The sequence below is a fragment of the Syngnathus floridae genome, chromosome 14 (genome assembly GCF_059516105.1).
Source record: "Syngnathus floridae isolate MCC-2025c chromosome 14, RoL_Sflo_1.0, whole genome shotgun sequence".
NCBI lineage: Eukaryota > Metazoa > Chordata > Actinopteri > Syngnathiformes > Syngnathidae > Syngnathus > Syngnathus floridae.
In genome coordinates, this window is record NC_142426.1 from 5485429 (window position 1) to 6033851 (window position 548423).

General features: G+C 43.5%; 40 protein-coding genes and 9 long non-coding RNA genes across 110 annotated transcripts; 28 read left to right on the forward strand and 21 right to left on the reverse strand.

Annotated features, from left to right (window-relative positions):
• Positions 1 to 2017: 2017 nt before the first annotated feature.
• Positions 2018 to 6634, reverse strand: ube2v2 (ubiquitin-conjugating enzyme E2 variant 2). Of its 3 annotated transcripts, none has more exons than XM_088396616.1 (4): positions 6501 to 6634; positions 4314 to 4462; positions 3727 to 3852; positions 2018 to 3656 (listed from the first exon to the last, which is right to left on the reverse strand). In XM_088396616.1, the coding sequence occupies exons 1-4, from the start codon at positions 6514 to 6516 to the stop codon at positions 3510 to 3512; spliced, it is 438 nt and encodes a 145-aa protein (XP_088252742.1). In that variant the 5' UTR covers positions 6517 to 6634; the 3' UTR covers positions 2018 to 3509. The 3 variants fall into 3 exon arrangements, with proteins under 3 accessions (XP_088252742.1, XP_088252743.1, XP_088252741.1); XM_088396617.1 differs by lacking the exon at positions 6501 to 6634 and adding an exon at positions 5966 to 6204; XM_088396615.1 differs by lacking the exon at positions 6501 to 6634 and having other exon boundaries at positions 4314 to 4496.
• A 278-nt stretch (positions 6635 to 6912) lies between these two features.
• Positions 6913 to 12301, reverse strand: mcm4 (minichromosome maintenance complex component 4). The gene is made up of 17 exons (XM_088396613.1): positions 12217 to 12301; positions 11717 to 11791; positions 11482 to 11640; positions 11269 to 11408; positions 11086 to 11187; positions 10776 to 10871; positions 10602 to 10697; positions 10362 to 10500; positions 10034 to 10254; positions 9830 to 9950; positions 9041 to 9300; positions 8579 to 8944; positions 8375 to 8502; positions 7937 to 8144; positions 7634 to 7862; positions 7367 to 7500; positions 6913 to 7281 (listed from the first exon to the last, which is right to left on the reverse strand). Exons 2-17 carry the CDS (start codon positions 11775 to 11777, stop codon positions 7186 to 7188), a joined length of 2556 nt encoding a protein of 851 aa, XP_088252739.1. The 5' UTR covers positions 11778 to 11791; positions 12217 to 12301; the 3' UTR covers positions 6913 to 7185.
• A 1347-nt stretch (positions 12302 to 13648) lies between these two features.
• Positions 13649 to 14986, forward strand: cebpd (CCAAT enhancer binding protein delta). The gene has a single exon (XM_088396092.1). It carries the CDS (start codon positions 13787 to 13789, stop codon positions 14633 to 14635), a length of 849 nt encoding a protein of 282 aa, XP_088252218.1. The 5' UTR covers positions 13649 to 13786; the 3' UTR covers positions 14636 to 14986.
• A 17-nt stretch (positions 14987 to 15003) lies between these two features.
• Positions 15004 to 39079, reverse strand: spidr (scaffold protein involved in DNA repair). 5 transcript variants are annotated; one of them, XM_088396091.1, is made up of 20 exons: positions 38849 to 39078; positions 38544 to 38693; positions 38403 to 38466; positions 38009 to 38167; positions 37779 to 37909; positions 34169 to 34377; positions 33833 to 33936; positions 31801 to 31993; positions 26611 to 27078; positions 22214 to 22369; positions 19992 to 20082; positions 19580 to 19711; positions 19431 to 19490; positions 18502 to 18700; positions 17637 to 17780; positions 16628 to 16724; positions 16450 to 16561; positions 16139 to 16157; positions 15989 to 16048; positions 15004 to 15371 (listed from the first exon to the last, which is right to left on the reverse strand). In XM_088396091.1, the coding sequence occupies exons 1-19, from the start codon at positions 38861 to 38863 to the stop codon at positions 16017 to 16019; spliced, it is 2535 nt and encodes an 844-aa protein (XP_088252217.1). In that variant the 5' UTR covers positions 38864 to 39078; the 3' UTR covers positions 15004 to 15371; positions 15989 to 16016. The 5 variants fall into 5 exon arrangements, with proteins under 5 accessions (XP_088252217.1, XP_088252216.1, XP_088252214.1 ...); XM_088396090.1 differs by lacking the exon at positions 16139 to 16157 and having other exon boundaries at positions 26611 to 26834; positions 26910 to 27078; positions 38430 to 38466; positions 38849 to 39074; XM_088396088.1 differs by having other exon boundaries at positions 15989 to 16157; positions 38849 to 39079.
• LOC148387233 (uncharacterized) lies at positions 34955 to 37504 on the forward strand. The gene is made up of 2 exons (XR_015862541.1): positions 34955 to 35661; positions 37230 to 37504. It is a non-coding gene; the product is annotated as an uncharacterized LOC148387233 (long non-coding RNA).
• A 383-nt stretch (positions 39080 to 39462) lies between the features above and the next one.
• Positions 39463 to 44942, reverse strand: mapre2 (microtubule-associated protein, RP/EB family, member 2). Of its 2 annotated transcripts, none has more exons than XM_088397076.1 (7): positions 44857 to 44942; positions 42526 to 42653; positions 41975 to 42120; positions 41682 to 41898; positions 41408 to 41550; positions 41015 to 41173; positions 39463 to 40680 (listed from the first exon to the last, which is right to left on the reverse strand). In XM_088397076.1, exons 2-7 carry the CDS (start codon positions 42644 to 42646, stop codon positions 40576 to 40578), a joined length of 891 nt encoding a protein of 296 aa, XP_088253202.1. In that variant the 5' UTR covers positions 42647 to 42653; positions 44857 to 44942; the 3' UTR covers positions 39463 to 40575. The 2 variants fall into 2 exon arrangements, with proteins under 2 accessions (XP_088253202.1, XP_088253201.1); XM_088397075.1 differs by lacking the exon at positions 44857 to 44942 and adding an exon at positions 43457 to 43777.
• A 538-nt stretch (positions 44943 to 45480) lies between these two features.
• On the reverse strand, positions 45481 to 60264 carry dtna (dystrobrevin, alpha). Of its 6 annotated transcripts, none has more exons than XM_088396824.1 (22): positions 60048 to 60264; positions 56986 to 57053; positions 56424 to 56504; positions 56142 to 56355; positions 55553 to 55638; positions 54990 to 55144; positions 54813 to 54918; positions 54357 to 54523; positions 54133 to 54257; positions 53162 to 53245; positions 52994 to 53047; positions 50241 to 50336; positions 49383 to 49464; positions 49063 to 49163; positions 48716 to 48829; positions 48431 to 48527; positions 47959 to 47982; positions 47301 to 47460; positions 47140 to 47229; positions 46846 to 47072; positions 46630 to 46668; positions 45481 to 46508 (listed from the first exon to the last, which is right to left on the reverse strand). In XM_088396824.1, the coding sequence occupies exons 2-21, from the start codon at positions 57050 to 57052 to the stop codon at positions 46651 to 46653; spliced, it is 2148 nt and encodes a 715-aa protein (XP_088252950.1). In that variant the 5' UTR covers position 57053; positions 60048 to 60264; the 3' UTR covers positions 45481 to 46508; positions 46630 to 46650. The 6 variants fall into 6 exon arrangements, with proteins under 6 accessions (XP_088252950.1, XP_088252949.1, XP_088252951.1 ...); XM_088396823.1 differs by lacking the exon at positions 60048 to 60264 and adding an exon at positions 58677 to 58866; XM_088396825.1 differs by lacking the exons at positions 47959 to 47982; positions 60048 to 60264 and adding an exon at positions 58677 to 58865.
• A 580-nt stretch (positions 60265 to 60844) lies between these two features.
• klhl14 (kelch-like family member 14) lies at positions 60845 to 88055 on the forward strand. 9 transcript variants are annotated; one of them, XM_088395631.1, is made up of 20 exons: positions 60845 to 62996; positions 63583 to 63745; positions 63851 to 64034; positions 64136 to 64377; positions 64457 to 64535; positions 64612 to 64768; positions 64860 to 64957; positions 68310 to 68450; positions 70112 to 70948; positions 74151 to 74403; positions 76318 to 76438; positions 80253 to 80385; positions 80962 to 81865; positions 83059 to 83180; positions 85978 to 86067; positions 86153 to 86231; positions 86298 to 86488; positions 86585 to 86743; positions 87577 to 87734; positions 87907 to 88055. In XM_088395631.1, exons 13-20 carry the CDS (start codon positions 80985 to 80987, stop codon positions 88045 to 88047), a joined length of 1821 nt encoding a protein of 606 aa, XP_088251757.1. In that variant the 5' UTR covers positions 60845 to 62996; positions 63583 to 63745; positions 63851 to 64034; positions 64136 to 64377; positions 64457 to 64535; positions 64612 to 64768; positions 64860 to 64957; positions 68310 to 68450; positions 70112 to 70948; positions 74151 to 74403; positions 76318 to 76438; positions 80253 to 80385; positions 80962 to 80984; the 3' UTR covers positions 88048 to 88055. The 9 variants fall into 9 exon arrangements, with proteins under 9 accessions (XP_088251757.1, XP_088251756.1, XP_088251759.1 ...); XM_088395630.1 differs by having other exon boundaries at positions 64631 to 64768; positions 74293 to 74403; XM_088395633.1 differs by having other exon boundaries at positions 64631 to 64768; positions 74309 to 74403.
• Positions 88056 to 90265: 2210 nt separating this feature from the next.
• cacna1eb (calcium voltage-gated channel subunit alpha1 Eb) lies at positions 90266 to 117319 on the forward strand. Its single transcript, XM_088395627.1, has 47 exons — positions 90266 to 90412; positions 91596 to 92037; positions 95260 to 95555; positions 97251 to 97357; positions 97642 to 97781; positions 101559 to 101662; positions 101738 to 101896; positions 102613 to 102803; positions 103491 to 103594; positions 103664 to 103779; positions 104377 to 104430; positions 104646 to 104726; positions 104825 to 105034; positions 105101 to 105213; positions 105287 to 105399; positions 105469 to 105600; positions 105797 to 105866; positions 106165 to 106282; positions 106695 to 106762; positions 106891 to 106958; positions 108538 to 109278; positions 109358 to 109572; positions 109644 to 109776; positions 109853 to 109982; positions 110044 to 110103; positions 110167 to 110273; positions 110881 to 110977; positions 111060 to 111220; positions 111334 to 111471; positions 111545 to 111746; positions 111810 to 111974; positions 112489 to 112599; positions 112690 to 112770; positions 112864 to 112983; positions 113079 to 113144; positions 113350 to 113441; positions 113509 to 113683; positions 113749 to 113876; positions 114182 to 114278; positions 114357 to 114462; positions 114557 to 114664; positions 114725 to 114825; positions 114899 to 115005; positions 115080 to 115179; positions 115473 to 115605; positions 115684 to 115823; positions 115935 to 117319. Exons 2-47 carry the CDS (start codon positions 91631 to 91633, stop codon positions 116430 to 116432), a joined length of 6963 nt encoding a protein of 2320 aa, XP_088251753.1. The 5' UTR covers positions 90266 to 90412; positions 91596 to 91630; the 3' UTR covers positions 116433 to 117319.
• Positions 117320 to 117568: 249 nt separating this feature from the next.
• LOC148387238 (RING finger protein 11-like) lies at positions 117569 to 120350 on the forward strand. Of its 2 annotated transcripts, none has more exons than XM_088396991.1 (3): positions 117569 to 118193; positions 118636 to 118802; positions 118912 to 120350. In XM_088396991.1, exons 1-3 carry the CDS (start codon positions 118071 to 118073, stop codon positions 119081 to 119083), a joined length of 462 nt encoding a protein of 153 aa, XP_088253117.1. In that variant the 5' UTR covers positions 117569 to 118070; the 3' UTR covers positions 119084 to 120350. The 2 variants fall into 2 exon arrangements, with proteins under 2 accessions (XP_088253117.1, XP_088253116.1); XM_088396990.1 differs by having other exon boundaries at positions 117574 to 118193; positions 118633 to 118802.
• A 356-nt stretch (positions 120351 to 120706) lies between these two features.
• On the reverse strand, positions 120707 to 124139 carry rpe65a (retinoid isomerohydrolase RPE65 a). Its single transcript, XM_088396989.1, has 13 exons — positions 123996 to 124139; positions 123816 to 123898; positions 123575 to 123725; positions 123252 to 123359; positions 123038 to 123179; positions 122812 to 122959; positions 122408 to 122622; positions 122197 to 122336; positions 121999 to 122128; positions 121795 to 121909; positions 121635 to 121729; positions 121452 to 121563; positions 120707 to 120904 (listed from the first exon to the last, which is right to left on the reverse strand). Exons 1-13 carry the CDS (start codon positions 124004 to 124006, stop codon positions 120759 to 120761), a joined length of 1596 nt encoding a protein of 531 aa, XP_088253115.1. The 5' UTR covers positions 124007 to 124139; the 3' UTR covers positions 120707 to 120758.
• A 1674-nt stretch (positions 124140 to 125813) lies between these two features.
• LOC148387240 (uncharacterized) lies at positions 125814 to 131534 on the forward strand. 2 transcript variants are annotated; one of them, XM_088396025.1, is made up of 12 exons: positions 125814 to 126125; positions 126641 to 126774; positions 129204 to 129319; positions 129384 to 129464; positions 129673 to 129710; positions 129786 to 129919; positions 130003 to 130072; positions 130153 to 130272; positions 130427 to 130519; positions 130602 to 130685; positions 130765 to 130945; positions 131020 to 131534. In XM_088396025.1, the coding sequence occupies exons 1-12, from the start codon at positions 126004 to 126006 to the stop codon at positions 131224 to 131226; spliced, it is 1380 nt and encodes a 459-aa protein (XP_088252151.1). In that variant the 5' UTR covers positions 125814 to 126003; the 3' UTR covers positions 131227 to 131534. The 2 variants fall into 2 exon arrangements, with proteins under 2 accessions (XP_088252151.1, XP_088252152.1); XM_088396026.1 differs by having other exon boundaries at positions 125817 to 126125; positions 130430 to 130519.
• Positions 131535 to 131662: 128 nt separating this feature from the next.
• Positions 131663 to 136729, reverse strand: LOC148387241 (ankyrin repeat domain-containing protein 13C-like). Its single transcript, XM_088396022.1, has 13 exons — positions 136203 to 136729; positions 135280 to 135321; positions 134937 to 135041; positions 134322 to 134407; positions 134209 to 134254; positions 134066 to 134132; positions 133814 to 133958; positions 133610 to 133741; positions 133372 to 133533; positions 133206 to 133285; positions 133038 to 133136; positions 132848 to 132948; positions 131663 to 132769 (listed from the first exon to the last, which is right to left on the reverse strand). Exons 1-13 carry the CDS (start codon positions 136549 to 136551, stop codon positions 132639 to 132641), a joined length of 1545 nt encoding a protein of 514 aa, XP_088252148.1. The 5' UTR covers positions 136552 to 136729; the 3' UTR covers positions 131663 to 132638.
• Positions 132839 to 135105, forward strand: LOC148387242 (uncharacterized). Its single transcript, XR_015862532.1, has 3 exons — positions 132839 to 133300; positions 133456 to 133997; positions 134090 to 135105. It is a non-coding gene; the product is annotated as an uncharacterized LOC148387242 (long non-coding RNA).
• Positions 135403 to 138665, forward strand: znf830 (zinc finger protein 830). Of its 2 annotated transcripts, none has more exons than XM_088396029.1 (2): positions 135403 to 135550; positions 137551 to 138665. In XM_088396029.1, the coding sequence occupies exon 2, from the start codon at positions 137552 to 137554 to the stop codon at positions 138569 to 138571; it is 1020 nt and encodes a 339-aa protein (XP_088252155.1). In that variant the 5' UTR covers positions 135403 to 135550; position 137551; the 3' UTR covers positions 138572 to 138665. The 2 variants fall into 2 exon arrangements, with proteins under 2 accessions (XP_088252155.1, XP_088252156.1); XM_088396030.1 differs by having other exon boundaries at positions 135425 to 135550; positions 137531 to 138665.
• Positions 138666 to 138702: 37 nt separating this feature from the next.
• On the reverse strand, positions 138703 to 142895 carry efcab14 (EF-hand calcium binding domain 14). Of its 2 annotated transcripts, none has more exons than XM_088396028.1 (9): positions 142190 to 142895; positions 141603 to 141751; positions 141357 to 141502; positions 141139 to 141237; positions 140932 to 141042; positions 140591 to 140743; positions 140402 to 140486; positions 140184 to 140312; positions 138703 to 140051 (listed from the first exon to the last, which is right to left on the reverse strand). In XM_088396028.1, the coding sequence occupies exons 1-9, from the start codon at positions 142363 to 142365 to the stop codon at positions 139879 to 139881; spliced, it is 1221 nt and encodes a 406-aa protein (XP_088252154.1). In that variant the 5' UTR covers positions 142366 to 142895; the 3' UTR covers positions 138703 to 139878. The 2 variants fall into 2 exon arrangements, with proteins under 2 accessions (XP_088252154.1, XP_088252153.1); XM_088396027.1 differs by having other exon boundaries at positions 140579 to 140743; positions 142190 to 142894.
• A 30539-nt stretch (positions 142896 to 173434) lies between these two features.
• Positions 173435 to 261662, forward strand: adgrl2b.1 (adhesion G protein-coupled receptor L2b, tandem duplicate 1). Of its 3 annotated transcripts, XM_088395522.1 has the most exons (28): positions 173435 to 173537; positions 173600 to 173884; positions 193432 to 193638; positions 204945 to 205158; positions 208259 to 208368; positions 209685 to 209699; positions 210650 to 211450; positions 218794 to 219096; positions 220031 to 220131; positions 221655 to 221840; positions 223280 to 223318; positions 225211 to 225394; positions 227082 to 227204; positions 227658 to 227863; positions 228255 to 228428; positions 229091 to 229300; positions 229398 to 229618; positions 231018 to 231084; positions 232710 to 232801; positions 233734 to 233902; positions 234374 to 234502; positions 235105 to 235201; positions 236263 to 236388; positions 240535 to 242154; positions 244092 to 244126; positions 245434 to 245458; positions 254743 to 254799; positions 261197 to 261662. In XM_088395522.1, the coding sequence occupies exons 3-24, from the start codon at positions 193563 to 193565 to the stop codon at positions 241353 to 241355; spliced, it is 4464 nt and encodes a 1487-aa protein (XP_088251648.1). In that variant the 5' UTR covers positions 173435 to 173537; positions 173600 to 173884; positions 193432 to 193562; the 3' UTR covers positions 241356 to 242154; positions 244092 to 244126; positions 245434 to 245458; positions 254743 to 254799; positions 261197 to 261662. The 3 variants fall into 3 exon arrangements, with proteins under 3 accessions (XP_088251648.1, XP_088251650.1, XP_088251649.1); XM_088395524.1 differs by lacking the exons at positions 173435 to 173537; positions 173600 to 173884; positions 244092 to 244126; ... (1 more) ...; positions 254743 to 254799; positions 261197 to 261662 and adding exons at positions 174221 to 174816; positions 239690 to 239743 and having other exon boundaries at positions 240535 to 240672; XM_088395523.1 differs by lacking the exons at positions 173435 to 173537; positions 173600 to 173884; positions 244092 to 244126; ... (1 more) ...; positions 254743 to 254799; positions 261197 to 261662 and adding an exon at positions 174221 to 174816 and having other exon boundaries at positions 240540 to 240786.
• Positions 261663 to 262263: 601 nt separating this feature from the next.
• LOC148387246 (cAMP-dependent protein kinase catalytic subunit beta) lies at positions 262264 to 267791 on the forward strand. 2 transcript variants are annotated; one of them, XM_088395526.1, is made up of 11 exons: positions 262265 to 262433; positions 262510 to 262644; positions 264932 to 264993; positions 265072 to 265200; positions 265334 to 265432; positions 265502 to 265584; positions 265676 to 265802; positions 265895 to 265990; positions 266097 to 266219; positions 266300 to 266464; positions 266580 to 267791. In XM_088395526.1, exons 2-11 carry the CDS (start codon positions 262599 to 262601, stop codon positions 266703 to 266705), a joined length of 1056 nt encoding a protein of 351 aa, XP_088251652.1. In that variant the 5' UTR covers positions 262265 to 262433; positions 262510 to 262598; the 3' UTR covers positions 266706 to 267791. The 2 variants fall into 2 exon arrangements, with proteins under 2 accessions (XP_088251651.1, XP_088251652.1); XM_088395525.1 differs by having other exon boundaries at positions 262264 to 262644.
• Positions 267792 to 267904: 113 nt separating this feature from the next.
• Positions 267905 to 269239, forward strand: exosc4 (exosome component 4). Its single transcript, XM_088395527.1, has 3 exons — positions 267905 to 268147; positions 268436 to 268642; positions 268749 to 269239. The coding sequence occupies exons 1-3, from the start codon at positions 267977 to 267979 to the stop codon at positions 269106 to 269108; spliced, it is 738 nt and encodes a 245-aa protein (XP_088251653.1). The 5' UTR covers positions 267905 to 267976; the 3' UTR covers positions 269109 to 269239.
• A 128-nt stretch (positions 269240 to 269367) lies between these two features.
• gpaa1 (glycosylphosphatidylinositol anchor attachment 1) lies at positions 269368 to 273700 on the forward strand. 3 transcript variants are annotated; one of them, XM_088396820.1, is made up of 14 exons: positions 269368 to 269516; positions 269755 to 269846; positions 270365 to 270544; positions 270611 to 270722; positions 270787 to 270934; positions 271012 to 271113; positions 271180 to 271376; positions 271442 to 271638; positions 271803 to 271956; positions 272028 to 272096; positions 272183 to 272376; positions 272440 to 272610; positions 272680 to 272962; positions 273082 to 273700. In XM_088396820.1, the coding sequence occupies exons 2-13, from the start codon at positions 269773 to 269775 to the stop codon at positions 272921 to 272923; spliced, it is 1842 nt and encodes a 613-aa protein (XP_088252946.1). In that variant the 5' UTR covers positions 269368 to 269516; positions 269755 to 269772; the 3' UTR covers positions 272924 to 272962; positions 273082 to 273700. The 3 variants fall into 3 exon arrangements, with proteins under 3 accessions (XP_088252946.1, XP_088252944.1, XP_088252947.1); XM_088396818.1 differs by having other exon boundaries at positions 272680 to 273700; XM_088396821.1 differs by lacking the exons at positions 269368 to 269516; positions 269755 to 269846 and adding an exon at positions 270010 to 270110 and having other exon boundaries at positions 272680 to 273700.
• LOC148387249 (ranBP-type and C3HC4-type zinc finger-containing protein 1-like) lies at positions 273530 to 276649 on the reverse strand. The gene is made up of 8 exons (XM_088396822.1): positions 276161 to 276649; positions 275591 to 275762; positions 275442 to 275522; positions 275229 to 275370; positions 275061 to 275151; positions 274707 to 274992; positions 274405 to 274487; positions 273530 to 274293 (listed from the first exon to the last, which is right to left on the reverse strand). The coding sequence occupies exons 1-8, from the start codon at positions 276428 to 276430 to the stop codon at positions 274147 to 274149; spliced, it is 1272 nt and encodes a 423-aa protein (XP_088252948.1). The 5' UTR covers positions 276431 to 276649; the 3' UTR covers positions 273530 to 274146.
• Positions 276650 to 280276: 3627 nt separating this feature from the next.
• On the forward strand, positions 280277 to 284842 carry LOC148387250 (alanine aminotransferase 1). Of its 3 annotated transcripts, none has more exons than XM_088396058.1 (12): positions 280277 to 280361; positions 282009 to 282148; positions 282219 to 282305; positions 282367 to 282475; positions 282601 to 282731; positions 282816 to 283059; positions 283131 to 283210; positions 283346 to 283482; positions 283552 to 283726; positions 283807 to 283962; positions 284094 to 284206; positions 284479 to 284842. In XM_088396058.1, exons 2-12 carry the CDS (start codon positions 282053 to 282055, stop codon positions 284567 to 284569), a joined length of 1419 nt encoding a protein of 472 aa, XP_088252184.1. In that variant the 5' UTR covers positions 280277 to 280361; positions 282009 to 282052; the 3' UTR covers positions 284570 to 284842. The 3 variants fall into 3 exon arrangements, with proteins under 3 accessions (XP_088252184.1, XP_088252182.1, XP_088252183.1); XM_088396056.1 differs by lacking the exon at positions 280277 to 280361 and adding an exon at positions 280703 to 281028; XM_088396057.1 differs by lacking the exon at positions 280277 to 280361 and adding an exon at positions 280703 to 281016.
• Positions 280953 to 284246, reverse strand: LOC148387251 (uncharacterized). Its single transcript, XR_015862534.1, has 3 exons — positions 283539 to 284246; positions 283352 to 283474; positions 280953 to 283226 (listed from the first exon to the last, which is right to left on the reverse strand). It is a non-coding gene; the product is annotated as an uncharacterized LOC148387251 (long non-coding RNA).
• A 6-nt stretch (positions 284843 to 284848) lies between the features above and the next one.
• On the reverse strand, positions 284849 to 337927 carry dhx30 (DEAH (Asp-Glu-Ala-His) box helicase 30). 3 transcript variants are annotated; one of them, XM_088396053.1, is made up of 24 exons: positions 337667 to 337927; positions 329839 to 329954; positions 328880 to 328981; positions 296113 to 296472; positions 290908 to 291633; positions 289912 to 290177; positions 289632 to 289768; positions 289449 to 289559; positions 289121 to 289369; positions 288905 to 289054; positions 288674 to 288826; positions 288136 to 288588; positions 287656 to 288027; positions 287495 to 287573; positions 287307 to 287411; positions 287063 to 287238; positions 286738 to 286944; positions 286569 to 286650; positions 286284 to 286477; positions 286056 to 286215; positions 285828 to 285985; positions 285640 to 285743; positions 285429 to 285568; positions 284849 to 285333 (listed from the first exon to the last, which is right to left on the reverse strand). In XM_088396053.1, exons 6-24 carry the CDS (start codon positions 290156 to 290158, stop codon positions 285089 to 285091), a joined length of 3522 nt encoding a protein of 1173 aa, XP_088252179.1. In that variant the 5' UTR covers positions 290159 to 290177; positions 290908 to 291633; positions 296113 to 296472; positions 328880 to 328981; positions 329839 to 329954; positions 337667 to 337927; the 3' UTR covers positions 284849 to 285088. The 3 variants fall into 3 exon arrangements, with proteins under 3 accessions (XP_088252179.1, XP_088252181.1, XP_088252180.1); XM_088396055.1 differs by lacking the exon at positions 296113 to 296472; XM_088396054.1 differs by lacking the exons at positions 290908 to 291633; positions 296113 to 296472; positions 328880 to 328981; positions 329839 to 329954; positions 337667 to 337927 and having other exon boundaries at positions 289912 to 290154.
• On the forward strand, positions 296265 to 309821 carry wnt9a (wingless-type MMTV integration site family, member 9A). The gene is made up of 4 exons (XM_088396060.1): positions 296265 to 296416; positions 305100 to 305359; positions 305445 to 305707; positions 306808 to 309821. Exons 1-4 carry the CDS (start codon positions 296325 to 296327, stop codon positions 307303 to 307305), a joined length of 1113 nt encoding a protein of 370 aa, XP_088252186.1. The 5' UTR covers positions 296265 to 296324; the 3' UTR covers positions 307306 to 309821.
• Positions 337928 to 345220: 7293 nt separating the features above from the next.
• On the reverse strand, positions 345221 to 348287 carry snap47 (synaptosome associated protein 47). Its single transcript, XM_088396203.1, has 4 exons — positions 347593 to 348287; positions 347037 to 347515; positions 346287 to 346411; positions 345221 to 346098 (listed from the first exon to the last, which is right to left on the reverse strand). The coding sequence occupies exons 1-4, from the start codon at positions 348096 to 348098 to the stop codon at positions 345952 to 345954; spliced, it is 1257 nt and encodes a 418-aa protein (XP_088252329.1). The 5' UTR covers positions 348099 to 348287; the 3' UTR covers positions 345221 to 345951.
• A 182-nt stretch (positions 348288 to 348469) lies between these two features.
• jmjd4 (jumonji domain containing 4) lies at positions 348470 to 351077 on the forward strand. The gene is made up of 6 exons (XM_088396198.1): positions 348470 to 349048; positions 349113 to 349278; positions 349375 to 349500; positions 349609 to 349876; positions 349980 to 350126; positions 350271 to 351077. Exons 1-6 carry the CDS (start codon positions 348796 to 348798, stop codon positions 350604 to 350606), a joined length of 1296 nt encoding a protein of 431 aa, XP_088252324.1. The 5' UTR covers positions 348470 to 348795; the 3' UTR covers positions 350607 to 351077.
• iba57 (iron-sulfur cluster assembly factor IBA57) lies at positions 351012 to 353063 on the reverse strand. Of its 2 annotated transcripts, XM_088396209.1 has the most exons (4): positions 352788 to 353063; positions 352563 to 352718; positions 351805 to 352142; positions 351012 to 351613 (listed from the first exon to the last, which is right to left on the reverse strand). In XM_088396209.1, exons 1-4 carry the CDS (start codon positions 352901 to 352903, stop codon positions 351207 to 351209), a joined length of 1017 nt encoding a protein of 338 aa, XP_088252335.1. In that variant the 5' UTR covers positions 352904 to 353063; the 3' UTR covers positions 351012 to 351206. The 2 variants fall into 2 exon arrangements, with proteins under 2 accessions (XP_088252335.1, XP_088252334.1); XM_088396208.1 differs by having other exon boundaries at positions 352563 to 353061.
• A 113-nt stretch (positions 353064 to 353176) lies between these two features.
• On the reverse strand, positions 353177 to 361881 carry gjc2 (gap junction protein gamma 2). 3 transcript variants are annotated; one of them, XM_088396206.1, is made up of 2 exons: positions 361697 to 361881; positions 353177 to 355190 (listed from the first exon to the last, which is right to left on the reverse strand). In XM_088396206.1, exon 2 carries the CDS (start codon positions 355159 to 355161, stop codon positions 353920 to 353922), a length of 1242 nt encoding a protein of 413 aa, XP_088252332.1. In that variant the 5' UTR covers positions 355162 to 355190; positions 361697 to 361881; the 3' UTR covers positions 353177 to 353919. The 3 variants fall into 3 exon arrangements, with proteins under 3 accessions (XP_088252332.1, XP_088252333.1, XP_088252331.1); XM_088396207.1 differs by lacking the exon at positions 361697 to 361881 and adding an exon at positions 359574 to 359738; XM_088396205.1 differs by lacking the exon at positions 361697 to 361881 and adding an exon at positions 356658 to 357098.
• Positions 361882 to 363034: 1153 nt separating this feature from the next.
• LOC148387258 (5-beta-cholestane-3-alpha,7-alpha-diol 12-alpha-hydroxylase-like) lies at positions 363035 to 365126 on the reverse strand. Its single transcript, XM_088396197.1, has one exon. It carries the CDS (start codon positions 365018 to 365020, stop codon positions 363488 to 363490), a length of 1533 nt encoding a protein of 510 aa, XP_088252323.1. The 5' UTR covers positions 365021 to 365126; the 3' UTR covers positions 363035 to 363487.
• A 2485-nt stretch (positions 365127 to 367611) lies between these two features.
• Positions 367612 to 369856, reverse strand: LOC148387259 (7-alpha-hydroxycholest-4-en-3-one 12-alpha-hydroxylase-like). The gene has a single exon (XM_088396196.1). It carries the CDS (start codon positions 369759 to 369761, stop codon positions 368229 to 368231), a length of 1533 nt encoding a protein of 510 aa, XP_088252322.1. The 5' UTR covers positions 369762 to 369856; the 3' UTR covers positions 367612 to 368228.
• Positions 369857 to 370582: 726 nt separating this feature from the next.
• higd1a (HIG1 hypoxia inducible domain family, member 1A) lies at positions 370583 to 373154 on the forward strand. Of its 5 annotated transcripts, none has more exons than XM_088396215.1 (4): positions 370583 to 370646; positions 371557 to 371631; positions 372094 to 372228; positions 372343 to 373154. In XM_088396215.1, exons 2-4 carry the CDS (start codon positions 371562 to 371564, stop codon positions 372414 to 372416), a joined length of 279 nt encoding a protein of 92 aa, XP_088252341.1. In that variant the 5' UTR covers positions 370583 to 370646; positions 371557 to 371561; the 3' UTR covers positions 372417 to 373154. The 5 variants fall into 5 exon arrangements, with proteins under 5 accessions (XP_088252341.1, XP_088252342.1, XP_088252340.1 ...); XM_088396216.1 differs by having other exon boundaries at positions 370646 to 370690; XM_088396214.1 differs by lacking the exon at positions 370583 to 370646 and adding an exon at positions 371078 to 371241.
• On the reverse strand, positions 372764 to 376521 carry LOC148387261 (uncharacterized). 5 transcript variants are annotated; one of them, XR_015862579.1, is made up of 5 exons: positions 376353 to 376521; positions 375764 to 375892; positions 375340 to 375451; positions 374349 to 374485; positions 372764 to 373873 (listed from the first exon to the last, which is right to left on the reverse strand). It is a non-coding gene; the product is annotated as an uncharacterized LOC148387261 (long non-coding RNA). The 5 variants fall into 5 exon arrangements; XR_015862578.1 differs by adding an exon at positions 375527 to 375680 and having other exon boundaries at positions 374349 to 375451; XR_015862575.1 differs by having other exon boundaries at positions 374349 to 375451.
• Positions 373302 to 376393, forward strand: LOC148387262 (coiled-coil domain-containing protein 13-like). Its single transcript, XM_088396202.1, has 10 exons — positions 373302 to 373449; positions 373570 to 373726; positions 373795 to 373949; positions 374423 to 374556; positions 374627 to 374704; positions 374895 to 375008; positions 375082 to 375186; positions 375331 to 375480; positions 375546 to 375722; positions 375796 to 376393. Exons 2-10 carry the CDS (start codon positions 373581 to 373583, stop codon positions 376000 to 376002), a joined length of 1266 nt encoding a protein of 421 aa, XP_088252328.1. The 5' UTR covers positions 373302 to 373449; positions 373570 to 373580; the 3' UTR covers positions 376003 to 376393.
• Positions 376522 to 376549: 28 nt separating the features above from the next.
• LOC148387263 (coiled-coil domain-containing protein 13-like) lies at positions 376550 to 380887 on the forward strand. Of its 2 annotated transcripts, none has more exons than XM_088396200.1 (11): positions 376550 to 376671; positions 376999 to 377144; positions 377205 to 377347; positions 377418 to 377492; positions 377767 to 377880; positions 377980 to 378084; positions 378263 to 378412; positions 378510 to 378677; positions 378839 to 379051; positions 379127 to 379206; positions 379285 to 380887. In XM_088396200.1, the coding sequence occupies exons 2-11, from the start codon at positions 377039 to 377041 to the stop codon at positions 379319 to 379321; spliced, it is 1191 nt and encodes a 396-aa protein (XP_088252326.1). In that variant the 5' UTR covers positions 376550 to 376671; positions 376999 to 377038; the 3' UTR covers positions 379322 to 380887. The 2 variants fall into 2 exon arrangements, with proteins under 2 accessions (XP_088252326.1, XP_088252325.1); XM_088396199.1 differs by lacking the exon at positions 376550 to 376671 and adding an exon at positions 376680 to 376868.
• Positions 380888 to 383182: 2295 nt separating this feature from the next.
• On the forward strand, positions 383183 to 388218 carry tmie (transmembrane inner ear). The gene is made up of 4 exons (XM_088396211.1): positions 383183 to 383284; positions 384932 to 385049; positions 386409 to 386558; positions 387847 to 388218. Exons 1-4 carry the CDS (start codon positions 383207 to 383209, stop codon positions 388101 to 388103), a joined length of 603 nt encoding a protein of 200 aa, XP_088252337.1. The 5' UTR covers positions 383183 to 383206; the 3' UTR covers positions 388104 to 388218.
• A 17-nt stretch (positions 388219 to 388235) lies between these two features.
• pth1r (parathyroid hormone 1 receptor) lies at positions 388236 to 414814 on the reverse strand. The gene is made up of 13 exons (XM_088396195.1): positions 413887 to 414814; positions 401913 to 402018; positions 397310 to 397420; positions 396834 to 396958; positions 395457 to 395551; positions 393685 to 393871; positions 392816 to 392969; positions 392536 to 392596; positions 391914 to 391980; positions 391669 to 391763; positions 391325 to 391466; positions 390085 to 390126; positions 388236 to 389998 (listed from the first exon to the last, which is right to left on the reverse strand). The coding sequence occupies exons 1-13, from the start codon at positions 413953 to 413955 to the stop codon at positions 389609 to 389611; spliced, it is 1644 nt and encodes a 547-aa protein (XP_088252321.1). The 5' UTR covers positions 413956 to 414814; the 3' UTR covers positions 388236 to 389608.
• LOC148387266 (uncharacterized) lies at positions 390420 to 412671 on the forward strand. Its single transcript, XR_015862580.1, has 4 exons — positions 390420 to 390631; positions 395403 to 395530; positions 407457 to 407518; positions 411251 to 412671. It is a non-coding gene; the product is annotated as an uncharacterized LOC148387266 (long non-coding RNA).
• A 5715-nt stretch (positions 414815 to 420529) lies between the features above and the next one.
• On the forward strand, positions 420530 to 423285 carry myl13 (myosin, light chain 13). The gene is made up of 5 exons (XM_088396212.1): positions 420530 to 420730; positions 421838 to 421865; positions 422273 to 422422; positions 422502 to 422675; positions 422909 to 423285. Exons 1-5 carry the CDS (start codon positions 420623 to 420625, stop codon positions 423013 to 423015), a joined length of 567 nt encoding a protein of 188 aa, XP_088252338.1. The 5' UTR covers positions 420530 to 420622; the 3' UTR covers positions 423016 to 423285.
• A 1832-nt stretch (positions 423286 to 425117) lies between these two features.
• On the reverse strand, positions 425118 to 442664 carry crhr2 (corticotropin releasing hormone receptor 2). Its single transcript, XM_088396204.1, has 12 exons — positions 442426 to 442664; positions 442206 to 442325; positions 432799 to 432884; positions 431765 to 431871; positions 431089 to 431206; positions 430869 to 431022; positions 430142 to 430202; positions 429923 to 429995; positions 429660 to 429745; positions 428833 to 428968; positions 428322 to 428363; positions 425118 to 427003 (listed from the first exon to the last, which is right to left on the reverse strand). Exons 1-12 carry the CDS (start codon positions 442544 to 442546, stop codon positions 426863 to 426865), a joined length of 1245 nt encoding a protein of 414 aa, XP_088252330.1. The 5' UTR covers positions 442547 to 442664; the 3' UTR covers positions 425118 to 426862.
• A 15963-nt stretch (positions 442665 to 458627) lies between these two features.
• On the reverse strand, positions 458628 to 459761 carry LOC148387269 (uncharacterized). The gene is made up of 3 exons (XR_015862656.1): positions 459676 to 459761; positions 459310 to 459585; positions 458628 to 459072 (listed from the first exon to the last, which is right to left on the reverse strand). It is a non-coding gene; the product is annotated as an uncharacterized LOC148387269 (long non-coding RNA).
• Positions 459762 to 459905: 144 nt separating this feature from the next.
• Positions 459906 to 462939, forward strand: aqp1a.1 (aquaporin 1 (Colton blood group) a, tandem duplicate 1). Its single transcript, XM_088396808.1, has 4 exons — positions 459906 to 460810; positions 461765 to 461926; positions 462006 to 462086; positions 462479 to 462939. Exons 1-4 carry the CDS (start codon positions 460454 to 460456, stop codon positions 462656 to 462658), a joined length of 780 nt encoding a protein of 259 aa, XP_088252934.1. The 5' UTR covers positions 459906 to 460453; the 3' UTR covers positions 462659 to 462939.
• Positions 462940 to 471250: 8311 nt separating this feature from the next.
• On the reverse strand, positions 471251 to 495286 carry cntnap3 (contactin associated protein family member 3). 7 transcript variants are annotated; one of them, XM_088396899.1, is made up of 24 exons: positions 494964 to 495285; positions 488266 to 488376; positions 485717 to 485910; positions 485503 to 485650; positions 484804 to 485019; positions 483673 to 483848; positions 483475 to 483600; positions 482044 to 482317; positions 481827 to 481970; positions 481593 to 481767; positions 480781 to 480887; positions 480188 to 480307; positions 479911 to 480111; positions 479466 to 479628; positions 479033 to 479160; positions 478777 to 478947; positions 477633 to 477851; positions 476301 to 476540; positions 475705 to 475944; positions 474510 to 474643; positions 472885 to 472972; positions 472134 to 472352; positions 471862 to 471924; positions 471251 to 471795 (listed from the first exon to the last, which is right to left on the reverse strand). In XM_088396899.1, the coding sequence occupies exons 1-24, from the start codon at positions 495034 to 495036 to the stop codon at positions 471599 to 471601; spliced, it is 3927 nt and encodes a 1308-aa protein (XP_088253025.1). In that variant the 5' UTR covers positions 495037 to 495285; the 3' UTR covers positions 471251 to 471598. The 7 variants fall into 7 exon arrangements, 6 of the variants coding, with proteins under 6 accessions (XP_088253025.1, XP_088253022.1, XP_088253024.1 ...); XM_088396896.1 differs by having other exon boundaries at positions 479911 to 480114; positions 483475 to 483848; positions 494964 to 495286; XM_088396898.1 differs by lacking the exon at positions 494964 to 495285 and having other exon boundaries at positions 488266 to 488485.
• On the forward strand, positions 481131 to 485665 carry LOC148387272 (uncharacterized). 2 transcript variants are annotated; one of them, XR_015862687.1, is made up of 4 exons: positions 481131 to 481983; positions 482063 to 482150; positions 482215 to 482339; positions 483455 to 485665. It is a non-coding gene; the product is annotated as an uncharacterized LOC148387272 (long non-coding RNA). The 2 variants fall into 2 exon arrangements; XR_015862686.1 differs by lacking the exon at positions 481131 to 481983 and having other exon boundaries at positions 482037 to 482150.
• Positions 486916 to 503991, forward strand: pold3 (polymerase (DNA-directed), delta 3, accessory subunit). Of its 2 annotated transcripts, XM_088396908.1 has the most exons (13): positions 486916 to 487034; positions 497499 to 497649; positions 501685 to 501740; positions 501821 to 501920; positions 501992 to 502031; positions 502119 to 502251; positions 502373 to 502622; positions 502731 to 502803; positions 502916 to 503054; positions 503197 to 503303; positions 503411 to 503490; positions 503564 to 503648; positions 503711 to 503991. In XM_088396908.1, the coding sequence occupies exons 4-13, from the start codon at positions 501822 to 501824 to the stop codon at positions 503893 to 503895; spliced, it is 1191 nt and encodes a 396-aa protein (XP_088253034.1). In that variant the 5' UTR covers positions 486916 to 487034; positions 497499 to 497649; positions 501685 to 501740; position 501821; the 3' UTR covers positions 503896 to 503991. The 2 variants fall into 2 exon arrangements, with proteins under 2 accessions (XP_088253034.1, XP_088253033.1); XM_088396907.1 differs by lacking the exons at positions 486916 to 487034; positions 497499 to 497649 and adding an exon at positions 500983 to 501139.
• A 712-nt stretch (positions 503992 to 504703) lies between these two features.
• LOC148387274 (kinesin-1 heavy chain) lies at positions 504704 to 517672 on the forward strand. 2 transcript variants are annotated; one of them, XM_088396900.1, is made up of 26 exons: positions 504704 to 505107; positions 508013 to 508100; positions 508162 to 508235; positions 508316 to 508420; positions 508494 to 508542; positions 508717 to 508772; positions 508839 to 508926; positions 508998 to 509122; positions 509467 to 509571; positions 510161 to 510306; positions 510395 to 510543; positions 510620 to 510807; positions 511318 to 511386; positions 511508 to 511714; positions 511912 to 512055; positions 512138 to 512329; positions 512404 to 512521; positions 512909 to 512964; positions 513043 to 513152; positions 513232 to 513333; positions 513519 to 513579; positions 513659 to 513730; positions 513851 to 513955; positions 514029 to 514245; positions 514499 to 514640; positions 514726 to 517672. In XM_088396900.1, exons 1-26 carry the CDS (start codon positions 504982 to 504984, stop codon positions 514727 to 514729), a joined length of 2898 nt encoding a protein of 965 aa, XP_088253026.1. In that variant the 5' UTR covers positions 504704 to 504981; the 3' UTR covers positions 514730 to 517672. The 2 variants fall into 2 exon arrangements, with proteins under 2 accessions (XP_088253026.1, XP_088253027.1); XM_088396901.1 differs by having other exon boundaries at positions 512141 to 512329.
• Positions 517673 to 518216: 544 nt separating this feature from the next.
• LOC148387275 (rho GTPase-activating protein 12-like) lies at positions 518217 to 532295 on the forward strand. 5 transcript variants are annotated; one of them, XM_088396903.1, is made up of 18 exons: positions 518219 to 518645; positions 520022 to 520803; positions 526495 to 526737; positions 527419 to 527616; positions 527747 to 527827; positions 527939 to 528067; positions 528458 to 528532; positions 529275 to 529336; positions 529419 to 529500; positions 529573 to 529674; positions 529758 to 529856; positions 530126 to 530219; positions 530395 to 530514; positions 530732 to 530830; positions 530931 to 531008; positions 531079 to 531213; positions 531684 to 531789; positions 531865 to 532295. In XM_088396903.1, exons 2-18 carry the CDS (start codon positions 520084 to 520086, stop codon positions 532037 to 532039), a joined length of 2598 nt encoding a protein of 865 aa, XP_088253029.1. In that variant the 5' UTR covers positions 518219 to 518645; positions 520022 to 520083; the 3' UTR covers positions 532040 to 532295. The 5 variants fall into 5 exon arrangements, with proteins under 5 accessions (XP_088253028.1, XP_088253030.1, XP_088253029.1 ...); XM_088396902.1 differs by having other exon boundaries at positions 518217 to 518645; positions 529419 to 529674; XM_088396905.1 differs by lacking the exon at positions 528458 to 528532 and having other exon boundaries at positions 518220 to 518645.
• Positions 532296 to 535061: 2766 nt separating this feature from the next.
• On the forward strand, positions 535062 to 540526 carry LOC148387276 (uncharacterized). 3 transcript variants are annotated; one of them, XR_015862685.1, is made up of 8 exons: positions 535062 to 535245; positions 535357 to 535414; positions 535495 to 535965; positions 536258 to 536369; positions 536470 to 537592; positions 537658 to 539000; positions 539829 to 539898; positions 540151 to 540526. It is a non-coding gene; the product is annotated as an uncharacterized LOC148387276 (long non-coding RNA). The 3 variants fall into 3 exon arrangements; XR_015862684.1 differs by having other exon boundaries at positions 537658 to 538836; positions 538911 to 539898; XR_015862683.1 differs by having other exon boundaries at positions 537658 to 539898.
• Positions 540527 to 542166: 1640 nt separating this feature from the next.
• On the forward strand, positions 542167 to 548216 carry LOC148387277 (uncharacterized). 2 transcript variants are annotated; one of them, XR_015862854.1, is made up of 4 exons: positions 542167 to 542505; positions 542585 to 542639; positions 546147 to 546270; positions 547832 to 548216. It is a non-coding gene; the product is annotated as an uncharacterized LOC148387277 (long non-coding RNA). The 2 variants fall into 2 exon arrangements; XR_015862853.1 differs by lacking the exon at positions 546147 to 546270 and having other exon boundaries at positions 542171 to 542505.
• The last annotated feature ends 207 nt before the right edge of the window (positions 548217 to 548423 follow it).

Genomic DNA, 548423 nt, shown 5'->3' on the forward strand with positions numbered 1-548423 from the left:
AGCTAGCTAGCAGACAGCGTGAGAAACTAAAGTAGCAGTCGACATTGATGCAAATGGTTTTAAATGCACCTGCTGCACAAGTTCCAAATGAAAGACCTCCATTTACAAAATGTGGATTAATAGCTAGTGAGCTAATTTAGCACAAGGCAACCGCGTCATTCACACACCGCTATTCCATTTGTGATTTTGTATATCAAAAATAGTATGGAGCGAATATCCTTATGAAAATCTTATATGTCAAAGGCATTTTTGTTCACGTTGCCTGGTAACTGATGTTGCTTCTTAAATGTATTTTTCCCCCCCTTGTCCTTGAGATCTGTGGAAAGAATCAGTGCTAGTGCACAATAACTAATACAAAGAAATAAAGCTGCAAGCTGCGATAAATGGGAGCTAATATGTCACAGTGTCTGGAACTCGAGAATAAGGCACATTCTCTAGTGTGTTAGCAGAAAGCTTTTTTACAGTATTAACACAAACAAGAGGTGGACCTTTTGGCCCTACAGGGTGAAAGGTTAGCGGTCTGGCAGCAGAGGCCTGCCTCCGACAGTCTGCCGGCTGCAGACGAGATCTATGTCCCGCTCAACTACTTCTGGCATTCCTTCCCATCTTAGAGCCCTAAACTGTTCCCGTGGCTCCGATCTGTTCTGGCCTACAGACACTATTTTTGTATCGTAAAAGAAGACAAAATAGCTTATTTACTTAACTGCAGAGGGTAGCGGGCATCTGTTAGCTGTATATTAAAAGGAGAGGCTTCCAGTAATGAGTGATCAGGGACGTTTATTTCCTCAAGGACAAATCAGGGGATGCCTTTTTGGGATATTAAACACGGCTAGTAGAAGAGAAAAAAAATAATGTCTCTTCAAGCCGAGGCCACTATTTGTGGGAATGTAAGCGCTAATCACTTTTGTGCAGGTGTCGAATTTGAAGCGAATACGAACGTGACCGAACTTGAGGTCAGAGTCGCTGCTTCCGTTGAATAAAAAAAAAAAAACAGCTGCTAGGAAATAAGACAGCTTGTGCAAGCGTGCTGAATAAAAGTGACAAATATTCACTGCCCCAGGAGGCTCTCTCTCTTTTTTTTTTTAGGGGGGGTAACTATGCTGAGTGAACAGACAACTTGAGATTTTATATTCATGACTTTCTTGAAGTGTGGAGGAAGAGGAGGCATAAACAAATCAAGTGAAAAAGGATGAAGAGCAGCCTATCGGCACCTCACAGTCAAAATCTTTCCTTGGCCTCCCCCACGAGGGGAGGGGGGGCGAGGAAGGTCATCTTCAGTGGCAAAACACTGACTCACTTCACACCCACATACACACATTGCTAGCGCTACACACGCCTGCGACGTCGCGACCTCCTGCAGCCTAAGTGCTAAACATGTCGCTTTACTTAAGCGTGACGGTGTGCATTCAAGCAGCCTGTGAGGGTCACACACAAGACCCGAGACTCAAGGCCTGGGTGGGGGCAGAGCGCCCTCTAGGGTAATCCAATCGGGATGATGGGTGGGGGGGGGTCAAAAGAAAAAAAATCAGTCCATCCAAGCCTGAAGACTCATGATGGGTTGGTCTTATCCGCTCTTGTAACCGAGCTTGTGACTCATCATGATTACATCAAACAACCGACTGCCTGCCCACATCGTTCATATAACGCACACGCCTTGTGATCAAATAAATTTTGTGAGGGGTTTAAAAATCATCATCACATGCCTCAATCCAGACATCTATGTCCACATATGCCAGTGATGTAACGTCCCTTTGTATGCAAATCAGAACAAACTCAAAGCGATGAATATCTAATAGTGGGAAAAAGATTCTAAGTCATAAATATTAGATAATCAGAATGGCAGTTAAGAAACATCAAAAATGCTAACCTGATGCGTACACCCCAGAAATCTTTTTCTATTTGCACATACTACTAGAATCAATCCGTCTCTCAGTCAAGACACACTAAAATACTCCCTTGACATTTCTATTGCGTTAGCAGCATCTTGTGATGGCAAGGTCAAAAAAGGAGAAAGGCAGAAGTTGCCATTTATTTATTCATTTCAGAAAGCATGGATTTTTTTTTTCTGTGAGTTTTTCCCGCAAACAGCTGAGACACGTTGGGCACAAAAACACACAAAAGTGGCTGAATTCATAAACAACAAACCACAAATATGTGAGAGATTACTAACGGAGCTAGACTGAATATTGACAAGTAGAATGAGAATTAATGCACAGATTAAGCAAGGCTTGGGTGCACAATCAATCATGACGAGCGAGGCTAATTTACTCTTCCAGTAAAAAAAAAAAGAAAAGAAAGAAAAGCTTAACAGTGAGGTTCGCAAGGAATAGATGTCTGGTTAGATTATTTCAATGATAAAAAAAAAGGCCTGAAAGAAAAAACGGTGCTTTTTACTCCAAAGTGCTTTTTAACATGACTCAGCAGCCAGACACTGCCATCTTGTGGCACAAACCTGAATCATCATCTGTTTTCTACAGCGTTTCGACTCATAGGGGCGCATAGAATATTACCGCAATTAACTTTTTTTCCCCCTCACTTCCCCTTTATTTATTTTTTTAAATCGGGGAACATTTATTTACTCTAAATGTTGGTTATTGGCCTCCTTGATTATTATTATTAAAGTGTTTTGGCCCTGAAAACAAAACAAAAAAAAACATACTGGTATAACATATCAGTCTTTCTCCACTTAAAATTCATGTTCTTGTGGAAGGAAGAGGTAGAAACCCCACACAAAGACGGATGGGGGAGAACAGGTAAACGCCTCAGACCCTCCGGAGCTGAGGTTTGAACCCAGAACCTCTTGGCTGTGAGACGCGCTAACCGCGACATCCCGCGTACAACAGAACAGAACAAGTTAAAAAGCAATACGAACTTTGTTGTCTTTTCGCAGTGAGTTTTAATTTTAGGAAAATCACAAGTTCATACACCTGCCATTTTCACTAGAAGTTAAAAGCAAGGTTTTTCTTTTTTTTTTCTTTTTCGGAATAGAACAGGCTTCAACGTCTGTTACATGTCAGAGAGAAATACCTCGAGAAGAGAAACATTGGTATCGTGTCAAATACATAATATATATTTATATATTCATTAAAAAAAAAAATCTCTCACCTCGCGACACTACTTGGAGACTACAGTCACAGTTCGGTATGGAGCCATCTGCATGTTGAATGTGGAAAAACCAACAGAAAAAAAAAAAAGGGTCTCGTCATTGGGCCCTGTGGTACACACAACTTCAGTCATCACCGAAAAGCAGAAAGCTGTTACGGCTTGTACATAATTGTCATTTCATTGACTGCTCTTCTTGGCTTCTTTTATGCTGAACGGAAGGGACTTTTTTTTTTTGAACGAGCCAGGCCATAATATGAGAGTCCAATCCTGCTCTTGCATGGGGAATACTGTAGATGAGCAATGCTTCTTTCTTTTGTTTTCTTGTCGTTTCTTTTTTTTTTGTTGTTGAAATGATATTTCTACGTAGGCTTTTTAAGACAGAGGGTCAGAACAATCCATGGTGATTAAGTGCTGTAGTTTTGTCCTTCTGGTGGCTGCGGAAGCTTCATATTTTCTTTGGACATCATTAGACGCCTTAATTCTTGAAGGACAATTTTAATGTTATAAGAATTCTGCCATTTGGCTAATACTGGTATGCTACGTGAGTCCACCTGTGGGATAGACACAAACAGTTTGACGGCGGTCCACAAACATTGGAAATGTGAGAGGAGCGCCACTTACCGTCCCGTTGGAATTATTTATCCCGTTCATGGAGATTTTTGTAACAAATCTAACAGTTGGGGCCGTTTCTGGGTACCTGGGTCCGCATTCCACTTTCAGGCTGTATATCCTGTTCTCGTAATTGGTCTGAAAAAACAAGAGTACAAGTGGATTCGCGCTGCGCCGTTTTATCGCGAGGGGGGGGGGCTTACGTTTCAGATCCGAAGGTGAAATTGTGCCATACAAAGACCACGTGTTCTATTTCTTTCATTTCCCACATATACCTAAAAGACCTTAAAGACATCACACTAAAATAAAAGTCAGCATAAAATGTATGGAAAACATATTTAAGTGCGACTCGAGGTTAATAATGTTTGTTCAGATTTTTTTTTTATTCTAACTTTTGTTTTTCAAGGTCAGTTTTCAGAGCTAGCTTGGTAGCTTTTGTATTTGTTTTTTAATATGCTTTGTTTTAGATGTTATGTTTTATTAGTTTTATTTTTTTGAAATACACAATATATTTAAATGTAAGATTGAAAAATGTCACAGTCAGTATTACATAAGACCTGACAGTAAGCATTGTGAAAAAAAAAAAAGTGATTTCTTACTCTGGCCGGCCCGATGATCATGGCGGTCCACTGCGTGAGGGTCATGTCATCATCGTTCTCCAAGCCCCAGCTCACCGTGCCGTCGCCTTCCCCTTTCTGGCCCTCTTCCAACTCCTCCAACAAGCGAAAATTGCGTGGCACCTTAACTCCTGCAAGCACCGACGACATATTTGATTCGATATCAACACAGAGTTTCAATTGGAAAATAATTCTCAATAGATTTTGTGTCAAGAAATAATGATCCAAGTCCCTACAATCGATGAATTGATTGGTGTGCACATCTCTGGTTTTGGTACACTCTTGGCATGTTAATAGATATTGACAAAGAACTTGGACAAGCTCATGAATCAACCATTTGCAAAGCGTTCCACCGCAGGGAACACACAAGGAGACTTGACTGCTGATTTTCTTTGAACAACTGATTGAGGGTAATGGCCGCAGTTTTTCTGGCCGATGTGGTAAGAGCAGCCTGGTTAATAACAGGGCTGCAAAAGCAGTCAATCAAAGGAGGAGTGTTCGACGCATGGAATTTTTTTTTTGAGGAACTTTAGCACTGAACACAGCAGTGTGACAGTCGCATGCTGTGTTGTAAATGATGATGTGGAAAGTGGCCAACACTTAAAGACAATCTACCAATTCTCACATGAGCCATCTGTGCCATCATTTTAACAAAAAGAGGAAATTTTAATCACCCTTTCCTTTTTTTTTTAACCCCTTCCGCTCTTAATGTCACAAACTGCTTCATTTTTAATCAATAAGGGATGGACTTGAGGCAAAAATGGAAAGCGGGATGCTTTATTTTTAGTTCCCACATGACAACCAGCTAATGAATTCCATACCTTAGGCATTACTGCCATCTAGGGGTATTCACGGCACATAGCACTTCATACACTACTGTATTTTCTACACATTTTATGCTTGGTAACATTGTTGCATTTAAAAAGTTTTTTTAACAGTTTTAAATGTGCTTTTAATACACATGGATGGGGTAAAACTATCTGACAGCTGACAATGAATGCCAAAAAAGGGCAGCAAAGGACTACTTTTGGCTAAAGGGAGCGCTTCAATTCACTTCAATTGGTTTAATCACCACCAGGGGGCGCTAAAGCATTACTGCTATCATTTTGGCCTGACCACCAAAACAGCAAATGGGTGAGTTTACCAGTAAATAATGGAGGATAGTTAACACCCAAACATTCAGTAACGTTTTGGCATGGATGTCATTAAAACATCTCGTGGTTATGTACCACGGGTTTTACATTTAAATGTTTTCATTTGACACGGAGGTTTTCTTGCCTTCAGTCCTGCGTTTGCATAGATTAGTGATAGACCACAGCAATTCCGAGCTCTGGTATATTTTGGGCGTACCCCAATGCTATTTTCACCCCATGTCATTTACACATGAGAAACATAACACCTGGCTATGCTAAACATGAAGCTGTGGCACGAATACGTTTTCGATACAAGCGTTCGTAACAAAGCGGCAATTTTTATCGAGAGTTGTTTTAAAATGGTTACAAAGCAACGTTAGACGGAAACAATGATGATCGACACTACAACGAATGTGTCGTTTGTGTGGAATATAAAAAGATACCACCGTAAATGTCGATAGAAATGTAGCACTTCTATTACGTAGACGCTGTTAGCATCACCTGACATGGATGAAATGTAGCGCAGATAGGGGTGTACGCTAGCGGGCTAGCCACAAGAGTTCATTGCGAACACAGTCAACACATTAGCGCAGCTAACCAAGAGCCACACGCTCGTTTTATTATTGCGGTTAGCCTCGTCCCACAACACTGAGACGAGTCAATGGACGGACACCGATCGGTCACAATGCTCTCGTCGCCCCGGTTAATCTTAGCAGCCAGGCATCCATTATGTCGTTTGACTAGAAAGTAAATGACTTCAAAATACGTCACAGCGTTCGTAGTCGTTGGTCCGTTATCTAAGCGAGACGCATTCGTGAGTTATTGCGTCTCGTCACAACGCCTCGGCTACTAGTTAGCAACACAGGCTACACGCATTACACGGCGCTTTCCCCCATTGAGTCTGTCCGAGAAACAATTCTCTCGTGAGCGTCGGAGCGGAACCGAAGCGTGGCGAGAGGCTGGCCGCGAGCTCGGCTTCGGTCCCAATATTTATATTTGCGAGCTGGTTAAATGCTAGTTTGTTTGGCACACAGACCTGAGGAGGCCGCCATCTTCTTCAGCAGAGTCCAGAAGCGCAGAGAAGTGTGACGTCAGGCGGCGCGGCGGGGAAATGAGTTGCACGGGCGCGACACGCCCTCTTCCTCCGCCGCCTTGGCGGAGGTTTTTTTTTTTTTTAATTATTCAAAAAACAGGACCTTTTCATAAACAGTTAAAAATATTGAACTAATTACCTGTTCAACATAAGCCTTACTGTGCACAAGAACATTTATAAACCAACTAATTGAATAAATAAAAAAGATCTAGGTAAATTTAAAAAAGGTCTAATCAGAAAATGAAATCTTGATATGTAATAGCAAGAATCGCTAAAGAAGTACACAGTATTAAGCAAAATAGTTATGAAATTGTCAACGGTAGCTAATTCAGCTTCCCATAAAAAAACAGGTGAGAAGCTTTTAATTGCTTTTACTTTAATACAAACAAGGGCATGAAGAAATTGGTGGTACATTAAACAAATACAAATCCCAAACATTAGCTCTAATAATTGCCTTTTTTTGGTACTAAACCAAAGTGTCATTTTTGTGAACTTCCACATAATTCTTAACACCCAGAAAGGATGTGTTGCAATCATACAAGCATTATTACCAGGTTTTTTTTTATCTTCTTTACAGGACATAGAGAACATATTTGAAATCAAACTGTACATAAAGTCAGGTGGCACCTCAGGCTAGGAGGCGCACAGTCTTTCCAGTGACCGTTAGGTAATCTTCATCAGCGAGGGCTCGCAGTGCCTCGTCGAATAACTCCTTAGTCACGGCCTAGGAGGAAGTCAAACAAGATAGGTAATTTCCCAGAGATTAAGAAAAGGAAACGACAGAAAAAAAAAAAAAAAAATCTACTTACAGTTTCCGACTGCCCTCGAAGGTCATCGAGCAGCTGCTGGTACTTGATGGCGTGCATCTTGCCCTTGGCCTGGATCACCTTCTTGAGGGCCTGGGCCACCTCCTCCTTACGTTTACGAGCTGTGGCGCTCATACCTTACAACAGAAAATCACCTTAGTGCCATCTACATTCCCTTGATACTAAAAAAAATAATTGACCAGCGTATTCTTATTTGGATCACTGAACGATTGACTTCCACGACGGTTCAAATGTGATGTCGTCACTTACCAGTGGTGAGGATGGAGATGTCCACAAATCCCGTCCTGGGGTCAGTGGCCGATTGCTTGAGGGCCTCCCTGTGCAGCCTCTTGGCCTCCTCCACGTCGATGGTCTCCACCTTCTCAGAGAAGCGCACCTTGGCGTGGGCTTCGGCCAAGCGGATCAGGGACTCCAGTTGTCGGGGGTAAGCCGAAACCATTCCCCTGCCGCTGCCAATCTTCCTCATGTCCACGTAGGCCTGCGGAAGACCAGCACGGCGGTCTTGAACACTCCAGTGAAGGCGAGCAAGACAAAATGGCGGATGTCATGTACCTCAATAAGCGCCTGGCCGGCTTCCTCGTTGAGTCGCGGTATGACATAGGTGCGCGCATACGCGATGTAGTCCTTCAGCATGGCCATGTCCAGGAACTCCTCCTCCATCTGCTCCTCGCTCTGGTAGTAGAGCGACACCAAGTGGTGGGCCAGCCGACGATCGTACGCCTCATCCTGAGGGTCCAGCATCAGGAAAATCAAGTCGAATCTGGAAAGACATCAGCAGTTTGGGCTTTGGAAATGATATTTTTCTGTCGCTAGGAATTTATAGAATTGACTAGTTTTAATGCTGTTATTGATTTTATTCAGCTGCTATTGACCAATGATATCCTCTTAATGATTAGGAGAATCAGCCACGGTATTGACTACAATGATTTGGCTCCGTTTGTGCTGCTTTTACAACATTGGTGAAGGACTGCAGTTTAGAGTGGTAGAAACCTGGAGAGCAGCGTGTGAGGCAGTTGAATGTTCTCAATGGTGGTCTTCTTGGGGTTCCACTGCGACTCGACTGGATTGGCAGCAGCCAACACAGCAGTGCGGGCGTTCAGCTGGCAAATGATTCCCGCCTGTGCTCCAAAGAGGGGAAAGGTGTGAGCAGGTTTCCACCCCCGCGTGACTCATGCGGCGTCGAGGTTGGCGTACCTTGGCGATGGAAAGCGTCTGCTGCTCCATGACCTCGTGAAGCACGGAGCGCGTGCTGTCGCTCATCTTGTCAAACTCATCGATGCAGCAGATGCCGTTGTCGCTCAGCACCAAGGCGCCGGTCTGCAGCACCAGCTGCTTCGTCTCCGGGTCCTTCATCACGTAAGCGGTGAGGCCCACGGCGCTGGAGCCCTTCCCGGACGTGTACTGGCCACGAGGCACCAGGTTGTACACGTACTGGAGAAGCTGAGATTTGCTGGTACCAGGGTCCCCGCACAGGAGGATGTTGACCTCAGCACGAAAGTTGCCGCGGCCCGTCTGGCTGAAGTCCTTGCGAGTTCCGCCGAAGAGCTGCAGAAGGATGCCCTGAAATGAGGAATTAAAAAGTGGACAACATTACAACTCGCAAGATATTTAACAATACAGTTATACTCTGTCGGGTTGATGACACTTACTACTCACCTTTTTAATGTCCTCATGCTCGTAAATGCTGGGCGCCAGGGCGGAGGCGAGGCGCTCGTAGACGTCGGGCTTGGCCGCCAGCTCCTTGAGGGCCCGCACGCGGTCCTCGGTGAAGAGCTTCTGCTCGTTTTCGTCATCCAGGCCGTACAGGCGCTTTTCGTCCGTTTTGCGGAAGTGGATGGCGTCAATGTGGGTCTTGTACACCGACTTGACGTTGCTCTGCAGCGGGTTGACACGCATGGGCACCGCTCGGTAGATCCCTGCGACCACACGGCGGCATTAGCGGATGCTCCCGGCTGCAGTCGATAATTATTTTGCTAATTTCATAAATATATATAATTAAATAATATATAAATAAATATTTTTACAATCAATTCATCAAATAATTTGATTTATTGATGAGCGTATTTCTTCCCCAGATTAGTGTATTAACCAATTATTTTTGTTTATTTTGTATTCTTTAGTGATTACAAAACAAAAATTAAGAAAGATCACATGAGAAAAATTGATGTTTTTCCAAAGTAGAAGCAGATAATGGCAAATGTCTTATTTTGTTTTGTTTAAACAAGCAATAAATCAGTCGTGAAGGGCGAGAGAAGTGAGAGAATTCTTATTTTAAGGGCCTGAAATTAGAAGATTTGGTTATTCTTGAGTTCAAAAATGTCTTATAGTCACTCGATAAGTAAAATACAAGAAAATTAAATTGATAGCCGCTTTGATTTTGATACATTTTTTTTTTTTTGGGACAAGCCATTTTTTTTAACTGAGATGTGTGGAGTGCCGTCTCACCGGTGATGTTGACTCTGTCTCCGGGCTGCACTTTGTCCACCAGGTCATTGTGTGCAAACACACCGGTGGTGTGCGGCGTCTGGCCCGCCGGCATGTCTTCAGGCGACTCCTGAATTTTAATCTGTTTTCGAGAGAAAGTGACAGATGCCGTGACCGCGCCCACACGTGGCGTAAACAAATCCGTCCGGGCGCTCGGCAACCCACCATCTGCTTGTCGGAGAAGACCGAGCGGTTGTGAATGAGCGCCAGGCTGTGGGTGGTGTTGCAGTGGCGGCACACGGCCGGCTCGGCGATGCGCCCGCGGTCCACCTCCACGCGCGTGCTGAAGGCGCACACCTGGCACTGGAAGAAGCCCTCCTGCATCTCGGGGATGAGCTGCGAGGTGCGGATCACCATTCCGCTGATGGTGATCAGCTGGTCGATGTCTGCGCCGCCGTGACAGAAGGCGTCATTAACGGCGACGATCCCGCTCCAAACATGTGGCGTGTTACATATGATGTCACGGGGGAGGCATCCTCCAGGTCCCACTCACCTTCTGGGTTCAGGCCCCTCATGTTGCGGGTCTTCACCGCACTGTAGGGGCGCACCTGGATCTGGTATTCTAGGCTGGAGTCTGGGAAACGTTCAAAGAAGAGCTCGTTGACCGCCATGTCGAAGGTGGGGATGACTTCCTGGGAAAGAAGACAAAGAATGAATATTTTGTCTCCACATAAATGAAAATTTAATTTGCTTCCATTAAATTGGGGGAATATTTCTTCATTTTGGACCAAACCTGCGGGTAACTGATGAGCTGCCTGTAGAGTTCTGCGTCAAAAGCTCGCACATGGCCACAGTTGACGTTGAGAACAGGGTCGCCGACGACACTGATCTGAGGACGGGCCAGACCAAAATATTTAGATGTGGCATATTCTCTTTTTATCATAAAAAAAAAAGTAGTAGTCATTACCTCCTCCAGTTTCTGCATGTAGATAGGCTCATTGAGGTCCAGCCCAGCGTTCTCGTCCTCTGTGCTGTTGGGGTCGACGAACCTCTGCAGGAATCTCTGCGGGCAAAACAGATGAGGACACTTAGTAAAATTTATACCGCAGTTTCGAAAACCCCGTTTTCATTGCAAGCCTTTATCGGCCACATTACAGGCTTTCGCTGGCGAAGCCCATTCATTTAAATTAATGTGCCACCTGAGGGTAGTGGTGGAGGAGGGGATAAAAAAAAAAATTCAAGGTAAAACAGCTCATCTCTGTTTTGTCACCACATACCTGAAACTTTTCTTTACAGGTCGCCACATTGACGTCAGTCCCCCAGATGACCAACCTCTGACCCGCGTTTGGCTCGCTGGCAAGTGCGCCCTCGGTGCTTGGCTGGGAACAAAAAAATAAAAATAAAAATTGGAAAAAGTCGTACGAGTACAGTTTTTGGGCGGTCAGTTAGGTTGCACGTACCGGCTCAGACTGAAAATCAACTTGAGGGGCTTTTCTTACAGAGCCCAGATCGGGACGTTGGCGGGATGGGGTACCCCGGATGCTACTCCGGGGCGTCCCATACACAAGAGGGGAGCTCATGTCCATGTCATTGGGGAGAACTGGTGATATTATAACAATGCATTCAGGAACTTCAATCATAGCGACACCGCAAGGAGTTGCTAAATAAGTCACCTGAGGCTCGAGGGCTGGAGAAGAGAGAAACGTCCTGCGGCGCCGGCGGGCTGAGCACGTCGATGGCGGGCGAGGTGGGCATGGGCATCAGGTCCCCCGTGGAGGAGTCATGGGCTCTGTGCCGCTGAGACGCCGGCGAAGCCAGGCCATCACTGCTGGCTGCAGGTTCCAACACAAGACAATGATGCCAACAAACATCACGTGTATACATTTACGGATTATAAATATAACATACGTGTGGACGGGTTGGTGCTCCTCCCTCTTTTGCGGCCAGGAGTTGATAATGGAGAAGACATTGTGGAGAGTGGATCTAGATGTGCATTAAAAACGGATAATGGTTAAAATTAAGCCAAATCAAGTAGACAGTATATTAACCTTGATTGCCTTGAAAGGCGCCTTATAAATAAAATGTATTATTATTATTATGATAAGATCTGGAGACAAATTCTAACCTATTAATTTTTTTAAATTTACGTCCTTTGCGTTAAAATTACTCTTTAGCTTTGTTTAAACGACTTCGATAGATGATGTGCTTCGACAGAAGCTTTCAGGAACATTTCCACCATTACACATGGCAGCACAGCAAACAATAATCGAATCGAGATTTCAGTGTTACAACAAATGAGTGAACGAACAATGGCAAGTGAAGGGTGTGTTTAAGGAGTCGGACGCTTATAAAAGTGTTATTAACGGAGAATGTAATTCTAAAATTCAAACAAAAGTGCTGCTTTTTACCTTATTTTCCCCTGCTGCGCTTCTGTCGGATTGCTGCAGTGGCGCGAAACTGTGACTGACGTAGGTTTCGCGGGGAACTTTGGACCAATGGTGAGCCAGGATCCATTTCTCACTTCCGGTTGGATCTTCCACTGTTAAGGGTGGCATTTGATTGTGGGTGTTTTCCATAATAGGTATTACCCATCCCGGTTATACGTTAAGAACAGTTTATGTGTACAAATCAGCTCTTATTTGATTGCATTCAAATAAACTTTGCTTATATTATGTTACTTGAAGGTTATGGTAATAAGTGCGTACTTCAGTGTCATTTGGTTTCGTCCACTTGTTTTTCAGTCGAAAGGCGTTAAAAATGTGTATTAAATTAAGGGGGGGCAGTTATTGTTTCCTTATAATTTTTGCAAAATTGATTATATAAAAACAGGGCTACAAAAAAAGAAAAGAAAACGGGGCTCAACAGCCAATGTTTGGACGCTTGAATAGATTTTTTTACTGGTAATTTGTGTTATCATTCACTTTGCAAGAGTGCACATTGACCACTGAGTGGCGCAATTTCCATTTTAAAATTGCATAAACACAAAAGTGATGCATGGGTCATGATTATTACACATCAGCCTTGAAACTTGTGTTTACTTGACACGACTTCCCAACACACGACACTTTGCACTTCATGCAGCACAAAGATTCGTTTGTCTTAATTAATGAATTGATTCTTTTATTCTTCTACTGTTTTTTTTTTCTTACACAAATGTTCACCATTATCCGTAGCAGCGGTTACTACTAATAGACCCCAAGTCATACAATCGTGCGTGATTTGGTAACAGTTTGAATGCAAAAGCTTTCAAATTTTCTTATGAATTGAACAACTTGGAGGTGTAAATTCCTATAAAAACACTCCGACAAATCACTGTTTTAAACAAATCAACAAAGATTATTCGCATTATGATCAGAACAAGCACCAATTCTCCCATCGTCATGTGAGGAGTCACTAATATTTTACCAAGTTCAAATAGAGGTCGCCGATGGTGATGTATAATAAATCAATAATAATTATGGTTATTTTCAACTATGAATGCATGTCTGTTGAGGGGGTCCAGTGGGGGTCTCGTGAGGGGGTTGTTTTTGGGACCACCAGTGGGAGCAGCCCCCCTCATCACATCCCCCGCCACCCCCGCGCAGTTAGATGGATAGCAACTGTCCTAGAGCCAGAATTCATTTGGATCCGAAACTTTGCAGCAGTATGTAAACAACTCAGCCAGCCATTCATGTAGCCATAGTAAAAAAAAAAAAAAAAAAAAAAAAAATGCAGGCACGCCCCCTGTTCCCTTCGAATGGGAAGTTACCGGAGATCATGTGACCACGCTCCTAACTTGACTGGCCCGTCGGAGGGAGGGTGTGCGTGACGTCACCGCGAAACGATACAAAACAGTGCGCCAAAGTTAGCGACGAGTCAGAAGCGTCAACTTGACAAGGCGTCAAAAGAGCGTCCTGACAGTCAGCGATCAAAGATCAGGAAGTGAAGCCCGAGCAGCAGCACACTCAATTGACCCGCGTGGACAAGCCAGCAGAGTTCATGTGTGACATATACAGCCTTGACCCACACGGCGTGTCTCCACCATGCAACATGAGTTGGGCGATGGAGCCCGCGAACTTCTACGAGAACGCCAAGCTGGGGGGTATGCAGCCGGGCCCGTGCAAGCCGGCCGTACGGGGGGACGAAGGGGCCACCATGGCGGAGCTCACGGCACCGGCCATGTATGACGACGAGAGCGCCATTGACTTCAGTCAGTACATCGAGTCCATGACGTCCGTGCCCAACTTGGAGCTGTGCAACGACGAGCTCTTCCTCGACCTCTTCAACACGGTCAAGCAGGAGAAGGCGGAGCTGTACGCCGCGCAGGGCGCAATGCTACCCGGCTGCGCTGTCCCATACGCAGCGGAGCGGAGATCGGACTCGGTGATGCTGAACAAGCGTCCCTTCGGGATCCCCATCAAACAGGAGTCCGATTGGAGCGATAGCGACATGTCTTCATCGCTGCCGTGCCAGATCGAAACCTGCGCCCAGACCTCGGTCAGCCTCCATACGGGGCAGCCGACGCCGCCCACCACGCCGGAGCCCGTCTCGGCGAAGGGCTCACCGCGCAAGTCCGGCCGGGAGAAGACGAAGAAGGCGGTGGACAGGTTCAGCATGGAGTACCGACAGCGGCGAGAGAGGAATAACATCGCCGTGCGAAAAAGTAGAGACAAGGCCAAGATGCGCAACATGGAGATGCAGCAGAAGCTGATCGAACTGAGCTCCGAGAACGACAGACTGCACAAAACCATCGAGCAGCTCACCCGGGAGCTCGGCGGACTCCGAGAGTTCTTCAAGCAGATGCCAGGCACCTCCTTTGCGGGGAGCATCAGCGCAGAGGGTCGGTGACCAAGTGACGCCTCCATGCGTCTGCCCCCAGTCCTCCGTTTTTCGAACGAACTGATTTTTTGAAGACATACCTCAGAGACAATTTGTTGTTTACCATCTGTACCAGATGTATTTTAAGCTTACCATAATGGCACTGGAAACTATATGACGTTGCTGCCATAATTTTTGTGGGATTTATTTTTCTCTCTTTATATTCTTAAATTATTTTACCACTGCATTTACATACATACCTGCCATGGTACATGTTTTATAATTCCAAATTTTGTATAAGAGCCAGAGCATGATCTTTTTTCTATAGTTTGTATGAACCGTTTTGTCTGGATGCTATAATAAAAAACAGTTGTAAAGATACACACTAGTCTGTGGAGTCATCAGTAAGAGAACTTTATTTTTCTTCATTTAAACAAACGCGGGACAAGTGAAATGGCTTGCTGCAGCACGTGGGCGGCTTTGACAGGAGGCATGCCATTGGTCCATGCTGGGTCTGTCAACTGCCACTCCACACCACCACCACAACGTCTTCCTGCTGCAGAGTGCTCGCCTCGTGCAGTCACCAAGAGGCCGTCAAAAAGGGGGGGGGGGGAGTATACACACACGCGCACAACAAAAAAGGACCTCAAAGACAGATTTCTTCCAGGCTGATCCATAGTGAAGGTCTCCTGGAGACCAAGCAGACGTAAAGAGTGAGGGGCCCCACTTCTTTCCCCAGCACACTGGACACCTCAAACTCTGGAAACTGTAAGCACAAGCGCACAGGGAAAATGTTGAGAATGACATTGTGATTATTTCACTGCGTCGATAGTGTCCATCTAACAAACTTGCCTTGCCCTAATGAGTCACAAATGGCTCTCATTTCTCATCAGAAAAAAAAAAGGTCAAAGTGGATGATTGTACACAAATAAAGTCTCAGGCGGTTGGTCATCATCAAGATGACTTTTGCGCTTTGCCGTGCATTGTGCATCTGCACAGCTACACTAATTCGTCATCGTCATAAATTTATACGTGTGCGTACAAGTACTGTACATTGTGTACTATCATCATCAAAACTGACACGTGCATCTGCGTGTTTACGCTACTGTATATTTAAGGGTACAGTGATACTTAAAGATGGTTCTTAGATTAATAATAATAAAAATACTCATTGTGTCACACTACATGACAATGCAGCCAAAAGATATTCTATCAATTGCATCGCTACCGCAAAGTTCTATATCTACCACCAATAGACAATAACAACTCAGGGATTGGGCCAATTTTATCACCAGACGTGACAAAAGATCAATGTGGTGCAATCAGAGCGCCCGCCTCTTATGTAATGAAGTGTGCATACTGTTGAAAAAAAAAAAAAACTACCGCCATTGTATGATCCAGCCCGGCCGTGTCAAGAAGGGACATGATCGTATTTTCCTGCAGCTGTGTGGTGGTGAGGGGAAGAAAAAAAAGTGATGACATTAATACTGCTAATAATCCTCTTAAGACTGTAAATTAAAACTAATGACTTACCACTAATGCACACCAGATGCTGAGTGAGACATTGACCCCACATTGAACAACATATAGTGCGTATCAGCAGAGGGAAAGCTGATGCTTTTATCGTTTTTACAAGACTGATTACAAAGTTACACAACAACAAGATATAGGAATGCTTCAAACAGGTTTGCATTGTTTTCGACGCAATCCAAATATTGCATCAAGTGAGAGTAAAATTAGCTATGACCACTAAATGGCAAAAAAAAAAAAAAGGTGGTTTTGGCACAATTTATATATATCTCAATTTGTGCCATTTGCAGAAATACCAAATCAAGCACACTCACTTTAACTTTTATGATGCAATTTTGTAGAGAAGCGGATCTTAGGAAGACTGACATTTGCACTTTGGTAATTGGCTCGACCATCGTTGACTTGCATGAGACGCAGTGGACGCTCCTGTGACGAAAACACGGGAGTCAACGACAACGGGCGCGGGGTCGCTCTCTCGTCTTACAAATTTACCTTGGCGGAGGTATTGTCAGTTCTAAGTCGTGGCTTCCGCAGAGGTTGCACACGGGCCAGGAGTAAGACGTGTTTTCATCCACAGCGACAATCACACCTGGCAAGATAAAATGCAAATGTTGCTTCGACTTGAAATTCTCATTTTTCAGAGAAACCAATCATCTTTTTTTAGGGTTTTAGCATGGAAGGGGGAAAAAAAAACTTTTGCAAGAAATGGTGGTTCAAATCTACCCTTTCAAACCCTTTGGGATTTGCCCAAATAAGCCACAAATGGAACCCTCGATAAATTGGTGACACTAATTTTGATATCAACAGCTTTCTAATGTGGTATCAGACTTTTCCGATCGTTCAGAGGATTTAAAAAAAAAAAAAAAAAATGGAGCTGGCAATGAGACAAAGCAGAACCACATCTGACTCCAAACACCAAAAAAAAAAAAAAACACAAGTATGCTGCCTTAAATAAAAAATTGATAACAAGTTCTAGCACATTCTGGGCCCGGGCTCTTACTCCACTCATCATTTCCACCAGATACGATTCACACTTGAGCGCAAAAGATAATGTTGTATTTATTTTCTCGGCCACCTGAGCAAACATGTGCGGACGGCTGAATCGAGAGGGGTCGCGGGTGTGCACTTTGCCCCTCCACTGTGACACGCACAAGTCGACAGATGCAGATTATTATCTGATTTAAGATGTTGCTTTTTTTTCTTTTCTTTTATAAGCCACATTTGCACAGTTGGAAGGAATCAAAGAAAGCAAACACTTCTTCACTGACGGCTTGGCCGTCACGCCGCCGGGGCAAATTAAACGTGTTAGTTTCTAGCAAACATTTAATAGTTGTTGAAAAGCGCAAGCAACTCAAAGTGTGAGTTGGCCTTCAAGAGCACTGAAAAATGAACATTTGAAACCTTTTGACGGACTCAAACTCAAAGACCTTGACTGACCGGAATTTTTTTTTTTTTTGCCCCGAGAGGAGTGTGTTGAAGGCGCAGGGTGGGTGTGACTGACCTGAGAGAGTACACAGCGAGTTGGGCGTGACCCCCTCATCGAGCGGATCCAGTCTCGCAGGTTGGGCCTGGGGCTCCCGCATCAAGCCAGAGGCGACCGAGTCCGTGACTTCGATGATGGAATGTTTCACGCACAACAGGACACCTGGATGCACCAAATAATAATAAAACACGTTATATTAAGGATCTCAGTTGAGTGATTTTCCAATTGAAAACCACATATCCCATTTGAACTCTGTCGCTAACCAAAACAGCAGCACATACCGAAGCAGATAAACAAATGTTGTCTAATTTAAGATAAAGTCAGCACAAGTTGTAACCGAGACAAGCTTAGGTTATGTTTTCAGAAGCAACAATGTTTTTTTCTGTCATATCTCCTTAAATGCCAGTTTCACTTGACATACTGTTTTTTATTTGAATGAGGGATCATTCGGGGAAAAACAGCACAGATAGAACCTCCGCAGATTTTATATGAGGAAAACCCAATAATGAACTAGGGGTCACATTGTTGTGATGAAACGCTAAATAAATTAATAAATGACTACCAACCCTATATGAAGGTTGATCCAGTGTAGCCAATGATGGTCAGTGGAATCTCGCACTCAAAATATCTTTGCATATTTCACAGACACACGGTTTAATATTTAGCATATGTAAGTTTCCCTTCTACCAACTTGTAGTCAACGTGTAACATGTCAATGAAAAATCTGTTACTTGAAATGCACAGAGGTAAAAAAAAAAAATTAAAAGAACACATCAGGTGTTAAAGTGGACTGTCATTATTTGGTTCAAAATTCTTATGACAACAACCAAATAATCAGACGACTAATATTTCACAGTAAAAACGGAGGTAGGTAAAACGCTACCATGTTCCTTGATGGCGTCTGTGAAGGACAAGCGACACCCGGCTGGGTCGCTCAGTGCTTTTAGGACACAGGAAGTGAGTGCACAGGAAGTATTCACATGCAGTGCCACTGTTCGCCTGCAGGGTCTGTCGGGCGAGCTGTCCTGCAAGCTCTTGTCTGTCAGCACCAGCCAAACCTCACCTTGACCTACATCGCGAGTCTAAGGGCAGAAGGAGACGCAAATTATCACGGCTCGTCTCAGCTCTTCCGTTTGGGATGATTCACTCACCCCGTTAAGACACAGAGCGGCACTTTTACAGACGCGGGCTCGTTCACACATCTAATCGGCGCGTCAAAGTCCACCTGGAGCTTGCTATCTCATCGTGGTCAAAGTTTAAAGGTTTGGCCAATCAATAGCAAAGAACGGCCCAGCCTCGCGCGCATTATCACGCGCGGCGATACGAGCGCTCTTCTCGACGTCAGAGGCCGATCTTATCAGTTTGGAGGTCAAAGAAGCTCAAAAAAGGTGGTTTGAGCCGCTTTGAGCAAACTTTTGGTTTGATATTGCCAAGTGCGAACTGAGCAGAAATAAAGGGAAGCCTCAAAATGAGATGAGATGCAAAAAAAGATTCGTGATTAAAGAGGAAATCACATCAAACATTGTCAATACAATAATAATATGTGGCCCCAATAGTTCAATTACGGTATTTTGATTCATACTCTGTTTAGAGAATATGAATTAAGCAGAAAAATCTAGCTGTTTTTATTCACCCGAAGGGGCGGCCATATTGTTTCGTACTGCCATTTTTAGTCGACACCAAGGGGCAAAATGGCCGCCCCCTGAAATGGGGGCAAAAATGGTGAGTTTTCAGGATTGTTGAAAAAGACAATTGGTGATTAAGAACAATAATAATATTCCAAGTGAAAAATAGATTTAAAAAAAAAAATACCTGTATTCTCTTGTAAATTACAGTGGCAATAAAAGTGCAGCAATATGTTTTGTGGTCATCCTGCAAGAGAGAAAAAGAAGAAGTTTGAGGTTTGGGGCAATTGCGCAACTTCATTTAACACCTTACTGCCTGCATGATAAGCGCCTCACTTGCAGTATATCTCGCAGGGTTTGCCTTGCGGGCGGAAGGTGAAGCGGGGCCATGCCGCCAGGACCTTCTTCCGTGGCTTCTATGGAGCTCTCTTGACCTGACAGGATGTAGCAGAAGCTGGGAGGACGGCTCTAGAAGGAAAATGCGACAATTATGACGAGCTTGAACGTTTTTGTGAAGTCTCTGCTGGTTGCCAGGCAACCAAACAGCAATCCAATCAACAACAATATTTTTTTAGCAATATTTGTTAATGCACCACAGTCATTTTCATAATGTTGTCAAAATATCCCAAGATTTTTTTTGGGCCTCGCTGAAATTAGCCTGTTTTGAGAGGGCAGTTTGGTCTTTGCACACTTGCACTGATTTGTGTAAGTGTACCTACTAATGTGTCCAGCCAAAGTTGGAACTTACACTGGGCATGCTTGGCACGTTCCCATGGCACTCGAAGGGGAGTTTCGGTGGGGGCCACAGACTGTCGATCAGGCTGAAAAGACTGGAGTCCCTGAGAGTGAGACAGGATGTAGAGTAAGGAGTGAGAGGAGGGTGGGGCAGGTGGTGGGGTGGATTTGTTGCTGAATAAAGGACTTTAGTGGAACTTTGGCAAGCAGTTTCACTTCCACTGCAGCAAAAAGGGAGGCTGAGCATTCTCAACTGCTCATCAATGCTTTCTGCTGACTATTCTCGATGCAGGTCACATTCACGTACAAAAACATGGTATGCCATACCTGCACACAGTCGCCACAAACGACCAATCGCAATTTTTTTTTTTAAGGGTCAAAGGCTAAATTGAATTGCATTGTAATGAGTTTAATATTATAGAAATTTGACCTTAATTACAGCGGTGCGCAAAAAAAAAAGAGTTGTGGGCCCCCCAAAAACAATTTAGAAAATGACATATGATGTATTTGTACTGCTTGATTAGTTTTAATCTCCCCCATTGACAGACGACACGCTCGGACATGCTGTCAAAACGAAACTAGGAGTGGAAAGGGAAAAAAAAAAGTGTCATCATGAGTTGACGGTACTCTGTCAATGCTGCTCATTCATGTACGTGCTGTGCCGTCTTATCAGTGACTTAGTCAGCCTTGTAATCACAAGTGTCCTTTGTATGGAACCGGTTCTGCAGCCCATTCGAGTCCAGTGAGACTGCTTGAGGATGAGTAACAACGTACGCAGCCATACTTGTCAGCTTCAGGTAATTTTGAGATTTGCATTTTAAGAAGCATCTTCGCTACATTGACTTTTATCATGCTGCAAAGGCAGCTTGCTGTGAAAAGGAGAGACCTTCATTTATTATTTCTTTTAAATGTTTTTTTTGATTTACGTGACATGTCAAACAGCTCTTGACTGATGTTTGTAGTGGAAAAAATGTAGCTCCCCCGTGATGGCAACATGAGTAAGTCGCATTGCTAGCGGCGGTGCCAAGGAAGCCTCGTGCCTGACATTTACGAGCTTGACATTTGAACAAAATAGGTGGCTTCAATTTTGTTTTGGTTGTTTTTTTTATTTATTTTTATTTACCAGGAGATTGATGTGAAAGACTGAGCGTTATTAAACAATATAATTTTCTGAAGACCAATTTGTGACTAATTTTTTACCTTTTTTAAAAACAAATCAAACTTCCTGAATGGTTAATTGTGAGTTTGAATAAACAGCTTTTTTTTTTCCTACAAATTATTTACAGACACAATTTTTTGTATTTGCATTACTCGCACTTTTTTTCCTCCATCCCTCAAAGCGCTACTATTTTAGTCAGTCTACATGTTAATAGTTAAACAAACACGCCGTTTATTTTGGCCTTTGGAAAATTGCCGATTCTATAGGTACAAGGATTCCATCAGAGTCTTCAAAGTAGGCGTGCTTTAGGAATGTGGGCGGATGCCAGACTGAGTAAAGCATGTGAAGAACATGCAAATTTCACACAGGAGGATCGGAAGTGAATTCCAAACCACGAGGCAGACATGTTAACCACTAGTTCACCCTGCTGGGTGACTTTGGAGCAGATGAATGGTTTTCAATTCCAAATCACATTGGACCTTGGAAGTTTCACTTTATTTTTCTGTACATTCAAGTAGCAAGCATGTTATTTATTTAAGATATTTAAAGAACTGAATCAAAAAAGTCCTTCAAAGAAAATCGAAAGCCACATTTAGTGTCGGCCACCGCCACTTTTTTTTTTTTTGGCCCACGCACTCATCTATCACTGACCACCTCGAGGAACATTATCATATATCTCCCCGCCCCGCCATGAAATGCTCTCGTGGCAGTTCTCCTAACTGAAGCTAATCTGGGATTCTGAGCGTGGTGGCTCACGAGGGACTGGCGAGGAACAGCCTCGGTATCATCTTCCGTGTCAACACAGGAGCACCACTGGCGGGGCAACGAGTTTCATGAGAGCTGCGGGACTGACAGTGAATGGGATGTTCAGCATCTCACATAGTTTGGTGAAGTCGTGCGCGTGATAAATTGGGCGCATCTCCTGGCCGCTTTACGAGCCTCGCCTATCCGAGTCATTTCATCTTCTCCCGGAGAGATACCCGACTGAGATAAGACGTCAAATAGCTCCATTAAAACCCCAATGAGGCGGCTGTTAAGTTGATTCTCATCTATCATTCACGAAGCAGGGTCCTCACCTGTCTCGGGTGACGCACTGCACGACCTTGATGCCTCGGAGGGCGCAGGTCCGACCACGCCACGCCCGGCAGTATCGGTGCAGGTCATCCAGGGCCACTAGGTGCAATTGCACCACGCTGAATATTCCAAAACTGTCCTGGACCAGCACACAAAGCCTGCGAAGCACAAGCATCTCAAATGTCACGCTGTGACTTTAATATCATAAAAAGATACTAATTATTCCCGTCAAATGACAACTTTTTCATTTAATGTAGGCGTTGGTGTCAGAAAAATGCAGTTTTTCTGCCTTCGAGGCCTTTTATCAACATTCCACTGTGAGGTTCTTCCTTTTCAATGTTGTCAACTTAAAGTTTGAGCATGTGGAGCACTTGTATGACATAGCGCACAGGTGTCAAACTCAAGGCCCGGGGGCCAGATACGGCCCGCCACATCATTTTATGTGGCCCGCGAAGACAAATTGTGCATCAAATTCGTGTGTCATTACTAGAATTGCAAATTGTCTTCACCTTTAATAATATCTTTGTTTTTTTTTAAATATTTGACCAGTTTTTACTCGTCTGATTTGAAAAGGAGTTATTTGTCAGTTTGTTTTATAGCTTTTACTGTATATACTATGAGGTGCTCATACATTTATTTGGCTTGACAGTCATAATGGCCCTCCGAAAGAAGCTATGACTACAATGCGGCCCGCAAAAAAATTTTTGGACACCCCTGATATAGCCAGTCTTCACACGGAGCTAAATCAGATTGCATTCCTAGAATCGCACATCACCAAAAAAAAAAAAAAAAAAATGAAGTTAGCAGTAATATTATTGCAATGCAAGAGGCATCTCGAGTGTTTGTGCTGCTGGTGGCTGGTTTGACAGGCTGCTGCTGCTGACAGAAGAACATTTGGCCTAAAAACACACAAGGCTAAGTGCTGCGTATTCACAGGCTGGCATGGCGACAGGCTCTCGGTTTCTATCTGGGGCAGTCAAGTCCAGACACGGGGCCTGCCGCACCAGCTCGCAGGAGTAAACAGTGGAGGTTAAATCCCCCGCTGAGACAAGCGAGGGAAACAGGAGTGGGCGGGGGAAGAACTCTGGGGAAAAACGAAGGGGAGGGAGGCAGGGGGGAACCGACCGTCAGAGCGCCCGTCATGTATGTGCATGCTTGCGGAAAAATTCCAAGCACTGGGAAAGTTTGGAGATGGTTTTCAACCACCTGATTGGGACTATAAACGTGCGCATTGGTAAATATGAGGTGGGGCCCAGTGTTTGTTGATCTAGAAAAAGATGTCCAAACAAAATTCTTCGCATGACTTTTTAGACTTCTAACCAAGGTTATTCCCAATTGTTTGCATTCATGCAACACCTAAATTCATCTTTGAGAAAACAACATATGGATAAGACTTGAGGCTCAGCACATGGTTGAACAGACCCCACCCAGTCTGGGACTCATTTTCAAAAATGTGTCACCAACAAAACACGGTTCACACCACAAGAGTCAAGCGCCGAGATCATTTCTGGTCATTGCGATACATAAAACGACTCATCATACGCTGATAAATGTTTAAAGTAGTGTTGAGGGAATGTTTGTTGTGGTCAGAGACGCAGAACACTTTGTTCCTCATAAAAGAATTTATGTTTCAAAGGGACATATTCCGGAAAATTGATTTGAAGTGCTTGGATACAAATAGTTGATACTCGAGACTGGGAGTCAATCTAGCGTTATCTTCCTTTTTTGTTTTCAATAGTGGGGTTAATTAAAACTAGGGTTGGCCTGTCTTGGCTTTATTCAAAGGTATCGGGTACTGATGAAGGATGCCGACAAGAGGCGCCGAAATTTAAGGCCTCGAAAAAAAAAAAATCTCATAGCGTTTAAGTCCTCCTTGGCAGTAGATGGCGCTCTACCGCAATAGCGCCATCAGCCATTGGCCCAACACTAATTGTACAATTTCAATAGCATACAAATGAATACAATTCAAGTGAACATCAAACATTGTCATTGTTAATCCTATTTTGGTAACAGGTTGAAAAGACATGTTTTTTTTTTTTTTTTATAAATAATCCTCAACTGAAATGTTTCCAAAATTGAGAGCCAAATGCGGTCCAAACAAATATTCTATTTCGTTCTTGCTGCAGCTTGTCTCAACTTGAGCCTACGAAAAGGAAAAGTGAAATATCTGATCTAAGACTTGACAGATAACAAATAGGCCGGTTGTACCAGCTCGACATACACACACACGAGAAGCCTCAGCCCCAAACTTCCTTCTGGTGAGACCCTTCACCCCTTTCCCTCAGAGGCTGTTTTGAGGAATTTGTTATTGTGAGCAAGCGCAGAATTCTTAGCAGCGCAACGTTTCTTCCAGGAACTAAGATCCACTTACTCGGGGTGCGCGCTCTAGTACAGAGTCACAGCAAGCACAAGCACATTACTTGGCAACGCGCTAAGTAAGTGACCCATGCATTGAGAATACAGCGGAGAGGCCTCATTGGAGCTTGTGTGTGTGTGGGGGGGGGGGCAGGCGGGATTCCTTTCTAAGTGTTGTCCACCAATGGGTGCAAGGAGGCTGATAAACATGGCTGAAACAGGATCCTCGCAGCACATTGTGTTCCTTTGCGGCCGCAGAAAATAAAGACTCTTCTCACTTCCTGCAAACAGTTAATCTTCTTGTTTATTCGACTCCAAAATTTACAGGAACTTGACATCTTCTCCAGGCGTAAATATCGCCCTCATCTTCCTTCTCCTGGGTGTGTTCGACACATAAAGTATCAAAAACACCGTGAGCGCAGAAAGGAGTGAGTCATTGAGGCTGGGGACCTGACAAGAGAGGCACAAAGTGTCCTCGTGGTCACCCAGAGCAGGACCACCAGGATGCTAGTTAGAGCAACCTTTTTTTTCTTTTCTCTCTCTTCACTGACATCCTGGAAAAGTACTAGGAGGAACACAATGAGCCACGAGATTTTATTGATACACGTCGAAATTTGGTGACATGCCCAATATATGCCCCCCCCCGTCTATTCTTGCTGATGTTCACATTCATTTTATGTACGTATTCTGGCGGCCATGTGGAGATATTTTGGGATTTTTGGCTCGTTAATATTCCTTTGACACTGATTGGCTGAATAGGATGGGCAGATAGTTCACATTTTATTCAAATATGGTGATCGGCTGTTGTGTCATAAAACATTTCAACGAGGGAAGAAATGTGGGTCAAAATGGTCATTTGCAACAATAAGCAGGCTGAGAAATATCCTGAAGTAATTATTACTATTATCAGTGTGCCCCGCCTCCATCCCGTAACTACTAACTCAACCTGTTGACTCTGGTTAACAAGAGGCATGATGAAAAAAAAAAGGGAGGGAGTGTTTCCGGCCAAGTTGTGGGGGTGCAAAGTTTTGTTTACCAGCCACAGAGGAAGCATGGCAGGCGCGAGTGTCGTATTACAACTGGCTGGATGCGTGTCAGCTGACCTGCCGTCATTGCACGGCAGCGCTCCCGCAACCAGTACCCGATCTGTTCGGACCAAACCCAATGCCTTGACTTTATTACTCAGCACAAGACAAAAACAACCCGCCAAGGGAGGGCCAGGCAACTAAAGGTCACAGTGGATTGCTTGACTTTAAAAAAAAGAAAAAGCTCATTCACTAATTCATTAACTACAACAAAGCTGTGGTGTGGCATTTCAAAGTCGCAGGAGGATTTCAACGGTCTCCAATGCAGGACTTTAGCCAAGTTCGACTTCCTGTTTCAACGATGAAATTTAACAGACTGCACAGTTTTGTATTGAACCACAAACAACATAGTGTGACTGTCAAAAGAAGAAGCGGATTGACCCACGGAATTTGTTGATATGTTTGTTTTACTCTGTATTCTATTTGATAAAGTATTGTTATCTTTATTGTACGGCGTGTCTAGTTTTTCTACTGTCCATTGTAAAACGGATGTTCCGAGGGGCGACCAAAGCCGCCATTACCTTTCTCGCACCGGCACGTATTTGTTTTTTGAAGAAAATTAAATTAACGGTTATAAACCTGTTCCAGCTAGCAAGTGGGCAACGGTTCAACTCTGGCGTGCTGGTGCTTGAGATTCCAAAAGATCACACAGGCTTTATTTTCTCTTTTTTTTTTTTTTTTTGGTTGAGAATTTGGCGCGCCTCACTGGCAGTGCGGCTGGATTCAATAAGACGTGTTTGTGTCCTTTTGTCAAGCAACGGCATATGGCGACAGCGTGCGTGCTTTGTTCGGCCTTCTGGGATGCGAACAATAGCCTGACCACTGAGACACATTGTGCCACCAAGGAGTCCTTCCACATTGTGGTCCCGAAAGCATCCAAAAACCCATAAAATGTTTAATCGCTTCCAGATTTTGCAGGCCCAAAAAAACCAAAGGCCTGGATTGGAGGGGGGTAGTACCTGCGTTTGCCTTGCTCTGGAGGAGGAGCGAAGGAGTGGTGTCTGATCCTAGCGATGGACACAGCAGGAGCAGGGATGGAGTAGACCCTCTGGACCAGCACCACCACATCCTGGCTCAAAGAACCAGCCTGGTCCAGGGCTTCAACAGCTTCCAGGAGAGACGGGCACCGCCTTGCCGGGACAGCCGAGCTCCTCCTGCTGGAACCGTCAGAGGCGGTGGCTGCCTGAGAAGAATTAAGATATAGAAATTTAGATTGCAATGTTGGACGCACAATTTCAGAATGAATGTCCTCCACGACCTTGGACAGCGTAGCAAACATTTGACACAGAGGGTACGGTGCGAGCCGTTTGGCCGCAAACAAGCCTGTCGGCGGCGCTCGGGCGGCGTTGGAAGCAGGGTGGACTTTCTGGCTGAAGCACACCTTGAGAATAACGTCACAGCCTAAGCGTTCTACAAAGTGACTTTCCCTGCAAAGAGACCAAAGCGGTGCATCAGTTGCTGTACACCTGCGTCGAGATGCGAAACAAGCAACAGGTTTAAAAAAATAAAATAAAAAAATAAAAAAAAAAGGGTTATAGGAGGGAGTTTTTATGTCAAACTGATATATGAGATCTACAAGGAAAGTTACAATGCGGAACAGATGCGTGCTTCTCGCCAAAACGTTTTACACCGTTGCAAGGCCTGTTTATTTTCTTTTGAAACGATGCTCCAATTGCGAGGAACGCTGAAAAATCCATGAAAAATCTTTCACTGCTGCTATTGATTCGTTTGGCGGTTTCGCTGAATTAGATGAGTGACGTCAATAAGAAGGAAGAAAAGTTTTGTAGTGACAATTTAGCAATTGATTCTTTTAAGGATGTGACATCATCGGAGGAACAGGCTAATTGCTGGCCGATGACAATGAAAAAAAGGACGCGCCATGCTATTCTTTTGCTTTTAGTGGCTTGAATTTCACTCGGGTGTACGTTCCAAAATGGACATTCTTAAATGATTTTGAAAAGAAAGCCAAGCAAAACTTTTCTGTTTTGGACCTCTGCTTGTGTACCTGAGAGAGCGATTGAGCGGCACCTCTCGCGGGTATTATAGGAACTTGAAAAACAGCCCTTATAATTACACAGCACATTGTTTATAGTAGTACTGATTTACGACTAAGTCTTTCCACATGTGACATGAAGAACAGAATGGTGGATTATTGCTGAGTCAGCGCCAAGTGCACTCTGTGACTGGATCTGGCATGCGAGTTGCAGCATGTTTCTGACGTGGGTGCAAATGAAGCGGCAAGACGACGCGCACGTACGTCAAGGAGGGAGGGATTTGTTTGGATGTGCGCGACTTTGGAAAAATATTCTCCAATCGTTGTGATTTGTGGTTTTGTTTTTTTTATTCAAAGTGAATCTTCAACACAATGCTATTGTTCTCGATTGAGTCCAAATTCAAGAAAGAAATGCCAGTCAGTGCTTCGGGCATGTACAGTATGTGCTCTCCATCTATTATCTGAGTCATTTAACATTTATTACGTGCACAGCGTACTGTATCGTTCACCTTCTTTACACTTGGATGTAGGCCAGACTCCGAGGAGGTTACAATTAAATGAGTGCAAGACAGATTTTGGATGGCCACCAACCAACATGATTTGACTCAATCACTGACAAATGACTTTGCATATTGGCCCTAGCAGGAACTTTAAAAGTCAGATGGCAGTTGATTTTTGTCCAAACAATTAAGCAATTAAGTCTTCTGGGAAAAAGATGTGGGTGGGGGAAAAATGCACATGCAGTGTGAAAATTGTAGAATTTTGGTTTTTGTATTTAGCACTCCAGAGGCTTTTTTTTTTTTTGACAAGCAAGATTAATTCCTGCTGAGAAAAAGACAATTGGTTTGTATATGATGAGTAAGTAGCCTGGTGGAAAGCAATCAGGGGAGTCAATCCCGCAAACCATTTCCAAGTGATTTAGGTTGTTTTGTTGATTTACGTTTTAAACTCATGACCGGGAAGTATGCGCATCTAATCTGCAAACATTTTTTCCTTCCCTCACCTGTCTAACTACATGTGGAAAAGAGTGTGGGAGAGCTGAAGGGGATGCGCCATTTCGCAACAGATACGGACCGGCCGAGCCGTTTGACGGCTCGTCGTGTTAAATTGATGAACATTTCCAACGCTCGCTTATTAAAGATTGTGTTTATGTAGGTATTTTGACAAACGGGAGTTTTTTTTTCCTTCCAAGACAAATCTCTTATTTTCTTATTCCTCCAAAGGCCAAATTGTCTATCTCTTCTCGGAACGAAGCATCATGTTTTGACTCATAACTACACGTTAATGACTTTGCATTGTTGTTGAGATGTCAAATTCATCCCAAAAGCGGTTTAGTTTGGGGCGAACAATTAACCCCTTTCGGGGAATGAAGAAATCCATCTTTTATTTATTTTTATTTTTTTCAGTATTTTTTTATTTTATTTTACTAGCTATACAATACTTGTATATCATTCGTAAAAGATGTATAGGTATTTTTTTTTCTAGTAATTTTTTCTTAAAGGCCACTTCAACCTAATTTCATTAAATATGAGCATTAAGCTTTTTTTTTATTCATTTCAACTTTTCTGTTTAGCCTCCCCACATATGGTACCTTATCTGGGTATTAAAATAATTTAGGCCTTAATTGCTCATATTGACTCAATATAATGCCAAACAACTGACGGGCAAACCTTTGTTCAAATTATTTTTGTATTTTTAACAATCCCACATTGACCAAACATGGACTTCCGTTACCTTTTCTAAGTGGCCGCAATCATTGAGCATTTATCATACCGAGTGTTTGGCCAAAGATTAATCATTGGCGTACACACAGACACACACACACGCGGTCGTGCATGACTGGAGCAGAATGTACAGTACTGTCGACCGGAAGAGGAAGTCACTTCTTCTTCGGGAACAGGTGAGTGGGCAGCTGACAGGTAAGGAGTGGCTGGCTACTGGCGTCACAGTGCGTCGGTGAATCAGCCTCGCAGGTATTTCCGTTCTAACCGCAGCCCACTCAGGGGCAAGGAGCGGGTATGCATGGGCGGAGCCATCCTACGCACGGCGGGATTAATGGCGCTGATAAAGCCCTCAGGTGTCAAGCTTGAAAAGAGGAATTTTACTGGACATACCGATGCCTTCATTTTAGTTTTTTTTTTTTCTCCATTGACAGTTCTGCTGTAAGATGCATTATTCTACACATAAATTCTGCTTTAGAGAATTTATGTGAGAAAAAAAAAAATCAAAAAAAGCCCTTCTAGCATTTGATTTACAAAAGCGAAAGGTGCTGAAGCCACCATGTGTTTCCAATCGCCTTCTTTTGGCTCCCTCTCACACTCCACTCTCCCTAAACGCTCCAAAAAATAATCGAGTGCTCCCCCCACCCCCTCGGCTTGCTGGAAATGACCTAACGACTGCCAGGAAGAGGAATGTGAAGCATTCCCTGGAGCTGTCCGTGACGTCAGCGCGTTGAGGAGGCCCCAGCGCTTCCGCCAGTTTGGATATTCCAGAGTGCGCTCACAACTTCCAACAGCTGGAGTCCACCACCACTGCCTCGCTCCCACTCCGAAGCGAGGCCCGAGCATAAACGGCCCCCGCCTATCCGAGGCACATCTGGGCCTTTGGTGCTGATACAGGGACAAACAGGGCGAAAAAAAAAAAGAGAGAGAGCGAGACTGAGGAGACACAGCTGTTGTATCAAAGACTGGATTTGCACAGCAGGTCCGAGTATCCGATTTTATGCCCATTCTATTTCCAGGGACATTTCAAGTAACGCATACAACCCACATGGATGTGTATACAATTACGGAATGCATGTGCTGATGCAGGAATTCCACAAAAAAAAAAAAAAACGTGTCAGAATCATGTCACTTGAAATGTGCAGTGAAAATGATAATGTTCTAATTACAGCAATTGGAAAACTATGCATTGCTCCATGCAATTTAATATTTGAAGTTTACTTCAAGTAGATTCCAACACCCTGTGGTCAAGCAACCGTCCCCGTGCAACGCTTCCTCTTCCTCTTTTGTCCAGCATGTTGTTGGGAGTCAACTCTTATGTTGTGCAATTGCCTCTCAGGATCTTTTTTTCTTTTTTTTTTTTTTGAACGGCTGCCCAGAAATGAATTTGTCCCACACAGAAAAATATCGAAAAGGCGGAAACGCAGGAAAGTGGTTTTACTGAGCAAGCACTTTTGCATCAAGTTCTTCCTCTTATTTTAGAACACAGGGTGTTACTTTCTTCAACGGACACCGATATGTCGTCAATTTCACACATAACGCGTGTGCGCAGACGTCAAATGTGTACTAAGCGAAAGGTCATGCCACCGCTAATGCAATGATAAAAATTTCACAACAAAATAGGGAAAACGAGGTTTAAGGAAGCTAAGTTTAGGACTTTTTAAGACTTTGTTTAGGATCCCAAAGGGCTATATATCATATTACACCTTTCGGTAGCGGTTTCTTCAAGGGGAAATTGTGTCCCTGAAAAGGACAAGAGTGCGCTTAAAATAATGGTTTGATGTTTTTTTTTTTGTTTTTTTTTTTAAATCAGAAACTTTGAGATCGTCAACGTTTTGGCTCAAGTGTTTATTGCTTCGCATGTTACAGCCCATTAGAGTCTTTTATGAGGCTTTTATTTTATTGAGTCTTTATTTTTCTGCTGGCGTAAGTACATGATTTGGATTTATTTTGTAGGAATTTGGTATAAAGCAGAGAACTGCATTATCTGTAAAGAAAAAAAAAAAGGGGCAATTTAATAAATGATTTACTTAAACTGGATTGAGAGGTTCAAGTGACAAATTGGATTTTGTGGCTCCATTGGGATATGTATCATGAGTGAGGGGGGTGAGGACATTTTCAGATCACAATTAGGCCTCTTTCAAATTTGGATACAAATCTGCAAGGTCTTGGTTGCGTGTTAATGGTTCACCAAAATCCAGCCCTCTGTGTTTTCTGAATGGGGCCTTGATTTGTTTTTCTATTTATATGCCAGCACAAATGAACTGTACTTTGTGTGACCTTTCTGCACTTGAACAACAGCAACAGGCAGCCCTACCTTTATTACCTAATTGGAATGCAACGCTATTTATTCATGGCTAATTTAATGCTGTGAATAGACAATTCATAAAGGTGGTGGCCTTTGGCATTTAATTTAAATGAATACATGCTCTCACCATGGTGGGTATATGTGGATGATGTCCGCCGGCGCCGGGTTGAGCTGGGCCGCCCTCTCCCTGCAGAGCAACACCAGCACGTGGGGGTCGGTTGGGGGGAGCGGCGGCGGGTGGTGCTGGCAGCGCACCAGTTGCGCGCTGCACTCCTCCTGAACCTCCAGCACCTCCAGCACCAGCACGCCGGGCCTGTCCGCTGGAGCAGCAACAACAACAACACAGATGTTGAGCGTGTGCGTGCCTTTGCGCGCTCGCCGTCAACTCTCTCAAGGACTCATTAGTTGTGCACTTTGAGATTCTATCATTCACTACCGATAACAGAGAGGCTGTCATTGTGACCTGCTGATTGCAAACAGTGCTTTACTGTGAGTGTTTTTTGCTAGTTGACTGAGATAATAGAGAAGAGCCAATCAAAAAAAAAAAAAAGAAAAGCCTCTGAGCGGCCAAATCAAAAAGAAAACGACTTGGCTCAGCGTGCGCGCTTTGGGGTGTAAAGTTGATTGCGCTGGATTGTGAAATGGCAGTCTGTCAACTTGAGCACAATACGGCTTTGTGAGTGTTACCGATTCCCTGAGCACGGCCGGAGGGGGTATTTTAGTGTTCAACAATATCAAAGCGTTTACAAGAAAGCTATGATTATTTTTACATTTCTCAACATGCATTTTGTCAAAACGTGGGCAGCGTTTCTGCTCCGTGCATCTAATCCCACATGGCAAACACATCGGAATAATCTAACCGCCACGCCGCAGAGGTGAAACTAAATAATTAGGTCAGGAGGAAACAAAAGCTGCAGAGAATTTAAGCCAAGGCACTTCCTTTTTTAAAAAAAAAAGTGAGGATTATATAACCTGATAACAACAATAAACTTGATTGACAGTCAGTGACATTAATTGAATGTGGTTGTGGTTTTAGTTTGCAGCCGTGTCACATTTAAAAGTGCTCCTTCAACATTAGATGCAAATTAAGCAACCAAAATACTAGAAACAGCTTTGAGTTCGGTGCAAGGTCAATGGGCAACAATGCTAAATCTCATTATATAACATCTATGCATCCGCTGGGTTACACTAACCAAATGACCCAATTTTTTTTTTTTTCCACAATCAACTGTCAACTATGAGCTGCTCTTTGGAGACAACGAGAAGTAATTTAGTAGACCGCGGAAAGGAAAACAAGAAGTAGGCAGACTGTTTCCTGCAAGTAACCTATAGCGAGGTCAGAGTTCAAAGCGTACTTCCTCAATGCGGTCTCTCGAAACGCTCACCTATCATTGAAAAGAGTTTACAATGCTGCATAAAGGTTAAAAATTATGACAGCTTGGGTCCATTATTTTAAAGTAGTCAACCAAGGGCTGAAGATTTGATTGGTCGTTTTGAACCTTCCTGCAAACAAATGGGGGGAAAAGTAGAAATAAAAGATTATTGTCCATTTTACATAGAGCTGCTGCAAATCTGCAGGATCAGAGCTGTGACAGGAGATCTAACATTTCATCTGCCTTTTACGCAGAAACCAGCCGAGGTGTGAAACTTTGATCGATGTAGAACGGTGGATTAAATTCAAGTTGAACTATCAAGCAGCAAAATGGAGGAAGGAAGGCGTCTGTGTGAAAGGGCCTTTTGAAAATCTGGGACGAGGGTGTCAACTCTAACACCAGACACTTACTTCTGCCACACTTGAGTTGAAAGCAAATGTTGATGTCAAACTATTTTTGCTTATTAAAGTAGCTCATGTTCCATGCCACTGTTCTGTGTGAAAGGTACTGGCGAGAAACAGGAGGGAGGGTTGTTACTTAATTTTCCTGAATTTTGGAGGAAGTATCAGAAGCTAAAACGAAGGCGGTGTGTCACTGTGTGAAATTGCAGACAGCTGCTGCGGTCAAATTATTAGTGGATTCTGTGTAAAAGCAAAAGGTGGCTTACTGTAACTCAACACAGCTGGATAATGGTGCTACGTTTCCGCAGTTTCATTTGTGCTCAAATTCTGAATAAAAAAAAAAACAAACAAAAAGACTCTCAAGTGTGAATGGAGCTATCAGCACCTTGGGTTTCTGTCAAGTTGTCCGAGGTGGAGCGGTTCCTCCAGAAGTTCACAGCTGTCTTCTGCCTGCAGTTGAGTCGATTCAGCCTCTCCGCAAAACCGCCGCTGTTGGACGTGCACGCAAACACACGCAGATGGTGAGGTGTGATAGGACACGCCGCATTTTGCAGTTCCAAGAAAATTCTCAGTAAGCCGGCAAACCACAGATGAAGATGACCTTTAAGAAGTTGTCATTTTCAGTAAAACATCACCTTCATGTCGGCCTGGTGTCTTTCAGTAACGCACCGTTTTGAATGCACATTGATTGTTTGGTACCTTATGAAAGCTTCCTGCTCACCTTTGGAATGTTTTCTTTCGGGCCAAACATTTGGGGGCTATGCACTGCCTCTTAAATGGCCTCTTAGGCGTCTGTAGCATGGCGTGAGGAAATTGAACCCAGTCACTGGCAGACCTTCGGCCGTCTCGAAGACTCTCGGCATCATGTCCGCCGTCGGGCAGCGGGTCGTCGTCAGTTTCTCCATCGGACGCAAAGCCCGAGATCTCCAACTGCGTTATGCATGGGGGGGGAGAGTAAGATTTACTCATTTGTTGTGGAAATGAGCTGTTGTAAGACGGGAAAAACAGAGTAAAGGTTTTCTAAGTTCTACTAGAATGCTTGAACAAGACTCAATTTGATATTTAATAATGAGAAAACACACAAACATTCAAGATTAAATGCCAAAATGGGGCTACAGAAAGAAGGGAAACTAAGCAAAACAAACATTCAAGCGCAAAAAAAAAAAGGTTAACGAGCATTAATTTTTCCACTTCTCACTGACAAACTTTTTATGCCCGCACCTAGTTACATACAAAAGTGAAAAGTCATTCTATTTTTAAATAAATCAATTTTGAAAAGGTGAAATATGCACCTAAGGGGTTATTGGCATGCTGCATAATTTCCAAGGCATTTTTTTTTTTTGCTTCGTCACGACTCATTGCAACTGATACAATCAAATCTCATGGAAAAATCCACATGAAACCTGAGTTCCTGTCATGTGTAGACAAGACCAGCATACCAAGCTTTCCCATTCGAATCAACTTGACCCTGCTGGGCCGGGCGCCAGGCGACGTCACGCCGTAGCTAGCCAGAGCGAGCGGGGGAGAGAAAGAAAGCGAGAGAGAGCAAGAGAGAGAGAGAGAGAGAGCGGAACACTGTGTTCCTGGCCTCGATTCAAAAATGCCTTTAAACCCGACGCTGAAAGCATTCCGAGTACACCGCGTGAGCATCCGCGAGCAACTTCTCCTGAACAAACAGTAGTAAAAAAAAAAGAAAAAAAAAGAAAGATGTTTACAGTTTTGCTCTGACGGCGTGGCCCTAGTCCAGCCGGGTGGGGCGGAGGTTAGTGAACCTTAAGAGAGTGGCCAGCTTCAGGGGGTTTGGAGCGAGCGAGCGAGTCTCATCTGGGAAGCAGTCCTTGAAACAAAACACCGCCCTCGCAGCTCCTCCTGTGTACTTCCAGCGCAAGTACAACAACACAAACCTGGCAGGTTTTGCAGCAGTGAGTCAGCCGCGCATTTATCTGGAGTCATAAACTTTTGGGACCTGGACCTGTCACTTTGGATCCCGTTAGATCCCGATTGATTTAGGGTTGGCCGCGTCCGTACGAGCTTTCCAGTAAGGACTGGAGCTATATGAGAGACAAACAGCTGCATTGTGCTTTCTTCTTGGAATCCACAAAGAAAGACAATGAAAACCAAACGTGTGTGTGTGTGGGGGGGGTTCAAAGCATTGTCGTGACATCATCCGCTCTTGTGAGAGTTCAAATCCGTGAGCATCCAAAAGGTGAAAAGGTGATTTGTCGATGGCAAAAGAAATGGATTGTTGTCAGAAGGGAACTAGATGAAAAGTATTCAGACCCGACTCGTTAGCTGCTTACATGGGCTGCTTTGATAACAGAAGCAGATAATAAAAATGAAATCAATAATTAACAAAATTGGGAACTATAATCATGGAAAGAACGTAAGCATCACACACCACTAGTTAGATAAAAAATATGAGCCGTAATTGGAAGGGAAAGAGAAAGTCTTCATACCTAACTAGTCACCAGAAAAAAATGAAAATATCGTGGCTTACCAGTCAAATATGAGCAATACATGCTGATTAAATCTAGCAATACATAAAACACACCACTAGGTGACAGCTCTGCAACTCTTCAAAAAGTGAGTAATTCGGCTTTATTTTCGTTTTAATTTAGAGTTTCCCAATGCGTAAGCCTGCGATAGTTTTGAGCATGGAACAAATTATTTTCTCAGGGAAAATTTCTTAGGAAAAAATTGTTTGACTTTGCAGGTCCCAATGTTAACACAATCTAAATGTTTTCACCACTTGAGTGGTAGACTTTGCGATTCTGTTTGTTTTGAACTTTGTATATACATATGGAGACATTTTTTACTGCAATTCCTTTGCTCAAGAAATAGTGCCCTGAGAGGGGCCTGCAAAAATATATATACATATACTATGGAGGGGTAGATTCGAGAAATATATTTCTTCTTTTTTAAGGTCTGTGACCCCACACAGGTCCAGATACATAATCTTTAATTTTACTTGACCACAGAAAGCTTATCACAGCAAAAATAAAGTGTGACAAGAGGAAGTAGCCAGCTCTGTGGTAGGGGATGCTAATCTGTCGATGCGTTTCCTTTCAAAAAACTTGAGAACTTCCTCACAAGACTCTACTTTGGTCTTGAAAAGTCTGCAATGCGCCAGGATACTTACTATGGACCTAACAAGAAAGGTGGAAGCAACGCCACTGAAGCAGAGTTGACGGCAAGGAGACTTTGCAGTTAAAATCCAAACAACAACCACAGATTATTGCTAATTTGTCCCGATCTGGCATGCTAATTACCCGAAACAAGGGAAAAACAACGTGTGCGGCTGTGAGCTGGTGCACGCCACTCCTCGCATTCCCTCCATGCCGGCCCAACCTTGCACAAACAGTGCACCTGAGATGACAGAGGCTTGACACTGCAAACGTATAGCGGAGCATATAGATACTAAACACAGTTCAAATGCCAACACTTGATGATGATGATGATGATGAAGAGGCGATGACAAATTGAATGCCATTTGTAACAAGTGCAAAAATGGACAGATTTGCGTTTGCTTCCTAAACGAGCTGCGGCAATTTGAGAACCGGTCTAATCATTCAGACCAAACTACGTCTCTGGAATAAAAGGCACATTCGGAGCCAACGAGTAAACTGTTAAGATGGGAAAGCAGATGGTGAATGATTAGTTTAGTTGGTGAAATGGGTTGATTCCAGAAGAGAATCCAAAAAGCTGGTGTTTCATTTTCTATCTGCATTGTTCATGTACAATCACTGAATCGCTAAATTTTGCTTTCAATATGTCATTAACAGCACAGCTGGATTCCATCAGCTCCCCCCCAAAAAATCTTCACCCTACAAACATTCACTACGCAGGATAAATAGCTGCAGTGGATAAGCGCCGGCCGGAGTTTTATTGCAACTTCAGCTTGTGAACTTTGACAGTCTGGACCATGGCCAGAAGGTTCTAGAAAAGTGCACGGCAGGCTGGCGTGTTTCAACCTAATCTAGGCATGTATGCAATACGCCATCCAGTGGGAAAATGCTTCATGCATATCCAAGTATTTCTATCAACAAAAATATCTGTTTTTTTAAAAAGAATAAATTAGCTTACCTTATGATACATAAACACTGTACAGAACATAATAGTGCATATATTGTCAGGAAGACTTGCAAGCTTAGGAAGGCGTACAGCGCCATCTACTGTTCATACATAGCAATAACTTAAAGACTTGTTGCTGCCAGCATTTAGGTCCTACTAGTTGTCTGCAAAAATGGGATACTCTAAGTAATAATACAGCCCATTACACTAGAAATGGTACAAGATAATTCAAAATATAAGAAAGCAAATGTTTCACTCACATCAGTAGTCTCAGCTGGGAGGTCTTCGGGAACGTCACCACGGGATGGCGACTCGCAGTCAGAGATTTGATGGCCGCTGTCTTTTTCCACATCTTGCTCTGACTCGTCTGTTTCTATGATGGCCGGGTCAACTACGGTGCAGACAGATGCAAGGAAGATTTTTGTGATTTAAAATAAAAAGTAATTTAATCTCTTTTTAACTGGTGTTGAGAAACTTATTTCCACTGTACCATCATCAGTGCTAAGAGTGTGAAGTGCTTTGGGGCGAGAGTGAGAGCTTGTGACCCGAGGCCGGGGATGTCGTCGCTGTTGGGTTTCATCGTTGTCTGACGGTCCGCTGTCGCTGGAGGAGCTCCACGCAATGTCCACCGGATCCTCATTGTGATGGTCTGTGGTGGGTTAAGAAGTATAGTTGTCACGTTTTGGAACAATAGAACAGGTTTATGTTCTTCCATTGCTTGTGTGGCTTTTCAGTGGGTGGACAGGCTTATTCTTTATTCTTAGTGTTGGACATGTAGTTTTTTTTTTATACAAACATGAAAAAAATGCAGTTCATTAGGTATAAAAATGCCATTGCTTTATGTGCAACTTAAATATAAGAAAAAAAAAATCATAACAATGTACCTGAAACAGGTAAATGCGCCAACTTACTAAATAAAGACAGTGGTCTTCCTGAAGTCTTCACATCCTGCAACGAAGCACGAAAGGTCATTGTAAGGTTAATATTAGATTGACCCCCCCCAAAAAAATAAAAATGTTATCCACCTTCACGACCGAAGAGTGCAAAAAACTGTCTCTGCATTGCTCCCAGCTCCGGGCTGAGGAAGATGACGAAATTGCGGATGGTTTTCTCGCACCGCATTCAATATTATCCGGGAAGACAACGTACTTTAAATCCTTGGACCACCTTTTACGCTGCACAAACACAGACACAAAATGGCAAACAAAAAGCACCTGAATTCTGAGTCTTTAAAATGTTCGCTGTGAAAAGTAGAGAAGCTAACTGTCGCTGCTAAGTGAAAGTTGCTTAGAACTAGCTCATTAGCAACTGCAGCGAGCTCGTTTCTTACCTTTCTTGAAGACATACTTTGTGAATTAAGTTTTGTCAGTGCAGGAGGCTACTTTGTACGAATTTTAAAGTCGTATAATGTAAACAGAGGATGTGAAATGAATATTCTGTCCCGCATTGTTTAGGAGTCAGTTAAAGGATAGTTATAGCTGCGACGCGTTTGATTTAATCACCAGCGTGCCCCGATCTAATGGAAAGAACTAACATGACACCTTGTATTGGTTGTGACTTAAAGCCACCCCATTGCACAGAATACAGCTGTGATACGTTTGATTTGTTCGCCAGCGTACCCCGATTGGAACTTTCAATGTAATGCACCAGCGGTTCCTAATATTTTTGGATATTTTGGGTACATTAATGCGAGGGGCTTCTACTTCTCTGATATTCTTTTGCTCAAATTAACTTTTAAATGAGTTACTAATAATTTAATGTTCATTAATGCAAAGACAATTCTTTCTGTTGCTCATAGTTTATGCAAAAATAAATACATGGGTTGAAGTTTTTGCAGCAAAAAAAAATCAGCTTACCAGTTTGTTTACCTGACGTGCCACATAAGACCTATTAAGATATTTCTTCCTACTTGATTATTTGTTAAGTTTGTACAGCATGACAATGTGGACTCCAACATTTTATTACAGCAAACTCATCCCAATCTCAACAACTTTCAAATAACAGGTTAAACATACAAAAGAAGCTCACTTAACATACTTGCTTTTCTTATTAAATATGTAAAAAGGTCAAGATATTCACAAATAAAATGCAAACATGCAAAAAAAAAGTTTTTCTTCTCCTGGGAATGTATCATGTGTTGGAACATGGAAGAAAAAAAAAACATTTACCATTCATTAATTATCGACAGCAAACATGTTTTACATTCCTTTTTCATTTACACAATAATATGACCAAAGTATTATGGTGCACTGCTTAACTGTCTATTAGTAATAATGCAATATTAATAAAGGGTATACGATGTACTTACTGGAATATATAGCGTGACAAAACACTCCGTGAACTGACCGTTAACACCAGAAACTAACCGCTAAGAATCATCACAAGCTGAGGTTTGACAACTTAACACGTTGCATTGTAAAAGCTATGCTTATAAAATAAAAAAAAAAGAATGTTTTTTCCTTTCTGCATATTATCAATAAAACCGTTGCGGCGTTGCGTGAAGTTGCTTCAAACACATACGAGTTTTGTCATACAATGGTATTGTATTCACAATTCACGATGTCTAGTGTCCATTTTCACATGGAGCCAGAATGTAGAAATCTACGTTTAAAATTCGAGAATGAAAATAAATACAATGAGGGTCTCTGGGCAGATTGTCCAATACACTCAAAACGTCAGTGCAGGAAGGGAACGCAAGAGCTACTATGAGCCCTTTTCCGGGCTTTTTGCTTATTGCAATCTTGTAGTTTATATTGTGGACATCCAAGTGACACAAGAAAATTGGAACGCGAACATTAACAACTTCAGCATTTGTTCGAGTGAAACATTTGACAGTCCTTGTGATGGTCGGAGCTCCACTTTGTGGCCACAGCAAAAAGTCACAAAGACACTGAACAGAGCGGAGGGATATATATATGTATAAAATAAAATTAAATTAAAAAAAAGGTGATGGTGCTTCTACGCGGGAGGTGGCTTCAATTTGCTCAGTCTTTGAGAGAACAAAAAAAAAGGAGGACGAGTTCTCACATATTAAATAGAAGAAAAAGTGTGTTTCAGTCAGTATTCATCCTGTTCCTCCTCCTGCTGATCATCAGGCGCCTCCTCGTGACCTTCGGGGTCCACGTCGGGCCCGTCTCCTTCAGCCAGGTCGTCGGCTCGCTCCTAAGAAAGAGCTGAGAGTTAAGAAGGCCTAGCACAGTGTTAATTCAACTATTTTTTTACCTATCCTGTGACAGACTGAAAAACTCCTATTCACAATATTTAACTTTTTCTAAAATGACGTTCATGCCACAAGATGGCGCCAGGACATGTTAAATTGAAAAGCGGGGACTATTTTTTTTTTATGATTTTCACAATTTGACTGTCACGGGATGATGTGTCTCACTATAAAATTTTATCTGAAATTGCAATATCTTCCATTTTTTTAAGACTTTTGGAGAGGACTGCGTCCATCGCTGCAATTCTCTCTCGTCTATGCGGCATTTGTGATAGTAACCTGATCGTCCATAGCGTAGAGGACTTCCATTAGCCGCTCGACGAAAGGAGCGTTGTTTTCGCCCTGCTCTTGACACAGGAGCTCCACCTCTCGCAGTTTGCTGAAGTAGTAGTCCCGCTCCTTCTCCACGCCTTCCAGTGCCACCTTTAATGTGTTGACCTAACCCCCCCGGAAAAAAAAAAAAAATCACAAGGACTGGTTTTAGGGAAATAACAGTATAGACCAGCAAGACGGGATGGATTTGATGGATCCTGTCATGCAACAGCTTCTTGTGTATTTTCATAATAGTACAGCGCAAGCGCAAAACCGAATTATGGGATTCAACTGAAAACGATGAAGTGGCACAAAACTTCTGGGGTGTCACACAAAGGATATAAACAAGAGATTATTTACCTGGTCAGTAAGTTGTGTGACCTGCACCTCCAATTCCTTCTCTCCTTTGGCGGGAGTTGATGCTGTGGGGATTCTTTTGGCCGAGGAGGGTCTGGATGTTGGTGTCGCTGACTTTGGGGTTGTGGAGCTTGACCTTGAGGCTCCTGTAAGCAGGAAAAAAATAAATCATTCATATTTTCTAGTGCTACTGCCCATAATTTTAAACCCCAAAATTACAATGTATGTTTATTTTATGTTTTGCATTTTTTGATAAAATATCTGGAGTGATGTTTACCTGCGGTTGGGGAGCTGGCGGCGTGGTGGGACTTTTTCGGCAGGTTGAAGATCTGCTCGCCGGGGTCTGGCGGAGGGATGGCGTCCTGACCCTGTCTGGCATCCAGCGGGTCGTACTCTTTGCCGTCGTAGTTGGCGTCAAAGAACTTCTTGAACCACTGGATGAAGTCGAGATTGTCCTGAAATCTGCCTTTGACCAGTTTCTCCACTGGGATAATCTAAATCGAGAGCGGCGAGGGCAGGGTTATAAAACGGGTCGCAACGTGTTGACTGCGTGACGCATTCAAAACTCACCTTGTCCACTTTCATTCTTTTGAAAGACGCTTGTAACAGCTTGAAGTTGTGAATATACTCGTGTTCCAGTTTGGCTTGAAACTTGACCTTCTTAAGACTGATGCAGCCCGGAAAGAGAAGATCCATGAACTGGCAGTAGGCTGCACCTGAGCACACCAGAGAACGATTTTTAAAAAGAAGAGAACATTTTAATCACAAAATCTGAACTCGCCAGAAAATGAGCTCCGATTCTTGTTTCCTTCCAAATTTACAGCAGCAAGTTACCATAAAAGAGCACCTCGCCATGACTCGGAACAAACAAATCTCCCAAACAAGCAACTGGTAGCGAGCACACACAAAGTCATCGAGATGAAGGAATTAGCTGACATCTTAATGCGTGCTGGCAGAGTGGCTGGGAATTGGATTACGACTAAGTCACAGCGGGGGTACGACCGCCCGCCACCTGTTTTTATTTACTCATTAAAATCCTTAAGGGGCAATTTAACTCCCATCCAGAGTGAAGGTCCATTTGAAAAGTATCTGGCGAGAGGTGCTTTTTGCATGATTCTCACCTGAGGAGAGCTGCTCCACTTTGGTGTAATTCAGGCAAAGGATGTCGTTAACCCAGGCCGTTATGTCATGCCTGCTCATAGTCTCCTGGGTTATTGAGGTAGAATACACGTTGACCGCCATCCCCCAGCTGTAAAGCACAAAACAATAACACATGAAAAAGTGTGAGGGGGGGGAACACAGTTCTGAGGTTCAAAGATGAATCCTGTGGGGGGAGTTTGCATGTTCTCCCCATGGCTTTCTTCATCCCACATTTCCAAAATTGCTCGTCAACTTTATTGAAGAATTTCATTGTGCATATATGTGAATGTACATGTGAATGGATGAATGTCTAATCCAACAAGGCAAGGGAAAATGAATGCTTAAGAAGTCCACATGCAAAATCTAGAATGATGCTGTTTCGTCTGCCTGCAGCTCATCACAATCGGAGTCAGTTTGACGGGAGATGTAAAATGGCTTGTATTACACAAGGTTTGTTTGTTTGTTTGTTTGCACCCACTTCACTAATAAATCCCACGATGAGTTCGTGGACGCACAGGTCGAGCCTGTCAACAAAGCGGACTGAAGCCAGCGGGGTTAGCATGATTTTGTTAGCCGGTTTGAGCGCATCGCGCGGCCCGGTCTAACGTCTGCTCGGTGGAGGCACGAGGAAAGAGGGGGGGCTCAAACGTGCAAACGAGAAAACAAACAGTATACATATTTTTACATATGCAAATGTGTGCTTATGAATCCAAACGTCACCCACGACGACGGTGAGACGAAACGGCAGTTTTACACGGATTACGGAAACAGGATAATCGCCGTTGCTATAACCAACAGGGCCAAAATGACAGCCGTAGACAAGGAGAAGGATCGACTAGCTAGGCCACAACAGCCCGGGTTTCCCCTATAAAACAACACCATTTAAAAAAATCACAACGAATTGGATTGTACCTGTACGCGCGTTCCCCTCGCACTGTATTCTTCCTGTACGGAATAATGTTGGAGCCGTCCGGGCCGATGTCATTGTTATTCTCTCCATTCGGGGAAAGGGCTTGGGTGGGACCGGGCATTTGCGTCTCGTAAGCGTTGAACAGACGCCCTGTTCGCACACTCTCGGCCGGGGGAAAAAATGACACGCGAACACCGGGGGTGGGCCGACAAGAAGAAGACGCGGAGAGCGGCAGCCGGAGATGAGATTCTTCTCTTTTTTTTTTCCCCCTTCGCTCTGCTTATTCTTTTGCCAAGATGACGTAGCTGGCACGTTTGGTCATGTGACGACTACGCCGCGTAGTAGGCAACATGCGACGTCACTCCCAACCCAAAAGCATTGATCTGCTGAGTGCATCAAAAGCATTAATTTGCAATCGCGTTTGACAGCAATAATGGCCAATCGTTCAGTGACGAATCAACAGAAACTAAAATTGCAACGCCCCCCCAAAAGAATGATGATTAAGTTAGAGAACAATAGATGAAAATGATAGTTGTACCCCACTCAGTCATTCTGTGCTTGAGTGGAAGAACTGAGGTTCAATCAGGAACAATCTGACAGTTCATATTAGATAAAAACTCGGCATTGTGAATGGAAATGTGTTCTAAATTGCCTTACCTGAAGAAGTACAGTTAATACTAAAAAAAATAAAAATTATCAATTAACCTATCCATCGGAGTGTAAACTAAACAGTAAATTGAATTTTGAATAGCATGTTTGAGGCGCTAGAAATCTGTGCTGTAGTGGAAAACTTAACCAAGTGACAGTTCAGGTGTAACCAAATTAAGATCTAGTATAGGGGGATATTACCTATTGTAATTTGGGCTAGTTGATCTCTTAATAATAATTCTACCATTCAGTGGACTGGGGTAACGTTTAACTTGGATAACCGTTCAACTCGCATCCCAAAATAGGACCGGATATTTGGCAAGCATAAATTGACACCCGTCTTATCAGTCACCAGCACCCCCTCCGCTGCTCACAAATAGACTGGCCCGTTTCCCACAGGAGGGAAATGCGATAGTGGAGTTCCTGTAGTTTTTAAAACAGATATAGCCGTCGCGGGTACGCTAGCTAACTTTATATCAAATTTAAGCAGCTACTACCAAGAGCAAAGCGATAAATCCCGATTCTCCGAGCCACACACCATGCACAACGCTACATATTAATCAGCTAACAAGCAGCTAGGTTAATGCTAATGATATGTTCTTGTTTCGATTCTTGTAACACTTTTGACAGACTGTGACAGCCCACATATGTCGAGCGACACTGCCGCTACCAGGCAGAAAACGCTCCGATATCTGCCTTTCTCATGTTGCACGGATTCCAAGCTTAACGAAGTAAAAGCACAGATTGGACTCACCCGTTACGAGTCGTAGGTTTACGAGGTGTAAGGAAAAAAAGGTCTTTCAAGCTGAGTCACCACACCCCTTGTGACGCCCATTTGCTGCCGCCGCTGAATGGAGTAACGGCGCCTGATTGGATAGTCTCTCACCAAAATCGCTCCTGATTGGTCGGTTGTAAAACATCTGTCACCAGACCGACCAATCGTGTACGGGTGCGTTGATGCTTTGTAACAACGGACTGCTTTATTCTTCACGCTTCAGGCTCCAAAACGATAAATATTCAATTAATCGATATTTCTGTCATATTTGAAAATCATTGTTTCTCTTTTTTTCCCCTTTTTTTTAAAACATAGACCAATTTTATTAATTTGTGTTAAATTTTTATATGCAATGAAATAAGGAGTGACATTTTGAATATATGCTAGTTAAAATATTGGTAGTAAAATCATTTATATGATTTTAAATACTGAAGTAAATTTGAAAACATGGACAGAAAACTGACCTTGAACACTAGAGAGCAGTAGTGTGTCTTGTAAAGCTTGCAGTGCGTTTACGACAGCTAATAAAGGTGCACTGCTGAAGCAGAGCAGCTCAAGTGTGTCGTGCTTGAAATGAAATAGGAAGGAGTTCCCGGGAAAGAGTTATGGTATGGTGTCAACACTTTATTATGCACCACCACTATGCAAAAGAAAAAAAGGAAATAAAGGGGAAAATGGCAAGAACTTTGTGTCCAAACTATAGACATAGTAGTGGTTTTTGCATTTTTTATTTTTTTTTTTATGTCAAGTGGGGGGTGGCTGGTGGGTTCAATTCTCAAGCCACTAGAAACAGAAATTATACAGTAATGACATTGTTTGATTACATCTTAAATTTGACAGTGTTTATATTCCAGTGCAAAATACTCACATTGCTTTTGAATGCTGTATACATGCTCCAATGACAGCGTGACTGAACTCCACTGAAATGTCTTTCCAAGAAGCTAAGGCAGTGTGCATTATCATTGTCACCAATGCATCAAATGAAGGTTCAAAAAACAACACGCGATAATAAGAATAAAATGCAAATACCTCAGGGAAACCTCAGTTTTTGTATGTTTTTGGTACGTGAGTCTTTGATAGAGGTAAAAGTGATTTCATTAGCAATTTATATGTACTTCACATTGCTTTCTGTGTATATACAGTATGTATAATTTTGGGGTGGCGAGAACATTAATTTCCTATGGGAAGCATTGCTTGCGTTTTCCTATGATTAGTTTTTAGGCAGACTATTCGAAAGGGATTAATCACGGAAGCTAAAGTTCCACTAGAGTGGTAAAACCTGACCAGGTTGGCATTGTGTATTTTAAAAATACAACTCAAATGTAATTATCAAAAATTATATGAGACACAGACACAAAACAGTACATTTTTACATTGGCTTAACAAATACAAAGCAAAACAACAACAAAAGAATCACGTGGTTGATATGGCACCTGTGGTATAATAATATTAGAGCGCTCGGTGATTATTAATCTCATGATTTATTCATCGGCTCACAGTTTCACCTTAAATATGAGGTTGGCTAAAAATATATAGATTCTTTACACAAATGTATATTCTAAGCTATAGGATCCTGGCCAGAGTCGTTGCGTCCAGTGTTGTCACTCGTTGTTGCTTTTAATATTGCTTGCCTGCCAACAAGAGCACAAGGATGAAATGATATTCAACATTTTCATGTCAAGCATGCAGTATTATTTCATTCATTCATTCATTCACTTGTATCCATTTATAAATAATGAGGGGCATATTTACCAGTGCCCTGGATTTGCTCTGTCACTGTTGCAGCGTCATCTGCAGCACAGAGTCAACATTAACATCACACACAGCAGATTTATTTTTTTGAATGCACTTGACTAAATGTAATAAAAAAATCCAGAGTAAACATCTGATTTGCTCTACAGTTGAGTGAATGAACAGTTCTAGACAGAAAATGAAGCCATTCTTTTCTTGCCACAAAAGAGACCTCACCATGCAGGCTTTGTCCGGCTCCTGACTGTGCTTCATAAGCTCCTCGAACTTGAGCTCGTCCTCCAGCTGCCGCTCCAGGTCGTTCTCGTAACGTTCGTCCTCATGCTCCGCCGCGCTGATCCTGGGCTTAAAATTGAGGAAGGGATCTGAGGTTGTTGTTGTTGCTGCAAATGTGTCGCCGCGGCTGAGATCGGAATCCACAGTGCTCTCAGTCTCGCTGCCACCCTCTGAGAAAATTAAATCAAATACAATTAAATATGATTTTCTTTTTTTGTCGGCCATTTTAGTTTTTACCTGAATTCAACTCTTTAACCAGCGATGACATTGTGTTGGTGATGGAGTCAGCAGCGATGAGAAGGTCGTTTCTCAAATTTCTCCTAGGACCTTGGACGGAGAAGAAAAAAACAATATTGACATCACTGCAGACTTTTTTGAATGGAATCTTGCTGCGTTACCCTGAGCAAAGGCCTCCTGAACGTCGCCTCCCACACTCATGAGGGAGTCCTGAGGTGCGTGAGTCGGGGTGGTGCCGGCTGAGTCCGAGTGGATGGGCGTGGGAATGGGCCTGCTGACGCTGTGACTGGGGGACGAGCGCGGAGAGCCGGGACCCTGAGTCTGCAACACATAACCTAAGTGAGTGTTGGGGGACATGATTATTTGATCCCTTGCTGAATTTCTAAGTTTGCATACAAATGAATAATCTCGCATTTGTACATGGCTGTTTGAAAATAAAAAACTTAGAAATTCAGAGGGGATAAAACTGATTTAGTATGTGTTAAAGTCAGACGACAAGCTTTAAAAAAAAAACATTGTCTAGATGTGTTGTTACCATATCATCTAAGAGTTTAGTTGTCTTTGATGAACGCCTTGTATCTTGGAAATGTCATAATAGACACTAAGCACTTCAACAAAATAGCTGCTGCATCCAAATGTTTTTGTAAATTTCTAAAAATTTGTAATGGCCAACAAGATTTCAGCGTCAGCCTGTTTTTTTTTTGATGAATTGATCTTTTTTTTTTGGGATACAAGATGCTCACCTGGCAGCAATGAACATGTTTTATTTCAAAACATGTGCTACATCGTTTTCAACTCCCTCACACTTTTCACACTTACAGCTTGTTTCTGTTCCTCAGCTTGCTGTGAAAAAAACAATAACCACATTATGTTAAGGTCCATTTGGATCGACCCTAGGATATCATTACCATGTGCATGATTGAATAGCGTCTTCTTAGACTAAGTAGGAATACATGGAATTGTCGACACTTATTGTCACTTGATTGATGGACATTGATTCCAGCAAATTGATAACCTCCAAATTATTGAGAATTCTGCCTTCCAAAACTAGCTGGGATAGGCACGTCCATTTTTATAACGATGCATTTGATTCTGGAGCGGATTTTTAAGAAACATGGCCCGAGAAATTCATTACAAGACACTACTTGACAATATAACACAAAATAGCCCAATTTGAATGTTATTTCACGCGTATCCTCTCAACATGGAACAAACGTTCCCCTTGACTTCCCAAAAACGGCGGTGACTGGATGAAGCCGTGAAAAAGATGGAGGGCTCTTGTCTGCGCTACCTTGAGAAGCATCATTAGCTGCTCCAGCTGCACCATGAGCTCCCTGCGACTCTCCTGCAGACTCGACATTCTCTGCTCAAGCTCATCTTTCCGTTGCCTGACAAGAAAAAAAAAAAAAAAAAAGGTACAGATTGATGACACCATTATGTCACATCCATACACACTTAAGGCAAGCAGTTACAATCTGCACTTTCTGAACCTTAAAGGAGACACAGTGTGAATTTTAAAATGTGTGTAGATGTGTGCGTAAGAGACGGATATCGCCAAATAGAAATTCCCGCTTACCTGAGAAGTCGTAACTCAGCAAGCAGAGTGGGGTTCTGCTGACCCCTGTCAGGCGGCGGCTGCGAGGCCTCCTCATGTTGCAAGCGCAGTCGTTGAATTTCCTGCAAGATTTCTCTGTGTGACACCCACAAATGCAGTTTTAGAAAAAAGGAAAAGTATGAAATTTACATTTCAGCACCCTTTGGAGTCCCTAATAAAGTGTTGTAGGTGGCAGAATAAACCATAATTGCACATCCATGACAGTAGGTGGCAGTAGCGCTCTCATTTCATTAAAAAATGATTATCCAAGCCTCAACTTTGTTCAGGCGCTGTGAAGCTCAAGAAAAACAAGGTGGCTAGTCCCTCACCTGTTTTTACTTTCCAGCTCGGCGATGAGCTGCCTCTGCTGTTTGTTGGCATCCAGAGAACCCGGCAAATCCGCGGTAACTCTGTGCTGCTGCTGCTGAGCCTGAAGCAGAGAAAATGTTTCAACATTTTATTCACACCACCATTGAAATCCAAAAGAATTGGAAATAATTATTTGATCCACAAATGCTCATATTCAGGTTATTATTAAATCAAAGCACTACCCTAAAATCGGACGCTGTTTACCTCTTGGTAGGAAAGCAAAGATTTGTCAGGAGATGAAATAATGATTTTCCCCCGAGTGCATGTTCATGTGTCTCACCGCAGCATCTGCAGCCAGGCGAGCAGCGTAGCGGGCGATGAGGCTGTGCTCCTCGTCTTGGTGGTTGCTGCTCTCCAGCAAGCTGATGGACAAGAAAATCGAGATCGTATTATGACACCTTGACTAGCACATAGCTATATATATATATATATATATATATATATAAAAACATCGAAGAGCTGAATAAGACAGAACAACCCACTCATAATCACCGTAAACACAAAGGCACTCCAGAGTTACTAATTTAATATGACTGCAGATATAATATTGTAGACAACTTCCATTAAGATGCAGGCAGACATTTTAGTGCACACGCAGGCATCTCTATTTTTATGTTGTTGTCGAGTATGGAAATAAACAGAGAGAGAGCGAGAGAGAGAGAGAGTAATTACATAACCGCTTCAAGAAAAAACATTTTAGTCAGTGCAAAATGCAGCAAAATACTTTTGAATAGTACTTCAAACGGAGACAAACCCACTAGAAATGTGAGCGCTAATCAGCTCGTTACAAAAAATAATCTGTCACAACTCTTTATGTTTATGCAATTGTACAACATTGGCCAAAAATGCAATTTCCTTAAATTTTAAACCAATTTGATCTAATTCCCCACCCAGTGGAGGAGTCCATTTTATTGTGGATCAACTCTATAACGCTCACAAAAACAATTTGAGAATAAAGTTTAAATATATTAAATAATAGCTATTGATAAAAATACAGTGAATGTAAATCAGTGAGTGCAAATCAGTATAAATGTTTTGGTGATTGTAAGAAATAAAAATAATTTCTGTCGTATGCATGCAGGGTTTTCACATGCTGAGGTTATTCAGAGAAGGGCACCCCCGTAGCACACCCACTAACCATGTTTTGGGGTGGTTTTGAAGCACTTTCACATAGAGGCCAATGAGAATGTGCTCATCGGCGAGTCTGTCAACTGCATCCAGGTTGCAATGTAACCTGGACGCGTGCAGGAATTCACAAACAAAAACAAAAAAAATGACATGACAGGTGATAAAAGGTCGGCACATGAGTAGAGGGAAAGGAAAAACAACAAGAGGTTTGAGATGCCTGAAAAGCAGCCATTCATGGGTGACTGAAGAAGAACAAGGCCACATTATGTGGACTGGTGAAGGCCAGCAGCAATATGCCCCGCAGACACACAACACATTACACTTTTTACACACTCCATGTAAAAACACTCCATCCAGAACTAGCTAATCCTATTTTATGAAACTCCAACAGCCATTGAAAAGGTTGACAAGACCAATAAAAGACAAAAACAATCAAAAGAGTCTCGGTGTTCATTATCCAAGTTGAGTTAGCGAACTACGCTAAACAAGCAAGTGGTTTCATTTGATACGGCAAGCATTCAGCGACCAAACAATGGGCTCGCTCTTGTTAAACGTCACGCAAATTTGAGGCCAAGGTAAAGAAAGCACAGGTGGTGCACATAATGAAGTGAACATTGGCTGGAGTCCATAGCCACGTCAGTTTCAGGTTCGTGCTAGCAAGCACGCAAGCTAGCAACGCCTGTTGTAACCTGCTGTTAAACTTCCGAATTAATTTTCTCTACTTTTGAGAGATTGATTGAGTCACAATGTGAATTAAAATATGCACACACACAAAAAAAAATCTTTGGTATAAGACAGGGGTCACCAACACGGTGCCCGCGGGCACCAGGTCGCCCGTGAGGACCGCATGAGTCGCCCGCAGAACTGTTCTAAAATTAGCTCAAAATAGCGGCACTTGTCAGTGAGCTGCATCTATTTATTTTACAGTCAAACCTCGGCTTTCGAACGTCCCGGTTCTCGAAATAATTGGAATTCGAACCAAAAAAATTCGAGATATTTTTGCTTCGGTTGTCAAACAAAATTCGGAGGTCGAACCTCGCGAGATGAGCCGGGAAGACCCGAGAAAACCCGACCGCGCGGCCTGGATGCCGACTGAGTCCGTTGTTATTGTATTTTCGTTACTTTGAGGATTGTATTAACCCCTAATCATGCCTCCAAAGAAAGCAAGTGGAAGCAGTAAAGCCATCCTAAAACAAAAAGACGCTCTTAAAGCAATGCTACAGTGGGCGCCCGGCGTGCGGCGGTTGCGCGATCGGACCAAATTAAGAGCCCTGCGCAATGAGTTCCACTTAAATTTTGGAAAGTACATCAGGACTTTAAAAATATCTAGTAAATTTTAGCGACGGCTCTGTCACAATAATGCGACCAACGCGGTGCAGTTGCGCGGTCGGCGACGCGCTACGGTTGCGCGTTCGGCGGTGCGCTGCGGTTGCGCGATCGGACCAAATTAAGCTCCCTGCGCCCTGAGGTCCACTTAAAAGTTTTAAAGTACATCAGGACTTTAGAAATATTTTCTAAATTATAGCGACCTCTCTGTGACAATAATGAGAGCAGGGCGGGGCAGTTGCGCGGTCGGCGACGCGCTACTGTTGCGCTTCGGCGGTGCGCTGCAGTTGCGCGATTGGACAAAATTAAGCTCCCTGCACACTTAGGTCCACTTAAATTTGGGGAAGTACATTAGGACTTTAAAAATATTTTCTAAATTTCAGCGACGGCTCTGTCACAATAATGCGACCTGCGCGGTGGGCGACGCGCGACGGTTGCGCTTTCGGCGGTGCGCTGCAGTTTCGCGATCCGACAAATATGCGCAAATGAAAAATTGCTTAAAAAAGGCGGGGGTTTTTTTTGTCTTGAAACGGATTTAAAAAAAAACAAACATTATTTGTAATGGGAAAACCAGATTCGGAATTCGACCAATTCGCTTCTCGAACCGCCTTCTGGAACGGATTGTGGTCAAAAACCAAGGTTTGACTGTATTTTTGCTATTCTTGTTAAAATCACACTTACATGTGAACTGGAAATGACAATAATAACACATAGTAAAAGCCAAATTAAGCAAATTGGCTATTTCAGAATTGTGTGTCAAACTGGTAGCCCTTTGCCTTAATCAGTACCCAGGAAGTAGCTCTCGGATTAAGAAAGGTTGGTGACCCATGGTATAAGATAATGTTTAGCTTGTGTTTATGGAAATATTTAGTAAGCTATGATCCAGTTCATTAGCTATGCTGCTTTAGCTTGGAATTCCAATCTCAAATTTGGGACTAGAAACTGGAACTGTCAGTCTTGGCTGTGTAAAATTTGACATTGTAAATAAAATGTATTATTATTATTATTATATTATGAATTGCTTGACAGCCTGTATGAACACGAGTGTCCAGATGCTTTGACATGCTCAACAACGTATAGAATACCACTCACTCGTCACATCATCGTTTTTTTTTTCCGATCGTGAAAGGGAGAAGTGTTCCCTGGGGGGAACACTTATATTGAATGCAGGTGTGACTTAACTCAAACAATCGCTTGCTGTATGGGTACTCCCCTTTCAAAAAAGAAACAATAAAAGTAAGCCGATACTATATTTCTACCTGTACACTGAACCCAGCTGATGTAAGACAAATCAGATATTTTTTAGGTCGGTTAATATAAAAAGTCTACACACCCCTGTGTGACACACAATTATGTGTAAAAGGGTGAGTGAATATTTTAATCTTTTTTTTGCACTGCATACATGCATGGAGGCACTCTCACACCTGTCTCACTTACCCTCTGCCTTTCAACAGATGTTGAGCAATATCATGACTCCCGCTGGAAGGCAAACTAGGTGCATTCAGCAAGAGGAGGGCGACATACGGACACAGAAAATTGTTTGGTGTCCGCTGGGAACGGAAAAGATCTCATGGGAAAATCCAGGACATCCATTGTTGTACTCACTTTTTGGTGGAGTACGGGTTCCCTGATGTTGGCATTGAGTGGGAAAACGAGTATTCACTGGAGATGTTCATTGGTCTTGGCGGCCTAGGAAGACAATAAGCGGTGGTTTCAATCTCAAAAGTGACTAACGTTGTATTTTAGACATTTAGTTTGACTACAATGTGAAATATTACAGTTAAGGGAGCACATAAATACAACAGAAAAGTGAAGAGAAAAGCAAAAAAAAAAAAAAAGTTAGCGGCTGCTAAAGAGTGGGATGAGAACAAAACACGCAGCTTGATTCAAAAGGACACATTTTGGGAGGTGTTAAAAAATCAAAGAACACTCACCACGTGTCTCTAGAGAGAACAAAGTGAAGGAAAAAGAGAAAAGTCACAAAGGAGTACAGAGAGAACTTTTAGCATCCAGTTATTGTTTTTCTAGATAAAAGAAAACAAAAGTAAAGGCCGGCTAATTATTATAAAACATGGAGTGGTGGCGGCCATGTTGAGCAATGACTCATTAACTGAATCTAAGTGAATTTGCTGATATGGGACCTAAATTTGCTAAAATTCCGTCCGATTCAAATCTCCACTGAATTATTAATGCTTCTCACGACAAAGCCAAATTCTAGGGCTGTACCTGCAAAAAAAAAACAAAGTGTTTAATTATCCAAAGCTTCACTTTTCACTGGATTTCCGAATTAATTCTCACGGGAGCACTTTGCTTTCCTGAGACTCTTTATGTCGGGGCGGCTATCCGATTTAACCGGCGAGACTCTCACACAAAGACACAAAAGCTCAAAGGAAAGCAACAGTAGCGACATTGTTGTAGATTGCAATCACTCCCCGGACTGTAATTAAGCTTCATTGATTAGCTGAGCCATGAGGATTGACTGGAATCGTTCAGGACTTAGACGAGGCACTGACCGGATCCTATTCAGTGGGGTAAGTATGGCAAGTAACTCAGAAGCAAGATGAGGAAGAACGTACACAATATGGGCGAGGTTGAGAGGTTTCTCCGGCAAGTCGGGAAACATGGGATGGGGAGGCTCTCTGCTGGATGCGCAGCTCAGAGACTTGCTGAGGGCATGAGATAGCTTCTTGGCCGGGGATTTCTGAGAACAGATGATCGGGTCGACCCTTACGTCATGGCGCAAGAACAGCCGCATCGACCGGTCCGGCTGCAGACACACCTCCCTCTCCCCGCTTCTTACCCATGATGTGTACTCCTTCATTTGATGCTGGTTGCTATGGGAACCGCTGGCATGCCCCCTCCAGAAGCAGTCCTGACAGAGCTGGTAATTATGACATTGCTGGCAGCGGTAGCGGAAGCCCATCATACTCTCAGTGTGGCAGTAGGAGCACTCGACCGGGTGAAAAACTGCAGGGGGGGGGGCAAGTATAAATAGATGCAGTAGTAAACACAGATATTCTTGAATAGTCATTTGGGAAAACGCCATCAAAGTACGAGCACAAACTTCAAAACCAATATATTTTTTCGTGGGTCCTGCTGTGCATTTTTAGTCATGCTGAAACTCCACAAATGGCAATTTATTCGTAATAGCGGTGATCCCAAAAAGGATGACAAAAAACCTCATATTATAAAATCCTCCCAAAAAAAAAACTCACTCCCAAATGCTCATAATATCGATTAATAAACAGTCGCCTACCGTTCTCCACATTGGCGAGCCGGTGCATGAGCGGCAACCACACCAGACACTGAGGAGGCGGGTCCGACATAAGGGTGTCCAGGAAAATATTGAGGGAGACCTTTTTCTGCTCACAATGGAAAGCGGGGGAAATGTCAAAATACATTGGTGACGAGGTTTCATTCATGAGCCGCTCACCTGCTGCATGAAGCAGCTCTTGGCCGCTTGCTCCGTGTAGCCAAACGACGGCCCCTCAAAGACCGCCATGGGCAGCTTGAGAACCTCCTTCAGGAACTGGTCAAACTGCGCGTGCGACATGATTCCCGCCGGATCGGATATTAGTGAAAAAATATCTGTGGGGCGACATTGTGCAAACAAATCAAAATAATCGTCGGCTTCCGACGCGGGCGGGCTAATTACACGCACAATGCAATTAGCCCACTTATCGAGGGAAAGGAATTAAAGACAAGCAGCTGTTCAAACTGTTTTGTTTAAAAAACACAAACAGCAAGGAAGATGTTGTCATCGCCTTCATTCCAGGAATGCATGATTGAAGGTATCATGCGGGAGTCGTTTCATGCATTTCAAAATAAAAGTGAATGAAAGCAACCTAACCACACCTACATAATGGTGCAGTGTATATTATTATATATTTTATATAATATCAGACAAATTACTCACACCAAGTATGTGATCTTAAATCCATATGGATCATCTTTGACAATTACAAGTAAAAAATAAATAAAAATAATGCTGCTTACATCTTAATTTATCCAGAATTTTCCCTCCACAGAAGGTTGCTAGGGCCATCTTTACAACAAAGACTGTAATCTTGCCACGGCCATCTCTAGAAATAAACACAAAATATTACATTGAGGTCATTTCGACAGAAAAAACAAACAAAAAGAAAGGCTTTAAAAAAAGAAAATTAATGAAAAATGAATCATTACACATTGAAGTCATTGGCATAGACAAACAAAACAAAAAAAAGGATAAAAAAAAGAAAATGAATGAAAAACTTCTTATTATACACTGAGGTCATTGGCACATAAAAACAAAACAGATAAAAAATAAATAAATAAATAAAAATAATTAAAAAAGATTAAAAAATGAATGAAAAAGGAATTATTATTATTATTATTATTCAAAACATATAAACTGATAATTAGAAGTGTTTTTTTAGCTTCAGTGCTGATTGTTTTTCAATTTGAACAATTTTTATTATATTCACAGGGTCCAATGTGTTTTGTGTGAGGCCTGCACAAAAATCACACCCACTCGTCACACCGTTGCCATCAATAGTCAGCATTTTTCCCACCTCGGGCGACAAAAGAACGAGGCGTGACTCACGGGTCGTAGGCCGCTAGCAGGAAGCTGAGCAGCGAGCTAATGGAGTGCTCAACGTTGATCTGGTGCGTGGTGGGCATGCGCTTGTTCAGCTGGTACACGATGGTGGACAGCACCACTTCCAGCCGGCCCGCGGGGATCTCGTTGCTCAGCTCCTCGGCGTTGAGGCCGTTTTCTCGAAAGGCCTCGATGACGTTCCAGATGTCGATCAGATGAACTGGGAAGCGAGAGTGGACGCTAGAAGGCGACGCGTAGCGAGAGCAGAAGAGCACGCGTCGCACTTACGGTTGCATTTCTTCTGAACAAATCTCAGTTTGCAGGCTGTTCTGTAAGTTGACAATCGAATGGAGTCCAGATCCTTAGCCCCTAAAGAAGAGTTGAATTAGCTCAGAATTTTAACACTTTCAAAACGCTTTGTACAGAGCCTCTCGAGAAGCTTGGGCACCATCCAAAGCGCCGCCTCTCAGTCTAGTGTGAAGTTACTTTTTAATGGGCCGACGACCAGAGCCGCAGCAATTAACTGAAATTCACTCGAGCTTTTCAACCCTTATTGTGAAAGGTCTTAAAAACGCATCGGATGAGTTTGCATATTCAATATATTTTCCCCTGCATTTTTCAAATTGGGTTGTATGGATGGCGATCATCATTTCCAATAATTGGGTTACCTTTTTTTGAGCGGCCAGAGAGGCGGAGATGATGATGTCATCCTCTTTCAGTTTATCATTGATTTGGATATGACCATTTCATCTCCATCAAATTTGTCAAACCCAAGAGACATTTTAATGGCCGGCGAATGAAGGGAGGTCGGCATAGATCAGGACACGGGCGTGTGCGTCTTTGTACTTACTCATCTCGACAAGCAGTTGCCTTCTGTCTGCCATGTTGTCGCCGCTCCACCCGCAGTCTTCAATCATTCTGATCAAGAGAGAGAAAAGCGAGAGAGTAAAAGTCAATCTACGCGCTCCTGATTTTTAGCGGTGTCCTCGTAAAAATCACGACTTGATGAGTGAACGCCAAATGTTTTGGACTTAATTCCCTGAAGCGTCAACTGATAAAACCATTGCGCGTGCGAGACTCGAGCCGCTTCATTAATACGAGCGGACGTAATGAGACAACAGCTACTCGGCGTGACCATGACTCAAATTGCTCGATTTTCATATTTTGTTTTTCGACATATCTACATACAAATGCTCTCAACACGTCATTAGGTACACAATCTAATGAGTTGGATATTGTTCTTTTTTTGCTTTCACTTTTGTTTTGCTATATTTCCAAATTGAGTGTACATAACACACACAGATAAAATTCGAGTGGAGGTGAGCAAACATGAGTAAGACAAGGACAAGACTTTCAAGGAAGCGGGACAGAGGGAGCAGCCGAGAGACGACTCACACCACGCCTCGCCGCACACTGTCCGAGGCAATCTAATACACCTAGTCATGTGCACTGTTGCCATGGCAGCAAGCCTTCATACACACACCCACACCGCAGACGGGCAAAGTTTACAAAGTTTTTTTTTCCCTATTCCTAAATATTGTTTAGAAGTAGCTCAGTGGGGACGCTCGTCTTCTCTGGATGAAAAGCTTGAGATAATCATTCATGCATGACTTTATTAATTAGCCGTATTTTGGAGACACAATTGAAATAATATAATGACAATTTTAAATCAGTAGGTTTCTTTTTCCGATTCCAACAGTCACTTGTGGTACTTTGAACCAAACGTGCCAGCCTTTTATTATAACAGTGCTGAATGACAACGTTTTTCTTGCTAGCTAAATGCCACAACGCGAAACGGCAACAAACGTCTTTAATGTCTACATCTGATCTCAACAGCCATAACTCAAGCGCATCATATAAATTCAAGTGCTCACTTTCATCTACCGACCATTACAGAACAGCGGATGACACATTCTCAAGATTATTCATTAACTCGTGGCGAATGCTGCCATGCTAGGTGCCAACCTGCTCAGCTGGGGCCTTCACGGCGGGGGGGCTGATTAAGGTGTTAAGAATCGTGTTCAAGGTCATTAAAACATCTTATGTGCTAGTTTCTTATTTCATATATTATTCTTCATTCATGCCTGCGTGAATGTGGGAGAACATGAGCTGAGATTTGAACCCAGAACGTCGTCCAGACGATGAGGCTAACCAACCACTAGCAGCCGTGAGTGTTAGTACAAAAGAAAATCTCTTTTGATTATCAGGAGCATCATTTCAGGACAAGACACGGCCGTGAAGTTGCGCTTGATTCATTGTGAGGCCACTGTGAACGTGCTTTGAGATGTGTAGACAACATCAGGCCAGCGCCGGCGGCCACGAGTGTAGTGTCACACTCCAAGCTCGCCCCATTCATCATTTTCCCCTCTGTGAGTGAATCTAAACGCAGAAATATGCACTTTTCAAAGATTTACACCGATAGCAGCGCTCGAAGGCCGGACCACGTGACCTTCAATAGACCGTTATCATTCTGGGAAATAACAAAGATTGATACAATCTAGCGCATGAGTAGATATTAAAGCAGCCAAAAACAAATCATACCTCTCATAAAACACCATACTGAGACTCCTTCCGCTCGCCTTGTCTTGACTTATTACAAAGTCCTGACGGAAAGAAGGCCAAATCTTCTATGTGTCTGAAATTAGAACGTGTCTCGGTCGCGGCGGCCTGTGCTGCCTCTATCTTTAACTATCAAATGAGAAGGCTCCACATTCTTGTGCAGCTTTGCGCTCCAGTTGCAAGACCCTAAACCTTGTTTCTGGCATGTGCCCAACACGCATTGCTCTCTCCCACCCCGCCAACCCCGACCCACCACCCCTCTCTCTCTCACTCTCGCTCTCTTTCTCTGTGCTTCTGTCACACTGGCAGCATTTGAAAATAAATGCCCTTAAAAGAGAAAACCGTGGCATACATACCAATAACCGCCAATAGCCTCGGGGGCTAAATCCTGCCAAAAGATGTGGCAAGGAATGTAGAGTCCGATTTTTTTTCAAACTTGGGCAAATATGCAACAACCGTTCTAAGTTTGAGTTGGGTTATTACCGAATTGGCCAACTGTTTTAAAACAGAATGCAGAAATGTGCATCTGTTATGTAAAACTGTCTTGAGACAAACATTTCATAATAGCTAAAGGGATCATTCAAAAGTTTTTATTTTGGTACGATTTTGTTGATATTACCGCGCAGGCTTTGCCCGATCAAAACGATAACCGATGAACGATCATGGTACTTGTCAGTAATCTTCAACTGGCAATAAACAGCTCACAGCATCCATTTTGTTCCCAACTGTTCACTTTCTGCCAAATTGAATCTGTAAAAGCAAGTTGAGTTCACCATACAATGCTTGAATCTCATATTTCTAAGTCAAAAAAAGTATAAAACTAAAAATACAACTATTTAGAAAAAGAAATTGCTAACCCCATACACAAAGTCCTGAGCTGGGATTCAAACCTCGACCCTCAGAACTGCTGGGCAGAAGTAATAACCACTATCATCCCATGCTATTAGTCAAATTTCTAATTTAAGACTAAAAGTTTGGGAAAGCCTGTTTCTAAGGTCATTTCAGTCAAGACAATGATTGGCAAACACAAAACCCAACCCACTGGAGATTTTAAAATATGAGCACCAACCAACCACTCGCTGGTCTGCGCACTGGGAGAAACGCGTGTAAAAAAAAAAAAAGATCCACAGCAGCCATTGTGGTCAAAAGGTAAGAGGGCAGTGAAGGCAACAGGCGCCTACTCGTATGCTCAGCATGCATCCTGCAGGAGACACCTGTGTGTAACAATAAACGCACCATTCCAATGTTTACAACGATGCAAAAAGTGTCATTTAACACTGCATCGTGTCAAATTACACACGATACCGTCCCGGGTTAAGGTCGCGATTTGACTGCAGCTGCACGGCCACTTACCACAATATATTCCCAGGCATGTCACGCCACATAGTCCCTCCAGGAATCCCGCCACCAACACAGCCGACCGTGTCCTGCAGCCCCGCTATCAGGCTTCTTTGGTGGCCGGGCGACGCATCACTACAAGCGGCCGTCCCCTCTTGTCGTAGTCGCTAGTGTTGTCGGCAATGTTCGTGCTTTGCAAAGCGCGCACACGCACACGGGTGGCCTTTGCTAGATGACGTAATGCGGAATCTCGTCACTAGCGCCAGTGTGCGTTTTTTTTTTTTTTTTTTTTTTTTTGCTGAAGGATGAGTCAAGTTTGGAATAAAAATTGAGAACATACAAAGCTATATTGCTGGAGTTTTTTTTTCCTTTTTCTTTTTTCTTTACTAATTTATTTACTACGCAAAGTTTTCACCCCCCCCCCCTCTTATTATTGGACAATGACGTAATGTACATTACCGCACCAAACCTGAAAGAGTTTTTGCAGTGGCTGAGGTTTTTTTTTAGGTAAAAGCACTGAAACTGTAAATGATTTAAAGTACACTAAAAATATGAGACATCGAGTAACTTGTTTTGATACATGTATTTAAAATACGCAATGTTGCTTAGCAATTTCAGAATCATACATAATAATTCATGTTTACAGGAAATACTAAATGTCGAACAATAAAGAAAGCGAAATGTATTAGTTAAACAAATTGTTCAATTTGTTAGTTGGGTGTTTCCGACTGTCTGCGACGTTCTTGAACGCCTCAGGACCCTGGCGCTCGGCTCCTTGTTGCCTAGCAACCACCGCAGAAAGATTGACAGCGCTTTGGTTGATTCAAGTGAAACTTTGGAAAAAAGACAACTTGGCCAACCCGGCGTGGTGCCAAATCCGTATCGCGAACTCGTATCGGGGCCTAGCGTAGGTCAACGATTCACTTAAAAGTAAGTCGATATTCACTTTCACTTTCCGCCATGACAACGACCCCCGCGGAGCTCATTAATTTGTTATTAGCTCAGTTAATTAAGCGTTGAGCGAGATCGGTAAGTCACTTGGCAATATCCGGAGACAGGTGAAGGTATCAATTTATGCTAGCGTTAGCTCCGGCGGGTTTTTGTTTTTGTGGGCGTTCAGTTAACATATTTGTGTTCTTTTTTCTCTTTCTAAACTTATTTTGTGTTGTACCTACAAAATACTGTCTTCACGAGTGGTGACTTTTAGCGAGGCTATAGGTGCCCGTGACGTTATAGAGGCCCCCCACGTTCCCTCCAAGAAGAGAAGGACCGAATTATGCTTTTAGACAACAGGGTAAGATTTAACTGCACCAGCCATTTTGTAATCATACTGCGCAAAATATAAACCCGTTATGTGATTACATGTGTTTTGTATACAGTGACCCCTCGCTACTTCGCGTTTCGTTTATCGCGGCTTCACTACATCGCGGATTCCCCCCCCCCCCCCCCCCCCAAAATGAATAAAACATTTAAAATTCGAAATGAAACTTCTAAATTAAGGAAACCTGTGTCTAACCCTTAGGACGATGTAGTATTGCCCCAAATCTTCGTTTACATTCCATTAGAAGTTCGTTTTCGCGTGTTAGCACGATGGTGAATTAGCATCTTTCTGCTAACTCATTAGCCTGCCCAGTACTTCTTGTTGGTGACTGTACTTCATGGAAAACCACAACTACGATGTGGCCCAATACGCGTGCAAGTTTGCCACCCTTGTTTTACATCTTGACACGATTTTGTAGTTCCTACATTATCAACAAGTATGTGGAACTTTGTGCGAGTGTTTGCCTTTATTAACATTAACACCACAGCATGACACAGCCAAGGGAAGCAGCATCACACTGAGAAGTGTTTCTAATATTTTGACCCTCTCTTGTGACTAATTGGTAGTGCTCTAACTAACGAAACACTTATATCAATTTATCTATTTTTAAATTTGTTACATTTTTTAATAATTTAACACTATTATCATTATGCAGCTGATAGAGTACATAAATATATTATTTCGGTATGAATGGTTAATATTGCGTAGTGTACAATTATATGAAATTTAATTTATCAATTGTTGGCAGTTAATGACTAAATAATCAATCTCAAACATATATTTTTGGTATTGATTTTGCTTCGTGACTAGAGCTGATGATATTCAAACATGATTTTGTTACAATTTGCTCACTTTTTTGTATTGTTTGCCTCCAGATGGCGCCCTTTCCCCACCTCGGCTCGGTCTTTAGTTTTCTGCTCTCTCCCTGACACTTTCAAAAACAAAACATGTCAGTCTATACGACCACACTTCCCAAGTGAGAGTACGGAGTCACGCAAGACGTTTCACAGCCAAATAATTTTTTGTAATTACTTTGCAGAGTCAAATTAATCAAATAGAGCAAGTGTTTGTTCCAACTGCATCTGCTGCTTCCTGATGTTCATGCCGTGATGGTTCTACCTCCTCGTATATTTCAAGGGGCTTTGTTTCATTAAATAGTGACAAGTGTTTGTTTGTGATACACAAACGTTCTGGTTCGAAGTCTGATTCCCAGAGTTCAATGTTCTCATGAAGCAGGCCTCTCGACCGTCTCCTCCGGACGACGTTGCTCTTGTGCACTGCTCAACAGTCCCTGCCCAAGTGTCAGCAAAACTGTTCACCCCATCCAGGAGCTCCGCAGGATGGTGGACAACTTTCACTAAGATTCAAACCGTTGCTTTTTCAGCTCAATATTGTAAGATGGTTATATCCTGCAAACAAACAATAGAGCGTGAGTGTTTGTCATTCTCGCAGAAAGCTGCCCATTATCACCGCTGATGAAGAAAATAAACGACGTCCTTGGACAGGCCACATACTACATTATCGAGCGTCTGGAGGCCGATCGTCAACCGAGGCCCAAAGAGAAAAGAAGAACAAGACGCCTCGATAAGTTGAAAATGTTTCTCAGTGGGGGAAAACGGAGCGCTGTTACGTTTTTCATCAAGGTAAATTTATGAGAATAGAGTGGAACAATTACAGTCCAACACCTCCAAAGTAAAACAAACAAACAATAAAAAAGGTCAGCTCAAATTTGAATAATTATAGCACACTTTACGCCCTTAATTTTTTTGTCTTGGTGAAATTTTCTGTTCTATATTAGCGCCATTACTGATGACAGATTTTAGTATCACACATCCCAGCTATTCACAATTACACATTTACAGACCATCACTGGCTAATTGTAAAATCAGAAGTTAGCAAAATTCAAAACAATTCACACGTCACCTGCATGTTTTCAAAAATAGAAAGATAACAAAAGATTTATAGTAGTTGGTTGTTTAATTTCACACTTGATGGGTGGCCAGTCATTTTGGAGACCTAACTATTTGTATACAACCAATTACAAACTCAGTTTTCCATATCATCCCCCCCCCTTAAGGAAATTAAAACAACTCAAAGTAAAAAAAAAAGAAAAAGTTGCTTTGTTGTGATTGCTTGTTGTTTTTCATATGCAGTACTACTTTGGCTTTCACATCCTCCTCTCGACCGTGTTTTTAATTCACTTACCTTCAAAACAATTTGTCACCTCAGAGAAGAGTTAAACCACTTGGAAACGCTTGAGAAAAGCCTCTGCACGGAAATCGTGGATGCCGAGAAGGCGGCCGCACCAGCGGAGGAAACTTCTGCCACCCTCACCCAGCATTTGCCTCAAATGTAAAAGCTGTAAAGACTTGAACATTCAAATATCAAAAAGGTACGTCATCACACACAAAAATTTAGCCTTTGATAATACTCCACTGAATTTGGAGGTTAGATAGACCCTCAATTAACATTTTGGGGGGGTTCGCCATGCATCTAGCAAGACGGCGGTGAGGCAAATGTGCGAGGAAAAGAAGCAGATGCTCCAGAAGGTTGCCGCCATTGACGAGCAACGGGAAATAGCTCGCCAGCAAGTGACCCGAATTGCGGCCCAGCACCGTGTCGCTCGGGCAGAGCTGAAGCGGCGGCGGCAGCTCACCTTCACGGAAGAACAGCGGGTCAGGGTCAGTGGAAGCGTTGCCCCGTAACCTGTCGTACATTTCGTGCGGGAGTGTCGAGGGAAATTCGACACTCTCTTGTGGATTCTTTTCTTTCTTCCTTGCAGGGAGGGATGGAAACGGTGTAAAATAAGCTGACGGGTCAGGTGTTGGAAGGACTTATGGTGGTGGCAGAGAGAAATTTGTCCTTCATTTAAATGCTCATATTTATTCCATCAGTTTCAGTGTGTTAATATCAACGAGAAGTTGCAACAATATCAAACAAGCTCAAATCTCATCGACCATAAAACTTCAGGCTGAATTTGAGGAGGCGTCCACGGCAACAAAAGCTCCGGAAGAGCAAGTTGAGGTGCTGCATCAAATACATCAACCACAAACTGTCATTGGAATTAATTATTCACTGACCCACACTATTCTTGTGATTATAGAATGTCAAGAAGTTGACGCAAGAAGCAGAACAGATCCAGAGAGAAGGAACTGAAACGTGGCCAACTGACAGCTGGCGAGGTAAAGAAAGATCCATCTCACAATTGCTGGAATGGGCTAATTTTGTAGCATTTGTTGACGCTAATGTGAGTGACAGCTATTCTTCTCGTGCACAGGAGCTCCAGTCTCTGACAATATGACAACATAATTGGCAGGATCGGTGAGTTTACAAAGAAGTGGGAACAATTGAAAGATGCTTCGGATACAATGGAAGACAACGTCGGACGGATATCTGAAGCCGTGGCAACACTTCAGTAAGAAACTATGTAATGACAACTCTGTCGATTGTATAGTTTTCATTCAGGAGCTCACTTAACATTTCATGTTATATTTTTCCTCATCCAGGGCTTCTTTCTACATGGATGAATTCAAAAGGGACTCAGCCGCTGTCATCGTGGGCAGCGATTCACACAGAGGCAGCGAGAAGAAAGCAAAAGAACAAGGTGACGCCATATCAGGCCGACAATTGAGCATATGACGTACGGGGTCAAAACAAGAAAAAATCCACAAAAACAGCATCCAAAAAAAAAATAAAAACACAGTTTGTTTGTGGATTAGCACATTGCTCGTTACAATGTTTCCCCCTCAGGATGCAGACAAAAGAGCTGCGGGCAATTAAAGCTACAAGCCATGGTCAATCTTGTTTAAGTGCTTTTCCCACAAATGACAACTCACAGTTGTTATAGTCTTTTGTCTGGATGTATTTGATGATGCGTGTCGCAAGGAGATGCCTCGAGCCTCGCGCCGCTTGTTACCTGCGGGCCGACACTGCTTCGGGATAAACATATAATTTGGATTTGGGATTTAAAAGACGCCGGCAATTGCGAGAGGGAGCCCTGTTCATTGTACGGTTTTCATCTGCAGGATTATCAAGCCCCATCCAGAGCCCTTCTTTGCTGATGGGGGTTTCACATGGCTTATCTAATGTGAAATCGCCATGTGGTATATAGTTTCATTAAACGGTGATCAAGAATGCATTAGTTCAAAACAAGAAAAGGCAATGGAGCTTAAGCCGGCACGCATCCAAGTGCCGCAACTTTAAGGAAGTTGTTGGGGTGAGACAATTTAAGAATTACAAGTCGCACAGACACAACTCCCATTAGCCAGATAAGAGTTAGCCGAGCAAAGAAAAGGCTTTCGTCTTCGCACTTGACAAAATTTGATGCCACAACAATAGTCCCCGGCAAATACAAAGATGAGAGTCGCCCCGCTCGCAGTAAATTGCTTACTTTAATCACAAAGGGTAAAATAAAGCACGTGTGATAGCTACATTAGCATTTTAGCCTCGAGTCACATGGAAATAACCAGCCTTTCCATTTTAAGTTGAGTGATTTTCTTCACCATACAGTACACATTGTACATAAAAACACAATCCAAAAAGTTGAACAATTTTACATTCAACTCAAATTTTCTGGAAAACTTATCCGTACAATCACTTCAAAACTACAGCTGAAATTAGCTTAGTAGCTAATGAAGAGCACAATGTCTGAGTGCTGTTAAGTTTAGTTGTACAGTATTTAGTTTAATTACACAGTCTTTAACTTCTACTTTATGCTTGCGTGACAGTTAAGAATATGGAAACGTTACTAAAAACATCGCCTGTAGTGCTAGTAAAGTTTTTACGATGCCCCCCTGCCACCTTCTTAATAAGTTAACATGATTTCTTACGGGAAAGCTTTTTATTGTAACAAGCGCAATCTGCGTCACGATCGTGTTCCACTTTGAAGGTTCCATTTTTTTGCTCACTCCTTAATGCGCATATTTCGGTATTAGCAAAAGTAAACAATGCAAAGTGCAGACGCTATCAGTTTCGTATGCGCAACCAAGTGTAATTTGTTCCCTTTTACTTTTCAACAACAGCGTCAGATGGGCTTTGTCAGAGCTGCACGGAGTAATTAAAGCCAAAATCAATGGCAGGCATTTGTCATGTTTACAGGCCCCCTTTCTGCTGGGTTCAACTCATCACTGTTGAGCTGCTTGCTTTTTACTATAGGAGGACACACTCCATTATGTCTTCAGGTAGATTTTAAATATTTAGCAGCAACATGAAACGGGGAGACATGTAGACAGACGCCACACTTGAGAGCTTTCCCGCATTGCTGTTTCTTTTTTCTTTAATTAGAAGTACAGTATTACTGTAATGTCAACAAAGCCGGTATGGCAAAAATCTCACGATGTATTTGTATGGTCTACTTGTCTAATGTGCATCACTTATTTGCACACATTTGCATCAGTGCTGCACATTGTGCTGCCTCAGCAATTATTCAACTCGCATCAAGTGAACTCAGCCAGTGTATTTCTTATTAAAAAAAAAACAAAAAAAAACCAGTTAGTCTTTTTTTTTTTCCTGGTGTGCTGCTATTTTCACTTTGGTTTGACGTAATTTCTTTACCCCATCGGAAATACCGTATTTGCCGGTGTACAGGTCGACTCGGTGTATAAGTCGACCCCCTAAAATTCGACGGAAATTTACGATTTTATGATATATCCTTTGTATAAGTCGAGCTCAATTGTTGCATTATATTAAACTTCAAAATTCAATATGCGAAATTTATTGACGAAATGTGTTCAAATTCCGGGAGGCCGTGCGCATACGGCTGTTTATAAGCACCGCGGAGGAGATCGCGGCCGGCGAGCTCGCGCACGCCGCCTGGCACCAACGGGAGGCCGGAAATAGCTCCAAGCCGAGCGGATCGGCACTTTATAAGCACCGCGGAGGAGATCGCGGCGCCTCATTGGACTTCCAGCGGCCGGCGAGCTCGCGCACCCGCCCGGCACATCCGGGAGGCCGTGCGCACGAGCCAAGTGGCCGAAAATAGCCCCCGCCGAGCGGATCGGCTGTTTATAAGCACCGCGGAGGTGGTCGCGGCGGCTCATTCGACTTCCAGCGGCCGGCGAGCTCGCGCACCCGCCCGGCACATCCGGGAGGCCGTGCGCACGAGCCAAGTGGCCGAAAATAGCCCCCGCCGAGCGGATCGGCTGTTTATAAGCACCGCGGAGGTGCTCGCGGCGCCTCATTCGACTTCCAGCGGCCGGCGAGCTCGCGCACCCGCCCGGCACATCCGGGAGGCCGTGCGCACGAGCCAAGTGGCCGAAAATAGCCCCCGCCGAGCGGATCGGCTGTTTATAAGCACCGCGGAGGTGCTCGCGGCGTCTCATTCGACTTCCAGCGGCCGGCGAGCTCGCGCACCCGCCCGGCACATCCGGGAGGCCGTGCGCACGAGCCAAGTGGCCGAAAATAGCCCCCGCCGAGCGGATCGGCTGTTTATAAGCACCGCGGAGGTGCTCGCGGCGTCTCATTCGACTTCCAGCGGCCGGCGAGCTCGCGCACCCGTCCGGCACATCCGGGAGGCCGTGCGCATGAGCCAAGTGGCCGAAAATAGCCCCCGAAAATATAAGCACCGCGGAGGTGCTCGCGGCGCCTCATTCGACTTCCAGCGGGCCGCGCACTCGCGCACGCCGCCCGGTTCAAATTTTCTAAGTGCAACGCACAATGAGATGCATGAGAAACGGCCTTGGTTACCATCACATTTGAAGCGATGAATACGAAGTTAAATTTTATGACTCGGTGTATAAGTCGAGGTCGATTTTTTTCGGTCGATTTTGGATCGAAAAAGGTCGACCAATACACCGGCAAATACGGTAATTGAAATTTGAGTGTGATAATATTTAAACTTCTTGCCTTTTATTTAAATCCATCATTATTCTCACTTTGGTTTGACATCATTTCTTTTCCCCATCAGAAATAAGTGTGATAAGACTTAAACTTCTTGCCTTTAATTTGAATTCATCCAGGATGCTCTTCAAGTTGCGCTGAGGGAAAACGAACGGCTGGCCAGCAAGTTCGAAGGCCTCCAGAAGCTCCTCATGGAAGCCAAGCAAGATGTGTTGAGTGACAAAAACCACATGCGGAAATCCTTCTGCTTTTACGCACGGGTATGTTTTCTTTGTTTCGGGGACACATCACATTAGTAGGTGGCGTGTTGAATCTTGATAGTTTGTGACACAATTGAACCCAAATGGAAATGCACTTGACAGCTTGAATGTCAGGAAGAGGATGTGCTCTCTCCTTTGCAATGAGCAAATGCATATTATTGGTTCCAAAAAACTGACTAATACCTTTACTTGAGCAATTCCTCATCTAACTGCATGAATGTTATCAAGTGCAAAATGCATGCAAAAATGAAATCCTGTGGACAGGATTTTCCACGCTCATGATCAAAGCCTGATTTCCTTTTACTCCGGCTTCAGCCCTTCGCCGTTTTTTGTTTGTCTCTACGTGACACTCTTACAACACAAGCCTCTTTGCTGTATTCCTAAATTTAGTTTTTATTTATAACCAGCTTATGTCAACATAAAGATTCAGACCCATCCTGTTGAAACGAATATACTTGCATACTGTTTCCTCCTATCTTATTAACATTATAAGAACAGACTGCAGTTTGCGGTCACTTTTAATTGATTTGTTCTTGACTTGAGGCACTTTGTTGTCTAACAGCCTTTGCCCGTCATTGGGATCAGAAAATCGGCGCCACATTAATCTGTTTGCTATTCAGCAGAAGGATGCAGTGAAAATAAAACAGCATCCCAACAACACTGAGCGCCGTCAAGGTGAACCGCTGTAAATGAAGCATCACGCTGTCACAATACAACAAATTAACATCGGACCAACACCGACAAGTAACCAAGAAGGCTCGACAAGATGATGTGCACATCCAAATAGAAAGATGTTATTTGTGTTTCGCGGGGGCTGGAAAAAGAAACCTTCTGTAAACAGTGAAAAGTCAATCAGTAATTGACGCCCACCCAGAAGGGTTTGTAATGGCTTATTGTCACCACAGGATAGCAGCAAATCTTTTTCTTTTTTTTTTTTTTAAATCAGACAAGAATTTGGCATCACAGTCAAGAGGTCACTCACGTCCAACTCTATGGCGAAAAAAAGTTAAATGAGAATTTCAGAAGCTTACTCCCATTTCACCAACTTTAATATTGAATCCAAAAGTGAATTTTCACTATATTGTCGTTCTTCAACGAGGCCCGGCAGTTATAAGCTTTGTCGAAAGAGTAAAGGTGGCGAGGTTGCCATGTCATCAATCACAATGGAAAAAACTCTTTTTGCGTGAAAACTGCGTTCGAATAATAAAGCCAGAAGCGTGCCTTTCCGAGAGGCTAGAAATAATTTCTGCCTTCGCCGGGAGGTGGGTGTGTGTGTAGGGGGGGGGGGGGGGTTCATGGCGCCGCATGTACATGTAAAATATGTCTTGAGGGGATTGGTATAAAGTTAAACTGGGTGAAGTAGAAATATTTTACTCATCAGCTTTGCAGTCACAGAGTTTGCCTCAGCTAGAACAAAACTGCTGAAGCATTTAGAGAAAATTAACCCCCCATCCTGGCAGCCAGATGTGACTGGATTCTGATGAGTGCACACGAGTGGGCAGAGAAACCAAGAGACTGTGAAATTCCTGTCAGGCCCGTGTACTGCAGAATGGGCTATTGACTGCTTTCTCTATTCCCCTCCATCATTCTTCTTGAACACTGCCATTAATTTCCTCTCCCTGCCTTACCAATTCCTTTTCTCTGCCTTCTCTCCCCCCTAGCTCTCTTTGTTGCAGAAGAGGATGCACAAAGCTTTGGTGAAATACTTCAGACAACGCAGCCTCGGCGGCGAGGCTCAACTGGACCGCTGCCAGGCTCTTTGTCGGGAAGCCGACCAGAAAATAAAAACAGCCCAGGTATGCTATTTGCGTGGATAATGTATGCAAGTAAAGTGCAGAAGTGGCACCATCTACTCAACTTTGAGCCCAGACAAGGTTTTTCCACTGGATCATATCCTCCAGAACCGTTCAGTACATAGTAGCTTTGTTAAATTTCACTGACTGCTGCTTCCTGAATACAAAAAAATTCTTCACCACGTAACCTGAAGATGAAACTTTTTTTCATCAGAGAAATGATATGCAAATGGCGCGTAAACGACTAAATGTATTATTCATCAAATTTTTCTGTTTAGTTCAGTGGGGGCTGATAAGAGCATATTTATTATTATTATTATTTTTTCCTGGATCTGTGCTGCTATATTCAAGATCCAAATTCTTCACATTTGTCAGAACGCTTGCCTTGCGTCATTGCACTCTGTCCATTCGATTCTCAGACTAGCGCCCGATAGGATAGACGATGCATCGGCAAGAGTGCCTATGCTAGTGACCTCGTGTGTCGGACATTAGCTGACAAAATGGGATTTTTTTTATTTTGGGGGTGCCATTGAACAACTCTTTGTCTCTCATGCGGACCAGCGGCCACAGATTCCGCAAGGTTGAGACGTAAGGATCCTCAATTAGGAGTAATCAGCGTCTCATCTGCGCCGTGATGTGAGCTGAGGTCACAGCGGACGGAGGGACAGTGATGAATCATTTTGTCCGGCGTTACAGCAGAGCCAGGTAGAGCTAAAAAAAAAAAAAAAAAACGCTTTTACCTGAACCTGATTTAATTGCTACGCTGTCCTTGGTATTCATCAAACATAAGCTGATGCGTCAGATATTTGCTGACACAATAATTTGATTAGCGCTTTTTTCCAAGGGACTACCTAGTGAAAATACTATCAAGTGGTTTCCCACACACACACACACACACACACACTCCTCAGACTGCTGACATGCTTTTTGATGGGTCCAGCTCGGACATTACAGAGGGTAGCCATGTCTCATTGGCCGAGCCTCTCAATGCAAACACACACACACAAGTGCACACACACACTCCCCACCCCCGGCACATCACGCAGCTCGAGGCGGGGTGGGGAGGAGCTATCAGCGGGCTGCAGAGTGTGAAGGACAAAAGAGCCGGTGTATTCAAGCGCACCGCACCGTCACCCGTCACAGCTCAGCGCAGGGCCCATCAGAGCAGGCAGCACTCACTTTAGCTCCTTGTGTGAAGTGGCCAAGCCTTCCCCCCCAAAAAAAAAAGGAGGCAAAAATTGAAAGACTGTCAGAATATTAAGAATTAGACAGAGATGCTAATAGCTTTTAATTGAGCGCGACATGAATGAGTCATTTGCCAGTTTGTAAGTTAACAAATCGATAGAGGTAATCGCTGTTAGAGCCAGACCCAATCCTCTTACGGATTCATCATGTCCACTTGACCCCGTCGGAAGGTCAGGCTACGGCGAGCGCCGTTGCGGTTTTTGCTGGAAAGCGCCTCGGAGGGAAGGATGCCGGCAAACCTCAGGGACTGGGGATGTGCTGCCGGTGGTTGTGAGGAGTGAAGTGGGAGGGGGGCGGGGTTGGAGCGGGCTGTCAGCCTGCTACATTGCAGCCGGAACTGGCAGTTCAGCTTTGTGTTGCTTGGGCTTTACACCAGGGATGGCGTAATTGACAATGGCTAAGAGTGGAGAGCAGCGCGCTGCCTCGTTGAATGGCCGGTAATGATTGGAGCAGACGCCCACCGGCCCGGTCCCTGGGGACAGTAATCCAAGATCCTGTTTCTGATATAATTGTTAGTCAGAGAATTTCTGCATGGCTGCGCCGGCTCACATTCCCAAGCCGGTTGACAGTGCCAGGCAGTTTAATAGAAAAACTGCATGCTGAGAACAGAAGAGCTGAGCACTGAACCCGCACTTGGTTGACCAAGAGTCTCTTGTTTAAGAAAGAAGTGAGCTGTGACTTTCTTCCAAAATGGACTCTCGTTCATTTTCATGATTGCTTTTGTGTATTTGTGTATATCGTGTGCGCTGTCACAGGAAATTGAACTCTGCCGTTCCAAGCGTCCATCTCCACTAGCGACTTGACCAAACAATTCCAAGCTGGACAAGTAGATGTCTTCAGCTTGGGACATCCACCTGGACCAGACAACTTACTCACACGCTTCACTATCCCCCCCCCCTCCCTCGCCCCCTCCCCTTTCGCTCGCTGCAGATCCATAACAATGAAACAGGTGACTTTCATGCTGCTGTCAGGACTGATCTAATTTTAGCTGGGTGAATGATTGCAATTGGCTTTGCCTCATCAGATAATTAATCTATGTCACCATTAATTGGAAAAGAGAATAATTACAGGCCGTGTTGACAGAAATTCTACGCTTCTCCAGATTCCGAGATCTAATTACAACTAGTGATAGCCGATGACCTTAACTAGCACTTAGCGCACCTTGACCACCACGTGAGGATGCGCGCATGTGCGATCCACAAATTGCGTTCGGGCTCTCCGTCACTAGGAGAGCTGTCTCCCTCAATCACTTTTCAATATTCAATCTTAATTTTGTGGAAGTTTAGCATTTTCAATGAGCTGGAGATGAATGATTAATGAATAAATTTGAATGCTTCATTTTGTCCACGGATCATTAGTTAAGTCCTTTGTGGGAAGGACCTGAGAAAGGAGTGAAAATTATGGAGACACTCGCCCCGAGCAATTCAGGGGTAAATAGTGTGCGCAAAAAAGATGTTGCTTCCTTCCGCACTATGGGAAGAAAATATAAAAGCCCGGGGAAACATTTCAAATTTAAATATTAACTGATTGCTTTCAAGAATCAATATTTTTTTTTTTGTCAACGGCATCATGCAGACGGTGTATGCTCCATTTTAAAAGTTCCTGAATAAATAACACGTACCAAAACGCAATCCGACCCATTAAATATTTACATCCATCAAAATAGGAATGATAAATAATGAAAATGATTCATGAATACAAATTCTTTGTGGTATTTGTTGAAAATGTGCCGCCAATGCACGTGGCTCCCATTGTGTCTGTCTGCGGCAGCCTAATAGAGATACCGTTGTTGATTTTGTGCTGCGGATGTGGTCGTGCACGCACAACCGCTCTACTCGTGGCAACAGAAGAGGGCAGTGTGGACACAACAACCTCACGCCCATCCACAGAGCTGTCCTAGAGCTTAAAACATTTCAATATCAAAAAAAATGAAATTGTCACACCAAAATCTACGCTAACGTGTCCAGCATAGAATCCCTAACAGTGACCTCCAAAACTCAAAATATCAGCTATCACTGAGCAAAAACGGATTTTTACCACAATTCCTTAAATAGTGAGTCATTATTTTACTCGATATCCTATCGAAATGCCATTCTAAATTTACACATCTCATCCCATCTGGCAAAAAAGCATCGCTAGATTGCTCACATGTAGACAATTCCCTTGATAAGCCCATCGGAACTTTATTGCTAACCAAAACCGCAGCACCTACCGATAAACTGAGACATGGCCCGCCACTCACTAAGCGACACTTTGCGGATGAGAAATGAAGGACAGTGTCGATATTTGACACTGTTGTCACTGACTGACTGCACTTTATTTTGGCGACAAAGACTCCCCACGCTTTGCTTTTAGCCACACGTACTTAGATATGAAATTGTAACTAGAGTATTATTCAAACACACAAGTGTTAATGGTTCTTGGCCTCAACATGTGTTTCCAGTCTTTGTACCTCTCCTGAATGATTTGAAGTTAAAACTGTCCGTCACACACACCAAAACACCGCAAAAACACCGTTTTGGACACTCGGGTGATGTCAGACTGTATTTGCGCTTTGTTGTGACAAGGATGGCGAAGTCTCACCATGTATTCTGTGATATATCAAAGTATTTCTTTTTCTGGGTTTCTATAGTGGCATCCCTTCTGCAAATCTGATTTACAGGCAGCATTTCAGCGTGGCGCCACCATGCAGACGACGGGCCCGTCTCGCGCCGATCCACCCCAGCGATCGCTTTTAGTCATCAGCGACGAGCCATGTGAATCGGAGCGTGGCTCTCCGGCTAACGAAAACTCTCTGCTTTGAGGTCTTTTTGAAAACAGGGAAATGGAGGTGTCCTCTCTGACCAGGCCGCCTTTTGTTCCTGAGCTAGAGAGCACAGTTGAGCCACCGAGGCGACGGAGACCTGGGAAAGAATGTGAGTGGAGAAGAGATGTGCCACTGTGTCTGAAATATCAATGAGGGAGAAGTTTTGGAGGCACACATTTGATCTTGTGCGGCAGACTTTGTTGAGTTTAGTAGGATATGTACAAAAACATTTTTTTTTTTATGCCACTGAAGAAAGTTTGCAAAATTTGAATTTGCAGATTAGCCCAAAAATGTCACACTATCCATTATAATCATCGCATAAACAAAACTAATCTCGATAATATAGCCATTGTGTTTCCGTAAAGTTTAGCCAAGTAAAAAAAATCTGTCAATGCTTTAAAGTTACGGATTCTCTCAAGCGATTCTTTAAACGTGCAGAAAACATGCCAAACTAATTCTTGGCGATAACAATACGTGTTCCTTCTGCTTTCACACTCGTCTGATTTTCCCAGATATTTCTCTTAGCGGCATAATAATTTGTGAAAGTCTCTGACATTTGTGGCTAGCTAGCATGATAATAAATCCGTGGCTCGGAACATTTCTTAGTTAATTAGAGTCAATCAATCCAAACTTTGCTCACTTACCGGTGTGAAACCGGAGCATAATGAGCAGAAATCAGCATGGTGATTGGAAAACACAAATTACAGCTGTTAAAGAGAAACTCATCCACTTTTCTTGCCATCGACGCCAGTGCCTGCTGTGAGGTTTTAAAATTAGCATGGCATTCCTTTAATGGATGCTGGGGGAATGTGCTCCCCTATAATTAAAAAACCTGTAATACACTCGTCGGCCGAAATAGGAGTGGCGGCAAGGGACGTCTTGGTCCCTTTGCGCATGACAACAACAAAAATAGTTGACTATAAATACCATACCATATTTTGAATCCCTTATGAGATGCTCAAAATATTACAAGCCGCTCTCTCCGTGATGCAACGTAATAATAAACACATAGTTAAAAGAATACCTCCCTGACAGCCCTTGTATTCGATTCTGTGAGTATCTAATGAAGTGTCCAGCCAGTGTGTATTTGCACTTAACTACATATATTAGACGTAATGTTGATGTGCTCCACATAATAATAGCGTGAGGGGGTCCGCTCTTGTGCTTATGGCGAGCTGATGTCACGTGACCTTCCGTGACTCCAATTCAAGGCTTAATTTGTACGTCAGGAAGAAAAAAGTGGAAAACGTATGTGGTGCCCAGAAACAGAAAACTTGTGTTAATTATTGTCAGCGAATCCAAGGAGTGAAGATAATGCAGGATGCACTGGGTTGGTTCCCATTTGTTTCACTTGTCAGTGGACTGAATAATTGCGAAAGCTGACCATGTTAGACGCCGACTTTTCCAAAAGATAGGACTCTAAAAGTTGCCGCACAAATGTATGAAATGAAAAGCTTTGGAATAATTTGCTGGTTTCAACCTTGCCAAAGGAATCTACTGAAGTGAACATTGTGTTTATCACCGAATATTATTGCAAATAATCTTTATGTGTTTTGCTTAAATCCATCCATTTCTTTTGTTCAAACATGGAGTTACTATGCCCTGTTGCTAACCAAAACAGCAACACTGTTACTCTTTTAACCATCTCAAGTGTGGAGCTTTACCATGTCCCCTTAGTAATATTAAAAGATGATTTTGAGTCATAGCACCAGTCCACCAAAAGACTCCCTAAGAATCAAACGTTCAATTGTGATGTGATCGCCGATGGTGATTGGTTCCGTTGGCTGTCTAACTTGTAAATGGATTAACGGACTGTCTTAATTGTGGGCCAGTCTTTCAGGTTAAAATGTAGGAAAATAAAAATGAAATAGCACTGCATTGAAATTCAGAAGGCCAGTTCAGCCCGTGATATAAACTCATTTCTTTAGTTCCATGAAAGGGACCAATTATTAGAAACGTCTGTGAGTATGATGCTTGAGAACTTTCAATGAGAAGGACTAATACAATGGTGCTCATCTTGCAGTCCTCCCAAGGAAGAACTATCAGTCCTGCTACAACAGCTCCAGCGTCCCCAGGTGACCGCGCCACTGAGCCCGTGTGCTCGCTCCGTCGCACCCCACTCCACGCCTGCTGCCACCCTGAAGGTAGATGCATCACGCTGGGGGACTGTACAGCACAAGCAGCACCCCCTCCTCCTATATTTCCACCTTAAAGCCCCCCCCCAACCCACATCCTCATATTGTCCGGACTCTTCAGTTGAACCACACAAACTAGTTTTGTTTTTTTCCCATTTAAGAACCAAACATACATGTGGGGTGGGGGGTGGGGGGCACACCGCCTGTTTCTCCCGGCTGCCTGCTGACTCCCTGAGGCGTGTCTGCGGCGGCTCCGCCATGTGTGGGGGTTAGAGAACAGCAGGGCTCCCCGAATGGCACATATATGCAAACGTTGCTAGTCCTGTCTGGTTTATCTTACTGGCCCCTCTAGGACGGTTTAGGTTGAGACATCCCTAACCGGAAAAAAATAACTCAAGCACGCACTTAATTGTTGCTGCAATAAATACACATATAAGTTTGTTAATCAGCTCTCTTCCCTGGCCCAAATTGAACACAAGAACTTATAACCTCCGACTCCTTCACTTTCTCCTCGTTTGTCCAATTCATGGAGAAGTCCGAAGAGTTTTGGTGAAGCAGCTGCTGCCCATTCAAAAACTCCTGATCCTCTAAAATACTCTGACCTCGACTTTTCGATCGAATTTTCGATCAGATAGTGTGACAAATGAACAAAAGTGCTGACCTCTCATTTAAATGCAAAAGCCAAAATATCAAGCTAGGTTTTACTTGTGATTTCTTTAAATTGTGACTTTGCTTATACTTAAAAAAAAAAAAATTTTGGTTAGAAATCTGCCATTCAAATGTCTTTAAAGTGCCACACTGTTATTCAATTGATTTGAACCGGCTAATAAATAATATTAATCGTATTTCATTTTAATTAAGTTAGATTGAGGTCATTTGCATGAATATATTCGTAAATGTTTTGCTTGCTTTCTTCATATATTGTGATTACATTATCTAAGTGACAGCTTTTATTTCTTTTTTAATTTTGAGTATCATTTCCACTACCTTGGCTATAAGCAAAATATTACAATCTTGTTAAATGAAAACCTCTAGCAGAACTCTTGCCACAGTTTTTGTTTTGGATCACGTGGAATTGTGCTAGCGTACTTCACAATGTAATTGACTCACGTTACGCATATGAATTCATAGACTGCAATCCCATACCACAGATAGTTAACAAAAAAAATATATATATATATATATTTTTTTTTTTTTACAAACAAGATGATATCGCCCTCTCCATGATATTAATATGATATGTTCTGTGATCTGTAAACAGCTGGTTATCTTGCTTTTCCACGATAAGAGAAAGTGCTGAGGATTTACGCCGGCTGAGCACATTTGGGCTGAATCTTTCACACGTCACAAATTGCAGATGGGAAGCGGTGATCTTGAACAGCCGATCACATTTGCGTGACCATCTGACACCTTCCATTTAGGAAAATAATACTTTCTGTCTTAGCATAACCCACCCCCCCCGCATTTTCGTTCTGCGGAAGCTAGCAAACGGAATTATGGATGAAAGACTTTCCTAGTCACAACTTTGGAATTTGCCTTTTTTTTTGTTTCAGCGCATTGACGGGAGTAAACGTTCACCTTTTATGTTGATGGAACAAAACAGAGTAGAAATCGCCTCTTCATATCCAATGCACTTGTTTATTGTAGCTATTAAAAACTAAAATGTCTATCTGTGACATTTCTACTGGGTTTCTCGAATAGGCATCATGGAGGTGGACCTGATCTGATCTGTGTAATATGACACCTAAATATGAGTCGGGTTAACTGGCACAGAGAGTTGTAAATCACTGTAGTGTGATTCTTTGTCTCAACGGGTTTAATTAGTCTTGAAATTCTTCTCTTATCTGATGACCCCCCCCTTTTTCCTCCCTCCTATTCCCTCCTCCTCCCCCCTTTACCAGCATCACCACCACCACCACCTCCTCCTCTTCCTGCTTGCACATTGCAACCATAAACGCCCAGCAATCTGAAGACCAGCGGCCTCGGGAGACCGAGCCGCTACAAAGAGCTGAAAGAGTTTGGAAATGGTCATTTTATTGTGTTGGAATGGCTCGCTGGAGACTCGGGTAATTTAGTGCTAACTGAGCGCTTGTAAAGATAACAGTATGTGACTCCCAAGTGCAACACGGCCAACTACTGTAGCGCTACCACGCGTCCTCGCAACTACGTCTTAAACTGTAGTAAACACCAACTAGGCATGTTTAAAATGACATTTTCAATCTGTAGTTTTTTTTTTAATGTCACTCAAACGTCGGTTGAAAAACATGCTAGTTAGCGCGTATCCATAGCACAATGTTCTGTTTCATCGTACGTGAACATTCATCCTGATCTGTCATTCCATATAACTTTTGAGGGATCTGTCACCGCCGCTCCCATGGGAGTCCCACATGGAAGTTTTTTGGGCTCTAATTGAGCTCTTTATTTAATTGACAGTTCATTATGTCCTAATAAGTCATTCTCAACCATTTTTTTTTTAATAGCGTCATTAACCATCCGTTGCCGTAACGTCGACAAACTTCAAGTCAGTCACAGTTTTGAGGGGATAATTCCAATGAGTTCTGGAATCATAACTAACCTACCCAGGCTCTTATGTGAATATTGTTTTTTTTGTTGTTATATCGGAGCCTGGTTTTGGTGTTGCTTGAGGTTTTTCCAACCAATTCCATTTTGATATGAATCAGGGTTGCTAGTACTCAGAGGTTGAAAAGTGAGATGATATACCCAATGGACCAGGTGACCACTGTGAGACGGACCCCAAGACATGCATGGTGGAGGCACCAGGAATGGACTCAGGTTCGAATCCACTTTGTTGGTATTACTTCGAAGACTTTAGTGAACATTGGCTGTGTATCGATTCAGAGTCCAGATTTGATTCGATTGACGAGGGCCCAATTCGATCCGATTGGATTTACAATTCAATCACAGATTAATTTTTCGATCCACTTGATGATTATATGCAGTATCCATCTCTGATCGTGTATCCAAGTCTGTATTTAAAAGTGAATGAAAGTACAGTAGGACCTACATCTGTTGTCGCTTTTACGATCCTGCCCTTGCGTGCATAAAAACAGAGGGGCATTATGAACATAGAGTGGACATGGAATTTATGATGCGTATGCACAAGTTGTCTGGAGCACCTTGCTTTTTGAAGGACTAGCTGCAAGGGGGGGGGGGGGGGGGATGAGGGGTTATTTTGCCGATGGAGATTAAGGCAGGGGCTTTTTGTCATTTGTGCGAGACAAGCCATTCATCCATCCAGTTCACAGCCAAAAAAAGGCTGGTCCCAGAAATTAGCAGTTTCAGCTCAGCAGCAAAGTCGCCGGGCTGTGAAGGCAGAGAGAAATTGACTAATTAGCAATGCGCACTAAAACTTGACGGTTTCTCTCCATAACAGCGAGGGGTGGAAAAAAAAAACGAGACTCGCCTTTTTCTCCCCCCTTTTCCCCTCTTTTCTTTCTTCCATAGATGTTTGAAATCGCAGTCATTTACGCTCGACAGTTTTTACAATAGCCTTGAGCCATAATTTTGCGAGTCTCTCCAGCATCCATACCCCTGCATGGTCTCTCTCCACCGGCCATGCACGACCGTTTCTCTCCCCAACCGTGGATTTCCTATTACTCTCGTTACGACTCACTGAGCCCCAGGCCCAAGGATAATGATGTGTTGTTTCTTGGTAGCATAATTTGTCACACGTATATTTCTTCTTCTTCTTCTTCTTCTCCTCTAGCAGAAAGCACGGCTCCCTTCTCACACACTCGCACACTTCTGGTTAATTCCGAGGAAACAAATGATCAACAAATAACGCCATATTGGGACTTTTCAGGGCTTGGACTCGCTTTTCTTTCTGAAAAGAAGAACAAAAGAAGAGACTTTTGAGTGAGCTTTCGGAGGACCCCCCGCCGAAGATTACTTTCTTTTTTTTTTTCCGGAGTGTGTGCGTGGTGAGTGTGTGTCAGGTAAGTTGTGGCTGCTCTCATCATTTAGTTGTCACAGGCGCGCGTAAGTTTACGCACGCAGAAATGGCGTTTTGTTACGGCGCGGACGCAAACAAAAGACGCGCACATCGCGATGGAACTTTTAGACGTTTTTTTGTTCTGGTGGACGAAAAGATGGAGTGTTTTGGGGGTTAGAAATGCGCGCGTCGTGCGGCGTCTTGGTTGCGGGGGAGCACGGCTGTAGCAGGGCAGGACGAGAGGACGGACATCCATGCTGCGTAGGATCTCGCCGCTGCGTATCCGCCGTACGGAGCCTCGTCGCGGGATAAAGCTCCGCAGCATCTCGGTCGTTCTTTTGGGTCTCCCGTGCGGTTGCGCCTCCAGTCTGCGTAGTGTTCTTGTTGCACGATGGGAAGTCAACATTTTTTTGTTTTTTTGCTGCGTGAACAAGAAGTTGAAGACTTATCCACGTGGGATGTAAATTTTCCGACGTCCTGGATCAGTAACTTATGTTTTTCCCTCTCTTTGCTAGACTGAGCCTAACATGCGTTGTGCTGCTTTGAGGTAAATGGCTTGCATGGTTTATGTGTTGCCCAGGTGGCGTCCACAATCAGGAAGCCATGTCCAGATCGGGTGACAGAACGTCCACCTTTGACCCGGCGCACAGTGACACGCTGCTGCACGGGCTCAACCTGCTGTGGAGGAAGCAGCTCTTCTGTGATGTGACTCTCACCGCCCAAGGGCAGCACTTCCACTGCCACAAAGCGGTGCTGGCGTCCTGCTCCCAGTATTTCAGGTCGCTCTTCTCCTCCCACAATGCCATCAGCAACAACGAGGGCGGCAAGGGGGACCAGGGCAGCAGCGGCACCCCGTCGTCCTCGCCCGACGACAAGCTGGTGACCCCCGGTGCCCGGCCCATCAATAACCTGGTCCTGCAGGGTTGCTCCTCTGTTGGACTGAGACTCGTGCTGGAGTACCTGTACACAGCCAACGTCACTCTTTCCCTGGACACGGTGGAAGAGGTGCTGTCGGTCAGCAAGATACTCAACATCCCCCAGATCACCAAGCTCAGCGTGCAGTTTCTCAACGACCAGATCTCGGTGCAGAACTACAAGCAGATCTGCAAGATAGCCGCCCTCCACGGACTGGATGAGACCAAGAAGCTGGCCAACAAGTACCTGGTGGAGGACGTGCTGCTGCTTAACTTCGAGGAGATGTGCGCCATGCTGGACGCTCTGCCGCCGCCGGTGGAGTCGGAGCTGGCGCTCTTCCAGATGTCGGTGCTGTGGCTGGAGCACGACCGAGAGACCCGCATGCACTACGCGCCGGACCTCATGAAGAGGCTGCGCTTCGCTCTCATCCCGGCCCCGGAGCTGGTGGAGAGGGTGCAGTCGGTGGACTTCATGAGGAATGACCCCGTGTGCCAGAAGCTGCTGCTGGACGCCATGAACTACCACCTGATGCCCTTTCGGCAGCACTGCAAGCAGACCACAGCCAGCAGGTAAGATGACCACTTTTGTCATCTAAATATCAACCAAGTTGTGGTCAGACCGGCTGTCGTCACAAGCGTGCGTGAAATCTCGGTTGACTATTTACCATGTTAGCTTATGTTATGGCATCAAGGGCCAATTCAGTTTTTATAGTCCTCCAAAGGACATACTTGAAATATTTGATATATTCTGAGCATGTCGTGCAATAAACGGTTGTTTTTAAAGACGCGTGGCGGACCGGAATGTATCCACTAAGGGTCACATATGGGCCACGAGCCACATGTTACCCACCACTGTGTTGTAGTGAAGCTTACCTGATTTTTTTCAATCAGGGATCAGATAGGATGCTGCACACCCAAAAGAGGGTATATATTTCATTTATTGCCAAAAAAGACATTTCACTGAGAATATATGTCATTATTTTTTCTTCAAACATTGATTGTTACAATCTTTTGAGGAGCTGGAAATCTATTCACTGGCAGTGATGTTCTAATCATCAGCATAAGCATTCTACTCTTTTACGTGTTTTGGGAGCAGAAATCTGCATAACATATCTATTTCCACACATGGACCTAAATGACCACGGAATCGGAAATTGTCATAATTAGTTTCACGTGCCACTGTGTCTCTCCTCTCAATTAATCACCATTATCTATGTCCAGGGGCTCATTTGCATACGAATAACCCCTAAAACCCATTCCAAGTGGGCCAGTAGCACAGACCGAGCACGAGAGATGCTAGTGATGTAGCCATGCATAAAAATAAGGACAATATGAAAAAAGGAAATAAGGTGTGTGTGTGTAATATAAATGACTGCAGATTGTGACTAATTGCTAGATTTGCGTTGGAGCCCATTAGGAGCCAGACAATTCTCTTAAATGTAAAGTGTCGCGCCGCCGGGTTATACATCACACGCAAACTCTCGCAAAACGGCCGCTCCACGTCACATGAATCATGATGGCCAATGAGATGGAGACATTGTATAGGCAAGTGGTTCAATTGCCTTTTCGCCTCCGGCGCGGCACCCTGCAGGACCATCCTCACTTCACAGCTAATTAGAAGGATACATTTTCAGAGTGTAATAACCATTCATTCCATAACACGGCCCTTTTTGGTTAATTGTAATAAATGTTTTCTATGGTAACAATGCCTTTTTTGAAAAAAAAAATATATTTACTCCACGTGCTTGCTGTTGTCATTACAGAATCCGTTCCAATAAGAGAATGCTGTTACTGGTGGGTGGTTTGCCCCCTGGACCCGATCGCCTCCCCAGCAATTTGGTCCAGTACTATGACGATGAAAAAAAAACATGGAAGATCCTCACAAGTGAGTTTAAAGCAAAAGATTTTATTTGAGGTTTTTTTTTCTACAGCTTTCTCCTGTTGGGGGATTTTTACGGTCGTTCCTTTGGATGACTTTAACGCGGGTTAATTTGAGTGAAGGAGTTCCCTAAATCCTTCAGGTAATAATATATCACTATCACTTTTTAATATAAGTTTCTAATCAGAGCGTGACTTCACGCCACTGCGGAGCGTCACGCCTGGTTCGCCTTGTTTTTGCTGAAATATGCTGCCGAGATGCATGATGAGATTCTCTTGAATCTAATGATCTGCAGTGGCAGAGATTGAACGCGGGCTTTGAGTGATATCTTTGCCGAATGGCTTTCAAATTCATCCTGATTACTCGCTAGCGCTGATCAATAGTGGCTGAATTGCTCTAATTATTTACCCAAACACAGTTTAAAGAGTAGTCTATGGCCTTCGTTTTCTAAGTAGAAAAAAAAAAGAATGCTTAGAGTGCAGGTCTCTAACCGTTTTTTTTTTTTTTAAAATACAATCTGTAAAACGGTAAAACTATTTTGAAATAAAGTATGTTTTTATAGCAACTTCTTTAGCCTAGACTTGAAATAGTCAAAATGGATTTCTGTCGATCGTGCGGTACTGTTCATGTCTCGAAGTAAACGAGTTGAAGACGAGCGCCTTATTTTCTGCAACCAGCAGAGGCGCTGTTGATCTTGTTTGCTGTCCAATGAAGTCGATTTACATTGCAACTCCTCCAAGTCGTATTATTCTGTTCAATCAGAGGCTGAACAATATTTTTTTTAATTTACAGAACTTGTTTGTATTTCCAGCATTAATGACGTTGCAAGAGCTTGTATTTCATGAGTCGAAATCAAGCCTCCCTCTCCACCATCCTCGACCTTTTCCAGACTCACCCCTCCATTTGCTCTCATAATGCAAAGGTCAAACTTCAGATAATAGGAATATTTTTCGATTTGCTCCTATTGAGCTTTTATTTGTTATTGCTCATTTCTCTGTCTTAGTATTTTTTATGGGCCCTATTGGAAGATTTACACCACTTTTTTTTTTTATTTCATGGTTATCACATTACTGTTTTTTTTTTTTCCTTTGGGTCACATTTGTCCATATTCATCAGTATGCACTCAACATGCACAACTCAGTCTACACTGTCCTTTGCTCATTACCCTCAACCCTCATGGGTCCAAGCGGCAACTAGCAAAAAGGTCAGTGGGGATTTCCATCAGTCACAACTAAAAAAAGTTAACACTCAAATGGTCCGTGGCCTCGCGGAAGGACAAAACTGCACAATCATCCCCTGAACACATCAGCGAGCCTCTGATGTGGCCCACGCACACAATGGATGTGAAAGCCAGGGAGATTATTAACATTCAATCATAACTTTCCAATGAGGCGAAACCTGAGAGGGACAGCCTTTGATTAAGACATTCATCAAGATAATTTGGGAAGATTCTTGATTCTCTTGTTGTGTGTCACTCGCCGTTGATCCCAGTGTGAAGCTTGCCATCTAGCGTACCGACGGGAGCGTGAACAAAGGGCCGTAATCACATACTTTGCATCATTAAAGATAAAAGGCACTCCACCCTAGTGCGGGAATGATGGTGTTTGGGGGGGAGAGAAGAAAAAAAAAAAAAGACACAAAAGAGACAGAGCTGGTGCATTAGCTGTGGAGTCAATCAAGTGTGGCCTGCCTTCATGCAGAGGTTTCTGACTCCCTCTAGTGAGCCCCTGAGCTCAGTGTAGACGGCAGCCACGCACGGAGCGGACCCTGCAGGAGGATCTCAAAGCGAGAAGCTAGATTAACTTCATCCACTTTCATTTTACAATAAGGTCCAACACGAGGGAGAGCTAAAAGCCAACGGCATGTTTTATGCTTTCCACCATCTCAGGTATGACGCCTCGCCTGCCACTTATCACGCCGGCCCGCTTGCGTCCGAGGCACCTGTAGAGGGAGGGCAAATGTCCCGTTTCCTCTCACTGTACTCCCTGCAGAGCTTCTTGCCCCGCCCCCTTTCCACGGGTACAAGATGATTCCAAGTCACTAGACGTCAAATAAAAAGCCGCCCATGCGTGGCCTACATTCTGCTGACTGAACGATAATGTAAATAGCATGTAAGGGAGTTTGGCAGTCATATGGCACTTGTCTTTGAGCTGCACCCGAGGCAGGCAACCTAATCCCCTCCTTTTGAGATAAAGCCGTGTTTAGCGTACACGCCGCTTTCTCCCGCCTCGTCGGCGCACGTCAGGCAGGGCCGAGCGAGTGAGATTGTAGCAAGAGGGCCAATTGGAAAGAAATGAGATTCAAGGCTGTCTAATTCTGCGGCAACTGTGATCCATCAGGCGCCGGGAAGGCGGCGGTGAAAATGACTGATGGAGACAGACAGGTGGGCCTTAACATTCCACTGATTTGTGCTCTGCCGGAGCCCCCCTCGCCCCACCCGGCCGCCACCTCGCCCGAGATTTATTGAGTGAACACGATCATGTTCATTACGACTGTCACCCAAGACCATTTCTCCACATCTCAATGGGGGTCACTGCAACAAAAGAAGATGGAGGACAGGGGAGGGGAGCTCAAAAGCAGGTGAACCCCATCAGAAGTGATTTTTTTTTTTTTTTTTTTAAACGAGGATAGTCAGCAAGTCCTCTTGCTACTTTGTCTGGAAAGATATTGGAGTACGAGATCAGGGAAGAAAACATTTGAGCGCCACTGCCACCTACTGTGATGGATGTGCAATTACACTCCATTAAAAAAAGGCTTTAATGTGGGGTCACCCGTAACCTTGATTCTCTTGTGTGTCGCACAGTCATGCCTTACAACAGTGCCCATCACTGCGTTGTGGAGGTGGAGAACTTCTTGCTGCTGCTCGGCGGAGAGGACCAGTGGAACCCCAACGGTAACGACAAAACCACATTCGCGTTCGTGAATCGAGAGCATCCTGTCAAGAAGACTGATTGTGAACAATTTCTCCATTTCTGTAGGAAAACACAGCACCAATTTCGTAAGTCGCTATGATCCCAGATTCAACAGTTGGATCCAACTTCCTCCAATGCAAGAGAGGTGAGGACACTTTAAGGGACTACGAATCAACTAAAAACTATCTCACGGGCGCCGCTTCCTCCACAGGAGAGCCAGCTTCTTCGCCTGCCGCCTGGACAAGCACCTGTACGTGATCGGCGGCCGCAACGAGACGGGCTACCTCTCCAGCGTGGAGTCGTACAACCTGGACACCAACGAGTGGAATTACGTGTCGTCTCTGCCGCAGCCTCTGGCCGCCCACGCCGGCGCCGTGCACAACGGCAAGATCTACATATCAGGTCGGGAGGATGTGAAATGAAATGTATCCCGTCAAAGTATTTGTCGCCCTGCTCTTTTGTAATCCCGGTCTTTTTTTTTTTTTTTTTTGTTTCCAGGCGGGGTCCACAACGGCGAGTACGTGTCGTGGCTGTACTGCTACGACCCGCTCATAGACGTGTGGGCTCGCAAACAGGACATGAACACCAAGCGCGCCATTCACACGCTGGCCGGAATGAACGATCGCCTCTACGCCATCGGCGGGAACCACTTGAAAGGTAAGCGCCAGGCCGTGTCGGCAAACAATCAAGCGATTGATTGTTTTCTGTTTCCTTTCTTTCTCTTTTCTTTAGCAATGTTGTTGTTTTGCATGGTGTGAAAACATTGTGAGTCACTTCTTTGTTTCGCCTCAATCTGTTTGCCTTTCATTTTCTCGTCCTTTCTGTAGCAGCTTCTTTACAGCGTTGTTTTTCTTCAGCCATTATTTCTCGACATGTTGGGATAAGAACGCTGAGTTTAAAGGGAGCAGCTTCAACTGGTGGTGAATCAAATTGGCTCTGTTCACTCCCACAACAGCGCAGATGAACTTTTTTGTAACACTCCCCTCATATGTCAAAAGTCTTATTCAATCCAACTGAGACTCAAAGCAAGATCCATAACTGACACCAGAATGTGAACCAGGTCAGATCTTCACCCACTTTCATTTTTTTTTTCTTTTTTTCTTATCTCCACGTCAAAGCAAGAACATTATTGATTTTGTAGGCTATCCAACACCAGATATGTGAAGCGGGTCAGATCAGTGCCCAGGACCCTTTTTGCAATACTCTGCCAGGTGCCGTTTTCCACACACATACACACACACACACACCTGCCAGGGATTATTTTTCCTCCATCAAAACAAGATTTTGAAGTGATCAAAACATTTCCCAGTAAAGCGAGACCCTTATTAATTTGGAACCAACTCGAGAAATGTGAGGGGAAAATGCCAAGTGTAATTTTCCACTCGCCCGTTTCAATTCGGACTGCATCTTACCGATTTTATTGTCTTTTGTCATTAGATTCACTCTAAGCTATCTTTATAATTTAGTTATTTCTCTGTCCCCACTCACAGGTTTCTCTCATTTAGACGTCATGTTAGTGGAGTGCTACGACCCCAAAGCCGACCAGTGGAATATTCTGCAGACGCCCATCCTGGAGGGACGCAGTGGGCCGGGCTGCACTGTCCTGGATGATAGCATCTTCCTCGTGGGTGGCTACAGCTGGAGCATGGTACGCTAAACATCACATATTATAATTGTTCTTTAGGAGTAATTATCTCATTTTTTTGGGAGCAGGTTCCTAGTTTTGAGAGTCTAAATCTCAACATGGGTCAAAGATTCCACTTGAAATTGTCTTTATTAAGATTAAGACTCTGACTCCTTTTCTCCTCTCTTGCCTCTAGGGGGCGTATAAGTCTTCAACCATCTGCTACAGCCCAGAGAAGGCCACATGGACAGAGTTGGAAGGCGAGGTGGCCGAACCTTTAGCGGGCCCGGCCTGTTCCACCGTCATCCTGCCCGCGTGCCTCCCCTTCAATAAATGACAACTAATCCAGCCGAGGGACGGCGGCAACCGGAGTGATGACTGGTGGGAGGATCGCCCGTAAGCAGGCAGCCGTTTTAACACCGACTTCTCCCTCCTGCTCAGTCACGTGGGGGTGTATAAATTATTTTTTTACAAGTTTGCCCGGAGCACTTTGGTTAGTCCCCCTTTGAAGGTGTAAACAGAGGGAAGGAAAGTCATGTATTTAAACCGCTCACGTTCATACAGTATGAGCTTTGATTTATTGACACCGTCACTGGCTGTTTTCTTCTATTCTATAGCACGCATTAGCTCAATGCTAGCCAATGCTAGCTTCAGTTCCGTCGTATATCTTGTACACGTCGATCTGAACAGAAGCAAAGAGCGTGTAGGTCCTTCACGCTGGATGTTGGAGCTCAACCAGGACTGGGTGAGTTACATTTTCATGTATAAATAGTGGCTCACTTTGTTGACACTTGGTCACTGCTACTTTTTTTTTTCCCCTCACGTCTACATCTAAAGTGGGATCCTTTTACTTTTCAAATTGCACTGTAAAAAACATGATGACTTTTTAAATGCGCAGCCCAAGTTGACTGAATTCCAAAACGGTTTGGAAGATTTTCTTACCTAATGGTTGATCTCAATTGTGACGCACTAATTAGTGATCAGAACGACGTATTGATGGTACAATCAAATTGTAATTGCTCGCCAATGTATTGCAAGCATGTTTGGGTCAATAGAGTGGCGACTAAAAATGAACATGCCACCAACTGGAGTTTTCTGGCATACTACAATCTTCCATGTGTGATTGTGAAGAAGTATTTGGGCCACACTGAAAAGAAAAAAAAAAATCCACTGGCCCTAATACGCCTTCATATATGAGCATTGGGCAGCCTTCGATGCACTAATAGTGAGCCCTTGAGTTCACTGTAATGTATGTAAATGATTTATTGTGTTGTGTTCAACTAAGGAAAAAAAACAAAAAAACACTTTCAGTACAAATGAGTCCAGTCTTGTCTATGTTGCTGAGTTAAAACAAAAAAAGAAAGAAAAGTCAACTCTCAATGTTGAATCCTGTAAAGGTTTATTGACTTCCTTCTTGTACATAATCGCTTGCCGCAGTGAAACATTTTTGGATTTATTCTCAAATCCTGTTTATGTCCTTTGCATTTTAGACTATGGAAATAAACTGACTCTTGATGACTAAATTCTCCATCTATCGCTTTTCTATGGTGCTGCTCGTCATTAAGGGGTGCGGGTGGACCGTAGACTATCCCAGCTGACTTTGGGTGAGAAGCCGGACTGGTCGCCAGCCAATCACAGGCCACATCTTGATAATATCCTGCCATATTCTAATTTATTGACACGTACCTTGTGTTGTGGGCGGAGCTAAGATACCCCTCTGTGTGCTGATTGGTTGATGTGTGCGCACCTCCGTTGGCGTCATTATGTCAGGAATTGTTTTAATCAGTGTGTGTCAAGGTAGAAGGCCTCGGTCCCAATGCTCAACGCCTCTTCATCTGCTCGGGGAATTGATGCGGTGAACACAGGTGAGCTTTTAATTAACACTGTGGTCATTTATAGCACTTTTTTTTTTTTTCTTAGTCACAGGATGTGAGCTTCTCGGTCCCCTTGTGGTCAAGATGTGACAATAACTAAATGCGCTTTTTGGACTCGTACATTCATTGTGTTTAGTCATAGATAGAATTAAAAGACAAAAATGAAATCTAATGTAAAAAAATGTGAGCATTAATGGATCTGTTTGAGGTGCGGTGTTTATTTGTTCAAGTGTACAACATGCTGAGATTTTTTTTTACAGAGGTGGACGTGTCAATTGAAGTAAGGCGTTTATTTTTGCGAGTGCAATTAAACAGTTTGAAAAGTTGCTAAGGCTTCACTCCACCATCTAGTGGTGAGTTTATGCATTGGAACGAACCTGTTGCCATCATCTTTTGACTGGTCACTATGCAATAAAAAACAATTATTGACATTGTTTCTAGTTTGCAGAAGAAAAGACGCACGCCAAGTGAGTCATAGCGCGGCAGCCGGTCGGTTGGGGTGGAGTGCGGCGGGGAGAGGAGGGGGCGGTTGGCTCGCCGGGGCTGGTGGGCTCGCTTTATCTCCACGCTTCACTTGTGTTTACGCTCCTGCGTGTAGAGAAGGAAGGAACGCAGCTCCCTGGCTGCCAGCCACTCCACGGGTATTTATAGCCCCCCCCTCCTCATCGATGGGAAGTGTCACTCAAGGAATCCACGCAAAAGCATCATCCTCTTCATCATCACCATCCTCCTCCTTGTTTCCAACTTGTGCCGAGCGAGCAGGGAGGGTCTGTCTGGAGGATGCACCCTGAGTCAGACGCCGGGAAGAATTAAGAGCGTCTTATGGAGGTAAAAGTGCTTCTTTGTTTGGATGTGTTTGGTTTCATATTTGTCTGCTATCGTCATTGTTGTTAAGGAATGTTCACTTGCTCCATAATTGGCTGGTGGATGAATTGTAACACTTGACGTGCATGAAGTGCACTAAATATGTGTGTGTGTGTGTGTGCGATTGTGTGTGTGTGTGTGTGTGTGTGTGTGTCTGTGCACACGCATTGTGAGCCATGGGGAGGGCTATTTAAAGCAAAAATAGATCACAGCCAGCGACTCCAATCTTCACATTTATCATTTCAGCCAATTGTCATTTTTCAGCAGTCATTGTTTGAGAATGGAGAAATGAGAAATCAATTCCACAATTTTGCAAACATGTATTTTCTTTTATTATCACGCCATTTGGAATGCAGCTTGTGTAAGAATGCGGACATTTCACTTTATTTCGTTTTATTTTATTATGATCTAACATGGCATGCTTATGCAAATGTTTAATTTGAATAATTCCAGTTATTGGATAATGGATTTTTTTTACTCAATGTTAAAATTATATAATTCATCATCAATTCAGGTGTAAAATTGTACTTACTATATTTTATTGGTAACCCAGGTGACAAATATTTGTTACATTATTTTATTCATTCGACTTTTTTTCAGTAGATATTCAAGCGTTGAATTTAATTTCGACGTCAACCTAAGTCCCTGATTTTATCTTATTTATGTTGTAATCTATTCTATTGTCAGCCCAAGCGACTCATTGTGTATTTTAGGCCATTCTGAAGCAATTTATTCAATTTTATTAAATGTTCAGACATTGCCTTGTGCACAATCAAGGCAGAGGCTGGCTACTCCCTGGATTGGTCGCCAGACAGTCAAACAAGCACTGTGACCGATGGGAAGGCAGGGGGATGGGATTCAAACCAAGAACCTGAGAACTGTGAGACAGATGTGTAAAACACCGCTCATTTCATTGTTTCAATCATTTTTGGCATGTGACCTGCAGTCGTGCGCTTTCGGCGCCCTGCTCGAAACTGTTGATGTTTGATGAGTGACTCACTGCTTTGGCTTGGCCTCATCTTCAACCTCCTCATTCTCTTTCAATCACTGCATTTGCTCCATCTTTTGTGACTTTTTGGGACTTCCGCTTTTGATTTGATGAATAGCTAACAACAGTTTTTTTTCCTGCCACCTTGTCTCTGCCCAGGTATCTTTACATGTTGGATTGTTGCCGGCGTAGAGATGTTCACTAGTTCCAATCAGTCCCTGTCCGTCTCCCTCACGCCCACCCTCCGTTCGCCGTCCACATGCGGTCCAGGCGGACAGCAGCGTGTGCACTCCTCCCTGTCCCTTCCGGAACCCGAGCCCTGGCGGAAGCACCTCCCAGCCGGCCGGCCCGGCCTGGCGCAGGGCGTCCGTTCCTGCTCCTTGCAGGTGCCGCACAGCGAGTTCCCGGAGCTCCCCGCCCGGGCGGCCAGCTTCGACCTGCCTCGCGACGGAGCGGATGATTCCGATCGGGGTTCGGGCTCCCCGAGCCCGCACGGCGTTCTTCGGCGCCGCGGTGGCCTCGTGGAGCAGAGGGACATCATCATGGCTCACCAGGCTCACAAGATACAGAGCACACCGCAAGCTCGCAGAAAGGAGTGGGAGTAAGTTGTTCTGAACTCCTGTTTCTTACGAGTATCGTAGTTGAAGACATGGCGGGGTTGGATTTGCAGACTCCATTTGCAGTCAGCCCCCAAAGGTGAGCTTATATGTTCATCGCTTTAAATAGACTGCACCTGCTTCTGTGTGCTTTACTTCCAGGGACCATCATTTCCAGCATACTATTAAATCCCTTAAAATAATATTAATAAGAGTTTACTGGAACCTCCCGATGCAAAAAAATATAATAATATTAAGAATAATAGTGATTTTTTTTTTTGTAATTTACTGAAAGTACACAAAATTAAGCACTGATAATTTTTAAAAATCAATACACAGTAAAAGCAATAAAATGTTGCTTTACATACAACTCATAATATTTAATAGTGGTAGTAATAATAAATAAAAATATTTATATGGTATGATGTGATATTTTAATAATTATAAAAAGTGAAAAGAAAAATGATAAAAATATTGAGACAGCCACACAGGAAGTGTGAGTGAGTCACCTTGACAAGAAGTTTGCATACAGAACGAATTATGTTCTTGTGCTGCTTATTTTTTTATTCGTTAAAGGTTCTGCAGGGAAGCAATGAATCATGCAATCATTTCCTACCGATTCATGACGTCATACTATTTGTGTGTGTGTGTGTGTGTGTGTTGAGCATTGCGGTGACTGCAGGAGCAATTAATGGCCGTGATGAGTCGCTTGCCAACACTTGAGTATGGAGTAGCTCTCCATCAAGCCTAACCCCAGATCCCTCCACACTCACTTCCTCCCCCTTCTTCTTCTAACACCCACTCCATCCATCCATCCCTCCATTTCAACAGTTAGCAGCCCCTTGTTTATTTGCAAGCCTCACTTTTTATTATAGCACATAACACGTTGGGAATGTGAAAGGATACGCCAAGCTGTGCTATTTTTTTTATTTATTTTTTGGGTGCTGATTGTATTTCATTTTTTTGTCCATTAGGGGATGCTAGGGAATCAAAGTAGGAGAGCAGCAGGGTGGCTGGCATCTTTGGATGTGTTTGGGATTGACAACTTCATTGCAAATTTCAAAGGGAGGAAAATTGCAGAAAGAAAATCCCAAAAAAGATTGCAACATATAATAATTTATAGCTAGAGGCGTATATGTACTGTATCTGCTAATGTTATTTTTAAAAATTTGTATTATGCTCTTATTTTATCATACAGTACTATTTTATTTGATCTTAATTGGAAAAAATAAGTTTCAGAAGTTTAATGATAAACTAACATTATTATAATTATTACATCATTATAGTTGTGTGTTGTACGTATCCTATTTTTTATTTTTGTAGTTATTTTACATATAAATCTCTTAGAAGCATTCCATAATTTGTAATTATTTATTCAAAAAACATTTAAAAATGACTAGATCTGTTTTTATAAAACAATACTAAAACAGCATTTCTCAAAATGTTTATTTTATTATTAATTTATGACTCATTATTTATGAATCAAATTTTTCATGACTTTTAATTGTGTTTAATCCTTTTCCAACATGTGCTGTTTTTCCAACCCAAGTCAAACTTACCTTTGATTTCGACTCCCCCCTCCATTAATGAACATTTTGCTTTCATTCCACAGCATACTTAGTCATCCATTTGAGTGTCACTCATTGGTCCAAACAGCACGGATAGCCGTTGCTAGGGAACACCTAAGAGGAAAGAATATTTTAAACATAATAATACTCAAGCCACTTGAGTCAATGTTGCCTGAAAGCCTACGTGCAATTATATAAATGCACAAGTGTGTAAGTAAAGCCGCTTTATTGCTCAGCTTTGTGCACATGTTCTTGGAAGTTGACAAAACAGTTGAACAAAGGTGTTAATAATGTCTCAAATTGATTTGAATTGAAATGAAACTTTATGTAGATGACCAGCATACGAGGCATCTAAAAATTTAACATAGATTATAGTGAAAACTCTGGGTGGGATGGATCCCTAATTGATTTTCTGACTCAATTCATCCTGATGAAGGTCATGGGGGGCGTACTGGAGCCAATCCCAATCTTTAATTAGAGCCATGGCTGACAACAAGGTACCTCACTGGGCACCTTTGAGATTCTTCACATTCCTTTTTTTTGTCCATATGGTGTTGGGAGCACAAAACACAAACTACAGTAGAGTTGCTGCACTTGTCCGCGCGTGTGACAAAAAGCAGATTTCTGTAGGAAGAGCCATTGTGAAAGATGTCTTTTGTTGGCACAAATAAAAAGAACCGGAGCAGGAATTGAAGCCAGCCCGGTCGCTATGGAAACAGTCGACAGTTGGAGACGATGCAGATCGGCAGAGAGAGAAAGCAGGAAGAGAGAGAGATGCTGTTTGCGAGGATGGACGGACAAACATTTCGCTAGATGATGATGTGGCTTATGTAAGAGTGCAAATGAATGGATTGATTTGCCAATGCATTGAGACGTGCATGATAGCCGATCTTTTCCAGGGTCATGTTACACATCTTTTTCAAGACAAAATTCTCACAAACTTGATTTATTTTTGAATTGGTTAAAAAAAAAGTAAGTAAGGAAGTAATGAGGTCTCACTTATTGCACCTGAGAAAACACTTTTTTTTTCTTCTTTGCTCCCAATAAAAGGAGCAGATCTATTTCATGATCTATTTTTACACTTGACTTTCCCTCCAATATTAGCACCATGGCCTACTTTTGAAATGTTGCTATAGTGCAAGCAATTACCTCTACTACTACTATTATTGATAGCAAAAAAAAAAAAAAAAAAATTGAAGTATTGAAAGTATGAAAAGCAACACACAAAGAAAATGTGGATAGATTTTCCTCATTGGCTTTTATGGTTGTTTAATGTGTATAACGCAGCAGTGTGATTGTAATTGCCATGGTAACAATGTGGACGTCCCAGGCGAGTCCATGTGGTGGGAGGGTTGTTGTGCTGCGCTTCCTGACCACTTGTGCAGCTCACCAGTGCAGCAGGTGATCTTCACCATCCTCTTCCTCCTCATCATCATCCTGCAGTTAGATGTGTGCGTGCGATGGCGCCACTCGGGCGTCAAACCAGCCTGGCAGAGTAGACTCACTTTCGGCTGTGATGCGTAAAGTTCTCCCCAGGACTTGCCGCGGATTTTTACGCGCATATCTTGATGCCAAAAAGTTGTTTTGAGCGCACCTCACAAACGGGACGTAATATGGAGTAACCCACAGCCATTGTGCTTTTTTCAACTCTTTCGCTAGAATGGCTCGCTTCGGTGACGAGTCCGCCCCGAGCACTGTGGACTCCGGGGATGGCGACGCGGAGCGCGGCGGGGACGCGCTGGAGCCCGGGGCTGCGGCGGCCGGAGGAGGAAGTGCCGACGCATCGGCTGCGATGACGGCGTCCATGAAGCAAGCCAAGGCGCAGCGGGCCCGGACCATGGCTCTATACAACCCGGTACCGCACCGGCAGAACTGCCTGACTGTCAACAGGTCTCTGTTCATCTTCGCAGAGGACAACATTATCAGGAAGTACGCGCGGCGAATCATCGAGTGGCCATATCCTTTACTGATCGAGGTGTGCGTAACGTGTCGGTTCAGAACCACGGACAGCACCGCAAACTTTTGTTCGTAACCAGTTGCTTTTAGCTGACATGTTTTATACGTCATTCAACTTAAAGTATTTATGTTTTCAAAAATAACATATGGACAAAAATATTCAGACACACCTTTATTAGTAATTAGTTTTGATGTAATTTTTTAAAGTGGTTAAAACTACAATTAAAACGTATTTTATTTGTGTCTTAATGCAGCGCTATGAAAAATAGTTTCCCCACTTTAATGTCTACAATATCAAATTATAATTTTCCTTAAAGAGGAAAACTTTTGAAAGATTTGTATTGAAAAGAATATAATTTGCCAGCACGTTCAAGCCTTTACACTGGGCTTTTTTTTTTCTTTTTTCCCCAATTAAGTTTCATCCATTAGCGAATTTATTGTAATGTCCCCAAAGAAGCCTGGTGTGGTATTGTGGTAATTTACGATTACAAATATGACCTAAACTAATTTTATGACAATTATATGCTTTTAAACAGAACATGGTCCATAAAAACATCCCATCAAACTACTTGAATGAGCAATCAGACCCATGGAGGTAGGAGTTGATGGTTGCAAAAATTCTTTTCCTGTCGTGGCTGTCCCAATACTTTTGTCCGTAGAGCCCCCGCGTTGAACTCAATTGCCATGGCGTGCACAGGACACAAAGTTAGTGTGTGTGTTTGTGTACGCGGTGATCATTAGACCTAGCAGCAGCAGCAGCCTGTGGGGGAGGCTTGCACAGTGTGGGCACATGGAAGCACAGCTCTGGATGCCTTATAGTGCTCTGAGTGGGTGTCGGTTCAAATCCAGCTCAGCTGTTTTGTGCACAGGATGTGTGTGTGTGTGTGGGGGGGGGGGGGCGTGTGTATGTGTGTGTTTCTCTCCATTGAATCTGATGGAGTTCGGAGCCATGTTCTCTGCCCAAACGCATTCGGCCGTGGATCACTCCAAACCAACACCCCCAGTTGTCTTCTGGTTACCTAACCAGTGTGGGAGTGGGGGGGGGCTAGTGGTCAAAACTCGCTCTGGGGCCTTGGAACCGGCAGAGAGGTGTGTGGGAGGGCTTTGGCAAAATGTCGGCGTGTTCAGACCCACGTCTTTCCCCTTCCGTTCGTTCCGAGTGCAAAACATTCAGATGAATTCAATGTGATTCGGGCTGCCATGCTTCGTCACTCCGTACTTTCCGTGCAAGTTGGATATCAAGGATGTCGAGTAGATACTGGAGCAGATGTGAACTAGTTCAGACTTTTTTTTCCCCCTCCTCACTAGTAACGTCCTGTTATTTTGAGTCGCTATCAATAAGAGGCTCTGTCAATGTGAGCGTGATGTCCTCCGTGATGCGCTGACCTCCTTTTATTGGAGGAGGAGGAAACATTGACAACAAGGACTTTTGTCCTCTCAGTCAGGCCAAGGTGACTTAGCGGCACTGTGGTTCTGCTCTCACCTGCTCTCCATGTCTCACCATGAAGAGCACTTTAAAAGACTTGACGGTTGCCATAGCGACAGCAGCCTCTCGTATCACAAAACATGAACTATGCCTTAATTCAACTGTTATATAAACATCAGCCATCGGGTTCTTTTTTTCACCATGATGCAATTGAGTTCTTTTAAATTTTGTGGCACAAATGAGTTTTTCTTAACTCTTATGGCTCTTACGCCGTTCGAGTACATGATCCTGGCTACCATAACCGCCAACTGTGTGGTGCTGGCTCTGGAGCAGCACCTGCCCGGAGAGGACAAGACCCCCATGGCAAAGAGACTGGTGAGTTCAAAATGTGTGTAAAAATAACTTGAGAATGAATGCTTAGCTAGCATATTGGAAATGAGCATTCAGTGATTATGTCATTGAATGGTCACGTGGGAAGAAAGTAGTTGTTGACATTTTGTAAACAACAATGAGGCTGTGTGTTATTGTGTTCTCCACTACACACACGCTTGTAATTGCAGGTTGGTTTGTTGTATTGACACACGTCGCAAACAATGTTTTGACTGTGTTTAGGCTCGGAAAGATTCGTACCATACGCTGACCCGTCTTTATGTGTGCAGGAGAAAACCGAGCCGTACTTCATTGGGATCTTCTGCTTCGAGGCGGGCATCAAGCTGGTAGCGCTGGGCTTTGTTTTCCACAAAGGTTCTTACCTGAGGAATGGTTGGAATGTTATGGACTTCATCGTGGTGCTCAGTGGGTGAGTGGCGAGGCTGCATCTCCACGGCAACCGGAATGTTTGTTTTCAACAGATTGTTTTGGGATTGGCTCACGCAGAGCAAGTAATTGCGGTCGTCTTCTGCTGCTGCTCAGAAATCAATGTCTTTTGTTTTATTCCATACATTATATTACAAACTGACAACATGATTGGCTACCGGAACCCCCCAAAAAACAAACTTTTCAAAATTCAATTAAAATTGCGACCAAATTCATTCTGCTTTTACTGATCTGCACTCGCTGGAGCGAAAAATTAATTTCCGACACACTTTGTGGTCTTGTGCGCGTGCATTCAAGCGTTCCACTAGCGCCAGGCTCTGTAAACGCTGGAGTTCATGGTAGCGTGAAGCTTGACCCAGGAGATGAGTTTTGGCTTTTGTTAAGGAGATGTCGTCAATTCAGAGCAAGCGATACAAATGTAGATTTCCTACAGGTTTCCATGGAGCAGCAGGCAGGCTTTGCCTTCCATGATAGGTGGGTGGATAAGTGGATTGGCGCTTGTGTCTAGAACCTGCTTGCCGTCGCCCCCAGCGCCTCGCTCTATTCATTGAGAAGGTGGGAGGGGGGGAGTGGGCTAACAAACACCCCCCCTCCAAAAAAAAAAAAAAAAAATCACACACAATGAGAGTTTTAATTTGAGCGCTGGGTTTGGTGAATTAATTGCATAGGAGTGAAATGGTTGTGTAACAAAAAGCAAGTCTAACCAATCAGGAAGCAAAATTTGTCATCATATTTCATTAATATAAATGACCTCAGCACGCAAAGTACATTTGGAATCATTTTACAAATCAATTCAACGAGTGCATTATTTTTACTTTCCATTGGCTGGGAAACAAATCAACGGTGTTCGCTCCCACAACGGCGCAAACGCCTGTTTCTAACAGCTGCAAAAATAGCCGAAGAAAGAAAACTTTTTTGGACGGGGGGGGGGGGGGGGGGGTATAATTGACATTGTGGATATTTTTGTAAAAGCGTGAATGGAATTCATGTAACCTTTGCATATTTAGCGCAACCCGGACATCATGTTGCCTAATTTAAACCACATTTGGTGACGGACGGCCTGGTTTCCCGCCTGCCTTCTGACATATTTCTCTCTCGGCACATCTGCTTCGCTGTCTATCTGTCACATACGCACACATACACACACACAAGTAAGTCAGACTTAAAAGAAAGCGTGCACATGTGTCATGGAGGCCTTGTGGGAATCCAATCGAGGCTACTGGGCCAGCGCTGGCGGCGTCCATTTCCATTTGGTATTAATGAATCGCTACGAGCCAATCTGTTGGGACATGCAGCTCAATTAAAAAAAAGTCTCAAACGATGATGAGCACATGGTAGTGAAGAAAGAACCTGTCGGCTAAGTGAAATGAAATGTTCTTGATCATGCATTAAAGTCACAAATGTGCTCAAATGGTAACTGCTGTGCTGTGGCTGCTGTTGGCGGCGTCGGGCTTGTAGGTGGAGGTGTGTGGGAGAGGCTGCATGTAATTAATTCAGTCTTTCCGCAGCCAGTTTGCAAACGTCCTTCATGTACACAATGAAGACAAGCAGGAAGACGTCAGCCTTTCGCTTAACTCACTCACGGGCGGAATAGAAGAAATGATAAGTGTGTGTGTCGGCGGTGGGGGTTGAGGACTATGTAGAGCAGGGGTGTCAAACTCGTTTTTTTCGCGGGCCGCATTGTAGTCATAGCTTCTTTCGGAGGGTCATTAATAATCCAAATAAATCTATGAGCACCTCATATTATATACAGTAAAAGCTACAAAACAAACTGACAAATAACTCCTTTTCAAATCAGACGAGTAAAAACTGGTCAAATGTTAAAAAAAAAAGTGAAGACAATTTGCAATTCTAGTAATAACGCACGAATTTGATGCACAATTTGTCTTCGCGGGCCCCATAAAATGATGTGGTGGGCCGTATCTGGCCCCTGGGCCTTGAGTTTGACACCGTGATGTCGAGCATAGAGAGAAAAAAGTATTCAATTGTGTTGACATGTCATGAAATGGGACTTAGAATTGAACCCTGTGGAACTCCATGTTGTATATACTGCACATCTAAATTTCCAGTATAAAGTCAAAGTCAAAGTCAAAGTCAAAGTCAGCTTTATTGTCAATTTCTCCACATGCCAAAGACACACAAAGAAACCGAAATTTCGTTCCCCCCTATCCCACGGTGACAAGACATGGCTCACAACAGACAAACAGTAAACAAGTATAACAAAAGCGTGCTGAATAAATAATGAATAAATAACACAACAATAAATAAATAAATAATTAATTAAGAGGAGCGTAAAAACGCGTACAGCAGACATTCCCGAAAATAGCGCAACAGTGCCGCACGCTACGCAGAAGGGGGTAGCGAGTTCAGGGCCCTAACAGCCTGGAGAAAGAAGCTGTTGGCGAGTCTGGTGGTGCGGGAGCGCAGGCTCCTGTACCTCTTCCCAGAGGGCAGAAGGTCAAACAAGGAGTGAGCCGGGTGACTCACATCTCTGGCAATCGAGGTTGCCTTGCGGGCGAGATGGGAGGTGTAAATGTCCTTCAGGGAGGGAAGCGAAGCACCAATAATCTTACCAGCCGTATTCACTATGCGCTGCAGGGCCTTCAAGTTCTGTTCAGTGCAGTTACCACCCCAGACAGCGATGCAACTGGTGAGGACGCTCTCAATGGTGCCACGGTAGAATGTAGACAGGACTGCCTGAGGAGCACATGCACGCCTGAGCTTCCGCAGGAAATACAGGCGGCGCTGAGCTTTCTTTGCCAGTGACGAGGTGTTCGCGGACCAGGAGAGGTCCTCACTGATGTGCACCCCCAGGAACTTGGTGCAGCTCACCCTCTCCACCACAGCACCGTCGATGATCAGCGGCAGGTGTGTTGTGTGACCCTTCCGGAAGTTCACAATGATTTCCTTGGTCTTACTGACGTTCAGCAGGAGGTTGTTGTCCCTGCACCACGTGGTCAGAAGGTCAACTTCCGACCTGTACCGAGTCTCGTCGCCCTTCGTGATGAGAATAGCCAGTTATTGTATTATTTAGTGGCGTACAAATACACTGCATCACCTTGTGTTCTGTTTTTAATACTGTTCCCCTGCTGTTTTGTAACATAAGGTTACCAAAGTGTAATAAACAACTCAGGGTGGCCTTGAAGCAGCAACCCATCTTTTGTGGCCACTGTGTTTGGACTGAAGGCTGTTTCCACAGAATACCACCCCACTGCTCCTTCTGAATGTCTCTCGCCCAGTGCCTCACAAACTCAAGCACACACACACTCACGCTCTCCTCGCTCCCACAGCTTACAGGAGAGCTTTTGCGTGGGTCTGCGTTTGAGTCTCTGCCATGTGACATTTTCTATCCTCAAACACACACAGGCATATATACACACACTTGGTCTCATAGGCTTGACATGTCATGGTAACATGGCAAAGTTTAATTGATGAAGATTTTGCACGTTGTGTACAAATCATTATTTATTTAAACAATGCCTGCCAGGTGCATTTTATACAAACTACATATGCTGCACGCAGAGTATTTAGAAAAATGCAAATTGTGCCGCAGCACCATTCATCCACTCCACACATATGAAAAATGCATACAAGCTTTTCCCGCAAGAGGAAGCCTTACTCATTCCACTCAGGACTTCCACCTCTTTGTTTAGGCTATTTTTGTCTTTCAAGTGTCTCACGCGCCATGAACAAAATGTTGCATATGATATTCCTATCATGAGCCAAATGAGTAACAATGTGTGTCTGGTCCGTCCATTAGGATCTTGGCAACGGCGGGAGCGCACATGAACATCCCCGTGGACCTTCGCACTCTGAGGGCCGTGCGAGTCTTGAGACCCCTCAAGCTCGTCTCCGGCATCCCCAGTGAGTCATTCGCTAGTTGAATCCTGCTTCATGACAATAATGACCTGACTGAGACACATTTGCGTTTCCCTTCAGGTCTGCAGATTGTGCTCAAGTCCATCATGAAGGCCATGATCCCTCTACTGCAAATCGGCCTGCTCCTCTTCTTCGCCATCCTCATGTTTGCCATCATCGGCCTGGAGTTCTACAGCGGGAAGCTTCACCACACCTGCCTGCCAACTATCGACATTCTCGGTACGCTCTGACGTTAAATTGTCCAGGTGTGCCTAATCTTGTGGCCAGTAGCTTACATGTTATGAAAATGAAACACCGGAGAACATTTTGGTACGCTGGTGGGCGTGCACATGTTGTTTGGACAGTAGCACGTGTCCACACGTTTACCAAAAGTGTTTGGATCACATGTCTCTACATCCCACGGTCCATTTTGCAGCTTCCATTAATTAACTGCTGGACCATTGTAGAGCCGCACTTGAGTTTGAAAACAGAACATTTATGTGCTACTTGAACATTTCAGCTATTAGATTAAACCATCTATCCATTTTCTATCGCGTTTGTCCCCATTTGGTTTGTTAGTGAGCTGAAGCCACACATTTTGAGTGCATATTTTATTCTGCCTTCAAGGCAATTTCTGCAACTAATCAAGGCGATTAGAAAAATCTTTTAAAGACAGAATGACATCACTCACGATATTTCTACTGTAAGTGACATTCACAACAGCGGCGGGTCGCTTGCAGCTTTCCCAAGTGTCCAACGGTGGAGTGGATGCTTTGTGACACTTGACAGATGGCGGAACATGAGTGGCGTGCGAGGCGTCAAAGAATACCGCATGCAACACGGCAGCTGGTGTCCTGCTCATGTTTGTCCCTCTGTGTATACTAAGCAAAGCCAGTGAGGTCAAAATCGAGCTTCGCAACTTGTAGTAACACTTAGGTGCTCTTTTTTTTTTTAAGACAACGAAACAGTGGACTCATCCGAATTGGCTTTTGCTTGCGGCGTGAGGAAGTGCCCGGAGAGATACGATTGTAACGACACGTGGATCGGCCCTAATGACGGCATCACGCAGTTTGACAACATCCTGTTTGCCGTCCTCACCGTCTTCCAGTGCATCACCATGGAGGGATGGACGGCTGTTCTCTATAATGTACGTGTGGAAAGTGAACTGGTCTTTCTTTATTTGACGGCTATATTTTTTTTTAGGCATGACACAAATAATGGTGCTCCACGAAGTCTGCCTAGCAACAAGAATTTTTTTTTTTATTTTGCACTAATGCAGGGGTGTGAAACTCTTTTTTTTCGCAGGCCGCATTGTAGTCATAGCTTCTTTCGGAGGGCCATTATGACTGTCAAGCCAAATAAATGTATGAGCACCTCATTATATACACTAAAAGCTACAAAACAAATTGACAAATAACTCCTTTTCAAATCAGGTGAGTAAAAATTGGTCAAATATAAAAAAAAAATATATTAAAAGTGAAGACAATTTGCAATTCTCGTAATGACACACGAATTTGATGCACAATTTGTCTTCGCGGGCCACATGAAATGATATGGCGGGCTGGATCTGGCCCCCGGGTCTTGAGTTTGACACCTGTGCACTAATGTAAAAAAAAAAATCTGTTTCAAATATCTATATATAAATTACATATGTAATATTTTAACATGGACACCCGTAAAATCTACCTAGCAACAAAGGGTATCCAAATAGACATTATAATGTCTGAAGGGTTGAGGTTAGGTTTGAGATGGAGAAATGCTTTTAAATTACATTTAAAAAAATAATATAAAAAAAAGAGTCATTCTTTATGTTGAATGCTAAATATCATTTCAGACGAATGATGCCTTGGGCACAACATGGAACTGGATGTACTTCATCCCACTCATCATCATTGGCTCCTTCTTTGTGCTCAACCTCGTGCTGGGAGTCCTTTCCGGGTGAGTGTCACCACATCATATATCCATATTGTCTTTTCTTTTTTATAATACACATCTTTCCCGCCGTAGAGAGTTTGCCAAGGAGAGGGAGCGGGTGGAGAACAGGCGGGCTTTCATGAAGCTTCGGAGGCAGCAGCAGGTGGAACGTGAACTCAACGGCTACCGCGCCTGGATAGACAGGGCAGGTACTGCAACACCATTTTCATCTTAAACTAAACTCAGGCGTCTGTGCTATAGGGCTGCACACACAAGCGCTATAACGGCGTCTGCACTGGCCATCTCCCACGCAAGTAGAGAGTGAGAAAAGGTGATACTGACTCACTGGCTTACTGTAAATGTGTGCGCACGTATGCATGTGTGTGTGCTTGTTGGTGTGGGTGAGTGTGGGAAGCGCGAGTGAGAAATATTGCAAGCATCGAGGAGGGAATAAGAGCTCCTTCTCTCAAGGAGGTCACACGGGCCTCTGAGCGTTTACAGCAGCGCCAACCTCGCTCGGAAAAAAATCGGAACTGGCCACTCCATTTGTACCGTATTTCCTCAAATAGACTAATAGGCACTTGCCCCAATTAGTCACCGGGTGCAGCATTCACAAATTAATGGGAGGGGGAAAAAAAAACGGGAAAGTGATTAGCACAAGGGTGGGGCTGATAGGAGGGGGAATTTGGATGAGACATGTTTTTCATCAGCCTCAAAATATTTTTCATTTTAAATTCCTGCAAGACGCCTTCTCACCATCTGCAGTTGAGTGAATAAATGGTTTAAAACGCTTTCTTTCTTTGCAGAGGAGGTCATGCTGGCAGAGGAGAACAAAAATTCGGGGAGGTCGGCATTAGATGGTAAGGAAATTGTCTCGCTTGATGACTTCAAAATGTGTCCAAAATTTTAAGACATATGATGGTTGATATTTTTGTACAAAACAAAAACATTTTTTTTAAATGCTGTATAAAATTTGATTTAAAAAAAAAAACAAAAAACGTTTTTGCTCAAACTGAAGAAGCTACGCTAACTGTTAGCTACTTTGTACATTAAGCTTGAGTTTTCATATCAAAAGTGCTGAAGAGGGCAAGTAAGAAGACGGGCGCACGTCGAGGAGCCCCAGGCGATGACAAGTACACGGACATGTCCACTGCCAGTGAGCTTTTTAATTGCTCTTCTCATTTTCCTTTAATTCCAAGTTTATTGCTCATAATAATAATTTTTATGAATTTATCCCCCATCTCTGTCTGACAGGCATGTCTCGCTCCAGGATGAACTTCCGCAGCGGTCGGCGCGGTCCGGCCGCTTACCTGCGTCGCAAAGAACGCATGTTGCGCATCTCCATCCGCCGCATGGTGAAGACGGACACGTTCTACCTGATGGTGCTTAGCCTGGTGGCTCTCAACACCATCTGCGTGGCCATCGTGCACCACAACCAACCCGACTGGCTCACCATCTTCCTCTGTGGGTCGCCACTTTGTCAATGACATCTATTCTGATCTCACCGATTGTTTATTTTCTTCTCCCCAGACTATGCAGAGTTTGTGTTCCTTGGGCTGTTCCTTGCTGAGATGTTCTTGAAGATGTACGGTTTGGGTTTCCGTCTTTACTTCCATTCGTCTTTCAACTGCTTCGACTGTGGCGTGAGTCCCTCGTCATTGTCAAAATACGCCAAGAATCAAGAATTCTAGAAGAATTCTTTTTTTTTTTTTTCAGGTAATTGTCGGTAGCATATTCGAGGTCGTTTACGGCTTCTTCCGGCCCGGTATGTCGTTTGGCATCAGCGTGCTGAGAGCGCTGAGACTTCTGAGGATTTTCAAGATTACCAAGTACGCAGGACACCAATACTCAAACTGCGAGTACTTTTATTGCTAGCGTTTTTATCTTCTCTTTGCCAGATACTGGGCCTCTCTCAGGAACCTGGTTGTGTCGCTCATGAGCTCCATGAAGTCCATCATCAGTCTGCTTTTCCTGCTCTTCCTCTTTGTTGTGGTGTTTGCCCTGCTGGGGATGCAACTTTTTGGAGGACGGTAGGCCGTAGCGGTCTTTGCTTGTCGCTAACAAATCAAGTGATTATGAAGTGACTCAGTAATAATGAAGGGGCTCCGCGGCAGCCATGTTGGTCCAAAGTGGTACACTGAGATGCTATTATTGTCGTTCCTTATGACACAGTGTGCGATGAAGAAAACAAAAATAGTTCCTCATATCTTTGATTCTGCCTTCTAGGTTCATCTTTGAAGATTACACTCCCACCAACTTTGACACGTTTCCAGCTGCGATCATGACAGTGTTTCAGGTTTGGTTCCCCCCCCCCTCCTCTTTTCTTCCATTCTGCCTCCATGACACATTGCACCCGATGAGATTTCTCACCCCGGGCACAGATTAAACAACTCGGCTCGCTCGCCGTCCCCGCCCCGCCTCCGCTGCCCGCCCACGCATCCTCGCACACATATGCGCACATCACAAACATGAAGCAAATCCACGTCAGAGCTGACACAAACACAACTGCGGCTTCAACGAAGCAACCTGTTATGTTTACTTGTTGCTATTTTTTTTTTTTTCCAAGAGACATATTCTGCTTCATCCACTTGCAGATATTGACGGGCGAAGACTGGAATGAAGTGATGTATAACGGGATTCGCTCGCAAGGAGGCGTGCAGTACGGCATGTGGTCGTCCATCTATTTTATAGTGCTCACCCTTTTCGGAAACTGTATCCTTGGTAACACTGAGAATAACTCAATGAGCTCTGATCAAATGTGTCAAGAATATCTCAGGGAGTAAAAAAAATATAATGCGTATGTGTGTGGGGGGGGTCCAAGCATATTTCAGAGGAGCCACATGCCCCTTGGCCCCCTGTCTAGCGCCGCCCATGTTGATGCTATGATCTTACAGCAATGCTTTGGTCGTATATTTTCTGCATGGTTGAATGATTTCACTTTTGGCTTTGTGGCAAAGTCCAATTTTCCTTAAGGGATTGTTTGCATTGAGATAAGCAATAACACGCTTTGGAATTGCGGGGCTGAGCAAATAAACTAGAAAACAGAGATAGAACCCAATACATTGGTAAACACAATATAATACAAATACGGTGTTTTGTTTGTTCTTAACTGCCTCTCTGTCAGACACACTCCTCAATGTCTTTTTGGCCATCGCTGTGGATAATCTGGCCAATGCACAGGAACTGACAAAGGTTTGATCTTGAACTTGGCATCTGCACATTTGACTGTTGCTTTAATTTCCCCCGTGAACAACGTTTCCTCCGAAAATTCAATTGAGTGTGTCACCTAAATCAAACAGCGTGCCTATTAACTTTGCCAGGATGAAGAGGAGGAGGAAGAGTTCTTCAACCAACGGTATGCCAGAGGCAGGGATGGCTTAATATCGGAGTAAGTTAAGGGTTAACATAAACATATGACCATGCCGGGATGAGAAAAAAAATGGACTTGTATGTCCCTCTGCTTCATTTAAATGGATTCTGAATACCATTATGTAGCAATAGTGAGTTTTTGGCAATCGCACGGTATGATTTAGGCATACACTGTGTGTTCTGACCTCTGACCTCTTTTGCTCTTGAAATTGGTCATGAAAAAAAATAAAAAATGAAAGAATGTCTCATCCGAGCATGGACATAGCTTGCTCGAGGGCTGCACGCGTTAGTTTTGCATGCTTTTATTGGAGTGACTCACAAATCACTGCCAAATATTTCGACGTAATTATCTGAAAGAAAATAGCATTTTAAGTCTCTGCATGTTGATTTTTGCTCAGTATGCAAAAATATACACTTATAAATGTAATCAAACAAAAATACTCAAACACTGACCACATTGCTTTCACCCCTAAAATTGCATTATATGAATCCACATTTGGGTGATTTCTATGCAGCATTTTTAAGAGTGTGCTAAAAAGACTCCCTCACTGTGTCATATGTTTGTTGGATGTAGCGTATGGATAATTTTGCAGCGTTTTAATGTCTTTTGCTATTCCATCATGTTGTCTCGTTTTATGCCTGTTGTAAAGTGGCACTGGCCAAAATGACATTTGGTCACCATGAGAGATCATTTTAGTTTCGATACTACGATTATTTCAAATGCATTGCTGTGGTAATTTTAAGCATATCATTTAAACTTGCATGAACTTGCACATGATGTTAATTGGAAGTCACATTTTGGACTGTGTCACCACTGTTTTGTGTGTGTTGTAAAACTAATGTCTTGTTTTCAAGTCATCACTCATTTATTACATGGACAACAACAGAATCAGAATAACAGTAAGTAAAACTGTATGCATCTGTCTTCTTCTCTAGAAATGTTTCCCTGAAACACTTGTTGAGATTCTGTTCTTTAGATTTGACACAAGGCTTTTGTGTTAATCCTGCACTTTTCCTTTTGTGGTCTTGTGGGTTTTTTCACTTATTATCTCCCAGGTAACTTCATGTTTTCTTCTTTTTTGGATGCCTTTATTTCTGTAGCTTGGACTATTTTACATATTTTTCCCCATTACACTTTTAGAGTCATGGAAAGGCCTAGTCTTTTCTGGCAAGTTTCAGTTGAGTTTTTTTTTTTTTCCTTGCATATCTGGTATGCTATATGAATATTATCCTGAATGTTGTTTCCCACTAGTTTGACCTTTTGGAAAATGTGCTTTTATTTAGTAAATAGTGATGAACTTGAACTCTGTTAGTTTTGCACGGGGGAAACAACTAGCGGGACTTCACTCAATCAGTCAAAAAATGCTCAGCAATGAAAGAAGTCAAATTTTATTAGCTAGCACCTAACATTACCTTCTGCGGCAGAAGCTAGCTAGCTGTTTCCCCTCTACAAATGTATATGCTACGCTTGGCTAAGCTACATTAAGTTTGTAATTTCAGTAGATATTTGATAAGTATCCAAAATGTCAAACTAGTTTAAAATGGAGCTGATTGCCGGTGCCGCCAAGCATTGACAAAATGTGTATTGTGCTCTTTAGTGGAAGAAGAAGACCCTACCTCTACAGGAAACGCGCCATCCACCGAGGTCGACCTACCTTCCCCGATGATCCAGACGGCTCGATGGGAGCCGCGGATGAGCCGCCCCGGAACAGCTCCAACGCCTTCGCCAACCGCCGCGAGAGGAGGAGAAAAGTCAACATGTCCGTCTGGGAGCAGAGGGCCAATCAGTTGCGCAAGCGCCGCCAACTAGCTAGCAAGGAGGAGCTCTTCAGCAGCCCTGCCGAAGACACGGTCGAAACCCCCTCGACCCATCATGTACCCGCGTTGTCCGCAGAAGCCAGCCCGGCACACCTACCTGAGTCCCCCGTGTCCGTGGGGATGCCTTTACCCGAACCGCCCATGTCCATAACCATCCCCATACCCGAACCCCCTGCAGCCGAGCCTTTGGTCAACCTCTCCGAGGAGAAAACAGGCGGCGCTAACCACCGAACGACAGGCGGGGGTCGGCACAGGATGGCTCGCAAGTTCAGACCGGGGCCGGAGGAAGGGGCCAGACACCGACGCCACCGTCACCGAGAGGCTCGCACCGAGGCCAAGAGCTTGGACTGCACGCAAACGCCACACGATGCGCTGCTGCTCAAGCGCTCACTCAGTCAAGAGAGGAGGATCCTGGATGAGCGGGAGGAGAATGAAGAGAAAGCTAAGGCAGAAGGCCAGGCCCAGGAAGACTCTGGAACGTGTATCGTCAACCCGTATGCAGATGTTGGAGAAGATGGAAGGTAAGGTTACCTTGAACTAGTTTATTAGGAAGACATCTGTCTTTGATCATCTCTTTGTATCATTTGTCTTCTGCCTCAGGATGTCTGACATCCCCGAACCTCCTCAGTGCAAGCGGCTTGTGGATTGTCCAACCATCCCGGTGGAGATGGCTCTGGAGGCCACGGAGTACTCGCCGTGTACCCTTGAAAGCGAGAAACGCGCAGGCTCCATCCACCGCGACAAATCCAATCCAGAAGGATCCGTGGCCATTGAAATGTCCGCGCAACCGCTGCTGGAGTTGACTCCCATGACAGGTAGTCTTGAACGTTCTCAGGCGGACACAATGATCCTTGTTGCACCAGATTAAAACTTTTTTTTCTTGTAGTGAACAGTAAAGAGCTGGAAGCCTACCATTCTGAACAGACAGACAGAGATGAAGAAACCGAGGATGAGGAACCTCCTATTACTCCCAAAGCTGTTGCTCCCGGCAGCATGTTCCTCTTCAAGGCTTCAAACCCGTAAGATGTTGAATAAATCATCCGATCTCTTTCAAGAAGTGATTCACAACTTTTGTATTCTACCTTTGGTCCATAGGATCAGAAGGATCTGCCATTACATTGTTAATATACGCTACTTTGAGATGAGCATCCTTCTGGTGATTGTGGCCAGCAGCATCGCACTGGCCGCCGAGGATCCCGTCTGCGCCAGTTCGGAAAGGAACAAGGTACAAAAATTGACAAATTGGTAAAAATGATTGAGAATGATCATCTGCTTTTTTGAATCAGGTGCTACGATATTTTGATTATGTCTTCACCGGGGTGTTCACCTTTGAAATGGTCATCAAGGTAGGCCCTCATTGTCAAAACATGACTCATTTTTTAAGATGACTCAAATCGTATCTATCGCAGATGATCAACCAGGGCCTCATCCTGCACGACGGCTCCTATTTCCGAGACATGTGGAACATCCTGGATTTCATCGTGGTGGTGGGAGCGCTCATTGCCTTCGCTCTGACGTGAGTCGCTGCAGATAAACACCTGTCTGCCAGTGCCGAACACGTTGACTCATCATCAACGGCCGTGCATTTTGATTTTCGCTGCATTCTGCCTCAATAACAAAGGAAACGTTTCTCTTTAATTGTATTGTCAGGATTTTACAGGGATTATTTCTGTCGTCTCTGGATGTAACAAATAAGCTTTTTTTGAACGGTTTGTTAATTTCTCTGTTGTGACTTTATAGCTGTGACTCTTCCAGCTTCACAAGTGTCTCTCTCCTTATGCCTCTGCCGTCTTGTTCTCTGTTGTTCCTGTGGATTTTTTCTCTGTGGGGGCACCCAGGAATGTGATGGGGTAAACATTTAATTATGTCACACTAAAACTTCACTGTCATCTTCCTTTATTTATTTTTTTTAGATAAAATCAGTGCACTTTGGTGTTTTTATGTTTTATTTATTGTCTACCAAAATATCATATCCAACACTCAAAACAGTCACTCAGAAAAAAAGAGAACTTCCATTGTCTTTTAAATATTTTCTGGATTTTTGTTGTTGTTGTGTTGTTGAGGTGTTGGTTCAAAACTTCCCAAGCTCGACCCTAAAAATCTTATTTGAATGTTTTCAATAGAAACAACAAAGGTCGAGACATCAAGACCATCAAGTCCCTCCGCGTTCTGAGAGTCCTGCGGCCACTCAAGACCATCAAGAGGCTTCCTAAACTCAAAGTCCGTGCACGTTCTGTGTTTGAAATCACAAATTTGATCTGGATTAAACTTTTTGGGGTTTCCTTCCTTTTCTTTTCCGTAGGCCGTGTTTGACTGCGTGGTGACATCCCTGAAAAATGTCTTCAATATCCTCATTGTCTACCAGCTCTTTATGTTCATCTTTGCCGTCATCGCCGTGCAGCTTTTCAAGGGCAAGTTCTTCTACTGCACAGACAGCTCCATGAACACGGAAAAAGAGTGCCAGTAAGTGAGCCGTGACTTTTTTTTTTTTTTTATTAAATGACAAATCCAGACGGGAGCATCATTATATTTTTCATGGGCATTATTTAAGAAGGTAATATGTGTTTGCTTCACAGAGGCTATTACATCGACTACACCAGGGACAAGAAGGAGGTGAAGAGGAGAGAGTGGAAGAGACACGAGTTCCATTACGACAACGTCTGCTGGGCCCTCCTCACTCTCTTCACCGTCTCCACCGGCGAAGGATGGCCTCAGTCGGTGTCTTTATTACTACACGCGCTCGTTAAAACGAAGCGGGAAAAAAAATTGAATTTGTCGTTCGGACAGGGTGCTGCAGCACTCCACAGACGTGACAGAGGAGAGCATGGGGCCGAGTCGAGGGAACCGAATGGAGATGTCCGTTTTCTACGTGGTGTACTTTGTGGTTTTTCCCTTCTTCTTCGTCAATATCTTCGTGGCTTTGATCATCATCACTTTCCAAGAGCAGGGCGACAAGATGATTCAGGAGTGTAGCCTGGAGAAGAATGAGGTGCGGCTCCCGTTGTAGCACCGCATGCACGTGCAATGACGCTTTTTTTTTTGTGTCTTTCAGAGGGCGTGTATTGATTTTGCCATCAGTGCCAAGCCCATGACACGCTACATGCCCCAGAATAGGCAAACCTTCCAGTACAAGTTGTGGCACTTTGTGGCATCGCCTTCTTTCGAGTACACCGTGCTGGTGATGATCGCCCTCAACACGGTAGTCCTCATGATGAAGGTAACAGCCTCAAATTGGAGCTAAGGATGTACAATTGCTCAATTGCAGAGTACCAGCAGATTTTTTTTTTTTTTTTAGCACAATGCACTGTACATTTTGATAGTAATATTGTACTGGATTATTAAATAGAAAATGTCATTTTAGAAAAACATCTAGACTTCATTAGAACGATTCTAGATTATTAAGTGACATGACAATTTAATTAAATTTTTATTTTATTTTTTATTTTTTCAATTGCAGAGTACCAGCAGAAATGTTTTTTTTTTTTTTTTTTAGTACAATGCACTGTACATTTTGGTAGTAATATTGTACTAGTATATTTTGATAAAATGTCATTTTAAAAAAACATCAAGCGTTCATTAGAACGATTCTAGATTATTAAGTGACAGGACAATTTAATTAACAAAATGTTTTAATTTTTTGGAATTTAATTTACGGTATTTTAATTTAATTTAATTTTAAAAAAATATATTTTTTTTAATTTTATTTTTTTATTGTTGGTCTGTTTCTTCAGTATCACTCAGCCCCCACGGCATATGACACAGTTCTGAAGCACTTCAACACAGCGTTCACTGTCCTCTTCTCCCTGGAATGCATCCTCAAGATCATGGCGTTTGGTTTTGTGGTGAGGAAACACAAAAACCACCAAGGTTTCTCACTCAACTCATAGGAAATGCAAAATATTTCTGCCATCATTATTTTTTTCCTCCTGCAGAATTATTTCCGAGATACCTGGAATATTTTTGACTTTATCACAGTGCTCGGCAGCATCACTGAGATCGTTGTGGATCTACAGGTGAAAGCAAAACACTCCAGCTGTAACGTATTGTAGTCAAGGCAGACTTTATAATAACGGCGACTATGTGCTTTTTTTTTTTCATCGGTCCAGTCCATGAACAGCATCAACATGAGCTTCCTGAAGCTCTTCCGAACAGCCCGCTTGATCAAATTGCTGAGGCAGGGTTACACCATTCGTATTCTGCTCTGGACCTTTGTCCAGTCTTTTAAGGTCATTATTTACTGTCATCCCGTGTGCATGTTTAGCACAAGACATACAATTGTAAAATTCCCAATCTGACCAGTTGTGACGTTTTTCTGCAACAGGCACTTCCTTACGTGTGCTTGCTCATCGCCATGCTTTTTTTCATATACGCCATCATTGGAATGCAGGTAAGCAGTAGAACTGTTAATTGTAAACATAAAAAAAAATGAATAAATTAATTGTGGGGTTTTTTATACGTTAAATTATTTTAAATGATTTCCTGTGGGATTTTTTTTTAATTAGAGAAACTTGGAAGTCAACAAGCATTACGCAGCAGATGACATATTTTACCCTTTTGGAAGCTCAGTTGTAATTATTCTTGTTTTTCTGCAGGTTTTTGGAAATATCAAGTTGAATGATGAGAGCCACATCAATCAGCACAACAACTTTAAAACTTTTTTCGGCGCTCTCATGCTGCTTTTCAGGTGGGCCTCGTGCAATGTTAGTTGATATTCACCTGAGTGGTTTCATGTCACGTTTTCAAAACATCAGGAGTGCAACGGGGGAGTCTTGGCAGGAGATCATGCTTTCGTGTCTGTCGGGCCAAGAGTGCGAGCCCGACCCCTCCATCGCCCCCTTCACCTTGTCGCCGGACCACGAAGGAGGCTGCGGCACAGACTTTGCTTACTGTTACTTTGTCTCCTTCATCTTCTTCAGCTCCTTTCTGGTCAGAAGTCAAACGATACAAAGATGTTTGTCGTCAGTTTTGATGAGCCTTGTCTCTACTTGCAGATGTTAAATCTCTTTGTGGCTGTCATTATGGATAACTTTGAGTACTTGACGCGAGACTCCTCCATCCTCGGACCGCATCACCTGGACGAGTTTGTCCGAATCTGGGGAGAATACGATCGTCTGGCATGGTAAAGACCCTTTTATTGTATCCAATGTAATGGGAATTAATTACGACACACAGTCAAATTATTTTAACTTTTTATTCATTATTTTTCAATTATTTTTCTAAAATATTTTTTAGATATATACAATCAATTTAATTGAATTGAATTTGACAGCACGCTCCTTAGTTGTTTTATCTCTCTCCAACAGAGGGCAGCAGATTCCGATTTGTGTTGAGTAAAGTCCAAATCAAAGAAATGATCCAAAGTCATTGAAACTAAACTTTTATTTGTTTTTTCCTTTTCTTCTTTCTGCTTTTTGTACTATGAAGTGGACGCATTCACTACACAGCCATGTATGAGATGTTAACACACATGTCTCCTCCACTGGGCCTAGGCAAAAAATGTCCTGCCAAGATTGCCTATAAGGTAACAAGAGCAAGCAAGCAAGTTTTGAAGGAAAAAAAAAAAGTTTGCAAACCAGCTTTTGCTTTTATTGTCACGCAGAGGCTGGTGCTGATGAACATGCCGGTGGACGAGGACATGTCGGTGCACTTCACCTCAACGCTCATGTCTCTCATCCGCACGGCGCTGGACATCAAAATAGCTCGAGGTGATGCAAACTTTAGTGCCACATTTTTAAAATACACAGATGGGCGAGGTCATTCATCTGCTGAGGTCAAATCTTCTGAGCGCATGTGTCACAGGTGGTGAGGACCGCATTGCTTTGGATGCTGAACTTCAAAAAGAGATCAGCATCATCTGGCCTTACCTGCCGCAGAAGACCCTGGACCTCCTGGTGCCCATCAACAAAGGTGGGCTCAAGCAGCCGTGTTTACCTTGGCCGTAGCGTTGATGCGAGTCCACGTTTGCAGATACGGACATGACGGTGGGGAAGATTTACGCCTCCATGATGATCATGGACTACTTCAAACAGAACAAGGCCAAGAAGCTGCGGCAACAGCTTGAAGCTCAGGTCAGACCGACAACTTCTCAGCTTTGACGATTCAACATCATAATCAAAATGAACTTGCTGTGTTTGTAATCAGAAGAGCAACCTGATCTTCAAGCGTCTGGACGCGTCCACCCTTCCTGAGGACATTCTTTCCAACACGCAACCTCTGCCCATGATGGCACACAGTGCTGGCTCCGCCTTGTCGGTTTATTTCCACTTTGCCTGCATGCATCATTTTATGTGCGTTCATTTTTTTTTTTTTTTTGCTCACATAGGACACGTGGGGGATTTGTGGCTTTGAGTCCTATTTCGCCACAGGAGCTATTTTTGCAGTCCATGAACTCAGACACTGATGCTGGCCAGCAACAGAACCCAGTAAGCAAAAAAAAAACCCAACTTTTAGTAATGAGGGGAAAATTATTTTCTTGTATTATCTGCTGACTAGTGATTAGTTTCGCCCGTTATAATTAACTTTCAAATAATCACTTGTAGTATGACGTGTTTGAGTAAATATGTTCTTTACCACTGCCAGAGGGTTCTGTAAAGTCATCATTTGAAAAGGTACATGAAGCCAAAGGCTCGGCTTTTCTCACTGAAGCATGTAGATGAAAGTGTCTAACTTTAATGATCTGAATGTAATATCCTTTTTTTTTGTTTTGTTTTTACAGACCGAGGCTGCCGGCGGATCATTGAAGCGTTCGGCCTCCACCGTGTCGGATCAACAAGTCAACGGTCTTTGGCAGGAAGAAAAAAGTCCCGAGCGCTTTTATCGACCTCGTCACAAGAGCTACAAGGCTGCAGGTCTGCATTTGTGGAAACGTGACGTGAAGCACATCGTAGTTCAATCAATGTTGCATCATCATCTATGTGTCTGACCAGTGTCTCGGTCCGAGCGGGGTCGATCCAAGGAGCGTTGCCATCTTCTTTCTCCTAACGCGTCTCGCTGCAACTCTGAGGAACGCAGCCTGCAGCCGTCACGCTCTTCTAGCGTGGAGAGGACACGCCCCCGGGACAAACAAGTACAAACTTCATCATTGGATGATATTTTTGAGAACATGACCAAAAAGGGAGTGTGGCAAAAGTATTGGGACGAGATGTTGTCTTGAGTGATTGTCATTGGTTGTGTTTAGGGTAACAGCTCGGACAGTCCCGTGCCGTCCACATCAGAGTCCAGCACCCCCAGTGTCCGACGACCTTCATCACAGACCCCAACGCGCTCTCGTCCTCACATCACCTACTCGCCGCTCGTGTGTCGCGCCGACCCCTCCGTCGGCGAGCACGACGGGACGGAGGCGACCCGGCGGGAGCAGGAGACAGTCGGCGGCGAGCGAGAAGGGGACGAGGCGGGTCGTCACCCGTCACCGCTGCGCCGCTACCCCTCCGAGCCCTTCCTGGCTTCCCAGGAGGAGGACCACAGCCCCGATCCCACCGGGCCCATGGAGACGTTGACCTTCGAGGCAGCTGTGGCCTGCAGTCTGGGACGCTCAAACACCGTCAGCTCGGCCCGCCCGCGCTTGCGGACCGGCTGGCAGATCCCCAACGGACACTTTCGCAAACGTCTTGCGCAGACGGCCTCAGTGGCGGGCTGCGATACGCTTAGCGACACGGAGGAGGACGACCGTTGCTAGGGACAAAGACGCGGCGACTCTTTGCTGCATTCTACGCCGTCATAGTTGTAAAAGTCAAGCTGACAGCAGCACAGAACACTTCCTGAAACTTTGCTTGCCAATTTACACCCAATACTTACTATTCAAATGAAAAACAAAGGTCTACTTCCTGCCTTTTACTTGATGATAGAAGAACCGTACTTCATTGGAACCTTATGGCAACCTAAGACTTTTGCACAGTACTATTCAAGGAATGAATCATATGATGCCATTAGATGATTAAGTGTTGCTCTTTGCAGTATTTAGGGTTAGTGTGAATATGTAACTACATTTTCCTATCAATGATTTTTCTCTATAAATACAATGATTTGTGACATCACAGCATCCATGCAGGAGAGCTGACACCACTTTTCCACATAATGACCAACATTTTTTTTACAATATGAACGGACCCGCATGAGAGGGGTGGTTTTTTTCTTTTCCCTTTAATTTGCGAGATAAGAATGCACTTGTAGAATACTAGTAGAAAAATGTTTGTTATTTCAACCAGCTAAACGAACCTTTAAAATATTTTTGTCTGTCGTTCCTTTTTTGTCCTTTTGCAAACGGAGCCATGTAAATGTATCGGGAACAGCATCGACACGCCATATTTAAATCCCATCTTTAACCTACTCTACTACTTACCAATAATGTACAGACTATTCGTCACTTTTTAGAGTTTTAATGGTCCCTAAAGATTTGTATTCGTTTTAATTGCCCAACAAAGCCAAAAATCGGTGACAATCACGACCCCCCCGAAAATTTTGATTTATTTCACGAGTTAATGCAAAGAAAAGAAGAAGCAAATAATTGTTGTTTTTTTACGTGTATGATAACTGTATATACGAATAAATGTGTTCTGAAGTTCAGAGTGTTGTCGAGTGCATTTATTTTGCCCTGTGCATAATACTAAACTAGGCGATCAGCAATAAATTGATAAAATATTACTTATTCGTATGCACATGCCATGTGCATTTTTGGGACCGGTGACGTGTGTACATATTTAGTAGTTGATTTTTTTTTTCCAAAAGTTGAAATACATGTATTGTTATTGTTTGTCAATGACGTATGCATAAAGGGATTTTCTCATTGTTTTGGATCTGGCGAAACTAGCCAATGAGCGTAGAGAATTGTGTACTGACGTCATATCCAAACGACACTTAGCATGTCACTGTCGGGCGAGTCAGGATAGCTTGAAAACTATTTTAATGTTACTCGTGGAGGATAAAACACGAGCATGTCGCCGTTGTAGGTGCTCGAGAGGGTTTAGTTGAACCATCGGCTCCGTCGTGGTTATTCGTTGTGTACAACATTCCGTAGGAGCGAGAAAATGAGCGGCGCTGATCGAGGAAGTCGCCCAGCTGGTGGACAAAGCTAGCTAGCTAACCGCTAGCAGGAGTTCTTTGTTTTTGGCTTCAACGCGGAGTTTTGGCGTTGAAAGAAAATGAGCTAAAACTGAGAAGGCTTTGCTAAAAAGTGACAGGGAACATGCCGTCTTTACAGTGAATCCTTGTTTCATGTGTGTGTGTAACCTAACCTAAAGATAAGATCACCGTGGGCGTCGGTTGTATCATTTATTTAATTTGACATCTCCGACACAAAGACAAAAAGGCGTACAAAATGGGCAACTGCTTGAAGTCACCCACGTCGGACGACATCTCACTGCTTCATGAGACGCAGTCAGACAGGGCGAGCTTCGGGGACGGGACGGATCCAGACCTGGAGCCGCCACCGCCCTACCAGGTGAGCGACGTAACTAAACTCGGACTTGAATCATTTAAGAGCAGCAAGACAAAGGTTGCTCAAAATAACTAGTCGTGTAATTCAGACGTATGGTCATTGTTATCCAAAACTGCATATTTAGTTAATTGAAGACTCAAACTTGTCTTGTTAACGCGAGTGTAAATGCTTGGTTGCCCCTCACCCAAAAACCAGATAGGTTCGACTACCCGCAACCCTTTTGCGGATCAGTGCTATCGAACATGGATGACTGGAAAACATTGTCATAACATTGCCTCCATTATTGTGTCGTCAACATGCAATTGTTTTGCAGTCACTTTCACCACGTGACTGACTTTTCAAGAATGTCAACACGTATGTGCGTCACCAAAACTTGGCTCTCACTGAGGCAAAAGTGAAAACCTGCTCTGGAAAATATTTGAGTGTGTGTGTGCTCCATCAGGAGCAGGCGCATATGCCCATGTACCACCCCACGCCCAGCCAGGCCCGTCTGGCAACGCAGCTGACAGAGGACGAGCAGATTCGCATCGCTCAGCGCATCGGACTGATCCAGCACTTGCCCAAGGGTGTGTACGACGGCGGAAAGGATGGCTCAGAGAAAAAGATCCGAGAGTAAGTATGACTTCATGCTGATGCTAGTTCAATAACGTTAGTGTCCACACAGGAGAGAACACTCGCAGGCAAGAGACGGTTGACTTTTTTTGGGGGGGGGTCTGTACAGGTGCGTGATCTGCATGCTGGATTTTGTGTATGGCGACCCGGTGCGGTTCCTGCCGTGCATGCACATCTACCACATGGACTGCATAGACGACTGGCTCATGAGGTCCTTCACCTGCCCGTCCTGCATGGAACCCGTCGACGCCGCCCTGCTCTCCACCTACGAGACTAACTGACGCCCACCTCCTCCCTCAGCTCGCCTCATGTGCGACAACAGTGAGTGGAGCTTAAAAACGACAACAAGAAAGGTTGGCTGTCGTCTTGCACTATGAGAAAGATGATTTTCAAATAAGCCCCCACCAAACACACACACACATACGTCGCTAGGAACGACAAAACTGTAGCACAGATGTGTGTTTGTGTGACCACTTGAGCCGGCCTCATTGGTCACCTGACTATTAAATTATTCACCCAAAATCTTCAAATATGTTACTAGATCTCTACCCCTTAGCAGCAATTGCCTAATGTCTTAGCGCAGTCACGCTTTACTTTATATATTTATGCATTCTGATTGGCTCATGTGTGTGCGTGCGGTGTTTATGTATGGAATTGAAATAAACACATTATGTAAAGCAGTGATATTTCATCAAATAGTGCCCCCCAATAAGATGCCCCTCTTAAAAAAAAAAAAAAAAAACATTCACGCACACACAGACATTAAAGAGTCCACTGTGCATTTGGATTCTGTTGCTAACCAAAAGAGCAGTACCTACCAAGGTACTTAGTGTCCTTCAGATGCATTTGGCAATTTTGAGTCAAAGATAATTTTCGTGTGATGTAAACACAGCAACTTCAGCAATATGGGCTGCAATATTGTTGGAATGTTACCCCCCCCCCCTCCCAAAAAAACAACATATGCCATCATGAGGTCAGCCAATGTAAAGGGCTCAGGTGGATTGCAATATGCTTGCACATGTTTCATCCAATCCACTGATTTGCACTTTAGAACAATATGTAAAATAATAATAATAATATATTAATATATGTAGACCTTATTATAACCTTGCACTATCAACACTTACTTTTTTCACCCTCATTAGTGTACGGACAGAAGTTTGCTTTCGTCCACTTAATCAGCTGTTACAAGATTGAATATCATGAGATCATTTTTTGTTTTGGTTGCAGCAGGTTACCGTGGTGGTAGCATGATGACATTTTCTTGTTCTTAATGATTTTTTTTTTTTGTTGGATTCAGTATATAATGGAGACAGAGGGACGTTTCACTGCACAAACCTCTGTGCAAACCCAAATTCTGTGAGTTACAAGAATAGAGCTTGCATCACATCCCCCCCCCTCCCCCTTACGGTGTTTTTAAAACTAGCGTGAGCATTGTTTCCTGTAACCTTGTTTTTATTTCTAATGTTTGTGTTGGTTTGTTGGAACAAGGGCAAACCAGCCCTCGTGTGTAATGGAAAAAAATACAATAAATATGCAAAGACCTTCTTTGGTACGATTTCTTAACAATCCAAATGAGCACATCAATTTGTGTAATTTTACTCCCTTGTTGCATTCAAGGACCTCCCGTCTGTCTCAATTGCTACCCCCCCCCCCCCCTCCGGATTAGAAATTGACGCATTTAATCAGATTTTCTCTACCGTAACACGGAGGCACTCTGACTCTTGAGATCCGAGTTGCATAATAAATCCGTCTTTAGTACACTACAAATAATTCCCATTTTCTATGGTGACGAATATAATCTCCACAAGTATCTCGACAATGTCGGCTTATGGACTCCTGACTCGACGGGAAGAATATCCTACTGGCACAATGTTCTCCTCAAATAATAAAAAAAAAAACACTTGTGTATCCAGCGAGCACTTTTATTTTGCGTGAGCCCCAAAATGTGGACCTTCAAGGCTTGTACATGCCGTGGAAGGTGACAGGGATGGTGCACTCCACCTCGGCCCGGGCGATCTCCGACAGGTCCTTGGCGTTGAGGATGAGGAGGTACCCTGGTCTCTGCGAGCCGGGGGCCACCACGATGGTCAGCAGCACGCCTGGACACAACGCCGGGTTGGCTTTGTATTTGGTTTTTTAAAAGTTCAACTCGCATGTAAAGTAGCTGACTTTTATTTCATATCTAAATATCTTTTTCTGCCTGTATGACGAGAGGTTCTTATGTGAAGAGACGCTCGGTCACCACCCCTTTCTCCATCGCCTCGTTCAGGTGAGTAAAGCTCCTTTTTATACTTACAAGTTAAAACCGTGAAGGATATTGATTATATAAAAAGTGTTGCGACAGTATGACAGATTGGTTCTGATTATGAGGCTTTAGAAATCAGAAAAAAACAAATAACCATCATACCAAAGTGGATCACTAGATTTTCTTCCATCTGTCCTTGTCCCAATTCAGGTAATGAGGAGAGTTGGGCAATTATGGAAAAAAAACAATCCTGACTATTGAAATCAGGATGACTAAACTCGATTATTCTTTGATTAATTTGGGTGCGCTGGAGTCTATCCCAGCTGATTTACACACTCGCATTCATAACTGGAAATTTTAGAGTCGTACATGAACCTAACGTTCAAGCTGAGCATCCGTACCATCATCTTCGTCCACACCGTCAGGGGTCTGCACAAAGAGGGGCTCGGAGGGATACGAGTCCGGTTCCTGCCAAGTCCAGGTCTCCTTGGTCTTCACGTTCAACTTGCAGATCTAAGAGATGAAATCCAAAATGAAGCCAGCGTGTGCGAGCACGTCGTTTTGTCAGCAAGCCAAAGTCGCACCCTGTCTGGTATGAAGTGGTTGAGACCCAGGCCGTAGGCGTACGTGTAGTTCTTCCCCGCGTACTTTTCGTAGTTGATTTGTGGGAACTCCAACGCTGCAAGCAAAATGAATTGTTTGGATTGCGGTATTCGTCACAAGTGGGGAAATACGCTCTTTTACCCTGACGAGGTCCGGCGAAGAGCACCTCGGGCTCCAGCCAGATGGTCCCATCAGCGTGCATGACAGCCGTGGCTGTGGTGTAAGGCAAGCTCACCAAGTTCTTCCCTTGCTCCTCCTGTATCGAGTCAGTTCACACACCATGTGACGCTGCTCAGGAACAGTTTCTTGTATTTCAGGGCGAGAGAAGGCCTCGGCGTTATTGACCTTGTGGACGTCCAAGGGAATGACGTATCTGCGGACTTCTGGTTGGGGTGCGATCATGGCTGCCTTCTTCACCTCTTCCCAGTTGGCTCTCAGGTTGGCCAGCCACAGGTAGTTGTAGACAAACTCGAAGCTGGCGCGCGCGGTAAACGGCGAGCGTGACGACGGTTTCAAAGTGAAGTCGACGTTTGTGCGACTCACCCCTTCCACGCGCACAGGTCGAACACGACGAAGCCGTCGTCCTCGTAGGTGTTGATGTGGTGGAACATGCCGATGGCCGCCCCTTTGAACTTGTGGTCGATGTACTCCCCCGGATTCTTCCTGGCGATGTGGAACAACGTCTACAACGCAAATTGCCATTATTTTTAGTCTCGAGAATTCCAAATTGTACCACTTGTATGTTTGAACGTACCCCTTGGCTCTCGTTGGACTCGAAGCAGTCCATGTAGTTGGAGCCTCGGATGCTCCAGGCGCTCAAGAACTTGAGCAGGTTGATCTTGACCGGCGTCTCCACAAATACAAAGTAGTTTTCCGACATGCCGAAGCTGTGCACGTAGGCCGGCTTGAACCTCTCGGCGCTGGGGAACTGCACCACCACCCTGGATTTCTCGATGGGGTCCGACTTGTCTGCGATTTGGACAAAAGTATTGCAAAAAAATAAAAAGCTTAAAATTAAACATTTTAATTAAACGCAATTAGCAGTTTGGATGGATAGAAAATATAGAACTTTGTGTATTTGGGCAGCGATTCCTTCGTGTGCCACTAGAGGGGGCCAGAGCACCATACTTCGTCCATGAAACTTTTATGAACGCAAACCTTTTTGCGTGGGTGGAATCCTGACAATATTGTAGGCCAACGTGGCTCCTTTGCCCATGCAGTTGCCGATGTTGTAGACGGTGCCGTCCCTCTCGATGTGGGGGTGCGCCGTCACGCCGTTGATGTTGATGTAGTTGCACATGTCCACCTGTGGGACGACAGTCGAGCGGTTTGATTTCAACAAAAGGTTCTGCTGTATTTGTTTCCTCAGCGCCACACTGCACACCTTCTTCAGTGTGTCCAGAGTGTCAGGGTCCACTTTGGTGATGTAGTTGGTTTCGGTGACGGCGTAAAAGTCTTCGCCCACCGGGTAGACGTTGACCAGGCAGTTGTCGGTCACCTCCACGCCCTTGAAGTAAGAGAAAAACCTACGCCACAGGTTTTACACACATTCAGCATGCAACGTTGAGGGAGAAACCACAAAAGTGTGGCCTCCATACCTGGAGAAGATGTTTTTGCAGGGATCGGGATAAGCGAACGTGCCAAATTCGGTGATCACCACACGCTTCTCCGTGATGGCCCGCACATAGGCGTCGGTTTTGACGAATCTGCAAACATGTAGTCATGTCAATTCAATTAATCTGTCAAACTACAACTTTTGTATAATTTATTTAAGTGGATGTGACTATGTTAAAAATATGAGACGTGTCAATCTCCTCTTATCAATCTTTTCTAGATTTGTGATAATAACCATAGAAGAAATAGTTTTGACAGTGAAACTGAGTTTTAATCCAATAAATGATCATCTTTCCAGGCATCGTACTTGCGAAAGTAGGTAACTTGTCCGTTCTTGAAGTCGAACTTGTGCATGAGCGCCTGTCCATCAAAGAGGTGATAGAAAGGCTCATCTCCTACCTCGAAAAGACCCGGACCCAAACGCAGAAGACTCCCCCTCAAAAAGGAAGGAATCCTTCCTGGTGAAAGAAAGAAAGAAAACACACAAAATAGGCGCCCAAGTGCTCTGTCATAGTAATCAATGAAAAAAAAAAAGTGCTAAAAGAAACCTATGACTGTTGCTGGAAGAGGCTCGGCAAGCTCCTCGCATGTCTCGAAGATCTTCTTGTAGCCGCCGGCCGGATGTTCAAATCTGGTTGGTTTAAGTTAAATTGATTCAACATCATTTCAATTATTTGCAGGAAACAACAACAACAACAAAAAAAGAATCTACTCCAATTTGAACTGACCTGCTGACCATGACTCGACTCTGTGCTGGTGAAACAAATCAAAGCAAATTGTTGAAGTATAACTTTGCGCTCCCTGGCCTGACTGGAGCTATTTATCCATCAAGTGCCCCCTCGTAAGCTGTGTTTTCAATCGTTTTTTTTCCACTCCTACCCTGCTTTGCTTGTGGCCAATCATGTTAAAGCGTGAACAAGAATCCTATTGTGTCGTGAAATATCCCGTGCTAGATGTCTCAATTGCAGGCTCCGCGTGAAGCCGGATTTGTGACCAAAAAACATTCATAATTAGGAATATTTCGCAATGGAGGCTTTTTTTTTTCTTGCCCAAAGGTTGACCTTTACATTAATGTCTGCTCAGTCATGCAAAGTATGCTATACTCCCCCTTGCCACAATCAAGGCAAGCTACCATATTAGGTACACTTTTTTTTCTTGAATATATCTTTTCTCAAATGTATTGGACTTCCAAGGTTTCCATAATTTTTGCATACAATTACAACATTAATGTAGTGTAATATTTGTTTTTCCACTCTCAAGTTCCACAGGAACCCCTGGAGCTCAAGCCTAAAAGTAAAATTTTCAACTGGGCCAGATGTTCTTAGATGTAAAATGTTTTACTGTATTCTTCCTCTGTGCAGTTCTAATCCAGGTGTAGGGGGGATTACGTTAGACAAACACTCCATTGTTTATACCGATGGGGGGGGGGGGGGGGGGGGGGTCATGAGTGACGAGGCATTGAGCTACACTACAAATTAAAATATTCATTCCAGACTCTTGAAATTTAAGCAGAAGGTTACAATTTAAGAATACAATAATATGACTGAAAGGGGTGCATTTATTTGAATGATGCACTTCATTTCAATTGAAAACAATGAGAAACTTTTCCTCCATGTCCCCTTAAGGGCACCATAGATTACAATATGTATGATTGAGGGGGATCGTTTTTACATTGATTTATTTGTTAATGGTTGATGCACTGAGTACATGGGCATGGACAAAGCCAATGTGACGCGCAAGCAGTACTGGCGACCTCTGCTGGAACTTATTTGTAGGTGACGTTCACGGAACATTAACATTCGTGTCGAGAATTGCATTATTTATTTAAGCCTTTGATGAAAACTGGTTTAGATCACGTAACAATTATGAATCAACTTTCAATTCCTTTGTATGTTTGGTTTTATGTGCAGGTTTTGATGCTTCAAAGGCGTCGTAAATCGATTTTGCCTGACGTAAAACCCGTGTGTTGCTGCAACATTTCAAATAAGTGATTGACCTTTTTTTTTTTCTTTTTAGATTTTGCCCGTGTATTACACGATGAGCTGTCAAAGATAATAAAAACAGAGTTGGTACTGAAACGAGATGTATCGAATTATAACGACTTTCCATCGAAGAAAGTACGACGTGCGTTTCCATGTGAAAATCGTCCTCCATTTTCGAGTTGAACACACGCGTATTGGTGGCGCATTCAGGAACCCCGAAATTCAAGGAAATTGTCACGTCCCATCATAGTTGTTGAAAAATACTGGTATTTTATAAAGTGGGGTTTTTTTTCGATTACAGTATTTTGAAACAGTAAGGTCGTGAAATTTGTATATGAAATACACACACATGGAAGCTTTTTCGTAACAACGCGGACAGTAAAGACGTCGTGGTTATCTAATCGGGCACATATAAATACGCAACCTGACGTTAGTCACTTATATATGAACGTTCTCGGTTTCAGAGTCCTTTGTGAAAAAAACCTTCCACCACAGTCGAACACAGCAGTCCAGTAGGGGGTGTTCCAAACTGTGTTTCCTTTTGGCAATTTCTTATTTCCGATTTCCCACCCGAACTGGAACGCATCATATAATCCCCCAACATGGCCGCGAAATGGTGGTAGTCTGTTGTTTTACCAGTTAGCACCCAACCGGCGAAAATCTATTTAGATCGCTATTTGAGTCAACTTACGGTCACTTTAAGAGTGACTAAATCCAAATATTTGACGGTAGTGTTACTTATTAAGTGGTAAAGATGAGTTACACTACCAAAGTAGTCCAGGTGACGAACGTGTCGCCGAGCACAACGTCGGAGCAGATGAGAACTCTTTTTGGCTTCTTGGGAACCATCGAAGAGCTCAAGTTATTTCCACCAGAGTGAGTGAAAAAAACGACGGATTGATTGCTTAATTTTACTGGGGATTTCCTTTTGTAGTTATTTGCTTATTTTACTGTGATGGCTATATCGAATCGCGGCACAAAGGCCTAGCCCGCTAACACGATATGTGAAGCCTGGCTAGCTAACGCCGCCAAATGTTGCGTTGAAAACCCATTGTTTTTATCGTTTTGGGCCATTTGAATTCCAGAGATTACTGTGTGGTAGTTATCAGAATATTTTGGCTTTAATCTTTGTCTGTGAAACTAACCTGCAAACAAATTTGTGTGTATAAAGTGCACCTCAAGGTCGGAGTGAAGCATACATGCATTGTGTGAATTAAACTTTCGGTTTTTTTAACCTCATGTCCAAAAAGTGAGCGCACGTCAAGTGCTTTTTAGCGATTCCGTCGGAAACAAGTCAAACTCAACAATGAAGTCTTTGATTTCAAAGCGCTGCAGACACAATGGCAAAACTCCCATTTGCTTGAATTGACTCTTTTCCCTCTCTTCAACAGTGATTCCCCTATGCCAGTGACGTCACGTGTGTGTTTTGTGAAGTTCCAGGAGCCCGAGTCTGTTGGCGTGTCCCAACATCTAACCAACACTGTTTTTGTCGACCGAGCACTGATCGTGGTCCCGTTTGCCGAAGGTTTGTGTCCTGGCGAAAACCCGTGAAATAATCAAAAATCTACTCATTTGGTAATCACGAGTGTGTTCATGTAATGGAGATTTTGGTGTACTGTACCAATGTAGTTCTCTATAGCAGTATACCAAAATTTGAATGGGAACTGGGCTGACTAATTTCAAACTGTGGGTTTTTGAATTCAATCATATGCATTTAAGTTCTCCCCTCATACCGGACTATCCTCTGTTAAACTTCTCTCTGTCATTTGTGTGTGCCTGTGTGTGTGTGCGAGTGTGTGTGTGGATTTGTAGTGAAGAAGTCAAAAGCAGCCCCCTGGTTGATGGCTGAAAGTGGTCCTCTGCCCGCCAACAGGGGACTGTAAACATTTGCAAAAGGCCAGGATGCATTCAAGCCCCACCCCTCTTATTTTGTCCTCTGTTGTCTCTCCTTCTCTTTCTCCACTTTCTCTTCTTAAATTAACCCCCATCTCTCCTAGGTGCTTTAGAGTGAAGCACCAATTAATATACAAGGTTACCGAATTGCTTCATTTGTACTCGTTTTCTCAAAATGTACAGCTTAATTCTAGTTTAACTTTTTTTTTCACAAGACTTTTTTTTTTTCTTATGATGGCCTGAAGATGACCGTAACGTAAGACAAAAAGTCCTCCCGTGGCGTATCATAGATGTATTGGATGCTTCCAAAATAATTATGAATGTGTGAGTGCCAAAAAAAAACACCCTCCATAATTAGTTTTAAATATAGATGCTTCCGCTGTACACTTGCTATGCAGAACAGGTTTAATGTGAGCATCCGTAGTTGTTGCGTAAGAGTCTGCATCGGAGGCGGCCGTCGACATGACTCACTGGATGTTGCTACACTGTGTGACATTTAACAGTGGTCTTCTTTTTGTTGTTGTGTTTTACAGTTGTTTTTCCCTGGCTCAGCCAGTCCCGCAGGCTGAAACGCTCCTGCAGAAAATACCACCCGACTTAATTTGTCTCCTGCGGCCATTTTCTCTCCCCCCCTCTTTCTCTCGCTCTCTCTCTCTCTCTCCCTCTCTCCAGTATGCTCGTTTTGTTTACATGTTGTCGTGTGTGTGTCCACAAGATCTGTTAAGGGTTTTAGAGCAATAAGGTGGTGGTGGTGGGGGGGGGATCGTGCATTTCAAGTCAAAAGTAAGAGTTGCAGGACAGAGAATCATGGCCGAAGCCTTAGTTGTAAAGATGGCCTCGCGATGTGCCACGTTTGTCGTGCTTTTTCGAAGACCAGCATGCAGATTTTTAGATGACGTAACATTTCAGGGTTATGGACAGAGGGGCCTTGGGATTCAACCGAGACCTAACTTACAAGTTTCCTCCAATACAATTGGTTGGTTCTTTTTCTGTGTTTTGTGGTGGCGGGGAACTCGACGCACTTCACAACAAGCATCGATTTGGCGGCAAGTGGATTTACTGTCAAGCTAAATATACAACACGTGTATTACTTTAAAGCCTTTGCTGTAAATCAAAACGCTTAATGCTAAGTAAACCATGCAAAACGGGAAAGGCGAACCAATTGGTGTTTCAGTGTTGCATAACATTTAAGCAACACGAGTAGATTGGTGGCACTCACAGGCCTATATTCTTTATCTTCTGTGAAGACCGCACTGAGAACCTGTGACTGTCTCCAAACTTGCGTAACACTCAGAACAATCTAAATTTTTAACTTAGTGGCACACTGAGACCCCCTTGTGTTAGCTTTCGGGAGTACACTGGTTCCTGTTCATTTTACATAATTTGTTTTATTGTTTTATTTTGAAATGGTGTAGGTTCCTCATCTCACGGGTGTGTGTGTGTGTGTTTGTTCAATTGTTGTGCTGGTTAATGCAAGACCATCAAAAAAAAGAAGTTTAAAAAATGACTATTTTTCCCTTGAGTAGTTGATTGTAAAAAAAAAAAAAAAAATGCAAAGACAGGTAAGCAAACCAGAATGTTACAGCAGGTTGAAGCTGTCATGTGATATTTCACTGTGATTTTTTTTTCTTTTCATTTATTTATTTATGGAGACATTGTGTCAAGACTTCTTGCCAACCGCCCTAAAATTCTCTCTGTTGTTTGTATCTCCGATTTTTTTCTCTGTGTGTGCTTTTTAGTAGCGAAGGCGCCGTGAGTGAGTCGCTTGTTTGAGTAAACCGTCTAAATGAAAACTCACTGCCCATTGGAGAAGAGCTGGGCTTGCTCACGTTTGGTTCATGACTTAGCAAACACGTTCAGGTGATACATTCTTGGCAGTGTTCATTGGACTTAGTGTGATTGTATTGCCAGCATTAGTTTGTGTCACTGCAATCATTGTATTCAAGTCTGCACAGCCTTGGAAGGTAAAAACCTCTCAGTGTGAAGCCACTTTTCTTGGACATGCTTGAGGCGCGCGTAGACGCCGCTTCCCGTCCTGACGCCGCCCTGTGTTCTCTTCAGGATCCATCCCGGACGAGGCCAAAGCGTTGTCGCTGCTGGCGCCGGCCAATGCCGTGGCGGGGATCCTGCCCGGAGGAGGACTTCTCCCCACGCCCAACCCCATGCCCAACCCTGCTGTAAGATGCCAAATCGTCTCTTTTGCCGCAACCCGTTGCACTCAATGTTGTCTTCTCTGCTCAGATGGGCGCAAACCCGTTTGCCGGTCTAAACATGGATGCCATGGCTGCGTTCGGATTTCCGGGACCCAACATGAATCCTCAGGTGGGTGCATGGTTCAACATCCATTTTTGCCTTAGTAGCTTCATGATATGACAGAATTCTTTATCATTTTAAATTCTGAGTCTTTTCTTCAAGCAAATGAAAGACGATGTTGTGGCATTACTGGAAGATCAGGCTCGCGCTTACTGCTTACTACTGTGGTTTGCGTGCACTCAATCCTAATCTTTCGCTTAACGTCATTTATTGGCAGACTGCTGACCAGCTGCTGAAGCTCATGGCGGATCCTCAGTAAGTGCACAGAAAAGTATCAAGAGTGTGATGTCTCGTGTTTTCCCGCCCGAACTAACGCGCGTTGTGGCGTAGACTCAACCCACTGGCTGCTGGCTTCAACCTGAGCGCCGGCCTCAAAGCAGATGCCGCCAACAAGGAAATGGAGGAAGCCATGAAGAGGGTGCGAGAGGCGCAGTCGCTCATTTCTGCCGCCATAGAACCCGGAAGTGAGTCGACCATTGTTCTTCCGTCTTCACTGAGTTATATCGCTGGGCATTTTCTCACATTGATCTGGTGTCGCCTCCACAAGACGAGAGCCGGAAGAAGCGTTCTCGGTCCAGGTCCAGGAGAAGGCGCTCCCGATCCAGGTCCAGGCGCAGGTGCGTAGTGTGAAATAAAATAAATCGAAGGCATTTTTTTTATTTTGATGTTGATCAGATTATTAATGCTGCAAATGTAGGCGAAGCGGCAGCAGATCTAGACGGCGCTCAGTCTCTAGAAGCAGGCGACGCTCCAAAAGCCCTCGCAGGAGGCGAAGCCGCTCCAGAGAAAGAGGCAGGCGCTCCAGGACACGATCCAGGTAGAAGAATTCAAGTTTTGTCTCATCAGACCATAGAATTTTCCTGAAGTTGATTGAAGTTAAAGTCGATTTGCATTTGAGCAGACTGTGTCACCGTCGCTCCACGTTGTTGTACGTTTACGCCTGTAAGTGCGCTAACACATCACGTTCCCAGCAGAGATCGTAAGAAGGAAGAAGCGGCAAGGAGAAGGTCCAAGACGCCGCCCAAGAGTTACAGCACCACTCGGAGGTCACGCAGCGTGAGCCGGTGAGTGGCGGGACATTCGCTAACCCTTTGAATGGAAGAGCCATGCTTACAACTGTTTGTCTTTGCTCTTCTCCCGGCGAAGGAGACGCAGACGCAGTCGCAGCGCCAGTCGCTCCCCTAAAAAGTCGCCCAAGAGGAGGAGCTCCAGATCCCCGTCTCCTCGCAGGTTAGCACAAGGGGGCGGGATAAACATCCGCACTTTGGTTTGAAGGATGGAAAACGAGTGACCTTTTTGTGTACCGCAGACACAAGAAGGAAAAGAAGCGTGACAAGGAGCGAGAGCGCCGCAGCGAAAAAGACCGAGGACGAGAAGAGAGGGAAAGATCCACCAGCAAGAAGAAGAAGAGCAGGGACAAGGACAAGGACAGAGAGAAGGATAGGGACAGGGAAAGGAAGTCTGACGTAGGAGAAAAGGGAGACACCAAGGTAAAAGCAAACAAAGAACAGCATAAAAAAAAATATAGCCCTAAAACACGACTCAATCTGATGTGTGATTTCAGATCACGAGGGATTACGACGAAGAGGAGCAAGGCTACGACAGCGAGAAGGAGCGTCAGGAGAGGAAGGCGTCCGACTACTCAGACTCAGACTACCAGCCTCAGTTCGCCGACGGCAATGGCGACTCGAGACAAGCCAACGGTGACGACGACGATGACGATAACGACAATGCCGAGGCTCACGAGGATGACATGGACGTGAGTGACTAAGTGTGCTGTCTCCTGCTCCGTCCCACTCGGTCCATCCGAATGTGAATTGTGATTCAAAGAAGTAGAAAAGATTTTCCCCGTCGTTATTTGCTTCCCATTCCACCCGTCACACTAGCGCATCGATGCTTGTCACATTTAAACTGGAAGTCCAAGTTGGAAGTGGTTGCTTTTCTTCTCACGTAACGCTACAGTTAACGCATTCATTTTGGTAGGCTCTCCCTTGTCCATGTTAGCGTCTCGTTATTTGGAAATGTTTCTTTTATTAAGGATTTCTTTTATATAAATAAAAAAACCGTTTGGTAAATGGTGCTGTGTAGTATGTTTTCTTTGAAATGGCGCCCTCTGTTGGCGTATGACCTCATGTACAATAAGACCCACAGCTTGTGACCATGGATAACATCAATAATGTGCAAGTCTAATGAATGAAGCAGTCAGATATGTGCATATTTTCATATTTAATAGAACATCTTAAACAGGCTTTCATAGGTGACGTTTATGACAAGTGAAATGTGACGCTGGTGCTTTGCGAAGCAAATATGAGTGCCAGTAACTTCACAGCTTAGTTGATACAAAAGAGTAAGAACAAAAAAGCTCCCGTCAGCACTGAAAGGAGTTTGAAGGGGTGACAGACTTAACTGTACCATCAACAGTGGAGCTCGACGCCAACGACAATAAACCTGAAAAGTCCCGCACGTGCTACAATCTTTTGAGACAACAATGGAAAAGACGGCCGGGCAAGGAGTAGGAGGTAAACGTGAGCTAACCTGAATGTGGAAAATGAACACCTTTTGGAGGTCATTTTTTAAAACATTCTTGCGTATCGTCAATGTATTGCTACACACTTGAATTCCATGAGTCGAGAGACATATACGTACAGTACATATATGCACAAATGCATAATTAAGCTTAAAGATATAATATAACCGATAACGTATTTTGTTTGCCGAGGAGACAAAACTATTTACAAGACAGTGTCAGGACTTAGGACACTTAAAATAAATGAGAATATCAATATAGTGAGTCCTTTAAGAATAGCAGCATGAACGCATTGCTTTGGATCCAGCAACAAAATGCCTGCCCATTAACTGGCTCCACTTCGTAACATACAAAGCAGATTTCCTCAAGTCTGCCTGTTCACTTAACACCTCACTTTTTCTCTATCAGGAAAAAAAACTGGTGTCGTAAGTAATTGTGTTCATTAAAGAATAAACCTATGTGAACATTTTTGCTGACCAAAACAGCAGCACATAAACCAACTCTGAGCTGAATTTTTTTCATTCACTTTAAGCTCCCTCGACATAATGTTGAGTATTATCCTCCCTCTATAAAGATCTGTCCCTCTGCTGCCATTTTGAGAAATACAGTATGCTTGTCTGTATGTATTTGAAATAAAGTGTTGCGTTTGCAGGCGGTCAAAGGTCCGGAAAGCGGCTGGGGTCTTCTTTAAAGTCGGAGGGGATAACAAAGAATGAGCCCTCAAAATGGTCGTGGTGGAACTCCTGGAAGGTGACGGTGGCCGTGATGGTCGGGAACACGGGGATATCTGCGGAAAACCCGAGGGGGGGGGGGGGGGGCTGTTAGTGAGGGGGGGGGGGGTTGCTGGAAGAACAAGGTGACGCACCGAGTTTGACGGGAAAGCCGGGCGGCAGTTTCAACTGGACGAATTCCCGTAGTTTGTTGAAGTGCTTGAAGGGAGCAACCACCTCCAGCACGTTCAGTAGACTGAAACGACAGAATCACACTTTTTTGTTTCATTCGTACTTACCAACGTTTTTTTTCTTTGTTTACAACCTCACGCTACGTGTACTTACGATTCGATGCCCAGAGGGAAGTCCTGGCTCATGGCTACGGTGGCTTTGAAATGCTTCTTGTTCTCCTTGCACACCAGCTCTCTGCCCACATGAGGAGGCCTGCGCCGACGAGGAGGAGACCATCACAACATTGGCTCACTCGTACAAAAAAAAAAGTCCAATACTTACATTCCGTGTTCTGCCGTGATGTATTCTTCCCAGGAAATGGTGTTGGGGGCCGGCGCTGAGAGGGACTGCCTCCTCACAGACTGTGGAAAAAAAAAGTTGGTCTTTTCATTTCCAAGTAACCCCCCCCCCCCCTTTTTAATTTTTTTATTTAATGAACATCATTCACCTCAAAGTTATGCTCGCTGATGCTGCCGCCTTTGCTGAGACTCTCCATGATGGCTTTGTTCCTGAGGATGTCCTCTTCACTCAGGTGCTCGCGCCTCTTCCTGGACTCCAGCACCAGACCGTTGACTGCGTAGAAGTCCGCCAGGAAGTTGCCAACCCGCTCCTGCGTCAAAGCGCTACATTATTCACAATGGCACAAAAAAAAAAAATCCTCCCAACATGCCAAAATTTTTTCTTACAGTTTTGTCCTCCCTGAAGAGCCAGCCACTCTGCGTGCGCGAGAAGGTGATGGACTTAGTGGACAAGGTGGCCGAGTAGACGTCGCTGCTCATCAAGATGTCCACCTCCTCCTCTGTCTCCATCTCAGACTCCTTTAAAGTGCAGGCACAACTGAGAGCATCAAATGCTGCTTCTGCTGCTTCTGCAGGTGAAGAGCGTCTGACCTCGTGGTGTATTCTTTGGTACACTCTGGCTTCGTTGTCCAACACCACAAAGGACTGCGAGGGCGGCGCCGCGCCGTTGAAGATGAAACTGAGGTCTCCTCGCTGACACTTCATGTCGATGAAGTCGATGAGGGTGGTGTCCAGCCTGCCGAGGGAGAGCGCATGCTTGTTTGACAACTTTGAGGTATGAATTAAATACATTTAAATTGTGATTGAAGGTATTTACATTTATGACCCCAACGTATGCAATACCTGATATTGATGCCCTGCTTGTAGATTTTACAAGTATCAGAGGGGAGCATCCGAGACAACAGAGGCACTGCGGTGGAGAAATGATCCCGATAAGTCTTAACGGTATTCAAATCACTTTCCCAACACTGAAACAAAAAACTCACCCCAGCTTTGAAAATCCCAATGCAGCTCCAGATAAAAGTCACCCAGCTGCAAGATTCCAGATTTGTGGATTAGGGGTGTAGAAAAAAATTCAAATGATATTTGACATGCTCACCTCCCGAAGGGCTTTGAGTAATTTCGGCCTTTTGTCCTCCACGCTCTCCCTGGATTGCTGCTTTAATTTGCGCAGTATTGCCGTGACTGCGGAACAGAAAGCCAGAATGAATTAAGATGGTGAGACGTGCAGGGGGACTTTTGGATGGTGAAGAGAAGAGAGAGCTCATTCGAAATTCGAGTGTGTTCAGCTTTACAGATGCAGCGGACGACGGTAACATGCCGACAAGGCACTTTGCAGCGGCTACACGTCATGATGGAGGATAAATCCGCTGTTTGTTTCGAATCACGCACCCTTCGATTGACTTTTTCGGCTTCAGTGGTATGCGAGTAATAACGAAGGCGGGGTCAGGCCCATGCGAAGCGCCCCCGTGCAGGCTACTTTTCAATTATTCACGCTGGACTTTTCTATCTTTAATGGCTTGCACAAGATTCACAGAATGAACAGAGAGTTCCAAATGGCGTTCATACGGAAAGCTTGTCGACACTAAGCCGTCATTCAGGCCACCCTCCAAAACAGGATCATAAATGCTCAGATCAAATCCACCAACTAACACGCACGGAAAAGCAACCGACAACGCTCTTCCGTTATAAAATAGAGAGGCCACATACTTACTCATTTGTCTATCACCGTAGCTGATGGCTTCTGCCAGAGGGCTCCAACCTTGTGCATTCTTCATCTTTACCGGTGCATTGTGGGCCAGAAGAAGAAGGGCACATTCTAAAAAAATAATAAACAGGATCAATATTGACCTATATGTCTGTACCAACAGAACATTAAAGCGAATTTTTTTTATTTGACAATTGCTCATAATGTTATAATGTGGCCTTAAAAAGTGCTTGTACATTTGGAAAAACATTTTAAAATAGTTTGCCCCTAAAACAGACTGTGTTTATTTGCATTCCTTTTTTGTGTTCAAGTTACTTTATTCTTGATCAACAGATTGTAATCATCCTACCTTTGTGGCCGAGCATAACAGCAAGATGGAGAGGTGTATTACCTAAAAAAAAAGATAATACTGATAAAATAAACTGATAAGTGCAGTGGAAAAAAACTACAAAAAAGGACTACAAAAATGGCCGAAGATCTGCGAGACCAGAAGAACACAGGTGGATGCAATTAAAATCAAGGTGGTGACCGCGGCAGGGAAAATGGCCGCGCACCCTCCGCGTGTAAACTCCAACGCACACGCAAAATAACCTTGTCTACAAACACCAAAGAGGCAGGCGGTAAGATGCTAATCAGAAATTCTTGAAGCTCAAATCAATTGTTTGTGTGAGCGATACTTGGGGCGCGCGTGGGCTAACTTGCAAAATTTAAACGTAGCATGGTATTAACTTAAAATGATTGTTTCACTGTTTTGAATGCTAGGCGAATTGTAATTTGGGTAAATGTCACGAACACAATTCAACCAATGTTATAAATGTATTCATTTTAAATAGTTAAGATTAATTTCAGTATTATAAAAAGATAACTTGACAAACATGCTCCAATCGCCATTTTGGTTTCCTGATTTTACAATTTAAAATTGAATGAAGATGGATTAGGCTTCACATGATGCATTTATTTAGGCTGTGGTCTTGTGTACGTATTTACAGTCATTTAAAATGTTAGCAAATTGTCTCCCTGCGGGATATCCTGAATAGCCTTTTCAAGTTGGGAATGTTCATTGAGAAATATTTTTGTCGGGAACAGAATTGTGGCGGAAGTAGGGATTTGGGGATGTGGGAAATCGTTCCCATTATTTTTTTAATGGGTTGGAGAAATGTGGAAAGAGTAGAATGATGTCATTTGACGGAATTTTTTATTACTCTTCTGCATCATGCATTAATTTGTCATGCGGAGAGGATGAAAACAATGGCCGAATACCATTGTTCTTACCGTGCACGTCTTTCTGAGAAATGCTATGGGTCCTGATGAGGGAGGAGAGCCGTCTCACGTCCCCTTTGAACACGCACTCGTGCACAGGGAAATCATCGTTGGTGATGATGATCGGATTTTTATTATCGTCGTTGACGATAGACGCGTTGCTGTTCAGGTTGTTTGCATTCAGATGCTGCTGCTGGTGCTGGTGCAGTGACGACGGTTTGGCCGATTTCAGGAAAGCCTTGTTGGATTTAAAATGGTGACCGGTCCCGTTGGAAGTCTCATCGAACGAGTCGACGGCTTGTGCATTTTTGTTGCCTTTGTAATGCTCCTTGCGGGCGGCGCGTATCGTTTCACCTGTCATAGTGGCAAAAGACCTCAACTCACCTAGATACTAGCTAACGACACTCATTGGCATTACTAATAAACGGAAACTAGTCGAAATATGACTAAGAAAACAAAAACAATTAAGGAATTTTCCCACTGCGGTCAAGGCAGCTTCCACTCGAACGGACCAAGACAAGCCAGCCGCCCCTAATTTTCCTCACACTAGGCATTACGGTAATAAACCGCTGACAAGAGGCGAAAGGCACTTTCTAAATAAAAGTCCCCTGAAAAAGGCAGCGTTAGACTGTCATCGCAGCTGATTAAAAACAACAAAATATATATATATTGAGGGAGTGACCTGAAGCCGGTCTAGTGTCAGGCAGGTCTGGGGGAAAAAAAATTAATAAGTGGTAATAACGGGCCTTTTTTCAGTGGCTTAAATAATGAATAAAGAACACAACAAATAAATAAGAGGAGCAAAACAATGGGACTTGTGGTGATTTTGTGTCCTTCTGAAATGATCTAGTATTGTGATGGCTAAAAGTTTTTTTTTTTTTAAATCAGGTGCGACAATATACCTTTTTCAGCGGACTTTTATTTAGAAGTGGTTTTTGCCATTTGTCGCCGGCTTATTACCGTAATGCCTAGTATGAAATAAATTAAAGGCGCCTGGGTTGACTTCGTCTTTTTGAGTGGAGGGTGGCTTGACCGCAGTTCTAAATGTCGTACGGTGGGCGCGGCGATAAAATCTCACAAGTATTTAATATTCAACGGCACACCCAGGAAAACCAAATTTAGCTAAGACTCATCCATAATTAGTATCTTCCATTCATTTTGCGGAAGCATATTATTTATCAAACCGGTTGAGATTCAACGCGTTTTGCAGCAAAAATAAAACAGACGCGAGAATTCAATAAGCTTTAGCTACTATCGCGAGATCCACAGAGAACGCGAGTCTTCATGACGTCATCTTTACGCGCCGTGATCGTTTCCGCTCATCGAGGTAACTCGAGCAGCTTTGTTGTGTTTTCGCCAGAATGGCCGCTGCAAAGAAAGATAAAGGGAAGAAAGTTGTTCATCAAGAGGAACTCCGGCGATTGATGAGGGAGAAGCAAAGGCAAAGTTCCGATAAGAAGCGTGTTGAGTCTCCCTTTGCCAAGTACAACAGCTTGGGTCACTTGAGCTGCGTTGTGTGCAACACGCAAGTGAAGTCTGAGCTTCTGTGGCCCGCTCATGTTCTTGGGAAACAGCACAAGGAAAAGGTGAGCGAGCTCAAAGAGGGAAAACAAACTACGCAAAGTCAACCGGTGAAGAGAAAAGTGACGGATGAAGACAAGGAAATCAACGGGAAAAAGGCCAAACAAGCGCCGGGTGTGGGTCAGTCCGCCGTTGCAGTACCTACAGATTTCTGTGAGGAACCAGGTTCTGTCAAGAAGCCTGCAGATGTTAGTCTGCTAGCTGGAGTCTACGATGATGACGATGAAAAGGAAACTGAGGTGGCTGAGGAAGCAGGGATGACCACCTCCAGCCCTCAGCCCCCAGTACACGACGGATTACCAGCAGACTTCTTCGACAGCGCCATCCCGTCCGCTCCTACAGTCTCCCACTCTGGCTCCATCGTCAAGCCCCAAGCGCCGGAGAAAAGCACTGAGAAGAAGGACAACTCAGGCGAGGTGCTGCCCGAGGGCTTCTTCGATGACCCGGTGCGTGATGCTAAGGTCCGCAACGTGGACGCGCCCAAGGACCACATGGACAAAGAGTGGGAAGAGTTCCAGAAGGAAATACGGCAGGTGAACACCAAGTCTGAAGCAATCGTGGCAGAGGACGACGAGGAGGGCCGCCTCGAGCGACAGATTGATGAGATTGACGAGCAGATCGAGTGTTACAAGAGGGTGGAAATGCTGAGGGACAAGAGGGACGTGTTGAAGAGGTCTCGGCCCAGGAAGGAGGAACCCATGGAGACGGAAGCCAGCATGGAGGATGAGGAGGAAGAGAATGAAGAAGAACTGCTTGGACTTTTGTCCCAGGACTGGAGGGCCAAAGGGGCACTGGCATGATTCATGTACACATTTTTGCAACTGGCTGAAGTTATTGTACTTGTATAGAATGTTGATATTAAAGAATGTTGATATTAAAGATAACAAAATGGGAGCTAATGGTCTTTGAACTCAAATACCACAATCATAAAATCATTTAACCATTTATTGATGCTCACACGCAAAAACATTGATCAAAACTCCTAATAGCAGCTTTTAAATCAGGGATGGGGAACCAGTCCTCTCCATAAATAAAATATACAATCAAACAAATGTTAATTACATTGTGAGCATTTATGGGTTTACATGTGTTTTTGGCTAACTGTTCCCCACCCCTGATGGGCACCAAAACTTTTGATAGTGGCCCAGCATTCCCAGCAAATTGTCTGAAACAACCTCAGTGTCGGAGACAATTCTAACTTTGTCATAAATAAATGTGCACGTTACATTATAAGCAACTTGGAAAGCACAACTTAAAATACACAAGTATTAAGATCAGAATTGTAAAATAAGTCATCCAATACCCTGAATAAAATGAAGTTTTTTTTTTAAACAGAATGGCCATTTTAGGAACAATTCCATAAATACATTAGACTGCCCCTAAAATGATTTTTTTTTTCAGTGCTTGTACTACCTGTTACACATGGTGCATCTAAATAAGGGGTGGGACACCTTTCTCCTATTTAATCAAGTCATCTGTGGGCCATCCTTAATAAATTCCGATACAATGATGAAAGAATTGTTTCTTCTGAGCATTCCTGGCTAATCTGTTGTTGGCCCACGTGCTGCAGGTTGCCCACCCCTGCTCGACTGCATGCTATGCCTCATATTATTGCTACATCAATTTTTAGTGTATCCAGGTGAACATAGCCCTTCAAATCTTGAGTTAAAATAAAGATGGAAAAAAAAACTATGCTGAAGTGATTTGAATACATTAACTATACTAACTGACCGGGATTAGGATCAGGTCAATTAAATGGCTAATAACGGGGACCGGTTGGAAGGATTGTCTACTAGTAGTCAAGTTTGTAAACAGTCATTAAAAAGTTTATAAATACATTTCACGCTTGTTTGTACGGGTTGGAAGCGTGAAGGGAGAGGTGTGGGACATTTATGCAGCAAAAACTTCCATGTGGTGTTGTCAGTGAAGACTTGAGTGAACATTCTGCAGATGAGCGCAAGTTTTGGGTCAGGAGCCGAAGTCGTAAATGGAAGGTGACAATCGGTTTGCACGCAAAAAAAAAAAGTGCAGCAATTCCATCGAGCGTCCACCAGAACCCTGCCGGGCTTCCTTCCATAGTGTCGGCCGCCGTGCGTGGCTCACTCGCTCACAGCCCAAAAGCGGCTCGCAGCTCCGTCGGGGAGTACCTCTGGTCACCGTTGCTGTCGAAGCACCGGAGCGCGCGAGCCTTGGGAGTCGACGGCCCCAGTTTGCTCCACAGCTCTTCGTACGTCAGGCCCGACGCATTGCCGCTGGCATCTGCTAACATTTCAGTCAGGCCTTGCGCAGGAAAACAAGTACAGTAAAAAAGAAAAAAGTCAGTTTTGATGGGTTTTTTGGCGTTATCGTAACAAGATGGCTTAATCTTGGCAATGCTTGTTTTGACAGAAGTACCGTGGTTGATTTACATACTTTTCAAGGTGACTCCAGGGAGCAAGCGCCTCTTTTGGCATTTGACGTCGCTATTTCTCTTGGAGCGATTCGGGGAGAGGAAGCGTGGCTGTCTGCTTGCCTGTGCGTCAGGACTTAGCGTGGAGTCGTCTACCAAAATGAACAAAAAAAAAAAATAGATCTTCGTAACAAAAGTAGAAAGCAGTGAGTAGGTTTATCCCGCAGTCACAATGCGGCACCTGGTAACGACGTTTGGGTCTCGGGCGTCTTCTCAGTCGTTTGAGGCCTGCTGCTGTTAGAGAGCTGAAAGTTGCCGTCTTTCAACTGCAGACAAAAAGAACATTACGTTTTGTTGTTGTGAACAAATTACCCCCCCACTCCAAAAAATAATTTCAAAAAAGAATCTGAGCTAACACCTCAAAGCTCGCGTTTTGTTTGGGGCCGCTCTCCAACGCTGACACTCTACGCCGGAGCTCATCTACGGTGGACAGGAGCACGTGGATCTGCTCGTCGCTCCATGTGTGGTGTTTGGCCTCCGTCTGGTTGGCCTCGCTCACCAGTTTCTTCAGTTCACTTATGTCCTGTTACCACAAAGACGCAGATATTCTTACTATACCTCCATTTTCGTACAGCGTGCCAGGTTCGGAAAATGTCACCAGAAGCAGAATCACTCGAAGGAACATCGGTCCTAATTTGGGTCTTAAGATCTAGATCTAAGCTTGAGCAACGTTTATAGCATTTTAGACCAAGCTCGAGCGAACAAATTTACCATTGTCGCTTTCATCCCATCGGCTGAATTCTTCCGAGTTTCGAGCGCGGACTGCATCGTTGTCACGTCGTGTTGAACGCTTGTTAGCGTGCTGCCGATTGTGGCCACGCTCTGGAATACAACAGAAAAACTTCAGTGAAAAAAGAATGAGGAAATAAAAAAAATATATATATATAGTTTTTTTTTTTTAAACTCCACATTTTTTACCTTTTGAAGTTCTTCCACTGTCGTGGGCAGGCTGATTAAATCAGAGGCCGATTTTAAATTGGCCTTTAAGTGGTTTACAGCAGAGTCCAGCGAGGTGATCTGCACGAGGGAGGGCATAGACATTTTTTTAAAGGATGAATTCATTTTCTATTGCGAAAAAAATGTGCGTGTCCAACCGTCTTTACATCTAGTTGGACAACGTAAAGATGGCAACTAACCTTTCTATTGATGTCTGTAAGGTTGAACCATAGTTTGCTCAACCCTTTGTCGCCATTCTCAATGTCATCAAGCTTTCTTTCCTTGTTTTTTAGTTCCTCACTTAATTTTGCTATTTCACTTGAAGATGCCTTTTGGGTGGATTCCACTAAAAGAACAAAAAAAATCAATCACAGCAATGTCAAAAGGGTTCAAAGTTCTTCACGGCTAGCACATGACAAAAACAGCTGCGTGGCAGTGGAGCTTACTGTTGTGCAGTTTTTCTTTCATTAAGTCCAGATCTTCCTTCAAAGCAATCTGCATCCATATGAGTCCAGCGCAGGCCATGACGCAAGCGGCCAGAATGATGAAGAGAAACAAAGGGTAGCACACAGAGCAGCATTGACTGTAACTTCGCCTGTGAGCAGACAAAAGCGGCAATGTTAGACACAAAAAAATATTTTCAGACATTCTAATTTCACAGTTGCATAACTTACAAAGTACGAGCACCCCATTGGAGTGAACGATGAATAGAAACCACAATTATGTAGTGTACACAAAGGAATTTTCCAAAAACTTGACGTCATTCTCAAAACAATAGGGGATGCATGTTGAAGTACGGAAGCCACAAAAAATCATTCTCAAAGGGGCATTTTTTTTCCATCTTAGTTGATTTACTCTTATTTTATTCAGAATTAAGTTTTGGAAAATATTTTCAGTAAAAATAGCACTTTATTAGGCAAATTGCTGTCAAGTGCTAATTTGCTGGTGATTTAGGAGGATTGTTTACACAAAGTTCTACAGCGGTGTTTGTGTAGTCCAGATTTTTTTGGGGGGCCACAACGTGAGCACTCACTTGCTGAAGCTCGCTCCGCTGCTCATTCCATTGAACTCGTCGTCCCCCGAACTAAAATCAGACTCCGAATCCGGAGGCTCGGTTCGAAGGAGCCGGTGACCTGAGCCCTTCTTCGTCTTCTTTCTCTTACTGTCCCCGAGTCCGATGAGGGCGTTAAGCTCCTTCCTCTTCTTCATTTTCTTCTGAGGGGTCAGCGAGCCCGCCGAGCTCGACTTAAAGCCGACTAAATCCAACGTTTTGTCCAGTTTGCTGACTGACCGACGGTTGAAGCTAAGCTAACGCCAGAGTTTTAATTAGGGCAAGAAGCCGAGAGAAATAAAAACACCGGGCGACACCGGTTACTGTATGTCAGACAACTACCACGTTATTATAATTAATTGAGTAACATAACCATAATCTTAGTAAACCCCCCCAAACACAAAAACGAAATTGAAATGCGAGCGCTCGTATTAAATCCAACGGATGGCTAACGCGTCTGCATTTGACACCTTGCTAATGCTACAAGTGGCTAACGTCGCGATTCAAAGTGACTCGCGCCCGTGACGAGTATTTTTTTCCAGAGCTAACGATGAAGGACGTGTGATAATAAAAACGCCATACTAAACGTAACACGCCTGAAATTGACACTTATTTTCGAGGCGTCGGTGGGCCTTGCTGCATTGTACAGTACATTATTATTTAGTTTTGACGTCCCAGTTAGATCACATCTGATTGGTGGAGTGACAGACTCCAACTTCCTGTTTATCGCTGGAGCCCCGCCCACCTCTATGCAGCATTTCACAAATACACGCACACTAAATATATATTTTTAATTTAATATTACGCCAGAACCGTTGTGGTTATTCATCAAAGGGCGACTTAAATGTAAATCTGTGGCTTAATAACAACCCCGCCCCAATTTGTGAAAAAGGGTGACCATGCAGGCCTAATGGAACATACTGTAAAAAAATCTTTTTCTTAATATTTACTGACTTTTTGCTGCCATGTGGCTGCAGCAGGTTGTTAGAATGGCCCAGCAAGATTCTTGGACGGAGTGAAGGCGAGCGTCCATGTGGCCTTTAGCTGTTTTTCATGAGAATTGCACACCCACTGACCTGCTTTCTCCCTGGGAAAAATATATTCCTTTATAACCCCCAGTGTCTCCCCCCCCCCTTTTGCAAAACTACTGCAGTGAATTACTAATAATAGTCGCCTGGTATGAAATTCAACACACAAAAGCCACTGAATGCTCCTTAGAGTCTCAGTTTGAGACATGGCCCTACCGCTGATGCTTTATTACAAACAGAAAAAAATTCCTCAGAGTAATAATAATAACATGGTTCCCACTGCCCACGCAGAGCTAATATTATCATAGTTGAGCAGGACTAATGTGTCCGTTCTGCTCCACCAAATTAGGCGTGAGGTTGGGGGGGGTGGATACTGTTTTGAAGATTATAGTGAAACAAAATTCAATCAGCGTCGGAACGCCTGGCGAGTGGGACAAGCATCCTGCTGTGGTCTGTATACATCCAAGCCAGCGTGAGGCCTGCGAATCAAACCGCTGGTGTTTCATCTCATCATTTTTTTTTTTTTTTCAAACTCGGGGTCATAGATCTTTGTTACATCGTTGAATGTGATAACAAAAACAACACGTGCTGTGATTCACTAACGCCATGCTTTGAATTGGAATGGGATTGTCTGCTAATGAATGCTTTGTTCTGACACAAAGGATTTTGTGAATACAGATTATCATCAATTGGAAGCAGAGGCTGTGGTCGGAATGCAGATTTTTTTTTTCTTCTGCTCATTCTCCACGTCTAGATGTATTTTGTTGCGTGAGGGGAGAACATGCATGTTTGTCACACTTGAGAAAAATTGGAAAAAAATGTAGTGAATGTCGACAAGCTATTAAAAACTTCCATCCAAAGGAATTTTGTACACTTTATTAAGCTAAATCAATCAGATTTGAGCTTGCCTACTTCAATTTAGCTGCAAATGTGAGGCTCCAGAGCAAAATGTTCTACTTTGGGAAATTTCAAGTCTATCAGATTTGTATTGTAAAAGATCTAACTGGTTTAACTGATACTGAGATATATTCTTTTTACTGAAATGTGTTTTTCTACATCTACACCCATCCGCCGTAGAGAACACAGTGAATTCATCAGCAGTTTGTGCAGATTTTTGGGGGGGGGTTCTGTAAATTAAAAAAAAAAAAAAAAGTTTTGCAGACGACCGAAGATATCCTCACCCACCCCACTTTGCGTCATGCTGCTTTGTGTTATAGCACCAGCAGGGGGCAATGTTAGCTCACTCGAAGGCTTCCCTGGAGTCAAGGACAAATGGACTCACAAATCACAGACATCCACTAGAGGCTGTGCAAACTAGATCACTGTCTCCATTAGGATCACTTCTCCGGGGCTTGTACTAGTAAAGAATATTTCCGTTGCGCAATAGCGGCCCTATGCGTGCATCTTGCAAGATGTAGCCATCAGAATTAAAAAGGTTGACGTCATTGTGGCGGAATATGGTGCCAGTGGGTTAATTTGGAAGGAGTGACATTAAAAGCCTACCGTGACCAATTCAAGAAGCGAGAGTGCTTCTTTTCTTCTTTTTTTTTTTTTGTTTTGTTTTTTGAGTGGGCTTAACATTCAATCACCAATCAGCCAGTGACTGCGTAGGTTGGCTTTCAAGCACATACAACAGCTTCGTGCATTAGAATAATGAAAGGAGGCAGGGGGGAGAAAACTACGTCAGTGCTCTGATTGCATCTCAAACCTTCTTTGGTGCTCTTTAATGTTTTAATCAACAGCGGAAGTGCTAAGTGTAACAGCTAAAATGTCAAAAAGGGACATGAACAACCATTCTCCAGCTCTTTTCCTCATTAGGGTCAAAGGTTAAGCTTATGGTCGCTGACTTGAGGTGAGGGGTCGGGTACACCCGGGGATGAGAGTTGGCACAACAGGGCGGGCAAGCCCACCTCAGGCGATTGGTCAAGGGAGACGTCTGGCAGACGTTGACCCGTATCAATAATGACAAAGCATGGCTTTGAGCAGCGGGCTTGTTTCTGCTCGGCGGAAGGAGAAAGCTTCCCCGCCCCGGTTTGAATCGATACCCTGGTGCAGAAGCACTAATTCATATCACATGATTGCATCTTTGATTTGAAGCGAGCTAATCCGTCGTCGGTGCGGTTGAAAGAGGATGAAGAGAAGAAGCAGCACTGGAAGGAGAACAGAGGCAGGGCTGATATACGATGCTCATTTAGCACAAAGAAAATTGGGGCAACGGGGGGTGTACGGTATTTGAAGTTTGGCAGATGAAATTAAAAACAGTTCACGCAAGCTGCTCACAGCTCAACAACAAAGGAGGAGGAAGTGGATGATGAAGAAGATGATGCGGTTCATCCGGAGGAAGAGTAGAGAAACAATTCTTTTCATCAAGAGCTTGTGGGTGCGCTTGTTTTCCTGGTGGCCGAGGCTGGACTCGCCATTTAAGCAAAAATCGGCAATTGCAAATTCCTAATTTTCCAATTTTTCAAGGAGGGTCGATTGCGCAATGAAGGCTATCCATTGTATTGGCAAGCTTGTCAAAGTTTTCATATTTCCACTTTCCTGTTGTTCTTCTGTGAATGGTTGAGTGTCGTGAATTCCAGCGTTGAAATTTCACGTTGCCCACGTGGCCTTTGAACGCATGGCCAACATCTGCTCAGTGTTAGGCTTGCAATATATATAATGACACCGCACATACATACGTTATGTGCTGTCATTTTTAGTACGCAAATACATGCAGCCTTTGATATATTTATGAAAAAATGTCATATAACACATGTATATTTGAAGCACGAGATACATTTCTGTATCTATATTTTCAATGCAATTGCGTTATTTTGGGCATACTAAAAGGGTTTCAATGCGGGATGAAATTATCAGTTGTATAAAACTGTACACCTGTGATTACTCTTATTTTGATGCCAATTTGCTAAAGTAATGTAGAATTTTGCGACTTTTTGAAATGACTTTTATTGTAATTTTAAATGAATTTTTTTGCACAATTGTTAGAAAATAATTAGCAAAATACATATTAATGTCAAAATGATTATAATCATTACATTACATCTTTTGGTTTCTTTTTTAGTAATCCATTCTTTAAATAATATTGTGAAGAACCAAAACTATTTTAAAAGGTTTTTTTCCTCTTTCAATTCATAATTATGCAAATATTGATAAAAAAAATGGTAAAGAAATAACCTAAACATTTTTCAAGAGGGTAGTTGAAAATGGTTGCTCATAAATAGGACAAATTAAAATACTTCAAAATGTTTTAATTTTATTTAGATTAAGGGGGAAATTGAGTAATTACTAACTGATAAGAAAAAAATCCAGCATTTTTAGCTGCTGCCTGCATTACAAATGACGAATAGGATTTTGCAGACAAAAACGCTATTACATGCAATCAGTCTCATTTTTGTTCCTTATATATAGTAAATAATAATTTCCAATGATGTTAGAAATTTGTAATTGTTTCGAATAATACAAAATTCTGACAAATTTTGGGAATTTTGCTCGAAAAAGTTTTCTTCAGTAACAAATGTTACTGAAATCAATTTATTAATTCAAAACTCTTAATAATTCACTTTCAGTAAATCATGAAATACTTCAACTGGACAAATGTATGCAATATACATGAATAGTATTGCATTGGTTCGAAATATCTGAATAGACGTTATTAGTTTTTCAATGCTTATCGAGAAATTCTTTGGTCAAACTTGACTGGACCGGATCACGTCGACTTAGACATCGAGTTGAGGCTAATAAACCCGAACGTATTGTATATTTTGCAACTGACTTGCTCCTCTCTGTATGAAATCTAAAAGACAGAGTACAGAAAGAAAGAACACACTGCCATCTGGTGCTCCTCTGGCATTTTTTGGCTTTCATGTGTTTGTTCGGAGCCCATCGGGAGAATAAAAGACGGACCGGGCTCATATTTGGGTTGGGCTAAACCCCTTCAAAGCCTGTCTGCGATCCTTTTGCGTACAGCACATGGAAAAGAAGCTCCTCGCCACTCCGTACACATTGGTACCTTATTTGTGCTGCTCTGGACCTCAAAGTGAGCTTGGGGAAAAAAAAAAAAAATCTAACAGTAGCTCCCCTGGTGAAAAGAGCCGTTTCTTTTAAAAGCGTGTAAGCGGATTAAAGGGCCGCTAATATATGCGTAACCTTCGATGAATACCTGGACGTACTTTTAGAATTTCAACATAGGCGGGACGGCGCCTTTAATTGTAAAGCTCTCTTAATGAAATACTCGAAGGTTGTTTCTTTGCGTAATGGACGAGGCGCAGATTCTCTGTGTCAATCAAAGAAAAAGGAATTGAATGAATAAAAGTGAATCGAAAAAGCCTTTTGTGGATCACCCGCGTTATTCGGCTCGTATCGAGGATTTACTTGTAGGCCGCTGGTCCTTTTCTCGCCCTTTCTTTCTTGTGTTCACGTGTCAGCAATGACTGGATTAGAGAAACCGGCGCAGTTGTGATAAAACGCGGGTCGCTCGACGAGTGATTATTGAAATCAGGCAGATTTTGCTTGCTAGGCGTGTCTGGAATGTGGCAAAAAGGCGTCTTGCACTAGCTAGCTTTTTATAACGTCCTTGAGTCATATGACGTTTGCGTCCTCTTAGCTCTCTCGCCTGTTTAGAAATAAATGACATTTTGTTGACCTCTTAAAATAAAACAACTATTTTTTGTAAGAGGCATCCTCTTCTCATAAATTAATGTAATTTCAGACCGAAACAAAGGAATTGAATGACGTAAATATCTTTGAAAATGGCTTTGTTCAATTTTCCCTCCCATAAATCATTACCTAGTTTAGAAATAGGGAGTCACATAAAACTACAAAAATTGACTATTTCTTTTATCCCCAAAAGTATATTGTATCTCCCAAACTGTTTTGAAAAATATACCTGCCTCTTATAAATCAGACCCGAAGTAAAAAGTCAAGTAAAACAAAATTAACTGCAGTAAAAAAAATAATGGTAATGTGCAATATGATTCAATATGGAAGAAAATGACCCCGCCCCCCCCCCAAAAATAAAATTCCTTAAATCATACTATTGTTAATAAATATGGATTAGAATACAATCAAATCAAGACAATTTAGTGGCAGTATAATTTCATACGAATATATTGTTGGTTAGCTAGTTAGGTCATTAGTAGAAAACAAACCTACTGTAAGTTACTTGGGCTAATTTATTTTTCAATTAATGAATTTGTAAATCAGACCACAACTAATCCGCCAACTGTTAATGTAAATTACTGTAGTTCTAATAATTTTGTAAGATTTCACACAAATTCCACCATTTACATGTACGGAGTTATTCTTAATGTCCCTTATTAGAATTTTTACCTTCATTTATGAATTAAGATTTATGAATTCAACTTTTGTACTACTAAATTCTCCTGAGCTCTATTACCAGGTCACTTAATACATATTTTGTCAATTGTCTCACACGCTTACATATCCTTATGCTTCTGTCGTTATAATGAAAAGGAATCCAAGCGAAGATAATAATCGCTCTCATTGAGACTGCATAGAGGAGACACAGTCAATTAGAAATATAATTAAGTCTCGGCGTGATCAGAAATATGCAATTACGATAATTGGAGCCGGCATCGCTTGAGTCTTTTTGATTCATTGGAGACATTGTGGAAGTGTTTACGGTCAGGGGTCAGGATTGCGTTACAGCGCAAATGGCAACATGTGAACACGGCGACTTTTGATGTGTCAGCGAGAGGATTTGGGACTCGCTCTTCCCCGTCTCGCGGGGTTACCAGTGATCTGCTGTTCCAGTTTGGCTCATAGACGCGCTTAATGCAAACTGACAAGGAAGTTGAAAGAATGTTTTTATCCCTCTGCTGGATTTTTAAAACTCTTTCCTTCCCTGCCATGAAATCAAAGGTCTACAGACAAGCCATCACTTCACATGTGTGTGTGTGTGTTACTTCGTAACTAAAGTAAAATAACAAACTAAAACATACTGACAACAAAGCACAAGTAGCAAAATATTACTTTAATACTGAAGTTAAATCAAACATAATTCTTTGCCGCAAGCTATTGCAAACAAAATAAAAAGGAAGTTTCGAAACATATTTGAAGAAATTATTAGAAGAGTCGGAATCCTTTGACTTCAGCCTCCCGGACAAGAATATTTTCTGATTTCCCTTCATCAAAGCGAACAATTTGTGCTTACGTAAAATAAGACATTACTGGACAACCTGAACATTAAAATGTTCTGACATTCTTCTGACATGTTTTGAATCAAACACATTTTGAAAATGCCCTTAAGCTCACCAACGCCTCAATACAAGCTTAAAATCTACATAACTTGAATAAGTGTAAGTCGACACAAAAATGCAAATGAATAAATAGTTTCAAATTCATCCATTCAGAACAAATGTTTTTGCAATCCCACGCTCAAAGTCACATTTTTACAACTTTTCTACAACGGACTCGTCTTGCGTCCTTGAAATCGTTTGAGTTAAAAAGCTTTCTGTGTACACTGAAAATGACCTTTCCTTTCCCGTTAGACAGCTCAAGCATCACAGAAGGGACTAAAGTATCTTTCACTGTGTTAGACAAATATTAAAAGTCATTATATCGCAAATGAATAGAGATGGAATTTAATGTAGCAGGCACATGCTTTGATTTTATATACTCAAGGTGATACAACATGCAGGTTGAGATTCAAAGAAGTACATGGATAAAATGTCTCTACCACCATATCTGTCTAATGCTAGCTAGCTAACTATCTAGCTAGCTGTCACTACCTCTCTTTCTCGAGCTCTATCTATTGCCATATCAGATCCACATTATTTTTGATATGTTTTAAGTTGTGCAGCAAGATGTTTGTCACTTTTCACCAAACGCAAACACAGTAATTGTGACTCAAATACATGTTGGCACCTAGACGCGTTGTTGCTGTATAAATCCCCGCGCAGCAGTTACTTGTCATGCTGGCAGTGTGACACAAGCTATTTGTCAGTGCCTCGCATTTTTCATGCACACCTAATAGAAAAACAAAACTCTTAAACATACGACTGCCAGCATGTCAACGTGTGGCGCTTGGCTCACGTACGACAAGTCCGCTTAGCAATTGACTACCATTAGCGTGTTCAACGGTTGCATGTTGTCACGGCATGTTTTTGTCACACTACTATAATTCCTCTAACAGCTCTCTAGCTCACTTTCCGTGGATGTAAATACTGCCAAGTTTTAGTGACATGAAAACATCACGGAGTGCACACCGTCTGATAGCTCCGTTGCTGTGGCAGTCAGCATACACGTTCCACCATTTACGTATAGGCCAGGGTTGTTTTTTCGCGGGCCGCATTGTAGTCATAGCTTCTTTCGGAGGGCCATTATGACTGTCAACCCAAATAAGTATTATTTACAGTAAAAGCTACAAAACAAACTGACAAATATCTCGTTTTCAAATCAGACGAGTAAAAACTGGTCAAATATTTAAAAACAAGATATTATTAAAAGTGAAGACAATTTGCAATTCTAGTAATGACACACAAATTTGATGCACAATTTGTCACATAAAAAGATGTGGCTGGCCGTATCTGGCCCCCGGGCCTTGAGTTTGACACCCATGGAGTAGACTTTCCAGCACAAGCCTGATGTTTTTGTGTTAACACTTCCTGCATCCATTTTGAGGATGTGCAGACTTTGCCAACCGTATTATCTCGCTTGTTAATTAGCCTTCAAATATCTTATGCCCCAATTTTGTTTACTCATGTCAGATTTTGTACCAAATCCTCCTAAATTATTGCAACAGCAGACTCATTTCACTCTTTTAGCCCAGTTGTTTATGAATGTTTAATCAGTTTGGGGTGCTGATGCATGCCTGTGGTTATGCGCGTGCGTGTGTTGAAGCTTCCTGCTTTGGCATTAACCCCCCGAAATAATCCAGCACTGATTAAAGCGTTTGATAGTTCCGTTGTTTTGTAGTGTCCTGGAGTCCAAAAGCTCCCCGTGAGTACCACACACTTGTGGTCTTTACAAACCGCGGCAATGTTGGGCAAATTAGATTAGCCTCCAGTGACATTATGAGAAAACATTTATCTCTAATAAAACACATCTGTAAAAGGAGCAGGCATTTTGTTTTCATTGCGTTTGTCAATGAAGACAAACGACTACATGAGATAAAGATGATATAATAAGGCAAGCACCGTGTTTTCTCTTTATTAAACTGTCCTTTATATTTCATACACGATGCGGTAATGGAATTTGATTGTGTTGTGTTAAATCGTAACTACTACGCTCAGTCAAGTAGTCCTGCATGTTGGTAACTCTAATCAGACTGAATCATACTGAAAGCTGCTTCCAATATTTTGGTTGTTAACTCAACTGTGAACATCCATCAGTGAGAATATGAATTAAATCAACACAAAAAAAATAACACGCTTCTACTGTATTTGTTGGCCAGAATTTTCCATCCATTATGCAGGTGTACCTAATAAAGTGCTGTCGAGTGTCTCAGTCATGAATTAATGGGAAGATGGACGGGGAATATAAAAAAGTGTGGCAACCATCGAAGAGTTGCACCTCTGCCCACAGCCCCGAGCTTCATCGTGGGGAGAGATTAACCCCGTCCACTGCCGTTTGATGTGCTCGGCTGATGTAAACCCTCCCACACCAGCCTCATACTAATGCTATTTTATGTGTGATGTATACCACACACACACACACACACAACCTGTAACAGCCTCCAGGCAGGAACGATGTCACTTCTCACCAGGCAAAGAGACTAATCAACCCCACTCGCATGCCTGAAGGCCCCCCTTTCCTCCGAGGAGTTATCACTCTTTGATAGTTGTCTCGGTTGCAGCTTATTCAATATGTAAGACCCCACGCGAGCCAATAACAAACACACCGGATCACTTCTGACGTTACAAGCTTTGCTCGTTATGAGCGTGCACATGCATTAATACACAGGTGTCAAACTCAAGGCCCGGGGGCCAGATACGGCCCGCCACATTATTTTATGTGGCCCGCAAAGACAAATTGTGTATCAAATTTGTGTCATAACTAGAATTGCAAATTTTCTTCACTTTTAATATCTTTTTTTTTTTTAATATTTGACCAGTTTTTACTCGTCTGATTTGAAAAGGAGTTATTTGTCAGTTTGTAGCTTTACTGTATATAATATGAGGTGCTCATACATTTATTTGGATTATTAATGGCCCTCCGAGAGAAGCTATGACGACAATGCGGCCCGCGAAAAAAAATGTTTCACACCCCTGCATTAATAGAAAATGTGCTGGGGAAATGTATCAACGCTCAAAGGCCACAATATTAGGGACACTAAATTGAGCCAATGCAAAATATTCTGGATTTACAAAATGATGTTCACTTTTGAATGAGTCTGAATCGTATCACGCACGCACGCAAATCTCAGTGTGCCACTTCCTCCTCTCCTGCTGCTCTGTCCTTAAACCTCTTCACCCTCCACGCAGGGTGCAAAAAAAAAAAAAAAAAAAATGCGCTCCATCCTCTTTGTCATGCTAATAATGCTAAGCCTAGCTGTCCCCCCCATTTTGCCTGTCAACTTGCATTTATTTTGGGGTCTCTTTGCTTTCCTTTCTCCGACATCGGGTTCACCGACGACATGGACCTCTCATTGCCTGCACGGGAAAGAACAGAAAATATTAATTCTTGCATTTTGTCCTTTCAGCTTTCCAACACGATCCCAAAAACAGGACATGTTGCCTTAGCTTTTGCCACATCGTCTCTAAACTTCACTATTCTAATTAGTACGTAATTAGCCATTCAAATAATGACGCATTTGCATGTTTTTGGTGTAATTATTGACTATTAATACAAGACAATAGTAAATGAGCGCGAGTCTGCCAATTAGTTTTCATTGCACGCGCGCGCACGCACGAACGCCACCGTGATTAACTGACTTGATTGAAAACAACACTTCACGAGCGCGTTCCATTTAAACGCTACTAATGCGCCGCTAGAGAATAAAAGATGCGCCTCTTTGCAGTTTGAAACTATACGCTTATTCATGATCCTCCTGCTCCACCTGCAGTAGTGCGTGCATTTCTCTGTGGTGGCACTTCTCCCCGAGGGAGCGCACAGCCTCTTATGAATCCTTTTGACTCGACTCAAAGGTGACAACTCCTATGTGTGTGCGTGTTCGTGTGTCTACACTAAAAGTTTGGGGTTACCCAGATAATCTAGTGTTTCCCATGAAAACTAACATAATTGCACAAGGGTTTTCAAGGATTTTCTAATCACCAATTAGCCCTTTAACACAATTACCAAAGACAATGGACCATTAGAACACTGCAGGGATAGTTGCTGGAAATGCGCCTTGATGTAGATGTTGGATTAAAACCAGACGTTTGCAGCTACAATAGTCATTTACCACATTAACAATGTATCGAGCGTATTGCTGATTCATTTAATTGAGAACATTGAGAAAATAGCGATTTGATTTTAAAAATAAGACCCCAAAGTTTTGAACAGCAGTGTTTGTATATCCTATCTATCTATCTATCTATCTATCTATCTATCTATCTATCTATCTATCTATCTATCTATCTATCTATCTATCTATCTATCTATCTATCTATCTATCTATCTATCTATCTATCTATCTATCTATCTATCTATCTATCTATCTATCTATCTATCTATCTATCTATCTATCTATCTATCTATCTATCTATCTATCTATCTATCTATCTATCTATCTATCTATCTATCTATCTATCTATCTATCTATCTATCTATCTATCTATCTATCTATCTATCTATCTATCTATCTATCTATCTATCTATCTATCTATCTATCTATCTATCTATCTATCTATCTATCTATCCATCCTCATACACACACACACACATACATACATATATATATATATATATATGTATATATATATATATATATATATATATATATATATATGTATATATATATATATACTATATAGTATATATGTGTACAAATGTGTATATATATGTATATTATATAAACATTTATATGTTTGTTTATGTTCTTCTGTGTGGTTTTTAGCTTGTATTTTTTAACTTTCTATTCTATTTATTGTGTTTTATTTTTTATCTTTGCACTGATCAGTTGGCACTTTTTAAATTTTGTCATACATGTGTGACGATGATAATAAAGATCTATTCTATTCTATATACATACACATACACACGTACATACATACACATATATACTCATATACACACACACACATATATATATATATATATATATATATATATATATATAATATATATACACATACACAGCTACAATAGTCATTTACCACATTAACAATGTATCGAGCGTATTGCTGATTCATTTATTTGAGAACATTGAGAAAATAGCGATTTGATTTTAAAAATAAGACCCCAAAGTTTTGAACAGCAGTGTTTGTATATCCTATCTATCTATCTATCTATCTATCTATCTATCTATCTATCTATCTATCTATCTATCTATCTATCTATCTATCTATCTATCTATCTATCTATCTATCTATCTATCTATCTATCTATCTATCTATCTATCTATCTATCTATCTATCTATCTATCTATCTATCTATCTATCTATCTATCTATCTATCTATCTATCTATCTATCTATCTATCTATCTATCTATCTATCTATCTATCTATCTATCTATCCATCCTCATACACACACACACACATACATACATATATATATATATATATATGTATATATATATATATATATATATATATGTATATATATATATACTATATAGTATATATGTGTACAAATGTGTATATATATGTATATTATATAAACATTTATATGTTTGTTTATGTTCTTCTGTGTGGTTTTTAGCTTGTATTTTTTAACTTTCTATTCTATTTATTGTGTTTTATTTTTTATCTTTGCACTGATCAGTTGGCACTTTTTAAATTTTGTCATACATGTGTGACGATGATAATAAAGATCTATTCTATTCTATATACATACACATACACACGTACATACATACACATATATACTCATATACACACACACACACATATATATATATATATATATATATATATATATATATATAATATATATACACATACACACACATGTATATACATATACACACTCACATACACGCGTTGCCGTCTGTCACAGTGGTGTTGGTATAACGGTAATTATGGTGTGATGTAGCGCTCGCACAGATCAAGCAGTCGTGACAGCACGGGGCTAAACGCACTCCATGGTGGGACTCTGAAAATCCAAAATACACACAGACAAACGCGCACCCGTGCGTATATTCACTCGGGGTGCATATTCAGCTTCTCACTGCTGGGGTCACTCACAGTGCAGCTTCCCAAATTGCCGGTCCTGCAGTGTGGAGCTAATGAGAGAGCAGCTACAGAGACAGTCTTATTTATATTCCGTCTAAAGATTTCGCCTGACTCATCACGTCGCCACCGCCGCAGGAGGAATTAACAGTTCTGTTCCATTTCACCCCCAGCAATATTTATATTTTTATGAAGAAGCAAAAAAAAAAAAACCTGAACAAAGAGAAAATCATTAATTCGCATTTGAAGAGCAAGAGCCCTTGTTTCTGCATAATGACTTCACAAGTTGATGGTTTTAAAGAAAAGAAACGATTGTTATAAATGCACGGACTTCCCGTGCAAAAGTGCCAATCAAATGTTGGCAAGGCCTTATTGACGTGATGCCTGGATGAGACAATGACTGTTTGAGTCACAACGTTCGCAGCTGCCTCGATAATATCAAGCGACGATTTTTGGGAACGTGAAACCGCTGCTCGTAAACTATTATGACAAAGAATTTTTTTAAAAGAAAAAGGAATGACAGCCATAGTTAGACTGCCGTTTCTGTCAGTAATCTTTATCATTGCTGCGTTTCCCCCGACCGACTCTACCAGAGCCATCGCATCTTAAAAGGAAGGACGCGGTAAAACATATTTCTCAGGATTCCTCAAGGACTTTGGACTTTAGAGCAAGCTCTCTGCTGACATGAAAAATTTAATAAAGGAATGAAAAGACGACACGGCGCATTCTGGTCTCCAGCCTGGGATGCTAAATCATGACGTCAAAACTTGCAGCCAATCAGGCGAGCGGGAGCAGATGTGAGCTGTTTGAGGTGGGACTCTTCCTCTAGGTGGCGTCAGCACCTCTGGACGGCAGTCCATGATCTGGCTGGAGGAGGTCAGAGGGGATTTAGGCCGGGGCTCGCCGTCTCCGCCAGTCAGACCCATTTTGCTTAAGGCAACGATTATGGTCGTATAGCAGCGGCTACTGTTACAAAATACCTCTGCGGCTCGCCGAGCTGGCCAGATCCTGATTGGCATGTCGGGAGACGCCTTCCCTCGCGTTTCCTTTTAACCACTTCATTGATAGAGAAAATACACACTGACATCAGGGAATTTAAGTCGCCGCTTAAAGGCCTTCCAAGGCAAACAGCTCGACTGGAAGCCACGTAGAAACGTTTAGTTGGGAACGGATCGCTTGAACTTCACCTTCGCTGCTTGACTCGTTTGCCGAATCGACTCGTGTGAGTAGCGCACATCAGGTCATCCTTTTCAAGAGCAAATAATAGGTTAATTATTTTACAATGGATTCCAACTCATTTCAGAACGTTGAGCTACCGTTTGGCTGAAAGCAGACAGAAGTCTTGGGAGTTTTCTGCCTCGAGATCATCACATTGGACTTTCCAGAAACCAATCAGACGACCCATATGTCAGACTGAGTCTTTATTAACCAGCGACCAGCGCAACACACTCTGTTGTTAATCTTATGTCTCCATGGCACGCAAGGGCTTCATTATTTCTGAAATCCGGTTAAAGGAAAAAATGTGCAACTCATTTGGGAATGTATGCTATTATCGTTCTCAATCCAAACAGTCAATATTTCAGAAATATTGCGATAAGATCAAAAAGCAAACGGTTAACGATGCCAATAATGTGTTCCATCCAACCGGTATGCTAATCATCCATTTCTGCCATTTCTAAGAGCGAGTCTTACAGTCATCCATCTGGTTTTTTTTTTGCCGATGCACTTTTCAAAGGCGCATTTAATAATCTTGCTTACATCTGTTTCAATTAAACAGTGGCATCATTAGCGCAACAAGGGCACAAAGCTTGATTAGCATTAATGACTTGGCACAAAATGAACAACGGCAAGAGAAAGCGGAAGTTTTCCCAGCATGCTGTGGAAAAAACAACGCAACAAGCCAAAGAAGCTGATGAAGAAATTGAAATACTATGCGCGTATGTCTTTTCCAGCCAAATGAGCTGCGCAGCATGTGAAAACAAGACCTGCTGTTACACACTTATACAAACATGGCTGTCGTGCTGCGCCCACAAAATCCTATATTTGGTCATGAAAATGTCCTATTTTGCTATCATTTAAAAACAGTTGGGGGGGAATCTGCCAAATCTAGTTTCATCAAATCTACCATAGTAACCAGACAGCCAGTTTGCTGTGATTTATATTTGAGTTTTTGCTATAATATCAAATGTAAATAGGAAACCTATCAAGTTAAACAAATCTACTCAAGTAGACATATTATCAAGAAATAAGAAATGCCTTCTTTATTCCATCAAGAACTCTGAGCCCATTTGAAGACTGTTGCTAATCAAAACAGCAGCACAGAAGAATTTAAATGGTTTTAAATCATTAATATGTGAAGACTTTCCTTATAGTGCAAATGAGTTCCGTGTGGGAATATTGTGAGAAATCATTAACATAATCATGTTCTTCATTTAAATTAATATAATTAATTGTTAATAATGACTACATATAAAGGCAATGTCAGCATATGTGTAATTTCAGAACTGTATCAAACTGGAAGCCCTTGACAAAAAGTCGCTCTCATTTGCAAAGAGGTTGTTGAGACCTTTGCTACACTAAATTGAGTGTAATTAGTTAGCGTGGCGATGAAGTGCTGCATTCATGAGTGAAAATACAGTCCATGCTTTTAATTTCTATTTGGGGGTTGCGTCGCAAGCCACACGTATTTAGATTTAGCGCTCCACGAATATTGCCGGTGCCCCTTCAAAATGGGCTAATTTCAGCGAGGCTCAAAGCAAAGGGGGAAAGTGTGCTATAATATGTGATCTCCGAGGCATTTTGACAGAACAATGTTGAACAGATTAAGACACTGGGAACTGTTTGCAGTACCATCAACTGAAAGTTTCTGCTCTATCAACACAATATTTTATCATTGGTATTTGTGCAGAGGCCAGAGGAAGACTTGGCTCAAAGTCTCAGTTTTGTGGTAAGGTTTTTTTTTCTTTTTTTTTTGGTTTTAGTTGGGTTGAGTTTGCGTCGGCGTCATCCAGCAGTGGCCTCAGTCTGGCGTTTTCCCGGCAGTGCATCCTGTGGGAGCGAAAGCTTTGGAGTCGAGCAGCATGGCCACATCAAACAATGGCTTTTTGTTGTAAACAAAGCCAGGGCAGCCTGCCTTGGAGGGAAGGGGGAGCTCTGTCACTCGACCCCCCCACCCCATTCCCTCCAACTCCACTTTCTCTCCTCCGGATGCTGTCTGCCTCCTACAATTTTGGACTGTCAGATAAATGTGTGCCAACGCATCTCAAGTCTCCTCATATTTGCACTCAAACATGAATCTGGCCGTCCAAACGTGTTTGAAGAGCCCTGGCGCGAAACACGACGATATCCTGCTGTTTAACTGCCGCCGAATACGACACACACATATGCATGTAGGCAACACGTGTACATACATGAGCTTCAAATGTTGCTCGAGGTTGATTATTTTGCGTAATAGCGACGAGGAGACGGCACGCTCTCATCGCAGACTGGCGACGCAAATAGCCAGAGTCTATAAATAAAATGCAGCAGCAGACGCTAGCTGCATTTCAAAGTTTGCCAAAGCTATAGGGGAAAAGATCTCTGCAACGCATGGCTTATGACTTCAAAATATTAGTCTGTGCTGAGTCGAACGCTCAACTTTATTTCATTTCTTGTTAGCCTGCGATTTATGGGCATCTGGACTTGGACATATTGTAATATTCATGTTATCGTGAGATAAAAGGGAGCTTGGAATATGTCAGCTGATGAAGTGATGAGATCTTGTAGCGTAGAAATTGAGCTTCAGGTTTGATAAGCCAAATGGAGGTGACCTTAAACAGCATGTTACTTTTTTTTTCTACTAATGGCCGGCAGCAGGAAATTGTTAGCGTTCAAAAAAAAAGGGATGGCTTCTCAGATAAGCACACTGGATGGTTCAAGCGACATGATTGTGATTTTCTGCTCCCAAACGGAGGAAGGGAGAAAATGAAACCGGTGCAAATTGGTACTAATCTGGATTAACGTGCACATATTGGAACATGGGTCTATTAAAATGGTAAGGTATTGTTTTTTTTTTACTCCATTCTCATCAAGGATTGAAGACTTGTGTTTTGCATCACCATAATACATTTGATTTCAATTTGAAATGTTTACTTCAAGCAGTAAAGTTACAAGAAAAAGCTGGGAAGTCGATTATAAATTACATGCTTTTCTAAAAACCCCCAGACTGCGACCGTTCAACAACTCCCAGGTCAGTGGAATGTTTGTAGGGATGTTTTATGGGCTTGTAAATGTTACAAAGACATCTCACTAGTGGCATGTTTATAAGAAAAAAAGAATAGTGGCGATCCAAGCACTAAGGTGTACCGCATACCAGGAAAAGTACACAACTGTGTTTTTAGGATGCCCGTTTTTCTTCTAGCAACGTTATGAATCACGTAGACAACAAGAATCCCTTTTGACCCGTTAGAAGTTACAAACATGAAAAGCACAGCACCGTAACGGTGATTGGGCACATGCTTTCTAATTTTATTCCGCCCTATAAATACAATTGAGTCGAGCCTGTTAGCCGGTTAGCCGTTAGCTATATTGAAGGACATTTGTCCCCCGCCACTGGGTCACAAATCAGCCTGTTTGTCAAAATGTAAAGCAACCCATGTGACTACTGCCGAAGGTCCCCCAATGGCAGCATTGCGACAATGTCAACTCATTCACTGCCAATAACGACCATAGCCGTCAATTTGTAACTGGGCTGGCAGTGAATAAATTAAACAGCACAAATACAAAAAATTATTTTTTTCAAACATTTTACCATGGAAGGGAATGCATTTTATTTCCAATTTTTTTAAGCCCCCCTGAAAATGTTGTTGACCAAGATGGCACCGTTTTTTTCTGTTTTCAATCAGGATGTATATAAAAAAGCAATTAATTTAACTGTCTATCGAGAGAAATTGATTGTCGATTATTCACGTCTCCAAGCAATTAAGCCAAATTGGAGCACTCTAATTGGCTGTAACCAGCACCGGCGCTGTTGATCCGCTTTCGATTCCTGAGAGAGAAATCGAGTCTTGAAGACTGTCTTCCGATTAGCATGCTGGCAGTTAGCATATTGTATCTTAGCTTTGCTTAATCCTATTATAACCTTAACATAATTCCACTTGCTAACAAGTCGTTCTCTTGATACTCTTGTTCGAATGTACTCGCAAATACGTTTGAACGTACTTGTGGCTAAATGCTACAAACGTAGCATTATAATACTTTTGCACGCATAAGTAAAAAAGCTTTTTAATTATTTGGCCTTCATTGTAGTTGCGAGTACATTTCAAACGTACTTGCCAATCCAAAATGTTCAACTTAGCAACTCCAGGTTCTTGTACAGAAGAGAGTGACCTCACATGTTTGTTGTTATTGTTTTTGTCTCACACTTAATAAGTTCAGACATTGTTTACCATCACCCACTGAAGGCTGTAAATGTGAAACTGTTCTTGAGCTTAATTGAAATGCTGCTGCAAGCTGCAGCTGCGATTAACACTCGGCTATTAACACCAAGAATAGTTTGAATTGAAAGGGAAGTGAAGGGTGGAGGGGGGGGGGGGTGACGTGACCCCCCAGAGACTGGAGCCATGTGTCTCATGTATGTATATTTTCCCCATGCGAATCTTCAAGCAACAAGGCCGAATTTGAATAGCTGCTTATTTATGAGTCTTGCAAACAATTGTTTCATTAATTCCATCTGGTTGCCATTGTAGCCGGCCAGGCAGATGGGCCCGCCGAGCCCTCTCCGCTAGGATGGCAGACGGTTTTTAAACAAGCGGATATGGAACAACCTGCTTCACTGCCCCAAATGATCCCTCGGGTTTTTAGAGCGCTTTTCCCCTTTTTTTTTTTTTTTGTTCCCTGACTCCTCTCATACCAAGCGAGTCAAGGGCACTCTTCTGTTTCCTGGCTTCTGGAAACTTGCAGAGGTCAATCACTCTCAAAGCCGGTGGAAATGCGCAGCAGGGGAGCAGATTTATGTACTCCCCTCGTATTTGATGAAACCCTCACCACATTCGTTTTCAATAAGAAGTGTGACGTCGTCCTGCGAAAAACTCTCCTTCGAAGAAAAAAAAAAAACTTCTGTTTGCTTTGTGACAGAAAAAAGGGGGATTATCATCTTGTTAACATTATTTTTAGTGGCTCTGTTTCAGATGGAGTGGAAATTATAATGGAACCAATTCAAGTATGCGCCTGCTAATCACACACCGGTTTCCCATTTAAGCTCCACATGTCCGCTGAAAGGAACGAAAGGGGGTGCTCGGATCAATTGGTGAGCACATGCTCCAACGCCCAAGTGCGGCGATGGGAAGTACGCACGTATGAACCAGGCCAGAGGACTGGTGGCTTTAATTAGGCTCGCTTCGGCACATCTGCACGAGGCTGACTTCAAGCCTCGGCCGCGTGGCCCCAACAGTCACGGACGGACGCGAGCCTTTAAACTCACTCCCGCAAAATGGAGTCTGTAAAACGTCATGTGCCACTGGAGCGGGAGGCTTATCTGCTGGCCATCAAGCGCAAGAATGCAACCACATGCGCCGATCTTACAGATAAAATCTATTCTTGCTTTTTTTTTTTTCCATTTCAGAGAATTGACTCAGCATGTAAATCCTTTTGGGTGTCTTTTGAAGAGGAACAAAACAGGATGGAGCTTTTCTATTCATGTGCAGTTGCAGGAAATATTTTTTGAAAACAAGAAATGGTGACTTTTGGTGTGATTTTTTATTGGGGGAGGGGGAATTCTGCGTGGGCAGACATCCTCAATAGTCTACCTGTAATTTATTTTTATTTTTATGGTAGTCCTATAGGAAGGAAGCAGTTCAGCGTTTCTGGCCAATAAATTACAATTGCACAGCACAATTAGTTATAACTCCTCCCACATGACACGATTTAGCCAATCAAACAAGTTTATTCACACCAGCTTTGTGAGTGCAACAATTGGGTGTCAAAGAAATGTAAAGAAAAAAAATGAAAGGTGAAAAATTTAATAGATTATAATGTCTTACATGTTTTCTTTTTAAGAGGGTAAAATATTTGTCCTTTTAAGAAATAGACATTTGGAATGACATGCTAAAAACAGCAATGAAATTTGTCATAGCTTTGGCATCATATGAAGAGCATGTTTCGATGCCTCCGGGAGACGCTATTTATTTTTATTCCTCCTAATACTGTAGTCACGTTGTCGTGATGCCAGTTCAAATGCATTAACCGCTTTGACGTAGCGCCAAAAATCGTATCATCAGCGAGCCAGAGGCTGAGCTGCGCTGTTTTTGGTTACGTGTGGCTCGAGCCAGCTCCGACATCAAAAGGAAAGTTGTCTCCGTGAGACAAACAATGCACAAAGTTGAAATATGAAAGAATTGTATTTTGACATTGGATTGCTGGAGACAATATTTGGGAACGCCAGCTATATATTTTCCATATACTTCAGACCACAGCTTGAAAACATTTGCTTGAAGTGGATCTCTTTAACATTTAATTAAAGTCTTTTCCTTGAGCTGTTTTGATGTGTAAGAAGGCCAAGTATTTTTTTCTTTTTGAAGAAAAAAAAACCCTTGTCATTTATTATTTAAATGAAATGAGGTCCAGCAGATGGATGTGGGAAAAGAGATTGTGGTCTTTTTGCAATGCTGCTGCTCTCGCTCTCTTCAGTTTCCACCTCTTCGATTCCTCTCAAGCCGTGACTAAATAAAAGTTCAAAGAGAATCAGTGACAGCATCTCATTTGCATATTTCCAATGAGCAACAGTAGAAGCCGCAATCTGGGGAGGGTGGTGGTGCTTGTTGGGCTACTGATGTGGCTTGGGATGGATGGCGTGGGTCGTCAAGGAGGTTTGTTGTCTCCCGTGCACACGGGAGATAATCAGTGCATGCTGTGTACACACAATGCTACTTATAAGGAACAACAACAAGCCACCATTTGGAAGTCAGTCTTGCGTGAAGCACCGTTTACACAAGGCTGCTTTTAACTGGGGGGGGGGGGGTCGGCTGTTTGTTTATCTGACTAAGTCTTGCAATGCTAATATATCAACTTTTTTTTTATGATAGCATTAAGGTTTTTGGAAGCTAAAACTTGCTGAAATATCCCTTTATGTCTCTAAATTAATTAAATAAGACACAAAGGATCCAAAAGCAACTACAGCTCACAACAAAGTCCGACTTAATTTTATTATATTTTACGATAGAGTGCAAATACTGTGTCGTTTAAAATGCAAATGAGTTTTGGGGGAGGGGGAAAAAAAGTTTAACTTTAAAAACTAAGGTGCTGTAATTAATAGAAACAGAACCTGATTTAATTTTTGGGTTACGTAAAAAAAAAAAAAAAAAAACTCCCTTTAGAGATTATTAAAGAATGTAATTTGAATAAATTTGAAAATAATATGCCCTAGCTGCTTTGAAATTACGGGGAAAATATACCGTGTTTATCGGAGGAACGCGTTTCAGGATAAGACTCTTTATGCAGGATTGACCTTTTTTGTGTTGAGGCTTTTACTGATTGTTGGAAAACAAAACAACACAGTGCTCTTTTTCTTCAGTTCACACTTCCAATAACATTGTCTAAACTTTTTATCGTATTTTTTTAAAAATATTTAATACAGTCAGCTGACGTGACAGCCAGTGTGTGAACAGAGGCTTCGCGACTGCATGGCCACTTTAGAGCGCCTCGTTGTGCCGGCATGGGAAAGCCCCGCGACTACCCCGTGGGAGAGATTTCAGCCACTAAGAGCTTTAAATGGATATGTTTGTGGCGCAAACATGGAGTCATGTATAGTCACCCAAAAAAAAAATGGTGGAATTTGCAGTGCTGGAATTCAATTTAAACAAATGGCATCCAAAAACATGAAGTTTACCTTTTTGCATCACCCTCAAATGTTTGGGCTTAATTCAATCGGCTTGTTTCTTTGACCGACATCCACGACACAATTGTGCACATTTCCCAAAATGTCCTTGTAGCGTGTTATTATGCAGTACAGTGGTGTCATGCCATTTGCCAGCGCGAGTAAGCGAGGCTTGCAAAACGCTGCCATGTGTGTGGTGAACAATCCCAGGCTGAGCTTGTTTAAACAAAAAATGGAAAAGAACCAGAAAAATCTCAAACTGGCCTTCGCCTCAGCACCTGTCAGTGGGGTCACCGAAGTGTCATTTTGTGCCCCTCCCCCCCACCAGCACCCCAATCCCTATCCAATCAAACACGAAGCTGCAAAATAATGGCACTCCCTCTGCTTTTTATGTTTGAACTAGCGAAAATTTGAGAGTCTTTTTTGTGAAGTTCCCTGTGGTGCTGTTGTGTTGTACCGCAACAGGCCACAAATCTGGCAGCAGACTCTCCATCTCAGAAAAAAAAAAATTGTACAGAGTGAAACACCACCCAGTAAAAAGCAAGCCGAGGAATTTGGTCAAAGGCGGAATGCGGTGAAACGAATAAGTGGGCCCGCTTTGACTTCACGCGAAGCATCCTGGAATGTCGCACGATCTGACGAGGGGCTCGTAGGAACAAATGGATCCCCCCCCCTCCATCTTTCATGTACTCGGCGGTCACATCCCGCCACAGAGTTTTGGTTATCGCATAACATCGGAATGCGCTGTGAAGTGGAAAAACAATCTGTAGCCCATTAAATGATGAACTCCGTGGCGACACGTACGGCATTATGAGCCTGTTTCTTCCCAAACGTACTCTGGAGTACACGACATAGCAAGCACCTGGTTGGAGTGAGGGAGCCTCGCTCCGAGAAGCACTTTGCTGCCTTGTAAATTCCTCGCTCGCGCTTTAAAAGGGGCTTTAGTGCTTTGAAGAGGAAGGAAGAGACCACCATGTGTTTAGAGCATACCTTCACTCACAACAGGTTGCTCTTGTACTTTTTTTTTTTTTTTTTTCTGCTGACCAGAATAGAAGCAGTACGCTGGCCTTTTGCTGCTCCTGCTGCTGCTAGCTTGAAGGTGGCCCACCCCAGGATGGTGAGGGACCACCCCAGCAGGCGACTAAAACGAAAAAGTCAGGGGTGCCTACGGCGGTTTACGACCATCACACAAGACTGTTTGGGGGGGGGGGGGGTCATTGTTGACACTTGAAGTCAAGTCTCGTGCAGGACCTGTTCCTCTCCTCCTCCATTTCTAAACCTCTCTCACTGCCTTTTAGCCGTAGCGCTGTTCTGTTTAGCAGAGACCCCATAAAATTGCATCATCAGAGAAATCACAAGATGTTTTTCCCATCACTGCATTTTTTTTAATTTTTTTTTTTACAAAGAACCAAGTCAAGTGGAATATAATGAGGAGATGTGAAAGAATGAGCTGATATCACCGCCAGCCTCAGATAGGACGTGAAACTGTGTCAAATGCATATCAAAGATAAAGAAATGTTTTTTTTGACAAAAATCCTGACGTTAAGCTTTCATTGATACTGTCAGCCATGTATTCATTCAACGACGTTGTATTGAAAGCGGTTCGGTACTGTAGATCCCATTTGACTTGATTTCAATATATTACCAGGTCAGTTTTTATTTTAGGCTACTTTAAATATAGAGCGAGTCTAGACTATGCTCTTTCTACCGTTGACGATAATAACAGTTAATTGTTATTATCAGTGTGAGCGGAAGATGAAAATGCTACGACAAGCAAAGATAGGGGAGGCCTCCCCCCTTTCCTCTTCAAATGGTGGCATGCTGAGCTTTGCAGGAGAAAAAAGGGGGCGGCAGCCGAGGGGCACCGGGGAGTATTTGAGCCCCCCCCTTGTCTGTTTTCAACGCGTCTTTCCAGCAGCGCGTGCACGCAAGGCAAGCCAAAATAGATAATGAAGAATGTCAAGCTAGAAAAGAGAAAATCACCTCTACCGAGACCAAGCTGTTCCAGAGGACCGGCTTACATTCCGCCGCAACTCGGACTGATTTATTGCAACCCCCCCCCCCTTGCCTGCCCCACTCACTCGAGGAAGAATGAGTCTGTGGAAAAGCTCCACAGCTGGTTCATGCCAACCGCTTGCGACTTGCGATGACGAATGCCGTCCCTTTCTTGAATCGGCTGTTTTGTTCCGCTCCGTCGAAAAGACGGATGCTTCTTTTAAATCCGCTCCACACATGTGCGGATTCCATCATTCTGTATTGAAGCGGACTCTATAAGAGGCAATCGTGTTCTTGCCTTATCACGTTTCCTGCCCGTGTGGTCCCGAGCCGCCGCCGATGTCCGCGTTGGGCCTCGGCCGCGTTCATCAACGCTAGATCCGGGGGTCCATGCAAACCCAATTAAGAATCAATTTGAGCCCGTGTCAGACAGCCTGGCGCCCGGAGAGGGATAAATGCTTTTAATATGAGCCCGCTATCATGGTCTCAGCGTCTTCCGTCGTCTCTCATGTGCGCTCATGGCGTGCACGTGTGCAAGACGCTAGTCGCTCTCCTCTCAAGTGAAACAATCCCGCCACCGGGGCATAAATCATAAAATATCCCGGGACAAAGAGATTTTTTTCCCCCCCTTCTGCCCACTGTACTCATCTCATGAAATAGGCTTTTGAGTGGAGTCGCACGTTTGACAGGGATTGATGTGGCCACCATGGAGATTTTGAGGGGAAAAAAAAATGGCCACCTTTGCTAGTCTGTCTTGCAAAAAGGTTTAAATCATTCTCAGTTCTTTTCACATCTGCCACAGCTTGCGCGCAGAAGAAAGGCTCACATTGTAGTCGAATTCACAATGGCATCTATTACGAGCTAGGCCCGCAAACCGTACCACTAAAGAGCCGCCATTAGCGCCATCGTTTGAAGAGATTCGACCCAGTGTTCGGGATAATCCCTCAGACAGGTACAAGTCAGCGTTGGCATTATTGATTTCAAAATTGGCAGCGCTCAATTGGAAGGGAATGGATAAGGTATTGCGTCGGCCATTTCGGCTATCAGCGTCGAAGGGCTACGGTGATATTTTGTAGGAGAACGCCGGCGTGGGTAATGGCTTTGATTACCGGCTGCTGACAGCACACGCTCGAAAAACCAGCTCGCAGCGCAACTCGCACTCGGTTGGACTTCTTTTATCTCTCTCTCCGGGAAAATATACACTTCAGTCTCGGGCTACTTCTGAAAGGCACTCACATCTATTTCAGCTTGCTTTTTTTTTTTTTTTTTCCCTCTTCATTTCTTATTTTAACAGTTTTTCTCATGAGCTGCTTCAAAAAAACATCTTCAAACCAAGCAACCTTGAGAGAGGATAATATCATCCTCTTTGCTAGATTTATTATTTATCGCCTCTGTGTTTGGTGTTAGGTTAGGTTTGTGCTCCGGGGTGCTAAAAATAGTGGCGGTCCCAGGCCGTTTGCATGAATGACAGCTTTCCTTTCACGGGCATGCAGAGGACCCTGTTTTTGTTTTTCCTTAAAGTTAAACCGGAAAAAAAAATACATTTTATATACATATATATATATATTATACACACACACGTAATATAATTTAAAAGAAACGTCTTGAGTTCCAAATAAATTCAAAAAAATTGGTATAATAGCTACAATTTTTTTGTTGTTGTCTTTTGTACTTCCTGTAACGTGCCTACTTCCTTTCAACAAAAGAACAATGAGCATTTGTTTCCATTTGTGGAATAGAGTCGACTTGTTGCGTCGGAAGCACTGACACAACATTTGGATAAAGATAAACATGCACCACTGGGGTACTGAATTAAAACAAAGTGCTTTAGTAAGCGTTTTAAAATGCTCCAGACTGAATCGCAATCCGTCCTCGCTCTGGATATGTTTATTTCAGGGTTGTTATTCTTCTAACAAAAGCGACAGTGATCCTGTGTCCTGTTTTCCCCAAATTTAAGCAAAAGGGGGGGGGGCTTCATAGCGTTGCTATATGAGCCAAAAAAAGACCTACCAAGTCTGGATCCTTGTTTCATGTCAGACTTGATGTGCTGTAGTGAGCTGAATTCACCCTCTATATTCTGGATCTAACTTCTAGCTGTCAACTCAAGTCTCATGGGGAAGGGGCTTAGAAGGAAGCAAAAAGAAAAAAAAATTGAGTCTTATATAAAGTCCCGCTCCGGAAGCGAGAACATACTAAGGCTGAACCCTCAAACCTCCTCCAAACAACCTCCAAAAAAACTTTAGAAATACACATTTGTACTGTAGGTGACTTCAAATCGTGCAAGCTAGCCGTTTGTGTTTCTCAACCATTTTTATTCTTAATTTTAATTTAAAATGACATTTAATCTTTTCGTGCCAAAGTCTCACGTGTGGCTTTTTGTGTGAGACATATTTCCCCCCCAAAAAACTTTTGATTGGCTTCCAAATGTGAATGTTGAGGTTCCACTCTACATTTAACACAAAGTTCCGAATGTTTCCCAACTAAATTCCACTCAGTACGTGTTGACCTCAAAGCAAAGAAGAGCATGCTGCAAAAGGCAGATTATAAACATCCTTCAGCTACCGCATGGTGGCTTGGATGGAGGGCAATTGGATTTGATGGGTACCAGGAGATCTTTAATCTGTCATCTGCGGGGCAATTGAGGGCAGTACAGCGTCCACTTTCCACCAGAATCTTCCCAAACAAGCTATGTTTGCTCCTCTGGGCACACTTGTTGTTTCAGCAACCGTGGACGAAACAAGTTGGTAAACAAGCGGCCTGACACACATTTCCGATATTGCAGTTAATGTTTTGTGCTATCGTCGGCCAGCAGGATTTTGTTGGCCGGTAATGTGCCTGAAGTGTCGGTCAATTTGGTCCGGTTTAGCGATTAGCATGCTACCACGCGATTTGGTGATGATTTTGCGTGAAGAGTGCATACCCATTATCTAGACATTTTAATTATATACTATGTCCTGAAGAGATTATCTTTGATTTTTCACCGGTGTGGGCTGTGTTAAGCGTGATTCTTTTTTTTTTTTAACCTTCCTCATAAAATATTTTATACCAATCGCAGATGTTATCTGTTCGGGCGGGCAATGGACTGTCAAAAACAATTACGGCCATTTTGGGCAAAAATAGAGGAGCAACAATTTGTGTTGAGTGCTTTTACAACACATCATTCAGTTCATTCATTACAATGAAAATGAGACGATGAGTTTATACCTGCCAGACAAGCTAACAGTTAAGCTAGCCTCTCGTGTTTTTTTTCTTCCACTATTCCTCATGCAGTTTTTTTAAATTTTCCACCAAGCTTGAACTTGTGTACATGCCGATGCGCTCTTCTTGTTTGGAAGTTCATGAAAACAAATGACCTCCCTTACACTCTCAATAACAGCTGAGAAGCAAAACACCAAGATAAAAAAGCTAGAGGAAAATGAATTATATACAAGGGCAGAGATGCATAAACAAAAAACAGGCAAGGGCTATGATTTCAACTAAATCCTCTGAACTGTTGATGCAACATTGATTCGGATGAAAATAATCTTATCATAAAATATGTCTTTTCCATTCCGCCATGGATTTCAAGATCGTGATCAGGTTGACCCTTTTCATCCGCCTCATTGCTGCGGCGAGCTACTCTAAACAAAAAGCCAAGCTACGCATGGAGAATTCCTCTGCAGAGAAGTCTGCATGGAACAAGAGCGTTTATCGAATCATCCTTTGATTCCCTCCCCCCCCCCTCCTTCTCTCCTCAATAAACGACTCCTCTCTTATAGGATGAGATGGCCTTTGAGTTTCAAGCGTTTGATCATAATGAGCAAAACCTCTTAGTAATGACTCGGGATGTATTCGCCGCAGCATTCCCAGCTCTACGCTCTCTTCTTCTTCTTCACCACACCCCGCGTTTATTCCGCAGCCCTTGTCCACACAAGACGACAACAGCTTTAAAGGCGTCACGAGTGACTTGAGTCCTCCAACTCCCCGCGGGCCTCAAACCCAAAAGATCACAAAGGAGCCCAAAAGATGTACTTATGTAATGACGTTCACGTTGTACTTACACGCGAGCTGCTCTTTTGTTCTGCTGATGATTTTCCGGCATGTTACTAAGCTTTATTAGGCTTTTTAAATAAATTAACAAACCAGTGTAAAAGGATCCATATGCTCAAGTCACATGTGACCGTTAAACACATTCCGAGTGCAGCGCAGCGACAAAGTGTGATCTTTATTTTTACCTGCTTTTAATTATTGCACAGAAACGTAATAACTTTGCGATAATGAGCCGTCATAGGTAATCTTATGTGGATGTTCCCCTGGTATTTACTCCCCTCTACTCTACCTCCCCCCCGCCCCTTGCCAGCTATAGTAATTAAAGTATATTGGGTGAGCAAAACCAGGAATGTGGAAGCTACAGATGTTGGAAAGATGAAATGAAAATATCAAAAAGCAAGCTTACCTTACGTATTACTTGACTGCAGGCATCAGATCCGCTGCTGATTCACTCTCGACCATTTTGAGGTCTAATGTACGATATCAGCTGTAGGAAGTGCTTTAGATAAGCTTCAAGAGGACCTCCGCTACCACACTGGAATGGTGTTCAGAGAATTCAGACAGCACTTCTCCTTTCCCATGTCATAGTATTTAAAAAGTATATTTATTTCTACACTTTTTATACAGTATGTGTAGCAATCAAGCAACTAATTCACTCTGATTTCCCCCCAACCTCAATCAAGGAAATTTCACAACACTATCAACTGCCATCAACACCAGACGTGTTTCAAATGAGATATTCAAATGAGATGTATTGTGCATTTTTTTTTTCATAATTCTGAATATTTCACGGGTGTTCTCATAACAGGCATGTGGTATATTTTTTGTCGAAATGACCCAAGGATCAGGAATTATATTGCCAAGTTCTCAGACAGAAAATATTAGACGAGGTACAGGGAGTGCATTTATTTTGACATTTCATTTTCCTGTCTACACAATAAATGAGCGGTTTTGCATTTTGCTATTTGTTCCTAAACGTGACCTTAAAAAGTCTCTACTAATTTGATTGGTTTGATGTTTTTCCGCTTTGCCATTCACAACCGCTAGGGGCGGTATTGGTACATTTTGTTTTTGGACACACCATAAAGTGTTCCTCACATTTCTTTCTTTCGCATTTAAATCAGCAGCAGCCTCTCCCAACATTTGCATAGACTTTCCAAGGAAACTCCAATTTGGTGTTGTAATGATGAGATCCTTTAAAGCTTGTTATTAACTTGATGGGGCTCCGTTCCTGCGATGACAAGTCTTTCCAACCCACAAATGAGTCGGCAGGAAAAACTCCTTAAATTCCGAGCTGTTATTTTTAGGGGGTTTTCAACACAGGCGAGAATGACATGGTGCCTTGAAACAGCCAAGCCAAGCATTTTAGAAAAAAAAAAAAAAAATCTCATTTTTCTCTGTGCGTGTATTTACATCTACAGTGTAGTGACCACAATGAATAAGACAGCCAGCCATCCAGGGAGAGTTCACACTTTTGTTTTCAGGCCATACATAAACATGATTTCTCTCGGTATGATGATGTGAGCTTGTAAATTTAGTCTGCCTCACTCATCTTTTCACTTTCCACCTGGTGAGCATGACCCAAATCTCATGTGTGTGGCTCGACGTCTGTTTTGATACCAAAGCCACGGGTAACAGAGACCACTCACCCCGGCTATGTATTTTGGCTCATGAGAGGGAGCCAAGTGACATTTCAGACGTTAATAGATTCTCATTTTGCGGTTGAGTATTTGTACTTGGACTGACTCCACTTAAGCAAATACATCCTGAATTAAATGTCTGATTTCGCACCAGAGAGGGAGCTCTCATTGTCAATGCCGAGGAGCTAAAAATAGCGGAGAAGCCGTTCGTGAGATTTCATATAAGGAAGCGATGTTACAAACCTGAGGAGAGCGTCGCCACAAAAAGGGCCTTCCGTTTCCCTTTGTGCCGTCTGACTGCTAAGACAACTTTGCATGGTGTTTGGAGGCCTAATGACAAGGCGTAGACATCTCATAGAGAACTTGCATGTTGCCGTGACGATAGGGATGCACGGCATTTGTGTGGTGACCCAATAAAATATTTCTCATCCCCATTTTCATATTATTTTGCATCTAGCATCTGGCGTATTCATAGCTTTGGTTGTTTTATAGGCAAACATTTTGTTGTCTGGTTAGCCATTAAGATTAGATCATATTTGCCCGCAAATGGAATTTTAATGCTCATGTGTTACAGCTTACAGTAATGCGCTCTCAACTTTGGAGTGGTAATTCCAGCAACAGAGCATAATCACGGTCCCAACAGTCAGTTGGGGTTTCAGTTGTAAATCTCATCAGGGACATAAAACAAAGTTAAAAATAAAAACAATCAGCATATCTTTTTTGAAACCACCAGAGGATGCGTGGTGTGGTTAGTAAACAATACATATCAGGGGTATTAATAGAATACATTCATTTAATATTGCTATCCGATGGAAACTCAAAACCAAAAATTCCCCCAATGTCATGAACGACTATCAAGCTAACCAAATAATGAAGAAACGGATATAATTATAGCTTGAAAACCCTCTGATTACCCTTATATAACGCTTTTACAGCCGTGGCTGTAACAAAGCACTTTACAGAACATATAAAATAATACAACAAGAACACATCAGAAGCATTTTTATTGACAATGTCTCCATTTTTAGTGCTTGAAATTTGCAAATAAAATAATTTCCTATCTAGCTTGATAACAACTTCCTGTTTGTCATGCTATCAACTCATCTCGCAAGTTAACAATCAAATTTAGCAAATGAGCTAATAATTATAGTCCAGAGCTGTTAAATCCATGCGCTTAAGGAGAAAAAAAAATCTGTCAGTCTGTCTGGATGGACGGATGGATGGATGGATATCACGTGACATGTCCCCCCCCCCAGTCGAACACGTAAAGCTAGCAAAAATGAGTAAGAATTTATTTTGAAAAATAGTAAAATTCTGCGATTCTCTCCTAATCACATCCGTCGGTGCATCTATGTCTCTTGACGCTCGTTCAAGTCTAGTGACGTCACCCCAGTCGTGCCCGCGAAACTAGCAAAAATGAGCAAGAAACAGAGATGTTTGGAAAGCATCTTCAGAAAAGGAAAAAAGAAGAGGCTACGACTTCCAAGTCAAGGTAAGCTGCGTTTAAAAGAAAATTTCTGGAGTCCTACTTAAAATATGAATTTATCGATACAGGTGACTGACACCCTCAGCCCACTCGGCATATGTGGCGGCGACAGGCTAGCTAACGAAGCAATAAAGCCTTCAAAACTGTTTCGGAACATGGAGACCAAGCATCCTGTATTAAAAGACAGACCTTTGGAATTTTTTGAAAGAAAAAAACGAAGAATGACAGAACCACAACCACATCAACAAATGTGACCATCGTTCTTAGTGGCTAACCGTATTGCTAAGGCGAAGAAACCTTTTACCATTGGTGAAGATTTGTGAGAAACAAGCTTCCACTAATTCAACGTAAAGGTGAGTTTTATTTTTTTATATTTGTTATAAAGGCCGGTTTCTGACACGTAACCGGTCCATGGCGCAAAAAAGGTTGGGGACCACTGAGTTAAAGCACCTGTGGCTAAAACTAAACTGTGGAAGTGTTTGCTTTCTGCACTTGGAATTGAATAACCTGAATTTACCTGAATCCATTCCGTTTCTGACAACACTCCACTCCATGTTAGTGCTGTCAATTTACACAACCTAACGAACTACTTTTAGATAACTAGTTCCTGTTTTGCCAACGAATCATCTCGCTAGAGAATTAATTACCTATGTAGGCTACCACAAGGGTTAATGACAGTTTGAATCCATTCCGAATTCAAAATGGATCTGAGTGAATTCCACTCCGGGATTTCCTCGCGTCTGTGTCCAGCCAGCTGCTGCAAAGCGTCGGTCCAATGCTCCTTGCTCGTCTGCTCGCTGCTCAGTTGTCGTCCTGACAGCGTTCGAGTTGTGTGGATGCGACATGCGCGTGGTGGCGTGCAACTAAATCCCGGAGCTCAGCGAGGATCTCATCTCAACAAGACCCGGCTTGAGTGTGCCGCCGTCGGGCTTTAAATACTCTCCAGACCCACTTTGTCACGATCTGCACGGGACTTTTTTTTCTTTCAATTCACCTCCCCACTCCAACCGTTCTCTTTTTAAACGGTGCTCGCGGGCTTTACTTTTGAAACCCCCCCGATCCTCTCCTTGCATATGGAGCTATTCGCCCCGACTTGGATGTATCGACTACCCGCCACCGCCGCCTGTCCGCTGTGAGGCCACCCGAACATGCAGCCGAGCTGAGTCCGTTTTTGTGTGACCCGAAGCTCAGTTTGTGGGGGCCTCCTCCTTTGAACCAGGCCAGCCGAGTTGAAAGGGAGCAGGGTGTCGATCTGAAATTTCCACTCCTTCATCCTTCTGCCACAGTAAGTAGCATCTCCTCAATAGACCCAGAACGTTTAATCTCAATGCAGGAGAAGTGGCTGACTTTAGAACATGTTCTATAATCTCAAGAAATTAGCAATGTAGAGTTTATCGTGTTTGTTTTGAGATTTAGAAGAACTGAATACACGCGTTTGTCTCTGGCCAAGTGCAATATCGTATTTTGGTAACATCTTTGAAGAGCATCTTTAGTAGCTGGATGTCACTTGCTGTCTCCATTTACCTCCATTTGCAGCTATAAAATAAGATCATTGCTCAGAGCATGTATAATTCACGGAGCTCCATGCCAGTCATGCGAGATGATGGCACGCACGCAGACGCACTACACAGACAGACGCACGCTTGCGCACGCAGACAGATGCAGAGTTTTTACAGGCTAGGGAGCAATAACTGCCAGCCCCCCTCTTGCATTTTTGGAGGCAGACTCCTGAGAGCAAGGCACCGCTGACACATCAAGGTTAAAACACAATTCTGATGAACGGTGTTCAATTTTGAGCTCGCATTGCGGCGTTATATAAGGCAACCCTCGTCAAGTAATTGGACATTAATTTAGAAGAACGTGTTCCGAGAAGATGTTGGAGTGAGCGTTTTTATACAGACCTATGAGGTCAGTAGTCAAAGTCTTACAAGGTGATATCCTTGGTGGTCTTCCACGGCAAACTCATCCAATCATGCCTTTATTTGCTGTGGGGCTCCAAAGGGAAGCATGCGATTGTCCAAAATGTCTCGGTGGTGGACCATTAATAAGACGAATGTGCTCATAGTTAGTAATTGATGGAGCCCTGACTGCCTAGTTGTTTTTGGAGCCAGAATTGGTATCTTGGACTTCATAAGTCCTACTAGAACAGGAAAAATAGAACCAGTAAATAAATGTAATAATGAAAAAAAAAAAAGCAATCTAAGTAAAGCTGGGAAAATATAACAAATAAAAAAAAAACTGGCATAAAACGTCATGCCATTTTCTACAAAAAATTATTTTCACTGCAACTAATGTGCACATAGTTCATATTAATGCCTATAATAATTGCATTGTTGATTTTGTTTGCTACCTTGAGTGGAAATGGACACCATGTGCCTGATTAGAAATGCAATAATAATAATGAAAATAATATAATGTTCATGATTATTCATGAAGAAATGTATTTATTTGATCTAAGTAGCGTCATATGTGCAGGCGTGAAGTCAGTTTCTTTGAAACTGTTGCTGTTTTTTTTTTTTTTTTTTTTTTTTACTATATATGTGTTTATACAGTCACTGCGTCATGATGTATCGTCCTTGGCGCAATTATTAATGCATTGTTTCATATGTGTAGATTTCAGTTTTGTTCAAGTCGTCTGAGTGCAAATTTGGGAAGAAATGTGAATGTAAGGTGAAATGCAAAATGGTGGAACAATTATTGGTTCTTCTCTTTAAAGAGGATTTGTGGTTTTTTTTATGTTAGTCCCTCTGAGGTTTTGTTTGTTAGAATTCCATGGTTAGCTGTTTTAAATGCGCCAGTGGACCATTAACGGCCCAAGGTTCCCTCACCAACCCGGTGGTTCAATGTTATCGATCTACTCATTTTAAGTAATCGATTTAAGATTTGGGAGGACTAAATGGTGTCGTATATACGAGGCCGCCATGGATCAATCCATTGATTAAGAGGTGTGTCCCAATACTTTCCATGCGTGAAATGTATCCAGCAGCTGTCAGGGTATGTAAAAGAGGAGCGCTTGTACTTTTCTGGCCGATGCCAAGCCTGCTCATGCTTTTGTGTGATGTCATCTGCATGTCGAGAGATGACAAATTCGGGTTTATTTTTGAACTTTGACGTTTTGGTGTGAACCTAAAATCCTCTTGGCCTGGTGGAAGGAAGGGAGGGAGGAGGCAGGTCCTCCGTTCTTTGACGATTGTATGAAAAAAATCCTGCTTTTCAGCTTGCACTGTAGGCATTGAAAGAGAGCGAGCGGGAGGAGGACAAATGTTCTGCTCCCCCCCCACGCGCATACACTCTCTACCTCCACTCCATCTCTCACCCGAGCCATGCATGCTGCTCGTGTCCATTTGTCGGCTTCATCCCGGGAAGGAAGTGCCATCTCATGTCGCCTGGCTGGCGCAAATGGTTCCAATGCGGACGAGTGTGAATTCTAACGGCTTTTTCTAACTTTCCATTTCCATATCAAAGTGCTTGCATTTCAATAGGGAGAACATGAGCCAGCAGCACCGCCCGCTCTCCTCATTCCTTTCTCCCTCCTCTTCCTCTTAAGCAGCCTCATCCTGCTGCTGGTTGACGATACAGCCGGCGTTTTTTTTGAACATTTTGTTTGTGATTATGATTCAGCGAGAGAATTTGCCGGCCGTAATCTAAATCATCAAACGCCTTTTATAGTCTTTTAGTGGGAACATTGGCCACCTTGGATCACTTTCTCCACTCCCACCCCATCCCCTCATGCCCTGTAGCACACATTGACAAAGATCTGATCTTAAAGGGACAGAATAAAGCATCCAGTGTGTGCGTACGAACTGTAAGCTGATGGAAATGTGTTTACTCACTTTGGCTGCTCGTTTGGCCACAGACATCTAAAATAGCTGGAGGGAATTTTCTCCTCACGCTGTAAAGCTTTGGAACTGGATGTGACACTGAGCAAGCGATTGTGTGCAGCAGAAATAATATTGCTTACACTTTGCGTGCAGCTATTGTGAAGAAAAAGACTCTGACAAGACTGTTTTTGTTTTCCCATGCTCATCATTCTTTTTTTTTCTCTTAGTTGGCTGAAGAGGAAAGTGATAACTCTTATTAGTTTCACAATGGGAATTTTTTTTTGCACGAGGCTCACAATGGAGGACTTGGAATTGGTTTTGCTCTTTTTTATGGGGGTAATGACACCGCAGAAGTAAACCACTGATTTTTGTCATACAACCAAAAAGTGACACTTAAGTCTCGACCAACTTGAAAGTTAACCCATAATGCAGAACACGCATTTTAGTTTGTGTCTTTGGACTCCAGATGTGCAACTCTGCAGATTACCCGAGGGCCAAAAATTTCTTAACATCAAACGGCGACTTAAAGAACTAGAACATGTCCTTAGGTTTAATGCGGCTAAGCGTGTGTTGCTGTAGTCGCAAGAGCTCAGGCCTGCAGTCTTTTTGTTCGAAGCAGTTTGAGAAGTAGCGAGGGGAGGGTAGGGGAGAGGGGGAAGTGACAGATGCTCACCTGCCATCTTCACTCACCGGGCGTGGGCTTTGACAGCTGTCTTGTCTCATTCCCTTTGATGCTCTCGCACTGAAACGTCGGACAACAAATGGAGAAGGCGGCAAAGAGAAGGATGGCCCGCCATGAATCATCGCTGCCGGTCAAGACGGGACGCTTCCGTTCCGATCACAGGATGAGCAGTCACCCACAGAGCCATCCCCGGTTGTATTTATGTGTTAAAATGTTTTCCCTACTAGTTGTTGTGAATTGAATGGAGCTTTTTCACCTTCAAAGTGGCACTGTTGTAAAACGGTTTCCCCTCTTCTCATCTCTGGTATTGCAAAAAAAAAGCCAAAGGTTAAAAACAGTTTGTGGTTGAGATACTACTGAAGCTGAAGTCTCAAAAACTGATTTGAGTTGCATCTGAGCTGCGAAATGTCCAGCATGGTAGGACTTTAAAGTTTGTTCTTGAGGTTACACTCACGATTTATTCACCCCGCTCGTCCGCCATAAGCGAACCCTGAGTGCGCAATTATCTACGACGACTTTTGACTTAACTCGCGTAGGCTAGCGTTCTGTCTCGTTTGTGTGGGAAGGTTGCAGTGCTAACAGTGCAGAAAAGCATGGTCAGGTCATCGCAACTTGATTGTTTTCTTTTTTAAAAGGTTGCTGCTGAGCTACCGCTACGCTTCACGCCTTTTGCTAGCCCCACGCGGCGTCGTGAACCGGCGAGACGAAAACAACCTAGCAACATTTGTCACTTCCAAAATCAATGACAGCAGTGTTGGCAGAAGGTATTGTGGCCCAGGATTAAATTGTAAGTCCCGTAAACTATTTAGATCCCACTTAAGCACAGTAAATGTTACCTGGTGACATTTTGCAAAGATATACGTATATCTCAGGAGGCGTGATTGGCAGCTAGCTTGATGGGAAGACAGATGTAAACACGCGCACCTTGGCGGAGGCCATTTTGTTTATTCACCAAAGTGCTGCCGGGCGAGCTTTCCATCGAACTGTGAATCCCCAGCACGGCTGTTATGTGACTCCCGTAGCCAAATACAAGGAGACAAATGAGCGGAGTGATTACGTGTGTGTGTGTGTGTGGGTAGTTAACTTGATGGATGTGCGCGTGGTGGCGAGGACATCGACGGCGGCAGGGGGAGGAAATCCTCTCCTGTACTACCTACCACCTTCCGTGTTCCAAACGACGGTTAACTTTCCCCCACTGCTTTTAAAATGGATATTTAATGATCAACATAGCCTTAAAGGTCTTAAATCGGATCGCCCCCGTGTATTCCCCCCACTACCCCCCTCGGTGTTGTCAAAGAGGGCGATACGCTTTAAAAAAAAAAAGAAAAAGGAGCTTGTTGCCTTGAGTGATGGATGATCAGAGGTCCGTTTGGGCTGCGCTTTAACCCTTTGCTGTTTGCAAATCTCTCCCAGTTGGGGAGCCGTCGGCGGTGCGTGATGGATGTGTCCCGGGTCTTTAGGCTCCATCTATCACAAGATTAGCACTGACCTGTGAGTTGTCCGGGCCGCCCTCGCTTCTCCGTTTGTCCAACTCTCTCCCTCCTGCCATTAGCACATGTTGCTTTTGTCCCAAGGCGGGAGTTGCCAACGTGGGTCACATGAAGCGTGCGCGCATTTAAAAAAAAAGGGCGCACCGACGCACCATCCATCTTCCTGTGCTTTGTCTCGTCCCCCAAATTCCTAAATAATTTCTTGTAATTACCCAAGAAATTGACATTTCAGTTCATGCTCCACTGCAGAGGAATGTTTCCCGATGAGCTCCCTCCCTCCACCTAGCCCACCCGACCCCGCACCCTTCCCGCGGCATTCTCCATATCATATAAAAATGTAAATCACTCGGCTGATGTAGTGTGACGGTATTATTTCTCATTTGGCGCAGAAAAGTGGGAAAAAATGGAAGCTGGTACAGTGTCTTTCATTTCCCACATGTGCAGTCCACAGCTCGCTTCGACTTTGATTGACAGCCGGTATTCTTTTCTCGGAGCCTTTCGTGCGCAAAAGTTACTCAGTCGAATTAATAGCAAAAAATAATTCGACTGGAATCGCTCCTTGGCTTCCATATTTAGCGCACCGGTGCTGCCGTGCTTGAATGTCACCTCCCACGATATGTCATTGCTGACATTTTTAAATACTTTTGCAAATATAGAACGAATACTCGCATTGTTTTTATGCTGGTGCAAGAGAAGTCTTTTCGTGGTAATCCTCATACAAGATACAGATGAGAATTTAGGTTTCAGTTCCTTGACATGAAGTGCTTTTTTTTTTCTACTAAAGTGCAGCATGGAATGGAGTGGAATGCCGAGGCTTCCAGCTAATCCTTTTCACATTCAAACCCGAAGGCCATTTGGAACAAACCAAAGTACTTCCATCTTCATCTTCTGAAGCTAGTCAACATGTGAATGTAGTCCATGAGCTAAAAAAAAAAAAAGTTGCTAACTTTACTTTCTGTTTTAATTTCTTCAGCAGCCTGTTTAGGCTAGCTAATTCCAGTTTGAATAATAGCGCCCTCTGTTGGTAGCTGCAAAATAACTGTACGGCGAGCAATCAGTGAAATTTCACATGATCCTCCAAATTTTTTAACCATAAAATGAAGTCACAGGCCAGTTTATCACACCACATTTGACCTTCAATGTTATGTCAGATTTAAAGGTGCATGTTTTGTATGACATTCGAGTTACGCGTCTTATCTTGGCTTGGTGCTAGCAGGTTTTTCAAGGTGAGGGGTTATCTCCCAATCCCTTGACAGTTCTCGGGGGGGGCGTGATTGTCAGGTGTTGTCACGTAGGATGGGAAACTACGGCCCGGAATGGCACGGCTTGCTTTCACAACGCGTCAGCTCACTCAGCCGTCTTGCTAGCGCGACGTGTCGACGCAGTCGTCCATCCTCTGCGCCACAGGGGAGCAGCTTTCAAGGGTAATTTTGGCGGCTGCTGTAAGGCAACTTTTAAATCTAGGTTTCAACCGATGAAGCATTAAGGCGACAACCCCCTCGAAAATAAACCAATGATTATGTGGAATCGGAATTTGGCTGCGCTAGCTGGGCTAATTTGTGATAACTTTGTAGCGGCTAAGGGGCACCGATGATCGGTATCTTGAGTTCTGATGAAGTTCTGTCTGCTAATTAGTTCATGGCGGAGTTTTAATTAGGCAACATAATCATCCTGTCATTCAGTAGCTGTCATAAAAGATGTTTTGAAAAGTATGTATTCTTGTTATCAGGGCTGAACACAAGCTTTTCATTTAAATTAGCTTGTTTTGCGGAATAGCCGAGGAGAGATTTCAGTGAATAAAAAAAAAAGTGTGAAATTGGGGGCGGTTTCCCTGCTATTGATGTCTTTTCTGGACTTTTCTAAGCCAGTATACTGCATGGAGACAGTTCCAGTGATGGGAGCCTTGCTTGTTTTCAATGGGAAGGTGCTTCCAAGACCTTTGTTAGAGCGTTTTAATTACAGCAGCGCTGGCTGTAATTGATCCGGGCTTAGAGGGATTTAACTGTCAATGAGAGCGAGCCCGGGCGTTAATACAGCCCAGCCAACGCTTCCACCTTTGTGTGCTCTTTTTTTTTTTTTTTTTTTTTTTCTCCTTCACGTCGTTGACTCGCATCTGTCGGCCTAGCGGTTAAACGGGCCTCACCGGAGCGCCGTCGCCTGTTTCCACTCTAACATGTCTGTTGCCGGGGGTCGCCGCCGCCCTGCTTGGTCTTCTGGCAGAGCGTTCACGGCTCCTTATGTTGTCACCCAGAAGCTTTAAACTTTCATAAGGCTGTTAGATAATGCTTCCCGATGAAGGTGAATTATTGATGGCCTTGTATGAGTGGGACTGGGCAGGCAAGCTTTTAAGTCTCCAAAGCTGCTGCTGCTGCTGCTGCTGTTGGCTCGCTTATCCGGTAACTAAGGGACACAGCACAAACACTCAAGGAATGATGTAGTGGGGAAGAGTGAGGCGAGAATAAAGCAAAGCAGGCAAAGAGGCTGAAAATAAAGGGGGGGGGGGTTTGCATTCCTTACATTGACTGTTTGGTTGCGCCTCAGCTTGGCAACACTGAAAAGCTTTACATCAACGCAACTAGCCTGGGCCATTTTTCTAAAGAACAGAGAAGCAGTATGGTCGCCACCTTCCGCTTCTATTTGTTGATTTCACAGTCGTCTCTGGAACGACAAATGTTTCCAGTCGGGCACCTGAATTAAAACAAGAAGTGTGAGTTATGTCACTTGTTGGTGCTAGAATGGGCATTTGTCAAAGAGGCCTTGTAAATGTTTGTACGTTCGGCCGCTTTAGGTTTGAAACGACTATTTAATCAAGTCCCTTAAGCACGGTGCATACATTCTGACAATCAAATGTGAACATTTGTCTTGCCTTGAAATCAAAGTCAGCAAGTTCTACATGTCTTGGAAAAACTGTCCCGTGGTGTGGGTCCATTATACGTTGGATTCGATGCGCATTGTTCAGCGGTTGTGGCGGCGCATGTTCGCTCTCAGGTCGCCCGATTTGATGCTTTACAAGATTCGATAGTGCTGACGCTAGAATCCAAAGTTATTTTCACGTCTTTCAACGACGCATTAGTTCCGAGTTTTCCTTTGTTGTTCGGTGTAATGCAGGTAGCCTTGGTGCCCTCCTAATGGGGAAAAATGGAGAAATCTTTTTTTTCTCTTCAATGTAATGGTGTGAGTCATTTGCTTTTGGATGAAGGTGCCATTCTGTGTTCCTTTAGTGTCATAATCTGATTTTAAAAAGATTGTTGTTACAGTTCCAAAACAGCAGCACCCACATGGTAACATATTTCTAAATTAAAAGAGTACACTGTTCCATGTAATACTTAGTACCTCTTTGTTTCTCCAAAAGATTTCCATTCATTTTGGTTTTATACTTCAGGTTCACTTGATGAAAATTGTAACACACCAGGAACATTGTTTCCTATTGTTCCAAACAATTATAATAATTAAAAAACCTCCCCCGTGTCGAATAAATAAATGCCCCCAGCCACCATTTATGGAGATGTCATGATTATTGTGATGAAGCTTCACATGTATTTGTCTAAAGTCATGGTACTTTATTAGCCGCTCGCTAGCTGATCCTAATAAGCTCGTAGTTAGCGTTATCTCTCGATGCTATTTCAACAAGTGACAGATTGTGTGATTAGTCAACGCACCGGGGTCGTAATTAACACCGAGTACAACTCCCGAGATGCCGAGCGACGTCGTCAAAACGCGCTCACGATTTGGCTGAAAGCTTCCAGCCGAGCAAACAAAGTCAGGAATTGTGTTTTCAGCTGTTTCTCCTTTGCACGAACCAGTTAAATTGGCATGGAGTCAGAGACACGGTAGATAAATCTGCTCAGGGTCACCTTTGAAGAAGAAAATAAAGCAGTTTTAGACGACAGCTAGGGAACAAGGTGGTAATTTTGGTGCATTGAAAGGCAAAACAAAAAAAATGAGTCAGACTTGTTCAATTTCCCTGTGCTAATGCACCAGATTGATTGTCTGTGTCTGGTTTCCAAAGAAACGGTAAACGTTTTCCAAATTAATAGCCCATCAATGTCCAGACTAGCGGCATGTGTTTGGCTGCATATATTAAGTCTGTGCATCATTTCCGGAATACAAGCAAACTGTAGAGGCGGGCAATATGGCCAAAACAGTAATAGCTGCTTCTTGTGATTAAACACTAATGCATCTTTAAAAAGACCAGAGTAGTAATTCAGAATAATCACACAAATTAAATGCTATTAAATTGTAACACGCGGGTATAAATTTTGCCAAATATAATTACAAGGTACGTTTGGATGATGGGTTAATTTATCATAATTTAATATAAGCAAAAATGATGAACTGAGCCCATTTATGCCGTCATGGTTTGTTTTTTGGGGGTGGTATTCTAATTATATTTCATGTGCAATTTAAAATTTTAAAAATTACTGAATTATAGTGGAATCATTTTATCGCGGATGATTTTAAAGAAAAATAAGCATGAACCAGTAATTCTATTTGGAAAAGTCATTCAAGTGTAGTACCGTAATTGCCGGACTATAAACCGCTCCGGATTATAAACCGCACCAGCTAAAATTCAGGGATATTTCAGTTTTTTTTCTTACATAAACCGCATCGGACTATAAGCCGCACGTGCACACGAGTTTTTTACAAAGAAAGACAGTACATAGAAAGCCTTTTTAATGTTTTAATAACATACTTGAACGTGTCTTTCTAAACATTGCCTGTGACGCAGTAGTATCCATAAGTACGCCGCGCCGCCGTTTAAGGTTCAAAGTAACCTTCTGAATAAAATGCATTAAAAGTTGACATTCATTACAACTTGTTTTTGGTGAGCAAAATGTCAGAAGAATTGAATTTAAATGCTGATTGATTGGGTTTTAATACAATGCAGATGGTCCAAACAGCGCCACTACTTTGTGTAATCTCTGAGTGACATGGCAGAGTAAGAGAAAGGGTTTGGAGCTCAGGTGTCAAACTCAGGGCCCGGGGGCCAGATACGGCCCGCCACATCATTCTATGTGGCCCGCGAAGACAAATTGTGCATCAAATTCGTGTGTCATTACTAGAATTGCAAATAGTCTTCACTTTTAATATCTTTTTTTAAAAATATTTGACCAGTTTGTACTCGTCTGATTTGAAAACGAGTTATTTGTCAGTTTGTTTTGTAGTTTTTACTGTATATAATAGTGTTAAGAGTAAAAGTGATCAAGTCATCACAAAAATCACGAAAAAAATCTTATATAAGCCGCACCTGACTAGAAGACGCAGGGTCCAAAATTTTGGAAAAAAGTCACGGCTTGTAGTCTGGAAATTACGGTATTTATTTTACATATGCAATGCCAAAATCATTTTTAAATGTATTTAGATTAAATTTATACTAAGCCTTTTTAAACGAGGATTATTATTTTATGCATCGTTAATTTCCTTAAGAAAACTTTTTGTTTCACGTCTAAATCTTTGAATCAATTGTACGATTGAATTATTCCATTGATTACTCAAAATATTACCTTTGATTGAAGTTCAATCCAACCAAACGATATACGTAGGTATATATTAGTGTTGAACTTCGACCTGTAGTAATTTAATCGACATCTTTTCTCACAGTGTTCAAACACTAGAAGACTGTCAAGTGTTAAAAAGCTCCATAATAGTTTTGGCAGCTGTCCCACGGGACTCACTGGGCCCGACGATTACTCCACACGGCCTTGTGATATGAGGCAATTTTTACATAACGACACCTCAACGCCTTGGTCCTGTGAATTAAATCCAATTCCGAGTGTGGTTTTCTGTTGTTAAATATCACGGGGAATCCTGTCAAGACTCACGAAGCGAGCGCTCCAATAATTTTCTCATGGGAAAAACCACACGCCTCAGGTCTTGTAGTTGTTCTACAGATATCGCTGTTTTTATTAGCAGGTGTTTTATGTGTTCGCTACCCATTGCTTTTGTGCGCGATACCCGCTGGAAACAAAACGATAATACGACTAAATTAACCCATTAATTATAGCTTATTTCTATCAGTTTTTAGCCAACGCCGTTTTCGTAATTGAGTCGACATCACAGCCATTTCGGAGACGCTGGTTTTAACTGCTGATTAAATTGCGAGCGGACTGTCTCAAAAGACCCCAGCCCCCACCTTTGCAAAAAGTGCAATGGTGATTTGTACTGCGGCACTGCCGTGTTTAGACCTCAAATGTAATTGCGTGTTGATTTTCCAGGAACGCAGCGGCGTTACTAATTAGCTCGAGAGAGCCGAAATAAGGTGTGCGAAAGCACTGAAGACGCTTAATGAGCAGAGACCACACGTAGCCGCTCAATAAACTCCGTGAAGCTGATTGGCTCGAGCAGTAGGGGAAAAAAAACATGGTACCCTCGGGTGAAACTGAACTTTGAATGTCGAACGAAGGCGCTGTCCGTCGAGGTGATGAAACTGGGCTGTAACTGAGATTGAGCGGCACAGTCGTCGTTAAATCATAACAAATTGCGCAAGAGGACATTTTGCAGAAACCTGATGAAATAGGAAAGGATAATCCAAACTCGCTAGCTGCTAGCTAGCCCATGTGGTCTGACCTTTCGCTTACTACTTTCCTCTACGGGCGTTCATACTCATTTTTTGCTTGTCTGCTGCAGAGGCGGAAAAATGTTATCGGGTCTGTCATGTCGGCGTGTGCTCTCGATTCTTGCTGGCTTGGATTCAAATTTCTGTTTGTTAGTGTTTTTTAACCTTTGCAAGTCAAGACTTTGTAAGTAAATCGGTGTGAGCGTGATCTGTTCGCTGATGGAGTTGAGGAGTTTCTTCATGTTGTTATTTTAGGCGAGGGAGGGAGGGAGGGGCGAGGGGCGGTCACATATTCCTTTTAATAATGCAATTTAACATCAGAGCGAAATGGAGGTGAGCCATTTGTATGCCCGAGAGGGAAGACCTTGATGTGGTGGAGAGGCAGATTGCTTCATGATGATTTGAGGTCGATTTTTGGTAAAAAAAAAAAAAAAAAAAATTCAATGAATTTTAAGACATCCAGCAGATAGATTTGTCCCCATTTTCGGCATAGAGTGAGCTGCTTGTGGAGGCGAGGCGCTTTTGGATGCATGTGGCTGATGAGCACAGCAAAGCTTTTTAAGAAAGAAGTGTGGAGGAGGTGACAAATGTTTTTTTTTTCTTCCATAAATATTCAATTAAAAAACAGTCTCCACTTTGTTATCCCCACGATGGCGAGGAGCAGCTCGACGCTCGTCTGCGGTGACCCTGCGGCGCTTCCAAGGTCAGCGCATTCACGTCGAGCGCGGCTACGGAGATCAGCGTGACTGACCTGCGAATGTTTGTCAACCAACCTGACATTGGCTTTTATGAAAGGACTTGTTCAACTGCGGGCTTTCAAAAGTCTCTTCTGTCCGCATCACTTTACAACGTCAAAATGGTTCCTAATTTTTCAATAAAGTGGTAAGACTTTTCAAATAGTTTTGCTGGCTAATTAGAAGAAACCTTCTGCCTCTTTTTTTGAACGGTTCGTCCTTGTTTGCGTGACTTTTTTTTGGTCACCCTTACTGTGTTTCTCATTGTCCATCTGGCCCGGCAGCTCTCACTTTGTCTTATCTCGGCCTCCATCATTTGGCTCAAAGCCTCAAAGGCACCAACTGTTGTGTGTGCTTTCAATAAACCAACGCGACTCCGCAGGCTTCAGGGGCTCAGCATTCTGGCCTTCGTCGAGCCACATTGGAGAACATTTGACCGCCATCTCCCTTTCTTTGTCTGGGGGGGGAAAAAAAAGAAAAGCACAATAGCTGCGAGTGTTTTTGATTTGCGGTGGAATAATGTCGGAACAATGTTGTGAATAATCAGCTTTTTCCTGGAACATCCTAAAAACACCTGTTGGAATGTAATTTACTGCGTTTTTGAGTGATCCATCAAAAGATCGCTTCAGATAGATTAGGTTCAAAGTGACATTCACTTTGAATTCATATTTTGATGAATGTGCCGTGGCGTTTGTTTACTCAACTGAAGATTGGTGGAGTAAGTTTTTGATTACTTTTTGGATCCCGATTTAAGTGGCTTTTTTTTTTTTTTTTTTGCAGCAATTTTTGCTCACATTTTATTTTTAATATTTTGTGGGTCCCAATTTTAGTGGCTTTTTTTTTTTGCAACAATTTTTGCTCACATTTTATTTTTAATATTTTGTGGGAACATTTTTCAGATTTTTTTAATCACAATTGTGGTAAACATTTTTGTCTACCTAATAAACAATATTACATGGTAACTTGTATATTTTTCAACCCTTGAATAACAAGGCGAATTTATGTTTTGCAAAACTAGCCGGCCAGAACTTGCAGCGGAGTAGGCGGAACTAATAAAATGCATAGCTCCCCATAACATAAACATTGTGGACCTATCAGTTGTGACAGATGCCGTCTCCACAAAATGTAAAAATATCTTTAATACTGCGAGGGGAACACTTTCACGACATTAGCACCGCAATCCATATGAGGGATGATTACATTTAGATAGGTGCTGCTGTTTTGGTTCGCAAAAGAGTTCAGTTAGGTTCAGCAGTTTGCAAGACCCTCGGGGGTCTTTTTGTATCCAACCAAAAATCCAAAAGGCATTTGTCACTTTTAAAGTCAGCTGTGTTCAGTTTTGGGTTTTTTATTATTGTTTTATTATTCCAATGTGAGCAACGCTACATCGCCATCTACAATATTCGCTTTTGTTACGACTCCTCCCTTACATAGACAGTATATCTTAGCAGCTGCCATGAGGAAATGCAAACTGACTTAGGTTTCTGGAAAAGTTGCTTTTGCTGGTGGAGACGAGAACATGATGCATCAGATGGCGTCGTTACATTCGTGACGTCATACGAGGAAAACTATAAAATCTAAAAAATCTAAGAGCTGTTTTTACTTTTTTTTTTTCCCAGTTTTAATATTTGGAGAAAATTTTCGGTAAATTTTTTTAGACCTTTTTGGTGTCATTTAGTAATTTTTTATAATTTATGGTTTTGTGAATTTCTGTGCCCTAATTTTGTTTACCATTTAGATTAGGTTTTTTTTTGTTTTGTTACTTTTGGGTACCACTTATTTGTTGTCAATTTAGGGAAAGATATTTTGGTTGAATTTTTCTTCACAAAGATGAAACATTTTTGCATTTTGGGCAAACATGTTCTTGATTTCTTGTTCACAATTTTCTCAGGTTTGTTTGAAAAGTTTTGTTCCCAATTCTTTCAGCAACACTCTTCTTTTTAAGAATATCACTTTTTTAAACCTTTTTTTCAAGGATATAAATGAAGAGTCTTGAAAGACCGAACATCTGCCCATAAGCGCCAGCTGCATTCAGTTTACGTTTTGTTTTACTGTTGCGACGCTAGCAACCCTACACCGCCATTTACAACTGCGGCTCCTCCTCTGTAACATATATCTTATCAACCGCGATGAGGAAATGGAAACTGACGCCTGATGTTTCTGGCAAGTTCTCGGGTGGAGACGAGGAAATGACACCGCATCCCCCGTGGGGCTTGGAAGCTGCGGTCCTGACAGTCGTAACATGACAAAGGACTGTCACGGGAGCGTCGGGAAAAGAATCCAGGGGGTGTTCGTCAACCGTTTTCTGATGTTCTAGCTCACATGTGTTACATGTAGGGCAGTGGGGGAAGGGTAGAATGTTATTCAAAGAGTGGAAGTTGAATCCGTCTGGTTTGCCTATTTCAACTGGTGTGAGAGCTGCACTTGGACTTGCACATTAGTTTTGGGCCTGGTCCCACTTGATTATGTATGTATGTGCTTTTTATCTGCCCCCCCCTCCCTTCTTGGTGCTGACAATTGAAAATAAATTAACATTCCCCAGGCTTTATTTTGGTCTCCTCTAAGCCTTTGGAGAAAAACTCTGAGGCGAAGCCAGGGGGGTCAGGCCGTACTCACAGGCTGTCAATCCTCCTCTGCGACCCTTCCGCCCCTTTTCTTTTCGCACCCTCCCGCCTCCGTTTTTCGGCATTCCCTCTCCCACCGCTAAGCCTCCTTCCCTCCTTTCACCGGACGCCTCTCCAGCTCAAGTGAGGCCAGGCTTTGTCTCTCACGTTAAGACATGCGGGGCCGTCTCCCCCGTCCAGGCAGTTGTTTTAATTATCGTTTCAAGCGCCCACCATTCCTCTTTTTTAAACGTTGATCTTATTATTCCTATCAGGTGGACGTGAAAAATTCACCACACGCTGCGACGTTTACCATTTATCTCAAGCGATGATAGATCCCCCTGCTCGGATTACAACTGGAGACGAAAGGAAAACAGATGTCGGGAATGTTTGCGTATCATTACTCATTTTGTTGGTGTTTTTTTTCTTCTTCTTTTTTGTGGTGTCATTTTTAGACAAATATGCTGTTAATTGAAATCTCAAGGGGCTTAATACAGTACAGTATGTACTTTATTGAGGGAACATAAAAAATGGAATTACTTTTTATTTCATTGGTCATGTTATTGAATTTATTATAGTGAGGCAGAAGGCAGTGATAGTAACTCATAAATCTTCGTTAGCTTCAGCTGTCCGGATAGCGATTAGCAACAATATGAAACGTTGGAGTCATATTGATGAGCTGCTCGTTTGTAATAAGTAGATTAGCATTTTCTATTAATCATGGTCTTGGCAACTCTAAAATACTACTTTAGAGATTTATAGCACAAGTGGACAGACAGGAAATTGTTCATTTTACGACAACTAGCTATGTTGATTGCCTGGAATTGATTGACGGATTTATCACATCTAGAAATAGTCAAACAAAATGAAGTGCACTACTTCTTTCGGTCCCTTTTTGGTGTAAAATTTTACCAAATTTTGGAGGGTTGCTAATATTACGATTACGAACGAAAAACTCTTCCTCTGTGTTAGCATTTAGCATGTACACTCATTAGCTTAATATCCATTATGTCTTACCTATAACAGACTAGAAATGTTAGTATTTATTATCTTAGCTTTATTAGCTTTTTCTATTTCCTCTTTAATGGCGGATAAATTTTGTTGCCAACATTACAAGTTTTCAGTGCAAATTTCCAAAATTTAAGATAAAACACTGACTAGTTCTATTAGCATTAACTTGTTCATTCATAAGCCTGGTATGTTTAGCTCAATTCCATTTCCTTTGAAGTGAGCAAGACATTAGCTTTTCAACACGCTTTGCTGATTCACATTTCAGGCACAAATTAAAAAATCTTTTGCGGCAGGGTGAACATGGCAGCCACCGGCTCAATTACCTCTCGGTTTGCTTTGAATAACTCCAATCTGGAATGAACCTCAGGTATGATGCTCACTCCTCATCCCCCTTTTTGATGTGAAGTGATGTCACTCAGTGCTTTATGAATAGCATCACGATGTTAATCATCTAATCCCATTTCCTCGAGTCCTGCTGAAACCCCAGCAAACAAACAGTATTTTTAAAAAAATGCACTCCGGCCGGCTTAAAAGGGAGAAAGCAGACATGTTACGCAGCAGGGTGATGTTGCATGCGCCGGATAATCGGGAGGAAAAGGACCCCGGGGTGGCGAGAGCAAGCCTGCATTGGCTGGCTCTCACCCCCTGGTGTCTGGAGGGGCTCCTGGGCTCAGCAGGCCGGAAGGAATGGGGGACGGCCCCTCGACAACTTCCCCTCTCCTCCTGTCAGCTACCATTAAAGTAAGCACGTGGCTCCCAGCGGGGGGGCCTCATACTTGGAGATAAATGGGCATGTGCATATGTAGGAGGGAGAATTGGTGCCCTGCCCGCCGCTGAACTGTTGGTTTACCGCTACGATTTGACAGTTGAGCAGCCAACGCGGATGGCAAATGAAACCATAACCACCCGAGTTGAAGAGGTGCCTTGGCTGGAAGTGTGCTGCCTTGCTACCGGGGCATGATCAAAACCAAATAGCAATAAATGAGCCCTCTGTGTCATGCTAGTATGGCGATCCAGCTGGCAGTTGGACCTTGATCACTTATAGGATGACTTCAGTGGTGACCTAAAATGTGCTAATTTGAGGTTTTAGTGGGCTTTATTTTGAGGTGCCAAAAATATTTGGCATTAAGGCGTAGAGAGTCTTGATGGAAATATGTAGAAGGTTGGAGTTGACTGTAGTGTATACCACCCAAGATTTCTCATGCATCCCTTTGGAAAATCTGATGAAAGCCCTGCCTTGGTACGATATTTTGTTGAAGTTGTTCCTGGGTGTGTGTAGCGTCTTTCCAACACTTTTGTTACCAACTGTTGCCTCCAACATCAAGGCGTCATCCATGAAATTATGTTCAATCGGTAATTGAAGATGCTACAAAACCTTCAATTAATTACGTAGACATCGTACAATACGGCGCCTGTTACCAGTGTTAGCGGCTAACTGCTAGCAAGATCTGTCAGACTATTTTTTTTTTTGGTCCCAAGATTATTTTTCAAACTCTGTTGAATTGACTCAGTAAATTTAAATGCTGACGGCCAGTTCCTACTGATCAATTTTTAACAAACGTGCCTTCAAAATCGCTATCATGGTCCCAGATTTACCAGGCAAACATTTTTTTATTTGATATGAATACTCATTTTGGGGGAAATCAAATTCTGCTTAAACACCAATAAAATCTTATGCTGACACCGTTTACAAATACACAAAATGCGTCCCATTGTGATTCAAGTTGCACAAATTCTCTCAGATGAGTAATTTGACATCCAAAGGCGACACTCGGGTGGGTAAGAATTAATCACGAAGGTCGATGGGGCTTTGACAACTACCATGTAGCCTGTTGTGTCGGATGGCAACCACACGGGAATAAACAATACACAAAATGTAAATGCATTTATGTATCCCTGCAACGGGATGCGTCTGTGTGTGGCATTTGACTGCTTCTTGCTGTTTGACTCCAGTAAGCAGCTTATCGGTTTGTTGTGTTAGCTTGTCACAAGCTGCAACCTTTTGCTGCTTCTGTAGACAAAGGCCTGGTTTTTTTTTGGTACCCCCTCGCACTACCCTCGATAAGGAAGAAGACAAAAAAAATAAGCTCACAAAGCAGTCGTGTCTGCGTTGCCGGAGCGACAGCCATGGTTTTTTTGTTTTTTTTCCCCGCCATCTTCGTCAGGAAAACGAAGGGGAACGGAGAATGAAGCATTCATTGGTGACGCGTTGGCGTGTCTCATAAAGGTGCCAAGAACACCATTTACTTTGTGTTGGCGCTGGCTGATTTTCAAGTGTGAAATGCAAAAGTTTTCAACTTCATTCCTCAGTCTTTTTTATTCAGCCGAGCAGCAGGTGAGGGGAAGGTGTTGCTAGGATGAAGCGCAGTTAGAACGCTGAGAGCCCAATAGCACAATTAATGAGTCGTACAAATTGAAGCTCTTTATTTGAACCCTCCTGTCAGTTCGGTTCTTCTTCATCGAAAGAACCTGACATTTTCTTTTTGGCCTTTCCTAGGAGCGCTTCAAAAACTAAATTTACTGGATTGCTACCAAATTTTAAATCTGAACAATCAATCGGACGGTCGAATTTCAGTCTAGCAGCGATGACACAAACATGAAATTATTAAGGCGATATGGTTGGTTAATTTGTAAAATGTAGTTGAGCTTATTATCTAGGCATTCAATAGCAAGAAAGATAATCTTCCTAAAATGAGCCTACATACCTAAAAGCAGATCAATCCAGACTTTGGAGATGTTTGGAAGCACCGCCGCCGAGTGTGCCGCCGACAGCTGACAGCCGAGCGGACGTAACACCATTAAGCGGCGTCAAGTGTGCAAATGTTAAATCCTGATTAGTGTTCTGCGATTAATGCGGACAAGGCATCCGCGTTCAAGTAAAGCCCGATGAAACATGGCACCGCACACGGCATCGTAAATCCGCGGCTGGGATTTTAATTATGACATCACTGCCCATTTTGCTCCATTTTAGCACTGACTTTTCTTTTTTTGGTATTCCTGCAGATGCGAAGATGACCGGTGATGCTTTGCAGAGCACCACCACCCGTCGTTGACTTTGCTCCAGCTTCCTGATCCGGCCTCGGAAAACGCAAATTTTATTGGACGGCTTGTCCAACGAGGTGGGGGGGGACACAATGGCCTCTTCGCCGTGGAAGCGTCCGGCCTTTTCATGCCTTCTGCTTCTTCTCTACTGCTGTCACTGTTCACAAGGTGAGTTACCATGGTTTACGGTGTAATAACAATTCAGCTAACCTTTCCAGAAGTGTTTTTATATATTTATTTATTTATTATTTTTTATTAGAAATGCGTTGAATTTGTAAAGGCTCCACACAAATAAGGGACTGAAGAGCTGTTCAGCAGCAAGGTTGCGTTTGAGCTCTACTTGAAATGCTTTCATCCTTGAAGATGAAAAGGTGTTTCAAACGTGTTGCGATGAACTCATTAAAAAAGACCTATGCAAGATTTACAGCATAATGTGTTTGAAAATTTATTTTATATTGCCACTGAATTACTGGGCCAGTTTTGCCCGGGTGTTTTTGTCTCATGAAATTAGCCCAACCCTCCAAATTGGGGGGTGGGGCTTGTGTTGCCATGACTACCAAAGATAAAGTTAGCAGTATGTAACCAGGCAAGTTAAGCCCCTTTGTATTTTAACGGACGTCGTTAGCTAACGCTAACCTAGCACCCCCCCTACCCTTCCCCACTCCAGCCATTTTGAGAAGCCAACCCCCCCTGAGGAAATATTTCTTTGACTGCCGCCCCAATCAAATTCCTCGCCGGACGTATACCTGTCACCATCAAAAGCGAGACCCTTGATTTGGTGCCAGAGCCATGAAAAGGAACGCCTCTGTGTTTTTTAATTGTCCTCGGCGACATCCAAAGCCTTCGTTTCTGCCTCCTTGCTTCACTTTTTTGATGGCAACGTTTGGCTGTAATTACAAGGATTGTCACAAAACACTCCCGTCTGCTACATGGCCATCAAAACCACCGATGCCGCCGCTCGGGCCGCTTGATGACGATCATTACACCTCCCCCACCCCTTTTTGTTCCCATTGTACCGGCAACAAAGTCAGCCAAAATCACACGCTTGCGCGCCGAGCATTGATTGCGGGTTATATCGTGCCTTCTCTTTGAGGCAGCTTCCTTTTCGATTTGAATTCAGTCATTGTCTTTTTTTTTTTTTCTTCTTTTGATGGATTTATCGCTGGATGCGATGATAAACCAGCCGCCAGAGCGGTCTTTCATTGATTTGTGGATTTATTGACGGCAATACGTCTTACACACAAATACCGTGGCGGCTCTCGAAGAAAAGACGTCAGCGTTTGGCTTCAAGGTTGAGTCGAGTCGACCTGGAGAAACGTTTAAAAAGACAGAAAAGCGCTTGGGTATGCAAAAGGACGGGGTTTTGGATTACGTACGTCCGACGGCCCCTCGGTGCGAAGAACGCACATTAACCGTTGGTCGATAGGGAAGGAAAACAATATCGGAATCTATCTGCTTTGTGTTCACCTCCAGCTGGTTGTAGCCTAAAGATTCCCATGCTGAGCTGAGAGCCCCTTCAGTGTTTGCTAATGACCTCCTGCCCCTTGAAAGCAAAGACGATAATCAGCTTCTCACCCAAAACTAAGCTCACACATATCACTTGTATTACTCTCTCTTTGACTAGCCAGAAAATGGAGGCTAGCTTGAACTCACTGTTGCACACACACTCGAGCTTGCCGATTACAACAATTGAAGAAAAAAAAATACTATATATATATATATATATATATCCTGGGTTTATTAAAGTCAGCTCAAGATCATCTTTTGGAAACAAGCAATAATTAATTCATTGCCGACTTTGATCCAAAGACGCTCAATACTTGGTTCTTGTTAACGTGCGTCCAGGTTCTGACACTAACCTAAGTGGAAAATTGCTAGGTGCCGCCTCCCCCCTTCCACACACATTCCACGTCAGTCCATTTCTATAGAACCTGAAAAAAGCTGCCAAAGTGGTGTCTTTTTATTGGAGCCACTTTTCATGCTCGTGCTAGTACAGTGTCTAAACAAACATTTGCCCTTTCCTCCACCGTTATGGCACAACAATCAAACCGTTTGTTATTTAAACACCGGAGCCGAGCAAGAATGTGAACAAAGCCCGCAGGAAGTAATCCCCCCTAAATCTGCCCTTTCTTTACTCGCAAGACTCCGATTTCAACATTCATTGGCTCACAATGGCTGCGTGCTGGTGCACTTGTGGCCGCCGCCGCCGCCGCCCTGCCGTCTTTCATCTGCGGACCCAAACAGACCTGGTACCAAAGTTGGCGTTCGCTATATAACAAACGGCACAAGAATGCGGCTGAGTATAAATAACGAGCGTACTCGAAAGGAATTTAAACAGACGTCTCCATAAAGTCACGGTTCTCCAAAGTCGTAAGCGCAAAAGTACCTGTACTTAACATTTAATAGACTCTCGTGGCTGTAATAAATGTGATGGGGCAAAGATGACGTCCATATATTTCGTATGAGAGCAGGCCGCCGTTTGGTTTCTGGGTCTGACCCCGAGCGAGTCCGCTTTCAAAGAAAGTACTGTATCCAAAATCCAAAAGTATTTCTTTGAAACTTCTGCATATGTATTCAGCTTGCTTTTTTTGTGGCCGTATTAAATATACATGAAAGCTAAATCCAGCTGCTTTTTGCTGTCCTTTTCTTCCGCCCCATTGTTTGTCAGCGCTTAAAAGCAAACTACAATTACAGGAAAGAAAATGTCATGTGGCGGTTGAACCTGATATTATGTTTTTATTTTATTATTTCGGATTTATTTCCTCCGGATGTAGTTTGCGAGACAGGATGAATTTTGCTGGAACCAGGGGTGTGAAATTTAAGTACCGCTATATCTTTTTTATTTATATTTTTTTATTTTTTTTTAATTAACAGGAAGCAGAAGTTTGTCAGCCTTTTTTCCCACTTCCTTTGTACGTCCCACGTTTATATCTTGCTGGCTTGTCACAAGCTCGCAGGCATTTCACCCCCCAAAAAGGTGGTAAAGGTTAACAAGACTTTTTTTGTCTCAAGCGGTGCCACGCATTGTGCCCATTGAAGAGCCTCCCTTGTGCCACGCTGGTATTTCCAGTCCCGGGCCTCCTCTCGATGGGTGGTGGGGGACTATTGTGCGCTAAGTCCGCTCTGGCTCGAGGCCATACGCAGCCAGTCTGTCGTCCATTGATATGCTTGGCTTGCCATTTTCTAATACATATTGAACGTCGTCGGCGCCGCTCCGTGGCAGGGCGATCATGAATTATCGGCAGAACCATGGGAGAGTCACAGATGAGCGGTCAATCTGTGCGCCGTGATACATCATGCAACTGGCCGCTTTTCAAGACAGGAGGCGGAGCTTCATCGTGCAGATTTAGTACCATGTTGAGACGTTTAATGATTGTATTTTTACCCTTCTTTTATTTACTCGTAGGATTTTGTGAGACCGCCAGCCAACAGGCAGCAATAACAAGTAGCCGTTTTAATAATAGCCGAGCCAGACGGGAAAGTTTTGAATCAAAACAACAAGGCCGATTGAAATGAGGCGGAGAAGAATCTCCGGGAGGAGGCTTTCGCTCCGACTCGGAAGGAAATGAAGTACACCATCCACGATGGGGTCGCCCGACGTTTACGACAGCAATTTGTTTGCGTTTAAGCAGGCGCAAGCAGCAATCATATTTCAATCCGGAATGTAAAATCGAGGCTCTTTGCCCCAGACCTCTGCTTTTATTATGTTTACACCATTTCTTGTTGCGGGGCCTTCGTCTATCAGGGTCGAAATTACATTCTGTGACAGTTTGATTCCCTCTTAATATCACACGATCCGTCTCGTAACAAGTTGCGCAAACACCCGAGCGGATGCCTGCTTCAATCTGTTTGGTCTCCTAAAAGCTACCCGGTGCTTGTTTTTCTCCCCAGGCAGCCTAATTCAAAGAATAGATGAGTCCGGCTTACAAGTCCAAAAGTAGTTTACTTGGGAATTTTTGTATTTGTGAGTCGCTGCAGGGTTCAGCTGTCATAACACGGCCACGCATTCAACCAAGAAGGAAGAAGAGATTCAAATATCTTTTTTTTTTTGTTTGCGGCGCAGGCAAACCTTTTGCTGCTGGATTTCGGTTTTTACATGTATATTTAACAGAGGCAGAGTTAAAGTAAATAAAGATTAACATTGCAGTACTCATTACCTGCTGTGTGAAGAAATAATGCCCCGCGAAATCCGCCTAGTAACAAGCGGCCGCGCAAACACCTGGCTACAGAATCGCAACGGTTCTCTTTTTCAGCTCGCTAGCTGAATCGCTTCTCAAGCACTAATGCAGAGTCGCGTTCTTATTCTGTAGCCTCCCACCTTATTTTCCAACGTACGTAAAAATGTCACCTGCGGAGGAGGAGGAAATGCCGTAAATAGAAGATCAAGATGACTTTTATGCATCTACATCTGCTTTCCTTTCTCTCCATTCTTGTAATTGCTGTGTGCCGCGACGCGTACGTCTTAGATATGAATCTAAAAAATGCGAGTCGGTTTCTTTCTCCGTCTCCAGCAGCTCGTTGCGTTGCCCTGCCAGCAATGAATGCAGCACTGTTGCATTCACTGTATTAGTAATCTCCTCAGGCCGGGAGAAGCCTGTGCCTTGGAGCATGGCTGGACTTTTTTTCTTTTTTGCCCAGGAATTAAATGTCACCTCAGGGGTGGGTCACCTACAAACAAAGGCCACCAGCCGATTTGCAGGTCTAAACAGTCTTAGATAAGGAAGCCCCCTCCTGCCGTGGAGGAAATTGAATAAGTATGCCTGCTGCATGGAAGAAAAAGTGCAGCACAAAGAGCAGTTTTGTTTGCCCGACGCTATCGCTGTTGACCCTCTCATGTAGCGTCTAGCCCCATTGAGGCACAATGGCCTCATCCAGGTTGAGGGGCAGGAAACTAGCCGTCATCAATACAAGATCCTCCCTCAAATGTGAATCTCCTTATCAACGCTTCCGTATCTGGACCGGAATGCCGGCGGAAGGGAAGCGGGGCAAGGTCATTGCGCTCATGTCAGTCAAAGTGGGCAGCAGCTCACAGATAGTGGGAGGGGGGAGGAATGTGTCCCCCCCCTCTCTCCACCTGGCGAAGACTGAGTGGAGTAAAACATAATTTGTGTTAGGAAATTTTTATGCACTATGCAGTCTTAAGTACTGTATTTTCCGCACTATAAGGCGCACCTTCAATGAATGGCCCATTTGAAAACTTTGTCCATATATAAGGCGCACCGGATTATAAGGCGCACCTTCAATGAATGGCCCATTTTAAAACTTTGTCCATATATAAGATATATACATTTGGCCCGCGGGCCGGACTTTGGACACGCCTGCTGTAGTGGCTCAATATTGGTCCATATATAAGGCGCACCTGATTATAAGGCGCACTGTAGGCTTTTGAGAAAATTGGAGGTATTTAGGTGCGCCTTATAATGCGGAAAATACGCTATTATGAGTTTTGGCCCCAAGCGTTTTCTATGCAGATCGCTAAGGGACATCCGTACATGTGTCCGCCCATAAACCAAAGTGTAGAGTAGGTCCGAGAGGCAAATGAACACAGGCAAGGATGGATAGACACTTAACAGGTTAGTGACATTTACTTGAGTCCAGATGCACCCCCAAAGTGGGCCGAGCTGTGAAAAATGGCAGCACGCATTTCAATTGTGACTCATGAAGTGACGACGGAAAAGCCGCCGGCCCAATGTGTACTACATGTGTTGTTGCTTTGCCCTTTTGCGCTCTCGATCTGCGTTCAATTTGTGACGTGTGCCGACACCCCGGCGAGGAGGAGGAGGAGGAGCCCGGCTGAAGCGTGGAGACTGCGCCATGAAGTCAAACTCAATCACCCCGCCTTCCCCATTCCTACATCTTCCCGCTCCATCCTCCGCCCTCCGGGAAGGTACCTTGAGCGGAAAATCCAGCTGGGTTTTAAGTGGCGGGGCAAAAAAACACAAGCTTGAAAGGGAGTGGAGGCCCCGATCAAGCCTGTAAGAGTATATCCACGCCATACTCGGGGGAGTTTGCATGAACTCACCTCTTTCGGTGCGTTTCATCAACTCCCCGCACAAAAAAAAAAAATAACGGCACGGATGTCGAGCGAGCAATGAACTAATTCTGTCAGGATGGCATTCGCCTCAGAGCATGTGAGCTTTTCATCTACTGAGCTTTGTTTCCCTTTCAGCTGCTTAGCCTCTGTGACAGTTATTTGTCTCTGTGAAAAGGTTTGTTTTTTTCCGCAGACAGTAACACGCCGTTGAATTACCGTCGACTTTTTCCTCCGCTCGACTGACGTGTCAACGGACAGCGCGGCGAGAAAAAACGAATCGTATCCGGGTTGACTCCCGTACAGAAAAATTATTGCGTTAAATTAGGTTTTCGGGGACCAAGTTTTTAAAAAATATATATTTTTTTCATTTATTTATCTTTTTTAGGATTTTGACTTAATTTTGGTAGAATATTATCACTCATTTTTTTTATTAATGATTTTGACTCTTAATTTAGGTAGAATTTTATCACTCATTATTTTACTTTACAATTACATTGACCAAAATGATCATCTTTATTGTACATACAGTAGACAAATAGTATTAAATTATATTTTGATCAGCCGTTCCTGTTAATGTTCAATCCCCGCCATATATGTATGTACAGTATCAGAGCAAAACAAACACAAAATGATATTGTGGAAAAAGTGCAGTGTCTCCTTGCGTCATTTTGGAAGTGACTGGAAAAATAGCATCACTCCTAAATAATCATAAAATTCTTACTTCACCAGGCGTGTTTTCCCTAACTCTGAATCAAATGTTTTATGATCATGATCCATGGTGTCATTGCTTGGCCTGGCTTCCTGCTCCAAAACCATAAAATTGGTGTCATTGTAGAGCTGTGCTGTAATATCCCATCATGTGGTATTAAAAACACATTTTCTTTTTTTTTGCCTGAGTCATTGTCAAACTTTGACTTTGAATGTCTCACTGGTAATAGGAGCAACGAGGCTCGACTCGTGCAGCTGCTTGGACCGCTTTAACGCTTATTTTCTGCCTCAACAACCGCAAGTGCCCCCAAACACAAAACGCCCGCCCGTCCGCTCGCCCCCTCCCTCCCTGAAACTCTCTTACAGCTCAGCGTCTTGGTTCTCTTCACCAGCATTCCCCAACAGCATTTGAATTAGGAAACGTCACGATGTAAAACATCACAGAAGGCAGCGTTGCACGGAAGCCCAAATGGACAGGATGGATTTGCAAATAGCAGGTTTCTATTTTGGAATCCTCCTATCGCAATCTAGAGTGCCTGATAGTGGCCGTCTGGGAAAGGGCGGGTGCGGCTGCGGCTATTGCGGTCTTGTCTGACACCGTCTTTAGAAACAATTCCCAACAAGACGAGCCCGGAGCAGATGGATTGAAGTGGCACTGCAAACGCGAGCAAAATGTCTGCCACTTGAAATATTGTGTTGTCGGTATTTGAAAAGCAGGTGTTGTTTTTGCCCCAAATCTCCTGGCTCATCTCACACCTTGCCACTGGGCGTCATTCACAACATGGCTATGTCTGGAAATACAAAACCTGAATTGAAATATGTACCAAATCATGTTTAATCCCCCACCGCTAATTGATGTTAGCTTATCCTGTTAACCATCGGTAGCCATATTGCCTGCCACTTGTAAACAAAAGATCTTTTCCACATTTTACATTCCATTAGTGCTTCTCTCATTATCTTGGTTTGAGAGTAGAATTTTCTTTTCGGATAGTGTTTTCACTTTGATATACCGCCACACATTTGAGTTGCCGTTACTTTGTGCCCCTATTAGCAAGAATTCAATCATGTTTGTGCTACTTTTCAAATTCCCGTTGGAAATCTCCATTCCAAAAGAAAAAAAAAAGTTACTCCCTGACCACTTCGGATATAGGATTATGGAGGCATTGCCGGGCCGTTGGAGGCCAAGCTTGACTCTCAGATCTCCTCTTGGGCTGCCAGAATTATTGTGAAGCAAACAACATAAAAAGACAAACAATCTTCAAGTGCCCCCGCTGTGGCCACGGCGGGGGCGCTCTTATTTGACTAAAGGCTACACCCTCCTTTATGGGCGCACAAGAGAGTGTCTCCGTCAAAGGAACAATGGGGGCCAGACGCAGGGGGAAATGGGGGACATTTGCATGCAGCTGTTTGCCGTTTCCAAGACCACAAAGGCCAATCAAAGGAAGCTTAATGGGGGATGACAAGCGTCAAGCCATGCTTCTGCACTCCGTCTGCGTTAGTCCTCGCCACTCTGTCTAACTTCCAAAAACTGTCCCCTTTTTTTTTTTTTTCTAAAACAAAAAAAAACTTTCCACTCGTTCTTACATATCCGTTAGGCTCAAAAGGTCGGCCATGACTCCACCCAAGATGAACTTCCCCAGATAGTTGCGCGTCACGGTCCGGCGGCCTCGCTAGCCAAATGGCAACATTTCGACATTCATTATCATTTCATTTCACCTTCGGGGCTTTTAAAAGCACCACGGTGCATGCGGGATGTTTCCGATGCGCTCATCTGAGCTGCCGAGCCGCTTCCAATTTCAAGGGTGTTGATAGAAAACAAAATATGAAATAGGAGGGGGGATTTTTTTTCGGCAGTGAATTATAGTCTGTCAACTGAAGAAGTAAGGGGGGGTGGAAAGAAATCCCTGAATGCAACATATTGAGGAGCGTTCCCGGGCCTGGCTTGGCTGTCTGTTGAGCTCAATAGAAGGCTTAGCAGGCAGGTCAGAGGGGGGAATCTGAAAAGCTACTTTGCTCAAGTCACTCACTGACCAGAATGCATGATAAGGCTTCATGTCAACAAGGCCACCAATCGGGATCACAGCCAATTATAGCCAGGGCAAAATTGTTACCATGGAGATTTGACAAAAGCCAGAATTCAATTCCCTCGCTGATTGTGTAAATTTGTGTTAATATATTACAATACAACTTTATTTATGTGGCGCATTTCACAATAGCTGCATGCTCTGGATGGTTTCCCTTTGTGACCTTCTGTCACCTGCCATCATCCAACGTCTCCAAAATTGAGTCGTTAAACAAAACGCCAGACAAAAAGATGTTCATACGTCAGTGGGATGCCGGAATTTTGCGTGCATCACCCTGCTCGCCTTTTTTAAAGTCTCGGTGAACTGGAACGCAAACAACAGGGAACCTGCCAGGACTCGAGGTAACTATTGGTTCCACAACTGGAAAGACTGCTAAGCTGCAAAATCTTTTTCCAAGTCACCTTGGAAGCTGTTCATTATCTTGACACATTTTTACTCAAGATTTGCACCAAAACAAAAGATTCATTAAATACCATTGTGGTTTGATTTGCTGTAATCTTGACACCCAACCAACCAATCAAATGAGGTGAAAATGACACCCACTGTTTTAGTGCTGCTGTTTTGGGTAGTAACAGTTAACTCCTGCATGTCCACGGGTGAACAATAGCGTTTATAAAATGTGACAGTTACAGTTAGGAAATGGAGCGCGTCCATTTATCCACATGAACGCACCCAGTCGACTAATTAGGGACAGTATTGTCCAACATTCTACTGAGACATATTATGCACCGTATGTTGTTAAGCCAAATCTGTCCCTACTTGGTCAAGTACAGGTCAACAAGAAAGTCGTTCATGAAACAGAGATGAGGGAGAATCAATTTGTCCTTTGGATGGCGGGTAACCTCCCCCTAATTGATGCGGCCTTAGCCTCTGTCCAGTATGATTCACGTGGGTAAGGAGGGAAGAGGGCAGCCAGGCGAGGCGAGGCACTGAACTAATCAATAGCCGGGCCTACGTTGACGACGGCGTTGCCATCCGAGCTCTGATATAGATGTGTCGAATCGTCAGCGTAGAGCCCCGAGAAAAGAGGTCACAAAGGCAGGTGACGTAGGTTCCCTCGTGCCGCGGATCCCCTTTCGAATTTTAATACCCTGTGAAATGCATTCCTTCCTCGGCTACTGTGATAAAGCCGTCAGTCCCTCCGTGAGGAATGGCAGACGTGGTGATCATTAGTCTGGCCGCTTAAGCCGCTGACTCCACTCTGTGTTTTATCAGCCGCCATCCCGCTCGGGTTCTGCGGACGCTGCGGGTAATTGTGGTTGTTATTTGGATGGATGGACTGACCCCGCAGCTCCCCACGCACTGTTCGGCTCAACCGATGTCTGCTAATGAGGTGATAAACAGCGGAGCTAAGCACAATCCACTTGCACCCGACGCACATGGTGTTATTTTTAAAGAAGGAACCATTGGCTGAATGCTCGGCGGGATCGACGGCTTTGGTTAGGTTAGGACTTTGCTGCAAAACGCAAGGTCTGTTTAGGGAGAAATGCAGCCGAAGCGTAAATAGAACTTGTTGACAACGTTTTGACGGCCATTTTGAATGAGATTCCTAATCCCTATATAATATACCTCCATAGGTGCTGCTGTTTTGGTTAGCAAGCAAGTCAGCAAATGGACTCAGCTGTTAACTCACATTCCCTCAAATAGAATCCACTCGCCTTAATGTTAGTTTCAAGAAATGTTGGCCGCCTTCCGCCCAGTTCCCTCCGTCGTCTCTCCGGCTTTTTTGACAATTTGTTTTCCATCGTCTACGTTTTGCAGACATACGTTTTTGTCACGGCGACAGACGAAATAACGCCTGGGCTTTTTGAGAGGAATTTCAAGTAGGAGTCACTCGGAAACTTTGAGCGTTTCAAGCGACGCTAATTGCGTCGGTCGGGCTGCCGCTGTCAAAAGCGTGAGGGTAATTAGAGTGAGGGGGCAAAATGAACCCGAGGTGGTAAGTGTTGCTGCGTGACAAAGCCGGGGTTAGCCAATGGGGCTGCGCCAGAGGTAGCAGACTGAAGGAAGGGCTAATTAGGAGCGAGAGAAAATACCGACGCCGGCTGCCCCCTCGGGGGCCCACCATTCTCCCAAACAGCGGCGATTATTGACACTCCACGCAGCTCTCTGCTTGCATTCCGTAAGTGGAACACATTTACATGTTCTACTTACGTAGACTCTACCTAATTGTTTTTTTTTTTTCTTCCCTTCAAGTCTTCTCAGAGTTGCTGCATTTTTTAAAAACTTCAAATCATTTCAACCCCTGATAATAGATTCCCTTTTTTTCCCCTCTTTTCTTTCTCTGTCTCGCTTCCTCCCTCCATAGCCCAGTCGGTCTTTGTGAAATGGCATTTTATTATTCAGACAAGAGAATACTCCATAATAGCCTATTTCACTCTAATGTCCTGGAAGGAGGGTCATTTTTGCAATGAAAAAGCTCATTTTCTCCCCCGCTTGGTGCACTTATTTGGCCATACTCACATCCTGGCTTTTTCCCTCGTATAGATTATCCGTCACGTGGACTCCACTTTTATCTGACAAAGCTGTTTGGATGTTTTTTTTACAGTTTGTTCTGCTCTTTTCTCTTCATCCAAAAATAACAAAGCCCTCCCTCTTGATGTGAAATGTTAGTCATCGATGTTTTTTTGCGTCGTGTCTCCTCTCAGGATTCAGCCGCGCCGCCCTGCCCTTCGGCCTGGTCCGGCGGGAGCTATCATGCGAGGGCTACGCCATCGACCTGCGCTGCCCCGGCAGCGACGTCATCATGATCGAGACGGCCAACTACGGGCGGACAGACGACAAGATCTGCGACGCAGACCCGTTCCAGATGGAGAACGTCAACTGCTACCTCCCCGACGCCTACAAGATTATATCACAAAGGTTTGTGAGAGGAGACGAGTGGAGTTTGTTTGACATGAAATGCATGAAACGTTTTTTCCACCCCCCCCTCTCGGTGTAGCGGATGTTTTAACACGAGACTTTTTTCCATCAACGAGTTGGATCTCAACAGGATACATGAAGTTGCCTCTCTTGTCCTGTCTTTTGTTTTCATTGACATTGAAACTCTTTTACACAGAGATCCTGCAAAAAAGAATTAAGCGATGCTTTGTTGTTAACACAGAACCCAACAAAGTTCTTTCATGGACCTGCATGTAATTCCAGCCTTCCATATCCAGTGGTAAACATTGCAGTCATTCATTTGTGGTTGCATTGAAATTCTTTCCTCCACCAAAACTGATGGGATTAATTCTCGACAGGCAGGAATATATGTGAGTTATTAAAATTAGTGCAACTCCCACAGACTGTGAGTCACCCCAAAGCCTCCTAATTCCCCATCTGGGGCGGCGAGTTTGCTTTGTTCAAACACTTGTACGCCATTGAAGTGGCTGTGCCTCAGGTAGCAGGCAACGCTCATCACGGCGCCTTTCATCCCGTTTAGCCTCTCACAGGATGTTGCCTTGCTGTCAAGCAGCGGCGGCAACACTTCACTGCCCCCCCCCCTCCCCCTCTCTGTGTATTTTTAAAGGCCAACGAATGAAGTATTCATAAATAGTAACCAGCAAAGTTCAGCTTGCACGCACCGAGCTCTGTCCTCTTTAGCCGTCTTCTCGCTATTTCTCCGCCTTTATACGTGACGCCGCATGGGAATAGAACCGAGCCCCGCCGTCTCAACCCTGTCCTTCAGAATGGACACCTCCAGTCCCCGTTTTCTTACGGCATCTGCGCCTTGGTACACACCTCATCTGTCGACGAGTTACACTCTCGACCGCGCTTCAAAAACAATATCCCTGACAAAGTCTCGGGCGAGAAGCAACCGTTCGGATTCACCCCGACGATCAGATTATCGAGATCAAAGGGTGTGACCGTCATCACGATGGTAACAGCCCAAAAAGCTTGGCTCCATTTTACTCTGTCTTCCTCTGAGCTTTGCAGAAACTAAAAACATGCTGTGGCCCGGCACTAAAATGATCAAGTACTCCAAATAGTGTGTGTGCGCGTTTTGTAATGCCGTCTGGTATTTGCTACCTCTTCGCTGACCCGCTCATAAAGCAGCTGAATGAATCCTTTCCCTGCCTGGTCAGAGGTGCAAAAGGACAACTGAGATTGAAAAGGTATTTTTTTTCCTCCTCTCTCTCTCTCTCTCTCCACCACGAGAATGAGCTCAGTGCAATTTAGCCGCAATCACATGCAATAGTAGCCAAGTAGGAAGAGCTGAGTTTGATAATGCGTGAAGATTTTTTTCCCACCTTAAAAAGAACATTTAATATTCTTTAAGTAAGCCATCGAGCCGTGTAACACTGGCGCGGGTATTACAAGCAACGTGCCTAACGTATAGGAAGTCTCGGCACGTAGTCAAGCGGCTCCATAGTGCCGCCATGTTTCTATTTGCAACAGACAAGATCTCGAAAGAAAGTGGCCACTGGACCTAAGTTTCATCAGCAGATTGCAAGCGAGAGACTAGATGAATCACAGAAAGGCGTAGAAGTAGAAAATGATGATGAAAAGTTATGTTTTGACTTTCACATGCATCCTGGCCCTGTTGTCCCAAACAATCCCATTTGTTAGGCCTCCTGAATGACTAATGGCTCTTTTAAACATTCCCTCCAATGTTTAAATGTACATGCGTGACAGCTGCTGACCTTGTGAAATATTCATGTCGGCCTCCTATTTTTTTTTCCCCCCCTTGTGTGTGCGCCTCGGTTATACTTGCCCGCATTATCCCCCAATGCCATCCCTCTGCCTCAAATGAACTCGTTTGAAGTGCAAACGTCGCCCCCATCCTCACTTTCCCTCCCTCTCTAACTCCCTTTTCCTCTTAACTTGAACTTTACTTGCACCTAAAAACATTTGCAAAAAAAAAGGCAAACTTTTACAATTGGCACAGCGCGCCGTTGCCGATCTTTTCTCCCATTGATGTGTTTTCTGCACGCGAGCATGGGGGAGCGTCTCTTGTCTGTTACATGTCACAGCCACCTGCCGTGTGATCCTTTAACCAATCTCTTCCCTCTCCATAGACGCAGAGGAAATGCCACCGCTAATACTCGACATGCCTTGAGCTGCTGTTTTTCACGAGCTGCTATCTATATCGTGTGCACTTATGCACACGACAGCCCTTCTGCTGTGCTGCCTCCAAGTTTCCCCATCAGCCATAACACATTTACAACTGATTAAATACCATTATGTTTAATTACTATATGTGCAAGAACACACAAGGCAAGGCCAGATTCTTGGAACACACAAATTAGAAAACATATACAACTGGCTAGCTAGCTACTAGCTAAAACAGGATGCTAATAGTTCTTATTAATCAACACCAAACAGATGAATTCAAATGCATAAATGCTGTTGCATAAAATCTGAATCAAAGTCTCTTGTTCTTACCAAAAGTTGCTTGATTCAAGAGAACAAACTTTTAGATTAAAGGCTAGCTAGCAAGCAGCGATTACTTGACTTAGCATCTACACTCCTTGATTATCGTCAACAAACAGACTCACTCAAATGTAGGACAGCAGTCGGAATATCTAATCAGTCTTTTATTAATGCAAAACTGCTGGGTGCCAAGGAACAAAACTTTCAGGAAAAAAAAGTTTAGCTAGCGAGTGGGTATAAGAAAAGATAATGTAGCAACCTTCACTCAGTGTTCAACAAACTGACTCATGTATGACAACCACTCACAGAATATGCACTCACAGAATCTTTTATTTACGCTACATTCCTCAGCACCAGGAAAGCATTCGTGAAAAAAAAAACATTTTGCAGAAAGCTACCGAGCTAATGCGAGAGCACTCAAACTAACAACTCAAATCCTTTGTTTACAAAAAGCGACTTGCTACCTGTCTTCGCAGTCAATTCTTAGGGTGCCGATCTTGAAGGTCTAGCACCCCACATCATCGTAACGCCGCTCACGACCGCCATTTGTGCCTACTGATCTCTCTGCGGGTGATGACATCTGTGGTCAATCTTGTCTTATTCCCTCTAGGTGCAACAACCGTACGCAGTGTGTGGTTGTCACTGGCTCCGATGTCTTTCCCGATCCATGCCCCGGCACCTACAAGTACTTAGAGGTCCAGTATGAGTGTGTTCCCTATAGTAAGTATCACCTCCACGATGAATGCCGAATGATGTTACTGATGATGTTGTTGCTACTTTGTATTAGACGCTTGTCGGAGAGCGCGCCGAGTCAATTTGTGTTTGCGTGCCAACGTGTCAAGCTGCACTGCGCTGATGTAATTTTAAGGCAGTTATTGGCAATGGCTCACCAAGGACGACGCTGGTAAAATATAATGACGAGGGAGTGGAGGGGAAAAATAATCCACTTGGGTCTGTATCTGAAATTATAGGTGTATTAATAGCAGAAAAAAAGATAGTTTTAAAAGTATTTTTTCACTTTTCATTGATGATCTTTCAATCTGGGACAATTCTGATTATCTGTGAATCAAATCAGCCGATGCCAATTACTATTACATGGCTTAGTTAGCATTTTTCAATTTTAAAGCTGGTCACTAACAATTCTTTTAATAATTGGTAAATCTGTTTAAGTTCTTTTTCCCACTTAATTTAGGAATCAGATAAAAGAAACAGGACATTATTTCCAGTTGATGGTGCAGAAAATGCATGTTGCCATTAATTTCAGCCTAGAACGCTACCGTGCAAACATCTACTCTGTCGTTTAAGGATCGAAATAAGCAATAATTCCTTACCTTGCTAAATAAAATGACACGCTATATTCATAGTGTCACTTGTATTTTGCCAAATTTCCATTTCAAACATCCCCATTGAATTGATTTTAGTAGACCTTCGAGTTGCAAACGGCATCTGCGTTTATGACGAGAGTAAATCCCGCTTGAAAGCTTGTCTGAGACGAGTTTATTAGAGCATAGCCGAGGTTCATGCGCGTCCCTGTGAAAGTGCTTAGCGTTGATGAATTGTAAACACTTGTACGAAATATCCATTTTTTTTCCTGTGTGCGTGTGTGTGTCCCCTTCTTTCAAACAGACCTCCCTTTCACCTCCTGCCGCTAACCTCCTCTGCTGTCTAACCTGTAATTTTTCACGCAGCCTTTCCTTCTGTCCAGCAGTTCTGCCTTGCCGTTATTATAACATTGTGCGCCGTGGCCCCATTTTTTTTTTTTCAAAGTTTGAATCATTAGTTTTTTTAGAAGCGTGAATGTCGAAACGCTTTCGCCAGTTTAAGACATAAGGGAATATGTGCATGACTGTTCATTAACTAACATCTTGCGTTTTTTTTCCCCCCCCACACCCTTAGCTCCTCGTTCCCCAGTTCATGTCACGGTCGCATCCACTTGCAGCTAATTCTCTCCTTGTACCTGCCAGATGACTCATGATAACGTTTCTCTCCCTATTTTACTCTTTTTTTTTTCTCTCCTTTTCACCACCCAAAAATAGAAGTGGAGCAAAAAGGTAACTAAGTGGCTCAGTCCACCGCTACTAACTTCCTTCCCTCTGTCTTCTTGTTCTGTGGTGTTGAGTACAAGCACCCCCCCCCCAGCTCACCCACACACTGACAAATCCTAAACCCATGGGAGGATTGTTTGCACATATGGACTCCCAAATTTTTCACTGATGAATCAATGGAGCTTTTTCTAGTGACTTGAAAGACGCTCAGAAAAACAGATGGTTGGGTGCTGATTTTTCCAGGGTCTCTGACTTTTGTACCCTTGAAAAATGCATTTGCCACTATTTACAGGGTTCACATGGTGTTTGGAATGCGGACAAATGTCTAATGAATATTCAAGTCGCGATAAACGAACCCAGGTTTCTTTGGAATAAATCCCAGATCATAAAAGGTTTTGTGATTTAGATTCGGATTGACTTTGTCAAAGTACAGCATCGGCTGACTTCCTTCCTATCATGAGAAATTTTGATGTCGGAGGACCCGCTTTATTTGCTATGAAGGCATTCAAAGTTGATTTTGAAAAGAGTGTGAACCCTTTATTTAGTGTGCTTGGCACCGTGATGTGAATAAGCACATGGTGCTAATCCTGTGCCGCTCTTTTATGCCCTCTGCCTCCATTTTCATCTGCTTTGCTGCCATTGACGGAATATTGTTTGTTCTTTTTTTCCTCACCAAAAGAACGTAACGGCTTTTTATTTTTGCATGTGTCGACGTACGCCAAATGAACTCTTGATTTGACGTCAGACACCTCAGCCACTTTCACACAGCACATTCCATGGCCGGTTTGAAAGGGGCTGATATGAGAGATGGAATGTCAATATCCATTTGTGCTGTCCTTCATTTACAGGATTCTTAACTTTTTCCACGTTATTTTGTCCCCCCCCTCCTCCCTCCACCCAAATTCTCCCGACTGATTCCTGACTTGCGCCTCTTTCCTCTTCTCTCTTTTGCTCAGTCTTCATTTGTCCCGGGATGCTGAAAGGCATCGGCGACGCCACCTTCTTGTACGAGGCGGAGCAGCAAGCGGGCTCGTGGTGCAAAGACCCGCTGCAAGCCGGCGACAAGGTCTTCTTCATGCCCTGGACGCCGTATCGCACGGACACTCTCATCGAGTACGCCTCCCTGGAGGACTTCCAAAACAACCGGCAGACCACCACGTATAAATTGCCCCACCGGGTGGACGGCACGGGTTTCGTGGCCTACGACGGCGCCATCTTCTTCAACAAAGAGCGCACCCGAAATATCGTCAAGTTCGACCTGCGCACGCGGATCAAAAGCGGCGAGGCCATCGTCAACAACGCTAACTATCACGACACGTCGCCGTACCGCTGGGGCGGCAAGACAGATATCGACCTGGCGGTGGACGAGCGGGGCCTGTGGGTCATCTACGCCACGGAGCAGAACAACGGGCGCATTGTAGTGAGCCAGCTCAACCCGTACACGCTTCGCTTCGAGGCCACGTGGGACACGGCCTACGACAAGCGCTCGGCCTCCAACGCCTTCATGGCGTGCGGCGTGCTCCACGTGGTGCGCTCCACCTACGAGGAAGGCGAAAACGACGGCGCAGCAAGCCAGATTGACTACATCTACAACACCAAGCTGAGCCAAGGCGAGTACACGGACATCGGTTTCCCCAACCAGTACCAGTACATCACGGCCGTGGATTACAACCCCAGGGACAACCAGCTCTACGTGTGGAATAACTTTTACATCCTCCGCTACGATCTCGACTTCACACCGCCGGATCCCGTTGAAGGTGAGATTTCCTACAACATTTTACCCACCAATCGGGGATGAGTAAATAATCGTTAGCTTCCTTCCCCTGAAAGCAGTTTGTGTCGGTCAACAAGAAGCTTCAGGCGGCGTCTGACTCGGCTGTCATTTCGTTTCATGTCACAATCACGGGAACCTGCGTCTCGACTCATTTGAGTGCTGACCACGCGCGTACGAGGATGTGTGATTGTAAATATTGAGCCGTATCGGAAATCCAATCAGAAATGACAGATTCACCTTGCAATAAGAGCGGTACTTCTCCCAGGGCGATTGCATGGCCACCAAAAAGCCTCTTCTTGATTACCATGGGGGACGCCGAGGCACTCATCCCAGCTGGGGCTCGGCCGGTCCCTATCGCATTCCATAATCCCCAAAACTATTACTGTCACTGGCCTCTCCAACCTTGCCTGGCGTGCGGGTAATATATCTGAGAGGTATTGGCAAACAGCGTGACACGGGTTGTTTGCGCCTCCTTCTACCTCAAATTTGGTTGCCATGCCAGCGTCAGTGGCACCACAGGAACCTTTTTGTGTATTTCTGCGCCAGGCTTTGATTTCAGATTCGCTCAGTGATGAATTTTGTCTGATCAAATGTTGGATTTGTTGTTTTTTTTTGAACATGACATTTGCCATCTCAGGAGAAATTACGTGCGAGTATTGAAAAGCTGATTGGGGACAAAATATGGATTGAATGATATCAAATCATGTGGAATGGGAACAAATGAGGCATTTTTGGTGGGATGTGGAAATTGTTACCAAGGTGAATTTGTTGAATTTCCAATGAGAACAATGACGTGAATCTGTTGTGATTAGTAATGACTAGGGACATTTGAACATTTTGGGTTAACTTTTGTCAACTTGAACATTTTTCCCAAGGTGAATCGAATGAGCGTAATGTTTTGAATTGCAAATGGAAATGATGTGAATGTGATAGAGTCCATTTTTGAAGCGCTGAGAGGTGACATAAGTGACTTGCCATCAAACCGCTAATGTCCGCAATTATCTGTCCTCACTAAGCCTGCTTGGCGGAGAAACATCTTGACCCAACTTGACTTCATCGCAGCACAGACTCAGGGATTTTTAAATCGGACATTTTTTGGGGCATTTTAGGCTAATTTACCGAACCGAGAACGAACTTTACACCTGCTCGATTACGGCCACAGTTATCTGTACTCGTTGAACTGGGCGAAGTCTGCTTGGTGGGGGGGGGGGGGACCTCTTGACCCAACTTGACGTCATGCCGGCGTATCAGGTTGCGCTTCCACATGACCAAGCGGCACCTCTGGATGCCAGCTGGAAATGCGATTGCCGACGCGGCCTTGTCGAAGGGACTTGTCGTCGACGACGCCTCAATGGGGGATGTGTACTCCTGAACTCTGGCCTCTTGTCAACACGTCTGTTTGTTTTCCCGCTGGAGCCTGGAATCTGTCCAGCACCATAACTCCACACTCCAAGGGAGGGAGGGGGAGGCAGGGAGGTCCACCCCCCCACCACTCACAAGTATGGATCTGCTTTTGTTGAAGCTTCCATTATGAGTTTGATAAGGTGCATATTGTGAAGAACACTTTTAATGAGGTCTTGTACCTCCTCCACTGTTAACGTATATGAATGTAATTAACAACTGAGTGATCATAATTGCCCTCTTTGTCTCGAAAGAGGCTGCGAGAAGGAAGAAACTGGCCATGGCGGAGCTTTTCCAATGCCTTTATGTGCTCTCTCAGCTACTGTTATGCTTCGCTAAACATAAATACCACATTACCTCGAAGCAGCAAAATCGGCTGCATTCCGACCGAGAAGCCGACCGAACACGCTTCATTATTTTATTCTTCGGTTCAAGTCGTAGCGCCACGTTTTATCGTGACTCTTTGCTTTTCATTCTTGAAATGTCGTGAGGGAAAATCTTGGCCTGGTTGGACCGCTGCTTGGAAATAATTGGCCCGTCACGTTTACACCTTCGTTTAGATTTATGGCAGCTGACAGCGTTCCCTTTACATGGGACGACCTATCCTGCACGACCATCTAATGGCTGTGAAATAATGTCAGTGCGTGGAACCGGGGGGCCAGTCCAGATGTAAAGGAAATTAATTGCAGTCGTTGAGATTCACCGACCAATGAATCTCCGAAGTGTATTTCTCGTTTTTATTTCCATAGGACAAGCGTGTCATTTTACGACACAAAATACAAAAGAAGATTCAAGGCAACCAGTTTGTGTCTGCTTTTTCAAATCGGGGTACTATTTCAAGTTTTTGGTCAACTGGAGTTCCAAGTAAGAGCGCAGACCTTCACCAAGGCCAAACATGGATAATTTCAATGACCACCTTCAACGATATTAGTATTTTGTGAAGGAAAGGGAAAAAAACCTTTGGATTCTCAACCAATTTGAATTCATGGCCATTACTTTCTTGTTCATTCTCCGCCTTTAACAAAATTAAATAGCTTTCGCCTAATCTGTTCGGTCGTGACAGAAAGGCCTCCTTGGCTAAGTTAATCATTGTTCACCTTGTTGTTATTGCTTTGTTTGCTCTTGTGTTCGTCTTTCTAATTCCGCACTTGATTGATGTGATTAGCAAACATCCCTGTCGTTATTGATCATTCCGCTGATTGTTTCGGGCCACTTCACACGTCATTAGAAGAAAATGTCTGTAAATGAATTGCAAACAGAGCATTGTTGAGCCATCGATTGAGCTTCTTCAAAAGCAGGCCGATAAACACCAAAGGCAGACGGCACCTGCGAGGCCACCTCACTGCTTTCTTTAATAAAGAAGGAATAATTCAGGAGAGCCAATAATTGCCAGGATCGCTTCGAACTAACAAGGAGCGAAAGGGGAGAATGACTTTGTCTTCCTGGTAACATTTGATCCGGATCTTCAAAACAAGCAGTTTTAAGCCGCCGCCGTGTCGTAAGCATGAAATGGGTGTCCACTGTGAATTGAAATGTCAAACTAAGCCCGACTGTCCTTGCGTGCTTCTCCCAGCTGATTTTTGTGCGTGCGTGCCACTTCACCGCGTTCTCATTTACTTGCGCATCCCTGAATGATAGTAAGCCTTCAAGTTGCCTGAATGCATTCAACTTTGAGACAATCGTACACGTACTATTTGACAGCAGCGGCATATAGAGTACAGAATACGCCGTGTCCCAATTAGTCAGCCAATTAGAATGGATGTCATGTCAAAAGATTTCTTTGCAGTAATATGTTCTATGCTAGCCCACTAGACTAAACATGACATTCTGATATGTGTTGTGTTTGTGAAATATGAATTAAGCAGAAAAAAAATCCACCCATTTTAATCCATCTCAGAGGGCGGCCATTTTGCCACGACATCATAGTTGCTCAGGGTTCACAAAATGACCGAACATGGCTCAGCAAACTCCGAAAACAGGTGAGCCATGTGTGACGTAACTGTGATGTCATCTTCAGTTGACTTCGAATGGCAAAATGGCCGCCCTCTGAGGTAGCTAAAAAACTATGACTTATTTTGCTGCTTAATTCATACTCTAATTAATCAGATACTCGTAGAGCAGCATAGAACAAATTCACTCCACCCTTCTGCAGTTGAATAAATACTCAGCCACTATTTGTAGACATGTACTTTTGCCCCTTTGTATGCATTTTTGTTGTGGCCGGTTAGCCTTTTTTCCTTGAATGTGCTATGTCTGCATCGCCACCAAATTCACTTCCAGGCCTCATAAATTACATGCGCGAGACACAAGCTTTTTCTGTCTGCTGCTCTTTAAAGAAGTGTCATGACCGTTGGACAGGCTGCTTTTTCATCTCCAGAAATAATATTCCGAAGTTAGCAACGGCACATGAATCGTCGCGTTTCTTTCTGCCTTCCACGCCGCAAAACCTCGACTGAAAAGCGGAACGGCGTTAAAGAAAGAGAAAGGCCTGATGTAAAATTCATGTCTTGTGGGATTTGTTTCACTGTCATTAATTACCAGCTCTTGCTTGAGGTGAAAAAGGCAAAAGGAGCAACTGTACTTACTGTTTTTATCCGCGAATGAAGGCTAACCAACAAACCGTCTTTACTACCTTCTGTGGTTTCAAACAGAGCCACTTATCTCTCATTTTGGATGGAAAGTCAAGTTATAAGGACAAATTACATTCTATTGTAGATTTACACTCTACTACTTTAGGTCTAATGTATATAAATCCAAAGCAAGCAGACTGTCAGCTTGGCTTCAATGTCGGTGGCTTTAGCGTCAAGCTAGCATTAGCTAGGAAAGAAAAAAAGTCTCCGAAATTGACTGAACTCTTGTGAAGTTCTGACACTAGTTTTCATGTGTCCGACCTACTTATTTTGCTGCCATTTCATTTTTGTATTGTCAAAGCAAAGAAGAAAGGAAGCGTATGCAGGAATGTGTGCCTTTAATTTGCATTTACACCAAGAGGATTATTCTTGTCAGGCCTTTTTTTCCAAAATATAAAACAATTAGAGGGAATTGTTGGGCTTAAAGTTGTCATTTGCTGACACTAAATAACTGGTATTAGGCGGCTTACGAGTCTTTTAGTTTTCTGGTGAAAGCGGTTGCCAATGTTGACAGCGTTCGCATTTAGGGAAAATTAATATGTATATATTTTAGCACATCCACCGCACAAAAACTGAAACGTGGAACATGATGACTAAAATATTTTGTCATCGTAAATGACTCTGGGGAGCTCTGGGTGATTTCTGATTTGTATTTCCCAAGATTGTCCAGGAGTTTTTTTTTTTTTTTATTATTATTATTTTTTACAGGCAGTTTACAATTATACCTGGCTCTTCTACAGGCCTACTTTCAGGAAATCATTTACGCTATTAAAAGAGAGTACAGGAAGAAGTCTTTCATAAAACTCTGCAGTATAAAACTAAAGAGCATTTTGGAGGACTAATCGATCTGTGCCATAAATAGCTTTGGGCAACTGTTGGGCTCGTGCGGGATACGCACGCGAGGCAGCCTGCCGCTTACGTCTGCCGTGGCGGTAAAAGAAAGCCAAGTATTGACTTCTTGAGGAGCGGCGGGCGGGTGGGCGTCACGTTCACTCATCTCAATCATTACCTCGCTCATCAAGAGGATGCGCACGCATTTCTGCTTGGCTTGCACAAATGGAAAACTGACTCAACAGACAGGAACACGAAATAGAATAAGAAGTGCAAATGAAGGCTTGATGCTTCATTTGCACACCAACCTAGCAATGTTGGAAGGCTTTTTCACATAACGTGGGCAACTATTCAGAGAGTCGTGCAAGATGAACTGAAAATGCTGTATTGAGCACACCGAGTGGAAGAGCTGGCAATCATTTTGGAGCAAAAGACAAAATTGAAGTTGTTGTCATGGAAACCAATACAAGACCATTTTGAACCTTTTTCAGTCTTTTATATAGATTGACGTACGTAGAAATGGCATGCTTTCAATTTATTACCTCACACCAGTAGCATTATGATTTTTAAGCTTTTGCTCAATTCGAATTGATGTGGTATTAACCTTCCCTGTCGACCATCCGCAGCCGACATTGGTGACAACCTAATTAATCAATCAACGAATCAGCTTTAAGTCAGCCCTTCCGACTTGCACGAGTGCGGCTGACACGCTGGAGCGTCGGGTAATTAGCCACAGCTCGCGCCAAACAGAAAGGTCGCTGTGGGGAAATGTGACAATTGCTCCTCTCTGTGGAATGGTCCGGGCCTTACCGTATTTTCCGCACTATAAGGCGCACCTAAATACCTCCAATTTTCTCTGAAGCCGACAGTGCGCCTTATAATCAGGTGCGCCTTATATATGGACCATTATTGAGCCACTACAGCAGGCGTGTCCAAAGTCCGGCCCGCGGGCCAAATGTATATATCTTATATATGGACAACGTTTTAAAATGGCCCATTCATTGAAGGTGCGCCTTATAATCCGGTGCGCCTTATAGTGCGGAAAATACGGTATATTTTTATTTTCCTCACAGCAAACCCACAGCTGTAGTGACCGCTACCGCCGCCGTGCAATCGGCTTTGTGTAATAAACTCATATATTCCACTTTGAAGGAAAAAGCAAATATTCCCCCGCCTGGCTGATTAGTGTGAATGCGACAGCGGGCCTCGTCCCCCAGGAAATGGAGATATGTGTGTGATAATGGAGTGTCAGATAGCATGAGATTGCATTTTCACACAATCGCCCTGGGAACCCAAAGACGGCACCGTCGCCAGACCTCATTGTCGAAAGCTGCTTTTATCTACCAATACAATCGGCTTGTTGTGGGTAGAAAAAAGACAAGTGACCATCCACACGCCTCTTCTCTTCATATTGGCCAATCCAAACGCTTTCCAGCCTTTTCCCGCCTGATTTCTGCTCTCATTTCCTGTTTATCTCGAGGCGCTCAGCGGGAGATAACATCTCATCTTGAATCACCTGCGTCGTGCCACAAACAGCGAGCGCCTTCGCAAGCGTGATGTGCATTAGTAAAGCACGGGTTGACTTTGCAGACTCAATACTGGGTAATCATGTTGTTGCTGATGGTTGAGAATTTTTTTTTCCCCAGAAATTATGTTCGCCTACCAAGCAGCAAAAACGCAAAAGTAAGCACGCTTTGTCTTCACTGCTGACATTTAATCAATCAGAGGTAGCAAATTTTGTTGGGAATTTTTTTTTAATTTATGGATTTAAGGAGGGGTCAAATGATGGATAGAAGGTATTTATTTACCTTCCGTCAAATAAAAGCCTGTTTGAAATCTTTTGCATTCAAAACTACAGCACCGACGAGGCATGGAAATGCGCCCTTAAATTGTTGTAATGTCAGAGATTCTAAAATTATGAAAAAAAAAAAGTAAAATAGACCAATATTCAGCTGTGGTTCATTACAACATAACTCAACATAAGCCAATTGGTCTGGTTTGCTAAAAACACCCGGTTTATTAAAACAAATATAATAAGTGTTTGTCCTGGTTTATTTAAAATCTCACCAATTGGCCGTGGTTTATTTTAAAAAGTAATCAAGAGTTGGTCATGGTTTATTAAAACACAGTTTCAACAATAGACCTCTGTTGGTTTATTACAACAATCTGCCCAGGTTTATTAAAACAAAGCATCCGGAGCCCGCTCTGTTTTTATTGGAAGCGAGTTAGACCAATTGGCCTTAATTTTTTACAGCACAAGAATAGCAATAACAATCGCCTGCTTTGTTTGATCACAAAGCAACAACAATTGGCCCTGGTTTAGGCCACAAAGTGACAACAATAGTTTCCTTCGTTTATTAAACAAAAACTCCAGATATGTAAACAACCCCCACCCTATTTGTAGGTGAGTAAAAACAAAAAAAATCTGCTATTTATTTTCACTAACATGTTTCACTTATTTCAGTGGCACCAGTTGGCGAACTTCCCGTCTCTTTGCCGCCACCAAGAACAACCACCGTCATGGCAGCCACAGCGGCGCCCACCGCAAAAAAACAAGGTGACCCCTCAGCGGGCGGAGGAGCCGACCCGAGGGACGGCAGGGATCCGTTCGAGGACACCCGAGGGTCGTCGACGGCAGAGCCCATCTTGCCGGAGCTGCCGCCCACGCCCAGACGCTTCTGCGAGGCCGTCCAGCAGCGGGCCATCGACTGGCCCCAGACCCACACGGGATCCACCGTGGAGAGGCCCTGCCCTAAAGGCACCAGAGGTGAGACTTTTCAATGTTAGTGCCTTTTCCTGTTCATAGTGTATTTTGTGTTTTGACCACCAAAACATTGTCACCGATACAACAAAAAACTTTTTGATTTTGTGCCATCTTTGTCCAACATGTATTCCGAAAGAGCTAGCTTAAAAAAACAGTGGTTATTTCAACACTATGCTAACACAAAAAATAAATCCCTGAACGGTTAAAAAAAGATTTTCTGTCGGCGACAGTTTTACCGCATTCGTTTTTCCAGTGGGGCAAAATGTAAATCTGAAAAAAGCAGCAGCGCGTGGACAGTCAAGCAACCGTCTTGCGATAAGCACCATTAATTCTACTATCTCGGAGTCATAATTGCGGGAGTGTATCCGCACGGTCATATTAGATAAGAATTAGTTCCAGTTGCTAAAAGTGTTCGACATCAAAGCCGGCTGGCAGCGTCGGCGCGCTGATGGCCATTATGCAGCAGGGCTGACAATTGTTAGCCGCGCATAGCGTCACCTTAGCACTCTCGTCTCATACGCGCGCACACCGACAGCACTGTCAAATTAAAAAGCGTCGGATCAAAGCCCGATTCAGACTTGTTTTGACTGAGGAGGGTTAAAAAGGGAAAAAGGACTACACGTGTTGTCATTGTTGTCAGAAAATAGGCATTCATTAGCCATAATCTGCTGTTTTTATTCCGGCCTTGAAGTGTTTCAAACGTGCCTTGTCGGGGTTTTCTCTCCCCTTGAAGCTAACTGTGTTAAAAAAAAAAAAAAAAATCCCCCTCTATGATTAGTTTCCCTTATACCTTACAAAGCTACCTTGGCTTAAGCAATGTTTGGAAATGAACGCTTAGTTTCCTGCAGCGAAGTGTGTGAGTGAAATCTAAGCGAGAATATCCGAGCGCCGCTATTTTGGCCTCCTTCCAACGTGTGTTTGCTCGCTGCTACCGCAGGCGTCGCCTCCTTCCTGTGCACAGTGGCAGGGAGCTGGTGCTCCAAGGGCCCGGATCTCAGCAACTGCACTTCCCACTGGGTGACTCAAGTAGCACAAAAGGTAAGGAAAAAAAAAAGACGTCGGTTGCGAAACTAAATGAAATGACATGAAAATTGTATCGTGGAAATAGAATTCAAACTTGATTCTAGAATACAACCGGGTCGGATTGAAGCGAATGCTTAACCAAATTATTTTTGTCCCATTAAGTCACAGGTGTTAAACTTAAGGCCCGGAGGTCAGATAAGGCCCGCCACATCATTTTATGTGACCCGCGAAGACAAATTGAGCATCAAATTCGTGTGTCATTGCTAGAATTGCAAATTATTTTTAAAATATTTGACCAGTTTTTACTCGTCTGATTTGAAAACGAGTTATTTGTCAGTTTGTTTTGTAATTTTACTGTATATAATATGAGGTGCTCATACATTTATTTGGCTTGACAGTCATAATGGCCCTCCGAAAGAAGCTATGACTACAATGCGACCCACGAAAGAAATGAGTTTGACACCTGCATTAAGTCTACTGGTACTTGTTTGTGCTTAGCTAAAGATGCTAAATTAGCATAAAAATGCTAATAGGATTTTTCCATTGAGACTCTGTCCCAACCTGTCTCATTGCATCTATTGGTGTTTAAGTTTAAATGAGACTTAATACTTTAAAGGCACTTTGATATCTAGGGTGCTAACATCAAAAACATTATTTCTGACCCGTTAAGGCCACCATACTTGAAAACATCTGAGAACAATAAATTCATGAGCTCGCCACTTACGAGTGTGGTTGTCTCGAGTTAAGGCGACAGTCGTTTGGCGGCGACAATCAAAGGCCGACAGCTTATTTCTTCAGTGATTTGTCCACTTTGATTTTCGACAAAACAATGCGCCACGTATCTGACGCAAGCCACGATGGGGAAAAACACATCCCAGACGTAGCGAGTTCAGACAGAGTTCCTGGGTGCTGTCAGGAAACATTTTGGCAAATACATCAAATGGGAACCGAGCTCCTGTCCCAAACTACGTGTCAGATTTAAGGACCAAAAAAAAAAAAAAAGAGAGCGAGTCATAAAAATTTGTATCTTAAAAACATTTCTGACTCCAACTTCTTTTCATGCTGCGAGTTTAGCAGCTGCAAAATAAATCGTGAACGCTGATGACAGCTTCAAAGCTGACTTGGAGCAACAACAAACACTTTTAATTGCCTGAGAAATGTTGTTTTTATTCCATAGTGAGGACATATTTGCATGTGAAAAGCATCCTTGTAGTTTTTGTTTTGGGTCTGATCGTTGTTACATTTTGTAATAGACCAGGATTAATCTGTGTTTTGCCGTTTAATTGATATTTTTTTGAATTGCAATATAGCCCAGTTTATTCAAGAATTGATGGGGGCGGGCAAAAATATGGCAATAATTGATAGCTGTAATAATTTTATTGGATAAAAAAATTGTTTTTTCTGTCATGATAAATTGACCAAGTGTATGAAAGCTTTATTTGTGATGCAGTACAACTCATGCGAGCACCCCCACCACTAACAGCATTAAACTCTGCCCCCTCTCTACTCCCACCCAACCCCCCCGCCGGCACGTCCAGATCCGAAGCGGCGAGAACGCAGCCAACCTAGCCAATGAGCTGGCATTCAACACACGTGGCCCCGTCTTCGCTGGTGATGTCAGTTCCTCTGTGCGCCTCATGGAGCAGCTTGTGGACATCCTGGACGCTCAACTGCAGGAGCTCAGGCCCAGCGAGAAGGACTCGGCAGGACGCAGCTTCAACAAGGTACTGTGACGCGTGATCCTTTTTAGGGCCCATTGTGATCATCTCGTCTTACCCCAGCGGGGTTAAACGGCAGGACGCCGGCTGGGCGAGGCGGCGCGTGCCCTTGTTTTACATACAAGCAAGAATCACAGCGACCCCTTTTTGTTTGCTTGAAATTGACCCAAAATGGGAACGCTGTGAGAATTCAACACGGCTCTATTTTAAGGCGAACGATACAGAGCGGCAGACGAACGAGGAGATGCGCTCCGCATCAAACGTTGAGCAAACGCCCGTGATGTTCCAACACCGCTGCTGCATGGCTAGGTGATTGACGGTTGTGAAGCCGCGCATTGTTATTCAGACGGCGCCTAATCTGTAAACAAAATGTTTTGCACCCAAAGACGCCCGTTTGTTCGCAGGATCGCAGCTAGTGGGCGTCTTCTAATTTTATCCCTTGAGTAGGCAGGATGTGCTTTTTAATGCATGGAACAAGTCGTTTGGTTATTATTAGGGATGGACGAGTATCGGTATCTGTGCCAATACTTGCCTTAATTTCTAGTAGAAATTAAAGGGATAGGAAATTGGTATGAATTTTGCTGTATTGGGATATATAGGTCTTTAAAAGTATCTGTCATTCTCTTGGAAGGGAATCTTATGTATCAAACGTATTATAGTATCGTTTCATGGTATCGGTATGGTGAGAAAAGTGGTATCGAACATTTACAACAGTTATTATTATTAAATGCTAAATAAATGTGATTATTATACTGTGTTGCAAATTATTATGCAAATGGATTTTTTTCTAATTGTAGACTATCCAAATAAAACTCACTCAGCATCATTTTTAAGTCATTAATTGTTAGAGAGTAACTTAAGGAACACATAGGGAGTCTCAAAAAATGTAAAAAAAAAATGGCTGCCTCCATAAGATATCGTTTTATTCCTCTTTGGTCCATTCTTTGCATTCTGCTCTGATTATATTACCCACGTTTTACCAAGCATGCTGATAAAGCAGAATTAATAACTTTTAGACATCAACCTCGAAAAGAACATTTTTATCTCCTTGTTGGGAGAGTGCCGTTGTTTGTGATTGGACTCAGTTGGGTGAAAGCTGGGGGAGTCATTCAAGAGCCACAAAAGGAGTTTGTCGTTTATTATTCCCTCCTTGGCAGAAAGGTACAAATAATCTCATGGTACATTGCTTATCATCCTCTGGCTTGCGATGCCAAAGGGAGAATCCCCACATCCAAACGACAGCTTTTTTTTCCCCTCCCTCGTTTCTCACATCTCGGTGTGAAGAGGTGTCGCATCGGTTTGAGACGATCCCTCTAAAGAGTTTCTCTTTCCGCCCTTCTTCTTCACATTAGCACTTGTAATTTATGGTAAGTGGCCTGACTTGGCACTTCCTGTTTCTCACTACTGTCTTTCTTTATTTTGCGTGTGCGTGTTTGTGTGCAAAGCTTCAAAAGCGGGAGAAGACATGCAGGGCGTACATGAAGGTACAATCAGAGAGCCTTTAACATGACGTTCTTGTTCCAAGTCTTGGAAGCATGCAACTTTTTTTTTCTTCAGCATCTCTGCGTAATGTCCTTGATTGTTTTCCACTCTGTGTGCTTGGCTGCCTCCCCATGAAACCCGTTCCATCTGCGAGTGTCAATAGCGTTCCATCTTTGTGCTATCGCTCCATCTTCTTTTCATTTCTGTCCACACTCCCGCTCACACCCTAATACGTCCTTTCTCGCTGCGTCTTCTTCTGGACTCGCTATACGTCGTGTGAATAATTGCCTTCCCACGGCGGTAATTGCACCTCCCTGTCAGCCAGAAGTGTGATCAAAGTGGCATTATGCGTCACTTTTCACATTATACAATTCATTTCATCTCCTGTGCCGTCTTCTCTATAGCATCAAATCAAATGAAAAACTGTCCCCCTGTTGCGATGGCGTTTTATCTCTGGAATTAATTTCGGACTGTCATTAGCATTTTTCTGCTAACAAAAAAAAAAAGATTTAAATTCAAATCAAATTCAAATCCAGCCATCAGTCAGGTGTTTCTTCTTCAAAATAAAGCGCGCTAGCCAGGATATAATGATCTCTTCCATAGACAAACAAAGCTGCTCAGCCTCTGGCTATCAATACACTTTTACACAACGTCAAACTTGTTGAGTGGTTTGAAACAGCGTCACATGAATGTAAATATTAGTGCAGCATGGGGGGAAAAACAACTTGTGATAACACAACTTCCAACTGCTTTCAAGCAGCCTCTCACGGGCTCTTCAAATGGAGGCAAGGCTGTACAAAATTCCGTTTATAGTCTTTTTTTTTTAAATAATATAATAGTTCAGTACTTGTTATATTTGCAGTTTTCAGCGTGAGTTAGCGCCCTAAAAATCCTAATATGCAAGCTAATTTTTTAGGTCTTCATTACTTGAAATGTCACTTCTAAAGAAAAGAGCTACTCTTTGTTTTTTTTTTGGTTTTTTTTACAAATTTGTTTTGTTTCTGTTCCCATTCTGGTTCTCAATGTGAACCAATTATTAACCTTAAAAACAAACCCAATTGTGATTTTGGACTCACTATTAAAAAGCATCAAGCCATGATATAATATAGCGACTGAAAAATTATTCTCAGCCAAACATGGCAATTTTTGGCACGGGTTTTTTTTTTTTTTTTTTTATTCAAATGCTCTGTTCTCTATCATTACCTTCAGTTTTACTTTCGATGAAATATTCCACAGCAGCCTCGGTCACATGAACAATAATAATACACAAAATCCCAAAAAGTAAACATAATATATGTCATATAAACGATGTTATTCATGGTTAACCACCATCTTGCGCAATAGAAATAAACAATACGACGGAGTCCTGAACTAGCGCTGGCAAGGTCGGCGTTGTTTTACCAACATACGATACTCGCGTGGAATGTTTAGCTTACTTGCAACTTATCATAAAGCAGGAAATGAAAGGATTGACATTGAAAACAAGGCAATTTCTTTCCACCATTTTGCTTCAGACTGCCACTTTGGACACGGATTTGATGATAATGCCCCGTCTTCCTTGGGGGGGGTGAATTCAAGGTCACGACAGGCTCAAGAATATTCTTTGCTGGATTTTTTTTTACAGGGGGGCTTGCTCTCTCCCTGTGGCCTTTTGTCATTCTTGTTCTTCAATAAAGTAGATGAGCGAAGGTGGAAAAAGATGCTTCCTTTTTGTTTTCCTTTAAGTTCTCCTTGCTCCTGAGCTGACTTGGGTCATAATTTTGTCGATATATCAGTTGTTGTCACTGTCGGCCATGCATGCCCTTTTTATCGTTCACCCCCGCTCGCTCCCTCCCCCCCGTTTTGTTATTAAAACCCCAAATGTGCGTGGCTGACATTTGACGTGTGGTTACAGGCCATCGTGGACACGGTGAACAATCTCCTGAAGCCCGAGGCTCTGAAGTCGTGGCGCGACATGAACTCCACAGAGCAAACACACGTCGCCACCATGATGCTGGACACCCTGGAGGAAGGAGCCTTCGTCTTTGCCGAGAACCTCATTGAGCCGTCCATCGTCAAAGTGCCCGCCGAGAACATCGGTAAGTGGCCCGTCACTCACAATGCTCGCCCTATTACTCGTCTCGCCGGCTGGCCCGCCGCCATCTTAAAGTAAAGGAAATGTCTACGCCACTCCAAGACGAGCGTAATCCTCTACGGGCGCTTTTCTTTCTTTGCTTTTTTTTTTTTTTTCATTTTCTTCAAGGTGGTATCAGTCAGGTTAGCTTTCTACCTCATTGATTTTCCATCAGGCAAGTCACCTCATCGAGCGGCGGAGGAACTAGGAACACACTCCTGGAGCTCGAAACAAAGACGCCATGTGAAGGACATTGTTCCACTGGCGTGGCCCTGGCTTCCCTAACTGCCATTTACACGAGCTGATCGCCAACTTTGTTCCCCGTCCTCGCGAGTGCTGATTAATACTTTTTTTTAATGAGCTGTGGGCAGTTCTTAGGTTTCTCTGAAGTAATGAGGGACCTCGGTAGACAAAAGCAGAATTTCAGAGTCAAAGGACCATTTCTCTCACGCTTTAAAGGGGGGGACGATTATTCAAAACGTGCTTTTTAATTGCCTAATTGTTGGGTCCCTTGAGTGCCTCCCCGAATTTGTATTCAAGTCAGAAGTAGTAGTCTGCCAATTTGCAATACCTTGGAGATGTAAAATAAATACATAAATAAATACAATCGCTGTAATAAACGAATAAATAAATAAATAAACTAAATTGCTGAAATAAACAAATAAATTTAAAAAAAAACTGAATTGCTGAAATAATAAATGAATAAATAAAATCGCTGAAATCAACAGGTTATACTGCAATCATAATGCAACCCAATCTGTGGCTTTATCACTTCAATTTTTAATGTTACACAAAACAACTTGTGCTGTCGTCGGCAGAATTGTTATAAGATATTTACTTGAATAGATGACGCGAGGCTCTCGAGTCACTTCATCACTCCCAGGTGTCACTCGGTGAGCTGAAGTGAAAGTATCATATCCGACCTCCGTTCACGAGGTGAGAAGAAGCCAGTGCTGCCGTTCGGATCCAATTAGCAGGTGACCCAAACAACACCTCCGGCTGAGCGTTAGCAACACTGGAGCCCGGTTGCAAACGCAGCGCTTGAAGTAACAAAAAAAAAATAATCAAGACAGACAGCCAAGGCCGGCGGAGGGCAATCCCTCATCTTTGTCTGTCAGGAACCATCTATCTACGGAAAGCCAGGCCATTTTCTGGTGCGAGCCAGCGAGCGGCGGCGTCCTCCTGACCCCGTCGGTAATTTCGTACATCAAAGGCAGCGCCACCCGGCAGCTGGCGCGGCGGCGGAGAGGAGGGGCTGTGGGAATTTGGAGGATTTTCACAGAGATTTGCTCATGGAGCCCAGAGTCATCTAAAGCCACAGGGGGTGGGGGGGGGTTGAGGACGTCAAAGTAAAAGCTCGATGATATTTTTGATCCTCTGAATATTTGACATTCATGCGGCAGGAAGGCTGCACGCTCATCCTTTTGCAAGCACAATGCCTTGTTGTTATTTATTTCTTTTCTATCCAGCAGCCTCCAAACGTATTTGGCGGTAAGTAAATGGCACTGCATGGGGTCTTGTTTTCTCACCGCTACAATGAACCTCAACAAGCACCTGACGGTTGCTTTTCTTTTGGGTTTTTTTTGCTCTATTAACCATTCTTGTCTTGTTTTTTTTTCTCCCTCCCGTAACTGATGCATCGCCCCTCTCAGTGATGGATGTGTACGTGGTAAGCACAGACGGCCAGGTGCAGGACTTCAGGTTCCCACAGACCAGCAGGGGCGGATCCACTCTCCAGCTCTCCTCCAACACGGTCAAAGTCAACAGTAAAAATGGTGAGAGCACACAATAGTACCAAAAAAAAAGTCAATTGCAAGTCAGCCTTTCTAGGTGAACCTCTCCTCATTTTTTGTAGGACATCAAGTTTTAATAATATTAATAATACCATAACAAATATGCTATGACAATGATCGATGTAATCAGTTCACGAAATTAAAACAAATTTAAATTAAAAAAAATATATATTGAAAAAATATTCTCATTATTTTTATTAATTAATTAAAAACAAATTTAAATTAAAAAAATAATCTTAAAAAAATATCCTCTACATTAAATTATGGCAAATAAAAAAAGTATCAAACCCTATGTAAACCGTGACCTCACCCACTCCCACAAAAAGAAATAACGCAAATCCCTCAAGTGTCATTTTTCTTCTGCTCCGAGGTTGATTTCATGCCTGCGTGTGTGTTCTCCTCCCCCGCCACTCTCATGAGCGTGATGTGTTGCAGGTGTGGCCAAGCTGGTCTTTGTGCTGTACAAACACCTGGGTCAGTTCCTCAGCACGGAGAACGCCACGCTGCGGGGCCTCGGGGACGGCGGCGCGCATAACCTCTCGCTCACGGTCAACTCCCACATCCTCTCCGCCTCCATCACCAAGGAGTCCAGCCGCGTGTTTGTGGCCGACCCCGTGATCTTCACGCTGGAGCACCTGGATGTAAGACCGCAGCTGCGCAAATCCGCCGACGCCCGACGCAAGCCATTAGAGGGAAAACGTCAATGTTGCACTTTTTGTCACACATAGCAATTAGCCCAGAACACAGCGGAGAATCACAAAAGTCGAATTCCATCCGCGCGTCGCTATAGTAACCCTCGTTGCATCTCGTCTTTCTTTTATTCCCTAATTTGGATCTCTTTCATGCACTTCCTTCCCACCTTGGCGCGCACTCAAAGAATATAAATTGACATTTATTTGTACAACACGCGCTCCCCTCCTCGCCGGCGGAGTCAGAGGCCTGAAAATGTACAAGGTGCGGCCATGCATATTGCAGCATTCCCGCCGCTCATGTATGATTCATTTTTTTTTTTTCCCCTCCTCTTCCGTGCAGAAGGAGAACTACTACAATCCCAACTGTTCCTTCTGGAATTATTCCGAGCGGAGCATGATGGGATACTGGTCCACTCAGGGCTGCAAGTTGCTGGACACTAATAAGAGTCACACCACGTGCTCCTGCAATCACCTCACCAACTTTGCCATCCTCATGGCCCACCGGGGGAACGTGGTAAGTGGGGGGGGGGAGGAGCTTATTCTATTTCACTGTGGTCACCATCTAATATTTCACACATCGCTGAAAACAGGACGGCGGCAGCTTCGACTTCCTTCCTGCGTTTTGCTCACCAAATGCAATTTAATGACACGACGAATTGTAAACGTAGCGAGGACGGGGTGCCGTCGTAAATGCGGGGGGGATGGCTTTGCGGCTGATTGAATAATGCGTCCCCCGCTCGTGAACCCGTCCCCCCCCCGTCATCTGTCTTAACCTCAACCTTAACCGCAGCTTGAAAGCGGAGCCCCCCGAGGAAGGGCTTAGCCTCTCGCCAATTGCCTTCGCAGCACCTCCGCCGCAGCCCTCGCCTTCAATAAAAGTGCAAATATCATAGGAGGATTTGCCCGACTTGCAGGAGTGATATTTTGCGAGCGGCACTCTGCTATTTTCACTTTTGTGTGAAACGGGCTTACTTTTTAGATCTTTGACCTCAGAAAGATGAAAGCGCCACAAGTAGCTCCGCATTACAGCTCTCTCCAAATGGCACTCGGTGGGCCGCAGATCTCCGGCAAGGCCAAACAAGCATAAACAGATTGCACAACCTTTGATAGAAACCTCCACGTCTGAATTTTTTTTTTCCCCATTCCTGTTGCGATCTTTTATGTCTCTACCCACAGAGCAAAGGGAGCGTCCACGAACTCCTCCTCACCGTCATCACTCGGATGGGCATCGCCGTGTCGCTGGTGTGCCTGGCCATCAGCCTGTACACCTTCTGCTTCTTCAAGGGCCTGCAGAGCGACCACAACACCATCCACAAGAACCTCTGTCTCAACCTCTTTGTCGGCGAGCTCATCTTCCTGGTGGGCATCAACATGACCGAACCCAAGGTAACCAAGGTTTTTTTTTTTTCCTCCTCGTCTTCAACTCCCCATTTAATGTCTGACGGAAATTCCACCTCAATTCAACTTCTCTTTCTCCCGTCAGCTGGTGTGCTCCATCATCGCCGGCGTCCTGCACTTTTGTTTCCTGGCGGCCTTCGCCTGGATGTGTTTGGAGGGCGTGGAGCTGCACCTAATGCTGGTGGAGGTGTTTGAGAGCGAGTTCTCACGCCGCAAGTACTACTACCTGGCCGGCTACCTTTTCCCGGCGGCCGTGGTGGGCTTCTCGGCGGCCGTCGACTACCGCAGATACGGCACGCCGCGAGCGTAAGTTCGCCAATCCTACTCCGTGACTTCGGTAATGATGGCGATGACCTCTCTCTGGCCCGCTGGAAAATTTACACCCTGGCTAAGTGTAAAGCCGCAACACTAATGAATGCACCGTCTAGCTTCTCTGACCTACAGAGTTTTTTTTTTTTTTTTTTAATATTCTTTGCACGCTGGTAATTGCCGACCTTGTCATTTAAAAGGTTGCTGTGCTTCTCTTCTGCTAGCTAGCAAAAATAATTATTTATTTTCATTTTGCATCTTCATTCCTATGGCACAATTGTAGCCAAAGTGCGCTGAGCTGTTGATGCTTGTCACCAAAAGTATTGGAACGGTGAGGGCGAATCTATTTCGGCTTGACAACTCAAGATGAATCTGTGACAAATATCGGCATCTGATTTGAAATCCAAAACATTGATCTCAATGCGGAGGAACAGCAACTCGACTCTGAGCCTTTCCCCGCCGAGCGAGTTTCTCATCCTCAGATGTGTCCTGTTCCATTAATTATTCAAACAAGAAATGCCGCCCCACTTTCGGATTTGGTTTTCATCTTTGAAGACGAGTTGCCTTCTGTGGATGAAAAGCTGAATTGGGATCCTCCCAAATCCAAAAGTGACTCAGTTCCAGAGCATCTGATCCAAATTAGTGGAGTCAACCTGCTGTACGTTCACCTTGAGCTCAGCGTAGGCATGACCACAACAACAGCAAAAAATCAATGGATCCCCAATATCTCAATTCACCATGGCAACAGCAAGAAAAATATCAAGTTACATACTTCCTACTCCCTCGGTAGTGAAGATGCTACTGTGAGTGTTTGGTATCTATGGAAATATATCCCAAAAACAAAACTGCTGCGCCCGAGAAACCGCGTGAAAGCAAAGTGATGGCGAAGATGCATAACGTTGCGTAACGTTTCACCGCACTTTAAAATCATAGCATATAAGCGAAAAGGCATTTTATTGAATAACATCTGAGTTTCATCAAGCAGCAACTGAGATGCGTACTTGGAAGCAGATTAAAATGGAATAGTGGATCAAAACATCATTCAGGAAGCCATGATTGGACTTCAATTTGATTTTATTCATACGGTACTAATTGATCGTTGATTAAGTAAGCATTCATTTAATATTTGACACATCTCCATTTGTGGCAATTTTATTCACATATTTGTGCTATTGATTTGTGACCGTTTATATAAATTAATTGTAAAAAAAAAAAGGATTACCGTTTCAGTTCCGTTCAGCCAAAAGAGGGACACTTTTGGAGTATGTCTCCCATCCATATTGTTCACAAGCTAAAATTATATCTGCTGTAATTAGACAGCATTTGTAAATGTTAAATTATTAAAACCTCTTGAATCTTATTTAGGCTTTTTAATGACCTTTTTTGTCCTCTTCAGGTGCTGGCTGCGGGTGGACAACCATTTCCTCTCGAGCTTCGTCGGCCCAGTTACGTTCTTAATCGTGGTAAGTCGAAAAAACTATGAACTCAGGTTATGGATTTTTTTTTTTTGTGGTAATGCAAACCGCCTCCGGATCAATTTGCATGAAAGCCAAGTGGTACCATTAGCGCCGCTGACACGAGGACATCTGCGGCATCCACTCGGCCATGAAAAATCCTTTGGAATCTGAAACAACTTAAAGGCTTGCTCCGAGGAGGAGGAGGAGGATGATGGTGGTCTCATCTAGAGTTGTCACGGGCATGAAGGTCATTTGCTCAGTAGGAAAACAAGATGGAAGAAACGAGTGGGTGGGCAATATGACCTTTGGCGGAGGATCGTGTCTTGTCTCCCTGCCGGATACACAATTTAAAAGACGTTTTGTTTGAACCCAATCATTTGAGCAAAAGTATTGGAACAAGATGTGTAAAAATGACACCAGCTTGACATATACCTTCCAGGAAGGAGCCATGATGTTAGACATGAGATACATTTGACTGCAAATTATGCCTTGCACCATTGAGAGACTTTTAAATGAACAAGTATCGGTTCTTGGTATCGGCGACGACTCAATTGTATGTGATTCTACTTGAAATTGCAATAACCTCAGTTCACTAAAATACCATTTCCTCTAATAGTGGCCCCAAAATTAATCCTCAGCATGTATCGATAAGTGCCTTCTCCAAAATGAACAAGCAGATGTCCCTTTTGACGACCCTGTCCACAAAACCGCCTTGCCCGTAGCTTGTAAAATCAAGCTCGGAATTGGCTGAGAGTTCCTTTTTTTTAGATGAATTTGGCAGACAAGAAAGACCTTCAGAGCCTCCAAAGGCTTTCTCCTCCTGTAAATTTGATCGGCTGTTGTCGTTACTGCCTTAAATGCATCATGCAGACAGAAGTCAAGTGCAGCAGACCGGCACAAAGCATCCGGAAGATGGTGGCCTCACCTTCTGATCGTTAACGTTCCCCGCAAGCTCTCCTTTTGTTTCGTCAGGAAATAACCTTTTGAGATTTCAGGAGCTCTGGACATATTTTGGAAATTAGGTCATTGGGCGTTGTTAAAGCATTTCAACCAAGCATATATTTTTAAAAGTTCAATAAAGGCCTCCACCCTAATCGAGTCATCCCCAAATTGGAGGCCTCCCCCTTTCTCTGCTTGAAGATACAGAATACAGTTGTTGGAGTATATTCCTGTCACGCCAGGCACTTCATCACATTTTGAATCGTTTCTTTTAGTCGATACTGCACGCTGGAATTCATTTCAAAGGTGTTATGCGAAATTGAACCCCGTCTCTTTCCTTTTCCGCACGCTGGCTCTGAGCCCTCCGGTGCTTCCCGGGACACCAGGAATGTTGGAAAACATGACGGGATGAATGGCTCGAAAAAATATGGCACCTCACCTTCATTCTTTTCCCCTCAAGTGCTTGTCTGGAGCCTTTCTGATCATTTTCGCTGCCTCCATATGAAGCATGTTGCCGCCTGAGGTCGAGCGCTGGCGTTAACCTCTTATTAACCCTCCCCCCCTCTCTTTCTCTCGAGAAAATCTGCTGAAGTATTTAATTTTTCGCTCGGTAACCTTCCGCCACCGTGCTCGAAAGTCAGTCTGAATCTAAGTTCACCGCGTTGCAGCGTGACACGTGTTTGTTTTGACAGGTCAACGTCCTCTTCCTGGTGGTGACCATGTACAAGATGGTGAAGAAATCCACCTCCATTCCACCCGATTCCTCCAGGCTGGGGGGGATCAGGTGAGAGTCATCCCTCGGGGACGATCAGGTGTTGCTCAGTCTAAAAACAGACAGTACCGCACTGCTACTGAAAGATGCATTTAAAATATGGACCGTGAAGGCATCGCGGCCATTTCATGTCGAGGTCGTGCTGAGTTGATGTATGAAACGTAGCCCGGCAGATCTCTCTGACTGCCGTGGCAGCTCCTGTCAAACTGCGACCACAAAGTACAAAATATCAGATTGGACTTCAAAATTGTTCGAATAGACGCATAATGTTAATTGAGACTTGCATGAAAGCTTCGAGTCGACTCGCATTGAATATTTTTAATTCCAAGGTCAGTGCGGTAGTGCATAAAAGCCAAAATCAGGAGAAAAAAAAACTGTCTCCAGGTCGTATATTTTATTTTTGCTCATGACAGCATCACGAGATTTGCTTTCTTTCTGTCGGAGTTGTTAGAAAACGGGTTGAACCGCACACGTCGAGGAAGCAAAAGCGATCATCACAACAAGCCGACGTGATTAATGACCCAATTTCTCTCATTTTGCACATTTTCCTTTTTATAGGTTTCCTAATCAAAGCTTGTTTGGCTCACATTTGACTTTTCATCCCCAGCTGTCACATCTCATTAAGCGCCTCTAATTCGGGCGCTAACTCAAATCAGTGGCGCGTGTACAAAAGTTAAACGGAAGGTTACATCCTGTGTGATTATGAGCTCAAATGCGGTCGCGAGCACGCAATCGGCCGTCTTTCTCCATTCCGCCTCTCGTTTTTCCTACTAAGATTTCCCGGAGTCGCGCGCTCTCTCCGGGGGCGTCTCACTTGTCGACAGTCGTCATCCAAACTGACTCGCGAGCGATCACGTTTCCTCCGGGCTTTTCCTGGAAGCAGCACAAGCAAAACCTTTATCGTGTCTCATTATTTATTTTTTTCATCTACTCCTGTGGGACAGGTCCTGGGTGTTGGGAACGTTTGTCCTGCTTTGTCTTTTGGGCCTGACGTGGTCCTTTGGCCTGTTTTTCCTCAACGAGTCCTCAGTGGTGATGGCGTACCTCTTCACCATCTTCAACACCCTTCAAGGAATGTTCATCTTCATCTTCCACTGCCTCCTGCAGAAGAAGGTAACGCTTGTGTCAATGACACCCAATGTCGACGTTCTATCTTTAATTTGAGGGGAAGAAAAATACTTTTGGCACTCGGAGTTGTACCGCCAATTACCCCAGTTAATTTCACATTTAAAGTCTGACACGTTTGGCAAATGGAATTCACATCTCACGACAGGTCAATGAGGCGGAAATCGGGCCACCTTCAAACTTCATTGAATCTTGAAATTTCCAAGTTACGCTCGGTGGTTGTGTCACAAGCTGAGAAAGGAGAATATTTTTGTTTAATAAAACGCTGGTTAAAGCTTTGGCATTGAATCAACACTTGGTTGAAATTTTTTATTTTTTTTTTAAACAACCCATAATCATCGTCTGGGTAAATGTATGTTTTAACTATTGCCTCATTTTACACTACAAGGTGGCATTTAAGGAACTATGGGTGACATTTGATAAAAGCTTCTGAAGGCTCTCAACCTTTTTCCTGCGCAGGTCCGCAAAGAGTACAGCAAATGTTTCCGTCAATCTCGATGCTGCGGCGCCCTGCCGCCCAAGGGCCCCCACAGCTCGGTAAAGACGGCCACGTCTCGGACCACGGCGCGCTACTCTTCCGCTACCCAGGTCAGTCGTGGCAAAAAAAAGTGCCCACTTAAGTGCGTAGCCATGCAGAAAGAATTTATATCATTTAACACCTAGCGCCCCTGTGTGGTGCAGCCAAGACCAAGAAAAAAAATTCTCAAGACTAGAGCATTCATCTCATGGACTAAATTACTCCGAGTTTCTCCAACTTTATTGAGCCAAGGCACCATTTTTTATCAAGTGTCACAAAAGGTTTATATAATGAAGTAATGATGGTTTAGTTTCAATTTACTCGCTCTGTGTGAAACCAAAAAGCTTCTTCTGTCCCGTGAATGGTAACAAGTGGGAATCCGCCATCGAGCGGAAGAGCACTTCATTGTCACTAATACATGACTTGTCGTTTATGAATAATCCTTTTTAAACCAATTAAGTACAATTCCATAATTCCCTTCTGCATGTTTGAGCTTACAAAACATTGATTTAACTCCATTTGAAGATATCCTATGGGAATCGCTGCGGAATATAAAGACAATCTTTCAGTTATCCATTTTTAGACGAGACGCAAAGTTGGAGACGCTAAAGCACTTAAACGCTGACGGCGACACACTGTTGATCGGCGTCTCCCTTTCTCGTTGTGCACGCAGAGCCGCATCAGGCGCATGTGGAACGACACGGTGAGGAAGCAGTCGGAGTCCTCCTTTATCTCGGGAGACATAAACAGCACTTCCACGCTCAACCAGGGTAAGCAAGCCGCTAGGTGTTATTCTCTTTGAGATCCCGTTTGTCGCTTTAATGGCGGCGAGAAGGATGCAGACTTTAAAAGCTCTTTTTTCCCCGCCTCTTTCGCTTAAGCGTTCAAAAATAGCACACAATAGCATATCACAAAGTCTGGAGCTGTCTGCTGTTCTCTCCTGCTGCTTTTTGGATCATCTTTTAAGAAAAAAAAAAGTAGTGATATTTCAGGCCTGATGGGTTGAAATGGCGGCACTGGTGACAGGAGAGGCCTCTCACTCATTTGGAGCCTACAGAGCTTGTCAGGAGGAAGGGGAGGGATGAGATGAGTGAGTCAGGCGGAGGTCAGAGCGTGTTTGGGGATGAATGCCGACACTGCCAAAGCTCCCCGCTGCGCCGCTGCTGATTTTGGAGCGTAATTAGAAATTTCAAGCTTTTTTTTTTCTTCTTTCTAAAAAAGCACGCCAGCGCAGTGAAAGCAAGCTCACCGACCTAAATCTAAATGAGCGAGATGATTCGTTATATTCTTTACACAGACGGCATGCGGCGGGTGATAAGAATGCAGTGTTTTTTGTCTTGCGTCTCGGCTGGATGATTTTTGTATGGAGGAATTTGTTACACATAAACGCTGCGGATGATCGCGTTGTCAACACGTGTCGCGCTAATATTGTTTGACTGCTTGTTAGGGGGATGTCTCGCAAAGGGCGACGTCTTTATGCTTCCTGAGTGTGGGCTCCTTTTTTGGAAGCGTATGTGTTGATTTCAAAGTTTTAGAAAGTTTTTTTTTTTTTTTTTTTAGATTTAACATATAGCAGGTTGAAGCTGTTTTTTGTGGGTTGCCTGATTTTACGCTTTGAGATATTGTGAGAGAAATGAACATCGATGTATGCTAAGTGGACTTCATTTTGAATTTGGATGTTTTGCCAGGGGTGAGGCCTGAAAAAGTTTTCGAAAGTCTCTTCTAAAATATCAATGTGGCTGCATGCTAAATGGGATTTGCTTGCTAGCAGTGCACTAACTTGATTTGGTGTGTTGAAGTGGGTGAAATTGCTCTTGTTTTTTGATTTCAGGCATGACAGGCAACTACCTCCTCACTAACCCCCTCCTCCGTACCCACGACATTAACCCTTATAACAACCTGCTGGCAGAGACGGTGGTGTGCAACACTCCTTCTCCACCGACCTTTCACTCTCCAGGTGTGCATCTCCTGCTTTCACTGCCTGCCTGCGCTTTTCATTTGCTTGCAAGCTAACGTGTTGAAGACAAAAAGACCCACTTATTATACACTCGTCAACAGCTATTTTTAATCAGGGATGGTCTTATGTGTCCCTAAAAGTATTTTTAATATATAATTTCAAAAATATTTTTTAATTTTTTATAATAATATAAGGAGCACAATCCATTTAAAACACTTAAATCATATATGTTAAATTTATTATTAAAAAAATGTATTTTAGAAAATATAAGACGGGATAACGTGTAAGAATTGCATTTTATTTTACTTGTAAGAATTGAGTCTATAATGTTACAAGAATATCGGATTTTTTTTTTTCTTAAAAAGTCTTTGAATAGCATTTTCTTTTATTTTGCTTCTCCATCGACTCGTCATACACTTTTGATTTATCCTGTGGCACCGAACAAAAGCTGTTTACATCTTTCTTCCATGTAGTATCGAGAGTCAGAGAAACAAGTAATGATGGATGTGTGCGAGATCAAAGCAAAGTCCAGTCTTGGTGATGGACTAAAACTTTTTTTTTTTCCCTCCCATCTCAAGCAAAGCATTACCTGCAGGAATAAGGCACTAAGACCTATCCTGTTGCTCGTTAGTGGAGCAAAAGAACAGCACACAATGCTGTGAAATCTCATTTTCTACTTTTGGGATTTAAAATATATTATTATTTAAACCTACCGAGTAAAAAAAAAATCTGAAAACTCAGAATTGACGCAAAAAATTATCTAGAAAATGTTGTCGTAAATATTTTTTGAACAATGTGATTGAAAACAGAAAAAGTGTGATCGTTAACGCATCTGGGGTCATCATTTGCGCCACTGATCATTAGTGGGCGGCGAGAAACACTATGTAAAAGTTATCTTTTATTTAGTCGATGTTGACTTGTATACACGCTGACCTATTTGCACGTTGCCGCAGTTGAGGGGAAGGGGGGGGGCAGTCAGAGGGAAGAAAAGACATGCACGATGCAGCGCCGGCGCACGGTCGTAGCCCTCAGATATTCTCCCCATTTGATGTTAAAAGAGAATAGAGAAAAGCAACAGCAGCATGATGAAAGTCCAACAGTGGAACAAATGCCTTCAACTCAGCACAACCTTTGTTTTGGTCTGCTGTTCGGTCATTTGCTTGCTACGGAGCAAAGTCAGAAAGCTACAAAAGCAGCATCGGAAATTTAATGCGTTGCTTATAACCATAATGTCCAAAATTTGTTCTGTCAGAAAATCTTTTTTGGAACAAAATGTCTTCCATAGCATTCAAGTGAGGTATATATATTTTTAATGTATTTTTTTTAGTAAATCAATTGACTACTAATATTGCTCCAAAACATTTGCGTGTGCGTAGATAGTTAATCATTAAAGTTAACTAATCATTTTTACGTTGTTAAAGTTAGCTAATAATTATTAGATTATTTCAAAAATATTTTTAGTTCTTCTTTTTAGGATTTTTTTGTCTTTTTAAGTTCTAGCCTGAGTCAGCCAACCAATTATTACATCCTGCATTATCGTAACATAACACGCTACCGCTGTAGTAAAGTCATATATACGTACATGTCGTCTTTTGCTGCGGCTCTCGTAAATTGAAAACCCGATGTATTTCATTTAATTACCTACATTTAAATAGCAACGGTTGATTTAGATCCAACATTTCCACGTTAGCTGTGGCTCAGTCCTGCCTCTAGAGGAACGTTAGCCACATTTACAATCCTATTTATGAGTCGATCAAGAAGCAGTCTAACATATGGACCGGTGTTTTTCTGGAAACCCAATGACGGATTCCCAAGCAGGAAAGGTCGCAGCGGGAGAAGCGAGCTTCTTTTCACATTTGGCCTGCTATAATCGTTACATTTAGCGCTTTGGGGAGAGAGAAAAAAAAAGTCAGATCGTCATGTCTTATGAGTGTATTAATACTAAGTAATGCTCGGCAGATGTTCCTCCTCGCGCCCTACAAGTATCGCAAACATCTTGGATGAATTTTCCTCTGGATGGCTTCCCAGAGTGCAGCTGTCCACACTGATTCAGTTCCCCATCTTTCCCAAGCACTCTCCCAACTGTAAAGCTCCCAGCAGACAATACCTGTCCGTGCATGAACACATGCAAATTTCGATTCGTCCAATAATCACCCGATTTCTTTCCACCTCTGTGCTCCTTTTTTCATCCCTTAGCCGTCCTTCGAAGAAATCCCTTTAATGTTTGCTTGCTGTCATCTTTTCAGATTTTTCTTTGATTTTCTTTGATTTTTTTTTTTTCCGCCGGGCTAGCCGCCACTAAAATGTCAGCTCCTCGCAAAAAAAAAAGGCCGCGTCGCGGCCTTATAAAATCCTCTCGTGAAATCAAAGTACATCAAACTAAAGCGAACGTATGAAGGTTAGCTCAAGTGCTCGGGAAAACAACAGCAGCAACAAACAAAACAATCAAGCTGCTTTCTCAAGGTCGGATTTTTTTTATATTTAAATGAATAGTCAACTCGCATATGTCAAATTAAACCTCCACTTGGTTTGTCGCTTTGATTGTACTTCGTTAATCATTGCAATTGTATATTTTTAGTATTTTTTTTTTGTGCTATAGATAAAAACTTACAAGAACATTTTTGGGTAGAAAAAAAAATCATTTGTGTTAACACATTTTTCTTCAATTAGAGCTAGCATCCTTTTAATGTAAGCAAAGTTTTAAAAAGTCATATTTTATATAAAAAATATTTATATATTTATACATTTTTATATAAAAGAACAGTGAGTTGCCATGTTATATAGCTGAAGTTGCCGTTTCCTGCCAAAATGACTGCTGCAGTGTTGTATGTTCTATAAATATAAAGCTCTCAAACCGGCTCTAGAAGGTGCTTGAATTTGACATTGGAAAAGGCGAATGAACTCCGTCTGTGCGTGCGTGTGTGTGTGCACATGTGTGTCTTTTATAAAGCAAGGCAAAAGTCATGTGTCAATCAAAAGTAAGAGTTTGGAGCTTGGAATAATTGACGCTAGCAGACGTGTGCTTGCCGCTGAGCTTTTTCCTTCACCTGCTGAGTCTAGGATTCAGTCGTCCTTGCTTTTGTCCTCCTCTAAAAGTGTCCATCACACACACACGCAGAAAAATCCGAACAAAGCCTTTTATTATCTTTTATTCAAAGGACACAAGCCGACTGAATTGGACTTTTCTTGCTTTTTGGTGTCTGATTTGAGTAATTTTGTTGTTTCTGCTGCAATTTTAAAAAACGGCGTCTTTTTGTTTTCACCACTTTCTTTTTTTTTTGTTTTTTTTGTTGCACATCAGCTGTGCTTAGGCCCGATAGCCTGAGCAGACACACTTGATGTGAGTGGTGGCGAAGTGAGTCATTGCACCGTGCCTGCGTGTGTGTCGTAACGTGTGTGTGTGTGTGTGTGTTTATTGTGGAGGGGTGCACAGAGGTGGCGGGCCATCTGTGTTCCACACCGCTCATTTTTTTTTTTTTTTTGTCTTGGAAGAGGTGGAATGTTTTATTCATTGTTAATGTTCTACTCAGTTGTGCTCTTTCTCTTTCTTTGTTCAGCGTGCCTGTGGCTGCTTTGTGTGCTGCTGTGTTGTTCTCGTAGCGCTGCTTTTTGTTTCTTCTCGTCATGCCAGCTCTCGTCATGACACAGATATTGTTCGGGATCAACTTTTAGCTCATGTCCACAAATACATGGGTATTTTTTTTCCCCTCCTGATATATTTTATGATTCTGTTTTTGTATGCTTATGTTCATATGATAAGAATACAAAATGATGACTAAATTTATTAGAAGCCAAAGAACACATCTCAAAGATCTTAATTATGCACATCAATATCCGTACATGTCAAATTAAATATTATTATATGATCAATTAGTTTCATTTTTTATCAGGTGTTATTAAATTTAATTTATGTATTTTTCTAATGTGCTGTGCTTTTTAAAAATACCCTTGATTTTGTGGATGTGGCAATAGACTGGCTCTCGCCCTAGTGGAAACCTGTTTTGGAGCGAATCGGGTCGTCATGAAAATAAGCAAGCAAGTGTCCTGAGCAGTATCAAGTCCATGCCGATGGTCTATTTATAAACTGTCGTTAGTTAGAAGGCAGAAAATGTCATCTTGCGTGTTCCCTCCTGTCATTTGTTGCAGGACAGCAGTCTCTGAGCAACAGCAGGGACATCAGCGCCATGGACACCCTCCCCCTCAACGGCAACTTCAACAACAGCTACTCCCTACGAGAGGACGACTATGAAACCGTTGGCGTGCGTGCCCCCCCGCCCGACATGAGGGGGCTCAACCTGGACGACGTCGCCTTTGAGAAGATGATCATATCCGAGATCGTGCACAACAACCTGCGGCCTCGTGTTGTCCCGAGAGGCCGTGGCGACGTCCAGCGGAACACGACCCCGCCGCTGGCCCCGCAGACCAGGGCGGCCGTGGACCGAGGCGGAAGCGGCAGCGAGGACGACGCCATCGAGGTGGATCACGTCGAGGCGTCGTCCCCGCAGAGAGGAATCGGGCGGGAAGGCCACGCACCCTTGGAGGTTCTCCTGCACCACCACCACAAGGAGGCCCTCGAGGCCCCGCTCTTGCCCCAGAGGACTCACTCCCTGCTCTACAATGCCCAGAAGGCTCCCCGGCAGCTGGAGGACCAGGTGGAGACCTCCGCGCCAGGTGAGGACGCGAGCAATAACAACAGAGACTCGCTCTACACCAGCATGCCCAACCTGAGGGACTCGCCCTCCGCTTCACCGTACCCGCCCGAGGAGGAGGAAGAGGACGAGCTCTCCCCCTCCACCCGGAGCGACGGCGAGGACGCGTACCATAAAAGCATGCCCGAGCTTGCCGACGCGCCCCCGCTGTCCTACTACCACATAAACCGAGTGCCCAGTGACGGCTTCGTCCCCCCGCCGCCTGCCGCCCAAGAGGGGGACGGCGACGGACAGATGCAGATCATCACCAGCCTCTGAGGTCAAACCCTGAGTGGGCAGGTCTTATCAGTTGATGTCAGGTGAGCGGCAGAGCCCGGCTCCGCACTCCACAAGCGCCCCGGGAAGCTGAGACGTTGTCGGGGTGGGTAAAGGAATGAGTCGCTGACCTTTTTCTTGTTTGCACATGGAACTCGTTGACACTCGAGAAGTTCTTCCGAGGCCTAAACGTGAACTGTGAACACCTCGCTGACAGACTATGGAGATGCACAGACACCGATTTGGCAGATCTTGCAAGATTGTTTTTTCAGTTACAAACCACACACATAAAAAAAAAAATTGTTTGCTCTTACTGTGTGCGGTGTGTGCCGATAATCACGACACAGGACACCACGCACATCATGCTTCTGCTCCACCACGCGATCTACAACCTGGTCCTCCAAGACAGAAACGTTGCAAGATCCATCGTGATGGGGGGATGTTCATGTTCTCAAGAAAGACCTGCGCTGGAAACTACGTCTGGCGAACCTGTTTTATACAAAATGTGACATCTGGTTTGTTTTTATTTGTGGATGCTTCCTTGTTCCTCAGTCAGGGTATTTCTTGGTTGGCTACATTCCATTTCATGTCACAGTTCAAGGAGTCATGACTCAGGAGTAGTTGGCTTTCATAAACCAGGCTCTTTCTAGACCAGTGGTTCTTAACCTGGGTTCGATCGAACCCTAGTCGGTCTCAGGGGTTCGGCAGAGCCTCCACTGCGGGGGTCCGAACACACATTTATTGTGTAAAATCGTGATAATGCATATCTGAACTGGTCTCGCAAAGGCACACTGATTTGCAGGTATGTCATTTGTTGAGTTCATGCATTGTGTTGGTTTTATTCTTTGAACAAGGTGATGATCATGCAAGGCTCATTTTGTGCACCAGTAAAAAACATCTATGTCTTGAATATATATTTTTTTTTCCGCTAAAGAGGGGTTCTGCGAATGCGCAGGTTCGGTACCTCCAACAAGGTTAAGAACCACTGTTCTAGACAAAGTCCACAGTTGCGATTGTAAAGTAATGAACCCACTAATTCAGACTCAGGCCTTACTATATTTTCTCTATTGCACAATTAACTTGTCAAAGTAACAGCTAAAGAATTTATATTTTGCTGTACCACTCGTGTAAAAGATAGGAACATGTTTTAAAAAGTAGTTTAAAAAAAAAAGGCAACCATTCATAAGTTAACCCCTCTTTCATGTTAATAGATGTCTTCATGTAGGGTTAATAAAAACAGAGAAAATGTGCTTTTATTGCCTTTCACACTTGACCTGTTGTATGATCAAATATGTTTTAAAAGAAGAAAAAAAAACAGTATTTGGGGAGAGATTTGAATCCATACGCTCACGTCTCTGCTTGTGAAGTGCTTTTGCTTTCATGGACAACTCTGAAGGAAATGTGTCACCCAGACTTTTTGTTTGTGGACACTTATCTTTCTTTAACGCTTGTTAATTTATTAATGGAACTATTTGTTTGAAAAAAAAAAAATTCAAAGTTTGTTGCGGCACTGATTAGGTTCATGTTATTTCTTTTGTAAGAGCCCTTTGTCAGCTGATATTTAATTCAACTCCTGTTTGATATCAATCAATTAAATGTGAATTTTTTTTCTTGTTCACAAATGTCCCAATGCTTATTTTGACAATCATTTCTGTCTTTGTGTGTCGTAACCAGCCTCCGTAAGATCCTACAGAGGTTATTTTGCTGTTTGTGGCGTAGTAGAAAAACATTCCTCAGAAAATTCTCAGGAATGTTCCCTTGGTATTAGGTCATACGTTTGGGCCTCCGCCACATATCAGTCTGGTGACCTCTGGGGAGGATCCCCATGCATTTAGATGCATGATTGATGCAATAAAGCGCATCCTGACCAAAATTTGTATCATCTTATCTTTAGTGGCCAGATGTGTACAAGCAGAGGCAATTTGCGAATCCCCTCCAAAGGCGTCTTGTAACAGGGTTTGATTCATGAACCATCCAGCAGACACGGCGCTGCATTCCAGAATCATTTGTTTGTTTCTGTACAACACAAATCCTACAATCATTTGTTTTACTCATCAAACCCCGGAGGGAAATAAGTGTCTCTTTATGCGCTAAGTGCTCAGCTGTGTTCATTGGCATTCGCTAACTAGGTCTCTTTATGCAGCTAGTTAGGCGGACGATTGTTTGCAATTTTTTATATTCCTGGGAAAAGATAAGCGAGCCGCCAAGAATGGTCCGAAATAGTAATGATACTGTGGGAGCCCTAAACAATGAACTGAAACTTGGAAGTAATTTCCCACAGGATGAACTGGGAAAAATGTAACAGACGTCTGATTAGCAGCCAAGAAAATTGCTTTAGTGCTGGCAAAAACGACCCGAATGCATCATGGACTAGGTGACCGTAGGTGTCTTTGAAAATCAATTATTATACCATTTTCTATAATATTCAGTCACATAACAGGGATGGATTAAATAACGTATATGGTATCTACAGGTATACCAAACAAGCAGTAAAGATAAGTGAAGATGAATAACGGCTTGCGAGCTAGCGTTTAGATAAGTCACTCTTTACATTATAGCTTGTTAGCTAGTGTTAATTATTTATGGTAATTGTAGAATGTTTTATTTTATAGTCTATTTATATATTTTAAAGAGTTTTCCACCAGAGCTAATATATGTTAGAATACAGCTGTCTAGCTTAGTAGCAGGATAGCTCATAGCTAAATTGCTGTAATTTTTTCCCTCTTGTTTTTTTTACAGGGATTAAAGAGTCTTGCAAGCTAACAATAGTGGTGGTAAGTGTTTTTTTGTTTGATTGATTGTTTTGGGGCACAGAGTCTAATATTTCAAGTTATATCTTACGGATTTGTCTTGAAAAAAATATTTTATGACGCATATTCCGTTGATAGCTTTCAAAATTTAGGAAGAGAGCTGTTTTAGAAAGGTTCCTATGTTGATGTTGAAAATCAATATATATTTTTGGGTTGAATGTTGGGTTGGAAAGTTACGTCACCATCCCTTAAGTCTCGCGTGAGTTATATCAGCTTATCGCGATTGTTGCAGTCGGCGCGCAGTGGTAAATGACAGACGGCGGGAGTTTAAGTGGCTAGTATCGTGTGCGTATTTGCCAAAAAGTGAGTATATAGTACGTTTAAATGTTTCTCTTGTTTACTGTTGTGCTGTTTGTCTTTTCGCAGATTGTTTCGTGTGTGCGCCATTTGGTTGGTAGTTTCGGCGCGCTCCTTTAAGTTTTCCTCGCATCATACGAGTAGCTTTTACGTAGCTCCACGGCGGCTAACGGTCGCCAGCAAATGTTTTTTCTTGGTGTGTTGTCTAGAATACTTCATTTATGTTTATTTAGTATGCCGAAACCGTTACGCTTAGTTAGTTATGCGATGTGTGCCGTCTATTAGTGTTGTGTGACGTCAGAAGTTGAGCATTAACTTGTTGTATTTCTGTCTGTTGCAGAACCACATACTCTCACACACACGTACACACACCTTTCACAAGAAATACACACAACACATAAACATACACAATCACATTCACACACCCAGACACTCACCCATGTACATTACACACACCTGTTCTCACATCCTTACGACCAACGTGTACCTATACCTTTCGCCCGTAAGTCAGTAAAGCAACCAAAACTGGACCACGAGCCAACCCCTTATACACATAGGTGTCAAACTCAAGGCCCGGGGGCCAGATGTGGCCCGCCATTAATTTTATGTGGCCTGCAAAGACAGATTTTGCATCAACTTTGTGTCATTACTGAAACTATAAATTGTCTTCACATTTAAAAAAAAGAGACATTATTTGCAATTCGTCTTTTTAAAATATTTGAACAGTTTTTACTAGTCTCTGATTTCAAAATTAGTTCATCACTTTGTTTTGTAGCCTATATAGAAGACGTTGACAATCATAATGGCCCTCCAAGGGAAACTATGACTATGATGCGGCCCTTAGTTTGACACCCCTGCCCTATACAGTCCTCAGGCTCCGCAACAAGCTGAGTTATTTAGTTTGCCAGCTAAATAACCCACAGATTTATTAAACGATGTCACGCGTAATTGTGTATTTTTTTCTCCTCTTGCAGGGACCGAAGAATCGAGCCAGATGTGGTAAGTGTATTTCATTTTGTTTTATTTGTACCGCACCTAATACTGTATCTGGCTAACTAGCTAGCTTGCTTATAAAGTTACTGTAGTTCTAAGTAGTTTTCACTGCCTTTCAAACACATTACCAGCCAATAAAACCTTTTTAATCAGTCAGGCGGTAAGCGGTGAGCGAATGGCCTATAGCTAGCACATAGCATATCTTTTGGCTGCTGCGGCTCCCAATGACCACACACGAGCTCAGCGGGAGCTCTTGCTATGTGCACATGTTGCGGCTGGCGTATTTTATGAGTTTTGAAGTTAAGAGACCAGCGCAGAGGCCAAAGATGCAGACGTGCGAGTCGTCAGTGGCTCTCTGCCTCCCTGCGAAAGCTTTTTATTCGCTTATAAATCACATTAAAAGCACAAAGACAGACGCCTTGTTCTAAAACATAGTGACCTCGCACAAAAAGGCTTTGTATTATGTGATGTCGTTTTCATCAAGTGTTTGCATGATGCATATATAGTGGTTCATTATCACTCAGTCACCTGTGCTCCGTTTTATCTCCTCAAGCACACTGAATTGTCTAACGGAAGAATATAATATACATAGGCAAGTGCTTTCCTCAATGTGATAAAAAGCTGGTTGTCTTTAAAGTTGCCCTAATTTCAAGTGTATAGGAAAAAATATTTGCTGCAAAAAAATGTCAATTAATTTTTTTTTTTTTTCAGTATTGTCATCTTGAAGTGGTTAACTTATTTTTGCATTGTATGACAGTAAAGAATGTTCAAGATTTTCTTTTGCCATTAATTCCTCTGGGAAAAAATGGAGGGGTATCTTCCACAGAAAGAATGATATTCGACTTGGAGATTCCATAGTATCCCAAACTCTTTTTTTGTTTACTTTTTGACCTCCTTCACCAAGGTCTTGCTGGGAAAAATAATAGTAACATTATTATTAAAGTAAAAACGAGGCGTTCTTGGAGACATTATATTGCCGGATAGGAATCTTTCCTTTCGCCTCAGCAGGACCTTCGCATAATTACATTAGGACAAGCACAATGCAGAAAGGCTATTCTATTTCCTCGGGGCCTGTGTAGATGTACAGCTTACATTCCTCTACATTTCCCTCTGCACAAACAAGATAAAGAGTCTCCAACGCTCGCTCGCCGCCGCCGTCCCACGGTGCAACACTGCACTGAAGTCGGCGGCCCACTTGGCTGCTCTGGTTCGAATTTGCAGCTCAGGCAAAGAGTCAAAACAGCCCTGCAAGCACTATAATCTTTCATACCTGGGGCGTATCCCTCTGCATTGGGCTTAAGGAGTGGATGTACAGTCAATATATATATTTGCAAGTTGGGTGAAAATCGGAATTAGATAACAGTCCTGAGTTTTGCTGTACATTAAAATCACAAAACAAAGTACTACATGCTAAGTTCTGTTAGCATGTAGCACTGTTAGCATTTTCTAGCTTATCATATTTTCAATTTTTGATAAAGCATGCATGTCTTGTTTTATTGATTCATGCCACAAGTATTTTAAGAGAGGCCATTGAGCAAATAGCTTCTTTTTTTTTCTCTCTCTCCGCTCTCCGCTTTGAGCCTGATTATACCAGTAGGCTGCCAAACAGAGGTAAAGCTGTCTCCGCCATTATACAGTAAACACATACTGAGGCTGGATGTGTTTTTGTTGGGTTGTCTACATTGAAATAATAGCAACACATTCTCCTCCTTCCCCCCTGTGACACAACATATGACTGCCATTAGCCCAAAAGCTCCAGGGGGGAGAAATTTTCCGATATTTAAGCAATTGTTCCCACAGTCTGTGGCCGTTTGGAAGCAGATGTAATGATTGTAATTTTTTTAACACGCAGCAGAGGGATTGAAAAAAGAAAAAAAAAACTGCAATATCTGACTACACCACACGACTCCCTGTCAAGTATAAACAGCACTTCCAACTCGTGAAATTAAATATGAGCATTGTATTTTCTTGCTCTTGTCACTTCAAAGTGCCGTTTGATATGTCAATTTGCACGGAAAGTTAATGTCAAAAAACATTCATTACAGAACTGTGTTTGATAGCATTGAATAATACATGACATCATTTTCAAGTGTATTTGTTTACTTTGTTGTATGCATGGCACAAGCATTTGGACAAAACAAGAAAAAGAAGGAACGATAACACTAAACACCACAAAAAATTGGCACAGGATCATTTTTTCGAGACATCGGTTAATCATACCTTTTGCTGATTTCAACGTAAAGGAAGGGCAGACGCAACAATGTAATCAGCGTGCCGAGTCCCCAGCGTTAGCATTACACAGTTGGGTTCTGATCGATGCTGTATTTAAAAGTTTAATTCACAGCTAATGTACTTACACTATATTAGCAGCGAGCACACCCCAGTGGCGCCGGGCCGGTCTCATTTTTGCACCGAGAAGTGTAGCATGTGGAGATAATTAGGAGGAGAATCAATGTCACGCTCGCACACAAAGCAAATGTTTTCCCGCGCCGCCGCTTTGAAAATAAAAGTCACATATGATGCTTTTAGGACAGACTGCATCAACAAGGGCTCCGATTTCACCCAAATATTTGGCATCAAAAAATGAAACTCAAAACTAGAAAATAAATGTTTCATTGTGGCCTTTGTTTTGGATACTGCTGTAAACTTCCTGGGGAAATAAATACTGTAAGACTTCTTATTTTGACTTTGACTGACAAGAACTTCCTCATTGAAAGGAAAAACTTCTTATTGTTTGTTCACTTTTATTAGACATGGGAATTTGATAGAAAGAGCTGTCATTCCAACTTTTCCTACATGAAATGAGGAATAGACGTAACTGCAGGAGGCCCAAGAAAACTGTGATCAATTTATGGAAGGATTTTTCTTTAAGTTCTTCTGTAGGCGATCAGCCTTAAATAAAAATTACGATTTCAGGAACGCAAGTTGAGCTGCGTTTAGTCCCATTGCGACCACTTTGCTTTTGCTTTCATTGCGACTTACTGCGAGAGTGCATTTGAAATGATATGCTGCTCCTCAGAAAGTCACATTCATTAATAAAAAAAAAATTCAGTATTCAAATTGGGTTTTGAGTTGCACGGACTAAAATCTTGAGTGAAGATTGTGCTGAATACGGGTATTCCCTATCGTACAGATTTGAGACGCGAGTGCCAAGCCTGATGGTAGCAGTAGTGACACACAGGTAGAAGGAGTTGAAGCAAGAGTTAAATCTCAAGGGGGCCAATTTCGTGTCCAGTTACAAGTCTAGCGCAAAGTGCAGTCTGACTGCGCGTGAGTGGAGTTTTTCTTTTGACACGTAGGCGCAATTAGAAATGGGCGTTTGCGCCATTGTGGGGATGAACAGCCCAAAATAAGGACCCAGCTATGTTAATTGTTTTCACAAATAGAACAGAGACTATTTGTACTGTTTCTGTTGAAATACGTTTTTAAGATGGTTTGAAATTTCTGCTATGAGGAGCAGCAGCATTTTTTGTTAACGTGTCGATGGTGCCTTTCATTTTGTTAGCCTCAAGCTGTCAAGCTTATGTTTAGCTAATATGTGGTTTGGTTAGACTCTTTGGTGCTATAACATCTGATGTTTTAATCCGCCTTTGTTTTGTCTTTATGTCACATCTTGGCGAGACAAAAGAGCTTGAAGCAAGAAGACTTTACCTCTAATTTGTTTGCTTTGTGAGGTTTCTGCCTGACAAAACGGGTGCCTGTTCAAAAAGGGCAGAATAGCTAACAAGACTTTTTTTGGCAAAATAGACTCAATTTGTTTAAAAATCCTTGAAGATATTCGTGAGAATAGACTGCTGAGACTCCCATTTCGAATTGACAAGAAATATTTCATTCTCATATGTACATTATGACCTAGCGGAATCCAAAGGCTCAAGCGGACTGTTTACGTTGACGATGGCTTCCATGCCGTGATTTGTCATCCCTACGGGAAATGCGCACTATACTATGTGAGACGAATCCCTCTTCACCCCCTGCGGAAATGAGCAAACGCAGAAAAGCTTAGTCCGTGCTGATTTTCGATGGCCGCCCTGAAGGTCTCACCGCCGTATCTTAGGCGAGCCGCTTTCAAATTTGAATTATGCTGATTAGAACAGCTGTGGTCAGAAGATTGCTCACTACAAATCAATGCCTGATGAACTTGGCCTTTAAAACAAATTCAATTAAAATTGCAGACTGGCACACGGGTTTTGGTAATGGCGGGTCGAGTGTCTGTTTCCTTGTGTGCGTGAGCTGGTCAGCTCTGGATTTGGGCTTTGTGAGCTTGTTAAAAACGACTCCTGTTCACTTTTCCAGCTGGAGCCTTTTTCAACAGCGCATTAAACCAACGATACCCTTGAAAAGACACGTCGGGGGAATCAAGACGTTCTGCTGATTTTTTTTCTTTTTTTTATATCCTGCGGTGACATTTGGATGTGTACAGAGATAGTAAAAAAGATAAAAGCAGTTTATGAAGTCGTCATGGGCCTTTCTTTTCGTTTTAACAAAACATCTTTGACACTATTAAGATGGATATATACTTGCATCTTTTTAAAATGTAATTTTCCCCACACCAACAACAGTATCAAAATTTAACTGTATAGCTAACACTATTTTATTTCTATTATATTATTTCGATTTTCAGTGTTCATCATTCTACAGAAACAAAAAGTTAACTTTCCAAATTCCAATCCAGCACGAAAATGGCCCTGCTGTGTGTTGTCCATCACTTGCTCACATTTTCGTTGTCAGTCTGTCTGGAAAAGGACAAACGCTGAACAAATGAGAAAAAGGTTTCGAATTTCAACATCTCCTTTTCTATTCGAGACCCACAATATGAAGAGAGCTCAACTCGAATGCCTCGCAAGCGCCACATCCATCTTCTCTGACGTTGTCCAGGCAAGACAGGAGAGGAACTTTGGCCATCAGCTTTCCTCTCTGGACTTGTCCATCACTGTCAGTGTGGATCAGCCACGCAGAACCCATCTTTCCACTCAGACTGGCCGAGCTCAGTTTCATGACAGACAAATGTTGCATCTGATCCGAGCAATGTGGGCCATGGTAGTGGGTGGCCACGGAAAAGGAGCAATGATGATTGCGTGAAGAAAAAAAAAATGGTGCTCGGGACAGATTTGGACAAGTCCCTCAAGTCAGGTGGGACCCCCCTCGCCCTCCTCCTCACACCAGTTGGGTGTCACTTCAGTGCATGTTCAGGCCCACACACTCTCGCTCGTGCCGTCTGCGCCACATGTGCGAATTCTATCATGACGAGCGGGACTCTTTCAAATAAAAACCACAACAGGCGGCAAAGCCCAGCTTCGCAAGCTCCCACAGAGACACGGCGGAGGGGGGGCAGTCTGTGGAGAAGTGAGAGGCGGGGGATTGGAATTTAATTAAAGCCTTAAAGCCCTCCCCGAGTCAAATATGAGACAAAGGGATGAGGCGCAAATGGAAAAAGGGTGCCTTTGTTTGTCCGGTGGCTACCACGAGAAAATCATTGGCGGCGACGTCTGTGGAAGAGTCGGGTTCAAAGTTTTTGATGGATGAACAAGTGACTGAGGCATTGGCTCTTTCATCCCAGCTTCTTTTAATTATGTATGGAAAGCTCGGCCTTCAATAACAGACTGCAAGCGACACTGACAAATATAGATGCGATGACACGTCCCGGGCGCCTGTCCAATCGATACACGGGCGGCTGACAAATTAAAAGAAAAGACAAAACAACAGCCTTTAATCTGACAAGGAGAATCACTTGATCACTTGAGAGAAGTGTATGATCTCGCTCTACCAACCAATCAGTGAGAAAAGAAAGCACATGTAAAGAAATGACTGTTTGGATTTCTTACCCAACTGACTTGGGCCTGAAAAAAGAAGCACAGCAAAGCGTCACATTAGCATTAGCTTGCTAACTAGCAAATAGAGGTTCATATGAAACAGTGTCACTCTCCTGTTTGAACTATTTCATATTTTTTTGCACAATTTGCATATTCCTTGCGTCGTATTAATGAAACATACTGATATTTTTTGGTAACTTCAACTCGGCAGTATTGACCAGCATTGACTTGATTTGGGTTAGTACTTTTAAATCAATGTGATTTTGCGATCTAAAATATGTCCCCCCCCCCCTCCATCACCTCCATTTTTTTCTTTTGCAATGTGAGTGGGTCATTAAAGTCACTTCCCAAAAATCCATCTGTGTGTTTTCACATTGCCGACCATAAACGCAATTGTGCAATTCCCCCATTACAAAGTATATGGCCTTGTGATGGCATTCAAAGCTGCTTTTGCTAGTCAAACATCAAGGGAATTTTGGGGGGGGGAATCTGCAGAGTGAGTTAAGAGTTCTAGGCCTGCTCCCCATCCATTGTATTCCAGTCAAGGTGGGGCACCCGGGATGGAAACCAGATCCAACGCTCCGCTTACTTTTCCACCTACAGCAAGGACACGTCAATGCCCTCAGGAAAGGTTTTGCTGCTCATTTGTAAAAACGAAACGACTTTAAGCGGAGTAGCAGGAAGTTTTTCGGATGACACCCGGACTTTGTATCCACGGTACCCTGGGAAACATATTGGCTTGTGGCTTCACAAGAGACTTGTGGGGGGGGGGGGCACCTTCAAGTGCAGAAATCCAGATGTGGGTCAATGCCAAAAAAATTCCACAATCTCGACTCGCCGAGCCGGGAGGGAGGCAGCGAAACCATGGTCGTGTAAATAACGTCAGCGAATCAAACCCCCACCCGTTGCAATCCTTTTCCATGAAGAAATTGGAGACATTTCAGGCCAGGAGTACAAACCGCATGTCAAGAAAATAATTTGACAGCAACAAGAACGAGGGGAGGGGGGTGGCATTGGCCGCGTCAGCCATGATTGTTTTGGGCGTCCGCGTGATGCTAATAAAGCGTTTCCAAATTGGTTCGGAGCTCTGCAAATTGTTCCATAATGACGCAGTCAAAAAGTCAAGATGTCTTGAATGGGCCCTCTTTTTAAGCTGTAACTGACACGGAGTCCGGGTAAACACAAAGGTCTCAATCTTCTCTACGGCGTGGGAAAATGAAAAATCCGTTCATCACGCCTCCGATTGTCCTCCCCAAAAATGTGTTCGAGAAAACACCCCGCCTATGTAAAATAACTTTGTCAGTCCCTCTCGCAACAAACGTGATGACCTTACTCCCGACGGAGAGCGGCGAGGTGTTACGCCGGCCAGATGTTTCATACTTCCACGATCATCTAATAAGAGATGATGCATCACTCAAAGGGGAGAGCAGATTTGAGCACAAACTGCGGCCGGGTGGTGGTGGGAAATGTGAGCCACATAAATGTTAATGTCGCACTGTGGACTTCATATCTGGCCGCCACCCTGAAGCTTGGCGTTTTCGCTTCGTAAAATAGCGGGAGGGCGACATCTGGGCTCTTTGTAGAAGCATCATGAAATTGGTCGACCAAAGACCCAATAATAAGTAATAATTACAGTTAGGTCTGGAAAATGTGTCTTGAAAGTTGCACAAAATGTGGTGGTTGATTGTCGTCAGTTGGGCAAGAAATAGAACAAGCTAGGCTGTTAGCTTATCTGTTATGACGCCATTTGCATACTTTGCTCATATCACACATTGGCACTCAGGTCTGGAAAATGTGTCTTGAAAGTTGCACAAAATGTGGTAGAAGGCAAGAAAGAAGAAATAGAACAAGCTAAGCTAGCTGTTAGCTTATGTGCTAAGACATGTCGTTTGAATACTTTGCTCATTAACCGATTGAGCTCTGTCTTATTCTCAATATTCTGCTTATCTTGTACTGGAGATGAATTTTGTGAATTTTGGTAGTATAGTATGTATTTGCTAGCCATAGTGCGTTTTTGTCTCACATGCAAAAACACTGCATTTTCTAAAACTTTTAGACAAGATTTTATTGAAAAGGGGCCCCTTGTAAAATGTCTTATGTGTCCCCATCAGTGTCAAGCTATGAAGTGATGGACCCTCAAAATGAATGAATTCACTTTACATTATTTCCTATGGGACAAATTGTTTTGAATTCTTGAGTAATTAGGGGTCCACCAGTCCCAACATGGGATTATGGTTTCACTCGGCCGCTTTCGTTTCCCTTATCAGTTTTCTCATTAAATGTGTTATTTGACATCCTCTACATCCAATTAATATGTTGTTTTTCACGCTTGAGAGAATTATATGTTGACGTTGGAAAGTAGTCACTCTAAAACTATGCAATATTTCACTTTGTTAAGCCCCAAAATGACGAAACATACTTTTCTTGTTACTTCTTCACATTTTATGGAGCCAAACAGTCCCAGAGAGCAGTTCGCAGATGCTGAACCGTTCCGACTCAAATCTGAGCCAAGAGATTCGTTATTATTTTGTATATTTTTTACATAAATGTTTTTCTTGTTAAGTCAGCACAAGTGGATCCCCACACCAGTAAAAATGTGGAAAGCCAGAACCAGGCATGACTGCCGATTGTTAATAAAAGTGAGCTACAAGTATTTGGCCAGCAATTGATCTGTTGTTTTAGCAATGGTCATATAGAAATATGATCATACTCATGAATATATAATATATATAAAACTATAAAGTATTCAATTTCAACTGAAAAACATATTGCATAACAGCATGATTTTTTTATTGAATACAGGATCATGGATCATGGTGGATTCAAAAAATATAAAACACGTACTTTCATTGAGTTTTTATCTGCTTTGCTGTTACCTAAACTCAAAAATATGACACTAACCAAAAATTTAATTACCTTTTTACCTTATTTTGCCTCTCTAATTCAAAAATCCACTTTTGTGGTACCACCTAACAAGAAAGTATTTATTTAAATAAGTTTCTAAAAAGTCAAGGTCATTGTACAAAACAAGTACAGCAAATTAAAAGTTGCAAAGAACCCAAGGACTAATAAAATTACAAATAAAATGAAATTAACTGCAAATAAAACTGGTAGTAAAATCACAAAGCAATCAGGAAACTTCCTCTCGAGACGCTAATGGAATGGATCCTTAATGTTACTGTTAGAGTGTTCGCTTAACATCATAAACACACTGACACACAAAGTGTATTTCATGCACACGCCACACAGAAACCCAGGTTTCGAACCCGGAACCTGAGACCCCCGAAGCACATGTGCTGTAACGACTTCACCGTACATCAACGTCATTTTTATCAAGCGCTTGAGAGTTAATTACAGAGTGCCTCTTGGACGCAAATAGCTGCCAAATTGAGGCCTAAACAAAGCCTGGCAGGCCAGGCAACACATGTGACATGTATGAAGTGTCAACATGACTGCTTGTATTCATCCCTCCCACCGCAGGTTGAGGAACTTCCCTGGAAAGTGTCGCGGCCCCTGCCAAGTTTATGTCACCTTCAGGTACGTCTCCGTTGAACGTCCGGTGGGCTTAAGTGAACTTGGCTGGCTCGTGCCGCCTTCACATACGTGTGGAATTGAAATGACAGGAGAAGGAATGCAGTCAATGCGAAGCAGGCGACTAAAAATGCCAGCCTGGGCCCCTGCGCCGTTTTTTGCATTAGCCATGTAATTGCATGTTACTTGTGTTACCGCTGCCTATTCAAATATTTATAACTTTAAACCATAAACACGGGGAATTGTAATGACTCGATTGTATGCACGAGCGCTAAGCGGTATGTTTACATGGTGGCTGCACTGACTTTTTCAAAAGCAAGCACAACAGGAGTCTCAAAGCAGTTCAAAAGAGGCCATCATCCCTTCTGAGCTCCTATTTAAAAGTTTGCAAGTTGAAAGGAAATGTCAATATTCGTTTGATTAATAACGTCCCTTCCCGTAGGGTGTCAAAGATCAAACACCAGCGATTGAAATCTCGTCGGCGTCTTGCCCTATTTGATTTGCAGATCAGTACAATCAAATACTGCATGACTCATGGATCGCTCTTAAGTCTTGAGCTCATGTTGTTGTTGACACTTGGTTATTGCAGCGCAGCAATCAAAAGATATAGTTGGGGGTGCTTGGCTCATGTGCAAGTCCGCTCCATTGCTACTCCAGAGCCTTTGCGCCCACACGAATAGCATTCAACCATAAAAAGGCTCATGTTTTGCAAAGTACACTGTAATTCCTCCAAATGGCGCCAACATCCATAAACAACCAGTCGGAATACAATCCAAAAAGAAGGAAAACATTTCTTTTGTGTTTTTCTGTGGAATGATTTATTATGTGTTACACATGTGAGTATGCAAGAAGGTTTGTCAGGGGGGCCCATTGAAATTGTGGAGCTTGGTTACTTCTAGACAATTCCCCTTTTTTTTTTTTTTTGTTTAATAAAACATTAAGTGCTCGCGGAGGCGTTAGTTACTCCAACCGCAGAGTCATAAATAATATTTTACTGAGCGTATCTGATATCACTAGCCTTTTAATTCTCCCAGCAAAATCCCATATCTGCATGATCCGCAGACGTAAGCCAAGTGGGGAGAATACAGATGAGATGAATCGCGACTCCTCCGACAACATGGAAACGCACAGTGACCTTGGCTGATTAAACATTCGGAGAGAACGTACACAAAGGTGCTACGCTATATTGTTTTTGGTTTATTAAATGAAATATTCCATTGTTGTTTTGGTTTATTAAATTAAATATTCTTTGTAGAGTGATATGTATGCATACGAAGCGTAGGATTTATAGATCAATGCCGTTTCATTGCATGTCGCCCGTGGGATTTAATGTCATCATTCATTTTAATGAGTGGGGGAGGGGGGGGGGCAAAGATCACGAGTGGAGTGCAAAGACTACCACCACATGGCTTGCTCGGGGACAGCAAGCATAAACTTGGAGCTTGTTGACAAAAGGTATCGCCAGAGGCTGTTTCTTGTTTTGCGCTTCCCGAACGTCACTCTTGACATCACCTTTTGGGACTGTCAAAATGCAAAAGTTGGATGATGTGAAACAAAACTGCAAGCTAGTGTGAAATCCTTTCACTTGCTGCATGGTCAGGAAATGATGTGAGAGAAGATTTTTTTTGGGGTAGAGAGGGGAGGAGACTGCGCTGGGAGTGAGATGAAAGTGGTGTTTACTTGGAATGATTGGAAATTTAATAAGATCAGAATCAGATGATGGAACAGCAGCAATATAAGTAGGAATTAAGTTTAAAAGTTTTTTTTAAGTAAAACCGGTAGGCCCTAGGTTCTGGGGCTACATTGGGTCTTGTTCAGGCTCAAGTGAAATCTGAAGTTACTTTTTTCACTTTCAAATAGTTCTTTGTAGATCATTTGTAAGGACTTGGAGGGCTTTGTACGCTATTTAAAAGAAAAATCATTGCAAATTATTGCTTTGAAGCCTTTGCTTACCACATGGTGTCGGTGGGAAAAGGCTCCGTTAATACCTGAAATATCTTCCCGTTGTGGCTCCTGCAGCCCATCAACGAGATTGGCCAGGAACAAAGAACGAAGTGTGTAAGCGAACCGGTGCCTGGCATACGTCTTCTGTATTCAGCGGGGCTTTATGAGCCTTTCATCTGACTCCGCTCTGATCCTTCTTGGCCTTAATTGCGATGGCGGGGCGACACAGGAAGCTCAGCTATAGGGAGAATAAAAATAAATGGCACTCGTCTTTTGGAGATTTTGTCCAAAGTTAAGGATGGATGCGGAGCGGCAAGCCCCCCACGCTAACTGGTAATCTCCCACGTCGTCAAAGTGTAATAACGGCAATTCGGTTGCAATCGCATCACGTTAAAAGGCACCCAAGCGTCTGCGCTGGATAAATATTTGGAGCAGAGGCGTTTTCATTCGCTTGGTTGACCTCAGGCTGTCTTGTGGATGCTTTGTCATGCACTCAGACAAATGAGGGGGCAAGGCACAAAGAAATGTCTGAAAATCTTACTCAAAACTCACAATGGAGATTAAAAAAGTCGTCTGACAGGATGTAACCTTCACAAAATAAACTTATTTTATGATATGAGTGACTTGATTGGATCAGACGTTGCCCCCCTTGTGATAACGCTCTGCTTTTTTGGCAGTTGTTTTTAAAGAAAAATTAAAAGCACATCCAAAGTTCTAATAACCCACATAATGAGACCTTAAAAACTGAAAAATAAATAAGTCGACATTGGATCCAGATTAGTCAGAATAGGGATGACATGAAAGAATTTGATGTTGCACTATTAGCTGCTGCATATACTGTTGAAGTAGAAAAACTATTTATTGGTTATTCAGAATTCAACTTGAATAAATTTGGTCTTTTAAACATGCAAAGATTTTGTCTGACTTCCTTTGTAGACACCAGGGTAACAATGTTTTTACATTAATTTGTCCTTTTTGTGGTAAAGACAATTCAGGCTTCTGATTGGCTATAATAATCTTTCAGTGAGGGGTTTTGGCGCAACCTGCTGCTTTGGCATGCACTACACATCCTGTGTGGACACCGGACAGAGGAAATAAATACTTGATTTCAAAAATCTTTTATTAATGTGTACTCTGTGGCGGCACTGTGACTCGCTGCCATGTTTTATCACCTTTGGCTAGACGCGTTCAAGGACACGACGCAAATCTTTCCTTAAAAAACGGAAATTTTTCGCAAGCGGCGTGGAAATGAGAATTTCCATCGACATAACTCGCGCGTATTATCGAGACACCAGAGGAAGTCGGCATATTTGATCTGAGGCTTGGTGATTCTGTTGCTGATGATTGATGGCGCCGGCGGGTCCATGTGATGCAATTCTGTCTGAAGTTAGGTTATCCCAGGGAGAGGTCTGTCTACCTGTGGCCTCCATCCCCAAGGCAAAAGCAAAACACCTCGGGCGGGAGGTTGTTTTCCTGCTTCCGACCCCCACTGCCAACTTGCAGGGAATAAAACTTTTGTTGTTTGAAATGATCCATTTCTGATTTACGGCGTGGTAATTATGCCCAATGTGTTTTCTGGTTGGCTCAGATCTAAATATGGAGGGGAAAAAAGGTATTTCCGGTGTTAACCTTGAAGGAACTCTTGGTACTTGAACAAGATTCTCTCTCCTTAATGAGTTGGGTTTGTTTTGATCTGCTTCGTCTATTGTTGGCTTTTAATAAGGCGCAGGTACAGAAAGTCTGAAATGAAAAAGGTCAAAAGATGAACAATCCTAATTTTTGCACATTGCGCTCTTTGATGCTGGAAGGTTTTTGGAGTTTTGAATGATTTTGGCACCACAATAGATTTGCAATAAGACAAGATAGGTTTGGAAATATAAAACGAAGGAATGAAGCCATTTGAATGGAAACTACTTTCCATGTGCTCAAAAGTGTTTGGACAAAGTGAGCACTTTGGACAAAGTGAGCACATTTTGATGACTGCATCAAGTTTGACATCATTGAAAATCCATCGAAAGACAAAATCAAAGACTTGTGCATTACTCCAAGTGGCAGCGAGAGAAAAAGTGATGAATGAGCTGTCTCGTGTCCATTTCCATATTTGTGTGACGCGAGTGCAGCAGTTGTCCACAAGGATGAAAAAATACATTCATCAAGTCGCAAACACACGAGTTCAAAGTTCACCAAGTCACAATGCATTGCTGACTGCTATTTTTTTTTTTTTTTTTTTTAAGGAACCAGACCTCGTTTGGAAGTCTCAGACCGTGCCAGGCTTTTCGTTGTCACAACAGTGTTGTTGATCTCAACGTGGCTTTCTAAACTATTGTGACCAGTGTCGCATCTTATCAGCCTTGGCCTTGCATGGAGACACACACACACACACAACAGACATGGTGCAGGTTTTAATATTCTCATGGGTCACCGGCGGGGCTGTTTGCATTCACTTTGAAGGATTTATGTCAGTTCGCTGACTGTCCTAGACTCCAGAGGAAGGCCGGCGGATAGATGGAAAAGAGCAGAGGCGAACCCGAGCGCCCCCGAGCTCAAGGCGGCCGTTTAAAAGAGCTTACTGCTGTAGCTTTCGCTCTGGCTTTGATTGTCTCGGCTTTGATCTGGCTTGGGCGGCCATGTTGCGCGGCGGCGTCATCCTCATATAATCTCTGTCATCTTTTTCCGAAAAGAAGTGAGAAATGATACCAGGCCAGGCCGTCTGGGTCGCTTGGCCGGATAGTTTCATCGCTGAAATGTGAATCACCTTATCTGCGGATAAAGCACGCATCACTAAAAAACATTGGAGAATAATGACATCCTTGGAATATACTGCTCCCGGACGACTTCTTCGCTATAATTTGCTTGACTTGGAGTTTCTCATGCGTGCATGACTCGACCGAGGCGGTCAAACAATGAAGCAGTGTAGATGGGGAAGGGGGGGGGGTCTTGTTATGTGCTGAAGATGTTGTTTGCTAACTTCAAAGGGTATATTGTGCAGCTAGCCTACATTAGCCGCTTGCACATCCTCATGAATACATTACAGAGCGCTCGGCAAATCGGAGGGCGATGTACTTGTTAGCGTGCAAACAAAGCATACTCACGGATATGATGTGGTACCACTTAAGACACTTAAATTGGCCCAGACAAAAGGAACGAGCTGGTAACTGGGACTTGTTATGGAAATTGTATTTTTTTAATGGCTTGGCTCTCTGAACTGCCTGCCCACTCAACAAGCGTGAAATGATGCAAGAGAGTGTTAGAAGTACATTTGTCCAAAAATCTTGTCCAAAGTTACACAGTAGTATTGAAACTCTTCTTTATTTGCATCTAAATGATTGTAGTATACTGCCCCCTGGTGTGACAATGACTTATTGCTTTAATTCTTTATTCTGTATTGCTTTTAGAAACGATAGCGACAAATGAGCAATAAGACAGCGTTCTCATTTACACTCACACATCATCTGTCTGCTTGTCTCCTGACATCAGTCAACAGCTACTATTAGGATGTTGCATGCGGTTTCAGGACATTACCCATTTCCTTCTCTGTATATCAAAGCCCACTCCTTCCCACCTTCCCTCGCCGCTAATTCACTCCAGATGAGCACAATGGGACGTTTGATTCATGGCGAACAGAGACACATGTATACAGCTGTGTCAGACAGGCCTCAAAACAGCTGGCTTTAGTGCCCCGTGCAACATTTTTAATCACGCATTTGTTTGCGTAATTGAAAGGTTTGGAAGCGCCAGTTGGCCTTGCAGCAAAAAAGTGCTCATTGTTTAATCCTGTCATGTACATGATATAAATCATGTGTAAACACAGCAGTCATCCAAGTGAGTGTCGGAATGTATTTGTGGATTTATTGTCGTGGAAGGAAAATTCTGCTCCTCCTGCGATAGAGTTTTACGTTATGACCGGCTGGAAAGACCTTTACACTGGTTTTGTTGCAGCCATATCCTGATTGAATTTCGCATATAGAGATTTTTGTCATATGTGAAGTGTATCGAGTGTCATTGTAAAAAGGGTAGTCGTGACGTTTGAGGGTGGCAAACTCATTATCATCAATGACGCTGCTCAAAGCAATGTGTCAATTCAGGAAATAATGGGCAGAGAACGTGACAGTATGCCAAGATGGCTCCTCGCTCATTCATTCATTCATCTGAAGGAAAGTAAATCATTCTCTTTGAAGCACAACCCGGCGAGGAAGATAGAAAAGGGGGGGGGAAAAGAAGCAAAAATGGAGAGCAGCTGGTCAGCTGGGATGAAAATGACATGTTTGCCGGCAAAGTAAATAGGAAGGGACCTGAAACTGGGAGATAAAAGAGTGAAAACAAATTCTTTTCTTGTAAGTCTATCAGAAAAGTTCCATGAGTGGTGTAACGAAAAATATATTTCAAATTCAAACTACAAAGTAAAAGTTCTTCCCCTGGAGTATAACGCACTTCTCAGCCATGCTTTCACTCACACCAGGAAAGAGTCTTCCGGGATCCGCTGTAGTTCCGTCGCCCACGACTTCACAACCGGTCGCCTAGATGACCCCCTTGAGGATGTGGAAGACGGAAAAATCAGACGGAGCAGGGTTGAGGGAGAAGTTGCTCCGGTATGGTGATGCTCATGTCGGCCAGGAACTGCCAGATGCTCAGGGCATTGTGAGCAGCCATGAGTTGTTTTGCAACAAGTATCAAATCTTCTCGCACACCGAACAAAGCAAACGCCTCAGCATCTTTTTGTAGACGTGCTAAAAAATTGATCACCTGGCCCATGGAGGGGCATACGCATGTAGTTTGGGTTTTAAATATATCTTTTGTGACACTAGTCCAGGAACATCTCTGACATTGACTTTGTGTAATGTATTCCAATCCACTGTCTAGCATACATATTTCATGGACATGACAAGACATGCTGACGGTGAATAAAAATAACTACACATTACTAGTTTATAAGCAAGATGAAAGTAGAACCTGTGCATGCAACTTTGAAAATTTATAGGACACAACAAATAAGCTTACACTTGTTAAAGTATAAAAATAAGAGAAGCACGTCACATTTATTGAACCGCAGCTAATGACAGCCAGTGACAATGTCAGGGTGGTAAACAGAAAAAGAACTTTGCAGCACAAATTTTACGACGGAGATCTGCCGCCCTCTGGTGGAAAAGTGTAGAATTGCTACTCATAGTCCTTGCTCAAATTTGAGCAAAAGCGCACCGTGGGAACCTCCAGTCCTACCAGCCATCCAAAAATATTAGTGATGGTAAAGAAAAGTGTTGATAACCAGTGAGTAGGGCTTAAAATTTCAGGTGTCATTTGCATAGACACAATTATTTTATTAGGCGGATGCTCACATCAATACTCAAATTAATGCAATATGGAGGGCATTTTTAAAGCTGCACGGACATTCTGCTTGTGTCAAACGTCGTTAAAAAGTTAGTCTCTTTTTTAAAAAAACGTGTTTATGAAGTAAATTATCAGGAAGCCAGTTTACAGAATCTTGAGGGAGGGGGTGAGCGGGTGAGTGCCGGGCTCGGTGAGTGGCGGGCGGGCGGTGAGCACCAGGAGTGACCGTGAGCTTCATGTCAGCCACACATTAGCCAACGAGCCGCAGCGGGAACCTTCCACGGGGGTTGGGGGGGAAGAAGGACGCCGGGGCGACGGATGAAGAGTGACGGGCGCTGCTGCTCGGGGACTCTTTTCATTTTCCGCCCGAAGTAGGAGCAAATTCAATGCACATGAAATCTGTTTTTTTCCAAACCTATTTTTAAACGCAATTAGCGACTGCTGCAGGGAAGCTAGCTAGCCAGCTAGCTAGCTAACTGACCCGCCGCCATCTCCCCCTCTTTCCGTCGGGAGTGACCGGCTGTGTGTCTTCCGCCATGGGTAACGCTGCCACCGCCAAGAAGGGCAACGAGCTAGAGAGCGGTGAGTCTGCCGTGTGTCCGCCTTCGGGTGTCGTTCGTGCATTGTTTCGTCTTTTAAATCACGAAGCTAAAATGTCGAATCTAGCCTAGCCTGCTAGCGCCGCTTTAACTGCCCTGTTATGGGCAAGAAAGGGAAGTCCATATGTCACCCGTCACTTTTGATTAAAAGATATTTTCGGTCGCGTGTTTTTAAAGCCTTTGTTTCTATGTGTGTGCTTATTTTGATTTTGTTGCGCGAACCTAGCAAGTCGCAAGATAACAACCAAGTGAACAACAACGGCTTCATTAATAGCTCCCAGGGAAGCAAGCGAAGAAAAAAAATGAAACAAGAATTAATGACAAAAACAATGACGCCAGATGTCAATGCATTATTTGTACTTGACATTTTGCGTTGGATGAAACCCGGCCCCTGTCATTTCAACGCTCCTTGATGGCGTGAGCAATTCAGGGCCTGTCTTTTTCAGTATGTGTGTGTTGTCACGTCCTATTGGCATTTCACACATGCGTCACTCCATCGTCTCTGTGTTGTATATAGATTGGAACAGCAGAAGAAATCGGGAAACCCCCAGCTCACAATCGCTCACAAATGCCGCCAAATAGCTATATACTTGAAGGCCGGGGTTTGGTGGCTCTGCCCCTGGAGGCTCCACTACCACATTTTTATTCCGGGCTACATAAACAAAGCTCCCAGCACAGTACAATGACCAAATATGGCCAAGAAATAACAAATGTGTCCTCTCTTTGCATACATAAAAGTAGTGCTGCAGAAAGTGTGTCACCGCCTTTCGAGCATCAACATGTGGCTGGCACTGAAGTGGTCGTTGACCGGGGAGCAAGCTCGTCATCAGACCTTCGTCAGAGGATAAGGAGCATTACCAGCTTTGAAAGCTTTGACGTAACTCGGCCTAGGTGGTCGCTGCGAACGTGCTTGTACTCACGTGATCTACATTAACGCACTTCATCAGCATCTAATCCCAATGTGTAAATTAAATGCTATTGTGTTGGAGCTGAGAGGAATCTTCCGAGCATCTTGATAGCTATTGTAGTAGTTCACGTTCCCAGTATGGAAGCTAGTTCCTGCTCGGCGGTTTAAAGCCTTTATAAGCTGAAACGATTGGCGGCGCGATGAGATCAACCCTGTTACCTACATTGCTGAATACACACAAGATTACCTTGTGTTTATAGTCTGCCTACGTAGCTTGAACACATGACACACTCACGGCAGATTACAACCTTGACATCATTCGTCATCCAGTTACCGGCTGAAGACGGGTTCTCTACAACTTGATCGGATCATGAGTTCACATATTATGCTTTGAAGAACTGGTCGTCTTCTCATATTGAAGGCGGAGATCGATTTAAAAGTGTCTTTTGCAACTCGAGTTTAATTGATAATTAAGGACGGACCAAAAAAAAAAAAGAGAGCAGTCACATTGTTACAAATTACTCTGATTTGTCTAAAGTCTCACAAATAATTCCAGAGAAAAAAATGGTGTTCTCTTGAGCGCAGTACAAAATGTCATTTTAATATTTTGAAGTTTTGAGGTTTTTTTTTTTTTCCCCTTGTCTTTTCCTTTCAGTCTTTAATGTCTCCTGCATTGTGTCAACTTTTATTTCCATTGTTGCTGTCACCGCACAGTGTATGTTTCCTGTCTACATAAACTCTTGTCTTCTCTCTCTCTCTCTGTCTCTTCTGTATCATTCCATCCATGTGGTGGTGGGTGATTGTTCCTGTGGGGTGGAAAAAAAAAAACCACCTTTGGTGATCAATAGACACGTTTGGTATGCACGAAAAAAAAAGATAAGCCTGCAAATTTTTGCCACGGGCTTCATTGTGCAAAACTTGCTCGACGTGCTTGCTGTTATTGTGTGCTTTGATAATCAGTGTGTGATTTTTTTTTTTTTGTGGTTGTCGCTCACATTCTCTCCATCTGGATATCGACTGTGTTTGCCATACTTGGGTTTGTCTTTGCTTACAATTCTGTCTTTACTGGCCTTCCCCTTAAAAAAAAGAAAAAAAAGACTGTGGCTCTTCTCCTTTGAATGTTATTCTTCCCTTGATTTGAGGCTACTAAATAACAGAAAATGGCCTTTTTTGTCCAGCATGCATCACCTGTCTGTTTTTGAACCTCCTTGTGTTTGCGTCAAGTCATTCATATCCAGATGAGAGTTGCCCTTGCAACTTGAATTTGCTGTGCCCCTCCGATGCCTCTCCTTTACATATTTCGGTTTTTACGCCTGCAATTGCAGATGAAAAGTTCTAATTGTGTTTTTCCCCCCCTCTATAGTTAAAGAGTTCCTAGCCAAAGCCAAAGAAGATTTCTTGCGGAAATGGGAATGCCCACCACAGGTCCGGAAGCCATTTAGAGCAAAAAAAATCAATCAATGGGTTCCATCAACATGCTAACACGCTGTCCACTTCCTGCAGAGCACGACGTGCCTAGATGACTTTGAGAGATTAAAGACTCTGGGGACCGGCTCGTTCGGGAGGGTCATGCTGGTGAAGCACAAAGGAACGGAGCAGTACTTTGCCATGAAAATACTGGACAAGCAGAAGGTCGGTTCAGAACCATCGAAACGCAACTTTTTGCTCTTATCTGTGTTCTCCTCAATGTGCTGCTTTGCCTAATATTTTGGCTGGAGTGCATTGTATGACTTTTTTTTTTTTTTTTTTTTTTTTTTTGCATCAGGTGGTGAAACTTAAACAAATAGAACACACGTTAAACGAGAAGAGGATATTACAAGCCGTTAGCTTTCCCTTTCTGGTCAGACTCGAGTACGCCTTTAAGGTAAGACGAAGGCGTGGGTTTCACTCGTTTCGCTTTTAGTATGTGAGATGCCAAAGTGATGTTTTCTAGGACAACTCCAATTTGTACATGGTGATGGAGTATGTTCCTGGAGGCGAGATGTTCTCACACTTGCGACGGATTGGGAGGTTCAGGTGAGGGCCCTCGGGAGTGTACACAAGTCAAGTTTGTTTTGTTTTTGACCGGTGGTTGAGCAGGCATTGAACCCACCTCCTTCCTCTCTAGTGAGCCGCACGCACGCTTCTATGCCGCCCAGATCGTGCTGACCTTTGAGTACCTCCATTCGCTAGATCTCATCTACAGAGATCTGAAACCTGAGAACCTTCTCATCGACCACCATGGCTACATTCAGGTGAGCCGCGTGTCCGCCAATGTCAACTGTGGCTGCCTTGTCCTCAAGTGCCTGCTGCGTTCACTTTTTTTTTTTCTCTCTCTTTCCCTAAGGTGACGGACTTTGGCTTTGCCAAGCGAGTTAAAGGCAGAACTTGGACGTTGTGCGGAACACCTGAGTACCTGGCCCCAGAAATCATTCTTAGCAAAGTATGCCACTTGAGCAAATTCATTGAAATCTCGGGTCTTCGTTTTCACTCTTTTGATCAACTTTGAGTCATTTTTTTACTTTTATCGCTTGCTCTGCTTCTTCTAGGGCTACAACAAAGCTGTGGACTGGTGGGCCCTCGGAGTCCTCATCTATGAAATGGCGGCCGGCTACCCGCCCTTCTTTGCCGACCAACCCATTCAGATCTACGAGAAGATCGTCTCCGGAAAAGTAGGAGCACGCCTCGCCAGAAGGTGTCTCAGCACGTGTGTGGTTTTGACAAGCGTAAAAACTCTGTCCCATCTTCTCAGGTGCGCTTCCCCTCCCACTTCAGCTCGGACTTGAAAGATCTGCTTCGAAACCTGCTGCAAGTGGACCTGACCAAGCGCTTCGGCAACCTGAAAAACGGCGTCAACGACATCAAGGGACACAAGTGGTTCGCTACCACGGACTGGATCGCCATCTACGAGAGGAAGGCGAGACCATTTTCTGACATTATGGCAGATTCTATTGGAATGTATTTCAGCCACCACTTAGTTCAGGGTGGAATGAAAGAATGTTGTCAACAATGTTGTCGGTTTGTTGTGTCAGGTGGAGGCCCCGTTCATCCCAAAGTGCAGAGGCCCCGGGGACACCAGCAACTTCGACGACTACGACGAGGAGGAGATCCGCGTTTCCGTCACGGAAAAATGCGTGAAGGAGTTTGCCGATTTTTAGGGACGGGACGGATCGGGAACGTGCGACAACGGAATACGTCAGGGAGATAAAGGGATCTTTGCACTCTTCCGAGGACTTGGAATTGAATCAGAGACCACGTTTCCTCGCCCCGTCCTATTCTTCCCACTTGTACGACACACAGCTCGATGAGGTCGCCATGATCTTTTGGTGCCGATAACCTCTCACTGTCACCTACACCCTGCGTATTAAAGCAGACACGCCACCTTTTCATTCTTTCTTTTTTCTTTTTTAAATACACTTTTTGTTTTGTACTTTGGAAAGGAGGTAGTTGTCTTCACTCCCTTTTTAAATGGACAGAAAATAAGATGACACAAGGGATTGACTCGTGTTGTGTTCATGGCCCGGCATGGAGAAGGTAGCATTTGTCATTTGTCCTGTTTTGTGAGAAGCAATGTTTTTAAGCGGGCGAAGGAACAGAATTTCTTCTCCTTTGCTTTTTGCCTTGAAAAAGTGAGGGGAAAAAGCATCATCCGACCCCCAGCGCTGAGAATAAGAAACCTTGTTACATTACTACACGTGTTATTTGTTACTCTGGTTTGTCTACGATTTTAGTCATGTTTTTATTTTTGATTCCCTCCATAGATTTAAGGTCTGCTTACAAAAGACCCGTTGTTACAATACATGACAGATCTATACATTGAAAGAGTGAAAAAGAAATCCTCTTGGGATTTTTCAAACATTTTGTTTAAAAGTTGAGGTCAATATCAATAGTATTGAAGCGTTGCGCCTCATTTTGGTGAAAGAAGTACAGACTATCAATTGATTTTGACTGAACAGAACATGAAAATGCAGCTGTATTTGTTACCACACGTGAAAGATTGTTTGAGTTTTATTTTTGTTCAAGAATGTGGATTGCAAACTTAGGTGGTGGGCATATTTGAATGCTTGGATTTAAAGGTACTGTTTTCCTCACCCAATACACTGGCTTAATGAAGAACTGCTCCTTTGTATCATCACATGTAACCCTGTTCTCGTTCAGCTCATTACATCATACGTATATGCATTGATTCATATATTTTTATTTATACACATTAGAGATGCTATTAAATTTTATTTTTAAAAGTGTTAATGTGCGAAAGTACTCTTACTTCGACTATTAACAGCATAATCAAATTATGGTTTAATATTAATAGTACAATGAAACTGTCTACTCTGACTCTCCGTAGCGGTTTCCGCGAAAGGCATTGTGGGTAACGTAGTACTTCAGCAGGCACATGTCTTCTCCGCTCGTTATCTGATCCAGTGGCATCATGGCGGGTTTGGAGCTTCTGTCCGACCAAGGCTATCGTCTGGATGGACGCAAAGCCACCGAGCTTCGCAAGGTTCAAGCCCGCATGGGAGTGTTCGCTCAGGCTGACGGCTCAGCGTATTTGGAGCAGGGAAACACCAAAGCCTTAGCGGTTGTGTACGGTCCACACGAAGTAAGTAGCATTGCAAGTTAGCCCAATGCTATGAAAATAACTTAAGTTTGCTATGCATTTGTTTCTTGAGAAATGTCAAATCTATTCAAAAATAAAACTCATGCAATTAACCACTTGATCATTTGCCGTGAAAATCTGAATCGTATTACTATGTGTACGTTTATATAACATTATTTGGATTGTGATATGCTTTACTAAATAATGATTGGAAAAATGCCTGAGCAAAAAAAAAAAGCAATTTTTATTTTGGAAGTATATGAAATATACTGCATCTTTCTCACCTGTCAGATGCGAGGCTCCCGTAGTCGAACCCTTCACGACCGGGCTGTCATCAACTGCCAGTACAGCATGGCCACTTTCAGCATGTCAGAGAGGAAGAGGAGGCCACACGGCGACCGCAAGTCCACCGAGATGAGCCTCCACCTCAAGCAGACCTTTGAGGCCGCAGTGATGACGCAACTCTATCCGCGTTCTCAGATTGACATTTACGTGAAGGTAAATATCCTCCTGTGGGATGTTCTGTATTTAAAAGGAGATGTACACTATTTTTCCGTGTTCTATTACCATGCATGCTCATATAGACCTTGTTGTTTTTCAACAGATCCTCCAATCAGATGGAAGCAACTACAGCGTGTGCGTAAACGCTGCCACCCTAGCCGTGATCGATGCCGGCATACCCATGTTGGACTATGTGTGCGCCTCCACTGTGGGCTTCGTGGACGAAACGCCACTGGCCGACCTATGCTACGCTGAAGAGAGTGGCGGCTTGAGCTCCTTGGCACTAGCGCTGCTGCCTCGCAGCGGACAGATCGCGCTTCTGCAAATGGACGCCAGGCTACACCAGGACCACCTGGAGCCCATGATGGATGCCGCCATGACGGCCTGCAAAGGTGTGAGTAAGGTGCTGGACCAGGTGGTGCGTCAACACCTTCAAGAGGGCTCGCTGGCCACTGGAGACTGATTAGTTATTTTATTTTCATTTCCTGGACTCAAACAAGTCAAGAATCATTTTCACATTTTTGTTTTCCACCAAATATCATTGTACGTTATTTTGTATATGTAAGAAACAATAAATATGTGTTCTTTCTGTAATGTGTCATAAGTTTTATTTATCTATCTGTATGTGAAGCACTTCATTACAGCTCCAGTTGTTGTCAAATTAGCTTTATAAAATTGTAAGAAGAAGCGGCCGACAATAGATAGATGGATGGATGAAGGAACCTTTCATTCGTTTTGGTGGACCTCTATTACCGGAAGTACGTCCTCTATTTCGCTCTTCCGGGTAGAAACAACACAAATTCCAAACGGCAGTAGAAGCAAACTCTTCCCTCCTTCGGCTCTTCTTGCCGGCTTTCCCATTTGGAGAAGGGTAATTATTTTACACTTCATAAAACACGATAATATACAATAATCAATTTATGATAGTTTTGTGTTAGTGCTTAAAAAACTATATCGTCGCTGTGTTAGCTAGTTAGCCAGGTGCATGAAAATTGCCAGTGCGAGCAGGTGTCGCGAGCACGAAAACCGTACCAAATACAGTGTGTATTTAACATTTATTTATCTGTCTATGTATTTGAATACGCCAGTAATTTATATGTTTGCTGTAGGAATCATTCCAGAGCACCATGGGTCTTCTGTCTGATCCCACCAGAAGAAAGGCAATGGTCAGAGTACTGACTCGCCTCAATGCTCCAATCTGGTGTGTTCATTTTGCGCTCACATTCATGTTCATAACATTTTTTAAAGAAGCTTTATTTGCAATATTTCCAATATCCTTAACAGCAAAGGCAATACACAACGGGAGTGGTTATATAACATAAAAGCATGTTGCATTTCAAAGCACTACTTCAATGCTCACAGAGAGCTTTGAACAGAGAGGAACTAGTTCACATAACCAGGGACAGTAGGTCTTAATGTCAAGAACCAAAAGTATGACCCCGAAATCTTGGCGAGGAGCATTTTGGTAAGACCAGTCTCAGAGATCATCCTTCTTATTGGCCATTTGTAAGAGGAATGGCTGTGTTCTTTTGAATGTCTCCAGCGAAAGTTCATCACAGTTATATCACATTTGATAGCACAAAATGCATTTTGAGATATATCACAAGATACCAGACAAGATGTTAGAACGAGCAAGAATGTAAATTGAGAAACTAGTTTAATTGGCGGAAGATATCATGATCCTGTCTTGAACCTCTCATTCCTCTTCCGCCCCTCCAGTCTTCTGTGCTACATGGTAGGCATGGCCTGCTTCATGGGTTTGGCCTTCGAGCCGTTCAACCTGCGCACGTACATGTCGGAGAACGCCATGGGTTCCACCATGGTGGAAGAGCGCTTCCAAGCCGGAGAGAGGGCCATTGTAACGGCCACGGAGTTTGGGGTGCAGAAAAATGAAGTCGGGTAAGACTGACAACGTTCGGATGGATGGCAAACGGTTCTGTTGGAAGAAAATGATTTTGCATGCAGAGGGATGCCGGTGAACTGGCTGGTGAAAGCCATGCGAGATCGAGGCCTGGAGGTGTACACACAGACCTTCTCCCACACACTGCCCTTCCCGGATGAAAACAAAGAGAGATTTGTAAGTCGACTCTTGTCACACATTTTCAGACTCAAACATAATTTCTCCCTTGTTTTCCGTCAAGATGGTGAAAGGTACAAACGTGTACGGCATCCTCCGCGCCCCTCGAGCTCCAAGGACCGAAGCTCTGATTCTGACCGCTCAGTGCGGTCTAGAAGATGACAACAACCAAGCTGTGGGGCTGCTGCTGGTTTTGGCGCAGTACTTCAGAAGTAAGTTTGACATAAGAGTGGACGTGATGCAACAGTAGAAAGTGAAAATACATTTCATCTTGTTTTCCCGTTCATAGGTCAGGTGTACTGGGCCAAGGACATCATCTTCCTCGTCAATGAACACGATCTGATCGGCATCCAGGCCTGGCTGGAGGGATACCACCATACCAACATCTCAGGTGACCCGCCCCTCCTCGTGTACGTGCTGTGACAATCAGGCGTCATTGACATCTTCCTCTGCGTAGGAATGAACTGGTCGCCTATCCAAGGCCGCGCTGGTTCCATCCAGGCGGCGCTGTCCTTGGAACTCAGTAGCAACGTGGTGACCAGCCTGGACATCGTGCTGGAAGGGCTCAACGGGCAGCTGCCCAACCTGGACCTCATGAACCTCTTCTATGCTTTCTGTCATAAGTTTGATGTCCTGTGCACAATCCAGGGCAAGGTAGGAAACAGGCAAAACCAAAACCCTGTTTTAATGTGCGTTCATCCTAAAATGTTGCACCACAGCTGCAGCGGAATGACTGGGAAAGCCTGTCCGGCTACACCCATGCCGTGCAGACCATGATGCTGATGATGGTCAAGCAGGCCAGTGGGCATCCTTGGGGCGACCACGGGCTCTTCCTGCGCTACAACGTGGAGGCGGCCACCATCAAAGGCATCAACAGCTACCGCCAGTACAAGACTTCTGTCAACTCCGTCGGCAGGTTGGTGTTAGCATTCCATCTTAACTCTTTGTCGAGCGGCATCGACTAGAGTCCTAACGAGGAGCGCCGGCGACGTCAATTGCCGCCCCCGAAATTTTTAAAAACTGTAAATACAGAAACGTGAATGTTTTGATTCCTTTGTATGTGTGTGTGTGTACTTTTAGGCTCCTGGAGGCAATGTATCGCAAGCTGAACAACCTCCTGGAGCGCCTGCACCAGGCCTATTTCTTCTACCTTTTGCCCTCTCTGTCCCACTTTGTTCCCATCAGTTACTACATGACGGCTTTCGGCCTTGTCGCCATCACCCTGCCGCTGCGCGTATCCTTACTTTCAGCCCGGTAAAAACAAAAGAAGCAGAATGTTCAATATTATCCTCAACCAAAACGCAGGCTTTGGACCTGTCGGTTGCACTCTCAGTGTCTCCAGCAACAGAAGACGGCGTCGCCAATGTGGAGGAGGTTGCTATCGCTTTGCGCAAGACGACAGTTGCCACTCTACGTACGTCTGTGCTAATCCACGCCCCGCCCCTACTCTCTCAAAACAGTCCAGTCCTCTCGTGCTCTCTGTGCTGACCCCTCTGGTGATCAGCCACTTGACCGGCGTGGCCCTCTACACGCTGCCCGTCCGCTTCCAGGAAATGGCGGTGGAGCACTTCCCGGTGTCCGAGACGGAGGCCGTGGTGCTGACGGTCATCGCGGTGTACACGGCCGGCATGGCTCTGCCTCACAACACGCACAGGTAACATGTGATTTGTGAGTCTTAAAAATGAAATAGAAAGTTCAACAATATCGCACGTGACAGATTTGTGTCTGGCGAGGGGACGGAGCAGGGCTGGAAGGTTCTAAAGCTAGTGACCATGTTGTACTTGGCCGTGCTGCTGGGCTGCACCGCCCTGCTCAACTTCTCACTGGGCTTCATCCTCGCCCTCACGCTGGTGCCCGTGGCCGCCAGCGTCACACCACACATGCCCAAGTATGAAGAGCACACATCAAGCCTCGACCTTCTCCTTCAGACTGACTGACCGCTTGTCGCTTCCGTCAGGTTCCCGACGGCCTTGGTCATGGTGATCCTCAGCCCAGCCGGCACGCTGCTTTTCTCCGTCTTTGCCTTCTATGAGCTACAGGAGATGCCGATGGGCTTCCAGGACTGCTGGCTGCAGTTCCTTTCTGTTATCTCGCAGGGCATCCTGGACCACACGCTGTACGGCTCGATGGTCTTCCCGCTACTGACGCTGATGGTATATCCCTGCTGGCTGGTTTTCTGGAATATCCTTTTCTGGAAGTAGACCACCTGTAAGCCTTCGACTCAACAAAAGTGATCTCAGGTACTTTGTCCACCAAGAATTGGCAGGTATTCCATGAGAAGAATGACTGTACATTTGTTTGACATGACTTATATTAGGAAAGGGCATCAATTGAGAGAGGTTTTTTTTTTGTCTTGAAGAAATAGAGGCAAAATTGAGTGCACTACTTGGCTGCAACCAGATTCAGTCCCAACAACTAGGTTTGCCGTTTGAAGAACTCTTTTTAAGGGGAAGCTATCCAAGTGGAAATAACTGATTGCCAGTTTATTTTCCCATTGTCAATTAAGGCAATGTATTTAAATGCTCACCCCTAATTTGTATTGTCGTTTCCACGTTAATGAAGTAATGCTCAACACTATTTATGAAAAGAAAACATTTGAATATTACGTATGTTGTTTTATTAGCATTTGAGAAAGGACAAAAGTACATTGTGGAGCTGTGAGCTTGTTTTTATACTTGTTTTAAAACGTTGTGCGTCTTGCTTTTGAAATGAAACTGCTGGTGCCCTGTTGTTTTCAAGGTTCTAAAACAAAGTGATGTTGACCTAATGATTGATTTCGCTCAATTTTCTCAATAAGACAACCACGGTGATATGGTAATTGTTTATTGATCTGTCATTTGCGTTTTCTTTTTTTAAACCCAGTCATATGTACTGATAATATCATTCCGTTGCTGTTACACCTTGAGGAGGGAATCTAATGTGAAGTCAAATCAAAGCTCCTAAAATGTACACCGATTAAAAATAGTTGAAAAGAAAAACATGTCCATCAAAGTCGATTTGTAAAGAGTAAAAGCACTTGTAACCACCCTGTAAACAAACTGTCATCTCCAACGCCAACTTCACAGTTTTAGCCTAACAGAGACCCCGACGTTCTCCTGCACCTGCCGGCACCACCTCCCCTTCAATAAATATAAGGGCACCATTTTTTTCTTAAAACTTTAAAAAAAAAAAAAAGAGGTGCGGCTAAACTCGAAGCGTTTTGTCCGTGAACAATGGCCAAACTCTCCTTTCCGGCGTCATGCTACAGTGCTTCAAACGTCTCCAGCAGCCAATCGGCTGCCAGGAGTTTCAGTGCACTTGACAATCATTGCGGTGTATGTAGACAAAATGTATAGCAACACTGGCATAGCATTGTGTTTGTGTGTGTGTGTGTGTGTGTGTACGCGTGCATGTGTGTGAAAGAGGAGATGGCGGCAAAGGGTGGTCAGCTGCTGCTCGAGGCCAGCTCGCCGCGCGCTGCCTGCTGGAGGACGTTGGTGGCGTGTGCGTCAGGTTTGGCTGTAGCGCAGATCTCGCAGCCCGGACGAGAAGGCTTGTTGATGAAAGTGCATGAGGGACACGCCCACTCAGTCTACAGGAAGCAGGAGATATTGGCCAAACTTTTACAATATTGCTCCCTTTAAAGTATTTGTGGCAAAATAGTTTAGGTTGTAAATTGACCCTGTTTAAAATGTTGAGTTACCTGTGGTCTAGTAGGTTTGTTGCTCAAATGCAGATTCTCCATGTCAAGGACAACCTGTAGGTCCGCTGGTTTATCGCCACCACCTGTGATTTAACAAAATACTATCAAAGCAATCATATTTGGTAACTTTTCCTTCTAATGTACAAGCAACAACATAGCTGCAATGAAGTGCTAATCAAAGCTCACCAAAATAACTGGCTGCTCTGAATTTTACATTTTGAAATGCCAGAAAGTTCTTGAACGCCTTTGAAAGGTTGTATTGAGAATCGTCCTACAAGTGGAGGAACTGTGTATAGACGTACCCTGGCCGGTGTGGGGTAACCGCGGTGGCAATGTGCTGTAGCCTCGGCGGTCTTGTGACGCGGGGCCGTTGCCGGGCAGAAGGGCCGGGGCGGACAGGGCGCCCTCCAGATCCTGCTGGAACAGCTGTCGCGTGATGCGAGCCTGGCGCGCTGAGATCAAGTAGAGATACGCCGTGTCGCCGTCGCGCTGCACGCCGTAGGACGCCAGCGAGCGGGGGTCTGTGCATAGACACTGACCCATCACCCAGCGCTGCACGCGTGGGTGGAAGCCGTACTCGGCGAACACCTGAGGGAGGTAACGGATGTTACTCGGTGATGCTAATGGAGGTGTTTTGTTCCAAGTTGAGTTGTGACCTGTTGTTTGAGTGCAGCCACCGTCATGTAGGGGAAGACTTTGACTGTGAAGCAACAGGAAGACGAAACGTCCTCCACCACCACGGACAAGCTGTCATGAATTAGAAAGACAAGGAACTTTCACATAATCAGGTACAAGCACATGACTGAAACTTGCCGTTCTAGTACCTGATCTCCCCACTAGCGTAGTTCTTCTCCGCCGGCTGGATGCTCAGAGCCGCTTTGTGCCGGGCCAGCGCGGACGCGTGGTGGGCAGCAGCCTGTGCGTCGCCGGCCTCCACCGCCTTGACAAGCTCCAAGCAAAGCTCCTCTGAAGCAAATTATAAGAAGTGAGTATATGCATCAAGGAGTTCAAGTTAGCGGATAAGCCGTGACACCCACCGACAAGCGGAAGCGACGGTTCCGCAGCGGCGACGGCCTCTATTTGCTTGCCGCTTGTTTCGTAGGTGGCCATGTTTGCAACTGCGGACAAAAGAAGTCACAAGTGCACGTCGATGTACATGAACATCACAGAGAAAGAGAAAACGGACCCCGTTGGGCCTCTCGCAGCGACGACATGACCACGGTGGCCCACTCCTCTGCCTCGCGATCACAGCGGAAGGAAAAGCGGATAAAGTCGTGAGGCGGCGCCGTCAGACGCATCTCATGGCAGCGCGCCGATTTCACCTCGTAGTGCACCGAGCGCAGGTCGAACTCTACCAACTGGACGGGAAGAAAAAGTGTGTTAGTGTGACCTCCTGACCTCTACAGGTGAGTAAGTACACCCAGTCATAACTGTAGGGGAAGTACTCTGTATACTAGCTGTAAACAGCTCTTATATGACGTTCATTAAATGTTAATAGTTAGCCACAGTTGACAGTCACATTACGCGAGAATAATAATAAGTGTGGTTATTTTGGACCGTCACCAAAACGGCGCAGCGCAATTATCACCCTTAGTTGTAGCCTGTTTTCAAAATTGGCTAGTTTACGAATTGGTATTATTAATAAATGTTACGCTAATGTTCATATTAATTTAATAGGTTTTCTTGAAAACGTAATCAAAATATAGATCAAAAGTTACGTTCGGCAGGCTGCTAGTGTTTAATGATGAAGTCTCACCACGTTGCGGTTCCCGCTGGTGTCCCGTAGGGCCAATCGAAACTCTCCGGCCCGGCTCGGATCCATGCTGAGCTGGAGTCGCAGAGCCTCGCTGTCAGCTCCGGGCAGGCACAAGGGACGAATACCGGAGTGGGACACCGACACGCGGACCGACATTATGACTGTGCTACAGCAAGCCGAAGAAGGAGCGAGGCCGACGTCGAAGGCTCCGGACTGGGAAGAACCGAGCAGCGAGACCTGCGGAGCCCAGCCGCCCGAGCTGAGCGCCATGTCGCCCCGCGGACGTGTGGGGCTTCGGAAGCCCCACCGAATGAGCGTCAGCAACGACTGTACGGCTTAGAAGGTCCACGGATGGGTGGTAAAATCGCGTGTGCTTGCGGGCCGGTCGAATTTGTCCGCCTGCCAGGCTAAGTGTTCCATTTTGACCCAAAGCAAGCCAGCCACCAGATACGGGAAGAAGAGACGAAATAGTGTTGGCTCGTGAGTGACCGATACGTTCAAAAGAACGACTCTTTTCAGTGAACGGGAGTGAACGAATCACTAAAGTGATTCGTTCTTTTTCAGGTCATATGACTTCAACCAGTAGGTGTCGGTATTGCGCATGGAAGCTAATGCCACCTCGCTGTAAAACAAAACGAAGAAGAAAATGACGTAACTTCCCGTTCAAAAATGAGTCGTGATTTCCATCCAGTTCATCGCGAGAACGGATCAGTGAGGGAACGGTTCAGTCAGGGAGCGTGTTGCGTCTCCCTCCTGGCGTGAACTATAAGCCAGAATGCCGATTTATGATTTGCCAAGGAAAGAAACACCACTTCTTTTATGCACGTTTTCTCCAACCTAACGGCTAACTTTATTGCATGAAGGGATGCGCCGTAATGCAACAACGGGGAGATTATGCTTCTCTTTGGGTAATCTTTATTATTTTGGTGGTTTTTAAATAACGTGTGTACATATATATGCCTAAATATTGTTATCCAATATACTTACTGCAATTTCACATTAGATTGCTGTATGAAATGTTATTTTAATAAACATTAAAACCTGTTAAAACTTGTCTGGTGTTTTATTGTTTTTTTGGGGGGCATGAAAACAAATCAGACATTTGGTTAACTGCTTTATATGACAATATGTATATGTGTTTTACATTGTGTAATATGTGTTGGTGTCCCCCAAAATAAAGAGCAAGTAGTCAAATACACATTCTTGACACGTACAAAAAATGCATAAAGTTATTAGGTACACCTAAAAATGGCGGTGTACCTAATGGAGTGTCCGAGTGATGTCACAGATCAACCAGCCAGTTGGGGTGAGGGCGGGTGTGGCACTTTTCACTTAAACCAGGAGTGGCGACCTCCAGTCTTCGAGGGGCCGCGTTCCAATATGTTTTCAAAGTAACCCTCGTTAAGTGCAGGTGCGTAAAAAGTTTTAGCTCCTTTTGAACGTGAAAGTGGCTAAAACTTTTCACGCAGGTGCGCTTAACGAGGGAATCCTGGTAAACATGTTGGAATGCGGCCCCAAGGACTAGAGCTTGACACCTGTGACCTTTGACCATGATATTTCCCTAATAAAGCGACCTGTTATTAGGTACACTTGAAAATGGCGGTGTACCTAATGGAGTGTCCGTGTGATTCCCTCGTTAAGTGCAGGTGCGTGAAAAGTTTTAGCTCCTTTTGAACGTGAAAGTGGCTAAAACTTTTCACGCACCTGCACTTAACGAGGGTCACTTGGAAAACATGTTGGAACGCGGCCCCGAGGACTAGAGCTTGACACCTGTGACCTTTGACCATGATATTTCCCTAATAAAGTGGCCTGTTATTAGGTACACTTGAAAGTGGCGGTGTACCTAATGGAGTGTCCGTGTCATTCCCTCGTTAAGTGCAGGTGCGTGAAAAGTTTTAGCTGCTTTTGAACGTGAAAGTGGCTAAAACTTTTCACGCACCTGCACTTAACGAGGGTCACTTGGAAAACATGTTGGAACGCGGCCCCGAGGGCTAGAGCTTGACACCTGTGACCTTTGACCATGATATTTCCCTAATAAAGTGGCCTGTTATTAGGTACACTTGAAAGTGGCGGTGTACCTAATGGAGTGTCCATGTCATTCCCTCGTTAAGTGCAGGTGCGTGAAAAGTTTTAGCTCCTTTTGAACGTGAAAGTGGCTAAAACTTTTCACGCACCTGCACTTAACGAGGGTCACTTGGAAAACATGTTGGAACGCGGCCCCGAGGACTAGAGCTTGACACCTGTGACCTTTGACCATGATATTTCCCTAATAAAGTGGCCTGTTATTAGGTACACTTGAAAGTGGCGGTGTACCTAATGGAGTGTCCGTGTCATTCCCTCGTTAAGTGCACCTGCGTGAAAAGTTTTAGCTCCTTTTGAACGTGAAAGTGGCTAAAACTTTTCACGCACCTGCACTTAACGAGGGTCACTTGGAAAACATGTTGGAACGCGGCCCCGAGGACTAGAGCTTGACACCTGTGACCTTTGACCGTGATATTTCCCTAATAAAGTGGCCTGTTATTAGGTACACTTGAAAATGGCAGTGTACCTAAAGGAGTGTCCAAAAGATGTCACAGATCAAACAGCCAATCAGAAAGTGGGGGTGAGGGCGGGTGTGGCACTTTTCATTTTCATTTAAGCTTTGACCATTTTTCCCTATTGAATTGGCTTGTGATTAGGTACACCAGAAAATGACGGTGTACCTAATGGAGTGTCTGAATGACGTCACAGATCTAACAGCCAATCAGAAAGTGGGGGTGAGGGTGGGTGTGGCACTTTTCACTTTCCGTGAAGCTTTGACCATGATTTTTGATTATTTGATTTATTAAAAATAATTTTAAAAAAAGGATCAGTGTGTGTGTGTGTAACGAATCTTTTGAGTAAACTAATTCTAAAGATTCAGTTCACTTAAAAGAACTGGAATGCACATCACAAAGACGAAACAAAACAGGAAAGAGACGGGCAATACGTCATATGTTCATCAAACATTATGGTCCGTCAGGAAACAACGCGAGATTCTTAAAAATTGGTTTTGCGTAGTTTTTCGTGTGTGAGATTCAAGATTCAAGAGTGTTTATTCACCATGTATGAGCGTGCAAAACAAGGAATTTGACTTTGGTAAATCACAGCCTCACTTCAACATTTAGGTGACTAACAACACTCAGGACATGTGAAAAATGGCAAATATTCTCAAACATCCCCTGATCTTAAACTCCCAAGAGGGCAAGGAAAAACTCAAAACTCCAGCTAGGGGAAATGAGAAACCTTGAGAAGAGACCACAGATGGGAGGGTCCCTCTTCCAGGATGACCAGGCTGCAATGGATGCAGAGAGGACACATAGTACAAACAGTGCAGACAATTCAAAAAAGGTGTGGAGAGCAGGATGTTATTGCACAGTAATGACTCTGAGACTCTAAGAGTGGTGTGAGTTCATCAGAGCAACTGCCTGGGGGAAGAAGCTGCCTCTGTGTCTGCTGGTTTTGGCGTACAGAGCTCTATAACGCCATCTGGAGGGGAGTAGTTCAAACAGACTGCAACCTGGGTGAGAAGGGTCTGTAGAGATGTTACTTGCACGTTTCCTGGTCCTGGACAGGTACAAGTCTTGGATAGATGGGAGGTTGATTCTAATTATCTTTTCTGCAGTCCTGATTGTCCGTTGCAGTCTGTGCTTGTACAAGACAAGGAGGCCGATCCAGTGATGGAGGTGCAGAGGACAGAGTGGACGATGGCAGTGTCGAAGGTCTTCAGCAGCTCCTGCAGCAGGTTGAACTTCTTGAGCTGTCTCAGGAAGTACAGCCTCTGCTGGGCCTTCTTCCGGACAGAGTCTATGTGGCCGGTCCATTTCAGGTCCCGAGAGATTGTGGTTCCCAGGAACTTGAAGGTGTCTGTGGAGAGAATAGTATTACTGTGGATAGTGAGGGGTGAAAGTGGTGAAGGGTCTCACCTGAAGTCCATGGTCACCTCCACGGTCTTGAGCGGGTTCAGCTCCAGGTGATTTTGGCTGCACCAGTGGACCAGCCGCTCCACCTCTTGTCTGTACGCAGTCTCATCACCGTCCTGGATCAGTCCGACGAGAGTGGTGTCGTCTGCATACTTCATGAGCTTCACAGGAGAGTCACCTGAGGAGAAATCGTTGGTGTAGAGAGAGAAGAGCAGTGGGGAGAGGACGCACCCCTGAGGGGCGCCAGTATTGGTGGTCCGGTGAGAAGTTGTTTAGCACTGATTCCACTTGTTGGATGTCATGACCTGAACAAAAGACATTGGTGTTATTTGTAAAATTGACGAGTTTTAGTTCTCTAGGTTACATGCATAATACTGAAAAGAACATGATTAGTCATCAGATTTTTCCACACAAACAAGTGATTAAGTAAAAGTGAAAAGGGGAGCGTGATGACACGTTTTCTTCCTCAAATAACATATTTACAACACTTTTTTTTTTTATGAATGCACACAAAACATTAGCTCCACAAACGAGAGCGTTCATTTTTTCAAGTGTGGGCTTTAGTGCCCGTTGCACCACACAAGGGACACACGTAGCAACGGAGGATAGGGCACAAAACGTCACCGTTGAGGTCTTTAAGCCAGTGAGACTTGTAGATAAGTGCACTTTCACCATTGCGTCTACAAAAGCTGCACCTCATGGTTGGAACACGCCGAGATGGAACCTGGGGTCGCTGCTGACGCGGGATGTTTCTCCGCAGCAGCAGTACTTTTGTCGTTGGTCCCCAAAGAGCGCGAGCAAGCCGTTGAGTAGATTCAACGTGCAGGGACCACATGATGTCCGGTGGCTGTCCCATGTTCACACATCCAACATGATCAGCTGGAACAATGGTCTCGCCGTCGCTTGTATCTGCGGGTGGGTATGCAGGTGGGTTAGCCGGTGGGTTAGCAGGAAGAGATAAAAAGCTCCCGCCATTGCCATATTACGAGTGTGGCGCAGCGGCCTCAGCGCGAGATCCAAAGCTCCCGCCATCACCATATTGCGAGTGTGGTGTAGCGGCCTCAGAGCGAGATTGCATGGAGGTTCTCGAAGCGACGATATCTCGGACGACATCTGACAGACTCATGTAGTCTTTACAAATTTCAAAAATTTTGAAGTCATCATCCGTGGAGGAATTCTACCGTGCCGTGGTGTTCGTTGAGGCGTTTTCAACACGACGACGACTCTTGAGTTTAGAAAGGTTGACCACGCGCCCTTAATTGCCCGGATGTACTGTTGGCGGTAATTGTCGTAAAGAGAGCAGGTGAAGGGGCTTGACGACTGTACGGAAGAGGGTTAGGGACATTGAAGAAAAAAAAACGAGGGGTAACAGGATTCTGACTTTTTTTCCTCAGAATTCTGACTTAAAAAAATAAAATAAAAAAAAACGAGGGGTGACAGGATTCTGACTTTTTTTTTATCAGAATTTTTACTTTAAAGTTAGAATTCATTCTACTTTCAACAAAACAAAATGGCATTATATGTACTCCCCCCCCCCCTAAAAAAAAGTTGTTTCTTTAATTTATTTGCATTTTATTAAACCTACAAATGTGTCAGATCATTTTCCCGGAACCTGTATAACAACAATTCGTGGTACGAGGAGTTATCAAACGGACGAGAAGGACATATTAAAACGGTCTGAATTCACCCTTAGACTCAACGCAGACGTCACCTGAGAAGTTTAGAAAGGTTCAAATGAATACAAGCATCAAAACCTTATAATGTCTAACAACTTGCTCCAATGTTGACTTATTAACTGCCTTTACTTGTGCATCAGCCAATCATCTTGCGGCCTTCAATACAAACCAAAAGGCATGCCTGTTAATGAAGTACTCATTCCTTTTTCACCCATGTTTTTCTTCAACCAGGAATAATTTCGCTGACTGTTAGACAGCAGAAAGGAGTTGCTGACATGCAGGAGATGAGCTCCCGCCTGATGACCGTGAGGCCGGACAAGATAGCGGCCCTGGTGGAACGAGCGGCTCGTATCAAGGAGACGCTGGAGCAGGTAAACACGGTGATTGAAATCAACAAAATGTGTGTTTCTTTGTACTTTTCCAACCAAATGCGGCATCCAGGGAACGAAGCCCTACAGGGATGTGATCGATGTCTCCTGGGGTGACCCTCACAAGGCCGGCATGAAACCTCTTACCTTTGTCAGACAGGTAACAAAGATGGATCGTGATAAAAAAAATTCAGTCGATTAATTTGAATGTGCTGGGGCAGGTAATCGCTGCTTGTCTTTACCCACAACTCCTGGATGGCGACAACCTGCCGGTGGACGTCAAACAGCGGACGGAGAAGATCCTCCGCTACTGTGATGGCGGCAGTGTCGGTAATTAGGGAGGGAGGAACTAATCTATCGAGCCTTTATCGAGTTCTTCAATCTGTATGAATCAATTTGGGTTGCCTGATAGTTTTTAAAATTTGACTGGAAAGGAGATCTTTCTTTGTTTTCAGGCTCGTACACACTCACAGCGGGTATCCCCGAAATAGTAGAGAGCGTCGCTCAGTTCATCAGCCAACGCGACGGCGTTCCAGCAGATCCCGAAAACATTTGGATCCATCCCGGCTCCCAGACATCGCTCAAGGTATTCACTCGTTTTGTTTTGATTAGACCACGCTTGCTTCAGTGTAGAACTCAACATCTTGCATGATGTTGCCCAAACGAGCAGAGCATTCTGGCGCTGATGCTGAGCAGCGAGGTGTCCACCAAGAGGGCCGTGCTCGTGCCGGTGCCGGGCCACAACACCACCCCCTTGTCCGTGATAGCCTTAGGGGGCGTGGCTGTCCCCTACTTTCTGGATGAGGAGCGTGGCTGGGAGCTGCGGGTGGACGAGCTGCAGCGAGCCTTGGTGTCCGCCCGGGGAACGTGCCGGCCTATCGCTTTGTACGTCATCAACCCGGGAAACCCCACAGGTGCGTGCGTCCGAAGCTCAACAGGCATTTGCGTCCTTAACGTTTACTTTGTCACTGCTGGTGCTCCTCAGGGCACATCCAAAGCAGGAAGTCCATGGAGGAGGTCATCAGGTTTGCGGCAGAGAACAAACTCTTCCTTCTTGCTGATGAGGTGAGGAGTTTTAAATCTGTGAAAATAATAATAATCAACACAATATTTGAATCTTCATGTATTTCTTATACGACACAACACAACTTGATTCATATTGGTGATATGCAAATGAGCTGAGTGATGTCATCCCCACAGGTATACCAGGGCAGCGTTTACGACACCAACAGTGAGTTTGTGTCGTACAAGAAGCTCCTGCATGAGCTGGGGCCTCCTCTGTCCCACACGCTGGAGCTGGCCTCCTTCCACTCGGTATCCAAAGGCTTCCTGGGAGAGTAAGCCGTGAATCACATGGCATGAGCAAAGGCTCCCGATTGGCCCGTGTAGTCACCTTTTGCTCCCAGGTGCGGTCTTCGAGGAGGATACGTGGAGCTGCTCAATTTGGATCCCGCCGTCATGCCGTACGTCCAGCAGGTGTTCCAATTGCTCACCACTCCGCCTGTTATCGGGCAAATTGCTTTGGAGCTGATGGCCAAGCCCCCTCAGCCGGGAGATCCCTCACACCCGCTTTTCAAGCGTGTGAGTCCAAAATTTCACACAAAATCATCTCGATATTCAGTCAATCGCCGGAGTATGGTGGATCGATCCCATTTCCGTAGGAGACGGACCTCATGAGGAGCACGCTGGCTGACAACGTGAAGAGAGCGCAGCAGGTTCTCCAACAGCTGCCTGCAGTCAGCTGCCAGCCGATACAGGGAGGAGGTTTTGCATTCCCCAGACTGCACCTGACGCCAAAAGCCATCCGAAAAGCCAAGGTCACGCGCAGCTCATTTGTGCTTGACTTGGCTTGACTCACTGGCAGTTTTTAAGCAAATAATATTGACTTGTTCTAAACACAGCAGCACTGGCATATTTGAATGGCCATTTCAACAATGTCATGTTTCAGGAAGCCGACATGGAACCTGACATGTTCTACTGCACCAGACTGCTGGAGGACACCGGTGTGCTTCTTAGTCCGGGCTGCGTGTATGGACAAAAGGAAGGCACCTACCATATCAGGTGAGCATTTTTGCCCAGGCCATGTATAGTACGTTTTTTTTCTTATCTAAAAAGACAAAAAAAATATTTTTTTAATTTCAAAACAAAATTACCAAGGGTTTTTTTTTTAAGCAAAAAAAAAAAATCACCTGAAAAGAAATGACCTTGATGTTGACCTTTGACCCCATGACCCCTAAAAATGACTACGTATAACACCTAATGACCTAAGAAACTTAATGCTGACACTGTTCTGTTAACATTGTGATCAATGTCACTTTCATTTTCTTGTACAGATTTTCCATTTTGACTGCTGCAGACGTCATGGAGGAACTTCTGAGACGCCTCAGTGCCTTTCACTTACAGTTCATGAAGGACTTTTCATAAATATTTCTTACATTTAGTAATCCGACGACGTCTGACAAAAGTGTAGATGTCCTATTTCTATGGTCAAATAAAGTAAAAACACTTACCTGGATGATTGATAGATTAACCAATTAATAAAACAAAAACATTGTCAGGGGATTTGATTTAGTAAAATGTGAACGTTTAAACAAGTCATAGTAAGATTAAAACAAATCAAATGTGTACACTCACCACACTGACTATCTGCAGTGTCTGCAATAAAGCTGAAGAAAAAGCAAAATCTCAATTTCCATCCATCCATCGATTTGATTCCTTTTTTTTGTTTGTTTTATTATTTTGGCTGAGCTTTACATCGTATAACTTTTAGGACACGACTATATAATTTCATTTATATGAACAAAAACAAACATTTTCATAAGTCTTAGCATGAGTCTGCACAATCCAAATGAATGGATTTCTTCAATAATTATATTAGGTACTTAAACAAAAAAAAGCTAATAAATACCTGCAGTTCAGTTAATCTGTGATGTATATTCATGATCAATCCACCTCGCTATCATTTGGAGTCCACGCTTTGCCATCTGAGCTATTCAGCAGGTCCACCAGCAAAGAGATGAGCTCACCGTCCTGGCTTGAGTACGCGGCAGCGGGTTGTCTGAGGTTGCGACGCAGCATGGCCTGGATGGACGTCCGCAATTCCCACAGCAGTTCCCATGTGTTGGTCGACAACCGGCAGCGTGCTAGCGGGCAGCCCGAGAGCGCCACCTCCACGTCATCTCCGCTCACTGAACACATGTACAGGAGGAGATTTTTCCGAAAGGGGTGGGAGATTCTCGTTAACTAAAGCGAACAAAAAAAAGAAAATGGCATTGAGGCTCACCGGTTTCCGTGACGTCGCAGTCTGTGAGCAAAAGCAGGGCGAGGGGATGGACGGCTGAAGAGTCGCGGATGAAAACGGAGCCATTGGACTTGACGGCGCCGAAGAAGGTGAGCCATCGACAAGTAAGTTCATCATTTTTTCTGCAAATCAGCAAAAAAAAAAAAAGGACGTCAGGAAATGTGCTACACGTCTTCTAAAAAGCGCATCGCACCTGTTGACAGTGGAGCGATGGAGGAGGACGCCGCCACCCAGCGTGCGGAATGACAGGTTGTTCGGACGAAAGCGCCCACCTTTGGTCACGATGCCTCTCTTCACCTAAAATTTTTGAGTTGGAGGGAAAAAAAAAAAGTTTTTCAGTTGCGGTATTTCTGTTGTGAAGCCCTTCCAATTCACTCGTACCTGGATGAGGTTGGGATAGAGTCCGGCCAGCAGCACGGCTTTGAGCAATTGCTCTTGCTCGCTGTGCTGATTGACTAGCGACGAGTGACGTTGGCACTCAATGGCACGGGACACCAGTTGAGCCTCACACAGATTCTCGCTGAACTGAGAGATGAGACCTGCAGCAAAATAAAGCAAGAGATGGTCTTTAATAAGCTATAAAATCAAACGACTATGATGAGAGCGTACCATTAATGAAGCGCAGGCTGGCCTTGGACAAGCAGAATTCCTCCAAGTAGCTGTCTCGCTCCAAGCGGTCTCCTTCCTTCTGAAGTTTCCTCCAGCCCAGCACAGCGCGGCTGAACGCCAGGTAGTCGCTGCTGCTGGAGCCGCTCAGCTCGGCTTTAGCCTGCCGATGACAGCGGCGACGAATCAGCGCGGGCGGTCCAGCGCGACACCAACCGCGGCCAATCTCACCTTGGCCACCGGTGCTCGGTTCTGTAGGCTGTTGTGGAATGGGTCTCGCGTGAGGCAGGCGGCGATGGACAACATGGGCAAGGCGCAGCGGAACATAGCGCCCAGCACCAGAACTTTGCCCAGACGTGGGTCACATGACATTGAAGCCACGCGGACTCCCAAAGGCGTCAGCGATTCCTGCCGGTCCAGGACGCCTGCATGCAGGAAATAATGAGAAACACTTTAAGGAGAATTCTTTTTTTATTCAATTATGGGATGAAGTTGTAAAAAAAAAAAAAGACTCACCAATGTCTTGCAGATTTCGTACGGCATCCGACACGGCTTCCTGTTCAGGGCTGTCCAACACTTGGGATAAAAAGTCAACAGCCTGTATCGGAAAAACAGAGCGCATGACTCAACATGCTGGAGGCGTGACGGATGAAGGCATTCAAATGACACGGCATCGAGGAAGAACCTTTAATTTGGGACTGTGGATCTTGGCCTGGACCACTAAGCTCTCCAGGGGGGTGCGAAGGATCTCCGGGATGGGGAAAGGCGTCATGGCGTCCAGTTGTTTGCGAGGGAACAGATGGTACGACTGACCCGGCTGACAGCGCCCCGCTCGGCCTTTTCTCTGAGTCACGTTGGATCGCGATATCCACACCGTGTCCAAACACGACACCTGACATCAGCACAAATGACCTTAGGACTGTCCTTGCGCTGCTATAAAATATTTGTTTTGAATTTATATGTCAAAATATAAACGTATTTTTTCTTCTAAACATACAAGGGAGTCTTACTTTAGTGCGCGGGTCATAACTATGCTCCTTGTGTGTTCCGGCATCCACCACGTGAACAACGTCGTCGATAGTGATTGAGGTCTCCGCTATGTTGGTGGCGAGGACAATTTTCCTACAGCCCTCTGGGGGGCGCTGGAACACTGCCTGCTGGTCTGCCACTGCCAAACTTGAGTGCACTGAATACAAGAAAGGGAGACGTTATTATTCTTTTTTTATTTTTTTAAAGGTAGATATTTACACTTACATGGCAGGATCTTGTGCAAGCGAGACGAAAAGTGTGGCTTCATCTGGAGCGTCTCTTGAACCGTCTTGATGTCTTGCCATCCGGGCAGGAAACACAATAAGGCACCTGTGGGAGGAAGGACATTTGAAATGTGAAGTCAATGAATAGCTGGAAAGGACAGAAGAGAGGGTGGGGGATTGGGTTGCTACCTGGTTCGCCACGTTTGTCGATGTGCTCGATGACGTCGGCAACAAGATCCAGATCTGGACCGACCTCATCGCTTTGTCTCTATTCTCACAATAATGACAAGTTTGTAGAAATAACAACTTGATTCCTCTCATTATAAAAAGTATAAAGCATCCAGTCTCACCTTTCTGTTGTGTTCCATCGGCAGGGGCCGCCCCAATTCCCTCAGCACGTCCTCCAGGTAGCTGTCCTGCACGGGGTGCATGAATCCCGGCACCTTGACGACGGGACATCCTCCGAAGTAGCGTGCCAGTCGTTGGTTGTCCCCGGTGGCGCTCATTAGCACCACCCGCAGGTCGGGGTTCTTGCTCATGCAAGAGCGCAGCAGCGCTAGCAGGAGGTCCGTGTTGACGTCGCGCTCGTGAACCTCGTCCACCACTACGTGGCTGATGCCCCTCAGGCTGGGATTGGACTGCAGCTTCCTCAGCAGGACACCCACCGTCAAGAAGAGCAAGGCGCCGCCGCTTTGCTCTGGTGGTCTGCTCTCCAGTCTCACCTGTACAGAGGGAGTCGGTTATCGTTGACTTGATTCTTTTCAATAAAATATTTAGAAATAAAAATCATGAACATTTCTTGATTGAATTGAGTTTCAAACATCATCTACCTGATAGCCGACCGAGCGTTTGAGAGCAGGGCCCATCTCCTGGGCCACGCGTTGGGCCACCGACACTGCGCTTATCCGGCGAGGTTGCGTCACCAGGACGTTGCACTCGGCGCCGTGTCCCGCCGACACACAATCCTCCAGCAGGAAGCGAGGGATGCGAGTTGTTTTGCCGCAGCCAGTCTCGCCGGCGATCACGACCGCTCGGGAAGCTCGCACAGCCGAGACCACGCGCTGCCGGTGGGCGTCGACCGGCAACACCACGCTGGGGCCCGGCCCGACGCTTTCCCACTCTTCCTGAAGAAACTCGTTGAGACGCTGTGTTTCCTGAGGCGACCGCTCCCTGTACACTTTGCCCGTGATAGCGTCCAGCGTCAAGTCCTCCTCTACACTGTCCTGCTTGACGTCGTCATCCTCTTCTTCGTAGAACTTCTGCACTTCAGCTTCCACTGGATACTGTCATCGATGCAAAAATCACACCAATGTGCAGTTTGAGTTAACTTCTTAATTCCCTTGGACACACAACTTTGACAGGACTGACCCGTGTGAGATGTTCCCTCATACGCTCTTCCAGGTACGTGGGAACTTCCACCCGGAGAGGCCGCCGCTCACGTTCTCCGGCCTCCCTCACCTTGTCCCCGTGGTACTTGGCGTGACTCAGTGGGTTGTTGTTCTTATCCAGCAAATTTAGTTCCTGCGTTGGGCCACACGTGGGCAGTGTCAGTGCGCTTGTGACAAAAATGAGACAATGGAACACGACTGCCGTGCTCACCTTAAATTTCAAACAGGCGAGAGCCGCCGCTCGCTTCTCTGCAGTGAGTTTTTTGCCTGCCGTCGCGATGAAAGTCATTTCCTGCGGCCAGCGCAGGGTCAACTCGCAGGTCTTGAGCTTGCCACCTCTCGTTGCGAACCGTATCAGTTCCTAATACGATGATCCAGGTTAGTATGACGTGTTATTAGAAGTAAACGATGAGAAAGAAACACTTACTTTGGAACTTTCAGATGAGGTGGCCACCTGGACCACCTTAGTCAAGAGCGCTTTGGGATAGGGGAAGAGGGAAAGTGCTTCGGAAATGTCAGATGAGTTTTCAGGTGCAAGCGGCGATTTAATCAGGGCACCGCTGACCCTGTCAGTCCGGGAGTCTTCGTCATCGTAAAGAGCAGAACGCACGTCTCCTCTCCCCCTGCTGGATCTCCTCCTGGGAAGCTGGTTGTCCGGGCCGATCACACCCATCTCCTGCCAGACAAGCAGGTGTAAATTATGCAATGTACTTTGCTTTAAAAGAGTTGCTAGTAAAACATGGCGTCAAACATACTTTGAGCTTGTGACAAGCGGCTGCTGCAGCGCATCTCTCTGCGTCAACTTTTTTGGAGGCGTAGCCGTCCTCCTCGATTTTGCAGGGCCATAGCACAGTGACAGTGGCTTTCTACACAATCAGGAAAATTATTCAAGACAATGACTTACGGTCTAGAATGTAGAAGATTGACGTCGCCCTAACCTTGATGCCAGCCTCATCCTCGCACGTGTACTGGATGAGCTCAGAGAGGTCGTTGACTCCCAGTGAGCGAGCGATGGTGTTATTCAAGAGACATTTTGGGTCTGGGAATTCCTCCAACAAGTTGGAACTAATGTTTCCTAAGCAGTAAATGTACAAAGCATGATTATCCACAATGGTGCTTTACGTTAAGTAAAATGAGGACGACTGAATGATGTTTCCACGGACGATCGTGCCCTTGACGATTGCAAGGGTTTTAAGCTCGCTCGCCGGTGTCACTCACCTCGTTTAGCTAGGAACCGCGACGTGCTGTACGGTCGAAAGCTGACTACTTTGGTTCCACACCAGCGCATTTCTCCGCTCCAGTGCGACGCTGTCGGGACTCCCATTCGTAGATACTTGCCGAGGCGGCATAGCGCTCTTAGACGCACGAGTGAAACACCGGGTAGCGCCATCTTTTCACAATTTCTTCGTTGGTGGTAGTTTGGGCAAGGTTTGAAACAGCGCCCCTTCTGGCGGAAACTATACATTATAATTCATCACCGCCTCCTGCTAGAAAAAAACACTGGGGTAGGTTCCAACACACCCGCGACTTTTGTGATCATAAAGCGAAGCAAATTCATATACAAGGTGATAATAATTCAATTTTGAAACACATTCAAATTTAGTGATTACAATGACACAATCATTCAGCATGAGTGAGTCAAGACTTATGGCTTTTATGCAAGATAATGAATAAAACTACCGATCTGTTGGTAACAGAATGGCCAGAAAGGAATATATCTATATATATTTATTATTAACTATTATTATTTTATTTGTTATATATTTTGTGTGCAAATATAACAGCACCACAAGATGTCGCCATTGCAGTGAAGGCTCGTGATACTTTACTACACTTGTTGAACGCTGATTAACAAGTAAAGCTCTGTTTGTTTTGGTATTACATTATTAACAACTATTAGATTATTCTTTTTTGCTTCAAACATCATTGAAAGTGAGGACGCCGTATACATTCAAAGTTATGTTACTGATAGTTTAAATATAACAAAATACAATTAAATCATTCAGTCAACATTTAAATAAAAGTTTGCGTTAGTTGAATATTCAATACCAATTGTGTGCTTTAGATGAATATGGATGATTTGTTTTAATGGTGACTGACTAAACTCCAACATTAGATGCAAAAAAAAAAAAAAAAAAAGGTATGCACATATTTTCACCCCTATTGGCATTATACGCTCTATTTCCTGGGAAAATAAGGGAAGGGAGCACACACCTGGAAACATCTCATCACTTTTCCTCCTGCGTCTCCACGCACATGAGAACCAGAGGGTCCGCCTCAGTTTTGCCGTTATCTGCAGGATGGGCACGACCGCAGGCGTTGACACCGTATCTCTTGGCGATGCAGGGTGTAAAAAGGATTGTGATAAGACGCATAGTGGAGGAACCAGGTGCAATCTCTATGTCAACTCTGTGGAGGACAGCTAAACAATTAAAATACGAAGGTCTACGCTTCAATTTTTTTTAGCATATGTACTTTTTTTTAAATTCAAACAGTTCATTTACAAGGTGTGGCACAAACCCAACATCTTGTCATGCAAATCCTTTCCTAATATCATAACACACACGTCCCTGCAGATGAGAGTGAACTGACCATACCTGGCATGCACTATGAAGGCACGTCATGTTTCTCGTACCAAGTAGCCCGATGAGTCTACTTGAATGAGCAGACAAGCCGCTGCACGCTCACATGCAATATGTCTCGCACGTGTCATAACACTTCACTAGAAAATGTGCTTAGAGCTTTAGGTTAAATGGCTTCAATGAAGCCGGATTGAGTTGCACTTAAATGTCGCCAATGTCCTTTAAAATCTCTCCTCGACAGGAATTTGTGTACATTTGTAAGCTTGTTGAGTCATTTTCTTCATTTTGTTGATTGGTAGTTGCTGATTTACTTGGCAGCATGGGCACTTTGCTCTCAAACAGCGCCCTCTTGAGGTCCCTGCAAAAAAAAAAAAAAAGAAGTGGGACTTTTCCGAGTGCACGCGGCGCGGCCGACGCCTGAAACAGCAGAAGCGGCGCAGACGCAGCGTCAGCCTCCAAAAAAACCTAAGCCGCAAATTATGTCTGGAACATGGAAAAGATCATGTGGCCCCCGCAGCCGGGCTGAGCAGGGGCGGCGAGAGGGAGCCGCTTTAGCGGTAACGGGGTTGGGATTGGACGGATACGATTTACATTCCTTCTCCAAGGATGTGATATCGAGACAAGGTCAGCGCGAGGCTAATGTACGAGACGTTTGAGCAGAGGGAAGAACGGTAGGCCTGGTGGCGCTAAACTCAAATGGATGAGATGCCTTCTATTTAGACTCATCCCTCATTTTACATACCAGTCCAAAATATGCATTCGAGATGCAGGTATTACTTCTGTCCACTTGGGGTCGCCATATTCACATTATACATTGTAGTATCCATGACTCTGAATGTGTGTGGCTTTAAAAGGCACAGCCTGGCCTGTTGAGTGACATCAGGTGTGGAGCACCGTTATAAAAGTTAACGAAAAACTAAAATTGAAAAAATTTAATTTCGTTAATATTACGACTTATTCTAGTAATTCTCTGCATTTCTATTGAGCAAAGAGGCTGTGATCATGAATAATTAATTCAGTGAAACTAAAAGATAATGATGCTTACTTATGCACATTGCATCAATTATCATTCCACCTATGCACTCATTTTAGTCGATCTCTCCATTGTCCATGGTGGCGGTTGTCAAGAATAACTGCGGAGAGGAGCCGTCACATCAATCATATGGCCTTCCTCTTATGTATCTTGTTCTTTTTGTTTTGAATATGATCATGTCTATTATTATGGATACAGCTATTGTTAGGCGTACTGTTGTCGTATCGGAATCCGTGAACGGTGTTACTAACTTGCTAATCTTTGTCTGTCTCCTGCTCCCAGCTTCTGGAAGTGCATCGGTTCAACATTTATCTGCTTCCTATTGGCGGCGGTTAGACCGAGTATGGTGGTGTTGGGAGTGGACCGGTATTGTCATCATGGGAGCATTTCTGTTGTCGTGCCCATTGTTCTCTTCTTCCTCTGCCAGCCAGCCAGCCAACCCGTGTCTCTATCTCGCTTCTGTCCAACTGCTGAGCTCATCGACTATTTTTTGACGCTGTGAACTATTTCTAGTCATTTGGCTTATTTGCATGACAAAGGTGCTGTTTGACATGAATGACTCGCAAGAGGAGCCATCTCATTCATCGTTTGGCATATTCTCTTAACTAATCTGCAGTCTGTTTTAGAATAAGAACCCAACGTGAGACTCAAGATAGCTGAGCTTGCTGCTCTCCAAACTTTTCGAGCGGATATAGCAAAAGCCCGGATAGCAAGTCATATCCAATCTGAGTGATGATTGAGCTCAATGAGGTCGACGGTCAAATGAGTTTGTGTTCCAAGCTTTCTGCCATCGCAATTTGCGGAGTAACGGCTTGTTTGCCGAACGCCAACAATTACACCAGAGCTACAATCATGCATCACTTTTCATTTCTACACGGAGCAAAAGTTGAAACATTAATGGGGGTGTTATTTTTGGGATAGTAGGCCCTCTCGAGGAAATACCTCAAAATCCACCAACATCCGACAAGCTGCGCATTCCATCTCAAAACCTCAAAGCCCGGAGGTGCCTTATTGTAATTGCACAGGAATAAAATCCAAACTGCTGAAAGAGACTGGACTTTTCGGCACCTTTTGCTTCTGCTGAAAGGGAAATCCAATATGGCGGTTCTTGGACGGCTCTCTGATACTGGCGTCGGAAAATCACTTTGTGATCACCAGGGGACTAACCGGAGACAAATTAAAGTACGGTTATGGAATGATTTGAAATACAGAAAACACCTTCAGATTCATTTAGATGATGCAGTGACTCGTAATGCAGAAAAATGGATCTCCATTGTTGTACGAGTGTTGCTTATATCAATGGTGGTTGTGTTAGCGTCAATGCTAACAATACTGCGAGGGTTCGCTTTTTTCCCGTAGCACAAACATTGTTTCAAGAATGAAATTGTTCTTTTAGAATTTAACACTCACTGGCTTGTATAGCTTTAATTTGTGTTTAAGTTAGCTAATAGCTCAAATGTAGCTAGTGCTAATGTTTATTGCTGATTTAAAGCAGTGACTTAAATGTTACTGGTCATTGTCTAGTGTGCCTTTTGTTATGTTTGTGGATGACCAAGCAAAAAGAAGACAACATTTTAGAAGAGTAGCTTTTTGTGAATAAATGATTTAAATACATGTGGCTGGTTGAGTCCATCTGCTGCCTGCTGCTATGTTAGCTTGCTGGTTGGTTAGCTGCCACTTGTGATCAAAAAGTACAACGTCACACACGCGTGTTTTATTTTTATTTCAATCTTCCGAAAGGAAGCAGAGAAAAATCGAAGAGCAACATAAGATATTTGACAATTTGTCAGGAAGGAGCACTGAGCGAAGATGCAAACTGACAGTGCTTAGCTACAATATGTCACTTGTGATCAAAAAGTTGAATGTGTACATTTTAAACAGAATTTCACTTCCAATTTGTCACCTCCGAGTGTGTAAAAGAAGGAGGTTGAAGATTATAATGTGTCATTACCCTGACACACTGGAGAGATTAGCGTCCATTACCGAAGCCGTAGCCGCTAGCACCTACAACAGTTATGACAGCTCTCAATTCAAAACACAGGAGCCCGTTTGGACCACACGCTTTTAAGCCGCATTGGCTGTGGGGAGCGGGATAGGGGTTGACTTTAAAATGGGTGTGGGAATCAATTATCCCACTCCAGAGACACGCAGGGCCGGTGGGTATTGCAATGGGATTAGTGTCCATTCTTGTCACGTACTGAAATACCCTCCCGCTGATCTCCTTGGAAGAAGCAAGCATTATTAGGCAGCCTCCTCACTGGGGGCCTTGAATCCCTAATATGGGAGTGAGTGACAAGCTAATAATGTTGGAGGGGAAAAGGGGGTGGAAATGCATTCCTTTGTGTTCAAGTGCTCACCTGTGTGAAATATCCAATAAGCGAAATCATGCAAATAGAAAAGAAAGCCCAAACTTGACCGTATGTCATTTTTTGTTTGGCGCAAAATAGTGTCGGAGAAAAAGTATACAGTGATCAAAATGTGCTTGATCCTAAAAGCGAGCAGGTTGAGCACAGCCCAGGTGTTGAGCGCTCCCAAGTCGGTATACGACCCGCCCCGTGTTTACGTGCCACCTCTCAAGGTGTGTGGGTAGCTGAGCCGCTGAAAACTGTTTACACAGATCGTGAGGGAGGCTTGTCGCCTTGCATAAAGCTGGCAAACTGACACGTTATCTATGAATCAGCGCCCGTGGCAAAAACAAATTGCGCAATTAGACATTCTTGAATTGCTGCTACCTCGGCTGACCATGTCAATGTGACGACAGCTGAAAGCCGCATCGTATTCACGATAACTCATCCAGCTTTCATAGTAAAAAAAAATTGCAAACACACTTGAGTTCCTTCAGGGTCTTGTGTTAAAGAAAGCCAAAACGTCACCACAGAAAATAAAAAGAATACAATTAAATACAAACTCAACTAAATAATTTATAAAGTACAAATTAATGTTAAAATAAAATAATTTTAAAAATTCATGAATTATAATACACATGAATAAATACAAATAAATAAACATTTATAACTGGTGCAAGTTGCACAATTCCCGCCTCGGCGGTTTGACACGTCATTCCGCTAATCCTCAAATTGAAAGCAGTACCGAGAAGACTAAATAGTTTTCATGAGCGGGCCTGCCAGAGTGTTCAGGTTACTTGGCGGGGATGATTGATAGCTCGCCCGTGGATCTCAATGGCTGTCAATGTGACATGTGATTACCGGCTTTCGTTTGGTAGCGCTTGTGAAATGGCCCGCGGTCGCGGAGTTGCCGACAAATTTGTGAACTGCGCGTGAACCCGCCTGGCTCGCACGTGTGCGGGCTTCTAAGCGAAAGATGCGGTCTCGTTGAGGCAAGACCGGACTGATATTTAACCTGGCTGCCAATCTTTAACCCAAATCCGACTACACGGAGCCCTGTCTGTCTTTTTCATTCGTGACATCGACTTGGCCATGTTCGACTAATTTGACTTGGCGCAAGAAAAAATCAAAGGGAACCTCAAATACCAGATGCGCAAGCTCCTTTGTACGTCACTAATTTACATAATAATAAAAATAATTTCTTCACCCTTGGCACGGCTGGGTGAAGATCCAGAGCCACTTTCAAGTGACTACACTGGCTGCCACCCAAGCACACATCCCCACATCCCCACAGTTGTCATGCTCCTGGCATCATGCCAAAACGTTAAGGTAAGCAGAGCTGCAACGAACTAACTTCTGCTACGGTAGCCTTCAAGGGCCAAAAATAAAATAAATAAATGTTTTTTTAATTTGAATTAGACAACAATATTAAACATTTTTATATTCGCTTAACACGTACCTGCCCCTTCTCTCGTGCTGCTGCCGGCTTTCTTCTGTTCCTCTGCCCCCCCATCTCTCTCTCTCTTGCTCTCTCTCCCTCTCTCTGCCGTGCAGGCTGGATGGGAGGAGCACCTCATGTGCTCTTCGTATAAGAAGTGTGGTGCATCCAGCTGAGGGCTTCACACAGCTACTCAGGAGAAACGAAATGATCTGCCCTGGAGCCGCAGCAAAATGCTGGATGGACACCTACTCCTGGGATGGTTATCGTTCACACTGGTAGTCCTTGTCTTCTACTTGCCACCGCCCAGCGCAGCCTATTTCGGGTGAGTGAAGCTGTCGTCACCTTGATTGTTGATTGGAGTGGCATCAGGCAAGATTTCTTCAAAATAAAATATTATATTTGACTGAATTACTAAATTGTAAAGAATGTTAGTTTTACCAAAACTAATAAACAATTTACTGATAGAATTTTAACAAGACAAAAAAAGTTAGATAATGTTGTATTTTTAATTTAAAAAACGCCTCAATATTTTTCCATCTTGGTATAGCCAGTCTAGCCTTCGATTAATTAAAAACTAAATGACTAATATTTATTTACCAGGTGTTACATACTTAACATGTATGGACACTGAGTGACATTACAACCAATCAGCGGCGTCGCTGTCATGAACGATTTCAGCCCAGTGATGGAATACGTAGCCAGCGATAGACTTAAATGGAAACTTAAGTGACAGTGAGAGAAGTCGAATATGCTGACATGAGTGAATTGGTTAATTTGACAAAAAGTCAACAGAAAAGACAGCGTCTGGTTATTGCACGGTTAAAATGCATTAACCGAGAACAGAATATATTTCATATAAAAATGTTGTAACAAAGACATAAAATATTGCTTTAAAGCATTAGTTATTGCGATTGTGTTACTTTTAAAACACGGCTGTTGTGAGTGCATGCGACAACATGGTAGCATTCACTGGATGGATTTAGTGAAAAGTTATCTAAGTATGTTTGAGTGGCGGGAGGGATTATTTTTGCTTGTAAAAAACAAACGTATCCTCAGACGAGTGCAAAAAGGTGAGTGTACATACATGCCCGCCCTAAAAGCAACAGCTGGTAACAATAAAGCCATCTGACTGACTGCACTGGACTGGTGGCCCAACGTCTGCTGTTGGGCTTGCACAAAAAAAAAAAAAAAAAAAGAGAGAGAGAGAGAGAATTCCCCCCACCACCTACCCAATCCAGCATAAACATCACACACCTCAGGCAGCAGGAACTATTTTCTTTCTCAGCCATCGCTCATATGAATGAAAAATAACACTCACTGAACGTTCACGTCAATGTTTCATGAGAGTGGAGTGCAAAGGTACGTGTCCGAGCACGAGGAAAGTAGGCTGTAAGGAGCGTGACCCACCATGACCTCTGATTTAGCACTTGTGTGAACCCAATGCTGTCAAAAAAAAAAAAAAGTACTGAACATGGTGATTGTACCGTTTGTAGTCCGTAAACATAACTTTGACCTTTATGGCCTTGATGGAGTTACGATGGAGACCGATGTGAAGATTAAGCTACATTGGGGTGGGCAACCTATGGCCCGTGGGCCATGTACAGCCTGCAAGAGCATTTTATCGGGCCCATTATGAGGTTGTGACAAAAAAACAAACTAGATCTGCTATAAAAAAAAAAAGACCCGAAGCATTTAACCCACAAAATATTAATTCATCGTATTGTTTCATGTATTTTGAAATTGTGTGTTTTATTCTCTTAATAACATGTTTGTCAAAATATCCCAAAGATCAAATATTTAAGCACACCCCTCATTTCTTATTCCGCTGAAATTAGCCAGGCGTTCAAGGGTGCAAATGTATACTCCATCACACAATCCTGCTGGGTGAGTCTCATTTTTGTAACTATGGTGAACGTGGGTGGAGCTTGAGATTTGCAGCTGGAGAGCTTTGGTGGGCTTCCCCTCATCTCGCTGGCAAGTGTTTGCCAAACAGCAGGCTGAATCCGAATAGCTGTTCTCGGCCGGTGTGGTGTCTCCTACTCAGTTCCTCAGCTAGATTTTATGCCCCGTCCCCCCGGTGCGTCACTGTCTGTAATCCCGCAGCCACACGGAGGACACGTGGTAGCCCGGATTCCCGTCCGTCTTCCTCGCCTGCTGGAAAGTAAAGCTTGGCAGGCCGGCGTGCACTGGCACTCGCATGGCCTCTAATGGCCCTAATGCCCATGTATATTTACTCGCACTGTTAGCATTTGTTTTCAATTGCCTCTTTGCGGGAGGGGGAAGCACGTGGTGTTACAGCACCGGCTGGGTGGAATACGAATGAGTTCGGGTGAATGATTGAGCCCCGAAGCTCAGGAACATGACGCTGAAGAAAGAGCTCACGCAGGTGACTCAGACCCCAAAAACAGAAATTCAACACCCGTGGTGTCACAGTCCGGGACAAACAACACCAACCTGCTGGAATAAATATTCGTCCGCACGGGGGCCTCCCGGGTACTGATTGACTCAAAATAGAGGGTCAACGCTGCATAACCAATTTCCAGAGTGCGGTGGAGCGTAAGTGAAACATAAACACAATCGTCTCCTGGCCACGGTCTGCGCGGCGGAGGGCGGGGAGGGATTCCTGGCGTAGTCGGGCGCCCGCTTAAATTGTCATCCTTTGCCGCAAGAATGCGAGCGTTCGTTTTCCTTCCCCCCGCGCCTGTTGTGGCAGGTGCTACCTCTCCCCCTAAATCCGTTATCATTTGCAATCAGAAAAAGTCTGCGGGGGCTTCATTCAGGACGTGATGGAGCCTTAAAGACGTCTGGTATTGGTTTAAAAGTCCACAAAGGCTTTTTTTTTTTTTTATACATTCCGTGGTCTTGTAAACTGCGCTGGATTGCAAGGAGGCATTGGTTTGTTTTTATTTAGTTCATGTGAGACATGTAGAAAAAAAAGAATCCACCCACAGCTGGAATCACCAATCACAAGTGAGCCACAGTATCCGGCATAAGCAAAAACACAGGTCTCTATTACTTTGCTATTGAATTACCTTTGGAGTAAATTGCCACTGCTTATTTCTATGTAAAAATGGTGCAAATCAAATTTATGATCAGTATGCAGACCGAATCTATTTTTAAAATAACAAGTCAAGTAGAGCCAACTAGAGTATACTCGAAAAACGTCTGGGTAGTAATTATTTCTTACGAGTATGAAAAACATTCTGTCATGGCTTGTTTCTGCTTCAGTTTTCCTCGACCCGGTTCGGTCCAAAAATAATAGGCTAACAAATGGTATCAGGAGGCGATTTTCATCACTGCGCCGAATCATTTCCAGCAGTGTTTAAAAGTCACTGCCATGTTTCACGTTGTCATTTAATAGGCTACATATAAACATTTCCCGTGCTCCCTGTCCGTCCCCTCCTACTTTTGCCTTGCAGTGGTTTCGCGGGGAGCTCCTGGATGATTACGGCTCATTAGGAGCAGCGCTGTTGCCGGGCAGACAGTGGTTGGCGGGTGGCGTCTCATTACCGGGGCCCTGAAGGAATGATTAGGCCTGACGTGTGGCGAAGGCGGGGAGTGCGGTCGATAGGCAGGGATTTCCCGACTTCATAGGATATCCTGTGGTGGGAGCCCCACCTCAAGGGGTATCGCTTTACCCAACAGATAGGATTCTCTCAGCACTTGTGTGCTGACATCACGCAGACGTGAGAGTTTTGATAGCGGACAGCTTTTTACAGCTTCGTTGATACAACTGGATTCACGTTACCGTTTGGATATTAGCCAAATGTCATAGCCTACTATGCTAGCCGATGCTAGCGACTATGTGGAGCAGCCACTCCTCAAGTGGAGAAGTCAAAATCGGATCACTAAGTGATTCAAATTTTTTATTGCAGAAAAATACAAGATTATAAATCTTGTCACCTTGGATTCACATTACCGTTTGGATATCATCCAAATGTCATAGCTTAGCGGATGCTAGCTACTATATGGAGCAGCCACTCCAAGTCAAAAAGTCAAAACTTACTTGAAAGACTTTAAAGATTAAGTTAGGAAAAAACACCGTCGTTTTTTAACGTGGGTTATAAAAAGGCAATTATTAGCTGTGCTGAATATTTTTAAATGTGACTTTGCTCAGGAGGGCTTGTAAATGCATTTGGCCGTCTCACATTAGAGAAAGTCGAGCGTTGTTGGAGAGACTGCGGCAAGGACTTAAAAAAAAAAAGAAAGGCAGCTCCAGCTGTTGGCAGTGTGTTGCGCCCGTGCAGCGTCACACGACACGGCGAGGAAATTCCCGTTGATGTCAAACTTTCGCTGGGATGACGTTTGATGCTATTTGCAGGCCAACTAGTCGAAACCGTCAGAGAAGTAATAAAGGCTAACGATACAAGAACAAACAATGTCTAGGGTCCTATTGCTTGTTCTTACTAGGGTCAAAGGTGAGCTGAGGCCTGTCAAGAGTCTGAAGTTGTTGAGTCAACAAAAAAGCAATCCAGAGCATTAAGAGTAAATGTTCCGAACTCATTTTTCCAAGACGGTGTTATACTGACAACTCATGCCATCATTTGACCTCTTGTGCCTTCTTTCGACGGCAAAATAGTTGCTGAAAGTTGCTTTTTTTTTTTTTTTTTCTCTGGGAGCTGGCAGGCACAAAACTCTCCTCTTTCAGCCACTGAGGAGTGACTGATTCAAACAGCTGCTGTTTTGTTTGCAATTCTTGTCGTATTGCCTTTGAAAGCTGGAACACGGCGTTCCGAATCGCGTCGCGTTCGCAAATTCGGCCTTGTCCGGGCGTCTTGCTTCTGGGCCCAGCTGGGGTTGGCGTATACTGCGCCTGAGGTGTGTCTAAGGTGCGTTGGTGCGCTGGTACAGGCCTGCCCTGTGCCATGGCGTGGGATGGAACACACGGAGGGGATGAAGTGTGTGTGTGTGTGGGGGGGAGGGGGTCATGAGTCACGCGGGACGCCGCCGCTCGCCCAATCTGTGCCAGTCACACAGTGACCATAACAGAGCCGCTGACCCTAGAAGCACACAGAACTTAAACCTCTTACTATGCCACACACTCCCATTCCCAAACTACCACCATGGTTCTGGATTAAACAACCAGCCTCTGCTCTGACTTTAACAACAACAACAAAAAATCTAAACTAGCTAGTTTCGGTTTGGGCGTGAGAATTGTTCTAGCTTGGAGGTGGTGGTCAGAAGAGTTTAGGGCAGCAGATGACATAACGCTGGGTCACATCCTGTTTAGTCATACGAGATAGCCGATTTGCACTTTGTCTCACACATTGTCCTGATCATGACTCAAGTCATCGTGACACATAAGCAAGCGGCTATGCTACTGCACTCTCGGGGGGGATTCAGCCAGGGGCTCGTCTAGGGGGGGCTTTAGGGGTGCTCAGTCCCCTCACACTTATATTGTTGGGATCTCTGCTTTTGGGCAAAGGAGTTAAAAAGCAATGTCAGACACCACCGCATTTCATGCAAGGCTCGTGCACCAGATGGCACATGAGTGGGCAGGGTGGGTTGAAGTTCATCCAAAAATTTCCATGATTTGTGTGCCACCCAGCAGCAGCAGCAGTAGTAGCAGCGTAGGAGGACTTTCTCAAGGTCCGCACGTTTTAAACAGGCACAAGCAGAAGTGCTTCGGGACACATGTGGACGTCTGTCGTTGTTTTGGCAGTGATGGTTTTGTCTGGAGGAGGCTTCGTGTGGAGCCGACAGCTGGGCGGAATGATTGACATTCGTTTGGCGTAATTGACCAGTGGGAATAAAGGGAGAACTGAGGGGGGGGGGGGAGGAGGAAGAGGGCGGTTGCTTATGACGGGACCAACCTGAGTTGATGGAAAAGTTGTAGCTTTGGTGTTTTTATTTTAGTTCTCTTTGGCAAGGCGCAATCAGCCAGTGACTGATTAGCTGTTGATTGAAGGTAGTAAGTGCTAGTATGTGCAAACATAAACAAATTTAGATCAACATTTTGTTTAAACTTCCCCCGGGATAACTGAACCCCCACCCCAAATAAACGGTTTAGTTAATGTATATTTATGTCATTTCAATGTATATTGAATAGAATATTTTTAGTTAAAGAATTCACTTTTTTAGTGTCTTGGTCATTTTGTGCCCCACCAAAATAAGAGATACATATTTAATTTTTTTTAAGCCTAACAAATATTCAATAATTTTAACGCTGGATTATTCACTGTTTATTTATACAGTATAAATTATTTCTTTTATTTAAAAATGCATTAATTCTATGTTTTTATTTTTTATTTATTTTGGCTATTGGCTATTGAGTGGATGGATGATGGATGGAAGGATAGATGCATAGATTTGAATCCAAGATGGCTTTATATGTACCTAAATGTATTTTTGATGCTACCTACCTAGCTACCTCCAAGAAATTGCATAGTGAGCTTCACTGATGTCTCCTAATAAATAAAGCAAAAGAAATTGTGTGGAACACACTATAAAACCGGAGGTGCTACCAGAAGTACCAGCCGAGGGTGACTTCCAGAAAGGGAGTGATGATGGTGATGGTGAAGGTCAATGAGGGATGGAAATGGAAAATGAATGTAGAGTAAACGTCATGGCCGATGGGAGGTGCTGACATGCGGAGAGAAAGAACTAAACAAACTAGCGAGTGATAGACTGGGGAGGAGGTGCACCAGGAGTCTGTCCAGGCAAGTGTGTGAATGGAAAAACAAAGCTTCACCAACTTCTTTTTTTTTTTTTTTATACGTCGGTGTTATATTCCATGTGTAACTTCTGTTGCTGGGCCAACTCCTCAAACAAAAACACCTGAGGGAAAACGCTCCAGGATGTAAAAACACGGCGAGATGTTCGGAGGATCTTAGCAAGGGAGCACACGCCACTCTGCTCTAATCACATGAACATGTCTTGATAAGAAGCCGTGTGTGTGTTTGGAGTTGAATTTAGCTGTCAGCCGTGACACGTGGCGGTGTGTTTCTATTCTGTTCTGTTTTTCTTCATGACAAGAATGCTAATTGCGGTGAAGATTGTGTAGATTAGAAGGCGAAATTGGGCAGATTGCATGTGCTAGATGATTGCTAGGATTTAAAAACGCTTTTGATATATCTATATATACTTTTGGAAAGCCAGTTTCTCTTTGTGGAATGCCATCCCACAAAAGTGTGTAATCACTGGCGGAGCTAGGATTTCCATGGGTGGCAGGTAGCCCGCAAAAAAACCAAAAAACTAAAACAACCAAAAATTCTTCAAATAATGCTGATAGAAATTCATGGAAAAAAAATACCAGAAGAATCATAAAATACCAAAAAAAAAAAAAAAAAAAAATGTGTGGCAGGCATCTGGAGTGTGCAAGCATATTTCAATGGAGGCCAGTGCCCTCACAGCCCCCCCTCTAGCTCCGCTAGTGCACCTGCATGAGCAGGTGGCATCAAGTTGGTTCCTGACCCTAAAATAGTCTAGATTTCCAGAAATTTCCATTTATTCCTCAGGGATCGATAAAGCATCCAAACGGCAATTTCCAAAGTTTGTATAAACGCGCAGGAAGTGTCGTCCGAAATTTAACCGTTACCATCATACATGTTTTTCCTGTGCAAGTATGCCGAGCGAGCAGCCGATGTCAAGACGTAGCTTGCCAGGTTTCCATTTCAAAATCCATAGCTGTCAGACACGTTACAGCAAGGCAAACAGGCGTTGCAGAAAGGAAAGCGTTTGACCCAATCCGAAAGCCGATCCCCGATGCCTCGTCCGCTTTGGATTGGAGCGCTGGCCTTCCCAGGCATGCGGCGCACACGCAACCCTTCAGACAATATCGCATAGCATATGGAAGCCATTAAGTCGCTTGGAATGAAAGTGAGGACTCTGGGGGAAACACTTCAGTCGGTTATTTGACTTAATAAAACAAATCTCTTGTTAAAGAACCCTGGTGACTTTTGCCCCGGCGAGCGCTGAAGGGCGGTAATGACATTGCGAGCCGATCGAACGGCCGGCCGCTTTGGTGACCTGACTTCCTGTTTGCCGGTGTTACGCTTCACTTGACAGTATCGTGATTGTGTTGTGCAGCGGTTTTATCAGAATAAAAGTTACGGAAGCTTTTCTGTCATTGATGTGCAAGGTTAAAGAACACATGTGCCTTCGTGACGCTCCGCATATTGGTTGGTTTCACTCTCGGGGTGTGAAGCTTGCCAGAGATTAGACATAATGAGCAGCCCGGACTGCCAATCCTGTCAGTCGCTGTGACCAAAACGGTCGCAGGGCCGACTGTCGCGTCCCTTTTGGCGTGTGTGCTTACGCCGCGATCCCGCCGTGGCGACCTCAGAGCGTCGGTCTTCGGGGGCCTGCCAGCTCTGCGGCGGGGCTTCGCTTGTTTGTTTTTGTATACGCTTCCCTTAAATAAACGGAGGAGAGAGGAGTGCGAGCGCGCCACATGTTCTGCGTGCAGCTGCAGCGTGAAAGTTTTCGAGTAGGGTGATTTCTCTGTATTTGTGTGGGGATTCTATAATGAGAGTGTAAATCCCGCGGTCTGGTCCTGTTTAAATCGATGCAACGCAGCTGTGAATGCCCCCCCGCCACCCCCCCGGACCGTTGTTTTGAACGCTTGTTCATCACTTTTCAATCCTGTTTCATCTCGGAATGGTCCGCAAGTATTTGGATGACAAAGAGCCGTTGATTATATTTAATGCAGAGTAGCATTTCGTCAAATAGTAGCCCAGTTATATTTGAGATTTCATATGTATAAATACACACACACACACACGCACACATACACACACACAAGAATCCGAGCAATTCTGCCATTTGACGTTGCAGCGTCTGCTAGATAGTTACCCTTTTTTTATTTCAGTTGTAAACTTTTATATTAAGCCTCCAGTGATTTGCGTTGTCTGAGTGATTTATAACCGCTGGAAGGCAAATTGGAATTTTAAAAGGCATGACAGCTTACTGGCGTGTTCTTGGTATGTAAGCGATCGGTACCTCGCCATTCTGATAAAAACAGCACTGATGGGAAGTATTCCTATTCACTCCATTTTTTTTTTTAGGCTGACAGGTAATGAGCCACTGTCAATCCTGCCACTGAACTCTCTACCGGAGGAGAACGTAGGCCGGGCCCACTACAAACTGTGCGACCGGCTCAAACTGGAAAAGAAGCAACGTAGGATGTGCAGACGTGACCCAGGCGTGGCCGAGACCTTGCGAGAGGCCATCACCATGAGCGCCCTAGAATGCCAGTATCAGTTCCGCTTCGAGAGGTGGAACTGCACCTTAGAGGGGCGCCACCGAGCCAACATGCTCAAGAGAGGTACGTGGGAACGTCAATTTCCTATGGTGGAGGGAAAAAAAAAAAACACGCAATTCCAAAAGGATAATCCATTTGCTTTCTCAAGGGTTCAAGGAGACCGCCTTCCTGTACGCCATTTCTTCGGCGGGACTGACGCACGCCATGGCCAAAGCGTGCAGCGCTGGCCGCATGGATCGCTGCACGTGCGACGAGGCACCCGACCTGGAGAACCGCAAGGCGTGGCAGTGGGGCGGCTGCGGCGACAACCTGAAGTACGCGAATAAGTTTGTCAAGGACTTCCTAGGAAAGCGCTCCAACAAAGACCTGCGCGCACACGTGGACATGCACAACACCAACGTGGGCCTGAAGGTGAGGATTGATTGTTAAATTGGGTTGTGGAGTTCAAACGGATCAGGACGGAAAATATCCCAAAGTAGTTGTAATCGTTTGGATGCATCTCGATCTAATCTGTCTTGTTTGAGCTTCCTCAAAGCATGCACACCCCTGAGAATCCACATTTTCTCCCCGGCAACTGTGATTTATTAGCTGATAAGATTGAAGAAAAAAGATAAATCAATATTATAATATGACTTGGCTGGAGCATTTTAAATCGTCATCATAAAATAGTCTTGCCATCATTTTGCTGTAAAAGTCTCAACTTGTTTTATTAGAGCAGTTCTAACTCGAATTGGGCTCAGATAAAAAAAAGACAGGAAAAAAAAAAGATATACATTTAATTTAAAAAAATGATATATATATATATTATATATATATAGTTTTGTTTTTAGTCCTTCCTTTGCGGCTCGTCTCTTCACATGTCCCCTCGGGAGATTCTATCTGCGTTTTAAGATTTACAACATTGCTTTTTACTTTTTTTTTTCTCGACTAAGTTTTGGGGTCAATTCACAAGAGGACAGTCGTGGAATGTGCTGCCCCAGCCCCCCTCCTCTAAAAAGTTGACCTATCGCATTTTCTCGACCCGTTGCCGTGATAAATGTTCACTTCCTGATCTCTTTCGCAGTCACGGCGGAGAAACCGAGGTGCTATCCAAAACCCCCTTGTCTGAGACAATGTGTTATTGTCATTCATTCGTAGACATTCATTGCTTTTGACGACTTGCGGTCTGACTTTCTTGGCCGGGGTGCGAGGATGCGAAGGCTGCAATTTTTTTTTTCTTTTACCTTCTGACCATTTTGCTTCTATAGCTTTTTTTAGGATCGACTTGTACCTTGGCTTTAAAAAAGTAAACTGTCAAAACCACGGCAGACTCTGGGGAGCCCCTCTTGCAACCTCCCCTTGTTTCCATCAAAAAAATTGGCATTGATTAAAATACAATAAATAATTGTAACAATAAAAAGGCAAACCAGGATGGGGCCAAAGTTACGTGAGGTTACAGGGGCGTGTTGTGTTCACAAAAAAAAGGGTCTTTCATAAGTCAAGGTACCACTGTCCTATGTCTGGTGTGCAAGGTCATCAAGGCCGGTGTGGACACCACCTGCAAGTGCCACGGCGTCTCCGGCTCCTGCACCATCCGGACATGCTGGAGGCAGCTGAAGCCCTTCCACGAAGTCGGCAAGCAACTGAAGCAGCGCTACGAGACCTCGGTCAAGGTGGGCAGCTCCACCAACGAGGCCACGGGGGAGGGTGACATCTCCCCGTCGGGCCGGAGCCAACAACCGCCGCCGCCGCCCGCGCTCCCGCAGCTCAACGAGCAGATCCCCCGCACTGTCAACCTACTGCACATCGAGGACTCGCCCAGCTTCTGCAGGCCCAGCAAGTACTCGTCGGGCACGACCGCCCGCAAGTGCTACAAGGACAAGAACTGCGACGCTATCTGCTGCGGGCGGGGTCACAACACGCAGAGCCGGGAGGTGACGCGGCCCTGCCAGTGCCAAGTGCGCTGGTGCTGCTACGTGGAATGCAAGCAGTGCACGCAGAGGGAGGAGGTGTACACCTGTAAGGGCTGAACGCCGCCGCCGTTACAGGAGTGGGGACACTGATAAGCACTTTGAGGGATTCCAAGACAAACTTCTTCTCAGACAACTGGGTGAACATCTCACGCCTTAAGCAGACTCTACTTATTCGACTTTTCACGTGCAAGCATAGCCACGAGAGTGAAGGAAGAAGACGGACGATCCGTGACGGGGATTCCCGTGACGGGGATCCATCGACGACTTCCAACAAAAACCAGACAGGGTGTAAGAATTTTACTCTACACGCACATATCTACGCGCGCACACATTGTGTGTTTGCATATGCATGTAAATAAGTTTATAAAGAACGTTTTATATATTGTATACAAGCCACTTATGTCATTTTATGGTAAAAAGAAAAAAAACCACTAACTGCACAAACGCTTTGCTGTTTTGTGCGACTGTTGCCGCCTTTTGGAAGTTTTAAACCGAGACTCCTTCATGTGGTGGGGAAAACAAATTGAAACTTTTTTTTTTTTTCTTTTCTAAATAGATCATTTGCAGCTGTAAGTTGCATTTTGAAAATAACTGGACACTTTCTTAGAGACGCCTGCGCCACAGAAAAGATTCTGTTTTTTTTGTGCCTATCCAAAGATAATGACGCTCGCAATGTTTATTATCGTGTTGGTCGTCTCATGTCTCATTTAGCAAAAACGATCGGGACCAAATTTTCGAAACGGGGCCGTTCTGCACAACCAACCGCAATAATAAACAATGTTAAATCATTTTGGACAATTCTGTGTGGGAACGTTCTCTTTTCTGTTCCCTGGTTTTTGGAGCGGCGCAGGTGTACCTAATATTGTGACTGACGGGTGGATGCAAATGAGGAATACAAATACAATACGTCCCTCAGCCTTCTTCCGAACGTTCAGGGAATAGATTCAGACCACTACGACTGTTTGGGGGGAAACCATCAATCATGAAGACGACAGCGGCCTTGCTAGAAAAAAAAATGCGGCCGGACGTAGCAACCATATTATTACCGTTGAGCCATATTCCTCATTAGCATAAGCACTCGGTCATCTGATGCCCTTATTGTAGACCGTGAAGATAAAAGCTTCTGAATTGTCTGCACTTAGCTTCTGGTAATCATCTATAAGATATGCAGATCTTGTTTGTGACTACTGAGTGAGAGAGGGGGGGACCCAGCTTTGTATGATAGCATTCATTCCCACACTGAAAGCCAAAAAGCCCTTTATAGTATTTTTTTTTTGTTTAAATCTATATTTATGGATGCAGCACATTTTCTTTTTTTTTTTTAAATTGTAAATAGGTTTCTTCTCCTGTGGTAATAAGACACGTGATCAACTATCGCAAGAAATGAGCTTCAGTGACACCCCGCAGTTTTGTCAAAAAAAAAAATGTACAGGCAATGTTTAAAGTCATGTTAACTGTCATACAGTTAATAGTCAAATATAAAAAAAAATGACAAAATGTGTAGAAATCGACAAGAGTCCGAGCTCACAACAAAAATAGGGAAACCTAAAACCATAAATCCTTTAATGATATACGAAATTACGTCTAGTGAGGTGCATTGCGTTGTTTGGACTCCATGTTTCATCCAAATGTCACGTTGGGGCGTTGGAGCTTCAGATTCTAATCATAGATCCTGCACCCGGCCACCGTGGTCCAGAATTTCGATAAGCAAATAAAAGCCGCGCAGAAGTTTGCACGCTACATGCAAACCATAATAACTATGCAGCGCAAATGCCTGCCTGCCACAGCACACTTTTGGTATGTGCTCACCCCCCACCCCACCCTTCCACCAAGAAAACACCAACTTCTCTTGGCTGATGAGCCCCGTTGAAGACAAACAGGAATACCAAATGCCCACTGAGTGCATTTTTCTGGCTCCGCTTATAGATTGTATTTAAGGAGAATGATGCTGCAAGATGATGATGTCACGCAACATTCTCAAAATCCAAAACTCCGCACTGTTTAGTTAGCAGAAGACCATGTACAAAAAAAAAATCTATTTTGTAGAAAAAAAAGTAAATAAATTATTTTTAAATATATTATGAGCATGTGTTTAGTGTAAATACGACTAAATTGATTTTATATCCAGTATTTTGTATTTTTTTTGGGGTTGTTTTCAAAAAGCATGTATTCATATGCAAACTTGCTGTTTTTCAAAGCACTAACAAAATCCTAACAAATGTGTATTCATGCGCACCATCTCCACAATATCTCCATCGGATTTGATCTGTTTGTATAATCCACTACTTTTGTGAAAAGCCTTTATACCATGTTGTCACTTTTACAAGTACTCTTTGTTTTTTATTAGGGTTTGTGCAGTGCGTGTACAAACACACAGCCCGATACCAACACACCAACAAGGTTTTTGTCATGTCTTATGGGAACCCTAAATTATTGTCCTCTACCTCATGTGTATAGCTCGTACATAAGCAGATCACAAATGACTGGTAAGAATGTATTTAAGTTATTTAACATCTTTGTATAACAAAGGAGAGACAAGAAATCTGAAATAATAAAAATGAATTTTTAAATTATATTCGCATATTCCTGGTGAGTCATTTGGGTGACATATTTGGATGGATACATATATATATATAATATATATAAATAATATATATATAATATATAAATAATATATATTATATATAATATATATAAGCATATTTAAAAAGTATATACCGTATTTTCTGCATCATAAGGCGCACTGGATTATAAGGCGCACCTTCATTGTTTTTTAATGTATTCATTTTTTTTACCTTAATGTCAAACAAAGTCATCGTGAAATCAAATGCATGATTCATTTTTGGCCTTTTTCACAGTACTCAGATATACATTATATCACTATGCCCGTTGGGGGAATTACCCCCGTGGTGGGTCGCTATTATTAATTCAACATTCCCCTCCTCAGCAAGCGTGGGGAGATTTCAGGGAGTTTTCTCTCTCAACAAAACGTGGCTTATAGGAATTGAAACAGTGAGCTTTACCAAAGCAAAACATAATTATTGGATATCTGCGCTAATACGGGAATAGCAAATCCCCATGACACGTGTATCTAAATTAGCAGCTTCGGCAGCATCTTTGCTGCCCCCCTCGCTCGTTTCCTGGCCCCCCCTGCCTCCTCTGGTACTAGGCTGCTAATACGAGCTGCAACTTTGCGGTGCGCTGTAATCCAACAACGTTTTGACAGCTGTTACCATGAAGGAAGTGGGCGCAACTCAAACACACATATACGCACATACATACTTACACACAGGAAAAAAAATGAAGGAATCTTCAAGCTCTTTTTAACTTGTGAGATAGTTTTATGAAGAAAAAAAAGTGGCGGAATGTTGTTATTCCAGCACAAGATATATGTGGCCCGTTTTGCTCCACTGCACTTTGATTGCGGTTTTATTGCAGCAACACTCAATCATAAATAAGTGTACAGCTTTAAATACCAAAGATACAGCTGACTAGTTCTGTATTTTGAAAAATTACTGAATTGTGTTCAATAGAGTTACTATATAAGCAAAAAAGTAGGTTTTTTTTGGTATTTTTCTTAATCAAGCTCAAATTTGCTAGCATTAGCAACAGCTCAAATTTGCTAGCATTAGCATTAGTCAGCCCAAGGCCCAAAACCTGAGGCACCAAAACATGTCTACTTTCTGGTTAGAAATGCCATTGAGTAACTTGTGATTTTTCTTTTCCTGGCTTTATAATTGAAGTTTATATTATCATGAGTTTGACTGTTAAAAACAATTGCTATCATGTGAAAGTTTCCATCCAAACAGTTATGACTTTAAGCTTCAATAAGGCAATCCAAGCATGATCTAAACTCTCAAGGAGGGTCAAGCATATGTGCTGACCGCTATGAAAACACCTTAGCTCATGCTGTAGGTCTTTTGGAACTCATTTGTCTTTTCTTTTCTGAAGGCAGGGAAACAAAGTCAAAAAGGTTCTCTCTCAGGAAAGAGTGCATCGAGTCCATCGGGGGATGTCACTTCCTTACTTCTTTCCTGTTCTTGACTTTCAAGCTTTTCAGTGTTTACAACTATTTTTAATTGTAACCAAGCACCTGTCATTTCACCCCCCTAAAAAAACATACACAAACATACATAAACTGAAACGTGTTGCTGTGTAAAAGTATCATAATAACGAGAGTAACTAGCATGTAGCTTAATGGCTAACTCCTAGCATGCCGCTAAATTTCATGTTATCTCCTTTGTTAAAACTACGTTTGGGAATTTGATTTACTTTTTAAGCAACAATCTTTGTATGCATTTTAGATGCTCTGTTAAAAACGGTGATTATGAAACAGCAGAGAGGCTGCACTAAATCTTAAATGGCTTTCTGAGATAGATGTTAGGCCATTAAAAACTATTTCTCACTGGCAGAAGTGAACAGCTCAATTTTGGACGCCGCCCACGAGGGACCGAGTCTTTAAGGGCCTCCCCGCAAGCCGGAGCCGGATAATGGAGGTTTTCAACACTCGCTCTGAGTCATAAAAATGTCCGCTTCGCATGACAAAGCTCGTTTTTCACAATGCTGCGTTTCCAACTGGAGACTTCCATAAACGTAAATCGTGCAGTTCGTTGAAACATGACAAACAAACAAAATCAATAAATAATAATGGAGCATGCGAGTTCCTCGCTTTGGCCCGACAGGCCGGAAGAGGCTCCAGAGACCCCATTGTGGTCTTTCGAAAAATTGGGGTGACGCCTGTGATTTTGGCAGCGGAGGCTCTAAGAGGCTGCCAGCAGAGGTGCAGGGTTAGAAACATTTGTATTCACTTCCTCCTATTACTCCATTATTCATCCTAATCTCCATGGACGTGAATGCTTTAATTTGTCTAACAGAGCTAGAAGTCTGACAGATACGTCGGATGTTTGAAATGGACATATTCGTGTCTCTTTTGAATCTCTCGTATACAAATAACCCATCAAGTATAAAATTAGACAACCGTGAATACGCTAAGTGCTATGGAGCTGCCGTCAACAATTGTCAAAGTGACATTTCCATCAACACCGCCCGTTTTACGCGTCGGTGATGTACGACTTTTTAATTACCCGGATAAATCTTGATGCTAAAACAACACGAGGGATATCATGATGCAGGATGACCTGGAAGTTTCTATCGGCAGCTGCGCTAACCCTCAGGCCACCACACACGCTGTCTGGCAGGGAAATAAGTTGCATGTCGTTGGGGAGGGAGGAATGGGGTGGGGGGGTCTTGCTCAAAGCCCCTCGGGGGGTAACAGAGACAGCTAGTGAAGTGGATGTCCAGCTCATGCCTCAATTGTGCAGTAAAGATTCCCCAGCTGTCCTCAGGATTAGCCTGTGTGCTTATGTGATTAGGATACATGGCACCGGGTCTAGACCCGGCGCCTCTGACCTGGCGACCATGTAGAGCGTGCTAGGACAGTGGCGGGTGATGCTGCTAGAGGTCGAACACCTATGATAAGAATGTTGAGCTCATTTTGAAAAAAATAATCGGCACGGTAAGAAGATGAAATTGTGTCACGAACTGAGCTGACTGCAGGCACCAAAACGACTTAATTCGAACGGGTACACACATCGCGACCCGTTTCAGCATTTTCCCTTCCTTTCCATCATCTTGGCAAGGATTAAGAAAAACAAAATAGAAACTTGTGAACTTGTGTGGGAATGCAAGCTGAGGAGATAGTTTAATCCTCGTCGTAAATGCAAGACGGTTTGCTTCGGGTCGATTCCCACCCTTGCGGCCTTTGTGACGAGCTGAATTAAATTCCCTAAAGTTTTGTCGAGGGTCCGTGGCCGCATTCAACGTGCGCCTCTCGGTGGGGCTGGCGACAAGGACAGAGCGCTCACCGTTTTTGTGAGAATCTGGCCATTTCTTGGACCGAGCTTCCAGATTAGCATCGGTCGTGGCGGCGGCGGCGGCCGTGTTGTATTGGAGCGAGTGCGTGAGCGTGTTTGTGTAGTGGGGTTGGGCTAAATAGCTAATCCATTGATTTAGTTGGAGTTAACACGCTGGCCAGAAGCCAGCAGAGACTTAAGTTTCAATTGGAGTCGGTCGGATACATGGAGAGGAGATTGTGGGAAAGTTGGAATGTCGCTTTTATTGGACAAAAGGGGGAATTTGAAGAGGAAACTGAAATAAGAGTCCTTAAGTTCTTTAGACTAACTTTTATGTATGCCTTTGAGACAATCAGTAAAACATTCAATCTTTGTTTGGGCTTTCAAATAATTTTTCCCGTAGGAAACCGGCATCATCCAATTTGTCAAAAAAAAAAAAAAAAGTTATATTTTGATATTACATTTATACACCGGGAAAAAAATCATGCAAAAATGACCATAAATTAATTTATGTGTTAATTTTTTTATCAAGTAAAAAAAAAAAAATGAAATTAATTGTATGAAGTCTTTTTTTTATCATCATACAAGTTTAAATAGCCACAGAACAACTCGAGAGGTTTCATTGAAGTTACTAAATGTACAACCAGACTTCACGTCATTTTTTCTTCTGCTCTCGTATTTTTCTCCTCATCAGCTCCTTCTGGAAAAGTCACAAAAAGGCCAAAGCGAAACACATGCCAATGTTCCTTTGATATTTTTCTGCGACTTTCCTCAAAAATTCCTGACGTATTGCTAAAGTTAACAACTCATTTAACTTGAACTTCTTCTCCTTCTTTTGGAATGTCGCATAAAAGCCACAAAACGGCCCCCACACCCAAAACAGCAAATGATGCATTTAATTAACCGTTAAACTTTTGAGGCTTGTTTTTTTTTTTTGTCCAATTCCAAATTGTACACCCCCAGGGCCTGTGAACTCCAAAAATTCCGCTGTATACAAATTTGGTCAGTAAACGCAAATTAAATTAGAGCACTGTTGCCACGGCGATGTCAACACCAAGAACCACAGCAATGATCTCATTTTCAAGATAGTGATAGAACGAGAGGGCGCACTGTCAAACTGCTTGACCCGCGGACAAGATGCACAAATTCTTGGAACGTGTTAAAACACGACGGCGTGAGTGTAGTCGACTCGTCTAGGGGGACAAAGGAACATTCCTTATGTCAGTGAAACTACTGTTTCTTCAAGCTTGTGTTTTCAATTACGTTCGCGGGGCTCGTTGAGAGACTGGTAAAATTACCACAAGAGAAAGCAGGGCATGAGAATAATTCCTAAGTACCGCAACATGTGTTGATGGATGACTAGGTTAGTAGCATCGAATCCGACTCGGACCTTAAAAAGTTCCAAACTTGCTGGGCTCATTTGATTTCTGTTGCTAACCAAAACAGCAGCACCTAGCAAGGCATTTTTTCAAAGTTGAGCTGAACACTTTAAACTGGACCCACATGAAGTATAGTACATTAAATCCATAATTTCTCACTTTTCACAAGGGAAGTGACACTTTGGCTCTTAACTGGCTGCAAATGAATAAAACAAACACCTGATCTGCCCGCATGTAAGCTGTAATTACTCCACTTGTCGCTTTGGCCAAGCAACATAATTCATTCTAAAGCAGGTGTGTTTTTCTGGAAAATGACCTGTGGCACTTGAGTTCAACATACACACACGTGTACGTATTGCCTCCTGGAATCATGCACAGCTGTCCACTGACATGCTCGCTTTGCTTTCTTGCTCGGTTTGTTGTTACAGGTTTGTTGATTGAAAAAGCAGGACGCTTCGTTCAGGCAGAAAGCAGGTTTAGACTTTATTAAGTGTTTTGTTTTATTTATTCATTGACAGAAAATACGTAGTGAAACCTCTAAGGTTGATTCAGGCCATTCTGGGACTTTCATTTTTAAAAACGCAGAAATTTTAAAATGACCCCGAAAAAAAAAAGATTGAAAATCTCCTGTGGTGTATTCAAGATGGCCAACGCATTAAACAAACTTATTTATCATTTGGATTGGCTGTTTTATCTGCGACCTTGCAATGGCATTCACCAGAGATTAAACTTTTGAAATGCAGCAAAACCTGTGGGAAATACTTGGAAACTATTCGGCCTGATTGACAGTTAGTGGGTACCCCGAGCACTGTGCACTGACTTTTGGGACTAATGACATCACTAGTAATGATGTCACAGTGAGGGGTCACATTTAAAGTCACAGAGGTCTTTCTAGGACTTGGCTAGCAATGCAACGTGCTGGCAACGGGAAGGAGTTTAGGTAACTAATTGAAAGTTCAGGTACATGTTTTGCTAGTGCCTGTGCTCCCAGCCACATGATTTATAAAAATAAAAAAAAGGTCCAGAGCAGCTGCGAAGAAAAAAGGGTACCTGCGGAATGCTACGTTCGCTTCGTTTTTTTTATTTAGCGCTAATGTAATTCCATACGTTGTGTTTTGGCTTGTTGAAATGATATAGGATTTCTTGGCAACAACGATGGAATTAAAAAAAAAAAAGAAACTCCTGACTTTGTTGTACTTAATCATAAAAAGCTGTAGAGGGTTTGGCTTCCTTTGTTGATACAGGGCTGGCCGGTGTGAGCCAAGAAATACAAAGAAATATTCTTGAAAAGTCCGCTCTTGGTGGGCAACGCGGACGGGACGTCACCTGATATTCTGTGATGTCGGGATAATGGCTGCTGACCCTGGATCTTATCAGCTTTGAGCTGATAAAAACTTAATGAATCTAAAATTGGACACAAGGTTGACTGATGAAATGTGCTGATGGATCGGCCTTTCCAAAAATTGATATAAATAATAAAACTTTTTTTCGGGGGGGGGGGGATACAATGCAAAATTGCCTATAAGCATTGAATCTAATGCAGGACGGTTTGGGAACGGCTCAGCGCAATTTGGAAGAAATGCCTGAAAGCACATTTTTAACACTCGGGGCTGATCAACGCGCGAAGTCTTATCTGACTAAACGCCGATGTCTGTTTTACTCCGTAGCCTTGGCTCGAGCCCCTCGCTGGCTATCAGTGTTCAGGCCTAAGAGGATCATGTGTTAGCTGATATCTTAGCTCGGTGGGGTGCTGAAACGGGAAAAGGTGGGGTGGGGGAGTGCGGAGGAGGAGGTAATGATGGACCACTTTCTCCTGAGAGGACAGGAATTCCGATGCAAAGCACTCATGACGCCATCGCTTGGTAGTTTGCATGTAGAGGCAAGATGAATTTTTGGAGGTTCTATCTGAAGCTGTTTTGCACATGACACGTCGGGGCTCTCTAGAGTCATGGATGACAGCGCTGGAGAAGCGGCTAATAGCTCCCTCTCTTGCACCGCGCTAAACACACCCTCCGCTAAAATGATTCCTCTGGGGAATCAATGGCTCCATTCTCCGGCGGGCCGCAGTTTTCTCGATGCCGCTCGACCTCAATGTGAAACACTAGACAGTGATGAGGGAAAACACAACATAATACTTGTGTGACCACTTTGCTCAGTGGTTCTTCAGTGTAATGCAGCGTGCTGAGAGGCGATTCGAATATTTTGGTTACTTTAGCCATTACGGCCACAATGCTAAACATTTTGTTAGATAAATGCCTCCACAAGGTGCCAATCAATATGGAATATTTTTATTTCGATTACAGGTGCGCGGGTATGATGGATTCACTGCCTAGCTTGCTACAAATAAATCGCTAGCTAGCTAGAGAGAAGGTAGTCTTTGCCTGCTAGCAGATTGACGGGGGAGTTGGTAGAACGGTGGCGTCGACAACGATTTGAGCAAGACCGATAGTACTTGAGACTGCCATATTTGGGTTTTGATCCGTGGCCCACATTTTGTTCGTGGCGACTAACGAATGTCTGCTGGCAACCCGTTTTACTTCGCAAACATATCAGCATGATCATTTGTGGTCCAAACTGTGAGCTTCCTTGATCTGCAAGCAAAGACGTCAACTCTTTATTGAAATAGATCAAATCTCTTGGTTGCCTACAAATTATCCGAGCCCTGGTATGAAACACACCCATTTGGGTTAATTCTGTGATAGAATCCAAGTCCGAGCCAGCGCCTTGGGCTCAGCATCAAAGACGAACCACAGTCACTTTGTCTACATCCTCGTTTCGATGGAGCCCCACAAAAATGTCCAAAATCTCACAGTGAGCCAAGCGTTTAGTGGAAAAACAAACGTCTCTGTTTCAACTCTTTACAGCGCTCATCGTGCTTTCTACTTTTTAATCTTCCAGTAATTGTTCTCTCAGGGAACCACAGGGATGACTCCACTTCACCCTGAGAACGCAGCCTCGTCCTTGGCCACAACATCTCCGCCGTCTGGCCACAATCGCTTGGCATCACACCACCTTCTCGTCCATTACTCACGAGTTCCAGAGGTGCTCCGGTCTCGGGCTTCCCGCATCAATTGTTAAACGTCGATTACTAAACAGATGACGGAAGCGGAGTCGGCACGAACGGCCGTGTGAAATTGAAAGAAAATGGCGCCGCGGTGACGTAAGTGTACAATCAGGCACCTATATTATCGCAAGGGAATGTGAAAGGCGCGCGGGGTGGCACCGTACGAATTAAGCAGATTGCGACTCAAGTGCTCATGGCACAGCAGCAGAGTAAAGTACCCAAATCAGCTCAATGCAGCTAAGCCTAAATATTTATAAAATCAGTTGTAATGGGCTTCTACCCTGGCAGTACCATTCTGTCCACTCGCTGCGGGTTAGAAAGTGGTGACTTTTCAAATCGAGCTGTTGTTTGGACGCTGGTTGCTAGATTGTCGTCTGCTAGGTTGGTTGATTATCGGTCGGTTGGTCATTGGGTTGTCGACCAGGAAGTTGATTGATAATTGTGAGTTTTCCCTTACCAAAGCTAACCTGCGTTCAGTTACTCTTACTCGGCTTTTGTTTGTACTCCAGTGGAAGTCGATATGAGTCGTAAGGGGAGCCTGTTGCTACAAGAGTCTGAGCAAAGGTCAAACATGATGACTTGTTTTCTTTAGGATTCCTCTGGGATGTCGAGCAAATCAGGCTGCGAGGCTTTTTTACCTGCAGGCAGTGATGGGACCCTTGAAGTACATTTACCAGACTCATTATTGACAACTTGCAAAAGGTTTTAAAAAATTCCAATACTCCTGGTATTGCGGAGGCACGAATGAACAATCTTGAGGTTTGCCAGTCCATTTATACTGAATCCCATTTTAGCTGCCAATGAGTAAAAGTCCAAAATGACTTGCGCTTCCCAGGTCAACAGTTCAGCTCATACTTGGACTTTACCACAGTGGAACTCTCCTCCTCTTGACTTCCTCACCAATAAGGCAATCCAATGCACACAGCATTGGATGTGACTTATTTGTCGCTCACATCATGCGTGAGAATGACCAAAAGTACATGTGGAATGTTAAGTGCAGAAACCATCAAAGAATGCACAAGGCCTCGAGGGACTAGCCTATGAAATTAATGATCCAGAGTGACTCCTGCGCTACGCAAAGACAGAGTAGAGAACAGGCCACTGTATGAGAATGACATGCCTCAAGTTTCAGTGTGCTTTTCTATGCTCCACTAAATCATAATATTTAAAAAAAAAAAAAACTTCCTGGATGTGGCATCATCTTGGCATGAATCTGGCTCGCTAAGTTAATAATTTCAGGATACGTTGCGAATCTTTCACAGCGACGCTGCAATTGTGTGACATTTTCTGGTGGAAATTCCTTTAATAGTGGTAAAACATTGCCAATTTTTGCTGAGTTGATTGTTGAGTCCTATCGTTAGGTTATTGGTTAGTTCTTTGGTCAGTTTGTTGGTTAGCCACCCACAGGACTGGAACACTGTCGAGGCTAAGTAGCAGTCAAATGAGTCAGAAAAACTCATTTAGGATTGTTGGAGGTCTGCGCCTTGTTTTGCCGTTTTGGTTGTAGATAGCATACAAAATCCAATCAGCTAGCGAGATGCTTCTGTGGTGCCCACTGCAACAATCTCTGGTCACCAATTGAGAGGGAGAAGCAATTCCCTTAGGGGGTGGGTTGCAGGGGGAGGCAGGGGTGCCACTGGCGCCTGCATTAGTGCGATATAAATCCTGCTTGCTTTGAAAACAATTAGTGTGGGGATCAAGACTAGCTGGGCAGTCTCCCCGGCCTGGCGCTGAAGAGGAGACAGGTGCCACCAGCGGCCTAAGCCACCGGCGCTGCACCCTTATAGAGTGGAACGGGCAAAGGCTTGCAAAGCAAAATTCCTAAACTCAATCGAACAAAAGAGAGAGCCCCACAAGGTCCGACTGGTGTTTGTGACCTCCCACGGGCATTTAAGACTTTGTGTGGGACCCGTGTAGATCTTGGCAGAAAAGATAGGATTGAAGCCCCGTTTCGACCCTTATATAACTTGACCCCCTGCTACAATGAAAGTTATTTTTACCTCCACTGTGGTGGTGGTTTTTCATTTGTTTGTTGGCAACATTGGCCGAACAAGTGCGAAGGAATTTCATTTCAAATGTTGTTTTACCCATTTTCCTAAATATCTAAGACCAATCAGGATTATCTGGCCTTGGATAACATCCTCGTCTAATTTGCGTCGGCACACCGATGAGTCAAACGCAGAAGGATTAAGAGACTAAAGACATCAAGAGTTAAGGGCTGGAATATGGAGACATATCCAACCTGGTCTTTGAAGATTCCCAGGGACTCAAGCTCTTTGGAACCCCTAATTCAAAACCAAAATCCCCTCTCACTTTTGAATCCGGGTTTATCCTATGGTTCAAGCCCTTAAGACCCGTTTCGACAGTGTGACGTAATTCGCCCGGACGTAAGCAAGTCACTATTCAGATGCGCGACCAAGAATAGGACACCAAACAAATTGCCACCTAAAGATGTCAAAGACTTAGCACAAAGATAACAGCAGATTAAACGGTGGCCCAATTCAATCTAGTACCGCATCTGGTAGAACCAATCCCACCACTATTAACTGATTGATTATGATGTAGCGTTTATGAGGATATAAATCTGATATAAGTCAGTGCCTAATGCTTTTAAGTGATACCATATTCTATGTAATGAGGAAGGCGAAATTCCCTAGTCTGCTTACTCTCATGGAAAATTCCTTTCCCTTTTGGAGTATGTACAGAAACTGACATTGCACGGAAATATGATACGGTACCATCATTTTTCCACTTTGGTGAAGCTTGGAGGGGATGGGGGTCTAAAGGGGCACAGGAAGGATATACAGGATGAGGGGCAGTTCCCTCTTGTGGCAGGTTGTAAACGGGGATTCCCTCCTTGAACACCAGCGATGGAGAAGCGGATAGTTGAGACGTTCCCATGCCATGTTGTACTCGTATTGTCTTTTCCACTCCGGTCAGGGATCCTCATGTCTGGCGGCTGAAATCGGTGGGCAAGTTTCCAGGGCGCTGTGGAATCCTTGAGGATGACATTCAACCTTGTGCTGCTGACTCGGCACTTTGATGCCAAGACAGGAAACCCAGAGGGTAGACTTTTGAAAATGGGAGTTTTGTTAATAAACGTGAAAGAGCTTGCTATTGTTTTCCTCGGTATTAGCTAGCACTTTGTTTGACACATGTACATTTGTGACATTAGTTTTGATTGAAAACAGGGTATTTTCTGGACTGTGGAAAATTCTGGAAGGATGGGACGTGCTGGAAAAAAATCATAATACAATGACTGGAGCAACTGGACCAACCGCTAAGCTTAACCTCTTTCACATCACGCTCCTTTAATCCGTGACTCCAGCTAGAAAAATCACGCCTGCCGAGTTCAGGCTCAATTTGGAACCGCCTCGCGTCACGCCAAGACACACTCCTTGTCTCAACAACAGACTACCGGCATCTGGCGAATCCACGTTACACGCCATATGCCAAACACACTTTTCTCTCATTAGTCGTTGAGAGGATTGTAGTACACGTTTGTTTATTGAAATAGTGAGGCCGGATTTATTATTTCCTCTCACGGAGGAAATGTGAACACTTATTAAACACCTTATACTCGGGACACTTGAAGACGGAAAAATGCAATAGGAACTAGGAGAAGAATAGGAGAATGGGAATGTGTGGGATTTTATCTGGAGGCAACACCCTGCATGTAGCCAAGGACTTCAATAAAGGTCATGACTTCCAGTCCCGCCATTTATAATGGTAGAGAAAGCACATCATTCATCAACAGTCTGTCAATAGCTGACAAAAAAAAAACTAGGTAGACTCCAATCACTATCTTATTTGTAGCTCCCAAGCTTTCCTGCCAACACATTTTTTTTTTTCAGAGGCAAATATTTCACATTTTTGACTCTGTAAGCAGCAGAGCACCTGCTGAAATTTTTCTGTTGACCCGTTCTGGTACTTTCGGGCTCCAGCGAGGCTATTTGGCTCGGTTTCCGCATAGTACGAAGGACTCGGTGTCTGCACGTATGCCAGAGGGGTTATTTATGCACCTCGCCGTTGACGGATGGACAAAGAACCTGCTGCTTTCTGGCAGCTCGGCAGGACATCTTCAGTTTTCAAGGTCTTCAAACCGCCGTGCTGGGTTGTCCATCAGTCGGGTCGTCTGGTTCTTTGTATGTTCTTTTAGTTGAATGATGAGTCCGGTGCCCGGGTGTCCGGTTTTTTATCAGACTCTCCTGGATCTGCTCATCGGGTTTCGAAACGACAATAAAGTTCAAACGGTAAGGATTAGGGCAGCATAGTGGCCTCGCGGTTTGAGACTTCTGCCTTTCAGTTTTGGAGTTCTTGGTTAGATTCTTGGCTCTCGAAGTGAATTTTGCATGTTTTCTTCATGCTTCTGTGGGATTTTTCCATGTACTCTGGCTTCCTTCCACATTCCAAAAACTGCATATTAGGTTCACTGCAGATCATCAGCGTGACTCGAATTGTGAATGGTTGACTGACAGGGGACCAGTTCAGAAAACGAATGGATGGACTATAAATCATCGATTCAGCTTCTAATTTTCCGTTTGAGGAAATCCCGTTGTGTTAATGTCCTGCTTCGTTGGAGAATACAATTTCTCTTTGCCCGCATTTTGTCCTGGCAAATGGGCAGTATGGTTTCCAAATCATTTTACGATCCACATGATAGAAACTCTTCATCAACTTTGGGCTTTGGTGTCACTTTTTATTACTCAAAATGAATTTCTCACTTGGCTTTGTGTAATGATTAAACACAGTATGGCCTGGAGGCAGGCCACATTTTTATATTGTGGGATTTGCGCAGTAGCAGACCTCTCGCTGGTTTCCCGCCTTCTTTGAGTGAAGTCGACTCCAAGTATGTTCTGACATCAGCCGCTGACCAAGGCTGTCAAACAGACTTCAAAACATGCACTTAGGCAAAAGTGCACACTCCCTTTTCCCACATCCCATCCCAGAGACCTTTATGTTGTCCACACAATGGAAATCCAAACACACAAGAAAGCGTTTTTTTCTCCCATGCAAATATGAAATTCATACAGGAAGGAGCAAAAATATGCCGTTCGAGATTCGCCGCGCGCCCAAAGAAAACAACATTCTGCAAAGTGCGAGCTCGAGGCTCGACATCCTGCGGCCTTTTTCCCTCGCGCTGCCAGCACTACATCAACTTGACAAATACTGAAGGATGTGACCTCCTGATCTGAACCCAAACTTACCTTAAGATCAGCTCAAGTCTCATCACGCCTACCTTGACTTATGGTTCCAGTCGAATGAGTAAATATCAAAAGGTTTACGAGCTCCGACAAAATTTGCCGCAAACTTGGGATTTGAGCAACGGACTGGTCGGAAGACCGTGTGTAATTACGTCCTATCACAGGGGCGGGTCACTGTTTGGATTAGCTAAATCAGTTTGTAGATAATATTGACTTGTGTGGGATTTCACAGTCATCTCAAATGAACAAGAAGAAGAAAGAAAAAAAAATCACCGGGATTGGTAATGGATGACAAGTCACCGGGGCGCTCGCCCACGTCTCCATCTGCGTGCGCTCGACCATCATTTCAGTTTTTTTTGCTTGAAGTTTATCTTGTGACGCTTGAGGTAAACACTTGTCAGCAGATAGCATCGCCTTTCCCAGCGGGCAGGGGACAGGCTGTGGGAAAGTATATACAGTCGGCCTGGTATTGCAATGATGATCACCCCCCCCACACACACACCCACCTCGGACGGACGGGACCGTAATTGTTGCTTGTCTGAACATCGCCCAGTCTGACCGTCACTGTCGCCTGAAACCAATCACTCGGAATAAGGTGGCACAATGGCAAGGGAAGAGCAGAACTAATGCTGTCCCAGTTGTCAAATACTTTTGTCCAAATATCCTGAGGTTTATTTATGATTAGTTCTTTGGTCCAGAAAAAAAAAAATACTGCAACAAGTGAGCACGTTGAAGTAAATCATGTATTACTTGTGGTCGGAAAAATATAGTTGTCGTGAAATTTTAGGAAACAGCATCTTCCCGGTCTGGTTCTTTTAAAGGTCGGGTTCAGGTGATCTGGGAATTTCTCTTGTAAATTTGATTGGCGGTGGTCGTAAAAGTAAAAAGGTTTGTATTGGCAGGGGAAGGGTTCCCAAATTCATTCATTGAAAAGTCGAATTTTCCTTTTTAAAGCCGACATGTTACACTTGTGAATGAGTCACAGAGCTGCAGCGTGGATCTGCTAAACACATTTACATGCTCAGCGCTTGGCGTTCCTCACAGAATACCGGCGCGCAGATCTGTCTTGCTCATCCACTCCGACATGATAAAACGTACACGCAAAAAAAAAAAAAAACATCGTTAAATTCTGCATGACAAATTACATCCGTTAAGCGAAGGTGCCAGCCATTCAGGGGCAACTTTGGGTTCTTTCCAGGACGCTCCCTCAACATAACTAGCCCTCGTAATGTCTCAAAATAACATCGAGTTCCTGCCACGGTTGCTAAGTGGTACCTTTGATTTCCATATAAAAATATAAATATAAAAATACAGCCATGCAGTTGACGTGATGTGTTGTCCATAACGAGCCATCATTGATTGGCAGTGAGTAGTTTAACGGGCCGGTTTCAACAATAGACGCGAATGAGGGTGGTCTTTTTTTTTTTTTTTTTATATCATAAGAAGATCCATGAAAAAGCCTCAAGAACCAATGCCTGAAATTGAACAGGAAGTCGGCCATTTTGGTTTGAACTACCACTCTTGATCAGGGGTGGTTGCATGAGATAAAAACGGGCGAATGGCTTAAAAATAAATATGGGCTGTATTAGATGTTCTGAACATAAAGCGGATATGGGAAACGCACCACAAAAAAAAAAAAACAGCCACTTACTCGTGACGGCAAACGAAAGAGATTTTAAGAGCGTGGCCTCAAACTTGGCACCGGAGATGGCAGACAGTCACGAAGCCTATCGCGGGCAATAAACAACGAGTCACGCAAACTTCACATGCAACGCAGTCGGTGATTCACTTAACTGAAATCGTACTCCCCTTGGCCCGAGCCTTCCATATGGCATCATTTCTTGTTGCCGTTAAACCCGACGCGGCGGCCGAATGCATGTTATCAATATAAGCCTCACAAATGACACCATGCAGGGCGGCTCCGAGTAAACTACTCTCATCGCCGACTACGTTTGAGACAATGGAAAACGTTTGAGGAGCCGCTCCCTGTTGCGGCGTCAGACAAACTGCTCCCTCTTGACGTCAGCACCGCACCACAATTAAAACAATCTAGGAAAGACAAAGGTCATCGCCTCGAGCGGAGGAACGGCGTTGATCGTCATGACCACCGGCGTGAAGATCCAAGCCTACGTATGCCTTTCATCAAACAAATGACTGCGGTTAATGCGGAACGAAAAATGGGCTTGCTAACATGCTGGCACGCGTTGAGCTTGAAAAAAACCCGAGTAAAATCGAAAATGGCCCTTTACCTCAATCCTTGATGAGTTAATGGTGAAATCAAGGCAGAAAACTAAATAATGCTGATTTGTATAGACAATGAACTTGCATTCAAAGTAATTAAAGTTGGGGGTGTAACGGATGATTTATGCTATCGCTACCTGTTCAGGACATAGTCAAACATACAATAAGTTCGATGTGCTTTGTGATTAATACACCACATCAATCACGATCAAATCAAACGACTCCCTTCGGCGTAAACGCTTGTTTTGCCAACTCGCTTACTTCTAAAATGACAAAAATGTACATATTATTAGATTTTGCTGCGTGCATACCGGTATCCCGAGAAAGATTGATGTGGTGTTTACGAGGGTGTTAGCGTAGCGTTGGCCCGCCGGTTCAAAGCGCCATCCCGAAACAAACGGCGATGGAATGGAATGGAAGACGACCTCCTCGACTGTGCGGTGTGAAATCGCGCTGGGGTCACATGTGTTTCTGTTCACCCGTCTCACCTTGAGGCTTTAGAAGACGGGCTGGATAACATGTGATGGTGCCGCCGACCTGCTTTTGGGGCCATCTTGCTAACCGAGAAGCAAGCTTTCATCTTTTTTTAGAAGCCCGGTCCAAGTGGTAATAATTTCTGCCTCTCTAAGCCAGATATTTTCACACTTGAATCCTTGCATGGTGTATTGCAAAATACACATTTGGTCCTGTTGCCCGAACGGTGGAATACTTGAGAGAAGACAGGTCATTCAAGTGCAGTATATTTCTTCTTTTTACTTTTTCCCGTGATAAGATGTTCAGAGTGAGGCTCTCCAGACCGAAGCTGCTGTCCCTGTCGAGATAAAGGCTTCCTCTTTTGAAAGGTCCCACTCGTCATCTGGATGAAGTGCTTCATCAGGAAAACGCTTTAGAGAACAGTATAGCCTGCAATAGCAGCCTCCACTGGAAACGGAGATTACGGCCGACCGGGAGTTGCAAGTTTGCGCGCATATTTAACGTTCGCTAATAGCCTGTATACACTGGTGGAGCTAAAAGAGGGGCTATGAGGGCACTGCCCCCCTATAAAATATGCTTGGTGCCAGGACGGATAGATAGAGTTTTGGGTATTTTCCAATTTATCTGGGAATTTCCACCTGTTCCTCACGAGCCCCATATTATTATTTTGCATTTTCTGAAGATTTCTGAGATATCCTTGGCTACCCCATGCCCCCCCCACCAAGGAAAAAAATCCTAGCTCCGCCCATGCCTCTAATAATACTTAAAATAATACATAATGTATACCACAAACTATATTCTCAGCAACTATTGTCAGAAAGAATCGGAATTATTTTCCACAAAATTGTATGTCAGGATTACCAAGGAACATCACGGTGGCGGATTCCCTGGCTCGTATTTTACTTTTTTTTTTGTTTTGTTTTAACTGAAATCAAATCATCATTTGAATGATCATTTACATAACTTTCAAGTCCCACAATAAACAGACCAACACAGCTAGACGTCATTTTGAGTGAAAACAGAACATAATGACTATGGAAAGCAGATGGTCTAGGAATGTCCAAATGGTGAACAAGTCCAAATATAGAGAGTGCCGAGACCTCGGACCATCAGGATGAAGTCAGAATATTTAAAATTTTTGTGATTGGGAATAATTGTGGGGCATTTCTTCCAATGCCTAACCAATTTTGTCAATGTCGGCAATTGGAGAGTCTGAATGGAGTTACCCTTATAAGGACAAAAGTTTTGAAACCAGCTCATTTGCATTAAGGCGCGGCGAATCACTAATCGGAATTCTGAACGGTTAATCGATGATTGTGTTACTGTATGATCGCTACCAGGGCAATTCAGATTTGAGGACCCCAACCAACCTCTTCTTTTTGTACTCCCTCATGTTACATTTAATATGTATTGACACTGCATTACAGTGCCATATTGGAAACAGACATCAGAGCATAAATATTTTGAGTAAGGTCAAAAGTTTCTAGCTTGTACATCTATGTACAAATATACTGTACGGTACATACAAAAGATGAAGTTGTCAAATAATATCTGGCAATACTATTCGATCTTACCTTGTGGTGGGCAGGAAGATAAATACAACAATTTCATTATGATTAACATAAAAAATGTGATTTGAGTGCCGCTGTGGTGGGCTAAATGGTAATTAGCTCACTCAATGCAATCCAGATGTGTGTTTGATTAAAGCTTTGAACAAGACAGGCCACCGTGGAAAGAAGAAGGCGGCAGGTCAACACCCAAAGCCTCAAATAAACCCAAAAACTCCTCATTATTTAGACGGCAAATTCATTCATGTGGTACGAAAACTTTGTGAAAAATATGCAAAAAATGTCGGAATTCAAACGTTACAATTACTTACCGTGGAACGTCTGCCAAACAATAGTTGTGCCGTAACATTAAAAGGTTCCTCTGTTCAAATATCCAAATACCAAAAGTTTCTTTTATGTGTTGACTGAGAAGTTACTTCTAAATATCACACTTCAACATAAAGTTAACAAAAACTGAGCAAAAACTCAACTTGTGGACAAAAATAGGAGCTGGCCTGAAGTGAATTGGTTGGCTTTCCAGCAATATACCGACCGTTTCAGCACCGCATTGCCAAAACTTGCAGGAAAGTGTTGCTTTGGAAGTTTGGAAGATGTGTTACCAAGGAAAAAGGGCCTCTAAAAAGGTGCTTTTGGTGACTGGAGTATCAGTCACAGTGATGAACCTCGAAAGCCGCATACCTGATGATATAATTAGGAATGTGTCTAAATTTTTCTGGTAAAATAGTTGGACAGAATTTTGAAATTGGAACCACACCTTAGCTCAATAGGCTGTTGACAGAAATTTCAACAGGAGAAGCCACATCAACAAGGGGTGTTAAAAGAAGAAGAAAACCAAACCCTATTCTTTTGGCGTTCCACAAGGTTCTACCTCAAGCCCCTTTCTTTTCTTTCAAGTACAGCTGTTAAATGCTGCAATATGATAATGGTTGAAAGCCATCATAATAATCTGTTCAAATGGCCTTTCAAAATAGCATGTAAAGTAACGTTCGGCCAAAGTAGAGGTGCCACATTCTAAAATATAACCGCATGAGCTAGCCACTTTGCAAACTGATTTAAAATGGCCTTTAAAGATGGTGTGTAAAGGAAGGTTCATCTAAATTCCAGCTGTAACATGACAAAAATATGACAATACTATCCACCTTGAAAATTGATTTAAGCAATCCTTTAAGACATCTATGAAATGTGGTTAAAGTACAATAGTTTTCCATGTCATGACTTCATTATTTATTCCTCTGGCCTAATGAATACAATATGGTGGACAGATGCAGTGAAGGCATGTGTACTTGAGCCCAAGAGAAAGGAAAGAGTTTTGTCTGTATTTGGAAAGCACAAGTCACTCTAGATAAGATATATTTAAAGATGAAAAAACATAGATAATGCCGTATTTGTTGTGTTTTGCCCACTGACTGAGCGGTTGTCTTTCAAAGTCGCTCTAGCACTTCAAATATTTACCGTGCTAAATTGACATACAATTCCAATGTCATAATTTGTGTTTTTTGTTTTTTTTTTGTAGGTGGCTGAAACAAAATCCTATTTTCTATCTACAGTACTAGTTCTGTAATTTATACATATATAATATATATGGCAACACCCAACACATACAGTAGTTCCAGAGGTATGCCACTTCGCCCTTGGTGGAGGTAATGTCGAGGTTAACTGACTTTAAAGCTCAGAGCAATTCATCACTGTCATTCTAACGGGCAATGACCGTTAGTGGATAGTAGAGAGTTTGTTTCCTTTCCACATTAAATTCACGAGCCAGAGGAATAAACAAATGTTTAATAAGTAAAACACATAAGCGAGAGATGACTGACATCTTCTCTGTTTTTCACTTGAGGTCATCGCCTACCTGGTGTGGCATCTTTGAACAGTCAACATGGCTGCCTCGTTCCCTGAGCGACACTTGGCCCACACACGGAATCCGAGCGTTGGATACATTTCCCTCACTGACCTACCAAAACGCAACACAAACACACACACACCGTAAGCCCCACGGGATAGCTTCCATGTAACCACAGCAACCTGATAAATAACATACCTGCTACTCAACAGCATAAAAAGCAAATAAAGTGAGACATGGAAAATCTTAATTTTGCAAACTAACATTTGCTGATGATAGCAATCTAACATTAGAAAGCTAGCTAATTATAGCAAATGAACACTAGCTAGCAAACTAATGAAAGTGAGCTAACACTAGCTAGCCAGCAAATGATGTAGCATGTTACGTACCGTATTTTCGCACTGTAAGGTGCACCCACAAACCTCCAATTTTCTCAAAAGCCGACAGTGCGCCTTATAATCAGGTGCGCCTTATATATGGACCAATATTGAGCCACTACAGCAGGCATGTCCAAAGTCCGGCCTGTGAGCCAAATGTATATGTCTTATGTATGGACAAAGATTTAAAATGGGCCATTCATTGAAGGTGCGCCTTATAATCCGGTGCGCCTTATGTATGGACAAAGTTTTAAAATGGGCCATTCATTGAAGGTGGGCCTTATAATCCGGTGCGCCTTATCGTGCGGAAACTACGGTAGTTTCATTTACAAAGGGTTTCATAAAAGATGGCAATTCGAGACAGCTAACACATTTGATAGCCTGCACTTGCTAGCTTACGTAAGGTTTATTTACAAAGACAGGCCTCTTAAGACAGCATGTAAATGTGCTAATAACATTCTGTACCTGCCACTCAATGGGATAAAGCCAACAAAATGAGTCACAGAAATGTCCATTGCCCTATACATCCGACATTCAATGTGCTGTAAAAAGTATCTATGGTATTTTTGTTTTTTGTTTTTTTTTACTTACTGAAAAGGCACTGTGGGGAAAATGTGAGCACAGCGTCAGGTGAGTCATTTTATGTTCAGCGTGCAGTCTAGTCCAAACCGCCCGCGTCGTCTTCGTTAGCAATTGGAGGTCAAACGCTGGTGGGAAAAAAAAACAAACAAGGAGTTCATTCTGATGCATGACAGGTGTGTTTTATATTTAGCTTTACCTAAAAGTCTGCTGGCAGGATTGCGGCCAGATGACCACACCTGTCAGACTGAGCCGTTCAAGAGGTCTTCACTGTTTAGACAACCTACCCAAATGTTATTCCCAAAGAAAATTTGCTAGATTGAAGTCTTCTTGCTCAGGAATCACAATCTCTGTTCCATATTTGTGAATTTGTGACGCTTATTAACTTCCAATTCAGTGACTTTCGAAATGCGTCAATGCAGCTTTGTTTAGCTTTTAATGACGTTTCTGCATGACAGTTCCTCTCTCGGGACAAATTTACTGTTCCATTGTTTCTGAATAATAATTTTCAAATCTTATTCTCTAAATAATGCAAAAGAAAAATAAAACCATCAATTTGACCACATTATTTAACAAAAAAAAAAGGGTTGCTATAATATTTGCCCTGTTAGATAGCAAATTGCGCAATAACACCATTCCAGTATAATACACTGCAGGTGTATACCAGCTGTACCTAATAAATTGGCCGATGAGTGTCTTTTTGAAGTCTCTTTTTTGGCCCCATAGAGGTACCAAGAGCACATTTTCACCTGAAAAATGTCCAATTATTCCTTCAACACTTTGAAATACAATACCATACCTCCAAACGGCAGCCGAGCATTTACAGGTCGGTGGTCTCCAGGAATGTGGAATGACAGAAATGATCAGAAGTAGAACTACAAAGAATGCGCCCTGCCCTCACATGACATTAATGACGGACAACATGGAGCAGGTTTACGATCGAGAGAGGCGATAAATGTCTTTTTTTAGTTTTTATATACTTTTTTAATTTATACATGTGTCCTCTTTTAGTTTTTATATACTTTTTATTTCCTTTTTGTACCGCATTTTCCGCACTATAAGGCGCACCTAAAATCCTCCAATTTTCTCAAAAGCCGACAGTGCACCTTATAATCAGGTGCTCCTTATATATGGACCAATATTGAGCCACTACAGCAGGCGTGTCCAAAGTCCGGCCCGCGGGCCAAATGTATATATCTTATATATGGACAAAATTTTAAAATGGGCCATTCATTGAAGGTGCGCCTTATAATCCGGTGCGCCTTATATATGGACCAAGTTTTAAAATGGGCCATTCATTGAAGGTGCGCCTTATAATCCGGTGCGCCTTATAGTGCGGAAAATACGGTATATACTTTTTTAATATACTTATATATACTTCCACTCTCCTGGGAATACTTTCTCCACTGAATGTTGGAGTGTGAGTGTGTGTGTGAGTTTGTATGCATGTGTGGCAGTGGAATTTTTGTCCACTCATCCAGAAGAACATCAGTGAGGTCACTGACGTTGGGCCCAAGAGAGGCCCCAATGGCTCCCAGTCAGAGGAGTCGCGTTGATTGACGTACTCTGACAGTGTCCATCAAAACCGAGCGCTATTATCTTTGTGTAGGCTGATTTTGCAACTACAGTTCCTGCACGGGATATTGTTACATTTTGCAGGAGAAATATTGCACAATAGCCAACGAGGAGGTGCCTGGTGGATGTCAACATTCCTGTGAAGTCCGTGTCGCTCTGTTTCCAAGTTGTAATCAGATTAAGCACGTACAAATACGGGCTTACCCCTTGTGTGGTCTCTCGCCCGTGAAAACCTGCCACCCAAATCCCATTAATAGCCCCTTTTAATGAAAGGATAATACCTGTGGGATATTGTATCATTATTGTTGCCAATATTATTAAACTGTCATTGACTGACACTCGTGTCACATGCTCGAGACACCGTGTCAGACGGCATTATTGAATTCTACGCATTCCGCACAAGATTTTGCCAGTCCAATGTTATCAGAGAACAATTGGGAAGATGCTGAGTTCATGTGAATTTGGTAAATCCCGTTTTTTATCTGCTTGCCTGAAATCTGTGTTTCCAATGAGAGGAAAGTAAGAGCAGGGAGGTCTGACAAAAAAAAGGTGTGAAAGATGAGGAAAGATGTTCAATTTTCTTTGATGGCTTCGTCTTCACAAGTGCCGGTCGGCAGTCAACACGCTATAAATACACGCCATAAATACACGCCTGGCGTTGGGCGGGAGGCAGACATGACCGGGGTAGCACCGTGTGACCTCACAATCTGGCAGGCTGCAGGACAACAAACTTTTTTTCCCCTCTGGTTTGGATTTTTTTTTTCTTGCAACACTACGTAGTATCAACCATGCTTGTAACTCAAAAAAACTCGTAACTCAAGGTACCAATCATGGAGGTCTTTGAAAGAGACAGTGCCTCCCACTGGTTAGAATGCTTTACTACACCACACCTCTATCATCAAGTAGCCTGCTTAACTTGAGCAGCATCAACGACAGAGTTCCATTACAGGTTTGGCAATTCCAGTCGCAGAGCCACATGGAGGATTTATTAGAAGCAGATGGCCTCGTGCTGCCTTACAAGATGGGCCGAGGCAAAAAAAAAAAAAAAAAAAAAAACACCGGGCTGATTGGCTTCTCCCGAGTCTCGCTCTGCTCTGGGGGAACCAAGAGCGACCGGTCCACCCATTTCCTTTCCTTGCCCTTCCCAGGCATGTCAGTGAGGAGCCAAGCCAAAATGGAGAAAAAAAAAAATAAAAAATCAGACCTGCAGTGGCTTTTGGACGAACGTTGCAGTCATTACGATTGGTGACAGAGAAGGTGTGCGGTAGAGAGACGAGGGGTGGTCCAGAGCCAAGAAAAAGAGCCAGAAAATAAACAGAATGATAAAAAAAAAATAAAAAAAATAGGACATTCCGCTCCCCCGCCTCCACCTCCATACGACATTCCATTGACTGCTACAGTCCAATGAGCATCACTAAAATTTTAAGTGCTGCTATGTCACCGCAGCCATTTTGGTGATTTTAAAAGGCCTTTAATTATCTCCACCAATCACGAAAGGCGACAAAGTTTTCTTTTGATTTTGGTTTCGTGGTTGGTTGGTTGGTAGCTCTCACAATAATTCAGCCAAATAACCATGAAAGTTTGTGGCTAAACCGAATGAATGAAAGTTGCAGTTTAGCCACTCCCATTACGGACCTATTGAAACGCCTTACCGAATTCTCTATGAACCAGGAAGTAGCCTGCTACCGAGAAACGTTTAAAACTTTTATGATTCAAGAGTAAACTGATCTTTTTTCTTCTTCAATGAGTCATTCCGTGTTCAACTGAATGTTTGGTAAAGTGTTACAGAAGCTACACGTGATTCATTTGCTCCTTTGGACATTGCGTTACTTTTTGCTCATTAAGCGCCTCGCTTGAGATCCTTTGCAGGCGCCGCGAAAAGCACGAAGAGATCTTTTTCCAAGCAGGTGGAGAAACTTATGAGCATGGGTGGATTTCCTGAGGAGCATAAAAATGCGGCGCAGAAAACCTGGGAAAAGCAACGCAAGTCCCCATTAGGAGCATCTGGCATTGCTTCCTATGTGTAGTAAAGTCGTGGAATAATAATATAGCATTACATAATTTTGTTTTGGGTGGCCTTGGATCCCGCCACCCACCAACCCACCCCCCAAGAAAGAAAATAGAAAAACAGTGGCTGCTCAGGGAATACCCTGACATCATTTTTTTGTTTGGATGATGTTTTTTGTTTATTTGTTGCTCTTGTAAGATGATGTTAAGAAGCATGAGAATGAGCGCTTTTGTTTCCGATTGAGGAAACAGGTGAGAGTAACAGCTAAAGCTTCAGGAAGTGCTCATGATGGATCGTCAGAGAATACAGCGACTCTGAGGAAGCTAATCTAACTGTTTACAGGCCAGAACTTTGGCCTGTTGAGTCAATTGACATTTCAAAATGCGCACGTAACAAAGTTTGCTTGCCTCACAATTAAAGCCAGCAACGGCCCAATTGCTCTCAAATACTTAACAAAATTCTTTACAAGAATAAAAATGATAACGTTAAAAGTTTAGGACTTTTTGGGCAGTTTCTGATACCCTGTGGCGCCATGCTTCCCCCATAGGTCAGTCTCGGTACTACGTCAGACATCTGGTTTAGTGGAGGAAACTTGCAATTGTGATTGGATACAAGCCATCGGTCGTGGGGTATCTCAACTTTGAGAAATTAAAAACACACCAAAAACACAAACTAACCAACAGAACAAACTCCAGTCCAAACACGCATGTGATGCTAATTTCATTGAAGACTCAAAGCTAGCTGCTTTGATGAGTCAGCACAAACTAATAAAAGCATTATTAGCACAATCACAGCCACATTGTGGTTGCAAGCATCAGGAGATGACTGACGGCCTCGGGTGTGAATATGCTGAATTTGACCAAAAGAGTGTAAAAACCATCGACTCTGCATAGCCGCCCCCCAAAATGGAGGCAGCAGGAGGCTCGTTGGCTGGCATGAGTTCTCCTGTCAAAGCAGGGCGAGCCTCTTGATGTGGCTCTGCCGTTTCCTCCGGGGCCGGCCTGCCTATACAGTATAGCACGGGGGTCCGAGGAGTGTGGGAAAAAAAACAGCGTGAAAGGGAAGAGAGGAAGTGTGTATTTATCTCTCTTGGCGGGGGCGCGAGTCCCACTTTTGATCCGAGTGTGTGCTCGTGTGTGTGCGCAAGCCAACGTCTACTCTGGCATGGCGAGTTAAGGGTTAGTGGGTCATCAGCCACAAAAAAAAAAGCCAAATTTGGAAGTTCCACTTTAGTCCTGTAGATGGAGGTAATACGAATTGGTGTCAACCACCTCAAACATTTATATTTTGTTTCACTACAGCTCCATCTACTGGAGAAGCGGGGTCACTCTTGCAGTTGGCCCCAATGCAAGTGAAAGAAAATATCTACGACAACTTTTTGCGCCATTAGCATTTTGGCGCTGGTCGCTCGAATGGCACTTGATAAAAATCCATTTCCTCAATGTTTACAAAAGTTCAAATCATTCTGAAATAAGTAATTGATGAACAAGCGACGATTAATACACGATTCCAAACTGAGCCAATTGTTTTGTCGTCCGAAGGTTTGATGTAAAGACAGGCGGCGTTCACAACGAATGAATCATGACCAGGTTCACGCGGAAGCTTTACAGTGAAGAAATGATATCATGGGGCTTGGTCCATCCATCTCACATCCCTTTTCAAATCTTACTCACTGAGCAAACAAATCCTTTATTTGCTCTTCTTGTTCAACCGGGCGTGATTCATTAAAGCAGACGTTTTTCCATTGTCTGGACGAGAGCGTTCTTAATTAAAACGTCGTTTCCCAAAGCCTAGCCCAGGAAGCATCTTTCGAAGACTGCACGTAAATAAAAAGGCTATCTACACTTCCAGCTGAGGGTATCCACCTCATTCTCCATCAGTGTGCATTTGGAGGAAGTGGATCAGCGAGGGTCCGAATGGCACATGGTCTATCTGGTGCTGACAGTTCACACAGGGCTTTGGTCCCCACCGCCTCTGCCCATATCAACACAGCGCTTCCCTTCTCAGAGGGTTCTATCTCCTGCTACGGTGGCCTCATGGCTAAAAATGTTCAGGAACAATATTTCGACCACTCCTTTAACTCAATCACTGCCTGCTCACTTAAAATGGATAGCCGTCAATGGCGGCGATTGAGTTAAGTTTATGCTGAGCTAAAAAAATGTACGGATTAGAAACTGAAAGTCAGAAGGACGTTTTGGGGTTTTGCAAAGGTCACAGCAGGTCTCCTGTCAGTGTCCATTTTTTTATGCACTTTATGATAAGCAACACCTCACTGGCAACCCTATATAAAAAGATATATTATAGAAAAATCCAACCATGAAAATTACTTTGATTCCTTCTCTGATAGCAAAAGACGATCCTTGAAATGTGAAGAGCGGTCGGTTGGGGGGGGGGGGGGGGGCCAACCCAGTGAGCCAGGTCAAATATGATTCATAACCAACCAGTCAGTAATTGGCAGTAATGAGTACTTGAAGCCTCTTTTCGTGTTGTGACATGTTGGAAAAAAAAAGTGGAACATATTGATTTGAAAGCCGCCCTTATCTCATTTCACGCTGACGTGTGCTTGTGCGCAGATGACAAAATCAAGTCCGCGCTGTTATTTCCGCCGCCTGTCATATTAATGACACAAAACAGTTACGTGTTCCTTCAAACAAATCAGTGAGTCATTTGGCTGCCGCCGTGTGTTTATTGTGGGCCTCGAAGGTCAAAACAGTAAGTAAGCATCCGCTGGATACGCCACCCTGTGTCGTCACCTCCGCTGACCCGCTCGCCTTCCGAGTGTCGTTAGTCTAATGAATGAGGTTCTCCTTCTTCTCGTCGCTTCGGCGGCGATAGCGCCGCGCTCATTAGGACAGCGGCGTGTGTGGGATTTGCCATCTGGACTGTCTCACGCTAAAACTCAGTGTCAGGGCCACGGGGTCCCCGGGACAGAATGTCTGCGGGTTATAATTCTCCATAGGTCTCCTCAGTGGAAGGATGTAGTCAAGTGCAAATATTTTGATACTGTACTTATTCAGGTGCTCTACAAATGATTGCAAAATCAGAGATGCAAGTAAAATTAGATTTTTTGTTTTTAATCTGCCCTTGTTTTTTCAGGTTTTCATACTAAAAATGTTCGATACCACTTTTTTTCCAGAGCGGTACCGATACCAACCACCGGATACCACTAGTACATATTTCCTTAAAATTGTAATGGCAAATTTCTATTCTAATTTCTAGTTCCTGATGGTAAACAGTTTTAAAAAGACTTGGAAATGAAAAGACGAGAATTCATTACAATGGAATGAGCGCTTCGTCTCGGGAGGGGAAGGAATTCCCAGCGTATGATGAAATTATACATGTCTGTCCAGCTTTCAATCATTTCGATATCAAATTCCACCTTCGATTTTTTTGGTGTCAGGAGAGAGTCCACTTATGACTGATTAACATAAATAAATGGAAGGTAAATGTTGACATTAGGAGCCTCGTCAGCAGTGATGGTGAGCCGCTGAGTTTCCAGCCGCAGTCACGCACGCACGTGTCGCGTCTTTACTCGAAGGGGATTTCACCCCCTTGTATGGCGAGCGGCCTGAGGTCACCACGTATGCCAGATGAGGATGATGGGCGGGGGTCTTTTCATGCTTAGTGGAAAGGGTGTGGTGCACATAAAACTGTCACCGCTCTGACTACAGAGGGGCTTTGCTGGGCTTTTCCACTACATGACAAAATCAGTAGGTGAGATTAAATCTGCAGCTACTGTCAATATCGGTCGGTAATAATAATATCCAGCTCATGCACATTCAAATAAGAACAATGAAGCAAAAAAACAAGTACAGTGATCCCTCGCTACTTCGCGTTTCGTTTATCGCGGCTTCACTACATTGCGGATTTTTTTTCCAAATTAAAAAAAACATTTAAAAGTCAAAATAAAAGGTCTAATTTGAGGAAACAACCTTTAGGACAATGTAGTATTGCTCCAAATGTTTGTTTACATTCCTTTAGAAGTCCGTTTTCGCGTGTTAGCACGATCGCGAATTAGCATCTTTCCGCCAACTCGTTAGCCTGCCCAGTTGGTGACCACACTTCGCGGATTTCACTTATCGCGGGTGGTTTTTTGAACCAATTATCCGCGATAAACGAGGGATTACTGTACTACAAGAAGCGATACACAATTACCTGCATCCATTGAATTAAAATAAAGCTGCCTCTAACCAAAATGGCTCTTATGGTCGATTTTGGGTCAGTTGTATGCAAAGAGAGTAGAAGAATTTTACTTACTGTAGCTTTTCTCCTGAATGTCTTCGACTCGGGCAGCTAACACTTGCCAAGCGGCTCCAAGGAGAAGCAAAGAGCCACATTTTTCCAACTTAAAGAAGTATCTGGCATCCATATTCTTCTTTTGGCAACGTTTCTGACATTTGTGACACAGTTCATTTCCATAAGCTACTCTGTGTGACGTTTTAATTATTATTTTTTTGTGTGTTTAATGGCGGTTGGCAATGAGTTTTTACCGCCATGGCCTTTCTACTTCCTGTTTTGCGGGCGCACTTCCGGGTTCTTCTTCTTCTACTGTTTAATGTGGTTGCAGTACATCTGAGCTATTTCCGATATATTTGATTAGTGGCCCAGATATTTATATTCAATTCTAAGGTCAATTTTTATGTATATTCCATAAAGTGTATTCATATTAAAATTCATTGCAGCTTTTCACATTGTCTTCCTGTAAAGTTTACTGAAACGTTCAACATGATGACGGTCCGTGCAGCCTGCGTTTAAAATGGGATTACTGGTTTTTACAGAGTATTAAGTAAACAATTAAAATAATTTCAAGGTTCAACACGACCCTTTCGGCGCCGCGCTGATTTTTTTTTTTCAACTTTGGCTTTACTGCTTCCTCAAAAATCCGCGGTTCGGCTCCAAAAGTGCAATTTTACTCCTGTTGCCGTCTCCATCGCGAGACTCTTTAATTTTGTCACCAGGGAGGAAATATCAGTCCAATAGTGAAAATGGGAAGCTTTTTCCCTGTCTTTACGAGGGAAGTCTTCAAGGTGGGTGCAGATGATAGATGAGTGCGATCTGGAACTTTATAGCTCATATGTGGTTCCGCGGGTAGTCGTTTAAAGTGAACGATGGGATACTTAATTATTCTCCTCTAACTGGAAATCGTCGCGGTTGCTGAGCTCATAAAACATTCCTGAACCTTCAGCCCTGGCCTTTTTTCTTTTGAGCCTGTTTGGACAGACATCAAGACGATCCGGTAGCTCCACACCATCAAAATTAATGTGATTATTATTAACAAACCATGTATTTAATCATTTCAATGCAAGACTGCTGTATACTACTGAAAAATTGTTCTGGTCCGCTGAATAATATAATAATAAAAAACATAAATGGATAAAATGCACACAAAAATATTCAGTGGGCTGGAAAGTTGGGGGCCAAGTGCGGCCAGCGTGCCATACCTTTCTCACCCCCTGGTTGAAAAAGGGGAATGTTGATGAGGGGGGGCCTGGCTGGCCTGAACGACGGCAAGCAGGCAGAGAACGGCTTGTGTTGGCCCATCCCCTCGCCAAAAGGCAGTCAGACGTTGTCGACTTGTTCTGGCGTAATTAGAACCCGCTGCAGATGTCTAGAACGTGACCTCACCGTGCGCAACACGGCTTCCCCCTCGGCTAGCTGGATCTGGATTCTCCTCCGCCGCTGGTCGACTGGGAGCTCCCCACGCTTCCGCCACCTCCACCCATGGTTGGACGTTGCCCAAATTAGGTGGGAAAGATGTGCATGAGGAACCAATTGGGGAAGATTCTGGGTGTCTTGAGCAGATCCATAGCTGCATTTTCCTGCCTAGTAAATTTGCGCAGGTCTGGGCCAGACTGAGTTGAGGTGTTTTCTCAGATGCATTCAGCTTGAAAACAGGTGTCTTGCACCGTTGTGGGTGTGAACAGCACTGACTGCCAAGTGGTTCCTCTCACGACCAACAGTTACCTTTTATTGAACCTTGATGGATTAATTATTGATCACAGTAATATTGCACATGGTAAAAACGTCATTCAGTCAACCGGAGAAGTTGTCCCCGAAGACAATAACAAACCATCGTTGAGTGACTCCAATCATAGAAAGGCCTCCGTCTCCAAGGTCTTCTCAGCGCCTGCAAGTAAACTTAAGGTCATTCATCTGTTGCGTGACCAATTAACCACGCATGTGGCTCTGCAGAGTGTCAGCCGCAGACACTGGAAACATGACTTACCGTCTTTTCACGGGATTGATTTGCTCGTCACGCTGAATGAGAAGCACCGATTCAAGGGCGCATCGCACATTTGAATCATTTACGCAAATTACCCGCCACTTATTTTCTCCTGGATTTACTTTACAGGGCTTGGGAGTCATGGTGTCATTGACATCCGGCGTATATTTGTCCAAGTCATGTCAGGACTGCTTTTGTCTGCGTGTTCCATAAGCCGCCGAGTCCCTGCGGAGAATCTAATTACAAGAAGAAGAAAAAAGAAGGGGGGGTTGAACGGCTGCTGATTGTTTTGCTGTGATGGAAGGACGAAGCTAAATGTCTGCAGTGTGTAAAGTAATATTAATGAGCGGACACGCCACGTTAGCCCTGACGTCAATCGAAAGTAGCCCGTTTGTACTTCCCCGAGCATGATGAAGCCTCCTTATGAGCTAAATATCAACTGGAGTGCACCAGGGGTCAACATGTCGAATCGGTTGATTACAAAAGACAGAAACATCTGCACTCTATAAAGTGAGGAGAGTCGCCACCAGAGACGCGCGTTCTCATTTTCGCGGGATAACAAATTAGCTCCGTAACCTGTAGCCAAGAGGCGCTTCATCAAAATTTAAAGCTGAAAACTACAATGTGTACACAATCCTGTTTGACGAGTGCAAAATGTTTCCCATGACGAAAAATGTAAAGTGAATTAGTTCAATTCGGGGTTAAATCACCAAACTGTTAATTCTAATATGTTTTTATAATTGACATTTAATGAATTTAATGGTATTGCTCGGTTAAATATTTTGATGCTCTCCTTTCCTTTTCAGTCATTGACCCATTTTTTGTGGTGTCACCACACACAAAAAGCTAAAGAAAAAGTATTTGCTTTTTTTAATATGTTTTACACTCACCTTTCTTTCCATTTTCTTTGTGGTATTGACACAATTAGCAAAACAAGTGCCAGATGCTGATTTTGTTTCCTAAAATGAACGCACAGTCCTCACATTCTCCATGCCGACGAACAATCACGAAGGAACCGAAGCTGATGTTGGCCGACGTCGAAGCGCACTTATTGCATATCCACTTGTGTGGCCCACATCCATCAAATGAACGCGGGAGGACATCATTAAAATAACAAGTTACCACGCTCCGCTTCCCTACTGTGTCTGACGGTAGCATGCTGAGAGAGAACATTTCCTCATTTGCGTTCACCCGTGACGGTCACATTCGACTGGATCGTGTTCAAAACTAATAACGTCCTTGCGAGTTTTCAGGACATTAGAGAATTGTCACCCGGAGACAAAAAAAACAAAAACAAATGTGTACTGACAAAGAGATGGAATGCAGGGAAGTGAATAAAACGTTTCAGGCGACAGATATTTGACAAAAACAATGCAGTATTGGTTTTTAGTGCTAAATGCTAAGTTGAAAGAATGCTAAGTTGGAGGGCCGTACATTGAAAATGCGACCTCCTCCTCGCTTGAGTAATGACCGAGGCCTGTAATTCGACCATCAACGATTTTGAGAAAAACGTATCGTTAGCTATGTCGCTACGGATCTGCCCCACGCAAGAAAACTCCGCAGCATTGTATGATATTCATCATGTTACATTTCAAAGCGTAAAGTGATACAATCCGAGGCGCTTCCAGTCTAAACATAGTTCAAAGATTTGAGATAAAGCATTACAAATGGAGCTGATAGCCTACACGTATGTCAAATAAAAGCGATTCATTAAATACTCGTTTAAGTTTGGGCAGGGAGTAGCGCAGCTGCGTGAGCGGGAGTGAAAACAGCCGTGGCCACGCGGTGGGAACAATGAGGACGCTACGAGATGAAAGACTCCTCAAGGCCTCGCTGAGATAAGAAATATATTACGTCCACCCATGTGTCCTTCAGTTGAAGGAAGCCATCTTGTACAAGATCGCTGAATGCATCATGAAGAACAACAAAAAAAAATCTCTGAATCAAACGGCTCAAGTTAATGACCTCAGAATTTGGCTCATTAAGCTGTCCAGAATTTTATATTAGTTAATGTAAGAAAAACAGTCTGGGTTATGTGCAGCTGCGTAATAATCTTAATTATTCATACAAAAAAAAAACAGTTACAGTTGCTAAGTCGGTTAAGTTTACAACATGACGCTTCCACTTGCCACTACAAACACTGCAACCAGGATCGCTAGCCTTGTTAGCTTAGCACTGACAAAAGAATCATGCTTGAATCGTGCAGCTGTCATTATTAACAGTTTGAATAAATCGACAGAAGTGTTTTGGAGGTCTGAGAAAGCGTGATGACATCATCCATTATGGAGCAGACATGACTGCATTGCAGCAACTGGTGGCACCACCATGAAGTCTTTAAGGCCGCTCGTGTGAGAGCGAGTACGCGGTTCAAAGGCTTCTCGATGAATGACAAATTATATGGGCCTCGCTTTGAAATCAAATCTCGGAAAACTCCTAACCGCTGCGTCGCTGTATTGTTCCAGAAAATCTTCCACATCACATGCCATCTGGAATTGTTTTTCCACACAAAAAGCCGGGCCGCCGCCGCTTCCAAATATTTCGACGCTCCGGACTCTCAAAACATCGGTCGACCACAGGTGCAAGTTTCCCATACCAATTAGTCGAGGGCTCCACCCACAAATTTGCCGTCCAAATAAACCGGGGGGGAACACGTAAAGAATGCACATTAAAAATGGAAGGCATTGTCTTTGATATTCGATGCTTTAATTGGAAGCAGGCACGCTTTCCGACACTAAAAAGAGGATTCCTGATTGAGGGACGCTACGTTTCCTGTTTGCGGGAAGGCGTCGTTGTTTGTCGGCCTTCGTGGTTGCATGGTCAAAGGTTCAGCGCAGACCTCGAGCGAGCGGGCCGCATATGGTCGGGCTGAGTAAACATCTGGTCATTTTTTTTTTTTTTTCATACCTCACCAGGCTACGTTACATTTCAATGCGTACGTGCGTGTACTCCATTCCATCTTCTCCAATTGCGCAGTTGCTGGCGGCTTCCCTACGTAGCGAGAAGGAGTTTCCGCTAAATAGGTGTTGCCCCCCAAAAAACCTTGAAATTATGGAAATAAATTCTCAGGCATGCAATCCTGAAAAGTGCTCTGCAGAAATTGAGCATGTGCTACCATTTTCAGTTTTGTGCCATTTTTTTTTTTTCATCAATGGGTGGCAAGCAGAGTTCACATAATTTGGGATTTTTCCATTTTGTTTTTGAAATGAATTAATAATTCATTTATTCATTTATTTTCAGAACTGCTTCAGCGATTAGTTTCAGTTTATAAAACAGGTTGATTACTCCATTTTAGTTTAGCTTGCAAATGTCACATGACCAAACCTAGTAAATAGATGAGCCAAGTGCCAAAATGGCCGCCTCCTGAGATGGATAAAAGCGGTTGGATTTTGCCCTATAACTCATATTACACATATGCAATACTAATCATAATTCCATGTTTAGACTTGGGAGGGTGCATAAAAGATATTTTTAAGATTTTTTTTTTTTATCTCACTTCCCCTTTAAAAGCTTAAAAACAGCATCATAAAATGCTAACTGCTAAAAGGAGTGGTAAAAAAATTTAAAAATACACCTTGTAAAACTTTAAAAATACACCTTGTAATACACAGATCACAATTTGATATAAATGATTCATTTGAGGATATTCTTGGCCCAATTTAAAAGTGAGCCAGGACATATGCATGGAAAAAGTGACGTTAATTATGTGTAACCCCACTGGTGTGTTTCATGTTGCCCACGCCGGAACTACTTTTCCCATTATCTGTTTTTAATGACCCCTAAAGAATCGGCATCCTCGGGATCAGTGGCCTGCTTATTTACTTTGCACACTAACCCAAGAAAGACTATTTTTATCCAGCGAGGTGGGAGGGTCGAGAAGGCACATCTTTAATTGTAATCACGCCGGATGCCGGAGCAATAACCCTGGTGTGACTGTTGTTGTCCTCTTGTGCGGGTTCATGCAGTCCAAAGTCATTAATGTAGCAAATTCCAAGAGGATTTTCAAATACAAAATGCAGAATTTGTCCCTTTGGAGGGGCAAGCTGGGGGTTCCTATGTAGAATGAGTTGCGAGGGTGCTAAATGGATGTCATGGTACACTGGCCTGATTTTGGCGTTGGGCTTTAGCCATCGGTGCGGATACTCAAAATTTTTAAAAATGTGACATGTAATATTATTATTTTTTTTTTATTTATTCATTTATTTATTCATGTTTTTATTCATGTATTTATGTGCTCATTTAATTAATTATTTATTTATTTCAGTCACACTGGACCAAACCAAACAACAGGACAGGTGTGCCGCAAACATTATAGCGCATCGTCCGGTAGGTCCACCACTTGGACTCCAGCATCTTTGTTCCGGAAAGGTTTTTCTCCCAGTTCTGACATTAAACCATCCGGCCGTCATCATCCGATTTCCTGAAACCAGAAACTCCCTCAGCAAACGGAAAGCCCGGCAACACCTGCGCTTGCAAGAAGAGGCCAAAAAATGCGGCCGGACATGGTCAAATCATTAACAGATTAAAAGTTGGCTTTTGTTTTTTTACATATCATTTAATTTTGGAAAATTGCATACGGTTTGAGGATGGATTGGTTATGTATAAAAAAGGACATTTTGCTCGTCTCGATCTATCTATTTTGGGGGCATTATATATTTCACACATTCATGTGTTGGAATGCTAGATATTTCCGAATTTTGCTTGTATTCTGGATTATGACTACCTTTCGAGATCATCTCTCAGCAAAGCGAGCAAAGCAAACAGACGGAGAGTGAAAAACATTCCCAGGGATGATTCCCTCCGCACTGTTTGTCTTCAAAGTCACATGGCTCCACGTTGCGGAAGGCCAGGGCGCCCGCATGTGCGCCGTCGTAGCCCACAATCGCCTTCTTCTTTGTTGACTGAGCGGCCATCAGCGGAGTCACACGGACCCGCAAACAAGGCGTCAAGGCCGACCCAATCCTCCTGAGTATCCATACCATCCGCTAAGGGAAAGCCCGCTCTCGTGTGTCTGCGGTGAGGACGAGGCCTCCACCGCCGCCGCTGCTTCCTCGTGCTGCAAGGCTGCACGGAAACCACACCAGCGTGTGTGTGTGTGTGTGGACTGTGGAGTTCACATGAGAATGCGGTGTGCGCCTTTGCCCCGGGCCACTTCACCGTGTCAAAACTGAGCATCCACGCTGATTGAGTGACTGGGAGCAGACCGGCAAGCTTTGGAGGATCTTAAACCGGGGCATTTCATATTTGTCACATGGGAATCGGCGATGAAGGTTGTTGACTTTCGGTAATGGAACAAAAGAACGCTCCTTCACTGCCGAGCTGTTGTTCCAATGACTTGGTCTTGAACAAAAACGAATGAAATAATTCAAGCTAAAATTGAAAAATATATTTTTGGTATTAAAATAAATATGAGTGTTTAAGACAAAAAGAGCAATAACTGGAAAAAAAAAGCACATTTTGCAAATATTCAATTCCATGTTTTGGAATACCAGGTTGGGCAGACTGTTGGCACATATAGGACATGGCCAGCACTCACCAGAAATTCCTGGATCTCCTTTAATGTTCGGTTAAAGTTGAAACTACATTGAAACTTTTGAAGTTTTGAAATGAATTTATCATGGTTTTATTTGCACATTGTATACAGCACATGGAACAGATAAATCACATTCACAGTGGCTACGTTTAAATTTTTGGTGTCCATGAAAACAGTGCATCCGATCATCATTTTAATCCGAACTCTGATCGGATTAGAAAAATGTTGTTTATGTAAACGTAGCAGACAGACAACAACTACAATATGACTATGCATATGTGAGTCCTTTACACATTGGTCAGCTTCATTGTCTTCTACACATGCAACACTTGGTGCACATTATTTTACTTGAACATGTTGTAGGTCTTGACAATGACGCTAAAGGAGCAGGAAGTTGTGTATCCAATGGCGCATGCTATAGTCTCCTCGGGAGAGTGTGCTTTGTGCAACATGGATATATTTGATGAGTCATACGTTCCCCAACCCTATTTTACGCAATTAATAACTGTATATTGCTTACCTAGTGTATAGAACTGTTCTCGTTCGAACGGACCAATTACAGATGTCGATGAAAGCCAATACTTTGAAAATCAACTCTTGACCAAACAAGATGGAAGTAGCAAGAAATTAGGAGCAATTGTGGACACATCGCCCAACATAAAATGTTTCTAAAAGGTAACAAATGTCTTTCAAAGTGCCAACAGTTTCTCATCAATCTTTCAAGTTTTGGGAAGTTCCCTATTGCACCACGTTGACGCTTGGTCCGTCTGTCCGTCTCTGACTCAGCGTCTACAGCAGTCTCCTCATGCGGCAGGTGTGCTCCCCGATGGCCATGGAGGCTTTATCGGCAGAGTTGCTCAGGGTGTTGAGCGCTTCGTCCTGACGTTCTAGCTCCGTCTCTGCCTCCAGGGCCAGGCTCTTCAGCTGGAGCAGCATCTGCACACACATACGCACTTTTCTCCAAATCTGTCTTTTCAACAAATCTCTTCTGAAAAGCAAATTAACACTGAATGAAAACTCAAACTGAAATCAAATCTAACGATAATAGAATTTATAACCCTGGTTAGAACTGACGCCACCACGACAATATGGTAATTTTTTTTTCCCCCACATGGGTTAGTCACCTGCTTGAGCTCCTGGGCTTCGGCCTGGCTCACGGCAGGCTGGAGGACGTGCACCTGCAGCTGGGACAGATCCCCCGCCGGGATCTCCATGGGGACCTCGATCTCCTGGCACCCGTGCAGAAAACCTGAGGTGGGGCAGGTGGAGAGGTATTAAAATAATGCCTGCATTTTTTGTGCCAAGCAGAAGGGCTCTCCAGATGTGTGCTGGTGTTTAATGATAGAGCTACACTGCCCCTAAGTGGTGAAACAGTGGAATTAACCACGGTTGGCCAAAGTTTGTGCTCTTCATTTCTAAAATAGAGAAGCGGTCCAAGTATAGAAGCCTGTTTGAAAAATAATAAGGGTATTGGATCAGATTATTCAAATCACCTATGGAATAAACAATGTAATGTAATTCTAAACATATCCAAGAGTGACAGCCCTATTCCAGTATTTTTCTGTAATGATGGGCAAATGAAGCTTCAAGATGATTCATGAACCCGTTGTTGTGTTTACTTAGACCTCTAGATGGCACTTTCTGTTCACCAAAGAGCTGAAAGCCCACCGACCCTCACTAAACCAACATTGCCATCTAGAGGAGCAAAAGAATACGAGTGGTTCATGAAGCTTCATTTTCCCATCACTATTTTACTGTACTCGCTAGAGTTGTTAATTGCTCTGTATTTTGACCATTTTTTTGATTGACCAAGCAAAGCAATTTGGAGAAATTGTAATTGTTCCATTTCACTTTGACTCGAGTTTGTTCCTCACCGGCTGTGTCCGCGTCACACGGCGACGAAGCAGGTGTGGCCCGAAAGGTAGTGTACTCTGCAGAAAACTCCACCTTCTTCTTGTACTGCATCTCCAGCACAGCCAGCGCCTCTGGCATCTTGGCCGACAGCAGCCGGCAGCGGACATCGGGCCTGCCGATGAAGCGCTGCCCCACCGTGATCTCGTAAGGGCTATGCACGCGGATCTCATCCACCTCGCTGCGGTCGAAGCGGTGCAGCAAGCAGCAGGCGTCGTGGACCTCCAGGGAGGACGGCAGAATCACCAAGCAGCCGGGCTTCAAGTCGCAGTCGCCGTCTTTGGATACCACGGCTGGGATGCTGGCGATCACTTTGCTACGCGCAGACGCTTTGGATGTGGCAGCAGCCTTTGCCGCGTCCTCCGCCTTTGTTTCCTGCTGGATCTTCCATGGAAGTTTACTGAAAGGCCACCAGGAAGGAGATTCCAGTTCTGACAAAAGTCTGCAGAAAAAATAGGAGATATTGTACAATGTTAAGATGGTTATATTTTTGCACTGGTAAATGAAAAAAATTCCTACTTATCAGCCACTCCCAGGTCCGAGTCCATCTTCTCCAGGCCTTGCATCATGCTATCAAACTGCTCCCCCTGGTAGCTGAGAACCCTCCCGGTGTCCTCCAATCGTCTCTGGGCCCCGGCCACGAGGTTGATAAGCTCCTGGCCCTTGGAGGGCTCATTCCCGGTGACCCCACCTCTGGTCTCCATGCTGGAGGGGGACAGCAGACGCTCTCTCCAGAAGTGCTCCATCACGTTGTACACCACCACCCGGTTGGGTTTGAGGGAGCCGAACCAGTGCTTGACATTACCCTCCTCCAGCACCGTCAGAGTGCTGAAGATGAAACTAGATGATTCCATTTTTATCTCCATGATGCGGGAGAGGCGGAAACTGGCGAGGGTTTCCTTGGTTTGGTTCGAGACGAAACGCACCGCGCTTCGGCTTAGGGACAGCGTGCCGTTCTCCCATCTCTTGACCGAGCTGAGGTAGTAGGAGCCGGGCCAGTTGTGGATGGGAGCTTCTCGGCTCATTATGGAAGTTGATGAGCGAGCTTTCGGTCCTGCAGCTCACATGGACACGACGCTCTTTCCTTAAATGAGCTCAAGCGTTCTAAAACCTTAAGTCATTAAAAATAACAACACTCATGGAAATCCCGAAACGTTCTGCCTTGTTTTGCTGCGTATGTTTATCAAGGAAGTGACGTAATTAATTGTGTAGCTGAGTATTGTGTTCGACATTATATTTGACAAATTTGCCTTCCCGTCAATTAAATCTTAATATGTTAAAAAAATATTTTTACGTCAATTTGATAATATTTCTGCTACAGTAAATATTTAATGTTGTTAAGCGTGTTTATCACAACGGAAGTGACGTCATTTCAAAATTGTGTTGCACTGTTTACTGTCCGACTTGAAAATCCACTGAGAAAATGGTCCACTGCGGCAATGCTGAGAAACATTTCGGCTAGCAAAGACAGTGTTTTCATCATTATTATTTCTGAAATGAAATTTTAGAACGAGTTCTACAGCTGCTGCAAGAATATTAGTTACAGCGTAGTAAATTAAGTGCAACGATATGGATGTGTTCTTTCTTTGCCGGGGAGTGTATGATGTCACCTTCACGGAACAATTCTTGGACTATTTCACTTATATGTTTAAACTAAACGCTTTTTCTTAATTTGTCGGGGTGGGGGGAAACATCTCGATCCCACCTCATGTTCCCATCACCATGGACAGGGATGCTTACCGCAACTGCTGCAGTCTGGTCAAAATCCCTCGGCAGTCCTACGACCAGTTCTGCTCGTCGCATTTCGTCGACTACATCGATAATGATTTATCCTACTCCAAATTCTTCAAAAGATACCTTCTCCCTAATCACCCGTGCGTCTTCTCCAAGCGATTTACCGAGGAGTGGAAGTGTAGGAAAGAATGGGTGACCGAGGAGGGCAGGCCTCATTTCCAGAAACTCCTGCAGGAATTTGGTAAATAATAATGAATAATAATAATATATTGTCGTTAGTTTTAAACCTTTGCTTTACCTCTCAGGGGAGACTCCTGTTCCTGTGGCCAACTGCAACGCAAAAGAATACAATGCAAACCCCAAACAAGTTATGCCTTTTAAAGAATTCATCCAATACTGGAAGGAGCACATCCAGAATGGACATTCGTCCCCTAAAGGATGTCTCTATCTTAAAGACTGGCACATGTCCAGGTACAATACAATGCATATGTAATATAGTACAAGCATACAGCAACCCATATTCTAAAGTAGTCTTTTTTTTTTAATAAATGCATCATATTGTCATAGGGACTTTCCGGATCATCACGTTTACACCACCCCTATCTTCTTTACATCTGATTGGCTGAATGAATACTGGGACACACTTGAAGTGGATGACTACCGATTTGTCTACATGGGGCCCAAAGGATCCTGGTAAGGATTTTGGTGACGTATGAATGACCAGGAATTTACTATTTATATTAAGTGAGAGTTGTCGTGACATTTTCTGTGGCTAAACATTCCCGCGGCCGTTGCCCACAGGACACCATTCCATGCCGACGTGTTCCGCTCGTACAGTTGGTCGGCCAACATCTGCGGCAGGAAGAAATGGCTGCTGTATCCTCCCGGACAGGAGGAGTTCCTGAGAGACACGCACGGCAACCTCCCCTATGACGTTACATTGGGAGAGCTTCGTGACAGGAGCCTTTTCCCTCACTCCCTGGAGGCCTGCCAACCGCTTGAGATCATCCAGGAGGCTGGTGAAATTATTTTTGTGCCCAGCGGATGGCACCATCAGGTTTATAATCTGGTATGCACAGATGAAGGGGGTCCTAATAGATGATGTATTATGTCACGTGTACTTTTTGATTGTTTTTATACAAATGATTGTGTCTCATGACATGTTCTTGTAGGAGGACACCATTTCCATCAATCACAATTGGCTGAACGGCTGCAACGTGGACATCATGTGGCAGTTCTTGCAGAACGAGCTGTCTTCGGTGCAGAAAGAGATCAGCGAGTGGAGGAACACAATGGATTCATGGCATCAGCACTGTCAGGTACAAAGCGCCATTTCCAAAACAGTACGACTCCGAAATTGGTCCATTTTCAAAAGAAGTTACATATGCAGGAAATTGTGTGAGGTGGTGAGAAGGTCCAGAGACTCAAGACCCCAAATTGAGTTGTTTTATGTTTCACTTCAGGTCATTATGAAGGCCTGCTCCGGCATCGACTATGGGGAGTTTGCGTCGTTCCTCAAAATCGTGGCAGACAACCGCATGACTTTCCTGAACGCCAGCCCCTCTGGAGACGGCGCCGACTACCCGCGCCACCTCTCGGAGGTGCTTGTCACCCTCGGGCCTTACCACGCGGCCTTCGACTTGCAACGTGTGGCCCACATCCTGGAGCTCCTGCTGTGTAACGAGGATTTCAAGCTTCTCAACCACTCGGCGTCCGCCGTGCAGCCGGAAACGCTGTTGCAGCAAATTCGGGACACTATACAGTCCACCAGGGGGCAGCATCTTCTTTATCAAGACTGAGAGTTTAAGTGGAATGCAGACATTTTAGGTGCAAGAAGGTGACTACTTTTGAAGCCCCAGAGTCTAAAGCAAGCTCATATCCATAAAAAAAGTAAAAGCATAGATTTGTTAAGGTAGCACTTCACTTCTACTTACCTTTTGGCTTTTAGATGGTAGTTCTTCAGGGTGACCCAGATGTTGCTTGAAAATAGTGGATCTTTGTCCAGTGTGAGTGGTAATAGGCAAAATTCAGATGTAGGTGGTATCTAGCAGAAGGCGTCCTTGGTTGTTTAAATGTCAGCAAAACATAGAATCATATTTCGTTGCTTCTGAAACCTCAATGGCCTTGCATTGTTTTGCAACTTTATTTATGCAGTTAGGCATCTTGGATATAGCTTGAATGCAAACGAAAACATTTGAAGGCACTTTGATACTTATGAAATATTTATTTCATCACCATTTAATTAAAACTCTAGACGTTTCATGACATGATTGGCTTGTCGCTGTGAATTGCACGTGTCAATCTCATCATTCGCCCTTTAAAAATAAATAGTCCAAGTTGTGACCTTAAAACAGCACTTGAGGCTTCCATTTGAAATATGACAGCAGCATTCATTCAAGTCACATGGAAGCTTGCGAGTCACTTTTCTCATCTTCAGGCCACCAGTCGGGCACAGAGGCCTCGAGCGTCACTTGGGTGCTGTCGGCGCATTTGACCGTCAACACCTCCTTAGCGTGAGCCAGGCGGATCAGGCTTAGTCCCTGATGTCCCAGTCCCGCGCGGTGCTTCCCGGCCGGCTTGCCCGACTGCGTTTGTAGCGCGGCGTCCTCCTCCAGGCCTTGGATGGGCGCCGACGAGCGCACTGGCATGAGACGCTTGCGGATCACGCCGGTGTGATGAGTCCTGGCTGTCAGCTCCTGGCCGATGTAGCAGCCCTTGCTGAAACTGATGCCTTGCATGTAGACTAAGTTGGATTCCAGTGGTAGCGCCACCCCTGGAGGAAGGTCTTTCACTCCCTCTGGAAGTCCTAGACAACAATGACAACAACAACAAAGAAGACATGCTTTAATAGTTCACATTCCTCACGAGAAGAAAAGGGCTACTCATAATTATTCATAAAAAATTATTACATTTATTCAAACGAACCTCAACCGAATATGCATATATTGCTACCAATAATAATATTTTTTAAACACTTAAAAAATATATAGCACTTACCTATGGAATAACGATGCTTGTTGTACTCCTCCGTGTCTCCTTTCTGACATGACGGGATCACATCTAAGGGGTCCACTTGACTTTCCAGAACCAATCTCCAGCCCATGTCCTGTGTCCGAGGATCCGTTTCCCACGCAATGGCCTTTTCCGGCGAGGAGAGCTCGGGCTTTCTGAAACGTTGGCTGCAATTTTGTTGCAAGGGCAGCACGGCCCACACGAAAAGGTCTGGACACGAATTAATGTCAATCTTCCTGCGGATCTTGTAGACTTTGAGGTGTTTCAGAAGTGAATCCGTCATGGTGCTGTCACACTCCAGGAGGACCCCACTTCCCGGTGTCCTATGCATGGAAGAAAATACAAGAGAAAAATCATTCTCAATGTCCATTTTATCTTAATATCGACAGAACATGAAGACTCCACATGTGCAGGACCACCCACACTATTAAATGCGGTGTCCATTGCTATAAATAGGAACGATCCAACTTGGGTCTTAGGACTTTCGTCCAAAATGTCTGACGATCCCAATAAGTTGCATTGCAAGTAAACCTAAGTAGACTATGATGTAACGTTATTTACTATACAGATACATACTATACATGTGTACTATTAGCCAGGTTTACGTTATTTATTTCACAAAACATATCGTTCACTCGCCACCCCCGTGGGGACAAGTGGTACATCTCATGGATGGATGGAGGGACATAACGTTCTTGAATTACCGAGTTTTCACCAAACGCACCATAATTCCCGCCACTCACCTATACATCACGATGTCGTAGAGCGTTCTCCCTTGTACGTTAAGCATATGAGTGTACATGGCCCCGACGGCGGCCTCCTCCAACTTGTATACGTCGTTGGTAACCAGCCCCTGAAGGAAGGCGCTAACTTCGGCTCCCTGGATCCGGACTAGCGCCCTGTGGTCCAAGCAGTAGCACGCGAGCTTTACCGGCGCGGCCGGCTCGTCAATCGCCGCCTGGCTGTACCTCATCACCCGGAGACCCGCTCGAGGCGAAACACCGAAGCCGGTGTTTTGGCTCGCGACGATACTGAAGCGATGGCTGAAGGTGAGCGCCCGCCTCACGATACAAGGTAGCTTCATGGTGACAGTGTACTGCGTGGGGTAAAAAAAAAAAAAACTAGAGTTGGCTTAGTTAAATAACAGTTGTGGGCAGCTACGCATTGGAGGACATTACAGAGGTCGCCATTTTGTATACCCACAATCCTTTGCTCCGTGATGATAGTGGAGCACGTGGTAGAGTGAGATGTCAATAAGTGCTTCGTCAGGATGACTCAAGTCAAGTCACACTTGTTTTTATTAGCTCCTTAAAGTAAATGTCCAACGCTTCTGGCTCATAAATAACTGCGGGAAACACAGAGTTAACCAATAACTTTATTTTCTTTTCCAGAGGAAAATACAAGAACAGTCTTGAAAAGTTTGAGGCACTTTGATGAATGATAAACGTGAAGGCAGGATTAAACGTTAAAATCCATTTTAAAAGCACAACATAAGGATCTGTAGTTTCTTTGCTAAAGGTGGGTTCTCTATTGTAACCTATGTAAAGCATGCATCTCTTTTAGATAGCAAAAAGATGGTATAAATTAACAAATTTTCTTGCTTTTTAAAATGTGATTTTGTGTGTGTGTGTGTGTGGGGGGGGGGGGGGGGGGGTCATGCAGTGACTGAAAACGAATGGTTCTGTTAGCAGGAGAGCATTCAGGAACATGATGATTCTTTCTCAAAATATGTCACATGTAATCTGGTTCCAGCAACACTCATTCATACGATACATAATATCAAAGTCAAACCCATTCATATTATACCCTTCTTTCCAAAAACAATCAGCAGTCATCCCTCCCAAGAATTCGGCTAATAAATCCAGCTTGGCAGCAGTCAATGAATTGCTCGTAACACTCTTGGTTTCTGGTTAGTCAAGTTAGAGACAACCAACTAGTTGCATGTTAAAGCACAAAATGACACTGGGAGATAACAAAGACAATTCTAGACAATTTTCTCCGCTATGTTCTGTAATCCTTAAAATGATCTGATTGTTGTTCAAAGTAGCGCAGGTCTTCAAGTGCAGTCCTTAATACAGAACTGTTAAAATAGAAAATATTTTAGATCCAGACAGAAGTTTTTCCATTTTTTACAATGGTGGCTGCTTTCTCCGTGGCTGACTTGGGCCTGGCACCTTGCTTCTCCTGAACCGTGTTGACACGATTTTGCTCCGCCATGGTCACCCCGGACACAGGGCTGCTGGTTCTGGAGGTCTGCTGGTGATTTTTCGTTTGATATGTCTGAAAGGCCATGTCCAGTTGTTCCTGGGCCACCCGCAAGTGGCGGTGAAGGCTCGCCAGGTCGGAGGGGATGTTCTCGTCTGGACTGGTGCACTGCTGCTCCTGGGCCACGTTGGCCATGTTCTGCTCGTGGGTGGTGATGAGACTGTTGGGGATCCTGCTGGACTTGTCTGTCTTCATCACAAGGTTGTATCCGGGAGGGGAGGCGGGGATGTTGCGGGAGAAGGGGTAGCCGAAACTCCGCCGACCCCGGTTCCTCTTGAGGCGCAGGGTGTCTCGAAAAGTGCCGATTCCCAGGTGAAGCATCTCGCAAACGTTCAAGATGAGGCAGAGGCAGCTTACGACATACATGATGAGAAGGAAGATTGTTTTCTCGGTGGGCCTGGAGACAAAGCAGTCCACTCGGTGCGGACACGGGATCCGGTTGCACACAAAGGAAGGTCTAACTTGAAAGCCATACAGGAGGTACTGTCCCGCAAGGAAAGCAATCTCAAAGACGGCTCGTGACAAGAGCTGAAGAACATAGATCCGCATCAGCCCCTCTTGAAGGATTCTTCGGCGACCGTCGTGCTTTGGCTGCTCTTTCGCCAGCTCAGTTTTGGACTCGGGACCCTCCAGCGTGTCTTCGTAGATCATCGGCTCCGCGTCGTCATCTTCCCCCTCCAAGACGTCCTCCAGATGGTGACTTCCCCGCCATCTCGAGTGAGCCGGCGGCTTTTTGCGGATCCTGTGACCCCTTCGCCGCTCCAGCTCGGAGGAGCGAGCGATCTTGTGGATCGCGTAGCCCATGTACATGATGGAGGGTGTGGAGATCATGATGATCTGAAAAACCCAGAAGCGCACATGGGAGAGCGGCGCAAAGGCATCGTAGCACACGTTGTCACAACCCGGCTGCTTGGTATTGCAGGTGAACTTGGTTTGCTCGTCCGAGTAGATGGACTCCCCCCCGACGGCCGTGAGCACGATGCGGAAGATGATGAGCACGGTCAGCCATACTTTGCCCACAAACGTGGAGTGGTTGTGGATCTCTTCGAGCAGACGCGTGAGAAAGCTCCAACTCATGTTGCCCTTGCTACCTTTTCAACCAGAGTCTGTGGCGAGAAGAAAAAACAGAACTAAGTCATTAAATGTAGGAACTTGAAATCTTTTGCTTTTCAATGGTAGCATGCTACTTTTTGAGCAGCGGAGAAAAAAATATTTGGCCTTCTTTCTCTTCACAGTCTGACGCGACGATGAGTTCTCTGAGTTCACGGCTCCCCGGCGTGGGATGTGCCATCTCCCCTGCCATCTGAGGGAACAGGAGAGGCTCTGGCGTGACCCAACAGTCCCCCTCACCCCCGCACAACCCCTTATGATCCAGCACTGCCGACACTGGGGAAGCCTTTGGCCTCGTGGAGACAGATGGCATCAATGGTGGGTAAGTGTGCCTCAGGATGGCATGACATGCGGGGCCGCCTCGCCATGAATACTTCCATACAAATTTCAACTTTAAAGTGACTATGATGTGCTTGAGGTCAGCTGATGTCATCCAAAACCGCGCAAGGAGAGCTTTGAGTCATTTAAACAGACTTTTAGTCTACATTATTCTAAAATGAACACAATGTGTTATTATTAAAAAAAAATACTGTGACAAATATTCAAAATATTTTAGTATTTTACGGAAATTGTTATACTTAAAATGTTGGGGTCCTCAATATTTTCTTCAAGGTCAACGTGAACAGTAGTAGACCACTAATATTGTTTGCAGATGATAAAGTACATAAATAAATAACTAATAATTAAAAAAGGTTTTAATGATAATCTAATAAAATACAAATTAGATTTGAAAATTACTATATTATTTAAAAATAAAATTAAACAATATTCACTGTTCATATGGCTTTTCTAAATCTTTAGAACCTACTGAGTGATATGTGTCAAAATGAAGGCATTTAAATTTGGCATCCCCCATGTTCCAAATGACGAAACCAAATTTTAGGTCACAGTGTGATGCAGTGCGGTTCAGCGCCATTGCAAATAACAGCCAAGCTAAAAAATTGTCATATGAACCCTTTTTCTTGTTTGTTTTATTGGACCTCCATAGATGCCTATTGAACTCTAACTGGTATACTACGTATTCTTTTGCTATTTTATGATCAGGTAGTTGCTATCAATATATGTTGAAGAGGGAGCAACAGCAATGTGTAAATACTCTTATTAATTTATGCAAACAGAGTTGCTCCATCAGAGCACAGATACAAAACATTCAGTAGATAACAGGACATTCAGAAGATAACAGAACAAATGTCTGCCTTATATATGTTTTTCCTTCTTTTCCCCTCCTTATTCTTCTCTACCTTATTCCTGCTTGTGGACACTCTAAAGCCTTCTGATTGGAACTATGACGTTGTTTCATCAACCCAAGGTCTTGCAAATAAAGAACCAACTATTACTCCATATCTTTGTTTTCCGACGGACATCTTGAACAAAATGCAACAATGTATATGTATGTCAATTTATGTGACTGCAGTAATTTATGCGATTTTTACAAAGAGATCTTCTAAAAACAATAAACCCACCTGGAGAAGTGGCAAATGCATTTCCCGTCCTAAAGATCCCCCTTTAGGTCTCCTGCCCAATCCAGGGCGTAGAACACCACCTCCATCCTAAAGTCCCAGACCCCTTCAAAACCCTCCAAAAACACGTAAGACTTTCTTTTTTGGATCAGTTTTCCTTCCTCACATTCTTGCCGGTGTCTGGATTCTGTTACACCGGTTTTCTGAGCATGTCGGAAGTCTTACTAATAAAAAGGAAGAACAATGGGAAAAAAATCCTCCTCTGGCAGAAGACCCTCATTCAAGAGTTGAGATGTAAGAATATGGTAGTGTAGAATGATATGAACACCGACGTGAGGGAGCGTGTTCATTCCCACACACTTGGCGCTCATGTGCAACATTTGTAACACAGACCATGAGGGTTCCTCACGTTTTCTCTCCTCTCTCTCACTCGCTCTCTCTCTCTGTATATATATACCTCACTCTTTCGCTCTTTCACTCTCTCGCCATATCTCTCCTTATAGCTTAAGCTACACACACACCTGTGCAATCTGACCAGGCTCAATAAGAGTCGTGTTGCCTTTACCTTAAAATGCTGCCAGGTTTTAATTAAAATTAAAATGAAGCTTTTACAAAACAAGATTGTTAAAATATTACAAGAGTAAAGGTATATTTGCTTGAGGGGGAAAAAATCGCAATCTTGCAAGAATGAATTTGTGTTTATTTAACAGAAAATTGAAAATTAGGATTTGGACAACTGAGGTCACTAAGGGCTGAGTTTTCGGGCCGAAGCGTAGCGCCGTGCCTGAAACAGGAAAAATAGACACGTCTCTGATTTTAGAGACATGAGAGGCATGAGTGCAGATCCGCTCAGTCACGTCGTAATGATAATATTTACATCTTCCATCTTGGAGCATGGACAAGCTTGCTGTCATATTCGGGAAGGGATCCGTCAAAAGTCAAATTGACAGATGGCGGTTTTGTATCCAGCTTGTATCTGGTCATCGTCACAGTGGCCATATAATGCTTAAAACTGAATTGATTGGGAGGCAGAAAAATACTTCACGAGATGCCATCAAAACAGGATAATACTTTTATTGCTTTAGCCCAGGGATGTCAAACTCATTTTTTTCGCAGGCCGCATTGTAGTCATAGCTTCTTTCGGGGGGCCATTAATAATCCAAATAAATGTATGAGCACCTCGTATTATATACAGTAAAAGCTATAAAACAAACTGACAAGTAACTTCTTTTCAAATCAGACAAGTAAAAACTGGTCAAATATCTAAAAAAAGATATTAAAAGTTAAGACAATTTGCAATTCTAATAATGACACACGAATTTGATGCACAATTTCTCTTTGCGGGCCACATAAAATGATGTGGCGGGCCGTATCCGGCCCCCGGGCCTTGAGTTTGGCACCTGTGCTTTAGCCGGACGACAAAAACAGCGGACTAATGAGTTTTCCGCAAATAACCTCTGAAAAAAAAAAAGTGACTTTAGGAATCTGCACCACCCGCAGATTGTAACATCACATCAGCGTGATTGTCTCAGATTTGTCAGTGGAGAAGCAACAAGACGAGAGGATCTTAGTGCTGTCTGAGTAGTTTCCAGTCCAAAGAAAAGCCACGCGGGCCTGCGGGACCCGTGGCCTCGCAGGCTGCCCTCTCCGTGTGACGAAGGAGATGTGGCATAGCTAGCACCCCCGGTAAGAAGACGGGCCACGCTGCTGGAGTGAGCAGTGGGGATTTTGACATGTGCAATCCCGCGGGGACAAATAAGCACGTGGTTGGCTAATCTTTCTCCCTCCCTTCAACTTTCAACACTTTTCTCCCTGCTGCTTCTTCCAAAAATCTTCGCCTCGTCCAAACGACGCAGATGGCTGATAAGTGAACATTGCGAGGCAGTCAAAGTCAACGTCGCTTTGAGTGAGTGTTCCTCGACAGTAAGTGGAAGTGGCTGCCCGTGACGGACGATTAACACTCGCAGGTCGCAGTGATTTAATGAAACACGATACTGACACCAACATCCTCGCTTGAAATAGAGCACATACGGGAGGCGTTAACCTTTTGTTTCACCCTGCACTGATCAGAAAAATGAACATTTTTTGCCATTGGCATTTTGGAATTTGGAAAGCCAATTTGATGTCATGAATAAAATAAGAGAAGAGGAAATAAAACGATTTGAATGAAAATACACACCTGGCACTTTGTGATAATCAAACATCGCTGAGTCAGAATGACCAGATGTGTTTGATGTTTGATGATCATCGGTTGTTAATTGAAAACCACTCTGACAGGATCAACCAAAACTCACCAAACCAGAAAATCTATCTCATATTGAATCTCTTTAGACAGTGCAAATGTACCTAATTGAACGGCCAGTCATCGAACCAGTTTCTCTGTCTCCAAACACTCCGAAAAGTCAAAGTGGCTCCAAGCCCAACTAGCAGCAGATTCGGAGCAATGACAACAGAGACGCTCACCCTGTTGTCCTTTGATAATTCGGGCTGGTCTAGCTTTGGGACAGCGTGCTTCATGTTGATAACTATTGATTGAAGCGCCCGCAGCTTTTCTCCTGTAAGACATGCGTTGACATTGCTCGCCATCCAAGGTCTGGCTGGCTACGTGCTGCACCCAAACGGCACTCTTGAATATTCATAAGGTTATATTTCGGGGGGGCGTTGAAAGCAAATGTCGCTATTATGTGTTGCCACCCAAACATATTGCGTAAAAATGTTAAAATAATGAGCAATTACTATTTTCTTCCCCAAAAAAGTAGAATGCGATGAGTGAGGAATCATAAAATTAAATGAATAAAGTCAAATATATTGTAAAAAAGTTGTAAAATTATTTGGATAACTTTGGAATAAGAATATTTTTTTAATAGGACCCCCCTAGGAGACAGGCCTCGGCATTGTTGTTTTTCAAGCGTGCTTCACCTTTAAGAGGTCAGTGTGAGCTGTGAGCGTTGGCAGCGTAGCCCAACGAAGATGTCGACAACTCTCCTTGGCCGCCGCCAATGTCATCACGTCTTTTTTTTTTTTTAAGCCACACGGCTGCGCTGAGCAGAGTTGATGCGAGCAGACTGCGGGGCTGTGGAGGTCTGCGTTTATGTAACGGATCGAGCTGCCCCCATGTGACTCGGAAATGCCCTCCCCCCCTCGGAGAAGAGTGACACAAGACACCAGAACATGCAACTGCTCCCGCGCCGCCTGTGCTGTGTGGCACTATCATTAAAATGTTTGGGTGGGAGGGGCGCCGTTGAGAGATGGGAGAAGGGGTGTCGGGGGGGGGGGGGTTATCCCATAGGCTGCCTGAGAGTGGTGGCAGTCCTATCTCATTTGTTCATCTGGCTCCTCGTTTTCTCAGCCGAGCCTATCCTACCCGCGGGCCCAGCGCGTCCCGTGCCAGTTTGACTAAGGCCCGGCTCCACTGAAGCGACGGAGATGAAAAGAGCCTTGAGGTGGGCGCCAGCAAACTTGCGCTGCGTCTCGCGCACATGAGCCCGGGCTGTTGGCTTCATGCGTGAGCGTGTCGCTGTTCTAACATCTCCCACCCAAATAGACAACGGGAGTCACCGTGCCCAGTCAGTGTACAACCTGCTGGCATATCTGGCAGTTTAGTAGCCACTTGTACAAGACAGCACAATGCTTTTTTTTTTTTTTTTTTTTTAATTCCACGTCGCTTTAAATTCATATTTTGCAGTTTTTAATCCACGTCAGATTTTCATCTTTCTGTGGCTAATGATGTTTTCCCATCAGGGCACTAAAATCCAACTTCCCATCCAAAGGAAGGCAAGAACAAAGCTTTGCCTGCAGAGCATCGTAAAGGGGGGGCGGCCTTCATCTTTGACATTATCTTGTCTTAACCAGCCGTGTCATAGGGTGCGAGCAAGGGCACGCCCGGGGGAACGGCAGACCTCGTCAGGGTCATTTGCAGTAGCAGAGAAATGTTAACTGCATCTTGCTCCTCTTCCTCCTGCTTCTTCTTTCGATGCCTCAGTCCAACTCAGTGAAGTACCAACAGTGCAGGGGGCGCCACGGGGAATCTCCCACACTCGCTCGCTGGCACTTTATTCACGCAACGACAGCTCCTGCTATGTGCACATTATATCGGTTTCTTGTTAGCAGATGATGCATGACTCAGCTTTTGAAGGCCATGATAAGCGTGTCTGAGGTTAATCATTGACTTGAGGTCAAGGTCAGACGGTGAGCGCACAAAGGGTAAATAACGGTTAAGGACTGGTTTTGAAAAAAAGTTCAACTTTCTGAAGAACTCGAAGAGAGTTGCTTCTTTTTTGGTCTTGTCATTGCAACTTGTGGCCACGAGATGGGAAGCTCCTCCTCCATAGATTACAGAAGTTTGTTTTTCCTGACGTGAGAAGACTGTTCTAAAGAATATATTTGTACTGTATTATGAGAGTTTTTGAAAATAGGACTCTTCAAATTTATTGAAAAATATTTGAATGAAAAATATTTGTCAAACCGATATTTTAAATTAACAAATAGATCAACCTGATGCCTAAAATTCATATTTATTGAGGGACTTTAGGGACTAGATGAAAAAAGGACACCCTTTAAAATATTATTATTATTTTTAATGGTTAAACATGAAGCAGGTCTGGTTGACCTGTAAAAGTTTTTGGTGTACCAAAAAAAACAACCCGAGAACATTTTTGGGTGTACAAAAGTACAAACAAACAGGAGGGTTAACCATTTTTTGTCCTTTCAAGGGATCTTTAACTGGATAAATGGGACCATGACCTATCATGTGGCCTGCTGCGCCGTGGTGGGATGACAAACAGTCCAGGTGCAACGACCCCAGCGAGTATGTAAACAAACGGACATCACACTGTGAGAATCCAAACAAGTACCACGGCAGATTCTTTGTCGTGTCAAAACCCTGATCAAGGGCTCTTGCAGTTCTACGTGAAAGTTAAATATGACGCACCAATTGGGTCACAGATTTTACGTAGCAATCACTAATCTTTCCAAATATCACACACACACAAACCGTCCGAATTCATATCACGAGCAAGCTACTCCAAAAGTGTCTTTCTTACCTGTCCACTTGGATAGAGCGGTGATCTTTTGTACGTTTTATGGATGAGCATGCTGAGCGAGTGTCCAGAAGCATTGTCACGCTGCGCTCGCACACGACAACAGCAAGTGAGACAATGGCTCATTTCTCATCAAAAGCGATCCCCACCAAGTACAGGCAGCACTCTCAGGAGAGCAGAGCAGGCCTCCATCAAGGCCTCCATTGTTTGCTCACTACTCTGACACTTTCTTTAGTAATCATTTTCACTACAGCTCCATTCATGTTTTTTTTTTTGTAAGTCTGTCGGCAGGATGGAGGCGATGGAGGCCACCACATTGGACAGCCTTCAAAAATCCATTCATTCAATTTACACAATAGCACCAAATATTTTTGCAGCTAATGTTAAAGCAATGCTGCCTTGTTGCGAATACTTCTTTGGCAGTTTTCCAAAGGTTATTCCCAAAGGCATTTTTTCCTCAGCTGGGTGCAGAGGACATTTTTTTTTTCTTTTGTTGACACAAATCTAGCCGGACTCCTCTTTTTGTCAAACACTGTGTCAAAACAAAAGCCGTGCTTCTTCTTTGACTTTATGTGTCACTTCTTTCTGATGCTGAGGCGTCACGTCCAGCTATGAAATGTAGCCATCAGACTTCAATGACAAAAAGTTTGTACGGTGCATGCCGACGAAAAATATTTTGCAGCAAATATTAAGTGAAAATCGTGCCGGGTTTTTTGAAAACAAACATAGAATGACGATGGAGACTAAGTAGGTGCATGTTGTATTTTAGTGCTTTAGATTACATCAAGAGGAAGATTTATTTTATGACTTAAGAATGTCATGCCCAGTTTGATGACGCCGGAACTGTTGGGTTCATTCACTGGATATCACAAAAGATTGGCCAGCTTCTTGGAACAAATGTACTGTACAATGTATGAAAGTCTCTATGCCAAAGTCCAGTTGCGTACGCCGATTACAGTCGATGAAAAGTCAAATACGACAGGAAACAACTCTATGAACCCTCACCGCCTCTCAAATTGGATAACCGATGATCGCCAGTTTGAAGTCAATGAATAAGTCAATAAAACCACTTCCTTAAATGACGCAGCAACTGATTGACGAGTCGCTGATCACAGCGTCAAAGGGCTGTAGCTAGTGAATTAGCGGCTGGTTTATTTCTATACTTGTGTGCCAGTTACAAATGCTAACGTGATACTGAAAACATGGACTGTACAGTAAATAAATATTTTATGATGGAGACACAGACGGTACTACTTGTGCATTGCGTTCGATTGCTGCCCTTGCAATTATCACACAATCATTAACCATTCTGATGAAACACAAGCACACAGTATTTTTTTTTCATACTTTATTTTATGAGGAAGGTTTAGGCTGAACACAAAGTATGAGGCTACATACCAGTTCTGTGTCAAATTGACAGCAGTTACATCTATACATAATTACAACTGCTTTATTGATTATTTTAATAAATACATTCTTCCATAATCATCTTCAACTTAATCCTGAAGCAAACCCGCCACGTATGTCCGACTAAAGGTTTGTGCATACCAGATTGAGCACGCAAAAAGATGATCTACTAATTTGGCACACCCACGATTGCATCTGACAAATGGAGAAAACGGTTTAGACTGTGCAATCGACTGAAAGCAAAGTGATTGGTTTTTTGACGCAATGTGCTAATTCATCAGACTGAGACAAATTGTGGTGGCTGATTTTTCTTCTCACATGCTATGTCTGAAAGCCAGGTGACCACGTTTTGGGATGGTGGTAGATCAGGCCGACTTGATTGTATCTTTAATATCTGAGTCTGTATCGGAAGGGAACTTCTCTGTCGGGGTGCATGGTTCCAAATCCCCAACGCCGGACGTCTATTTCGGGGACCTCCGTTTTGGGATCCAGAAGCTCAAACTCAAAGTAGACCAGCATGAGGAAGATGAACTGCTTGAGCTCGTTATTGGCAAAGAAGCGGCCGGGGCAGATTGAAACGCCGGCGCCCCAGGGCATGGTGTAGTATTTCACCTTCTTGCCGTCTTTGTAAAACTCCGTCTTCTTGTTCCCGTCGGGATTGAGGAAGCGGTCATACTTGAAGGACAGCGGGTCAGGGTGGACGCCTGGGTCCATGTGCACGCAAGTGTATGGGAATGTCGCCACCCTGTCCCCCTTGCGGATGAGGAACTCCCGGCCGTCTGCCATCTTCAGCGACATGTCCTGAAGCACGCCCCTGACGAGAAGGGGCGCGGCGCGGAGTCTTAGGGTCTCCTCTACGACGCTGTCCATGACGGTGGTTTTCAACAACATTTCGTACGTCACGTTCAGTAATGGCCCGCCGCGCTTCACTTCCTGGCCCGACTCACGAACAATCCTGTCCACCTCGGCCGTGACGGCTGCCATGGCGTCCGGGTTCTTCATGATGTACATCAGCAGCCAGAAAGCAGATGGGCCCGTATTGCTCTGCGAGGCCCACAGGAGGAGTAACATGTACCTGTCGATCATGGCCTTGTCCATGCCCATCTCCTCCCGCACCTGCTGCATTTCCCACACCCAACCGCTGGTGTTGTCTTTAGTCTTCACCTTGTGCACTGCCAAAGTATCCCAGAAGTATTCCAGGAGCCCTCGCGCTTCCAGTTTCTTCTTGGGAGGCAGGATGCCGTACGTCAGGTTGGGGAAGAGCTGATCGTACGCACGGAACTTGTAGAACAAGGCCTCCGATTCCACCCTGTCCTTCTCTTTGGCCTTCTCCAAGCCGTCCTCGGACTTGGGGGACACGTTGCCATACAGGGCCAGGTAGCCCGCCCTGAACACAATATTGTAGCAGTACATGAAAAGGCCATCCTCTGTCCAGGTACGCTGCTCTTTGCCGAGGTTGTGCAGCATCAGGTCCTGAAGGTTGTTCGTCATGGCCTGTGTGAGGACCTCCAACCCGTCCCCCTTCAGATACTTGTTGCTGGATTGCTGCAGGTGATGATGCTCACTGTGAGGTGACCAGTAGCCAAAGACCCTGTGCACCAGTTGCTTGGCGTACTTGTTGAAGTCCAGCTTCTCCCGGCTCTCCTTGACGAACGGTCCGAAGGACAAGGGGTCCTGCAGGAAGGTGACATAGAAGCCGCTCAGCTGGATGGTGAAGACCTCTCCATGCTTTTCCTGCATCCTCCGCAGGAACTTAAACATGTTCCTGCGGAACTCCAAGACGTGGCCCAGCCAAGGGAGCAGACCCTTGTCCAGAGGGGGCTCTCCTGGCCTCTGCCGTCTGAACATCCCAAGAAGATACAATCCTCCCATCAGTGCCGTGAAGAGCGCAACAAGTATCGGCAGCACCGGCCCACCCATGACTGATCCCTCTGATAGAACAAGTATGCTTTGGAAAGAAGATGCACGGCCAGAATATAAATGCTGTTTTGGCCCCTCCCATAGTTTTCAGTTTTAATATAATAATAACATCTTGACCTAGCTGTGACTTGAGGGACAAGAAGAATGGTTGTGGTAGGGATAAAATATTTTTTTTATGTGTTCTGTTTTTGTAATGGTTAAACGTGCACCGGGTCATGTTGACCTGTAAAAGTTTTTGGTGTACCAAAAAATGACCCGTGAACATTTATGGTGTACAAAAGTACAAACATAAACAGGAGGATTAACCATTTTTCATCTCTTCAAGGGATCTTTAACCAGATAAATGGGACCCTGTTCTATCATGTGGCCTGCTGCGCCGCGGTGGGATGACAAACAGTCCAGGTGCAACGACCCCAGCAAGTATGTAAACAAACGGACATCACACTGCGAGAATGCAAACAAGTACCACAGCAGATTCTCAAAAGCCTGATCAAGGGCCCTTGCAGTGCTACGCTAAAGCTAAATGTGACGCAACAATTGGGTCGCAGATTTTACGTAGCAATCACTGATCTTTCCAAAATATTAGTACACACACCGTTCGAATACCTGTCACGAGTAAACGACTCCAAAACAGAGGCATTGTCACGCTGCGCTCGCACACGACAACAGCAAGTGAGACAATGGCTCATTTCTCATCAAAAGCGATCCCCACCAAGTACAGGCAGCGCTCTCAGGAGAGCGTTAAGGCCGCCATTGTTCGCCTGCCGATGATGGCTCTAACACTTTCTTTAGTAAAAATTTCCACTACAGCTCCATTCATGTTTTTTTTTTTTTTAAGTCTGTCAGCAGGATGGAGGCGAAAAGGCAGCCACCACATTGGATGGGCTCTCGCCTTCCAAAATCCATTCATTCAGTTTACACAATAACACAAAACATTTTTGCAGCTAATATTAAAATAATGCTGCCTTGTTGCGAATGCTTCTTTGGCAGTTTTCCAAAGGTTATTCCCAAAGGCATTTTTTCCTCAGCTGGGCGCAGAGGGCTTTTTTTTTTTTTTTTCTTTTGTTGACACAAATCTAGCCAGACTCCTCTTATTGTCAAACAGTGTCAAAACAAAAGCCACGCTTCTTGACTTTATGTGTCACTTCTTCCTGATGCTGAGGCGTCACGATCAGCTATGAAATGTAGTCATCAAACCTCAATGACAAAAAGTTGCAAATTGTGTCGGGCTTTTTGTCAACTAACACTAAGTGTTTTTTGTTTTTGTTTTGTTTGTTTGTTTATTTTGAACATTAAAGAAATACAAGAAAAAAGTAAAAAAATACAGAAAATGATAACTCCATAGTTCAATAGAACATAAAAAAAGAAAAAATGATATTGCATTTATAATTTTCCCTTTATCGTAAATTCATGTTTGTTCAAAAGGGAGTAGAAGGAAGCCGAAGCTTATCTGACTTTACCCCTTGTAGCTGTTTCTCTTTGATTCTCTCCAGATTTGACCATAATCAAATATATTTAAAAAATAAATATATTTTTTTAAATAAATACACTGTGTCAATTGAGACTAAGTAGGTTTTATTTTTTAGATTACATCAAGGGTAAGATGTATTTTATGACTTAAGAACGTCGTGCTCGGTTTGATGACGCTGTCACTGTTGGGTTCATTCAGTGGATATCACAAAAGATTGGCCAGCTTCATAGAACAAATGTCCTGTACAGTATATGAAAGTGTCAATACCAAAGTCCAGTTACGTGCGCCGATTACGGTCGATGATAAGTTCAAATACGACAGGAAGCAACTAAATTTCACTGCCTCACAAATAGGCTAACCGATGATGTCATGTAAATCGGTAGTTTGAAGTCGATGAATAAGTCAATAAACTACTCCCTTAAATGACGCAGCAACTTTTCCGATCAGCATTTCAAAAATAATCGAAGCAGCCAGTAACCTGACTTGTATGCATTTCTTTGTGTTGACATCCCACATTAGTGACTAACTACAAAAAATGTTGTGTGTTTACGTCAGTGGATCGATCAATACAGAAGGTTACTCCAGAGCAACTAGACATGACTGGGTGAAATGTTGAGGTACCAATGTATTGAAGAAAAAACACTTGTAGGCTTATTTTTTATTCAAATTTAGGCACACCAAGGAAGATTTTCTTTTCTTCCATGATGGAACCTTGAACACAGTTTGGCGGAGAAACAAAACACTTTTGGAATGTTCCCGATGTGTAGAGCGGGTAGACTTTAATGTGAATTGCATGTGAACGTTTCTCTCCAAGGCCCTAACTTTGGAACTTTTATAAGATTGGACATGGTTTACTCCTTTTTTGGATCCATATTGGGACATTTTGTACACCAAAATTCCATTTGCTATTGCTTATATAAATGTGAAATGACTCAGCAAAGTCAGTGACCGTTTTATTTGGGAGAGACAAAGTAGAATGTACAGAAGCTAACTATTACTTTACATCTGGGAATATTTTTGGGAATCGGACAGATGGAAACAATTTTATGCATTGCTTCGATATCCGCCCTTGCAATTATCATCCAATCATTAACCATTGTGATGAAACACAAGCACACACTATTTTTTTTCACACTTTATTTTATGAGGTAAGTTGATGCAAACACATCCTGTTGATCCAAGACTAAAACCAAGTGAAAAAAAAAGTATGCTGGACTACATACTAAAGTGTCAACATTCCATTTACACATAATTACAACTGCTTTTATTGATTTTTTTTTTTTAATGAATATATTCTTCCAAAATCATTTAAACTGAATCCCGAGGCAAATCCGCCAAGCATGTTAAGCGGTCCCGCATTTTGCAAGTTTGTGCACATCTGTTCTTCATCACAAAGTGCGTTACCTTCTGAGAAAGCTCTACTCCTTTCCAGACTTTATTCATACTACATGACCTTCATTTGAAACAAAGTATTTAAAATATATCCATCACTTCAAGCCGTTGAAATATTTACAAGCAGATGTATATTAGTTTCCCAACAAATGTATCAGAACATTACTCAAAGCAATCTAGATACTTTTGTTGAGCACTACATAAAAATGATGAAAATAATGAGTTAGTATGCAACATTGCCTACGTAGAGCGTTCTCATCGGAAAACTCTTTCCAAGCAGGTGCCCGCTTTTTGGGATTGTTCCCTTTTAAATAGTCTATATTTTGCTCCATGGCTAGTCCATCTTTAATATCTGAGTCTGTATCGAAAGGGAACTTCTTTGTCGGGCTGCATGGTTCCAAAGCCCCATCGTCGGACATCTATTTTGGGGATCTCTGTGTTGGGATCCAGAAGCTCAAACTCAAAGTAGACCAGCATGAGGAAGATGAACTGCTTGAGCTCATTAGTGGCGAAGAAGCGGCCGGGGCAGATTGACACCCCGGCGCCCCAGGGCATGGTGTAGTATTTCACCTTCTTGCCGTCTTTGTAAAACTCCGTCTTCTTGCTCCCGTCAGGGTTGAGGAAGCGGTCGTACTTGAAGGACATCGGGTCGGGGTGGATGCCCGGGTCCATTTGCACGCCAGTGTAAGGGAAGACTGCCATCCTGTCCCCCTTGCGGATGAGGAACTCTCGGCCGTCTGCCAACTTCAGCGTCATGTCCTGGAGCACGGCCCTGGTGAGAAGGGGTGCAGCGCACAGTCTTAGGGTCTCTTCCACAGCGCTGTCCATGACGGTGGTCTTCATCAGCATCTCTCGCGTCACGTTCAGTAGTGGCTCGCCGCGCTTCACTTCCTGGCCCGACTCACGGACAATCTGGTCCACCTCGGCCTTGATGGCCGCCATGGCGTCTGGGTTCTTCATGATGTAGAGCAGTAGCCAGAAAGCAGATGGGCCCGTGTTGCCCTGTGAGGCCCACAGGAGGAGAAACATGTACCTGTCGATCATGGCCTCATCCATGCCCATCTCCTCACGCACCTGCTGCATTTCCCACACCCAACCGCTAATGTTGTCTTTGGTCTTGACCTTGCGTACCGCCAGAGCATCCCAAAAGTAGTCCATGAGCTTTCGCAGTTCCAGCCTCCTCTTGGGAGCCAGGACACCATACGCCAGGTTCGGGAAGAGCTGATCGTACGCACGGAACTTGTAGAACAAGGCCTCCGATTCCACCCTGTCCTTCTCTTTGGCCTTCTCCAAGCCGTCCACAGACTTGGGGGACACGTTGCCATACAGGGCCAGGTAGCCCGCCCTGAACACAATATTGTAGCAGTACATGAAAAGGCCATCCTCTGTCCAGGCACGCTGCTCCTTGCCGAGGTCGTGCAGCATCAGGTTCTGAAGGTTGCTCGTCATGGACTGTGTAAGGACCTCCAACCCGTCCCCCTTCAGGTACTTGTTACTGGATTGCTGCAGGTGATGATGCTCGCTGTGTGGTGACCAGTAGCCAAAGACCCTGTTCACCAGGTGCTTGGCGAATATGTTGAAGTCCAGCTTCTCCCGGCTCTCCTTGACAAACGGACCGAAGGACAAGGGGTCCTGCAGGAAGGTGATGTAGAAGCCCCCCAGCTGGATGGTGAACACGTCGCCATGCTTCTCCTGCATCCTCTGCAGGAACTTTGCCGTGTCCCTACGGAACTCCAAGACGTGGCCCAGCCAAGGGAGGAGACCCTTGTCCAGAGGGGGCTCTCCGGGCTTCCGCCGTCTGAACACCCCAAGAAGATACAATCCTCCCATCAGTGCCGTGAAGAGTGCAACGAGTATCGGCAGCACCGGCCAACCCATGACTGATCCCTCTGACAGAACAAGTATGCTTTGGAAAGAAGGTCCACGGTCAGAGTATAAATGCTGTTTTGGCCCCTCCCATAGTTTCCAGTTTTCCTGGAACTCAGCTGGCTTCTATTTTTTAAACTTACACCACATATGCTCTTAATTTGACTCCATGAGGCAGTCTTCATTCAGTCTTTCTTTATAGCTGTTTCTGTCACATTTACAGGCTGATGGAAAAATCCAGCTTTATAGGTTCAAGCAGAAACAGCTGTTTCCGTTGTTACTCATTGTTGATCACGAAAGGCGGGGAAAAAAACATTTTGCCCCCAATGTGACACACTGATTGTATCTTACACACTGGGAACTTTTTTAAAGCTCCATAAAGTTGACCTTTGCCTTGCAACAATTTTATGTACACTACCTAAAAAGTGATCCTGCATGCAATCTGTTGCTCTCTCGGGGTTTCACTTCAACTTACCACGCTGAGCGTGATATTATCCATACAGAATCTTAAACAAAAAAAATTAATAAATGGTGACGTCACTTTACAGGCGGCTAACTACACTGAGCATGTAGCGTCACCTTATGGACGCCAGTCGCAATGTAGGTATTCACCAACTGTTTGACACTTTGTGTGGTGAATACGAGATTTCAATGAAGTATCTCTAAAATGTAACATTACAAAAGCATAGACAACTCGGTTGAAATTATTGCAAAATTAGTAGACATGAAAGTGATATTTTTGGCAAAATTGACTAAATTGGCTACGGCACGATACGAAAACGTGCGGTTGCCATACCAACGAGGCGCTTTAAAATTACGTCATCACAAAGAGTGTCTGAAAGTTTTCGCTTCCTTTTGCGTCCGTTGTCGTTTGATCATTGAACAGTTATTTTCTGGGTAGGCGAGATCAATGACCAACATGATATAAGACATATCTGAGTGCAAGTAAACGAGAAGTAGAGAACATGATTCAATATATTTTGGACTCCGTAATTTATGCGACAATGAGTGAACGATATGTTACGCCCGAGGTACTTAAGCGACTTCTCTTGGTTAGAATTTACGTTCTTTGATTGTTTCCGGCATTGTACAGTTGATGTTACGTTCAATTGTAGGTTGTAATAGTTTTGTGGCAGAAGTAAGGGACACGTCTTTATTCCATGACTGACCCCCAACACGGGTCCTAAAGTCCGCCGCAGTTTCATCTAATCCCGATCTACTGGTTCTTTGACCATCAATCAACCTACTATTTGAATTTAAAAAAAAAAACGTGACGTGATTCACACTATAAGGTTTATCATTTTCACTCGTGTCTTCGAACGCACCACAAATCACATATCCTGTGACGTCACACGTGCGTGCAATGGTTGTTACATCACGAATCGAGCCGGTACATTTCATTCTTGGTACGTGCGAGTTGAGGCCCTGGGGATTCCGAAAGCTGCGTATTTTACTCACGATTTAGTCAAATAACGTTAATATTTATACACAGGTAAGACTGATTTAAAGGGGGGGAAAGGGTTACCGTAAACGCTACGAGAAAGTGACGCTTGTGTTTTGTAACGCTTAAGTTTTATATTGCCACTTTACGATAATCAACGAGTGATCACGTATGTTGTATGTTTCAATTAACCCTGGTCACATTTCTAAGCATTTTCTTAAAATTGTGATCATGTTTAACGTGACTCCCAGTTGTCCTTCATGTGTAACCTCTGTGCTCGTCGTTAGCATGATGAACCCCGAATAGTAGCATGTTTAGGATATGATTCTAAACAACTGTAATGGATTTTATATGTTCTATGTTCAGGTACAATGGCTGACTACGAGGAGAACGAGTCCAAATTTATGAGAAAAGCCAAGGAGAATCCGTTCGTCCCTGTGGGTGAGTTCATCTGGTTATCTTGATATTACATCACTTTAAGTTGTTTTAGTTGTTGATATGGCTCTTCTCGAAATTGATTTCATTACTAGACTACGCAATATAGTGGCTGGTGTGTTTTCATTTGATTAATAGATTTTGTGCTCATCACGAATATGGTATTAAACCTCACACTCCATCTGATGCTGTGGCACACAACTCAGAACCTCAAATACATAATTCTCCCTTTGATCGCTTCAATTAGCTGTATGATGACTGATGACAGCCTGCAAAACAGATGGCTGATCAAATAATGGCCCCTGTGTTGTCAATTTGCCATTCCCCTGTTAATCACTGTCGCACCAGGACACACCATACATCTGGCATCTGTGAATATTGAATGCTTTATTCCAAATCTGACTGGTCATCTGTGGAGTTGAATGCATAAACTATTTAAGAAAAAGTTAACATTGTTTTATGTTGCAGGCATGGCCGGCTTCTTTGCCATTGTAGGCTACAGACTATGGAAGCTGAAAAGTCGCGGGGACACTAAAATGTCTGTGCACCTGATCCACATGCGCGTGGCCGCCCAAGGCTTTGTGGTGGGCGCCATGACTATCGGTATGTACACGGCTAATAATAAAACTTGAAATACTGTCAAATGGCCTATAAAGGTTCATTACACGACTGGTGGTCATCATCTAACGTGTTTTTTTCTTTGTCTTTTTTGTTTAGGTGTCATTTACTCAATGTACAGGGACTTTTTTGCCAAACCAAGAGAAGAACAGAACCAAGCGCGATCTAAATGAACATTGACTCGACTCGTTTTATTTAACTTCCCTTAATATTACCTCATATTAAGGTTTACTTTTCTACTGATAGATTGCACCTATACACAAGTAAATAAGATTTCAATATCTAAAGACAATAGTACTATCACCATCTTCTACACAGCTTGGAGTTATAATTCTTGATTATTTGAGGATATTTATTTACTTTTGTTTTAGTTTTAATAGTATGGGGCATTGAATTAGTTAAAATATATTTATAGGATGTAGATAAACTAAGACTGTTTTGGAAAACAAATACTTTCCCTCTGTTGGGATAGGCTCCGACACACCCTTGACCCCGGATGGATGATTTGTCTTGTGTGGTATAACATCGTTAATATGGATTTGTGTTTATTTTTATGCCAAATCATATCTGTACAACTCAAATGCAACAGGTACATTGACAAATAGATGTAATGTGGTTTATCCATTAAAGTTAGGATACAGTATTAGAACTTCATTCAAATAGAGCTTTACAAATGGGTCTTCAAATGAGTTTTAAAAATGGACCGAGATATTCATTGACTGGATTCAATATTTGATCCTCGTGTCACGTTTTACATCAGCACAGGTCCAATTCGATTTAAAACGATGCTGCAATCACTTAAATGCCTTATGTGACAGAGATATTTTGAAATGTGTACACATGCTGTTCCAATATTTGTAATATCGTTTCCATGTCACTGAAAAGTAAATGATTCGTTATGTGAACTCTCACTTTTAGCTTTTGCCTCTTGCTTTGTTAAATCTCGCCTGCTCAAACACTCTGTGTAGCATTTCATGGCACTGTGTAGCTTTTGATTGACTAAGAATAAAAGCTTGATTTAGTTTTTTTAAAATCTTACTGCTGTCCAGGCAAAGCCGACATGACGTGTTCCTCTCGTTCTCGCGATATCCGAAGTCGGCGTCGTTGCCATGGACACAACTGTCGCGGTACAAGAAACCATTTGGGGAGATTTCGCCAGATTCAAAACAGCTTCTGTTCTAAACGAAGGCGGTATTTAATCTCAAGGTAGGTGGGTGAAGTATATATTACACTTGTTTAAACTTTGCTTTTCGGATATAAACCTATCCTACAGTGTTAATAGTGGGAAAATTAATTTACAACCACCTATGTTTGTCCTTACAACAGACGCATCATAGATGGACGATGCACATGGAGTAAGCAATCTTCAGGTTCAGGAAAATGGAAAACAGCAAATGGACAAAATGAAAGCAAAGCCTGACTTTCTCAATGAGCATGTGGACTTGTTGAGCCAATGCGCTGCAGCGGTCAACATGTCAGATAGGTGAGAAAGTCTGAAAGACAAACTGTCGCAACTTTGCATTCATTATTTTTTTTGTTCATCACTTCCAGGAGACTCGAACAGGATGAGCGTCCGCGCTTGTTGGACCAGTTGAGGGAGCTGACGGATGTCAATGCTCGCCTCTTCAAACTGTTGAGCGAAAAAGAATTTGAGATCAAGTACATGAAGAAAAAATGGGAAAATGAGCGGGCGTTTCTCAAGGCTGGTATGTGTATCATATTAAATATTAAGGTTGCAGTGATGTAATCACCCCCCCCCCCCCCCCGATCGAATACTTACATTTGAGTACTCGTTGATAATTCCACTTTCAAATGTTCAAAACAAAACTTTTTAGAGTACCACTTTGTCATTATTCATATTCTAAAACCAGACTATTTTATATATTGACACATTTTAACCACACATTTAATTTCAAGGACAAGGTCGCCCGTGACAGAAGTCTCAATTATGTGCTGTCCCAGTCTGACCACTAGGGGGTACTGTTTTTTAAAATTGGTACGTTACTTGTTTATTAACTACGAAATAAAGTGAGTAAAACGAACTTTCTTGAGAACACCATAAGTTATTTTTTTTAAAAAAAACTGTCAGGACAAGTGCCACTCACACGCCTTCTCTTTTCTTTACATTTTCAATCTCAAGAATCTTGAGTCAAGATATTGATCACTTTTGGCATTTTAGGTGTGTCAAACGATGCAGCCGCCGTCAAGATCGTGGAGTTGTCCAGAAAGAATCGAGAATTGACTGCTGAAGTGGAACGAGAAAGAACAAAATGCAAACAAAACAGTAATAGAATCAAAGCACTCGAGAATGACGTGAGTCTTCTGTTTGGTTCAATTTCATCCTGACATTGACTGGTCATTCATTTCATTTTTCTTGGTACAGCTAGAAGCTGCTGTGCGCTCAGGACCAGGTCAAAAGATTGACACCAAATCGCAGGAAAGCTCGTCTAAAGACTGTGAGGTCAAGTTCACTCCATGTTAGTGGGACATTTGGCATGACAGAATGAAACAAAATGTTACTGAATACATTTCATGTACATCATTAGTAACTGATAGCCAACTTAGAGGCTCCGCTGTAAATTCTTATGATTTTCTGAAGTTCACTCACGTCATCCTAATCACAATAACAAATTGATTGTCCATCAAAACAGGACAACCCAGAGGTGAAGTCCCTGAAGGACAAATTATCCGCTGCCCAGCTGAAAGTGACAGAGTATCGCAACCAAGTTCAATTTCTCAAGCAGGAGTTAAAAGTGGCTCAGAAGGTGCACAACATCTCATCTAATGCAATCACATTTGGCATGCAACTTCATTTGTTGGTGATGTCATCTGCTGCAGGTTCTCGTCAGCGAGATTGGGGAAGATGTCAACGTTCAGCAGTTACTGAGCTGTGCGGGAAGCTTTAGGGGACGAGCACAGCACATACTAGCTCTTCAATCAAGGGTGAGGAGCAAATAAGAGCTCGCATTATGTGGCAGCTGACTAAAAAGCTAGCGGATACATTGAAACAAGTCTTTGTTTTGTTGATGTATCAGCTAGTGCACAAAATAAAATAAGGTACTCTAAACTGAGTTGTGTTTGTGATAGGTGCGTGACCTGGAGAAGCAGCTGAGGTCACCTCCATCATACATGCTGAACATGGACGAAGAAGAACCATCATGCCGTTCTACTAAAAGTCCAGGCCGACACGTTGGTTATAGCCGTAGCGCTGAGAAGGAAAAGAGGGAGGCTTTTCAGGTGGTTTGTGATTTTTTTTCCCTATCTTCGACAGAAAAGTAATGACATTGTGCATCCTTCTTCAGAGGCTCTCAGATAGCTATGAAGCCTTGCTGCGAGACTGTGACCAGGTGAGGAAAGAGCTGGAAAGCTCCAAAGCAAGGAACAAATGTCTGTCTGCTGACATAAAGACCTTGAAAGCGCAGAATTCCTCTCTGCTGCTGAAGAGCAAACACGACGACGAGCTTGTGGATGCTATATTGGTAAGAATGAGCATGTCGATCGTGAGCAAAAAAACTAATACCCATGTCGTTCCTCTCGGTTTTTCCATGGCAGAAGGAGAAGAGTCGCATGCTGGAGCTGCTGAGTCAGCTCACCAGGCAGAACGCACCAAGCCAGCCCAGCTCGGGACCGTCGCTCAGCAGCGAGCTCTCTGCACAAAAAACGCTCATCCAGAACTTGTACCAAGTGATCACTAACAAAGAGGGAACTATTAAAGAATTAGAGGAAAAAATCAAGCAGCTCTCTAGTGACAACTTCTAAAAAAAAAAAAAAACATTTAATCATAGCCTAAGTCTAAACAGATGGTTTAAGAAAAACTGTGATTTCAATTTAAAAGCTTGTCTTAAAAAATACCCTAAACTACCACTCTATTACTATAAACATGTCAATGTAAATAACCTCTTTTTTCTTAACTTTTTTTCTTTTAATCATGTGTGACAGGCAGAACAATTCCGTGCCCTTCCACTTGCCATGACAACATACAATTACTACTATGCACGTCACTTTTGTTTGATAGTGAGATTTTTCGAACATAAAATAAATGCTTTGCTAAATACACATCCATAGCATTTTCAAATAAAATCGAAAATGCACATGTATCCCCTCCTTACCTTGACCCTGGATGGTTCTTAACGCGAAACATTCATTTCTATAGCCGTTTGTACTGCTCCAATATGGCTGACCCACACACGCTCACGTGACGGCCGAAAGGTAAATGCTTTTGAAAAACACTCAGGAGTGTCTTTCGCAACGCCGTGAAATACTTAAGTAACTTTTTTAGTCAAAATGTGACGTAACCACACGGTGTCGCTAATGCGATTACGTAAGAAAGGACTTCCGGCCTACGTAAATGCGCAACAAAGTAGCATTCCTGACTGGGCAATTGTAATCCTTTTGCGTAATAAAGTCTGACATTCCTGCAAGGAAACGGTAATGCTTTTTTGCGTAACCAAAGTGAACACACTTGGAGTGATCATGAACACTTGTTTTAAATAATTGGGCGGATTTTGAGTAGTTTTAATTTTGGGCAAAAAAAGATAGCCAGCTAGCTAACTACGGAAAGCGGTTAGGGTTAATCTTATAAACGAAACAATGGAAAATCAAGCTTCCAACTGGCAGTTCGAAACGTGAGTTTGAAATGTTATTTTTTAAAATTCTTTTTACAAATGTCCAAATTATGAGGTAATGATGTTTGGTCAGGAAAAAAAAAAAGTTGACATTAGCTTACTTTTCATTGTCACAATTTGTTTCTATTAGACCACAGCAGCAGGAGGGCTGGCTGAACCAACTGAGGGAGATGAGAGATGAAAACGACTGTTTGTTAAAACGCCTTGCTGAAAAAGACATTGAACTCAAACGCATGAAGAATAAATTGGATGATGAGCGTGTGCTGGCCTTGGCGGGTATGTTTCTTATAATGTCATTATTTGTATCTGAATCTAAAGCAAAATTCATTGTTTTAGGTGCAGCGGGCATCGCAGGTGACATGGCCGCTGTCAAGATCGTGGAGTTGTCCAAGAAGAACCGAGAGTTGACGTCTGAAGTTGAGCGAGAGAGGTCTAAATCCAAACAAAGCAGCAATAGAATCAAGGACCTTGACAGTCAGGTTGGTCTTGATTGGATTGATTTTTTTTTTAATCATTTATCTTGATTAATTTTTGCCCTTCTTCATCCAGCTACAGGCTGCTCTGCTCTCACTATCAGGGCAAAAGATTGATGTCAATATGCTGAAGCAAAATAAAGACTGTGGGGTAAGTTTATTTCAGTGCTTTTATTATATTTATTACTTTTATAGCGTACATTTTTTTATATTCCTTTTGATATATGTATTTTGCAATTATTATTTCATGTTATCACTTGGCATTTAACTTCTTTTTCTGCAGATTTTAATTATATTTTATCCTATTGGAAAGTGTGTTGTTGTGTTTGATGTTAGCGTTTCTACTATATCTGCGTTTTTTTTGTTTTTTTATGTAATCATGCCCCCCTAATCAGTACGACTGATTGCTTTGTCCGTGAAACAAGGAAAATCCTGCGATGAAGTCTCTGAAGGACAAATTATCTGCCGCCCAGCTCAAAGTCACCGAGCATCGCAATCAGATTCAGTTTCTGAAGCAAGAATTGAAACTGGCTCAGAAGGTGAAGTAAAAAAAAAAAAAAACATCTCACCAACTGTGATGCCCGAATATATTTTGCACACATCCTAATATGTCATTTATTGCTTTTGGTATGTTGCAGGTTTTGGTGAATGAGGTTGGAGAAGATGCCAATATTCAACAGCTACTGAGCTGTGCGGGGAGCTTTCGAGGACGTGCGCAGCAGATCCTGGCTCTCCAATCAAGGGTGAGGCTTGTTACATACTGTGCTTGGTGATTTTGACCACACGCTTCATAAATGTTGAGCAAGTTTAACATTTATGATTGTCAGACATATGTCCCAACAGAAGGAAGTTGCTCAGTTGTGGCTAGCACCTTGCTTAAAAAGTTCAAAGGTGACCTGAACTGTGCAGTGTGTGTGACAGGTGCGTGATCTTGAGCAGCAGCTGAAGAAAGCGATGACTCGAGGGTCAAACGTGCAAAACATGGAAGAGGAAACTTCTAAAATGTCAACTCAGGATAGAAACATCAACCTCATCCGCACAATGGAGAAAGAGAAGAAGGAAGCATTTGAGGTACGTGATCAGTCTCATTCGAACAATGGAGAAAGAGAAGAAGGAAGCATTTGCATGACAATTTTGTTCTTACTGTATGACAACCTGCCCCCCCTAGAGGATCTTGACCGGCTATGAAGCCCTTCAGAAGCAACAGGAAGATATGAAAAAGAAGTTGGAAGCCTCCAAGGCCAGAATCAAATGTCTGACTGAGGAAAAGGCAGCACAGATATCCGCCGCCCTAATTAAAAGCAAACACGACGACGAGCTGGTGGAAGCTCTGCTGGTGAGGTGTTAGCACAAGGATGGCTTGTGGGATGTTTGGGCCCAGAAAGAGTGTTTGATCTGGTTTCTCGTGAAATTCGATAAAATAAAAAAAAATAGGTACCTTGATTGCTGCGATAACACTGCTTCAGTGGTGCTGTGTCCTTTTTTTTCCTGCTATAGAAGGAGAAGGCTCAGATGCAAGAAATGCTGAATCAGCTCACCAAACAACTTGAGGAGCAGACCGCACAGGCCCAGTCGAACTCGGCGCCTGCTGTTGTGAGCAGCGAGCGCTCCATCCAAAATATGCTCATCCAAAATTTGTACCAAGTTGTTGCCGACAAAGAGGACACCATCAAGGAGTTAGAGGAAAAAATACAGCAGCTCTCAGTCAAGGTGACAACAATAATAATAATGTGTGGTTGCAAAAAAATACACACCCTTAGGTATTAACTGTGTGCAACTTTACAGAATGTGGAAACTCAAGACGATGTCAGCGCCTCTCCACCTTCACCTGAAGAGGGCGCCATTGACGAGAAAACATCACCACGGTATAGTCAACAGAAGAAACTCATTATTTTACTTGAGTTCCTCGTTTTGTGTCATGTTCAAACTCTTTTCCTCCTCAGTTCTACCTTTGCTGTCAACGGGCCGTGGTATTTGTAGACGTTCTCGTCATCCGTGAGATCAACAGCGGATCAGCCACCAGAACTGAAATGAAGTATCCCGCCGGTTATAATGACATCGTATGGACTCGTCCGAGGGTGAAATGTTGCGGAGCCTGGAGGGGTATTCAAAGGGAGAACATGAGCTGGTGCAGCTGCAATTGGATCACTGAAGCGTGGTAACATGGCGATGTGGCGTTTTACTCCTCCTTTCCACTTCCACCTTGACATCTGGCTTCTCTACAGAGGCCTTTAAACTTTCGGGTCCAAGTAAGTGGGAGGGGGGCCATGCTTATTCCGCTAGTTATAGTCCGCAGGAAAAGGGAGCCACCGAGGGCATCGCTCGGCACGGTGACCCCGCAGCTTTAAAGCTGACGTGATGCGACAAGTCGAGCGCAGCTTCCTGTAGGCACCGTGACATCGTGCGGGTTAAGTCTTGCTGCGCCAGCTCATGTCCTTACCTTCCTATGTTGCATGTGACAAACTGCAGCCGGCGGTAATTCCCTCCCTCCCACCTTCACGTTTGCTCCTTGTCCTCTTTGTCCTCCTTGTACTCCTTGCCAATGTTCCACCACCACTCGAGCGTGACCTTCTTATGGCGCTTCAAAGCCCTTCAAAGGTCAACTGTGATTGTTCTTTCCTTGGTTGACTTCTGTACAAACACTTCAGTAGCAAAGTGGAGTCATCAGTCACGAAATGTGATGTCTTTTTTTTTTTTTTTAATCAAAATTGCGCGGTTTTGTTTGCACCACTCCAGAGCCAAAAAAGGTGACCAGAATTAGTGCTGTAATTGAAAGTATTTCTCAAAAGATTTAACAAGTCTGTATTTGAAAATGTGCAAAATGCAAGACATCATTTAAGACAAAATTTTCCACTCAATTGTACATGAATAATGCCTTACCCTTGGAAATTTTTCTTCGAAAAACTCATGCATATGCAATTATGAAAAGAAAAAAAAGATGTTCTCCGAAATATCCACCTTGAAAGTCGCAAGGCAAACCTTTACAAAAGAAAAAAACAAAACAAAACAGATTAAAGCTGCAAGGCCTCTTTGAGCTAATCACGTGGGAAGCCGTGCTTGCTGTCGTCCTCCAATTTAAATCATGGCCGATTTTGAGCGCGGCTTCAAAATACCGCATCGGTTTTTCCGGAGCTTGGCAGAGAACACGGCGAGAAAGAAAAAAAGCCCCGTCCATCCGTTGGTTTTCCTTCACCGCTTATCCTCACTATGCCACAAGACAAAAATATCAAGACGCCCAATGAAGTCGGCCCTTGTGCGTGACAAACGAGGCCTGTGTCAAGACCCCCCCCCCCCACAGCATGCCCCGTTTTGCTCGGCTGCAGGTTATCACTCACTGTTGCTGCTGCAGATAGCGCCTGCTTTTTTACCGGCGAGCGTCCTGCTACCGTACTTTGCCAAATATGTATCAAAAGTAGCAATGTGCGTCAGAAAGGATGTTGATGGAGCAAATAGTTGACATGGTCCAGGGAAAATGTTAAAACTAAATACTTGTTTTTGTTGGAAGCCTGGCATGTGCTGTCAAATAAATGAACATGCCACAAATCAGTCACTGAGCAGTCATTAGAGAGTATTGTCAAACTTTTTTCTCTGGTCTGATGGTGGCATTGTGGATTGAAAAAACATTTTCCTTATAAGATTGACTGGAAAGCCACATGATGGAAAAGTGCTTGGCACGTTTGCCTCACAGGTGCTGGATTCAAAACTTCCACGTATTTTTCCAGGAAACCTCGGTTAGAATTAGGAGTCTAACGAAGCACGTGGTTACGATACGTCCAACTTTTCCAACCCGCTTTCCTCAAATCAAAAAACAAGTTTGTTTGAGCATCTCGTTTCGCACCCGTGACCTCAGCCGCTAACGAGTCTCATCACATTCCGGTAAACGTCGTTCCCCTCCCTTTCCAACCACCAAAAAACAGTTTTGATATTGTTTTATGGAGCCCGATTACGCAGGAGCGCTGCAGATTTATTCCAAGATGCCCAACGAGCCACCAAGCCAAACAGCCCAGTTAAATCAACACGGCGTACGTAAACAGCCTCACCTATTTGTCATTCCGGCTTTGAATGACTCCTTTCTGCGGCCGTCTCCTCTCTGAGGTATTCCCTCGTTCTGCGCCCGCGCTTCCTGCAGACCATTGACTGACTGACTGCGTCCAGAAAAGCTAAAGCAAACAGCGAGGTTTAAAGTTAGCCGTTCGGTGGATATGGAACGGCGGCTCTGAACTTTACCCACTGTTCATCTATCATTTAAATTTGACGCAAAGTCAATAAACGCTTCATTCAAATGATTAACGTACAATAATTGGCAAAGCATGTGCCAATAACTGGTTTTATGTGAAGACATTTTGGCAAACCCAAATAGAACATAAAAAAAAATGACTTGGTGGCTGAGTGATAAGTCCATCACAGTTCTAAAGTTGCTTTTAAATGTTGATTTCAGTCTCCCTGTTCGGTGCCAGCATGTTCTCCTTTTAGTCACAGGTGGCAGAGTTCAGCCCCCGCCTGACAGACTGATGGATGAAGCTCTCTACTGACTTGAGGACCAGGCCCGAAGGCTGTTGTACTTCAATGTCAAAGGCATGTGGCTGAAGATGGAACGTGAGGGGTGGGCCGTGTCACTAGCAGCAGGTTAGAAAAAAGATCTTTTATTGAGGTTAGTGGGGCACCATTGATCTTGCTGGCTTGATTCACGAGGAGGGGGTGGGGCTCATTGGAAAATTTGTAAAAAGCAGTGGGCTGAGAACGCACCCTTGTGGTGTACCCAATAGCTTGCTGGAGGAACTGCAAAAGTTCACCAGGTGGCATTATGGTGAGTCATGTGCTTTCAATCAACCTCTTATTTTTCACACATTGGCTTGGAACTGAAGCATAATTTGAAAGGACTGGTCGTGTTTTAGTGTGGGACTGGAAGTTTGACTCATTAAATGTGATATCAGCAATGCAGACATCCGTAGCGTATTGTTTTTGCGCCTAACGTGATGATGATGCCATGGCAGCTGCACATCACATGTTGCAGCTGGTGATTCTCATGTGTGTATGTGAGTGTGTGTGTCATATCTTACACACGTACACACATAGCTCAAAATTGGCTGGGGTCATGCCAGCTGAGCCGCCAACACATCAGGTGCTTTGTGTGTGCAGCCATGTTCCACACTGCAGGATGCACGCCGAGTGAATGCTAATGTTTTGACAAGACCATCACAGATGATTTGATGACTCCTAAATGGATTTCCATCATCAGCACATGCTCACCCTTCAGCTCGATACAGCAGATGACCAATAATAAAACAGTTAAACCATAGGTCAGGGGTCACCAACCTTGATGAAAGCGAGAGCTACTTTTTGGCTACTTAATGAATGCAAAGGCTTACCAGTTACATGACCTTTAAGTCTGATCCGGATTGTTATCAGACTTAAGACAGATGTGAGCCTCTTGTGAGTTGCAAATACATTTTAAACACGATTCATGTGGACAATGTTAGCTTACTCGTCTGCAGGTCTGCCAGATAATAAAGACCAGGATGCTCAGGCTTCCATCTCAGTTACCGTGTTGCCCATCCCCCCCGTCCGCCACACGTGTGTGTGTATGGTGTCCCTTGCAGGACGAGCAGGCTGTAAAGCACACCAGCTCTATTTATTAATTAATGTGCCCCAACAACTGCTGCCTTGGCTTCCTCGTGTGGAGGACTGCGGCATCAGAGCAGAGAAAGGCAGCAGACTATTGTGGGAGATAGCGGCCGTTAATCACCTTAGCTGGTGGGTGGGTGGTTTGGGGGGGAGGGGGGGTGGTAGTAGGTTCTGGTATAGTCTGGCGCCGGTGCGGTCATACAGAGGGGGGGGGGCAGCGGACACAGGGAGGGGACGAGGATGGTCGGCGATGCGGTTGTCCTCCTGCTGCTGTCCCATTGCTTGTCCCGCGTCCTGTCCCAGATCCCAGACCCCGAGGTAAGACCACCGCTATCTTCATCACCATCATCTTCCTCCTCCAACAGGTCATCTGACAAGCAAACGTGTTGTTTTAATCTTCTTGGGATTATTGCTGTCAATGTGTTTACTCAGATTGCTTGCCAGGGTCCATTATTGAGCGAGGGTTGCTATTGATGTGCAATACAATGGGAGAGCAAAACCCAAGTTTTACATCAACACACATTCCTGCATTAATGCCCGACGTGAAAATGATTCAAATAGAATGGAAATAATGTGAAGACGGAGTCGATTCAGGGGTCAAGCATAAAACCTTTGCTAAACATGTAGCCAATTTTAAGCCGTGGTTTTTGGGAAGAAGCTACGTTTCCTCCATTCAAATGACTGAAGTAACATTTTGGATACATAGTATCAGAGTAGTTTTGAGTATTTTTATTAAAAACACTACTTTAGTACTCATTTGAATTAATTTCACTGAATGGAGCCAGACAGTCACACGATCGGCCCACAACAGTTTCAAATTGATGTAATCAAATTCGGCTGCTGTAAAATAACACGCTTGTTTTTCTCTTTACCGAAACTTGTGCCTTAAAAAACATGTCTAATTGTCGTCATGTTTGTATTATTGTGGTCTTTTGCAGCTGCATGGTGTTTTTGTGTGTACTTTTTTTTATTTGTTGTGTTTATACCTTGAGCAAGCTCGAGGTTAACATGCTAATGGCGCCGCATGACACTCTCCCTTGCAGGGGATGCAATTTACATAACCCAAGTTATTTAAGTCTCGCTGAATATCTTCATTAAGGCTCATTTGAAATTGGGAGTGAGAAAGAGAGCTGATTGCTGCTCTCTTCAATTCAAGTGTTTAATGATTTTTTTAGAAAATGTGATTATTTTATATTTTCTTTTTTTGATTATTGCGTTAAGAAACAACCACAAAATTGCCAGCTCTCAAAAACCATGATCAGATCTTTGAATATGTGATTTGATGTGGTTTATTGTACCCCCTATTTGTGTTACATTGGACTTTCAAATAGAAATTCAAACGAAAAAGAAAAGATTAGACAAGTCTAATTAATATAACAGTCGCAGTGCGAAACACAATGTAATGGTGATATATTTATTGCGACCTTGTTTTTCTTTATTTTCTAGCGCACCACTTAACAGTGTTGATGTATCGGCGACAGCAGCGAATGCAATAATAATTGGGCCTTTCCTGATCTATTGACCACCCAAGTACGATCAAGTCTCGAGTTTCCACCGCAGCTTCCTGACATCTAATTAAGTCGTTGCTATGCTACGCTATCCATTGATCTGTGGCAGGGGTGTGCAAACTTTTTCCACTGATTGAAAAACATTCAATGATACTTATGTATTCTTCACATGCTTTGTGTTATATGTTGGAGATTGAAAAGTGAAACATTGCAGAGTGGAACGAGAGGTAGAAGAGAACACAAATTCAAGTGGCGCCAATGTGCAGATTTCTAATTGAGCATAGACGTGTGTGCCATAGCTGTGACCGCATTGATAAACCAGGTGCTTCAGATAGATGAATACGTACAAAAAAAAAACTTTGGCAAGAGGGAAAAGAAACTACTTTTTTTTCTTTTTCCATATACATACAAAATATTCATATATATTTTTTTGGTCTTCTCTTTTACCCACCAACAGCTTATACCCACAGACCCCCCCAAAAAGCCGGACCCTGTCACATCAGAGACTGTGGTGTTTTGGGGGCTGCGCTTATGGCAGGTCATCGGCATCTTTGCTGTGTTTGTTTTAGCGATAGGTAAGTCACTCATCTCTTCCTACAATCGAGTCGTGAATTGGTTTTACAAATTCCCATTGTCTGCCAGGTAAGTAGTGGAGCAACAAATAATAATATAGCAAAAGTGACATCCATTTTCTTTATCTAATTTAATATTCCTTCTTACTCTGTAGTCTGTATAATCTGCATGACTACTATACCGCCCCCAGGTGGCAGGAGCAGGACAATGTCGATTGGAACAAAGCAAAACATGTTGCCAAACTTCAATTTCTTGACCTTCTGTTTCATAATGTCTTTACGCCATGTTGTGTAAAGTTGTTTTTAAATGACACCGTTATGCAATGCTTTGGCGTCACGAGACTTTTTCACAGCATGTGCGTGCCAGGTGGTGACACTCCACGGTCGCTCGTCTACCCGACCCGAGCTCAAACACAGCAGACTATTTATTAAAACAAGTCGTACGCTTGGCATTAATGACTTTACCACTCTCACACTGCACGAAATGATCTAATTAGACTAAAACGACGCATTTACGCCACTCCAATTCCGAGAATGACCTGTGCTTGGATTAAAACTAGATTTAGTCGTCCTGTGGTGCTTTCAGGTTCGGCTCTCAATTCCATTCGCAGTCAGGAAGCCAGTTCTCTGGAGAGATTGCGTTATTGCTGCCATTAGCCGTCTTTCACGAAACAATTAGCACCTTGTCATTCCAAGCTTGGTGTCGTATGTTGCAAATCAATAAAGAACTTGCCATTCTCTTGGGTCCGCTTGTACATGACAATCTGGCAACAATCCTGAAGTACAGTTCGGATAGTGTCCTGTCACAAGTTATCCCATAGCTTGAAGTCATAATCTTGGACGATATACGTATCCGAAAATTGACCAAAGTACTATATACTTCTTCAATTAAAACAAAATATATTAAAATAAAATATTAGCTTGATCCTGGAGGTGCAACCCTGAATAGACTTGAGACATGACACCAAGCCACAAATTGTCCCTCAGCCAAAACCTTTTTCGAGATGCCATTTTGTTTTTTTTTAATGATTGTGTGACAATTTATGGTGACTGGTGAAACCAAAACACCTCAAATAAAGGTTAGCTTGCAAGCTAACATGCTACCGTGGCTATTCTTGGCTGTCAGACCGAGAGTGGGCTCCTCCTTGCCATCGAGTCCTCACTTGGTAATTTAAATAACACCACCAAGCTGCTTTGTAAATTGTGGCATCCAGGGCAGATGTGTCTTCAGAGTAGAGGATTAGCTTGCTAACCACATGCTAGATGCTATCCTCATTTCCGTCTGGCTACGTTGTTATTGATTGTTTTAACCAACTGACCAAAATAAAAACCCAATCTTTGTCATTCTTCTCCTCTCTCCAGTGATCACACTGTGTTGCATTTTCAAATGTCGAATTCCAAGGACCAAAAAGGAAATCGAAGCGCGTCACGCGCAGCGACAGGCCGCCAAGAAATATGCCAACACATTGGAGACGGTGCCACCTCTTAACGAGTTGACAGAGGTGCCGGGATGTAAGTTGCCTCTGTCTTGATTGCTTCTCTTACTTCCCTCATACTCCCTTTTCCTTCCTTTGATTCCTCTTCTCTTCTCGTTTCTCCCTCCTTTGTGTTCACCGTCATTGGCAGCTATTCCCGACGCGTCCGCTGTCCAGACGCTCTCCGAGCAGATCCAAAGCGAGAGTCGTACCGACAGTCAGCGCTCTCTGGTTGGCCTCGCTGAGGAGCAGGCCGCCTCGCTTCCTTTGCCGGAAACGGCGTGATCTTCTTCTTTCTTTTCCTCCGACTTTGTCATCACCTCTGTTACTCAATCTGGGAAAATGGCATTGTGTTAAATTGTAACATTTAAACATACCCGTAGTTATCATGTGTGAAGTAACAAAATCCCATTGGCCTTTTAGAAATGGGCCATAAATGCATTTAGTACACGTAAATAAGAAGAAAATTCATAAAACATTTTTTTGTGTTTTTTAAAATAATTTAACCATCATAGTATTTAAAATAGTGACATGATTTTGGTATATTTATCCTATTCTGTCTGGTGATTGGCTGTGAGCAGTCACATGGCTCTAATTCTTAACATCCATTGTAACTCAAGTTAAAATCAAATATAGTTGCTTGCCAAGTAGTTTGTAAATGCTTGCCAAATAGTGACCCCACCTCTCGTGTCAGTCATTGTTCACTGTCAACAATGTCCTTGCCAAATAGTGAGAAGGAAGGGCTACAAAGGTTGCATTTAAGTTTTTTTTTCCCCGATGTTTCTTTTGCAGGATATTCGTATTGTACGTGTTAGTAGATATTAGCATAACAAACAGAATGCGGATGCAAAGTGAAATATGATAACGTGGCGATGCTGCAAGTGGCTGACGCATTTACAAATAAATCCAGTTATTCACACTCTCCTCTTGTGCTCTTCACTGAAATCAATACTGCCATTTTCACAAATGTGTGTGTTGACTGTGATGTGCACCGCTTAAAAGCTGACTGTGACAATTTGACAAACAAGGACTCGCATGTGTCTCCCCTAATTTTATTTCAGCAGTTGCACTTTTTAGCTAGCTAGATAGATACATCTCCATTTCTACGAACTCAGCTGACCTTGTCCTGGTACACAGGTACTTGTAAAATAATGACTGTTCCGGATTTTTCCTTCCACTTCAAAAAGGATCAGGTCATAATCAGACAGCTTATTAGAATACACAGGCGACAGATGTGCCTTCATCACATGTCTCCTCCTTAAGCAGATTTCATTTCAGCCTGCAATCTAAACACCCTCTTGTTTATTGTCTGTCCTGTTTCGCAGCTGCCAAAGCAGAGGACAAGAAGGAGGAAGATGCGGAGGCCGTGGCCACCGTCTCGGGTAAAGTGGACGCAAACCGAGGTGAGAGGAAGAGCAAGGAGGCGAGGAGGGAAGGAGGCAAGGGTGCCAAAGGTGACGAGGGGGAGCGGAAGAAAGCGGGAGCCGCCGATAAGGAAGGAGGCGGCCAAGGAAAAGGCAAGAAAACGGCAGAGAACGGAGACAGAGGAGCTAAAGGAGGTGGCAAGAAAGCTCCAAAGTGACTTTATGGACATAATAGTGGTCGGACCGAATGCAAAACAAACTATTTTCATGACATGATTTAAAAAAAAAAAACAATTGTAAATGTGAGTTCTAAAAAAACTTCTTTTCTACTTAAATAAATCATCTCAGGAAACAGTGAATTAACACTTTTATTGTATTATTCACAAGCCACATTGTAAACACGCATGTATGTACACTTGGCCTTTTTATTTCCATGGCAACAGGATCCAAAAAGACAACAACAAGCAGACATTTTATACTTGCACAAACTATGCTTCTTCGCTGCCAAACCATCGTTTGACATGATACAATCAGAACAGAGGACTGTATTAATATCTATTTTAATCATCTCGATAAAGTGCTCAAATACCATCGGATTTTCCAGATGTTTATTTTGAATTAGCGACGGTCCATAGCTGTGACATTTTCATGATAGATGTCTGGACAGTTGATTTTGCCTCTGATAAAGTGAAAGGCAGATTGGATCTGATCAAAAACAGTAGCTCACACTAAACGGAACGGAAGAGTGAATTAGTTTTAAAAATTAAAAGATTAGACCGGAAGGAAGGAAGGAAGGAAGGAAGGAAGGAAGGAAGGAAGGAAGGAAGGAAGGAAGGAAGGAAGGAAGGAAGGAAGGAAGGAAGGAAGGAAGGAAGGAAGGAAGGAAGGAAGGAAGGAAGGAGCTGGGGTTCAAACCAGAACCGAGGCAGATTTGCTAGCCGTTAGTGCAACATGCTGCTCAATGTACAAAAAATAATAATACCGAAAAATCACCTTGGTTTAACTATGGAATGTAGAATTTTAAAGTGTTGCTCTTTGAGTTTGGAGTGTTTACTGTACGCACGTCAAATATCACAAAAACAACAGAAATATACATCCACACCAAAAACTCTACTTTGCAACAACATGAGCTCAACAATTTGATCGGCGTTTGTAAACATTGTGACTTGTATGTACATCATCAAAGCAGCATACAGTATCTAGCACTGGATCAGCTTTCGAGAAATGTCTTCGCTACACATTTAACGTGCTCGGAGATTCCCCAGTGTAGCCGAATACAAATTGTCGAGCAACGCTGGAAACATTCATTTCGACTGCGTCAAATAGCTCGGACTGAGCAGAAGATTGTTCATTTTGGAGAAAAAAAAGTTGCTAAATGCTTCACTGCCTTTCCATACAAAAAAGAAAAAAGAAAAATCATAAGCGTACAAGAATTACCTGAGTGCCTTCCCTTTAACAACAATAAGGACTTTTTCGAAACAAGAAACATATCTCCATGCCTGTCGTGAGATCTATTAAGGCTGTTTCCTGGCAACTCCAGCCTTTTTATACAACAACAAAATGGCAACATGTAAAAAAAAAATCATAAAATGATGGCAGTGGACGCAAAGAAATGAAATTGATTTGAAAAAGACAGCCCGTTTTAAGACTGTTGCACATTCACTGTGGCAGCTCAAAGTGTCTTGGCCACAACATTTTGGGTTCCCCCATTTTTACAGAAGCGTCACATGACCGTCTCCCGCTCCTCCTCCACCACCAGCATAGGTGAGGGCTTCTCCACCTCGGCTTCCAGGCCCGCCGGCGGCCTTTGCCCCGAAGCGGCGCAGAGCTCCTCGGGTTCGGCGTGGATCTCCTGACCCGACGACGGTGCCGAGCACTCGGACACGGAGCCGTTCTTGATATAGCCAGGCAGGTTGCGGTGCCCGTTGAGCGGCGTCGGGCCCAGCCGGGTGGTGAGGTGGAGGGCGTGTGGCGCCCGGGCGGTCACGTTGGTGACGCTGGTGTGCGACACCATCGGGCCGTAGCTATACGTGTTGCTGCCGCTGCGCGCCTTCCGCTTGAAATCCAGCGCAAGGGTCCGACGGCTCCACGACTTCTTGATCTCCGCTTGCACCTTTGAACACAACGCGGTACATTTAGAGGCATCCTGTGACTTTGCCGGGAGATTTTGGTATTCTCACGTTTGATTGGACGACTTACCTCTCCATTGCAAAAGCAGTATATGATTGCCACGAGGAAGCCCTGCGACAAAAAGAAAGCAGAGGAGAGTGTGCCATCTGTTTAGTACAGTGATTCACATTTGAAAAAAAACTTCCAACGAAAATGTCACAAAAGCATTAAATACACTCAAGTAATGATGACCTCATAAATTGTATAAATTGATACTATATTTCTAATCGCGTGAAGCACGATGGGCCATAAAATGTAGACTTTAGACTGGGCCGCAGACAAAAGCTTAACGTACTTCTGGTTTATCTGCGAGCCAACGACAAAGAATATTTTATTTTGAAATGTGACCGGATGTACCTTCTTACACAAGTTTATGATTGAATCTTGACGCACGTCAAGGTGTGTCGGTAGCGGAACGCAAAGCTGTCATAATGTGTAACGTTTCTTTGCAATGGTGGAAACGCCCAGCGGCGATTCGGCACAAGAAGAAATAGAACAGTGCACAGACAATATGAACGATGGATTTACGGTGGTTCCGACGCGCAAAAGAAGCTTCAAAACTGATTCGTCAACAAATGTAAGTGCTTTGACAGCGTCATACTTGGTGGCTGAATATACGCGCCGCAAAGGCTAAAAGTATTTTTTTTAATTGGTGAAAACAAAAACAAACAAACAAAAACTAATCTAATTCGCGTTCATTGTTTTCGAATTGTAATGACCAGACACTGCCATTTTCTGCTCAAAGTCAGACCTCCCGAATGAAAGCATTAATATAATCAAAGGTTCAGCACAATATTTGGCCACATGATGGTTTATTTGTCAGATGCACTAAATCACGGGTGTCAAATTCAAGGCCCGGGGGCCAGATACGGCCCGCCACATCATTTTATGTGGCCTGCGAAGACAAATTGTGCATCAAATTCGTGTCATTACTAGAATTGCAAATTGTCTTCACTTTTAAAAATATCTTTTTTTATTTTTTTATTTGACCAGTTTTTACTAGTCTGATTTGAAAACGGGTTATTTGTCGGTTTGTTTTGTAGCTTATACTGTGTATAATATGAGGTGCTCATACTTTTATTTGGGTCATATTTGGGTCGGTTTGTTTTGTAGCTCATACTGTGTATAATATGAGGCGCTCACACATTTATTTGGGTCATAAGGACCCTCCAAAAGAAACTATGACTACAATGCGGCCAGCGAGAAAAATGAGTTTAACACCCCTGCACTAAAAAAACAAGGTGAAAATAGGTTGCAGGCAACATTGTACCTGGAAGGAGTTGAAGAGCATCTCGTAGTGCATCTGGATCTGCCAAGGGATGCCGGACACTTCCGTGTAGGGCATCGCGTTGAATATGATGTAGTGCACGCCAAACAGCGGCATCAGAACCAGCGTGGACTTCAGAAGTTTCCTGCAATGGTAGAAAAAAGGAATTATTTGATTTGATGAAAGTCCAAAAACTCTGGTAGAATTTGTGGGACACTTTTCGCGAATAATGGAAATGGACTATAATGGACTATGGAAAATGTTACTTTCTTGTTGAGATGGAGTCTGCCCCTTTTTTTTTTTTTTTGACATCAACTGACATCAAACATCCACAAATCATCATGTACCTGTACTGCTGCCTGGTGTCACACCTTCCTGCATTGGTCTCGCGCAGTTTGGTTGCTAGGACTCGGATGATGTTTAAAAATAAGACAAAATTGACCTGCCAAAAGGTAAATGCATAACAACAGGGCTGTAATGACAGGTCTGATTTTCCCAGAAGCTGTAATACAGGCGGTGTGAATGAAATGCCATCATTTTCTTCACAGTGGGGGGGGGGGGGGGTCATATCCAATAGAGACCACGTGCTTACCACAACAGCTGCAAGTATAGGCACTTGATAAATCCATTTCAAATTGCCCGCACTTAAGTCCCAGCATCTGTGACAAGATAAACAACAAAACGGGGATAAGCGTTAGATCAGTGGTTCTTAACCTGGGTTCGATCGAACCCTAGGGGTTCGGTGAGTCGGTCTCAGGGGTTCGACAGAGTCTCCACTGAGGAGGTCCGAACAAACCTGATTTATTGTGTAAATTCTGATTTACCAGTATGTGATTTGTTGTGAGTTCATGCATTGTGTTGGTTTTGTTCTTTGAACAAGGTGATGTTCATGCATGGCTCATTTTGTGCACCAGTAAAAAAAATATATGTCTAGAATTTAACAAAACAAAAAAAATCACTAACGAAGGGTTCGGTGAATGCGCATATGAAACTGGTGGGGTTCGGTACCTCCAACAACTGTGTTCGATAAACAATGTGATCTGAGATGTCTGCAAGTACCCAAACATTTCTCTAAGTGGATGATTTCAATTGAAACTCGCTGGCTGAACTGAAGAAATTATCATGCAAAAAAAATAATAGTATCGTATCAAACCCAACTTCACTTGGGTCCCTCGTAAATCGACGAAATACTTTAACCAGCAGTATGCACTCACTCTGTATCCGCAAACGTGGCCCTCACTGTCGCCCAAACGCTCACAAACATGGCTGGCACACCTGCAAAATCAAATATTTCAAACGCTTAGAAATAAGAAGCCATCCACGCAGATTTGTTGACCCGCGACGACGACGGGCCGACGCGGCATCCACATTGTATGCGCTGTGCCGATGTGAACAATACGCACAGTGTGTACAATGCAGGCGCCGTGACGACCCAATTGAAGGCGGCCAGAATGTCTGCCGCTACGTTATTAGATCCAATGTTGACCTACTCACCCCATCCAATCAGAGTGAAGCCCCAAAGATATTTCCGGTCCGAGAAGAAGGTCATGAAGATGAGGCTGTGCAGGTAGAGACCCTCCACCAGGATCCAGAAGTAGTTGGTCGCCAGGAAATACATGAAAAGCGTCACGGCCGCCTTGCAGCCAATCTGTGCACACACACAGCAGCAATATAAATAATACACACCTCCGTTAATAAGGAAGTACCTGCTTGAAACAGGACCTTTTCGTACACGACATAAAAAGCCAGGTAACAAGATCAGGCCATGAATAACACGATCTTGAGCGCTGGGAAGGTGTTTTGTGAGGGTGTTATCTGAAGCTTCGTAAATGAGGACAAGATAATCCACGATCTGACCTTTCCACTTGCCAGAGCAACAAAATCAGTTTTCGTGAGAGCGCACCGACGCACCTGAGAATCAGCGGCATGAATACGATAACAAAAGCCATTGTGTCTGCTTCGGCGTGATTTGAAAAGAATGATGCACTTAACGTGAAGTGCGGTTGTAACGACAGAATGAGCGGAGGTCTCGGGGGAGAGAGCTGATTTGGTCAGCCATTGATTCTGCTCCAGTTGTGCTTCGCCTCTAGCTTGCTGCCGAGTTGTTACACTGTTGCGTTATTAGAGGCCACTCGGCGCTGATTACTGATGGCTCTTTATTGTCAGGCGTCGTGTTCCGGGATGTATTGATTATGTCGCGTGGATGTTGAAACGGTTTATATTGGTGATTGTTGTGTACGCAGGATTGTAAACCACTACATGTGTGTGATGTGTGTGTTGATGACGTCAAGCGTCTCAACTTATACATATATTTAAAAAATATATATATTTATATATTAGTATATATATTTTTTTGCACGTACGAAATGGGCTTTGTTGGATGGAGGAGCCTCCGTGATGGACTTGAGTTCTTCCACTGTGACACGTTCCACATCTTCCAGTGCGGATCCCGAGTAGAGCACGATGTCCTTGACGAAGATGCTCACAGCTCTCAACATGTAGGACACGAAGAGGTGCATGTGGATGTAGTTCCTGGTGCAGTGTAGACGTCTAAGAGCAGACAAGATGGTGGTTGATGTTTGGGGGTGACAGTAATCATTCTTATAGATCAGCTGACGTCCCTGACAGAGAGGTCTCAGAGCAGGCTGGATGGTCTTATTTGAATGGATATTCATTTTCAATCTTTGGTGGGCAATATGCTAAGAAATGGGGCAGCATTTTTAGATAATATTTTCATCTGTAATTTTTTTAATAAAGTATTATGAACTGGAACGAGTCAGCATTTACAGCCAGTATTATCAAATGTATGATTTTTTTTTTTTTATTCATTGAGGATTTTTTTTACCCCTATCAAAGTCCTAAAATAAATATATATATAATATATAAATATACAAATAAAATATGACTCAAGTTTCATTTCTAATTGAAAACATGCTTAAATAAGGCTTCTGAGTTTCATTAAATCATGAAGTCTTGGGAGTTTCCTTAAATCAAACTAGCAGATGTTGCATTCGTGGCCAATAACAACAACACAATTACAAACATATGTTCTCGGGGTGAATTTATTTGCTCACCAGCACATGGCTTGAACATTAACTCCAGCAAGGTCGTGCCTCTTTAGAACCGTGCGCTGACATAAACCCGATTGTCGATATCGCTAATCCCAATACAATCCAGAATTCCTTGCCTGTTTAATGAGCTAAAACTTTGACAAGGCAGCTTATTGATTGGGTGACAAGTAATCGATTCCACAGTTCCCTGGTGGGAAACCCACCCATTAATGTGAAATATCGCCTGTCCCTGCTCGAGAAAACATTTGGGGAGCACCGGTGTCTCCAAGCTGACGTGTTTGAGGCGAGACTTGTCTTGAGTGCTTCTGGAACGGTGGAGACGGAATGTCAGATGGACCCTCGGGATAACTTATTAAACTCATTTGGCCCCAAACATATTGCAGAGTGCCAGGGGGGGAGCGGCGCTGAAGCCTTCTGACGGCTAGCGTGGAAACGTTAGTCAACAGTGTCGATTCCTGACACTTCCTGTTGCCAAAGGTTGTCCCAAAGCGGCCATGAAAAACATCAGCGGACTGAATGAGAGCTCCTTGCCATCATCATCATCATTTATTTGACTGTAAAACTGGAGTGAGGCAAATGTTTTAGCCTAAATATACTCACTGTAATTTATCTTTTCATTCATCTATTCGTTTCGAATTCCACGTTACAATAATTAATTGCCAAGCTACAAAGGTAAGAGAAAGAAGCCATGCTAATTAAAAAATATGTCTTTGAATTATTCAGCAAAATGTTTCAGAAAAAAAAAAAGCTCAAACTGACTCTTAATTGATGAACATGTCTACATTTGTTATAATTATTATCAGAGATGATGATCATGCCTTCTATCTGATTGGCTTATTTTGCCGCACCAATCTACAGCCTCAGTACTTTTGCCACTTCTGCTTGTCATATGGGAAATACACAATATTATCAGCAAGTCGTCAATACCGCCGCACAAAGCATTCATCATTGTGACTTCCTCTTTTTGTCACTCCTCCTAATTGCGTCAACCCTGTGCCGTGTTAAAAAAGGTCTCCAGGGGATGCGGCTGGCTGATGAAGACCATACTGACAGCAGCGACCCACCGGAAATATCCCAAGATGACCACAGCCACGATGAGCGACCCCAGCGAGACGGAGTAGCCCACGGTGTAAATAAGGTACAAGCGATGGAAGACATCCTGTTGAAAAAAAGAAAAAACACTTAATGAGACCACAAGAAAGTAAATGGCAAAGAATCCAAGTCTCATTGGGTCACATCTGCTATGTACATTCCAGCGTGCTAAACTTCACGGTGGATTCTCACACCACGATGATGATGATCATATGCGGCGTAGGTATTGAAACGGGACTGATGTGATTGAGCTTAATTATGCACAGCAAAGGAAGTTTCGCCACAGCTAATATGTCCGTGTTTAGTAGTGCTTTAAAAAAGACTTGAATTCATTCCTTGGTATATATATCTAATTATCTTTCCACATTGAAGTGAATAGAATTGACGTTAATTAGTTCCAGCTTCGCTCCAAAATGATCATAAAACACAAAATTCGCCAATTTTCACAGCATCACTTATAATATGTCGTCAAATTGGCCGACTTTAACTAAGCTTATACAACTTTTTTTTTCTCGTTATAGTGTAGGAGCCAATTAGATCGGAAGTACTGTACAGAGTCAAACTACAGCCAGACATGAGAAAATGGAAAGTTTTCATCTTCTGATCAAACTACTTTCTCTGTAATCTCTTCCTATATGTTAAATTTCAAGGAAAAAAAAAAAAAGCTAGTCCCCGCTCCCTCTATCTCATTAAGCTATGCTGACAGATTCCCAAAGCACACAATCATATCCTCCTTTTGAAGCTTGGTGAAATGTATTTGTGTGATCACCTACTGACAGTCTTGATGTTGCGTGGAAGCAAAAAATCTTCAAAAAAGCCTTTTGATAAAAGCACTGCTGTGAGCCGGTGATGTCAAAGCTATCAATCGTGGCTGATCTAAGCGACGCGCACCATTGTCTGCATGGCGCTACATCCCTGGGATGAAAGAAAGCGCTTAAGTTGCGGCTGCACGCCGACGGACCCCAGCTGCGCATCGATAGACACCCCGCCGCCTCCCGGCCGACCGGCTGTTGCACAAACAAGCATAAAACTTTGGCCACGCCAGTCTACTCATTTTAGCCATGTCTATGTTAACTCATTCAGTGCCATTGACAGTCAAAGATATTAACTGGGTTGGCAGTGAATGAGTTAATAGCTGATGTATCTGAGCAGCATGCACACACACACACACATGCAGGCACACACACTGCAGCATCTCAAGCTATATGTCAATGGAAGAACTTCTATCCACATATTGGAATAACATTAGATGGCAAACTGACTGTATGGGGCACTCAATTAATTCTAGGGAGGGAATTCCCAAAAGCCCACCTCGGGGAAAATGTCAAAGGATGCAGTGTGAGCCGTACCTTCTCTTGGTTCTGGTTGTAATGATAGAGAAATTTTGCACATTCACTGTAATTGGCCCACGTCTTGTTATTGGCTGCAGAGATCTCCCACGTCCCATTGTTGCCACACCGGCGGTACGTTCGCCCTACACAGCAAGCACAAAAGCCTTAATTATCTTTTTTTTTTTTTGACATTGTTGTGTGAAATATTTTTTTGTATGACAGTAATACACATTAGAAAACACAAAGGTGGGCATGACTAATGCGGTGATTAATGAAACCATTTACCTATTTATAAAAGTGGTTAAAGACTTTTTTTTTAATCAGGTAAATTTTTATTATACTAGGGATTGGCGAGTACCAATATCAGGCTTATTTGAACTCATTCACTAACATCGACGGTTAGACATCACCGGATTAGCAGTGATTGACAAGGTATTGGATACTCATAGAGGCTGCTGATACCAGCCAATAATACTTAAGGCAAAGGAAATCACCTCTGTGGTTGAAGTCGTAGATGTACTCCGGACATGAAGTGGACACCAGCTTCCCCGAAGCCCCTTCAGGCCAACACACAATGCCATCCCATTCGGGTGAGCAGTAACCATCTACGGAGACAAAAGTAGCGCAAAATAGCATCACATACAGCTTTGCACAAAAGCAGCAGTGTGAATTGGTGAGAAAACTAAAAATAAGTGGGGCACATTTTTGTACTTTACACAGAATGTAAATGAGCAGCCATTTATGGCACTGTGGGTCAAGCAGAGAGCACACATTGTTTTCCATTTTCCAGTCATTGTAATGCAATTAAGGCTTCAAATCGTGGCATTCTAAGCATGCTGAAAGGTTCCAGCAGATAGATCTTCATTGTAAACAGTGTGGCCCACCTCACAACCAAAGTCAAGGATCCAGAAAACACTAATGAGGTCAAAGATACGAGCCTACTCATTAGAATAATAATAATACAATACAACGTTTCGAATTTTATAACAGACGATCCAAAGAACATTGGGGCTTGATTTGAAGATAAAAACAAAACAAAACAGCCCCACTTCCAGAGGCCCGTAAGATGATTGTCAGCAGACTGGTGGACCACAGGCCTCTGATAACAACGTCCCCCCTTTCCACCGTCCACCCCACCCCAAATTCCTGGCGTGCGGTTTGGCATTTACATCGTGTCATTATTGAAAACATCTGCCGGACTTTGACCACTAATAACTAGCTTGGGATAAAACCAAAACTATGCTTTCTCTGCAGTCCATCCATTAAGTTCCTGTACTCAAAAGGAGAGGAGGGGGCCTGCATTGACGATATTGTTCTTTTTTTTTTTTTTTTAAACTTGAAAGAACATACTCCCCCTGACCACACATCCTGTCCTCTTACTGTAGGACCACCTACACAGGGCTAAATTATATATGTATATGTACTTTATATAATATATGATCACAACGCAAAAAAAAGACTATAAAGGAAATGTGTTATTAGTGATGCAAATTGGCCCGACACCCGCGGCGCGATTTTAATTACGATCCCGCAGATGTCAAAACGGCTGCTCTCCGTTTTCCCCAATGATGTTATTCTATGCATAGACCGCAAGTTCCAGCTTATTTTTACCCAAAGCGAGGTCTGGGGCATCGATCCCACATCCCTGGGCGCTGCACTCCCCCACTTCCCCCGAAGCCAACCTCAGTGTGTTTCCCCTCAATGAGAAGCTTGTCTGGTGTATTTTAAGTACAAATAACAAGAAGGCAGAGAGTTAGAAAGAAAGTTGATAGAATGCAGAGTGTTTTTTTTTTTTTTTTTACTCTTACTAAATGCAGAATGACATTAAGGCAGTCTGATGGAGCTTTAGTGCAGCTGTAATTCAAACGTTAGCGCACGAGAAATTTTTAAAGTGGATGGGAAGAAAAAGTGCATTAACAACTGTCAGCAGTTCCAACAGGTGGTGAAAAAAAGCTAGGTGACATTACCACTTTTCCTGTCCTTTATTTAAATCTACGTTTTGTGTGTCCAGCATTAGAATGGTATTTTCTTACAAAGTGTGGAGAACCTCTCGTGTAGCTAAATAAAATCTAAAAATCTTGGGAGTGTTCGTATCCACAAATCTGCGAGATGGTCCCACGGGCCTTTTCGACTATCTTCTAACAAAACAGAAAAAAAAAAAACAGCTGTCTAGACAACTAAAGCGCCTCGGCGGGTGGTCAGGGAAGATAAATACAGAAATAAGCCACTGCATCCCCGAAAACGGGCAGAGAAATTGCACACTCGCCGTCATCCACTGGGTGTTTTCCGCACTTTCAAGGTCACACCACGAAGCAACAACACACCGCATAACTTTGGTCGAACTTTCTAAAAACGCTCCAACATGTCCGACGCCTTGCCACCACTTTAGGGTAAACACTTACACGGACCATCGAGAAGCTTTCATTGGCTTTCAACAAGCCGTTGGTGCTCCGCTGTTTGTCGTGGTGAAATGGATGTGCCAGAGTGCTTTTGATTTGATTTAATAATGTCATTGATAAGTATTTAGAAAAGCTTGCAATCTTGAACAAAAAAAGAGGCTTGTGCTAATGCTACTTTGTGAAGCGCAATGGCAGAGACCCTTAATGGGGTCATTAAAGAGAAAAGCCTTAAATCAAGCAGAAATAGGAACACGGCCTACGTGCTTATCCATCCACATAAAGACAAATGCATGAGGCACGTACGTTTCGTTAATTAGGTAAAATATTAATCACGGCTCTTTTAACTGTTCGTCTCAACAAGCAAAGGAGGTCAGTGAACAGCGACCTCGGCATGCGAGGATCCTAATGGAGCGTAACTCGGGGATTGTTCCACTGAAATGTGACCACTAAAACTAGGCTGCACAATATTTACAATTATATTATTGTTGTTTTTTTTTCATCTACATCGAACCGAGGAGGGGTCACGTTCCAGACCACCCCCATAATAAGTGAAATGCTAATTATAGAAATATCCTATTTAGAAACTCTCGATGCTAGATTTGATCCAGTTCACAGTTGTTAACCTTTTTCTAAGGTCTTTAAACATATTTTCAGCAATGCAAATAAATTTAAAAGCCAAAATTTGTACATTTTAAATTGCACACCCTTCCATCACTTTCTGTAGGTATGAAAAGCAGCAATCATTTTCAACCAAAACTAGGCTGTGCTAAAATACTTGCTGTTTTATTCTTTTTCTTTCAAACACTATAGAAGTGTGGCACCATCTAGTGGTCAACAGTGGAATTACATCTGATATAAACAACAGCTCAAACTATAGATATTAACTGTACAAAAAAAAAAATCTCAAAATCGGCGGTGCAGTGAAATAACACTTAAAAAATAAATGAGGTAACAGTCCAAATGTGCCGCTGAAGTGTGACACTAAGCCTCGCAGTCACACTGACCCGTCAGAACAGATTAAGTGGGCTGGTGGTCAGAAGAGCACCACGGACACTCTTGCTGCAGTGGCTCTTAAATACACTTGGAGGGACAAACCTGTTATTATCATAATCAAAACCGTTTGGCGCCTGCAGTCGTATTTTCACAATCTCAGTCAAGATTCTTGGATATTGCTCAAACCCACCATTAGGAAATATCATACCGGGAGAAACAAAAGCTTTTGTGTCCATATCCTGGAAGCAAACACTTTTAATGGAACATTTGGTTTACGCATCGTCGATCGGCGCGACCGCAATTCACGAGGCGGGCACAGAAATATCGGTTTGGCTACGATAATCACAAATATCCTTCCAAGCAATCAAGCGAACAGAAAACCACAATGAGGTCGGGGTTCTTTTGGATTTTGATGTTCCTCAGACATTCATAAATATACAAATAATCACCCGCTTGGCTCCACCGCAAGGAAAGCAAAGGAAACACAAAAGCACTTTGGGCCTCATTGTCGTAATTAGTTGCCAAGCTTTGTGGCTTTCAACCAAAAATTATATTCAATGCGCCCTCAGTTTTTGTGGTCCATGCTCCCTATCTCCACAAAACAGAAGTTAACTTTTTTTTGTACATTTTGTCACTGATGGCCAAAAAATGAGCTAGCACTAGACTCCCCCCCCCAAATAAAAATACATTACATCAATCTCTGCAACATTTACGCATGATGAAAAGATCAACTGCAGATGAAGCTATTAGCGTTTTAATTACTCAGTGAAGCGAGAAATTGACATTTACATTGCACATACAGAAGATCTTTGATTAAAACGCCATTGATTTGAAGCTCCATAGAGTCATCGCTATACTGCTGCTTTTGGCCCCTCCCCCTTCTCAGTATACATGGCTGCTTATTGCTTTTTACATGTCACATATGTTTCACTCGTGCAATCCTCTCAGCCTCAGTTCTAACCCGAAATAGCAAAGCCCAGTCGGACCAATGAAACCATTTAGCTGCAGCAAACCTGCCCAAACAACACGTCTTTACATCATTCAGCCTGGCGGGAGTCTGACATAAAATTTTCCGAGTCAATAGAGCCACAGGAAATCACTCCCGTAAATCCAATTAACAGTAACGAAGTTGGATTGATTGCAAATGTAATAACGGCTTGAAATGGAAAACGTCCGCATTAAAGCGCGTGATGATGCTGGGATGGTCTTTGCGGCAGGTGGTCTCATGAAATGTTAGCCACTCATTATATTAGTACGGGACGACTTCTCATTTATTTCTGACCTTCTTGGTTCTCATCAGAAGATTCTTGTTGATTTGATTGACCTGGGAAGCAAGTCGTTGTATGACGTTATCATTATCATGGTTATTTTTATTATCCTTTGATGAGCCTTGTAATTTTGCCACGACTGGATTGGGTTGGAGAATTTGTCAGTGCATCCCTGGAACAAGCCCATTCTGGTGTATCCAGACTTTTTTTAAATTTTATTAATTTGAGGAAAACATGATGCATTGAATTAAATCAATTATTGCAATTATTGTTATTGTGGTTGTCAAAGCAAAGAACAAGCAGCACATTATTTACAAGCTGTCTGATACATTTTGCTTAAAAGAAAGGGGGTTATTTTCAAGCTTGACTGCTTGAATGAAAAATTGCAGCCACCTGCCTTTGCCTTAAATAAATTCCAGCTCGGCTTTGCTACTCACCGGGAAGCTTGCCTTGCCTCGACTTGACAAGACCTTCGCATTTGCGCTTGGCTTTGAACAGCAGTGCTATCTGCTCCTCTTTGGTGAGTACATCATCTGCACGGGCCTGCAGGGAGAGGAAAAAAAAAACCATGGTATGTTGAACAACTTACAAGCAAAATTGGAGCTGTGACACCCATCATTTGCAGGCAGTTTAATTGAATCTAGTCAAACAAAAGCTTCAGAGAAATCAGGTCGGATCGCGGATCCTTATCCACCTCTCCTCTGTATTATTTAGGTCATTTGAACTCTAAGACGGTGTCAAAAGGCTAGATGATAAAAGCTGGTCAGCAGGTGCGCCTCAACAGATTTGCACAGATTGAATTCATGAGACACACACATACACACTATACACATAGAACAGAAAATGCCACAAACAAAGCTGTATTTTTTTTGGAAGTTCCATCTTTTTTTTTCATACAAGGAAATTTTTTAAAATATTTTTATTTATATTATAGCTAATATAATAAATACATATATATATATATATATATATATATATATATATATATATATATATATATATATATATATATATATATATATATATATATATATATATAAAAGTCCGAGCTTTTAATTTAGCAGCTGCGACCTTTCATCAGATGACAATAGACAGAAACTCGATTTTATTTCCACGTCAAGTTTTAGTGTGACGCAACAGCGCCAAGCGTGAGGAAACGTTTTCTCAAACAGGTCCGTACATAAACTCACCCTTTGCTCCCCCCGGGATCCGTTTTAGGCCAAGAACACATAAAAGCAACTCGTCAATTTTAATGCGGTGTGACAAGAAGGAAGGACGTGGAAACATCGGATCAAAGCAGTGGATACGCTGACATATCAGGCGACAAAAATCATTATTTATTGAAGGATAGTCATCGAGGCAGTGTGAAAATGGTGTAGAATATTTTCACATCAGAAAATCACATCAAAAGCTCTTACTAAGCAAAGTAATCGTACACAGCAGCAATACATCATAAACGTACCTTTGTCAACAGTGTCCCTTCAAACTATTATCTTTTTTTTCCTCCTTGACTTTAAGCGATAAAAAAAATGTTGTAGCCCGAGGACAAGTGAGGTCTCACAATTTTCTATTCCGCTGCGAATTCTTCGTAACGAAAAAAAAAATCAATGTCACCGTTTACCGCTTCTGGAGTGTGCACATTTACATTATGATGGGAATTGCATTTGACCTGGAGGTGATTTTGGAATGCTGCGAGGCAAGAAACACAAACACAGCACGCACCAAACTTCACAATCAATTCAAAAATAAACGTGTCCTTGGTGACCCCCTCCACTTGGGATAATAAAAACGTTTAAAATTAAAATTTGTCACAATCATATAATCTGTAAACTATATATTTTTAATAGTTTGGAGAAAAAATCTAAGTGTGTTCAGATTACAGTTTATAACTCATAATATCATCTATGGCATTAAAAATAATTTTTCCTCATCTGCATTTGAGTCGGAACACAATTCCGCCACTATTTGCAAAAATACATTATTTGAACTGTTTTAAAGTTCTGATTGTTTGCTTTCATTGCTTAAAACAGTACTTTTGCTATTTTTTTTACTGGTGTAGCCGCAAAAGGCTTCTGTGGATTATTGCCTGCATTCATTCCAATGCAAGTGGATGCATTGTAAAGCCGCCACCTAATTTTATGAGCCCTGCCGTAGGCTCCCCCGGTGCACCAAAACCACAATGCGTCAGTCGGAACCGCCACCCTGGCTATTTTGGGTCTGGAAATAAAGATGTCCAGTTTGCTGCCGCAGCTGAACGCCCTACGCAGAATGGAGACGCTCATGGCTTCCCACTGTAAATAACCGCATGCGGAATAACATTGGACCTCAGGCGAACAAGGACAGATGCTACCTGTTGACTGTGCTCAGGCGAGTCAATATAGAATATTCCACAGGAGAGCCCTCGGGACGTGCTCTCTTATTTTCACCTGGCGTGCTCGAGCGGAGGACCTTTGGCAAAGTGCGCCCATTTGACAGCTCATCACTGCATTGATTACTTTGTTACATTTTGAATGGAAACAAATGAACTCTTATATTCTGAAAGCGTGCGCATTTGTCATCGGTATGGATTTCCCCGCATCTCACTTGACATTTGCGATGAAGGCGCTCAGCGGGAGTGTCATTTGGAACTCGGGGAAATGAGGCGACGAGTTCGATGATACGACAGTTTGCATCAGAAGTGCTCGGATTGCGTTTTCTGAAACCCAGTAGCGGACCCCCATTAGGTGCCGTATTTTCCAGACTATAAGTTACATAAGGAGCGACTTATGTGTGGAATTATTAACACATTATATAATTTCACATGTTATTTTCACACTAAATGGCTCTAGGCCTGTGGAATAATTGGAACTACAACTGACAATGAGTCTGACGGTAGCCATGTAGAAGAGGAAGCACCGCATCTTCTACTTCCGGGGTTAGCGGAGTTGTTCAAAAGTGACACAGAGGTTGAAAATTTTGTTGGATTGAATGATTTGGAGTGACGCGGATGGTTTGATAAACTTGTTAGCATGTTATTTATGCCATGGTTATTTGAATAACTCTTAATATGTTCTCAGTTCCTTGGTTATGTGTTTATGTAACGTTAGCAGACCGTACCTTCAGCCTGTTGTTACCTTTTCTATTTTCATTTTAAATTGCCTTTTAAGATGACATGTCTGTTCTTGGTGTTGGATTTTATCAAATAAATTTCCCCCAAAAATGCGACTTGCACTCCGGTGCGATTTATATGTCTTTTTCTTCTTTATTATGCATTTTATGGCTGGTGCGACTTATAATCCGGAAAATACGGTAATTGCATTTCCTCGGTTCAATAACTGCTCTTGTTCAGAAAGATTTGAACTAGTTAAATGCTGAGCTTACAATTTGCTAACCAATACAGCAGCACCTACTGAGCCATGTCAATCGTTTCTCAGAGGAATGAAAGTGTGGTGTCCTGTTCTATCCTATCCTAGCCTAGCCTAGCCTAGCCTAGCCTAGCCTAGCCTAGCCTAGCCTGTCCATTAAGTTGTGATCAAATAGCTGAGAATGAGAATATTGATAGGCATGCGCTGTGCACTCCGAGTTCGGAATATTATGTAGCATTTGGAGAAGAGGATGCTGGGTAATGAGCGTGGCCCCTGATTATTTTCTGCTAAGTCTTCCGCCTTGGCTGGCTGGCGACCAAACCGCCAGAGTCAACACAGTCGCTGGCGGGGGCGGGGGTTGGTGGAGAAACATCCACATTCTTATTTACTGTATTTCATTTCAAAACACAGCATTCTTTCTGTGCATTTCACAGCGAGCCAAAATGAAAATGGCGCCGTCTAAATACATGTTTTTTCATCAGCCGCTCGCGAGAATACAAACTCCACTTGAGCAAACCGCAAGTTTCTATTTCTCTGCGTGCGCAAACTGTGGCTTGATGACTTAAACGGCAACGCTCTATAAGACCAATATTGGGAGAAGTGTATTTAAGACCTGTGAGGCTTACTACTGTATACTAGACACGCAAACCCGGACAGGAGGCGCTGCAGTTGGATCGTTTGGTAACGGAACACTGAAATGATTTTCGCAAATAAACCTAATGCAAGTAATAAGACTTCAAGTAAGAAAAAAGGGGGAAATGTGAGGACGCAGACGGGGGGACGACTGTGCATTTTCAAGACGTACGTATACGTCCTCCTCGAGCAACTTGCGGTTGACCAAAGTCATTTCCTGAACTTCCCCAGAGTGAATATGAGAGGCAAAAGCTGGCGCCTTCCACCCTCCATTTAATCAGCGAGCATGAAACAAAGGATCAAAATGAAAGAAAACTGTGCAATAAATCAGCATGAAATAAATCTACTCTTGCGTCATGAGTCAAAAATAGATTCGGTTGAACTCACAGGCAGCACGGTGGCCCAGTCGTCAGCCCGTCTACCTTCCGAGGTACGGATCAATGTCGTTTCAATTCATTTGAATGTGGAAAGATCATTTGAGTTATATTCTACTATATTATTTGTAATGCATCCAAAACAAATACGTACACAATTGACATGTTTTTGCCACTTCTATAAACATCGTTTTATTTTTAGCTAGGAAGATTAGCATCATTCACAATGAACGCTGATACGACGACACTATTGGTTACATCTAAATGCATGCTTTTAAAAGACTGATATTTATAGCCGATGATCGTTATAATCCACACGTACGAGCATAATCACTCAACCACGACTAAATATACATTATTATGACTGTGACCTCGCGCATGGCTCCACTGTGTGCAGGTCCATTAGAATAACATGACTGTTGTATAACCATTAGTAGCTTTTAAATTCCTAAGGCTTGACCCATACTTTGCTATATTAAATCACTTATATAATATCCGAATCGTCCTCCTTTCTTCTTAATTTGACAAAGCACTCCAGCTGCAGCGGCCTGGTGCGCACACATTGTTTCCATCTGGGAGCGCGTTTCAGACTGGCGAGCAGCGGAGGGACGGATGGATGGAGGGAGGGAGCGAGGGAGGGTATAATTAGGAGCTAAACGGCGCTTCAAGTCAGAATGCGGTCTGCGAGCGTTTCCAAAGGACAACCAGTCTTTTTTGCGGCTTGCGGTTTTTATCGTCAAATGTAAATTGCAGCGTTGAAGAGGAGTGGCACTGACTCACATGCTTCATAATATCCCGGAACTTCATCCATGAAACGCTTCAAGCGATGCCATGCGTCTAAAGTAACATATTCATGTTGGGTATCACCCCCCCACCCCCTTCCCCGTCCCAAGATACCTCACCGGCCATTCAAAACAAGATTAGGCCCAGCTATAATTTTGCTCCTTAGTTTGTGGAGGTTAAAAAAAAAAACATCCAGGAAAGTCCACTCCCCCCCCTTGAGACCCCGTCGTTGAATACATGCCAACAACAAGGAAGTCAATGTTAGCCTATGGTGCAAATAATGGCAAATGACCAAAACAAGTCGAGAAAACAAACATCTGACTGTATTCCCATAATAGAGGTGCTTTACAGCGACCAGGGTAAATATTTTATGTGTGTTTTTATATACATATATATCTTGTATGTGATGAAGTGCAAGCTGGCCAGGAAAGGCAGACTTCACGCGGCTATTTACCTTCAAAATCGCATCTTTGATGACAGATTGGCCGACGGGGGATTAATCAAAAATTAGATGCTGCTGTAAATGGACAGAATGTTTCTAGAACTCTTTTCCTGGCAGGCTTTATATTTGCGGGACCATCTGGATTTGGTTCCATTCGGTACGGCACACTTTTCGTGCTTTATGTGTTTGTAAAGAGTTGCGTGTTTTATTACATTTCCCAAATGCATCATTTATTCATATACACAACGTGTTCCAAAAACACGCAGATTGGCTCGCAATAGGAAATATAATTACAATATTTCATATTGTAGTCCGTCCTCAGCGCTTCATACATCATGCAGCAAATATTCTCAAAAGCTCGCACACTGTTCCATCACGCTTCATCGAATCAATTTGTCCTTACAGATTCGCTAAGGATGCGCTGGAAGGATCCGCCTGATCGCTACAGGAAGTGGAGGTTGCGATGCGTAAGTAACAATTTGTGTGGAGCTCTTCACCTGCAGATACTGACTCACGATAATAAGATGGGGAATGAACCTGAGGCAAGTAGCCCTGCTTCCGGCAAATCATGGAAGCTTTTACAACCTACAGCGCGAGACGAGTTTGAAAATATTCAAATGGTGGTTTTTTCCCCCTTCAATATGTCATGTGTATTATTTATTTATAGGCTTTCATATATATATATATATATATATATATATATATATATATATATATATATATATATATATATATATATCTTTTCCCCCCTTTTTTATTTAAGTGTTGATGTCAAGTCGACAGGTCCATCTAATTACTTTGACCTGGTTGCCGAAACAGTGAGGTCAGAGAATGTAGGGCGCTACAATATTTATCAAGATGGACTGCAGGAATTTTTCTAATGGGCTCATCCATTTTTCAATGCGACTTTTACCAAAATACGCACTGGAAAAACCGGTACCCTGAAGATACCTAAAAGCTTTCCCAGGTTAATTGTTTCAGAAAAAGGTTTCATGAATGGATGATGAATCACAGCCGGGCTGTGAGGGGCATTGTTCTGACTTCATTTGCAAAACTGGCACTTGATCTCCGTGTCAACAGTGCAATCAGGTGCCTGCCGAGGGGATTGGGGCCGGTTCCATCTTTCTAATTCAGATGCAGAAGCATCATCAGCACTTCTGCTTTAACTCACTCGGAGTATTGCGCGTTAATTCACGGATCACTTTTTGCAACCTATGCGAGGCAATTTGAACTCTGAAATTGCTCGTGAAATGTCTGCCAACCTTTCAAGCTGGAAATCATACTTTGACTTTAATAAGGTGCCCATTTGAGAAAATGTGTGTAAGTGACCCATTCTTAATTGAGCCCAACTATGACCTACAGAATAATTTTCTTGGTCTTACAGTTTCTTTGCCCATAATTTTGGTACCTAACTGAATAAAAAAAATTTAAGTGGCTGACCGACTACACTGAAAAATTCAGAATTACAGTGTTGGATAATTGTTTGGCAACTGTCAACTTTTTTTTGGCATAAACACATCCATAAAATAACGGACCAAAGTAATCTGCCTCCACGAGTGAAATTACAATCATTGCTATTATTTCAAGACCTTAAAATAGTCATGATTAGCTTCATTTCCACATGCAACTAGCACACGACTTTCCCGTTGTGCCACATCTTCAATGACCTTCAATGTGGCACTCATTTGGGCGTAATGTATGTGGCATCTTTTGGCCCCCAAGCAGTGTTGTATGTGTGGGAGGATGGGGAAGGAAGGGGGGGGCTAACACACATACCATGTACAGTAATTCCCATGATGCCCTCCAGGAATTAGAGCAAACCACATGGTCTTAGTGAAAACAAGCGTACATTTCTTGAGAAGCCCAACAAGGTGCAGTTACAAACATGACATACTACATCAATTAGTCTTGTTTTGTCTCTTTTGCCGTTTGTTTCCAATGCCGACCTGATTACGTAAAATGTAGAGGATTAGCGCATGTACATTAAGAGGATTAAATACTCATACAAGAGACCGACGTACGAGTAAGTAAACAAGTGCTACGAGATGCTACAAAAAAAACATATTCAGCATTTGTTTTCGAAACTAAACAGGAGCTAAAAATATATATATATATTAAAATACATGGCTGGTTACAGCCGACAAAGAAAAAACAACAACAGTGTGCCTAACGTGACACATGGAGGAGGCTTGGGTTATGTTCTGGGGCTGCTTTGCCGCATCCGGAGCAGGGTGTCTTAAATTTTTGCGGATTACAGTGAAATCCCAAGACTATCAAGGCCTTGTGGTGCAGAATGTGCAAAAAAAGGTTGGTCACAGCTGCACATCAGGTTCTCCAACAAGGACCCAAAGAGGTCCAGAAATCCCAAAAGTCACAAAGGTCGTCTCTCAAGTTGTTATATAAATTAAAAAAGAAAATTGCATCCTTTCCTATCTAAACACTCTGATGCTAATCTTATATTTTAAACTAAACCAGCTAAGCCCCGCCCCCAAAACGAAACCGCATTGTTTACAAACTCCAAAGAAGTCTTTTAGGTCAACAGCTTTAAAGTCAGGTTGACCTGCAGTGACCTTTGAGATACGCAATCATCCGGACCTTGTAATCATTTGGGGGCAAATTGACCGATTACAATCAGAATTTATGTTGTTTCACTGACGATTGTGGTGATTGTAAAGCTTGTGAAGGGTGCCTGAAGAATTCCGTATATTTTAAACACTTATTCCCGGAGAAACAGTGGGGGCACAGCAGATATAGACAATCGCCGAAGCGTAACCGAGGATTTTCATGTGGACTCAACGGAGGCTACTCCAGGATTCCAAGCATATCGCCGCCCGCCGGGAGGTCTGTAGCACAACATTGACATAGTACCTCATATAAATAAACCCAACGGGAAATGTAATCAGTCACTGCACCCACATCTGTAATAATGCCAGGCATCCTGTACACTGCTTGTTTTATGATAGGTCAACCTTTTGTTTTCTGTTAGCTAGTAGCAGGAAGTGATATTGAAGCATTAGCATAAGTGCTAACAATGGTATTCACAATGACAGATCTTAAAACTTTGAAGGGAAACAAAAGTCTGCAAACTTTATTTAGAATGTAAAAAGGAAATACCAGGTATGTTGATTTGATGGGTTTTTTTTCCCATCAAAGCTATTAATCAAATTTTGGAATTCCTCAATCACACTTTTCCCAGACTAATATATCGGAAGAGACAACCAATTGTCTGGCCACCTGGTTCAGCAGATCAATGTTAAGGACGTGTGTGTGGCACAGATAGAGAACATCAATGAGCTGACGCAAAAGATCCCAGATGCCATTGTCACCATTGATGAAAGGACGTCAGAGCAAACAAAGCAAAAATCCGAGGACTGTTATTCATGCACACGTTTAATGTATTTTGAATGAAAGAAGGAAAAAATGCCCATATTTACTCTTAATTTTCTAATTACTATTTTATCATTATGATTTTGTAAGAAACTTTATTAAGACCCAATATTATCGTTTTCATTTTTACAATTTAAAAACATTACCACATTCAAGTCTGTATGTAACATGCTTTCATTAAAATGTCCCAATTATCAATAATTACAGCACAATTTATTCATCATATTCCTGCCAAGAGAAAATTGGCACAATTGAGGGGCCAGGCCTTTGTTATCCAGTGAGCCAGGCTTCATCTTGTCACCTTTAATAGCTAGATGGAAAGATGGATGAATAGATTACATTTTAGGGGTGTAAAATGACCAACTTAATGCAATCAATGCTACATCATAATGTAAAATACTCAGCGGGCCATATTAAAGAACAGAGCGGGCCGTCATTTCGGTGACGTCATCACTGCTAAGAACATCTATAGGAGGAGGTCTCCAAGTGGCATAGAGTTCCACACACCCTGGCTTTCTTCAGATGTAAAGGTTGAGGGGGGTGGGAGAAGCAGTGAGAGGTCACAGTAAGTCAAGAAAACAAGCTCTTTTCCTGAGCCAAACACAGCAGCAAAATTCGACACAGCATAAATGACTCAACAAGTAGCTGAAAAATGCTTGCAATGAGACAGCCGAGCATCAAGAAGCACCGATAAGAGCGCCGTCGTCGTTAGCGTGACGTCAGCAACATTCCTAGAGGAATCCTCAAAGATCAAATATGTGGTTGGCAAAATGACATTTTTATCTGAAGGCTTTTTCCCCCGTCAATTACAGATCGCCTCTGTGAGACGGCATCTTGGCTGAGACTGCTAAAATTCAAGTCAACAAGTTGACTGACGACTGATGAAAGCCGGCCACTCTCGTTCAACCTGGCAAGTTGTGTCAGGTATTTTTTTCAAGTTCTTTTTTCGTACATATCGTCATTTATATTTATATACGATGAAAAGAACCCTGCTGGTGGTTCCAGAAGCTTTACTAATGTGTGTTCCACCACATAATCTCAGCGACAACATGCATGTGATGTACTCCAAACGACGACTATAAATCTTGACACGCTTCTGGCGTGGATAATACAGAGTAAATACGTCAAGTGAATTGGCAGGAGTGAAAGCCAGAAAGATATGAACGCCAGATTGGAAAGAAAGGCCCAATTTGGACCTGGCGCGGCTCCGTTGTCCTAATGGGGCAACGGCAGGAGAGCGACTCATCAGAGAAATACTTTGAGTCGCCCGTCGTGTAAATGCGGACTGAATCTTTGATTATGTGCACTGTGGGCGACCTGGCCAATTTGCATGCGAGGAAAAAAAAATCAGACAGGAAGTTAAGGAAGAAAAGATAATCACCTCACTTTTGCAAACGATTGTTTGAATAAATTGATTGAGTTATTTTTTAACTAAGCGATGAATAGGATAAACGTTTATTTTCCGATTTCTGTAGTAAAATTGATATGAATAATATGTTTTGGGCATAAAATGATGATGATCAGCTCGCTTTTTCTTAAAAAAATATATTACTGAATGTTCCTCTTGTTGTTTTATTCCCGTGAAATCTTTTTTAGCATAATCCCACTTTATAATTAAAAAAAAATAGTCACACAATGTTTTTTTTCTCCTAATTAATTGACTTTCATCATCGTTGTTGTTTTACCCGCTTGAGCATCTGCCAGAGCACATTTTAATTGTTGCGCTACCGCGATGTCTTTGCGTATTAATGTTTATCCAAGTACAAGTCGAGCTCGACACCGATTAAAAAAATGCTTGAGCGCTGCGTCACATCGCACAATAATCACATCCACTAAAGCGGTGTGTGCTGCACAACACAAAAGTTTCAATGTCCCGGTCATGAGGTCCAACTGAAATTTCCCCAAAGCGCTGCTTCCGCTTGCTTAATTAATTGGATAAGTAAGTAAGTGAGGACAGTTGTTAGCCTGAAGTGTTTTTTTTTTTTAATTCACCAGCGCTCAGACCGGCGTTCGCGCTGAAAAAATGTGTTGACCATTTCCCCTGGGTTCCTTCTTCATAAATATGAATATAGTCTGAGCTTTCTTTGCTCCTCAGCAAAGTTTGAGATGCGGACAAAAGAATTCAGAGTGGAGGACGACAGGGAATTTGGTGACATGTCGAAGTATTCAGCACATTGAGAAAAACATTAGTGAAGGCTTGGAATATTTGGAAGGCAGCGCATTGAAATTTTGGGGAAGCTTTGTGTTCTTTGTACAAACACAGCCGCAGACTTTCCACTCTTTGCTTTGGCATCTGATGTGTCCGTGCGCCTTTTTTTTTTTTGTCTTATTTTTGTCGGTCACGGCTCGGAAAAAGAAAAAACTCCCGGAGGAAGCCTGAGCAAACAGTCCGGGCTAAACGCAGGTACACATCAGTGACACCGGCTTTAATTGTGTTGGGCGCAATGTCGACCCCGATGGCCCGCATCGCTGGGAAGAGGCGCTGATCTTCGGAAGCTAGGCAAACTGCCCGCTGAATGCACAGCAGCCTCGGCCAAGGCACACAGAAGCAAGTCTGCGCCGTGGCGGTGGCGGCAGGCAGGCCATCTGCCATATGGACCATTTCAGTTCTGAGTCTTTATGTTGGACTAGAACACATCTTTGCATATCTCGGCCCACTCAAGCCTTAGAAAGGTTTGCAATCAAAGACCACCAATGCAGGAATAAACCGACTTTGATGTATGAACGGACTAACAATTCCGCTTTCTTGCCATAGCGAGAAGTGAAAACCACAGGCAGCCATCTTGCATTGCCACTCGCTAAAAGTTGAATACGTTGATTTCTCCGTGGCGTGTTCACATGATTTTCTGTCTCTTTGGTGAAAATGTCACGTGCGACAAGCAGTGCTACTCATGGATTAGTCTGCCTCATGTTATCAGAACAATGAAATGAAAGCAAAGCGTATCAAAAAAAAAAATCTAACAGTGTTTTCAGTGAAAACCGAAGTTATCAATAACCGTCGCAATATAAGATTGATGCACTGGCGGAGCTAAAGTGGGGGCTCCAGGGGCACTGCCCCCCCCCACCCCAGATGCCAGAGCAGATAATTGAGTTTGGGGTATTTTACGATTTTTTCCAAGAATTGTTTTCTACATTTCCCCTCTTCCCTCATAAAGAACTGAACGTTTATCTGTGTTTTCTGAAGAATTCATCGGGTTTGTATTTGTTTTTTGGTTTGCTGGAATGTGGGTAGCTCAGATGTGGCTCCAAGGCTTCCATTTTAACATTGTGTATGATGTTTGGATTTTTACAGTCTTGTAAACTTCACTATTGAAAGCCTTTTCTGATGATTTGCAGTCAAGTGATGTGTGTCATGTGAAAGCAGCCCTGGCAGGTGACATCAAAATCACATCAACCTACCAAGCATGACATAATATAAGAAGGGAAGAAAAAAACAAAGAGTTCTTACCAGGCAGAAAGTGCAGAGCAGTGAGAGGAAAAGCAAATCCAGACTGTGGAGCAGCGCAGTGGAGCCCATCACTGACCTGCTGCAGTCACTTCTTGCACCGAGTCCTTGCAGGCCTCTCCCAAATGATGCTGATGATGCTCGGATTTGAATGATTCAAACTACTCTTCAAAGAGGAGTGTGTGGTGTTTTTTTCTTTTTTTTTTATTTATTCCATCTGGCTTCTGTCGCTGCTTATGCCCCGCATGTAATCCAGCAGGTCTTTTAATTTCCTATCATCTGAACGTTTATAGGCTCAGCAGTGCTCACTTTATCCCCCCCCACCACCACTTTTTTTTTTTTGCATGTGTGTCTTTTAAACACCCCTTCCCTCCCTTTCTCGTGAAATTACATCCACATGTCAGCACTATTTATGTCGCTCTGCCTTCTGCGGTGGGAAGTTCAAATGAAGTCTTTGTAGGGCGAAGAGAAAAACCAACGCTGTATTTTTAGGTCTTTTTTAGAAAAAAAATCCCCCTCAGACTTGGAGCCATGACGCTTTATTCCAGCCACGTCTTCCAAAAGAAACGTGCAGTCAAATTAACAATAAAATAATAATAATAGTCCCAGGCCAGGTTGTTGGGGCGGCCGTGGGAGGGGGTGTCACTCAAGGTTGTCACCATCCCCGGTGCTGGCGTGGTTCCCCATGACTAAAAACAGCAAGACTTTTCTTCTCAATAGTTACCACTTTGACGCATCAATTTGCGAGGCGTCATCGCGTCTTCCATGTGCGGCAGAATGGATGACAATCCTTGCGAAAGAAAAATCTCAACTTATCTCCCCCTTAAAACAACAACAACATGAAGAAAAAGAAAGAACGTTAAGAAACGCGCACGAAAGAAAAGTAAGTTTCTCGCTCCAGATGTGTCAAGACAAGCTCGCTCGCTTGCAAGTCTCGTGAGTGAGTGACTATGTGGGCATGGAAAAGGGGAGGGAGGGAGAGAGGGAGGGAGAGAGAGGAGACAGGTAGTAGCCGCTCATTGGCTTCCGCTCTCTAACGTCGGAGTAAAAACCACGACTCGCGACGTGACATATTTTCTCAGCCCCTCAAACAAACTGTACATTCAACACATCGTGCAGCCTTGGCCAAACCGCCTCGCAACCCCCCGCCCCTAACCCTGCAGCCTTCTCAAAGGGCGCATCTTGTAACTCTGAATTACACAGACAGAATGCAGAAGCCGTCTTTAACTCTCTCTTGATTAGGAATTAAAATATTGACTTCACGATTCATGCATTTGATGAGGAATTAACCCCGAGGGATTAATCCCGAATAAGTGCCGGTGTTTTGATCATGTTAAATCAGATCAACTTTTTTGTGTCCAAAATGTTGGACCCGCTCAACAGATCTAATTATTGACTGGACTCAACGCGTAAGAAAACACAATTTTTTCAACATACTTATATAAAGTGTACAGCACAGGTGTCAAACTCGAGGCCCGGGGACCAGATACGACCCGCCACATCATTTTACGTGGCCCGCGAAGACAAATTATGCATCAAATTCATGTGTCATTACTAGAATTGCAAATTGTCTTCAATTTTAAAAATATTTTTTTTAATATTTGACCAGTTTTTACTGATTTGAAAACGAGTTATTTGTCAGTTTGTTTTGTAGTTTATACTGTGTATATAATATGAGGTGTTCATACATTTATTTGGGTTGACAGTCATAATGACCCTCCGAAAGAAACTATGACTACAATGCGGCCCGCGAAAAAAACGAGTTTGACACCCCTGGTGTACAGTGTGAGAATAATGATCAAAATGTATTTATAAATCTGCCATGCAACCTTGATTTCGGTGAATGTTAATTAAGTAGTCATAAGTTAATGTATTTTTTAAAACACTTGCGGACAAGGATGGGGTAAAAATTGCCCCTGGCATTTTTGGCTTGAAGCATCCCATTATAATTAGCCAAGCACAATTGGCTGGACTGGAGCTATTCCATCTTATTTAGTTCAGTTTTATTGATTCAGCTCTGTTCATTATCTTAGGTTAGATATTTTAATTTTTTTATGATAATCACAAAAGGCACAAAAAGAAAGGGCTGAAGTTGGCTTCAGGCGCGCTTCTAGCAAAGTCAACAATAAGAGCGTAATTTTAAGATAAAAAAATAATTTTGGCTTTAGGCTGAATATAATTTTACAGTAAAATAATAACTCACCTCAAAACACTCAAATATTTATTTTTGGAAAATAGGTGTAGTTAGAAAGGGGTGTTTGCGCCGGTGTGGGTGTAAACACAGCCAACTTGCTTCCAGGCCAATGGTAAAGGCTCTTGTCATTGCCTTTAAATTAAGCGCAGGAGACGTGCATGGACAAATTGTAACTCACAAAGCAGAAATTGGACCTTACCACCTAAAAAAACATTGCCAGAGTCAGTCTACTCCTCTGTCTTTCTTAAGAATACACAGAGGTGCTAATGCACTATTTTGTCTCCTGCCATAATGATTTCTGCAACAGTCATCTCTTTCATCTTTCAGAATCGAATGGCGCGTCTGCTGTCATGCCTAGGCTTAGAAAGAAATAATACATCGTACCGGTTTTACAGGTCGTTCATTAGTTCCCCTGTGTGTTTCAAGATTGATTTTCAAGGTTCGAAAGCATCAATTTATAAAACCCTTTGTGGTCCTGGCTCCTGAGGGCATTCATGCAGGACTGCAGACACCTTTGATAGTTTTAAAAGGAGACTCGAAACCAATCCAATAATGTTGTCGAGTCCATTAAAAAAAATTACAAAAATTGCTGCTTATGGAAAATAAATATGCTTTTGCAAGTGGAGTCAAGAGAGTAGGTTGACCGCTGCCACTAGGTGGCAGTGCTGAGCTTCATTGGCCCAAAGCGTATTTCTGTGTCAGCCTTCATGCATGCAAGTGAAAGCTAGTTGAAAATAGCTTTTGGGCGGACGATGACGCAAACTGCGGACAGGGCCTAAGACGTTATTCATTATCCAGCCGCCTGGTAATTTACCCCCCATGTGGTGCCACCAAACTTAAGTCGGCACAATAGCGACGCCATTAGTGATCCGACATCATGCTACATTCAGCGTATGACATTCCACTGCAACATTTAAGCGCTGCAGGAAATGAGCTAAATGGGCAATCACAGTGGTTAGATTTGTTAACTAAGAGTACTTTGCGTTTTTTATTTTTCCTCACGTTCTACTCAGGTGGCCGATTTTGCCTAGCGATGTTGTTGGCGCCGTGATCCATATTTACAACAAATAAGCTTTGACTTATGAAAAGCCTGTTTAAGGTTGAATGAGGCTAATCTAAATCACTACTTCATGACTGTGCCTGCATATGTTCGTTAATTAGTCTGATTGACTGCAGTGTTTAAGTTCTCATCAGTAGCAGTGTCAAATTAAGCAGCACTCCAGCAATTATGGTAAAGCGGCAATGAGGTAAATAATCCACGGAGTTGTCAAGTAGTCCGTTTTCATCTAGCTGCCGTCTCGCTGTGTCCTTTTTCTTTCCCAAGAAAACAAATGAATGTCTGCACCCCGCTTCGTTTGCTCTTAATTGATTGAAGTTATAAACTAGCGTAGCACGGCTAATTCGTTTTTATTCCATGAGGAATTAAACAGTGAAAGAGCATCTCAACAATTCATTCGGCTCTTGTTTGACAGACGTGCATCTTACGAGTAATCCCTTCATGGTTGAACTTTTTTTTTCCCTCCTTCATCCGGCAGCAACATCCTCCATAATGAACGTAGCCTACACGTTCCCATTACGGAAAGGTTATTCCGAGGATGACGAGACGGAGCGACAGTATGATAGCTGTCATGAACAAAAAGTCACTACGTGACCTTTTATTCTCTTGTTGATTTTCCGCAGAGAAGATTGCATTCCTCCTCGCAGTGTCTTCAAGGATAACTCAGAATGTAGGAGAATATCAAAAACTTTCCCGCGCTATCATTTTAGAATTGACCAGACTAAATGTCATTTTCTGCTTGCAGATTTGCAGAATTTCATTGGGCCAAGAGAAAAAAAAAAAGGAATGGGCATTAATCCAAAAGCAATTTAAACCCAGCGACACTTGTCAAGACCACTCGGCAATTAGAGGTCTTGCATCACAGCGAGGCTGCCACTGATTGATTCAAGCCGATGAATCCGTTTGACGTAACAAATTGAGTCAGAGGAATCACCGTGTGGATGGATGATGAAGAAGCGCAATATGTCGTTTACTGAGTTTCCCTTGCGCCTGCTAATTGAGAAGAAAGCTTCAGTTGGCTGAGTTTCTGGTTCCAGAGAGCTGGTGTTGTTTTTTGAAGACCAAAGGAGGGCAGTGTGGCTCAGGTGCACGCTAGCTCGGAGGCTCAGTGACACTCACCCTGCTTTCAGGCAAACAATAACACCATCTTGTTACAGTGGCTTTTCTCAGCTCAGGAACCTTTGACCTTTTGGGATTATTGCCTCTTTCTAGGAAGTTTTTTTTTTTTTTAGGAGAGGAGTTTTTTTCTGACACTTCCTTGTTTTTCCAGACAAATGTATTTTTATAGAGAAGTATTAATGAGAAAATATTTTCAAACAATCACTTCTTAAACAAGAGGAGTTAAACAAAGATATGCACATTCATCAATTTGTTTTTAAAAAATCACCGTTATACATACATTTATATAAGTATTTCAAAAATGTCAAATATTATTCTGCCCCGGAAACAGAACCACCAAGATTCTATCCAAATTTCCATCCCTTCAATTGTCACAGATATTTTACCATTCAGTTACTGTTAGAGTAGTCAGAATTAATCGAGTAATCGACAACTATTTTAATAATCAAGTAAGCCATTCTTTGGCTTTGTCCAAATCCTCTAATGTCACCCTCTCAACAGCAATTATTCATTAATATTATCATTGACGATAAAATACTTTTGTGTTGTATCAGAACAATCTCACATTTGCAAACATCTGCTAAGTGCAAGTTGCAGGTCCGTGTTGGTACTTTTCCCCCTGAACTCACCCAAATGCACTTTTCAAGATCACAAAAGGGTTTTTTGTTCATTTTCTTTACATGACCCTGTAGCAGCGAAGTAGTTTCTTTATCAACACGATACATAACACTTTGAGTGGCACATTTCAAACTGCTCCGAGGGAATTGCGTAACGGCCACTACAGAGTGAACAGCTGCTTCCAAGGTCGTACAAACAATCGCTTTTGTTGCGGCCCCGGAGGAAGCTTTCCACACGACGTGCCAGTTGCACGGCGGTGCCCGCTCTAGAATAGCAAAGTGTCTCTGATGCTCTGAAAGCTTGAAGGGATGCAGTTGCTCATGTGGCGTAACGGCGGTGTGTCAGTGACAAGCACCCGGTGGGCAGCGCGGGACACTTGCGTTGTGACATATGTTGTCCATGAGTCAACTTTCTCATTAGCTATTTAAAGATAATGATGAGCCACAATAGCACTCGGGAGAGGAGCGACTTCCATTAAGACCAAGTGATATTCATTGTTATCAGCACCCACACCTCCAGAATATGATGGAATTTGTTTTAATTAACTAACATATAATAATAATAATAATACATTTTATTTGTAAGGCGCCTTTCAAGGCACTCAAGGTTACCGAACACACATAAAATAGCAGGCACAATTAAAAGAAAACAAAAGAGAGTCTAAAAGCAAAGAACAATTGCAGCAGAATAATAAAATTATTATGAACTCATTCACTGTCAGCCCAGCGCGTGATATTTGACTTCTATTCTCGTCAATGGCAGCGAATGAGTCTTTTCACTCAATTTTATAACTTGAACATAATTCTTAGATCAGGCAACAACAACCAAAACTTTTCAATGTGTCCAAACAAATAAAGATGTAGCAGATCCGTGATTTAATATTCTGCTAGTTATCATATTATGAATGCGCTGTCCTTTCGGCTTTGTCCACAGTGAATTATAAACAGTATTTTGGTGACATCCTAATGTGTATTTCATGTGCTTAGTATTTGTTGGACTGTGTAAAACTGCATTATACTGTCGTTCCCCCCCCCCCCTCCCCAAAAAAAAACAAGGCAGGAACCAACAGGAGCACCAAAATGATTTGACAGACACTTTTCTTTTACAGTTCCAATATTACTCATTTTTATACACAGTGCTATATTGTAGATTGCTTTTACTTTTCAATCAAAAACACATCACAAACCGTTTTTTTGTTTGTTTTATTTTGCTGTTTTGTGTGTGATAACGGATTTGGCATGTCCATTGATTTCAGTGGCCAAGCATGATTTGGAATAAATAAGACTGAATGTGTGTTGCATTCATTTTTAGTGATAATCATCAACAAGGCACAAGTGTCTACTTTGTGTTACAAACCTGAAAAAACATCATCCATCCACAATAGGCTTTTCTTTCTTTCTTTTTTAAGAAATATATTATTATTGATTCTGTGAGTAGAAGCCATCTGAAATCCATCTTTTACCAGCAAGGTCACTGCTACAAAGAGTGGGCGAGGGCAGTAGCTTGAAATGTATTAGATTCCATCAAACGTGCTTTTCTAACATCCCGATGGTGTCAACGCCCACTTGGAACTTTGTCCTAAATAGAATCTCAAAGCCATATCCTTTTATAGAGCGCCCACCATTGTTGGCAGCCCCATCAGGCATGTAAGGGGTGGAGAAGGCACCTGGGGCCACCAGATAAAGAGACCTAATAGGCCAGCACGAGTCACTTCTAGCTGGAGCCTCATCACCACTTGACAGCATCTCGCCATGGCCCCAAAGAAGAAGGACGAGCCCCCACCTGCGGCTGCTGCTCCCAAACCGCCACCAGAACCCGAGCGCCCTAAGACCCCCGTGTTCAACTCCTCATCTGTCACGGTAAAACAAACAAACAAACAAATGAACAAACAAAAACACTCTCACAACATGTGTCATTCAAAAGGGATTGGAAATGGAATGTGAATGCCGGGTGATTTCATTAAGATTAAAATGCCCAATAATTAAATGAATTAAGGACTGTTAGGATGAAGGATTGCACTATACTGTACATAATTGACGAAACCAATATAATATGTATAAAAAAAATAAGGCTTGCAATATCAAGATATTAGGGTGTGTTTAACAGAATTGGAGTCAGTGAAATGTGCATAAAATGAAGTAGGGGCAACCTCGAAAAGCCAAGTAAGTTTGGAAGGAGAAACAGTGACATCTAGTGAAGAACACCCGGTAGTGCAGGTTTATTAGTGTTGACATTGGCAGCCATATTACTCTGTATTATTAAATTGTGTAGTCTGGCATAAATCCACACGATCTCTTAGAATAGTCAGCCACCCACACAATATTCATATGAAACGTGTGTGTACGTGGAGTCATGATATCTTCCGGATTTTGCTTTATTAGAATGTAAAGAACCTCTCAAAGGGCAGATTATTTAAGACGAAGGGGAACAAAAAGTCAAAACCTCATCTGTTTGGCTAAATGACAATTCATATATATATATATATATTTTTTTTAATCCCTTATGATGCTGCCAGTGCGCTATCTCCGATTTAAGAAATATTAAAATAAGACATTGCGACGGATGTATTTTTAATTTGTGATTATTTACATTTATTGATAGATAAAAGAAAAGACATTAAGTTATATAAAATAGAATTATCCCTCTGATAAATCCGACCCTAATATAAAAAAATAGAACATGTAAAGGATAAAAACTGCCAGTTTTGCTAATGTCTTGTGACGGGTTGATTTGTATTAGTAGCACAAATGAGCTCCTGGTCTTCGTGTGACCACCCCCAACCTTGCGGCGTTGACACTGCATGGCCTAAAATTAAAAAGACAGTCGTTGATAGAGGCGCCAAGGTCAGTGACAATACACGGCGATGACAACGGGGCTGCAACTCGATCTGATAACCGCGCTGCTATTGTTGTTTCGTTTCTTTCAACCTTTTTAATCTGATACGTGGCCTTTTTTTGTCTCGCCAGCTGGAATTCACCCCCGAGCAAATCGAAGGTATGCTTTTTAAGGCCTTCATCGTGCACGCTATTTGTTGAAGGGCGAAGGGTCTATCTCGTGACTAATGTGTGGAAAAACATTGAGACAACAGCTGATCATCAGTCCTTTCCTGTTAAGTGATGCAATTCAACACTCTCCTGGTATGGCTCAATTCGAGTGCCTCGTGGTCAGCTGTGAGTGAGTGTGCAAAGAGAAGGCAAAAGAGCAAGGAGGGAGGACATTTAAAAAAAATATATATAGAAAAAAACAAAAACTTGTTTCACTTGATAGCCTGCGTGTGGGTCGGGGCTTATGCTAGCAAGGCTGCTTTAGAGCGCCTCATTGTCACAGGTCGCAATGACCCAGCGGGAAATTTTTGACGCTATTAAAAGTGGCTGCTTTTTAAATTTCTTTTGCTCTAACAGACTTCAAAGACGCATTCCAACTGTTCGATAGGACTCCCAACAGCGAGATGAAGATCACCTATGACCAGTGTGGTGATCTGATCCGAGCTTTGGGACAGAATCCCACCAACGCGGAGATTATGTATGTCCTCGGGAAGCCCAAAGCTGAAGGTGTGTCAAGTTTGCTACTTTACACTTTAGCGAGAGCGTTAGCATGCGTGTGGACCTAACCAAACGTCATCTGCCGCAGAAATGCAGTCCAAGATGCTGGACTTTGAGCAGTTCCTGCCAATCCACCAACACATCTGCAAGGCCAAAGACCGGGGCACCTTTGAGGACTTTGTGGAGGGTTTGCGGGTGTTTGACAAAGAGGGCAACGGCACCGTCATGGGTGCTGAGTTGAGACACGTGCTGGCTACGCTAGGTAAATATCATTCAAGTACAGTCACCCCCTGCTTATTGTGGGTGTAATTCCACTGTCAGCCACTAGATGGTGGTAGAACTGGATTAGTTGACTGTGAACAGAGCGATCAGTACACTCTCTTCCTCACGATATTAAATGAGTTTATTTCAAAAGTGTATTTAAAGACTTTAAAAAATAACTGGTAGTCCGATCCAATGATGTCATGATAAATTGAGAATTTGGGGATCTTTTAGGTGAGAAGATGCGTGAGGATGAGGTGGAGCAGCTGATGCAGAACCAAGAGGATGCCAACGGATGCATCAATTATGAGGCTTTTGTCAAATACCTCATGGCCTCTTGAACGAAACATGATTTTGGAGTCCCCTGTGGGCTGCCTTATTGTGCGTTATCATGACAACAGATTGTATTGGTTTTGTACCCTCATTTCACTGGAACTAGAACATCTTAAGAGTGCATATCAGTCTCTGTAGTACCAGATAATTGCACTGTTCATAATGGAAAGCAAGAAAGGGAAGAAATACAGAACATTTAAAAAAAAAAAGGTTTGAATGTGTATTTGTTTCTGAAATGAGGTTCCTAATTGATTATATATTGTGCGTAGCCTTATATTAAACAAAACACCTGGGAAAAAAGATTAGTTATTTACACGACTATATTTTAATTATAAATTAATGTTAAAATATTTGTATTTTGAAATGGATAGACAGAGGAAAGTCTGGTCTTCTCTGCTTAAGTTGCCGCCCCGATAAGCGGAAGAGAAGGATATGAGATATTGGTGTTTCAAGGTCTACAGTTACTTTATATTTACAAATAAAAACATCTCATTTAATTTTAAATTAATTGCGAATAATTTTAGGTTTAAAAAAACAAAAAAAATTTCAAATTATTCACAAATATATTTGAAAAGCTTAATTTTTTTAAATCCCAAAAATACTTTAAATTACTATTTCAAATGTACTAAATTGCATCATTATAACAATAATTTAAACATTCTAACAATGCATTACTTATATTACGATTTTTGTTAGCCTACAAGCATAACGGCACAATGACGTAACCTGACACCGGAAATAGAACAGGAATGGCGGGCTCGTGTCGCTAGCTATGGCTAACTCAGTGGTTCTTCGCCTGGGTTCGATCGAACCCTCGGGGTGATTTGCAGGTATGTAATTTGAGTTCACGCTTCATTGCTAGATTATTATGCCCTGTAAGACAACACTACGTGCTGAGAATTAGTTTATTTATCGTTATTTTTTGACCACTCTACCAACAACAAGACACTAAACGGCACTGTGTCGTTACCTCTAAAACACTTGACTCACAATTCGGCATACGACCTGTTTTTGTTCGTTTCTAAATATCTGCATGTATATTTTTATCATGTATATTATGAGCGTAAAATGAATGAAGGAATGAATTAATAATTCACGTCATGTTGTTAATTATAAAATACATGGTCTAGTAATTGTATATTATTTTCATGTGGCGTCCCATAAAGATTCCACAGATGTACACTAAGTTGTAAATACTGTATAAAATGTCAACATGAAAAAAGTATTTTTATATTTTGTTTTAAAGTACTTTATGGACACATTGGTATTTAATTTTAGAATATTCTAATACTATAAATGTCTGGCAGGGAAGTCCTTTTATTTATGAAGTACTGTAGTAGTAACTCTCTTCAGTCACACGAGGGTGCTGTTGTTTAATTTCATTCTCCACAGCAGTTTAAAAATGCAGATTAAACATGAAGCAAGTAATTATATCTACAAAATAATCTATATAAATAACCACTTTTAAGTAATCTGTTTTGAATTCTTCAGGAAGCACAGGAACAATATATTTTCATGCATGTTGCCATTAAATGGATGCAAACATGCGCACACGACCTCTGTCCTTTTGCGTTGGAGCTAATTGCTCGCGACGCATTTGGAGGACACAAAGACGCCATGGGCACAATGAAGTGTACTGTACTGTTATGTTACTGCGACTGGACACTGCCATTGCGTCAGGTCCCTCCTACTGTTCTTCAAGCATGGGAAGCAGGATTTGACACAACAAACCATGATTATAGTGCTTCAGTTGTGTTCAGTTAATTGTTTGAGGAATGGGTTGCAGCAGGGAGTGTGTGGGCTCATGAGGGGCGTTAATGTGAGGATGGGTGCCGAGTTTTATGCTCCATTTAACCAGGAAATGTTGGTATTACGTGAGCAGTTTTTCCATAGAAGTAAAGGACAGGCTAAATGGACCATTATATTTAATTCTAGAATATCTCAAGCTTTTAAATGGATGTGCTAAAGTTCTAGTCTAGTAAAACAGGTACAATGCTAATAGTTGGTATGCTAACATCTAGCTAGAAAGCAACCCAAGCGGATAAGTAATAAAGAAACCAGAGCACAGAGGTATTCCAAGTTTATCTTTTAATTGAAATACTCTTTTTTTGATTGACTAGATGTCATTTAGACAGACACAGACACACACGGGGTTTTCTTTTTTTGTAAGGCAAAACAGGTGACATAGCAAACTGCTTTCCATCAAATCCGCAGGTCAAATATACACGTTATATACAGTATACATCAAATGTGATTTCGCAGCTTCTTTTTTTATAAACAAGTGTATGATGTACATGATAAACAAGGTTATCACCAGAATATACTAATTTGTCTATATTTGACTTTGTAGATGCTTGCTTTTCATAAGACGGTCTTGACGTAACATGTTGGAGTCCTCTTTGGCAAGTTTGGAACAAATGATTTTGTTCTTTATTTAAAAAAAAAAATACAATTACATGTGGACATTTTTGTACCATTAAGTGATAATGCATCTGTGTACACACATATGACACATTGACACACACACATTTACATATAATTGGTACCCTGACTTTTGAGTGACCAGTCTTAGGGTCTTTAGGGTCTGAGGGTTTTTTTTTTTTTTGATAAGATTCTTTTTGTTTTGGACTAGTAAACTGAGACACAATACTAGTTGGTAGTAGTGAACTGCACAGCAAGCAGCACTTTGGCATATGCTGTAGTTAAAAATGCCACGCCCACTTTAGTTAATAGTCAAACTTAACGCAAAACAGAGAATTAATTACAAAGGTTTTTTTTGAAAATGCTAATGGGCTAATAAAATTAGCATCAGTTATACAGTATCATCACACTTGAAGGAACAGATAAGTGTTGCAGCAACACATTGACACTGATTTACAAGTGTTTTGAGATAGAGATGGTGATCACGGAACAATGGAACTCATAAATCAAGGCACGACTTTATATTAAATGTATCATCTGGACAACATCTACGACAGTTCCCATACAGTGTACATACAGCGCAATGCCCTGGGTGATGTATCAAACTTGTACAAAATACTAACTTGATCAAATGTACACTTTACAAATGTATATTAAGAGGAGTTGTGGAAATATACACAGTGAAAGAGACATAAGCACCGAACCACTTTCCACGATAAATGTCTTTCATTTACAGTTCAAAACAGCGCAAAATAAATAAAAAGATCATGTAAACAAGATGAGAGGTTTGGCACGTTTCTCTGTCAAACCTTAAATGTGGCTAGCGCCGCATATAGAAAAGAAAATAGGTCGTCAAAAATAGCATGAGCACAGTTGGCTAACTATAGCACAATTCTGCTAATTTCACATACCTCTGAAAATGTTCTCCTGCTTTATTGGTTGACCTATTTATGCGTTATGTTTAGAGATGCATTTTTATTTATCCATGCATATCGATACAGTAAATAATGGCACGTTTCATAGTTGTATATCTTTGAGTATCAAAAGCCCTTCCAGTCTAGTTTGTTTTATTTTATGATGTTATTAGTGAAAAAAAAAGAAATATTAGCATCGAAATGCCGTTCTGCTTGACATTTCGTTTTAAGATTTTGTTTTGGGTGAAACAAACCGCTGTTCTTTCTTTTGGGAGGGCTTATATTGTCACAGAACTCGATATTCTGTAAGTATTGAATGCTCCAACATGGCTGGCAATACAAGGACAATGACCACAACCACCAATGACCCGCTTCACGCCAGCCAAGACGGCGCTGAAACCCTGGTCAGCCGTCCCGGTTCTTGATAAAATGACCGTTGGACAGCCATTCGCCGTTAGCCGATGACCTCATGAGTGCGGCTGCTGGTCCTCACCACGCATGTTAACCAGTGTGTGTGTTTTCACACAGCGGTGGTCTGCTTAATGCTGTGGAAGCTGACCCGCGTTGGGGACGTGGGGATGGACATGGCTCGAGCAACTCGCACCCGCAGGGCGTGATTGTCTTGCCACCGGTGCCAGCGTTTCCTCACCGCCGAGCGAACCTGCGGCAACAAAAAAAGCTTGTCGACGTAACTGCCATCAAGCATGACACAGGTAGGATCAAAAACTTCTCAGGTTAGTATGGGATATGAAATTGTGATTTGTTCGGGACCAAACCAGTTTATTTTTGTGCATTTTCTACTCAGTCAATCTAAAATAACGTCTTTTTATAAAATAACTAAAGGGGCTGATATCAAAATAAGTTCAATCCAATTACCGTAATTTCCGGACTATAAGCCGCGACTTTTTTCCAAAATTTTGAACCCTGCGGCTTATAGTCAGGTGCGGCTTATATAAGATTTTTTTCGTGATTTTTGTGATGACTTGATCACTTTTATACACTCGTAAAAAGGCTGTGGACCACTGTTGTGCGGTATCTTGAAGAAAAAAACAACAACAAAAATACTATTTTGAAACACTACTATGGCTGCTGCTTATTCTGCCTGTGTTGCTAGTGACTATTATGAGCTTTAGTAGGAATGCACGCTAGGTGACCTGCGTCAAAGGGCTCTAAACCCTTTCTCTTACTCTGCCATGTGACTCAGAAATTACACAAAGCAGTGGCGCTGTTTGGAGCATCTCCATTGTATTAAAACCCAATCAATCAGGATTTAAATTCAATTCTTCTGACATTTTGCTTACCAAAAACAAATTGTAATTAATGTGAACTTTTAATGCATTTTATTCAGAAGGTTACTTTGACGTATTTATGGATTTTTACGGCTTTCTGTGTACTGTCTTTCTTTGTAAAAAATCTCATGTGCACGTGCGGCTTATAGTCCGGTGCGGCTTATATAAGAAAAAAACTAAAATATCCCTGAATTTTAGCTGGTGCGGCTTATAGTCCGGTGCGGCTTATAGTCCGGAAATTACGGTAAACAATGTATTGATGAAATAATGGATGTTAATCAATTATTGGTTGTAGCCCTAGTATTTTCTTATTAACACTAAAAATGTCATCATACAAGCACATTAGCATTTTCGCTCATTAGCACACAACAATGGCAGCCAATGTTTGAATAGACACTCAGGAGCTGATCGTTCATCTCCGCACGCCGACTGTCAGATAGTATTTGATTAACGTCGGCAAGCTCGCAAATCCACTCAGAGACGAGACCCAATTAGAGTTTGATTGCATTAAACAACCTCATAAAAATGCACCGAGCTACGTTAGCCGCGATTGTGTCTTTCTTAATGAAAGCTACGTCACACGTGATTGAGTTAAACCTGCCTCGGATAAACAAAGAAATCCTGCAGGGATTTTCCATTTGACCAAATCTTAATTTTTTTTTTTTTTGGGAAATGAATAAATGAACTCACCTCCCCATTAAGGAAGCAGTAGAAGACGGACACAAAGAAGCCCTGCGGAAAAACACATATCAGCGCCATACGGTGTAATCACGCCGCAATTAGATCACGCTAACTAATGACACATTATTGCTCTCCACAGAATGAAAGACATTTGGCAAATGGTGTGAATCCCAATGTGACACTTAGCTTTCAATATCTCCACGGTGTAGGCCATTATTTGTGTCTGTGCTTATATTTTACTAAGTTGGGTCGAAGAACCTCCTAGAAGAGTTCTTTGAGTCTTCCTCAAAGAGTACATGATTTGAAAAAATAGCCCTAGGAGAGCAATCATGCCCACATGGGCAACTTATTTGTGACAGTTGAGAGCGCAGAAAAGCATCAGGATATCGTCCTCCCTCGCATTGTCCTCCCCCGCCGCAAAATCCTCACACGCACACACGCCCGGAGGAAAAAAAAAAGTTTCGAGACCCAGTCGGCATGAGTCACGCGGAGAACTCGGCCCCCGAGGCGCTCGGTTTACCTGGAAGGACTGAAGGAAGGAATTGAAATAGACGAAGACGATCTGCGAGATGTCGTCCCCACCCGGGTTGACAAAGAAGAGCATGTAGGTGATGCCCAGAAGCGGAAGCAACACCAGCGTGGCCTTCACTGCCTTTCTGCAGAGGGATCAGCAAGGCCAAAAGAAAAAAAAATCTAAAATTGATGTCGCGAACACAAGAAATTGTCGGATCGTGTAGTACCTAATGTGAAATGCTGAGTCATCCCTTCCGAGATTCGTGTGTGCGTGTGTTTGTACGGGTGAAGGAGAAGAACTGCTTAGCAAATTGTGGTCAACAGCCAATCAGTGATTTTAACAATAAGGCACTCAGACAGATTGACACATGATCACATTAACGCAGCCAGCGAAAGCAAAGATGCGAGATGAAGTGTGATCTTTTCCTCTCTAAAAATAGTCCGCTGCTAACGTGTCTTTAAATGAAAATATTGCGCTTCCAGATGGCGAGCTGCTCAAGTCTCCCCCGTGAGACGAACGGGCCTAATGAAGCACGGTTAATATGAAGAAAGCTTCCCGGAGCTACTCACAACACGAGATCTGATCGAAATAAATGCGCCGTCTAAAGCAAGCAGTAAAAGCGTTCACAGAAATTAATAAAGTCTTTCTAGTAAAAAGGGGGGGGGGGGGACATCTGAAAATAACGTCATTAACGTTAATGAAATATTTTTGAATGGAATCCCATTGACTGCGGAAACGAGTCATTCTGAAAGCCGCGATTATGACATATTTCTAAAGCTAGCAAAGCCTTTCAATCTTGACATGAAAAGAAGCCAAAGAAAAAGCCCGCTCACCTGTACTGGATGGTTTCCGAGGTGGTCGACGCCCTCAGTTTAGTCATCAGTATTCTGACTATATTGAAGAGGAAAACAAAGTTTATCTAGAAAAGAAAGAAAAAAATCAAGTCTTTTTCAAGCAAAACTGAAATCATTTGAGGCTTTGCTCTGCCCGCGTTTAAAGGCATAGGCAAATTGGTGCCGAGTGCTAATTTACTTCCAACTTTCCGAATAATCAAACACAAGAAATGTGCAGTGCAGAGTCCTGGAGCGATGCTGACCAGTAGTACGAGAATGACGGGCCCTTGGTAAATGTAGTCAATGTATTTGCCGGGGTCCTTCCCAAACCAGCACCTGGAGAGGCAAGCAGTACATTTGAATGTTGTCGAGAGTTAGCTTATTTAATTAGCTGTTACGATATCCATGAATTTTTTTCCCCATTTCCCGGTCAAGTTAAAAAATGACTGCTATCAGGCAAATTAAATAATTCAAGCACCTACTTTTCATTTTCATAATACAGCTTCCCGATGCTCCAGGCTATGATTATTGGACATGGGATACCTGAAAGGGATGGCAAATTACAAGTGACTAGAAATTCACCATTTCCAAAAGTCAAAAGACCTACTCTACAAAATTCAAGTTTATTAACATGTTCCTGTTAGAAATGAAACTCGTGGGTATAAAGTCAGACGTACAAAAAAAAAAAATTCCAAAACGAAGCAGACGGAAATTCTTCCAAATGACACACAATTTAAAGTAATGGATGTGCTTGGCTGCTATGACTACTGAGTCATTTCCGTTTCAAGAGTTCTCTCCGTCAACTGAACATAAATGTGGGATACGTTTCCCTCAAACTCGTCCGTTTGGATCTCGAAGAACAATCTCATCAATTTGCCTGTCAGCGCTGATGAGCTAGCATCTGTCTCATCTGTTGTTTAACTCGAGCACCGCCACATTTGCCGGACCTCGAGGCGCTTCTCTCCCCCCCCCCCCTCTCCCAATTATACAACACGCACAATGACCGTGACATAAAGACGAAGAATGTCGGGCTTCCTCTCAGGGACACGTCCAGCAATGTTTACTTTTCGTATGCCCGCCAGTGAAACGCGCCGAGACAGACGTCGGTGCTCCCAAATAATAATGCGACTTGAGTGCAAACCGCCAGTGGAACAGCAAAGGTCATGATATTTTATTTTATTTTTTGAGTATGGTAAAATGACAACTTACACCAGCCGATGCAGAGGAAGACCCACTTGCGTAGCTTATCGGTGGAGTAGGTCATCACGATGGCTGTGTGCAGGTAGCAGCCCTCAACAAACATCCAGAAGAAGTTGGTGACCACAAAGTAGTTGTAGACGGTGGTCATCAGGCGACACCACGGCTGGCGCACGGGAATGACACAAGCGTCAGCAATCAGCCAAGCAGACGCAGAGCGAGCGACACCTACCTCGTTACTCTCGTGGATGTTGTGGTCGATGAACTGCAGCAGGAACCACATGATGTTCCTCAAGATGAAGGTGGTAATTAAGTTCCAGTGGATGATGTTGCGCAAACATCGTATGCTCCTACGAAGAAGAGACATTGGATGGGTTACGTCTCACGGCTGGTCTGGGAACGCTTTGGGATTGCTGGGGGAGAGAGAAGTCGGTGTTTCTACCAGATAAGCAGAAGAAAATGGATGGATGAAATTTTATTTTAAGGAAACCTGATGAAAGATGGGATGCATTTTGTGCCCACGTCGAAGCAGACTTCACACAAACGCGAGCGGTTGCCATCTTTTGAAATCCCCACCGAATATTGATTATTTGCTGCCTTTAATGGCTGCCAGCTGCTCGAAGCTAACAGTGCAGCTGAGGCCCACAATGTCCGAGCAGGTGTAGTTGTGCGTTTCGAGGAGGACATGCAAAGAATCACAAAGGCTCCGCTGAAGAGGAGGAGGAAGGGAAACATTCATCATCTACAGCACACATGCATGAAGCACGAAGCTGCCGCAATCTATTCCTTTGACATCAGCGACCTTATGACAAGGAAGGAAGGGAGAGAATAGAAGAGGAACGTTCCAGAACATCTGCTGCTCTGAGATGGCACGCATGGAGATATTTGTGAACTATTTCTGTACTCGCCTTAAGCACAAGAAGAGGATGAAGGCCACTAATAGCGCCCCCACAGAGATGCAGTGGCCCAGGTAGTTGATGATCAGCGCTATCTTGTAATGTACAGGATACATTCTCTGAAAGACAACATTAGAAACACCCCCACACATTTACATCCAGACAATATATAACCTTTTCTTTTTTATATAAAAAAAATAAAATAAAAATCTGGCCACATTTCAACAGTACAGCTCCACAACCGGCTAGTGGCCATTTTGGCAAGCGAAATGCCATTGGCAGGATGTCAAACATGCTCGCACATTTGAAAGAGCATCACGCGGACATAAAAGGCACAAAAACTGAACTAAAATAGAATAACATTAGGGAAAGCGTGTGTTTGAATCACACTCTGGCTAGCCGACAACTTGGCTAGCAATATCCTGTTGGCGGGATGTCAAACTTGCTAGCATCATGTAGCATCATTTAGATGTCGAGAGCACTTCTCATGCCAGTGCGCCAACTGCGGTTGGGTTTAGTTATTCTGCAATGTTTTCAGAAAACAAGGGAGTCTTTTGCTAAGTACCATAATCTAGACAACTGAGCATATGAAAAAAAAGTAGTTTTTAGGATTTACATCAATGTTTTTTTTTAAACTGATATTGTGACAGTGAATTAAAAATACTTTTAGTTCTGATATTAATCTAACAATATTCATGTCACTCACGACTCCATTTTTTTTCCTTTCTGTCACGCTCCTGAAAATGTGTCACTCGCCTCATCGCCCAAGATTGTTATCCTAGCGCTTTTAGTACAAGGAGGGAAAATAAACGCCATTGACACACTTCAAATGTCTTAGGATGTCTAAATTTGTCCGAGGAAAAATGGAGCAAGAGCCAGAAATACACCAGCGATCGGGCCGTGTATCGCAGCTGGTCTTGCGCTTGTAATGCATTCGGAGACGGTTGGGAAAACAAAACATCTCAAGTGTGCAATTGCGCGGCACTAAAGACAAATGCATTTCCTTTAGGTGGCGTTTTAAAATTAGAACCAAAAGAAGCATTTACCTTCTCCCCCAAAATTGGCATGCAATTTGAATAATTGCTCCTTAGCGCCCATGTGCCGTTCTCCATGCATTCTCTGTATGCGCTCCCTGAAAAGAGATGACAATGCAATTATCGCAAACAAACGAGGTTTCAAGACGCGCACTTCATCGAAATGTTATTTGCAATCAGCTGCCCTGAGTTACTAAAGTGAGTCATTACTTGTGACATGCCGTTTGGGCAAACAAAGTGTCCCGAAAACTCAACGCCAAGGTCAAAGTTTAGACCAAAAAATCTGGAGTACGTTAAACTTGTCAGCTTGTTAAACGAGAATAGGCCAGTCAAGCCAAAGCAATAAATGACAACAATGTTTTTATTGCGTAATAATTTACTCTGTTTAAACTGTATTTGTTGCAATCTTCTTCCTGAGCCTCCGTGGTTTCTTGAGACAACACACAATAAGATTACTATTGATGTTGTACTTTCGAAGCTGTCATTCATTGGAGAATTTACGGCAACTAGTTTGCCTTTTTTATGTTGTTCCTTTTAGAAGATGAGGTGGTTTATCTTTCCCCTCAATCTTCTTTTCATCACAGGCTCATTGTTAAACGACTAAAGATTTTTTTCGTCGGCGACTCTTGATGGAAGTCAAGTCAACGTCAATCAGTCATTGACGGGTATTTTCTTAGCAGCCCTTAAGACCCCGCCCCAACCAGTTGCAATTCAAGCTGCCACTTGACAAAAAAAAAAAAACCTCACACAAAAGTCATCCTTGAAGTCGTCGAGAGCTAATTTTAGAGTCGGGTTTTGCTTCCCCCGACTTGTCTGCTTCTGCGGGCGACGATGGCACCGCATTTGTGTAAGCAAGCAGAGATGGTGTTGAAACACAAGTACGGGGTGGGAGGGTGCGAGCTCTTCCATTGACGCACGGCTAATTCCCCGACACTGGTGCAAGGGAAATGCATTTCCAACCATCTGCACACCACGCATGAAAAAGCAGTAACTCCAGCTATTTTATTCTTTTGCCATTAATTTGCTCCAGGCATTCTTAATGTAGATAGCTAGTAGCCGGCTAGCTAGTAGCACCGCCCCTCCTACCACTCGAGTTTTCTGTCTTGAAGTTGCTATCCCAATATTAACTTCAAATTGAAAGAAGAAATGGAACCATTCAGAAAGTTTCTCACTTTCGGGCTCCTCCATGTGTGGTGTTGGAACGTCATGTGTGTGGTTTGTGATAATGCTCAGAATGTGACTCCTTCTCGCCAGCTATTTGACACCCAACCGCCTTCTCAATTGACAGTCGCAGGAGGTGCGTGTGATTCAGTGAATGCTGTCACGCCGACTAAACCAAAAAGCAAATGTGTGTGAGAGCAAAAAAAAGTATTTGCAGAAGTGCACATACTCGGAGCTTCGCTACTGACGTGGAAATGATGTGGAAATTTGTTGACATTGTTAACCGGCCGCATGGCGCCACATTACGAGCCAGCCCAAACAGGACCCCCCCCACACACACACACACACCCCGAGCTTGTATCCAAATCCCAGGTAGCCGTATGATGAAAAGGCTTTTGCTACATTAAAGTTGCATACTCAAAATGGCTCACATGCCGAAATCTAATTTAACACGCCGGGCACAGAGTGAACTAGGCCACAGTGCTGGCTTGAGTTTGATAAAGTGATTCGCTTAGGCAGCGGGGGAACTGGAGCAAGGCCAGAGAGTGTCAGAGACCAGGTGAACACACACACTCACACAAACACACACAGATCATCATATCACCATCACTCATTCTTTTGTAATTTATTTTACCCAACAAATCATTTTTCTCTCATTTGTAGTTTATGGATTGTTTTTAATGAATCTATTAGCTGTAGTCTGTACTATTTTAAAGAGCCCAATAATAATTAGAATATGAATTATTACTGGCAGCTGTAATAATTCAAAGTAAGATAATAGAACGTTAGTTAGCAAGTTAGCTAAGCAGTTGTTGAGACTGCAGAGAAGAGGCGTACAAGGCGAGACAGATCTGCTCCATCTATCTATGATATGAGATTCAAAATTGGTGGAATATTAAAATTGCGAGTATATAGGTTTGAAGGATTTTCATCAGGACACACCTACAAATGTACGTATTTTTTTTTTTTAGCCTTAGAATCCATTTGAAAAGGGCCTTTGCACAATTTGTCGTTTATAAAGCCTCAAATGAAAGAAGGCCTTGATCACAAACGGCGTTGCATCCATTTTTTTTCCCCCAGTAATTAAGACTGGCCATCACGTTATGAATACTGAAATGTTCCCCAAGCCTTGTGGCACTTCAGAGAAGCTCTTGGTCTTGTATTGAAGCTAAAATCAGTTTGAAAGGAAATGTGTCACTTGCCACAGCATTTTTTTTTTTTAAGGCGGTCTCCAGTTTGGATTCGTGACTATGCAGAATACATTTGAAATAGAAACGTACCCTTTTTAAAGTACAGACTGCTTCGGCGTCAATTCTTCACTCTTGACTTTTGAAATAAGCCGAGAAGATGCCACGTCTGAGTCACGTTTAATTTCTCACACACGTGTGCTTTTGCATTTGTTACCAAATAACACTTTCTAGAGATATCTGCAGAAGTAAGGGCCAAGGAAAACAACAACTCATAACTGGATCTTCGTTCTTTCCCTTTGAGCCACAGGACATTTTGCTCGCATTTTCTTTAATTTTCCACTGAATTAATCATGAATCTTAATGAAGAAATAAACAGGAGGTGAGTGTCTATGAAGGCGGGCAATTTGGTGCCTATCCAAATTATGGTTGCTCAGCCTTGACAGATGTCCACACTCCACTAAGTAGGACTTGTTATCATGGCGAGTCGATTCAATCTTCTTACAGGTGCTTTATATGTTCATTGTATGCGTTTACTAATGAAAGTGCGTCAAGGAGGTCCTCGTTTAGCATACAAATATTTACTGTAATTGAGTTTTAGTTAGCACTGCGTCAGTCAGTAATAAACGACTTGAGGTTGCATCATCGCCGCAGGAAGGGTTTCTGTCGTAAAGTGAGGACGCCCTGCAGTTAAAAAACCTCCCTCTGAGCCATGTCAGGCGCTATTACCGTCCTATTCTTAAAGGCTCGGACTTCTTTCCTCTTGCATTTGAGTCTGTTAGTGCTACGTTGGGTGTCACATGGGTGTCAGTTGCAAGCTAAAGGCAGCATAACACTCACATGGATTTGAAAGCTTATCGTTAGATTGTCGGTTTTGAACGTGCATTTTACGTGGGCATATTGCTGTCGGTGTAGTGAGAGCAACTCGTATGACAAGTCAAACCAACCAACAAGAGGAGTCACACACGGACGCACGATCGGGGGTCGAGGGCGGTCGCTATACGACGACCCGCAGCGGCTAATTGTACATCGGCAAGTGGAGATCATCTTGCAGCACTATTTAAATGGACTGCATGGACTCCTGGATTTTAAGAGAATTAGGGGCGTCGCTTCCATTGGATGGTAAAGCTATGTCCCCCCCCCCCCCACAACGGCGCAAACACCCACAGTTTATAAATCGGTGGAATCTGGATTTAAAGAAATAGGTCTGCCCCATCTCTGAGGACAGTTAAATTGCCACCCTATGCACAATGTCCAATCAAGGCATAGGGTCACGTGTCAAATCAGCACTTTTTTGTTATAGTCAGTGCTGTCGTGGTCAGTTCTCCTAACATATAATCAGTCGTCAGAATGAGTACAATTGTCTGCATCTATTTGAAAGTTCAGGAGACAAAAGCAAAACTGCCCTCCCGACTTGATGTTTTTCAGCAGAGCGCAATGAAAAGTTCCCTTCACTTTGGCTCAAATGAATCGTCCATGTCAAAAGCCTCGAACAGCGCTGCTTGAAACAACTGTCTTCCAAAATCTATTTCCCCTAACATGCAATCAAGGGTGAGCCTTTCCCCCTTCAGCCCATGCAGCAAATCAGTCGAGCTTCTTTGCAGAAAGGGGATACACGCAGAGCAATGTTGTGGAAATCCTTCCGCTCGTGCCAGGGATTAGCTAGTTTAGGATGCGAGCCCAAATTCAAGAGGCAGTGACAAAAGGTCGTCCGCAGCCTAATTGGATGCCGGCTGCAATTTTGAGCAGGTTAGCGGGGATAATAAAAAAACAATGAGAAGGAAAGGAATGGTTCGCAAAGTTGTATCGACATCGTAGAAACCTCAAAAGCCCTGAAAATACATTTCCTCTTCTTCATCTATCAGTCTGTTGTCTACATTAGCTTGTCGCTAACTAGCTAGCAGCTATTTTGCTGCCATCCGTGAGGATTAGCGGTTTCCACAAATGGATTCATGTTTTAAATTAAAAAGAAGTAGAGGCTTGTATGTGTGTGTTGTGTTTGAAGATTTTGAGATACAATCAAGTGAATCGGTGTACACGTACAGATAAGCAAACCTCATTTGAGCTTTAGCTCTCCCCTTCGATTAAAGTCAGAAAAAACCCAATAACTGGATATCTCATATCTTTTAAGATTAGGATAAAGGTTAGTGTGGAGTGTTTTACATAATTATTCCTTCCTGATCTGCTTAGAAAACATTTTGACTGACAGTCTTAAGCATTGAACGCATTCGATTGTTACGATGGCAAATCCTTGGTTGTTTCATTTTGTTCTTGTCACATGAAAGGGAAGTGACCTGAAGGTAATTTAGGGCTTGTGTAATGCCTTTCACACATCAGTTAACAAAAGAAAAACAACAAGGAGAAAAGTTTAACTGTGATTACCAAAAGAGTATAAAATTAGGAGGCTAAAAAAGGTTGAGAAACACTATTAGAGTAAACAATTTGGCTTTTTTTTTTTTTTTTTTTTTAATAGACCCATTAAGAGCAGTAAGGTCACATCTTGAGGTCAAGATAGTTAAGATAAAAAAAAAAAAAGTCTTTACGACTCAGATGAGTCTGAAACGAATAAGTCTGTATGTTAGGAAATCTTGCCCACATTCGGAAAATTTTACCGCGGGACGAATTTGAGAGTCAGAAGTCAGTCGCTCGGAAGTGCACGCGAAGAAGCTGAGGACAGGAAAGCGCATCCGACCATTGTCACTCCACGAGATTCAGATTAAGTTTTTTTTGCCAAGCAGCATTTCAAACATGGCCACCATTCTGTCCCCATCAGTGCGTTTTATTGAGCAAGGTTATCGTTGGTTTCACAGGATTGCGTATGACAAGTGTGTTAATGGTCACTGGAAGAGACAGGCCGATGACTCATCCGCTGCTCTTTAACCCTCCGCCTTCTCTTCACGGCCTCTTGTCGCATGAGGGAATTAATACAATCTTTGCTCCTGTACAGCGTATACATGCCGGCCGAACATTTGCCATCAGTCGCTTTTTACCGCAATCAGTTGGTGAGAGACATGAGCCAGAGTTAAGAGACCCTGAGGGGGGGGGCAATAAGCCAAACATGAAATCGCGTGTCGGGGTAATGAGAGCATACTGTACGAGCAACACGCTTACACATACCATCACTTTATGTCCATGTCAGATGTTCTTCAGCTTTACAAAAAATACAATTTATTTATTTGATATTTTGCAGTGTAGCGTCACATTTGTATCTCCGACGACTTGAACATACATTTGCGTGGGAGCTTATTAATTACATTTAGTGACTATCAGTGCAATGATCACACTGTGGTGTTTGATTGATTCCTGAGGGATTCATTAGAGCTAATCAGGTGCGCTACGGAATTGATCCAATCACACTTAAATGGTCTGAAAATTACTTTTTATGAATTATAAATATGGCTGTACCGTATTTTCCGGACTATAAGGCGCACCTTCAATGAATGGTCCATTTTGAAATTTTGCCCTTATATAAGGCGCACTGGACTATAAAGAGCACCATTAATGCATCATGTCAGATTTTTAATCCATATTGGCCCCAATTTGACCCCAAGTGAATTGTGAACTAAAGGGAGGGAAAAAACTGTTTAAAATCCCGACTGCATTGATCCCAGATTGGCTGTTAGTATCGTTGTTATGGCTTTACATTTTATAGTTGTGCATATTCAATAACTTTGTATCCTCCAAGCCATGTTCCCATCAAAAACGCTGTCATTTGGGTTTTGACACCTGTTTTAAATGACAAACATCCTATTTCAATCATTTTTTGTGCCCCCTAAAATGTTGGTGAAAATTAGAATTGCATGGCCTCAGCGGTGTTCGACTTGACTTTTTCGCACATTCCCTCGTGGAGATCGCTACTCATTTCCCAACGCCAGATGTAGAAAAGTGCCGGGGTGCTTCTTCAAAGAATTGTATGAAAAATGGAAGACAAGTGGAACGGGCTTACCTGCAGGCAAAAAGCTCCGCAGAGAAGCTTTAAAGCCAAGAAGGCAGCTGTGACAGCTTTAAGTGGAAATAAAATAAAAAACAGAAACATCACCTCCAGTCTAAAGAAAAACTATTTTGCTTCAATATCAGAATATATCTTTTTTTTTTTTTGCACTTTTATTTATATATTAAAATGATCATGCGGTGGATTTTTTTTATTTTGTAGGGTGGAACACTATCAGGGTGAAGCCCCGAGTTTGATACAAGAAGATTGGTGTCTGCTGCAGCTGATTAAATCTCATGGGGAACTTGCTGTGCAACGGTGGGTGAAATGTTTGCAATACACATTAAGCAAGCCCACTGACCCAGTCGCATAGACTGCGGGAGAATGACTTCACACAAGAGAAGCAGCCACCGGACTAAAAGCTTTTGTGTATTGAAATGTAGCAAATTGATCTAATAGTAAATGTCAGCGTACATGCCTTTGTATGGATTGTCAGCTTTTCAAGAAAATGCAGGTTCACTACGACGTTTCCATCAACAGGTCCTCCTTCTGCTCGTATCCGTACAATATTTTTGAAATGTCCTATGAAAGTCATGTTTCCTAAAAGATGACGCTTGATTTAACAAAAATCTATTTTTTTTCAAATACATTTTTCAATCTTCTATTCTCGTAATGTATGTTGAGCAGTGTGACCAAGTCCTTACTTGCATTTCTCCACAATAGTTCATTCAAAATGGAGTTTGACTTGACCTTATTAGATAAAATTCCCAAAAATATCACATCAAATTAAGGCAAAAAGACCCCAAGTGAAAACTAAGCCTTAAGTCTAACTCAAAGCCCATTCTCACCTTATCGGTACCCCAACCCTGCCACCTAATGTCGATTCAGCTCATTTTTTTATTGTGAGCCACAAAAAAGGTGACTCAAGTTCACTCACGGTCGTCTCTCTGCTTCACTTTCATAACAAGCCACGCGATTCTTATCGCTTATTCCAGATGTAGTGTAAAGCCACAAGCCGCGGCCCTGCACACACTGATATGACTCCGACATTATCAATCCCGATAAGGGAATCAATAGCCGTCCCGACTCGGCACCACAATGAAACGAGGAGTGCGCCGCGATGGTGGCGACCATCCGGGGGAAGCCATTGTAATTCAGACAATAATTAGCTACAGCCCGGCTCAGCCGCCGAGCGGGAAAAAAAGCGGTTGACCGAGATACGGCTCGACTTTGCAAAGCTGACGAACGGCACATTGTTTCGCCCGAGGCCTGACAGACAAGATCACACGGTGGCAAAAAAAAAAAAAATGTTTTCAAACATCTAAAAACGGCACGGTCCCAACCTTGCCCGTTTCACGCCGACTTAACCAACTATAAATACACAAAGAAGAACACGGGCCGTTTTAAAAAATGCATAAACCTCTTACAGCACTCTGCACGCACATTAATATTCATACAGGCTGCAAAACATGGACGGGAATTTCCATCCCCTTACCTGAGAGGCCATGTTCAATCTGTCAGTGCTTTCATTTTGGCTGGTCAAAAACATCAATTCGGACAATATTAAATGTTAAGTTCGTTTCATATTTCCCATCACAAATGTGAGCTCTAGGGCAAGACACAACTCCGTAATTGGCAATTAGGAAGCAACACGAAGCTCCCGCTATGGCGTCACACAAATTTAGAAAAAAGATGTTTCTTTTGAAATGTTTTTATAATGCATTTCTTCTGGAAATCAATCACTGCATTGAAAAATACATTTGCAACCATATTGGCTTATTGTGCTGATTTCCTTGGTGGGGTTTTCGAATTTGAATCGCGAATATAAACCAGAATGGAAACGCTGCAGTAGTGTCAAAGAAGCAAGGGAGAGAGGTTTTAGGTACTCATTTGTCATCAACTCAGCCTCCTCTGCAAACCCCCAGTACCTTCGGAAGCTTCTTGTTCGGAAGCTTCTTGTCTAATCACGTCATGGATGTCTCAAGATGACCAGAGAGGTCACACGTGTGACTTCTTGTGACACGTGAATGCTTCAAACATACTAACGTCACAGCATAGAGTCGCGGGTATGACCTGCCTGCACCTGTCAAACCTTTTTATAAAAAAAATAAAAGCGTGTGTGTACGAGCAAACACGCCAAGCTTCTGCGCTTTCACGCTGCGGCAGCTCCAGCATGGAAATCCCCGCGAGGACTCATGTTGCCGCCATTGTTTACACGCGCCTCCTGAAATGATAAACTCATTTAAAGAGAAGCTTTGCAGAGTGAATTCACAGCCAATTAAAATGACCTTGCGGATAGGAGAGGAGTCATTTATATTGATGGCGTTAAAGTTTGTTTTGAGGGCAGACAAAACACTGTTGCCTGAAATAATTAGCACTCACGCCTCCTGTTGAAGGCGACGACATCAATGCTGTCAAGGAGACTAGTCATTTCCTGATGTTGAGGGCATCACAAGTGAGATGTACAATCAATGCTGTATGTAAAAAAAAAAAAAAAATGTAAATATTTAACTGCACCTATCAAAGGTTGATTGCAGAGGTATCATGCAGAAACACACCCACGGGTGAAATGAACCAATACAGCAGGCAGATGGATGGGTGTTTGCTGCATGGCTGATTAATGCCTACATGGGAAAATGAAGCTTCATGAACTAGTTTTACTCCTCGTATCTTTCAAGTCAGGGGAAGCGTACAAAAGAATTTCCAAGACATGAAACACACCAGGAAATAATCGAGTGGACGAAATTTAGCACAACGGTGAAAGTGACCAGCCATTGGTTGCCCTTTCAAAATTGATGAAATTGATTTATTTTGTGATCATTGTGTTTTGTGGGTTTGTTTTTGCGGATTGTTGTTTGTTTTGTTTATTTCTTTCATCCAGGACTACTTAATTCCCCCTGACACAAGAGTCAAAACTCAAGCTTGTAAGAAAGAGTTGCCATCTCGCTTTAAGTGCCTTGTCTTGTAGCATCACACAGGCTCCGTGTGGAGCATCTATTTCAGTGACAGGAGGTGAGCTAACAATTGTCACCCCCCCTGTCATATGCGCTTGCATCAAACAACAGCGTAGGAAGCATGCAGAGCCTCAAACAAAAATCTGGAACTTCCTTTTTTTTCCCTCGAGGGTTAAAACGACTTACTGTTAGTGTTGTACTTGACTCCGTTAATGTACTCAGGGCAGGGTCTCTCCACAATCCTCCCCGTGCTGCTCCGTGGCCAGCAGGTGCCAATCTCATCAATAGTGGCGTTACAATAGAAACCTGGGAGGGATTTAAAAAAAAAAAAAAAAGCTTCCATTTGAGTTGCCAATTCCTCCTCCCCCGTCAAGAGTGTAGCGGGGAGAAAAGTGCTCCCTCTTACCATCAGTGCCCAAGAGTGAAAGTGAAGCATTTTCCCACAAAGTGTCTTGAAACGCGTCCAGCAAAGTGCAATTTAAGTCCACCAGCTCCCCGAAAATAATCTGGTAGAGGGTTGCATCCATGGTCCCAGTGCATGTGGATGGTGGGGCGCGCGCGCACCGAGCGCAGGCGGGCGGGCGAGCGAGCGAGTGAGCGAGCGGTGGCAGCGGTTCGCTCCCCTGACGATCGAAGCGGAGGACGCGCGCTCCTGCTTGGCTGTCAACGCGGTGGCCAATCAGAAGCGCTCCCCGTCACAGACAATGTAATAAACGTCTTATACAGGTGCAACGCATCAATGAAGCACAACGTCATTGAGGAGAACAGGCAGAAATTATTAGTTTGCATGGTTACCGTAAATGCATGTCCCCAATTATGTTACTGTATTATATAAACAAGTGGATTTGTTGAGTTAAGCCTTTAATTATATTACCCTAAATGGAATTGCTATTTAGCACCGAATACTCTCCTGGTGCGTGATGATGTCATGGGGTGGGGGGTTGACTCTGAGTCATTATTCAACTTGGTAATTTGATTACGGTACGCCGCAAATAAGAGTTTGTAATTACCTTGTAGTACTAAAAGTTCTATTATAGCTTTGCAAAGTGTAACATAGCAAGATCATGGGTTTACATTGTTTAACTATATTATTATTTTATTTTTTTATTTATTATCATTTATTAATTATATTATAGTGTATTAATATGTGTTACAAACTCAAGATCATCTCTGTTAGGTTATTTTCTAGTATGTGGAAACATTCGCGTCTTAGCCTATAGGGCAAGGGATGAAAATTATTTTATTATTATTATTAATTTTGTACCACTAATTTTCTAGAAACAGATGTGCACATGAGTCGGGGCCGCAAAATCTCAACTTTATACAGTTGTAAACATAAAGGTCATGTTTCATGTCGTGCAGGTTGATAACAAGAACAACGCAGAGACGTTCTTTTGTAACGCTCTATAGCTGACATCTTTGACAATTTCGATGACCCACTTATAGTTTACTGAAATTCGAAAAAGTCCTGGGAGACCAGCAAAAGGTCATAATATTCACAGAAAACTCCCAAGGTCCAGTCCAAAACAATCTGACAGTATTCATATAGCCATCCGGTCTGCTGTGTATTGTGCCGTACAGTATATGTCGACGTACAATGTGACGGACTCGACGTGTAGTCTTGCAGCAGGTGATGGGGAAGAAGCACCACTCAACCTTCTCAAAGCCTGCAGCGCTTCGGAGAATGTTAAGTGTCAGAAGCATAGAAGCGGATGCTAATTTCCAAGTCAGATGAATGTTCTTTAAATATCAAGAGGCCTTTTCTGCTTGAAGGGGAAAAACATATTTGGGCAAACATAACATCACGTGGCTCACATTGTAAATTAGCGTTGAAATTTGAATTAGATTGTATCTGTACGCTTAATAGCTAGCAAAAGCATAACCAAAGACGCCCACCAACAAATGCTACATTTTAACTTGCGTGAGCGTTTTAATTATATACACTGTTTACTTGGCCTGACAATTTAAAACTTCTCACAGCGTGAGGTGTCTGTGGTCCCTCACTTTGAAATCTATCCATCCATTCAATTGTAATTGCAAATGGACACACACTGCTTATTTTAATTAGACATCGAAAACACGTGCAAGAAAGTCGAAGGGGGTTGTACTAATCTATCAGACGATGATGGAATAACATGGAATAACAAATGGCTGCAAATAAAATTGGCCTCAGTCAGTGGTTCTTAAACTGTCATTTTGAGTCATCAATTAGGGGTCCACATAAAAGAAAATAAGACATAAATCTTATATTAAAAGAGTCCCTGGACTTTTTGATTCATGCCCAAAACAATAATGCCCTGACTTAAATATAATGAAAAAAAAAATTAAATATTAAATAATATGAAAAACTTCGTCCATATATAAGATATATACATTTGGCCCGCGAGCCGGACTTTGGACACCTGCTGTAGTGGCTCAATATATCAGGCGCACCGGATTATAAGGCGCACTGTTGGCTTTTGAGAAAATTGGAGGTTTTTAGGTGCGCCTTATAGTGCAGAAAATACGGTATTTTATTTCTGATTTTATTTTTTTTTAAAAATTAGCCAATCCAAACGAACCAAGTCGAAGTACAACGGCAGTTTCAAGGCCATTGACTGCAAATAAACAAAATGCAACAACAATTGAACGGAAATGAGCACTCAGTCAAATTACATCGGGGAAGGGGACTCAGCTGGGCAAACATAAGTACCCGGAGAAGGAGGTGACTGGCTGTCCCATGAGGGGATGACTGATGGGACCGGGAGAAAGTAATCAGGTAACATGGCACACAAAACAGACACAGGTGGTAAATGGCAAGTCCTTATTGGTAACCTCCTCGGCTCTCCATCTTTGCCCCCCCCCCTCCCGTGTTTTTGTAGTAACTCATGTAACCAGTGTTTGACTACAATTAGCTCTGTTTTCACAAGTTGATATCTGACATTGGTTCGACCTCTGGATTAGTGTTCTCGAGGATCTAGCGATCCAAACACATCAATATTTACAGTTCCTCGGAACAGGGTGGTCATAATAACCTCAGATAATGAGCTACGTTCTGTTTCCCCCGAGATATTATTTGCACACAACCTCTTGTGTTCAATTTCCATTCCATTCTTAGGGGCCATTGAAGCCTTTCGGCGAGGACATGAAAAGTAATGACTCAGTGGTTTATTAACTAGACCCCCATCTATTTCTGTCTTGGATATTTCTGATCAATTTAGTTCGCTGTTACTTCAGGCGGACAGGTCTTGACATACCGTCGTGCGCCGCAGTTTCCCCCCCCCCCCGCTTCTGCTATGTTGTATTTTTTCCGCCTAGGAAGTCATGATAAGCATTCCTTTTACTGGCTTCCTAATTAATTATATAGGTTGCAGTACAATGGAGGAGGTATCATTCTATAGGAAGCACACCAATGAGAATCGTCACTAACAAATAACAGAAAACACTGAAAACAACAGATTTGTGGAATTTGTCATTGCCCCCAATTTTGAGATTTTAGGTTTAGATATTTTAGGTAGGCAAAATATATTGTTCGTGTAAGAACGATGTAGTGTCTAACCCTGGAGAAGAAATTTGGTGGTTTCCTTTTGATTTTATTTCATTAGCCAAACAGGCATGGTATACATCCGCCTGCACTGGGCTTGAAACTAGGACCCTTACTGTTAACAACATTCCATTACAAATGAATTAAACTAAAATTGTTTGGCTATGGCTAACAATACCATTTTTACAGTGCTAATACTAGCATAGTATTGCGAGCGCAGCTATTTTGTTGCATGTCAAGCAACAAAGCAGGTCTGCTGTGCGGCATTTTGTCATAGAGATATTATTAAGGTTCAAATATTGTTAGCCATTTTTACACTACAAACTTCCACCTTCAGAATAATTACTTTTGCCACCTCCGCTTATCATACGCAGCTCAGCGCAGGAATTGCACAGCGTGCGATTTAAATGCAAGCGTGTCGACCATGTGTGAAAAGACAACACCTGTGATGATGCATTTATGGAGAAAAATGGATTTTCATGGACTGGGGTTGTCGTGTGTCAGCCCAAGCAGCTTTGCATCGCAGCGCGTCGGCTTAACAGGAGCTACTTAGCGCCTACAGTGAAGAGCTCGCCAGCGTCTAACCATGCTCAGGTCCAACTTTATTGAGGTGCTACTCAGGTGGCACGTATGATAAGCACAAATAGCATGATACCCAGTTTTGTTTGGCAGAGCAGGGCTTCAGTTCAATTCACCTTGAGAATACTCCATGGAAAATGCATGAGGGCCAATTCTTTACTATGTAAACTTGCAGAATATAAACTAGTTCCATGCTATTTTTTATTTTGCTCGTTTGTTTATCCCTGCCATTTAGACATAATAAAAATGACTTGCGATAAATTTCAGAGCACTGCTGACTGCCAACTACTCTGCTTCCTCACAATCGAAATAAGATCGGCAAAACCATGAATAGAATTCTCTTTTCAATCCAAACTGAGCAATTCTCTCTTTAAATAGACGTTTTCATCACCGCTCTTGAATTGACGTCTATTAGATTGTCCACTTACTCCTTTTCAAGTCAAACAGTAACGAGGCAGCTTCAAAATCACTCCACATTTCATCCTGTTTTGAGATGTTTTATTTTCGCTTGGGAGGATGATACTTTCCAAAACAGAGGCTAAAGATATAATAATCTATGGTGACTGTGGGTTGGTCTAGACCTGACACCGCAGACTGAGCTGTGATTTATTTGGGTGAAAATCCAAACAAACTATCTGGCCTAACACACACACACACTCCAGAGCATCGTACAACACTGGCACTACTTTAATGCATTTATTATGGCTGTCACCAACCATTGTTATTTTTTTTTTATTAAGATTGTAATTTATGATTCTGAGTCATAACAGCAAACATAGCAAAAAGCTCAAAGGTATTCTCTGGGAAGGCGTTGGATTTATAGGCCCCTCAAACAAACACCCATGTTGTGTACCATTTATCATGTAGAAAAACATAAGCTAGCTTAATGCTAACACACGATGCAAAACAAACATTGTCATGCTAGCAGTTATACACTTTTTGCATTTGTGAGTCGTTTTTGTCATTGTGGCGACCATCCATTGTCGTGATTTTTCCACGTTTGCGAAGTCAATCATTTCCTACTTGCAACCTCAGCTTGCCATTTACAAATGAAGTACCAACATAACCTTGACGATCCAAGCTCATTGTCAGAGTAAAGCACCTTTTGCAGTTCTGACTATCTTTGAGTCTTCTATTTCATTTTGTTCTACTTCTCTTTCTTAGTATTTTCCAGCCGTCTCTATGAGCTGTGTGCTCTCTCTCAGATAAGGAGTCTTACGATTGTCAGTCGAGATACTGGATAGTCATTGTTTGCTTTATGCTGTTGCTAAGTCTCCACCTCTGTATGTCCTCAGACATTAGTTTAATTTTGTTAAATGTATTTTAACAGGCTCTTAGTTTTCTTACATAAAAAAATGTAAATTTTTGTATTGTGTAGCATGTGCTTATTATGTACAACTTGTTTTATATTCTATCATTAGTTGCATTTTGGTTTTTAACGTGCTTATTGTAACTCCGTATTCTTATGTTTTTGTGACAATTTGGCTTTTTGCCCTATCTGTGTTCTAAACGTATCCCATCAATAATTTAGTTTGCCACTTTATCTGAGAGTATTTTCGGTGCAAGGTTCTCACTTTGTGAATCGTGGATGACGGAGGGCGATAGCGTTTTTCATGAGCTGTCATACGAAAGGGGTGCCTCCAACTGACCCCATGTCTTTATCCGGGAGAAAGGTCAACCAGAGCTGAGGTCGCGCATGCGTGTCTCTGTGTGTGCGCTCTGCAAGTGCTGCTCTTCCGTCCTCCGTGCTGGGGCCACAAGACTTTAGATTAACTCGACTCCAACGAGCCCCGCATAACGACAATTTCCTTCATCAATAATCACGCATTCACTCGCGCTCAATTTAATCTTCTCTCCATTGTCCGTGATTCACAGCAGTGGGCTTTGATTTCGTTTAAAGTTACATGAGGAAATAAAGTTCCAGGAATATGTAAAGTGTTTAGAATTTCTTAGCATGTCAAATACCCTTGATGTGCTCAAATGAGCCAAGATCCATTTATTAACTTGTTTGGAATTTTTACGACGCAGCCCCAGAGCAAGAAGCTTTCAAGAAAATGTCAGACTTATGTATGCATGGAGTCAAAGCCTTGAGGGACATACTTGTTTCAATTTATTAGGTGTCCCTTATATACTGTCTACACGCCGACGCGGTCAGTTGCCTGCAGCTCCCGCAATAAATCCATTCATACGATACCTTGATCTGATGGCGTCGTTCGTGTTGGATCCCGTCATTTAAGCAACGATTTCTTAATTTGAAATCCTGTTCAGGAAGTTAATAAGTCTGATTTTTGAGAACCACATGTGATGACTGTTGTGTTACCAAGAGTCAACTATGCATCGAGGCCACGGGTGTCAAACTCAAGGCCCGGGGGCCAGATACGACCCGCCACATCATTTTATGTGGCCCGCGAAGACAAATTGTGCATTAAACTCGTGTGTCATTACTCGAATTGCAAATTGTCTTCACTTTTAATATCTTTTTTTTTTAAATATTTGACCAATTTTTACTCGTCTGATTTGAAAACGAGTTATATGTCAGTTTGTTTTGTAGCTTTTACTGTATAAAATATGAGGTGCTCATACATTTATTTGGGTTGACAATCATAATGGCCCTTCGAAAGAAGCTATGACTACAATGCGGACCGCGAAAAAAACAAGTTTGACACCGCTGATCTAGACTAAGAAAAATAAAGAAGCAAAAACGGGGGTGTAAGCTAGGCTAACCGTTAGCTTATCTGGTAAGAACATTAAGATTCCAAACTTAACTATGGCTCATAAATGTTGGCCAGGTTTTGTTTTTTCCGCTTGAGAATATTTTGTGTGTCTATCTTATTCAGTAACTTTCTACTCTGTCACTCTGTCTACTCTGTTGTGTTATTCATGCAGCCACAGGAACTTCAATAAGTCGCAATACATCACCAGATGGAGGAGGAAGACGGCAATCGATTATTCCATCTCCTCTATCGCAAACAAAGCAGGTAGGCGTTTGATAGGCAGCGGGTGGTTTTGTCACAGCTTTATATTGTCTGATTACTCTGATGTTGTTTTGTCCAAATCATTCCCAGATGATAAGACACCGGAAAAGAAATATCAACAAATAATGGAATTTATGCTGTTGAATATGATAAAAGCTGTGCTATATATATGGTAAGTGCCTTTCAGGTGCAGAATTTAAATTCTCATGGTTCCGTTGAAACACTTAAGCACAAAGCACAAGGTTTTCCTTGGTTGTCATTCTAAATTATTATTCGAAATATGTTTTCCAGAAAATGTTTTTGAGGCTGGCAGACCATCTCAGTTCTGCTGAAATTTTCTATACCAGTCAATATCTACCAAATTTTCCACACTCACATGTTGTTTGGCCTCAATCTTTGGAAGTTTTTCAAATAGAATAATGCAATGTTGTCAAGTAATGAAAATAACATCTTCTCAAAATCACTTTCAGGAAATTCCTTGACACAAGTGTGAGTATCTGAAAGACAAATGGGTCATCTACAATTGTGCATATATTCTGGATGCTTTCCAAGCAGCTCACATCAACAAGAAAATGTTGTTCATCTAAAGGCCTTGATCAATACACCCCGTTAATGCAATTATTCTCAGATCGGCCGTTGCGCTGCCTTTGCTTTTTACCCTTTTCCGGCCGTTTGGTGATTGGCCCTGAGGAATGGTCACACATATTAGTCCTGACATATCTGCCAAGTAATGAGAGCGAGTCGCCCCCCTGAACATGTCCTAATGATCAGCTTTATCTTTTATCGCAAAAGCGTGACATAGGACATGCCGTGTTGTCTGCAGAAGTGCTGCCTTGGAGAATTTTCCGACATTATCCTTGCATGGTAATAAACGTGCGAACATTGATTTGCCCTGCATGGATCTGCTGACGTGTCTTATCAACTGTTTACTCACGCATATAAGAGGATTATATGCATTGGTCCGCTGCATGTTTTGCCCTTGAAATGCCAAGACGAGCGTTTGTGAGCGGATAAGCCCGCCGCATCGGCGTTTCAATTTGCTCCCGCTTACTCGTATACGTGCAAAATTCCTAATTGTGCCAAACGGATGACCACCGGTGACTTACTAATCAGCTTTTATGCCTCGCAGAGGTAAAACACGTCAAAACATGTTTTCTCTTCAATTCAATTAGTTTGAGGTTATCCTTGCATATTGTGCTGGAATTTTCCTGGAGGTTGCGTTTTACAAACGGTACCACAACACCAATGCACCACTGCTTTGCCAAGCTTAGTTAAAATGACAGAAAACTAGTCGCAAATTAATTTTTTATATATGATTTTTTTAATATATATTTTTTATATTTTTATGTCACGTGCCACCTCACACGTGAAATAAAATGTGTTTTATGTTAAATAAAATGTAGGGGGTTTCCATGGGGGGGGGGGGGACTCATAAATAGTCTCCTCCAGGGAGTAATTCAGTATAGAACCGCCACTGGTTAGTGTCAAGCAGCCAGTCTACTTACATTTTAACTACTTTTCGTTTTTTGCTGTCGTTAACTAAGCGTGCGTCGCAATTGGTCACTAACTGCTTCATTATTTCACTCAAGGATGTCCATTAATACCACACATGGTTTGGAGCCCACCTAACCTCCTCCCAGATGGGGGGTGTTATTTCTCAACCATTTAATTGCCTTTAAAATCTGCTGGCAAAAGCACTCTGGGATTTATTGTGTCAAGTAATTACCAATTCATTACCGCTGTGATGGCCTGAGAAGGCATCTTTTAATTAGATGTTTGCCAAGATATGTTTTATTATCGCCTCCAAATGAGATCACCAGGGGGCACTCACCTCTGATCGCACTTCATCAACGTATGTGCTTCCGATCTGAGCTAATCGTAACTCGTGCCGTAACAGAGGTTGTGACAAATTGTCAGTCAATGATGACTGAAGCCGCCATTGCTCTGCAGCACATCACTTAAATTGTATTGTTGTCTTTGCTTTATCTTCTCATTTCTTCAAGCATTTGACTATTCCGGACTTAAGTTGCTCCTTTCTCTCTCTCTTGGCCAGACATGACTGAGATTGATTGCGGCGGAGCACACCCGCTTGGGTGCAGCTGACAACACAGGAGCGAGCGCAGCCCACTTCAGGAGACACTTCACTGATTAGTTCCACTTTGTAACTGTGTGTGTTCCAGTTAAGATCCAACAAGGATTCCACATGTGACCAAGTAAGTGGATGGATTTCTCTGACATATTTGGACTTTTAACACACACAACTGCCTTGAGTAGTGAAAAACAATTAAAAACCTTACTTTAAGATTAAAAAAAAAAAGTTTCACCACCTCAACGACAAGCGCTAAACATTTCCCGAGGTGATAGGATCTTTGTTAAGGTCACCTGAGCTAAAGAAGTCATAAAACCAAAGAACAGACCAGAGCCACAACAAAAGAGGTTGAATGTACAATTCGGCTTTCTGCTCCAACGTGGGCTTTATCGTCATCTAGCACTATAATAGCACCATAAACATAGCGCCATCTGACCTTCTCTTCTTAACCAGATCAATACTCTCACATTGGAACAGAGTTTTGGATTACATTGGCTTCATTCATCCCAATTATTGAACTTAAATATTCACAATGACACTGGACGGTGGTCACGACAGCATTTGAGAGCTTCCTCCTCGTCCAGTTCGTCTTGTGTGTGATTATTGTTGGTCTTTCGTGTCACACAATATGGGCTTCAGTCCCACTCAGCCCAATTAGGGCCGAATATATATGCAACACAATTTTCATGAGAATGGCGCAACATCGACAGGCCCGTTATTCACCCTCATGCCATGAATATTACACATGCACAAGCAATGCTACGTGATTGGAGAAGAACCGCTTGCTTCTTTTTGCTGCATTCTTGGTTTTGTGTGTGTGTGAAGTGTGTGAAGTGCCTCTTTAAAATCTGTGCACTCTGACAGAAGCTGGCTATTACCAAATCAAACAGGTGGCTTGTGTTCTTTTTATTTAAATTAATAATGTTTCTTAACATCTTATAACATTCTATGTGGTTGTCAAAGGATGAGCATTCATCTTGATCAAATTAACCATTAAGTTAAAGGTCGAGTGCGATGTTTGCCAACTTTTATTGAGTCAAGGTTCATAAAAAGACGGCACACTCAAATGCCAGGTTTTTGTAATAAAAAAGAAGTATTTTCATTATTAATGTGACCTATAACTCTCCAATTAAATTGGAGCGGAAGGAGCTTTTAATGAGCTGATGTAAAAATGAAGAACTAAGATACATCCTCTCGTTGTGGCGATGTCTATCGACAACACGGTCCCTTTAATGGCGCTCGTTTTAACCAACACGTCACATAACTTTAAATCCTCTGGAGTTCCTCCTCTTAAATTTTAGTGACCACTGCCCAATTGGCTGCATCGGGGAATATTTGGCAAGAAATATGCGAACCTCATTTTATAGCTAGAAGGACATTTAAGAACACCCTGGCTCATAACGTGCCCATGAGTGATATCCATTCAGTAACTGCTGTCCAGGATCCTAATATATAGCTTGAAGCTATTTTGCTCCAGTGTTGAATAATTGCCTGGAGCAAGGTTTGAACTTTTCGGCAGAATATGTTTCAATGTGTAAAGCTGAAGCACCTTGTTATGTTACAGCTTCATCTTTTTACACATCCTATACAAAATGTCTAGCACACATACAGGTGATAGGACAGAAATATATTTGCCAAAAATAGTTTCTTTCTGATCAATTAGCCAAAGACTGTCATGATTTTTCTTTTTTTAAACAACATTGGGCAACTGAGAGTTTTCCTTTTGACTCCTCTGCAACTTGTGCATATGAATGTGTGTCTCTGTAATAATTTGATTCCGCTAAGCCTGAAGAAAATTAATCTCTTTTCCCTTTTTTGTCACATTTTGTCCTTGGGGGTGAAGCGCCGAATTGTATGAGCCAGAAATGCATTCTGCCGTCAGGCATATTGCTTTTGAAAACATGCACCATGGAAACCTTTCAAGTCATGTATATGGCAGAAGGTAAGATATGCATCTAAATAATAATAATAACAACATAAGATTTGAGATGAGTATTTTAACTCCACAAGTGTAAAGCACTAGCTGACATTCCCTTTGCTGACTCATGATGGCTGCAAATGCAGAGGAGGAAAAATAAAATATATATATAACTATAACAAGCTGAACCGCTCATTAGACAGCCCGCAAGTCAATGTGTGTAAACAGCCGTGACGGTATATAAAGCTTCATCGCAGCCATTGTTGAGTTATGTTTTTGTTTTGTTGTTACGCCTGAGCTCAGCTTCTGGTTGCACACTGCGCTGACATGACTCATTATCTGAAATAATACAGCGTGTGTGCGTGTGTCTGTATTGGATGGATAGATAGTAGATAGAGGCTGTCACAAAAACCGACTTGAATCGATTTTGAGAATGCAAATAATCGAAACGGTTCCGCCGCCGAGATGTCTCGAAACGGATTTTTGGGGAGAGGTATAGCTTTGAGGGAAATGTTTACATTAGTGGCAAGTTCATTGATGAATGTACGGTACGGAAAATGACAAGAAGACACTCACGGCATCATATCGAATCGCAATCCTACTGAATTGAATCAAAATGTCCATCCATCTATCCATCCTTCCATTTTCTGTCCCGCTTGTCCCCACGGGGGTCGCTGTCGGCCTAACAAGCATGTTTTCCACTTTGAAATCAAAGCAGATTCACAATGCAGTGAAGTCATAATATTTAATTATATTGGGCAGATGTTTACTAGTCGGTAAATATGAATAATGGATGCTCGTCCTGTTTGATTCTTTTCTGAGTGCTTTCTTGGGATATCATGCAAATATTCACACGAAACGTATCATTTACATAATTTTCTTTTTACGGGACAAGAAGTGCCGTTGTTGGAAAAAAAAACTTTCAAGCAGGTATTCCTCAGGCTTGATGTAATCTTATTTTTCCCCGCACCTTTCAAGTCTCAGTGGAATTTAATTGAACGTCAGGATGGAAGAGGGGGGGGGGGGGGATTATCAAAAGCAAGGAGAAAATGACTCCTGCTTGTTAGAAGGCCCCCCCAGCAATGCTGATGTGTAGAATGTGTGGATTATTTAAATGGTGAGCCATTACTGCCCTCTGCTGGACATCATTGCGCCATTCAACAAAACAGCCTGTCACATTTCATTGACTGTGTTAAGTGTGACTGGTTGAATTCATCCTTTTAGATTTGAAGAAACGTTTATTTGAACGCATTTCTTAATTTTTCTACATTAAGTGACTGTAAAACCAAATTAGTGTGTAGTGCCAATTTGCTGTTCCTTTTTAAAAGTGTGATTTACTATTTTTTTTTCGAGCCAAAGAGGGATCCGCTAATTTCCTGAGCAAAAGATGAATGTAAAACTCTCCAAAAAAAGTTGGGGTCACTAATGCAAAAAGGTACCTGGTACTGGCAGGACGACTCCAGTAATAGTTTATAAACCTTTCCATCAAGTTAAGATAAACATGGAGCTCCGTGATGGCAACTCCTCCATTTTGCACATGACTTGTGGAACTTGGATGAAATCATCTTTTGATTTCCCACGTGAGAGGAGATGGAAAGCCTTTAGGGAAATCTTCGCTCATGTTTTGAAGCCCGCTTCATTCAAGGAACATAATACAAAGGAAGCCTGAGCGCCATAGTAAGTCAACAATGCTGTTGCTATTTCTGGAAACTGCCTTGTGGTTGTCGGTGGCCAAGACGACCGAGCGCTCACGTGTAGCGTAACGCTACCGTATCCCACCCAGGTCGTACAGCAGAAACCCCCGCCTTGCTGCTATAAGCGGACCCCAAATGGCTCTGCCATCTGGCGGAAGGCCGAGCGATCCCTCCCAGCACAGATATTCTCCAAATGAGCAATCAGATTAGCCATGTGAAAATGTGGGCAGTGAGCTGACTCCCCCGATTTTGCATCCAAATACAAGCTGATAAAGATGCCAGCTAAAAAGCGTACGTGAAAAGGTCAACACCGTTTGACCCGGAGATGTAGGCGGGTATTTGTCAGGATGGTCTGACCACAAGCAGATAAACAAATGTCATAGTTGACCCCAAGGAGAGGCCTCCTGTTGAATTTGGAAGGCGCTACTCCCCGTGTGGCCACATCTGGGTGAGCATCCCCACCAACGTGCGAAACGATGGAGTTCTGACTTTGGGTTCCAAATGTCATTCTGATTGATGTTTCAATGAGAAAAAACTGGCACCAAAATCAGTAACATGAACACTTTTGTTCTCCTCACTCCAGGCGAGCTCAAGCGGCCGCAGCTCTTTTCGAAACTAAAGGCAACGAGCCAGTGACTCATCTGCAGTTTCAAAAAAAAAAAAGGCACGCTCGAGCTGACCTTTCCAAATATCAGCCAATATTCTAATTAGACGTTGCGATATTCACATTTTGACTTGCTCTCATTAAATGAGGCACCGGAGTCTGCCGTTGCGCTAACCCCATTAAATGAGTGGGCGGGAACAATGTGGGATGCAGTTTTTCAACTTTGTTTGGATGGATTTTCATATAGGGAAAATAAATCATGCTACAAAATGGCACCCGAGAGAGCGCAGACCTCTAACAAAAGCCACAGAGCATATTTTGAGGGGGGGGGGGTGCCCCAGTGGCTCTCCATCTAGCTCTGCCTGTGGCCACAGTGGAAAAGTCGAATTTTGGCTTTAAAATATACATTTTGTGGTCCCTCGTAATTCACATCCAGCGAGTGGTGATTTATGGGTTTGAGAGGGCATTCCTCGAGAGCGGCAAAAACAGTCGCGCCTCCCATTTGCCCACACAATGCAGGGAAGCAGTGATCCGATTCGTTCCTTCCCGTAATAAAGCCAAGAGCTATGAGGGAACAGGAGACGGGAGAGCCCCGTCGCACCTCGGGGGACCGGCGCTCTGTGAGAAGATCCTGCCGACACCTGCCCCGTTAGGACCCTCGCCACTTCCCGCGTTGGGACCACCGGCTGATTATCAGTCGACGCTGCTTTGTGTTTCAAGATTTAATGCTAACTGTCTTGCCTGGAGGAAATAACCCTGATTGTCTGTTTGCATGTGTTTGGGAGGTGGCTGTCATTATTTGACGCCACTAGCGTGTTTACACGTTACATAACGACAATAATGAACAAAGCACATGCATTGACATTACAATTTAATGGCTACCTGGCTCGCTTCTCAATATCGCGGTTTCCTATTGGTGTCAATAAGGTCGCAATTGTCTTCCAGTTAAAATATCAGCCCGTTGATTCAAAATGAGATTGGAATCGGACAGAATGTGAAATGTCAACTCATAGTTATCGAGCACGCAATCGGTCCGACTCCAACTTGAAAGCAAGTCGCTCGTCTGTATCAAGAATCCGATGAATTTTTTAGATAGAAATGTAACGAAATGTCAACTCTATATGAGTTCAATTCATTGTTGGTATCGAGGAGTCATTTTCAACCAGCATTTGTTTTGAATGAGATCCAAATTGGAGCACTCATTTCAAGTATTGGCATTGTAAAGCTTTTCAGCTGAAATGTAAAGGAGGGACTACGTGACCCCACGTCACGTAGTGGAACACCTCAGTTCCCGAGCGACACAATATGGCGGTGTTAAAAGGGCAAAGGTGACGGCGCAGCCGGTCAAGGGCCGTGCTTGGAAAGGGCCAATACAAACAAGAGCTTCATCCTCACCGTCATTCTTTGTGTCTATTTGTTTTGGAAACGTTTCCTGGCTCTTAGATTGATTAAAAGCCATTTTGGGTAATGTATTTTCCATTTTTTTTTTTTTTTTTTTGTGGGAGGTAATGGATGAAAATCGATGGAATGAGACTCTGATGTCATCCGGTATCGTGCGAATGGTCTTATGTCACCTCATGAACATCTTCCCGCCACAAACTCATCATAGATTCACTGACTGAATCTCCAAAATCATCTAAATGAACACATAAGAATTCACTTTGGCAGAAATAATTTTGAATGAGTTTACTGTAGTAACAATAATAATACAATTTAGCACTTTTTTAGACTGCACATAAGAGACGACCAAAACTTTTTGCATTGCTTGAGGCTCGTTTGGAAACAATTCAAAGCGGCTTTTTGTTTTGTTGTGGTTTGTCTCAGCATAGGAAGTGTCCAGAATTCTCCGAAGAAGCGTTAACAAATTCCCAACCCCTTATCAGGGAAGAAGCTTGTTTAGTTTGGCAATATCCTCGTATTCTGCAATGTGACAAGGAAGGGCATATTTGTTGACCTCTCCGCACTATTCTCAAAGGCCTTGGAGGACCTTTTACAAGTAAACCAGTTAAATTGACCAAGCTAGGCTAAACAACAAATGAGGTAGATATGATCATGATTCTTGCGATTCGTCATGTAGAGTCCGAGATATCAGTCCGGATATCATGAACTCGCCCCACCCTCCCATTTTATGTGACGCGCAAACACACCATGAGAGTTTTTATGATGTTTTCACACATCATAAAATCTCAGTGCCCTTTGTAGTATCGCCACGTCCCCGCAGGGAGATAATAAAAGAAGCCAATTGTTTTAAGCTAACCAGACTCGATTAGGGTTTTATGGCCAGTCTGCCGTCCGTCCCACGAAGGAATTGGCATAATATTAACCTCTTTGGAATGGAAAGCATTTGATGAATGAATAAAAAGTATACTGGCTAATAAGAATGTCCCGTGTTCTCCCATTTGGGAAATGGGACATTTCTCATGATTGCACTTGTTTACAAGCTTCTGAATTGATCTTATAAAACTTAATGCTCATATGATCTTGTAAAACTTTATGCTCATATACTGTATGACAGCCTACATTTGAATTTTAGAAAAATTTGAATTTTGTAATTGAGATGCCTCAAGGGTCCGTGTCATGTCACTGTGCGTTTCATTAATATGAATAGTTTTACGCATCAGCAGTGTTCATTTTAACTACTATTTATCCCAATTTAAAGTGGACGCGCCATTTACAAAAGTGCTGAAAGAAGAATTTTTATCTTAACTGCATCTGAAATCTTTGATAACACCGTTGAAGTGCTTGAGATAAGACGGAGAGGTTTTCCAAAGGTCGCCTTTTTGATGCCGTTAGTGTTGTAATTTTAAATTTTACTCCCGCTCACACACTAGTTGGATGGAAAACATGAATCTTCCGATGCGAACTAGGTCAAGTTTTGCATTTAACTATTTAATTTTTGACACATAAAATAAATTTTGCCTTTCAGGTAGGTCCATTACTCGGCTTTTCCCCAATTCAATCACATTTCACTTGACATCTCTAATCTTTTCAAAAAGTTTAGTGTGGGGGGCAAGTTTACACATCTTGCCGAGTGTAATTCATTGTCCTGAGGGGTTTGTGTTTATGAAAGAGAGCTGTTAGAGGGAGGCAGCGACGGGGGGCAAGGGGGGTGGGGTCGTCACTGGGGCGGGGGCGCACTGCTAACAAGTGGAGGATGTAATTCAGCATGTTTTTTCAGATGTTATTTGGATATTTATGTAGAGGCACTTAAGGTCAAAAAGAGAAATCAAATTTGACAGGAAAACACTTTCAGCGAAAAGAAAACATGTAATAAGAAAAAAAAATATGACGTTAGGAGGAAAACAAGGCAATAAAAACTTGTGTGTAACTACCATTTATTTCTCATTTTATGATTTAAAGCGGTGTTTTGCAAAATATTCAGGTAATATTAAGAAAAAAAATGATAATATCATGCAAGATAATATTACCGTTGACATTTTTGGCTTTTGGATAAAAGTAACAGCCACCCAGGGTGAAGCAGTGTATATTGGTAGTGGGGGTGCGGTGGCGCAAGTGACGACGAGAAGCACCCCGATGCCCTTTGGCAGGATGCGTTGTGTTGATGAGGAAACAACAATAAAGGATACGACCGTCAGCGGGCGCCACGTGACGACAGAGCGAGGAAGCCGTAAACTGTCAGGGTTACAATGGAGCGTCACAACACTGCGTCCCTGGTGGAGGGAACCAGACGACACGGTGCATCTCTTGAACCCATTTGAACTCTGTTGCTAGCCAAAACAGCAGCCTAAAGATACCGCTGCACGGCAGCATATCACTTTTTCTAAGTGAAGCCCCCTCAATATAGTGTTTTTGGTATCAAAGTGGCACCAAAGCACTACTTTTGTTGAAACGGCAACATGGTTCCTTAGGACCCAAATGCCACAAGGTGGCGCCAAATCCAAACTAACCTGGCATTGAGTTGAAGGTTGACTGAGGTTATTTTCCCTCATCTTTTTTGTGCTACCCTCCATCTTGTTTTTGTTACTTTTTTTTTGCCAAAAGAGACGGAAGACACTGTCCGGTATTTGTTGCTGATGAGGACACATTGGAGCAATTAGTACAATGAGTCCCCGCCGCCTGTCACAGGCAGTTTTGCGGGTCGCTGCATTTCAGAGTGGTCGGCGCTCCTCCGCCTTTAACCCCTCGCTCTGTTCGCTCACCCGTCGTCGTATGGCCGGAAAAATCTGCAAAACAACACACGGTGTCCCTCACTCTGTCGGGGTTTTTTTTTTTCTTTTTTCTGATCTGACCACTGCGGGTTAACTCGGACGTACGTTTAGAAGCTTGTAAAATGCTGGCTGGCGTAGTTATAGATTGTATTTGTAATGCAGTGTACATTTCAAAGAAATCTCAAAGTGCTAAAACAACGAAAAAAAAGGTTTTGCTCTGACAAGCTTTGGGGGCGGGGGGGGGGTCACGATTTCACTCAACTCTGATGTTGCATGACTCATAAAGTCACATGCAACATGTCGTCCTTGAAGTGTGACCACACACCTTCGCACTTGCCAATCAGTTCCACCAAATCGGTGTCCGGCAAATGCCCAACATCCCGCGTCAGAATCGGGGAGCTCCAGGTGTAGGCGACTGCTCCTTTCTCAAGTGTTGACGTTTCACCTCGTTTCTCTCTGGCTGCACCGAGCAACACCACATGTAATAAGTATTTAGCGCTCGTCCTTGCGGTTAATGAGTGACTACTTTTGTTCTGCCGCTTGTGCCGATTGATTATTCATTTTTGCACAACTGTCACTGAAATGTTTTTCAGCACGAGACTTATTTAACAAGTTCTGTTTTGGACTTTTTGAGACATTGACAAGGTTTCAAGCTCGCTATCACGAGGCAGGATTCTCTGCGAGTTTTGGAGTTTACTGGGAGGTGCTGGGTGAGAAGGAGGAGGAGGAGGTCTTTTCAATTCCTCATTAATTCACTGTGGCCCTTTCAGTTTTTTAAAGCCCGCCCATTGACCATTATCAGTCCTCGGGCCTTAAATACGCCGCTTGCTTTTTGCCTGCGCATACGCAGGCACGCACGTACACTTTGCAGCCACACATCACCATGAGGGAGTTCAAGAGCAAAGCCTTCTGGAGGGCCGTCCTGGCCGAGCTGGTGGGCATGACCCTGTTCATTTTTCTCAGCATCGCGGCGGCCATAGGCAAGCCAGGCGACCCGGGTCAAGAGGTCAAGGTGTCGCTGGCCTTTGGGCTGGCCATTGCCACGCTGGCGCAGAGCCTGGGTCACATCAGCGGCGCCCACCTCAACCCAGCCGTCACGCTGGGTATGCTCGCCAGCTGCCAGATCAGTCTCTTCCGGGCTTTCATGTACATTGTGGCCCAGTTATTGGGCTCCACCCTCGCCAGCGGCATTCTGTACGGTGTACGCCCCGCAGCCAACGACAAGCTGGGCCTCAATGAGGTAAGCGTCGAAAAAAAAAAACCTACTGGAATTAATAAATAGTTCATTTGTTTTGTAATGTGGTTGCAAAAAATTAAAATCATCTGGATCCAGGTGCATTTTTTAAGATGACTCTACACCTCACAAACAAAAATTGTTCAAGTCTAAATCCATGTAAAAATTTGCTAGTTATTTTATTCTAAATAAAATTTTTATTGCAAATGTTGAGTATTAAGTGTTAATGCTACCAGAAGAAAGTAAAAATAAATTGTAACCATAAAAGGAAAAAAAATTATGAAAAAAAGATGTATAATTTTAAATAGAAAAATCCCAAATCTAAAGCTTTTAATAGAAAAAAAAGTTTTCCGTTTATGGGAAAAGAAGTGGTAACGTTAGAGAATAGAGCTATATATTTTACAAGGGTTTTTGTAACCTCGAGAGGCTACGTCAGCATTTTAAAATATAAAAAAATTGAAATTTACAAGGGAAAAATGATGCAACTGTGAGGAAAAATATTTTGATTTTATGCATTTTTTTTAACTTTAAAATTTATAGTTTTACTTGAAGAAAATGGTTTTATTTGAAGTAAATACTGCCAATATTTAAATGGTAAAGTTGCCCTTTTCATAAGACTATGTAAAACAATTACATTTTACAAGGTTTTGTTTTTGGCTACAAGAAAGATGTGCAACCTGTAGCTCTTGGGCCAAATATGGCCCACAAGAGTATTTGATTGGGCCAAGCATGCAGTTGTCCAAACCAGTCAAATCTGTCCTAAATAACAAATTGAGTATAACCTTAGTTCCTCAGTTCTGCTGTTATTCATTAAACCACCTCTGAGTTAAAGTCCCTGCAGCTTGTGCAGCCTCCAGTATCAGCATCTGGCACGGCGAGATAACTGACCACTGCATATGTTCGTAGCAGCAGGAGAAACCAACTAACTGGATCTTGTATTTTTTTTTTTTTTTTTTTCAGCTGGCTGGCATCACCCCCAGCCAGGGCGTGGGCATCGAGCTCCTGGCAACCTTCCAGCTGGTGCTGTGTGTCATTGCCGTGACTGATAAACGCAGGCGTGACGTCACCGGCTCGGCACCCTTGGCCATAGGCCTCTCCGTGTGCCTGGGACATTTGGCGGCGGTGAGTTTGCATCTTGCCGAGGGGAAATAAAAAAGTTGCACGCTGAATTTATTTATTTTTTGTATTTGGGTGCTTCCAGATCAGCTACACGGGTTGCAGTATCAACCCTGCACGCACCTTTGGACCAGCTTTGGTCCTGAATAACTTCACCAACCATTGGGTACGTGAGATATTTTTAATTGGGACTATTTTGTGACACTTTTGAGCCACTGAATTGAGTCGTGATGGAATAAGATCACATGCAAGTCGGGCTGTAATTATTATCTTTGCATTATGTACAATTTTAAACTCGTCATCGGAATCGACCTCACCAATCCACTGCAGGTTGATACGATGACATCAAATCGCACGTTCCACACACGCACGTGATGTCACAAATGAAGCTTTATTTTGATTTGGTTGCACGTGTGACTTCATGTCGTCCCTTGATGTGAGGTGGGATATTGTCTGACATCTTTAACCCAATTGAAAATGAGATATGAAAGATGTATTTTAATTGCTGTCATTACTTTACGCGCGGAACGGAATTGACCTCAGCGAATCCCACCGCAGGTGTTCTGGGTCGGGCCTATGTGCGGCGGCGTGGCGGCAGCCCTCGTTTACGACTTCCTGCTCTCGCCCAAGATGGATGACTTCCCCGATCGGGTAAGGGTGCTGGTGAGCGGCCCCGTGGACGACTACGACGTCAACGGCCCCAACGACGCCTCAGCAGTGGAAATGTCCTCCAAGTAGTGGGCGGAGCATGTGGCTTGCCCTTGTAAAATGGATAAAAAGAAAGCTGATTTAGCGTAATCTCATTTTGGGAGCTGCAAGGGTCTTTGTAGCGCGCTCACACACACATTCACACACGCTTGTACTCGCAGCAATCGTATCAGCGTGTGTTGAAATGTTCTCCCATTATCAGTATTCTGTTATTTTTGTATTCATATATGTGCATTTCTCACTTTTCCCTCTATCATATTGAAGTCACTTTTTTTTAAAAAAATAATAAAACACTCGTTGTTTCACTTAAACTTTTTTTGTTGTTTCTTTAGTAGGTTACGGTTTGTTATTGTGGTTTCCGATGGAGGTGAAAGGGGGCCCCGGCCGGGGGGCTTTCTGGAATACTTCCAGTTGGCAAAACGAATTCATCAATGGCCAGATTAACCCTTTTAGCGGGGCCGGCTCGGGGGAAAATTTTCTCTTGGGGCCTCCCAAGCACTCGGTGCCCAAATAATGAACCGATCATATTCGACCGATGCAGGTTGTCTCAATACTTGAGTGTCATATCTCTCAATGATAAAATGTCTCTTCTGCAGGACTTGAGTGATAGTCAACAGTCGGTTGAACATGTTCATAAATGGCTTATCCTCCTCACCAAGCTTCCTTGAACCAGCTCAGGAAGGCTCCCTTATGATGTCAGAGGATGTGTTCTGGAGCATGGAGGCGTTCCATTCGAACATTTGAAATGAACACAGGGCTCCATAGTAGCTTTGAAAAAATAAGGAATTCAAAAATAAGCCAATGTGCAGATGAGCGCTTAACAACAAAGGCCATTGGGGCGCTCGCTCCGGAACATCCATTGGAAGGAGTTGGAGCGAGCGACTGCTTCCCTGCCCGCAGTGTGCTGGATCTTATACCAAGGGGGTCTGGTTCCACTGGCCAGCCTTTAAAACTGCCTACCCCCAGGGAGGCTTGCTAATAGCTATTCAGTCTCTGAGGATGGTTTGATACCATGGTGATTTTTAGTTCATTTCAAAATAATGACAAATTTACAAACAAAAACTTTGAGTTGGTTACCGCTTTTGTACTTTGATCAAATGCAACGGGCAACCTTCCGACGCAGGGGGGGGGGGTCCTTTTGACAATTCTCAGAAGCCGCTGGCATCCCTCCAGCCCTCCACTGCCAAAGTCCACTGGGTCTTTGGCTTTTATCAATTTTTACATTCATTTTTGTATCTGCTGCTGCTCGAGTATGCCAATTAAAGCATGTTTCTGTCAATTTTTCAGATTTGTACTAAAAAAGTTCAACAGAAGATAAGTTTTTTTAAATTAATTTGGAATTTTCTTTACATTAGTTACATAATGAAAACACAGCATAGCAATTGCTATTTTAAAAAAAAGGCATGGTGCGTTTTATTTTGCCCTTAGTGCCAAAAAATACTAAATGCCCCTTTGACCCCCCCCAAACTACATTGCCCTCTGCCCAAACAAGACAAATGGAGGTTGGTTTCCTTGTCATGAATTCAAAAGGCTTCCTTTCCGTCACACTAGCATGGAACCAATGTGTCAACTTCAAGGCCAGACAGAAAATCTGTGAGAAAAACTCCTAACCAAGCATTTGTGGCTTCCTGTTACCTCTGTGGGTGGCTGGAAGTGTTTGTTTGGGGTTTAGGGTAAGGGTTAGGTTTGGTTTGGTTAGGGTAGGGTTTGGGGTTAGAGTTAGGGTAGTGTGTTGAGTCTGTTATGATACTGGCCAGCCACTATTTACAAGGCCTTACTTTTGCTGGGATTTGGTTTTAGTCAACTCCTGTGTCTTACAGCTACTACTCTGTGCACTCGAAAGGAGTTTTTGTCTCTCTTTAAAAAACAACAATATGAACAAAGACGTCCCGTAAATCTGCAGGTGCATTGTGGTCACTTCCAAACAGTATTTTACAATTGCAGCTGCCCAGTAAAAGTAGACGCAAGCAGCGGAAAAGCAAAAGACCGAGGAAGGCTTTCATCCATTCATGCTGTATACTTTAAGTTACTACTGTTGCCATGACAACAAGACTTTACTGCTGATGATTGCCCTGCTTAATGGGCAGAATATTAACACATCTGTGAAAGTGACAACAGCCAAGAACATTGAAGCAAATGTAACATCTTAACCTTCAAAAAGTCCTGTCGTCAGTAAGTAAGTCATGTTAAGTGTGCAATAAGAGCTAATCATTAAATAACTTTCCAATGACTTTGGGAGCATTTCTCAACACTTGTCATTTCACCACAATATGTGGAAGACTTAACTCATACACTTTGTCACAAATTGTCACCGGTTCTTCTGGATCAACATCGCTGTATGTTTTGTTTCCAGATTTGTTTTGCACTTATGCCCCTTATGGCCGTGATATGACTCAAAACGTCTTCACATGATGTTATATGCCGTGTGACCGCCTAATTCCTTCAGTATGCTCAGTGAGGTTGGAGAAATGTGTTGGCAAACACATTTTGCAGTTTAGCCTTCACCGAAGGCACAATGCTCTTTTTGTTGGCCCGCACTTGTTTTGTCCCAGAGTGTCATTCCGCAAATGATTTGGGCCCTGGGACGGTAGAGCCTGATAATTGCCAGGCCTGGAGAAACATTGGACCGTGTTGGGAGATGCTCTCATTATATGAATCTAGAATAACAATGCAGTGAGAAAACAAAGAGAGAGAGAGAGAGAAAGAGAGAAAGACAGACAGAGAGGAGAGAGAGCAAGCGAGATAATTATTTATAAATTAATTAATTATTGATTATTAATGAATCAATTCTAATTAATTAGACAAAACATTATAAATATCCGAGATGATTTTTCATGTTAGGGCCCCCTGGTGGAGATGTGGTGCATGTTCCATTTAAAAACAAAAAACAAAGCTGGTCAAACTTGAGAAAGGCGGCCTGATCTCACTCGCCAGAGAACATTTTCTGAAAAGGAGGAATATTTTCCCCTCTAATAGTCCAATCTTACTCGTGTGTAATTCTGCCTAATGCTTTTTTTCCCATCTTGCAATATACCGATTTTATGCTCATTGGATTGTAATATTTTTCAAATGTTCTACTTAAAATGTTTATTCAGATTTTCTCTAGCAGGTTCACTACTTGTAAAATTTACATTTTCTTTCTTTTAATACCTTTTTCGCTGAATTTCAATTTCCTGTAAAAAACTCTGGTCTATTCACTTCCACTAAAACTTTATTGCATCTGGATTTTATTTTCACGAATTGTTTAGTTATTTCTTTCCAAGTAATATTACACATTTTTATTTGTCATTTTTTTCTAAGTAATATTATAATATTTCATTTGAGACATAGTCCCCCCCCCCCCCCCTCCGCTCTCCCACGTGTTCAAAGTACCAATGAATTCCTAACTGTGACCCACCAGTACTGACAATAATATTTTTTAAAAAGAAAATTAATAATAATTGCATGACTAATGTAAAGAGATAAGCAAGCCGATTGATTGAACAATGAGGATTCGATCTGGATAAAATCAAATGTTTGCAAGAGAACGTGTTTTATTTTGCTGCCACCGTGTGGTCAAAAATGTCACCATGATATTTTGCCGAATGTGTTTTACTGTGCATCTCCAACAAGGTTAAGAACCACAGCTTTAAGGTCAAAGAAAGAAAAACAGGCTGTAGAAACAAGTCTCCACTAGATGGCGATCAAGGACAAGGAACTGTGTGAGCAAGCACTCACTTTTTTAATTTGGGGCAAAAAAAAAACCCTCTAATCTATCTGAAAAGTGCAGCAGACGGAAATGGGAATCATAAGCAATGAAACAAATAAAAAGCGTGTGTGTGTGTGTGTGTGTGTGTGTGCGTGTGCGTGTGCGTGTGTGTGTCTTAATGACTAAGTGCAGCTTTTAAGTTTGCTTTATGTAAATGTAAGGTGGCAGCAGCAGCCGCTTTGGCATTACAAAAGGGCACCTGAGTGCTTTTGCTAAAAGGCTGCAATGATGAATATTAATATATAATATATGAATATCACGCGGCGCACCTGATGTTCATTTTGTTTTTTCCCCCTCCAATAATTTCCACTGAAAGACATAAAATTTATTTTTCAAAAACACAAAGTAAATTGGGACAATAATAATGTTGGAGCCAATTTTGTTTCCTTGGCTTAAATTCTTATTTTTGTTTAAGATTTGCTGGCCTTAGGCCATGGACTTTTATTTGACAAAGCCTTTGGTCACCTGGTTGATCACCTGATCAGGTAAAGATGGCTGCTTCCACTTGGTAGTCAGTGTCAGCCAGTCTCAGTTAGACAAAGAAAGAAGATAGTCGTGATATAGTTTGTTACCGCTTCAAACTACTTCAAGCCTGCTCCAAGCTTGTATTTTTCTGGAACTTGAAAACTTTGGACTTAGAAAACAAACTTTAGTTTAGTTCTTGGAACCCTTTATTTTGAAACCGTAGTTGGTTTACAAACAATTTGGATTTGCACCTCCCTTGCCTTGCCTGCCTGCCTGCCTGCCATTGCCTCACTCCCTGCTTGCCTCCATTTTGGACATTCTACCTCCATCTTCAAAAAAGGTATGAGCAACAGCTGTACACAGTGTTTTAAGATGACCGTGTGACAAGAACTATACTCAATAATGTTAGGTCTGTCAGTCATACAAAGAGAGGACAAAGAAGTTTTTATCAGCAAGGTGAGCAAGACTTTACAACAAAACTCAACAAGGGCTCATGAAATTTGCAACATGTTTATGGCTTTAATTAAAGGACACACAATTGCCTCTCTCTCTCTCTCTCGCTCTCTCGCTCTCTCGCCCTCTCTCTCCCTCGCCCTCTCTCTCCCTCGCCCTCTCTCTCCTTCGCCCTCTCCCTCTCGCACACACATACACACACACAAGAGTGCCAATGAGTGTGTTAAAAGTAAAAGCAAAATTCAAACAATAACTGAAATAACACCAAACTGTTCAAATGTTATAAATAAAGTTAAACAAACAGAAAACACAAGCATTATAAAACCATTTTCTGTACCAAACAACTACAAAAAAACAAAACAATGAAAACAACAACAACCGTATTCTTCATAAAGAATTTGCCCAAATAAACGACCCAACTTTGTATTTCCGGTTTCCAGCTGTTGTCCAAATCCGGTTGCCTGGCAACCACATCAACTCCCTGATGTACCGCCACCGCCTCATTTTTGTGAAAGCTGGTTTAAGCTCCAAAATGTAGCTGACAACTTCCCTGGAAGCACTTTTCACTTGAAAGGACGTCATTAAGAGCTCATTTTAGGAGGAGACTTATGATAAAGGACCCCCCCCCACCCCACCCAGAGGCAGCGATTCCCTAAATCCTCTTTTCAGCCGCTTGAGTTAAAGTGTCGCTGTCAGCAGCACCTGCATGCACACGCACACAAACACACACACTCACACACCTGGCTTTAAATACATCCATTTGCAAATGTATTATTCATGCAGCCCGACAAGCACTTAATGTATTTTTGCCTGATATTTAATGCATTGCGCTCCAGCAGCATGCTGAGACATGTTGTGTAATAATAGCTCGCCTACATGTCATCAAACGTCTCACACGCTGCAAATATTCCCAGAAAAACGTGAGCATCCCAAAAAGATCAGGCAAGACTCGTTTTAAAGTGTGGATTAATAAAATGCAAGCAAACACTTTCAAATGGAGCAGCTTGCATACAGCGGGTTTTTCCGCCTCACAGTTAGGAGGGTGTGGGTTTGATTCCACCTCTGGCCCTCCCCGTGTGGAGTTTGCATGTTCTCCCCGTGCCTGAGTGGGTTTTCTCCAGGCACTTTGGTTTCCTCCCACATCTCAAAACCATGCTTGGTAGGCCGATTGAGCACTCCAAATTGCCCCTAGGTGAGAGCGGGAGTGCGTATGGTTGTTCATCTCTGTGTGCCCTGTGATTGGCTGGCAACCGGTTCAGGGTGTCCCCCGCCTACTGCCCGATGATAGCTGGGATTGGCTCCAGCACACCCGTGACCCCCGTGGGTACAAGCGGTACAGAAAATGGATAGATCGACCTTATTCCTACGCCGTTTCAGTCGGGATGCTTAAAATAAGTACGCTTGCAAAAGTCATCAACCCCAACCTGACTTTTATTTGCTATTGTGGTGAATTGTCTTTGGTGCTCAGCTGGTCCTCAGGAACACGAGGTGGCAGTTGGCTGGCTCGGGGAAGGAAAACTTCAGTGACACATGGCTGATTGGGAAAAATATTTTATTCAACGGAAAAATGCCCAGAAAAATGTCAAGTGCGCGCCCCGAGTCTTCCCGTCGTCCCCCTTTTATACCGGTTGATACGTAGCTCACTCCTCTGTCCGGTAAACCTTATATGGTTTTCCTAGGATGTTTTTATGAGTACATGCACCTGCATCCTGTGTCTTCTGGTCGACATTCCTGGAGCCAAGGCCGACATCTTGTACGAGATTCTGCTATCTCGTAGCCTTGACCAGTGTCTGACCTAATACAAAAATAAGGCCTCAACAATAAGAGTAAGAGAATAAGAACAGAATGAGAGTACACTGATGAAAATATAATACAAGGCAAGTTGTTGTTGCACGTATTTGCCAGCACGCTATGTGATGAGCGACGGTGTCAAGGCAGCATCGAGCGACTCGCGTTGTTGCACCCTGCGGGAGGTATCTCATCTCATCGCGGGACTCGTCTAATGACAAAGCCCACCGCCCACCGTTTGTGATCTGAGCGTCTGCTGAGACGATTGCCGTAATTACGGCAATTTGTCCCGCGCGCGACGGGCTGGCCCTGCAGGAGGTCATAGAAAAGCGCGTCTGCGTCCTTCATGAGCGAATTTGAGTGTTTGGCTCACTAGGCTAGCGTTGGCTTGAGTTTGTTTGTGGCTCCGGATGTCGCGAGTCTCATTTATATTTTTGTGCGTCGATGCGGTTTGTTTTGCCCTGGCCAAAAAACCTGCTGCGTTAATCTGTGCAGAAATTATCTATGCCCGTATCTGGGGGTTTTTTTTCGGTGGGGGGGGCATCTATGTTTTTTGTTTTTTTTTGGTGTGATTTTTGTGATGTTTTTATGACTACGTGTTTTTAATATGGACTTTTTTTATGTGCTTTTCTGTGGATTTCATTTTTTTCTGTCTTATTTATGTGTGATTTTATGTTTTTCATCAGGGTTTTTGTGTGTGATTTGCTTTTATGTCTCCACCATTTGCAAATCATTTACGACTGTAGCGTTCTAAAGAAGAAAAAAAAAGAGCTGGCGTTATCCTTCCAAGCAGTCACCACTCATCCTTCATTCCACGACGATCAATTAATATTTACCAAAATGTATCCTGCAAAAATAGCAGATGCTTTCTTTAACCTATCCCCTCTCGCTTTGCTTTCAAATATCACGGATCTGACGAGAAGGTATGCCCCCCCCCCCCCCCCCTCTACCATCCCCTCGAAGGAACAGCAGCGTGGGATTAAAAGCGACACGCAAGATGAGAGCGCCGCTCAGCAGGCCCGCAGGGGCATCTCGCTCTTTTCACGGCACTGCTGCTTCTTTTGCACCCAAACATGTTTACGTTGCAGAAAGAGAAAAAGAAACCAGCAGCACCGCTACTAAAACCGTTCAAATTGATATTAGCGCCAAGTGGCAATAAACAAAAACCTGGATTGTGGTTATTTATAAAACATCTCTTAATATCATTAAACAGTGTGTCAACAAAAACAAGATGATGACATTTTTCAAATATTTTGGGACATGAATATAGCAGCTGACTCAAACTCAGTGACATCATCAAACAACATTATCAGCACAAGGTGATGGGCGGCCTATAATTGATGGTTCGCCCGGCCGGGGCCAATAAGTAGGTCAAGGCGGTGTCCCAATACTTTAGTCCCCCCCCCCCCCCCCCCACTTCCTTTGCTGGATCGACACTGAAAGAAGCGCCTGCCTGGCGCTTTTCTTTTTTCTACCTCTCCTGAGAAGCTGCAGGAAGGCAGACAAATCAAAACAGCGGAAAAGGGAAAAAGTTGTCAGTTGTTGGCGGAATGTGGAGATGCATTTTGAAGACGTACAGAGTTTCCTCATTAAAAAGGCATCTGCCTGACAAACAGCTGCCGTGCCGTCCATCATCTTCGCCTTGGCTCCGCTGGAACGTGTCTTCATTACGTCCGCCAGCGCCCGAGACGTCACTCTCGTCGCCGTCAAAAGCCATTTTTTGCAAAACAAGCGGCAGATGCCGCTGCAACAGACGCTGCCGCGGCCTCCTTCGAAGACGCTTCAAAGCTTGGCGAGCACTCCGACGACTTTTAGATAGATGGATGGATTAGGTAGGTGGGTAGATGGACAGATGGATAGATAGATGGGGGGCCTTGTGGAGGGTGTTGATGGTTATGATCAGATCAGGATTTTTTTTTCGTGGCTATTCATTTGATTTTCATTATAGCTCAATTCAAAATAGTTTGAGAAAAGCAATAGCAAACGCCCCGAACTTGTTCTTTGACCGCTTCGGGATCCACTGAGAAACATCGCTGCTGTTCACTGCAGTCATGGACAAAATACATTTTTGTTTATCTCCCTGCGGCGCCTTTTCCACGTATGACGAGCTGATGTTTACTCTTAATCAAAACGCGTTTGCAAAAAAAAAAAAATAGCACACAAGCCCGGAACAGGAAACATGTTCTTTGAGTTGACATTTGTTGAGCGGTCACGCAAGAATCCATCAAATCCATTTCTTCCAGCTATGGAGTCTTCTTCTTTGTGGCGAGTGCTTGCTTTGGCACGTTAGCCGCCGCCAGCCAGCTTTAGCTGCCATCAGCCACCCAATGTTAGCCGCGTCCTTCACGACACGCCGGAATCATCCGCGTCATGTTGAAAGACCGTTTCCCAGCGTTTGCACAAAGACACAAAGCCACCATTGACACTGTTGAATATTTACACGCGTGTCCAACTATTTACACGTGCCGCCCGGCGTGTTTGATGAGGGCGTCGGCATGCGCCCCCTCGTCGCGTTTCTAAATGAAGTACTCCTTTGGGTTGTGGCCCGAGGCATTCCTGGAGTCCGTCTGGTGATCAAAATCCGAGTCTTGGCTTTCCTCTCGCTGGCCGTTTTTCACTTCCCGGTTCCGATACGTCTCCTTCCGCCGGTACAGGAATTTGGCTGCTGCAGCCAGGCCAGCCACTGTCACAAAGACAATGGCGGCGATCATGCCTGCCAGGAAGAGTCACGCATTAAGAACAAGCGTCAACGCGAAGCCCGTCGGCGACGGATGCAAACCTCCAATGAGCGCCGAGTCGCCCCGCGTGGAATTGACTAAAGGCTGGCCGGAACCAGAAGGATCTACGGCCGAGGAAGCGAAGAAGAAGAGGAAGAAAAAAGAGGAAAAGTTAAGGAAAAGCCAACTGCAACAGAACCCAGATGTCTGATGGGGCACAAAGCTGCCAGGCAGAAAATAAACCGACCAATTGGACAGACGGCAGGCAAGAAAGCACAAGACAGATGCCGCGTAATTTGATGATGTCATCATGATGCCTGCTCTTCGTTCTCACCCGACAGGTGTGGCGTGTTTTGTGCGGCGTAGGGATCAGACGCAGGCGGCGAGGCACAGTTGGAGCGGCGCAAAGGCCCGCTGACGTCCACGCTGCCGCTGTGCGGCCTGAGCAACGCCTCCTTCAGGGGGCTGAGGGAATTAAAGCGAACTGCCGCCAGACAGCCGCTAAAGCCCAACGAGGACAAGCGGACCAGCTCCGGATCCACTTCGTCTGTCTCTGCCAAGATAGAGAGCAAAATATTTGGATGACATTTTGCCCTTTTTTCCTGAATTCTCTCAGCCTTTGCTTATTCTCACTTTCTCGTGACTATTTTGCAAGTGGCGTTTGGCAAACCAGCCCTTTCCCGACTGTGTGAGTGACACGTGTGCCCTAAAAGCTCCCACGAGCCCAAACCCTCTATCATGGCCCAGCCACCCGGCGAGTTGGCGCCTCCATTTGCGGTGCTGATGGATGACGGCGTTGGCGGCAAGCGACAGAAAGTCCACTTTGTCATCGCTTCTCCTCCATGACAATTTGACAGCAGCAGTTATAACACAAGTGGAAAGCACGCTGAGGAGAAAATGTTAGCGAACTTTAGACCGTAACAGGCCACTTGTTTGATTGACAGGTCGAGATTTATCGGACTGCCACTTGGAGACGTGACAAGAAGTGCGCACCTGCACGGCTGTTGAGACTTATCACGTTCAAATAATTAAATCCATCAATTTGTAAATGTAGTCCCATCCGTCTTGTGTACGTATCTCCTCACCTTGTACTTTGCCGAGCAACAGTGACCTGATGCCATTGAATTCGCTGTCGGACGTCAAGTTGAATTCTTCTCTGGCGCTTTGGTCAATCTGAAGGAGAGAAACGCAATATGGCTTGCCATTCATCGCGACAAAAGTGATTTTATTGTTCACGACGTACTTGAAACGCGAGCGAGGTCGCTCATAACTCGCTCTCAGCGGTCGACCGTGGGAGCTGGAGAATATGCCTCCGCAGAGTTTGAAATTCACATGAAAAAGCATACAATCAAGTTCTCCACTGGAGGTGATTTTAATGAGCGGCAAAGGGGAGCCAAAGGCTATCTGAAACGTTTAAGGTCGCGCAACAGGAACAAAACTTTTGACTGATGTTTGACTTGTGTCAAATATCACTTGACTGCTTTTATAAATCGGAGGATTTAGCTTGTGCAATTTCTGCGAGTGTGTGGTGGTGGGTTGTCTAAGTTTGCTCGAGTTGGAATCAAACTTATTTTCTACTTATGGGAGTTCCTGTTTTATGGCAGCCATTTTTCACCAGCGTGCCAAAACAAAAACTCAAATTTTGTGCATTTTAAGGATCGTCCCGTATGCAAAGCTCAAATTTGATAACGCCCTTGAAGGACCCTGGAAAAATCAACCTCAAATAGCCACTCCAAACCTAAGTGGCAGAGGCTCAGTCAGACAGACGGACGGTGAACTTTTAACTCCGCGCAAGACCCTGGGCAGCCCACAGCAGACTCCCCCTGCTCAGAAGTCTGACACCGTTTGTTGAGCTAAAGCCTTAAATCCTGACAGAAATCTTTTAAGTTTCTTCTTCAAACGGCCGATCCAGCCAGCCAGCCGGCCGGCCGCCGACTCAGCTGGTCGACCCCTGGAGCTTTTTTTATGTCAAGCAAGTGATTGAAGTGTTTCCTAGAAAAAAAGATGTACATACTGTACGAGGGAAATAACGGACTAGCTCGCTTTCACAATCTTTTACTTCCAAAACTTTACTCACAGATGCATGTCTCGAGACAAGCAGTATGTTCGCTTTGAAGTTTGTTGGAGCAACTGTGTTAGCAACTAAGCTAATGCACAGTTAGATAAGAAAATACCTGTAATTAAATTATTTACCAATAATACAATTACAATTGCAATTTAGTTATTGCATCATTAAAATAACTGCTTTACGAATTTCTAATTGACTTTTTTTTCCCCCCAATCTCATCTCCAAAAGATTGCCTATTTGTATTTTTTTTATGTTAGCAATGACGCTACTGCTAACGCAACAGGAGAAGTGCCTAGGCTGGTCCATCAATAGCAAAAATCCAGGGTTGTCATAGCAACGACAACACTTTTATCCTTACTACAAGCTAGCGTAGCATCTGCCCAATGAAAAGAGTGGCAGCTGTTTTGAAATCCCGGGAGCCGTGATTGGCAAGATGTTCATGTGGCGGGAGAAGGTCACCTTGAGTTTCATCTTCTGACAATTAGAAGATTTCCCCCGTTACAATAGATAATTCCACCAATTTTTACGTCAAGCTGAGAAACTGCTGTTAGAGGCTAGTGGCTTTTAAAGCAAGCAAAGGGCAACTGAGTGAGTTTGGGGGAGTCACATGATCTGTGTTTGTTCCATTTGTTTTTGCGTTACCTGCAGAGAAACGGCATCCATCACTCGGCTGACCAAGACGGTATGCAGATCTCCATCGGCTAAACTCTTGGCTTGGCTCCTTAATACTTGGCCTTCCTTGCCACCATGGAGCTTGTAGCGCACTTCCAGCTTATCTGCATGCAGACACACACAAAAATAAGTGACACACACACACACAATCTGGAGCTTCTTTATCTTGCCCAGGCATCCCTTATTAATATTACAAAGTTGCATCTTTCATCCCAATGATGACTCTCAATGAGGAGCTTTGCGTATTAAGGAGGATTAGTGCTCATTGCCTATCAATAACAGTCATTAATTTTGCTAATACTACACCGGTGTTAAGAGGAAACGTTCGGAGGTCTTTGAGGCAGCGTGGGGATAAAAAAAGAATTGTCCTTCACACGGACTATTTAGAGCTGCTTTCAAACGCGTTAATTAATCCTGTAAAGAACAGCGCCGGGCCAGGAGGTTATTTTTATAACGGCAAATGGATGAAACAATACACCGCCTGGAGAACCCCGCCAAGATTTTAATAGCCTACTTAGCATGCCACGTTAGCATTTAGAGCTATTTTATTAGCGTTTGATTCGGCTCCGCTTTAAAAAACGGGAATCGCACCCAGTTGAGTGAAGACCTCCGCCAATTTAGCAATGCTGCTTTGTTTTGCATGTCAACTTTGTGCTTGTCTGTTTAAATCCAAGCCTTGTAAATGTGCCCAAAAAAGCAACACCAATTTGGAGTTTATCTGCGAACATGGTGTTGGAGGCTCATGTTTATGAAGCGTCCAAGATAGAAGCGAATGCAAAATGGTGCCTTCAAACCAAAATGTCCAATTTCGGGAATGGGTCCTTGAGACTTTTTCATACGCCTTGCTATGCTGGACATGTCCTCCCAATTTTGGGTTGATCGTCGGAACTGGTGTCGCGTTGATTTTTCCAATTTCCCAATGGATGCGACTGCATGCGAATTGGCTGCTTGAAACACAACAGCAATCTGGCGCTTCAACATGCATCCTTCAGACTTTTCGTGCATGTCGTTGCCAAAGACACATGCGTATTTTATGTTCACTGTTGGAACTGGTGGAGTGCTAATTTGTTCCAACTTGGATGTGACTGAGCAAGTTCTGGGAGATCACATTGGGGTCCTTGAAAATCCATTTTCACCACGGTGAAAAAGCCAAACCGTTCCTCACCATATTTATTGATGAGCAGCGCCAGGTGCTCTCGCTGGTGCGACGACACGTAGAGCAGCAACGCGGGACTCTGGCTGGTTCGGAAGCTCAGCGACACGTTCTCTGCTCTCAGGCTCAGGTCGGAAAAGATGGAGGACGGTGGAGACAGCTTTGCGCTGACGTTGCCGCCGTCCCGCTCGAGGGCCTCCATCTGGAAGGCGTAGCGGACGGATGTCGTCGGCTTGAAGACGGCCGAGACTCCTGGAGAGAGGACGCGGGTTTAGTGTCGCCCATCTGTCTGCTTCCAAAATGGTAGCTTTCTGTTTGCTTAACAGCACGGCTCCTTCCAGACTTTTTTGTTTGTCCAAATTATGATCGAGATTCCCCCCAAATTTAATTTCGCTCAAATTGGCAGTTGAGAAATTTGATAGCAATCAAAAAACGTCTATGCTGAAAGTCTACCTTGGAGATGGTCTACATAAGCTTAAAATGGTCGTTTCTGACCAAAATGGCTCATGTTCTTGATCCTTACTTCGTGATCGACAATCCCACCGAATTTCAGCCTGCTAAGCAAAATTGGTTTTGAGTGTACAATTTCTCCCCAAGTGGATGCTTACCGACGTGACAGAAGACTCCGTCGTAGGCCGACTGGCGGCAGTCACAGCGGAAGCCATTGTTCTGCTCCATGCAGCGGCCATGGTTGCGGCACAGCACTCCGTAGCTGTCGCAGTGACCCGGGCAGCCGGGCCGGACGCCCGGCGTGATGCGTGCCCTCTCCTCCAGGTCCAGGGTGACACCGTTGAGCTGCAGTGAGCGGATGCAACCGCGGAAACCCTTCTGGCGTGACGCCGTCCCACCTGGACGACCATATCAGCATTAGTGTGAGATTGCTTTATGATTTGATGATGTTGTTTTTGTTTCCTTTAGGGCAAATGACTTTGACTGCACACCACTTCCTCCTCAACCGTGACAGAAAGTTATTTGGACCTCTGCAACTTTGAAGGTATTTATCTTGTTTTCAGCCGTGCGATTTCTGGAGGATTTATATCTAGGTTCTCTTTTGCACAACAGTTACAGCAGTCTTTTTCAACTGCCGCATGTTTTAGGATGTTTACAATCTTATTTCAACCACTTACTTTGAACTTCAGGAGGACTGATTTTAATTTCTTTCTAACATGTGCAGCATGAGGGAAATTTATGGAAGGAAATTCATCACTCCTGTGGCACGGAACCTTTCCTACTCCGGCAGAATCTCTGGGATCAAGGTTGGGCGTGAATAATGATGCTTCATATCCTCGCCGGAAACCAAATCCAGAGTGCTCAGGTAAAGGCGTTGAGCACATTAGTGGCTAAAAAAATCAATATTTACCGCCGCAATCTGCTCACTTGTTTGCTGGCTTGTTGACAGACATGAAGTGACGTGCGTGCTGAGATTTGCACAACAATAAGTCCTAAATGGGGGATTTCGCTTTGTGAAGATGAACAAACAGCGTCGGCGAAGTGTTGATAAACAGACCCCTGGCTGTATTGATGAAGCTTTGTCGTAGCTTGTTAATGGCTAATTACATGACGGACTGATTAATGACTTCGCCCGTGGCGCTGCTGGTTCAATTAATGACTATTTTAAGAGCCTCGCAAGAATAAATCACATTGGGAAGTTTATTAGTGTGCCGTGCTGACCGGAGCATTTTACTTATTTGTTCTGTGGTTAGGGAGATAATGACGCTATGCTAACCAACACAGGGGCCTCCAATCAAATGCCCGTTTCCACGATGGGCTTCAGTTAAGTTTTGTGCAAGTATGGCACAGCAGGCATTTTCATTGCAAAGGGTAGAATCATCTATTACAATCACATCAAGGCACGGTCAGGAGCTAATAAAGGTAAGCTAATGACCAAATGCATGAAAAACCTTCCTCTTTTAGCACGGTACACACTTTGGCGGGCTCACCGATGAAGAGCTGGCTGTTGAGCTGCAAGTGAACGTGTCCTTCGGCAGGCGCCCGGCAGGTGGCAGCCGGCATGTCGTCCAATCGCAGCGAGGCCTCTTTCACGTTGCGTTCCACGCGAACCCGATGCCAGCGTTCGTCGTTGAGCGGTGAGCTCGAGTCCACGGCGACTTCCAGAGGACCGTTGCCCACGTCGAAGGAGAACAGAACCTGGCTGGGAGCTGGTGGGGCACAACATGGTGAGACCCTTACAGTTATTTCGGAACCAATGCCATGGAGTAAAATCTACTATGAGCATCTCTATCCATTGTTTGAGTTTTCTATTACTACGGAGACCCTCAGGGTTGACTCCTCGGGCTACTTCAATTTTGTTCCTGACACGTGACTTCCTTTCTGCAAGCATTGAGGCGGGTATCAGTGCACCAGCCCGAGCCTCCGGCACTTGAAAAAAAAAGAAGAAGAAGCTTTTCCGTATTGTGTGACCACTTTCATTTGCGCTGTTGATATAATTGCCTCGGGCCCGTTATGGATCGCCGCGTGCCCGAGTGCCGCCGGAGCGTGTCGGCCTCCTGAAAGATTTAGCAGAGTGCTGGCCAAGCAGAACGCCAGCGGCGGGCGGGCAGGCGGGCGGGAGGAGAAGATGAAACAGTATTGCGACTCGCTCCGTTTCTCAGGAGCCCAGGAGCGGCAGTATGCCAAGCTGGAACTTGGTGATTTCCCCCGGGCGCCTCTACATTAGCTGCTGTGTTTGTCCCTTCCGTTCCCTCGTGGACCGCGGCGGCACCACAAATGAAAGTGCGCAGACTCGTCAAAGTTTTGCGTCGTAAACAACCGTCTCATTCTCATGCAAACGAAATGACACCCAGAAGGCCCTTTCGTGAGGCTCGTCAAAGCCCTCTCGTCTTACTTCTCGTCTCGTATGGCGGATGAGGGCATATTTGGTGATACACTGTAAACATGAATGAGGAATCCAGCACTTAATTGCCACAAAAGTATTTGTCAATATAGTGGTGCCTTGAGATCCGACTTTGATTCGGTCCGTGACCAAACACAAAACACTCAAATGATCCTATGGAATGAATCAATGATCATTGCATTGACCCCCCAGAAATGTTTTGATTTGGATTTTATAGGGCACCAACTCACAGTTCAGCTCAATGCGTATGAAGTCCTTGATACCCAGGTTCTCCAGGAAGACGCCAGAGGGAGCGCTCGTCTTGAACAGGAAGGAGATGTCAGCACTCAGTTCGCCGTGGAAGGTCGGGAAGTGGAGGTAAGATGTCTCCGTAGCGAAGAAGGCGGCATTCCAGAAATTCTCTGAGGGGAGGAACATTTTACAGTGCTGAATTGATGCATCCTCTCTCTGCATGACTTATTCATTTGCATAGGCGACTGGACTTACTGTCGCCATGGCAACGTAGCGGCCCCACCCGGTAGGCGGCCTCCGAGCCAGGCCGCTGCGTGTCACCCAGCACCAGGGACCGCACAGGGAGGTTCTTCTTGTCAGTCACCAAGCCCGAGTCCTCAGCCCTGCCAGAGGGGAAATCATTTTGACAGTTTTATGCCAACAGTTTTCTTAATCATACATATTCTGCGTTAATTCGAGCCAAGCTAGCTCCAAAAGCTAGCCCGTTGTATCAAATATTGAAAGATTTAGCCACTGGAAATAGACGTTTGAGCGGAGGCGTGGCGGTAAAAGGTTAAGCGCGTCTTGAATAAAACAGCAGCTTGCAAAGAGCAAACGCACATGTAGCAACATGCTAGCTGTCGTCATCAAACATGTATGTCGGCTTAGGTGGAGATTTGCGGTGAGTGTCGAAAAAGCCTTTTGTTACCATTCAGCGGCGTCAGCGTCGCAGTTGCAGGAACGTTTGGGGTCGGTGCAGTCCCCCCGCAGGCCGCACGCGCACTGCCGGCTGCCGGGCTCTGCTCCGGCCCAGTAATTCTGACGTCCGCCCGGAGCAGCACCGCCAAGCCACCAACTCAAGGCGGAGCCCTCTGGAAGTTGAACAGAAGATATGGACACAGGGAAAGAATTTCTTTTCTGGCTCTTCTTTTTCTAACTCTGTTTTCTTTTCAAGATCCTCCCTTGTGGGCTCTTCTTATTTCCCTGACACTTGTTTTCAGCCAATTGATTCTTCATTACAGACTCAGCTTTTTCCACTCTTGCAGTTGGGTGCTCTTTTAGACTCTTCTTTCCTGACTCATCTTGTCTGGGTCCTTTCTTTCCTCAGTCTTCTTGTTAGAAGGCGACCATTAAACAAGAAAGGATGGCCTCACCGGGAGTATTGAGGAGGCGGGACCTCCTGCAGCGGTAGGTCATCTCCTGTTGGCAGTGATCCGACTGCCCGATGACGGCTATCAGCTGCTCCTCGCTGGCGGAGTAGTGCAGTCGCACGAGGTGCTGATGTTCGCCGCCAGACGGCCTCACGGGGGTCAGCTCGCTGTTGTTGTGTCTGATCTCCAGCCAGGTGTTCTCCTCTGCTGGATAAAATGGAGGATCAGGAAAAAGGAGCACTGGCGTGTTGGCGACGCAAACAATGCCAACGCGCATCACCTGTCATGTTGCAGTAAACCAGCTGCGGGCCGATAGGGCCGCTGCCGTCCACGTCGATGTAGAAATAGCCCGACGTGTTGCCGTTGTGCTTGTACGCCTCGCACGATTGTTCATACACCGCTAGGAGGGAAGTCAGTCGAGACATTTAAAGAAGCTTGGTAATTGCATTTTTGCCTGAAGCTTTTAGGTAATATTTGGAGCGGGGAAATTCGTCAAATTTAGTGGATCCTCTAAAATCACGCCCAAGGTTGAAAAATGTCTAGAAAGATACACTATTTTTTTTCCAAGCTACATCTTTTTGTTATTTTTGCAAACATAGAAGATGTACAATCTTTCATGTCGCTAAAAAACGTATTTTCAGAAATGTTTTCTAGTTTTGGGTCAGTTTTTGGATCTTTTTTTTTTCTTCTTCAACCTTGAGGAGTCGGTGGTGGTCAATCTTTTTTTGGGGTCGCTGAGCAAAGCAACTTAGAAGAAATACGCCATCTGATCCAGATGAAATGTTGCAGTGGGCTGACTCGGGCTGAGCTTGCAGGGCCACATGTTTATTTATTATTTTTTTTATTTAAGAGACTGTCCCCGTAGTGACTCACAGCTGTGACAGGTGGCACCGCTGTAGCCACTGTCGCTGCAGTTGCAATGGAAATGCGTCCAGGATTGAGTGCAGCGCCCGCCGTGCTCGCAGCGACTTGGAGAACACCTCAAAAAACACAAACAAAGACATACGATAGATAAGCTCCTTTTTTTTTGTGTAGGATTGCAAAATGTTTTGCCAGCTTTGGCCTTCCTGTGTGAAATTTCCTCCCACATTTCAAAAACATGCATGCTAAGCTGACTGACGACTCCATTTTTGTACAAAACTGTATTTGCGAGATGGTTGCCTTGCTTCTCACCCTTAAAATGAAGTCTGACTACTCAATTTGAGTTTCAATTTAACGTTTTGTTCATTCGCCCTAGATGGAAACTCGGGGTGGGGGGGGGATGTTTTGTAGCAGGCGTGCTGGAGTTGCAAGACCGGAGGTTTGGCGCAATAATAACCTGCCGTGGAGCATGACTAGCTCGCTGACCCCTGGTTGCAAAATGACGTTTTCCACCTGACTTGCGTTCAATTCAATCAGCGCGATCAGCGAGCATACGGCTGCGAACAGCACGACGGACGCAAAAGGAAGGCGCCGTGACCTCGGCAAGGACGCCAGCTCGCTTCGTTAAGTGTTGGCTCCTTTATTCCCGACACGTTTCCAGATGCGTGGGGTTTTTTTTTCTTTTTTTACACCCGACTGCTTTGATAATTGTGAACGTGTTGTTAATTGAGCGACAATTCAGCAGCCAGAGCAAAGTAAACGATTAGTTCTGCATCACTCGCTCCGTGTGACGTTAATGCCAGGTACGCTGAATTGGCCGTTACCTGTCGATGATGCCGCACATGTCAATCAAGAGGTCGCTATAGTTTCCCAGCATCCTTTGCTGCACCAGAATGAGATCCACTTGTTGCTGCTCCAAGGTCAGCTGGCGAAGGCAACCCTGGAAAGAGGCAAAGGGGTTCCGGCAGTCCTCCCGCCCGTCGTCGTCCACCGGACAACCTTCAACGAGACCACATCGAGAGTACCACCCCACATGAGGGTCGCCGACGTTCGCTTACCGCCGAAGAAGAGGTCCCCCTCGATGGCCATGGTGAAGGAAGGACTGGCCTGAGCCATGTCTATGTTGTCCACGCAGATGCTGAGGTGCCCTCGTCTGGACTTCAGATCCACTGAATGCCACAGACCATCATCCAGACCGGAGCCTGACCGGTCCCAGTTAAGTGCTCAATGCATCGCTCTCCATTTTGTCCGCTTTACATCATGCTCTGTACTAACCTGCCTTGAGCTCCAGCAGTACCCTGTCAGCCTTCCGTACCAGCAGCCTGAGCCGGGCGTCGCTCAGGTACACCCAGACAACACCGCCCCGCTGAGGGAGCCGGAAGGTCAGCAGCAGCCCGTCTCGGTTCCACGTCCTGAAATGGAGTCCAACGGAAACTCTCTCTGCAGGCACTGGGGTTGCGGCCCCAGGCAACTGGAGGAAGCCTCGGGGCCCAGGAAAGGTGGCGGCCACGGCTGGCGTCTGGTGGGAGCATGTGAAGGTGACATTGCCCTGGGAGACGTCAAATAAAATGGTAAAAGTATGAATATTAATCAGGGGGGTGGGGCATATTCGTGTAACTTGGGGTCACCGTCGTCCTCATCAGCGAGTCTCCTTAAACGCGACATTAGCATAACCGTGAGCAGCCAATAGCATTAGTAAAGCAAAACGGGGGAAACAAAGTCAAACGAAAGACAAATTGTTCCTAGTGGCAACGCTCAGCGGATTTCAATTAACTATTCATCCACTATTTATATTATTGCTATTTTTTTGGTCGCTGTTTTTTTTATTGTTCCCGGCATTCTGCGGGCAGTCACACAAATGACTGAATTCGAGTTTCATGAGGCTCATGGAAAGTCACCTAATGGGGGGCAAAAGAAACTTGCAAAGTCACCACACATACACACACACACACACAAGTAAAACAGATTGCCTTTGTGCTTTAGAAACTCAAAGAGTCTCCATTGCAGCATTAAGCAAGCATGCAAAGAGCTCAACTTTCTTCCTCCACTTTTCATCATTTTTTTTTGTGTGAATTCGGCGAGTCGAAATGTTCCCCAGTGCGTCTGAATTTTAAAACGTAAGGGAGGTCCTCGTGGCCAATATGCTGAGCGACGACGTTGCCCTCACGCCTCATTTCTCATAAAAAGCCGACGGGGGACAAACAATCTATACATCGATGCAGTCAGACGGCAGGGCGCCATTTATTGAATGACATTGAGATGGTGACCAAAAAACACAAACATTTAACATCGTGCTGAATATTTGGACTTGTATTAGAATTATGGATGGTGCTTTCAAGTAACCCACAGAGAGGAGCTACGTTTGCGTGCCTGCTTGACAGCATTTCAATTTGTCTCGATTAATTGACGATTTGTGGAAGCGGGGCAGTAATTTGCAACTTATTTTCTTTTTTTGTAAACCTTGAAGAGGGACTCCAGTTCTTAAGATCAGTGGCAAATTAGCATGATTGGGCCAATGGGGCAGTGCCCCACCACAATCTCCATCTACACAAGGATTGATTACGAGACATGCGAATTTTTTAAGGACCTCCATCCTTTATTAAAATGTTACTAGCTAAATGTGAAGCCAATTAGAACAAATGTGAAGCTCATCACTGTCCGTCCGTTTGACGTTTGACCTTATTAGGAACGCCGTCGTGAACTGACCGACACGGTAGCTCGGCGGTCGCCTTGTCTGGCCATCGCAATCAGGTTATGCCGGTTGTACGCCAAGTTCTCCAGGCACCCTTGGAATCTCTCGTCAGGAATGTCGAGAAATCCCCCCACGCTCAGCTGGAAGATGGAGTAGGTGTAACACAACAGAGTGACAAAGAGACAGATGCTGGCAAGGAGTTTTTGGAGGACCTGTTGGACGCGCCAGTGGAGGAACTGTGGCGGTAGGTCCACAATCTTTGTGTGCTGGTCCACAGTGAGGTTGCACCGGGCGGCGTGACATTCCATGGCCACCAGATGCCACTGTTGGTCATCCAAGAGGCTGCCTAATGAGGCCAGCTGGCCAAAACCGGGACTGGAGCTCCATGCTAGGCGAAAAAAAAAATCACATGATGTCAAGGTAGTTTTACAGTAGGATCCCACCGGAATTTGTTTAAGATTTGAATTAAGTGGGGCAGTTCCTTGCCAGATCTCACAGGGGGTTCTCTGGAAACTCCAATTTAACATTAGGGGCAGTGCCCCACCAGAGACAAAAGAAAGGTGTGACCATCGGAAATCATACGGACTCCATTCAGGAGGTGGCTGTTTGGTCTTCAATTTTGGTGGAATACGATGTCCTTTTCATTCTTGAACTGTTGCACCACTTTTTGTGATAAATCACGTCGGTGGGGATGATCTGTCATGTCGACTATTTGTAATCTGTGTGGTTAGAGTGCTAAAAATACTAAATGGAAGCACAGCTTTCTGACAAGACATCAAAAAAGTTACAAGGAAAGTTTTGTGTATTCTGAAGGCAATGTTGTCTCCCAGCAGGAGATTTAAACTCGGGTTGTCGTATCTCATTTTCATCATCATCACAAAAAGATTAAAAATTGAGATGCGAAGCCAAATATTCCGCCGTTCATGCCAAACGTGAGACGCTATAAATCTTGGATGAGCGTCGGCGGCTCCAAATTAGCGGGCCAGGTTCCCCGCGGTCCAGCTCTGTGGGGAGACCCAAGTGAGGAAAAGCTCCAGAAAAAAAAAAACAACGCAGTCGTTAAAAATGTATCCGCTGGTGTTGAGGGGGCCCGAGGGGGAGGAGGATGATGGACAAAAACATCTTCATCTCAAAATGAGGAGGCGGGGGTTTGTCTCTTTGTCAACAACTTATTTACACTCTGGGAAAGAAATAGCTTGTTTTGTCAATGAAGCCAGATAACAAGACTCGCTGTTGAGTGACACCAACTGCATAAAGTGAATAAAAAACACGTGGTGAGTACCACTTTTGGGGGACCGCCACACAATATTGACAAAATTTGTCATTATTATTATTATTGTTACCTTTCTGTTGTTGCCCCATGACGACCACGCCGACTTTTCCGGCCCTGAGCTCCATGGCGAGTCCGAGTCCTGAGGCAGCTTGGGCGTGTAGCAGCATCCCACCGTTCTTCAGACTCTTGAAGTTGAGCGACAGTCGCTGCTCCTCGCTCTCCTTCTCCTGGCTCCACCGATACGCCACCGCCCCGCCCTCGCCATCCAGCGACATCACATCAGAAGCTGACCGGCGCCAAAGGACGAGGTCATCATTAGCAGAGCAAATTGTTCACCTGTCTTGAAAAACTAATTTGAAACCTGAATCATGCCACAAAACTTCAAAAGCCCTCTTTAAAATTCTCGCAGGAAATACTAAGCTTTTTTTGAAAGCCTAACTGCAGTTCAAAAAGCCCAGTTGGATACCCTCGCCTTTTTTTTAATCCCTCTAGTTTGTAATCGTACTTGTTTAAAACCCTCAACGCGGCTGGCAACCCATTTTCAGCCACGTTTCAATCATAACGCCTAGCTCCAAGCCCTAATTTGTTTGCTTTCCGGCTCGCCTTCAATAAAATATGACGACGTGCCGTTTTAAGAGATCGAGGCGAGAATCAAAGGCTGATTGCGCGTCTGTTGAAAACAAAACAAGATTGAAACAGGAAGAGGTGTGACGGGAGGTTTTTAATCTTCCCACATGAGAGGCCGACGGGCGTACGGCGGACGACTCACTATACGGGCAGCCGTAGACCTCCAGCCGCAGTCCGATGCGTCCGCCGGGGTTCCAGCCCACGGGAAGCAGGCGCAGGAAGCGAGCGATGGCCGACTGCCGCAGCTTGTGCTGAACCACGCTGTCTGCGTTGATGTTTCCCGAAAAAGACTGCGCAAGCCAAAACAAAAGGTACGCTAACAACGAGGATATCCAGCCATGAAGGAAAGAACGTACCCCGATGCTGCCCTCCAGCCGGTGCTGCTTCCAGTAGTGACCCGAGTCGCTGAACATGAGCAGATAGGACGTCAGCCAGTCCGAGCTGCCGTAGCGTCCCTGCGTGGACACTGCCGTGACGGTGGTCCGCTCGCCCAGGTCCACCTCCAACCACTGATACGAGTCCGAGGCCAGCGGGGACCAACCTCCCGCCCCTGACGACAAAATCACACATCAGTGCCCCCAGCCCAAAAGCGACCTTGCACTGGGTGCGAAAGGCGCTCCCCATTCATTAAGGCCGAGAAAACGTTTCAACTTTGAAAGGACTGAAAGGTCAAACGCTGATCGGCTCCGGACAAGCGGACGGCCGGCGGACGCTTTGACCTTTATCGGAAAACATCCTGCGTGGGACACTTGCATGCCGCCTACACATTTCACGTAGGCAGTTCGTCAAATGGGAAGCCTCGTTTGAGCAAATTCAATGACACCAGAAACAGCGGCACAGTTTTTAATTGAATGTTTACAATTCATATAGTTTTTTTTTAATTCGCTGCAATTCTAATCAGATTGAATATAATTGTCATTATCTTGAGTCAGAAGGTATTTCTTATCTTAATTGAACCCGTTTTGTGTTTTAATATAGAATAAAGGTGTGTGCTTTTTTGGATGTTGGCCAACATGTTTGGAGGCTTTCCCTGCTTTCTGCCCAAATCCAAAGCAGGCAAGATCTCGGGCAACAGATGCCGTCAGACTGTTTAGCCGGCTGCCCTTTTGCCGAACATGAATTGCGAGTCTATCACGTCGTCGCCAGCCGACACCCGACGCCTCTCAATTTGTCTGCTCGGCCTTGCGGAGCGAAGCCCCTGTAACCTCCAACAAGGACGCCGGGCGGCACGGATGGACGACCGCCGAGAAGACTTCGCTCTCGGCGTGCGGCTCGGATAGACGAGAGCCTAACCAGACACTTAATAATGCAAAGACATTCCAGATGCCGCCGCAAAAGATAACCGGGAGAGTGAAAAGAAAAGACGATTGGTCGCTGAGTCTCAAGGCTACGAAAAAAAGGTTCTCCAGCAGGGGGTGCTAGTGATCCTGGGATGCTTCATGCGCCTACCTGTAGAATAAGAGATCTCCGTATGGTGAGCAACTAAGGAGCAGTCGTCCATTTTGTTCGTTTTACATTCGAGTTCCCCCCCCCCCCCCCCCCACCCCCATTTTTACATTTCGTTTTACAATGTAGGATTACATATCCAAACGATTTTCAACTCTGGATTTTCGGTCGAAGCAGGAGGTCATCAGTAAAGGAAGAGCAACTCTGGAGTTAAAAGGTACGTTTTAGGTAAGTTTTTGATTCCATGTGCTTTATTGAGTGTTTTTATGTGTGAAGACTGCTGATATGAGATTTTAATTAAAATAGTTCAAATGAAATAATGAATAAGCCACACTAAAGCACGTCATTGAACATTTGGCATTCGAGCCAGATTGCTATGCTAGCAGCGCTAACGTTAAAGCGGGCAGCAATTACGGCAAGATCGTTCAAACGAAAACGGGGAAAAAAAACAAAATTGAGACATATCATTCAAGAATTCAATCATAGACAGCATTCAAGTTTGCTCAGAGTTTTTTCAGGTATTATAATGATGCCAAACATGGTTAATAGGGGAATGTAAAACTAGCATTAATGTATTTTATTCTTCTTACATTTTACTGCTAGCAGTCGTTTTTCCACACGTTTAAGCGCGTTAAAGGGTGAAGGCTGCAACGCGACGTGACAAACGATAGCAACTTCCAACCCGCCTGCACTTTCCACTGTGCACTATTTGGCCCGTAACGCTCTAATGGAGCAAGCGGCATCTGGAGCACATTAACGGCCTGCTGAGGGGAAACTTTCACAGGTAAAGAGACAGAGATATTTTTACAAGAGAGCTTTTATCGGCTGCAGGAGGCCACAAACATCAGATCGATGCTTCTGCCAACGTGGCTCTGCCAGCACATTTGCTCCATCCTTGATTTTGTCCCCCCCCTTTTGTTCTTGTTTAGCTTGCCTCACTTTGACGAAAATCGATGCCCCCCTCCGGATCCAGCAGTTCCCCTTAATTTCCTTTATCACTGCTGCAACAACTCCTCCACTTTGTGTTCCAAGACAAACTGGCAAGTTTGCCTTGCACAGCCTTACGTTGATGCCAATTGTCACAAAGTCTTTACTGAATCGGAAATTCAGATGATAGTGCTTCAAAGACACTTATTAAGCAAGTCAGGATTTAAAACTGAGCCCAGTTTTCTTAGAAACATGTCTGTGGCGTTCTTCCCTGGAAAACACAGTATAGAGAATGAATGGTTTCATTTTGAAAATGTTATTTATGAATGTGCCCCACTGTGAAGTCACTGGGTGAGGGCAAAGTATGTGTCTTTTAAATTCCACAATAGTGTTCCATACTGGAGGTGGAATGATAAATGAAAGACAATGCTTGAGGGCTGGACTGGAGATCAATGGATAATTGTATTTCCATACGCGAGCAGAAAGACAATGTCGTCACGGTGACCTTGTAGAGACCATAATTGCCACTCACCATCTCGTCTGTTGAGCTTGGCGAAGACGGGAGCGTGACTGGCTGACAGCTGGGAGGAGCTTCGGAAGGCCGACGGTTGCAGAGTGGACACCAGGGCGCTGTCACACGCCTCTGCGGACGCAAAAAGCAAGCATTTATGTCCCGATATTCTTGCTGAAAATCCCCTCTGAGGTTGAGGTGTGTGTCCAGATTGGAGGTCCATTAAAGAAAAATACTCGCTCAAGTGTTCAGACAGCTAACACAGACATGACCCTGACTACTTCCTGGAATGTGAAGCGACTGCACCTTGCTGCCTGTCACGGCACTTTTTTTTTTCTTTTTCAAGAGGCGATGGAGAAAGTCTTCTCTCTTCGTGTTTAACATTCCGGACATGTGCACGACAACACTGGCGGGAAATTGAGTTGTCACTTTTTCAAAGACTGTCCTGAGAAAGATTTGAGGGAAATTATGGTTTTGAGCAAGGGTTCAAAGTTCATGTTGGGATTTCAAGGCTAGCGTCTGGATGGAGTTCGGGATTCGGATTAGGGTTTGAAGACAGGATTAGGGTTTTTCAAATTAGGTTTACAGAGTTAAATTTCAGTTTCTAGACTTGACTGACTTGACTTATTCAAACTTATTTCAAAGTTTTCTTTGCGATTGGCTAAAAAGAGCCTGCACGATGCGACTCCCTCATCTCACCATTAGACATTTCAAATCCATAAACACATTTCTTCCACTTTCTTTTCCACTAGTCATAATAATCCATACATTTTTGGTGAAGGTCAGCCTTTTACATAAATTGCGTCCAATCGAAATGTCGGATGTATAAATTGATCTTGGCTCTGCACCGAGTGTTGCATTTGGACGCTTTCTTTTTTGTGTAAATGCCAAACAGGAGAAAGAACTCGTCGACTGTAACGTATTTGTCTCCCATAGCAACGAAAAGCATTCATCTAATCGGTCGTATCACTTGCACAGTATCTAGCCAGCTCTTCACATTGATTTGTACGGACTGCGTGACGATCATAGTGTGACTTTTCTATCGATATCCATCCATATCGTAAGTCGTTGCAACAAAACAAAAGCGATGTATCACACTTGGTCTGCAATTTTTACTTTCTATATTTCCACCATCGGCTCAGCACTTCAAAGTTGGCAAATGTCACAAAAGAGTTGCTCCAAAGTTGAGTGGCAAAAAAAATAAATAATAAAAAAAAATCTGCATTTAATAAGCATGTCTGTCCCGAGATTCAAAATGATTCTGGCCAGCGTTTGAGGCTTCTCAAAGCACAATTAAAGCGCCCCCCGCCCACACCCCCGCGAGTGAGAACTCGCAGCTCATTGTCCACTTTTTCTTTTTTGAATAACAAAGAGCCCAGAGGGTCCAGGACGCAGGCAGGCCCCCTGAATATAGATGAGCTCCATCCATCAGCTCCAACAAACACACACACAAGGTCTTGCACTTTGCCGCTCTTACGCTGAATAAAAAAAAAAGAAAGAAATTCCCACAGTGCTTTGCTGCTTTTTTGGGCTTCATTCCAATCACGTTGGAATGTTGTTTTGGTGATGGCACTCAGGCAGAAAACATCAATGCACAACTTCTACCTCAGATACTGCTCCCAAACCACACTTTTATCTTCGCGTGAAGGAAAGGGAAAAAAAAAACAGAACACCACCTGAAGAGTGTCATTAACTCAGTCAATATTTTTTTGGGGGGGAAATGGTGGAATTTATCTCTGAAAAGTAAATCTAGAAAGAATAAGTTCTAACATATTCTAATGTCACGAGAAATTGTATAAATTACTTTCTTGAAAATAATGACCCCCGAAAATTGAATCATCAATTCAATCAAAAAGTCTCATGAGAATATCGTTGCAATCTCATGCACATTCACTCAAATTTTTTCTATCTGAATCTGATTAGAATTTTGTGCACCTTTGCCACTGGCTGTCAATTAATGTGTTACGGTGCCCGCTGAGCGCTACTTGGAAGGCTTCATGCCGCGTGAAACAACTCCGATTACCTTTAGCGCCGAGAGCTAATGTAGCTCTTACCGTCAGCTACTTCCTCACATCATCTACATTCCAGGAGTGTGGATGGAACAACCTGATTAAGACTGCTGCATTATTCAGCAGGAGCCACCGAGCAAGTGTGTGTGTGCGTGTGTGTGTATGGCCAAGGCGTTAATTAATTAATTGAAATGCAAACAAACAGCCAGAAGGTGAAGACACGGCGCTGGAGTGCTCGCCTCATCGTTTCATTAGCACCAGAATTAGCTAGCAAAGCAGCGGGAAAAAAAAAATGCAATTACTGCAACAAGCTACTCACTCCAGACGCTCGCGAGCTCACTTATTTGAACGAGCTCCTTAGTTATTTCAACGGATCACTATCGCAAATGAACTTACTTCAACAAGCTACTTAAATGACCAATCTACTGCACTTAACGGGCTTCCACCTTGTTACCTATCTTAACGGCTTCCCTCAACTTGTTAATGAGCGTTCTTTGTAACAAACTTCTTATTTTTTATACTCGCCTTTCAGAGGTTACTGACCACTTGTTGAAGGTCGTTACTAACTCCAAGGAGTTGGGCACCGCCCATTAATTGTGTAGTCCAACAAGTCATTGAGGTTAACAAGCTACTTTGTTCAACTAGTTCCGACGTTTTTTACGAGCCACTCGAGGTAGTTATTCACTTCAAGTAGCTCGTTTAAAAAGTTCCCTCCTCAGAGGAGCATCTTTAGCTAGTTTGTCCTCCTTCGTGTCTTACACAGCGCAACGTCATCAAACAAATTGATTTGGCTTGAATAATGTTGAGAACTTATTAAAAAGGTAACGATCCACTGTCAGATTTTGAGCTGTTTATGTTTTTGGCGTCCTCCGTAATTTATGTGAGGAGGACATCTCGTATGAGGATCGATTGTCTCACACCAGCTCCAAAGGAACATCGTTAAAAAAGGACTGAATGATGTGTTATTTCTCAATTAGTCATGCATTTATTTATTATCCATGTGTGGGGAAAAAAATACAAACGACGTTCATATTCTGCCGTGTTGGCTGTCATCATCGTCGTCACGCTAATGCGCTAACTGCAAATGCGCACAGAGAGGGATGGCATTCACAAAAACAAGAAAGAAAGTCATTGTGCAGAGAGCTGTGCTAACATCAATTATGAAATAAGTTGAAAATAGGCAACTTTTCAAGAAAATGAGTCTACCTTGAGGTGGATGTCTGGTTGGTTATTGCCAGGCAGACTTCAAAATCTTTGACAGTCTGTATTAAATCGGAAATTAATATTGCCACCCCCCAAATCAAAAATAGAACTTGCTCAAATCACGTGGATTGTTTGTTGTTGGGTGAAGTTCACGGCCCCTCACGTGGGTGCCGACGGCAAAAGAAAACAACTGGAGATGTCTTTTTCCCAACGAAAACATGATGAATAGCCGGCGGCAAAGTCCTGGAGGTCATTCCTCTTATCAGGATCATGTCCTGGTCCGCTGGAAACGTCTCCAACGCCATCCCAACCCGGCTGATAATAAAATCTCGGCCTTCTCTGACTTAATAAATCCGCCTTAGTCCCCTCGACCTTGACTTGCGCCTTTCTCGCGCTTATTTCCATAAGTGACTCTGAAGAGGAAATATGAGCACAAAGCAAGCATGCTCCGGTGCCACTCTGTTGTTTTGTTCAGTTGGAGGACGCTTGATGATGAGCTGCGAGGGTTAATGGAGGGAAGCTAATGTTCCCCTCAAGCTTCCTCGCTTTAAACAAGCAACTCCTTGAAGAAGTGCTTGACTTTCCGCCTTGAGCGTGCCTGTAATTACTCTCGAGAACGGGTAGGAGGTGTTTTTGTGGCTCTATGACGTCGTCATTCTTCCGTTGTATCTAAAGACTTGCTAACGTAGGCCAGGTTTCAAGAAATGTTAGCGCTAACTCAGATCATTAATATGAATTGAAAACTTAGCCCTTGACTCCAGTTTTGCTACATAACATTGGATGGACGTGACTATCTCGAGAAGAACCACAAAAAAGGCTCAACGCCTGAAAAGACACGGGAAGCCCGCCATGTTTGTTTGACGTGACATTGGTTAAGGCTCGGCGAACACAAGTGGCCCAAAACCTGACGGCTTCCCGCCGTCGCAATCATTTCTGGTGTGTCACTTTCCACTACATTGCTTTGTTGTTATTAGCGTTCAGATTCCCACTCCCTAGAAACAGCATCTTCTTGATTTGTTTTGTCAGCCACTATTCGAAAGCTTATCCTACGCTTGGTATCAGCACAGCGTTAGCGTTCCATCCTCAGTTTGACGACTTAGCGACGATGACCACTTTGACGTGGACGCAAACAGCTTTTAACCTCGACAGCAGGCGGCTGTCATCCACCCTCGTTTCTCACCTCAGGCGGCGAAGGACCGCCGCTGCCCTAGTTGTGTGCCATTACAATCCCAAATGGAAATGAGGGGGGAACTCCGTAGGAAGGCGCGAGCGAGTGAGCGAGTGACCGTCGGCATGCAAATGAGCGCAGCGTGCGGCGCCATTATCTGTCATTAGGCTGGAATCAAAGTCGTTTGCTCTTGTCGCGGAGATCTGTCAGTGGGATGGGGTGGCGATGAAATGGAGAGAGAAAAGGAGATCATACGTGAAGATGATGACACGCTGCAGACTGAGTGTGTGCATGCTTGTGTGTGTGTGCGCGCTTGTGTGTGTGCGTGTGCGTGCGAGTGTGCATGACCTCACTGATCAAAAGCTTTTGGTTCCAACCTCGTCACACGTAAAAATGTAGCCTTAACGACCACTGAGCCGTGAGAATTGATCACGTCACGCTTTCTCGCTCACATCCTCGCCGTTTTGTCCTGAGCAAGATCATTTTTTCCAAATAAAAGTTTCCCAGGAGAGAAAGTTTCCAACATCGGACTACCCTATGCTGGAATCAAAATGAAAAAAAATGAATCTCTTCACTTTTCACAACCTTGTTTGCAACCTGATATTTTCATCCAATGATCCGATTATTTTATATATGTATTAGCATTGCACAAGGCAATACTCAAATGTCAATACTCTGATGGCAGCCTTCCCTCAGCTGTAATCCAATCCATAGGACAAAATATCAATATTTAAATAGCTGTACTGCAATAGCAGCTTTCCCCATAATGGAATCAATTCCCAGGAGAAAGCATTGCTGTTCCGATATCAGAGTAGGAACCAGCCGTCCAGATATTGGACTAAAGAATTAACAGGTTCTGCTACGTCAGTAGTCAAAAGCACTTCACATGTGGGTTATGTTGATGGCAGCGTCTTAGCATTCTCAGGCTCTTTTTGACTTATTTATCATCATTAGGCCTGAGGTCACAATTTTGTGCCTTAGCTTTCCTCCTCTGTGTGGGTTTTTATTTTAATTGCACCGTGATAGCATTACAGTACCAGCAAAAGGCATAAACATTGAGCTCTGACATCTACTCTATATCTCTAATCCTTGTGTTCATACAGTGATCACAAAACCCGTCTTTTATTGGAAAACAGCAACAAAACCGGCTTTGCTCAGATTGGAAATGATTTGCCGGGAGAAAAAAAACGACAATTTACTCCGATTCCAGGCTTTCCAATGCCAAAATCCATCCTGAGGAGAAAATATTGATACTGGAATAATCATCCTCCAATAGTACTCTCACTCATCAGCAACCTGAGTGCGCGGCGAAAACCCATGCAGGCACGGGGAGAACATGCAAACTCCACATATCAGTATAAATAAATATCAATACTGAAATATTAAGACGCCGATACCAACGGTTTGCTGCAGAATTATAGCAAGATATTGTAGTAGGAGTAAGGGTTGCAAAAAAGGAAGTAATCATTATTCCTGGTGTATTGTTCCAAATGTGTCACTCTGCTTCATTTGTCAGCCTTGAGGCAAAATCAGAACTTTTTGCTGCATTTTGTCAAGCTCGCGCTGTGAAGAAAAGTTTTTGCTGTCTTTGCCGCCCCCTTGCGGCCAAGAAAGAAACACATGCCCTCAAAAAACAGCTTTTGTGTTTTGTTCCTCTAGAGCGCGGGCAAGACACGTGCGCACGCGCACACACACACACACACACACACAGAAATGATGAACAAGAAGATGAAACAAATGAAGAGGGCGAGAAGAGGAAGAGGAGGCTGACGACATATTTTCACACTCAGCCGGTGGAAGAGGAGACATCAAATGGACCCTCAGGGGAGAGAAGAAGAAGAAGAAAGCGTAGACGAGAACAAATAACGTCCTAGATGCCTTGAACTTTTTTGCATCTTGAAACGCTACCTTCTGACCCTCTTGAGGATGACTCACCGCAGAGCATGAGAGGTGAAGAAGACGACCAACGTAGATAAAATCATCCTCTGCGTACCTAACGCAATTTCGAGATGCAAAGCTCAAACTTGCATCTATTTTGAAGATACGAGGTTCTCGTATGCATATCAAACATCAAAGATGATCAAGCCCAACATTTTGATGGCAACTTTCCCCCGACTCGTATCTAATGCACTTTGCTGCTGCCAAATCGCGCAAGTGCACGCACGCGCAAGTTTGCATTGCGAAGCGGACCGAGCGAGCGTCGCCTCGCAGCTGCCGCACGCCGGTTAAGAGAGCTCGGCGGCCGGCCGCGCTTGCTGCGTCTCCCCCGTCCCCCAACGGAGGAGGGCAAGAAAGAAAAAGTGCAGAGAGGACAGAAGCAAGCGAGCGAGCCTGCTCACCTTGCGCAGGAGTCCCGGCACACCAGCGCAAGCCGAGCGCAAAGAAACAAATCCAAACGGGGGCGTCCATCATGATGACGGGATGAGGAGGATGGTGCCGAGCCGTCTCCTCCTTGCTTCTCTTCTGCTACTGCAAGTGCAAGTGTGCGACGGAGGAGGAGATGTGAGGGACGGCCAGCCAGAGTGAGGTGGGGGGGCAGAGTGAGATAGAGGAGAGTAAGGAGAGAGACCATGCAAGAGCAAAGAGAGAAGCGAAATGGGTGAAAGAGGATTTGGGAAGCCCAAAGACGTTGAATGAAGGAAGGGAAGAGAGGCAGAGGAAGAGAATTAGCGACAGTTGAATGTAGCAAGGAAGGATGGAAGGAAGCAGATGGCCATTGGGAATTTCATGTTTCCCGAACGACCCGGTCCATTTCTGAGGAGACTTGTCCATCGTGCAACAAAGCACAAAAGAATTGCAAAGTCTGCAATTGGAGGTAAAATCATGCCCAGTTGCAAGATTCCATCTAGAGAATTATTTCATCAATTGAAAAAAAACAAATAAGCAGAATGATATTTCGAGTCATGTCCCAAAATGTCAAGACATTCTGCCTGTTTGGTTGGAGTGAGCTGATTTTGGGCATTTCTTGGCATTTTTTTTAAAGATCTTCCTCCTGGAAAACATTTGGCGGCGGGCTCGCTTCTCTGGACGTTTTTATGCAATTTACTTGAGCATCTGCTTGTTCAAATAACGTCGCCCCTTGTGTTTCTGCATTATTGCTTGAGAAGAACAAACAGATGAAAGTCAATCCAAAGACTTTAGTTTGTTTGTGTGGTGAAGGGAGAAAAAAATAATCAAATGATGATTTTCTCCCCCAGCTAAAGAATGTTTGCGCATGCATTGGCTATCTGATTGCAAAAAAACGGAATCAGTCAGGTTGCAAATGTGTCCGAGGGGCTCGATGAAGATGCTCGGCTTTATCTGAGCGGGCCAAGCGTCGGCGCCGCGATAAGCCTGCCGTGTTTTCGCCGCGCCGCGTTTTATCTGGGATCAGACGCGCCTAAGACCGTTTTTGTCAGTCCAGAAATCCCGCCGTCTGCAGATTCCTCTTTTTATGTGAAGGGCCGTCGATACGTTCTGCTTGCGACGGTGATTCTGAGGACAAGTTAATAAAGTCAATAAAACAAGGGACTTGCTTTGTTTTGCTGAGCTCCAAATCTTTCCCAAGTTAGTATCGTTCGATTGTAAGAGATATCTCTCTCTATCTGTTTTCATTTTGGACTTATATGACACATGGCAGGTGTCGGTTTGTCCACCTCCCGCTACCTGTCACGTGTGCCTCAGCTCCCGTCACGTTCCTCCCGGCGGGGTTTCTTCCCGTCACAGCTGACAAGCGCCTCGTCCCCACCGCCATCAGCGAGGAAGAGGAGGAGGGGAAGGAGGACAGAAGGAGGTGTTGTCGTCTTTCAGACGACAGCAACAAAGCCCGATGGACTGACCTCAATCTGGCGCCGTTGCTGCGACGTTCCGCCTGCATTACAAACACGACGGGGGAGGAGGAAAGCATCACCGCCATTCTTCTTTGTTACTTCAGATTTTGTTTCTTGTTTGTTCACTTGCGGTATTACGTTAAAAGTGCCCAGGACAATTTTGTGTCATTTTGGTGGCACATTTTGATTCCCGTGCCAGGTTGACTTGCCGCTTCATTTCGTGCGGACGCCGTTAACACGACATGAAAAAACAAAAAGAAGGAAGAAAGCTGCCTTTTAGTAGGCCGTGTGAAAGAGGCACAAGAGACGAGTGCAGGTGAAGGCTAAAGTGGCAAATGCGGCGCCCCCTGCGGGAGCTCTCCTTTTGCTCCCACCGTTATCGGCTCACATTTGCTCGGGTGACCCTCCCCCCCCCGAGACGTCGCCCTTTTATTCCACTGTGAAAGACACAAGAAAGTGTCAGGACAAAAGCTCCGCCGTGATACTTTTGCAACTTGTATTCTCTGTGTGGGATCTGTAAAAGGCAGACAAAGAGAAAATGAGCAAATCTTTTGTGAGGAAGTTCGGTGTCACAGCGCCAACAGCCTCTTGACAATCTTGATACTTAATTGCTTCTCGTCCGGTGAAACACCCAAAAGACCTACTTTAAAGACACGAAAAACTCAACCAAAATGTAAGATGGGACTTTGTTCCCCTCAAAACAATTTACCTTGCAAAAGAATGAAGAGGAAAATTCAAGATAAACTACGACCTCGGGGGGTCGATCATCTTGTCGAGTCGCATCCTGTAAAGACGCATTCTTCATGATTGGAGCTTTCGAAAGAAACTCAACTTTTACCAAGGACACCCTCGCAATTCTTGACTTTCACTTAGGTGGCCGATGACGGCCATGAAGGTTGAGTCGCCTCTTGTGGTGGGCCGTTCTTCCGTTGCCATGGCAACAAAGAGAGGCCTCTGCTTTCTTCTTTTGATTTTCCCACACAAAAACATAAGCAAACCCAAATGGAAATCCTCACAAAAGCCCCCCCACGCACCAGAAATTGCAACCTGTGTTTTGTGTGACAGATCGCCAAAACAACTTTTTACCAGCCACCACATGCTAGCTGGCCGCTTTAGAGTGCCTCGTCGTTGCGATGTGGGAAAAGCCGGAGATACCTTTTCCAGCCAAGGGAGGCTTTGAGCGCTTCTGGAATGAGAGGAAGACTGGGAATGGCAAGTAAGTAATCATTCAACATCTTCCTTCTGACATCTGGTACGTAAGCTCCGCCCATCAACACTCACCCAAGAAACTCACGACACCACAAGGTTTTTTATGTTTTTCTTTTTGAGGGGAGCGGCTTCTGTTCCGTGTCATTAATTAAGCCGCCAATCAAAGGCATTCAAATTTGCCGGCAGATTAATTGCTTTCGATAAATGATTGGCGGTTGCATGGCCTTAGATCATTGATTGACAACGACACGAATCACCCGCACGGATGCCGACCGGGTTTTCACGCTGTGTGAACGTTTGACATGTAGCGAGCGCCTTCCAAATATTCTAATTACGGTTCCAAAGCCCCATCTGTGCACCCGCACCATCACTTCATTACACAACCGACAAACTGACTGACATCATCTCACCGTCCAAGTGTCTGGCGTTAAAAAAAAAAAAAAAACATCTCAGGGCCAAACCGTCGCTCGAGTTTAGATGCCGGACACGTGTCAGTCCAACATCATTACCTGAGCGGACGGCGAGAGCGGGCCGTGCCCAAGCCATTTTGTTTGAATCTTTTAGCAGCAGGTTGGCTTCTGCGTCTGTTTGCTCTGTGTTGCTCTCCTAAGTAAAAGGAATTTATTTTCCTCGCCTCTTCACAAATTTGCATTTGTTGGCCACGCCAAGTGTCGACAACGGTTGGCCGTTCCGGCTGCAAAGTTTCCACAAAGGAACACATTTCGTGTGAATCGCAAATTGGCTTTTGTTAAAGTAACAGACGGGACGGATTACTCAGGATTCGTACAGAAAATGGACGTACAGGATTTTCATAGCATGCTTCCCATTTTTTCCCTGTGGGAAATCTGATTGAGAATACCAAAAACAGGCATCAATTAGAAGTTTCACTTTAATATGGAGTGAATGTTCTTTTGTAAATGATTTATATGTGTAGCTGTAAAATGTTAATTTCTTGCTCGCGTGAATTGATCTTTTGGCATCAGCATTGTGATTGCCTCGAACGCTTAAAATCCTCCTTGATGGATTCTTTAATGGCAGATGCGTTGGCGTTAAAAGCAAATAACATTTGCGTCGTGCTGCACATTTCAATGCCGGCCGGTGTCAACGTTTACAATCTCTCCGCCAGCGACGATAACGCATTTGCAGGTATCTGCCCGCCGCCCACTCACATAAGCACAATCAAAACCGGTTTCATTCCACCCGCCTATTTCCCCTGTGCGCGCTCGGCCGCCGAAATCCCTCAAATCAACATCCTGATGAGTTCTTCCGACACGCGAGAGCGAAATACCCTCCTTCGTCCGGATATCACAGTTCAAATAACCACGTGCGTGGTTTGGCCGCGAGCTCCAACTGGAACAAATTGTCCGTTCCATCGCTCGACTTGAATTAAAGCCCAAAACGTGGAGCTCTTTTTCTTTCACACCCCTGTCGTGAAAAAGGTCATAATTGCGATTGTACGGTTGCGGCTTATTACTGCTCCTCCGTATTGATTTGTTGGCGCTCCGGAGAGCTGAGTGAGTGTTATTGCTCGGGCCGCAAATGACACCAAAAAGCTGTTGCAAGAGCCCAAGTCAGCTTGGAAGCGATCAATGAGGTCCCCCCCGATTGGTTTCAAGTTAAAATCCATTTTGCTGTGAAAAGATCAAGTAATGGGGGCCTGGGAGACACGGATACTTTTTCCACCCGCGGATCCCATCAAGTGGCCGCGCTCTGGAGACTTCACTTTATGTTTTCGGGTTAATCCGACCGCAAGGATCAAGCTCGACAAATATTTAAGATTGAGTTTTGAGTGTTTTAAATGGGTCACTTCGACCCACACCATAACCAGATAGCTACTGTCGCTCATTTGTATACCTGAATAGGTTTTTTAGCCCCTCATGTTTGTAACGTCCAAATAGTGTTAATATTGCAATATCTTTCTTTCTTTTCTCAAAATTGGCCAATGGGGGCAGATATCTCATCTGATGAGAAAAAAAGCGGGGGTTGACCATTTATTAGAAAAAAAATTGCAATTGATGATGAATAAACATGCGCGGGCGGGTCGTTAAATTACAACACTAACGTGTCATTAATAACCGCCGATAATCGTCTTGGGTTTCTGGATTCTCTGGACTTTATTACAACAGCTTCTCATTTCCTGTCCCACACAGTCAAATCATCTTTCTTCTGTGCCATATTCCTCCTCGCTTCCAATAATACTCTTGAAAAAGTGCAGCGCCCATTCCGAGTGAATAAGTCATGAACGTTAACAAGCAGCCGTGGAAATTGCAATAAACCCCCTCCAAGTCCTCCCGCTTGCTCCTTTTTTTCCAACGGAATCATTTCAAGGTCCACGCGCCTTGTTAATTTGCCGCCGTCGTGTTTTTTTGCTCGGCTGACTGCGATGACGCGGAAGTAATTGCTGGCGTATGCACTTTACAACAACGCCGAATGAAATTAGCTCCTGCAAAACCTCCATTAAATGAAAAAAGGAGTAAATTGTCTCACAGTAATTCCATGGTAAGCTGATGGTGAGATTAAAAAATTGTGACAAAATGACTTGTCTGGGGGGCATGAGGTGGTGGAGAATTCCATCCTAGGAACATTACAAAGGGCTGCAAAGTTCCAGAGGAAATTACTGAAACTTTTAAAAGGTGTACTTTCTCACTTTAGCTGGTTTCAATCGTTCTGCTGATGAGAGAAAACTTTTATGACATTTTTTTTTTGATGCAGCAGCTTAGAAAGAGTAAATGGCCCAGAAAATGTTTAGCTTCTTGTTAAACGCTCGTGCGTGAGACACATGCAGAAAATGATGAACAAGCAGAGTTGATCTTGTAAATGATGCCAGCAGCTGCTCGGTAAGCTTTTAAAATCAGGGAAACAATGGCAATTTATCATCTTTTTTTTTTACTAGCCCGATGTATTAGCTTCATTTGCAGAGTGGACATTTTCAGCAAATTAAGCAATCCTGGGAAAGGATCGTTTGACGCCTTAGTTAATGTTAGATTGTAAACAAAACAACAACTTTATTGGCTTTTGTTTTTTTATTTGTTTTGTTTTTAAATGTTTGTTTTACTACTGTGGAGTTTTTAAAGAACTGGGCATTGATATCATAATACGGTCTGGTTAGTAATCTAATAGATGAATATGACAAAAAAATGTTTTGCAGTCTACTGTTTTATTAATTATTACAAGATACCAGCTGTACTGTTTATAGCACTTTTTTATCATTTTTCCAGATGTTTTCTTATTCTTGTTTGCTTATATTATCATTTTTGGCATGTTTGCTCCATATAAACTAGGATTATTATTTTTATAGGACATTATTGCATGCTGTGTTGCGAGGTGAGAGCCATGCAGCGGAAGTCAGAAAAGCGCATGCGTGCTCACGTGATCTGCTCTACAGGAAGTAAATAAAGCACCTTCCCGCGCAGTTGCACGCTTTGAAAACGAGCCGTAAAATGGATGAGCTTTATTTAGATAACATCGACGAGTATGTCAACGACCAGGACAAAATCGTAAGATTGATTTTGTGTAACTTTCACGTTCCCAGTTAGCATCGTTGCATCGTTTCAACCACGTTAGCGTCGGCGTAGCTGCCAGTGCTGAATGTCCATTGACATAACTGCCATATGAAAGCTAATGTCGATAGAATGGCGTTATTGTAACAACAAAATCCCCATGTTTAACTACATATTGGTTAACAGGCAATTTAGATTAATTCGGCGTCCGTTTCAGTTCAGAAAAGGCGCTGAAACTATGGAAAAAGACATTAAATGGGAATCAACTGCCAAATGCGTCCATTGAAAGTACAGCTCCGCAGAATATCGTTTTAATGTCACATATGGCCCGATATTCAACGTCACAGTGTTTGAAATTCTGTTTTAGACTCCTTCGGGGTTGATTGTACGCGCTGGTTTGCAAACTAGAACTTCTAATTGAACAAACCAGGCTCAAAATGTATAAAGTTTTAGTTTTGAATGTTTTCTTGACGTCAATAATACTCTTAATATTTCCATGTTGGTTATTGTTTAATAACAGTTGTTTGTCTAACTTTGAACAGGTTACATATAAATGGCTGAGTCTTGCTCTTGGAGTGCACGTCAACACAGCTAAACAGTGAGCCCCCTCCACCCCTTCTTTAACTTAATAGAAACAAAAATGCAATATTTACTTATATTTTATTTTCCTTTGCCCAGAATGCTCTACCACTACTTGGACCACAAAAGGAAGGAGAGCTCGGCTCAGCTCCATGCAACGTACTTGGTGTCGGGAAAGTTTGTAGACAATGGTCACGCGGTGCGCAAAAACAACTCATCTCCTACTTGTACTATTTCTGATCATTTATTCAAGTATTTCCTCTTTACCAGAGTCACAAGGTGTCCGTGGTGCGCGAGGAACAGCTGGAAGGTGTGTCATTTCACCCACATTTCAAGAGTCTTGCAGATGAAAATGTGCATTTGTTGCTTTTTTTTGTTTGTTTTTTTGTTTTTGCAGACTTCAAGTCCAAGATGAGTTTGATCGTGAGCGAGCATGTTTACAGTGTCCAGAAAGCGCTGCTGAGGGACAGCGGGCCGCTCTACGCTGTCGATTACGATGCTGTCAAAGACAACCTGTCCAGCTGCGGCAAGTACGTTGGGCTCACGTGATGATTTTTACCCTTTTAACTTTAAAACTATGTGCACATGTCCCTAGTTCCTGGTTTTCACCTGCATGTGTGATGTGAGAGTTTGCATTCTGCTTGTTCACAGGCATAGCGCCATCCGATGCTCCGACGCTGTTCCCGTGTCCTCGGTCGAAGGAAAAACGCGGCAAGCTCCGCCCACTCCTGTTCCAGAGCCCCAACAGGGCAAGAAGCCCACCGCTAACAGCGACGTTGCGTCTTCAAAAGCCAAGCCGGCCAAGGGCATCATGGGAATGTTCGCTGTCAAGGCTGCAGCGGCTGAGAGCCAAAACGGCGGCAAAGAGGTGAAGTCTGAGCCTCGGGAAGCTGCGGCTGAGGTTTGTCCTCTTTTTGTGCGATGTAGCATGTGGGATGGAATCTGCATGCAAATGTAAAGCAATTTGAAAGAAAATGGGAAATTTGTTAAATGTGTTTTCTTTTTCTAGGTGAATGTCTTCAAAGGTAAAGCATTGACAAAGTCCAATCACGCGCTGAACTTCTTTGGAAATCAAAGCACGAGTAAGTGAATCATGAATTCTCTTTGAACAAAGAAGCTCAAATTTAGCAGAATCTGTCGCCTAAACTGTTGTGAAATATTTGTAAAAGGCAAAGTAAATGCTCTTGATTTCAGAGACCCAAGAGAAACCTGTGAAGAAGGAGGAAGAAGAGACAGTGGAGTCTTCATCGGCAGAACTGCAACAGCTGAAAAAAGAGCCAGAACAAAAGGTCACAACAGAACCGCCAAAGCACAACAAGAAAGATTCAAGAAGGTTTGTGACAGGACAATTCATTAGGTACACCCTCTACATGAGATCCGGTGTAAAAATGTTGCTGGATTGCGTTCACTGCCAATGGCATTTATTCTTTTATTCTTTCAGCATATTGAAATTTTTCCCCCTTGTTTTCCTGAAGCAAAACCAAACGCCTGCAAAGTTCTGACAGTGAGGAGGAGAAAATGGAGACGAAGAAGCGGCGCCGGATCAAGAAGCCTGTGCCCGACAGCAGTGAAGACGAAGACGGTAAAAAGCCTCTTACTGTAGAAACTGGTGCACTGCCTGCCCTGACAAAATCTAGCAATTCTGAAAAATTCAATAAATATTGCAGTTAAAATGAGAATTGTCTGCAGTTATTCCAGATTCACCGCCACGAACAGCTGTTAGAGAAATGGCGCCGCTGGACGTGCCCGCTAAAGAACCTGCTTCACATGTAATTGCGATGACCACTTTCATGCCTCACTTGTAATCATTCTGATAAAGAAGGAACGTTTTTTTCATTACAGCCGGGACTCTGCGAGACGACAAAAATACGCAAGCGCAGACGTGTCCTTAAGTCTCGAACCTTTGTGGACGAAGAAGGCTGCATCGGTAAGCAAATTACAAATGTCAACTTTCCCTCGTTTGCGGTTCTGATTCTTGTCCGGTTGCAGTGACGGAGAAAGCCTACGAGAGCGAGTCGTACTCGGAAGACGACAGCGCCGTCAAGCAAGCGGAGACTAAAATACAGGCCAAAGCCAAAACCTCGACGAGCAAAGAGAAGAAAAGTCAGAAGAAAAGCACGGAGAACAAAGCCACCAAACAAGCTTCTATTATGGGATTTTTCCAAAAGAAGTGATGGACACACACAAACACACACCTACACAATGTTCAGAAAATTCTGGTGCTATCATACAGAAGTGATGAAACTCAATAAACACTCAATAAAAATGTTTGTGTTGATGGTCAGATTTCATTTTACCGTGATGCAAAATCTGATTTACAGCTTGCATTGATGAGAATGGCTGTGCAGTATTTGCAGATTGAGAGCTGACACACATGGAGCAGCTTTTGACACACCCTTGAGGCCAGATCACAAACGAGTCTGGTAGAACTGGTCTTTCCCAAAAGGAAAATGATCTCTTAGGGAGTGGTGCGAAAAAAAAGAATCCATAGAGTCCTCCCTCGTTCGCTCTGTCGCCTGCTGAATTTTTTGGCTGTGGCTCCTCAAACAACTGAGTCACAGCACATGGAAAAGTTGCTCTTCTGCTCCTAACAATAGCACCAGTACTCCTGCTATTTCACTTTGCTGCTTGAAACATTTTCAAAATGAACCTATGTTCAGTTGCTCGCTCACTTTCATAATAATCTTTCTTTCTGCTTTTACAAACGAGGCCTAATTTTATATAGAATTATTTTAGTTTGGTCATATTTCTTGTATGTACTTTATTATACTTCAACCTAATGTTACTGTATTTTTTAAATTAGTTTCATTATTGTTTGGATTTTCTGTACAATGTAATTTTTTAAAACTTAATACAAGAGCCAAATTCATATTTTATACTTTACTGTATTTCTTTTAACGGAGTGACCATTTTTCAATGTAATTTATGTCATCATTCAGGAGGAATGACGTCATGGCAATCCATCCGGGCGGGGCGGGGGCGGGGACGAGGTGGTGGCCAGGCAGCAGCAGCCAGCAGCCAGGACTCATCCACCGGTGTCATGGCTTCCTAACAGTCGGGGGGGACTGAATGAGAGCGAAAACAAGCCCGCTTGTCTCCAAGGCCCCGACGCGTTATCACCCTTTTCTGACTGAACCGAGGAGCGGGGGCTCGCTCCGCCTCGCCTTCCCCCCAGGACAGAGTCTTTTCAAATAATTTCTGCTGAATCTGAGCCTTCGATCCCCGCCGACGTTTCAAGGCTAGCACCGCGGTGGTGGAAGATGGCCGACCCGGCGGAGTGCACCATCAAAGTGATGTGCCGTTTTAGGCCTCTCAACAGCTCCGAGGTGACCAGAGGAGACCGATACATTCCCAAGTTCCAAGGGGAAGACACCGTTATTATCTCGGTGAGTCCAACGCCAACCGAGGCGGTGTTTGTTGTCGCTATTAACTGAGGCCCCCGGGCTCAAGTCCGATACGCCATTTTAATTGTCTTGTAACGTTACGGGAAGTTAGCGCCCTTAGCTTGTTAGCTCGAAGCCTTGAGTCGCCCAGGAAGAGGCAACCGGCGCCCGGTGAGCTGTCACCGGGATTCGACATTTACAATCTGGTATCCAGTCCATATTTTGGGTATGGCGTCACCCTAAATGACAGCCTGTTTGTCTTGTTAGCCCCAGCCCCGGCTAGCCAGCTGTCAATCAACAAAGCCTCCCAACACCGTGCCAGTTAGCCACATTAGCCGCGTTAGCGCACAGTACAATAAGAACACTTACTTACGCACAGTAAACATTACAAAACGGGGCTAATGCTAATTGCTAAGCCATTTGGAGTGGCTAGGGGCCGATCTCTGATTTAATAGTGGCCAACAGTTGTCTACTAGCCGGCCTTTGGGCTAAGCTTGACCGACCTTAACAGATATTTAATGAAAAGCATAAATAGCATTTAGCTGCTCCAGTTACTTCACTCAACAACCGCTTGGTGAAATGAATGTATTGTTTGTATTTATGTTTAAATGAAAGAAGAACATGCGATAATAGTGATCTAAAATGTTCAATGACGTCTGTGGAATTGTCTCCTTTTTAACGCAGGTCATCTGTCACGTGACGCTGAATCCTATCGATACCTGCAAATCGAACGCACCTTTGGCGGGTTCTGCCATTCTTTTCAGGAGACATTAGTCACTCTTGAAAACAGTCCAAGTGAAATATGCTAATTCCATGATTTGTGGCACTTTTCAGGCTTATAGCTTACAATATTGTGGAATCAACAAAAGGCTGCTAATGATAAACATGAACCCTCCCCAGTCACGTGACAGTAATCGTATCACCTAACACAAATGTCACAAAAAGTATCTCGTCAAGTACCGATGGGGTTTTCAATTTACTCACAAATTTCCTTGGTGGGGCGCGCATAGATCTTGAACAGCTTTCAGTCTTTCTGAAAAGTTCTTTTCAGGCTATTTTAGTTTTAATAGAACAGTAAAGTAAAATTGGATAAATTCCCACGGCATACCTGATTATCTCTCATGACACCCCCAAACTTCATAACAGCTTCTTACACTCATTTTACATCACCCTTACAAATAAATGGTGGACAGATGATTTGATATCAGAAATGAAAGGACGCTGGTGTATGAAAAAAATGCCATTAGCTGCTTTCCTATTAGCCATTTTATTGCATTGTTCACTCAGCGATACTTTGCGTACTGTGGGTATTAAAAAAGAAAAGAAAAAAGGAATACTAACTTCTCACAATAGCAAATTTCAGCCTTTGATGCTGTATCTCTTGGATTAGACTTCTGGCCTGGCCTCCATTGCTGCTTTAAGTGTTGTCTCTGTGCGCTTGCCACACTGGAAGGCTGGATGACGACCGCTAAAGTCTACTGCAGCACGCTCATTCAGCTTTTCCATCAAGCTTCCTACATTGTGTTTCAATCTCAATGTTTGGCATTTGCTCAGCCTATAAAATGGTGGCTAAGCATTCAGTGCCTTGGCTGCCGCTCTTGTGGACTTTGGTTCTTGTCAATTGCCCGCCTTCCATTTGAATACTTTGAAATTACGGTAATGAAATGAAAGCCTCACTAGAATGAAAATGTAATTTGGAGAGAAACGCAAAGATGGACGACTTGAGCCATCTGACTAATAGCAGGCCAGCAATCTGCGCCAGTAAGGAAAGAAAGTGGGAAATTATTTGGGTGGGTGCGGCGTGCAGGTGAGACTATTGTGAAGAGCTGAGCTATCGTGTTGTGTTCTGCCTAGCAACAAAGTCCAGTGAGATTTCTTCCCATTGTGCAACGTGAACACTATCACCAGCAAAGCCATCAGGAAATCCTTTCGCACAAGCCTCCGCCTCCTCCTTGTCACTGTAATTATATTTTCATGTTGAGCACATAATCCCAAATGTAGATGATAAAGCCAATGGTCTCGTCGACAATGAGGAGTTGACAAAACGGCTTTTGCACTCTTGTTTACCTCCGACGTCTGCCCTGGCAGATAGCGGCCCGGCGCGCTGGCAGCCGTCGGGTTTACGTGCAAGCAAGTAAATGATCAGCCCGTTAAGATGACAAACGGCGCTTGACATGCGAGCGGCTGTTTACCTGAGATTATTTGAGACGTGGTGACAATGTTTTTCTCCGACTCGGTCACGTCTAAAGCAATTCTTGGAACAAGATTTCAAATCATTGTACTGATGTTTCACGGCCACGCGGGAATAACGCAAAGGCTAATGGCTTATGTAATGTGCATCAGTCCAATTTGGTTTCTGCACTCAGCGCTGACATTCCATGATCATAGGCCAGTGATTTACATATGGATGGATGACACTACATACTACCATTTGTTTCATATGCTCATCCACTCTTCACATCATGCTGTACACGCAGACCGGATTTTCTTTGAGCATGATGTCAGTTGGAACTCCACCCAGATGAGTGGACTTAATGACTCAACGTGGAGTTTAAACCTCCAGAGATGTTCTGCTTCTGCCTTGTTGATTGGAAATTACGTTTACCCCTTATGATTATCATGCTCTTGATTGTGGTTGGAAGACCGCATCCAAATGCTTTTTACCTAAGTTGCCGATTCCAACATCAACTGGCAGATGAGGAGCTCAAAAGACAGAAAACAGTTCAACCAGAATGTGTGGCGGGCGAAAGCAAAGTCACTTTCAATTCTAAAAGCCCGAAAACTAATCTTGCTTGGCAGTTGTGGTCTATTTTCTCGCTGCGTGCAGGTCTTCACAGATAATACATTTTATTTTTCGATGCACTTTGCACTTGAAGGCAGTTCTCATTCCCTCCTATTTGTCTTCCAGAGTAAACCGTACATGTTTGACCGAGTCTTTCAGTCCAGCACGACACAGGAGCAAGTGTACAATGCCTGCGCTCAGAAGATTGTCAAAGGTAAGGTGCTAATCATCCAAAAAGTAGATCAAAATAAGACGCTTCTCGTGTCGTCTCGTAGATGTTCTTGAGGGATACAACGGGACCATTTTTGCCTACGGCCAGACGTCCTCTGGGAAAACGCACACCATGGAGGTGCGTGCAAAGACAAATGTGTAAATAAACGGAGCTGGGTTTTTTTCTGAAATGACCTTGCGGTGTCTCTGATTCCTCAGGGGAACCTCCACGACACAGACGCCATGGGCATCATCCCCAGGATAGTGCAGGACATCTTCAACTACATCTACTCCATGGACGAGAACCTGGAGTTTCATATCAAAGTAAGTCGGCAGACGAGCTGCTCGGATGCAGGCGCAAATCAGCTCAACGTTCATCAAATTCGTCTCTTTGCAGGTTTCCTATTTTGAAATTTACTTAGATAAGATCCGGGACCTGTTGGATGGTAAGTGGGACAGATTTTCTTAATTTTTTTTTTCATACGGTTGCAAAGCGACGCTCACACATAAAACAGAGGGCACAGTTGGATGTTTGCAACTTAGAAAAATTAAATGACAAAGCTCATTTAGTCGTGCACATTTTTTGTATATGTTTTTGAGTTACTCTTTTTTGTTCCCAGTGTCAAAGACCAATTTGTCAGTGCATGAAGACAAAAACCGAGTACCCTATGTGAAGGTAAAACACAGCACCCAAGTTTCTAAAGTCGGCCCGAGTCTGCGACCAAACAACTTGTGTCCGCAGGGCTGCACCGAGCGCTTTGTCTGCAGTCCGGATGAGGTCATGGACACGATCGATGAAGGCAAATCCAACAGACACGTAGCAGTCACAAGTAAGACAAACCCATCCTCGGCCCGCCCGTTGAGGTGCTGAGGCGCTGAGCCAAACGTTTCTGCTCCTTAGACATGAACGAGCACAGCTCCAGGAGTCACAGCATCTTCCTGATCAACGTCAAGCAGGAGAACACCCAGACTGAGCAGAAGCTGAGCGGGAAACTCTACCTGGTGGATCTGGCCGGTAGCGAAAAGGTGCGCAGGTGCTTGCGGAACTGAGCCTGGACTGACTCCCCTTTAGGGCTGCACGACATGTGCGATAGGGTTGCTGAAGGTTGCTGGTTGCTTTTTTTCATGCAGCAAAATAAGCAAGCTAATTAATTGTAATGACCCCAGATAATGTTCAACTATTTGAATGGAGATTCACAGTTTGGTCTATCTCTGGCTGGACTGCTCCAATTCCGATTAAACAATTATTGCATGTCAATTATTGCATTGCCAAGATGACAATATTTTTTTCCGTATGCTGGCTGGCCAGCACATGGAAATTTGGCTACTGCCGATATCAGCAAATTTTCCTCATGCTAATCTCACATCAGGTCAGCAAAACGGGAGCGGAGGGAGCCGTGCTGGATGAAGCAAAGAACATCAATAAGTCGCTGTCGTCTCTCGGGAACGTCATCTCCGCTCTGGCTGAAGGGACGGTAAGTACTGTGATTTCATTACCATTCGAAACGATGCCACCACATTTTTATTAGCCAATACAACACAATGCAATGTCGCGCATTTCACAACAGCGGGAGCTCGAACAAAGTCCTTGAGATATAACAACGAGACAACCACAAAAAGAGTGAAAGCAGTAAATTAGAACATGTCGACACGCATGAGCCAAATGAAAATGCCACCCTCGGCTTTGCTTTTGTCCACCTTGGCAGTGTGGAGTCGGGACTCTGCTGTCCTTCACCTCTCCCTGACCCGTCCGCAGCCGTCCTGCTGCATAAGCAAATATGAAATAATTGGCAGAGTGCAAAGATCCACTGCCCCCTGACAACACGTTAGCATTAAAAAAAAAAAAAAAAAATGCATTTAAGATGCTGCCTCTTTTGTTCTGACATGGAACGTGTACACACAATACGAAGCATTGAAGTCACTACTCTGCAGTGGTTTTCACCAAACCTCCAAATGTTATATGACGATGGATAAAAACTGTTTGTCAAACGAATACAAGCAGAAGGTCACCAGTTTACTTGTAATGCATAAAAAAAACCTAAACTAATGTGTGTTTTCACCAAGGCCTACATACCTTACCGAGACAGCAAGATGACGCGTATCCTTCAAGACTCGCTGGGCGGCAACTGTCGCACCACAATCGTCATCTGCTGCTCACCTTCCTCCTACAACGAGTGTGAAACCAAATCAACCCTCATGTTCGGACAAAGGTAAGCAAGAACAAAATAAAAGTAGAAATTTGCTTTCAAATGGCTGCTTTGTAACCTCAAACGGCTTTTGTCCGTTTCTTCTTCACAGAGCAAAGACCATCAAGAACACGGTGACAGTGAACGTTGAGCTGACAGCGGAACAGTGGAAGCAGAAGTACGAGCGGGAGAAGGAGAAGAACAAGACCTTGAGGAACACGGTCACCTGGCTAGAGAACGAGCTCAATCGCTGGAGGAACGGTGAGTTGAACGGAGTTATTTTCTCGTCGGTTCGAGCGCAGATCTGTGTATTCACGCCAACTTTTCCTTGTCCCAGGAGAGAGCGTGCCAGTGGAGGAGCAGTTCGACAAGGAGAAGGCCAACGCCGAGGTTTTGGCCCTCGACAACATCCTCAACGACAAGCCGGCGTCCACGCCCAACGTGCCCGGCGTGCGCCTCACCGACGTGGAGAAGGACAAGTGCGAGGCCGAGCTGTCCAAGCTCTATAAGCAGCTGGACGACAAGGTAAAAAAAAAAAAAAACCTTCAAGTCTCTTAACTGTATTGTTGTTTTTTGTGATAATTTGACCTTGAAACTTTCACTTTGTACCTATTTCTTCAAATCAAGCTTGAGAGTGTGCAATTATTTTACCAGATGACTATTGCACTTCATTACATGCTGTGTTTGTAGATATCAAGCCAGCGGGTCACGGCTTGGGGCACCCCACCTTGTGTCTATTGTTAACGAGAGTTAAGGGCAAAAGATTTGTGTGATGCCAGACTGGAAATACAAAACAAAACCACACATCTTTAACCTTACATAATTTAATTTTCACCTAAAAAAAAGTGCTCTAACTGTAATATTTTCATTTGCATGGAAAGGAATGTAGTGATCACCTTCAATGGTGGGGCGGCACCCTCTATTGTTGTAATCAATGAAAATACAAATTTCTCAGCTGTCTCTCACCTTGGCCGCAGTGCAATGCCGATGCCGCGCTGCGAATGCTAATGTGCCTGCACGCCTGCATCTCTGCAGGATGAAGAGATCAACCAGCAGAGTCAGCTGGCCGAGAAGCTCAAGCAGCAGATGCTGGACCAGGAGGAGGTGAGCCCTGTAGTCCACAAACAAATATCCAAGCAGTGTGTTGTTGGGGTTTTTTTTTTTCTCTTGCTCGCTGTCTCTCAGCGTGTGTACTTTTTTGAAATTCAACTTTTTCTCCGGGTAGCTGCTGGTATCATCACGTCGCGACCACGAGAACCTGCAAGCCGAGCTCAACCGCCTGCAGGCTGAAAATGAGGCCTCCAAGGAGGAGGTGAAGGAGGTGCTGCAGGCTTTGGAGGAGCTAGCTGTCAACTACGACCAGAAGAGCCAGGAGGTGGAGGACAAGACCAAAGAGTTTGAGGTTATCAGCGAGGAGCTCAACCAGAAATCGGTGAGGGATACCTGAAAACTTGATTGTAGGCACATTTTCATGAAGAAGCAAATCACGTGGTTGTGAAATTTCACATTTAATGGCTGCGCTGAGCATTCCACAGATGCGCAAATATTTTTAAAAGTGAAATTTTAGCCATTTGTGTCTCCTTTAACGGAGGAGCCGTGGAGTTGTTACTAAAGTCTTCTTCTCTGCAGTCCATCCTGTCATCTTTGGACTCCGAGCTCCAGAAGGTGAAGGAGATGTCTAACCACCAGAAGAAGAGGGTGACGGAGATGATGTCGTCACTTCTCAAAGATTTGGCTGAAATCGGCATCGCCGTGGGCAGCAATGACATTAAGGTGAAGCAAAAGTGAAGCCTGTCCTGTCCGTCTTTGCGGTTCTTGCCACCCGCCCTTCTCATCGTTTTCCCCATGTCTGTAGCAGCACGAGGGTGGCAGCGGCCTCATCGACGAGGAATTCACGGTGGCCCGTCTGTACATCAGCAAGATGAAGTCGGAAGTGAAGAGCATGGTGAAGCGCTGCAAGCAGCTGGAGGGCACCCAGTCGGAGAGCAACAAGAAGATCGACGAGAACGAGAAAGAGCTGGCCGCTTGTCAGCTGCGCATCTCTCAGGTGAGCGCCGCCACCAACCCGGAGAGGCAACGGAGCACCGTGAAATAACGAGCGGTCTTTCTCTCATTTTGAAGCACGAGGCCAAGATCAAGTCCCTGACAGAGTACCTGCAGAATGTGGAGCACAAGAAGAGGCAGCTGGAGGAGAACGTAGACTCGCTCAACGAGGAACTGGTCAAACTCAGCGCACAGGGTGCAATTCCGATCCTCTTAACACTAGACTAAAAAAAAAAAGCGTCAAAAATTACTTTTCCTTAAAATTACTTGCAATGAATGGAAGTTTTCTCTTTCTCAGGTTGTTTTAACAAATGTTGTTGCGTATGTTGTGGTTCCGTGTCTGTGACAAGATCTTGTCGCACTTAGATAGCATTCTAACGTTTTCTTGAGAGCCATTCAGCAATTTTGCTGGATCTCAGTATAAGATAGTCAAGTCTACAGAAAGGCAAAAATAGACCAAACTTCAACTCGTCATACATCACCAATTATTTAAAAGTAATCGCAAATGTCAGTCGGATGTCGAGGAAATGCCAACCCTGCGGTTTTCTTGTCATGGTGACACGTCTGCCTTTGTGCTTTGCAGAGAAAGTCCACGCCATGGAAAAGGAGAACGAGATCCAGACCGCCAACGAAGTCAAAGTGCGTGACTCGGCTCTTGCCAATCACCTGCCTTCTCTCCAATTACCGTCCCAAAAAGTAGCATTTGTTGCATCACAGGAAGCAGTGGAGAAGCAGATCCACTCTCACCGCGAGGCTCACCAGAAACAGATCAGCAGCCTGAGGGACGAACTGGACAGCAAGGAAAAGCTCATCACCGAGCTGCAGGAGTAAGACAGCACCGCGCCATCTCCGACGCTCCTCTAGGAGAAGAGACGCGCCGCTTATTTGTACTGTCATATTTTCCAGCCTGAACCAGAAGATTATGCTGGAGCAGGAGAGGCTACGAGTGGAGCATGAAAAGCTCAAGTCCACCGATCAGGACAAGAGCCGCAAGCTGCACGACCTCACGTAGGTTCCCACACACAGTTGACTGTAAAACTGACAAAAGACAACCAAAGACTTCGTTTTTCAGACTGGCTGTCTTTGAGCATTTTGACCGCACAATGCTGTTTATTCGTAACAATATAAGCACCAAACGTAACAAAAGAAAGGGAGAAATGTGAAAAGCATGACCACTATGCATGTCCATCCAGGGTGATGCAGGACAGGCGGGAGCAGGCCAGGCAGGACCTAAAGGGTCTGGAGGAGACAGTGGTAAGTTGGGAGTCAGAGCCCGTTTCAATTTTCTCAAAAGCGTCTGTCTATCTTGCCTTATGTTTTCTTTTCCTTCAAGGCAAAGGAGCTACAGACTCTGCACAACCTGAGGAAGCTCTTTGTCCAGGACTTGGCCACACGCGTGAAAAAGGTGAGACAAATATGTGGATGCCAGCAGGATCTGGATGTAGGCTAAATAGTAGCCAACTCATGCCACCTTTACATGCTATTGCTAATTGTAACGCCAACGCTCTCTCCCGTTTGTGTGCAGAGTGCCGAGATGGACTCGGACGACACCGGGGGCAGCGCGGCCCAGAAGCAGAAAATATCCTTTCTTGAGAACAATCTTGAGCAGCTCACCAAGGTTCACAAACAGGTAGGACGCCTGAAATACGCCACGTCCGCCATTAGCTCTAGCGCCATCATCCAAATTTGTTTTTTGCCGCTAGCTGGTACGCGACAACGCAGATCTTCGCTGTGAGCTTCCGAAGCTGGAGAAGCGCCTTCGTGCTACAGCTGAGCGGGTCAAGGCGCTGGAGTCTGCACTGAAGGAGGCCAAGGAGAACGCCGCCCGCGACCGCAAGCGCTACCAGCAGGAGGTGGATCGCATCAAGGAGGCCGTCAGGGCCAAGAACATGGCCAGGCGGGGACACTCGGCACAGATCGGTCAGTGGGGCAGAAAAATAATTTGTGTAACGCAAACATCGCCTCCAAAGTGTAGACTTACGTTAGTAAGTCCAAAGACACTATATTAATAAGATCAAAAATAAGCTTTGTCAGCAGAAGTGGCCCAAACTCTTAAAGTTTGCATCCTATAAAAATATATTACAAACCAATTTACTCAAATTGCTAACAGAAAGCATAACAATAGTATAGTTTTTGTTGTTGTGGTCTTCATCCTATTCTCCCACCACCGCAGCTAAACCTATCCGGCCCGGGCAGCAGCCAGTGGCGTCCCCCACCCACCCCAACATCAACCGCAGCGGGGGAGGTTTCTACCAGAACAGCCAGACGGTATCCATCAGGGGCGGCGGCTCGGTCCCCACCAAGACGGACAGAAAGTATGCCCACCCATGCCTCTTAAATTTGGTGACTGATGCTGCTATTGTCCGTCTGCGCGTATTCATTGCTATCGTCTCTCTTTAGCTGAAGCAAGCAAGAAAGACGAAGGTCAGCCGACCCTCCGCGCCCCCCTCGCACCTCCTGCTGGCACCGTCATTCCATTACAGCTTCCCAGCTGCCCAGGAGTGAGTGTGTGGATTATAAATATTTATAAAATATATACAAATATTCCTGGCTGTACAGCTCCGACCCGCTTGCTTACCCGTCACCACAAAAACAAACAGACGACAGATTGAATTTACAACGCAAGCTACTAAAAAAATGTTGAATAACAATATCCAATACAACCAGTCTCGAACAGCCGCAGCAGCCTTGGCCAGCAAAAACTGCACGTGACTTGAATGTGTAGCTTTCCTTTTTCTTTTCTCTTTTTTTTTTTGTTTGGCACATGTTTGTCAACGTGGTTGTCGCGTGAGTAGTTGTGCCCTGCAGACTCCCCCCCTGCGCCCACAAGCTGAATGTAACACTAAAATAATAAAAGGCGAAAACAAAAAGGAGAGATCCCGCGGCCAGCCAGACGTAGCTTTGTAGGTGAAAAGCAACAACGCTGTACATTTCGTACGTTAGCAGCACACCGGTTTCTCCGCGATAATTTCTAAGGATGACATCAATATATAGATACTGTACTTATACATGGTGGGCCAAATGGGAGGTGGACATTTCAAAATGCTTTTATTAGACGACAGTACATTGGCAGCATCTTTTCCTTCCCGACAACTTTACACTGCTTAAACCAACTTTATTGCCTTTCATCCTTCCTTTCACTCTTATCGATGTTCCCTCCTTCCTCCCTTCTTTCCTGTCAGACTATCCACCCTTCCTCTCCTCTTCTTTCCCTTGCTCCCTTATACCTCAGTCCCATCTTTTTTCCTCCCTACCTACTCTCTCTCTAACCCTAACCCTTTTCTCCCTGCCTCACCCAGCTCCTTTCATAACGTCAACATTTCTTTCATCTTTCACCTCCCTCCAGGAAGTGAATTGAAATTGAGTGTCCACCTCCTTTTGTCGCGCCGCGTATATGAAATCCGGCTAGCGGCTCGATGTCCTCCATACTCTTTTTGTTGTGCGTCTTTTCCCTTGTACAAAGATTATTCAAATTTGTCAGCGCGCCACTCACTTGCTGTTCACATGGAGGAGGGAAAAAAAAAAAAAAAAGAAGTCAAGATGTGCAAGCGTGTACTGTAGATGTATTTAACTGGACACCTGTGGAGGCCAATTGTTTTTTGTGGTTAACTTAAAGCCGTATACTCGTCGCGTCACAAAGGAAAGGAAAAGAAACGGACGCCGATGATCCAGTCCAGGCATTTTAAGGCCTGCTAGGCTAACTCTGTAAAGCTACGTGTGTGTTTTTACCCATCTTGATGACTATTTATAGCCACTGCGGCCATTTTGTGCGTCTTTTGTGCTCCTTTGACTGCTTTGGATGCGTCCCATCGTCCACTTGCGGGGACGGCTGCTCACGCATCACTCGGCAAAATGCAGCATCCAAACCAAGTCATTGCGATGCTTTATTTAATTCAATAAAAAGGTGTAGGATTTTTTTTTTTTAATCTTAACGTTGTTTTTGGGGGTTATGTTTCACCCCCCGCCCTTGACGCAGTGAATCCCCAGTGCGTTGTTACAGAGGACTATTAAGATCACGCTTAAAGGAAAATGAGAAATGAACACGTGCGCTTAAATTTGTGAGAATAAAGAGCTATTTAAAATCCATTTTGAGAAAAGGTATTTTTTCAAAAGAAAGAAAAAGTTTTTTTCTCATTTAAAAGTGAGATACGTACTCCAAATTAGTCATTCTTTGGGGAGTAGTCTTTTTATCCGAGGGACAAAAGTGTTATCGCTAGAAAAAAAATTGGGTTTTCCCCAAAAATGTCAGAAGGTTTTTTCAAGAATAAAAGTTGGATTGTTCTGCTGATAAGTCACAAGGAAGTAATTATTTTGAGATTTTTTTCAATATTTTTCTCTTAAAAACATCATTGAAATTAGAGGATGAATTTGATTTTTTATTTTCATAAATTTTCATGATCAAGGTTTTTTTCCTGTTTTTTTCTTTCCCCCTTAAAATTGAAAATTCGACTGAAAAAAATCCTAAAGCATGAGTAGCATAAAAATACAAATGGAAAAAAACTTAAATTTGGCCTTTCTTTGGGGGGGAAAACTGAGACTTTGGCAAAAAATAACTTCTTAAAATAGGCCAAATGCGGAAAAATGACTTGGAAAAAATACCATTAGATATCAAAGTGTCACTGTACCTTGCTCATATTCCTTGTTGCCTGTACTTGGGTTTTTTTTGGGTGTGGCCCTAATACTCCTTCAGTGTGTTGTAATCACAGCATGAGGACGCCAACACCGCGTGCAAGTGCAATATATACTGTAAGATACACTGTACAACACACACATCCTCATGTAACATTTACCATACAAAAAAACAAACATGATCCATTTATTTAAAGATGAAAATATTTTAACATGGACTTTGGAAGCACTCCATCTATTTAGGAGTCAAGTCGCACTTTAGGCTGGACTCTCGCACCCCCTCCCTCTGTAATAAAGCAAGTAATTGAGCATGAACCTCCAAATGATTCTGCTGTCTTTCACCTCCCACCAAAAACTGGATATGAAATGGAAACTTAGATTGAAAAGTAAATGAATGACTAGAATTAAAGAAAATCTGTGGCTCCCAATCATCTTCAATTGAAATTAAAGATAAAACTGAAAAAAAAAATCCACTTTTTTATTACTGTGTAATAGTTGGTTCATTTTTTAAGGGTCGTTGTTGTTATGGGGGGTAAATCCATACGTGGACAAAAGGTACTGGATCATTCCCGGCTAACTGGGGCACAAAGCTGAGGTTCTGACATGGACGCAGACGAGCTCACCGTTTTTTTGTGTGCGTTTTTTTTTTGTTTGTTTTTGGATTGACTGCATGATGTAAATGTATGTGTGATTAAATAATTATCAGTCAACACATTCAGCTCTTGTCTCCGTGCTTCTCTGGACAATTCTACCCATTTGATTATTTTCTCTTGGTAATGTAAAATTTAAAATGTAGGTCTTTATATTTTTCTGTTTATTTTAATGTATTTTTTGCTCTTTTCTATAGTAATTGGTTAATGTCAAATTTTCAGTTTAGATTTTCTAATTTGAAGCTTACAAATGTATTTGAGTTCATTTCCCTTTTTATTTATACTGTACTTATTTATATTTCTGTTTTTTGGTAGTGTGTTAATTTAAAATCTATGTTTAGAATATTAAAATACAGTTTTGTACTTCTTTTAACCAGAACACCCTATGAAGCGGACGGCAGTGCTTCACCTTCGTGGTTTTATTTTTATATTTATTCGTAAAAGTACCCATTATGAAGCCTGCAGATATTTTTCCTTAAGTACCTTTAATCTTTGGGCTTTGGCTTGCTGCTTTATACTAAATACCAGTTATATTTTCATAAACTTCAAGTAGATGTTGACGATTGTTTTTGTAGTTACACGTTTCAATGCGTAGGGGGCGTAACCATTCTGTTAGCATGAAAAACAGTAGGACACTTCAGGCTCCCGGAGAGATGAACGCAACACGCTAGGAGGTCTTACTCCAAAAACGAATCTGTTAATTGTGTGAATTAACTTTCAGTCGATGGTTCTCTGAAAAGAAACGAATCAAAATGTCGAAGTTTGTCTTACAAAAAGTTTTGACTTGAGCTCGCCGGGTTTGGCGCGTGGAACTGTGACGTCGACGAACGTCAGCTTTCTCGTGGAAGGGAGCGAGTAGTTGGGCAACTGGAAGCAGACAGGAAGTGATTCCTTCTCGGCGTCAAGGCTTGGCAAGTGCACGGATTCCTTTTTTTTTTTTTTTATCTGAACAAACGCTGACCTGGGTGAAATCGACCGGGATTCAAACAGCACCACACACCAACCACCCAACCGGGTCCACCAGGATGTGTTACCCTTGAGGTGAGCGACTTTGACGGGACATTTCCCCCCTCCCCTCGACGCCCTGGGACGTCCAGTTAGCCGCCATGCTAATTAGCGAGCCTCGGATTTGTTTTACTGTGTTTTATCGACCCCTTATGTGTTATGTTGACGTGACTATGTTTTGAAATTACTTTTCTGATGTTTCAAGAGTCGCACGTCTCATTAAAGTGGTGGATAAAGGTATCCAGGTGGCGGAAAAAGTTGGGTGGAATGTTCCAGGAAGTGTCACAATCCCAATACACGAGTAGAGGAGCTAACAGGGCTGGTCTGATTTTAAAAAAAAAACAAAAAAAAAACCGCAAGAACAAGATTTATCCATTAACTTTCTATAGCGTTTATCCTCATGATGGTCGCTGGTGAGCTCGAGGAATTTGATGACTTCATCAGTTCTGTCACAATTTAATCCAGCATTTATCACAGTGGATGGCTTGGTGTTTTTTTTTTTTTTTTTTAAATAATAACAGATAATACTTTTTATAATAATAAATCCTATTTTTTATTATTATTATTTGTCTTCTCTGAGGAACAACTTTCTTTCAGTACGAAAGCAGTGGACTCAGTCGCCGTTCAATGGCATGGCACATTCTTTAACTTCTGTTTTATTAAGAGACTGGTTGCCAGTCAATCAGCAATCACATGTAGACAAACAATTGACTGGTCACCAGTCAATCTAAGAGCACACAGACAAACAATAGACTGGTTGCTGTCCAATGTGAAACAATTGATTGGTCGCTGGATTATGTCGGGCCACATAGACAAACAAGACTGCTTGCTGTTTAATGTGAGGATACATAGATGGTGGTTTTATTCATTGGTGCTTATTTTGTTTTAATAGTCAAATACATAGATAAAAGGCCCTTTAAATTCCTGTGTGTGTGTGTGTGTGTATGTGTGTGTGTGTGTGTGTGTGTGTGTGTGTGTGTATGTGTGTGTGTACACACACGCACAGCATAAAACTATGCGCGTGATCAAAAAGATGAGCATCGACTTGTCTGTGTCATAAGTTTAGCTGGCGTGGCAGCGTGCGAGTCACGTTATTAGCGTTAGCGTCTAATCTTCCCATCCCCACGAGGTGTTCGCGTTTCAAGAGGATTTACGGGTCCTCTTATTCACTTCCGTTTATCAGGTTACGACCATATTAGGAAGGCTAAGACATCTGGCTCTTTGTGTCTGCTGTTTTGTTGTTGTTGTTGTGTCATGCACACAACCAGAGCGTGCCTAATGGGCAAATAACAAAGACACTCTATTAGGTACACCATCTAGTAGAATTAAAGCTATTGCAGAGGCTCTTAGGGATGGTGGTGTGTCTGGCTCAGTGTTTGCAATATTGACTTCTTTTTTTGTCTTCCCATCAGCCTGACTGCGGAGGCCATGTCGGACAACGTGTAATCAAGCCCGGCGGACAGCAGGAGGCGCCATGGCGGAGCTGCCCATCGCTCCGGGCCAGGTCTACATCGAGGTGGAGTATGACTACGAGTACAAGTCCAAAGACCGACTGGTCAGCATCCACCAGGGAGAATGCTTCATGCTGGTCCAGAAGACCAATGAAGACTGGTGGAAGGTGCGCAAGGAGGAGGGCAGCAAGGCCTTTTACGTGCCAGCCCAGTACGTCAAGGAGGTCCGCAAAGCCCTCATGCCGCCCCCTAAGCCTTTACCTCATCACCCCGTTTCCACCGGGAACACCCCGCCTCATCACCATCACCCCGTTTCAGCCGGGAACACCCCGCCTCAGAACACTGGTGCTGTCTGGATAAAACCAGCTAATCTGGATCTGGCACTGTTGGACTCCTCTGCAGACAGACCCGAGTCCATCCCCACACGTTCCCCTTCCGCTCATTCCACCTCGTCCATGCATTCGACGCCGCCCATCCAGCGGCGGAACAGTAACCAGCACCAGCATGTCCCCGGCACCCCCACAAGGCTTGAGCGATCTTTAGGCGAAATCCTGGCCCAGAGCTCCGTACCGGTGCCTTCCCAACGAAGCAGCACTTTGCCGCGCACCCGGGCCCGATCCCCAGAGTTGAGCCGGGCCCCGCTGGACGTGGACAGCCCCCCGCACTCGGCGGGTGAGGAGCAGCGGACCAACGACTCTGAGTCCGGGGACGAACTGAGCAGCAGTTCTACTGAACAACTCCAGGTGAAGTAACTTTGATTGGTTCTTGCATAATTGGGATGTGGCCATTTTCCTCAGTCCTGCATTATTTCTTTATGTACAGACCTCTGCTCTGACCTTTTTGGCTTGTGTTGATTGGTTGAGGTTGGGGTTAGGGATGGAACCCGGTTTGGGTTGGGGTTAGGTGTGAATTTGGGTTCGAGTTGACTGGCTTAGTGTCGGTTTATTGGTTTGAGTCCAAATTAGGGCCTAGTTGGTATGAATTGTGCAACCTGAATGAATCCGCCTTTCCTTGCATTGTCGAACTTCTTTCCTAGCTCAGGAACTCTGGGACAAAAATGACAGTTTAAAGGCCACGGCAAATGTCACTCCGAGTGCTTGTAAAGCTCGCAGCGCTTTAGTGGCTGTCTGGCCCAGTCCGCCCACCGTTGTGGTCATTGCTCGCACGCCTCGCTGCGTATTTATTTGTGCTTGTTTTGAGAGGGGCAAAACAAAGACAAGTAAGACAAATTTTTGTCTTTGTTTTGACTCGGGGCCAAAAGCAAGCCTGCTCAGGAAGAAATCCCGGCGCCTCCTGAGACCTGGCTGGATCTCAACCTGGAACGCGCGCACGCATATTAAGACTCCTTTTGCTGTCTCGGTTTATTTCTCGTGATAAAAATTCACCACCTTCTCTCCGGGCTATGGTCCAGTCCAGTTATAGATGTTTTTTACCACCCCGAAACATGCTTGACATGTATTAAAACGATGATTTTACAGCTCACTGATGCCAAGTCATCCTCTAAATTAAAACTGGAGAGATTAGTTGAGACTAGTTGAAAACAAGTTAGCTTTGTTTGGGTAATCACATGCAGATGCAAATGTTTGTCAAAGACAGTGCATGACATGCCGCTTGGAAGGAAACGTTCTGTGATGATCTCCATTGCAGGGATCCCTTTCAACGCAGTCTCTCAATAATAATCGGCATTCTGTGCACTGATTAGGAGGGGATCATCTGCTGACTCTTTGATTAGACACAACAAGCGTGTGTGTGCACGGTTCTTCGCTAGATAGAGCTTTTCTTCTTAATCCCTACAATCTCTTCAATTGTCAGTGTGTGTGTGTGTGTGTGTGTGTGTGTGTTATGTCAGCAGAGCACTGCACTCTCTCTCTCTCGCTCTACCTCTGTGTGTGTGTGTTTGTACGATAATGGTGTGCATTTAGCATTTTCCCCCATGTCAGACACACACCGAGCGGTCACGCCGACAGCAGCGCGACAGTAGTGGACATCGTCATGTACCCAGATGACAACCACACGGTAGGACGGACGGACAGACGGACGCTCGCTCGCTTCATCTTGAACATCAGTCAGCACATTTTGCACACAGGGTGTCAACAGCGCTCGTGGCGACAAGCGTCCCGGGACGCACGACAGACTGACCAAAAGGGTTGAACTAGCAGCGCAAGCATTTATTGACGATATGCAATTGTCAATTATTTTGAGGAATAGGAATTGGCATTGTTTAAAATGCCTTTGATTTCAGCCAATTGCGTTTCAGTCGAGCAAAGACGACGGCCTTCAAATGGTTCCTACTCAAAATCCAATTCCTGATTTTACTCCCCTTCTCTTCTAGACAAAAGAAATGACAATTCAAAATGAGATTTGCTCTTTGTTCCCCATTCTGGGATGTACTTCATTTCTTTTGATTTCTTTTATACTTGCAATTGAATGCAGCCAGCGCACACGCATAATCTGTTTTGTGATGCCGGCTAAAGTGCGAGCCACGCTGCGCTCGCAAGCGTGCTACATTACATAAGAGCGAGCTGTGCGGGTGGCTCCGTAATCACATTTGTTTGGACAGCTGGCACCTCGCGGGCACTATCAGAATGTGTACGGAATACGTGGATGCCGCTGTGCCAGTGGAGAAGTGGGTGTGGGGATTTGTTTTGTGCTTTTAGACAATATAAAATAGCTGCTCTCTGCTCTGGCATTAGCGTGAGCAAAATGGGACCGCTCATTGAGTTTTTGTGCCATCTCAAAACTGTCTACATCCGGCATCATTCGACTCCAGGATAATCTCTGTCTCTCTCGCTCTCTCTCTCTCTCTCTCTCTCTCTCTCTCTCTCTCTCTCTCTCTCTCTCACTCACTCACTCACTCACTCACTCACTCACTCACTCACTCACTCACTCACTCACTCACCTAACAAGGTGAACTGTCTTTTGTCACCTTCTTCAAGAAAGACCAGTTTTCCTCTGAACTTTGTGCCCCACTGAAAGCATTTCCGTCGCTTAATCATTAGCTCCGTCTGACTCATTTCTATTCTCATTCCTCATAAGTGATCCACATATTATCTCCCTACTGCACCGAAGAGTTCTTAATTGTGCTTGCTGCGGTAAAATTTCTGACTGACGCACGCCACTCTAAAAACCTTGAGACAGCGTTTTGTATTGAACTGCTAATTGGGTTCGTAATTACACCAATTTCTCAATGGTTGGATTCACTTCTCAAATAGTCGTGTCATTTATAATAACACAGGAAAACTGGACAGGAAACTCTCATTTGTAATGTTCCTTGTCCCCCGATTGTTGTTGTGAAACGACTGACGTAGCCTAGCATAGCATCGCACCAGTGATTAAGGCTTCTTTCTTTTTCCATGTGGTTCCAAGCCCATTTGGATCATTCCACTCCAGATTAGATGGGTAGATTATTCTTTCTGATGAGTCACCATAGGCGTTGAACCGCCTCGTTTGTGCACATTATTTGGACCGCGCTTGGGAACACGGGAGCGCTCGACCTTTGGCCTCGTCGGACTGGTTTGATCCCGGCAGGTTTCGAGTGTGCTTCTCCTAGAAAACCAAAGCCTTCGAGACCAGAAAGACCGGTTCCTGTTCTATGAATGAAGTGATGCTCTTCCCAAAAGGAAAAAGATTTTGTTCCCACGCCGTCAGTTTGGATATTCAAGCAATCATTGGCAATTTCAAATAGTACGCAGACCGTGATTATTTATTAATTTCATTTTTTTTCAATTATTGTTTGTAAATTGCGTTTTATGACCGATTTATGCTAAGATATTGAAGAACTAACTTTACAAACATTGACTTGTCCTCATATGACAACAGCGTTGTGACAATGCAGCCGTATAAAACGAGTCAAACCGGTTGTGACGTGACGTCTTGTGACACGTTGACGCAGTAAAACACAAAAGTCATCGTTTTGAGGCTTCATTGGCTTCGAGCGCTCCGGATTCAGTCAGGTGTAGCAGCAAGTGACAGATTGATGAAAGAAATAATTTCCACAACAACATCAGACTAGAACTGCGTACAATTTGACCAGCGCTGTCCTGACTCCTCAATCTCAAATCATTGAACCTACTCCCAAATCTTATTTAACAACAAAAAATGTCCTCCACCCAAAATGAAGTCTGTCAAAGGAGCTTTCGCTGTCTGCATTGCAAATGAATACGTGCTCAATACAGAGTTCATCTTCCTCACTTGTGGATGAAATATCATTGTGATTTGATTTTGAAGAGTTTTCTAATCGTCCAGAGCCGCTCCGCAGCGCGCTTGACCTTGGCCAGACTTATTTGTGCGCATTGTCAAGCGCGAGGCGTCCTAAGCGCCTCGTTATTGTCATTTGCATAATGACGTCTCCCCGCGCTAATCTCGCGCTCCAAAGCTCCTTGTTAACTTTGAGCCTCAATTCAACTTTTTCTTCTGTCCAAATGCTTTTCGTATGCAAAGCACGTGGTGATGCTGTGTATTTTGTCCCTAATTACCTTTGTGCTTTGCCAGCCAAAGCCGGGGAAGGTGCAGGCATGCATGAATATTCATTCTGGTGTTTGTTTTGCTAAGTGTGTCCATCGTGAACGAATAAAAATGCGTTCCCCAAAAAAGACATTGGACCGTCCCATTTGAAGGTCACTGTGGAGTTGCGAGTGCCTGACTTGCTGTGACTCTGCGACTAAACGCTGCCACAGTTTGCTTCGCAAGCGCTGCCCGGCGTGTTTGAACAAGTGTGAGCGTGCGGTGCGGCCAGTCAAAAGAATGCCATCCGCCTGCGCGTGCGTGTTGTTTGCTCGCCGCTCGGCTGCCGTATGCAACCTGGCGGGTTTCGTGCAGAGGAAATGGGGCAAGAAATGCCAAATCCCAACCCAAGCTCCACAGTATGAAATTTGGTAGCAATGTCCATAGTGTAAAATCGCTTCCAACTTTGAACAGAAGGGCAGTGACTTTCCCTTAAGGGCGCCGCTTTGTCAACGCGATCCCTGAGATCAGGGCAACATGTTGCCTCGCCCGCGCTTCCCAATTGTTCAGCTGTTACGGCACCTGGCGGCTGATATTAAGCGCCATCATCGAGGTCGCCGTGTTGCCGCACACAACTCAATGACACGTGGTGTTTTGTCCCCCCTTTTGCGCAGACACAGATCACAAAGTAGCTAAAACTACCTTGCTGGGCCCTTGCGGCAGGTCAGCGTGAAAGGGGCACGCAGAATGAGAATTCAACGGAAACCCTCTCGCGTGTGCGTGCTTTTGGTTTCCTAGCAACCTCAAGAGCAGGATGCAAAAACTGTCATCAACGCCCGATTGACAGGACGGACTTCCCCTTTGAGACGCACTGCCGCATAAATCACACGCTTGTCCCTCGCAGCGGAGCCAAACGAGGGTCGATGGCGCTCATACGAATGCGGAGTAGTCGGCGGGCCCTCTCCATGCACCAAGAGGTAAACCATTTGAAATCACCGCGTGTGTGAAAAAGACAGCGGGGCATTGGACGCCAACCGCGCCGCGGGTGGGATGGATTGACATGCTGCGGGCGGGTTAGCCCTCGTAGCTCATCAGCCGTCGCTAAAGCTTTGCAAATGCACTTGTTCGTCATGGGGGTGAACACATCTGCAACAGCAGCAGCAGCAGAGCCATTTTTTTATTTTCACTTGCGTGTGCAAACACAAAGTTATGCATTTTGTTACATCTTCTCTTCTTGCGGCACTGCTTGACTTGAAATGAGTTTTGCAACAAGACATTTGTTTCATGTTTTTCAATTCGGTTTTTTTTTGGTCAATGTTTTATTAAAAAATACATTTTTAATTGACCTACTTCTTTTCACCTACACCAGTAAAACCAAAGTCAAGTAAACTACTCACTCGTTGACGATTCCGGACGTTGCCATCGTGTCACCTCGTGGTAATTTTGAAATGGTGACTGAATCCTGGTGGAATGGAATTGCTGCCCAATTTGGACTTTGAGTGAAGTCAAGTCTCTCACGTGACGTTGCGCGTAGAGACGCAATTTTTGAAAATTGTGCCGCAGCGCCACATTGGTAGAATCTTTTCAGTTTGGTGGCCGATGCACGTCCCCGCCTCGAGATGCAGGCCGAGCTTGCACTTTCGCTTCCTCATTTCTACCTGACACAGCTTCTTGCTGACTTCCTTCCTCTGTTCTGCACTTGTCGCCTCTATTCCGTGTCGCCATGACCTCCCAGCTGTTGTCAATGTCCACAGCTCCCTGGCGACGGGAGGGAGGGAGGGAGGCAGAAGTTCCCCACTCAAGTTAGCCCTCAGTGTAACTTTACTACCATTAATTTTGATATTTTGTTCCACTCTGCTCACGTTTGTCAATTAGCTCTGTGTGTGTGTGTAGGCTCTGAGCCTCAGCTTCGTGTGTAATGAGAGAGAATTTGTTTCATGGTCTTGATGGTGGCTTGAGGAAAATTCAAAAGCGTTTTCTTGTGTCTTCAGAGCGTGTCGTCGGGCCGCGGCCGGCCGGACTCGCCCGTGTACAGCAACCTGCAGGAGCTGAAGATGAGCCAGTCGGCGGCCCCCCCGCTCCCAGCCGGCGCCCCCCAGCAGGTGCTGGGCGACTGGGAGTCCTACAAGGACCCGCACGGCCGCCTCTTCTACTACAACCGCTGCAGCCAGGAGAGGACCTGGAAGCCGCCCCGAGCCCGGGATGCCAACACGAGCGCGGGGGAAAGCAACGAGGTGAGCAAAAACGCTCCTTTCACGCAGGAACGGACAAAAAAACGGCAATAAACAGAAAAGCAGCAGCTTGGAACGTTCTAAATTAAATCAGATGAAAAGCAATGTGAGTGTTTTTTCCGGTCCATTTTATCCACAAGCCCAACATGAGCCCTGCACTATGCCACAGTGCCCCCTGCAGACCAGAACTGGCACAGCACGCAATAGTTCCTTGTCTGAAACGTTGCTTTCTGCCTCTGCTTTTTGCGCAATTTTTTTGGGGGGGTGTGTAGGGAGCCCCAGACATGTCATGAAAATTGTATAAAAGCCACAAAATAGTATTTTGTGCGCAATTATACCGATTTAGTGGCTGATGTTGTGGCCACAATGTGGCAGCCTTGATATATGATGTGGCCACAAATTGTCATTTTGTGTGCTTTTTTTGTTAGCAGAGCTTTGTGTGTACACTGTAACTGCTTTACCACTTCAAATTAGCATTTTGTAGACATTTGGTAAGCGCCCATTGGCATCTTTTGCACATCTACACCTGAAAACTTGGGACATGTCATGTCAGTGGCTCCGCACATGCGGCCGTGTTGCTTATGGTGTCTCCCTCCTCTTTTGGTGAAAGGTGACTACTTCTCCCTTCTTCTTTTCTTCTCTCTCTCTGTCTGTCTGTCTCTCTCTCCCTCCTTCCACGCTCAGAGCACTCCCCTGTCGCTCTCGCCAGCTTTCTTGCCCTTCTTGTCGCTGTCGGCGGGCCGCCCGGGGCCGCTGTGCTCGGAGGACGCCCACTTCGGCGCCTACTCCAGCTTGTCGGACGGCTCGCCGCCTCACGGGTGGTCCGAAGGGATGAACGAGTACGGCCACAGGCTTTATGTCAGCGACTATACTAACGAGAAGGTACACTGACTCCTCCCGGGGGCTCGGCTCGGCTTGGCCCGGCCTGCGGTGCGAATGTACCCTCCCCGATGTGACCACCTGCAGCAAATCTTTTTTTTCCTTCTAATTTTTTTCCAATGTACACCAACAGTGGTTAAAGCACGTGGACGAGCAGGGTCGGCCGTATTACTACAGCGCAGATGGCTCCAGGTCCGAATGGGAGCTCCCAAAGGTAAAGCAAAGAACAAACCACAGGAAGTGTGGAGAAGATTCAGTCTCCAAGCTAGTCAAAAGGAAAGAGCGCTGAGAGAAAATGTGTTTTCTTTCTCTTCTCTTGTTCTAGTACAACCATTCCCCGCCACAGCACTTGGCAGAGCCCGGCAAGACTCGCAGTCTAGACAGGAAACACGTGGACCCCATTGTCCTGACCAAGTGGAGACACAGCGCTTTCGTTCAAGAACCCAATGACAAGGTGCCTCACGTAGGAAAGACGACAAGATGCAAGTCAGCAATATGTCGCCTTCTCCAAATTAGGTTGTTGAGCAGACGCATTGGTGTCATCATGTGCACGATTCCCACGAGTGTGCGTCCTCACATTTCTTAGCGTATTCAAGAGCCTTTGGAGAGTCTTTAAGATCACTTATTAAAAATGTCATGAAAAGCCTTGGCAGAAGCCCCAAAGACTTGTACGCAGTCTTTAGGGAGAAAATCTTCCATTTGGCTCCTTTAAAGACTGAAGAAATGGAAAGCAGCAGCACGTGGGGCTGCCTTGGAAACGTTGCCGTGTGCGTTGCGCTCATCTTGCTCGGTTGAGCAACCCACATGACCGAGCTTCTTGCCTTGTGTTGGTTCTCCTCGCCAGGACTCCCCAGTGAGCCCCAAGTCCCCCGTATCCGACTGTGGGTCCAGCCCCCCGTCTCCTAAGCGCCCCGCCTCTGTCAGTAAAAGCCCCGCCCCCAATAAGAACCTCCGTCTCGTGCACCTCTTGCAAGGTTTCCACATTGGTTGGGAAGGCGGCACTGTCATAATGTGTCGTCTTTCTTTCGCCCTTGTGGAAATCTGGTTTATTTATTTATTTAGGCTTCTTGATGTCACCTTTGCTTCTTTTCTCGCCATTGACCTGTTTTGTGGTGGAGTGCCGGCAGGTTTCGAGGAAACAAGCGATTTAAGGAAAAGCAACAAGTTTCTCACCAGAATGAATCATCGTACTCGTATTCTATTTCGAGTGAATTGGGAATCGTATCCGATTGTCTTGTGACTGGATCAAACTGTAATGTAAATGCAACCGGGGTGAATCGTATGGCAATTGCAATCCATTGTATCTGAAATTGGACCCAATCTTCTGATGTCCTCAGAGCGAGGATGGCTGCTGGGTCGGTTGTCAGCGTTGCATTCTTTTGATCCAGCCATCTTGCTTTTCCTTGAATGAGGCCCGCTGGCATGTCGCTGGTGTGTCGCTGGCGTGTCGTTGGCGTGTCGCTGGTGTGTCGCTGACGTCCATGCGCATTTGCGTGTGGACCGGTTTTGAATGCAGATCAAAGAGTCGAGCTTTCCTTTGTTTGGGTGCTGCCTGCCATCGTGCTGCGATGATTGTTGCTTGTTGCCGCGGCGCACGTCCAAGCCGCTTGCTCGCTCTGTTTTCGATCTTTTTTTTTTCTTTTCCCTCTTTTTGTGTTCAGCCCTCAGAGAAGTGTGGCGTGCTCAATGTGACAAAGATTACGGAGAACGGCAAGAAAGTTCGGTAAGTACAACTTTTGATTGTCATTTTGTCTTTTCGACTGTGCCGAGTTGAGCAGCGCTTGTGAACTGACTCTCCGTCGTAGGAAGAACTGGACTTCCTCCTGGACAGTTCTGCAAGGCTCAGCGCTGCTCTTCGCCAAAGGCCAGGGAGGCGGGACAAGCTGGGTGCGTCAATCAAAGCCTCACTTCCAATTAGTGGTTACTTTTGTCCTGGGTTTGATTGTGCGCCATTTTCAGTTTGGCGGCGGTCAGTCCAAACCCGAGTTCACGGTGGATCTGAAGGGCGGTTCGGTGGATTGGGCCTCTAAGGACAAATCTAGTAAAAAACACGTCATTGAGGTGAGGTGGACTTGATTTGCCTTCATAAACTAGCATCAAGTCATGAAAAATGTCATTGTCAAGACTTTTGATGACTTGCACAGCTGAAGACCCGGCAGGGCACGGAACTCCTGATCCAGTCGGAAAACGACACCCTCGTCAATGAGTGGTATCGAGCGCTAAGGGACGCTGCCAGCGGTCCGGTAAGCACATTAGCACACTCCGATCTTCTCAAGCACACATGGTTGGTTGCCTGGAATTGATATTGTTGGAACCAAACACCTAAGTGGCTATTAACATTTTATTCTGCCAAACACGGGAAGGAGCCAAAGAGTAAAACGTTACATCTGGAGCTTCTCGAAAACTCCTGACTCAGCAATTTTGTTGCGTGAACTCTACTTTGCAGGCCACTGGCTTGCAAAGGTGGGAAACGATGACATTCGGCCGGCGTAATAATTTGTGTGCTCTCCAGGCATGCGAGTCGGACGAAGCTGTAGAAGAGGACATCCCCGATTCACCTGGAGCAGACATGGAGAAAGAACGCAGAGACTCCAAGAAAGGCAGACGTACGTTCACTTAAATGGGCTCGCAATAGAAGATGACAGCAAAGCATAAAAGGCGTTTCCGATACTATGAACGGCGCTGTCTTAAAACAAAATATCATCCAACGCTTTCCGCTCAGTCTTTGTTCCTGCCGCGTCGTCATGGTGACATAGATTATGGTTTCTGCTTCCCGTGCAGTCATGAAACCGTCAAGCAGCGTGGACGCGGCCGACAACAAGAAGACCAAACACAAGCTGAAAAAATTTCTTACGCGGCGGCCCACTATGCAGGCTGTCAGAGACAAAGGTTACATCAAAGGTACCCTAACCCAGGCCAAACCCATCCGGCCCGCTTTGGTTCAGTCTTTATTTTTGTAATTGGGCTCCTGAAGGCAGATGCGTCTGACATCGCTACATTTGCTCGGCACGTCTATCACAAGGAAGCCCACAAAACTGTCGCCAGAAAACGGGAAGGTCCAATTCACAAGGCGAAGAGTAGGACGAAAACATTTTTGTGTTTGCGTGTGTGCGCCCAGATCAGGTGTTTGGAAGCAGCCTGTCCAGCCTGTGCCTGAGGGAAAGCAGCACGGTGCCCTCTTTTGTCAAGATGTGCATCGTGCACGTGGAGAGCAACGGTGCGTCCCGCAGCGCCCCCCGCCTGACGACATGCCGCGCAAGCCTTTTCATCCGTTTCTTTGTTGCCACCTTGCTGCCCCACCTCCCCCTCCCCGGCAGGTCTGCACATCAGCGGCCTATACAGAGTCAGTGGTAACTTGGCCCTCATCCAGAAGCTGCGATATGCCGTCAATCATGGTGAGTCCCCCGTGCTAATGTTTTCTACAGCTCTTTCTTTATTTCTGGCTGTTGTCTTGGCAACGTGTAGATGAGCAGGTGAACCTGTCCGACAGCAAGTGGGAGGACATCCATGTGACCACCGGAGCCCTGAAGATGTTCTTCAGGGAGCTTCCTGAACCGCTCTTCACTTATGCGCTCTTCCAAAACTTTGTGGACGCCATCAGTGAGTGCTCGCCTCTGAAATTCATGCTGTAGATGTTACGTCAAATTATCAATTTTCCACATTTAATTATACATAAAAACTCTTTGTTTTTTGAACCCTTGAGTTTTGCAGTATTTCTTTTGTTTTAAATAAAGGTTTTGAATTTTGGATTTTTCATTGACTGTTTGCTGCTTTTTAAATATTATTGTGTTGTCATTATTATTGAGCTCAAAAGTTAATCAACTTGTATTGTTTAGGGTTAGGGTTTATTTGGACTGTTGCTCTTCAGATTCATTGCTGATTCATACAGAAACATGGCTCAAAGAGGAATTTTGAATCTGACTTGGATTTCATTGCGTTGTGTTGAAGTGAACCTGTTAAAAGCTGGAGACCAGCGAGCGTCAACGCAATCATTAGCACAATATTTGCAGTCATTACACACGCTGATGATGGTCTTTTCATTTTCTTTGGGGGTGGTGGCCGTCTTGCAGAGATTCAAGACTACAAGGAGCGGGTCCACGCCATTAAAGAACTTGTTCGACTGCTGCCCGAGCCCAACCATGACACCATGCAGGCCCTCTTCAAACACCTCCGCAAGTAAGCACATTTCAACAAATATGCACAATTGGACAGTTTCTGCATCTGTTTCACTTAATTGGGATCCGTCTTCAGGGTGATCGAGCATGGCGAAGAGAACCGCATGACAAACCAAAGCGTGGCCATCGTGTTCGGCCCCACGTTACTGAGGCCCGAGGTGGAGACGTGGAACATGGCGGTCCACATGGTCTACCAGAATCAGATCGTCGAGCTCATCCTGGTAGAGAAAGACAACATATTTGGCAGATAGAGGCCGACGGCCATCTGACCGAACCGGAACCACTCTTTGCACTTTGGACTAGCTTTGGCTTACTTTTCGTCACACTGGATTCTAACTTAACCGACAAAAATAAACAAACCTGCTAAGATTTTTTTTTTTTGTGGAGGATCCAAGAACTTTTAATTGAGGGGAACGCGACTTATTTACTGGACCTTTTCACCTAATGGAGTTGGTGCCAAATTAGCCAATTAAAGACCTAATTAAAATATTGATGTATTTATTAGAATGTGGCAATTCTTGCATTCAATCGTTAATCTAATATTGTTTTTTCATGACCACTATTTTATGGCATCCAACAGGATTTACTCATCACATAAATGAATGCGTCAAAATTGATCTCATAGGTTGAACGGAATGCGTAGGTTAGGGTTAGGTTCTGCACAATCTTCTGCTTTGATTTGCGCAACTTGCTCCTCTGAGCAAAATCAAAATATTGTTTCTCAAATTATTTTGACACTAGGAAGACTGCGCAAATAAACTCTGGTGGCAATTGGTCGTTTCCGAACATTTAAACCGCCTCCTTTACTGATAATTTGTTTACGCTCTAACCTTGACGAGTGACCTCGACTTCCAAATCTCAATAGTAGTAGTAGCTTCGCCTCCGCCAACACTGTGATGATGACTTTAAAAGTTTGACTTTTAAAATTAAAGCTTTTATTGTTTTGGCTGCATTTTTTTTTTAATTTCTTTTTTTACGACGATGATATGAAGTCGTTTAATAACTCGTTTATTTTTACAGTCTGGCCCGATGAGCTAGGAAGGCATCTCGAAGAGTTTTCACTCTAATCACAATTAACACTTTGAACCGGCGAGTGGCAACACAACAGCGTCAGCGTTTGTTCATTAGCACTAAAAAAGCAAACAAATGACGCTCCAACGCCTTTATGATTTTTTTTTTGTCTTTGGCGAGGTCAGGTCGGCTGAAATGAAATGCTAACCATATTCCACCACTAATTAGTCCTAAAGGAGTTTGCTGACCCACTGCTATTTAACACACAGGTTGGCTGGACACATTAACAAAGAGAAATTAAAATGTGGTGGAAAGATTAAAAGGAAAAAAAACATTGAAAATCTTCACAGAATTATTTTAGAGCATAGCTCTCAAATAGCTTGTTAGCCCTTTGAACCAGCGGCCAGCCAAGCGAGTCGATCGGCGGTTCAGCCTCATTAGCACCGCTACTTGCGATGCGGCTAATTTTAACCCTGGGCTGTTGGTCTTCGTGTTTATCCTGTGGAAAATCACCCAATGACTGTTGGATTGAAGCAAAAACTTTTTTATTAATTAATTTTAGTCAATGTTTTACCAGGTAAGCCAAATGAGAACACTTTCTCATTTACAATGGCGACCTAGAGGCAAGGTGTGTTAAGTGTCTTGCCCAAGGACACAACGACATATGACTGTGACAAAGTTAGGATCGAACCACCAACCCTCCGGTTACTAAATGACCCGCTCTACTGCCTGAGCCTCAGCCGCCACTCTTTTGATCAAAAGAATTTAAAAAAAATTAGTATTATAACTGAGAAACTGTAAATACAAATATTTAAAGGTTTTGAAGTTTTTCAGTGAACGAGTGAACGATTTTTTTTTCAGTTCATATGACTTCAACCAGTAGGTATCAGTAATGCGCATTGAAGCTGGTGCCACCTCACCGTAAAACAAAAGGAAGAAGAAAATGACGTAACTTCCCGTTCACGAAGGAGTTGTGAATTGCATTTCCCGTTCACAAAGTGAACGATTCGTTTGAACGAATCTTTTGAGTGAACTGATTCTAAAGATTCGTTCACCTAAAAGAACTGGAATGAACATCACTACTGCAGTGTAGTGTTGGCTCGTGAGTGAACGATGGGTTCAAAAGAACGAATATTTTCAGTGAACGAGAGTGAACGAAAAGATCTAAAGATCTTTGTAGCCATGACGGAAAAACTTGTTTGGACCCGTTTGAAAATCATTTATTTGATATGACTCAAGAATTGTCTCTGTGCAACGGTGTGGTGTTTCTTAACAACTGAATTGAAAATGAGTCCACGGGAGCACTGCAACGGCGGCAGAATTTTTGCAAGAACAATTCATTTTAGGATGAACTCTCGATACAAATATTTTCATTTGATTGAAGGCAATGGCGTTAACCACTCGACCAGAGCTCTTGCTGTGCTTAGGGTTAGGGTTAGAGTTTGTGTTAGGCTTGCTCTCGCTTTTGCTGTGCTTAGGGTTAGGCTTGCTTATGCAACCAAATCACCTCAGTTGTTTATCACTTCCTCTGATATTTTTGAACTTACCGTAATTTTCGGACTGTAAGTCGCACCGGAGTATAAGTGAGCAGCAGGGGGGGGCCCCATTTCAACCCCTTACACTGAGTGCCAAGCAGGGAAGAAATGGGTACCATTGTTATAGTCACTGGTATGACTCGGCAGGGGTTTGAACCCACAACCTCCCAGTCTCAGGGCGGACACTCTCCTCTTAGGCCACTGAGCTGGTAAACACTTGTGTCGTAGTATAACACTTATAGTCGTTTTTAAATAACGTGTATACCTATATACGCCTAAATATTGTTATCCAATATATCTACTGCAATTTCACATTAGATTGCTGGTTTGAAATTTGCTTTTGATATTATTATTTTTAATAAACATTTATGTTAAAACGTGTCTGGCGTCTTATTCCTTGGTTTTATATTCGCCAATTAAAACATAAAAATCAGACATTTTATATGACAATATGTGTAGGTACACTACACGAGGTTAAAAAAAGAGAATAAATAAATAAAGGGTTAATTGCACAACAAAAGCACGTTTACAAATATACAATACAAATATACTCGATACAAATATTTTCATTTGATTGAAGGCAATGGCGTTAACCACTCGACCAGAGCCTGCTCGGAAACCAAAGGAGATTTGGTCATATTGATAGGGTATCCTCCATCCAAACATGTTCGGTGTTGAAAGTTTCAACGGATAGTCCGAAGCGAGCCTTTCCACAGTAGTCACCATGACAGGCGACCACCTGGTGGCGTCAGTGTGCCGAGCGCCGTTGGACGATCAGGAGAAGAAGATTTGAATCGACGGATGTGACGTCAGGGCTTTAGGTCAATTGAAGACAGGTGTGCTCGCTCAAGGGGAGTTATCATATGCAGATGCCACCGAGCGCGGGCCGGCGGCGGCGGACGGCTTCTCAGGTAAGCGAGCATGCTAGCAAATGTTTGTCGTCTCCTGCCTTTTCTCACGACGGCACGCTTTGTTGCTTTTTCTCACAAGCCTTTTTTTAAAATTTATTTTGTTTGTCGCAGGATTGTCGTACTCTCGTGACTCGGCAACGTCACGTCCACCGCGACGGTGGGCCTGGAGGTAAATTGTAGGCCGCAGGCCATTTAGCCCGTGAGCAAATGTTTGCAGTTTCTTACGATGCCATTTATTATTTCTTGCAGGATTTTCGCTGTCTAGGGAGTGCTTGAGGTTTCGGCACGGCACGACACGGCACGCCACAATCCACTTTGCGTCGCGTCGCGTCGTTGCGCGTTTTGGTGGTATTTTAAATGTCTTTCGCGGTTGTTTTTTTTCATGCTGGCCAGCATTTTTTTCATTCGTCTGTCTGTAGACGGTTCGTAAATGACGCCGCCGATAAGCGCGTGTTTGTCTGACTATAGGAAATGTTAGTTTGACTCTAGTCAACTTTACCATTTTTTAAATTATTTTATATGATGCGTGTGCCATTTCCATGTCATGCAAACTGGTGAATGCAAACTGGTGAATGCAACGTATATGTTACGTCATGTCCAAATCGGACCAAATCCATTCAAAGATGGCGCCCGCCCGCTCTCGTTCCGTTACGCAACAAACATTTGCCCGGGTTATTTTCTCCCGTCTTGGACGCCGCCAACCTGGATCATCTGTCCAATGTGAGGGGAGTTGATGAATGATGAAATTAAAATATGAATTATAATCCTGAATAATTATCATAATTTACTACAATGTGATGATTATATATTTTTTTAAATGTAAAACTCTACTTAGAATGTGTCAAATTCAAAGATGAACTATAATGTTGATCAATTATCATAACTTGCTACAATATAATATTTTTTTTCAAATGTAAAACTCCTAGTATGTATAATTGTTGGTAAGAAATCATGCCATTGGCACTCGACTCAATGTCAATTTTTTTTGCAATCATTTGCTTGTCTTTTGTAGCACTAAAAACTGCCGCCCAGCCAGCATCCTTCTATACAAAGCAAGCAGGAGGCTCTTGAAGGAGCCCTTTCAGTGATGTTGAGGACACTGAGGAAGAGTAGTCCTAAATCAGGTGAAAACCTGTTTTTGTCAAGTTTCAACTTCCCAACACACAATGGTTGTCGAGTTTTAGCTTCCCAGCACACAATTAATGGCTGTCTGTGTTTTTGTAGGCTGCAAGAGGAGCCGAATGGGACAATTCCATATGAAAAGGCACAATGGCCTATCCAAAGGAGCGATGGCCTATCCAAAGGAGCAATGGCCTATCCAAAGGAGCCATGGCCTATCCAAAGGAGCCATGGCCTATCCAAAGGAGCCATGGCCTATCCAAAGGAGCCATGGCCATATGCAAAGGAGCAAAGGAGCAATGGCCATATGCAAAGGAGCAATGGCCATATGCAAAGGAGCAAAGGAGCAATGGCCATATGCAAAGGAGCAATGGCCATATGCAAAGGAGCAATGGCCATATGCAAAGGAGCAATGGCCATATGCAAAGGAGCAATGGCCATATCAAGTCAAGAATCAAGCATCGCGCTGCAAAAGTCGACGTGTGCGGATCATGTGCCCACGAGGGGGCAGTGTGGTTGCCTTTGGTTATGGGTGCTCGACGGAAAGGTTGCAGGTGTGGACAGTGTTTAGGGCTCTGATGGTTGGTCTTGCTTTCGAGGTGCGCTGTGGTTGTGGCTGGTCTGGATCCAGCGTTGTCTTGTGCTTGGTTGCCATTGACGGCCCACTTGGGGGAGGACGTGGTTCCGTGGATGGACACAAAACTGAACTTTGACGTGGAGCTGAATGTCCAATTTTGCCATACGACTTGTACCATTGTGTATCTTTTTCTAACCTGCCACTGTCGTAGTTGCTGCCTTCTTTGTTCTTTCCCCTCAGTGTAGGGTGGCGTCGGAGCGAGCCGATCCCGAATGTCCAATTTTGCAATTTGACTTGTGACATTTTCCTTTTCTAACCTACCACTGTTGCACTTCCTCTAACCCTAACCTACCACTGTGGTACTTGTGTTCTTTGTTCTCCCCTAGGTGTTGAAGCGAGACAGTCACATTGTCTTTTTCTAACCTAGCACTGTCGTGCTTGATCGAAGCCTAATGTACCACTGTGCGTCCTTCGTTCTCTAGGTGTAGGGGGCGGTGTTGGGGCGAGCCGGTCCACGGTGAAGACTTAATGATGTGAGCAGCGCCCAACTCATTGCATGTTCTAACTTTTGCAGGCTGGACGCAAAAGGGGGATGCATGGCCCGATTCGACCCGGTGACCGTCACCAAGAGTACCTAACCGCTGTGATCAAGTAAGCAAGTGACCTACAACTTGGGGTGCTCTTTAAGTTTCTAACATTTGTTTCTGTTTGTGCAGATGGCGACCGGGACGCGACACGATCTGCTCAGAGGTGGACGGGCCGCTGTGGCATCGCTCTGAAGTAGCAGAGTTCTGAGGGAGACCCGCTTCCCTGGAGGCGTCGACCTGCGCAGCTTCAGCATGTGAAATGGATTTTTTTCTTTTCTTTTTAGTTCACTCCGGCGGTGTCCAAATGTCTGTTTGAGGGCTGCATACTGAATCAAATTGAGAATTCTTTGACACAAATTCATGAAATCAATCACAAAATGTTGCCATTCATATTTTGTGCTACAAAGCAGTGTTGCGTTCATTCGTGTGGTGTGTTGATCAAGTTGGCCCGAGGCTACCATTTGGACACCAATGGTGACGTGTGTGTAGGGCTGCACCTGGATTGGAAAACCGTCATATGGTGGTATAGGTCGTTGACATGCACTTGAGGAAAACAAAGATTTTTTTTCTATTCATGTGGCAAATGAAACATGTTTTCTGGCCTCCTAACTATTTGTAATGAGTTTAGAAGATAAGTCATTGATGCAAGTTAAAGTTAACTGGTCTAAGTGATGTCATTGCGATCAAATAGTTCCTCTCCATCCTAGAATTTTGCACAACTTTGCTCAATGCTGTGATCTGGCCCAATACTGCCATATCGTTGGTATTCCAAAATGTTGTGCAGCCCTCATTGAGTGCCAAACGCGCAGCGACGGCAAGCGCAAGCGACGGCAAGCGCAAGCGACCGCGCAGCGACGGCAAGCGCAAGCGACCGCGCAGCGACGGCAAGCGCAAGCGACCGCGCAGCGACGGCAAGCGCAAGCGACCGCGCAGCGACGGCAAGCGCAAGCGACCGCGCAGCGACGGCAAGCGCAAGCGACCGCGCAAGCGACGGCAAGCGCAAGCGACCGCGCAAGCGACGGCAAGCGCAAGCGACCGCGCAAGCGACGGCAAGCGCAAGCGACCGCGCAAGCGACCGCGCAAGCGACCGCAAGCGCAAGCGACGGCAAGCGCAAGCGACGGCGCAGCGAGACTTTTGTGCTTGTCTTGCAAGGTGGAAGAGACTATGTATGAAACAAAGAGCCGGTGGACGGAGGCCACCAGACCCGCGATTGGTGAGCGGGGTGCAAAGGAAGGAATCACCCAAAGAAGGCAGTCGCCAAGTGTTGACGAGGAGCCTGATGCATGACTGGCCAAGGCTGGCCAGAGGTGGTGACATGGCAATCCAATATGCAACGCACTTGTTAGTTTTAATTTGATTTCCTTATTTGTCTGCCGTTCAGGGTTGCCAGGGCGGCGGATGGGACGAGCGCCAGCCTGCACCCGGAGGGACTGGGCTGCACCCACAAGACCAGGGAGAGGGCAGGTCATGAGTACGTTGACAGATGTGAGCCGCATGCAACTGAGAGCCGTTTGTCTTTTTGCACTTGTGCGAGGCGGAAGACGAGTCCAACACCGGCCGGAGTAGACCCGGACCTTGGCCCGTGACGAGCGTCCCACACGAGACTGATGGGTGCAGATGCAGCCAGCGTTTAGGGGGGAGTCTGACTTTGTTTTTTCTTTTGTGCTTTCCCTACCCCTGTCGGTTTGAATAGGGTAACTAGTAGCACGCACGGGCATTTGGGTTGCTGTGACCCTCTAGATACGAATCGGCAAAGTAGACACCCCCTGCCCCCCTCCCTCCCCCTCTTCCTCCCTCTCTCGCTCTCTTTCTCCAACGCGCCCGGCAGTACCTGCATGGCCTGGTGCACTCAGGGTGGAACGTGGCTATACCTTGCCCTTTGTGGAATACCAGGGTATAAGTCTGCCAGACTGGGTCCCAGTGTCGTCGACGGTGTCGAGGACAAGGAGATTCTCCGTGACGCTCTCCGTGACGTCACGTTTTCCTCCTTTTTTTTTCCACTCGGGGCCAAGCCAGCTCTACTCAGGGGGAACTGGCCGGTTGCGCTTAAGTGCGCACCAAAGCCTCTTCTCATCTCCTCTCGCTTTCTCCCTCCCTCCCTCCCTCCCTCCCTTTTTGTAAGGGGTTAAACATTTCATAACCCGGATCGCTCCAATGCGGGAGGGCCGTATGACACATGCGCCAGCCCGTGCGTGCCGCTAGTTACCTGATTCAAACTTACCTTAGTTAAGGGGGGGGGGGGGGGGGTGCTAGTGAAATTTTTCCCCTTGCAAAAACCACCACAATGTCTGCCTTTCAGGATTGCTGGGGCACTGGATCTGATGGGTGCCTGCACAGAGAGGGACTGGACAGGACCGCGAGACCAGAGGGTAATAATAAAATACTTTATTTGTAGAGCACCTTTCATACAAGAAATGCAGCTCAAAGCACTTTACAACAAAGAAATTATAAGCATTGAATTCTTCATATAGGAACAGACATAAAAAGAAAACAAAAACATTCATGTGTACATACGCTATTAATAAAGGAGCTTAAAGTAGGAGCACGCTTTAATAGACAGGTAATGAGTACGTCCACAGAAGTGAACCGCGTGCAACAGAGTGCCGTTTTTCTTTTTGCAGTGGCACGAGGCGGAGGATGAGTCCAAACGTCGAATACCGGCCGGGGGGGGGGGAGCCAACATTCGCCCGTGATGAGCGGCCGACACGAGACGGAAGGGTGCGGATGCGGCGAGGGCAAAACGCCCAGCCATTATTTAAGGAGAGTATGACTTTGTTTTTTTCTTTTGTCCTTTCTTTCCTAAATACCTCCCTACCTCCACTTTTTCACTGGGTGTGCACACTGGCTATCTGCATGATGCCTCTTTCTTTCTCTCTCAGCGCCGCGTCATTTTGCAATATTGTTGTTTTACTGTTGTTTTTTTTAATCATGAAATGAACTGTTTGTACTGTAATTGTGTGTGTGTACCACTGAACTGCAATTAAACTGTGAACTGAATTCAAGTGGTCCATTTTAAACATTGGCATTGGCAGTCTATCGTGCATACAAACTGGAATCATTTGAGACATTCTCAATGACAAGACAATTGTAAAGTTAGGCTGAAACAAAATTGACTTAAATATGCAGTGTCAGGCTTTTTATTTATTTTTTTAACTACACAAAGAAAAGCTGGATGCATTCTAAATTGTTGACAAAAGCCAAGTAGCCAGACACCCATAGATGCAAACGACAAGTGTACAAACGGTCTCTGTTGCGATCAGTAAGTCACTTGGGGGAGGACTTTTCAAACTGAACTTTGACGTGGAGCTGAATGTCCAATTTTGCCATACGACTTACCATTGTGTATCTTTTTCAAATTCCACTGCAGACCTCAATCGGAAATCAAATGAAGGGGGTTTTTATTTCAAAGTTTGTGCCCCTAGTTGTCTCTCTATGTACAATAAAAGAGTCGAGCACGAACTTATCGATGCTGCACTTGCAGCTTTATTTAAATAGTAATTAAAAGGTCGAATTTCCTCCAATATATAGTTTTAAAAAATGTTACTGAATGGGTGAAACGTATGAGAGTTTAAAAAATAAATAAAATTAAAAAAAGGCTTGTGGAACTTTTGTTAGCACTGTAGTGCCAGCAAGGGGGGGCTGGGCAGGGTGGTGGGCGACTGTTCCATAAAAAAAATGATCAGACATGTATACATTATGGAACAAGTCCTGCACAACTTGATGTATGCTTCAAGAATGTACATTAACATTATGATTTGTTTATTGAATTGAATTACATCAAAATTATCTGTCTGTGGAAATATGAAATATGGTGATGTCTAAAATCAGTCCATCCCTTCACTTTGCTATTGTCTTCTTTCCCCTCTGAAGGTTTTTATAGATACTGATGATGGTGTTACAAATACTTTCATGTACAGTGTAAATCCCCTTCAAGGAAATTTAATTTATATACGTGTGTATATATATGATAAATCTGAATCTAATGGTGACCTCAAGTGTTTTTAAATATTTCCATCTGTCAATTTCCTTTGGGCCGAGCCCCCTCCGGCCTGCACCTGTAAACTCCTCCATCATAATACATTTCCAAGCTATGTAAAAATGAAAAAATATTGCCATTTAAAAAAAAAATCCTCTTTTAATATTCATGATTTCCTTATTTCTTAAAACTGACCAAATTTAAACGGATGTCTTCCTTTAGTCCAGCTCGTTCCAGCGGCATTGGTCTTGTGTATGTATGATTTTGTGTGTGTTTTTAAATAACGTTTTCATACTTTATTTTATTGTATGTAAATAGCTGTTAGTCACGTGACCCAATGTGGAGGTACTTGTGGGCGGGGCCTGCTAAAAGACCAACTACGGAAGCTCCCCAAGTACTGATGTGCATTCCAGTTCTTTTAGGTGAACTGAATCTTTAGAATCTCTTTGAACGAATCGTTCACTCACGAGCCAACACTATTTGGGTTTTCAGTCTTGAGGTGAGCGTTGGTTGCCCTTCTGTCACTGTCATGGACACGAGTCTTTGGTCAAGTGGTAAACGTCAATGCCTCTAACACGATGGAACCATGGTTCGGGACCTGACCTTACCCACGAGCTGTACTTTGTCGAATTTCACTCACTTCTGCATAAAGTTTGTGACTTTTTTTTTTTTTTTTTTGAAGGCAGGTTTCAATCTTGCCTGTCGGAGAGGTGGGCGTGGTCAAGCCAATTTCAGTTGCGCTGTGATTGGTCAGACTGAATTTGGGCAGAGGTAGGAGGCGGGCAAAGTGGCACTTAGGTTTTTGAAGGCAGTTTTCAGTCTTGAGGTGAGCGACAGGTGCAACCGCCCGCGTGTGAAGTGGCCTGTCACGTGGTACGCTAGTGTGCAAAGCACCATTGGACGAGCAGGCGAGGAAGATTTGAATTGACGGATGTGACGTCATGTCTTCGGGTGTTGTCAAATACCGGTGCAATCACCCGCGCAGCGGGCGGTTTCTCAGGTAAGCTAACATGCTAGGAAATGTTTGTCGTTCATTGGCGTTTCTCACGACGGACGCCTTGTTTGTTTGTTTGTTGCAGGATTCAAGGCGAGTTATCAAATGCAGGCGCCATCGACCGTGTGGCGGTTTCTCGGGTAAGCTATCAAATGTTTGTCGTTCATTGCCGTTTCTCACGCCGGACGCCTTGTTTGTTTGATGCGAACAAATATCTTGAAAATCTTTTCACACTCGTCCCGGCCACCGCGACTGTCGTTTTGCCGCTACAGTATTTCAAATCTCTTTGGCGTTGTGTTTCGTCAAATTAACAATGTTGCATTACATATAGTGTGCTATTTCCGTGTTATGCAAACTGATCAATGTGACAAATTTGTTACGTCATGTTCAAATCTATTCCAAGATGGCGCCCGCCCGCCCGCCTTCCGTTATGCAACAAACATTTGCGAGCGTGATTTTCTCCCGTTTAGTCGACTGCTCGATTCATGCCGACATTTTTGAGTGAGTTGATGGATGATAAAATTAAATTATTATAATTCGGATACTTTTGTAATTATTATAACTCATTACAATATACTGATAATTGTATACATATTTTAAATATAAAACTGGAGTTGGTATGTGTAATTGTTGCAAAAATATCATGCCATTGCCACTCTACTCAATGTCTATAATTGTAACTCCCAGATGCAGAGCATATAGTATGGTATGATATTGTATGGTATTGTATTGTATGTATTGTATTGTATGCATTGTGTGTATGGTAGCGTATAGCAGGATATTGTATGTGTTCTATGTCAATCCATCCATCCACCCATCCATCCGTCCGTCCGCCCGTCCGTCCATCCGTCCATCCAACCCATCCACCCAACCCATCCAGCCACCCACCCAACCCATCCACCCATCCATCCGTCCATCCAACCCAGCCACCCACCCAGCCACCCACCCATCCATCCAGCCACCCAGCCATCCACCGCTTATCCGGACGTCGGATTGCGGCGGCAGCAGCTTTAGGAGGGACTCCCAGACTTTCCTCTCTCCAGCCACTTCATCCAGCTCAACCCAGGAAATCCCAAGATTTGTATGTATTGTTTGTTTTGTGTTTTTTGTTTTGTTGTTTTTGTTTTGTATGTATTGTATTGTATGTATTGTATTGTATGTATTGTATTGTATGTATTGGGTTTTTTTTGTTTTTTTGTTTTTTTTTGGGTTTTTGTTTTTTTTGTTTTGTATGTATTGTATTGTATGTATTGTATTGTATGTAATTTTTTTTTGTTTTTGTTTTTTTTTGTTTTTTTGTATTGTATGTATGTATTGTTTTGTATTGTTTGTTTTGTTTTGTTTTTTGTTTTGTATGTATTGTATGTATTGTATTGTATGTATTGTATTGTATTGTTTGTATTGTATTGTTTGTATTGTATTGTATTGTATTGTATTGTTTGTATTGTATTGTATCGTATTGTATGTATCGTATTGTATGTATTGTATTGTATGTATTGTATTGTATTGTATGTATTATTATTTTTTTGTTTTTTGTTTTGTTTTTTGTTTTGTATGTACTGTATGTATTGTATTGTGTGTATTGTATTGTATGTATTGTTTTTTTTTTTTCTTTGTATTGTATGTATTGTATGTATGTATTGTATGTATTGTATGTATTGTATTGTATGTATTGTTTTTTTGTTGTTTTTTTGGTTGTGTTTTTGGGTTTTTTTGTTTTGTATGTATTGTATTGTATGTATTGTATTGTATTGTATGTATTGTATGTATTTTTTTTGTTTTTTTTTTGTTTTTTGTTTTTTGTATTGTATGTATTGTTTTTTTTTGTTTGTTTTGTATGTATTGTATGTATTGTATTGTGTGTATTGTATTGTATGTATTTTTTTTTTGTTTTTTTTGTTTTTTTTTTGCATTGTATGTATTGTATGTATTGTATTGTATGTATTGTATGTATTGTATTGTATGTATTGTATGTATTGTATTGTATTGTATGTATTGTATGTATTGTATTGTATTGTATTGTATGGTTTGTATTGTATTGTATGGTTTGTATTGTATGTATTGTATTGTATGGTTTGTATTGTATTGTATTGTATTGTATGTATTGTATGTATTGTATTGTATGTATTGTATTGTATGTATCGTATTGTATTGTATTGTATGTATCGTATTGTATTGTATTGTATGTATTGTATTGTATGTATTGTATGTCTTTTTTTTGTTTTTTTTTTGTTTTGTTTTTTGGTTTTTTTGTATTGTATGTATTGTATTGTATGTATTGTTTTTTTTTGTTTGTTTTTTGTTTTTTGTTTTGTATGTATTGTATTGTATTGTATTGTATGTATTTTTTTGTTTTGTTTTTTTTGTTTTTTTTGCATTGTATGTATTGTATGTATGTATTGTATTGTATGTATTGTATTGTATTGTATTGTAATGTATTGTATGTATTGTATGTATTGTATGTATTGTATTGTATGTATTGTATTGTATGTATTGTATGTATTGTATTGTATGTATTGTATTGTATTGTATTGTATGTATTATTATTTTTTTGTTTGTTTTTTGTTTTTTGTTTTGTATGTATTGTATGTATTGTATTGTGTGTATTGTATTGTATGTATTGTTTTGTTTTCTTTTTTTTTTGTATTGTATGTATTGTATTGTATGTATTGTATGTATTGTGTGTATTGTATTGTATGTATTGTATGTACTGTATTGTATGTATTGTATTATATGTATTGTATGTATTGTTTTTTTGTTGTTTTTTTTGGTTGTGTTTTTGTTTTTTTTGTTTTGAATGTATTGTATTGTATTGTATTGTATGTATTGTATTGTATGTATTGTATGTATTTTTTTGTTTTGGGTTTTTTTTTTTTTTTTTTGGATTGTATGTATTGTATTGTATGTATTGTTGTTTTTTTTGTTTGTTTTTTGTTTTGTATGTATTGTATGTATTATATTGTGTGTATTGTATTGTATGTATTTTTTTTTTTTGCTATGTATGTATGTATTGTATGTATTGTATTGTATGTATTGTATTGTATTGTATGTATTGTATTGTATTGTATGTATTGTATGTATTGTGTGTATTGTATTGTATGTATTGTTTTGTTTTTTTTTGTTTTTTTTTTGTTTTCTTTTTTGTTTTGTTTTTTGTTTTTTTGTATTGTATGTATTGTATTGTTTGTATTGTATTTGTATTGTATTGTATTGTTTGTATTGTATTGTTTGTATTGTATTGTATGTATTTTGTATGTATTTGTATGTATTTATGTATTTTTTTTTGTTTTGTTTTCTTTTTTGTTTTGTTTTTTGTTTTTTGTATTGTATGTATTGTATTGTATGTATTGTATTGTATTGTTTGTATTGTATTTGTATTGTATTGTTTGTATTGTTTGTATGTATTGTTTGTATGTATTGTATGTATTGTATTGTATTGTTTGTATGTATTGTTTGTTTTGTTTTTTGTGTTTTGTTTTGTTTTTTGTTCACCCATCCACCCACCCATCCACCCACCCATCCATCCATCCAGGCAGCCACCCACCCATCCAGCCAGCCACCCATCCATCCGTCCATCGAACCCATCCACCCACCCAACCCATCCACCCACCCAACCCATCCACCCACCCACCCATCCATCCACCCAGCCACCCATCCATCCAGCCACCCAGCCATCCACCGCTTATCCGGACGTCGGATTGCGGGACTCCCAGACTTTCCTCTCTCCAGCCACTTCATTCAGCCAGCTCAACCCAGGAAATCCCAAGATTTGTATGTATTGTTTTGTTGTGTTTTTTGTTTTGTTGTTTTTTGTTTTGTTTTTTGTTTTGTTTTTTGTTTTGTATGTATTGTATTGTATTGTATTGTATTGTATGTATTGTATGTATGTATTGTTTTTTTTTTGTTTTTTTTTGTTTTTTGTTTTTTTTGTTTTGTATGTATTGTATTGTATGTATTGTATTGTATTGTATGTATTGTATGTATTTTTTTTGTTTGTTCTGTTTTTTGGTTTTTTTGTATTGTATGTATGTATTGTTTTGTATTGTTTGTTTTGTTTTGTTGTTTTTTGTTTTGTTTTTTGTTTTTTGTTTTGTATGTATTGTATGTATGTATTGTATCGTATTGTATGTATTGTATTGTATTGTATGTATTGTATTGTATTGTATGCATTGTATTGTATGTATTATTTTTTTGTTTTTTTGTTTTGTTTTTTGTTTTGTATGTACTGTATGTATTGTATTGTGTGTATTGTTTTTTTGTTTTGTTTTCTTCTTTTTTTTTTTGTATTGTATTGTATGTATTGTATGTATTGTATTGTATGTATGTATTGTATTGTTTGTATTGTATGTATTGTATTGTATTGTACTGTATTGTATTGTACTGTATGTATTGTTTGTATTTTTTTTTGTATGTATTGTATGTATTGTGTGTATTGTATGTATTGTTTTGTTTTTTGTTTTTTTTGTTCTGTTTTCTTTTTTGTTTTGTTTTTTTGTATTGTATGTATTGTATGTATTGTATTGTATGTATGTATTGTTTGTATTGTATGTATTGTATGTATTGTATTGTATGTATTGTATTGTATTGTATGTATTGTATGCATTGTATTGTATGTATTATTATTTTTTTGTTTGTTTTTTGTTTTGTTTTTTGTTTTGTATGTGCTGTATGTATTGTATTGTGTGTATTGTTTTTTTTGTTTTGTTTTCTTTTTTTTCGTTTTTTGTTTTTTTGTATTGTATGTATGTATTGTATGTATTGTATTGTATTGTATTGTATTGTATTGTATTGTATGTATTGTATGTATTGTATTGTATTGTGTTTGTATTGTGTTTGTATTGTATTGTATTGTATTGTATTGTGTTTGTATTGTATTGTTTGTATTGTTTGATTTTTTTTTTATTTTTGTATGTATTGTATGTATTGTGTGTATTGTATTGTATGTATTGTTTTGTTTTTGTTTTTTTTTTTTTTGTTTTTTGTTTTTTGTATTGTATGTATTGTATTGTATGTGTTGTATTGTATTGTATGTATTGTTTGTTTTTCTTTTTTTTATGTTTTGTTTTGCGTCATTTTGCAATATTGCAGAATGTTGGTACATTTTTCTGTACGAGTAAAAACTGTTTTAATGTGGTCAGAGCCATTTTTTGGTTTGTTTTGAATAGTCATGCATCATGTGGGCATTCTTGTGAATAAAATCAACAGTGGCGTGTCTGCTTCCTGTTGGTGGTCTTGTAAATAAAGTCAACTTTGGTGTCAGTCATCATTCGCGATCGGCCTCAATCGATGGTCCATCTCTTGAATGTGAAATTTCTTGCATGTTTTGTTGCAGGGCTTGGTGTCCCCATTGGCTGTCTGACGACAAAGAAGGCTGCTGCTGTCCAGTCCAGGTTGCTGCTATAGTCAATTGAATGTATAAACATAGCGTGTAACTTCCAGGACCTTAGCTTTCAATTCAAAGCAGTTGCGTAACTACACGGCGAGCCTCGGTACATGTACTGGGTGGTACTACACAGTTCAGAGTGAAATAAAGGCCAGAGTGTTCTTATTCATACCAGCATCCTTATGAAATTGACCATATCAGAAAGGCTAGATGAATTCCAAGTGCTGCCACCGAGTAGCAGCGTATTTGCCTCAACCTGTCTGATGCTGGGTCAATGCGATGCACCTTTCGTTGTTTTGCCCAAAACAACCTAAGAAATAAAGTACTGCCGTTATCTCGCCAGTGTGCATGTGTGTTAAAAATACAAAACAAACTCATTTGCATGATAGACGTCTAAACCACATGCTAGATATTTGCCTCAACCTGTCTGATGCTCTATTTAACTGTATGTGACAATTTTTAACAATTTTAATCATTTAAATTTTTAAGTACATTACAAATGATAGTACAATTAGACAGCTGGGTCAATGTGACCCGTCTT

What these genes read in the sequence shown, in the direction of transcription:
- ube2v2 (XM_088396615.1), bottom strand. Translation starts at nt 4,481, where the DNA reads ATGTCGTCGGTGCTTGCAGGAGTTAAGGTGCCACGCAATTTTCGCTTG. An exon ending in TGATCATCGGGCCGGCCAGA is followed by an intron (nt 3,853 to 4,313) that starts GTAAGAAATCAC and finishes TTGTTTTTTCAG; the next exon opens with ACCAATTACGAGAACAGGAT. An exon ending in TAAATAATTCCAACGGGACG is followed by an intron (nt 3,657 to 3,726) that starts GTAAGTGGCGCT and finishes TCTATCCCACAG; the next exon opens with GTGGACTCACGTAGCATACC.
- mcm4 (XM_088396613.1), bottom strand. Translation starts at nt 11,777, where the DNA reads ATGTCTTCTCCATTATCAACTCCTGGCCGCAAAAGAGGGAGGAGCACC. An exon ending in AGCTCATCAGTTACCCGCAG is followed by an intron (nt 10,501 to 10,601) that starts GTTTGGTCCAAA and finishes CTTCTTTCCCAG; the next exon opens with GAAGTCATCCCCACCTTCGA. An exon ending in GAGGGGCCTGAACCCAGAAG is followed by an intron (nt 10,255 to 10,361) that starts GTGAGTGGGACC and finishes ACGGCGGCGCAG; the next exon opens with ACATCGACCAGCTGATCACC.
- cebpd (XM_088396092.1), top strand. Translation starts at nt 13,787, where the DNA reads ATGTGTGACATATACAGCCTTGACCCACACGGCGTGTCTCCACCATGC.
- spidr (XM_088396087.1), bottom strand. An exon ending in TCCCAGCTGAGACTACTGAT is followed by an intron (nt 34,378 to 37,778) that starts GTGAGTGAAACA and finishes TGCATAACGCAG; the next exon opens with TTGGAGATCTCGGGCTTTGC. An exon ending in GGCTGGATCATACAATGGCG is followed by an intron (nt 15,372 to 15,988) that starts GTAGTTTTTTTT and finishes TTGTGCTTACAG; the next exon opens with TTTCCAGAGTTTGAGGTGTC.
- mapre2 (XM_088397075.1), bottom strand. Translation starts at nt 43,575, where the DNA reads ATGCCCGGTCCCACCCAAGCCCTTTCCCCGAATGGAGAGAATAACAAT. An exon ending in AAAGAATGAAAGTGGACAAG is followed by an intron (nt 41,899 to 41,974) that starts GTGAGTTTTGAA and finishes CTCTCGATTTAG; the next exon opens with ATTATCCCAGTGGAGAAACT. An exon ending in TCTACGCTATGGACGATCAG is followed by an intron (nt 40,681 to 41,014) that starts GTTACTATCACA and finishes GCTCTTTCTTAG; the next exon opens with GAGCGAGCCGACGACCTGGC.
- dtna (XM_088396823.1), bottom strand. An exon ending in GCTGAGTTACGACTTCTCAG is followed by an intron (nt 48,528 to 48,715) that starts GTAAGCGGGAAT and finishes TTTTCTTGTCAG; the next exon opens with GCAACGGAAAGATGAGCTTG. An exon ending in TCAGGAGGCCTTTGCTCAGG is followed by an intron (nt 47,230 to 47,300) that starts GTAACGCAGCAA and finishes TCTCCGTCCAAG; the next exon opens with GTCCTAGGAGAAATTTGAGA.
- klhl14 (XM_088395628.1), top strand. Translation starts at nt 80,773, where the DNA reads ATGGGAAGTCAACATTTTTTTGTTTTTTTGCTGCGTGAACAAGAAGTT. An exon ending in AAGCAGACCACAGCCAGCAG is followed by an intron (nt 81,866 to 83,058) that starts GTAAGATGACCA and finishes TTGTCATTACAG; the next exon opens with AATCCGTTCCAATAAGAGAA. An exon ending in CGGCGGGAACCACTTGAAAG is followed by an intron (nt 86,744 to 87,576) that starts GTAAGCGCCAGG and finishes CCCCACTCACAG; the next exon opens with GTTTCTCTCATTTAGACGTC.
- cacna1eb (XM_088395627.1), top strand. Translation starts at nt 91,631, where the DNA reads ATGTTCACTAGTTCCAATCAGTCCCTGTCCGTCTCCCTCACGCCCACC. An exon ending in AGGATTTTCAAGATTACCAA is followed by an intron (nt 105,400 to 105,468) that starts GTACGCAGGACA and finishes TCTCTTTGCCAG; the next exon opens with ATACTGGGCCTCTCTCAGGA. An exon ending in CTGGCCAGCAACAGAACCCA is followed by an intron (nt 115,180 to 115,472) that starts GTAAGCAAAAAA and finishes TTGTTTTTACAG; the next exon opens with ACCGAGGCTGCCGGCGGATC.
- LOC148387238 (XM_088396990.1), top strand. Translation starts at nt 118,071, where the DNA reads ATGGGCAACTGCTTGAAGTCACCCACGTCGGACGACATCTCACTGCTT. An exon ending in AGCCGCCACCGCCCTACCAG is followed by an intron (nt 118,194 to 118,632) that starts GTGAGCGACGTA and finishes GTGCTCCATCAG; the next exon opens with GAGCAGGCGCATATGCCCAT. An exon ending in TCAGAGAAAAAGATCCGAGA is followed by an intron (nt 118,803 to 118,911) that starts GTAAGTATGACT and finishes GGGTCTGTACAG; the next exon opens with GTGCGTGATCTGCATGCTGG.
- rpe65a (XM_088396989.1), bottom strand. An exon ending in GACCTGTGCGCGTGGAAGGG is followed by an intron (nt 122,129 to 122,196) that starts GTGAGTCGCACA and finishes CGCGCGCGCCAG; the next exon opens with CTTCGAGTTTGTCTACAACT. An exon ending in CTTCGCCGGACCTCGTCAGG is followed by an intron (nt 121,730 to 121,794) that starts GTAAAAGAGCGT and finishes TTTTGCTTGCAG; the next exon opens with CGTTGGAGTTCCCACAAATC.
- LOC148387240 (XM_088396025.1), top strand. Translation starts at nt 126,004, where the DNA reads ATGAGTTACACTACCAAAGTAGTCCAGGTGACGAACGTGTCGCCGAGC. An exon ending in GACCCAACATGAATCCTCAG is followed by an intron (nt 129,465 to 129,672) that starts GTGGGTGCATGG and finishes ATTTATTGGCAG; the next exon opens with ACTGCTGACCAGCTGCTGAA. An exon ending in AGGTCACGCAGCGTGAGCCG is followed by an intron (nt 130,520 to 130,601) that starts GTGAGTGGCGGG and finishes CTCCCGGCGAAG; the next exon opens with GAGACGCAGACGCAGTCGCA.
- LOC148387241 (XM_088396022.1), bottom strand. Translation starts at nt 136,551, where the DNA reads ATGACAGGTGAAACGATACGCGCCGCCCGCAAGGAGCATTACAAAGGC. An exon ending in ATCACGGCAGAACACGGAAT is followed by an intron (nt 133,137 to 133,205) that starts GTAAGTATTGGA and finishes TCGTCGGCGCAG; the next exon opens with GCCTCCTCATGTGGGCAGAG. An exon ending in CGGCTTTCCCGTCAAACTCG is followed by an intron (nt 132,770 to 132,847) that starts GTGCGTCACCTT and finishes GGTTTTCCGCAG; the next exon opens with ATATCCCCGTGTTCCCGACC.
- znf830 (XM_088396029.1), top strand. Translation starts at nt 137,552, where the DNA reads ATGGCCGCTGCAAAGAAAGATAAAGGGAAGAAAGTTGTTCATCAAGAG.
- efcab14 (XM_088396027.1), bottom strand. Translation starts at nt 142,365, where the DNA reads ATGAAGAAGAGGAAGGAGCTTAACGCCCTCATCGGACTCGGGGACAGT. An exon ending in AGCGGAGCGAGCTTCAGCAA is followed by an intron (nt 141,752 to 142,189) that starts GTGAGTGCTCAC and finishes GTCTGCTCACAG; the next exon opens with GCGAAGTTACAGTCAATGCT. An exon ending in CAGTGGAAGAACTTCAAAAG is followed by an intron (nt 141,043 to 141,138) that starts GTAAAAAATGTG and finishes GTTGTATTCCAG; the next exon opens with AGCGTGGCCACAATCGGCAG.
- adgrl2b.1 (XM_088395522.1), top strand. Translation starts at nt 193,563, where the DNA reads ATGGCCTCTTCGCCGTGGAAGCGTCCGGCCTTTTCATGCCTTCTGCTT. An exon ending in CAGGACGCAGCTTCAACAAG is followed by an intron (nt 221,841 to 223,279) that starts GTACTGTGACGC and finishes TTGTGTGCAAAG; the next exon opens with CTTCAAAAGCGGGAGAAGAC. An exon ending in TCCAGGCTGGGGGGGATCAG is followed by an intron (nt 232,802 to 233,733) that starts GTGAGAGTCATC and finishes CCTGTGGGACAG; the next exon opens with GTCCTGGGTGTTGGGAACGT.
- LOC148387246 (XM_088395525.1), top strand. Translation starts at nt 262,599, where the DNA reads ATGGGTAACGCTGCCACCGCCAAGAAGGGCAACGAGCTAGAGAGCG. An exon ending in GACTCGAGTACGCCTTTAAG is followed by an intron (nt 265,433 to 265,501) that starts GTAAGACGAAGG and finishes GATGTTTTCTAG; the next exon opens with GACAACTCCAATTTGTACAT. An exon ending in CGACGGATTGGGAGGTTCAG is followed by an intron (nt 265,585 to 265,675) that starts GTGAGGGCCCTC and finishes CTTCCTCTCTAG; the next exon opens with TGAGCCGCACGCACGCTTCT.
- exosc4 (XM_088395527.1), top strand. Translation starts at nt 267,977, where the DNA reads ATGGCGGGTTTGGAGCTTCTGTCCGACCAAGGCTATCGTCTGGATGGA. An exon ending in TTGTGTACGGTCCACACGAA is followed by an intron (nt 268,148 to 268,435) that starts GTAAGTAGCATT and finishes CTCACCTGTCAG; the next exon opens with ATGCGAGGCTCCCGTAGTCG. An exon ending in AGATTGACATTTACGTGAAG is followed by an intron (nt 268,643 to 268,748) that starts GTAAATATCCTC and finishes GTTTTTCAACAG; the next exon opens with ATCCTCCAATCAGATGGAAG.
- gpaa1 (XM_088396818.1), top strand. Translation starts at nt 269,773, where the DNA reads ATGGGTCTTCTGTCTGATCCCACCAGAAGAAAGGCAATGGTCAGAGTA. An exon ending in ATGAAAACAAAGAGAGATTT is followed by an intron (nt 270,723 to 270,786) that starts GTAAGTCGACTC and finishes TTTTCCGTCAAG; the next exon opens with ATGGTGAAAGGTACAAACGT. An exon ending in GTCACACCACACATGCCCAA is followed by an intron (nt 272,611 to 272,679) that starts GTATGAAGAGCA and finishes CGCTTCCGTCAG; the next exon opens with GTTCCCGACGGCCTTGGTCA.
- LOC148387249 (XM_088396822.1), bottom strand. Translation starts at nt 276,430, where the DNA reads ATGGCGCTCAGCTCGGGCGGCTGGGCTCCGCAGGTCTCGCTGCTCGGT. An exon ending in CCAGCGGGAACCGCAACGTG is followed by an intron (nt 275,763 to 276,160) that starts GTGAGACTTCAT and finishes CTTCCCGTCCAG; the next exon opens with TTGGTAGAGTTCGACCTGCG. An exon ending in TACGCTAGTGGGGAGATCAG is followed by an intron (nt 275,152 to 275,228) that starts GTACTAGAACGG and finishes AATTCATGACAG; the next exon opens with CTTGTCCGTGGTGGTGGAGG.
- LOC148387250 (XM_088396056.1), top strand. Translation starts at nt 280,989, where the DNA reads ATGGTCTCGCCGTCGCTTGTATCTGCGGGTGGGTATGCAG. An exon ending in CAACCCGGGAAACCCCACAG is followed by an intron (nt 283,060 to 283,130) that starts GTGCGTGCGTCC and finishes GGTGCTCCTCAG; the next exon opens with GGCACATCCAAAGCAGGAAG. An exon ending in TCCAAAGGCTTCCTGGGAGA is followed by an intron (nt 283,483 to 283,551) that starts GTAAGCCGTGAA and finishes TTTTGCTCCCAG; the next exon opens with GTGCGGTCTTCGAGGAGGAT.
- dhx30 (XM_088396055.1), bottom strand. Translation starts at nt 290,158, where the DNA reads ATGTATAGTTTCCGCCAGAAGGGGCGCTGTTTCAAACCTTGCCCAAAC. An exon ending in TCCACAGTCCCAAATTAAAG is followed by an intron (nt 286,651 to 286,737) that starts GTTCTTCCTCGA and finishes TTTCCGATACAG; the next exon opens with GCTGTTGACTTTTTATCCCA. An exon ending in CATCGCTCCACTGTCAACAG is followed by an intron (nt 285,569 to 285,639) that starts GTGCGATGCGCT and finishes GCTGATTTGCAG; the next exon opens with AAAAAATGATGAACTTACTT.
- wnt9a (XM_088396060.1), top strand. Translation starts at nt 296,325, where the DNA reads ATGCTGGATGGACACCTACTCCTGGGATGGTTATCGTTCACACTGGTA. An exon ending in CCCAGCGCAGCCTATTTCGG is followed by an intron (nt 296,417 to 305,099) that starts GTGAGTGAAGCT and finishes TTTTTTTTTTAG; the next exon opens with GCTGACAGGTAATGAGCCAC. An exon ending in ACACCAACGTGGGCCTGAAG is followed by an intron (nt 305,708 to 306,807) that starts GTGAGGATTGAT and finishes CTGGTGTGCAAG; the next exon opens with GTCATCAAGGCCGGTGTGGA.
- snap47 (XM_088396203.1), bottom strand. Translation starts at nt 348,098, where the DNA reads ATGAGCCGAGAAGCTCCCATCCACAACTGGCCCGGCTCCTACTACCTC. An exon ending in GTGTGACGCGGACACAGCCG is followed by an intron (nt 346,412 to 347,036) that starts GTGAGGAACAAA and finishes GCCCCACCTCAG; the next exon opens with GTTTTCTGCACGGGTGCCAG. An exon ending in AAGCCCAGGAGCTCAAGCAG is followed by an intron (nt 346,099 to 346,286) that starts GTGACTAACCCA and finishes ATGTGTGTGCAG; the next exon opens with ATGCTGCTCCAGCTGAAGAG.
- jmjd4 (XM_088396198.1), top strand. Translation starts at nt 348,796, where the DNA reads ATGGACAGGGATGCTTACCGCAACTGCTGCAGTCTGGTCAAAATCCCT. An exon ending in GAAACTCCTGCAGGAATTTG is followed by an intron (nt 349,049 to 349,112) that starts GTAAATAATAAT and finishes TTTACCTCTCAG; the next exon opens with GGGAGACTCCTGTTCCTGTG. An exon ending in ATGGGGCCCAAAGGATCCTG is followed by an intron (nt 349,501 to 349,608) that starts GTAAGGATTTTG and finishes CGTTGCCCACAG; the next exon opens with GACACCATTCCATGCCGACG.
- iba57 (XM_088396208.1), bottom strand. Translation starts at nt 352,903, where the DNA reads ATGAAGCTACCTTGTATCGTGAGGCGGGCGCTCACCTTCAGCCATCGC. An exon ending in TACGACATCGTGATGTATAG is followed by an intron (nt 352,143 to 352,562) that starts GTGAGTGGCGGG and finishes TTCCATGCATAG; the next exon opens with GACACCGGGAAGTGGGGTCC. An exon ending in CAAGCATCGTTATTCCATAG is followed by an intron (nt 351,614 to 351,804) that starts GTAAGTGCTATA and finishes ATTGTTGTCTAG; the next exon opens with GACTTCCAGAGGGAGTGAAA.
- gjc2 (XM_088396206.1), bottom strand. Translation starts at nt 355,161, where the DNA reads ATGAGTTGGAGCTTTCTCACGCGTCTGCTCGAAGAGATCCACAACCAC.
- LOC148387258 (XM_088396197.1), bottom strand. Translation starts at nt 365,020, where the DNA reads ATGGGTGGGCCGGTGCTGCCGATACTTGTTGCGCTCTTCACGGCACTG.
- LOC148387259 (XM_088396196.1), bottom strand. Translation starts at nt 369,761, where the DNA reads ATGGGTTGGCCGGTGCTGCCGATACTCGTTGCACTCTTCACGGCACTG.
- higd1a (XM_088396217.1), top strand. Translation starts at nt 371,113, where the DNA reads ATGGTTGTTACATCACGAATCGAGCCGGTACATTTCATTCTTGGTACG. An exon ending in GAATCCGTTCGTCCCTGTGG is followed by an intron (nt 371,632 to 372,093) that starts GTGAGTTCATCT and finishes TTTATGTTGCAG; the next exon opens with GCATGGCCGGCTTCTTTGCC. An exon ending in GGTGGGCGCCATGACTATCG is followed by an intron (nt 372,229 to 372,342) that starts GTATGTACACGG and finishes TTTTTTGTTTAG; the next exon opens with GTGTCATTTACTCAATGTAC.
- LOC148387262 (XM_088396202.1), top strand. Translation starts at nt 373,581, where the DNA reads ATGGACGATGCACATGGAGTAAGCAATCTTCAGGTTCAGGAAAATGGA. An exon ending in GCGGGCGTTTCTCAAGGCTG is followed by an intron (nt 373,950 to 374,422) that starts GTATGTGTATCA and finishes TTGGCATTTTAG; the next exon opens with GTGTGTCAAACGATGCAGCC. An exon ending in TCAAAGCACTCGAGAATGAC is followed by an intron (nt 374,557 to 374,626) that starts GTGAGTCTTCTG and finishes TTCTTGGTACAG; the next exon opens with CTAGAAGCTGCTGTGCGCTC.
- LOC148387263 (XM_088396199.1), top strand. Translation starts at nt 376,834, where the DNA reads ATGGAAAATCAAGCTTCCAACTGGCAGTTCGAAAC. An exon ending in AGAAGAAGGAAGCATTTGAG is followed by an intron (nt 378,413 to 378,509) that starts GTACGTGATCAG and finishes TGCCCCCCCTAG; the next exon opens with AGGATCTTGACCGGCTATGA. An exon ending in GACGAGAAAACATCACCACG is followed by an intron (nt 379,207 to 379,284) that starts GTATAGTCAACA and finishes TTTCCTCCTCAG; the next exon opens with TTCTACCTTTGCTGTCAACG.
- tmie (XM_088396211.1), top strand. Translation starts at nt 383,207, where the DNA reads ATGGTCGGCGATGCGGTTGTCCTCCTGCTGCTGTCCCATTGCTTGTCC. An exon ending in CCCAGATCCCAGACCCCGAG is followed by an intron (nt 383,285 to 384,931) that starts GTAAGACCACCG and finishes ACCCACCAACAG; the next exon opens with CTTATACCCACAGACCCCCC. An exon ending in TGTGTTTGTTTTAGCGATAG is followed by an intron (nt 385,050 to 386,408) that starts GTAAGTCACTCA and finishes TCCTCTCTCCAG; the next exon opens with TGATCACACTGTGTTGCATT.
- pth1r (XM_088396195.1), bottom strand. Translation starts at nt 413,955, where the DNA reads ATGGGCTCCACTGCGCTGCTCCACAGTCTGGATTTGCTTTTCCTCTCA. An exon ending in ACAACCAGAACCAAGAGAAG is followed by an intron (nt 395,552 to 396,833) that starts GTACGGCTCACA and finishes TTTTTTCAACAG; the next exon opens with GATGTCTTCCATCGCTTGTA. An exon ending in CATCCAACAAAGCCCATTTC is followed by an intron (nt 392,970 to 393,684) that starts GTACGTGCAAAA and finishes GTGTGTGCACAG; the next exon opens with ATTGGCTGCAAGGCGGCCGT.
- myl13 (XM_088396212.1), top strand. Translation starts at nt 420,623, where the DNA reads ATGGCCCCAAAGAAGAAGGACGAGCCCCCACCTGCGGCTGCTGCTCCC. An exon ending in CGGGAAGCCCAAAGCTGAAG is followed by an intron (nt 422,423 to 422,501) that starts GTGTGTCAAGTT and finishes CATCTGCCGCAG; the next exon opens with AAATGCAGTCCAAGATGCTG. An exon ending in ACACGTGCTGGCTACGCTAG is followed by an intron (nt 422,676 to 422,908) that starts GTAAATATCATT and finishes GGGATCTTTTAG; the next exon opens with GTGAGAAGATGCGTGAGGAT.
- crhr2 (XM_088396204.1), bottom strand. Translation starts at nt 442,546, where the DNA reads ATGGATGCAACCCTCTACCAGATTATTTTCGGGGAGCTGGTGGACTTA. An exon ending in TTCACTCTTGGGCACTGATG is followed by an intron (nt 442,326 to 442,425) that starts GTAAGAGGGAGC and finishes AATCCCTCCCAG; the next exon opens with GTTTCTATTGTAACGCCACT. An exon ending in ATCCTCTTCTTGTGCTTAAG is followed by an intron (nt 431,207 to 431,764) that starts GCGAGTACAGAA and finishes TCTTCTTCGTAG; the next exon opens with GAGCATACGATGTTTGCGCA.
- aqp1a.1 (XM_088396808.1), top strand. Translation starts at nt 460,454, where the DNA reads ATGAGGGAGTTCAAGAGCAAAGCCTTCTGGAGGGCCGTCCTGGCCGAG. An exon ending in ACAAGCTGGGCCTCAATGAG is followed by an intron (nt 460,811 to 461,764) that starts GTAAGCGTCGAA and finishes TTTTTTTTTCAG; the next exon opens with CTGGCTGGCATCACCCCCAG. An exon ending in GCCTGGGACATTTGGCGGCG is followed by an intron (nt 461,927 to 462,005) that starts GTGAGTTTGCAT and finishes GGGTGCTTCCAG; the next exon opens with ATCAGCTACACGGGTTGCAG.
- cntnap3 (XM_088396894.1), bottom strand. Translation starts at nt 488,467, where the DNA reads ATGGACCTCCAATCTGGACACACACCTCAACCTCAGAGGGGATTTTCA. An exon ending in GACGCTGACGCCGCTGAATG is followed by an intron (nt 479,161 to 479,465) that starts GTAACAAAAGGC and finishes CCCCTCTGGCAG; the next exon opens with GGCTGAGGACTCGGGCTTGG. An exon ending in GTTGCTCGGCAAAGTACAAG is followed by an intron (nt 472,353 to 472,884) that starts GTGAGGAGATAC and finishes CTATCTTGGCAG; the next exon opens with AGACAGACGAAGTGGATCCG.
- pold3 (XM_088396907.1), top strand. Translation starts at nt 501,083, where the DNA reads ATGGATGAGCTTTATTTAGATAACATCGACGAGTATGTCAACGACCAG. An exon ending in TCAACGACCAGGACAAAATC is followed by an intron (nt 501,140 to 501,684) that starts GTAAGATTGATT and finishes AACTTTGAACAG; the next exon opens with GTTACATATAAATGGCTGAG. An exon ending in CTAAAGAACCTGCTTCACAT is followed by an intron (nt 503,491 to 503,563) that starts GTAATTGCGATG and finishes TTTTCATTACAG; the next exon opens with CCGGGACTCTGCGAGACGAC.
- LOC148387274 (XM_088396900.1), top strand. Translation starts at nt 504,982, where the DNA reads ATGGCCGACCCGGCGGAGTGCACCATCAAAGTGATGTGCCGTTTTAGG. An exon ending in ACCTGGAGTTTCATATCAAA is followed by an intron (nt 508,421 to 508,493) that starts GTAAGTCGGCAG and finishes GTCTCTTTGCAG; the next exon opens with GTTTCCTATTTTGAAATTTA. An exon ending in AGATGCTGGACCAGGAGGAG is followed by an intron (nt 511,387 to 511,507) that starts GTGAGCCCTGTA and finishes TTCTCCGGGTAG; the next exon opens with CTGCTGGTATCATCACGTCG.
- LOC148387275 (XM_088396902.1), top strand. Translation starts at nt 520,084, where the DNA reads ATGGCGGAGCTGCCCATCGCTCCGGGCCAGGTCTACATCGAGGTGGAG. An exon ending in GCGCGGGGGAAAGCAACGAG is followed by an intron (nt 526,738 to 527,418) that starts GTGAGCAAAAAC and finishes TTCCACGCTCAG; the next exon opens with AGCACTCCCCTGTCGCTCTC. An exon ending in AGACTCCAAGAAAGGCAGAC is followed by an intron (nt 530,220 to 530,394) that starts GTACGTTCACTT and finishes CTTCCCGTGCAG; the next exon opens with TCATGAAACCGTCAAGCAGC.